Source organism: Xyrauchen texanus, chromosome 28 (genome assembly GCF_025860055.1).
Source record: "Xyrauchen texanus isolate HMW12.3.18 chromosome 28, RBS_HiC_50CHRs, whole genome shotgun sequence".
NCBI classification, from domain to species: Eukaryota; Metazoa; Chordata; class Actinopteri; order Cypriniformes; family Catostomidae; genus Xyrauchen; species Xyrauchen texanus.
In genome coordinates this window covers 8,913,665-9,373,566 of record NC_068303.1, presented here as the reverse complement: position 1 = coordinate 9,373,566, position 459,902 = coordinate 8,913,665, and the positions used below count along the sequence as shown (strand labels likewise).

General features: G+C 38.5%; 10 protein-coding genes across 13 annotated transcripts; 2 read left to right on the top strand and 8 right to left on the bottom strand.

Annotated features, from left to right (window-relative positions):
• Window positions 1–20,615: 20,615 nt before the first annotated feature.
• LOC127622170 (coiled-coil domain-containing protein 25-like) lies at window positions 20,616–24,556 on the bottom strand. Its single transcript, XM_052096147.1, has 9 exons — window positions 24,386–24,556; window positions 22,483–22,530; window positions 22,358–22,397; window positions 22,139–22,190; window positions 21,976–22,051; window positions 21,789–21,892; window positions 21,450–21,652; window positions 21,258–21,303; window positions 20,616–21,084 (listed from the first exon to the last, which is right to left on the bottom strand). Exons 1-9 carry the CDS (start codon window positions 24,408–24,410, stop codon window positions 21,055–21,057), a joined length of 624 nt encoding a protein of 207 aa, XP_051952107.1. The 5' UTR covers window positions 24,411–24,556; the 3' UTR covers window positions 20,616–21,054.
• A 53-nt stretch (window positions 24,557–24,609) lies between these two features.
• LOC127622328 (N-acetyltransferase ESCO2-like) lies at window positions 24,610–34,551 on the top strand. The gene is made up of 11 exons (XM_052096402.1): window positions 24,610–24,721; window positions 25,240–25,293; window positions 25,385–26,321; window positions 26,401–26,476; window positions 27,630–27,666; window positions 27,786–27,927; window positions 28,024–28,155; window positions 28,251–28,340; window positions 28,439–28,582; window positions 30,493–30,677; window positions 34,061–34,551. Exons 2-11 carry the CDS (start codon window positions 25,244–25,246, stop codon window positions 34,191–34,193), a joined length of 1,926 nt encoding a protein of 641 aa, XP_051952362.1. The 5' UTR covers window positions 24,610–24,721; window positions 25,240–25,243; the 3' UTR covers window positions 34,194–34,551.
• A 177-nt stretch (window positions 34,552–34,728) lies between these two features.
• On the bottom strand, window positions 34,729–38,541 carry pbk (PDZ binding kinase). Its single transcript, XM_052096434.1, has 8 exons — window positions 38,464–38,541; window positions 38,235–38,308; window positions 37,985–38,078; window positions 37,737–37,876; window positions 35,992–36,161; window positions 35,738–35,867; window positions 35,483–35,656; window positions 34,729–35,151 (listed from the first exon to the last, which is right to left on the bottom strand). Exons 2-8 carry the CDS (start codon window positions 38,302–38,304, stop codon window positions 34,919–34,921), a joined length of 1,011 nt encoding a protein of 336 aa, XP_051952394.1. The 5' UTR covers window positions 38,305–38,308; window positions 38,464–38,541; the 3' UTR covers window positions 34,729–34,918.
• Window positions 38,542–41,754: 3,213 nt separating this feature from the next.
• On the bottom strand, window positions 41,755–48,569 carry LOC127622321 (solute carrier family 35 member D3-like). The gene is made up of 2 exons (XM_052096391.1): window positions 47,702–48,569; window positions 41,755–45,132 (listed from the first exon to the last, which is right to left on the bottom strand). The coding sequence occupies exons 1-2, from the start codon at window positions 48,135–48,137 to the stop codon at window positions 44,300–44,302; spliced, it is 1,269 nt and encodes a 422-aa protein (XP_051952351.1). The 5' UTR covers window positions 48,138–48,569; the 3' UTR covers window positions 41,755–44,299.
• Window positions 48,570–51,617: 3,048 nt separating this feature from the next.
• On the bottom strand, window positions 51,618–88,810 carry pex7 (peroxisomal biogenesis factor 7). The gene is made up of 10 exons (XM_052096618.1): window positions 88,456–88,810; window positions 88,286–88,343; window positions 87,348–87,498; window positions 87,178–87,255; window positions 86,812–86,920; window positions 74,833–74,939; window positions 69,103–69,216; window positions 65,750–65,805; window positions 59,668–59,767; window positions 51,618–52,261 (listed from the first exon to the last, which is right to left on the bottom strand). Exons 1-10 carry the CDS (start codon window positions 88,559–88,561, stop codon window positions 52,196–52,198), a joined length of 945 nt encoding a protein of 314 aa, XP_051952578.1. The 5' UTR covers window positions 88,562–88,810; the 3' UTR covers window positions 51,618–52,195.
• A 2,204-nt stretch (window positions 88,811–91,014) lies between these two features.
• On the bottom strand, window positions 91,015–95,548 carry LOC127622247 (hairy/enhancer-of-split related with YRPW motif protein 2). The gene is made up of 5 exons (XM_052096280.1): window positions 95,379–95,548; window positions 94,676–94,754; window positions 94,504–94,587; window positions 94,198–94,279; window positions 91,015–93,720 (listed from the first exon to the last, which is right to left on the bottom strand). Exons 1-5 carry the CDS (start codon window positions 95,459–95,461, stop codon window positions 93,053–93,055), a joined length of 996 nt encoding a protein of 331 aa, XP_051952240.1. The 5' UTR covers window positions 95,462–95,548; the 3' UTR covers window positions 91,015–93,052.
• A 64,842-nt stretch (window positions 95,549–160,390) lies between these two features.
• hddc2 (HD domain containing 2) lies at window positions 160,391–162,721 on the top strand. The gene is made up of 6 exons (XM_052096010.1): window positions 160,391–160,498; window positions 160,578–160,699; window positions 160,863–160,965; window positions 161,052–161,120; window positions 161,230–161,368; window positions 162,573–162,721. The coding sequence occupies exons 1-6, from the start codon at window positions 160,445–160,447 to the stop codon at window positions 162,689–162,691; spliced, it is 606 nt and encodes a 201-aa protein (XP_051951970.1). The 5' UTR covers window positions 160,391–160,444; the 3' UTR covers window positions 162,692–162,721.
• A 229-nt stretch (window positions 162,722–162,950) lies between these two features.
• On the bottom strand, window positions 162,951–182,191 carry tpd52l1 (tpd52 like 1). Of its 4 annotated transcripts, XM_052096004.1 has the most exons (10): window positions 182,067–182,141; window positions 181,110–181,151; window positions 180,003–180,026; window positions 172,055–172,170; window positions 170,793–170,941; window positions 168,131–168,232; window positions 166,512–166,526; window positions 165,393–165,431; window positions 164,948–165,008; window positions 164,608–164,752 (listed from the first exon to the last, which is right to left on the bottom strand). In XM_052096004.1, exons 1-10 carry the CDS (start codon window positions 182,083–182,085, stop codon window positions 164,630–164,632), a joined length of 690 nt encoding a protein of 229 aa, XP_051951964.1. In that variant the 5' UTR covers window positions 182,086–182,141; the 3' UTR covers window positions 164,608–164,629. The 4 variants fall into 4 exon arrangements, with proteins under 4 accessions (XP_051951967.1, XP_051951965.1, XP_051951968.1 ...); XM_052096007.1 differs by lacking the exons at window positions 180,003–180,026; window positions 181,110–181,151 and having other exon boundaries at window positions 162,951–164,752; window positions 182,067–182,191; XM_052096005.1 differs by lacking the exons at window positions 165,393–165,431; window positions 166,512–166,526 and having other exon boundaries at window positions 162,953–164,752.
• Window positions 182,192–195,337: 13,146 nt separating this feature from the next.
• On the bottom strand, window positions 195,338–225,262 carry LOC127622069 (E3 ubiquitin-protein ligase RNF217-like). Its single transcript, XM_052095998.1, has 6 exons — window positions 224,112–225,262; window positions 211,094–211,324; window positions 207,584–207,748; window positions 203,119–203,320; window positions 199,559–199,630; window positions 195,338–198,237 (listed from the first exon to the last, which is right to left on the bottom strand). The coding sequence occupies exons 1-6, from the start codon at window positions 224,967–224,969 to the stop codon at window positions 198,161–198,163; spliced, it is 1,605 nt and encodes a 534-aa protein (XP_051951958.1). The 5' UTR covers window positions 224,970–225,262; the 3' UTR covers window positions 195,338–198,160.
• A 13,389-nt stretch (window positions 225,263–238,651) lies between these two features.
• On the bottom strand, window positions 238,652–455,690 carry LOC127622077 (sodium/potassium-transporting ATPase subunit beta-1-interacting protein 2-like). Its single transcript, XM_052096009.1, has 7 exons — window positions 454,767–455,690; window positions 397,531–397,668; window positions 392,082–392,162; window positions 320,497–320,697; window positions 263,778–263,838; window positions 248,546–248,627; window positions 238,652–240,889 (listed from the first exon to the last, which is right to left on the bottom strand). The coding sequence occupies exons 1-7, from the start codon at window positions 454,818–454,820 to the stop codon at window positions 240,880–240,882; spliced, it is 627 nt and encodes a 208-aa protein (XP_051951969.1). The 5' UTR covers window positions 454,821–455,690; the 3' UTR covers window positions 238,652–240,879.
• Between the last annotated feature and the right edge of the window lie 4,212 nt (window positions 455,691–459,902).

The window sequence follows — 459,902 nt, the reverse complement described above, 5'->3', positions numbered from 1 at the left end:
AGAGAGAGAGAGAGAGAGAGAGAGAGAGAGAGAGAGAGAGAGAGAGAGAGAGAGAGAGAGAGAGGGGTCCTCTTTCCAGATACTCAAGAATGAAACATCCCAATCAAATTATTAATTTATTGGATTAAGTCAGACTACATTTTTTTTTATTTTTGAACAAGCTCTCTGAAAGCTCATTGCCTTTAAACATTTTCCACTGGAGATAACATCCGTGTGTTGTATTCATCATCCAATGGCTGAAGCTTTGGAAAGTCAGAGTTGTTTAGTTAAAAAACATGTGAATGGCATTTACAAACAAATCCAAGTGGGTACATCTTCCATCCATTCAATTCAAAAGGCTATTTTGTCTAAATATGAACACACGAACAATAATCTGGACTTGTCCCTTTTTGTAAAAACAAGCAAAATCCAATTTACAGTATGCACTTACAATATAAGTCTATAGTGAAAGTATACCAGAGGGTTTAAAAGCAGAAATGTGCATCTTATATTTTTGTTAAAGTGCTTGTATTAGTTCTTCCATATGAAAATGTTATATTTGAGCTTTAAAGTTGTCGAAATTGTCCTTTTAGCATCAGGACTAGAGTTCTAGGTGGATGGCCTTCTGGTTATGTATATCTGACATTATTCCTGTGGGTGGATTTGCAAGGACAAGGTTAGTAAGCAATTTCTCATGTTAACACATATAATGTTTAAGTCTTGTGGCTATCATTTTGAAACAATATGTATTTTAACATTTATCCTGGTGCAATAATAAAAGTGCATTACTGTAAACTCTGATAGGTTTGTTATCCAAACTAAGTGATGTCAAAATTAATGTCTGTGATCAGTATGAGGTAAATTATCAAATAAGTAATCCACTACAGATTAAAAATTACTTCTCTAAAAAATGTAATCAGATTACTTGACTGATTACTTCATGTAAAATGTTCACATTACTAATTATTTTACTTTTAAGTTACAATACTTTCTAAATCACTTTTCCTAGAAGTTTTTGGTTTTTTCACTATTTAAAAAGGTCTATTTTACCTTGTCTTTCATTGTTGGAGCTGTCACAGAAACGCTAACAGACGTACATATGATTTCAGACTTTAAATGTATTATACAGTACATATTACTTTAGTTCAAGTAATGTACTGAAAAGTAATTACTTTCACTGAAAGTCAGTAACCGTTATCTGATTACAAGAATTTAAAATGTATTACACTCAGGGACTTATAAACAAAAAATGCTGTTTGATTTCATGTTTATTAATGTTTCATGAAAAGAGTGAAAATTGGTACTTAAAGGTGGGGTATGTGATTTGCAAAACGGCCGGCAGATTTTGAAAATACACAACTCTAAGGTCCTACCTTCTCTCCTACAACGCTGGCCCTGACTCCACCCATTCGAAAAACATGGACGCGCAATCATGCACGAGCGAAAACTCAGATGCCCAGTGTTCTAGACTAGACTCACTAGTCAAACAGTGCATTCACCTGTCAGACAATTTTTCAGAGCAAATTGTTGACACAGCAGGAGGAGGGGTTCGCATACCACTCTTGAAAGGTGTAGAGCTGATTTTCTCATAACTGTAAAAAAAAAAGAACATAGCCAGCCCTGGCGTCTGTACAGCGGTCTTCTATTCAAAACAGGATTCATAGAAATGTGGAACAACCCCACTAGCACTATAAAAGCTCTATTCTCCATACATAAATACAATCGCTTCCTGTTACTGGGTCACGAGCTTTGAGTATGCGCACTGAACGGGACACGCAGCCAGGGTGGTGGGGGAGGGGGCATGGTACGACCGTTTGATTGACACATTTTCTGTCCAATGATTCTAGATGGTCTTGAAAATGATTGGCTGGAGTTTTTCGAGTCCTGCCCGTTCCACAGATGATTAAATTGCTTAATTTTCATATCAGTGCTTCTAATTTACAGCCAGTAAGTGGGTTAGGAATAGGATTTCAAGTTATTTTGAAAAAATGGTCAAAAAAGAAAATCACATACCCCACCTTTAATACACTTAAAATTTGATTTTCATCAAAACATGCAATCAGTGTAATTTGTGTTCAGTATTAGATTACATTAAGGATGTAATCTACCCAACACCGTCAACAGCATATGCGTCCGTTTTTTCCTTCTAGAGCTATTGCAGCACAGTGATTAATGCTCACCAGTTTCTATATTTTAGAAATAACAGAATCGTTCAGAACTTTTAGAAAATTTTAATTAAATCTCATTGACTTCACTAGCCTTGCAATTGCAGTCCATTTAAGACAACCTGGAGGTTAGCAATGACACAGTTATGTAAATGTTATGTAACACAATCTCTATAGTACATACATCAGCATCAAACTGTATGCCTGGAGGGTTTACATGAAATACAAGTTGTCATTTCATACAATTACTAAAATACAAAGAATTCCACACTTGAGACTGTATGGAGACAGTGGAGGCGTTTAGCCTCCTTGAGAAGTCCTCCAAGCACAATTAGAGAAAAATGGAAGTGTGGGATGAAGAAGGAGGGTCTTGGCTTTTCTGCTGAGTTGTTCATCTGCGGTTGCCTGTGAGGAGCCCTCGGGGAGGGACAGGGCTTGACTGGCAAGTACAGCTAACAGGGTCCAGATGGCGCCTCTGTGTTTAGGAAGGGGTCAGGGGCTGTTACTACAGCTGCAGGTTCTGCTGCACCAAGGCAGGGCAGTGGAAAATCATATTATAATCATTGTATAAGCTGAACGATTTAGTTGTACCCGAAGACCAGATGGAGAGGTATAGGAGGGGCAGGAAAGGGCCGGTGTGCAGTGTTGGGGGATTTATACTCTTGCAAAGTGTCATACAGCCCAAAAAAAAAAAAATGGCAGAGCTTAAGTTGCCTTAATTTCATGTTCAACACTTGCATAGTTGTCATGGCATGTTAACGGAGCATGCAAAAGGGAAACAGCTGGAGTATATAGCCCGACAGAGGATGTTGTCATTTTATGCTGTTATGCTATTTCAGAACAAAATCTACTAGGGGCAAATTCACAGTTGCAATACTTTTGCATATGGAATTTCAGTGCAAAAACTTAACTAAGCACTCACCATTTAACCAGGAGCTAAATGTGTTGAAATGCTGTGTCACAGGTATTAAATTCAGTAATTGTCATTCTTTTCCATGCAAACACACTCCATTTTTTATGTAAATTAGGCTCATTGTAGATTGTGTCTTATTCACAAACTGCAACTATTTCAATATACACTTAAACACTTTTTTTAGCCCAACCGCCTCAAGGTTCGACGTGTTGTGCATTCTGAGATGCTATTCTGCTCACTATAATTGTACAGAGTGGTTATCTGAGTTACTTTCTGTCAGCTCAAACCAGTCTGCCAATTCTCTGTTGACCTCTCTCATCAACAAGGCGTTTTAGTCCGCAGAATTGCCACTCACTGGATGTTTTTTGTTTTTGGCACCATTCTGAGTAAACTCTAGTTACTGTGCATGAAAATCCCAGGAGATCAGCAGTTGCAGAAATACTCAAACCAGCCCATCTGGCACCATCAATCATGCCACAGTCGAAATCACTGAGATCAAATTTTTTCCCCATTCTTATGATTGATGTGAACATTAACTCCTGACCTGTATCTGAATGATTTTATGCATTGCACTGCTACCACATGATTAGATGATTAGATAATCGCATGTATAATATATATATATATATATATATATATATATATATATATATATATATATATATATATACTTGCTTTTACTGAAAAACAAGACAAAGATACTTGTTAGGATTATGATTTGTTTTGTTTTTTTGACAGTGTTGACAATATATTACTACGTTTGTGTATGATTTTTAAATTATTATTTTATTAAATAAGTGAGAAACAGTAACCAAGGGTGACTGAGCAATGCAATGGGATTATAAATCACATGGAGATAGGCATGATTTCTAAACCTCAGACATTTTTAATTGTAATGTTTTTAAATTACGAGGCACAATTTAATATGCTTTATAAGGACACGCTGAAATGAAATAGCTTTATGACAAATGTGGTTAAAAGGCCACACAATAAAATTACAAAGCACTTCGCTGCATTAAATGGATCAGTATTGAGTCATTTTAGTTCATAGTTTTTACAAGACAAAACATGCCATTGTAGCCACGTCCCTGTCCTAGTTGCCACAGTTCATTCAATGAGACATTGAGCCAGTTGTTATTGTGAAAATGTTGAAATGGCAACTCAGCTGCACCACAATAAAGCAGCTTTATTTCACAATAGATAAAAATAAACAAGCTCATTTGGACATGCAAAGAATGACTTCCAGATCAAAAAGCTTACACTGACGCCTCCCTCTGACAACCCTTCAACCACAGCCTCATTCTGGGACTGAAACCGCAAATCCTCATCCAGACCTTAAGTGTCAATGGATTCAGCTGGAGTGGGGATGACTGTATGTAAAGAGCTCGATTTGCATTTGGCAATGATCTCATTGACTCCAGAAGCAGATCTTGGTTCACACTATGTAGAACCTAAATTCATGATCTGCTTTGTGGGACAACCTCATGAGGAGACTTTACATATATGCCATGTTTTATATGATCTTCTCATTTTGTGCTAGATGCAATCCTTTGCTTTTGTGCTCCATGGTTCACATGGGCTTGTATTCAAAGATCTAAACTCATTTGATTGGGCTCCTTCGTGAATATTAGAACAAAGTATTGTGATGAGGCCAAGAGTTTTTGGACTTATGGTGAGCATCACATGAGCTTGATTTAATGGCTCCCTCTGGTGCAATCCAGACACATTCTCCAGCTTTCCACACATTGAGTCATTTTAGATCCACATCAAGTTATTCTTCATGCATATCTCTACAAAAATGTCTTTATAGAAGGAATGTTTGCTTTGTTTAGGATAAGTGAACGTTTGACCTTAACTCAGCTGTGGAAATGCCATTCTAACAGTCAAAAGCTTGTGATAATATGGTTGAATTATGAATAACTTGATGTGTCTTACTAGCTACAGTACATCTGCTTTTCCTGGTCAAAAATCTCAACATAGTGTCATGACAAAGTTAGGTACTCATTCCCTATTTACAGTGCATTTTAAGTCTAGGCCTTCAGTGTGATTCATGCCATTACGAAAACATGGTTTCACAATGAATAAGACACCCTATGCCTTTGGGCATCATACATTATGTCACAGCTAACAATACCAATTGACATTTTAAAAACATGTCCACTCACAAAGTCAGAACTTGAAATGACACTTAATGCTCAAGCAAGCCTAATTTTAACTGCAGCATGACTGAACGTCTCCCGAACAGACATTCAAAAATCATATTTTTTCATATGAATCTACCAAGGAGGTTAGTTCTGAAGAAACTGATTAATAAATAATAATAAAAAACGATGCTTGGATAAAGGTGTCTGAAATTGTTGGTGTGCCAGGTGAGTTGATGAAGTGGATATTATGGTTTATATAATATTATATAATAATATATTAAAAGATTTCATGAGGATATACACTACTTGTGATATGTCGGCAAAAAGATACCGGTCAACATGCGTGTTTGTTTTGCTGCCCTTTAAACTCTAAAAAGTTCACAAAACCAAGTATTCTGAATGGACGAATTTTTATTCTGAATTCTTATTTCAACTACGTCAGAGCGTCCGCGAATCTTCAATAGCGTTGTTGGCAGGGCAGCCAGAGCAAATTTTGACACTATCGCCGCCTCTGTTCTGAACGCAAGATGTCCCCTAGCAACCCAACTGATAAACAATGCTGCAGCGCTAGCATTTGTGCTTCAGGTGTACAATTATGTAAGAGATTAAAATGTAAACCTGTTTCTGCAGGCCTTTGTTAAACAAGCTTTAATATTATTTAATGTGGAAACAAACACATTTATCGATATTACATAACAAAGTGAATGTTTATCACTTACTTTGCATATCTCCCTGAGTGTCGACATGTTTGTGTGACATCCTGTATCAGCATCTCGGCGAAATCGGAGTTGAGAATTTCTGCACGCGACTACAAGTTGTAATTCTGACTTCAAAATGCATTCTTTTTGCACTTTTCCTAGTTAAGTAGGAAGTTGTAAAATCTGACTTTCCGAGTTGAATGGAATGCAGCATTAGGCCTACTTTTCAAAACTTGATCCGACACTAAATGCTCAAGCAGCCTAATTTACACTTAGAAAACTTCTGATGTTGCTGTAACAATGCAAAAATCATTTAACAATTTGCTTGAAATAAAAAAAAAAATAAATAAATAAAAATAGCTTGAAATTAAAATCAGCCCTCTTTCCTGTTTAATTAATCAATCACACGATCACACATCTCAGGATTTTAAATCCATTAGGATCTCTTTCTCAACGGCCGTGTCGTCAGCATCTCCCGCTCTTTGCTTTCAAATTATGTACAGGTGAAACTCGAAAAATTAGAATATCGTGCAAAAGTTCATTAATTTCAGTAATTCAACTTAAAAGGTGAAACTAATATATTATATGGACTCATTACAAGCAAAGTAAGATATTTCAAGCCTTTATTTGATATAATTTTGATGATTATGGCTTACAGCTTATGAAAAGCCCAAATTCAGAATCTCAGAAAATTAGAATATTACATGAAATCAATCAAAAAAAGGATTTTAAATACAGAAATGTCGGCCCTCTGAAAAGTATAATCATGCATATGTACTCAATACTTGGTTTGGGCCCCTTTTGCATTAATTACTGCCTCAATGCGGCGTGGCATGGATGCTATCAGCCTGTGGCACTTCTGAGGTGTTTTGGAAGACCAAGATGCTTCAATAGCGGCCTTCAGCTCTTCTGCATTGTTTGGTCTCATGTCTCTCATCTTTCTCTTGGCAATGCCCCATAGATTCTCTATGGGGTTCAGGTCAGGCGAGTTTGCTGGCCAATCAAGCACAGTAATACCATGGTCATTGAACCAGGTTTTGGTACTTTTGGCAGTGTGGGCAGGTGCCAAGTCCTGCTGGAAAATGAAGTCAGCATCTCCATAAAGCTTGTCTGCTGAAGGAAGCATGAAGTGTTCTAAAATGTCCCGATAGAGCGGCTGCGTTGACTCTGGACTTAATAAAGCACAGTGGACCAACACCAGCCGATGACATGGCTCCCCAAACCAACACAGACTGTGGAAACTTCACACTGGACTTCAAGCATCTTGGATTGTGTGCCTCTCCATTCTTCCTCCAGACTCTGGGACCTTGGTTTCCAAATGAGATGCAAAATTTGCTCTCATCAGAAAAGAGGACTTTGGACCACTGAGCAACAGACCAGTTCTTTTTTTCTTTAGCCCAGGTAAGACGTTTGACATTTGAAGCCCATGTCCAGGACCCGTCTGTGTGTGGTGGCTCTTGATGCAGTAACTCCAGCCTCAGTCCACTCCTTGTGAAGCTCCCCACACATTTGAATGGCCTTTTCCTGACAATCCTCTCCAGGCTACGGTCATCCCTGCTGCTTGTGCACCTTTTTCTTCCACACTTTTCCCTTCCACTTAACTTCCTATTAATGTGCTTTGATACAGCACTTTGAGAACATCCAACTTCTTTTGCAATTACCTTTTGAGGCTTTCCCTCCTTGTGGAGGGTGTCAATGATGGTTTTCTGCACAACTGTCAGGTCAGCAGTCTTCCCCATGATTGTGAATTCAACTGAACCAGACTGAGAGACCATTTAAAGGCTCAGGAACCCTTTGCAGGTGTTTAGCTGATTAGAGTGTGACACTTTGAGCCTACAATACTGAACCTTTTCACAATATTCTAATTTTCTGAGATTCTGAATTTGGGGTTTTCATAAGCTGTAAGCCATAATCATCAAAATTATATCAAATAAAGGCTTGAAATATCTTACTTTGCTTGTAATGAGTCTATATAATATATTAGTTTCACCTTTTAAGTTGAATTACTGAAATTAATGAACTTTTGCACGATATTCTAATTTTTCGAGTTTCACCTGTATATATATATATATATATATATATATATATATATATATATATATATATATATATATATATATAAAACGAGAAAAGCAAGAAGGTTTGACTGGAAATCGTATGCTGGTGTAAGCTTAGCAGATGTGCCAGATAAGTCTTTGGTGTCCGCTGGACAGGTTGAATAGTTCAGCAGGTCACGTCTCTGTTGATCTTATCTAATCACTGTGTCATGCGCCTCTGGAGTGATTCAGCAGCATGAATAATACTGCTGAAAAGTTAAGCACAAAAAAACCTTTAACTGTACCCATGGGGAGTGCTCATATGTAAGAAAACAATTAAGGAGGACACATTCACTGCCCCTCACCCCATGAGTGAAGGTTGAGGTTTATTTTTGTTAAAGATAATATCCTTCATTTCTGAAACAACTCAAATTTTTGCAGCTAAGAAAATGTGGCTGGATATGGGTGTAGGTGCTTGTGACAGGGCGGAGGGCGGGGCCGGTGGTGATTTTACACACCCGGTCCCTTATCAGGCTAATCAAGCCTCCGAGAGGGATAAAGTCCGACTGCGGACGGTGGTGCGACAGAGAGAGAATGTTTACGGGCAGCTGTCCGTCCTATGTGTGTGTTTGTGTCTTTTGGTTTTAGTTCTTTATTCAAAATATTATTTATATTGTCAAGCCGGTTCTCACCTCCTCCTTTCCATTAAACTGCTTTACAGTACTACTGAAAAGAGATATTTGAGACCAAAAATATTTAGACAGTTATAGATGTTAAAGTTATAGAATGTTTACATTATATTTGAAATCATTGGATTATATTTTACTTTTGACATCAAAATGTAAATAGGCATGTGCATATAACACTTGCACACATGGATAAGCTGGTAAGGTTGCCTGTAACGTTGTTTATATTCCTTAAAACGTGATATTAGGTTAATGGGGAACAAATCAGATATCATTAAGCATTTGGTACAATGTACTTATTATGTGCATACGTGTTGTTGCACTGTACTTATATTTAAAGTACCTGCCCTTAATTAAAGTTGTAGTTACACTGTAAACCTTACCCTTAACCCAACCCTTACCTTAAAACCAAACTCTAACCCCAACCTTAACCTTACTCCAAAACCTACCCGTACATCAACCTCACTAGCAGCAAATGTGAATCTTGTGAGAGTTTTGCAGAACACCATGTAGTTACACTGTAAATGCATTGTATTGTATGTATTTTAATAGTAGAATAGAACATAGTAGTTAAAGACACCTAATATAAAGTGTGACCCAAAAATCTATCTCTGCCAATTTGTTTATGCTAAAAGGCTTATGACCTTAACCCGATAAAAGAAAACTGTTGACAGGTTTTGCATGATCTAACATGTTATCAGCGTATTTAGCATAATGGGTATGAGATTCTACATGTAAACATTCTCAATGACCTCAAGAGTAAACCAATTAGCACAGCCACAACTATATTGCAATTGCAACTACTGTATATTGCCCTTTAGTATTAATAAAGATTAGTTTTGTATTGTAGCAGTACTTTGCAGCTAAAGAATGCTATAGATGTCTGAATGAAATCAATGTTTTTTGCCTAAAAAAGTAAAACATAATTGATTATCATACATAATTTAATATTTCATTTATTTCATGCTCTCGGTAGACAATAATTCAGTGCACAAAACTCGTGGTCAAAACGTCCTTGTTGTTAGAGAATCCATATTTAATGTAGTCTGGCTTGTATTTTCGTTTACCTTTTGCAGTTTTGTTCACGTTTTTCGATGATGAGGGCATGTCACGCAACCTGTTCATGTTGGATATCTCGCTATCCTGACTATGCATGGCAATGCGATTAGTTGATTTCTCTTATTAGCATTCAGCAATGATTTTTACTGCTGTCCTCAACGCTATCAAATGAAATTATGCAATGTGCAATATGATGCAATGGTGAAAAGCATTTCGACATGCACCTACACAGTCATGTTGACAATACTTATAAGTAGCTAAAATTGAAATATAACACTTCATATTCATGAACCTTTGACCATTTCTGGTGTTTTGCTCAGCATTCAGAAAGCGTAGCAGTTTATCTCATTGTTTGGGGTATTCTCTCTCCCTGACAGTGCAGGAACTGTTCAATCAACCTCACGTGTACACCACATTTCCTCGCATCAGAGTGGCACAAATCCAGGCCGTTCTTGCCTGCTCCAGTTGCATGATCATGTTTGCTTTTGTTGAAGGCTCCAGCTGGCCTGAATAGTTTTAAAGACCATGGTAGAGCGGCACATCCCTTTTCATTTGTGCGGTGGTCCCCTCTTCTAACTGCCTGCCTCTTTCTAACTACCCTTTTACTGTGAGTGAGTGTGTGTGGTCCTTGCCAACACTTTTGGCCCCAGTGCATGCTAATGGCCAAGACATAGCAAAGACATGAAGTATAGCTGACAGGGTCTTATTCTACATTCTAAACATGAGGTTAATGGAGCAGACAGGTTATGTTTTGCAGACCCCCGGCCACTCAGCGGAGGTCTAAGGTAACTGTGATGGCAGACAAATGGACCAACCGAGTGTTTGTTAGGGTCTGAGGAAGTGTTCAGCCATGCATCAGGTATGTGTACACATGGTCTGATAGTCTAGAAGAAATCCCTCAAAGGTATCTGAAATCTTTTTTTCTTTTCTTTGTTTTCTTTTTTGAATTTTTTGCTTTTATTAGATACAACAGAAGAAAACTATCTATCCACCTGCCCACCTATCCATCCATCCATCCATCCATCCATCCATCCATCCATCTGTCGGTCTGTCTGTCGGTCTGTCGGTCTAAATTGAGATGGGGCTAGTTATCACACTTTTTACTCAAATGGAAACAAAAATATCAAAACATTGTTTTGGCCAATAAATGTTGTAGTAAATACACTGTAGGGGAATGCAGGGCACAAACTAATACTTTTGGTTTCTTAAGTTTCTGTAAATTATGCACATGGGGTTCAATGTATTTTTCTTTTTACACATTCATATTACACATCTCTGCTACAAAGTTGTGCTCTTATTTCATAAATACAGTGTATACTTTTTACACCATCTACCTGCAAAGAAGGAAAGTTAAACTAAAGCTAAGCAAAAATATTATGTCAATAAATGCCATTTTGTCATATTTAATATAGCAATAATTTGAACACATGACCATGAATATACAACCAAGCCACAGCATTGGTCAAAAATAATGCTTGGATTGATGACACAATGCATCATATAGTAACCATAAACAGAGTGACATCATATTGTATATGTTGCTGAAAAACAATCAGCCACTAAGTTCAAAGTTCAGTGCATTCAGTTTCTGTAACTTCAGAATAGAAGTGGTTTAATGAAGCGATGTGATAGTGTGTGAGAAACAGATAAATATTAAAGTCCTTTTGTTTCTAGGAATGGTAAGAAATAATAGACTACAGGTGAAACTCGAAAAATTTGAATATCGTGCAAAAGTTCATTAATTTCAGTAATTCAACTTAAAAGGTGAAACTAATATATTATATAGACTCATTACAAGCAAAGTAAGATATTTCAAGCCTTTATTTGATATAATTTTGATGATTATGGCTTACAGCTTATGAAAACCCCAAATTCAGAATCTCAGAAAATTAGTATATTGTGAAAAGGTTCAGTATTGTAGGCTCAAAGTGTCACACTCTAATCAGCTAAACACCTGCAAAGGGTTCCTGAGCCTTTAAATGGTCTCTCAGTCTGGTTCAGTTGAATTCACAATCATGGGGAAGACTGCTGACCTGACAGTTGTGCAGAAAACCATCATTGACACCCTCCACAAGGAGGGAAAGCCTCAGAAAGTAATTGCAAAAGAAGTTGGATGTTCTCAAAGTGCTGTATCAAAGCACATTAATAGAAAGTTAAGTGGAAGGGAAAAGTGTGGAAGAAAAAGGTACACAAGCAGCAGGGATGACCGTAGCCTGGAGAGGATTGTCAGGAAAAGGCCATTCAAATGTGTGGGGAGCTTCACAAGGAGTGGACTGAGGCTGGAGTTACTGCATCAAGAGCCACCACACACAGACGGGTCCTGGACATGGGCTTCAAATGTCAAACGTCTTACCTGGGCTAAAGAAAAAAGAACTGGTCTGTTGCTCAGTGGTCCAAAGTCCTCTTTTCTGATGAGAGCAAATTTTGCATCTCATTTGGAAACCAAGGTCCCAGAGTCTGGAGGAAGAATGGAGAGGCACACAATCCAAGATGCTTGAAGTCCAGTGTGAAGTTTCCACAGTCTGTGTTGGTTTGGGGAGCCATGTCATCGGCTGGTGTTGGTCCACTGTGCTTTATTAAGTCCAGAGTCAACGCAGCCGTCTACCGGGACATTTTAGAGCACTTCTTGCTTCCTTCAGCAGACAAGCTTTATGGAGATGCTGACTTCATTTTCCAGCAGGACTTGGCACCTGCCCACACTGCCAAAAGTACCAAAACCTGGTTCAATGACCATGGTATTACTGTGCTTGATTGGCCAGCAAACTCGCCTGACCTGAACCCCATAGAGAATCTATGGGGCATTGCTAAGAGAAAGATGAGAGACATGAGACCAAACAATGCAGAAGAGCTGAAGGCCGCTATTGAAGCATCTTGGTCTTCCGTAACACCTCAGCAGTGCCACAGGCTGATAGCATCCATGCCACGCCGCATTGAGGCAGTAATTAATGCAAAAGGGGCCCAAACCAAGTACTGAGTACATATGCATGATTATACTTTTCAGAGGGCCGACATTTCTGTATTTAAAATCCTTTTTTTTGATTGATTTCATGTAATATTCTAATTTTCTGAGATTCTGAATTTGGGATTAAGCTGTAAGCCATAATCATCAAAATTATATCAAATAAAGGCTTGAAATATCTTACTTTGTTTGTAATGAGTCTATATAATATATTAGTTTCACCTTTTAAGTTGAATTACTGAAATTAATGAACTTTTGCACGATATTCTAATTTTTCGAGTTTCACCTGTATTTTATATATCTTGTCTTACAGAAAAGTGATAAATACACCGTCAACTGTGACTTAAAAATGTTTTTTTCCCAACCTTGCTGTCTTATAATTATAATAATGCTTCTGACTCCAATACACAATTCAAGTTCTGCTTTAAATAGAAAATTACCTTACAATATTTTAAGCTCTAAGGGTGGCTATGTGTTTACCATCAATTGTTATGCGCATATCTGAATGGCATACAGTGAAACCATAAATGTGGTAGTCAGGCAAAATCGGTTTGTCATAAAACAATCGGATGCATATCACTCATTATTGTTCAGGACAAAGTGATATCTCATATAACTAATTATTTTCTTCCCAGTAAATTTATTCAGCAATTTACTATTATTAAAAAGAAAACATTTCGGTTATGTATGTAACCTCGGTTTCCTGAGACGAAGGGAAAGGAGGTTACGTGTGTAACCCGAGACGTTCCCTTACGACTCAGTACAACTGACATTGCAGTTATTAACATATCTGGGGAACAGAATCCCATCACGCCACACTACATAACTTCCCAGAGAGGACACATGGCGGCGCAGACTTATGGGACAGCGACCAACATGAGCATGCCGCAGTGAGGGATCCTCGTGATGGCCAGGAGGAGAGCTCTCATAACGAATATATGAACTAGTCATATAGTATGAATTAACTCCTTATGAACCCAGATGGAAAGGGAGTTTATTTATAATGAAGTGCTTGTGGAATGCAGGCTGTTGTGTTAATGATGGGGAAGGGCTTAAAGTATACATATATATGGCCAATGAATAGCAAGTTCTCTAAACAGAGAGGACTTGTGAAGAAAGAGATATTATGTCTAGGTTATACAATCCCCCCCCCCCGGAACAACCTGGAGTTAAGTGCCTTGCTCAAGGGCACAATGGTGGTGGCCGTGGGGTTCGAACCAAGGACCTTCTGATTAACAGCCCTGTGCTTTAGCCACTATGCCACCACCACTCCCACGGCCCAATTTGGGCAAGTCTGACCCTGCGATTCATAAGCTAGTGTAATTGCATCAACAATCCAGTGAGAAAGTCTTTGCTTGGAGATGGACATTCCTTTCGTGCATCCTCCATAGCATATAAAGAGCTGATCAGACAGTCTGAACTGGCAAGTATGCTCAATGTATGCTTATAGCGCCCGCACAGGGCATAACAAATGCAATGATTGTTCCTCATCTCATGTATGGGGCAGTACTTGGTCCTTGCTATGTGAGAGACACCAATCAGTGAACACCTTCCATTTTAGTGCATAGAGGTGTCTTGTGGACAGTGCTCTGGCTTGTAAAACGGTGTTCATGACTGAACTGGACTGAACTCTGGTGTGTAGTGCACCCCGTTCAGGGGCCACACATGCAGGTTCCACGGCCACATTATTAAAAATATGATGATACTTAAAATTTACTTGGGAAGGTAGAAATCACAAAAATTATTCTAATTTAAGAGGGATTTGAAGTAGGTGTTTGAAACCAACATACAAAACCTCTGCTAGAGAAAACACATTGGCACATCGTGACTTCTGGCTCCAAATCATACCGTTACAGAGAAATCATCTTTGTGACAACTAGCCCTGGCATCAACTATATACTCTCACCTGCCACTTTATTAGGTCCACCTGTACATCTATTTATTCATGCGATTATCTAAACAGCCAATCGTGTGGCAGCAGTATATTGTATAAAATCATGCAGATATGGGTCAGGAGCTTCAGTTAATGTTCACATCAATCACAGGAGATCAGCAGTTACATAAATACTCAAACCAGCCTGTCTGGCACCAACAATCATGCCACAGCCGAAATCATTGAGATCACATTTTTTCCCCATTCTGATCGCTGATGTGAATATTAACTGAAGCTCCTGACCCATATCTGCATGATTTTATACATTACACTGCTGCCAAACGATTGGCTGATTAGATAATCGCATGAATAAGTAGATGTACAGGTGTTCCTAATAAAGTGGCCATTGAGTGCACACTATACAGTAGGGTCCAAGATTCTGAGACTATAATTGTTTCTATTTTGGAATTTAATGCATATTGTTTTGCAATAAATTATTATTATTTTTGTATTTAATACTAGCATGACAATATTCCAAAGAGCATCTTGTGTGCCTCAATGGAGGAAAGGAAATCTGGCCTTTTGTACAAACTAGTTAACATGATGTCAAATCATTCTGCTTATTACTTATTTATAAATAAGTTAGATAGAAATAATGCAGATTCTTAAATATTTCTTATTTATTGAAATCATAAAACGTTTTATTTTTCTAAATAAATAATCAAAAAAAGTGTATTGCCAAGTTTAAAACAGATTTTGAATCCCACGTTTTCAATGTGGTCTGGATCCCACTGTAGACTTTACCCCACCCCCAAACAATATACACCAAACAACATGTGTTTCTATCGTGACAGTATTATTTAGTCTCAGTAACATTATGTCTCACTGAGAGGATGTTACTTCCAGTTTAAATCTAATTTGCGTTAATACAAACAAGTCTTTTGTAAGTGCTTCCCTTGTGCTGTAATAGGGCCATGCACTGGCTTAAAAAAAGAATGTGACTGATTCTTTCCTATAAACACGAACCAGAAACATCCACCCAGCGAGGACATCTGAGGTGGCAAACCAAGGTCATATTTTCCAGCCTGGCCTTGGACCAGAGACGCCTCTTCGCAGAATAACTCCTTTTGTGTCTGTCTGTTCTGCAACAAGGCAAAGCTCTTTAGGAGGATGTAGGCTGTCAGCAGCTTTTATCCAGTCTTTAACAAAATACTCTTGTTGTTGTTGTAGCACTAAATCCATTAAGACTTGTTTGGACTGAGGAACTTGTTAGGCCTTGAAGAAAAAAAGAATATTTATTGTGAACTGAGAATAAACCTTGACTGTTGGATAATTTGCTTTAAAGCATCTTACAGTGGTGGCCAAAAATATTGACACCCTTGGTAAATATGAGCAAAGAAGGCTGTGACAAATATGTCTTTGTCGTTTATCCTTTTGATCTTTCATTAAAAATATTCACAAAAATCTAACCTTTAATTGAAGTAAAGTAATTGAAAGTTGGGAAAAATCTCAGAAGTAAAAAAATTTTTTCTTCTCCAAAACGCATTTGCCAAAATTATTGGCACCCCTAGAATTCTTGAGTAAAATACATCTGAAGTATATTTCCATTCATATTTAAAAAAAATAAAATTTGTACTCCTGGGTGACAAGACATTTCTCAGCCATGACTTCCTGTTTCACATGGGTATAAATATGAGGTAACACACAGGCCAAATTCTCTTCATCACATTGGGAAAGACCCAAGAATATAGTTATGATGTGCAGCAAAAGGTTGTTGAGCTTCACAAAATGGGAAGTGGTTATAAGAAAATATCTAAAGCATTGAAAAGGCCCATTTCAACCATCATGGCAATAATTAAGAAGTGCCAATCAACTGGAGATGTTACGTGTGACAGGTCCTGAAAGAGGACCTGTCACACACCTATAATTGTGTCACACATATATTTGACAAAAATATTATTTTTTTGATAAAACTTGTGCTGTGTTTGGAATTTGTTTGATATCTATTTGAGGAAAGATTTTTGTGAATATTTTAAATGAAAGACCAAAAGGATAAACAACATGGATATATTTTTCACAGCCTTCTTTTCTCATATTTACCAAGGGTGCAAATATTTTTTGTTAACAGCTGTATTTAGCAAGAACATTTCTACATTTCTTCTTTAACCCTTAAACATATGATTGTATACGTCATTCCAGCCCCTGTACCTCATAAACTTTTTGGAGTTGTGCCCATATATCTTAAGTATTCCTCAATCTCTCTCCTATAAATAGTGTAACACACACACACACACACACACACACAAAGCCAAAATGTAATATATATATATAGCAAGTATTACACATGAACAGTATGATATGACTAGTCCTTTGGGTGTACTACTGAAATTATGTGAGTTGTGCATCTATTTAGACTCAATAAGTACCGGATAATTAACGTATGTGTAGCTCAATATATGTGAAAGAAATTTCAGTGTGAAAGTAATGAATCTTGTTCTAGATTTGTCTGGATTTGTTATAAATGTGTGTAAAATATACACAAATAAATAAACATCAAAATAAATACAAATCTATTTTATTTTTATCTTTTATTTTCTAATTGTCTTGAAAATATTTGGAGAATTTGGCACTATCTGGGCATTTTGTAGATCCATTTGTGATGGATATAATTGCCGGGTCTCTAAAGACCTGAGTGTTTGGTGAAATTCCCATGCATTTAAGTTAATAACAATAATACTCATTCAGTAACCTTAGCCCTTAAAAGTCTTCATTAATTGTCCCTTAGAAAATGTATTTATAAAGTTGCCTCATAAAGAACAGAATGAAAATTTTGCTTGTAGTCTATAACTTTAACTCACAATTGAATGGAGTCAACCAATAAGAGAATTTTAATAAAGCATTGTTAAACATTTAGCTTATCTTATAAGGCATTTAAAGAACATGTGTGTGGTAGTTATATGGGCCTACTACTGATTCATTCTTGAACTAATCCATGTTTTTGAACAAATCTTTTAAGTGAGAGTATCGTTCTCATTCAATTTCAATGTTTCTGTAGTAAACAACTTGTAAAGAATCGTTAAATCAATAATTCAATGTCCCCCTATTATTATAACCTTATTCATCACAGTGACTGGAGGCATTTGAATCCATTTACCAAAAAGATTCATAAGACAGACACCATTTCTGCAGATCAGCTATTGTACATCTTGCAATCTGCAGAAATGGTGACTGAGCAAATCTTTTTGGTAAATGGATTCAAAAGACTCAAGTAATTGGGATGAATCAAAATAAACTACTATTAAACAGGCAAGATCCAGTTACAATGAAAATAAATAATCAAACACAAATTAAAATCACCAGTGGGAATATAAAGGTTTATAAGTGTAATTAAAGGTATAGTTCACCCATAAATTAAAATTCTCTCATCATTTCACCCTCATGCCATCCCAGATGTGTATGGCTTTCTTTCTTCTGCTGAACAAAAAATGTTTTTAGAAGAATATCTCAGCTCTATAGGTCCATACAATGCAAGTGAATGGTGACCAAAACTCCAAAAGCTCCAAAAAGGAAATAAAGTCAGCATAAAATAACCAATCAGACTCCTGTGGTTTAATCAGTGTCTTCTGAAATGATCCAAATGGTTTTGGGTGAGAACAGACAAAAATATAACTGCTTTTCACTGTACATCTTGACAGCAGTCTCCTTGGCAATCATGATTTCAAGCTTGATTACATTTCCTATAGTGTCATCTAGCACTCTGTGCATGCATCCAGCACTAGGAATTGTAATCGAGCTTAAAATAATGATTGTGCCTAGAGCATTGCAGTAATGGCAAGATGTAATGTTGATATATTTCTCTAAAAATCTTAATTTTTGTTCAGCAGAAGAAAGTCAAACACATCTGAGATGTCAAGAGGGTGAATAAATGATGAGAGACTTTCAATTTTAGGTGAACTAACCTTTAACTCAATAAAAAATTTGTGGAAAAACTATAGGTTGGCTTGGAAAAGCATGGTCTGATAGTTTAGGATAGATTTACAATGTTCTGGTGCAGAGATATATGTTTTGTTACTTGGTTGCTAGGGTAACACCATCTGGTTGCTAGGAAGTTACCAGGGTGATACTCAAAAGGCTCCTTGCTACCCTGAGTCAAATGAACGAAACCAGAAGTCTCTATGATGTTCTGATGCAAAGATATGTGATTTGTTACTTGGTTTCTAGGGTAACCCATCTGGTTGCTAGGCAGTTACCAGAGTGATACTCAAAAGGCTCTTTGTTAACCTGAGTCAATTGAACAAAACTGGAAGTTTCTACGATGTTCTGGTGCAGAGATATATGTTTTGTTACTTGGTTGTTAGGGTAACTCCATCTGGTTGCTAGGCAGTTACCAGGGTGATACTCAAAAGGCTTCTTGCTACCCTGAGTCAATTGAACAAAACCAGAAAAAAATAATTCAAATAGAGCTTGATTGAATTTGATAGAAATAAAGTTTCGATAGAGTGGCCCAAAGCATATTAAAAGAGACAGATATAAATAGAGGTTTGATAGAAGAGCAGCCTAAAGCATGTTTATGCCTTCTGTTGATGGCTCAGATTTGAATTTTGGACAGTTGGAGTTTGAATAGTCGTGGATCATCTGAACATTCCATCAATGTATGCAAGTGGGATTTTCCCGATTTTTGAACGTCCGCTGTGGGAAAGTCCGATCAGTTAGAAAAGCCTGTGAAGGTCTGTGCAGAGTTTGGTGCATTTAGCTTGAAAGCTCTCAGGAGTTAGTGTTAGAAATTCAGTTTCAGAAGAAGAATACTATTATGTTTAAATTATAGTTCAAACCTCGAACTGAAGGCTAGTGCATAGAATCGCTGCCATCTAGTGGACAAGTCAAGTCATTTTTATTTGTTAAGCGCTTTTCACAAAACACATGGTTTTAAAGCAGCTTTTCAGAAAACGAAACTATAATATCTATAAATTCTTAAGAGTTATCATTGTGTAGTTTGATTAAATATAATTTATATGTAAATTGTGTATAAAAATAAACAATTAAGTAATTCAATAATAATTGTATTTAGAATCCCAGTGAGCAAGCTGAAGGCAACACAAAACACCATAATATGTTGGTTAATGGAGGAAAATAAACTTAGGAGAAACCAGGCTCACCGTGGGGTCAGTTTCTCTCTGGCTAACAGCATGTATATAATGACAATATTAGTTATTTGTGTGCAGTGCAGGTCATGCTTTAAAATGATTAAACGAAGTTAGTGTTAAGGGTCAGCGTTTAAACAAAGATTTTGTATGAACTGTAAGATTAATGACTTATGTTTTTAAAGTTCATCCTGGATTAATAGTTAGTTAGTTGGCTGATGAAGGCTTTTGTTGGCAATTAATTGCTAGTCTATGTAATGCATTATAAGAGTGTAGTTCATCATTAGACAAAGGTGACGCAGGACCAGATCAGTGAGGTGCTTCACAATTCAACCGCCAGGTCATTTTGTGAGGTCTATCCTGAGTCCAACGTTCAGGCAATGGCATATGAAGTATCCCATGTCTTATGGTTGGAGTTGGCATCAATACATCCTCTGAAGTCCATCATAATAGACTGAAGTGATGTCTGGCTGGCAATGGCTGCATTTAGTCGTCATCACTCAGAGACATTTAGCAGTGGAGTCTGAGCAGGAACGGAGGTGGATCTGACAGGCTCTGGTAACCTCAGGATAATATTAGCGTAGATGCCATTACATTGTTTTGCAGAGTTAGGACAATACTGTAATTGAGTCAAGAGTAAATCATGCAAATGTGCACAATTTAGTTTTTCATTGTGCAGGACAATTGTCCTATTTTCTTTATGTAAATTAGGGCATCAATTGAAGAAAATCAATGAAAGGATAACCAAAAGATTTATACAGTTTCTTTGTAAAACTACTGATTTCCAATTTGTCAGCATATCAAATATATGCTTGTGGTAAACCTCTAGATTTTTTTGTTTGTTTGTTTCTCAAAGTACAGTTCACCCAGCTGCATGTTCCCCACATATTGTAAATAATTTTGTCCATTTCAATTGCAGAGAATAGTATTTAAATGCTATAAAATTATATTGATATATCAGAGATAAGAAAATGAACTGAGAAAAATTTATTTATTGTAGAATGTCATAAGAGGGAATAATTTAATAAGTGATATACCTTGCAGGAGTCATTGCATAATCACAAATTCTGTCTTGTTCTTATGGATGTGTACTGTACACTAAGTAAAACATCTGCACACTAACACGCTTTAATTCATTGAGCCCAGTAACCAAACTTAACATACAGAATTCTCCAAATTCTTGTTGATCTAAGCCATCTACTTAGTCTTATCATTCACAGAGCATTCTTTACATGACTTATTTTATTAGTATTTTCAAAGGAATGGTGGAGCCAACAGCTATAGAAAGTCATGGCATTGTGCTTTATTGGCACAAGTACTGTTTCCGATAATACCAAAGATCGTTAATTGAAGATACTGTAGGGAAAGATGTTGGTTCTTCTTTATCGCAGATCTATTCCTTTACATGAAGTCATCTGAATCATAGCAATCCTGCATAAAAATATAATTTCAAATCATTATGTACCGCAATCTCAATAATAAGCAGAATAGTATAGTTGAAATGTAGCATTTTTGTTCCACTACTATGCATATTAAGTTAATTAATATTGTTGGAGAATTTATTTTACATTAGATCTTATCTGTAAGCTCTAATGACATGTTACCTCATTTGTGGTCATGTTGTCACTGTTCATGAGTGATGAATAATTCCTAAAAGAGAAGCAGATTTTGTAAGTACAAGGTAAATAGAGATCGCAACACATTTTTAGTTTGTGAATGCAACTATCAATAATAAAGGTTTCAGAGGAATTATATAAACACAAACACAGAACTGTGATCAGATATACATTCAGCACCTTAATTCCTCCATATCTTTTTTCTTCTTAATTTCGTCCTTCTCTCTCTTTTTCAGCTCTTGTATCTGAGCTTTCTTCTCATTTCTCTCCTCTCTGTCCCTAGACTCCTTCTCAGCTGCAAGATCAGGGTGGCGTTCCTCTTTTGTTTTCTCCAGTCTGTTTACGATTTCGTTAATTTTCTTCTCTACTGCCACAATTTTCACCTGTAGATATTATGATGTGTCATAAGCAATATAGTATTTTATATTAAATGTATTTAAAAATACATTGTTTCTGTATTAGTTCAGAAACAAGACTTCTAAGAGTACTAGCAGAGTGTTAAAGAATCTTTCATCATACCTCCTTCTGTCTATGAAATCCAATCTGCCCGACATCCATGTCTGCAGTTTTTTTTAGATTGCTCCACGGTGTGTAGACAATATTAATATTGTTCATTTTGCAACCTGAAAATAAAACAATTATCTGAAAGCATGTTTAACAACATAAGTGTTTCATCAAGTCTGATGTTTTTCCTGAAAATGTGTACCTTGAATGCTGTTGTTTTTCACCAGCTGTGCACAGTCAATTAGGACTTCTTTTGGTATGTCTTCTACCATTGTACCCTTTAATCAAGGAAAAATACAAATCAATAGATGTTGACAACAGAAAAAAAATTAAATGAACAAAAAAAATGTATGTTCCACAAACACCTTGGGCATTCTGAGATATACATGGGCAGATGAGAGTTTGTCCACATGGAACCTGGAACCACAAAGATACACAACATGAATACCCCAGCATCTGAGTTTAGTAGCTGTAGGGATAGTTCACCCAAAAATGAAGTAACATACAACGAGTAAATTATGAGAGAATTGTAATTTTTTTGGGTGAACTATACCTTGAACAAATACTGAACAGAATGTTCTCACCAAATATCTTCAGGCCATCCATATTTTATAAGATCTTCATCTGTTGGGGAAAAAAACCCAGTGGTCATTGGCCTGACAAGCAGAGGATGATTAAATACAATAATGATGAGAAAATCAGTACATACTTTCATATTTGTCTTTACCCATGTAAATGGTATAGGTTGGTGAGACAACTGTAAAGGAAGAGAAGTATTTATGAAATTTCTCTTAAAGCACTGTTTTCAAATTGTACATAGGCTGGTTCTAGTAACTTCAGACACAATGAAACCTCCAACATGGTTACGTTGCACCATGCCACGTTTTTTGGCAGATATGCCAATAGGTTAAGGTTTTATTTGTAATGTGGATCTTCTGTACAGGAACATGTTTAAGCATTTAACACTGGAGAATTAAGTATAATATATATAAATATACACACACACACACACACACACACACACACACACACACACAGATCAATCACAACATTAAAACCACCTGCCTAATATAGTGTATGTCCTCCTCGTGCTGCCAAAATAGCTCTGACCCGTCGAGGCATGGACTCAACAAGACCTCTGAAGGTGTCCTGTGGATTCTGGCACCAAGATGTTAGCAGCATAAATCCTGTAAGTTGCAAGGTGGGGCCTCCATGAATCAGACTTGTTGGTCCAGCACATTTCATAGATGCTCAATAAAATTTTGATCTGGGGAATTTGGAGGCCAAGTCAACACATTGAACTCTTTGTCGTGTTCCTCAAACCATTCCTGAACAATTTTTGCAGTGTGGCTGGGCACACACTGCAACTGCCCTGCCATCAGGGAATACCGTTGTCATGAAAGGGTGTACATGGTCTGCAACAATCTTAAGGTAGGTGGTATGTGTCAAAGTAACATCCACATGAATGCCAGGACCCAAGGTTTCCCAGCAGAACATTGCCCAGAGCATCACACTGCCTCTGCCAGCCTGCCTTCTTCCCATAGTGCATCCTGCTGCCATCTCTTCCCTAGGTAAATGACACACACACACACCCCCAGCAGTCTACATGATCTAAAAGAAAACATGATTCATCAGACCAGGCCACCTTCTTCCATTGCTCCATGGTCCAGTTATGATGCTCACATGCCCATTGTAGGTGCTTTTGGTGGTGGACAGGGGTCAGCATGGGTACTCTGACCAGTCTGCGGCTACTCAGCCCCATACGCAGCATGCTGCGATGCATTGTGTGTTCTGACATCTATCATGGCCAGCATTTAGTTTTTCAGCATTTTGTGCTTCAGTATCTCTTGAGGGATCGGACCAGATGGGCTAGCCTTTGCTCCACATGCGCATCAATGAGCCTTGGGTGCCCATGATTCTGTCGCCGGTTCGCTGGTTGTCCTTCCTTGGTCCACTTTTGGTAGGTACGAACCACTGCATACTGGGAACACTACAAAAGACCTGTCGTTTTGGAGATGCTCTGACCCAGTCGAATAGCCACCACAATTTGGCCTGTGTCAAAGTCGCTCAGATCTTTACGCTTGCCTATTTTTCCTGCTTCCAACACATGAAATTCAAGAACTGACTGTTCACTTGCTGCATAAAATATTCCATCCCATGACAGGTGCCATTGTAATGATATAATCAATGTTTCTCACTTCACCTGTCAGTGGTATTTATGTTGTGGCTGAACAGCATGTATATATGTGTGTGTGTGTGTGTGTGTGTGTATATATATATATATATATACACACACACACAATGTATTTACATTTTTTACATAGATTTAATATTGTATGATAATCATTAAGTACCATGGTATATATCAAATTGTCATGGTTTTGTCATGTAATATCATCACTGTGCCATAGTTTTTTTGTAAGGGTTGTGTACAAACAGCAGTTACAGCTATGATTAATAATCATTGTTGGGGCGCCTTAATTAGAGAATTACATTAGAATGTCATAACACCATCTGCACTATACAGAGCTGAGACATTCACAGCCAAGTAAATGTGTTTATAATGTCATTGCTGACAACATCAACAGAGCAAACAGTTGTTCACTACTCACCGTCGCTTGTAAAGTAAAACACCATCTTTCCTCAGACACAACCTTAAGGAGGTCACACTTTAAATTCAACAAAACACTAACCACATTAGAGGTAACTGAAATATATAAATATATGTTTTAGAGGCACATGTCATGTGTGACAACCATTCCGACCACAACAGGAACTCGCGGAAGTTGTCACCGGAAGTTGTCACGATTTACGTTTGCGCCACTTGTGAGTTACACAAGTTTGGCGCGCTGTTCAAAACATATCGCCGTTTGACATTTGCCGCTGTTATTTGACTAAAGGACAGGTGTTACACCAGACTGAAATCCGTACCACATTTATTGTGCTTGGTAAGTGTGTTATAATCAATCTTCATTGTTACTGACTCAATATTTAGCGAGGCGTTCCATGTTAGTGAGGATTTTTTTTGAGAGGGGTTGCTTGTTGACATCTTTTTAAGCAAATGTTGTGAGCTCGAATATAGTTTTAAGCGTTTGCAAGATCAAAATTTATTTTCATATTTATTTATTAAACACATTTCGTGATTTGTTATATATGTTGTGTGAGAAGAGGTTTGCGTCTTGAATTCCTCAAATATTTTTGAAAAGGTCAAGCATATATTACATAATATATCTGGTGCATTATAATTGTACTTATTATAAAAATGTTTCTTTATGGAGTGTAATTCTGAGGTGTAGTACTGTCCGTCGTCTCATTTTGAGTAAAGATTTAAAATCCTTCCTCAGAACTTTTACTGGGGTAGTATAATAAACATTAATAGTATCTAAATGTAATGATTTGTAGCATGCAGATAAAGTCTGTAAACTTTAAGAGTAAAATATATTTTAACATGATCATATGTTTCCAGTGATATGAGGATGTTATCCCGAAAAAGAAAGCATGGCTCTCCTGACGCTGAGAGGTATGTAATACATTTTTATCTGATGTTTGAAATGTGTTATACTTTTTGACATAGGCCGTGAGATCATTAATGTATTTTAACCCTCCTCCAGTAACCCATCTAAGAAGCACATAATAAGCCCAAACAATTCTCCACGGAGAAGGTCCACTCGACAAAAAGAGAACATTCCTGTCTTTTTAATGGCATCACCCCAAAAGACTCAAGCCTCATCACATTCTCTCAGTACACCCCCAAAAATGCAGAGGTTCTTTTCATTAGAATCTCCCCCGAAAAGAGCCTCGCCATGCAAAACAACTTTGGGAGCGGGGTCCTTCTACAGCAAGAAGAAACCTCAATATCTCACACCTCTTGAAAGGAAACAGTTAAAAGAAGCCAAATCTCCACCGTCAATCTCAGACAATGGCCCATCACACCTCTCTTCAACTGCTGGGAACCCTATTAAAAAAGCAGTGTGTAAGGTTCCAAAGAAAGGCAGAGTCACCGGTCCCCAGTCTAACCCGAAAGCTTACTTTAATGCTAAACCCAAGACAAAGAGTCCATCTGACACAAAAACAAATCCATCAAAGGTCATACAGGAGAAATCTCAAGCCCTTTTTACATTTAACAGTATGAAATCCAAAGGCAAACTCAAACTTGTTGTGGGAGCAGCTTTCTTCAACACTGGAAAGAAGCCCACTTCAATGTTCAAAAAATCTGCTCAAAACAAACCCAAGCAAACTTCAAGCTATATGAAACCCAATACTAAGAAACCCTTAAAGGAAAAAAAAGTGACAACAGCACCAGTAGATCGTTCTCCAGTCCTTTGTGCCGTCTTCTTAGAAAAGGACATGGAAGGGCCAAAAACACCAAGTAAAGATGCCAGCAATGAAGTTGTGGAGTCAAGTAAGTCAACAATGATGCCGTTAAGTCCTTCGCAGTTGTCCCCTCGTGAACTGGCTGGTTTGCATGGCATTACTAAAGAACTAAAGGTGGTTTTGAGAAGATCTGTTAGCCCCAACAAGTCATATTGCTCTGAAGTTGCTAGTCAGGTAGGTTTAAATAATTGAATTATATGGATTTCAAAGTGAAGCTTTAGTCTTCTGTGTTTTACCCTATATTTTTTTCCAGGACTCACCCACAAAAGCTGATTTGGTGTTTGATGTGAGTGACATACCTCCACCAGATCAAAACACTTCTCTTGAAGGTAAATAAAAAGAAATACTTATGAAATGATGCTTATGATCATGCTTGCTGATAGTGGCACCAAAATTCAGAGAAAGTTTTTGTTGGATATATGCTCAGGAAGGCACTAACACATCGTCCACACCAGACGCGACATGACACTGCAATATTCATGCACTAAAATGAGGATTATTGAAAATAAAATGTAGAAATCAGAGCAATCACAGACGGAACAGTGTGTTTATTGAATGCAACTCATTTTCTCACTGAAGCTCCATAACGCTTTCTACGGCAAGCCCAGAGGGGATAAATGTACAATCACAGGGCAAAGTTACTTTATGAATCGCATCCTCCTTCAGTCTGATACGATTGTTTGTTCACACGGTCCTGTTGTTATTTCACCGATTTCCTGGTAACAGGGAAGTGGAGAGAAAGTTGGAATGAGCCGGGATGTCTCCCACTACCATTCTGAATCGGTGTGTGACAGACCTCTAGCTAAAGAGAACGAGACCTCAAGCACAATGTTCGGTAGGTGTGTGACACCCTCTGCAAAAATTGAAGTTGTTCTGAACCGGCTGATGAGATGCCGGCTTTAATATACTGTGATAAGAATAATTTTAGACACATTTGTTGACTGTTCTGGTTGACGCAATGGCGCAGAAATGGAAACCATTCCAAAAAAAGAAAGCTCTGTCGTGTGTCGTGGCTGAATAGGACAAAAACTCTGATTATCTTGGAAAAGGTACATTTTATCTCGTGTCGCAGCCTCGTGTCTGGTTAGGTCACGTGTTAGACATCTAAACAAAACAAAAATTCACTTAGTGAAATTGTTTTTCACCTTGTGGTTCAAGGCTTCTGTAGTATTGACTTATTGGTTGAGCCTTATGAAATGTGTCCATAAATAAAATTAAGCCTTTTTTGTACTTTTTTGAAATTTTCATAAAAACTAGCACATTTCTAACAAAATTTTTATTGCTGTAAAGCAAAATCAAAATGTGAATGAATGATTATATTTATTCTTTCCCAACTTAATTTTTATATATTACATAATATTAACAAAATAAATGTTTGACCCAAACATGATCTTGACAGGTTTCCTGAGATTCACCCTATTGTCTCATTTATTATACACTCTGATTATATTATTTAAAATATTATTAATTATCTGTCTTCAGAAGAATCATCTCTGTATCCCATCTTTGGCACTAAAAGGTAAGACAATCTTTTTACATGAGCTTCATGTTGTTACATTCCCAAGTTTTAAAATGTATGTATTTTTTATGTGCCATTGTTTTGGGCTTTATCAGTTCTTATTATTGAATTCATCTTAGATCTAACAAAAAAGGGACTTTGTCACCTCCACTGAACACCAGCACCCCATCTGCACTGACTGGAACCCCTGCTTTCAAAGCCAAAGAGAGGAGTGCCATGAGACGGGAAATGAAGAAACAGACAGATAACCAGCTCATTATTGTGAGCAGAAAACGGAATTTATGGACCGAAATAAGTAATAAAAGTAAGTGGTTATTTGCCTTTTTTTAAAGGATTAATGTCTCATTTACTATGAAGGATGCTGGTCAGAAGCATTTTGGGGCTACCACTTGTGGGTCCTGTGGCATGCTGTACAGTACCGATAGTCCAGAGGACAACTTCCAGCACACACAATTCCATCAGCGCTTTCTGGATACAGTAAAATTTGTGGTGAGCTCTCAGGATGCTGTCATCAGTGCTGCATCAGTTCAGATGTTGTAGTATATTGGTGTTGTGGTTTTACATCAATTTGTATCTGGAAATAGGGCTGGAAAAAAGAGCGGGTTGTGGCCGAGTTCTGGGATGGAAAGATAATTCTTGTTCTTCCTGACGATCCAAAATATGCAACTAAAAAGGTGCTCCCAGTGTCTACGTGTTGAAAATTCCACACGTTATGTCAGGTAAATGTTCAGAATTTTCACAGTTTTTTCTAATCTATACTGCTCTGTATCAGGCAGACGATGTGAGACAGATAGCAGACAGTGAATTGGGCTTCCAGCAGGTCAATCTCAGCAGTCCCAGCTCAGCTAAAACCTACCTGTTCATTAACCACGACAGAATGGTTGTGGGATGTCTGGTGGCTGAGAACATTAGACAGGTGAGTTTTCTCCCAAACATGGTGTTTATGCTGTGTTGAATTAAAGCTTGAGTTTAGTTTGTATTTGTTTACATTTGTAAGTGCTTAAATTGTTTCTTGAGATCAGAGACAAAACATGTCCTACATTCAATCTAAAGCTGCATTCACACTGCCAGTGAGACAGTGACACCATCTCATTAATTTTGAATGAGAGCACAGCGACTTCCGGCGACACGAGCTGTGCGACCGTTGGCGACCAGATGTGGGCATGTCCAGCGATGCGACAAAGTTGAGACAAGTTTAACTTTATTCAAATGAAGAGCGACTTACTGGAGAGACAGCCAATACGAGAGAAGATGATAGAGCTCACGTGATCCTTCTCACTCTCTCAGCTCCTGCAGTAATGGAAAGATCAGCGGACCCACCCTCTGAAGCAGCTCATCAAACTGGGTCCTGTCAAGCAATGAAGTACTGCTGGAACCGTTCTTCATCCAGCCGCAGCTCCTGCACCAACCGGTGGTACTCACAGTGCTGACTCAGAGATTTAATGGTTTTGTGGACCCAGACAGACCGGCGTTTACGCCGCAGATAAACAGCCGCTATGGCAAAGAGCATGCCTTGTTTCTCGTTCATCTTTGATATAAAGCATTTAATTTACTGATTCAATTTATATTTAGTCTTTTCCCACCAAAATGTTTGTTTTTAGCGGCAAGAGAACTGATTTGTTGTCAACAGCAATGGAATGGCAACCATGAATATAATTTAAAAACGTTACTAGGCAACCAGTAGTGGGAACGCCCACTAGCGACCTAACCGCCAGCCACTGGGAGTGTGAACGCAGCTTAAAGGAAATGTGTATACTCCTTTATTACTTATATTTTTAAATAATTTAAATATAATATTTTAAAATGCATACTCTATATTTGAAAGCACATGTAACTTAACCTGTCCTCAGCAAGAGGTCACAATGTTAAACTTCCAAACAGTTGTTTTAAACTAATTCAATACATATTAATATCAAATGAAATGAAAGGAAGGGATCTGCAAGATATCAGACAATACAATAATACATTTTTTCCATAGAAAACTGACTATCGAAGTTGTCTTCAATTTGAATCAAATCCGTCAGACAATGCTATGTTCAGTTATAACTTTGAGTACCCCTTTCCCACTTCCTGCTCATGGTAGATGCAACAGAAGGACACATGGTCTGGTCATTTTTATATATTTCAAACAAACAATGTTTTAAGTGTCTGTGGTCACAACTTCAACATGTCAAAACCAATATCTCATTGTGATAATTTCTGTTAAGGTTTGTGGAATAATTTTGGCATTTTAGCGTAGGTTATAGAGGCAGCTTCAACTGGTGGGAAAAAAACAAAATGGCTCCAGTGTACAACAGATGGTTAAGATGTCAACTCCATCAGAATTTTCAGAATAGTGTGGAGAGAAAAAAATATATATTTTATCACTTAACTCTTTTACCTGAACACCATTATTAGATAAAGATTTACACTCCTGTTGGATGGATCTGACGGTGTTGACACAAGTTACAGTAAGATGTAAGTTATGAAATGAATAAATGTCAATTTTTAGTAAAAGGCACTTTTATAAAAACCTGTTCCCTTACATGGTTTGTTAACGGAAACTCTTGTCTACAAATATATACATTTAAAATTAATTTAAAAAAAACTTTGATTTAAAACATATGTTGTCCCTTATCTCAAGAGTCACTGATAGTGAAGTCAGTGACTCAAATTTGAAAATAAGCCAAAAATTACCAACATATATTTTCATTTAAAAAAAATATTTGAAAGCTTTGAGAATTGGCTACATCTTTATGTATTAATCACAAACTTAGTAAATTGAATGGAAGTTTTAACCTTTCCATAGAGCTTTCAGGAGAAGTTGTAAGAACTTGTATTTTTTAGGCATTTAGGGTGCTGGAGCAGGCAGAGGAACCCAAAGACATGAGCAAAGAGGACTTCATGGAGCACCACAGAACCTGGTGCTGCTCCACCTTGCCAGAAAAAGCCATCTGTGGCATCAGTCGTATCTGGGTCTTCAGTCTGATGAGAAGGAAGGGCATCGCCACTCGAATGCTGGACACTGTCAGGTACAAAATATTTTCAGTAGCATTAATTAGAGGCAGACCAATATATTGGTTTTACAGATTAATCGGTGCCAATAGTTGCTTTTTGGAACTATCGGTTATCGGTAAAAATCTATGTAGCCATAGTTGCCACAAAAAATAACTTATTAAAAATAAAATCATTAAGCACACAAATTGGTCTCAGTAGTTCCCTCTGCAAAAGGATAAACCAAAAACTGTCAGTAACAGTAAAGGCATAACTCCTAGATCAAAGAGTAGGAGGAGTTAGCCAAACCAACCGGAACATACAAACAGAAAATCAAATAACTAACAAGAATTGTAAAAAAGCAAGATGTTCACAATCAAAAGGATCACAATATGAGAATACGAAGAAGAAAGCAATCAAAGATGTCGAAATGAGAGTAGCCATCACATTAGGAGCTGCTCACCAAATGGCAGAGCTGGGGGTAATATCCCTATTCTCCCAACATTAAATATGGATCACACTATTATCCAATGGAACTGTCGTGGGCTTGGAGCTAACTTCGCAGAATTGCAATGATTTGCTGCAATTATAAATCCACTTGCCTTCTGTCTACAAGAGACGCATTTGTCACCTGATACTAACCTTTCTTTTAAAAACTTCACAATTTTAAATTATTTTGGTCCAAACAATAGATGTGCTTCTGGTAGAACAGCTATTTTAATTAGAAATTCTGTAATGCACAGATACATCACTCTAAATAGCAATTTACATGTAATAGCAGTACATCTAACCCTCCAGAGGACTATCACTGTATGCTTCATATACATTCCACCAGATATGACTATAAAGCATCAATATCTGGACAACCTTGTGGAGCAGCTTCCTCCCCCTTCATACTTAGGGGGATTTTAACAGCCATAATACCTTGTGGGGTAGTAATCAGTGTAATCAACAACCATGCCATGTACCTTCTAAATGATACCTTTCTAGCAAGTCAGTCTACTGTAGGACATCTTTGGAATGCTTTCGGGAGGCTATTTGCAGTCATGCCAGTGCAGCTCCCATCTACTTGAATGGACAGACCAAAATTTCAAAAACGGTTGGTCAAGATTACGATCAAAGAACATTTACAAATCAATAAAATCTGACAATACTGGTATCATAAATTGTGATTCTTTACCTCATATTAAGCTAAAAAACTAAATTTTCCCAGCTTGTATAGCTAATACACGTTGTAAAGTTGATTGACAGATGATGTCTGGCCATTTTCCAAATGGCATTTTTGCGCCATTGAAGGGCACTTCGGAAGTGGGGTGCCACTCGAGTAGTTATAAACAAAAGAAAGTTAACAGGAATTTTTAGTGAAGGGTGCATTCAAACTGTAATGCCATGCACTATTTAGATAGCCCACATCAAGAGCTTTGTCCTTTTGTAGTGAGTAGGGCATAGGGATGGTCACTTTCAATTGGAATTCGTCCTGAATCTAAAAGGTGTTTGACTCTGACTTTTTACCTCCGTTGACCGTTAGGCACTCAAGAGCTCCTCGGTTGTGCATTTCTGCCATTCATTTTAATTGATTTTGCCCATCTCTGCTAAATCATCCCTGGTCCCGTCAGTGCTGTTCCGGGGCCCAAGATATTCCCAAGTCATTTTCTCCATTGTCATTTCAAAATTAATAGACTGGGCGATTACATGAGAGAAGACACATTTCAGTAAGTTGTAGAGAGAGAGCGTTGTTCCCAGCTCTGTTTGAATGGCCAGCTACCGCTATATGTCACAAGCACCATTAAAGACTATAAATACAAAATGTATTGTTTGAATTTTTAGATAACAAAAATCTTTTTTTCTAAAAAATCTAAAAAAAAAATGTTATCATTTAAAAGCTTAAACCAAATTTGTTTCCCCAAAAAATTACATTGGACTCAAATGATGGAGCAGTTAGTAAAATATTTTACAACACTAATTATTTTAGGATATCACACGATATGGTGAAATTAATTAATATTCAAAAGTTTTTAAATTGAAGATGAGTATTAATATCTGCCACATAGATAATGGTGAAACTGTACATATTACTCTACATGCAGTCTAAATGCAATTTGGAACATTTAGGCAGTTTTGATATCTGGATAATATATCTGATTTCTGGTGGAAGTGAGGAACAGAATATATTAATGATCTGAAGTGCGACTTTGTGACATGCTGAAACCCATCCAAATGAATACCTTCAACAACTCCTGGATATCAAAGAGATGTTTTCATCTCACACACACCTATATATAAAGACGGATTGTCGGCTGCATTTCATAAATAGAATAAGAATCCTCTGATTGAGTTAAATTTTTACTGCAGAGGCCAATGCTATTATTCTAGATCTGGATCACATTAAGTCCACACAATAGAAACATTTCTTAATGATAACAGATTCAAAATCATGTCTTCAAGCACTCGCATCACTCAAAAATGGCCATGCAGCTCTTGTAAAGATTCTAACTAAACTGTCATCTCTGGAGGCACAGAATTTTAATATTTACTTTTGCTAGGTACCTGGCCACTGTGGAATCCTAGGAAATGAACAAGCAGACTTTGCTGCTAAAGACGCACTTTCTAAAAAATGCTCAATACCACCCTCCGATCTGAAACCTACCATAATATCTTACATCAACAAATGGCAAACTGAATGGGATCAATTCATTACAAACCAATTGCATTAAATAAACCCTGTAATGGGCAAAAGAAGGATCTTTAATCACATTCATCCCTGGGATCAGATCATTTACACCCGCTACCGAATAGGACATTCCACACTCAAAAATATGTTTTTAATATCAGGTGAAGATCCACCATTAGGCACCGCATGCCAAAATCCACTATCTTTGAAGCATATTTTATTGGATTGTGCTGGTTTTATTCCTTTTAGGAAGTTATTTTACTCCACGGATACTTTTGAAGAGATTTTTAACAAAGTCAACCCTGAATCCTTTTTAGAGTTCTTAACCTTATATAAGATTTTAATTACTAATATTAAGTAATATTGACATTTTTATTTGTTTTTCGGCATGAAAATAGCCATGGAAGCTGGCATGGTGTAAAATCAATAACTAACTAACATTCTATAAATCGCTTCTAAAACTATCGACCAATTACTCGTTATCAGCCTTTTCCACCACCTTAGTCACCTTTGGTGACGTAAAGGCTTATTCTAAAATCACAATTTTCTTCTGACTACAAAATGAAGACATTACAGCATTATTTTCCTTAAAGCTGCTGTAACGATGAGTGTTGGGGAAAGTACTATACAAATAAAAATGACTTGAGTTAGCAGTAGCAGCAAAATCCACCATCGGTCAACCACTAGCATTAATTACCTATGGAAATAAATTATTTTTGTGTGTATAACAATTGTTTCTGATTGATTTAGGACTTCTTTCATGTATGGTAGCTACCTGACCAAAGAGGAAATCGCATTTTCTGACCCTACACCAGAAGGCAAGCTATTTGGCACAAAATACTGCGGGACACCAACATTTCTGGTTTACAACTTTATCAGCTAAAAGAAAGATTGCTTCTAGGTTTTAGTTCGACCACATTTGTTAATGATATTGTGAATTGATAAAATAAACTGTTAGATGTTAACATGCAGTTTAATCTATAAGATAAATATCCCCTACATTGTTCCAGCTTTTTTACTTTGAGAACATCTTTGTCCTACTCTTGAGTTTTATTTTTGATGTGATTTCATTAATTCGTATTTGGGGAAATATTGTGTCTTTAATGAATGATTCAGAGTTCTGTCATCATTTTTCTCTGTTCAAGTGTTGTAAGGTGAACCAAAACTTTCAATTGAAAAGCTCTGTTATTGAGTTTGTACATATTTTAAATAAATGTTCTTACATGTTTTGTATTTGTAGATCACTGTCATATTGTGATGAACTATGAATAAACCATCTTCATGAATTGTCTAAAAACAATGTTGGAAAAATTACTTATGGTTATAGTAAAGTATTTCCTTTAACTTTTAGTCTGTCAAATACATTTTCAGTTTGATATTTATATATGACAACATTTCAAAATACAGACAGTATTTTATTCAAATTGCACTGTAGCCACTACAGTTTTTACAATTCAGACAAAGTTAAAGGTCGAGAGTACATAATGTCTCCTTTCTGAAGAGAAAAGTATTTACAACTTGACAAACAAATAACCCACGTAAAATCGTAACTAGACAACAGGTAAGCATACAAATATTTCAGTTTGACAGGAATTTAATAGTTAACGATTAATCAATTACAAGGACCTCACTGTCTTTCTCACAAAGCTGGTTGTTGGATTCCAGCACTTGGACAATGTGAGCTGCAGAGGGCCTTTTATGAGGGTCTTCTTCTGTACAGAGACAGAAGAGCTCCACCATCCTCTGGTAAGCTCCTCCAAGAGTGGCTGAATCCAGAGCCGGTCGAGTCCCCAGTCTTTCATAATATGCATCTTCATCAAAGTCTTCTTCAAAGGAATCATCTAAGAAATGTATAAAAAGGCATTTTAAAGGAAAAATTGGTCCTTGCCACAAAGTCTTCTTGAAAATTTGTTTGCTAATTTGAACTTAAACACTTGTACTCAGGAGAAAATGTTCAAAAATCCATAATCTTCAACATTTGAGTGACAATTGAAAACAATGACTGCACCCACAAATAACTGTAAATAGAACTTATGTAGAAAAAAGGGCATTCAATGTACAAATAAAATTATTCTTTGCACAGTAATACATTTGTGAAATTGCAGTTTTGATTTAGAAATTATAAAATGCTCTACTACAACCGTAAAACTGGTCTGTCTGATATTGCTTTACCATCATCACCCTCAGTGTCCAGCATCTCCAGGTGAGGAACAGAAAGAGTCATCATCTCCCACAGTGTGAGCCCAAACGCAAAGATGTCAGCTTTATCTGTAATAATTCCGTCCTCCAAAGCCTCTTTTGGCTTCCATGGCTCTGTTCCAATGTAGCAAGCCTTTGGATCATTCACTGAGAAACACAAAAGACTTATGAGCATCTTATCTCTAAAATGGTCATAAGGGGAAAATATAATATAGAAAATTCACATACCCTTCATGTTCTCATCCAGTGCGAGAGACACACCAACATCACAGATTTTGATGCTTTTAAAGTCACCCTTGATGACAACATTGCATGATTTTATGTCTCCATGCAAAAGCTTTTTCTCATTGTGCAGGTACTATTGAAAAGCAATTATGGAACACATTAATACAAGCTCAAGTTGGCAAGTGTTAAACAAATAAAAAGCAGTAATTTTTTGTTAGTATCATTGATGGAAAATTGGCTGTTATTGATGTACATACCTGTAAACCACGTGCAACATGAAGGGCCACTTTCTCGATAGTGGCCACTGAAAATGCCTGTAGGCCCTCCTCTTTTCTCTTCTCAATGAGATCATTCAGAGATTGCTCACCACCATACTCCATCGCTAAACACTTAGAGCCATCCTTTGCTGTGGTGAATGCTCTGAAGCCTGAGTTTAGAAAACCATAGTAAAGATAAGTCATGTCTGAATGATATAATCATTAAATAGATCAATTCAGAGATCTTACAGTCAACAGGAAATTAAAACCAACCCCATTTACTATACAAAAATACATCCATCTTATTGTGAACGTTATACCAAGTAAAGGAAATGGGTGTCTTTGTAATCTTTTATTAACCATTTAAACTAGTGGGACCAGGGGCGCGCTATATCGTGAAATAAGTTTATGCTGAAAACATTCAAGTCCCCAGTTACATAAGTTGGGCATACGTGGTATCATTTGAAAGTTTAGGATCTGAACTTTTCACAGAACATCATCATGTTTGCATTTATTTTACTGTCTTACATAAAATAACAAAATAAGGGCTGAAAAACACCAAGAGGTAATGTGGTAGAAATATTAATATGAATTTTAAAGTCTTTTGCATTTCACTTAAATGGACATGTGATGTATAAAATGAAAGCTCTCATTCTCAGGTGACTATATTTATTTTGTTCAAAAGATTCACAGTTCGAAAGATTTTCAAAAGAACCACAAAGTGAAATATGTTTTCTCTAAGACATAAAATACAAATGTCTCTTTAATGCGCCGAGCACTGCTGCTGTAAGCCCAAAGTAGCAATCAACTTTATATCTGTGCTTACTGTAGGCAGTTATTTACAAAAGGAGCAATTTTTTATTGTCTGTGAGCTTGCTTGGCTGAATAATCCAATGTTATATCTTAGATGTCCAGAACAAAAAGCATGCTAAAACATACAAATATTTTTATCGAATATTGCTGATAAAATGTTATATATCATCAGAAATCTCAGCATTCTAATGGCACCAAGATTGAGCATCTAGTCCACTCAGAGGCCCAGATATTCTGTGAAACAATGGGGGTGGTACAAGAACTGAAAACTAGACTGTATATTTATGGGCGAGCACATCTGTGAGGGCTGAAATGCATTGGAGCGCCACCAACATTTCAGATCTGCATATTGTTAAGGAACAAATATTATTATTTTTCCTTGTGCTTGCTGCCATCTAGTGGAATTAAATAAGACGTTTTGCAGGTAGATTGAGTGAACAGAACCAAAATGACATGCTTACAACGTTAGGACAAAAATATCTAAATAATTATATACATATATACACTTTGTTCATCATTACATTGTAAACATATACAATAGTATTTATGGGGAGTATAATTGGGAGTCAGTTTTTTATTTTTAATATGGGTGTCTTTTTCCCCCCCACAGTATGTGTGAATGGTGAGCTTTTAAATTTGCAAGTGAAAAATGGCAGAAGGCAGTATAAAAAATGCAACAAGTTTTAAAATGTAATAATTAAAACTTCCTCTCAAATTATTTTCCTTTTCAGGTGACTTCACAAATACATCAAATTTTTTTAAACCCTCCCCTCAACTATCTTTTCACTTTACATGATTAATTATCATATTACTTTTATTCCTCATTAAACATCCTGTTTCACTCAAATCAGATTTTGGAAGTAAATTTAGGGACAAATGGCATTTTATGTTGACTTTCAGCCACTGGTAATACAAAGGAATATTTACAGTACCAACAATATTGGGGTGCTTCAGGTCTTTTAAGATCTTTGCTTCCTCGCACAGACGCCTTTGATAGACATTCATCTGACTCTTTGCACACTTGCTGTTGATCTTCTTGATGGCCCATGGTGAATGAGTCTGCTTTCCCATCCTAATGTATATATAGGTTATACATTGTTTATGATGAATAGAGGATTAAACTTTTCTATTTGACTAATTTGAAACAGGTAGTGCAAGTGTTGATGAAATATATACCAACCTGTTCATGAGATAGACATTAACTCCAGTCCCACAGCCAAGCTTCTTCATGAAGGGAGAGGCAGGAATGGTGACTGGGGTCCCACATGCACTGACTAACCTCAAATACATTAAATTTGTATTACTTTCATACAACCCACAATAAACAGATCACAACATCAAGACTGGAGAAACCCCCGTTTAAATAACTGCAAAGCCCAAATTAAATGACAATAAATGAACTTTAATGACTGAGTAAAACACAACTCTACCTGGACTTTTGACTTTTGTAGGCTTGCAAGGTGTTTTAAAGGCACAAGGTGACTCTTTGTTGGCCTCCATTTGTCTAAAATTAAGAAATAATTTTATATTGCCACAACCGGAAAAAACAAAGACACTCTTGATACATAAGCTTAATTAATCACGCAATACACAAATTGATAGAAATGAACAAAAAATGTTAGCTAATAATGCGTAATATAAGCAATATATTTAAATTACACTCGAGATTAACTTTACAACTGCTGAAAAACGCGCCCGTCTTTCAAATCCACCCGTTTGATTGACGTCATGCGAATGGTAGAGCTACAGTGTCCGTGGAGGGACAATGCTTGCGTTTTCGTTTAATTTATTTAGTTCCTTACTACAACATGCGCTGAGAGCTGAATCGCATACTACCATACTACTCTTACTATTACTGTCATAGACACACGAGTAGTATACGTACTATGCAATTCTGACCTCAGCCATGGTGATTTATATTTTATTATATTACTATGAAATTATATATCGCTAAATTTGTTGAAAAGAGATAACAGATAAAATGTAATTAAGATACAGAGATATAATTATAATTATCAAGAGATATAATTACACATTTCTGTTTAGCTGGATATAATTTGTTTTTCAAAACAACTGATACAACAGCGATCTTTATTAACATGAAATATTTAAATATATAAAAACAAAGACAATGTGTAATCTGGAATTATACAGTTGAAAAAGACAGAAATTCAAGACAATAGCACCAAAATAAATAAATAAAATTAATATGTAATTGTTAAGGGAATTAAATAAATGTATAGAGAAATTTAGAGAAAGCGTTTAGAGAAAGAGCTTCAAATATTCAATGGGTGCATTTAGCTTTTTGGTTGATCCAGTGGTCTTGAATGTACAAAAATTGCTGATCTATGAAAAATGTTTGGTACTGAATGTTAAAAGGGTCTCTAAATTTATCTTTAAAAAATCTGTATAATCACACAAAATCAATAATACATTGTAGGCTACACTAAAGTTTAGAAATACACATCAATACTGTAAGTGCCCTCAGTTTAAACTGCTAGACTGTACCATGTGACTTGTTCCCACTAGATGGCGTCACATTATTGTTGTTGTTTTTTTAAATCATGTATGTGCGCCAACAATACGTTCCGCTATGCCCGAAGCGAGTCTAGCCAATTTAATGGCCCATGTCCAAGCACTTCAATGTAGAGTGTCATTTTCCAAGCTTCTGTATTCAAGCTACTTAGCTGTGGAGAATGTGAGAGACAGAGAGTGTGTGGGAAACTAATTTAAAAGCAAAGAAGTGGACTCCAATCAGATTAATCAATGATTTGCAAATCACTTCTAACCAAGATTTGAATGTGCTGATAGAAGACAACAGATCAGAGAAATGTGCTCCATAAAACAGCAATGATCCAAATGCATCAATTAATGAAGAAAATGCTCTTTTATGTCTATTCAGACAAAATGTATACATAAATTTAAAATGCAGGTGCCGTGTTTTTTTTATTTTTGTAATATTGAATGTTTGGAGTGTAATTAGATTCTGTTGTTAATCTAAAGAACAATCTGTTCTGGAAATATCTATTTGACAGTCTCATGCAGCCATTGAACATTAAATTAAACTCAAAACCAAAAGCAAACAAATGCATCATCAAAAGAACATGTGATACGTACAACATCACAAAGCAGAACATCTTTACCGCCATGACCTGAAGCATGACATTAACTTTTTATGTTTGGCTCTAAGCGTTTGTGCTATATTGTCTGGCAAATTGTCTTTTTGTATTATGCCTTGAGCAAAAAAAAGAAGATAATGCTCCATTCTGTGCCCTGGCTGTGGATCTATTATCAATTAAAAAAATTATAACAAAAGCACCTGGTACTCATGAGAAGTTTATTTGTTTTTACTTTGTTCATTGTCAGGCAAAGAGGATTTTAATCCATGGGGAGTTTAAAATAAAAGTTGCTTATTAAACTCTTTACATTGCTCTGTAATTTTTATGTCATAACAGATAATACTGCAATGGTAATGGAGTCTAGTTCATTCAAGGTTAACATGATTTATTCAGCAGATGCTTTTACCAAGTGATGGTATAACTGGAACTGGAACTGGAAGAGTTCAAAGATTAGTATTTGGTATGTCCCCTTTTGCTTTAACCCTTAAATGCACACCTCAGGTCTTTAGTGACCTGGGACCTTTTTCCACCTCCTTTACCTCATCCATTGTTTTAAATTATGCCCCCACCTCTTTAGTATTCCTCAACCTTTCTCTTATGACTAGTTTATCAATAGAAAAATTGCTAAATTCACCCCCAAAATATTTTGATTCCCAAAAGTGTATAGGGTCTTTAGTGACCCGAGATATGCACTAGTGTCGCAATATATATTTCCACTTCTATAAATAATACTTTTATGATTATTTCAAGTTTACTATCACAGGATAACCATTTAGTTGTTTATTACAAGACAAATGAGTGCCATATTCAAATTACTATAATGTCGATTCTTTTTGTGCAATGGAGGCAAATTATCATTATCCCGTATGCATATACATATACATGTTATACATAATATTTGTTACTCAAAGTGGCACTGTTGTTTCAGTGATTGACTTGATTTATATCTGACATTGTTATTTGATGAAGTAAACTATAGCAAGACAAAAATTAACAGTATATGGCTACTGTTGTTTGAGTGTACTACTGAAATTCTGTTGTGCATCTATTTAGTGCCTGAAAAAATATATATATTTGTAACTTATGTTTAGCTTATGTGTTAAGTATAGCTCAGTATGCAATTGACAGCCAGTCGAGTCTTATACATTTCAGCATAGAAGTAATGAATACCATTCTATATTTTGTTGCATCATATCTTTGACATATGTCAAATAAAAACACCAAAATTTACAAAATAGATATTTTTTCTGTTATATTCAAATTGTCTTAAAAATGCTTTGACATATATATATATATATATATTTTTTTTTACAGATTATGTAGATCCATTTGTGATGATAGATAGATAGATAGATAGATAGATAGATAGATAGATAGATAGATAGATAGATAGATAGATAGATAGATAGATATATGACAGACAGACAGACAAACAGACAGACAGATAGACAGATAGATGACAGACAGACAGACAAACAAACAGACAGATAGATAGATAGATGACAGACAAACAGACAGACAGATAGATAGATAGATAGACAGACAGACAGACAGACAGATAGATAGATAGACAGACAGACAGATAGACAGGTAGATAGATAGATAGATAGATAGATAGATAGATAGATAGATAGATAGATAGATAGATAGATAGATAGAAAGAAAGAAAGAAAGAAAGAAAGAAAGAAAGAAAGAAAGAAAGAAAGAAAGAAAGAAAGAAGTGCCGGGTTGCCAAAGGCTTAAGGTATGTAATGATGTCAGGTAAAACGCCCATGCATTTAAGGGTTAATAACAACATGCTCTTGAGCTTGCATAGACTCCACAAGTACAAAAATTTAATGAGACAGTACATGTTATCCAGCAATTTGTGCATGAGTTGTAATCTTGTGCGCCTCAATAGAAGCAAGGAAATCTCACCTTTTGTACAGGTGTTAACATGGTTAAAGTCACAAATGTAATTATTTGTTAGTTACAACATTGCAGAATCTTAAATATTTTGTATTCATTTTACTGATTAGATTTCTTTGTTTTCATTTTTTCAATATCCTGACATTTTCTTGTTTAAAATTAAATAATGAATCCCAGATTTTCAATGTGGTCTCAGACTTTTAACCCCACTTTATTTAAAAGGCACCCTTGGACATATCATCCTGCAGTTAAACTGCTGACTATGCAAGTAAATCTTAATTGAACACATTGCTTATGTCCTCATTTTGGCAGGTATGCTAAAGAGACATGTTAATTTTGTGTGTTTGGATAAGGAAATGCTGCAGGGCTTCTATATTTAGAAATCTATTTGTTTATACAGTTTTGCCATTTTTAGTAGTCTAGCAATCCCTACCATTGTAATGGTACTTCTGCTACAAAAAACAAAAACAACAATGAAATAATTTATAATGGAATGAGTAAACATTCACTATGGTAAAGTAAGCCAATACAGGCTCTAAAGAAATTGAATTCACAATAACCTACTGTTATTTTGCTCAAAATGTAGCTTCCAGATCTACAGTATATTGTTCTGAAAAACAAACTGTATCATGGACATCTGGTATTCAAAGATGTTTTTTTAAATGATTGCAGTTTAATCAAACTAAAACTATTGGTGGGTATGTATTATGGGTATGTATTATGCACATTATTAAAGATACAAATAGATCATAATTTACATGGCAGCCAAAAGTTTGGAAGAATGTACAGATTTTGCTGTTTCAAAGGAAATTGGTACTTTACTTCACCTAAGTGGCATTCAAATGATCACAAAGTATATTCAAGACATTACTGTTGTAAAAAACAGCACCATCACTATCTGAAAAATGTAATTTTTGATCAAATGTGCACATGCCCCATTTCCAGCAGGCATCACTACACACCTTATCCTTGAGTACTCATGATAAACTGCTAATTTGGTTCTAGAAAATCACTTGCCATTATATCAAACACAGTTGAAAGCTATTTGGCCCATTAAATGAAGCTTAACATGGTCTTCGTATTTTTTTTTTTGAGGTACCACAATATGCAATAGACTGGCATGTCTTAAGTCAAGTCAAGTCAAGTCAAGTGGTTTTTATTGTCGTTTCAACCATATACAGTTAGTACAGTACACAGCAAAACGAGACAACGTTCCTCCAGGACCATGGAGGAACGTTGCTATTATGTCAAAAATGGCAAAAAAGAAACCGCTTTCTCTAGAAACTCGTCAGTCAGTCATTGTTTTGAGGAATGAAGGCTATACAATGCTTGAATTTGCCAAAAAACGGAAGATTTCATACAAAGATGTACACTGCAGTTTTCAAAGACAAAGGAAAACTGGCTCTAACAAGGACAGAAAGAGATGTGGAAGGTCAAATGTTCAACTAAACAAGAGGATAAGTACATCAGAGTCTCTAGTTTGAGAAATAGACATCTCTTATGTCCTCAGCTGACAGCTTCATTGAATTCTACATGCTCAACACCAGTTTCATTACAACAGTAAAGAGAAGACTCAAGGGTGCAGGCCTTATGAGAAGAATTGCAAAGAAAAAGACATGTTTGAAACAGAAAAATAATTGGAAATGAGTGTTATGGATCTTAAAACCGTTGAGCTTTTGTGGGATCAGTTAGACTGTAAGGCGCATGAGACATGCCAGACAAGACAGCCACATCTATGGCAAGTGCTACAGGACGTGTGGGGTGAAATGTCACCTGAGAATCTGGAGTATCTGTCATTGATTCACGTGGAGGATGAGAACTCTGAAGTAGTTTAACTCAAATTGTAATAGTCATTTTCACGTCATTAATGTTCTGTCTATACATTGTGATCAGTTGAATGCCACTTTGGTGAATACAAGTACCAATGACTTTCCATATGAGCAAAATCTGTTCATTATTCCAAACTTTTGGCCGCCAGTGTATATATAAAGTAATTTTCAATAATTTTCCATTCTACATGCAAATGGAAAAATTCACTGCCTCACGTTCAAGAATTGCATTCGTAGACAAAACACAGGCACAGACATTGCGTGCAAAGAAACATAAATAAACATTCAAAATCAAAAGCAATCCAATTAAATTGAGATATTTGTCTTTGTACTGTATTTTGATTTTCGAAAGTCATTTTTAAACTGTCTTTCATTTGATGAGAAAGATTATGTAAATCAGAGGATCCTTTATTTTATTTTTAAGTCAATAAATTGGTACATATGTTGGATTCCTCAATATCGTTTTCATAATCTCCAAAATGCTATGTTATATTCCCTCTAATGTACAAACAGACTATACCTCTTTAAAAATATAAATATTATCCATAAAACCATATTCGGGAGAGTAAAAGGTAAACATTGTGCACACCATCAGTTTTTTTTAACACTTAACATGCATTTCTTGCAGACATCCAATCATCAAGGACTTTGAACCTCCATATTGTCAAGTAAAGTATCTTTCTTGAGGAACTTTAAGGTGCGGATGGATCTCCAGACTCCTGTATAACTGTCGCTTAGAGAATTTCTTGCAGGGTTGCTGTCTGATCGGACTGCTGGTCTTTCTAATTCTATGGATTCTGCAACTTTATTCTCACCAATGGGATCCTGATCATTGCCATCAACTGATGCAGTCAGGCTGCCATTCGGAATACTGTCAAGATTGTTTGGAAGAGTTTCCATATCCCCATCAGGCTTGGCTGGTTCCACACAAGTTTCTCCTGGAAGTTCTTCATCCTTGGTGGCCTCGTCCATATCCTGGTAGTTCAATTTCTTTTGTGTTTCATGGTACTTCACTATACAGTATGTGATAGAGCCGATTGTGTTAACCACTATGCCTGCCACAAACAGTTTGGTTGGCGAGACGTCACTGAAGGCCAGCATGCCCACCGTGATGGTGGCTATACTCTTTACCACACCTACAAAGCTGGTGGTCACGGCAGAGTTGATATAGGTGCAATGCAGTGTGGTGAAGTTCATCGCACAGCCGATGAGGACACAAGCACAAAAGATACCTGTGATAATAGGGTTCTTCCAACCTTCATAGGTCCACATGTCTATGGCATCCATGCTTATGATGGAACAGATTAATAGAACTGGAGATGCGACTACGGCAATGGTGTACTGGGCTGTGAGTGGGCCATAATCACTGTCTGCACTTGCTTTCTGGATAAGTACCAGGTAGGAGGCATGGACGATGACAGCTAAAACACCAGTCATGTAGCCAAAAGGGTCACCTGTTAAATCTCCTGCACCTGCAAAGACACAAAGTGACATGGTGCAAAGTTAAATAGACTGTGCACTGTGTGCTGTACATATGATCATAAAACAGTTTCCGAAGTATCCATGAGATGTGTAATACAGACATCACATGCATAAGCCCATTTTAAACCTCCGAATATGGGTAGTCCATGTGCTTTTTTTACATCAACATCAAGATTTTACATTTAAATTTATATGAATGTACAAGGGAAACTGTAAATTGTCATGTGACTAGTTACCATTCTTTTAAGCTTTATACCAATTCAAAATGTTTTTGCCATATCTATTTAATTTTAAAATGGTTTAGAGACTACATGTATAATATGAACTTGCTGTGAGGAATTACAAAATTCATTTGTCGCAGAAAGTACAACTATTGCATGTACTGTAGTTTCCATAAATATTAAGTTAGCAAATTGCAGTCATAAAAAACATGGCATAATGCTGTTTAAAATATATTTAGATGGAATGTAGTTTATCACACCGTCAACTACTAATTTATGAAATTACACTAGTTAATGGTTAACTCCTAAGTAGTTAAACGTACTGTAATATTATGGTAAAAAATTGGATTATAAGGTGATATTCTAAAAACAGAAAAGAGATAATAAGCTTGCAAGTTTTAATTTGCTAAGTTCATACTTTTTATTACAGTGTTTATGTTACTCTATATTGTACCAGTACTATATTGTACCAGTACTACATTTGTAAATGTAATTTACAAATAGTGTATTTATTAAGTACACACTAACACTAATTAAAGTACTGTGCATGTACTTACACTCAAAAAATTTCAGAATCAGAATCAGAATCAGAATCAGCTTTGTAAAAAAATTTTACAAATTGATCAAATTTAATTATCTTAATAAAATAAAATTACGTTTTATTAATTTCATTTTGTTAAGGATTACAAAATTCAGTTCTATTGAAATTTGCTATGAAAATGAAATTAAAAGTAGGCATTTTTTTTAGTAATAGGCTATAATAATTATGAAGAACTTCATTACTTTGAACCTACTTGTAACACATTGTTCACTCATTAATATTATTTCTATAATCATTCATTACAGTAAAATGTATTGTGTTGCATAAGAATTTATTACAGTTAGAACAATTATTAAATTCACTTATTTTTTTAATAGGACAATAAATCCTTTGAAAAATCTAATTTATTTAAAGGATTAGTTCACCCAAAAATGAACGACATTGAATTGATGCATTTCTATGCCCAGCCTTATTTTTATTTATTTTTTTTTTTTTAAGTTTTTGGACCAGTGCCAAATCACAGTGGATGGTGTTACCTGCGCAATGCCAAAAATAGAAAACAAGTGATCGATAGAATGTACCGTCACTTGTCACTGCTGGTTAAGACAAAACTCTGATTAATATATTAAAGTAACCTTATATTGCATGTCATTTGCCATCAGGTTAGGACACAGTGTGATTGTGGCTGCCTGTAGCCTCCTCTATGTGTCTGTCTTATTTCCGAGTACTCCGTTCAAAAAATAAGGCTGGGCAAAAAAATTCATAAATTCTTCAACTACACACTCTTCAGACATGTTTAGTAAGTTATGTTCTCTGTTCTGTATGCAGCTGTGTTGTGCTCTGTTGTCGATATCACTATGGAGGACCTGTTTTCAAATAAACAAAATTTGTTTTTGCTTGAATGCCCCAAAGTCGTGAGGGGGCCGTGTGAAATGTTGCTCTCGTGCTGTAATGAACTCGCACAGGAGATCAATGGTCAGTGAACAGTTTCACTAAATAATACATTAGATTTTGGTTTGTTTATTGTTATTTGATGCTTTCATAACAATAATGAGACTCTTGGGATAATTTATTAATTATAAATAATACTTTTGTATTCTTTTGAAGCTTGAAGAAGTAGTCACCATAAACTGCCTCTGTATGACATCACTGAGTGCAAAAGGTTTCCTATGTTCTCCTTTTGTGTTAAGAAAAAGAAAGTCATATAGGGTCATAACAACACATGGGCGAGTAAACAATGACTGAATTTTCATTTTGGGGTGAAATATCCCTTTAAATTAATATTCTGTGTTCAATAAAAGCTAAACTCAGTTGACAGCATTTGTGGAACAATGTAATTTGAATAATGTTGATTACAAAAAAAAAAAAAAATCAGAATTTTATGGTGAGGCACTTATCATGGGGCCAATCTATACACGTTAAAATAATCATTGTTTCAAAAGTAGCTACAGGACGTAAACAATATGTGTGTTAACATGATTTTAATGTTATAAAATCCAATGTATATATATATATATATATATATATATACCTCCAAAAATTGGCCCCATTCATTTTAAGTGGATCATTGTAACTTGATGTTTTGATGATTGTTTTTTTTTTTTTTTTTTAGCTGTCTAAATTAATTTAATGTTAATCAATATTGTGCCACAAATGCTGTCGATTGAGCTTAACTTGTACTGAACCACGAATATGACTATATATCTTATATGGAATATTCATATATATATATATATATATATATATATATATATATATATATATATATATATATATATATATATATACTATTCTTACCAGCCAGTGCTGCTCCACCAGTGGTGATGAGAACTGCTGCTATAACCCCAGGTGATGGGATCCCATTCTTCAGAACACACACTCCAATTCCCAACGTAACCAAGGGTAAGCATCGCTTAAACACAACATACATGGGTAAACTCAGTCCTTTGAGAGACCAAAGAGTTAACGTGGACTGCAGAGTTGCCAAAATACAGACACTCGCGAAAACTTTCACTAACTGAAAGCTGAAAGGTGGTATGTCTATTTTACCCAGTCTCCTCAAAACCTCTAATGTGAGCGCCGCAGTGCCACTGGTCAGACACTGAATTAAAGTCAAATACGTGAAGCTATACGTCGTGATGAGGAATTTTAACAAAATATTGAGCGATCCCGAAAATAATCCATGCGCGACGGCCACCGAGACGCCCAGCAAACGTCCCTTGCAAACTGCCATGTCTTCCTTAAACACTATACGAATGGTAGAAAATTCAGATGATCAGGTCAGATCCAATACAAATATAGAGTAGGCTATCTTATGCACTAAGGCAAAAAATTAACCATTAACATACAATCTGTCGTAAAAGTAGGAGTTCCCATGAATAAGAAGTGGGCGCAAAATAAACTATAAGCTCAAACGTATCAAACTAAAGAATATATGTTCATTACGAAAAAACAAGCGTGTCCACATTGACTGGGGTTCCCGGCGTCTCCGTATTACGCACTCAACGAGTTCTGAGTGCTCTGCTGAATATTCACCTCCGCTCTCCAGGTCCTCCCGTGCGTAATTCACAAAACGCAAAGCTCTGGCGCTGTGCGCTGCTGAATTAATGCGACACTACAGCAGTAGCTCCGACTCTTTCCATTTATGTGGAATGACTGAATTGGAGTACACAGCAGCCAATCCATTTAGCCAACTTGATGTAGCCTACTTTACACTTTTATACTCTGAGTTAGTACTAAAACAACTATGCAAAATGTGGGTAAATTAGAACTGTAAACTGTTATAGTTCTTTCCTTAAGCGCCATTACTTTGTCCACACCGCAGGAAAAATCAGATTTTTCCTCAAATACGATTTTGATCCGAGTGACTGTTTTAACTGCAAGTTATATGTGGCCAGATCAGATTTTTTTCAGTTCAGATTACAGTCGCTTTTGCAATCATGTCCACATTAGTTGTCATGGGTAAAGCAGCAACTTGCCTATATGCACCATGCATGAGGTTTTATCAATGGATGTTTTACCATTGATTATAGTTTTCATGAGGGCAGTATCCAAATATGAACATTCTGCACAGACAATGGCTTAAAAATGGGAGAGGTGGCAAATGCAATGTTTGCTGTAGCTAGTGTTGTTGCTGCCCGTTTTAGCAGGGACTTCCTGTTTTTTGACCGAAATTACAACTTCTCATAGCAGAGAGCGAAACATCCCATATCGAAGGCTTTGTGTCCCGAATTAAATCATAAAAGTTCGGACGATAAGACTGGACCAGTGTCCAGTGATGAAAGTCTCATACTGCGCAAGCGTCCCGTATTCGTTTGACATTCAACACTTTATCGCGTTGTGGTTTCTCGCAACAGGTATGGGTTACTGCACTTTAGCGCATCTCTTTGGGTAAGTTAATACAATGTCTGTATTATTATGCTTTGCGTGCCCTGCAACATATAAATGACATATGGGTGTGTTTCATTCAAAAGTGATGATCTCTATGCCCTGTTTACCTTCCACTGTGACAGTTTTGTAGGGCTGAAATGTGTAATAAAACACGATGAACTAACTTTTGAAGTAATTTTTTATTGAAAATTCTCTTTGCCACGATCATACTGTGCGGCCATCATCATTGTATTAAATTCGAAGTGAATTATGCTGTTCGGAGCAATATGTTTTCTCGTTGCAAAATCTGACGTTTAACAACCATGGCGCACAGCAAATAATGAAAAAAAAACCCCCACATGAAATCCAATCTGACCGTTCAGACTGAGACGCATTAAGAAAAATCAGATTTTAATCGTAGCCTATTTAATATGTTTTTGTCCTGTTCAGACTACAAAAACCTAAACAGATTTGAGTGACTGAGTCCAAAAAAATCGTATTTGTTTTTCTGCAGTGTGAACAAAGCCCATGTCCAGATACATGACTGGATTTTCTCTAGTTGTAGTTTGAGCTTCAAAACTTTGTGTTTACTTGCAAAGGCTTCATATCAGTTTTATTGACTCAAGGTCATTTGGTTAACGACAGCCTTCGGAAAATCCTTAAAACTGACATGCACAAGGCCTACTATTTTCTGTACAGTATTGTAATGTAACTTTGTGGAAATAGTGAATAATATATTAATACACTTAAAAAGTATCATGGTTATACACTCACCTGAGCACTTTATTAAAAACACTGTCTTCAGCTGTTGTAGCCCATCTGCCTCAAGGTTCGATGTGTTGTGCATTCTGAGATGCTATTCTGCTCACTACAATTGTAAAGAGTGGTTATCTGAGTTAGTGGAGCCTTTCTGTCAATCTGAACCAGTCTGGCCATTTTCCGTTGACCTTTCTAATCAACAAGGCATTTCCGTTCACAGAACTGCCACTCATTGAATGTTTTTTGTTTTGGCACCATTCTGAGTAAACTTTAGAGACTGTGCATGAAAAACCAGGAGATCAGTTACAGAAATACTCAAACCTGCCCGTCTGGCACCAACAATCATGCCACAGTCAAAATCACTAAGAACACATGTTGTCCCCCAATCTGACGGCTGATGTGAATAACCGATTAATCGGCCCATAATTTTTAATTTTTTTTATTGAATGTTAAAACTTTTTTTGTCTTTTCGTACTGTGCACTAACATAGAGGCTAAAATGAGTAAAATTCCAGATGCAGGTTTATTGTGCAACCAAAATTCCAGTCATAACTAGAAAACAAATGCCGATTTGGTGCATAACGCAGCAGTTTTAAATATAAAAAAGCCCAAAATACACTGGGGACTCTTATTTTGAAATATCTGTGCTTCCAAACACAACATGCACACTTGCAATCATCTACAATGCATTAAAACATAAATGCTATAAAGTAAACATTGTCATATGGGCTAATAAATATTGTATAAGCAGTAGATCCTCATTCATCAATAGTAGGACAACAGAGTTTGCTTGTCAATTGTTCTGCATTCCGGTATTATAAAATACTTTTTTCCTTCTCTCTAGCAGCACTGTCAGTCAAACTCAACAATCAATAAATGCTACATAAATAAATGTTCAACATTTATATATATATGTCATTTAAAAATATGTTTTTTTTTGTAATAATAATTGTGATTTAGTTCATAAACAGTGATGATGACATGGACTTGGCTCCATTACAATCCTCTATATGTAAATATTTAACATATTAAGCTTTTTATATCCTATACATATTCACCATATTAAGGGCATTGGCCAAAGAGGAACATGGAGAAGAAAAAAAATATCGGCAATATATCGATATATCGGTCCACCTCTAATATACATTTATAGTACCATGTAAATACCATAGTATATGAAACCACCGGAATTCCATCTGATACCATCAGCCAGCGTACTTTTTTGTCAGGGTAGCATTATTATTGCTTTGTTTAATATCAGTATTAGTTTGTTCAAATTTGAACATAATATGTATTAGTATGACAGTTATATAACTATACATGTATGAAATTATCCAATATTCCTCAACCTATACTGAAACGCAACAAATAAATGCAGTTTCTGAACGAAGCAGACTAATCTGTTTATTTACATAAATATTCATTTAAATATTTTTTAATTCCCTGCTGATTATATATGATGTTTTATACACATTTGTTATAAATTAGATTATACAGAATCAGGGTCCCGATTTGAATTTGTAACACATCTATTTTTATGAATTAAGAAAGAGAGAGAGCTACAAAATAACAAGATTTTATCTCAATTGAGACTGACAGATTGCATTGATTTATTCACATCAGCTTAAAAAGGGGAAGACAATATAAATGCATATTATGCACTAAATAAGCTACAACCTTTCTGAAAAAACAAACAAAAAAAAAACAGCTAAAACCAGCCTGGTTTGCTGGCCACCAAGTCTGGTCAGTCGGCCTGGTTTTAGAGAGGTTTGGGGGCCTTTTTAGCTGGCCAGGCTGGGAGACCAGCTAGACAAGCATAGCTAGGCTGGGTCACCAGCTTATACAAGCTAATACCAGTTAACCAGTTTAGGCTGGTTTCCAGCAGGGCAATGAACATTAGGCAACAATCATGCATTCCCATTTTAAGGTATATTCACTTTTTTAGTTTTATTTTACACTTATGAAACATCCTAGTAACAGGGCTTCCCTCCTCCTCTGTAGCAGGCTCCCGATGAACTGCTCCTGATGCATCCCTTGTGTTCTCCTTTAATAGCGTCATTTGGAAAACTGCAGTGAAATCTTGGCAAACTCAGCACCTGTTATTGAAACAGAAGAGCGACTCCCCTGTGCCTTGCGGTATGACCTTTATACGGCGGAGCGAGCTCTATAGAGCAGCCAGACATGAAGGGGTAAACACTTTTATGGTCTCATCCCAAGAGCAGTCCACAATCTGTGAAAAAGGACAGAAATCACACAATTAAAAATGCATCAATGTAATTGAAGTGTTAATTAAAAGATTAAGTACTGGAGTCCTTTGCTTGATGCTGGTTATTGTGGAGCATAATTGGTTAAATGATCATCAATTTAAAAAGAGACATTTTTGTCTTTTCCCGATTGGCATGATTAATAAAACTGACCACTTAATGATACACAAGCAACAATTAAGATCCAGTGTTTATCACGGAAAAAAGCTACACAGTTAACCTTGTCGCTTCTGTTATAGATTGATTGAGCTATGCTCTGTTTTTGTGTTGAAAGACGAAGAGCTTGAAAAAGGAACTACCAATTTAAAAACACATCCACCAAATTCATGGTGGTTAATGTAAAGCAGAGAGCTTATAGCCTCAGCACAAGCACAAAGAAATGAAACCCTGCTGGCTTCACTCAGTAGCTCTGACAGTGCTGAGAGTGCACCCTTGATATTGGAAAACAAAGACTGACTCACATATGCATTCAGCTTTTCTGAAATGCACAATAATGATGTTTAACTCACGATGTTGCAGGTAAGACCAGTGAACCAGTGAATTGTTTATTTTGTTTGATGCAGCTTCAAAGAGTTTTAAAAACATTTAATATTTCTCATGCAAGGAGTTATATGAATTGCCACAAAAATGAGTACATTCAACAGAGAACCTTTGTTATGTTTTCCTCATTGTAAATAATAATATTATACCAAGACAAAAATAATAATGATTAAGGCTGAGTAAGAATATTGATTTTCCGATACATTGCGATCATTGTTGGGTAAATTACTTAAAAATAGTAATCCACTTCAAATGAATAATTATTTATATAAAATTTTAATCAGATAGCTTTACCAATTACTTAATTGAAAAATCAATCTTATTAAAAGTTACTCTTTTAAAACACTTTTCTGCTCAACAAATTCAAAATAATGTCTTTCTTTCGTTGTTAATATATTATAAATAAGCATAACCCTATAATGTACTTAAAATTAATTAAATTAATTGAAAGTCAGTAACTGTAATCTGATTACAAGAATTTAAAATGTAATGCATTACACTGCTTTTTTTTTAATAAAAAAGTAATTTGATTACAATAACGAATTACTTTGTAATTAGACTACAGCCAACACTGATCAGAACTTAAAGTTCTCGATATCGATTCTCAAATCACTTGTATTTGCAACCATATTTTGCACTATGAAAATATAAATGTCTGTGATTAGCCACTGACTGGTAAATGTTCAGATTTCTCTCACCAGTGATTAAGTATTATAGTGGCATATTTTTTTGTGTGTTGAGAGTACATGTTTGGTTTGACTTGTTCTGTGTAGAAATGTGTCTAAGATGAAATCCACGCAATCCATTTGTCATTGAATAATGTCTCTTTTAACACCCTTTCTGTTCTATACAGTCACAGTTGTTGTTAAAAAACCCACATTTAATTCTAATCACACAGCCAGGGGTGGAAAGAGTACTGAAAAATCACACTCAAGTAGAAGTACTGTTACTTCCCAAAATTGTGTGTGAGTAGAATAAAAGTAGCTATCCTAAAAACTACTCAAGTAAGAGTAAAAGAGTAGCTCATCTAAAAGTACTAATTAGTAGTGTGTATTGAGTACAGAGTTGCAAAACTTATGACCCATTATAATGAACTCTGTATGCCAACTTTTAAAATACATCACTTATCTATGATAAACGCTACATGAATCTGATTCCAAAAAAATAAAAGGGAGACATGATAACAGAAATGAAAAACTTAAAAAGACTCTACTATAGTCTAGCATGTTGCATGTAGCTAGACATTGCTAGCATATTTGATCATGTAGCTTGGCATTGCTAACATGTTTTATCATGTAGCTAGTCATTGCTAGCCTGTTGCTAATGTTGCAAGCATGTTTTAGCATGTTGCAATGTGCTGCCAGGATGTAGATAGGTATTGTAATGTGCGCTCAACCAAAACAGTTCTGTGAGAGGCTCACTGAACAGCTGCTAAACTTAAAGAGACTGTTCTGTTTTAGCATGTGTTCTATAAGTCAATGTGAATACTTGTGAACAGAACAAATTATGCATGTAAACATTAAATATGGAGTGGTAGTGTAGTGGGCTAAAGCACAGAAATGGTAAGCACAAGGTTGCCGGTTTGATTCCCACAGTCACCACCATTGTGTCTTTGAGCAAGGTACTTAACTCCAGGTTGCTCCAGGGGGATTGTCCCAGTAATAATAAGTGCTCTGTAAGTTACTTTGGATAAAAGCATCTGCCAAATGCATAAATGTAAATGTATATATTTGACAAAATGTATAAATGCTTTATAATATATGCAAAAGACTTATCTATTTATGGAATACATGGGAATTTGTATTAATTTTTAAAAAAGCTAAATGTGACCAAAATTATGAAAAACTAATGATAAAATAAAATGTGTAAAAATCAATATTTTCTTAATGTACCAAGTTAGAAGATCCCCTGTATAATGAACTGAGATATATCACTAGCTGAGAGAGAATGTCCTTTTATATGTAATCAAAATTGACATACTACTTGAAATATACTCAAACGAATCGAAATTGGAAACAAATCGAAAGCTTGTGAATCAGAATCAAATCGAAAATTTGTATTAATACCCAGCCCTAATAATGGTAGTTACATACAAAACATGGATATGAGAAAAAAACTAATAGATAAAAGGAGAAACTGGGGAATGTTGTCACACTAACTAAATCTGAGGAACTAAGTTTTTGAATCAAAAGTCTAATCACACAAATGTGTTTTCTCTAACAGAGGCTTTATATGATGATTTCAAACACCTACGTTGTTCAAAACCCTCTTAAATTAGACACGTTTTTACCAACTATATGATGAAGATAGATTTTAAAAGGAAAATCTACCTATTGGGGCATGTTGTCACAAAAGCTGTTAATTGAACATGTGTTCAATTAGCTGCCTCTCCCGGGCAAAAACAGTAGAAATGTTTAAAAGTTTTGTTGTATCTAAGACATATCACATATCTATGTATGTGACTATACAGACATTTACTATTTTATCATCACTTTTTAGCATTCACTTAAATAGTCCTGCAGTGTTACAAATGAATTAAGCCTACATTATTCCATGTTGTTTCTCAACAAATACAGTCATAAAAAGAGCAGGCATAATAATTATCCATGGATAAAAATTTCACGACAGTCCATTAAGAGATAGTATGTCATATTGTATGTAAAGCACATTTAAAATGAATCTAAAATGTGTTTGATTCTTGATACATTTGCTTGAATTAAAATGCTATGTCTATGGATAACGCTCTTTCTTTTATGTCCATATTCCTATTAAAATAGAATTTGAAAAGCACAGTTCCACCTAATATCACCGCTTGAGGCTAAATTCAACAAAATATGAAAATGATATATTTAGTGTTGCCAAAGCATTGCAGAAACGTTTGAGCTCTGATCTGCTTTATTGCAGTTCTTTCCTCTGAATCATATTATTCCAGAGTCCTCTAGCATCCAGCCTGAGTCACCCATTGAGGAGGAAAAGTCCTCCATTAATTGCTTGACAACAAAATGCACAAAAGAGACAAAGTGCCAGGCAGAGAGCAGCAGTGCAGAACAAACAGATGCAGGGATGGCAATAGAGTAAATAGGTGGTAAACTGGTCACACAAAGTTCAATTTAACTGTAGCCAAAGGATTCCACTCTGCTCATCTAAGGAACAATTTCTGTTTTGTGAAGACAATGTGTGTCCTCTTTTGGGGCTGCTTGTCAAAAGGTGTGAACTAATGATATATTGCCTGCTGTGGGTGTAGATGAAGTCGGAGACTGACTCTTTCTTAAGAACTGGTTACAGTAAAGTAACTGCATTTGAAGGCTTCACTTTGTTCAAAGGCATAATGACTGTATAGATGTTCAGTGTGCAAACCTGAGCGGAGGTGATCCATCAAACTGATAATGCGAATGAAGTTAGGGTGAAGAGGGGGACAATGAGGAATTTTGGTTTAGGATATTGTACGTTTTAGGCGATGTATGTGAATAAAGAAGGCACAAACTGATATTTCGGCTGGGGCCTTTTTGAGATGAGCAGCACTGACCAGTAGTGAACCCATAGATTAGCTTAAAGCTTCCACTAAGAAAGTATGTAGGAAATCAGTAGGATGGGAAAAAAAAGTCTATTATAAAGTTTAGGGGTCTTCATTAAAGCAATAAGCCACTCGTGTTACAGCGATTTTATTCCAGAAAAGGAGTATTCTTTGTGGCTGTTCAGACAGAACACGTCCTTGTGTTAAAAAAGATAGACGGAGCGCAACAAAGGGAACAGAATGCAGGTGTCTTGCATGCAGCACTTAAAAAATATGTTTGTCTAATACGTGTGTACAAAGAAAAACAATCACAAACTGTGACCGACAGATGCAAAAACCTGGGTCAGATCTCATGAAAATTGTGCCTATGCCGACATTTTAGCAAAATTATATTACGTGGCTCCTTACACATATTGCGGCAGTTCCGAGGTGAAATGTCCACTGAGTGGCGCTAAAAGAGATTAAAAATTATCTCTCAATCGAAAAAGGTGGGTGTAAAATGTATTGTGCCTCATGCTGGGAGCATATAGTGTCCCATATAGTGTCTGATCTCTTCAACTTTCAAACAACATGCTGGAGTCTGTGTATGATTGTATGTGTGAATATTTAACAATAGCTCAGGGTGAGTCGTGGGCTTGCACATTGGCTTTGAGAGTGAATAGGAGAGAAGCACGAGCTGGTGTGTGTGAATGTGTGTGGTTGGCAGGGAAGAGGGGACTGCGGTAGAAAAAGGATTTCACAGTTCTTGCCCTCACCTTGCGGGAACAACCCACCACCACCTGCAGCCTGCCAACAGCTGTACACACGCCCCATGAAGAACTAACAATATAATACATGCATAATTTTTCAATCCTGCAATTTGGCTTTGTCATAATGCACTCATTTTTGTGATTCCACCACTCGTGCACTATATCATATCTTCTAGGAGACATACAAAATACTTAGAAATTGGCAAGCTGTCTAAGTGAGCTTAAAAGCTTCCCTAATTTGTAGTCAGATTGGCACGAAACTCTTCATTACTGAAATGGGTCATAATTCCCTTATACAAACTATGAAAAAATAACTATGAAAATTCAGCTAAACGGATTAGGTTGCTTTGATAGTGCAAGAAAGAATCTAAAGGGTTTATTGAGAGTTGGACAGCAGGGCCATTTTTAGGCATAGGTGAACAAGGTGGTTGCCAAGGGCACCACCTGCTGTGAGGGCACCAAAGAAGAGGCATCTGCCTATGTTGGCTTTTTCACGGTTTTACACTTTAAGCTTATTAGGGTTTTTCCAGAATCCCTAAACAAAGACCATTACATTAAATGTAATTATTAAACCAAATTAAATGGGATTGGTCATTATACATGACAGTCAGTCAGTATATTCCTGTCTAACTGAGCTGTTCTTGCACAGAATAAGCTGCAATGAGGACCAGACATGTCTGGCTATGCGAGACTAGGCTTGTAGGTAACCTATAGTTTACACTCCATTCAAAGTTCAAACCCAGAAGCATGTCATATTGGCACAGTGTGGCTACCAGGGGGTTTGCCGCAGATTTCCTCATCAAGCTCACTGACTGCTTTGACTCTTATTCATCACTGTGAGTGCTGACGTCAGACAGAAACTGCTCCCCATGACTGCAGCCCTCATCTCAATGAGCTGAGTGCTTCGCAACCAGGATATCACTGCTCTGATATTGGTACGTGACTGCTTTCATGTATGAGTTTTACAAACAGGGTATGCCACCTCTACAGTGATGACTGTTGTCCTAGAGAGACAGACATTCTGGGTGATGTCTCTATCTAACGGACCAGGCCTTAGGTTGAGGTTTAATAAGAATTGATAGGAGCTACCGATGGTGTTGTGGAAATATTGATTCAAGACTGTCAGTTACGAGCTGCTGTTCTAAGATGGACAGATTTCCTTTAATATGCTGCAAGGGATCTTTAGCAAATATCACACTTCAAATGTCCTTACACCCTGACAGATCTCACTGAAATAGGTATCCTGAGTCATCACACCAACTCTGTGTCAGCACTAAACACTTTTAAAAGAATCGGATTGTCGAACATAATTGTTTATCCCAGGTTTCCAAGCACAACTGTAAAAAATTTAATTTTTAAATCACAGAAACTCAAAATTGCAATTAATTTTAATCTATATGAAAACATAAACCAACAAGATTACACCAAATGTTGTCCCAACTAGTAAAATAGAGTTGTCTGAATGAACAGTTTCATACTGAACAAAGTTGCTGATTTGCGCGTTCCCAGCAAGCATTGCAACATGAATAAATTATGTGTATAGTGATTTGGGGTAATTTTTTGCTATTTGCTGACTTTATGCTGTTTATGTGAGGGGTTTTTTGCCACTGTTGGTCAGCTGTTATGTAATGATATTAGGAGCTTTTTACTTAAAGATGTTTGTTAATTGCCACCATTATTATGGTTTGTGTGTTATGGATTGAGCTCTATTGTGTGTGTACGTCAAACAAATGTACCTACTGTCTTGCTTTGCAAGACATGCCTTTCTTCAGAGGCAAAGATTGCGGTTAACTTCATATAAATTAATTGAAATGGTGACAAAATTAAAGTTCTCATTTTGCAAATTGATAGTTGATAAATTAGTAGTTAACTTGAGCATGTAGGTTTGCTGCAATGTCTTTGAAGGGAGGGAATTTGGAAAGAGGGGTGGTCTGATTCAATGGCCAAGTCTGGCGGAAATTGGCTAAGTGGCTGACATTGCTTACACTTTAAAATATGTCTCTGTAACTAACACAGCACCAGAGGTTGTGTCTTTGCATTAGGAGTTGACAACTTAAGTTGCTGCATTATTGAAAGCTACTACATTTTTTACATTTATATTTTACTTTTGCCACTTTTATTGATAGGATGGAAAGAGAATGGACAGGAAAAGATTTGGGGGAACAAGATCAGGAATTTTGCAAGCTGGATTCAATCTCCCGTTTCCCACAAACACCATAGCACGATGTATATGGAGTGGTGGTGGCGTAGTGGCTAAAGCACAGGGCTGTTAATCAGAAGGTTGCAGGTTCTAACCCCACGGCCACCACCATTGTGTCCTTGAGCAAGGCACTTAACTCCAGGTTGCTCCGGGGGGATTGTCCCTGTAATAATTGCACTGTAAGTTGCTTTGGATAAAAGCGTCTGCCAAATGCATAAATGTAAATGTAAATGAACCACTAGGCCTTGGCTCCAACAAAAAACACGAAATGTTCAGAATTTTCCCTTCAGCTTTAGCTCACAATTATTCTCACCTCAGTTGTTGCCCACAGCAAAACAGCATTGTGTGTGTGTGTGTTTGCAGGTTTACCTGGTTAGGGATGTGCAGGTTGAAATCCAGGCCACAAACAAACTCTGAGTGGTGCTCCAGTGTCTCCAGCAGCGGTTGGTTCTTGGAGTAGTCCCAGAATCTGTAGACACAGAACAGCAGAAGGCAATCATGCTAATTGAATGGCCGTTTGTCTTCTCTGACGGGGCAGTGGTGCAAAGTCCTGACGCAGCCCTGGCTCACCAGGCCCCAACTGATTCATTCAGCAAATGTAATTAAATCACCTCTCAGGAAAAAACTCCCTGTCTATAGACAAACATTAGGCAGGCATTAATACTAACATTGCCATAGAGCATATGTGAAGGATATTATATATAAGCACAATGATGCGACAGGTGCTCAGGCTATGGATGTTTTTGTAAATAGTTGCTGATTTAAATTAGCAGTGTGGCATCGATACAATTGGTGTGTGGATCAGAGACTAAAAGGCTCATTGACTAATAAGGCCAAAGGGCACAAAAAAAAAAAAAAAAAACATTTATTGGAGTAATCTATATTGGAGTCATCCAATAAATATGTTGCAAAGCCACAATTCAATAAGTAAAACTTGTGCCGAATGACTAGATCTGTACAGAATTTGTGAAAACAAAATTCTGCATGAAGAGCCACGGAATTTGATCAGATATAAAAACGGACATTTCAGATATAAAAGGTAAGGCGTGTACATTTTTCTATGTTAAAATACCTCCTATCTCTATTTAATTTGCAGAGACAACTATAAATAATTCATTTGAGGTTTGTAGAGTGTTAACACTATGGTTCTGATGTTCTTTCAAAAACACTGCTCTGTTTTTTTAGCGCCTTGGCAACTTCCGGCTCAACCAATGGTGTGAATTTGGGGGGTGTTTGAGAAACCTGTTCGAACTGTCATCATTTTTGCAATAGAGTGCAACAATGCCCGCAACCTTTTCAGCCGTCTTGGTTCTGGAAAAACTGGTTCAGTTTTTCACTGGAGTGCACTTCGAGCGTTTTTTCTGAAACCCTCCACCTCCCCAGCTCCACCGGTCTACATCTGCTACAGGGGGATTGTATTTGTCAAATTAATGTCTAATAGCAGATCTAGTCTGCCAAAACAAATATCCTATAAATATGTTATACCCATACTTTCCGAGAGTTGTGATGACTGAAGCATTTGTTTAAAGTTGTTAATTATAAGAACATTTTCAGATTTTTCAGATTCAGTTTTGTTTGCTATGACTCTCAGATTGGTAGAGTTTCTCTTTGGGATTCACGGGTAGTGCAGACGTTAACCAGAAATTCTGCTATTAAACCTAATTTAAAAAATAAAAAAAAACATTCAACAGGAGCATCCTTATTCCATCAATTATCAACCTCTGAGCTCACAGTAATTCTGTCTTTAAAGGTTTAAAGTTATGAATAGGAAAAATGAATAGGATTTTTACTTCCAGAAGCAGATTATTGCTCTATTTTCCCTTTGATCCAATAGTGGCACATAAATTGCACAAAGCTGCTTTAAATAATTTGGCTTATTTGATAATACTTTTAGCTACCAATAATAGCACTCTCAGCCCTATTTAAAATACATTCTTGGAGAATTTTACAGATTTCCCCCCACAATCAGTGTAGAAAATGTACAAATAATTAGCAATTCTATCTGGGACTACATGACTTCCAACTAAATTCAAACCAATAGTGGTACCATACTATAACATACGGCATGCTTCTCCGAATTTGTAAAGACTGGAGGATGCTTTAACAAAACCAGGAGCAGGTCATCTTTTGTGAAGGCAGCAGGTTTGTGTAATAGATATTTTCACTGATAGGCTCCTTTAGAACCAATAATATAATTGATAACTGTCATACTCTAGTTCATTAAAGGTATTACATTACACTGAGCAAACCATTGTCATGAGCTGACAAGACAAAGCCCTTCCTTACCAAACACAATGGAGTGAACTATATAAAAGAATCAACATCCCTGCCCAATTAGTTGTCAAATAACTCGGGGAGAGACATCATTTTCCTTCAGTACTCAACATGATTTGAACTAGCATGTTAGTATTGTGTGCCACCATAGCAACAAAAAAAAACAAAAAAAAGCCAGCTGTTGTGCATGAAAGAGGACACCTTATCTCCTGTAAATGAGAGCTGACAGAACCGAAAGAGCGATCGAGTAGACTGGGTTAAGTAAATAGCAACAGTTGGCTCTTGTGTTCTTTAGAATGTAAACCCTTTAAAAAGGCTTTGCATTCAAATAAACTCCCTTTTCACTAAGCCAAATAATTTCCGGTAATTATCTGTCAGTCTGCATTATCTAATCTACACAGATTAAACATGTAGGTAAAATTAATTAGATGGCACCTCAGTGAAGAATGAGCGCCCATCCTGTTCAAACAGCAAATTTCCTGTTTTAAATAGAATTTACAATTATGGGAGCAAAACCACAAATACTATTTCTACAATTAACTGGCTATCATTCATATTAAATTATCTTAAAGTATGATAACAAACTCAAAGTTCTTGCTTAAGAAACTTGCTCAATTGCAACAATGTACTGAAGCAGTCAGAAGTTTGGACACACCTGACTTTATGTTTCTTGTGATCCTAAAAACCTTTTGATCTAAGGGCTTTGCTTAAATGCTTGAAATTAGTTTTGTACACAAATAAAAACTGTGACGAAATATTAGCTTATTTACAAAAAAATTATAAAACAAATACATTGAAAATGTTTTTGGATAAGTCCTACTTTGCAAAGGAAAAGCACACAAAAACTGTCATTCAATATGTGAAGGACAGGCATTCAATTCTTTACAGGTCTAGTCATTCGACGCAAGTTTTGCTTATTGAATTGTGAATTTGCTACATATATATGCCCATTTTAAATGGGAACTCCTACAATAATGTTTAGCAAGTATCATATCGATACATCATGAAGTTGAAAGAAAGAACCTAAAATAAGCTAAAAAATGTAAGTTAAGTTCAAATTTGTTTAGCATTTTTTGGTCTACATTCCCATAACTCCATTGTGATGGATTTTCTATTATTCTAAAACCCGGAAAATTAAAAGGATAAAGAATAAGATGTCTAAAAAGTTTTTATCATACTAGACAAATTGGCAGTATTAATCTAAGCCGATATCCAAGACAAGTACTGACTGGACAGAAGGTTAAAGGTAGGCTTAGATAAACTCACCTCTAATAAGACCAACTGTGGGCACCACTGCACATGTCCAAGTCAATTCTCATTTTAAAGCTTGTCAATTCAGATAAAGCACTCTCAGTTATCTTTCTCCAACAGCCAAGGCAAAGTTTGATCAATTGACCTGACACCTGAAAAGACATTCTGCCTCAAAGGACTACAGCAAACTATCCCTCTTGGAAATATGATGGTGGCTCCCATCTATCTTTTTGGGATAGTTAAGTAGACTAAATTAACTTTAGATTTAAGAGACTGCTCCAGGTTCAAAGCAATTTTAAGCTCTTTTGTCAGCATCTGCAATATGCTGACAATTATTATAAAAAATATTTTGACTTGTCCCTGTTTGTAAACAAACACACACAAGAGTACCAGAGGGTTGCTTAATTTTGTAAAAAGTGTTTATAATAATTATTCTTTACAAAATGTATGTTATTTGAGCTGTAAGATTGTCTAAATCGTCCTTTTAGAGGTGGGAATACTATCCTATTGGCAGGTTAACTTTTGTTTATGTGTTGCCAATGTACTGTAACACGACTTGTAGTCGGCACCCTGCGACTCAGTCTTGTTTTCCGTCATGCTGGTGCAAACACTTCAGGACTGTAGTGTATCAAATACACGATCATTTGTCCCGATTGAGGCCATGTGTACACTGGTATTTAGATGCATTTTGGGTGATACGATCACAAATTTACAAGCCAAAAGCATCACTGTTACACCTGCTCATCTCTTTTGACCACTTGTGTTCGGATTTCGAGGAGCGAGTCTCTGATATCATGAGGACATTCATCAATCATTAACTCTTGTGTTTACTGAATGATAATTAAATGCAAAAAAGTTAAAGATTTGAAAGAAAGCAATGAAAACCGACACACAATTTCTCTTAATTATTTGCAAACATGACGTTTAGAGCAGAATGAGTTATTTTAGTGCAGTACCTGTAAATGTAAGTGCAGCGTAGTTCTAGTGGGAAGACTAGCAGCTATACATCATACCATTAGCTAGGTAATTCCCAGCCAAACACATGTAAGCCATTGCTTTATAAGTCTGCTCACAATATCACATTGCTTTTTCAGTGTGCTAACACGGCAACTTCCACCACCCCACCGCCACAGGTTGAGTCCCGTACTGCACGGGGGTAGGCTCCTCGCCCCTGCTTCCTATCTCCAGCAGGATATGATGGTGCCGAGTACAACTTCTTCGGACTGCCAGACGGAGCTTACTCCAAAGAGAGACATAACAAATCTGTTTTATATTCATCAAATAAATGTCATCTTAAATTTCACTCAAGTCTGCGAGTCTTCCTGATAGAACTGAGCTTCTAATGTGCATGCTGCCCGTATCTGTGTCCCTATTGTACATGTTCCTGCATTCACATTTTTTGCAAAAGGGTGAGGTTTTATTTTATTTTCTCTAATGCTCTCTCTCATTGTTAGTCTTCAGCTCATTGGGACAGTGTGCACACATGACGACAAGACGTCTAGCTATCAAGCTGGTTTGAAAACCGTTGTAAAGTCTGGGACTAGTCTCGGCATGACACAGGAGTGCACATAATGAACGACCGTTCCTCATGAGATCCAAGCTTCTCGTTGCAGACCAGTCACTGAATCAAAACAGCAATGAGACGAGCTTTTTGTCATGTAGTGAGCACTAGGCTTTACTGTGTGTGGATTTCTCTATGTAAACAGTTCTTTTGAGTATACATGGTATAACATGCTTAATGCCTTAAAAAAAAAAAATAAACAGTCCCAAAAATGTCCATAGTAAGTGCATTACAGTTAACACACTATTTTGAATGTTATTACAAATTGAGGGACAATTGGAAATAATTTTTTGTGGTAATCAACAGCATGCAGTATTGAAGCCGGAACATTCCTTATGCACAAAGTAACTTTATTATATGTCTGGCACTGGCATCAATGCATGTTAATTTAGAAATCATATTTGAAAATTCTGTTAAAGGAAGTAAAATCTGTTTTTTTTTTATCATATCATATCATGTAAAATCACATTTTATCATACGATTCAGAGAGAATATTTGCAAAAGGTCTGGAGGGGAAAAAAATCTAATTACACTATCTAAGCCATGAAGCTAGGAAAGAATAAATCCAAAAATGTTTCAAAGATGAGATCTCTTTTGCTGAAGTGAGTGATTTTTGCTTTATAACCGTGTCTTCTGCTGATTTGTCCTTGACAGTCCTCTTAAATATCATCCACCCTATGCAAAAATGAGCTGCATGCTCGATAAAAACACAAGCATTCACTAACCGAATGGACACTTGGCAAAAGGAATAAACCACTGTACCCTGAAATGAGATCAGTTGATTTTACAACCTCATTTGATAGGCCAGAGCAACAGTTCTTCTGCTAAATGTATAGAAATGAAGAATTTACAATTTCTCAAGAAAATAACACGAAGACCTCTAAATATAGATATTGTAATCCAAATGTCACTAGGAAACATAATTTGTCCACAACATGGTTTAGTAGATTTAGATAGTACATTACATTTTTGTGTAAAAGGTCTTTAGAAATAAGAAATCACAATGTACAGTATATGATGTTCATACATGATGTTTCATTTCAGAGAGAAAATTACAAGTCTTAATATGATGCCATCATCTTTCTGAAGAGACGGAACAATCTGAGAATAAATCAGATTACAAATGTGGCTGATGGCCATTCTAATTCCAATATATAAAATACAATTTAATGATAGCAAATGGGATGTACACTATATATATATATATATGTTTTTTTGTTTTTTTTCAATTTTAAGGGGCAAGAGAGCAAGGTAATTTGTCTATGCCGATTATCTTAAAATAGGCAAATAGTGCCCAATGAAATGGTCTGATCAAGAAATCAAAAAAGTGTTTAAGATCCATCTGTGGTCAAATATTTAACTTACCTGACTGTGAAATCATATGAGCAGGATGCTAGAACAGTCTTGTAAAAAGGGCAGAACTGGAAAAGACAAACAAATCAAAGAGGCATTCATATACGGAAGCTGCCAAAACCAATAACTGCAATGGATTACGTCAATAATTTGAATACAACATTTACAATTCTGATGTGGGCCACTTTCATAGGTGGAAATAACACATTTATGTATCAGATTTGACTTCAGTGGAAAGAGTCAGGTATAATTTCATGCAATTTTTACATCAATCTTGACATTTGTCATATTTTATTATTATAACAGAATACAATATTAATGTGATTTTACACTTAAGGGCTAGTGTTGAAGCATTTCTCACCATTTAAAATGTTGTGTGAGCAACTTCTCTGTGATGTGAACGTGGTTGTAGACTATCTAGCCCACTGTTAATATCTTTGATTTAAAAGCAGGCTCTTTGCGAGGCACTGCATTTATGTCAAACAGTGTCAGTGATTTCCTAGAAATGCTGAGATAGCCTGATATCTTGGGGAACAACCAAAGGCCTGATGAAGAAACCTATACTTGTTAGCAGGCTAAAATAATATGTGATCAAAATGAGATCTCAGATATCTATACGTGTCTATTGATTACTCACTCCCTCTGCCTGACTCTATCATCTCAGTTGAATTAACACATGGAGAGGTTCATAACAAATATTTTATCTGCCTCGTGACCAGGGATAGAGAGTTTTCCAAAATCTGCAGAATGGTAAATGAGAAAGACAACAATTGGACTTTTCATCAGTGATATAGCTGTTATAGTGCAATTTAAGATTATATAATAACCATACAATAAAAATAAACAGAGATCATTTGAAAGCTATTTCATGTGATTACACTTAACAATACACACTTTCATGGTTCACAGCCCTCCTGTATTCTCAGTGCAGTAATACTCTGCATCTGTGCTCGTAGCTGCGTATTTCACACTTTCAGTTTTTTTGTTGTTGTTGTTTTTTTACATTATCTGAAATCTGAGAGCAAAACCGTTAGCTTGAAACAGTTTGTGATTTCACCCTGACCCAGTGAGAGTACTTTTTATTCCAACGGCTCATGAGTGGTTATTTAAAGATAACAGGCTTCTTTTATGGCATAAGAGTCAATAACAAATAATAGAAATCTAGATTGAAATGCATGTGCAAAGTTTTTTATTCATGATGATTTCACACGTTTGAAAAAAAAAACATTTATATAATTTTCAAGAATTTTTTAAATGTAATAACTGATGTAATCTTTGAATGTCAAGGGGTGTCATCATCAAGTAAAAAGCAATAAAATAGTTTGGTAATGCTTTCTATGAAGCCCATATTTATTATGCATTGTAAAGGCATTATAAATGCATTATACTGAATTCATAATGTCTCATAATACCTTATAATAAGTTATAACTTCTCATAAATAATTATAACTACAGTAATTATACATTATAAGACTTCCCTTATTCATTTATATACTTTAGAGCAGTGGTTTCCAACCATGTTCCTGGAGGCCCCCCAACACTGCACATTTTGTATATCTTCCTTTTCAGACACACCATATTCAAGTCTTGGAGTCTCCACTAACAAGCTGTTGAGCTGAATCAGGTGTGTTTGATTAGGTAGATATCCAAAATGTGTAGTGTTGTGGGGCCTCCAGGAATGCATTATAACACAAGCAACATCTAATTTTAACACAGCAGAAGCTAATAAAGTTTGTATAAGTGCTGTATAGTGTAAACAGTCAAAAGGCTTTATGGGGTGATCATATTACAAGTGGTCTTTGCCTGCTTTAAGTAAAGTTACAAAAGTAATATCTTCTTATAAACAGCCATAACATAAACTTGTAACCTACAATTCACCACAAGTGAAACTACACCCAAGAAGATTGGCTGCATGTGTGATCAACATATATATATATTTTTTCTTGAGAGTTTCTGATATATTTGAACATTGTAGCTTTACAAGTGTTTTTCGTTATATATCAAAATTTACATTAAATGTGTGTTATTTTGTGCATGTGTAATGTTTATAACTTGGTAATTATATATTGTATTGCCACTTAAAAATATCTTATGGATGTTCATAAGTAGACATTACTTTTGTCACTTTACTTAAAGCATACCAATTATATATTACAAATATATATAATACATTATAACTTCTGCAGATAAATTGGATGTTGCTTGTGTTAGAATGCACTATATTCTGAGGTATAAATATGAAAAGGCATATATTATAATGAATTCTAATTGTGGTTACAATAATTTATGAGAAAGTTACAACATATTATAAGGTGTATTATGAGACATTACTAATGCATTATAAATATGGGCTTCATGAAAAATATTGGTAACACTTTCTATAATTATTAATATTTTTCAAGGTAAAATGTTTTTACTAAGTTTTTATTCATTTGTATTTGTTTCAAATATCATGCATTTTCTTGGGATTATATGATTTGACATTTGACAACCTGAAAGTCAAAAAGTCACATGTCAACAAAATGTCTTGCTCCTGTTGTTATACCACACTGACTTTGATTTGACAAAAATGTTTATGATGTTAATAATATTTTACAAAAGAAAGAATTTCTTGCAAAACAAATTGCCTTAAATATTGATCTGTTTCTCACCCACACTTATCAAATCACTTCTGAGCATATGGATTAAATCACTGAAGTTTTATGGATTACTTTTATGCTGCTTTTGTGCTTTTTGGAGTGTCAAAATGTTGGCACCCATTCACTTGCATTGTATGGACCTACAGAGCGGAGATATTCTTCTAAAAGAGATGTTCTGCACTGGCAAGAAAGTCATACAAATCTGGGATGACATGAGGGTGAGTAAATTAGAGAATTTTCATTTTTGGGTGAACTATTCCTTTAAGATAGGAATGGAAATTGTTTATATTATACACATGTTTTGCAGCAGACTGGTCACGGTCAAAGTGCACAAAACTCGAATGAATTTAATTGGTGAATGTTTTGACACATAACACAAGCACTTTTCTCCACATATATTCTCAAACTCAATTAAGCACATCCCTAAAGAAAATCAGTTTACTTATGGAAATCCATAGATGTCACATGGCACAGAAAAATATTAGGTGTTTTACACAGGCAGAAGCTGTCTCTTACCTCATTAATGTACTGTACAACACACTTGTTACGTTAATTTAAGCCAAAGCAATGATTCAATTAAAGCAATATTGAAAGGCTGAAGTAATGCAATAAAAAGAGGCCTCTCTGTATATCCAGCCGGCCAACAAACTCTTAAGTAATTTCACATCTTACTGGAGAACTTTTTTCTAAATTAGCAGAGATGACTTTTAAAGTAAAGATACATACCTTTACTCTGCGGATAGCGTAGGAATGGCCCATCATCTGAGCTATAGGATGCCGGACATTTCGCAGGTCCCATACACGTAGACTGCAGTCCACGGATCCTGTGACCAGAACATTCTGAAACGGAGAGAAACAACAGAGTTAAATGTTTTGTCCAAAATCTATTCTGCCATTTCTGGTCCTGTTACACAACTGTAAAATGCTGGGAATGGAGTACTAGTATACTGCATACTCTACAGTATATAGTCTTAGCTTGTCTAGCAGAGCCCCAAAACCAGCAACAGACCAACCTGACAAGGTTGGCAGACCAGCTAAGACCAGCAAACTAGTTTAGGATTGTTTAAGATGTTGTTGTTTTCTTTTCAGCAGAGAAAAATGGCCTAGAAATATTTGTACACTTAAAGGAACAGTTCTCACAAAAATTATAATTCTCTTATCATTTACTCACCCTCATGTCATTCCAAAGCTGTATGCATTTCTTTTTTCTGTAGACCACAATCAAAGATTTTTTCATAGATGTATGCAGTGTTTATTTTTCATACATTGTAAGTCAATGGGGTCCATCACTTTCAAGCTCCACAAAGGACACAAAGCCAGCATAAACACACGTGCATTCTTATGTTCTCTCGAGAACTGACGCGTGCGCGATACAACCACAAGTTCTCACGAGAACCTGCAAAGCATATGCATCAAACAGATGCATGAACAAGATTCTTTTTTATCTTTACTTTTCACCCAAAGCTATCATACTGCTTCAGATGATAGCTTTTTATTGGATTATATATCCAATATCTATATGAATGGTTTAAACCACTGCTTTTATGTCCTTTTTTAGCTTGAAGGTGATGGGCCCCATTGACTTACATTGTATGGACAAAAACATCATACATTGATAAAATAAATCTTTGTTTGTGTTCTGCAAAAGAAAGATAGTCACACAGGTTTGGAATACTCTTTAAGCCACATTTCAAAATGTATGACTGTCTTGGTAAGCTTAAATCAGAGAGTGGCAGTATAGTTGTAACGTTTGAATAACGAGCCTGACGAGGAGATGCGGATCCAAACGCAGTTTGAGTTTATTTTATCAGAAAACACCAAATGAACAAAAGAACAACCCACGATGGGGAAAAGAAACATAAACTAGTTAAGGTAACCACGGTAGAGACAAACAGGGAACAAGGGAGAGAAGCACACATCAGGCTAACATCAAACAACGATCGACAAAGACAGAACAAAGACACGGGGTATAAATACACAAACATGGGATAGGTGGCCAATGAAAGAACAGAACTCAAACAAGATAACAAGGTGATTAACAGAAACCAAAGGCAAATTAACAAGGGCAGGTGTAAACGATGAACAGTGAACACGAACGCTAACAAGGACTATGGAATTACATAAGGGACTAAAGTGAAAACTAAGAAGTGCAAAAGTGACAACAATGGTAAACAAAAGGGCAACAGTGAAACAAGACAGGGTATTCATAACAGAGCCCCCCCTCAAAGGATCGGCTTCCAGACGATCCTAAAGGACAAAAGACAAAAAACCCACAGAGAACAAAATGATGGCAGCGGGGCAGACAGGCAGACCAGGGGGGGCACAAGAACAAGATGGCAGGCAGGAAGTTCGGGGGGGCCACGAGGGGAAATGAGACAGTCCACGGGGGCACAAAGGGAGATGAGACAGTCCACGGGGGGCACAAGGGACAATTAAGCAGTCCATGGGGGCACAAAGGGACAGGTTTAGGAGGCCGGGGTGGTATCGACCGGGCGGGGACAGGTTTCGGTGGTCTGGGAGCTGGCCACCGGGCTAGGGAAGGTGCAGGAGGCCTGGGAGCTGGCCACAGGGCAAGGACAGGTTTGGGGGACCAGGGAGGAGGCCACTGGACAGGGACTGGGTCAGGAGGCCTGGGGGAGGGCCTCAGGACGGGAACAGGGTCAGGAGGCCTGGGTGGAGGCCACCGAACAGGGACTGGGTAAGGGGGCCTGGGAAGAGGCCATGGGACTGGGACTGGGTCAGGAGATCTGGGAAGAGGCCACAGGACAGAGGCTGGCAGAGCCGTGTGAGGCGGAGCCGTAGAAGACTTGGGAGGCGGCGCCAAAGGAGGCTTAGGCAGGGCCGTGGTAGACTCAGGCGGTAAGGCCTTGGGCAGGTCAGGAGGCGGAACAGTGTTGGGCGGAGCCAAGGGAGGCGATGGTGTAGAAGGCTCAGAAGGCGGAGCCACTGGAGGTGGAGCCGAAGGTGGCGAGGGCGAAGAAGGCTCTGAAGACGGAGCCAATGGAGGCTCGGAAGGCTCCGGAGGAGGAATTGAAGGAGGTTCAGGAGGCGGAGCCGAAGGAGGCGAGGGCGATGAAGGCTCTGAAGACGGAGCCAATGGAGGCTTCGGAGGAGGAGCCGGGAGAGGCTCGGGAGGCTCAGGAGGTGGAGCTGAAAGAGGCTCAGGAGGCGGAGCCGAGGTAGGCGGCACCGTGGGAGGCTCTAGGAGCGGAGACCAGGAAGACTCTGGAGTCTCTGGGGGTAGAGACGTTGGAGGCTCTGAGGGTGGAGCCGCCGAAGGCTTGAGTGGCTTGAGAGGTGGAGCCGTAGGAGGCTCAAGAGGCTCTGGGGGCGGAGCCGTCAAAGGCTTGAGTGGATCGAGAGGCGGAGCAATCGGAGGCTCTGGAGGCGGAGCCGTAGGAGGCTCTGGGGGTGGAACCGCAGGAGGCTCTGGGGGTGGAACCGCAGGAGGCCCCGTAGGCGGAGCTGCAGGAGGCTCGAGAGGCTCTGGGGGCGGAGCCGTAGGAGACTCGGGGGACGGAGCCCTGGAAGGCTCGAGAGGTGAGGGGCGGAGCCCTGGCAGGCTCGAGAGGTTCGAGAGGCGGAGCCCTGGCAGGCTCGAGAGGCTTGAGGGGCGGAGCCCTGGCAGGCTCGAGAGGCTTGAGGGGCGGAGCCCTGGCAGGCTCGAGAGGCTTGAGGGGCGGAGCCCTGGCAGGCTCGAGAGGTTTGAGGGGCGGAGCCCTGGCAGGCTCGAGAGGCTTGAGAGACGGAGTCCTGGAAGACTCGAGAGACTTGAGGGGCGGAGCCCTGAAAGGCTTGAGAGGAGGAGTTCTGGGGAGCTCAGGGGGCGGAGCTCTGGAAAGTTTGGGAGGCTTGAGAGACGGAGTCTTGGAAGACTCGAGAGACTTGAGGGGCGGAGCCCTGGAAGGCTCGAGGGGCTTGAGAGGCGGAGCTCTGGGAAGCTCGGAGAGCGGAGCTCTGGAAAGCTCGGGAGGCTTGAGAGACGGAGCCCTGGAAGACTCGAGAGACTTGAGAGGCGGAGCCCTAGGAGGCTCGAGAGGCTTGAGGGGCGGACCCCTGGTAGGCTCGAGAGGCTTGAGGGGCGGAGCTCTGTAAAGCTCGGGAGGCGGAGCTCTGGAAAGCTCGGGAGGCGGAGCTCTGGAAAGCTCGGGAAACTCGGAAGGCGGAGCTCTGGAAAGCTCGGGAAACTCGGAAGGCGGAGCTCTGGAAAGCTCGGGAAACTCGGATGGCGGAGCTCTGGAAAGCTCGGGAAACTCGGATGGCTGAGCTCTGGAAAGCTCGGGAAACTCGGATGGCGGAGCTCTGGAAAGCTCGGAAACTCGGATGGCGGAGCTCTGGAAAGCTCGGGAAACTTCGGATGGCGGAGCTCTGGAAAGCTCAGGAAACTCGGATGGCTGAGCTCTGGAAAGCTCGGGAGGAGGAGCCCTGGAAGACTCGAGAGGTGCTGGCTCTAGGATGGGCACGACCACTGGCGCTGGCTCTTGGGCGGTCACGGTTACTGGCACTGGCTCTTTGACGGTCATGGCTACTGGCACTGGCTCTTGGACGGTCATGGCTTCAGGCTCTGGCTCTTGGACGATCGAGGCTACTGGCACTGGCTCTTGGACGGTCACGGCTACTGGCACTGGCTCTTGGACAGTCACGGCTACTGGCACTGGCTCTTGGACGGTCACGGCTACTGGCACTGGCTCTTGGACGGTCACGGCTACTGGCGCTGGCTCAGGGACGGTCGAGGCCGCAGGCGCTGGCTCAGGGACGGTCGAGGCTACAGGCGCTGGCTCACTGACGTTTGAGGCTACAGGCGCTGGCTCACTGACGTTTGAGGCTACAAGCACTGGCTGGGTTGCCGTGGTAAGCGCCGGCTTGGGTTCGCTGGGCGCTGAGGGCAGAGCCAAGGGGGTTCAGAGCATGGGGCTGTGGCAGGCGGTGGCTGGAGTGCAGAGACCTCTCCTTTCTCCTCTTCCTCCGGGCTGATGCGACTGGCGAAGCTGGGATGTTGTTCCTGGTCGGCGTGGCTTCAGGTTCGCTGACCGTGGCTGGCAAGGGCTCAGGCTCGCTGACCGCGGTTGACGAGGGCTCAGGCTTGCTGACGGTAGAGGCCGTAGGCGCTGGTTCGCTCACTGTGACATGCGTGGCCGCTGGCTCGCTCACTGTGACATGCGTGGCAGCTGGCTCGCTCACCGGGGCAGGCGTGGGCTCTGGCTCGCAGACCGGGGCAGGCGTGGGCCGGGAGGCGGAAGCCTGTCTTCTCCTCCTCCTCCTCCGGGCAGACGAAGAGGGCCGCGCTGGCTCATTGACAGGTGTGAAAGGACGAACCACGGGCGAATGGAGGGTCAATACTGCGGGAGGCGCTACGGGGTTCTCCTCGATGATCTCCACTGTTAGAGGAGAACCGCAGATCTGTAGGGTCTCCTCAACGAACGCGCGGAGCGTCCAGTCGCGCGTTGGCGGTGGCAGCCGCTCCTTCAGCCCGTCACTCAGGTTGCCTCGGAAGAAGACCACAAGGGAGAAATTAGGGAAGTCTGAGACGTTTGCCAGAACCAGAAAGTCGTGGATGTGGTCTTCTATAGGTCGGTCCCCTTGCTTCAGGCTGAGCAGTTCATAGTTCGCCCGAAAAACTGCTGGATCCATTGTGTGGTCGATCGTTCTGTAACGTTTGAATAACGAGGCTGACGAGGAGATGTGGATCCAAACGCAGTTTGAGTTTATTTTATCAGAAAACACCAAATGAACAAAAGAACAACCCACGATGGGGAAAAGAAACATAAACTAGTTAAGGTAACCACGGTAGAGACAAACAGGGAACAAGGGAGAGAAGCACACATCAGGCTAACATCAAACAACGATCGACAAAGACAGAACAAAGACACGGGGTATAAATACACAAACATGGGATAGGTGGCCAATGAAAGAACAGAACTCAAACAAGATAACAAGGTGATTAACAGAAACCAAAGGCAAATTAACAAGGGCAGGTGTAAACAATGAACAGTGAACACGAACGCTAACAAGGACTATGGAATTACATAAGGGACTAAAGTGAAAACTAAGAAGTGCAAAAGTGACAACAATGGTAAACAAAAGGGCAACAGTGAAACAAGACAGGGTACTCATAACAATAGTATTGATTTTAGAATTAAACATGGTGCTTTTTACTTCAATAAATGTAAAATGTAATGTAAAAATTACATTTCAATGTAAAAATGTCTTAAGTTTTGGCAGTACGATAAAATACATAATCTAAATGTCCTCAGAGAAACTGTAGTACAATACCACAAGAATTTAAAATCTATTGATGCTTTCTGACACTTACAGTAAAGGTCCATTGTATGAAAAACTATTTTATGAGTTAGCTTCTTCAGTTTTGAAATTATAATGAAATTTAAATCCAACCTGCATGGTCCAACTAGCAATGAATGGAGTTCAAGACAGCTACTTGAATAGAGGAAATATTACCTGGTCGTATTTGCACCAATCAAAGCTGAGGATTTCTGCCTTGTGTGCAGGAATGGCCAACTTGCAAGATCCCGCCTTCACATCCCATACTCGCAGTGTCCCATCTCCTGCCAACAGAGATGAGCTTCAAATCATAAATGGCAGATTTTTAAATGATCTAATAAAAGCCAAGAAACTCTCAAATAAATCCCCCATTCTGCACTGTCTGCAGAACCCTGTGTACCATTACACTCATTTCAAGGGCCACACACCCTTAGCAGGAATTGACCTGGGGCAGTAGGGACCTATGGTTTGCCGAGAAACTGCGTCAGACCCCCACACTGCATGGGCCACAGGTATCTAAAGGGAATCTTTCTTATTGTATCTCTCTTTTATGCTTGTCTTTACTTTCTGTCTCTAACCTTCTTCTTAAAGCACAGCATTTCCATTCAGTAAGCAGTAAATGTTCAAGTCGTTCACCTATTAAAAGTCACAAGAGAACTGCAAATGTAGCACATTCCCCAAACTACAGCAATTGATGGAAAACTCTGTATGGTTTAGAGCAAAGCATAGGATTTCAGAGCTGGTACAATTTGCTCAATCTTAAATAAATGTATATGAGTGTGGCAGGGCGGAGGGCGGGGCCGGGTTGTGATTATACACACCCAGTCCCTTATCAGGCTAATTAAGCCTCCGAGAGGGATAAAGGCCAATGGCAGACGGTGGTGCGACGAGAGAGAGAAAGTTTACGGACATGTTCGTCATGTGTGTGTTTGTCTTTTGTTTCAGTTTTATATTAAAGTATTATTTATATTATCAAGCCGGTTCTCGCCTCCTCCTTGCCCATTGAACTACGTTACAATGACTTGTTGACAAGAAATACTTATGGGAAGTTGACTTGTCCTGTATGTTATACTATTTTAAACTGCAAAATTTAATATTTTTTATAATATAATATATGCATCTTTTATTGACATCATATTCATTGAAAGTAGAGGTTGATTGATAGTGGATTTTTGCCAATACCAATAACTACAGTGGTGGAAAAGACAGATGACCAATTAATCGGCCGATCATTTTTTACAATCGATTTATAGAATGTTACAAATTTTTCTTTCCTTACTTTGATAAGAACCGACATTGACGCTAAAAGAGTCCAAAATGAATAAAATTCAAGATGCACTTTATTGTTCAACCAAAATCCAAAAAATAACGAGAAATAAGATTTCCTGCCCCGAAACACACTGAGGACTCTTATTTTGTAATGACGGCGACCTGGCACCGTTACAATGCTCTATAGTTAAGTGGGCTATTTACCAAATTTACCAGATGAAGGTTTTTTTTTTTTTATAGGGATATAGAAATATATACTGTATATAAATAATAGATTGTGCTTTTGCATACAAAACATCTTAAAACAGCCTATGATGCTTGGCTGGTCTTAGCTGGTCTGTTTGCTTGCTTTAGAGAGGTTTGGTGCACTTATCAGCTGACAAACCAGCTTAGGCTGGTTTGATGTGGTAAAAATGTCCAGATCAATACAGTATCAATACAGCATGAATCTAAGTTTCACAAAGCCAAAAATGGCACAATCAAAGTAGGTATTACTTACTGATGATCCAATAGAGAACCATTCAAATAAACAGCCCTACTTTAGTTAATTACTTCTCAGGAGGCTTTTGCCGAAGACTATTGTATCCCTTATTGATTATGTGATGTGAAAATGATGAAATACATGACAGCCACACTGCAGCGTGACCCACAGGGAATTTCTTCCTGTGCTGCGCAGTCACAATAAATCAGGCTTAGCACATAAACCCAGAGTAGAGGAGTGTTTAAATTACTCTAGGAAGATTTTAACTAATTGGTTTAGATATGGTTCCATTTTCATGATCTGCTAACATTGCACCATCAGGAAAAAGTGCCAGTGGAGTTTAAAACTTTTCAGTAAATATCAGATCTTTAAAGGGATAGTTCACTCAAAAATTTTAATTCTTTCTTCATTTAGTTAAAAATGAAATCACACACACACACACACACACACACACACACATGTAGTGTTTCCATGTTTTATGGGGACTTTCCATAGACATAATGGTTTTTATACTGTACAAACTTTATATTCTATCCCCTAAACCTAACCCTACCCCTAAACCTAACCATCACAGAAAACTTTCTGCATTTTTAAATTGTCAAAAAACATAATTTAGTATGATTTATAAGCTGTTCCCTTCCGAGGGAACTCGCACTACGTCGTTGAAAACGACTCTTTGGGGAACGCTCCTTAGCGTGCGCCTCTGAATTATGAATGAAACTATTCCAATCTTGATTGGTGTTGCGTCATGACGTAACATGTGACGGCATGACCGGATGCATAAAAGTGACGCCGGCACACAAACACATTAGCTTTCGCTCTTCAGCAAGCGCTCTATGTGTATTGTTTGTCTTATTTGTTGTTGTTTGTCTGATTTAAAAATATTATGGCCACCCAACAGTTCATGAAGTGCGTGCACCCCTGCCCTCGTTTCATTACGGGTAGGGACACGCACGCTTTATGTGTGAATTGTTTGTGAGCGCAGCATGCACAGGCAGCTCTCGAGGGATCTGCCTGTGAAAGTTGTGAAGCACTACCCATGAGAGTGCTGCGCTCCCGGTTGGCGTGCTTTGATGATCACGGTCAGGCTCGCGTTCCCCACGGATCTGGTCCCGCGTCTGTTGAGGCAGCGCGGCAGTTGAGATCGTAGGGTTCGCAGCGGGATCTTGCAGATGAGAATGAGACTGCTGCGGCACTTTCTCATTCTTCGTTTGAGGATCCCGAGCCTACTGTGAGTGGTGCAGAAGCCCGCGTCGCGGCTTCTTCTGCCCACAATCAGGTCCCAATGCTTGAGCTCTCTGCTTCCGAGGAAGTGGATATGCTCAGCATTGATGCGGACGACCGTGAGTCAAGCACGCCAGTTTTCGGCCAAGTTTATGAGGAGCTGATTGAGGTTGTGAGGCGTGCCGTGGCCAGACTTGATATCAGCTGGCCACAAAATGAGCAGGAAACGCAAGTTGAAAGACAAATTAGACGAGCGTTTCCTGTGGCACAGATCACAACCTCAGCGCCGGGGTTTGCCGTTTTTCCCCGATCTCCACAAAAAAAAAAAAATATATAAATATATATCTCGAGATCGTGGGGTAAACCGCATTCGTCCCGTGTCTCCAGCCCCAGTGTGGTGATTACAGATGATGTTTTGGGGGCAAGGGATATGGGCTAAAACCCCGGCGCTGCCTAGTAAGCCCTGCAGGGATACATCTGCTTTAATAAGTAGGGCTTACATGGCGGCAGGTCGGGCTGGTTCTTGCCTGCACTCAATGGCTATTGGCCGCTCTAGGGCAGCTATGGTGGCCACAGAGAGGCATCTGTGGCTGAATTTATCGGGGATAAAGGAAAAGGTTAGATCTTTTCTGCTTGATGCTTCCCCGTAAGGTAAGTCTAAATCGAGTAGGGCAAGCAGATCAGCCCCAGCCATCAGTCAGCTCCTCGCACCACAGAGTTCCCCGCTGCAGAGCAACCGAGGTTGCTCTGCGAGCGAGTCCTCAGGAAATCGGTGTCGGTTCCCGCCGTCTCTGACGCCTCGGGCCACATCAATTTCCAGCGGACGCACGCTGTGCCATTCGTGTCAAAATATATAAAAAAAAAAAAAAAAACAAGCATCAATTGTGGTCACAAGAACCGTATCGACTAAATCCTGCCGGTCTCTCGCTTCAGGAAGTCGAGAATGGTGCTTGAAAAACACCCGAGACCAGCCTCGAGAGGTTGGTCCCCTTAGTAGATTTTGTAGAGGCATGGAATCATCTTCCCAACATATCTGCATGGGTCCTGCATATAATAAAATCAGGGTACAGACTGCAGTTCGGGCACCGCCCCCCCAAATTCTCTGGGGTGGTGCAGACTACAGTGGTTCCGGAGCAGACTCAGGTGATGGAACAAGAAGTGCAATCTCTTCTGCTAAAGGAGGCCATAGAACGTGTTCCTCATGCAGACAGGGAGTCCGGATTTTACAGCCGGTACTTTATAGTTCCAAAAAAGGATGGGGGGTTGAGGCCGATTTTAGATCTCAGAGTTTTGAACCGGCCTTTGAGGAGGTTCAGGTTCAAAATGCTTACTATTCCTGCCATCGTGAGCCAGATCAGATCCGAGGACTGGTTTGTCACAATAGATCTAAAAGACGCCTATTTTCATGTATCCATCCTTCAATGTCACAGGAGGTTCCTGAGGTTCGCTTTCGGGGGCGAAGCTTACCAATATCGGGTTCTTCCGTTCGGCCTAGCACTCTCTCCCCGCACATTCACCAAATGTATGGATGCAGCTCATGCTCTTCTGAGACTTCAGGGCATCCACATACTGAATTATATCGACGATTGGCTCATTCTGACCCAGTCTCGAGAAATGGCGGTTCGGCATCGAGATGTCGTCCTTGGCCACATTCGAAGTTTGGGGTTGAGACTCAACACAAAAAAGAGTGTGTTACAACCATCGCAGTGCACAACGTTTCTGGGTGTTGTGTGGAACTCAGTTACAATGCAGGCACGCATGTCTCCTGCACGTATCGAGTCCGTTCTGGCGATGGTGTCCGGGTTAAAGCTAGGCCAGGCCATCACTGTAAAGCAGTTTCTAAGACTGCTGGGCCTCATGGCAGCGGCATCCAACTTTATACCTTTGGGCCTTCTACACATGAGGCCCCTCCAGTGGTGGCTGAAAGCCAAGGGGTTTTTTTCCCCCAAGGGGAATCCATTTCGTAAAATCAGAGTAACGCGCAGATGCCTTCGTTCTCTGCTAATATGGAAGAAACCTTGGTTCCTGTCCCAAGGGCCAGTGTTGGGAGCATCATGTCACCGAAAACCGTTTCGACAGACGCCTCCCTCACTGGCTGGGGCGCGGTCATGGACGGCCGCTTTGCCAGGGGTCTGTGGCAGGACCATCATCATTCTTGGTACATAAACTGTCTAGAGATGTTGGCTGTGTTCAGGGCTCTGAGGAGCTTCCTTCCAGACATCTAAGGTTACCATGTCCTAGTACGTTCGGACAATACATCAGTGGTAGCTTATCTGAACCAACAAGGGGGACTCAGATCGCGCCATCTGTGCAGACCGGCGCATCAGATAATTTTTTTGGTCCCAAGGGAAAATACTGTCTATCAGAGCATGTATGTTCCGGGGGTTCAGAATCAGGGAGCAGACATCCTGTCGAGGCAGGGGCTGAGGCCCGGGGAATGGAGACAGTGGTGAAGTTGATATGGGACAAATTTGGACCATTGAAAGTGGATCTATTCGCGTCTCGAGAGATGTCCCACTGTCCATTTTGGTTCTCCCTCTCACATCCAGCCCCACTGTGGTTGGATGCCATGGTACAGGCCTGGCCGAGGCTTCGCCTGTACGCATTTCCCCCGATCGCTCTGCTCCCGGGAGTCCTGGAAAGGGTCCGCCAAGAGGGCATCAGTCTACTTCTGGTTGCCCCGATGTGGCCGGCCCAGTATGGTTCTCAGACATAATCTCACTCCTGATAGCTCCGCCATGGCAGATTCCTCTGAGGAGGGATCTGTTGTCTCAGGCAGGGGCACAGTTTTCCACCCTCGTCCAGAGCTGTGGAAACTGTGGGTCTGGCCCCTGAGGGGGTTCAGTACCTAAATGCTGGTCTATCAGCGGGGGTGGTTGAAACCATACTTAACTCTAGGGCTCCGTCTACTAGGAGATTATATGGCCTCAAGTGGAATGTGTTCTCCACTTGGTGTAGAGAACATGAATAGATCCAGTTAACTGCCCGGTGGCTTCAGTTCTGGAGTTTCTTCAAGATCGTTTCTCTGCAGGTCTCTCCCCTTCCACACTTAAGGTGTACGTGGCTGCCATTGCGGCTTCCCATGCACCATTGAGTGCTGGGCCTCTGGGGAGGCACCAGCTGGTCATTCGTTTTCTCCGTGGTACATGGAGGATGAGACCGACAACCAGGTCCAGGGTTCCTGCCTGGGACCTGGCGGTGGTTCTCGAAGGGTTATCATTGGCCCCCTTCGAACCCCTTCAGTCGGCCTCGCCCAAGGACCTGACGTTCAAGATGGCTTTTCTCTTAGCTATTACCTCTCTAAAGAAGGTGGGAGATCTTCAAGCCCTGGCAGTAACACCAGCTTGATTGGAGTTTGCCCCTGGCGGAGTTAAAGCCATTCTGCACCCGAGACCTGGCTTTGTGCCTAAGGTGCCTTCTAACACGGCACGGTCTACGGTCCTGCAGGCATTCATCCTCCACCTCATGTGTCGGCAGAAGAAGAGAGGCTCCATTTGCTCTGCCCTGTCAGAGCTTTGAGCTGTTACCTCGAGAGGTCCTCTTCTTGGAGGAGGTCGGACCAACTGTTAGTGTGTTTTGGGTCACCTAAGAAGGGGCTCCCTGCTTCGAAACAAACCATTAGTAATTGGATTGTTCAGGCTATTATCTCGGCCTATAAGGTGCTAATTTGCCTTCACCTTTGGCCATAAGGGCTCATTCAACTAGAGGCATGGCGTCCTCTAGGGCTCTCTTATCGGGAGTGCCCCTCCAGGAGATCTGTGAGGCAGCCGGTTGGGCTACCCCGCACACTTTCATCAGGTTTTCTGCACCTCCCTAGTACGCCTGGCGCATGTGTGCTCTCGTCCTAGCTGAGTGCCTGAGTTCAGTTTCACTCTAGGGCAGGCCTTTTTCGGCGCGTGGCCTAGTGGGCATTCGTTCCCCAAAGAGTCGTTTTCAATGACGCAGTGCGAGTTCCCTCGGAAGGGAACGTCTCGGGTTATGACTATAACCCTTGTTCCCTGAGAAGGGAACGAGACACTGCGTCATCCTGCCACGCCCCTCAATGCCTGAGAGCGGCTTGCTTCATCGCTAGGCTAATGTGTTTGTGTGCCGGCGTCACTTTTATGCATCTGGTTATGCCGTCACATGTTACGTCATGACGCAACACCAATCAAGATTGGAATAGTTTCATTCATAATTCAACGACGCAGTGTCTCGTTCCCTTCTCAGGGAACAAGGGTTATAGTCATAACCCGAGACGTTTTCCTCATGGGGACCGACAAAATGTCCCCACAAGGTCAAAAATTTCGGGTTTTACTATCCTTATGGGGACATTTGGTACCCACAAAGTGATAAATACACGCACACACACACACACACACACACACACACACACCATAAAAGTGGTCCATACAACCACTAAATTTGCATTGCTTCAGGTTTGACATCAATAACAATAACTTCTGTTTTGCCTTTTGTTATTTTTGTTCTCACTGTAAACCCTTATGTTGTTACTTTTTCTATGGAACACAAAAGGAGAATTTTTGACAGTTCTTAGTAAATTTAAATATAACCCCCCTGCTCTGCTCTCAAATATCTTTTCACATATTTTAACTGGCATGTGGCATTTACTTAAAGCATTACATCATTTCCTCTGTTAAAAATCGTGTATTTCTATAAAGCTGTAAATTTGTTTAAATCACCATTGTTTTGCAGTGGACTATTGCTCCGTGTTACATCGTCAATGCAACATAGTTGTAAAATTGGACATAACTTTACACAGAAAAGGTTAGTAAGTGATTTTATCACACAAAAATTATGTTAGCATGCATATTGCTTATGTCTTGTGGGTATACTTTTAAAACAGTGAGCATTTTAACATTTACAGATTCTTCTACCTTTTACTTTCATTCTTCTTCCATTTTTTTTTAAGAAATGGAGGGACAAGGAAAGTCGATATAAATTTTTGTGGTAATCAACATTATGCCACAAATGCTGTCAATTGAACTTAGTTTGCATTGAACCCAGAATATTCCATTAAGACATATGTAAAAACCAGTGGTGTTTTAATATCAATGAGGTGCCATGTTTTAATCTGAAGAATCAGAAGGTTGAATATTTTCAGTGAATAATTACTTTTAAATCAAGAAATGTAGTTCTTGCTCAAGCAAAGCTTTTCCGAGCCTCACGCAAAGCTATCACATGACTGCTGAAAATAGGGCACTAGTCGTATGGAATAATATCATGATGCTTTAACAGTGTTTGTTTGTCCTTTTTGGAGCTTGACATCCTATGTCCTTCTTTGGAAAAGAGCTGTGTAAAGATTGTTCAAAATGTATCCTTCCTCAGAGCAAATATGAGAAAATAACTACAGAATTGAATTTTTGGTTAAACAATCCCTTTAAATAAGTTAATGCAGAAAGTTACTGAGTCACAAACAGCCAACTGAAAACTGATGGCAAGCTGTGGCAAGTTACTTCATATAAGGAAAGCAAAAGTCTGATGTTGGCTTCATGCTCTTTGCTTATATCAGTTGTTTTTGTGATGAGAAAACCCAGCATACAGTATATATAAACTTTGTGTCTGCTGATGCAGCATTTCACAGAAACATTTCTCCCATGACTACATTCAGCGTTACCATGGTCCTGGGGTTTGGTATTGATTTCCAGACACATCTCATTACATATGTGGTGTCAACACTTAATAGCAAAAGAAAAAGGTCCTACATCAGCACAAAGGGGTGTTATTCTAACTAAGCTTTCTATGGATGGCTGAGCTCTTCTAACAGAACATGAATTAGGTTTTATGTACGTGATCTCTCAACGAACCAGAGATGGATATGTTGCGATGGTTATTGCTACATGTTCCCCCCTTATACTGCATCCAAGAACTCTGACAAGGAGTCAAGCACCCCTAAATTGAGCCAACGTTAAAGGGATAGTGCACTTAAAAACTATAATTACGTCATCAATCACCTACTCTCATTTTGTTCCAAACACTTTAATTTCTTTCTTCTGTAGAACACAAAATACATTTCTAGACTTTGACAAAAGTGATATTCAAAGTGAATTGTCAGCCGGTGGACATGTACTGCTAAAAAGGACACGACTTTAATATGTCTGGGCTTCATTTGGAGAGCTCCAGAATATTTAACAGTAGAAATGTTAACAGCAACAGTAATATGGTGCAGCTCTGTTGATAAGATAAGATCAGAATAGAGCTGTTTGAAGCTGACAAACTCTAGGCTCTGACGGAAAAGCCTGGAAGTACATCTGCAGCTGTAATGTGGTCACCAGTCTCTTCTGTTTTGACATAATTGTGTGATTGTGAGGCCTTTGTGAGCTCAACTCTTACACACACACACACACACACAGAGAGAGAGAGCGAGAGATATTCTACCAGTATCCTATGAATCAAAACTAAACAAAAAAGGAAACTCAAAAGTATGCTTCTGACCTCATGTGGTGAATGATGGTACTACTAGTCTAGTGGTTCATATACCGATAGAGCTGGCTTTCAGGAACATATTTGAGTGTTTTTTATTTTTTAATAAAGGTGGAAACAGGATTGAGAAACGAGGAAACACGACTTAATGCGTTAGAGCATTTGTGAAAACCATTAGGCCATGGCTCTGACACAAATTGTAATTTCTAACAAGTTGCTCATAAAATTGGCCTGTAATTTAAGCATTAGAGCAAAAATCCAAACATTGCATATGTACAAACAAACATTTAACTTTACTAACCACTACATATGTATGCATGTTTGCATTTGGCAGATGCTTTTTCCCAAAAACAACTCACATTCAAGATATACGTGGGTTCCCAGACACTGGGACCAGTGACCTTGTCATTTCCAAATAATGGGATAAAGGGATAGTTCACCCAAAAATGAAAAGTCTTTCATTATTAACTCACCGTCATGTCACTCCAAACCTGTTTTAATTTTTCTTATGTGGAACATAAAAGAAGATATTTTGAAGAGTGTTTCAACTGTTTTTGTCCATACAATGAAAGTAAATGTGGCTTTTGAAAATTTTTTCAAAATATCTTCTTTTTTGTTCCAAAGAAGAAAGGCATACAGGTTTCGAGCAATAAGAGTGTGAGTAAATTATGACATATTTTTTTTTATTTTTGTGTGAACTATCCCTTTAAAGGTATAGTTCACCCAAATATTAATATTCTTTAGTCATTAATGTTGTTCCAAACCATATGACTTTCCTTCTTCCATGGAACACAAAAGTAGATGCTAGGCAATATATTAGCTTCAGTCACCGTTCACTTCCATTGTATGGAAAACAGATGCAATGAAAGTAAATGGTGACTGAGGCTGACAATCACCTTATCAGCTCCTTTTGTGCACCACGAATGAAAGGCATGTGGGTTTGTAACACAGTAAATAATGACAATATTTCAATTTTTGGGTGAATGATCCCTTTAATGCATATGCATGTTTGATCACACTTAGATTCTAAAATATCTTATCCATTTAAGTTCTGAAAGTGTTTTTAAAGATTTCCTGTTTCAGTGGCATACCCAAAATTAAAGTATTATAACTTGACAAGTGTTTGGTATCATTGTAAAGAAAACTTTTCTGCATTTTTTTTTTTTTACAATATAGCTTATGATAAATTCTAATACTCTCAGCTGAAACTGCTAAAAAAAAAAAAAAAAAAAAAATTATGCCAAAACTTTTTTTTTTTCCTTATTTGACATTATATATCTCTGGGTGTAAATAATGTGGCTCAAAAACTGCCTTTGTTTTGTCATAATCTTCACGCATGCCAATGTCACAAATCAAAAGTTATAGCATTACAAATATAACTTATCATGTCCCAAAATTTCTTCATGTGCTTCAAAAGCCTCTCCAAACAAATAGAGACAGCAACGTGTCATAATCTGAAGACCATGCCCACCGGCGGGGAAAACAATCCAACCGTCTCCATTGACTTTGCATTGTGAGAGGCTGTCTCCTTGTCATTTATGGCATATAACAAAAGACAGAAAAATACCTAAAAGCTGCTGTGTGACAAGGCGTACAGCAAACAAGCTAAAAAACCCAGAAATACATTTTTATAAGCTTCCGAACCGTAAAAGCCAGCCTTTAAGGAGACAAAAGTGGATACAGGCAATAAGACGTGAAGCATCAGCAGGAAGAGTGGGTAAATTGTGGGATCCTGACAATAAAATTTAACTTCTTAATATATCTCCTCCTCTCAGGTTCACATAGGGTGGTGAAACAAGCAATCGACATGGTTAAAATTATGAATATCATGTCGCGTTCCAGTGGGCGTAATTCTCAGAGTAGTTCGAGAACTAGTTGCGCTCTGTCTCAATTGATCCACTTTTATGTCCTGAAACAAACCGTTTTTTGGGGTCGACAGCTTATAAAAATGTATTTCTGGGTTATTTAGCTTGTTTGCTGTACGCCTTGTCACACAGCAGCTTTTAGACATTGTTTTGTTTTTTGTTATAAGTCATAAATGACAAGGAGGCAGCCTCTCGCAATGCAAAGTCAATGGAGACGATTGGATTGTTTCCCCCCCCGGTGTGGGCATGGCCTAAATACGCTCTGTCTCTATAAAAAAAAATTGTATAGAAGAACTAATTAACATGTAAACACAACAATGACTAAAGGTATGCATAGCATGAAGACATGATTTCAGTAATGAGATTTCACAGAATGATTACATTTTGTCTCAATGAGTCTGTATTATTTTGTCTGTGTCATTCGCATGGCATCATCTCCTGGTGGCCATATGTAACATTGTGCTTTGTGTGGATTATCTAATGATCTGTGCATCCGATTACATGGTGTGTGGGCTTGTTTGAAAGACAATCACCTCCTCTAAGGAATAGCATCTAATTTTATGTTCAGTTTATGTTTTGTGAAGTTTTAAGCACCATATAAGCAACACTAACATAATTGTCAAAGCCATACTTAGCCATTACTCGCTATATTTTGGTCTGTGAGTTAAATGGGCTGGTTGATTTCTACTCTTTGAAGAGCTTTGCAACAACATATGACACATGGCTATTTGATGAGATTTCATCATTTTGTGTTGGTCAAGACTGTAGTCATTAATATATTGACAATTATTTTTTTCTTGTGGACCCGTACTCCAACACAGTAAATTTGGAGAGTAAGTAAAGCAGCAATACTTCAGAGCTTCATGGGAGGACAGGTACAACTCAGTCTTTTACCTGAGGCTGAAGCAAAGCAGGCAGGTATGTGAGGAGACCAGATGGTGCTGTAGATCACTCCCTCATGACCCTGCAGGGTACCCACCAGCTGACATCTCTCTGGATCCCACTGTAGGGATACAGAACAACCATTAAACATATGTACCGTACAAGACAAAAACTAATGATAGATAACTAATGATAGATCCACCATTATTTTAGGGTATCATGCCTTATAATGCAATCATGTCCACTATAAGCCTTCATGAAATGGCAACCCAATTTCTATTAGGGATTCTAAAATGTATTCAACATCAAGAAAGTTAAAGAACACTTAAAAAAAAAAAACATATGCATTTTTAACTCCCCAAAACACACTTCACTTACAACTTTGGCAGTGTGGTCCCATGATCCTGATACCACCATGTTCTCTCCCCCTGTCTGACTCCAGTCTACTGCATAGACCTAAAAGATCATATGTTTTACAGTCAAAAAGTTGACTGACAGAAAAGGAGCATTCACATGTACTGTATTTGGAGTTGAGAGTGCTAATTCACCTCTTGAGTGTGCCCTTTCAACACTTGAAGAAGACCTTGAGGGTTGGCCATATCCCAGATCTGCAAAGATCCATCACCTCCTCCTGTCACCAGCACATGTTCATTGTTCTCGCTCCATGTCACATCAAAGAGCCCATCGTTCCAGTCAAAACTGCCCATAAGACAAAAAGATAGTAATCTTTTGACTCACTGCACCATGTCCTTGCAAGATGAGATAATCAACATGTAAGTCACAAATAAATATCTTGTGAATTTAATTGTAGGCATATCAGAAACAAAATTTCAAACAAGCGGTCTCTGCAGACAAATGATGCTAGACCTTTTCTCAGAGCTAACAACCCCATTTTTATTTTGGCAAATTTTGCAATTAATTTTAACCCACTGATCCCAATGTCCTAGCAGTGTAGCCACTGGTGTAATTTACAAGACACTGAATGTGTAAAAAAAAAAAAAAAAAAAAAGATATGTGTGTGTGTGTGTGTGTGTGTGTGTGTATATATATATATATATATATATATATATATATATATATATATATATATATATATATATATCACCATAAAATCAGAGTTTTTTTCTTAAAAAATAAAAACAACTTTTTAGGACCATTTCTGCATTGTGACATTATTTTCATCATGGTAGGTTTTGTTTTGTAGGATGAATTTAAATACTGTATTACAGTAATCAGAATGAGAGTTGTTTTCCCCCTTGGATTAGCGTTATGAGAATTTTGGGGGAAATTTCCATGAAAATAATAACAAGGAAAAACATCTCATTTGTCCTAAAACCAGCCTTTGATATCTTTAAGCAAAATGTTACTTTTTTTGTCTTTTATTTTTTTTTTGTCTGGGTGACTTATACATGGACATTTCTTGGTGAGATTTCACAATACTGTACACAGATGCTCTATTTAATGTACTGACATAGAAACAAATTACCTCCTCACAAGTGCAACATCTGCCTCTCTCTGCTCCAGCACAAGAAGTGTCCCACACCCTAAATACACAAAAACGGTTTTAATTTTCATTTAAATCAATTAATTTAATCAACTTATCGTTACATAATGTGTTTATGCAAATGTAATGTTTATACACAATACTAGTACTACCTGCTATTCCGTAGTACTGAGATGAAGCACAGGCAAGTGTAGAAGGTAGAAAAGGAGATATTTCCACCGCATAACCATGACGCCCTGGAGACTTGAAAGACTTCATACTCCCTAATGACTTGCTGTAGTAGACACTAACGGCTAGGTAAAGCTATTTTATCACGATAATTAATCATTATAATCTATATAACAGATAGGTTGCTATGTTTCGCTTTGGATAAAAGTGTCTGGTAAATGACTAAATGTAAAATATAAATCCGCAACGGTGAGCGCTGCATAAATTTCCAATGACAAAATTCGATTAAAATAATAGTTATTGGAGTTTGTACTCTTGCGTAGCTGTTTACTTCCGCGTTTTGACAGATGTGGAAAAACATGGCACTTTCAGAGTAGAGAGTGACGCCCTGCTCTCTGATTGGCTGATGAGTTATGATCATTTTGTAGTCACTAATGAAGGCGCGTGTCTTGTTATAACCACTAGATGGCAACATTTCTATCGTAAAGAGAGACTGCTTGTCAGACCTCACAAACCTTCCCCAAATATCCTTTAATATTATCCATCTAATACATACTGGATAATTCGTTCCCTAAAATAATTATTTAATGCTAATAATGTTGGGTACAGGATGATTACTATATCCATGAAAAAAGAAAAGAAAAACATGGTATTGCTATTGTTTGAAAGACTAGAATAGAAATATAATATTAAAAATATTAATATTTTTTTTAATTATACTATTTCCTTAGTTGTTAAAGCTTAAGTATTTAATTGTTGCGCCACCAAACGGAATTGCAAAAATAAAATGTGTTTTCAAAACAGCTTTCTGAATACGCCCCTGACTGCTGGTCAAACAGAGAGAGAGAGTCCCGCCCCCCAACTCACACCATTGGTCGAGTAACGTTGTTGGGGCGGGTCTAAGCGGGTCGCTCAAAACAAACAGTAATTTCCATAGCAGACACCAGAAAAACAGTGTTAAGAGTTTTCGAGACAGACTTACTAATAGTTACCTCTGCATATTAAGTTGGGAAAGGAGAAAGTATCTATCTGAAAAAGTAACATACTTCAGCTTTAACTGAATTATCTGTTACATCATTTTAGGAATGTGCATGGGGGACAATTCATAAAAGTTAGATACAGTAAATGATCATATATTGGTCTTCACTTAGACAAAAACACAAAAGTGTAGCAAATATTGCATTTTAAATGTGCAATTAGTAGTTTCCTAAACTCCTAAAGACATGAATTGTAATTTTGCAATATATGTAGGAAATTATGACCACTCATATTAAACTAAAGACCCAAGTCATATCAGTGACCTTATAAAAGCTGTTTTATTCTACATGGAGAGGGTCCGCACATGGGGGCTGCCATGTTAGAATCACATGACCAGCCGAATACTACTCACTTAATCTCAGCAACAGTCCTGTTATTTGACACTTTTAAATATTGATTAACGTAATCATGGCTTACTGTGAATACTAGAGCCTAGAATATGATCTATCTGAGCAATGATCACATCTATATACTCCTTTTATCTTGTGGGCTGACCATATAAACCACATCTTGTAGTAGCTAAACCATTTTCATATGTGGAAAATGATGAAGCTGACAGGCTTCCTGGCCTCTTTCACACCGCTGACTCTCTGGCTGTGTGATGTATTGGGGAGACCATGTGCGCCCTTGATATATGATGGCCACTTCAAAGGCAGGGGCCCGGCGTGAGAACCAGCCGCTCTGAAGCAGATAACCAGCGGATTTATGACCCCGCACTTTTCCCATGAATGTCGGTGGGCAGCAGGCGCTGTTTGCCTTAATCCCCATTCACTTGGAAATTCTGATACTTTTTCTCTTAAGGTATTTAATGGTGTGACAGCGATTTACTAATGTAAATCCGTCTAACAGACCCTGGCATAAAGGGGGTAGATTAGGCCAGCATAAAGACCCATCTTCGGGAGTTGTGACAGGCGTTGTTTTGCTTTCATGTGGCGCACACTACAGCACTCAAGCCAACGGTTGTTCACACCCGCCAGAATAGCTACAAAAGTTTTTACTTGAGCTGTTTCCGAAGGACTAATGGGGCCTTGAGGGGCCTTGTCTTAAAAAAACAATAACCATAACTTGAAAATAGCTTAAAGGTTATTTAGAAATTGTTGCAGCATCAACAATATATATAAGTTAACAAGCATAAAGGGATAGTTCACCTGCCATAATTTACTCACCCTCATGTCGTTCCAATCCTGTATGACCTCCATTCTTCCATGCAACACAAAAGATGATGTTTGGAAGACTGGTAGCCTCAGTCACTAACTATTGACTTTTATTGCATCTTTTTTTCCATACATTGAAAGTGAATTGTGACTGAGAATTACATTCTGCCTAACATCTTGGTTTGTGTTCCATAAAAAAAATAAAAAAAAAATGCATATGAGTTTGGAACAACATAGGATTGAGTGTTTTTATTAAAATTGTGGGTGATAATGTAAAAATGTTGAAATTAACTTCTCTTAATTTATGGTTTGTGAATGTGTTTTCTTTGATAAATTAGTTTGCAGCTTACTCAAACTTTAAAGTTTGCTGACAGATTTATTAGTTGAAGTGGCACATATAATTGAAGTTGATTGTTTCATTAGAAAAACCAAAATCGTTTTTTTTCCCCCATCAAATTATGCTTGGGAAAAGCAATTACTTTCTATCATAACATTCCAGAATCTGTTGTGGTGAAGGCAAATGGAATGATGGTTTTATGGCTTATGTGTTAAAAAGAAAAACAAAACTTCTTAAATTTTTTCAGGGTATCTGTTTTTTCTTTTTTGCATAGAAAATGGTTACATCTTACAGAACGTGATAGGGTTATTAAAAAGTTAACAAAATTACAGAAGTATTATTAAACTGAGAATCTCACATATGAGTTTTAGTGAATGTTATTTTTTACATTTTCAGTAGGTCTCATGTGTAACGTGGAGAAGATCCTGTCTCCCCAAAACAGTAGTGATTGAAGTGCATCATACCAATTTACTAATCTAATTTCAATATAAACTCTAGTTACAATCTTACGCATATACAGATTTACAAACTGGATTGTTAAATCAAAGATTACAAAAATTATTATCTGCAAAACCTTTGGTTTGTCTTTAAAAAAGTTTAAAACTACTTTGTGTGTAAGAGTTTGTGAAAGTCAGACAAAACACTTATTCAACTGACAATTTTTAAAGCATTATATCTCAAATGCAGCATATAAGTTTTAGGACAGTGTGTGTAATACAAAGTGTGTATTAGATATGCCACATATTTGACCTAGCAAACTCACTGTGCTCTACAGCCTAAGTTTTAGGAGTGTTTAAGTAGGAGCTGTCCACAGTACAGTCTTTTTCACTTGAAACAAGTTAAAGAAATATTCCAGGTTCAATTTAAGTTAAGTTAAATTGACAGCATTTGTGGCATAATAATGATTACCAGAAAAAAGTATTTAGACTCCCTCCTTTTCTTAAAAAAAGAAGCAAAAATCAAAGTTACAGTGAGGCACTTACAATGGAAGTGAATGGGTAAAATTTTTGAAGGGTTTAAGGAAGAAATGTGAAACTTAAAATTTTATAAAAGCGCTTACATTTATTCTTCACTTAAAACTTGTTTAAATGTGTAAAGTGGTTTAAATCTGAATTTATATGGTCATTTTAGGGTTTTAGGGTTTACAGCGTTATGCCGTCATGGCAACAAAGTTGGATATAACTACACAGAAAAGGTTATCATGTTAATACTTAATATTTTGTAATATTTTGTCTATACTTTTGAAACAGTGAGTATTTTAATATTTACAGATTGGTCCCATTGTCTGTGCCTCACTGTAACGCAGATTTTTGCTTTTTTATTTAAAGAAACAAAGCCAAAATCACTTTTTTGATAATTAACGTTATGCCAAAAATGCTGTCAACCGAGCTTAAATTTTATAGAACCCAGAATATTCCTTTAAACCAAAAAGCCAAATTTCCCTATGAGAACAAAGTAGATGAGTGAGAGAAGTTGACATAAATAAAGAGATTGATGGGGATTTTTCTTTAAAAATGGCAATCACCCTTATCACTCTTAAAAAGGTAAAATGTGAAATTCTGCGCCACTACTGTCACTAAACCGAACTGCAAAAAAAAACTATGTTTTCAAACAGCTTTCCCGAACACTCCGACTTCCACTGGTAGATAGAACAGATAGTCCTGCCCCAAAATCACGCCATTGACTGAACCAATGTTGCTATGTCTGGCTGGTTGGGATGTTCAAACAAACTGATCAAAGTTGAAAGCACCATAGAGCCAGTTACACTTTTCAGGGGAATCAATCTACGAATGGCTTTCTTATAGATGTCTCTGCATATTAAACTGGGTTAAGAAAAATTATTTAACATCAAAAAAATGACACATATCTGCTTTAAGGTTTCCACTTAGTGTAATGAGTAAAAATATTTTTTTCCCTCCCAGTGAGTTGCATACATGCACGAGTGTGTAAAACTGGTCACAGAAAGTCCCATGGTGGTGACCAAAACTTTCTTTTATGTACAAAGAGTGGAAGACGTCCAGCTGCAACAAGAGCTTTGAGCAAATCCAACATTTAAAACGCTCCCACTTCAGTTCCCCATGGCCGGTATGGTTTACTGCTGCTTCCACTGCTACCACTGCTCTGTTGGGATGTGGTGGATGTGGAAACAGAAGTGTTTATGGCCGAAGAAGCCACCATTGATGCCGTTACGCTGGGGCTGAAGAGTGGGAATCCTCCGGAAAATGATAGAGGGAAGGTTTGTGCTGCAGCTGCGGCGGCTGCCGCGTGAACGGTAGCTGATAATGAAAGGAGCGAGCTGGACAGCGACGGTACACAGGGAGCGACGCTGCCTGTAGGGGGTGCTCTTAGTACGGAGTCATTGTGGGTGTAGGAGGAGGTCAGCAGGGCTGCACCCCTCTGTTGGACCTCAGACGGCCTGCTTGAGGAGCTCTCTGAGGATTGAAGTCCGCTATGCTGCAGGAATGCAGTGGGAATGGGATGCAACGTCGTGGCCCAGTGGTGTGGGTGCAGGGCCTGCTGTTGATGGGCCACGGATGTGGTCATAGTGGCTGCTTCCCTCTGCGAGGCACAGCTGCTGAGGTGAGAAACCAGGCGGACGCGGAGTGGGTCGCTGGAGTCCAGACCTTCCACTGAGCTCAAATACCTGGCCACTTCAGTTAGACACTCCCTGAAGCCAATGCTCATGAAGTCCATTGCTATGGAATGGGCATCAAAATATCCTGAGAGAGAGAGAGACAGAGAGTGAATAATTAAAACTTGAATGCCATGTGCCTATAAATACAGCTCTTCTATCAGACACTTTAATGAAGCCAACAGCTGGTGCTGGTCATGATAAAACAAAACAGAGATTCTCCGCCAATTGCACTGACCAACAGAACCCCACTGTGCTCAAGAGTCTGACTGGGATTATGACCTGAACTGTTTGTATGTTTGTTTTGTCTCCCCAGCGCTTTGCTTTTAACACTCATTGGAAAGGCCTAACAAACCCCCGGCAGTGCAGACTGTGAATGTTGCCTCACTGAACGCAAACACAATCCCAGTGTCAAATACTTCTTTTGTTCTGCCAGCGCTTTCCCACGAGTTCAATCCTACCATTAAAATTTATTTCCACTTGAATCTTGTCAAAAGGGAACTCTAAGCTCAAATTTCACTACAGCATTTGGCAAAGCACAAAACACAGAGCAAACAACTCGTACCTTTCCCTCCTGTGGCCTGGAGCATCTTCAAGTGATCTACTGTCATCTGCAATATTTCCGCTTTCTCTAATTTGGCAGATCCCTTGGGAGAAGAGATATGATATTTAAGAGAAAAAAGCCATTTACATGCTTTTAATGAGATATCTTTGATAAATTTGTATGACAACACCCTTTTCTATTTACATACTGTCGTACTATTTACCTATTACCTATTTACGTATTTAGTACTATGATTATCACAAAATGCTTTGATATTGCATACTCATGGACAGAGACTAGAGCAGAAATGTGATTTTATAAACTTACCTGTTTCTCAAATGCTGTTGGGACCAGGCGACGCAGCTCCGATAAACTATTATTTATTCGATCTCTTCGTCTCTTCTCAATGATCTGCAATAATGATTACATAACAATCAACATACAGCATATCATATAGATTAGAAATGGAATCAAGAACATAACAAAAGTGATGAATTACCCCTCTCCGCTTCTTTCTGGCCATAACTTGGGATGTGGTGGTAGGTGAGCCACATCTTATAAATGAACCGCTGCTTTGACTTTGGGGAAGAAAAATTAATTAAAATGTATCAATTCACTGTAAACAGTGAACATGAGCAATTAAGGAGCACACACACACACACACACACACACACACACACACACACACACACACACACACACACATATATATATTTAAATGACACCATATTTAGATGTTACCAAAAGAAGATTTTTTTTACATGTAATTTTTACAGTGTGAACTTTTGAAAACTTTCACTAATATCATAAATTAACATATTTATCAGTAGGCCTAACACTTCATGATAACATTCATTCAACTGCATACTACGTCATAAGCAACCTTATATAAAACATAACAGTAGTTCTGGCATACATTCAACATGAGCATAATAATACATTAATCATAGATCACTGACTTTTCTAACTATTTGAATTGCACTACTCGTTTTTTTAAGCAGTATAATATAAATGTTTGTTAATATTATTTAAGTTCTTAAAATACTTTTTGTCTGTCCGAATGAAGTTATCTATAATTTCTAAGAAAAACTACCAATAATCTAAAATGCATTAGCAATGAATTTCTGAAGATCCAACCTAAAAGTGAATGCTCTTGTGTGATGTCAACAACGAAGAAGCTATGCTTTCCCATCCGTGCTTACCCAGAGTAGTTATTCTCGCTGCCCACATCAATAGTTTCATCCATATCGCTGTCGGACGTGGTGTCTTCACAAGGCCGCTTCATGGTGCGCTCAGGTACACTCACCAAACCCCTCTGAGCGGCTTTCCCACGAACCGCTGGAGCCTCGGTCTCACATTCACGCCCACGTCCTGCTTTGGGAACACCCACAGAAAAGAAAAAAAAAAGAAAAAACAGCAAACACGCCCCGAGCCACCAAAAGGAGGTCTCAAACTTCATTCCCCTGATAATTGATTCTGCCCTGCTTTAACACTCGCGCGCTGCACCCGAGGGCCCCAGAAGCGTGAGAAACACTTTACAGGAGAAAGGCGACGGGGTTTCATCGCCTGACAGAGCTTGGCTGCAGTCTGCAGATAGCTACTGTAGACTAGAAATCTAGGTAAAGGGTTTCTGACAAGGGTGAAATGAGGATGCAGAATGACTCTCCTGAATGTACTCAAGTTTAACACGAATGCAATGTTCTGCAAATTGTGCCTTTTTTTTTAAAAAAAAAGTTTATTAATTGCAATAAATCAAATACATAGAATCAATTTGAAACACAATCTTGCAGTTTATTGAAATGTCTTGATTTATTTATTTAATTATCCAGAGTTAATATTCATTCACAAACATTGATAAATGGAAGAATAGAAAAAAATTAAACATTTCAATTAAAGGAATATTCCGGGTTTAATACAAATTAAGGTCAATCATCACATAATTTTTTTTTTTTGGCATCATAGGCTACTGATTACCACAAAAATATTTTTTTTTACTTGCCCCTTTTCTTTAAAAAATGCAAATATCTGGATTACAGTGAGTACTACTTACAATGGAAGTGAATGGGGCCCAATCCAAAAACATTAAATTACTCACTATTTTAAAAGTATAGCCACAAGACAAAAACAATATGCATATATTAACATGATTTTAATGTGATAAAATAGCTTACTAACCTTTTCTGTGTAAAGTTATAGCCAATTTACAACCTCATTGCCATGATGTGATATAATGTCAACAAACCCTACAACGACTTGTGAGAATGATGATTTAAACGACTTTACAGCTGGCAAATAATAAATAGTAATAGGCCTACGTTTTAACAGAAAACAACTGAACACAGAAGTGTTTTTATAAAATTATAAGCTTCAAATTTCTGCATTTAAACACTCCAAAAATTGGCCCCATTCACTTCCATTGTAAGTGCCTCACTGTAACATGGATCTTTTTTTTTTTTTTTTATTATTAAGAAAAGAACGGAGTCAACGAAAATATTTTTGGTGTTAATCAACATTATGCCACAAATGCTGTTGATTGAGCATAACTTGAATTGAACCCAGAATATTCAGTTAATCAAATACAAAGAATCAGTTAAGGATAAGATATAAATGTGACAGTTTATTTAAATGTCTTGTTTATTCATTTATTTGTCCAGAGTTTAATAATATTTCTTGGTACAGTTTAAATGAACAAGTATGGAAATAATAAAAAAATGGCAAGTAATGAAAAAACAGTTTAAAATAAGATACAATTCTGACAGTTTGTATAAATGTCTTATTTTATTTTTCCAGAATTTCAAAATATTTCTTTGCAAATTTCTTAATAAAGAAGTGTGTAAATAAATAATTAATGTAATTGTTTCAAACTGATAAAAACAACTATTTGGAATAAGATACAGATGTGTTTATTTAAATGTTTAATTTATGTATTTGTTTGTTTGACAGGTTATTGAAATGTCTTTATTTTACTTAATACATAGTTTATTTATTGAAATCCTTATTTCAATTAATTATTTACATATTTTAAGTTTGCTTGCTGAAATATTTATTTTTGAAATTTCTTCATCAGCAAGTTTACACACAAATGCACACTAAAAGTCAGTTAAAGGGTTTCAATAAACATTGCACATAGACAGATAGATTGTTGTATTCAGGTATTTTATACTATATGTAATGATTGGCCCAAACAATAGGCTACCAAATTGAACACACTTACATCAACACACATATACACACACACAAACTGTCAGACAAGACCGAGACACACACTTTCACACATGGGCTCCTCATCCACTTGGAGGCCCCAGCTGTTGTGAATTTCCTGGGTTAAAACGGTGAAGACGGCACATTGTTCTCACATAACCCCCCCCCCCATGTGCCTTTCCCCTGGTGGAGCGTAGCACAGTCTCCCAGGCAGACTGCCAGTGTGATGACTCGTTCCCACAGCTAGGAGCCCTGAGCTGAAACCCAATCATGTGAGAGACAGCCAGGAAAACAGGGAGGGCCAGCAGGGCCGCTGCCACTGGGAGGTTACCGCTAGCCAAGCGGCAACCCCACCACTGCGGCCACAGCTTGTAACACTATTCTTCACATTGTTTGTTTGTTGTATGCCCAATTTAACTAACATGATATAAAACCTTAGAAATGCCAAGCTGCTGTTGTAGAGGAGGGCAGCAAATGACCTTTCACACGTTAATTTCTGCAACTTGGAATTGGAATTGAAATCTTTGAACTTAACAATTTTTTTCTGTTGTGTTGTTTATTCTGCAGAACATTTTATGTAAAGTTCATGATAAATACCATAACCGCAGCATGCTTTCAAGATAACATGTCCTTTTTAAAATAATTTGTCATGTCGCAGGACCATCTCAAATGAACTAATAGAGTAATAACATAAAAAATTACTATTACAATATGAAAAAAAAATACTATTACTATTGCTAAAGTAAAAAAATACTAAAACTACTTCAAAGAGTTCTCATTAAAAAATCATCCATATACAGCAATGACACCTTTGCAGATACTTGGCATTCTAGCTGTCAGTTTGTCCATTTACTCAGGTGACATTTCACCCCACGCTTCCTGTAGCACTTGCCATAGGTGTGGCTGTCTTGTCGTGCACTTCTCACACACCTTACAGTCTAGCTGATCCCACAAAAGCTCAGTTGGGTTAAGATCCATAACACTCTTTTCTGTTGTCCAATGTCTGTGTTTCTTTGCCCACTCAAACCTTTTCTTTTTGTTTTTCTGTTTCAAAAGTTTCTTTGCTATTCTACCCATAAGGCCTGCACCCTTGAGTCTTCTCTTTACTGTTGTAATGAGTGTTGAGCGAATTCAGTGAAGCTGAAAGACATGAGGACATGTGAGTCATCTATTTCTCAAACTAGAGTCTCTGATGTACTTATCATCTTGTTTAGTTGTACATCTGACCTTCCACATCTCTTTCTGTCCTTGTTAGAGACAGTTTTCCTTTGTCTTTTACGACTGTAGTGTACACATCTGTATGAAATACAAGCATAGCCTTCATTCCTCAAAATAATGATTAACTGATGAGTTTCTAGAGAAAGCTGTTACTTTTTTTTGTCATTTTTAAGACATGCCAGTCTATTGCATACTGTGACAACTCAAAAACAAATACAAAGACAATGTGTCAAGCTTCATTTAACAAACCAAATAACTTTCAGCTGTGTTTGATATAATGGCAAGACATTTTCTAGTACCAAATTAGCAGTTTAGCATGATTTACTTCTGGAAATGAGGCCTGTCAAGATTTGATAAAACATTTATTTTTACAAATAGTGATGGTGCTGTTTTTTTACATTAATAATGTCCTGACTATACTTGGTGATCAGTTGAATGTCACTTTGGTGAATTAAAGTACCAATTTCCTTCCGTTTTGTACATTATTCCAAAATGTTGGCCACCTTGCACACTGAAGAATGCTCAGGGACATATAATATAGCAACTGTCCATTTATGTTCTTGAGTTCTAATATAAAGTTCTGCTTTAAAGGCTGGAACTTCAGTACTTATGCATCATCCACTGCCATAACAATCTTCACCAGATCCAGTCCTTACCACAGATAGCTCCAATCAGCCTGTCAACAGCCTCTCATAGCCCAGGGCAAGCTCCAGCTTTCCCAGGTGTGACCTAAAATATATAAGGGCTAATTAAAGCAGTCTGTCCACTTTCACAGACGCAGACATTCCCTCGTTTTCCCCTGTTGATAGATATGCGCAAGAATTTTCTAATTACTTTTTCAGGATAAATAAAGACATTATTATGATATTATACCAGCGTAATACATTAAACAGTAAAAAAAAAAAAAATTTTTTTTTTTTAACTGTATATACATTTGAAGTCAGAAGTTAACACACTTAGTTTGAAGTCATTAAAACTTATTTTTTAACCATTACACAGATTTAATATTAGCAAATTATAGTTTTGGCAAGTCGTTTAGGACATCTACTTTGTACATGACACAAAGTACATTTTTCCAACAATTGTTTACAGACAGATTGTTTCAACCTTTTAATTGACCATTTCACAATTCCAGTGGGTTAGAAGTTTACATACACTAAATTAACTGTGCCTTTGAGCAGCTTGGAAAATTCCAGAAAATGATGTCAAGCTTTTAGACAATTAGCCAACTAGCTTCTGTTAGGAGGTGTATTGAATTTGAAGTGTACCTGTGGATGTATTTTAAGGCCTACCTTCAAACTCAGTGCCTCTTTGCTTGATATCATGGGAAAATCAAAAGAAATCAGCAAAACAATTGTGGACCTCCACAAGTCTGGTTCATCCTTGGGAGCAATTTCCAAATGCCTGAAGGTACCACGTTCATCTGTACAAACAATAGTATGCAAGTATAAACACCATGGGACCACGCAGCCTTCATACCACTCAGGAAGGAGACGTATTCTGTGCAAATCAATCCCAGAACAACAGCTAAGGACCTTGTGAAGATGCTGGAGGAAACATGTAGACAAGTATCCACAGTAAAACAAGTCCTATATCGACATAAACTGAAAGGCTGCAAGCAAAGAAGAATCCAGTGCTCTGAAACCACCATAAAAAAGCCAGACTACAGTTTGCAACTGCACATGGGGACAAAGATCTTACTTTTTGGAGAAATGTCCTCTGGTCTAATGAAACAAAAATGTAACTGTTTGGCCATAATGACCATCGTAATGTTTGGAGGAAAAAGAGTGAGGCTTGCAAGCCGAAGAACACCATCCCAACTGTGAAGCATGGGGGTGGCAGCATCATGTTGTGGGGGTGCTTTGCTGCAGGAGGGACTGGTGCACTTCACAAAATAGATGGCATCATGAGGAAGGAAAATTATGTGTATATTTTGAAGCAACATCTCAAGACATCAGACCGGAAGCTTGGTCGCAAATGGGTCTTCCAAATGGACAATGACCCCAAACATACCTCCAAATTTGTGGCAACAAATTCAAGGTATTGTAGTGGCCATCACAGAGAAAATTTGTGGCCAGAACTGAAAAAGCGTGTTCGAGCAAGGAGGCCTACAAACCTGACTCAGTTACACCAGATCTGGCTGAAGGAATGGGCCAATATTCCAGCAACTTATTGTTTGAAGCTTGTGGAAGGCTACCCAAAATGTTTGATTCAAGTTAAACAATTTAAAGGCAATGCTACAAATACTAACACTAAGTGCATGTAAACTTCTGACCCACTGGAAATGTGGTGAAAGAAATGTAAGCGCAGCGTAGATCTAGCAGGAAGACTAGCAGCTGTACATCATCGCACCATTAGCTGGGTAATTCCCAGCCAATCACATGTAAGCCGTTGCTTTATAGGTCTGCTCACAATCTATCACATTGCTGTTTCAGTGTGCTAACATGGCAACCTCCACCACCCCACCACCACCTGTTGAGTCCTGTCCTACACGGGGGTATATCTCCGGCAGGATATGACGGTTCCTCCTATCTCCGGCAGGATATGACGGTTCCGAATACAACTTCTTTGGACCACCAGATGGGGCCTATGCCAAAGAGAGACATTGCTTTTCTGTTTTATATACATCAAATAAATGTCATCTTAAATCTCAATCAAGTCTGCAAGTCTTCCTGATAGAAATAATAAATAATAATTTCTAAAAATGTTCTAACATTTCACATTTTTAAAATAAAGTAGTGATCCTAAGACAGGGAATGTTTTCTATGATTAAATGTCAGGAATTGTGAAAAACTGAGTTTAAAGGTATATGTAAACTTCTGACTTCAACAGTACATTGCAAATGCAGAATACATTCAAATTAAAAAAAATAATATAATAAGATGTGAAGATCCTGATTCATTTACTGGCTCTAAAACGTATACCACCCACCCAGTAGTGATGAGCAGTGAGATGGCAAGAAGAGAGCAGAGCTGTGTTTATCAAAACCATTGAAAGCTTTAGTTGATCATAGAGACCATCGGCACCAAGCCTTTCTATGATCTACTTAGGCTTACAATGCTTTTAGGAAATGCAGCCCAGATCAGTCAAGAGCAGAGAGCCAGTGGGTTGTCAATTATACGTGAACCTCAAGGAACATGGGAATAAGGAAAAAAAGGCATGTCTTGACTCTTTAATACATTTATTAAATTCAAGTATTTTACATAAAAGGATGCAGATTTGTATTATTTGCCTCATAAAGTTAAAACATACCCCTAAAATCAGATCCAGTGAGCAAATATTGCCCCATAATAAAAAAAGATAATTTCTGACCCTGGTAACAATGTACTTTTATTGTATGGGATAGTGCAGCATCAACATTTTAAAAAAAATATAGGTTAGGAAGAACATTAGGACAAGTAAAATATTAACCACAGAATTTTCAGCATTTTTTCTAAACTAAACTCCCTTTAAAGGATTTGTGTTTTTACTCAAGTCAAGTCATTTTTATTTGTATAGCGCCTTTCACAACACACATTATTTAAAAGCAGCTTTACAGAAGCTCAGGCATTAACAGAAGATAAAACTGTAATGTATATAATGTCTATGAGTCATCATTATGTAGTTAGATTAAATATGATTGTGAATTGTGTTTAAAAATAAGTAATTAAATAATAATTGTATTAATAACCCCAGTGAGCAAGCCAAAGGTGACTGTGGCAAGGAACACAGAAATCCAGAAGATGTTGGTTAATGAAGAAAAATAACCTTGGGAGAAACCAGACTCACTGTGGGGGCTAGTTCCCCTCTGGCAGACATCTTGAATATAATGCCAATATGACTTATGTATAGTGCAAGTCATGGTTTAAAATGATTATACTAAGTAAGTGTTAAGGGTCAGCGTTTAAACAAAGGTTTTGTATGAACTGTAAGATTAATGACTAATGTCTTTGAAGTCCATCCTGGATTAACTGCAGAAATTCACTTAGATGCATTGTCCTTGTTAGTTGGCTGATGAAGGGTTTTATTGGCAATTAATTGATAGTCTATGTATTCCATTTCATGAGTGTAGTCCATCAGTAGACCGAGGTGATGCAGGCAGAGATCAGTGAGGTGCATGGGGCTAATATGATCATATTTCTTGGTTCGCGGCAGCACTCTAGCTGCTGCATTTTGAACCAATTGAAATTTATTTATTGATCTTGTTGGACATCCTCCCAGTATTGCATTACAATAATCTAGTCTTGAGGTAATGAACGCATTAATTTGTTTTTCGGCATCAGCAACAGAGAGCAGGTGTCGTAATTTGAGAGCATTGGTAATTTGATTTTCAAAGGACAGATTGGTATCAAATATACTGTAACACCTAAGTTCTTCGCTGTTGAAGATGATTTAACAGTACATCCATCGAGATGTATTGTTAGAGGTTTTTGGTTCATTAATTATTACCTCTGTTTTGTCCGAATTGAGTAGAAGGACATTTCTGGCCATCCAATCATTTATTTAATTGATACATTCTGCTAATTTGGAGAATTGCGAAATCTCATCAGGGTTTGAAGAAATATAAAGTTGGGTATTGTTGACATAACAGTCCTGATAATATCTCCCAGTGGAAGCATATACAAGGAGAAAAGCAGAGGCCCTAAAACTGATCCCTGTGGCTCCATACTTTACTTTTGTTTGGTTTGACAATTCCTCATTCACACAAGTCAATCAACCAATATCAATCAATATTTATTTATAAAGCACATTTAAAAACAACCATGGTTGACCAAAGTGCTGTACAATGTAAAATGGTTATTACAAGAAAATAAAAATATGCAAAGTAGATAAAAAATAAAAAGAAGATAAAACAGGTCACAATATTTAAAGAGTATTGAAAGCCAAAGAGAAAAAATAGTTTGACAGATACTTAGGGGCCAAATTATGTAGTGCTAGTGGTAGCGGTCTGCTAAGTAGGACCTAAACCATGCAAATGCAACTCCACAAATGCCAACATAATTCTCTAGTCTATTTAAGAGAATTTCAAGAGCTATCATGTCGAATGCAGCAATAAGATCTAAAAGCACTAGAAGAGAAATGCAGCCGCAATTAGATGATAAGAGCAGTGTCATTTGTAACTCTGATAAGTGCAGTCTCTGTACTGTGTTGAGGCCTAAATCCTGACTGAAATTGTTCATATATACCATTCCTCTGTAGAAATGAACATATTTGGGAGGAACTTTTCTAGTATTTTCGACATAAACAGGAGATTTGAAATTGGTCTATAATTAACCAGTTCTCCAGGATCAAGCAAAAGAAAGTTTCACTGACTCCTCAGTTTCTGTTCAGTTTTTTTTGGTATTTATTCTTGGCTGATAGAATACAATGGATACTGATATCAATTTGGTGGTCCAGGACTACAAAACAAGAACCGGAATAGGGCTGCCATCAAGTCTGCCGAGGGCCAGCGTGGAGATACGAGCTAATCGATGTCACCTCTGAGTATTTTGCGGCTTGAGCATGTGGCGAGGTAAGTCCTACCTTGGGACACAACTTGGTGTGGATGTTTGTGTGTGCTTCTTTTATTCTCAGGCAGGAGGAAGGATTCCTTTCATCCCAAACATACTTGCTTGGAAAAGGCGGTCTGCCCTGCCCCTGGGCCCGGTGAGAGGGGCCCAGCCCTGTTGTGCCATGCTATCAGTGGTTCCCAAGGCTAGCCAGCCTGGGAAAAGCTGGGTGGACCAATTCCAAAATCAGCATTACATGCATTATTGTTCTTATCCTCCCAGAGTCCCAAGCACACAATGAAAACAACAGCTACAGCCACAATCTCAAGCCCTTCTCTGAACACAAGGCTGCACTTAGTCACTCGCAAACTGCCTTTTTAAAACAAAGTTAATTGATTCATGGCAACGGACACTGTTGCCCGGGCACCAGTTCCTCTGCTTGGACTCTTCCATGAGAGTACGCTGGCCTGTTTGTGATTCAGGGCAAACAAACATTTGTCTAGTTAAATTGAAATATAGTGCAAGTAAAATTATTTAAAACAACACGGGCATTTAGCACTCATCAGTAAATACTCCTAAGAACCAGGATTCTCTGGTCAACACTGATTATAGCTGGGGTGATGACAGCAAATGGAGCAAAGATCTGGGCTGACAACACAAAGACTACATGTTCAATGTCAAGAGAGTGCAACAGTCTGGTTCCGGAAGTTAAAATCCCATTTATTTTCTCCATAGGGGAATATATATTTAACGATAACTTAAAAAACCTTTAAAAATTATGGCACTTGCTTCTGTTGACTTATAATTAACAACGATCAATCAATAACTGTATTTTATTACCATTTTACAATTTTTCCAACATTTTCAATTTGATAACGTCATTTACAAAATTTCAAAACAATTTTGCTTCAAATCGAAGTTTGATAGGTTGTGATTCACCAAGGAGCTGGTTGATTTGTTCATGGCTTAGAACTCTTTAATTAATAATTTTATGAAATCCATTAGGAAAAAATGAATGGAAAAAAATACTTCTTGAACCAAAACCGCTGAAAAGTGTTTTCAGCACTGTTGCACTCTATCGGCATAAAATTAATTGGGAAGGTAATGAGATAATAAAGCCTATCCTAAGCTGGTTTTTAGCTGGTTTTCCACTCTGGTCATGGTGGTATTCAGCTGGTTTAGTTTGTCAGCCAGTTGGTCTCCCAGCCTGATTAGCTGACAAGTGCCCAAAACCCTTCTAAAACAGCAAAACACCAGTTTGGACATCTAAAAGCTTCTTTTGTTTCAGCAGGGAGTAAAGTTTGGGGTGAAAAGCATCTGTTAATTGGCAAACAGGAAAATCCAGTTTCCTTGGGTGTTGGAAACTTGTATGACTTCAAAGTATGAGATCAACAAAGATTATCATCACCAACTTAATTATTTCCCATGATGACTTTCTGAATCTGAGCACAAGAACAGATTTCATTTCAATGCAAAACTAAAACAATTAACCCCTGAGCAAATAATCGTATTTATTTCTTATTGTTATCCAATCTGAGACAAACAGGCATCTGTTTATTGTTCCTGTCAATGGAAGGGCGAACAGCCACAAACTGACAATATCCTAGGATTGTGGACATTTGACTCCAAAGTCATATTATAGGTGCTTTATTACTGTTTAAGGTCAAAGAGAGACAACCAAGTGCATCCTATATCAGGAAGTGTTGTGAGTCTCTGGAGTGAAATATTTGGCTTTTAGTCGGAGCGCTGGCCGCGAGTCGGAAATCCTGGGAAGCGAGTTCATGGCAGACAGGCTCCAGGCGGTGTATCAGCCAACGTTGAAGAGAATGGGTCAGAATAATAGGGCCCTTCCTGCCATTCTCAGACTCAGGGCAGTATTTCTGTCACGGCTTTCCATCGCACTGTGGCCGGCATGGTTAGTTCACCCAAAAATGTCAATTCTGTCATCATTTACTCACCCTCATGTTGTTTCAAACCAGTATGTCTTTCTTTCTTCCTTGGAATGCAGAAGGTTCTTTTAGGCATAACGTTAGTGTCAGTCACCATGCACATTCTCTGTATGGAAAAAAGATGCAATGAAAGTGAATAGTGACTGTGTGGCTTGACACAAATTGTCTGTCAGAATTATGTCAGAGCATCAGTACCAAGTCAATTTGGTCACTTTGCATGGCCATCAAGGAAGGCTATACTCATGACAACATGCTGACTATTCTTTGAAATACGTTTTCTAAACTGTTACATTGTGTGAGGTGTGGGTTCACTGTATAAAATATGAATAGCTTGCATAAGTATTGCCATTTATGGGGCCACTCGGCCCACTTCTATCTCTTTAAGAGAACGCACACAGACAGGTGCCCCTTTTCTACTTCCTGTCTAATGACCTGAGCTTCCTGTCAGGATACATGAGCTTAAGGAAGCCATGGGTTTCCCCCTCTGCATTCAGCTCTCATTGTTACTCAACTGTAATGCGTACCTTTTATTCACTGTGGCACCTATATTATATACACAATCACTTTGTTTCCACTGTCGGAACTTAGAACCCAAGGGTGTTCATGCATTGTCTGTTCTTAAGACAAAGTTTGAGGGCTGAATGAAAAAACAAAACAAAAAACAAACAAATATGTTAGCTTTCTTACACTGCAAAACGTCCTTTTCGTATTCACTGTTTTCGTCTTCCAGTAAAATATTTAAACATTCTTAAAACAAGATAAATATACTTGAGAAGCAAAGTTATGTATGATAAAAAAATAAAATAATAATTTTGAGAGAATAAATAAAATCTCTTGTCTTAGGCATAGACCTCACTACATTTTTGTTAGATTTAAGACTAAAATTAGAAAGAAACAGCTTGCCATTGCGGTAAGTAAAATAAACATAATTCATGATCGGGGTGACGCTAGGACCAAAAATTCAGGGCTCGAGCCCAGAATGATCTTAGTCTAGTGCAGGTGTTTGAGTGGAACTGAAGTAGAAGTTATTGAAGCGGTTTTCCTGCTCAATCCTGCTGAATTCTACTCAGAATTGTCTAGTTTAAAATGCTATGGAGGAAATCAAACATCTCAAATGGCTAAATAGCACTGACGAGGTAAAAACGAAAGACTAATAGCAACATTGATCTAACCACAGTAATAAGGTGCCATCCATGGTCTTACCTGCTTATGGTACATATGCACTTATGGTAAAGTGCTTTAAAGTCTGGACCTCCAAAATGTATGGGAAAATTATGGACAAATTTCCCTCCTGTGTAATGTTTGTATGAATGGTGTTCATGTTCATTTGACTTCAAATATTCCTAAAGATTACTTAAATCATTGAAATTCTATAATGAAAGGTAAACAATTTCTGTCATGGAGTAGAAAAACACATTTTCACTAGCACAGCCCCAACTTAGCAAACTGGTCTACTCATGGGTACAGTCAGAAAATTATTCTAGTCTCATAACTAATCTGATAGAAATAAGGTGTTTATTAAATTGAGTTTGATTTCATACAGCACCTTAAAGTTAAAAGGATCTGTGTCAAATTCAAAATGTTACAGGTGCTTAGATGGAAAGTGTAAAATCTAAAATAGTACTAAAATACTTTGGATACCTTGATATCCTTTAGATAATCAAAATACCATGGTACTGTCATGGCAAGCTACTTTGTTTTTGAAAGGCCATTGTAAGAAATTTCCACTAGTGAAGTTATGTGAATACTTTAAGTCTAGAGATGCATTGTATCCCATATTTTCATGCGGGCTACACAAGAAAATGAAGAAATGCTGCTCCTAACTCATTAAAATCACATGTTTTGGTGCTGTTCTTTTAAAAAATGTGTCTCACAGGGAGCATGCCCCCGACCCCCCTACAAAATAAGAGAACACTATTTGACTTGATTGGTGAATCATTAAAGGCTAGAAATGACCCTCCTATGTGGAAAACAAAATATAATGTGCGGTTTTTATTTCTATGCATTCATAGCTTATGGTTGGATACTCACAGCCCTCAATGTTATGGTCTCAGCACCTGATGTTTTCAAATCATAGAGACACCCCTGTTCATGACATATTCAAGACTTTATTTAGTAATTTAGCTTGTCAAGTAAATGTCTCTTGTTTTAAGGATTTTAGATATTTTTACTGGTAAACAAGACAATAACACTGAATATGACCAATATATTTTGCAGGGTTGCATCAGAACACTTAAACAAAATGTGAAATAGGTGCTTGAATCTGATCCATTGGAAATCAATTTTCTATCCCATTCCACAGCATATCTAAATCATTTTTTGATGTACTTTTGTTACAAAAGCCATTATGACAATAAGATTCAGCATCTTTTGATTCCTTCAAATATTCATATTCATCCAAATATAGTTATTTTATCTGATTAACTACTATTTTCTCTCTTTTGTCCTGCTGTATTGCCTTACTAAGTTCTCCAAAATGTGTTAAAAGAAATTTCTAATTTGAAATGTGACCTGCTCCACCATCACTTTGACTCAGAAACACATTTGGAGTTTTATGCACTGAAGGTAAAAGGAAAAAAGTGTGTATGAGTCACTAAATGACTCAGAATAATTCAGCAGGTTAACCTGTTAACCTGCACCCCCACTCAGGGGCTCACAGCTGAAAATGACATACCTGAATTAAAATAAATATAGCTCCTGAGAACAGTGTACCACAGGCACAATTAAGGTCTCTTTGGAAAGAAGACACTTGGCACTCTACTAACAACAAATCAGAGTTGATAATGCTCAAACAAATAAAAAGTTATAAAAGTTGAAGTGCCTCATAAATAATGTGAACTTCAAAAAATGTTTTATTATTTCATGTACAACTATATAAAAATAGACCTGGAGGAATCCAATTATGTAAAGGATTGAAAGCCACAAGTCTCATCAGTTTATATTTCAAATTTGAGGAAGATATAATGAAAAATGGGGTTCCTGCAAGCTTTTTTCCAAGACTATGTCGGTTCCTTTCTACCTCCCCTGCCTGAGGCACATCCCCAGAAATGACATCCCCAAACTAAAATAATTGTAGTTACTGAACAATTTGCTCTACATGCACAATTTAGACATATTTAAAAAGAAGACACTTTGGAGTTTATTACCCAAATGTAAAAGTTGAAAAAACTTACACAGACAATAATTTATAGAATTTAAAGTGTCTTGAAGATAATTTGTACTGCAAGTAACATTTCATTATTTTATGGAAAAATCAATGAAAACAAACCTGGATGAATCCAGTTAGGCAATTGATTGAAAGCCACAAGTCTCATCAGTTTATATTTCACATTTGAGGAAGATATTATGAAAAATGAGATTTCTGCAATATTTTTCCAAGACTATGTCCAGGTACCAAGAAGCCTCCTTGGATACCTCAAAAAGCAACCTAATGATCAAATGTTATGAAGGGTACTGCAAGCTATTTTAGTCATATACACTATTCATACCGATAGTCGCCCATTCAACATTCAATTGCTGGTGATGGCCAGTGATACAGACAGCATTCATATGGATGGCAGACATAGAACCAACAAACAATCACACTGATGGCCAGCCATCAGACAAGCCATTTGTTTTATATTTGGTCTTTTCAGACCACAATGCATTTACCATATAAATCAAATGGGAAAACAAACACACACACACACACACACACACACACACACACACACACACACACACACACACTCTCTCTCTCTCTCTCTCTCTCTCTCACACACACACACACACGTATAATGTGTGCATGTTACATAGCAACTCACCGATGTAAAATTGGACCATCTTTTCCGTCCTCAATTATATCACCGTCGTCGCTGTATTCACTCCTCAATTTCGTCATCGCTGCTTCGAGTGATCTCAAATAAAACATCTTCAGCAGAAAAAACTTCTTTTGACGATCCATTTGATGAGATAATCCGTCCAGTAAGTAAGACGCGAAAACAGATGTTGACTGGGGAACCGTCTTTTTACTATGGCTTGTTTGTTGTCAAATGACGGGGTGTGGTCACAGCCTAATTCGCAGGTTAGAGTGGCTGATTCAAATAAATAAAAAACATCTTGTTCGCGAGGAATTTAAACTTCCGGATATCGTTGGAATCGTGCACTGCTTGGCTACATTTTCTATCAGTCATATCATTTCAATTCTTTCATTGGCTTTCGTTGTAAAGACAAAACAATAGGATCAGCATATCATGACGTCAAAAAACTGACCGCAGTGTTTGGATATTTCGACCTATATATTGCCTATCTTTGTATTTGTGTGTGTGTGTGCGGTCTTAATTTGTTCATTACACTCTAAGCAACACACCCATATAACGTTCGGCAACCGGAGTCTGTTTTTATGCATAATTTTATTGCATAACCGACAAGTATGATACTTCACCCTGAAGAAACTTCGATGTAAACAAAGGAATAACCATCAATGTTACAACGTTAATGTTTCTTTGGACTAAAAATGCTCTATGGGATGTTATTCAGTGGACCCTCACCTTTCCATCCAATCTGGAACTTTTAGCAGTGGATGCGTGTGTGGCTCGTTATTACGACACTACTGGTAAGTACTCCGTTTTTGGTTACGTTTGTTTGATCTGTATTGCTTACATAAATGCAAGAAATACATTCGTTATAAGCTTTTCATCGAAAAACAGAGCTCTATCATCGATGCTTGAGGCTTACACCTTTAAAATGATATATAGTTTGCCAAGATTAATGATGTTCTTTCAGGTTAAATCTATTCATAAACATTAAACTGGGGGGGGGGGGGGGCTCTTCGGTGCGACTGCGCACTGGTGCAGGTTAACAGGTTAAGTGCATTAATGTTTCTGTAGCAGTCTGGCTCTGATCCCAGATCAGTAGCCTCTGGCTCACTCTGCTTGAAGGGAAGCAGCTGCACTGGACGCCCCCAGTCTTAGCAGAATCCAGAAGCAAATGTGTTAAAGTAATTAACAGACAAGAGAAAGGAAGTCATCAGCTACACATTTAGTGACCCGGCCACTGTGAAATCACTACTTGAGCCAGCAGGATACAACCACAGTAAGAGAAAGATATGCTTTAACACGTGGCACCAGTCAGTGAAGGCCAACAAGATAGATTAGATTAACTCCTCTTCTACAAAGTGTAGAAATGCAAACAGAAAAAAGGAGGGTTTTGTGACACCTGTGCTCATTACAACCTAGTCTCGTAGAATCACACTACTATACCTACATTTTTGCAAAATAATTTTTACGTGGCTCGTCCTACATATTGCAGCAGTTTGTTGATGAAATGAACACTAAAGGCGCAAAAACAACAATTAATTTTATTCCCTTTCACACAAAATCAGTCCATAAAGACAATTCCTCAAAAAATGCTATCAAATGACATCAAACCACTTATTATAGTGCATGAATTGTAAGGTGATACATTTTAACTTGTGCATTACTGAACATAACTGTCATCATTCACTTGTGATTTATGCACCTTCAGAGCTGACATATTTTTCTAAAAATCTTTGTTCGTGTTCTTCAGAAAAAGTAAGTCATACACATGTGGGATGGCTGGATGGTAAATGATGAGAGAATTTAAATTTTTAGGTGAACCATCTCTTTAACCTTAAAAACCTCATCTGTTTGGTAGAATATTTAAAGGGTTAGTTCACCCAAAAATGAAAATTATCCCATAATTTACCAAGCCTCAAGCCACCCTAGGTGTATATGACTTTCTTCTTTCAGCCAAACACAATCAGAGTTATATAAAAAATATCCTGGCTCTTCCAAGCTTTATAATCGATTGAATGGTACCTTAGATTTTGAAGCCCAAAAAAGCGCATCCACCCATCAAAAAAGTAATCCATGTGGCTCCAGGGGGTTCATAAATGCCTTCTGAAGCGATGTGTTTTTGTAAGAAAAATATCCATATTTATAACTTTATAAACTATAATCACTGGCTTCCGGTGACATCCGTCCATGCTTTCACTGGCTTCCTCTATCCTCTGCACCTCAGTATTCATCACTTCTCACCGGAGCTTACACTACGCCTACGTCATATGCCGGAACTCGACTCTCTCGGTTTTTGTGTAAATCGTTCGTAAAGTTCAAAAAAACGAAATATTTGAAAAATTTCTGTTATGAACAAAATTTACATGTAAATTGTACGTAAGACATCCGAGCATTTCATTACAATCAGACACACTGCCATGACTACATTTTGATAGAAGTCAAATTAAATAAGTAATGAACAAATAATTCATTTAAATGAGTGAAATTAACCTTAAATTTTTTTTAAAGAGAAAAGCTTTTATTTAGAAACACTTCTTTGCTGCTTGCATTTATTTATTTATTTCAAAGTAGGCTGTAACCTAGTTTTTACTCTAAAGCTTCATGTCAAACCATTTTTATTGACCTCTTGGACTGTTTAATTCACAAAAGGAAAGATGACTACAAGTTCCTCACTTTTTAGATGAAAGTGTTTGCCAAATAAAAATTTTACAATGTGAATGCACTCCATAAAAAATAAAAAAACATTTTCATGGGCATGGACTATGATAATTGTGAATGAACATGCTCTATTTACGAACATTTGGAATTCAATAACATACATAAGTCGTACTAAACAAATCTGGGGAATATGAAGCGTTCCTGAATCCGCCGGAATGTTTTCGGGAAGCTCCAGTTTACATGGAAATTACTCCCATTTCTTTCGTATATTTACGAAATTTTCATGAATGAGGCTCAATGTGCTATAACTACAGAGTGATGGACTAATGCAAGGGAGAATCACGGGTGGTGCATTTAAGATCAAGAAAATTACTAAATTGTGGCAAAATCTACATCAGAGCAGTTCCAAGTTGAATTGTCCCCTGTAGTGCAAAAGCAAGTTACATTTATTTCCAAAAAGATGCGGCTCTATCAAGTTTCAAATCACAAAGTCTATCCTAAACCTTCAACCTACCATCTAATAATAATGTCATTAAAAAAGATGAAAAACAGATGAGTTAAATGTAATGCTCTATTGAGTTTTAAATCAACAAAACTTACCTCCCTACCCTAAAATTTAAACCTAACCAATAGTGTCTTTTGCATTGCAAAAGCAACGCTCTATCAATTGAGCTACTGTGCAATTTAATCAAACTCGAACAAGCAAATAAATAAAAAGTTGGTTATATAATGCAAAGGTTAGAATGTATTGCCTTACAAGTCATGCGTGATAGTAGAAGTGTTTATATTTCATAAGAAATATTGTGGAAGAAATGAGTGGAACAGGGCGGAAAGTGTTTATGAACTGATAATCTTCCGTTTCACTTTTTGCGACAGTGAATAAAATGCCTTTTGGATGTCATACATCATGTTTCTTAACCAATTACACTGCATCAAATGAGTAAATAATGACATAATTCTTTGTTTGACCTATTGCTTTCGTGTAGAGCTTACAAAAACCTGTCCTGACTTTCTAGAAATTTTCAGTGGGAACGAGTTTCAAGAACAAGTTAAGATTTTCCGACATAATTTGAACTCTAAGCCTAAATCTGTCTGTGGTTTATTTTAGGCCAACTGGCTCAACTTCCGTCACTGTTTGAGAGTCCAGACACTTTGTCTTATCAGTGTGAGCAGTTGAAAAGCACTAGTGCACATGCTTGACCTCCAGACCCTCTGGTCTTGAGCTATCACCCAAGAGAGCACTGTTGATTCTAGGGGAGAATGCGACAACCGTCTGAGTGAGGGCCACTAGCTGAACATACTTCGACCCCAGATCAGCAACACGTCTGTCAGTTCTTCACACACCCTGCAGGGGAAAACCTGGCCAGAGTCTAAGCCAGTGGATGGTGGTCCAGGCCTTGAAAATCACAAGCAACACAAGCAACATGCACTCACGTCAACAGAAAATGACAGGACAAGGGAATACATGACAATGCCAATAAAGCAAAGCCATGCACACCCAGCCACAAATAAGACATGAAAAGTGTCAGAGCTTGACCACCCGATAATAAACACTACCAACAGAAGCAGCCGAACCCTGACACAACATAACAAGGCAAGACAAACAGACATCACTGGACAATCAGGCTGAGGAGATGGCCATGATCCTGCCATGACATGAAAAACCAAGATCAGGCTTTGAAACAACATGAGGATGAGTAAATGATGAATTTTCATTTTTGAGTAAACTATGCTAACTAAAATACTTTTTTATATTAATTTAGGGAGTTTCTGTTCCCTCAAGCTCAAATTATAAAAACTAAAATTCACTATTTATTGAAAGGGCATCATTAAATCAAGTCATATTGATAAAGAAAGGGGTTTTAAAACTTTTTGATGCTAAGGACCCTCCCAAACATGATGATATCCTTGCAAGGGACCCCCTTCCTAAAATAAAAAAGCTGTTTTATATTTCCATTAGTAAACACCCAATTCTGTGAGGAAAATAATGCACTCTTCTAAAGATGTTAGCGAAATTAAATACTTGGCTTTTATATTGCCATAGTACAAAAGCTAAAAGATAATATTAAAATATTATCTGTAAAATTATCTACAAAAATATTTTTTTAGTATTTAAAACCTTTTGTTTTATCATTTTATTTTCACTATGAATGTTTTTGTATAAACCTGAACAGAAACATTTTCAATTATATTCAAATGTATTTGTATAGCGCCTTCACGATAAATATTGTTGCAAAATATCCATAAAGGAATAGTTCACCCAAAAATGAAAATTCTCTCATCATTTACTCTCCCTCATGCCTTCCCAGATTTGTATGACTTTCTTTTTTCTGCTGAACACAAACAAAGATTTTTAGAAGTATATTTCAGCTCTGTAGGCCCATAAGTACATGGAGGCCAGAACTTTGAAAACATTTGTTTTGGTCTAAAAAGCAGATAAAAGCAGCATAAAAGTAATCCATATGACTGCATTAGTTACATCCATATCTTCGGAAGTGATATGATAGATAAGAGTGAGAAACAGTTCAATATTAAGTCATTTTTTAAACTCCAAATCTCCACTTTCATATTCTTCCTTTGTTTTTGGTGATTCACATTCTTCATGCATATCCATTCTTCTACAACTGTCTTTTACCTTCCTTTCTACTTGTGCTACTCTGAGCAATTTGCAACTTTGTTTAACAGCACATCTTGTACTGCTGTCTCCTTAGGATGAATCGCTTCTGTTGTATTCCTAATTTGTATGTCACTTTGGATAAAAGTGTCTGCTAAATAAATAAATGTAAATGTTTGTCTTTTTTTTTTTTTTTTTTTTACATGACATGAAAATAGCACAACTATACAGAAAAATGGTTAGCTGGAACAATGTTTAATTAAACCATCTAACAAATGTGTGATACTGTAAATCTGTTTAGGTGCAAAATGACATCATTAACCCATGTTGTGTAACGCAACCACATAAGTATTGGTTCTGAGCATAAAGACTCTTATTCTAGGGACTGGGCTGGTTGTGGAGTAAATATTGTTTGGGTTTGTTTTTTGCATTTGTACGCACTGTATTTTCTAAAAACACATGGCACACTTTGAAAAATTGGCTTTTTGAGTACTTTAGTGTGTGTGCGTGTGTGTGTGTGTGTGTGTGTGTGTGTGTGTATTAGGTGGCCTTAACAACAATGTACAATTTTGTACATACATGTTGTTGCATTGTAATTACATTTAAAGTACTTGCATTTAATTACATTTGTAGTTACACTATTAACTTTACCCCTAACCCAACCCTTACCCCAAAACATAACTCTAACCCCTAATCCTAACCGTAATCCTAAACCTACCCATACCTCAAGCTCAGTAGCAGCAAATGTGGGAATTATGCAGAACAACATTACACAGTAAATACATAGTTCTGTATGAATTGAACGTTAGTACATAGGCCACCTAATATAAAGTGTGACAATCGTTTTCCTATGTAAAATGTGCTAGTTGTCTGCAACTACTGCAACAGCCATCTTTTTTAGTCTCTGTATCCAGTTAAAAATAACTTTAACTTTTCAAAACAGTCTGAAAGTTTGAGTCTAGCTTGTTTAGCGCAAGAACATGTTTGACCTGAACACCCACTAAATAGTGTTCAATCTGCCTTTTATGCCTAAACATAAGAGCTTATTCCTAGAGTACAAAAATGTCCCCAAACTCAGAGTGGACCTTTGTGTTCTCATTTCAGTAGTCTGCCACATGCCACTGGGTTGTGATGTAAATATTGAGTGGGTTGTGAGGGTTGGTGTGTGCTGTATATAATACACGCAGTTTAAAAATAGGCATTTGAGTTCTTAAATATTGCTATGTTTAGCTTTTGCTTTTTGCTGATGAAAAGAACTCTGTTTTTATGTAACGCTGTACCTCATGTGTTTACCTCATAAAAAGGAATATGTAATATACCGACCAAGCTATTATAATGACTGAAGTGGCAGGTCATTGTTTGACTAGGCTTCAGGATTATTCAATAATCTATGTGTAATAAAGTCGTTACTCTCATTCTTCAAGTGTCATATGTGTAGGCAGTCTTAGCAGAGACTGGATGCAGCATGGTGCACTTAATGGGAGGCAACAGCTGTGGCTTCCATTGTTTGTAGCCACACTCTCTTTATTACTGTAATGTAGTGGTAAGATTTAGAGTGCTCTTTACTGTAGCAGAGGTATGGCTTCTGGTCTGAGATCAGAGAGCTGACTACCAAAGAGGGCCAGTAAGAGTAACTAACAGGCGCTGACAGGCAGCTGGCAAAGACAACAATGGGATATCGCCATGCTAAAGAAATTATCAATGGTCTGTTAGAACAGAGTCATGTTAGCTTCACTTACATGAGGTTGAAGATATACAGTATCTAACTGTTAACCACAAAATAGTTAGTAGGCAAGTAAAATGTATTCGTAGGTTGTAGTTCGGGAAACAAATAAAATTCTGTCATTATTTAGGACCTCCATATATACTGTGTGTGTGTGTGTGTGTGTGTGTGTGTGTGTGTGTGTGTGTGTGTGTGTGTATGGTAAACGCTAATGTAAACCATATGTAAAATCAGAGTAAATTTATATTCTAAGTTATAAGTTTAAAATGAACTAAAAAGTGCATTTAACTAAAACATATGAAGAAACTAAAGACAAGTAACTAGAAACAGAATGAAAATTAAAGAGTAAGAAAAATATGCTAAATTGTATATTTATTATTAATACTTGCAAATATATGTAAAAACATATTGCAGATAAACTTGACCAATAAGAGTCTGGATCAGTGCTGCAAACATGATTTATCCAATCAGCCAAACTTGCTGTAGCCGCTGACTCAACCCTAGAGTTAACGCAGACAGACACAGAACAGACGAAGAAGCGAAGAGCAACAAGATGCCGATCAACTGCACGGTTAGGAATTTATAGCAGCGAAAGTCTGAAAAATAGAAAAGATTAGTTTCATCTTAAACTAATGCACTAGAAAAAGAGAAAATACCTGAGAAGTAAATCTTGATGTCCAATCGAGATAAAGCCGAGTGATGAAGTAAAATCATTTATTTCACCATTCATCCGGATAAAACCCGATGAAAAGAACTTGGTAAGTTTAATCTTTTATTGTAAATATAAATGAGAATCAGAAACGTAAGCTTGTTTATTGAGTGAACTTGTTTGAGAAAATAAGTTGTGTAAATGCTACCATGAGGTATAGCATTTAGAGCTAAAGCTAATGAATGTATTAAGAGTTAAGAAAGTTAAAATAATTCTCTGAAATGTTAGGAACATTTCTGAGAAAGTTTTCCTGCTTTGTGCAGGCCAGTTTTTGTATATATGTGTTTTGCTTGATTTGGAACATGTTTTCAACAAGGATAGTGGACTTTTTCATCATGGAAGTTTCTGCACAAACTTTCTGGTAAGTTTGATGGCAAGTCAAAAACCCAAGACTTTTATCTGAAGTGTGAATATCTTCTGTTCGTGTATTTCCAAATAAACTTCAATTCGTCTCTACTTTGAATTCATTCAACAACTAAAAGTTCAAGGTATTTGTGAATCTGGACATTTTTGGAATGTTTAGTCTTGAAGAACTCTGAATTTATGTGTTAATCCAGTTGATTGATTATTGTTTGTTTAATTGTATAATTGTTTATTTGAATTGTATAGGTAATTGTGGTTTTATTTAAATTTCATTGAGTTTAATTGGAGAAAAAGATTACAAAGGGTTAAATTTGATAATAGATTAGGAATTAAAATCGATAAACTTTTTATTAGCTTCAAATAATCTAAATAGACATAATGAGGTTATATTAACAGAAGTCAAAGAGAAAGAATATTTAATTTAAATATTCAATTGTGTTTATTGTATTTTATTTAAGATTAATTTGTTGTATTGTTTTATCTGTGAAGTTTTTTTCAATATAAATCAGTTTTGCCACCTTCACGTATCCTAGATATCTTCTGATCGGCCAAAATCTTTGCCACCCTGGTGCTATCACGCGTTCATCCTCACACTACACTAATCCATCCTGTATGCATCGCGGCAACAGTGAAGCACCACCCCTCACCTGTCAATCAACTGCTGCACTTAAACAAGAGATTACATTTTTGCCATTTACGAGCAGCTTTAAAAGGAAACAAGTGCCCGATCAGAAAATGTTAAAAAGTGGATCAATACACAATCACGAGAGCCTCACAGATCTTCTTTAGCGTGTCTGATATCAACACAGATGACAAGCACAAACACCATAAGCTCTTTTAATACAGGTAAAACACTAAAATAAAAGATAATTCTGCTTGACATGTTGAATTTGTGCTAAGATTTAATTTCAACTGCAAATTGGAGAAACAGCGTGCCATTTTTTTGTGGTTTCTTTGTCTTTTCTGACTTTGTTGCACTTTATTATCATGCAGTAACACAATGACATAGTGGTTGATGTATGTCATAATGAAACAGAGTCCCTCCCCTCCAAATCCTAACAAAAGTGATCACAGGAGACTAATTTAAATGACCAGGTGTAAACAGCAGCGATGTGTCTCACCTGACCACAAGTGATCGGATCACCCGATATGCATTGTAATACCAGGTGGAAATGGGGTCATTCACTATATACCAAGTCTTCTGAAGTCATATGATCACTTTGTGTGAGCAGCACGAAATTAAACTCATTATTCACTCTCAAAAAATGTCCCATTCGCACAAATAGTTTCTGACATCAGAAACCTGAAACATTAACAAGACTGCCCACATTTACATGTGAATGATCTCTATTCAGTGTTCAGCAACATGGCCTGGCCAGTTGCAGTGAAGTAGATATTATTTCTAAACACTAGAGGAAGAAACTGTAACTCCATTTGGTATGAATAACAATAAAAGTAAGTCCGTAAGTCCTTTTAATAAGGTTCCTGATTAAGTCATTTCGACCTTTACCATTTATGCGGCACATTTCAGCATGGACTGTTTTGTAAATGTGTCACAATATAATGCAGACTTTAGAAGCCAAAATAATCGGTTAATTTAATATCAAAGGGTCAGATAGAGGGTAGAAAATGGTCCAACATGTAATCTAAATTATGACTGTTTATGGTACAAAAAACTTGACTAACAGTATAAGTAGACCTCAGGGATAGAAATAAAATAAAATCAGTTTGAGTGAAGTTTGGGGAATCCCTACAACTCTTGACATGTCTTTATGAATGCCAAGATAAATGGCCAAGACAAGAAGGGGAAACATCTCTTGACATCCTCTTAATGTCTGAGCTTCTTATATTGTAAAGCAATCTCTCATGGAACATGCTTGTTTACATTAGATTATAGTAGATGCTTCCACACTTCTGAGAACTAACATCCTGACTGACAAACTGATACGTCCTGTTGAACTCACACATTCTCAACAAGATCCCCTCTAGAACTCCTGAAAGGCCCTGAGAAGTTGAACTAGCTAAATATCAAGGTTGCAAAACACAGAACAGAAACCTTAAGGAAATAACATGATAATTAAAGAGTGTGATGATTTGCATGGCAGGTGCTGGTTAGGACTTTCATGTGTATGAATTATAGAGTATAAAAAAGGAGATGAGAGAGTTTGTGTTATGTCACATGCCTGTTATGACGTTGCACTCGTGAACACGCAATGGATGTCAAGATATGGGGGATTTGTCTACAGGGAACTGGGAACGCTGTGTCCTCCCAGACATGGGCGAAACATTGTTACAGACCATGCGCGAACAGGGACGGTTTAAGCCATTGTGCACCGTATCTGGGACGCAAAGTGGATCCAAAGGGGTCTGAAGTGGGGTGGCAAAGCTCCCTGTACCACCCTTCTGGCCAGACTCCGCATACAGGCTCTGCACAGGGAAAGTCCCTAGGAACAATGTAACAGTGCTCTCCGACCCTGTGTGGTGGTCTATATGGGGGGTCACAAGAAAGGTCTGTGGCTCTGACGTTTTAAGTCTAGGGGGTGTCTGATTAGCCCTGTGTGATGTACAGTATCTCACAAAAGTGAGTACACCCCTCACATTTGTGTAAATATTTGATTATATCTTTTTATGTGACAACACTGAAGAAATGACACTTTGCTACAATTTAAAGTAGTGAGTGTACAGCTTTTATAACAGTATAAATTTGCTGTCCCATCAAAATAACTCAACACACAGCCATTAATGTCTAAACCGCTGGCAACAAAATTGAGTACACCCCTAAATAAAAATGTCCAAATTGGGCCCAATTAGCCATATTCCCTCCTTGGTGTCATGTGATTCGTTAGTGTTACAAGGTCTCAGGTGTGAATGGGAGCAGGTGTGTTAAATTTGGTGTCATCGCTCTCACACTCCCTCAAACTGGTCACTGGAAGTTCAACATGGCACCTCATGGCAAAGAACTCTCTGAGGATCTGAAAAAAGAATTGTTGCTCTACATAAAGATGGCCTAGGCTATAAGAAGATTGCCAAGACCCTGACACTGAGCTGCAGCACCAAGACCACTGTGTTTAACAGGACAGGTTCCACTCAGAACAGGCCTCGCCAGGGTCGACCAAAGAAGTTGAGTGCACGTGCTCAGCATCATATCCAGAGGTTGTCTTTGGGAAATAGACATATGAGTGCTGCCAGCATAGCTGCAGAGGTTGAAGGGTGGGGGGTCAGCCTGTCAGTGCTCAGACCATAAGCCGCACACTGCATCAAATTGGTCTGCATGGCTGTCGTCCCAGAAGGAAGCCTCTTCTAAAGATGATGCACAAGAAAGCCTGCAAACAGTTTTCTGAAGACAAGCAGACTAAGGACATGGATTACTGGAACATGTCCTGTGGTCTGATGAGACCAAGATAAACTTATTTGGTTCAGATGGTGTCAAGCGTGTTTGGCGGAAACCAGGCGAGGAGTACAAAGACAAGTGTGTCTTGCCATGGTCTGGGGCTGCATGAGTGCTGCCAGCACTGGGGAGCTACAATTCATTGAGGGAACCATGAATGCCAACATGTACTGTGACATACTGAAGCAGAGCATGATCCGCTCCCTTCGAAGACTGGGCCACAGTGCAGTATTCCAGCATGATAACGACCCCAAACACACCTCCAAGACGACCACTGTCTTGCTAAAGAAGCTGAGGGTGAAGGTAATGGACTGGCCAAGCATATCTCCAGACCTAAACCATATTGAGCATCTGTGGGGCATCCTCAAATGGAAGCTGGAGGAGCACAAGGTCTCTAACATCCACCAGCTCCATGATGTCATCATGGAGGAGTGGAAGAGGACTCCAGTGGCAACCTGTGAAGCTCTGGTGAACTCCATGCCCAAGAGGGTTAAATCAGTGCTGTAAAATAATGGTGGCCACACAAAATATTGACACGTTGGGCCCAATTTGGACAAAAGTGTACTCACTTTTGTTGCCAGCGGTTTAGACATTAATGGCTGTGTGTTGAGTTATTTTGAGGGGACAGCAAATTGACACTGTTATACAAGCTTTACACTAACTAACTAGCAAAGTGTCATTTCTTCATCACATGAAAAGATATAATCAAATATTTACAAAAATGTGAGGGTGTAGATCACCATGCTGCTTCATGATGGCAGCTGGAGACACAGTATTCTTTCAGCACAACGTTTTCTGACCAAGGAAATGTTTATAAGGGTCTTGACCCCAGAGGCGATTCTAGGGTCAGAGCTTTAGGGGTGCTGAGCACCCAATGAGCCCCACTGCCACCACCCACCCTCTTTTCACACAAAAACAAAAAAACTTCTATTGAAAAATAACTTTATCATTTTAACATTGGTTCAACTAACTCCAAAATCTTTTTAGACCTTTTCAGAGCACCAGCTTAATTGTGAGAGTTCACACAGACAGCCCCCTGTAACAAACACAAAACCTTCTTCACTCAGCTGGTTTTCCTGACCGTTAACTCCATGTGCCTCCTTTTGTATCAACAGTCATCAAAATTGGTTAGATTAGATTGAACAAAGTAACAGGTACTTGGACAACAAATTGTAATTCATCTTCTGTAAATTATTTACAAAAAATGGTTCTTGAAAGGCTCTTTTTTGTGTGCCAAACTGAGTATGAGGGTATTGAGACAGCTTTAACTGTTTAGGACCAGTGTCCTTATCCCCTAAGTCTGAACAGCTCTCTTCTGTCTCTGCTGCTTTGACTTGGTGGTCTCTATTTTGCACTCCCTCTGTCTCTTCATTTCTTTCACTAGTCAATTCCCTCTCATCCCTTATGGACTCTCCCTGTTGTTTTCCTCCTCCTTCATTATGAAATAATGTGGTGTAAAATAATGTTACAAAAAGTAAATGTAATATAGGCTACTTAATGCCAATAAGTTAGTATAGGAGTATGAGTAGTTACTGTTTTGCTTGCCACTATTCACTATATGTCAATTTATTTTTGTTGTTTCCTCACCTGGTTATTCCTGCATACTCTCCCTTTCCCTTTCACCTTCTCCATCTCCCTCTCTTTCCCTTGGCACTGACAATCATACACAAATATATTGTAGGCAGGAGAGTTGAGGTCAGTTTGTCATGTCACAAAAATGTTATGGAGACCATTTACAGATTCTAAGGATATGATCAAAAGGCACACAGAGGCGTGCCATTTTAAATGTCTTTATTATTATTATTATTATTATTGGGCTAAGAAACTTTTTAAAATCACAAATTCCTTTCACAAGAGAAGCTGTATTCTCCATTGTGGGTTTGAAATAAATAAAAAAAATAAAAGCAGGGGACCATTGCCTAGATAAGTAATTTGATACAACAACAGATAGCTGGTTTGCATTATCTGTTACTTTAGCTTAACACTTTTCAGAAGAACAAAACAAAAAAAAAAAACAAGACAGAGGTCATTATGGACTGTCCCTAGTCTCTCACCTGAATCTGTCTTTTTTCTTTTAAAGAACTGTCGTATGTCCATTGCTCACTGGCAGGCCACACACACACACACACACACACACACACACACACACACACACACACACACACACACACACACACACACACACACACACACACACACACACACACACACACACACGTTGTGTTTCCATGTTTTATGGGGACTTTCCATAGACATAATGGTTTTTATACTGTACAAACTTTATATTCTATCCCCTAAACCTAACCCTACCCCTAAACCTAACCCTCACAGAAAACATTCTGCATTTTTACATTTTTAAAAAACATAATTTAGTATGATTTATAAGCTGTTTTCCTCATGGGGACCGACAAAATGTCCCCACAAGGTCAAAAATTTCGGGTTTTACTATCCTTATGGGGACATTTGTTACCCACAAAGTGATAAATACACGCTCACACACACACACACACACACACGCACACACACAGAGAGAGAGAGAGAGAGAGAGTAATGCTAGGAGTTCAGGAGTTAAGCCTGGTTCAGGTTAAATCCTCTGTGTGTGAGGAATGAATAAATACAGCAAAAGAAAAACATTAAACTTTATTTTATTGTCTAGTTTGATAGTCAGCCACAACTGAAAAATAACAGATATAAATCTAGGAATGAATAACAATTAATTTAAAAAGCCACAGTGAGTGTTTTCACACATACTGGTGGTATACAGTGATACAGTTTGTTTTACTCTGGTCCAAACGCCGGGGCTTCATGTTTCCATGACGACTGACCAGAAAAGACGCACGTGATGTCACGTTTACATGACTCCCGATTGTTAAAATGAGTATCAAATTAACGATAAACTTTAACAACAGAGACACACATACGCACTACACAGGTACGTAGTTTATTTGTCGCGCTGCTGTTTTTATTTCATGCTCTAGCAGTTAATAAACAGAACTGCATGCGTCTTGAGGAAGAACATTGTAACCGGCGCTACTTCTCTCCGTTTATGACTATGGACGAGTCACCCAGGTCCTGTGCTACTCCACAGCGGTGGCGACCCGCTGGACTAAAATAGTCTGAAAATAAACACTTATTATAGGTGTACCATGGTGATTCAGGATACTGACTCCAGTACTCACCGATATGGTTTCGGAATCGGAACAACTCAAAAGGAAAGAAGTGTGAGACACAGCTTTGGAGCAACTTAGTTGATTCACAATGCTACATAACGGGTTCTGACTCTGCGTGTGTTTCGCGCTGGATGACGGTCGTGCTGAGCGGTGCAGGTACAGAGGAGTAGAAGAAGAGAAGAGGATGACACCATTTGCTAAGCGGGGGTGTTTTCATTTTCATCCTTAACACATACATTTTAAACCACAAACTACGGAGTATATTTTGGACATTATTTAACCTTGTCAAAGACGAACAAAAATTTTAGAATAACAACATTTCTTACTCCAAGTTTTAGGGGTGCTGAGCTCCTTTTTAGGGGTGCTGAAGCACCCCTAAAAAGGGGCTAGACTCGCCCTTGCTTGACCCAAGGCTAGAGCAGGTTTGAAATGGTGACAGATAATGAGCGCAAATCTTCACAAACCAGCTTTCAATCTGCAGAAGACCGCAAAACAGGATGTTTATGAAACAAATCTTTGTTTCATTCAAACTTTTGGTCAAAGTAAGCAAATGCAAAAAACAAACACAAAAACACACATTAATCAAATATGTTTGCTCAGTGAATACTGCAATATGAAAATAATACCTTTATGACAATGTACAACTATTTTTGCACAGTAACTGTTAAACCAAGGCAACCACAGGTTGGATGGCAAGCATGGATGGCTACTTATACCTTGGTCAGATATATAGATTTTTATAGATTTTTTATATATAGATATATATACAGATGTATACAGTCGAAGTCAAAAATGTACTTAAACTTAGGTTGAAGTCATTAAAACTCATTCTTTAACCACTCCACAGATTTAATATTAGCAAACTGTAGTTTTGGCAAAGTTGTTTAGGACATCTACTTTGTGCATGACACAAGTTATTTTTCCAAATCTTTTTTACAGATTGTTTCACTTTTAATTGACTATATCACAATTCCAGTGGGTCAGAAGCAGGGTTGGGAGGGTTACTTTTGATTACAGAATACATGCTGTAAAATGTAATTTTTAATGTATTCCGTTAGATTACTCAAGGTCAGTAACGTATTCTAAATACTTTGGATTACTTCTTCAGCACTGGTAGATTTTTTCACTTGTTTTGATTATAATAACTACAGTACAGTAAGACAAAATACACATGTTAAAAATACATTCTCTGAAAAACCTAAATATCATATGCAGTGTTGTTTCTAAAACAAGATAAATCAAACTTAAGGATTTTCTGATATTTTTACAGGAAAACAATACACAAATTATTATCAAGAATATGATTTTTGCCTTAATATCAAAGGTCTTACTAGAAAAAAAGAAATTCTGATCCAACGTGAATTTTCTTGATAAAAAAAATATGATCGTGCCTGGTAACATGTGCATGTAAAATGGGCTAGAAATAGCATTTTAGCTTAGCATAAAGCAGACAAAAGGTTTATATCTGTTTCTTCTGCTCCAAACTTACTTCAAACATACTTTTCTGTCTGCTCGTATGAATCATAAGAAACAAGAAACACACATCATAAGAATGTGTTTCACTGCTGTTCAACTTTGGATCGCATCATTTATATGTATAAATGTTTATCATCTGAAAGGACTAAATATTAAATGAAACAAATTACAATAAAATGCAAAGTAATCTCTTCAGTAATCAAAATACTTTTTTAATGTAACTGTATTCTAATTACAAATTATTTAAATTGAAACTGTAGTGGAATACAGTTACTAATATTTTGTATTTAAAATAAGAAATCCTGTTATGTATTCCGTTACTCCCCAACCCTGGTGAGAAGTTTACATACACTAAGATAACTGTGCCTTTAAGCAGCTTGGAAAATTCCAGAAAATTTACCTTTAGACAATTAGCTTCTGATAGGAGGTGTACGTGTGGATGTATTTTAAGGCCTACCTTCAAACTCAGTGCCTCTTTGAATGACATCATGGGAAAAAATCTAAAGAAATCAGCCAAGACCACAGAAAATAAATTGTGGACCTCCACAAGTCTTGTTCATCCTTGGGAGCAATTTCCAAATGCCTGAAGTTACCACGTTCATCTGTACAAACAATAGTATGCAAATATAAACACCATGGGACCACGCAGCATCATACAGCTCAGGAAGGAGACCATTCTGTCTCCTAGAGATGAACATAGTTTGGTGCGAAAAGTGCAAATCAATACCAGAACAACAGCAAACAACCTTGTGAAGATGCTGGAGGAAACATGTAGACAAGTATGTATATCCACAGTAAAACAAGTCCTATATCGACATAAAGTGAAAGGCTGCTCAGCCAGGAAGAAACCACTGTACCAAAACCACCATAAAAAAGCCAGACTACAGTTTGCAAGTGCACATGGGACAAAGATCTGACTTTTTGGAGAAATTTCTTCTGGTCTGATGAAACAAAAATTGTGTGCTAAATCCATAGCGGTGCGGAGCACTTTGACCATCTCTGGATCATAGCCTTGCTCGTCCATTTATTTGAGGAGCTTAGCTTGGAAAACTTGGACATTTATCATACCATATTCGCTACATACTGTATATTGGTGTGAACTGATTACTGTTTGTTTGTACACAATCACTGGTGTTGTTTGCTATGGCAACGAAAGTTCACGGGAAGTCCTAAAGAGACTCTTCCGGGGCAATCTGCAGCGCATGCGCAACCTGCCGATGCCATAGTGTAAACACAGTACAGCTAAGCTAATAGCATAACACAACACCACCAAACTAACCAGTTAGCGAACTTTCATTGAAACCCCTAAATACGCTACAGGAGTCACTCAGCACACCCTGGATTCGAACTTGCAACACCAGGTGTGGTAGTCAGCATCTTGCTGAGCTTCCCAGGCCCCCGGTAATGTAACATAATTAAGAACTAACAATGAACAATATGTATAAGTTAACATTAACTAAGATGAACAAATGCATTAAAAAAATATTAATTGTTATGTCTTTAAACCTAATTTAGAATAATACATGTTCATGTATTAATGTATACATCCTTAGCGTAAAGTGAATTCTTGAAACATTCTCCCAAACATCAGCAGCGTTGTGGGTTTATTGACCTGGATAAGTGTGAGACTCCTGTCTTGAAATTATGTCCCAGTCCAACCCTGTCGTTAAGTAAATTAGCTTGACCATTATCACAAATTGTATTTTTCCTACTACAAAATTTCAAATAAGCCCATATTTACATTTCTATTTCATGTAATTTACCTTTTAAATGGCATTTTATGTTAGCTTTAAAGGAATATTCTGGGTTCAATATAAGTTAAGCTCAATCGACAGCATTTGTGGCATAATGTTGATGACCACAAAAAATAATTTTGACTTGTGCGTCCTTTTCTTTCAAAAAGACAATCTAATTGATAGTAAGGCACTTACAATGGAAGTGAATGGGGCTGATTTTTTGAGGGTTTAAGGCAGAAATTTTAAGCTTCGTTTTATAAAAGCACTTGCATTAATTCCTCTTTTAAAACTAATGTATTATTTGAGCTGTAAAGTTGTTGTCTTGTGTGGCTATACTTTTGAAACAGTGAGTATTATAACATGTACAGATTGACAACCATTCACTTCCATTGTAAGTGCCTCACTGTTACCCAGATTTTTTTAAAAGAAAATTAGGGAAAAGTCTAAATTAATTTAAGTGGTAATCAATATTATGCCACAACTGCTGTCGACTGATCTTAACTTGTACTGAACCTGTAATATTCCTTTAGCCATAGACTTTATAGTTAGGCTAACTGGACTGTTTATTCCCTCCTTTAGGTAACAACAATGGTCTGCTCGTAGCGTTCTAAAGGTGGACTCAGGGAGTGAGCAGCAAGCAGTCGCTGCTGCTGTGGCCGAGGCGGTAGTGAAACTGGTGGAAGTAGCGAGGAAGAGGGGGTTACCGTCGCTCTATTGGGAAAATAACAGCCCCAAGGTAGACCGCGGCAAACAGGAAGGGTGTGGACAGGATCCGAGCGCAGCTGCTACCGCGCTGAGCGGCGTCTGTTCCCTCAGACTTTGATGTGTGGGCACACTGCGCTCTGTGCCACGAGATAAACACTCTGGGAGCGAGGTCTTGTTTTTGTTACGCATAACTCCGTAATGACATGAAGCCTGTGGGAAAGTCAGCTGCCGCCGACAGCCCCGCGGGAAGCGCGTGTGTAGACCGTCGTCCCTGCGTTAATGGACGAGAGACATCTTAGATGAGGCATTATTGATGGCTCCTGAAATTATTTTGAAATGTTGCGCCTTGCTCATTGCACTCAACAGTGGTCATTGCACTCACTCATTTGTAGAATGAGTCAGTGATACACTGAAGCAGAAATGTGTACAATTATATAATTTTCATAGCATATATATATATATATATATATATATATATATATATATATATATATATATATATATATATATATATATATATATGTATTGCATGAAATTACATTTATTGCCAGTAATTACATCTACATGCTGTATTGTTGCGCGTCAGATAAATAAATCTTTTGATCTTTTGATTTTCACATGCATTTTTTGATCAGACAGTTTCTTTGCATTTATTACAGAGTAATGACCTTTTAAAATCAATCATATTAAAGACTTTCCCATAAGGCAGCAGTGTTGGAAAGCATCACTCTTGTCTATTCAAAAACCCCATAAACATTACATTCACACTGGGAATGCTGAATATGGAGAAAGTCTTGTGGTAGTGACTGGGCGGGAGGTGGACATTCTTCTAGGGTCTAAATAAAATATGTGAGACACTCTTTCACATGGGCCCTGTTGACTCTTAAGCATCAACAGAGGGCATAGTGTATACAGCCTTAAATCTGCACTCAACATTTGAAAAAGAGAGTATGTTTGAGAGAGAACACGTGACTGGTCTAGTGGTGGCAAAGCACTGTGATCATATGGAAATATACATATGAGTAGGCCTGCTGCATGCACGACCAATGTTGCACTCTTGCAAATGGAGAGTTTCCAGTCTTCAATGGTCAGCAAGACCACTGGCTTTTGAAACAGGCATTTTAAGAACCGTTTGTTTGCTCAATTTACTTCTGTTTCAAACACCTTTCAAGTTTATTTTAGAGCTTTTTTACACATTGATTGACACTTCATTGTACAACTTTTTTTTTTATCATTATAACAACCAGTGTTGGATGTAATGCATTATTAAGTAATTAATTACTGTAATTAAATTACTTTTTCATTGGAAAAAAGTAAATTATGGGATAACTCTTAATTTATAAGTAATTTAATTACAGTTATTTCTGATGTAATTGCATATAAATACTGTATAGATTAGAACAATTCTATATAAATCAATAGTGAATTTAAAATCAAAATTTAACAACTAATGTTAAAAATGTATGATTTCTAATTTAATGCAGCCCTCTTAAATTCTTTGGCCAGTTATGATATAATTATTTAATTTTATATGATTTATTTGAAAGAATTAACAGAACAGTTTCATGTCTATCCTTGTATTTTTCATCTGGTCGAGGTTGATACGGTTTTTAGAAAGTAATTAATAATAAGTAATGCAATTACTTTTCAGACAGAGTTATTAGGACAGTGATCTAATTACACTGTATATGATGTAATTAGTAGTTTGTAATGAATTACTTTTTGATTAACTTACCCAACACTGAAAACAACATGTTTGTTTCCATCCGTTTGGATGGCGACAATAATTTCTATCATTTGTACCTGATTTTTTTTTAGAGTTTAGAGTTTCGATGGGATTTCTTTCATTAGTATAATCATAAGTAAATTCATTAAGTTTAATGACCTTAAACTGTTCATTGTAACATATGCTGTAGGTCTACTTTAGTTCCCAGCATATACAGTATAATTATTAAATTATGATGATTATGCAGGTTTTTAGTTCTGTCTACTGACTCTCCATTCATTCTGTTTTTGTAATCCAATATGTATGTTCATTTATCTGGAATAAGTAAGTTGAAATGATAAAAAAGCAAGTGAACAGAATGCATACTTTTTTAGTTTTTCCAGCATGCAACATATAATATCGCCATGATGTGCTTCTTAATGTTTTCGAGTTTCTTTTTTCTTTTAGTGTTTGTCTGGTCAACAATTACTGATGGGAAAAAGGCCAAGACATAATTGTGTTTTAATAAGTGCCATACTTTGCTCATTAATTGTGGTCATCTTTCCAAATCGATCAGTGTATCAATGTCAGTATCAATGTCTGTCAACACAATGTCTATTTTATGCTGAATGCAAGCTTTTCACAGCCAGACCTTTTCTTCCTCTGGCACTGTCCATTGTCATTTTCGCTCTCTGGCATGTGACACTATTGTGGTCTGAGTAGACAATGGTTTTTTGAGCCATTGTTTGGATCTATTTATAAAGCGAGAGAGTGGTGAGAGACAAACAAGCTCTCAGGTCCCATACGTACTGCTGTAACCAGTGTTTACAAAGTGTGCCTTAAACCACTAATTAGGCTACGGCTATTGGGAATAATGAAATATTATATTTGTTTTGACTATTCATCATGAGTTAACCCCGAACAAATATCTAATGTGATATTGCATGGAACCAGGAACATTCCTTGAATTCCTTGTTGCTGAATATAACATGATTTTAAAGAGATGGTTCACCCAAAAATAAAAAATTCTCTCATTTACTCATCCTCATTCCATCCCAGATGTGTATGGCTTTCTTCTGCAGAAAACAAATGAAGATTATAGATTTGTTAAATATCTTCAGAAGCTATATAATAGGTGTGGGTGAGAAACACATCAAAGTCCTTTTACGTATACATTTATATAGATTTATAGTAAAAAAGAATGAAAATATTGATCTGTTTCTCACTCAAAGTGATTGCATTGCTTCAGAAGACATATGAAATCACTGGAGTCATATGGATTACTTTTATGCTGCTTTTATGTGATTTATGGAGCTTCAAAGGCCTTGTCACCATACACTTGCATTGAAAGGACCTACGGAGCTGAAATATTATTCTTAAAATCTTTGTATTCAGCAGAAAAAAGAAAATCATACACATCTGGGATGACATGAAAGGAAGTAAATGATGAGAGAATTTTTTCGGGTGAGCTATCCCTTTAAGTTTTATTTTTAGAATGTGCAGACAGATCATACTGAACAGATTATTATGGGAATCAGTATCGACTGGCATTAAAATAAAAAGTTCTGGACTTCAGAATTGAACATGTTAAATATGAACTATCAGACTGGGTTATAAAGTATGACATAAAAGCGATCCAGAACTGTAGGACTGATTTCACAAGCCAGTGATTTGTTATTGTAATGAACTTTTAGAATTATTCATTACAAATTACCATCGCATTAGAGCCTTTGGCTAGCTCCTCACCATTTCCATATTTAAATCTGCCACATATCTTAGTAACAGTGCATGACAGAATGTGTAATTCGGTCACGTTTGATGAAGAAAAGCTTAATTATCCGCGTTCCTGGACTACATCGCTGGCTTTCAGGCACGTACAAAACCCTGGCCCACTTGTAGAATGAGAGAAGGTGGTTCGTTTTCAGATACAATGGGCGAAACCGTCAGCGCAGCTAACAAATATGCAAAATAAAACAGCTACTTACACGACTCAGCCCTTTATTTGCGTGACCTTAGTGTGTCAGAGCATGCATTGTGCCTGAGCAACCCCACACGTTCCTGAGATGCAAGCAGTGGGGTGCAGGATGCAGAGTTTTTGCTCTGGCACATTCCTTTGATGAACGCAGGGGGTGTGGGAAAGACCTTGAGGTTGAACACCCTCCCTGGATCAGCTGATTCATCTCTTATGTTTAATTATTTGTGACAGTTTCCATTTGTTTATGGGGTCTGATTTCATTACACAGGGTTCAGAGTGATCAGAACATAGACTGTGGCTGCAATAACTGCTAAATTGCTTTGATTGTTCTCTTGAAAATGTATGTATCCTAAATAAAATGGTCTTTGTATGTTGAACTGGGTTTCAAAGACAAACCAAAGATATTTCCGAGACCACCACCACACTAATCAGAATGAATCACTGGGACAGAATTAATCACTTACAGGGCTTAACTTGTCTATTACTTTTCAAGCATTCAAAAAAAAATGTATTTCCCATATATGGGGAAAACAAAAGAGCCAAACAATATGCTAAATTGCTTTTAGTGAGCAGAATAGCATCTCAGAATGTACAACACGTCAAACCTTGAGGCAGATGGGCCAAAAAAGCAGAAGACCATGTTAGCACTTTATTAGCACTGATTATTATAGTGTTCCTAATAAAGTGCTCAGTGAGTGCATGTTTATGTGTGTATATACATACAGTGTACAGTATATACAGAATTGTGACTTAAACTAGTAATAAATGTGGGATTAAGACTAAGATCATGTAAATTCCATAGTTAGGATATTTAATCCACCTGCATGTCAACTCATGCTAAATAGATAGTTATTATCCACAAAACTTAATTAAGGTAAACTGAGCTAACCACAAAGTCCCCCATTACTCTTGTGGTTAGCTCACATAACTAATTATCCCATGGCGGGGGCACAGGTGAGCATATGCTCCCACCACCTGCCTGAATATTTAATAGAGGGAAAGAGGACTTTGAGGAAGCCCCATGGTATCTATGGGGTCTGTGTTTCTGTGGTAACATGATTGTTGGTGCTTGTTGGATGGCGTAAGGCGGCACATCCAACACAACACAATTAGTCTGGCTGGCAGCAGAGGAGCGAGCTAATGCTGATTGTAATTATGTGTTGACCTCATCGTCTCCTCCTCCATCAACAGGCTCATTTAAAAACAGATATCCACTAGCATTGTTTTCACACAGAGTTCCAGAACGAGACCACAGTGATGATGTTGCACTGGAAGTTTACTTTAGTACAACGACAGTCATCAGAGGACCAATGATTTAATTTATGCATCTATTTTTGGCAAGTCCTTGATTTTTCTTATTTGGTTTATAGAAGTAAAATACTTCTATACCATTTTAATATGCAACACTGGCTCAACCAATGATGTGAGGGGTGGAAATTTTGAAAATGTAATACATAATTTTTGTGATGATTAACTTTGCATTCAGATATGCTAGTGGTGCACAGACTATACACTTTAAAACACAGCTTTAAAAAAACTCAAAAAATATTTCATCATTAAATTTTTTTGTCAGGTTTCACAAATCATATTCAAGTAAATCTTCTTATGTCAGAGCTGAGGCCTTGCAGTTCATGCATGTGCTTCACTAGATCCTTGGTGCTTATACTGGAGACGCAAGTTTAAATCTGACTTGCAACAGCTTCTGATCATGTCTCACAACCTTCACTTAGTCTTTATTCTTAAATAAATCAAGATTAATATATGGTTTTATGTTTTATAGTTTAACTATATCTGATGGCAGAATAGAGCACAACAGTGCCCATACACTTTTTGTTTAGCCTTCTTTGTTCCGGAAGTATTATTCAATTAATTGTTTAAAAAAATTTGTTTTTAATCTTTTTTAAATTTTATTGAAAATTGGACAAAAAGACAATCCCACGAGGCATTTTGAATGTCAGAATGACATTAAAACCACTAGGAAACTTTTTTACTATTTATTTGAATTATTTAATTAATATATTTAAAGCATATTGAAAAATATTATATTAGTAAAAATATTATAGTGGTCAAATATTCCGTAGTATTATTGTTTATAATCTTTAAAGGTTTATAAGTTATCTTTGATAATCAATTCCTCTATGGAAAAGGGAAAATAGGAATTTTACTCCCTGTGTTTTCTGTTTTTTTAGCTTCTAAAATAAAGATGAATAAGGTTGTATTTGTAAACATTAGAAAACTAAATTAGTTAACATGAACTAATGATGAACAATACTTTTACAGCACTATTTTATGCATTATGAACTAACATGAGATAATAATGAAGAATTGTATTTTCATAAATTTACATTAACTAAGATTAATGAAAGTTGTAAAAATACATTGTTCATTCATGTTACCTGCTGCCTTTGCTAATGTTAACAAACCTTACTGTAACGTGTTACCAAAATAGCACTTAAACAACCATTATTCCAATGGAAGCAAACCAATTCCCATCCAAGAAATTTCTAGCTGTTCATTGCTTTACATCTGTAATTATCAGTGGAATGCAGAAGTACCTTAAACACATTTCCAGGTTCCCAGACATCCCAGATTCTCTGTACTATGCTCAAGCAAAACAAGCAACGTATATAGCTGCCTTAAGCGAGCAACTCTTTGAGTGTTTGTTGAGTGTTTATTTTTCCAAACCACAGATGAAATAGGTGCACAACTTCAATGCAGGGTTTGGTTCTGCCTACTCCTCACTTTAAAAGTTTTCAGGAGTGGTGAGTGTGACGTACTTTCATGACGTGCTTTCCTTGTAAAGGTGAGCCAAGAGCCTGACCAAAAGCAAAAGATCACTTAGAGGAGGTGTCAGCTTTTGTCAAGTTAGAAGACTGCAGAAAAGATCAGTATGAATTTCAATACTGGTTTAAGCTGGTTCATGGTAATTTGGTGCTAGTTTAGCTGGTGGAACAACATAGGTATGCTTTTCACCAGCAAAACATATGGCTGGTCTTTTCAGCTGGGAAGGCGCTCTGCAGATGGCTATAAATGAAAACCTGTGGATACAAACTCCCGCTAGCTGGAACAGGAAGAAGGTCCTCCGCCTTCGGGGCACCTCTGCTTTGAACTGGGGCACTGCCAACACCAGAGCTTCCGCACAGAAAGCTTAAGCAAGGCCAATTTGGCATCCTTACACTGCTCAGCACTGACAGTGATATTAATTCTGGCACTGTGGTGTGCAAACTGCAGCTAGCCTACTCCACACCCATGTGCAGTGCTGTCAAACCAGTCAACTGTCACATTTTCCAAAGAGTTGGCTGCAGATATTGCAGTTTGATGTAACGGGAAAGTGTTTTCGTTTAATACCATAATGAGGTTTTTGCTGCCTGGACAGACTCAGATCACAAGATGCTCAAAGAAACGAAAAGGTAATTCAAGCTTAAAAACCCTAATGAAATAAATAAATGGAGTGTTGTGACTTGTAGTCCATTTATATTTATTTTGAAACCATCTATATGCTAGTGTGCTCCAAAACATTAATAAAATCTTCATTTGAGCTGACAGGCGGCTTATGTGTCCATGCTTTTCACACGTCCTCTGAGAGAGCTGGAGGAGTTGCGGTTAAACTGTAAAATATACTTCAAAGTGAAAATGCCCATCATAGTGAGGGATTAATGTAAAATGTCATTTAAAATGTCACATAAAACATAAAAATATCAGACTTGAAGGTCTAAATGCAGCCTAATCGACCTGTTGCCGTCTATGTCAATAATATTAATCGAAAAACAATAACAAGAGAACCCTCATTGCTCTTGGCTGGATAACTTTAGTATCTTAAAAAGGTGTTAATGTATCTGCAAAGCAGAATTAAAGCTTGTGAATCAGAATCAAAAATTGAACCAGCAAATCTGTGGTGATGCCCAACCCTATATTTTACTGTGAAAATCTGGACTTTCATTTTGCTTTCACATTGGCTTTTCACTCATGATTTTCATAGTAAAATAACTTACATTTTGTCTTTTCTCTTACCAAAACCAATCATATGCCTTAAGATTTAGAATATGATGCACAAGTCTCATAGACAACTATGATTTGTGATACTTTTGGGTCCTTTTTAAGCTTTAAGTGAGGCACTACACACTGTTATTGTATTGTAATCAGCAAAAGGGACATCCTTTACAATTCCTTTTGTGTTCCACAGAAGAAAGAAAGACATGGCTTTGTAACAAGTAAATAAAAAAAGTATTTTCATTTCTGGGTGAACAATTACTTTGCTCAAAGAACAACAATTGGATCAAAATAATTGAGTATTGTGAAGCTTTGACTTGATGGTCTAGACAAGAAAAAGGTTAATGGATTGACATCCAGAATATCTGCCAGTCACAGTTCTAGGGTCTGGGAATGTATCCCGTATGAAAGGAGACCTTCATAAATGCCACATCTCTCTGATTCCCATCACTTATAAAATAAGATGCATGAGAAGTGGCAGAGATTGGTGACTTTCATCTTTTTAAACAATACTGAATCTCTGTAAGGGAGACAGCCTTCATGCCTTAATTGAATTACCATCTTGTCATTGGTCTGACTCTGAGGGATTCTGACTGTGCCTTAGTATGATGATCCAGACAGTGGGCAATTTCGCGAACCATTTTCCCATGTCTCCATACAAGTGAACTGGCACAGGTCCTTGATGTTTTACCCCTTAGTAATTAAAAAATGTTGGTCAAGTCTGTGTTGAATGATTGAGTGTGTGCTTGAAGTTATTTAAAATGTTTTATTTTTTGATCAGCCATCCCAAAGGGAGTAACCCCTTGGTCCCACACATTGCACATCGACTGAACAAGTCCAAATGTTCGTGCTGGAATAATAGGCCCTTGACGAGTAGAAAGCATAACAACCACAGCAGTAATTTCCTGATTGGAATTGAAAGCTCTGGTGCTGCAGGACAAAGTGTCTGGTTAGTGTGCATTCAAAAAATACCCAGATTAATCTACCGTCGACACATTTCTACTTGTCTCTTATCTCATATCGGACAAGGGCTGGGCTTTTCCCCCTCAGGTTGAGCAGATGAAATAATGATGTAGTGCTGCTCAGAGTTTTGGGTGCGGTGGGAGACTATGACAAAAAAGGCTGAGATTCTGGAGAACATTTACAGCACTTACCCTCTGCAATCTCACGCACATCTGATGCAGATATGATATATCTTAATTATTCAATGCATTCTGAGTGTTCAGATGCTTGAACTTTACAAAATGCATTCCTACAACAGTCCTACACTGTTGTGGCCAATATTAAGAAGCAAAAAATGTGTGTATGATTGTGAGCTGTCAAATGGCTAAGATAGCTTAACTATTAGATTACGTAGTTAGTTGGCTCAAAAATTTTTAATTCTGTCATTATTTACAAAACCTGGTCTCATGTTATTATACCTACATTTGTGCAAAAAGATTTTGACATGGCATTTTCTATGTGTCGCCACTGTCTCGGCAGTTCACCTTCTGACACTCACTTGACGTTATGTCAATGTAGTGACACTAGGGGTCGTTCTTGGGAGCCCCAAAACATCTCAGATCTTTGAGAAAATGGCAATGAAAATATAACTGATGTAACTGAGTCAGGTGTGTAGGCCTCCTTGCTCGCACAGGCTTTTTCAGTTCTGCCCACAAATTCTCTTTCGAATTGAGGTTAGGGCTTTGATGGCCACTCCAATACCTTGACTTTGTTGTCCTTAAACCATTTTGCCACAACTTTGGAGGTATGCTTGGGGTCATTGTCCATTTGGAAGACCCATTTGCAATCAAGCTTTAACTTCCTGCCTGATGTCTTGAGATATTGCTTCAATATATCTACATAGTTTTCCTTCCTCATGATGCCATCTATTTTGTGAAATGCACCAGTCCCTCCTGCAGCAAAGCACCCCACAACGTGATGCTGCCACCCACATGCTTCACGGTTGGGATGATGTTCTTCAGCTTTCAAGCCACACCTTTTTTCCTCCAAATATAATGATGGTCATTATGGCCAAAAAGTTAAATTTTTGTTTCATCAGACCAGAGGAAATTTCTCCAAAATGTACGATATTTGTCCCTATGTGCACTTACAAACTTTAGTCTGTCTTTTTTTATAGCGGTTTTGGAGCAGTGGCTTCTTCCTTGCTGAGCAGCCTTTCAGGTTATGTAGATATAGGACTCGTTTTAGTGTGGATATAGAGACTTGTCTACCTGTTCCCTCCAGCATTTTCACAAGGTCCTTTGCTGTTGTTCTGGAATTGATTTGCACTTGTTCATCTCTAGGAGACAGAATGCATCTCCTTCCTTGATGGTCCCATGGTGTTTATACTTGCGTTCTATTGTTTGTACAGATGAACGTGGTACCTTCAGGCATTTGGAAATTGCTCCCAAGGATGAACCAGACTTGTGGAGGTCCGAAACCTTTTTCTGAGGTCTTGGCTGATTTCTTTTGATTTTCCCATGATGTCAAGCAGAGGCACTAGGTTTGAAATTAGGCCTTAAAATACATCCAAATATACCTTCAAATTCAGTACACCTCCTCTCAGAAACGAATTGGCTAGTTGTCTAAAGGCTTAATTTTTCAAACAATTAATTACAGACAGATTGTTTCACTTTTAATTGACTATATCACAATTCCAGCCAATTAAAAGTGAAACAATCTGTCTGTAAATAATTGTTTGAAAACTTACTTGACAATTAACTGTGCCTTTAAGCAGCTTGGAAAATTCCAGAAAAGTATGTTAAAAAGTGTGTACTGAATTTGAGGTGAACCTGTGGATGTATTTTAAGGCCTAATTTCAAACTCAGTGCCTCTGTGCTTGACATCATGGGAAAATCAAAAGAAATAAGCGAAGACCTCAGAATTTTTTTTTTGGACCTCCACAAGTCTATGCACAAAGTAGATGTTCTAAACAACTTGTCAAAACTATAGTTTGCTAATATTAAATCTGTGGAGTGGTTAAATTTTTTTTAATGACTTCAACCTAAGTGTATGTAACTTCTGACTTCAACTGTATTTTTCAAGCACAATCAAATTGCACAGCAACTCAACAATTATAGCAGTGCATTTGCAATGTAAAGGACCGGGGTACAAGTCCTACAAGTCCTAAGAGCACGCAAGTCGACATGTGAGCCAAAAGTGTCATAGAAGCAGCACAAAATAACGTGGTTGCTTCAGCAACTGCATTTTTCATGTCACATTTGCTTTTATGACACTACTGTTTAGGTTTAGGTTTAAAATTTAGGGTAGAGAGGAAGGCTTTGTTCATTTAAAACTTAGAAACCGCTTCTGTTTGGGAGAACATTTAACTTACTTTGCCACACAATGGACATTTCACCACAGAACTGCCGCAATGGAGTTGCGGCAGTTAGGAGCCATGTAATATAATTTTGCCAAAATGTTTTTCCTTTTAATTTAGCTACAAATTTAGCCCATGTCTAATAAACTGGCATTGCACACATTTCAAAGACGACGTACAGCCACTCTCCACTTCAGAGCGATTTATTAATTTCCAGCTAATTTCAAAGAATGACTTATTTACACACAATGCAAACATTGAGAAAGCTATGTGGCTTACTATGTCAACTTCTGTGGCGAGCAGGGAATAATTGTATGTGGCTGTATGAAAGACAGTTATTCATTTTACAAACCATGAGGAAAAGTGGTGGGAGGTTTGTCAAACTCTTTTTTTCACCTAATGAAAATCAACACAGGAATGGGGGTTTGAAAACACAAATGGAAGATAACATATAGACCAGAAATATCACAGTGCATATTTTGTTGTCTCAAGACATGCTGCATTTTGGCTGCCACAAGTTAATTTACTAAATAGACAGTCAGACTAAGATTAAGTAAATGGTTTAACCCTAACCCCTAACTTTAACCCTAACTGATACTTTTATATTTGTTTCTTTAGGCTTTGTGTACAACACACTTTGCTTTTGTCCTTTGGCTCATTTGGCCCAGGCTTGTTTTTGTTAAAGAAAATACAACATGTAAATGGCAAATTCATCTTTTCATTTTGTACATCAGGGATATTACAATATTAATGATAAAATTCAATTATATTTAGCCTTTGTTACACATCTTTGAATGTTGAAGGGGTACTTAATGATGATGGTGCTGTGGGGGTACTTGCAACAAAAAGGGTTGGAAAACACTGGTCTAAAAAATGTGTCACTACTGAACGAGACACTGAGTAAACAGCGAGATGAAACACAATGGTCAAAGATGTCCATCTAGTGCAAGTTTACATAGAAAAACAATTAAAACCAGCATTGAGGGATGCAAAAATGTGTTCAGTGTGAATGGCACCAAAGAGTATAACAGACTACTGCACGCACAACAGACTAAACTTGCAAGCTAGCAGCTAACTAATTGATTGTCATGCAGTTAGGTGTAATTTCTGCACCATTTGCATCGCCAAATATAACTACAAAAATGAACACTGTTTTCAAACCAATAGAAAACTCCCCTGTCTTTGGTTGTACAAACAAAAATTCCCGTCCCAAGCTCATAACATTGGTTGAGCTGATGTTGCGGTGTCCGGCTGGGGTTCGTTTCCCAAAAGCAACGTTATCCAACTATGGTCACAAGTTCCATCATTACCAACATAGTTAAAAGATTTGGTGTTTCCCGAAACCATAGTTCCAACAAACGTTCACAAACAGCATCGCAAATTTGTGTGGTTAGAGGCATAGTTCCTTGTTATTTTTTCTGTGTGGACATTATTTCACTTCGCTGAGGTGTCTATATATTTTATTCCATATACATCTTTTATTCTGTCAACATGCTGACCACAGCTTTTTCCAAGGATTTGCAGAAGGTGCTGTTCTAAAACATCATGCAAACAAAAATGCAGCCGTTCAAGGGATTAAAGGCTGTAAAGAGAAAGCGCTTTATCACACACATTTTCTGCTGGAGAACACAGATTTATTTTGTTTATGTTAACACATATATGCCGTTTATATGTTTATGAAGAGTATGCATGTGCTCAAGTGTGTCGGGGAACCCCGAAGTCTGATGTAAAGGGGAAACCATCTATTGTACTGTATGTATTGTATGTATGTACTGCAGCTTTCTCACATTAAACGGCTTTCTGGTGTACGTATAAATTAATATCCACAGAAGTTAATACTCCACCTCCTGCTTAATGTCATTAATGTCAGCTCTATGTTGTTGAATCAACGTGGTTTAAACGATGGATGTGAAACATAGTTACCGCGGTTTTGGGAAACAGTCATGACTTGCTAGTTAATTTCTCCAACAATGCATCGTACTATGGTTGTTAAGCAATGGGTTCATTGAATGGGAAATGCACAGCTGGTCGGATTTAAGAGTGCCACAGAGACACTTTTAGGTAAAATCAACCTAGAAATGGTTTTACTTATAGTTGACTGCATATGATGCTAGGAATTTAGAAAGTTTGGGTTTGCTGGTCGCTCTTTAAGATGGTCTAACTGGTCTCACAGCCTGAACAGCTGAAAGGTGCCATCTAAAACCAGCAAACCAGATCAGGTTGGGAGACCAGCAAACCAGCGTAGGTTGGTTCAAGCTGTATTTTCAGCAGGGATATCAAGGCAGCTCACAGAGTTTAGGAACAGAACTAATATGCCTGTGTCTAAGAGGAAAGGATATAAAGAGATTCTCTTGATTTTGCTTTGATAGTCCCCTCAACAACCTACTGTCCAAATCTCTGTGATGTCCTCCCCACACACTTGCTATCTCTCCGTGAAGTCCTGCTGTCACACACAAAACTACTCCTGTTTCACACACAGCTATCTGTGTGCTTTCCTTCCACATGGACAAAACCTCTCTCTTTCTGTCCCTCACAAACAGCTCCCTCTTTCTTTAATCTTTCCCAACACCTCCCCCAAACACACTCCTGAGCTCTCACATGCATTAACTCACTCCGCGGACCTCCGTCAATGCTTTTACTCGTCTTATCTCTGGTCTGCATGAAAATAAGAGTGAAAGAAAGAGAGTGGGAGAGTTGGCAAAGGTGAATGGAGGATGAAAGGACTTGAGACGAGTGGGACTTGAGTTAAGAGCGTTTAAAATGGTTAATTCATTCTGCCATCATTTATTCTCCCTCGTGTTGTTCCAAATCGTACTGTATGAGTTTTTTTCTTATGTGGAAGAAGTAATAACCATTGGTCAAGTATATTAATAAAATACATATCAATGGAAAAAAATAACAGCAGCATCAAAACATGGAAATGGTCCCCATTTAGTATTATTTTCAAACTAGATAAGAATCTACAGTAGCTTTCTGATAGCAAATGCAATGCTATTAATCACAACAACTGTTATTGTTTTGAATATGAGTCTTTGGTCCTGTTTTTCAGCTTGCTGCACTTTATGTGAAAATTGTCACTAAAAAAGATAGAGAGAGAAATAGCAAGGTATTGAGACAGGGAGAAAAGAGGTAGGGCAACTGCAGGGTTAAGTTTGTCTGGTAATGGGGTGGGGGGAGATAATGGCTCTCCTCCAGATCTCTCTCCTCCGATCTCTCTCAGGGTTGTTCTCATGGCTCTTTGGCCAGGGAGGGAGAGGAGCATCGCTGACTTCCTCGGCCCCTTGCACTACAACCACAGAGAGCTTTTTGTGATGGGAGCCTACGCCTGTCACTTGCATTCAGTCCTCCCGGACAAGCTGAAGTGGCGGCCTACCGGGGTCGCCCCCAAGGTGCTGATCCGTGACCTTCCCACCGCTTTCACAACTCCTTCAACAGCAGGAACAACAGCACATCTCTAGAAACAGGCACACACACATGTATTTAACACACACACACACACACACACACACACACACACACACACACACACACACACACACACACACACACACACACACACACACACACACACAGCTACTTTCACAGACTTTAAGGCACACTCATAAACACATACACATGTTTACTTGGCTATCTAAAGGAGGACCAATCATAGACTTTTCAAAAACTATTGTTTTTATTTTTAACATTATTTTAACATATTATTATTACTATAGACTAAGGGTGTGTTCACACTTGGCAGGTTTGGTTTGATTAAAACAAACTGTGGTGCAATTGCTCTGTTAGTGCTAACAATGCCATCCGAACATTGGTGTGCACCAAACAAATGGAACGAGACCCCCTGAATAGCGGGTCTCGGTCCACTTCCAAAACAAACTCTGGTGCTATTTGACTGATATATGAATGCAGCATGGAACAAAGATGTCTAAACAGACCAATAACAGGATGTGATGTCACAAGATGCGACCCTAAAAGTCACGTGATCTGATAACATAGAAAGAGCGATGTTCGCATAATAAAATGAGCAGAGGTCAAACATGGAGCAATGAGGAGGTAAAGTTCCTTATTAACATTTGGTCCGACGAGCATATTTCCAGTATACTGGAAAAAATGCACAAAAATGCTTTAGTGTTCGATAAAAGCGTCTGCCAAATGCATAAATGTAAATGTAAAGTGGGTCCAACAAGCTCATTTAGCCCAGCAGCCAGCATTGTTTTGGATGTTAGGCAAGTTCCGTCGCAAAATATACATCATAAAAGCTGTCCAATCAGGTTGCGACCATATCCTTATGCCTTTTGTTTTGTATCTTTAGGTTCAGTGTTAAAAACGCTAAGCGAACCAGGATTAAATGTATCATTTTCTTTTTTGGTCAGGATCAAGAGAACCAAGAGAACCGAACTACAAGTGTGAACACACCCTAACTCTACCTCTAAAAGAAAACTTTTTGCATCTTGAGAATTTTAAAGACAGGATTTTATAATTGAGGATGACTCCGAATCTCACCAAAGGAAGATTTTATCTGATTTAGCTCACTTCCATGATGACATAAAAAACAGAATTATTACATAATGTAATTTGACCATTGCTCTACAAAACCCGCAAGTAAAGAGAATGCCAAGTCATCGGGTTCAGATTCATGGAGTATGTTTTTGAAAAGGTCTTGCAGATGGCAGGCTGGTGTTGTAGAGCCAAGCAGCTAGCACAATGAGTCTGTGCTGCAGTGTGCTCACAGCACTTCCCACTGTTGTGCTGGGCGATCCCCTCATTGATAAGCAGTGCCCTCTCCACCCTTACACGTCTCTATCAAGATCTGGAAATGCCGCCTCTTTAGTACTGTTCCCACATTGGCTTGATGCATATGCATGCAACACGCTCACAAAACACACTCCTCTTCCAGGATTCCCTTAGGAAATCCAATGGAAGTGCAAGTGACTGGGCAACATGGTTAGAGCCACTTTGTGCTGCTGTTTAGTAAAATGTCTTTGCTGTTGGTTTGTAAGGTTAGTGGCATTGATTGTGTCCTCAAATTATTATAGAGTTTTCAGCTCACAATACATGCCACAATATTTTATTTAATGAACACTGCAGGTCATTTTAAAGTGGAAAGGTAAGCTGTAAAATGTAAGATGATTTTGCTTTTACCTGCACTGTGGATGGATGATATTTAGTCCAGAGATATCAGAGAGGTGGTTAAACAAACATCAAGAAAAATTGTATTAAGGCTTTCATAGCTCAGAAGACAGAAGAGTTTAAAAGAATAGTTATTTAAAAAATTGTGTTTCATCATTGTTAGTTCATGATACCTAATTTATTTACTAATGTTAATTACCTTATAGTAAAGTGTTATTGAAACATCTTAGAGAAAGTTTATATTTATAGGGAAAGTAAAAAATATGTTATCATTTACTCACCCTCATAATGTTCCAAACCTGTATGACTTTCTTTCTTCCATCGAACGCACGCACGCACGCACATGTTTGGTTTCCATGTTTTATGGGGACTTTCCATAGACATAATGGTTTTTATACTGTACAAACTTTATATTCTATCCCCTAAACCTAACCCTACCCCTAAACCTAACTCTCACAGAAAACTTTCTGCATTTTTACATTTTCAAAAAACATAAATTATTATGATTTATAAGCTGTTTTCCTCATGGGGACCGACAAAATGTCCCCACAAGGTAAAAAATTTCGGGTTTTACTATCCTTATGGGGACATTTGGTCCCCAAAAAGTGATAAATACACGCTCACACATACACACACACACACACACACACACATGTTGGTCTACCTATCATTATGAGGACTTTCCATAGACATAATGACTTTTATACTGTACAAACTATAGATTCTATCCTCTAAACCTAACACAACCCCTAAACCTAATCATCACAGAAAACTTTCTGCATTTTTACATTTTCAATAAAACATTGTTTAGTATGATTTTTAAGTGATTTGAATTATGGGGACACTAGAAATGTCCTCATAAATCACATTTATAGCATAATACCCTTGTAATTACTAATTTGTAACTTACAAAATTGTCCTCGTAAATCACAAAAACACGCACACACACACACACACACACACACACACACACACACACACACACACACACACACACACACACACACACACTAATATATGTTAGGCAGAATGTTCTCAGTCACCATTAACTTTCATCATATCACTTTTCCATAAAACGCAAGTTAATGGTGACTGAGGCTAACACTTTGACAACATCTAATTTTATTTTCCACAGAAAAAGGAACGTTATATGGGTTTGGAAAGCATGCCGATGAGTAAACTGAGTAAAAGAATTTTCATTTTTGGATAATCTTTCCCTACAAGTATAACGTTTATTTTAGATGTTGGAAGAACTAAAAACAAACGAGACAAAATGTATGTAAAGTCAATGTATAGAACAATAAAATGTATGTGGAGCAAAGCTAAAATCATTTGGCCTTGGAACACAGTTTAAGACAATATTGAGATCTCTTGTAAAACTCTAAAAAGGGACACATTTGAGATGACTGAGGTCTATTTGTCAGGAAACATCTGAGAAGCAGGAGACAGAAGCAAATATCTCAATTTCCTCTCCATGTAATCTCATTGCTACCTAGGAGAAACAACTGACGTGATATAATTTCTGATTTTTCTTTCCTAAAAAGGTCAAATAAATAAATAACCATGCATTTTAGAACAGTGAGACTGCACTTGACAGTTTGTTAATCATGAATGTATATATTAAATAAAATGTATTAAAAAGGAATATTCTGTGTTCAATACAAGTTAAACTTAATCGACAGCATTTGTGGCATTACACTGACTACCACAAAAAAAAACAAAAAAGCTAAAATCCTGGACCAAGTGAGAAAATACTCTACTCTAATACTAACATGATTTTAATTGATAAAATTGCTTTACTTTTCTGCGTAAGGTTACAGACAATTTTACAACTTGTCAACAAACCAAACCCTAAAACAACTTTACAGCTCAATCTTACATGAGTTTTAACAGAAAAAATTATTTAAATGCTTTTATAAAATTACAAGCTTCACATTTCTGCATTGGAACCCTACAAAAACTTACTTCCATTGTAAGTGCCTCAGTGTAACTTTGATCTTTTTTTTTAAAGAGACAAAATAATTTTTTGTGGAAATCAACATTATGTCACAAATGCTGTCAATTCAGTTTAACTTGTAAGTTTGCAGCTGTCATGCCAATGGCAAGTGATGCCACTGGTTGGATAAGAGGGCAGCCAATCAGCGGTCTTTACACAGACCGCAAAAGACATTTTGTATTAACAAAGGGTTTGAGAGATGGGACTTAACTTCTTTCCAAATAAATTATTTTCAATCAAATCTCTAAACACTCCGACATGGAAAAATAGCTTTCAAAGCCCAAAACATTCCAAGCCATCATTATAAATAAAGATCTAACAATAAGGAGGGCCACTAAGAGAGAGAGGAGAGCGTGGTCAAAGCCAGTGAAACATCATTATTAACTTCCTTATTAACTTCATGCAAAAAGTGATTCTAATAACTCAGGCCAAAGATTTAGTGCCATCAAATCAGGGTGGAGAAGTCTGGCCTGAGGGGGAAAAAAAAATTGTCACCTCGTTCATGAAAAATGGAAAGCTGTCAGAAACAGCGAGGGTTGCTGGTGTGCAGCGCAGGGAGGAAGCGGCGCTCAGAGTAGCAGTGGAAAGGCAGCATCGGGTCGCTAATGAGCCGCTCACAAGCAGCGTCGTTCTCATCAGCTGTTTGTTTTTACAGGCCTCTCTGTGTCAACTTCCCAATTGTTTTCCTTGGTTGGCCCTGCCGTCGTTCTCAGGCTCTTGGCCCCTTATTTATCAAGCAACTGCCATGTTTTTATTCCTTTGCCATCAGTACATGAGTCTAAATATAATCTCTCTCTCTTTCTCGTCTCAGTCACCCACATTGTGATGGACAGTCAACCCAGCTCCATCAGTAAGGAGAAGAGATAGATGCGGGTGTTTCCCATTGCTTTAACCTTCTCTGGCTGTGGCCCATCGAATGAGATGCAAACAGGATGTAGTACAAACATTCCATTGCGTTGTGTTGTAGAGAGAGAGAGAGAGAATGTGGGAAAGAAAGGGAGGGTGTCTATGGATTAATAGGTCTTAAAGAACTAACTTCCTGAACTTTTGAACTATTAAGATAAGTAAAGGATTTCTTTCTTTCTTTTTTCTTTGTCACTACATGCTACCAAGCATTTTCAATTGGTCACAACCATTCTTTGTAAAGTTTAAAGTTTGGATTTGTTAAAAGCAAATAGCTTTTCAAGATTAGTTGGGAGACAAAAAATAAGAATTCAAAGAAAGGTTCATTAAAAAAAACAACAAAAGAGACAATTCTGAAATAATTTACTCACTCTTATGAAACTTTCCTTTATGGAACACAAATAAGATGTTTAGTAGAAAGTTCTGGTCACTTTTTTCCATACAATTCAAAGAGAATTGGGATAGGAATTGTTGAGCTCATAAAATGACAAAAAAGCACCATAAAAGTAGTCCATACAACGTATGTGCTATATTCCAAGTCTTCTGAAGACATATTATATTTTTTTTATGATTTATCATGAACATTCATGTGGTTATTAGCAGAATATCCTGCTGTCAGTCTTAGCTCTCAGATACGGCACATCAAGACGCAGCGTGGCATGTTTGATGTAATTGGTTTTGTAGTGTCTTGTAACCAATCGTCATTGAGGTCAAAACATCGACAAAAGCTTTTGTCTATTTCTTACATAAAGCTGGTGTAAGGCTTTAGAAGACTTTGAATAGAGTACACCTATAGAGTGTATGGACTTTTATGATGCTTATTTCTCATTTTTGGAGCTCAACAGCACCCGTCCTCATTCACTTTACTTGTTTGGAAAAGAGCAGCTAGGACATTCTATTAAACATGCTTGTGTGAATGAAAGTCACATGGGTTAGCTTTATTCGTTTGATGAAAATGTATACATTAATATTTTTTCAATATTTGATCATGTCATAATTCATAATTTTAGTCCATTTTACTCTGACTAAAATGGCAAATAATTTTTGTCAACAAATATAGCATTTTACTTGATGATAATGTGCAAAATGATGAAAAAATTTGTGTCAAACTCCAACAGACCAAATTTGATCAAATATTCAACATTAAGAAAAATGTATAAACATTTATTCATTTAAACATCATACATATAGAAGACACAATCAAATATGTCCACGTGAATGGCTGGACCCAGGGTTTCCCAGCAGAACATTGACCAGAGCATCACACTTCCTCCACTGGCTTGTAGGCTTTCCACAGTGCATCCCGGCGGCATCACTTCCCCAGGTAAATGACGCACACATTTACAGCCGTTCACGTGATGTAAAAGAATACCGGACTCATCAGACCAGGCGACCATCTTCCACTGCTCCAAGTCCAGTTCCAACATTTGTGTGCCTATTGCAGGTGCTTTCAACAGTGGACAGGGGTCATCATGGGCACTCTGACTGGTCTGCAGCTACGCAGCCTCGTCGCAGGATGTGATGCACTGTGTTTTTTGACAGGTTCCTCCCATAACCATCATTAAAATTTTCTGTGACTTGTGCCACAGTAGAGCTTCTGTTGGTTCAGACCAAACGGGATATCCTTGTGCATCGAGGAACCTTGGGCGCCCGACACTCTATCGGTGGATTTTGGTTTGTCTCTCCTATGACCACTGTCGGTAGGTACTCACCAATGCTGACTGGGAGCACCCCTCAAGCTTTGCCGTTTCAGAGATGCTCTGACCCATTCGTCTGGCCAAAACAATTTGGCCCTAGTCAAAGTCGCTCAGGTCTGTACTCCTGCTCATTTCTCCTGCATTCAACATGTTGACTACGAGAATTGATTGTTCACTTACCATCTAATCTACCCAGACCTTGACATGTGATATGGAGATTATCAACATCATTCGCTTCACCTGTGAATGGTCATAATGTTTTGGCTTATCCGTATATAAGTAGGTTTATATTTTTCACTATTTTTAAATTGCTCTTAGATAAAACCTCCAAATGAATGAATACATGTAAATGTGAAGTAGTACTTGGTGAGCTTATGACCTATATCTTTGTGTTCCCTTAAACATCCAAACCTTGAGGTATCTCACAATTTAAACTTTTCTGATCACATCAACAGATATGAACAGAGGTCATCTGTGTTACCATGTTTGAAAAAACAACCCTATGACTTGTGATCCGTAATCCTTCTTATCGTGGACATGTTTTGACTCCCCCTGCCATAATTCCTGATCAGTGATCCTTAAATGCTAATATTACTTCTGTGGTTTTTGGCCCTATAGAAGTTCCACATATTTTTGTCCACAGTGCAGGCGTAATACTGACAGATGAAACACTCGACCAGCTTAAGGATAAAAGTTGGCCCTCAGACCCCTAAAACCCCCTTAAATACCCTTTCAGACGCCCAGCGCGGGGGGTTTGGACTCTTATCCACACTCCTTTTTACAAGTTCCATAGTTCAAACATGACAGCAGGCCAACACTTCAGAAGACTGATTCAAAGGTATGGCTATGGGCTGGTGTTCAATGGTGCCTACTCATCACATGCTCCTCAGCTAAATCATAATGACCTGAGATTTCAAACACCGGGCCAAACTCTTCCCAGGCTTTTCTCTTTGTGCAATCTCAGATGACAGCCAAACCACCAAACAAAATACACCCCTTGAGTAGGGCTGGGTGATACAGTTAAAAAATTATTTTGATTTATCATCCTTTTGACGATATTCAATATGTATGTTGATATTTAAGAATTTGCTCTGTAATAACTAATTACAGTATTTCAAGTAATAGCAACTCATAATAAGATAGTTTTGCACAATAATAGTAATAGTACATTCTTAAGTGAAGATGCAAATTAATCGCTAAATCCGAGTTTTGAATTCATTGAAATAGTTTGTGTAATACATTTTTGTAAGTTTTTTACTACTATCTCTTTGCTACCGTTCTGATACTTACTAATTACATGAAAAGAAGGATTGCAAAACTAGTCTCATGACAGATAAAAAGCACATTATAAGCATTGTAATATTCACAATGTTACATTTTATATTGCTATCATTGCAAATATATTGTGCCTATTCGATATAATGCCCATCCCTATCCTCGACCTCCTTTCATCAGCTTTTTATAAAAAAACATTTTGCATTTCCAAACTAACATTATTCTAAACAATACGTAACTGATGCTGTTCTAGAAAAAAGCTAGGGAAAGAAAGAAAAAAAAAGAGACAAAATCTCATAATGGAGGCGAAAAGATGTTGCATTACCCAATGGATGGGGGCCAGCGATGGGCGGCATACAGAGACACTGTGAGAGAGCATGGTGCATGGTGGGCCGGCATAGTGCTGGAGCTGCGCTGGGAACATGCAGGGTGATCTTGGTGAGGCGTGGGAGCGATGGCAGGGAGGGCTGTCTCCTGGCTGCACTTTATCTCTTACACGGGAGAAGTGGGTCAGTTTTGGGTACAGAGGTACAGTTACATTTGAGAGCCTTGACTGAATAAGCTCTACTCTCATGATTACAGGCCAACTTTTCAAAATGCAGTTTATAAGAAGTGTTACAAAAGATGAAACAAATATCTGAAGGCAAATCTTAGCCAGGAGCCTATTCTGAATATTCTGGTAATACTTTACAGTAAGGTTCAGTTTGTTAACATTAGTTAACTGCATTAGTTACCATGAACTAATGACGAACAATACTTTACCAGCATTTATTCATCTTTGTCCATGTTCATTTCAACATATAATTTTTAAAAATAAAAAATAAATAAAAAATTAAAAAAAATAAAAAGTTATATTATGTTAATGTTAGTTAATGCAATATGAACTAACAATGAACAATAGTATTTTTGTAAACTAACATCAATTTATTAACAGCAATTAATAAATGCTGTAAAAAATATATTGTTTATTGTTAGTTCATAATACCTAATGTATTATATGATGTTAATGAATGGAACCTTATTGTAAAGTGTTACCAATATTCTTTGTTACCAATAATATCATTTGTGTCAATTAAAAAAGTAATAATAACAAATACATTTGGAAAAGTAAAGTTTGTCCAGTCAAACTTTCATGTTGGCTTAAAAACGTTATCTGAAAATGTTAAATAGTTTAAAGCCTAATGGACTTTGATACTTGCACAAAAAAATTTGCAAATAAAAAAAAAACGTTCCACACATATCTATAGTCACAAGTCAGACTTGTGGATGGTCTCTTTTGACTTGGGCTGGTAAGCAACCATCTTGCAACCATTAAGTAATGCCATAGCAACCACCTAGCAATGCCCTTGAAATAACCCAAAACACTTTGACATAAATAAACAAGTATCATAAAAATGTTATAACTTTTTTTAACTAAAGAAAATAATAAAAAAATGTGTGGTTAAAGGAACAATTTGCCCAAAAATGAAAATTCTCTCATCATTTGCGCTTCATTATGCAATCCCAGACAGTATAACTTTCTTTCTACAGAAGACCACAAATTAAGATTGTTAGAAGTATTTCTCAGTTCTCCACTTTAACGTTCACTTTCACAATTGTTTTCTGGAAAACAATCTGGTAATATTTACCATCACCAAGTCTTGAGGTCTGCATGCATAGCTGCTCCATGTTGTGGTCACATTGCCAGTAATGCAAGATGATGTCGTTTAATGGACTTTATAGCATGTATGAAGTGGAAAGCTTCCAAATATCAGTAGTTAATTATTTCTCATGTTAATATAATAATTCAAAATGTAGAATGTTCTAGTAAAATGTTCATTGAAATTGTATTAAGCTTATTTATATACTATGCACATCAGATTTGTAATTAAAAGTAACTGAAATGTTTACGTTAAATTCACTCTATCACTTCAATAAATATTTTATACCATTAAAATGTACTGTGCAAAAATGTGCGAAATAAAAATTAAGTAAATCTTACTTGTGTGTACCTATTCATTGTTGTATGGAAAAATTAACCGAATACAACAGAAGTGTTAAAATAAACTGGATAATTTGCACACATTATCTGCAATGTTGATAGTTGTACCATGTACCGTAAATGTAAAGCCATCATTAGAAGCCATCAAATGATAGCTTCTAATACGGTAATAATGTCATTAAGATACACACGATCTGAAAATGTTGAGATCATTTCAACTCAACGGGCTTCCTAATTCTACTAAATTGTGGGTTAAATATCTTGTCATGGCTCAAATAATAGACATTTATTCTATTATTTTTATTCAATCTTATTTTGCATGTATACTTCTCTGATCAGTATTTCCTTAATCAGAGTTTACCTAAATAACAACTCAACATGTTTTGGTGTTATTTATGCAGCTCTACTCTTTTAGACATCTAATTGAGAAAAACTGATAGGATTTCAACATGTTTCCAAGTCTTTAGTCAAAGAGGACGTGCCGCTAATGCGTTTAAAGTGCGCAAATAATCAATTCCATGGCCGCCAAAGGCTTCACCTCCACATTAACAAGAACTGAGTAGAGCGGAGGTACAGACCTCTCACTGTGTGTCACATCCCAAGCTGCTCACAGGCTCTAAATCAAAGCTCAGGAGCCATGAATGACAATGTCCCTTTCTTCAGGCTCTTCCCTCTTAGAAAGAAAGGCCTGCAAGCCCCCAATATGCTCCTCATTCCCTCTCCCCCACTGAACTCAGTTAATAGTCTGTCTGAGGTTGCTCACTTCAAGGTAGTGTTCTTTTGAACAGTGGCGTTGCCGGGCTCGTGTTACACCTGCCCCCGCTCTAACCTCTCCTCATTCACACAGCCCTCCGGGACAAGGCCCTTCTCTGTGTGACTGCCCTGCCACACAAAGCACCCACAAGCCATCACTGCCAGTTCTGTTTGTTAGCCACCATCGCCCCAGCACTGACCACTCACACAAAGCATGACTGTGGTGAAAAGCCCCCGATGCCCAGAAAAGGCAGTTGGGGGGATTACAGATCCATTGCACATTGCCATGGTAATCTACGAAACAGAACGATGAATGCTTCATTTACTTCGTAGAAGCTGTGTCAATTTGGATAATAGCGTCTGCCAAATAAATACAAGTAAATGGAAAGCTTTTATTTACCGGAGGATATTTTGGGATATAACCTTAAATTGAAGCCAAAGAATTGCATCTTCAATTTTTTATTTATATCATCCAGTGAGGCATGCCTACCCCAGTTCAGGATGGGACTCAACTGGTGGTGGTGGGGTGGTGAAGGTTGCAGTGTTAGCACACTGAAACAGCAATGTGATAGATTGTGAGCAGACTTATAAAGCAATGGCTTACATGTGATTGGCTAAGAGTTACCTAGCTAATGGTGCGATGATGTACATCTGCTAGTCTTCCCGCTAGAACTATGCTGCGCTTACTTTTCCGGCCCTGGAATCTGATTGTATGAGAGGTGTTCCAAGAGTGCTGATAGCTCACACCATCCGCACTGGGTCGCTTTACTGTTTGATTCACTCCGCTTGTGTTACTTGCACTCCAAACGAGAAAGAGCAGTGCAGATGTGTTTTTGAAGACAGAATTTTCTTTTATTCAATGATCGCTCAGATTAGTACTACAATATAGCTGATAAATACGTAGAGTTAAACTAACAGCTTCAGCATTACTGCTGATCACAGCTGAGAGTCAAAACAGATGGAATAATCAAACACACTCAGGTTGCCTACATAATACAAGTTTCCGACTTGGCAGAAGACGTACTTTCAACATGGCTGAGAATAGAATGCTTTCTGTGTCTGTATTATAACTAGAGTTCCTCAAGAAATTTACAAGAATGAAACTGGCCTCCTCCTTGTTTTTTTCTCTGATAACAAAACACTTGAATGCGAGTGAAATACTCGTAAAATAATTCAGATAGCACGTATGGCGGCAGCACTCTGTGATCGGAGCGGATTACTATCATATTACAGCTGAGGAAGAGAGTAAAACTAACAGCTGCAGCATTACTGTTCATCACTGATAATCACACGCTCGGTCTCTTTCTCCCTATCTCGCGCATACACAAACACGTCCTAGTTTCTTCAATAAATTGTTAGAAAAAGCCCAAGCTGTCGTTGCTAGATCTAAAGAGTGGTTATCTCTCTGCTCCTCTGTGTTGGAATGAACTTCCAACATCTGCTGTTACCTTCTCAACATTCAAGAACCAGCTGAAAACACATCTGTTCCACGAGCACTTGACCAACCCACACTAATTACACTTACCACAGCACTTAATGTACAGAAAAAAAAAATATTGTCTGTCTCTTTCTTCTGTGCTAGCATCTTTACTATTCCAGCCACTGTGAGAACTTGGCAGTCTTATACTGCAGATGTTGTTAAACTTTGTATGACAAATTGCTTGCTATGCGTCTCATTTGTAAGTCACTTTGGATAAAAGCATCTGCTAAATGACTAAATGTAAATGTATCGAATTAGTAATGAAGACTTGGGCGCTTCTTTTAAACTAGGAATGACAAATCCTGTGGCGTAAGAAAGTAGTTCAAAACAGCAACTTTTTTGGGACAGTCCTACGTTTCCCCCAACTTATTTATTTACTTGTTCTTGAACTGTTGCATTAAAGCAATATAACACATGCAATTGTGCTGTATTGTCCATCTATCAGCACGGCTGTCATAATCATAGGCCGAATCATAGGCGTGCTGGACATACAGTACAGCACTCTATCTCATGTGATACTGTTTAGTATATTTAAATATGTAAATAATAACATTTAGGAACTGTATATAAAATTAATAAAAGTGCAATAAATAAATACTAATACAACAGACTGGAAAAATGAACAATTATTGATTTGTGTCATGTGTTAAAACTTGGCATGCCAGTGACACTGGCTGATGCACACCAGAAAGTGCACTGTTTCATGCTGAAAAAACGCTAAGAAGTTGTTTTCTAACATAATATTCTCTCTTGTAAATGTAAATGAGTGTAAATCTCAACAAAATAATATGTGTCTAAAGGGATGAAGTCTGTCATGCAAAACATGACCATATTAATGTCATTCAATCAGTTTGCAGTTAATCCTGGAAATTATTTTGTTTAAACGTAAGGTTACGTTTCACCTAAGTTTAATGATGCAAAGCTCAAATATTTAGTAGTGCTTAAATTGTAACTTAGAGCCCATTTATGCTGTAACTTACACATGGCTGGTGCAAATGGCCCAAGGGCCATAACCACCGTTGGCTCTTTCAGAGCTCAGGAGACTTAATGAGTTTTCAGTTATATTTGATGTATCAACTTGGATGCGCCTCCAAAAATAGAGAAATAAAAATAGAAATAAATAAGATAGGGGTTGACATACAGCAAGAGTATAGAGAGCAATACAATTAACGTGCATTGCCTGCCTCAGATAATTTGGTCTTTGAAGAATTTGATTAGAAATATTTTAGTTCATTTGTGATTTTTTCTTTCCTCACCCCCAATATCTAGAATAGTGGTGGACCAAAGTTTTTTCAATGGATGATTTTTAAATCAAATATGAAATATATTTGGCTACTGTCTTGTAACTTAATGAACTAAGATGTCACTCTCATTTCATTTTGAAGCAGTATTTATTCATTTGTAAACAGGGTGGGTCAGAATCTAATCATAAACAAGGCCAGCTTGTCAAATACCAGCAGGGTGCCAAAAGCAGCCCTGCCGTTGTCCCCCAACACACATCCCTGTGAGTGATGCTCTGAAGACCCCAAGTGCCCTCTATAAACGTCTGCACCAGTGATGGGGCAGCATCTCATTCTCACGAGAAACTGTCATTGTATCCCACTATCCACGTCAGACTCATCTGAGATGGTTCACACAACTTCCAGAGGGTTGCGAAATCCCCCAAAAGATTTCCCAGAGCATTTTTAGCTACTGATTCTAAAATTAGACCTTTTCTGCAACCAAGATCAAATGTCAGCTGGATGCTTTCAATGCAATACAACCAAATGGTTAAATATAGAGGAAGAGGCAGATGAGCAGTCAGCAGCCCAGTTTCTTTGTGCAGTCAGCTGTGTGTCTATTTTCTGCTGCCAAAAGAAGAGAGGAAGGAACATTATGTTTCCTGTAAATAAAGAGAGGAGTGCAGCTATCATTGTTTTGACAACGGAAGCTACGTAAATGTAGTTCTTTTTCTGACACCCGTCACACCTACGTGTGAAAAGACGCATCCTCTACAAGCCCAGCGGTCAATTAGACACATTCACAAGTCTTAATGAGGATCTCTATGTCAGATGATGTTGGAAGCAACAGCAAAGATTCTTGCCTCAAAGGTATGAAGCAGTTCAAATTACTTCCATGAGGCCTAATTTAGAAACAAGTCCTATCTTGAGTCAAATATAACTTCAGGAGAGAATTTTTAGTACAAAACAACTGAACAAGCTTCTCTCATAGCGATCTTGAATGTGCAACAGACCTCAAAATTTCCTCTGATGAGTACCAAGTACTACTTTTATGATACTTGGATCCTTTTTAATGTTCAGCTGACATTGTATTGAAAAGATGCACTGGTATATTCATTAAAACATCTCCTTTTGTGTTCTGCAAGAAAGAAAGGCATATGGGTTTGGAGCAGCATAAAGGCGAGAGGGTGAGTAAATTATGACAGAACTTTCATTTTTGGATGAACAACCCTTCAAAACTTATAAATGGACAAAATATGTAATTTCAAATACTGAAACATTTATTTACCCTTACATTTACATTCTGAGCAGATGCTCTCTTACCAAAGGCATCTTATATGTTTGTTTTCCACTGTGAGAGCTATTAAAAAAAAATTATCCTATTTTCCCTTTTTCCATTAAGGCTGATAGCTGGTATCCCACAATGTGTAAAATATCCACAGTACGTCCTTCCTGATGGATGTTCAAGAAGTGATAACCAGAACTCCCACAAGCAGGATGTATTGTCTAAACCCTCTACAAATAGAGTGTGCTTCAGGAAACAGTGTCCTGAGAAAACGTTGCGACATAGGTAGAGGAAGATGGCCATCACAGAATCAAAGCTAAAAAAAAAGGTTTTGCGTGAGGAAGAGACTCATATCCCGTAAATAATGAGTCAGCTCTCTCACATGCAACTCTGTCTGAAGACCTTCATTTCCATTTAATGATGGTATTTGAATATGGAGAATAGTCCATAATAGTAACATATTAGAGCAAATAAGCATACACTGCAATATAAAGCCTAAATAATGTGTTACCAGAAAGAAAACAAATGTCTTAAATCAACTTTGAATTACTTTTGTTTTTTAGTTTTCAAAGAATGTGAACATTAGGATGGAAGCACGTGCTGAATTGTGCTGTTCTCAATCCCATTCCTTTAAGGAAACACTGTAGACAACATGGTAGTCTGAAAGAGGAATGATTGTATTCCATTAATCACCAGTCACAAGATGTTTAAAAAGACACAAATTTTAATCATAATGTTTGTAACAAATCTTGTATGGAAATGTTTTCGGTTCTACATTGATACTGGTCTCTCACAGACTTGATACTATGTCAGGTCTGAGGAGATTACCTTTTTTATTTTGCCATTTTTGAAAGATTATGAAGATAAAATAGGTTATGATTCACACATGAAACATCTGGAGAGCTCATGTGTAGCATTTTAACTGTAACGAGATAGGTAAAGTTTGTCAAGACAAATGTTCATGTTGGCTTGAAAAGGCCAGTCTGACATTTTAAACTGTTTAAATGTTTTTAAGTTTGATGGTTATACAGATATTTTAAGACGGGCAGCTTAAAGCTAGACTTAAAGCAGATCAAAGGCCTTTGTGGGTTTGTTTACATTATAATTTTTTACAGTGTGAGTTTGAATTAACAAGCATTCTGTTGGCCAGTTTGAACATTCCGTCAATATAAATCTATCCAACTTTTCCTATGTCCCGTGATGTTAGCGAGAAATGTGTGTGTTATCTATAAACACAGATGTTGTTACGGCGTATGTCCATTAATTCGGAGTGGTGGTGGTGTAGTGGGCTAAAGCACATAGCTGGTAATCAGAAGGTTGCTGGTTCGATCCCCAAAGCCACCACCATTGTGTCCTTGAGCAAGGCACTTAATTCCAGGTTGCTCTGGGGGGATTGTCCCTGTAATAAGTGCACTGTAAGTCGCTTTGGATAAAAGCGTCTGCCAAATGTATAAATGTAAATGTAATTCTTTCGTTGTGGTGTTGGGATTTTGAGGAGAGTGTGTATGATTTCGTGAGGCCATACATCAATCATCAGTTACTTATCAGTTTGTTACCGAACGATAATAAACTGAGAAAAAGTCATAAATATAAAGACAGCACAAACAAAAACGGTGCGCTGATTCTCCCGGATGCAGTTGAGATTTAATCTAAGCACAAACGCAACATTTCGAGCAAAATTATTGGTTGTTTGAGTGGAGTACCTGCGTTAGTTCAGCTTCAGATGTGTGCGCTTGCCATCTTGTCACCCTGCATGTTCAAATCAGAGAGGCACACTGAGGAAGAGCTGTGAAGTTCTCAAACTTGGGTATGTAATCGCTTTTTTCAAGTTTTCTGATCGGACGGATATTTCCTTTTAAATCCGTACATAAGTTTATACATTTGTTCGGCGGGTGATTGACTTATGAGAGGTGGTGCTTTGCTGCTGTCTGGGATGCATCAGGACGCCGTTTCAAATGCAATGTGGTTTTCAACTACCTCTGTATGTTTTTTTTGTGATCCAATCACAAAACGTTTTGCACCCAGTTTACAACTATACTTAGCGCTGACCTTTGCGATCGGATCATCCGAAACGCGTCTTATTACCCGCTATAAACAGGGTCTTAAAATGACTGCAGCCAGAGCTAGGGAATTCTGTAAAATGACTTTGGGCAGAAGTCCCTCCCACATTCGTTTCCCCAGTAAGACCCACAGGAAAAAGGTGAATAGGATTTTTTCCAATTTTTGACCAACCACTGTGCGAAAACCGTATGTCTGATCAGTTAGAAAATATAAAGAAACCCAAGTTAGAACAGTCTGAAGATCTGTGCCAAGTTTGGTGGATGGACCTTGAAATTAGGAGTTACAGTCAGAAAATGTTGTCTTAATTTAGGGAAATTTGGGGAAATAAATAAACCTAAACAAATTTTGTGAAATATGAAACATACTGGCTTTGTCAAGCCAACAAAATTTATTATCTTTCATAGTACACATGAAAAAACCTACCAAAATACTCTGAAGACTGACTATAGACTGAACACGTGGGTGGCCAGTGATGGCTTGAACATGGTGCTGTGGTAGTATCAGATGGATGGTGCTTTGATTTATACCATGGTATACCATTTATATTGTACCCCAAGACACTTTAAGGAATATCTTAGTACTACAGTACATTTAATGTCAAGCCATGGTAATGGCATGGTACTTTTGGTACTTAGTGATTTCATGTTTTGATATACTTTTGGTTGAAAAATGTATTTACCTGTATTAGCCTACAGTCGTATCTTCTTTGTCACTGGCCAACGGTCAATAGGGTGCAGTACGGTGTGGCTTCATTGATTCCAGTTCATTCATCCAGTGCTCATTTTTCTCAGAATTCTCTAAAGTATTACTTCACTGTTTGACTGTGTGGGTGAAAAGAAACAACTCCATACAAATCAGTATGCAAGGGAGTTGTCCGAATGATTCAGAGTGAACCGCGAACCGACTCAGATAGTTTGCGAACTCGTTTGTCTAAAAGAACCGACTCAAAAGAGTGGCCATTATTATAACATATTACATATAACATACGTAGGCTACTACTCGAAAACTTCACAACTAAACTACGGCACACCAATGAGAAGCATTTTAAACGCCTTAATAAAGAACACATTTTTTGCATCGACTGTTGTATTTTGCATATAAACAAAAAATAATAAAGTATATTAATTTAAAAAAATAAGCATATTTTTTCTGTTTATAAATTTAGGGATGTTCTCCTACTTTATCATTCGTTTTTAGAACAATTTTGGAAGTACTCACAGACAGTTGCTTGACCAGTGTAGCTTCCTTGTATTCTGTCGCCATCTGGAGGATTCTGCCTGTCATCACAACAGGCAATACACGTTTTTACTACCGGGTCGCTGACGTCGGCGTCTTTTAGTCTGGATGAGCGGAATGGACAACATGTTACAATTCATGAAACTTGTCGGACAGCTAAAAGTGAACGAAACCCTTATTATTATTGTTATTATTATTAATGTTTGCCTTTACCTAATAATAACGTTTGCCTTTGTTACAGCGCGTACCGCGAACAGGATGGGTGTACAGAAATGTAAAAAAGCCTGAGAGTGTGTCTGATCATATGTACAGAATGTCAATGATGGCCTTAACCATACAGGATCACAGTGTCAACAAAGAACGGTACGAGTGGCTTAATTATTATTATATATATATTTTGCATATATTGCGAGGTCGTTGCATTTTATATAAACAAAATGGAAGTTTGCAAGTTCATTGAGATACAGTCCTAAAGTGAATTTAATTTTGATATAGTCACAGAATTTACTAGCTGTTTTTGTTCCAGATGTATGAAGCTGGCTTTAGTTCATGATTTGGCTGAGTGTATTGTGGGAGACATTGCTCCAGCAGACAACGTTAGTAAAGCAGAGAAACACAGACGAGAAGAGGTGTGGTGGTTGTAACGGTTTCATTTTTAATTTTAAATAATTCTGTGTTTGTTTGAAAACATTAACATTAAGCATCCTTCTCTCAGGAAGCAATGGTGCACATCACTGGACTGTTAGAAGATGGCTTGCGTGAAGAGATTTATAATTTATGGGAGGTGAGTTAATGATCCAAAACAAAACAACACAACTGTACCAAGTTTATTTAATATTTGTGGTGTTTGGCATAAAAACTGAGCACAGTAAACTGGTTTGCATCACTTGCAGGAGTATGAGACACAGTCCAGTCCTGAGGCCAAACTAGTGAAGGAATTAGACCAGCTGGAAATGATAATACAAGCTCATGAGTATGAGGAGTTAGAGGGAACGCCTGGAAGACTGCAGGAGTTCTTCACCTCCACTGAAGGTTTGATCACCAATACATAGACTTATACAAGCTCACTATCTAACTGTGTAACAAATTCTGTTGTCAGACAACACGTTATTGCCAAATAAATTATTCAAATCCAGATTTATGGGACTTTTACATGTTAAAGGGATAGTTCACTCGATAATGAAATTATCTCGTCATTTACTCACCCTCATGCCATCCCACATGTGTATGGCTTTCTTTCTTCAGCAAATTACAAATTAAGATTTTTTAAATAAATTCTCAGCTCTTTTGGTCCATACAATGCAATTGAATGGGTGCCAAAAATTTTAAGCTCCAAAAATCACATAGGTCAGCATAAAAGTAATCCATATGACTCCTGTTATTAAATCCATGTCTTCAGAAGTGATTTGATAGGTGTGGGTGAGAAACAGATTCATATTGTAGTCTCATATATATATATATATATATATATATATATATATATATATATATATATATATACATAATATAAATTCTCCTTGCTGTGTCAATTTCCACTATAACTTTCTTCTTTTGTTTTTGGAGATTCATTCTTTGTGCTGATCACCACCTACTGGACAGGGAAAAGAATTTCTAGGAAAAATTGACTTAAATATTTATCTGTTTCTCACCCACACCAATCATATCGCTTCTGAAGATATGGATTTAACCACTCAAGTTTTATGGATTACTACAAAATAGTGAAGTACAATTTACATTATTAACTCAGTTCACCTAGAAATGAAAATGATGTAATGATTTACTCTTCGCCATATCATACCAAACCTATACTGTCATTTTTGGTGAACACAGAAGAATTTTTGAAGAATCTTCACCAGGTTTTTTTCCATACATTGGCAGTTTATAGGGACCGCAGCTGTCAAGCTCCAAAAAGACCATAAAAGCAGTCAATACAACTTGAGTGCTATATTCCAGCTCTTCATATGACATAAGATAGATATGTGTGAGACCAAAAATTAGGTCATTATACACTGTATATCCGCTACAACTTTCAAATCTCATTCTCTATCCCAAATATTCTAACTGGTGCATCGAGTTCAGTTACAAAATCCTATGGTGTCAGTGACATCAAAGCTTTTCATGTTTGATAGCTGAATTCTATTCTACATTCTAGCTGAAACCAGTAAAACAATACACTTTCACAACATCCACTTTTGACTGCCATAAAACACTAGTGTATTTTTCCCTTTAATCACAGGCAGGTTCCATCACCCGGAAGTATTGGGTCTGGTCAAGAGTTTGAATGAGGAGAGGGCTCGCCACTTAGCTACCAAAGGAAAAAATGATGCAGAAAAAACCCCAACAACTCCCTCATGACCTCATTGTCTGTTAAGTAATGAAGCTACCTCTACACATCTGCATACAAATGTGTTTACTTTTTCAAGATATGCTGTATTTTTTAATATCTTTAATTATTATCTAAGTTCAGTGTATAGAAGCATGGTCGGTGGATGTGCGGTCTTGTTTGTTTGAGTGTTCTACTTGACATGATTTGTTTTTGACCATATATTGAGTCCTCACAGTTGTCATTTTATTGATAAAATGCAATTTTTATTAAAACTAAATTGGAATATAAAACAGTGTGTTGTCTTTTGCTCACAGTATGTTGATCAGCATTGCACTGCCTTCAAGAATTCATGCTTAACTATGCCCACTGAATACTCTCTCTGCATTTTGGTGATGAGCACAATTGCATGCACTCATATTGAAGTCATTAATTGTATCTGTTTGCCAATAATTTGTAGCTTTTAATAGACTTGGTGGAGTAGCAGGCTATGAAAGAACAGGGGCACACAGATTTTCAGTTTAAGTACTCAAACAGAAATGTAATAAACTTCCTGACCATCACCAAGTAGTTCCCGGGGATTAGATTGAAAATTCTCTCATCATTTACACAATTTCATGCCATCCCAGATGTGTATTACTTTCTTTCTTCTGCTGAACACAAATGTAAATATTTAAAGAAAATCTCAGCTCTGTAGGACCTTTGAAACTCCAAAAATCACATAAAGGCAGAATCAAAGTAATCCATAATAGTAATAATATTGCTTCTGAAGACATGGATTTAACCACTGGAATCATATGGATTACCTTTATGCTGCCTTTATGTGCTTTTTGGACCTTCAAAGTTCTGGCCACCATTCACTTGCAATAAAAGGACCTACAGAGTTGAAATATTCTTCTAAAAACCTTACACATCTGGGATGGCATGAGGGTGATTGATTGATGAGAGAATTTCAATTTTGGGGTTAACTATTCCAAGCAGGAACTACAGAAATGTTCAAATCTCTTAAAGAAACCCATACACTTTTAGTGACATCTATTTTATGAACATTTTTGAAAGACTACTCCCAATAAGCACAAAGGCACAGTAAAGTTAATGTTATGGTTTCGTGATTATGGGCCAGTTCACCTTCATTTCAGGACTAATGGTCCAGGACTTGGTGACTTTGCAAAAATAGTTTAATGGCAAAAGTTATGCCAACAACAGGTCAAGTTCAACACTGAGTACTTGAAGTTAGTTAAAAACATGTTATTTAAAAGAACAACTGACCTCAATGTCAAAGTTAAATCCATTAAGTGGGTCCAAAGGTTTATAATATTTATAAAGAAAAGACAAAACAGAATAAAAGTAATGCTATACATTTTTGGCCATTGACAATTATTATTGCCAATACATCATAACAATATAAATTTAAAGCCATCACTGAGAAACATAAAACCTAAATAATCAGCATATGTATGCTCTAGTTGTGGGGTAAACAGTAAGAATAAGACAATTAACAAATAAATGAAATAAAAAATATTTAAATAGTAGGTCTGACATCAGTTTTTGTTAAACATTCTCAAGTGCCTCTCTCAGGATCTTTTGGATAAACAGTAATTATTTTTTCTCCTGGAAATGTCTTAAGGTTTGTTACAGTCACACAATGTTGAGTTAGTATAAATTAATGACAAAGGTATAGCAGGACATTAATATTTGCTTTGTTAAATGCAGCCTTCTTGAATAAATATACATGTTTTGACCAAGAGTTATAGATAAATGTGCTCCACTTGATTGTTTTCTTTCCATTCAATAGTTATGAAATATTTTGGATAAATATTTCAGCACACAAATGTAACATCTGAAAGGCATGCATTACCCTATTTTGGACCCCTAGTGCCATTTTAGCACTTTCACCTCGCACTGTGGTCTCCAGACCTCTAGAGGGCATCAGTGTTCCATGTGTAATCTGGTATACTGCGTCAATACTCTTAGCATGTGCGCTCGCTGCTTTCAGTTATGAGGTTTGTAGGGGTGTCCTGGGCACTGGCGTTGGCAGCTGATGACAAGACCTCTTCAAAACTGCCTGCACCTCCCGTACTTCCAACCTTTGACTGCTCAGAACACAAACAGTGCAGTGTTGAAAACATTCACGCCACTGGCTAGTGTTGACATTAAGCACACTGAAGTTACAAAGCTCCCAATAATTCCCAAATGATCAATGATTTACAAAAAGAGTATAAGAGGGGGAACTAAGCTACTCTTTGGCTGAAAACTTTGCCAATAACGTAATTACAAATCAGGCTTACCTTGATGTTAGAAACTGTGCTTTCAACTTTCTCCTCGAAGGACTTGAAACTAGTTGAGTTCCTGATAAAATAAAGACAGTATAGTATTATATGGCACACTGTAACTAATTAGGCAATTACAGATTTGCTCAATTCAATAAAGGTCCTAATGTCTTTGGTGGGCTTTGTTATAATGTAATGAAGAAGATGCATGCAAGATGGTGCATGCCAGGTCTAACATTCTTTATAGTTATCTTATGCAACACAACCATGGCTGTTTAGAAATATGAAAACAAAGACTCAAACTACTGCGTACTATTAGGAATGTGAGAATGTCACATTCATTTTATTTGTATCTTAAAAACCCACTATGAACAATTTAGGAAAAGTTCTGTGCAAAATAATTTAATGCAATAAAAACATAAATGCAAAGCAAGCAATTTAATACTCTCACATACACATTTACCTCATTGCAGGCATACTCATTGAATGGTGCATAGAATAGCTGTCCGATGAAAGCATGGCCAAGCAACAGAGAGGCTGAATCATTATCATGGACAAACAAACACATTGCAAACGAAAACATGTAAATGAATAGTACTAATTATTACCAGGTTGTGAAATTATTCTGTCTATCCTACTGATAAAACAAGCATGCACATGCACTCCTGCACATACACTAGCTGCACAAAACCGCATACAAATAGGGCAACTGTAGAGAAAGATTATATGGCGTTTGCCCATTGGCACTTGTTTTCAATGTAGTACAACCAGATTGGTAAGCACTAAAGCAATTTCCTGAAAACAGAAGCTTTTCCAATGTGGGGGAAGTAGGTTCTACTGTTTTATACATAACCTATAGATCAAAACAAAGCATTACAAGCCTTATTGGTCACAACATAAACAGTTAATGAAGCAACACATGCTGAAACTGCAATCTAGTAAAAATCAACATTAGTGTAATTATGTTTTATTAATGCTAGAGTCAGGTAAATGTTGTAATTGTGACTTGGGCTTTTAAATTACTTGTAATTGGCTAAAGTGCAACACTGCTAATAACACAAATAAAACCTGATTTTACTGCAGTTTTATACATATATTACCATTTCAAATCTAAAGATAGATGTACTAAATTAAAAGTAGGTACAAAATTAGTAGAACAGCAGTACATTTTAAGTTTTACCTGTAAACGTATTCTTGTGTTACTTGCTAAAATCATGTTTGAGTCTTATTAATCACATCAAAAGTGTTTACTACGCCATGCTCTGGATTTGACATCTACAGCCTTTGCGTAATATAGGTGAACTCAATAAATGTTATAGTAAAAGTGGTCTAATTACTGTAGATTTACATAGACTGAAGTTGTAGTGAAATATTCATACTATAGCTGCCTACTCAGATAAAGAAGTTCCCCTTCATGCCCATATTGATTGATTTTGGAAACACTATGTTCTGAGTCCAGTCTTTAAGTCAGATTTAGTTACAGCACAGTCACTGTTCTCATGCAGATGCAATATCATGCAGATGCTAAAACAAAGCAACTATGTCTAAACTTTTTCCTGTATAAATGTATATAATATTTTACCCAACAGAATGTGACCTTTGGTGTGCATTAGGAGATAAGGAAAGAGCATGGTGAATATTTTTTGCTGACAGAATATAGGCTATATGACATAATATGTTGGTTATACGAGACAGAAAACATATTTTGAGGGCAAAGAAAATGCATGCAGTTAAAGGGATAGTTCACCCAATATTATAATTTTCTCATTTACTCACCCTAATGCCATCTCAAACTCGTATGACTTAATTTCTTCTGCGGAACACAAATTAAGATATTTTGAAGGATGTATGAACTGTTTTTGTCCATACAATGTAAGTCAATGTGTCCAAAGCTTTCAAGCTTCAAAAATGATATAAAGGCAGCATAAAATAAATTAATACGACTCGAGTGGTTTTATCCATGTCTTCTGAAGAGATATGATCGATTTGAGTGAGAATTTATTTTAAAAGTCCTTATTCACTATAAACAAGGCTATATGGATTACTTTTATGCTGCCTTTATGCCCTTTTTGATTGAAGGTTTTGGACCCAATTGACTTTTCTGGAAAAAGTTTCTGGAATTAGTTTGTGTTCCACAGAAGAAAGAAAATCATATGAGTTTGAGATGGTGTGAGGGTGAGTCATTTATGAGATTTATGTGTTTACTATCCCTTTAAGAAAGACTATTTTGCCAGTACTTTTAAAATCAGAGTAATAACGTCAGAATTATATTAAACCTAACAGTACAAGATTAGGACAATCAGATTCATTTCTTATTGGCCATTTTGCCATTCTTTTTGCAGCATCCATTGACATCAGACTCCTTGGAAGCAGAAATAATTGCTAGTTAAATTTGTACCATATCTTACCAGTGTGATCATCTTCAATCATGGCACAGAGTGATTTGATTGAACTATAATCATGTTTTCTGCTGCTTTACGTAAGATCAAATGATCATGCAACACTACACTTGCTTATTGGATGTCCACTGCAAATGTTAAGAAGAGAAACACAATACACACATGCAGAGAGACAGTCTCATACACTGGCAACCACACACACATACCTCCTGGGATACAGTATCTGAAGGCCAAACATGCTGAAGCAAAATAAGGATCAACATAATGGTCCAATATAACAGTAAAAACAACAGTACTTTGCTAAAGCAAAAGCAGGAGATGAAAAACAGAACATCATGCAATGAATTAGATAAATAATAATGATAATGCTTAGATCATTTGAATGGAAAACAAGACAAAATTACTGATTAAAAAATATTTTTGCTATGTACATGCTTGGCATTTGTAAAGCATTACCATTTGTTCAGGAAAATGCCCATTGAATGACCAACAAATTAATCACTATGAAAGTTATTTAATCTAAAACATCAAGGGGCCAGTCAAGATGAGCAGGTGAATTCTTCATGCTACCACAAGTACTTATTTCAATGCCAGCTGGACTTGCTCCCAATCTGGCACACTGAAAGCTGCTTAAACTGAGGCTTGCGTAATACAAACATGCCCTCTCAAACGGCCTATCCAAGGTAAAGCCTTCCAACACTCAGGACCACTTCAAATCCAGCATTCACTGAGTGTGTATTATGGTGTTTCTAAAAGTGTAGAGGTGAAAAGCATTGGACAGCAGGGGGGAGTGACATCATACCTCATGTCTCCAAACCTCCTGCTGATGACAGTGCCCAGGTTGCTGAAGGCTGCAGATGTTCTCTGCCCTGCCGTGTTCAGAGTCTCAGAGGTCTTTTTGTATCTGTCAGAACAGTAAAAAAATAAAAGATGATGATACAGCCTCATCACAGGTGCCATGCATTTAAACAGCCATATTTATGATTTGTCTAAATCTGTAGTTGCAAAAAGAATGCAATGAACACCACATTTAAATACTGACGTGACAGTTCACAAACCAGGACATTTTGTGAACCAAACAAAGCACATTTTCTGAAACAATACAGTGCCTTTTTTATATGTAGCAGGAAGTACTTCACTTCACTTTTTCTGTGATTTCATATAAAACAGGAAGATATGCAAGCTTTATTTCAGAAAATACAATGAGAAAACATTCAAAGGGAACACTATGGTCATAATGCTATTGATTCAAACCATAGATCAGTTTATAGCAAACAAAAGAAGACTTGACTGACACCTTGGGATGATTAAAAAAAAAAAAAAACATTTATATATACACACACACACACACAGTTGTGTTTCCATGTTTTATGGGGACTTTCCATAGACATAATGGTTTTTATACTGTACAAACTTTATATTCTATCCCCTAAACCTAACCCTACCCCTAAACCTAACCCTCACAGAAAACTTTCTGCATTTTTACATTTTCAAAAAACATCATTTAGTATGATTTATAAGCTGTTTTCCTCATGGGGACCGACAAAATGTCCCCACAAGGTCAAAAATTTCGGGTTTTACTATCCTTATGGGGACATTTGGTCCCCACAAAGTGATAAATACACGCGCGCACACACACACACACACACACACACACACACACACACACACACACACACACACGCCATTAGAGCAAATAATCATGAAAAGGCAATTATGTAATCATTTTGACAAGCCTACAAATACCAGAAGTGTCATGACCTTTCAAACTGGGGGGTCAAATGCCCTATTAATCTTTTTTAAACATATGAATTTTGAGTGCAACTTTTCAAAAAAATATATATTTTTTTGTATTTTAAAAATTAAGATAATTAAGTCACACAAGTATCCCTTTAAGGCTGTGTAAGCTGAAGTGAATTAGTGAATCATTTATGTGAACTAGTTTATTTACGTGAGCCGCACAAACAGTCTCACTAAAATGAATTGGAATTTCCAATGCCAAAAAAAAAGTGAGCCATTCATTTTAACTAGTCAATTTATAAACTGTCCAAAAGAACGATTAACCTAAATAACTTGGATTTCCCAGCACTACATACGAGATAGAGGGAGGAAGGTTTAGAATTGCATTCGCAATACAATGTTACAACATAGCATTTTGTGACGCTACAGTGCTACTCATTGCAAACTGTAGTGTGTTACTTAGAATGTTACACTATTGTGAAAATAGCAGAGCTACAGTCACGCTGTCCTGCTGAAAAATGTATTAGCAGCATCACTACTTTAGATACTTCCCAACACAGGTAAAATATCCTGTCTGCTCTTTCCATACAATGAAAGTGAATGGTGATCAGAGAGTTGAATAATTTGTGTAAAAATAATAATTAAAAAATGCTTAAATAATTCCTTTATTTCTCTGACTGATACTATCTGATACACTACAAAAAGGATGGCAAGAAAGCTCTGATTTTCGACTCCTTTTCCATCTAGGTTCATCTATATTCTCAGGGCTCTTGTTTTTAAGAGCCCCTTCATACATTTAAAGACACATGCTGAATTAACATAAATCTAAACCAATCAGCTGTATATAACCTGAGATCTCATACTCTGTCCCGGGCAAATCTTGCAAATGTAATCCAAATCATGGTTAACAGTGAAATTCAGAAACGTACATTCAAGATGTCCCAGTTCACTAAATGCACAATAAAATGGGAAGGGACCATCAAAGTCTACAATTGGTCAAAGATCAGTCCAGGTGGTCTAAATCTAGTCAATTGATAAGAGTATGTGCTTGTTTTTGTGGAGAAACTGAGGCTGATATGGGAATCATCTGTATCAGTCAGTAAACGCTACCTGATCGGTTTGGTCCTCTTAGCCAGCAAGTTCCTCGCCATGGCAACTGCGACATGAGAAGGGCTATTCATTTGAGATGCTAGTTACCATATCACTGTATAGTAATTGAATAACCAGAGGAACATGGTAATATAAACACAAAGAAAGGACAGAGAGACTAAGGCCATCATCATATAAGCATACCCTTGTATTGTTGTTATACTAATAACTTTAATGTTTAGTAGTTCTTCTGATGGTATAAGGGACACTTGATTGTGGTATTTTATGCTTTGCATAAAAAACACCTTTCTTCCATGACTATATTCACATTCTGTGTATTAAAATGACAAAAAAAAAAAAGTAAGACAGCCTGACCTGAGGAGTCATAGGGTCAACCACAACAGATTGCTTATACAAAAATACACTGAAGCAGTAAATAACACTGTGATGGCCATAACCTAAAAGTACATTGACAGAAAGGGGTGGAAATATCCCATAGACTTACATTAAAGGAGGGACCTGAGACATATAAGACTTTGAAAACAGGCCTGATGTCTGTTAAACCTTTAGTGTCACTGTTGAAAGATACAAAAAGTCTGAATGAAATATGACATCAGTCACAGGTGACTACTTACGCTGTGCTAGTCTGCATATCGTACCAGCTTTTGCTGAAGTTCTGTCGTAGTTCACTCAATGGTGTGATCCCCAGGTTCTGTTTCAACTCCAAGTGGCGCTTCTCTTTGGAGGCGAGGACTTGCTTTAAAGTAACGATTTCCTCCTCTAACTGACATAAGAAATATGAGTAAATAAGGTTGGAAGCTGAGAACATCATGTACTATTCTTCAGATTTGTTTACAGCTGCCTTTTATCAGAAAACTCACAATGAATTGCTATTGAACAACAATAATGCAGTTCTAGTATGAACTGTCCACTGTTTTTAGCTTTTCTCTTTCATACTAACACAAACTGTGTCACAGTTAATGTTGGCCTTACATGGCCCAGTAGACCGTAAAGATTTGTTAGGATAAAGTAGCCCAAGGATAAACGGCATATAGAACAAGCTCTGGTCACATGCTTTTCAATCATGAGTGGATGAACTGGATGGATGAGATAATGCAAACCATTTCTGCAGCAACAAAGCAGTCAATTGCAGTAAAATGTTAATAGATCGGACTACAGTGCATAGCCATTCTAACTGTAAAAAAATTGTCAAATAACCTAAAAATTAACTTCATGTGGTGACATACAAATGAACTGGTTTAATTAAAGTAAAAAATATTATTCAGTGCGACTGAATCAACTTGACTACATAAGGTTAAACAAATGACATTTTTAAGGGTTTTTAATTATATATCTTGTAACAGCGGCACATTTTCACTTTGCACAGTGATGAGTCATAACATGCAAAAAAATGTCTGCCAGGATTTACATAGCATGCAAGACTGTTCTTGCTTGAGCCTTGTGGCCTTTGAGCTCACTAACTGCAGTGCATTGGATCTCATTTACTACTATGTGTCTGTACGTATTTGTGTGTAAAACCTGTGTACAGATGATTTTACATAAAAAACATGATTCATTAATAAGTTTGCACAGTTTAGGATAAATTTTTGACCCAACTCAAAAAGTATTATTATGCACGTATTATGCTAATTAGTAAATACAGGCTTGCACTGACTCATTTAGAATAATTCAGATTCATCAACATTAGGATGTTGAATGGATGTAGAATTTATCTATTGTCATAAATTTAACTTGTGAAAACTAAGTTAAACTAAGCTAGTATGCAATTATTAGTGAATGGCAACCATTGTTTCTAAAGATCAGCCAGTCCTTGCTGTTCCTGCAACCCATTGTCCTGGTCTATAGATTAAAGACTATCACCATATTTCATTAGTACCTTAGCCAGTTCAATCTGCATTTCCTCTCGCTCCTCTTCTGTGATAGTGTTGTTGAGATCCACCTCTGACACCATATCCTCGTCCACTTCCTTTAGAGGTTCTTTGTCCAATAAACCTGGGCAGAAATGGTTACAAAACTAGATGAACAATAAAAGTTATTATTCCAACCTCATGGTGTTCCAAAGCCAGCCTCCATTCACTTTCATTTTATGGAGAAAAAAAAAAAAGATGTAATGAAAGTGAATGGTGACTGAGATTATCATACTGTTGAATATCTCCTTGTGTGTTTAATGGAATGCCATACAAGTTTGCAACAACATGAGGGTGAGTTAATGATGACATTACTTTCATTATTGGGTAAACTATCCCTTTAAAATGTCTGAAGTTTATGAGCATACATTATCAATCCACTAAGATGTGGTTAAGAACCATTACAAACCCATTTCTTAATTTCTCATTGCAGTAATGTAACAATACCACTTCTAAAATAATTTGTGTATTTAAAATTCAAATATGTTTCATTAAAATATTTTAGAGGACATAAACCACACACATTTATGTTTTCATTTATTTGTAAATTTGTAAGAAGACAGGCAGTCAGTGTGACAAGAGCAGTAAAGCCTTCTAAACTAGGTTTAACCATCATCTTCTCTATGTAATTATGTTGCCTCACCCTTGGAAAAGGTGTATGTGTGCACATTTAATGATCGGTTGTATCTAAAGAAGGCAAAGAGACTACAGTGCCTGTGAACCAAACCCTTCCAAACTATAGGCAGCTTGATCAACAAGTATAGTGCCTAAAAATGAACTACATTAAAGTGCCTAACAATGAACCACATTATAGTTTCTAACAAACTGGACAATTGATTAACAAACATTCTTGGTAATCTTGAAGCCTTGACATGGAATCTCTTTTTCAACCAGTAACTTACTTTGTTACTGCATGTTTTAAGGCAACATTGGGCTGATTTCGATGAAAAGCAATGTACAGAGGGCAATGTTGACCTAAACTCCAGTGTTACATTATACATGAGAAGATTTGAACACTAGTAAAGCAAGAGGAAGTGAAATTAGGATTATGGTTTGATTACCACGCCTGTGACTGAAACCTCAACCCAGTTCCCCAAAATCCCAGTTTCCCTGAGAAAAAATTACTAGTAAGATTTACTTAATTTCTTTAGGTTAATGGTATAACATTAAGGAAAATCGATTTAACTTCATGACATAAAATTTATTAAAGTGAGTAAATTTAACTTGAATATTTCAATAAATACAGAAACTTTACTCACAAATCTAATGCACATTCAGTAAAATTTTAACTAACATGTTACAGGAATATTTCACATTTTAAATTTTCCTTATAAATAATTTTAATCATGTACTACATGACATAGAAGCCTTCCGCAGGAATGTTTAAGACAATGCTAGGTAGTACATTTGACATCACCTTGCATTACAGGGTATACAAATAAGATACAGGACTTAACACTAGGTGTGCAAGACACGATGACGGTAACAAAGAGTTTAAAAAACATGAACAAGTGATTTTGAGTAGAAGATGAAACACAGACTTCACAAAACAAGAAGTTACCAAACATAAAAGCAAAATCAACTCTACAAATGGTATAAATATCCTTGCAAACAGTGAAACCATGCAAGCTCATTATTATTCAAGCCTAGTGCATGCTGGGAACACCAGCTTCTAAATGTTAAGTAAAATGTTTGAATTTAAGTACAAATGTAGAATTTACATCATATTTTCAAGTTCAAGATTAAACTAACATATTCAGTGAAGAAGTAGTAGTCCTTAATCTTGTCTGCTATTTTAACTTCATCACAATTTATTTTCAGTGTGTAAAATCACTCATCAGTATCATTTTTAGCATTTTAAAGACACCATTAAGAGGGTAAAGTGAAGTGCTGGTCCCATATTTTTTTACGGAGTGTCTATTTACACTAAGTGCAAATAGCCCATCTTGTTGGCACAGGCTATTTACACTAACTCCGCCCACCACTGCTCAGAGCATACTCAATTTATTAACATTTATTTGGGGTCAATTGCTGATCAAATGAAGGCGGGAATATATTAGAATTTTTCACGAAGGGGAAGAGACATTAAACTGGTTAATAGGTTAGACATTTAGTGGATTAAGAGATTGGATAACTAAGTAACTATTTGCACTCCAATAGTCTGGTGGAAACATATTTTATGCAAACTGCACCCCCATGTGCAGCTGTAGTAGTTCTAGGTGTAATGATGGTGTCTGTATGTGTTGTCATGCTGGAGATCTAGGTTTGAATTCCAACCCCTTGACATACTATTTCCCATGTCTCTACTCTTAATACTTCCTATAATACAACTTATAGTAATATATTTAAGAGATTCCTCTCAGTGATTTGGTCAAAGTGAAGGTTGGAGAGCTGAGAGGATTTGATCTGGATACAATTAACCATGGTTTTACTATAGTAATATTGTTATAACCATATGTTTTGGTGGAAACTACATAGTTCTGATGTACTAATGGTGTTACTACAGTATCATATTGTTAATAGTAGTTAATAGTAATCATGTTTAATTTTGTGGTTACTATGATGTTACTAGAAAAATACAATGGTGATACTATGGTTACTATAGTAAAACCATTGTTAATTTTTTGTAAGTTAGGGGTTGGGGTAGGGTTTCTGTGGGACTCCAAATAAACAATAACAATTATATTATATTATATATTATAATTATATATATATATGCCATTATACCGTACGTTAGCATTTAAACAGGGGTGTAAGAGCATCTGTCGCAATTTGCACTAGAGTAAATAGCATCTATACTTAGTGCAAATAGCCTCTGTCTTTTTTTTTTTTATAGATAATAGCTTTTAGTTCACATCACAGCTGTTAACCATTTGCTACTTGCTTTTGCTCTTTGAAGACAGGTAGTATTGAGGGGAGGGACATTCTCAACAATTTTGATTTTGATGAGTAACTGTACATTTTAATTGTAAATGTAAATCTGCTAAAAGTTAATATTGTCAACTTTTTGGGGGATATGCTAGTGATGGCCTTAAAAGAATAGACATGGACTAAAAGCCACAAAACCCTCACATGACTTTGTATTTCACATTATCAGTCTTAAAATGTGCTTCAAAAGCATAAAACTGGAAAGTTTAAGTCAACAACACTCATGATTAAAATAACACTAATCCCTTAACATGGCTTCAGTAATCTAAGTAAATGTTAGAGGTTGTTTTTGTCCAAAGGGAAACTCATCTTGGAGGGCTGGTCATTCATTATATCATAACCTGATTAGAAACCTGTGATACACTTTCAGTAACTAATGAAATCAGTGGGCAGAAAAGCCGAGCAGAGCTGTCTGTGCACACTTAAGTTCTCAGGAATAAGATCTGGATTCAATAGTTACAACCATATACATTATATGTATATATAGTGGTTATACCACATGCAATGGCTTGTACAGAAGATAATACCTGCTTTAATCTAAAGTAAGATGGTCAATAAGTTAAAACACACAATAATATATATTATTATTATTATTATTATATTTTTCAAAGATGTTAAAATTACTGACTTTGCTCAATCTAATATCATGAACACATGTTCAATGCATATGTATAGTTGTATAGTTAAAACTGAGGGTTGGTTTAGCACAAAAGAAAAGGTTATCTCACAGTTCCACAGCCCCTTTGTTAAGGTTGCTAAGCAACTTTCCTGATGCGTTGCATAAACCTCCAAATTATCCCATGAATCTGATTCCCTAAATCTATTTAAGGGTCTGTGGCTTGAATAAGAAGTATGGAGGATCATCTTCATCTTAAATATGTAAAATAATACCCTTTGCTCTCCATTGACTTTGTACTGTCTACAGACTCTGTGTCAACATTGTTGAAGGTTTATTACCGGGAAAAGAGTTAATTTAACACCACATGATGAAATGTTGGGACATCTAAAATGTAAATTAAGGCCATATGAAATGATAATGCTATGTTGCTGAAATATTCAACTAAACCCCCATTGGTCTTGAGCTGGTCATTAGCTGGTACAAGCTGATTTAGGTGGTTAATCAGCAGGACTAATAGCTGATGAAGCTGAGGTCAACCAGGTGGACAATCTTGGTTAACCTAGTTGGAGATGGTAGACCTTGGCTAAACTATTGGGATCCTGGTTGAGCTTGAACTGGTTCACCAGCTTTACCACATGAAGCTCAGATCATCCTGGTTAACCTAGATGGAACTGGCATACAACCTTGGAAACGCATCTGTGGACCTGGTTGAGCTAGTTAACCATGTTTCAAAGACAGCTTGAACTACCACATGAAGCTCAGACCATCCTGGTTAACCTAGTTGGAGTTGGTAGACACCTATAAAAAGCTACTGGGGACCTGGTTGAGCTGGTTAACCATATTTCAAGACAGCTTGAACTTGTTGATGAGCTTGACAACATGGTGCTCAGACCATCCTGGTTAACCTAATTGGAGCTGGTAGAACATCTTGGCTAAGCTATTCGGGACCTGGTTGAGCTGGTAAATCCTATTTCAAGACTCAAACTGGTTGACGAGCTTGACCACATGATGCTCAGACCATCCTAATGAACTTAGTTAGAACTGGAATACAACCTTGGAAAACCTACTGGTTGAGCTAGTTAATGAAGTTCCAATCAAAGTTTGAATGGATTGATCTAGTTGATCACCCACCTTGTCTGTTTTTATCTGCTGGTTTTGACTGTGTGAGCAGAAGATTTTATTTGTTACCATTTATGCTTTTGGCAGACACTTTTATCCAAAGCAACTTACAGTGCAGCCAAGACATCTATTTTATTAGTATGTGTGTTCCATGGGAATCAAACCCATGAGCACGGTGTTGCTTGTCAGAAGTGGTATTCGAACCCTAGGCAGGCCGCTTAACCATTTTGACCAAGAAGACAAAACCTCAAAAGTATATTTTATTGAAGAACATTATTGCTCTATCTCTGTCATATTGCTCTATTGCTCTGTCTCTGTTACTCTGTCAGAGATCATCTTTATCACGTTCTGCTGTCTTGGTAAGAGAGTCAGAGCCATGTCACACCATTCAGTTTGTCATCTGAGCAGCTAAGTGCCCCTTTAGGGCAGTGTGCCCGACAGTTCAGCTTCTTCAAGCTCACTGGACTATGAGCTACTCTTCAGTCCAGCTTTCCCAATGTCCTAATTTTCCTTCTTGACGATACAACAAGACTCACAAAGAATCACTTCATTGTCTTCAGAGAAATAATTCAATTTGAGGAGGAGGACATTGTGACTATTAAATCAACAAAATTACAGTTTTTGATCACATAATAAAAGATAAGAATCCAGCCCATACAAGAGATGAGAAAAACAAAAAAAATAATTGTAGGAGCAGGTGGCAACTTAATCTTTTCAATCTCAAATAAACAGTTAAAGTCTCGGGTTAATCTATATATAACAAACACCGGTTTTGTTCACACTGCACGCAATTCTAATTTGTTTTTCAAATCATCTTTAGGATTGACTCTCCGCACTGTCATTTTACAAGTACTGTAAATCAGATTTGTTTGTACTGTATGATGTTACAGTCGTAACCATATAGATGTGGTTTGAATTGGGTTTTAATGTGGCTGTTCACACAACAATCAATTCACTGAATTTTGTTGGATACACATACAAATTCAACATAATAAAATTGGAACTCGACATGTTGCTACCGACTGTTTGGGTTCCCTGGAATATTTGTTAACCTTGTGGTGTGATTGATGGTGTGTTGAGCAAACAGCCTCAGAGATTAATTACCAGGAATTAATTGCATTCACATAATCAATGACGAGAGCAATTCAGATTTGTATTTTTTACATCGTATTTTCCAAGATTTTTACTCCACTGACAGTTAGGTTGGGTTTGGGCCTATGTTCAATAAAATATGCATTCTTATTAAAACTTAAAATGCAACTTCCTTTATAACAAGCTTGTGGTGCCACTCTGTGGACATTTTACTTGGGATGTGCTATGGTGCTCGATTAATCAACTAGTTGTCTAGTCGATTAGTGGGGTCAACAACAAACTATTTTTAGTGGTGGTGGTTTTCATGGTGCAATTCTCAAAATAATTGAGAGAACTTCTTGGAGAGTGTTTTTGCATGATGCACTTATGATCCATTACATGATCCATTAATGCACCGCTGCTGTTACAGCCATCAAAGCGCAGCATCAAAAACACGATGATCACTGTCGAACATGAAATTCTCTGCTGTGAGTAATGTTCAAGTATTTTTGTGTTGCTTTGGAGAGATTAAAGTCTTTTGCTGATTCTGTCTGACACTGCTTTAATAAATAGTTGTAGTTAACATTTTGTTAACTAGATGTCTACATGCATCATTTGATTGAATCATCAGGCTTGTTCGAGATGCCAAATGCCTCGCCTTGAAAGTAGACGAGAGTAGGCAGCTGCAGTAAGGTGAAGAGTGAAATACATGCTGTGAAGTCAGACAGTTCTCACTTCTCATGGTGGATCACACACCTTCGAGATCAAAAGGCAGATATCACAGGATTCACGTCCATGTACTTTTGCTGATAAAGTGGATATCATTTAAATTCTGTTGCTTTAAAATGAAGAAGAGTATGATGAAAAAGACACTCAATGTACCAGTTATTTAATTTCCCCCATAAGGCATATCTTTCCCTAAATTTTTAGTTCAATAAAGACACAGATTTTAGATATTTCAGTAATATTATAACGAGTGTTATTCACATATAATTTATACACATTAAACATGATATTAGAGATCAAATATTTTAGAAGATGATCATTGGCTTAAACAACCATGATGTTTCAGCCACTGATCATTAAGCTGTGTCATCAGCAAGTCATTTCCCATCATCCCTTTAGTCATTCAGCATATGCCAGCATGACATCAGAGCAAGTCGGACCTCATTCAGACACATTTCTAACTGGCATGCAGCTCGAAGTTATCATCTGTTGTTGGTGTTGCACATATTTTGCTCATCTCGAACAAGAATTTTGTTTCGCAGTTCTGCGCTTTTGAATGCGCAGAGAGGAATGCCCCGACACCCTCAAGTTCCTGTTTACATTGAAGCGTGTCATTCTGTGTTCACGATGCGCATATGAAGTTTTGAGCCGTTCTTATTTATTTTCTTATAGTTTTGTGCAATAAGATGTTATAGTTAAATAGCCTATTTTTTTTTATTAAATATCAATAAAATATAAAATAATTATTAATTAAATATTTGTTTGTTATAGTGCTGTGCTGCTTAGCATCCATATATTCTCTAAAATGTGTCTGATAGGGGTCACACGACCATAAAGGAGTCTAATTATACATTACTATCCTTAACATCTACTAGTCTTTTAAACAACCGACCGACTAGTCGATTATGAAAATTGGTAGTTTTTAACTCCCCTACATTTCACATATAAACTGGAACTCCCACATGCCCAATCATTCAACAACACTTCCAATATTGTAAAACACCTACCAATTTTCACAGAATAATTTTCAACCAAATTTTGCCAAATTTAAAGTGAGATCAATTTGACAAATTTGATTTTTGCTGTATGTCTGAACAAAGCCATAAAGTAATGTTCAGTGATTAACTATACATATCTTGCTTTTGTGAAACAAAATAACTCATTTTATTTAATGTAAAAACTACTAGGCCTAATGTATTCAGAATTTTAAGGGCATGCTTTCAAAGGAGCATTTCATAATTTCTGGCCTTGCTAGAGTAATCTGATGGATTTCTCCTTAAATCTGACTGAATTTAATTCCGGTTGACTGTTGCATAGAGACAGAAGGGCAAAGTATTTAGTGTCTGGCAGGAAATTACAGATGGTGACCATGCAAAGTGTGGAAAAGACAGGGTTGTTTTTAAACCTCAGCAGCAATGATCATTCATATGGAATTAGATGTTTCCAAGACCTACCTGCATGGAGGGTTCCTCCCTCTTCTGTCGTTTAGCAAAAAAAGAATGAGAACATTACATGAGCTGATTTGTTCACACCATGTAAGATAAGAGTACCACATCTTACAAAAGTGCAATCACATCTCAGAGACACATGCCATCATCTATGTAATAACCAGTCTGCATGCGACATTGAAAAATTACGTAAAATCCTCATAATATACAGGACCAAAGATCATTCACAAATACACAGAAAATCACACCAAACTTATGTTTCTATTGTCTCATTCAAGCTGTCCTTAAATTAAATGTATTTGTTAAAAGTCTTTGGCAAAGGGTCTGCACAGGGCCGGCCCGTGGCTTTGTAGGGCCCTAGGCGAAATCATGAAAATGGGACCCTCGTTGTGAAAATTACTATGCACTCTCACGGCCAAATCGTAAGGATTCATATGAGTTTTCTAAATTTGTCTTATTCATATGATATCGTATGACTGCACTCCTACAACCAATGACGTCACTGGACATCGTTTCCATCTAATACGCGACAAATAATTTGCTTCTGTCACACACAACAGCTTCCTATCATGCTTACACACTCTACTGATCAGTTAGGTTAAGATAAGGGGTTTGGGTAACGCTTCCACATTAGACATCTGGGCATTTGCACGTGATGAAATCGTACAAATTTATATGAACAAACTCATACAAAATCATACGAAATAGCCAGCTCGTAAAATATGTACGAAACTGGGATGGAACATATTCAGAACTTTAAAACATCCATAGAACCACTGCAAACATGATAAGCAGATTTTTACATGCTTCCCCCCCAGCACGCCTGTGCCTTAGGCGGCAGCCCGTTTCGCTTGTAGGATGGGCCGGCCCTGGGTCTGCACATCAAATAACCAGTAACCATTTTTAAATATCTAAAAGTTTTAAATGTGCTAAAGGCTTTAAAGCTGAGGTCAATCCATGTGAAGACATGGCTGTCTATTTTCATCTAGAAGTCACCTATGTAAAATACTTCTGAATGGCTAAACAAACTCACAACTCATCAGTGTAGAGGTGGAGATGAAAGATCTAGAATTGTCACATTCACTCTCAATACATTACACAGCGAGCTCTTACCCCAGTCTACTGCTTCGGAAGTCAGTACGCTAGAGTACAGCTCTGTGAAGTATGGTTTGCATAACAAACAAAGAAGAAGGTTAAATTCACAGTCACACAATGAGTACAAAGCTGCGTTGACTACACTTGTAATGTTCACATATAGTATTGGTTTAAAATACTATACTATACAATCCAATACTGTGCTATATTATACTACACTTTTTATCTCGTCATACAACTGTTTGAAGCGTCCTTTGGTTTGTGCAATACAAATAATAAATGTAAATGTTAAATAATAAATTACTTAAGTTTGTGTAATTTACAATTATATAAAGTTGCAAACAACACATGTTACTGTACAACACTTTACTGTTCTGTATTCCTATATTATATTAAATATCTGTGCAGAGCTACATTGATATTTTATTTACAATTCACTTATTACTTTCAATTAATACTATAATTTACACCAATGTATTTATTTAAATGTGTCTAGTAAAACACCAGTCACTGTACTGACACTAACACCAAAAAATATCTGGTCACAAGATTTCAATTATTTAGCTCAAGACAGTCACGTGGGGTATGAAAAGGTCACATGGTTCTCCAGATAAACGCACCTTCAAGAGCTTGAGTCCCTAATTTAGTCCCACGTTTGTTTACATGTTTTGGCAACAGATCCCTGGAAAACTTGATCACATGTCCCTGACTAAAGTTGATGCATCACGTTACAATTAAGTCCAAATGGGCTAGAATAAAGTTGATCTTATGATATTTTCAAATCTATTAATATACCAAATTAAAAAATAACATCAGTAGCATCCAACATACTTCCCCCATTTAACTGAAATCTGTTCAAGTTATTTGATGGTTACAGAATAAAATTATATTGACATAGATATTTAAAGATATTTCTATGCATACGTTTTCTCCCTCAGAAAATAAGACATGAAAGTGATCTGAGAGGAAGCTCACCCTGTTGTCTGGGCTCCATATCAGCGGTACTGTCCAAATGTAAGTTCAGTACACTCACAGATCCACTGAGTTCAAAGAAATATCTCTCCAAACTCACTTGTTCCGCACAAACACTTTCTTTTGCTGTCAAAGCACCGCCCACATAGGAGGGGTTTCTGTCATATACCAATAGAATACGTTCTAAGTATAGTATATTTGAGGTAATTATGCCTTGGATTGTTATTATGAATTTCAGAATAAATAATAACACGATGATATCATAGTAACATCAATAATTTGGAGTTATATCTTTTTTTTATTTCTATTGTTTTTATTTAAAACTGGTCAGTCAGTCTTACGAACGTAGGCGTCTCCAGGCGCGTTATAAAAACGCGGCGCAACGGTCAAAGGCGTCAGTCTAGCGCATTTATACAGGAAAACAATTGTAAAACAGTTCAGATGGACGCAAAAACGTGTTCGGTGTGAAACAGAATTCTCTTGGAGGATGGTCTAAATGACAGTTTGGTAAAGAAATCCATTATCAAAACACGAGTGACAAGTTCACCTGAGACCAAAAACCCGTAGTTGCAAACAATGCCGCCATCTCCTGGTGAGAAGAGAGAAAATACTGATTGAGCTGGATAACGCAATGCTATGGATGCTTTATAAATACTTCTCTCACAGATCATAAAAATAGATATAATAGTGAGAAGAGCCAAAAAAATAAATAATGTAGCCCCAAATTTATAAAAAAAAATAAAACGGCCAAAAACCAACAGACGAGGTAGGAGACTTAATTTAACCATACCACAAGGAGGAAAAAAGAGACAGCTAGAGAACGAGTTAAGAGGAATAAATAGTGATGTGACGTTCGACACTGAAGCTTCAAAGCTTGTAAGGGTTTGAGGTTTACAGAATAAAAGTGAAAACATATATATATATATATATATATATATATATGTAACAGGAGCCAGTTGGTAGATAGCTGTGCAGTGTGTAAATCTCACTCTCCTGCCCTCAAAAGGTGCACTAGCGACTGACGCTAGGGGCTGTAGCCTTTAGCCTCCTTGTTAGAGCACCCGCCTCCCATGCCGGAGACGCTGGCTCTAGTCCCGAACGGAGCGGGTAGAACAGGAGAGTCACACATAGATATTTAACACATATGCATGTGAATTTCACTAAATAATCTTACATATTCAAGTCTTTAGAGTATGATTGTAAATGTAACCATGCACAGAAGCTTAGGGGGTATTTACACTTGGTCACATACATCATGTATGCTGATCGGATCTTGAAAAGACCAAGTGTAATGCTCTCTCAAACCAACTCTGGAAGTGGTTTGAGACGCATTCCAAACAATACTTGGGAATGTATTAAGGAAATGTGTCTCCATCCTAGTTTATGCACATTTCGAAGTAATTTTTTTTCCACATCACACGAGCATATTTTTTCATGCACGTTTTGGAGATTTTATTTGCATCTTGGTGTTTCCATCCAGCACTGTTTTTATGCAATATCCCAAATTTCACTGAAATGTGAACATAACCCCCCACTTAGCACCCCCCTCCCCCAATAATCACAACAAGCAAGTAGCCTACAACCCCACCCCCCATGATCAATGGAAACATGTAGAAATGCTTCATGCTACAACCTCCCCTCTCCCCATGTTCAATGTTCAAGCCAAATCTAAGCCCTTGCTTTCATGTGAATTTTACCTACAAGTGGGTTATTTATTTTTGATTCTCAATATTAAGATGGAATAAGAGAAATAATTTTTAACATTGAAAACAATCAGCTTTAAGATGAGATATTGAAGATATCATTTTGCCTCGGCAATTAAAGCCTGTACACTGATGGAGCAGAAGGGTAGCCGTTGTCAACAGGATATCGGCCAGTTAGCTGACCCCAAGAAACAGCTTTTTGGCCAGCAAACACCTCAAACAAAATGCTTAGACAAGCAGGAAACTGATCTGGCTGGAATGTGAATTATCAGAGACTACCAGCAGGGAGGAACAAACAAGGAAATGTGAGGAAGCAGTGGACTCATGTGACACACAGAGGTTGTAATCTCTGCTTGCTGCTGTCGGAACACACATAGTGCCAATATTCTCTAACATCATGTCCAGATGGTGATCTTTACTTTTGGACAAATAAAGGTAAGTGTCATTGTGTGCAGATAAATCTATAGGAGGGAAATGCCCCTCCCCACTTAGGCTCGGCCATGCCCCGCTGTATATTTCAGAATGCAAATACTTGTGCCCTGCTCCTGGACCATTTTAATGACATTTCTATACTTAGTCCCGGTAACACCTACTAGTTCAACTGACTCTAGATCAGCTGAAGGCGCAGCACCCAAACCACATAATGAGAGGGTCAACAAAGCTCTGTAGACAGTAAGGAGAGACAATAGTTAATTTACTCTAGTCTGCGTGGTCAGACTAGCATATTTTATGTCGCTGCTCATGCAAATGGAACCAGTAACCCTTTATTTAGCAGTAACCACTGTACACGTCCCTGTCTAACAGGGGTTCTCAACAGGGGCATTCAAAGGATGCCAGGGGGCGCTGAGAGCAAATTAGTAGGTTACAAATGGGGGGGCATATATCACTCATAATAATCAAATCTATCATCAAGTTCCTCTTTGCATTAAAACGTTTATCTAGACTTGGAGTATATTAGTTGGTTCTCAATTATATGGGTTGGTACGCATTTGTACCACGGTTCATCTGATTTTGAAGTCTAGCGACGCATCTGAAGTTTCTGGTTTAGCAGTGTTAAATACACTGTATAGCACTGTAGATGGATACGGCTCAATGGACAAAGCAGTGCGAGGCAAAGGAGGTGCATTTTTACTCGCAGACCGGTCTCAAGCTCTTAAACGCAGAGCTCTGCGAGAATCAGTGAGAAGCAAGGCATGAAAAGCGGAAACCATTTGAATTCAGCACAGAATTCTACATCACCACCCTTGAATTTGCTATAGTAAAACTATCTGTACTTTAGGGAGAAACAAATTGATAATTAGTTGTAAAGGGATTAATGGAAAGGAGGAGGCGAGAACCGGCTATAAATAATATTTTAATAAGAAACGTAAACAAAAAGACAAACACACAAACGTGTCAGACAGCTGTACGTAAATCTCACTCTCGCACTGCCGTCCTCGGTCGACCTTTATCCCTCTCAGATGCTTGATTAGCCTGATTAGGGGCCAGGTGTGCACTATCACGACCCGGCCCCACCCTCCGCCCTGCCACATTCCTCCCTCGTTCTCTCAGGCTGGGGAGTCCCCGGTATGACATACTTAATTCAAACTGCCACCCCTCTGATGAACATACCTTCCAACAAAACTCATATCTATTGGTCCCAGCAGGCTCAGTCTGCTTTCCAAAATCTAAAGAGCTGCTTTGTTTCAGCTCCCATTCTGGCAAATCCTGACCTGTCTCGTCAGTTTTTTTGTGGAAGTTGATGTGTCAGAGGTGGGGGTAGGGGCTATTTTGTCCAAAGGGTCTCTGTCAGATGGGAGGATAACACTCCTGCGCATTCTTTTCTCATCACCTTACCCCTTCCATTCATGGTTTGGACCGACCACAAGAACCTTGAGTACATCCGCATCGCAAAACAACAAAATTCCAGGCAGGCTCGCTTTTTTTGGCAGATTTGATTTTACTATCTCGTATCACCTCGGGTCTAAGAACTGTAAACCTGTTGCTTTTTCCAGCTCTTTTGAGACTAAGAGCACCTTGTCCTCCCTGGATACCATTTTGGTGTCCTGGGAGATCGAGTCCAAAGTCTGCTCTGCTTTGCGTGACGTCACCATTCCCGTGAAGTCTCCAGAGAGCCTGCTGTTTTTTTTCCTAAGTTGGTCCGAACTCACATCCTCCAGTGGGGTTATTCTTCTAACCTGGCCTGTCATCCGGGAGCTACTCATGCCCAGGAATTAGTACAATGGTTCCAGTGACCCTCGTTGGCATGGGACGTACAGAGTTTCTTTTCGGCCTGTCCGGTTTGTGCTAGCAACAAGTCTTCCAATTGACCCCCTGCGGGGCTCCTTCAGCTGCCAGTCACTTCGAGACTCTGGTCAAACATTGCCATGTATTTCTTTACCGGACTAAACCGCCCAATGGCAGTACAGTTATTTTAACTGTAGTAGACCAGTTCTCGAAGGCTTCTCATTTTATTCCCCTCCCATTACCTTCAGCGATTGAGACGTGGCTGTATTCATTGATCACGTCCTCCGTATTCATGGCGTATTCATTATTTGCAGCCTTCTCATAGAGGACATTATTCTTAAAAAAAATTTCAGATGTAAAAAAAAAACATAAAAAGTAGTGATAACTCTTTTGTGTTCCATGAGACAGGGTCACACTGCACTCCTCAGAACAAACAGCGAATCAGACACCAGCAATGGCTTTTCTTTTGTCTGTTTTTATCTAATAAAAATACAATAAAGTCACAAAGCACGTGTCTTTGTGACTAACACCATTCCTTGTCATGTGTCACTCCAAGACGTCTTACAGGTCACCCACCTGTTGCGGGTGGATGAGCAAAATTACTTGAAAATACCTGCATTTGGACAAGGAGCTCGGGAACTGCTGATAGCTGTGTGCGACTTCTAGCTTGTCGGAACAGAGCATCAGCGGACCAGTGTTCCCCCACCTCCTCACCTAATTGATGGGAATCCAGCTTACTCTGTTAGACGTTCTCTTGATGTGAGGTGGAGGGGCAGAGAATATAAGTATCTGGTGGACTGGGAGGGCTATGGTCCGGAGGAGAGATGCTGGGTTCTGGCTCGTGACATCCTGGACCATGCTCTCATTGACGAATTCCATCAGGATCTTCAGGGAATACCAGGAGGCAACCTTAGGGGAGGTGGTTCTGTCATGTTCCGGCTTATCTCCTGGTTCCTTTTGGTTTTCCTTTGCAGCGGGAGTGGAGAAATCAGCGTTTCCTTTGTGTCATTACCACTGTGTATTTATTTCCCTCTCGTGCCTCGTCTAGTCACCAGATTGTTCCTGTTTGTTTTTCATGTGCAGTCTTGCTTTCCTGTCGGTCTGTTTTCACCTTTGTTTCTCTCAGTATTTTCCAGTGTGGATTCAGTGGTTACCGCTCCTGGTTTCACCTGTTGGAATTATTGAATGGACACTTGATCTGAGCTGTTATTGCTCTTTGGATTACTTAAATCAACTCATCATATTGTCATCCTCTCCGCCATGCCTCACCTGGATATCTCAGCTCACCACAGCCTTTACTACTCTGTGGATAACTTACCTCATTGCCATTATCATCCTAACCGCCTTTCCACACCCGAGTTTCTCAGCTTATCACAGCCATCATTGCTCTGTAGATTACTCACCTCATCACAGTTATCATCCTCACAACCATTCCTCATCCAGGTGTCCCAATTCAGCACTTTCATCATCGTACTCACCTCTCTGCAACCAGGACTGATTGTTTTCAATCATCACTTCATTATTACATTCTGTAAAGCTTTTCGAGGGGAAGGAGGACAGGAAACAGGTCTTCACCACAAGGTAAGCTTTTTTAATTCTCTTTGGTTCTCACAGTATTATTATCGCACAGAATACAAATGTCAAACACTGGGTTTGCTTGTCGTCTCTCTCCTCGACTGGAGGCTCTGTGTCTCCTTTTATGCCGCTCTCCTTGTGCTCACTGGAATCAGAGACAGGTGTTAGGCATAATTTATCTCAGGTGTAAGCGCCCTTACCGGTTTCCTCTCCCGGACGGGCGCTTGACAACGCCCCCGCTGCCACACATTCATTTGTGTTTCAATAAATCTGTTTTAATTATAATTTTCTCTGCTTTTTTAAACCACACCTGACATTTAGTATGTAAGGTGGAATATAAAGTGTCTAAAAGGTGAAAGAACTAAAAGAGGCTGTTCAGTAATGTTCGGGAAAATGCAGCAGTGTTGGTCAAGGCTGAAGCGGCGGACCGTTGATCCCATTCCCTGGTGCTCTGTTTAGCAAAGTCAACCGCCTTTAGCCAGCTGCTTTCTTTTATAATATGTTAACGTGAGTTGTTCATTCTTTTTTCAGGCAGCGTTAGACAGTTTTTTACATCATGGCAGCAGGGAGTCTCAGTGAGAACAGGATCAATACATTCAAAGGACGATGGCATCATGAAATGAAGGCAGGGGCAGTTACAGCATGATAGGGTATAACAGAGCTAAATGCACACCTTAAGGAAAATGTGTTTTTGGAGGCGGGGGTGTGGTCGAGCACCTGTTCTGTGGAGAGTGAGTTTTCTGCTGAAAAGCGAGAAATTTGGGCTAATAAAGTCTGAGTTGAACAGAATACATTGTCTCCTGCTTCCTCATTCCCTGAAAGAAGGAACGGGTTACAGTGTTGTTTCCTAACCTCACAGTGTATGATTACAGAAAAAAAATATGTATTTTTATTGAGCATTGATGAAACAACACAATTTGAGGGGAAAATTAAAAAAGTGGTTTGTTTTGATATAAAACCATATAAATATAAAGGCAAGTAGAGGGGCCTTTTTACCCCACACTCAAGGTAGAATGCCCACCAGCATGGGGCAAAAGGACCACTGTCCGCAGATAAAGCCTCACAGATATATCTACATATACTCACATATTCTTAGCAAATCTCAATTGGCTGACCAATTACATAACTGTCACAACAATTATCATCATTTACACAACGGGTCTGTTGAATGCTTGATTCTGATTGGTTCATGGAAGTTCTAATGCGGGGTTAGGAACCTATGGCTCTTTGTTAAAAATCAAGTGGCTGGCTGAGTGTCTCACCATTCACCAACACATGATCATTTAAAACTTTCTAGATATAATTTTCCTGAAGAAAGTGTGGGTGTGATTGCAAAGCTTGAAGTCATAGACACTGTTTTGATTTCCTATCTCCCGAATTTGTCCTACAACCCAATCCTGGTGAACAATGTTTGAAATTAACACCTGCCAAATGCAGATTTTTCATGCACAGTGGTGGGTAATTTTGCTGATGTACCAGCCACTATGGAGGGCCACCTGTAAGAGTTATATAATGTATGACAAAGAACAATTAGACACAAAGACACATGTTTGACAAAACGTGTGATTATATTTTGAAGAACAGACGAAAGAAAAGCCACCAATGCTCATCTGATTTGATGTACAGTATGTGCACAGTGAGCTCCTAGACATGCAAATGCATAGAGTTCTGAGCCTTGTTTGCCAATAACTATTGATCTTAGTGGTTAAGAGCATTTTCTACAAGCGATTTTACGAATGTTATTTTTTATGTGTGCCCAGGGTGTGAAATAGAACCTGCCACCCGTCAAATGCAACAAGGCTGAATCCAGTTCCCGAGCTCCTTGTCCAAATGCAGGTATTTCATCTGCAAGTAATTTTGCTCATCCATCCGCAACAGGTGGGTGACCTGTAAGACGTCTTGGAGTGACACATGACAAGGAATGGTGTTAGTCACAAAGACACGTGCTTGAAGAAACTTTATTGTATTTGTATTATATAAAAACAGAAAAAAGAAAAGCCATTGCTGGTGTCTGATTCGCTGTTTGTTCTGAGGAGTGCAGTGTGACCCTGTCTCATGGAACACAAAAGAGTTATCACTACTTTTTCAGGTTTTTTTTTACGTCTGGAATTTTTTATACTTTTTTAAGAATAATGTCCTCTATGAGAATGCTGCAAATAATCTCCGATCATCTCAGAAGGTGCTGTGAGTTTCGCTTTATTTTCACGAAGCAATTTGCTCTTGAGCATTGTGAATAAAACTCTGTTAGCATATATACGATATATATATACGTATATATATATATATATATATATATATATATATATATATATATATATATATATATATATATATATATTAAAGAAACAAAGATGGTAGTGATTAAAGACACCTTGAACCTAACATTTATTTCTGTTTTATTTTCTTAAGGCAGCATTAACTGTATAACCAAAACGCAATACAAACACATGCAATAAGAACACACATTTGGCAGCATTTTTATTAGTAGTATCTTTACATTTATAATTGTCTTTAGTTAATTTGTAGGCTATTAGTAATTGATTTGGTCACTTCGTTATTTTAATTACTTTTTTGATTAGTTTAAAGTGCAATTTGAATTTATAATTTAAGTTTTTCATGTTTCAATGAAATAATTTCATTTTTAAAGCAAAATCAATAAAGCAAAAATATTCACTGACCCTATGCAGGGGGGTTGACGATATAATCAGTAATCTTTCAAATATTCTTTTACATATTGCCCAGCCCAAAAGGGAATTTAACTTTTTCACAAACAATTGTTAAATTAAGTAACTTTATGGAGACCCGCACAAACACGTGTACTCAATTCCATATTACAACATGTGACCTATTACTTGTTGCATATTTGTTTTCTTTTTGTGTTTTTGAGTTGTCTATGGACATAATAAACATTTTATTTTATTGAAAAACTTTGTTGTTTTTTTTAATAGTAAATTATTAGTTTGTGCTATAGCTCTTTTGGCATCAACCAAAAATAATAAAATGTGAAAAAAGGAGACCACTGTTCTAAGCTGTGCAATTATATTTCAAGTAAACTCATGGCTATGAAGTTCCAGGTCTTTACCGCATAAGGGTTCCATATCACTTCACTAAATTATATTCAGTTAGAGCCCTACAGGCTACCACAACAAAATTACCAATTAAAACAAAGTCATTGGTTAAAGTAAATCAGTTAAGAAGGTCAAAACAATGTCTCACACACACACACACACACACACTCAGTTGTGTTTCCATGTTTTATGGGGACTTTCCATAGACATAATGGTTTTTATACTGTACAAACTTTATATTCTATCCCCTAAACCTAACCCTACCCCTAAACCTAACCCTCACAGAAAACTTTCTGCATTTTTACATTTTCAAAAAACATAATTTAGTATGATTTATAAGCTGTTTTCCTCATGGGGACCGACAAAATGTCCCCACAAGGTCAAAAATTTCGGGTTTTACTATCCTTATGGGGACATTTGGTCCCCACAAAGTGATAAATACACGCGCTCACACACACACACACACACACACACACACACACACACACACACACACACACACACACACACACACACACACACACACCAAAAATTGCTCACTGACATTTATGACATCATGTTGTGTTTCCATGTTTTATGGGGACTTTCCATAGACATAATGATTTTTATACTATACAAACTACATATTCTATCCCCTAAACCTAACCCTACCCCTAAACCTAACCCTCACAGAAAACGTTCTGCATTTTTACATTTTCAAAAAACATCATTTAGTATGATTTACAAGCTTTTTCCTCATGGGGACCGACAAAATGTCCCCACAAGGTCAAACATTTCGGGTTTTACTATCCTTATAGGGACATTTGGTCCCCACAAATATAACTGCATTTGCGAGGGTGATAAGCATTTAGCAGGGCTGGAAACTCGTTCAGAAAACTTTGTTCACAGTATAACTCTTATGTCTAAAATAGACCATGGGGTCAGCCCCTGATCTTGGCAGACACTATAGGCACACCGCTGCATCTAACCATAAGAAGATCCATGATTACTTGTGCTTGCTTACTATGGTCTTGTTACATTTGTTAAAACTACAAAAATAATTAATTAATAAACTTGCAAAAGGACAAATGCAAAATACACAACTTTTTTTTTTTTTAAATGAAATAGAAATAAGTAAATTCTAAAAAATAGGCTAAAATATTTTTGAGTATTAGAAAAAGTAACTGGTTTACTTTTTATAGCTGTTATAGATAAACTTTATGTTTTTGATGCAAGTAAATTTACATTTGCAACCAAATCTTGATCAATACGGTAATGTAGATTGAGCTTTTCAGAGGGACAAAATATGCAATATTATTGGTCTTTTAACCTATTTTTGAAATATATGAAAAATATCACTTTTATTATTAGTTTCTGTTCGAATTCAAGAAATGCAAGGTTTGGTCTCAAATTCACGACTTGTAAGCCTGCAGAATTCATTAACAAAACTTTCAATTGTGCAGTGCAGCAAAGTTGCATCAAGCAAATTAAGCAAATAACACAAAAATTAAGTTTTGTGATTTATGTTAAATGTATGGGGGTGGCTGGTAGGGGGGCATTCATAAAAAAAAAGTTGAGAACCACTGCTGTATAACATACACACTGGCGGCCAAATGTTTGGAAAAATTTACAGATTTTGCTGTTTCGGAAAGAAATTGGTACTTTAATTCACCAAAGTGCCATTCAAATGATCACAAAGTATATTCTAGACATTACTGTTGTAAAAAAACAGCACCATCACTATTTGAAAAAGTTATTTTTGATCAAATCTAGACAGGCCCCATTTCCAGCAGCCATAACTCCAACACCTTATCCTTCAGTAATCATGCTAAACTGCTAATTTGGTATTAGAAAATTACTTGTCATTATATCAAACACAGTTGAAAGCTATTTTCCTCATTAAATAAATTTTAACATTGTCTTCGTATTTGTTTTTGAGTTGTCACAGTATGCAAAAGACCGGCATGTCTTAAGGTCAATATTAGGTAAAAAATGACAAAAAAGAAACAGCTTTCTCTAGAAACTCATCAGTCAGTCATTGTTTTGAGGAATGAAGGCTATACAATGCTTGAAATTGACAAAAATTTAAATTGGCTCTAACAAGGACAGAAAGAGACGTGGAAGGTCAGATGTACAACTAAACAAGAAGATAAGTGCATCAGAGTGTCTAGTTTGAGAAATAGTCTCCTCACATGTCCTCAGCTGACAGCTTCATTGAATTCTACCCGCTCAACACCAGTTTCATGAACAACAGTAAAGAGTAGACTCAGGGGTGCAGGCCTTATGGGAAGAATTGCAAAGAAAAAGCCACTTTTGAAACAGAAAAACATAAAGAAAATGTTAGAGTGGGCAACGAAACACAGACATTGGACAACAGATAATTGGAAAAGAGTGTTACGGATCTTAAACCCATTGAGCTTTTGTGGGATCAGTCAGACTGTAAGGTCCGTGAGAAGTGCCTGACAAGACAACCACACCTATGGCAAGTGCTACAGGAAGTGTGGGGTGAAATGTCACCTGAGTATCTGGACAAACTGACAGCTAGAATGCCAACGATCTGCAAAGCTGTCATTGCTGCACGTGGAGGATTTTTTGATGAGAACTCTGAAGTAGTTTAAGATATTTTCAAATTGTAATAGTAAATTGTCATGTTTTTAATGTCCCGAATATACAATGTGATCAGTTGAATGCCACTTTGGTGAATAAAAGTACCAATTTCTTTCCACAAGAGCAAAATCTGTAAATATTTCCAAACGTTTGGTCACCGATGTATGGTCACATAGTCATCTAGTCACTGTAGGGTTTTGTTTGGAGATAAATTCATCATACAATGTTTAACTAAATTTAACTTTGCAGGCAACATAATTATGACCTTATTATATGACCTAAATGAATATATTTGAATTAATAGTCAAAACAGTGTTTGTAGCATGGTTAAAGCTAAATAAAAATAGTTTTATTAATCTAGACTGTGCAAAATCACCACCATGATGCCAGTGTGTTATGGTTGGTCAGGTATTCTGAGTGGTTTTTGGAATATTAATATACAGTTACATAAGAGCCACAAATCACTGATGTTGTGGTTTGGATCCCTCCTTCAATGTACAGTGAGTTTAAGAGATTGTTTTGGCCATTTAATCATCTTCCGGGGAAAATGAAAAAATCTCTGCTTATACAAGTAACAGTATGCCTTTCCTCAAACCAAAAAATCAGAGGTATCATTTAAGTCTGTTGCACAAACATTTGCAGGACGAGTTACAAACTGAAGTTTAATACTTACTGTAAGGAATTTGAACAAACACCTAAACCTAAGTATGAGCAATAGTAATAGTGATTTTCCTTGCTTTAGCACCACCAATTAAAAACAATGGAAATCAAATTGTTGGCAGCTCCTTTTATTTCTTAATTAAATTTGATAAACCACTCACTCACTAATATGTTTGCTGTCTGCAGGACTGAATGGACTCTTTTACTGAAAATAAAGTGCAGCAGCAATGTAACAATGGAAGAATAGAACAAAACATAAAAATAAAATAAAATACATACAATGTGCATTTTTTTTTTCCTGAAACAAAATGACATGTGACACAGGTGTTGTACTATAGACTAAGACACACACCACAGTATATTTACGGAATACAATTTGACATGTCTTTGGATATCGATTACAGCAGGTGTGCTTTCAAACTATACAGAAAGAACTTGCTCATTCAGTTCCTTTAAGTATGTTTAATCCCATTTGTAAAAGGCACCATCTGTTGATGAAAACAATAAGTAAAACAACCACATTGGCACTTTTGAGGTAGGCCTAATGCTTATAATGTTAGCAAGTTGAAACAGCAGATTGTTAGCTAATATTCTGACCCACACAGTGAATAATCAGTATTTTTGTCTTTTTTTTTTTGGGTAAAATATATCGAGAAACATCCTTAAAACAAGATATTTTTTGGAAACTGGTTTTCAGAGAGTATATCGTTTATTTTATTTGACCACACTGACAAATAGTATTTTTCTTGTTTTAAGCATAAACCTCACAAACAAACAAACAAAAATAATATATATATAATAATAATATATATATTAGTTTGATGCTTAAAACATGTTTGGAATTTAAGAAATATTTACTTAATTGAAGATTTTTAATTTAACAATTTAATTCATTCTCTGAAAACAATGCAGTTTTACATCTTTCCTAAATGTATCTTTTAGGGATGGTTTGATATTTTCACTGGAAAACAAGAGAAAAATACTGATTAAGAAAATGATCCAATGTATTTTGTTTTCTTTACCTATTCTCAATATATCTACAGATAAATGTGTTAGCTGTACATTAGTGATATAACAGTAGATATGTGATGAAGTTCTTCCTGAGCATAACAGGGGCATTCACAACCAGCCTAAATGCATTTTCATAATTGATTGTCTCAAAAACCCAAACCACTTTGAAATGATAATAACTGACAACCACAATAATCTTATTCAGTTGCCTATTGTTTTCTCATTTTCAAGTAAAATATCTAAACATCTTTTAAACAATATAAATTAATTTGAGAAGTAAAACTGTGTAAGCTAATAAGACATATCATGAATTAAGTTTATCTGTCTTACCCCAATGGCAAATATATATACAGTGTATATATATATATATATATATATATATATATATATATATATATATATATATATCATAAAACTTAAAATGATAAAAAATAAAACGAATGCATTAAAATAACACTGTGGTAAGAAAATACACTTAATTTAAGATATCTTCAATGAAAATAACTTCTTATCTTTTGCAATTTTGCTTGTCAAGTACATTTGTTTTAAGGACTTTTAGATACATTAACTGGTCAATGTATACAAAAGTACTGATTAAGATTTTTTTTTTTTTCCAGTGTATGTCCCAAATGAGTATTCGACCAGTCAGATTAGAAGTTACTCTATGCTTTAATACTCATATTCCTGATGTTCCAGACAGCTTGCATTGTTATGTCTTCTACCTTTCTGGCAGTGCTTTTCCCTGTGCTTCCTGTCTTTCCTCCAGACCAGCCTTTGTTGGAGAATTAATGTCTATCTTAATTCAAATCAACATGGCATATATGTTTAATTGAAAATTGAGCTTAAAGTGATAGTTCACCCAAAAATGAAAATTCTCTCATCATTTACTCACCCTCATGCCATCCCAAACGTGTATGATATTCTGTCTTCTGCAGAACACAAACAAAGACTTTTAGAAGAATATCTCAGTTCTGTAGTTCCATACAATGCAAGTAAATGGGGTCCAGAATTTTGAAGGTCCAAAAAGGACATAAAGGCAGCAAAAACATAATCCATACAACTCCAGTGGTTAAATCCATATTTTCAGAACCCATTTGATAGGAGTGGGTGAGAAACAGATACTTTTTCCTATAAATTCTCCTCCCTGCCCAGTAGGTGGCAATATACACAAAGAATGTGAAGAGCCAAAAACAAAAGAAGAGATTTATAGTAAAAAAGGACTTACATATTTATCTATTTCTCACCCTCACCTGTCATATCGATAAGGATTTAACCACTGAAATCTTATGGATTTCAGTGGTTAAATTTTTGTATTATTGCTACTTTTATATGATTTTTGGACCTTCAAAGTTCTGGTCACCATTAAATTGCATATTATGGACCCACAGAGCTGAGATATTCTTCTGCAAAAAATCTTCATTCGTGTTCAGCAGAAGAAAGAAATTCATACACATCTGGGATGGCATGACGGTGAGTAAATGTTGAGAGAATTTTCATTTTTGGGTGAACTATACCTTTAAGGGTTGCCTTTTGTTTACATTTCATTTCATGTACTTTAGTAAAGTGAATATATTTAAAATGGTCAAGGTTGTACTTCACCATCCTATAAGTGTTGGCATGCAACAGTTGTTGGTTTTTGTAACAAAATGGGATTTCAAACACAACACATGGCAATGGAATACAGTGGATATGAATCTATAACACTGTGCAATATTACGGCAGGGATGCCTATTGGGCAATGATGTCTCGGGCATGGTGGCAGATTAGATCAACATGCCACTAAATGCACTGCAAAACAATGATTTTCTTAATCAGTATTTTTGTATTGAATTTCCAGTAAAAAATAACATCCTCAAACAATTTAAATTAAGAAGCAATGTTTTATTAAGAAGATAAATAAGACCTGTTTGAATAATGTTTTAATATTTTTTTCTAACCCCATGGGCAAATAAGTTTTTATCAATGTTTAAAACACAAACCTCATTAGAATATGTTAGATTTATTCTTAAAACATAAAATAAGCTTAAAATAAATTACCAATGGGGTAAGAAAAATAAACATTCAAGATATATTCTCTGAAAACAAGTCTTAATATCTCAATAAATACATTTAGTTTTAAGCATGTTTAGATATTTTTACTGGAAAACAAGACAAAAATACAGATTAAGAAAATGATTTTTGCAGTGTGAATAAGGTGCCGCCCAGTGGCTATATCTATGTGTGCAAATTGTGTGCAATGAATGTCAAAGTGTCCATCCTATGGACCTAAAATTAGGGAAACAATATATAGAACAAAAAGAACAAAAGATGTGAAAAAAACCCTAAAAACTGGCTAACAACAGTTCTTTCAGGATCAACGCATGCACTATGCAGCACATTAATATATTTTGTGTTTAGTTTACAGCTTTAGTTTTGATGGTGTCTATTAGTCCAGATAAAAGAGAGGGCTTGAATACATGACACAGCATTGATTTTCATGACAGCCTGTATCTTGACATGGAGCTACGGTGTAATTCTGTGCCTTTTGTTTTCAACAGAGCAGCAGACAGAAACGTGTTTTGTTGATCATGCAAATTCTTGCGGATGTTGGCACAGCACACAGATGAAGGGGGGTAGAGAGGGACAGACAGTAATTCATCATCATAATCGACTCACCACCATGGGGCACTAAATGCTTGCAGATTATAACATTTTATGCATGTCATAAATAGATTAAAAAGGACAAAAATTAATGAAGTGTGGCTCCATTACATAACACATCCTCCAGTATTATAAGCTCTGTTTCAGAACCTAGTGAGCTGCTTCATTGATTGCTACCTACAAATCCAGCTGCCTTCTAAGTCCTACCTAACTAAAAAAACAAAACACACACACACACACACACACACACACACACACACACACACACACACACACACACACACACACACACACACACACACACACACACACTAGGGTTTGGAACAGAGCATATAGAGTCTATGGTTCCATTTTTTTTAAATGGAATCAAATTCAAATCAGTTTTGGGGTAATAAATAAAATATTCCAAAACAGAATCTCCCCATTAAGTCTTTGATCATAATGCCAAAGACACCATGTTTATCCCCAGATATTTGTGTAGGAGAGGTTTGCTGTGCAATTGAGGATATTCACAAGGTGCAGTTAACAGGAAAACCTCACATTGTGACCGTTGCATCTAGGTGGCAAGTATCCTATTTTTGTGGTGCGTTTGTGTGTCCAGGTCCTGAGCAGGATGACAGAGTCTGATTCAGCACATCCAGCGTCCCGACCCCTCTGAGCGCTTCCTCCTCTTACAGATGTAGTAGACTGGCAAAGCAAACAGGCCTATAGAGAAATCAGTCACAATACAGGACAGCTCGGTTAAACCAAAAGACCAGAGGTTGAAAACAACATAATAAAATACTTATGTTGTTTAACCATACAGGTAATGTGTGCCAAAAGTGCTTTAGAGAAAATTTGAAATATAAAAAAACATAACTAACCCACAATAGAAACAGCCAAGAACATGCACAGGCCATATTTCACCTTAAAATAATAATAAAAAAACAATATCTGAAATTGTATTTTGCCTAAAGAAAAATGAAGCCTATATTTAGGACCATTAAGATTGTATGCATTGTGACATTATTTCTATGATAATTAAGCACAACCCAATTAAGGTTTTGTTCTAAACCCCTAACTCGAACTGTTTGTGTTATAGACATCAATGATACCTCAAATTATGTGGCGTGTTGATATATATGTATATATACTGTACTGTATATATATATATACAGTATCTACACACTCACTGAGCACCTAGGAACACCTACTTAATCATGAGACTATCTAATCAGCCAATCGTGTGGCAGCAGTAAAATGCATAAAATCACACAGATATGGGTCAGCAGCTTCAGTTAATGTTCACATCATCCATTGGAATGGGGAAAAAACATTTGATCTCAGTGATTTGGAGTGTGGCATGATTGCTGGTGCCAGACGGGCTTGTTTGAGTATTTCTGTAACTGCTGATCTCCTGGGATTTTCACGCACAACAGTTTTACTGGTGCCAAAAACAAAAAAACATCCAGTGAGTGTCAGCAGATGGAAACGCCTTGTTGATGAGAGAGGTCAATGGAGAATGGGCCCACTAGTTTGAACTGAAAAACAGGCTTCAATAACTCAGATAACCACTCTGTACAATTGTAGTGAGCAGAACAGCACCTCAGAATGCACAACACGTCGAACCTTAAGGCAGATGGGCTGCTACAACAACAGAAGCCCATGTCGGGCACTTTATTAGGACCGTAGTGTTCCTAATAAAGTGCTCAGTGAGTGTGTATATTAATTTTCAGTACCATATTATTCTCATTATCATAATAAAAATACAATTATATATATATACATATACATATATATATATATATATATATATATATATATATATATATATATATATATATATATATATATATATACATTTTATTTTTATTATGTTAATGAGAATACTATGGTACTGAAAATTTATGAGGATTTTAAAGGTTTAATTTTTTTGGTACAATATATAATTCATTTCTTATTTTTGATTTTGTGGTGAAATATGACCCGGAAATATTTTTGACAGGCTTTTGTGAGATTTGCCCAGGAAGTGTTCAGAAATCCTTACCTATGACCAGTGCCAGAGCGCCAACGATCACAACAAGGACAATGGCCACTGGAGCCACCAGCACTTTACTCACTGTGAAGAAGGCAAAAGCAAAGCATTCAGCCTCACAAAAACAAACACATTTAGAATTCTTATCTATTGCTGGATTGAGGGGAAATGGATGGAGCGCATTGAGTGAGTCAGTAAAATGAACTTTATGACCTGTGTACTAAACCCTTGTGTCTGTGATGTGTGGATGGTTGAGTATCATTCTACGGTTCACTGCCCTGCCCTGAGGACATCACACAAACTCCAGGGGCCTATATAACAAAGCAGGATTAAATGGCTAACTAGCTTTAAACTTAGTAAATTTGCGAACTCTGAATTTTTGGTACCAGTACAGTGGACAGGTTTTCATCAGGGTTCATCGCCACAGTAACATACACTAAACTGCTAACCCAGCAGTCCTCTCGAGCTCTCATGAAATTTAATGTTTGTTCTTTCTATGTAAATGTTTAAATTCTTCATTTTATAGTTATGTTGTGTAAATGTGTTCTAATTATTCATGATTTTATAGTGTACTTTTGTGCTGTGTAAATGTGTTTTAATTTATCATATTTTTATAATGATCTTCAGCTAAGTAAGTGACTTTCACGAGAAGTGAATCGAGCTGACTCTCCATGTTGCACGCAATTGGCTGTGTGGTGCAAACGTCATTCATTAATGTGAACGTGCTTGTGAACTAATCGTAAACTTATAATCAAACTAAGATGATAAAGAAAGTTGATAACTAGTCTTGATACCATAATGAAGCCTGATCGGATTTGGTGGGTTTTGTTAAGCTAAAACCATTCCTGGAATTAGGGAAGCAACTAACGAATATTGTAATAATCGACAAATCTAACGATCATAGAACGACTATTTGGGCGATTATTGCAATGATTAATCATTGTAATCACAATTCAGCTTGTGCCTTGAGTTTTATTTGTATTAAATATGTGCTTTACTAAAAATAACAAAATGAAATTTAGCACAAAAGCATACCTCAAAATTACCTAAATTTCAGGAAAAAATGTAAGACGATTTTTACTATTTACTATTTTTACTATATATAAGTTTAATATAAAAAAAACAATTCACTGAGAAAAAAAATATCATATTTGTATCGAGTGTTTTAGTCTTGTTTTCCATTTAAAAATATCTAAAATCCTTCAAACAAGATACATTTACCCAAGAAGCAACATACAGTATAAGATATTTAGACTTGTTTTCAGACAGTATATCTTGAATACACAATCACTGAGCACTTTATTAGGAACACCTGTATGCATACTTATTCATGCCAGCCAATCATGTGGCAGCAGTGCAATGCATACAATCATGCAGATATGGATCAGGAGCATCAGTTAATGTTCACAAGAACAATCAGAATGGGGAAAAAATTTGATCTCAGTGATTTTGACCATGGCATGTTTGTTTGTGCCAGATGGGCTAGTTTGACTATTTCTGTAACTGCAGATCTCCTGGGATTTTCACACACAGCAGTCTCTGGAATTTATTCAGAATGGTGCCAAAAACAAAAAACATCCAGTGAGTGGCAATTCTGCAGATGGAAACGACTTGTTGATGAAAGAGGCCAACGGAGAATGGTCAGACTGGTTCGAGCTCACATAAAGGCTACGGTAACCCAGATAACAGCTCTGTACAACTGTAGTGAGCAGAATAGCATCTCAGAATGCACAACACCTCAAACCTTGAGGCAGATTGGCTACAAAAGCTGAAGACCACGTCGGGCACTTTATTTTCTGCAGTATAGCCTCAAGTAAATGTATCGTGTTTTAAAGGAGTTTCAGGCATTTTTAGCCTACAGGAAAACAAGGCAGTGTTGCAGTGTATAATGGCCTAAGACTATACTCTCTTTACCTTTTTGTTCATTTAAACTTAGATCCATCTATAACTCAAATACTTGGCACAAAACTCTCTCGTCTTAATAGAGCTGTGTATCGCCAATTTCATTATGATAAGATACACACAGTGACACATACTGTATATTATGATTCAATAAGTCACAAGCATGTGCATGCGAGGGGCTATTGTCTCTGTGCCATAGCGCATCAGCCGGGTGCAGTTTCAATCTCTCCCCCTTAGATTAGGTCACTTCACGCAACTCACAGAAGTGGCTCTGATCACACAGAGAAATGCCAGTTTCAGACTTTGTGTTTATTTACATGACCCGCTTCCTTAATATTAGAACTTTAATAAAGGATGCAGTAAAGATATAATGCCGGGTTGTTTCCATTTTAGACACTCTGACATGCAAGTTTTGCTCCATTGCCAGCTCCACTTTATTTCATGACAATACTGCTTCTGTATTTACTTATTTTGTATTTAGCATAATTCCCTCATACTTTGCGATCTACATAAAGTGCGTCTGGACTGTGAGCTGTCTTCTTCCTCTCCACTATGCACTCGAACTGAAGTGCTCCTGTCATGTGTCATCATTAGAGTTTCATACAATCTCATGTTATGTTAAATGAGATCAAACAACTGTTCTACAACAAACTTTTTTGTCGACATTTTTTTATTGTCGACGTTGTCGATAACGTCAACTAATCGTTTCAGCCCTACCTGGAATACAGAGTTTGTTCAGCATTCTTTGTGATACATGGTACAGCTCATGTAAGTGATACACATGAGCACTGGAGAGATATGCAAACTTAAGGCTGATCATAGTGGTGGTCATGTATCTGTGGTCATACTAACTGTTGAAATCTAGCAGGGTTTGGTTTTATCTAAATGGTTCTTTCAGATGCTGTGGTTGTGTCAAAACATTCTTGTTTTAGGCTTAAACACAAAAATGAGCTCATATTTCTTCACTGGAAAAACAAGTGAACAGGGTTTATGCAGCTCTATTTAAATATAAAGATTTACATACAGTATATAGCTATACACTACATTTGTGCCTGTACTCCAATGTTTCCTGCACTGATATTCAGCAGTGGCACATCCCTATGGCAAAACAATTTAATGACTTAGGTGAGCTGTGAGCTTGTAGTCTGAATTAGATGTGATAAGAATGATTGGGTGCAGTGAAATAATGAACTTTTTAAATGTTTTATTTAATGATATGCAAGGCTTGTGAGGGCTGGGTATTGACACATATTTCCTGATTTGATTTGATTCCATTTCATAAGCTCTTAATTGGATTAGATTCCAATTTGTATGGGTCTTGCACTTCTTTGCCAATATACTACTCAATCATGGTGAGTGAAATCTAAAAATTTACCAGCCAGTGGCTAATCAAAGACATTTTTAGTCGCATGGTGTAAAATTTGGTTGCATATGAAAGTGATTTACCTGTATTGTAAAGGGTTGGTGCACAAAGTGAAAGATCTGTCTTGGGATTTAAAAGTCAATACTAGGATCGTTCAAATAAAGATTGCGATGCATTGGAAAATATTTCTATATTTGTATCCAGCCCTACTTGTGGGACTTAAAGTTGACAGGGGAGTGATCGAGAAACCTGTTTGAGAACATTAATTCAACAAATAATGTTTTGTTCTCTGGTCATGCATACTCACTACAAACAGAGCCTCGGACCAGCCGGCGCAGGTGGGGTTTCTCAGGCAGGTAGCGGTACTTGCAGCCAAACACACTCAGGTTGGAGGTGTGGTCCCCAAAGAAGCGCAGGTGCCTGTATTTCTCCCCGCAACGGTAACAAAAGTTGGTGTTACACTGCGCGCAGGTCATGTGATCACAACCCTCAGTTCTCTGAATGTGGATCTGTGGGAAAAGAAAAACAATTTGACAATGAGTAATCAGTCCACAAAGATGCACTTGATTAACCATTAAACTATTAAAACTGATGAGCCAAAACATTATCAGGAGAAGCGAATAACATTGATCATCTCCTAACAAGGCCAAATGTCAAGATCTGGGCAGATTAGATGGTAAACGTGTTGAATGCAGGAGAAATGGGCAGGCGTAAAACCTGAGCAACTTTGACAAGGGCCAAATTGTTATGGCCAGACGACTAGGTCAGAGCATCTCTGAAACTGCAAGGCTTGTGGGGTGCTCCCAGTTAGCAGTGGTGAGTACATACTGACAGTGGTCCGGCAACAGGGTGTTGGGCGTCCAGGGCTCATTGATGCATGAGGGCAATGAAGGCTATCCTGTCTGGTCCGAACCAACAGAAGGTCTACTGTGGCACCAGCCACAAAACATGTAAATTATGTTTAAGGGAGGAATGTGTCACAACACATAGTGCATTGCACCAAGTGCCCATGATGACCCCTGTCCACCTTCAAAAGCACCTACAATGGGCACTCGAGTGTCGGAACTGGACCTTGGAGCAGTGGAAGAAGACCATCTGGTCCGATGAGTCCCATTTTCTTTTACATCACGTGAACGGCCATGCACGTGTGTGCTGTTTACCTGGGGAAGTGATGGACGAGAAGCCTGTAGAGGGACTGTGAAACTCTGGGCAATGTTTTGCTGGGGAACCCTGAGTCCGGCCATTCATGTGGACATCAATTTGACATGTGCCACATACCTAAACATCGTTGCAGACTAGGTACACCCCTTCATGGTAATGGTATTCCCTGATGGCAGTGGCCTCTTTCAGCAGGATAATGCACCCTGCCACAATGCACACATTGTTGGGGAATGGTTTGAGGATCATGATGAAGAGTTCAAGGTGTTGCCCTGGCCTCCAAATTCCCCAGATCTCAATCCGATTGAGCATCTTTGGGATGTGCTGGGCAAAAAAGACAGATACACGGTGCCTTCACCTCACAACTTACAGGACTTGAAGGATCTGCTGCTAATGTCTTGGTGCCAGATACCACAGCACACCTTGAGGGGTCTTGTAGAGCCAATGCCTCGACAGGTCGGTGCTGTTTTGGCGGCACGAGGAGGACGAACAGCATATTAGGCAGGTCATCTGCGTATCTCTTTATTGGTTATATTTCTGGTCAAAGCTAGGAGCAAGTAATAATAATAACTAAATAGGTAAAGTTTGTGAAGACAAATTTGATGTAAGCTTGACAGCCTGGCCTGAAAGTTTAAAATTGTTTTAAAAGGTTATACATTAGACCTCATTAGACCCTCTAGACACACCATTAGACCACTCCAGACCCAATTAGACCACATCACACCACATCAGACCTTCAAGAAAGCACTTCAGACAACAACAGACCATGTCAAAGCACACTATTTCAAAACAGTCTGTCAAACAGTCTATCAAAAAGGTCTCTCTAGAGTTGGTGGGTGTAGCTTTAAAGGGGTCATGTCATGTCTTGAGCCATCACATTTTCCTTGATCTTTTGACATAAGAGTTTACTGATTATAAAAACATACAGTAAGCTTCAGAACTCAAAACTTCCTCCTTAGTCCAAAAAGAGCCATTATTGACATCAAGCTGCAAAAATGTCTCGTTATTTCCTTCTGAGATTTTACAATTACATTACATTTATTCATTTTGCAGGCATTTCTATCCAAAGTGTCTTACAAAAGTGGAATAAAATATAATAAGTGATTAATCTTAAGGAGACAGTAGTATCAAAGGAGACAGTAGTACGAAGAAGACAAAAGACAGTAGTAGACTTTCCTATGTCACTAGTGGGCCTTCATTAATATGACTGCCTCTGCAGAAGGAGATCAACGACTCCTTTTACATCATCGCCTCTAAGGTCCGCCTATACACCCAGGGGGACCATTGCAGTAGTTGTTATTTAACTAACAAAGAGACTGCGATGTCGGGGAAGATTCTAAAATGTTGTGTCCTTCCTGGCTGTGGAAATTTAGCATCTCTGCATAGTCTTCCGAAGGATGACAACATTAGGAAAGAGTGGCTGAAATGAATTTTGAATAAAGTTCCTGGTCGATCAATGTGGTATTACATTTTTTGTTCAGCACATTTATCTAAGTATTCTTTTGAGAACTATTATGATTCAGAATTTGTAAAGAAACATATATTGGAAGATGGAGCAGTATAGGAACAACTGTAGAAGTTTAAGTATATGTGCTTCACATAAATTGGGACATATAGCTATTAATGATTGCCTGGACTGAGAGCTGTCAAGAGATTTTACTAACATTATAAGTGAACCTCAAGGAAAATAATAAAGTAAAACAAACAAACAAACAAAACAACAACAAAAACAGCATGACATGACCCCTTTAAAGCTATAGGTAAAGTTACAATTGATTAACAGTATTTTGGTTTTGTCAAGCCAACATTATCATAATAACAGTTATACATGTTATTTGTAATGGAACTTTGATATATAAAATGCATCTCAAAGTGCTTCAGAGGCAGAAGTATAAAACATTTAGTAAAAACAAAAAATGGGGGCCTGGGTAGCTGAGTGAGTATTGACACTGACTACCACCCCTGGAGTCGCGAAGTTCAAATCAGGGCGTGCTGAGTGACTCCAGCCAGGTCTCCTAAGCAACCAAATTGGCCCATTTGCTAGGGAGGTAGTCACATGGGGTAACCTCTTCGTGGTCGCGATTAGTGGTTCTCACTCTCAATGGGGCACATGGTAAGTTGTGCCTGGATTGCGGAGAGTAGCACAAGCCTCCACATGCTGTGAGTCTCCACAGTGTCATGTGATAAGATGCACAGATTGACGGTCTCAGAAGTGGAGGCAGCTGAGACTTGTCCTCCGCCACCCGGATTGAGGTAACCGCGCCACCATGTGGACCTACTAAGTAGTGGGAATTGGCCATTCCAATTTGGGAGAAAAGGGCATAAAATAAAACATTTTTATAAAATAAAAAACAATCAGATAAAATTACATATGTAAAAAACAAGAAAACAACACGAATGACAATAAAATGATAGAATTTAAAGAAAAACACTGAAAACAAGGACTCAAAGACATAGAATATATAAATGAATATATTAATCAAAAGCTAGCTTGAAATAGAGTTTTTTTTTTTATGTAAATGCTTGTTGGGCTGATTTTCTTAAATATAGGTCAGCGAATGACGTGTCCAATCACTGAGAGCATAGAGCTCACAAATGATGACAATTAACAATGATTGCACTGCAATTCCTAAAACAGATAATGCACTTTCTAGTATTATGGGTTGAGAAGCTGTGTTGTCAAAGGGAAGGCTCTCAAATGGAAGATCTTTGCTAAGCCCTCAGGTATCTGGCTCAGGTATGTGCACTATGCCAAATACTCAAGCTTCGATGTGTCGTACAAAGCACCATGAATGCACATGTCTAGATGGAAAACAAGAACACCTCGTTAAGCTCTGTCAGTCGGGCTGCTTACTCATTACTCATGCTTACTCACTGTTGCTGTTGTCAGTGGTGGGAACATGGGTCTCTAAAAATCCTAGCTGTAGGACACAAAGAGCTTTCAGCCTCATGTAAAATTAAATTCAGAATCACTTTGCCTAGAGCTCAGCCTTATGACTTCCTGGAATGCTGTGTTTCCAAAGATCATAATTAGAGTTAGACAGGAGGAAAGGAAAAGTAAAACCTTCCATCTTTACTATCTCAGATGGCAGTGGGAACATTCAGTTCTTCCTCTAAACCACATACATTTACATTTATGCATTTGGCAGACGCTTTATCCAAAGCGACTTACAGTGCATTTATTACAGGGACAATCCCCCTGGAGCAACCTAGAGTTAAGTGCCTTGCTCAAGGGCCCAACAGTGGCATCTTGGTGGTGCTGAGCCACCACTGCCCCATAAAAGAATAGTTTAGCCAAAAATCTGGAAATTCTGTCATAATGTACTCACCCTCATGTGTTCCAAACTCATTTGACTTTCTTCTGTAGAACAAATAATGAAATGTTCAATATACATGGTTCAGTCTCAATCACTACTCGCTTTCATTTAATGGAAAACAGATGCAATGAAAGTTAATGGTGACTGAAGCTAACATTTTGCCAAACATCATCTTTAATGTTCCACGAAGAAAGTCATATGGGTTTATAAAAATATGAGATGAGTAAATGATGAAAAAAATAATTTTGGGGTGAAATTTCCCATAAAAAGTACATTTTTGTAGAGAATAGTCCTTACCTTGCAGCGTGGGCACTTCTGAGCGTTCCTCTGGCCATGTTCAATGACGCTGGCCCAGTGACGCAACTGCTTGTCTCCTTTCCTGTAGTCTCGACACTTCAGGCCTTCGTGCCAGGGCGCGTGGCATTTAAAACACCAGACAAACTGGCAGCTTGTGCACTGAATCTGTCAGGAAATTAAAAAATTAATTGTAAATGACAGTCTTTTTCTCATTTTCCCATTCATTTTTTCCCATAGGGTTTTCATAAAATCCTTCATAAAAGAGAACCAAAGAACCAAACCAACAAGCTCCAAGGTGATTCACAACATTACAAAACTTTGATTTAAAGCAGAGAAGTATTTGAAAGTTCGACAAAAACATCTTTAATGAGGGAATGAACTACAATCATATAAAGCATAACAAATGATGTAATCGAATTAAAAACAAATATATATATATATATATATATATATATATATATATATATACAGTGAGGAAAATAAGTATTTGAACACCCTGCTATTTTGCAAGTTCTCCCACTTAGAAATCATGGAGGGGTCTGAAATTGTCATCGTAGGTGCATGTCCACTTTGAGAGACATAATATTAAAAAAAAATCCAGAAATCACAATGTATGATTTTTTAACTATTTATTTGTATGATACAGCTGCAAATAAGTATTTGAACACCTGAGAAAGCAATGTTAATATTTGGTACAGTAGCCTTTGTTTGCAATTACAGAGGTCAAACGTTTCCTGTAGTTTTTCACCAGGTTTGCACACACTGCAGGAGGGATTTTGGCCCACTCCTCCACACAGATCTTCTTTAGATCAGTCAGGTTTCTGGGCTGTCGCTGAGAAACACGGAGTTTGAGCTCCCTCCAAAGATTCTCTATTGGGTTTAGGTCTGGAGACTGGCTAGGCCACGCCAGAACCTTGATATGTTTCTTACAGAGCCACTCCTTGGTTATCCTGGCTGTGTGCTTCGGGTCATTGTCATGTTGGAAGACCCAGCCTCGACCCATCTTCAATGCTCTAACTGAGGGAAGGAGGTTGTTCCCCAAAATCTCGCAATACATGGCCCCGGTCATCCTCTCCTTAATACAGTGCAGTCGCCCTGTCCCATGTGCAGAAAAACACCCCCAAAGCATGATGCTACCACCCCCATGCTTCACAGTAGGGATGGTGTTCTTGGGATGTACTCATCATTCTTCTTCCTCCAAACACAGTTAGTGGAATTATGACCAAAAAGTTCTATTTTGGTCTCATCTGACCACATGACTTTCTCCCAGGACTCCTCTGGATCATCCAAATGGTCATTGGCAAACTTAAGACGGGCCTTGACATGTGCTGGTTTAAGCAGGGGAACCTTCCGTGCCATGCATGATTTCAAACCATGACGTCTTAGTGTATTACCAACAGTAACCTTGGAAACGGTGGTCCCAGCTCTTTTCAGGTCATTGACCAGCTCCTCCCGTGTAGTTCTGGGCTGATTTCTCACCTTTCTTAGGATCATTGAGACCCCACGAGGTGAGATCTTGCATGGAGCCCCAGTCCGAGGGAGATTGACAGTCATGTTTAGCTTCTTCCATTTTCTAATGATTGCTCCAACAGTGGACCTTTTTTCACCAAGCTGCTTGGCAATTTCCCCGTAGCCCTTTCCAGCCTTGTGGAGGTGTACAATTTTGTCTCTAGTGTCTTTGGACAGCTCTTTGGTCTTGGCCATGTCAGTAGTTGGATTCTTACTGATTGTATGGGGTGGACAGGTGTCTTTATGCAGCTAACGACCTCAAACAGGTGCATCTAATTTAGGATAATAAATGGAGTGGAGGTGGACATTTTAAAGGCAGACTAACAGGTCTTTGAGGGTCAGAATTCTAGCTGATAGACAGGTGTTCAAATACTTATTTGCAGCTGTATCATACAAATAAATAGTTAAAAAATCATACATTGTGATTTCTGGATTTTTTTTTTAGATTATGTCTCTCACAGTGGACATGCACCTACGATGACAATTTCAGACCCCTCCATGATTTCTAAGTGGGAGAACTTGCAAAATAGCAGGGTGTTCAAATACTTATTTTCCTCACTGTATATATATATATATATATATATATATATATATATATATATATATATATATATATATATATATATATATACATAACTATTGATTTAAAAGTTGTTGATTATAAGTATAGAGACAATATATGTTAAGTAGAGCTGTCAGAATTAACGAGTTAACGCATGCTATTAATTTAAAGGATTCTTAATCGCGATTAATGCATTTACCGATAATACAGCATAAACACTGGCTGGACGGGCGGAACCTTTGTAATGTGTCCACTTGGATTCATAACACTGATGCACACTTCACAACACACACAACAGCGCTTTTGTATCAGTGATAAAATGATGGAGAAAGACCTCTTAACACTATTTGATTTACAAAACAAGCCCAGATGAGACTTTTGATAGGAATCAAGTATTTTTCAGCCTATGTAAGATGCATTTTAATTACCACAGAAGCATGCCAAGTCTTATCTATCACCAAAATGCAGAATGATAAGTTTTTGTTTGCAATCGCTTTTCACGTGAAAAGTCAAATCACCACTTGATGTTGGCGCTAACGCCCTGATGTAAACCATGAATGCGACTTCACGATTGCTGTAGCAAAGTGGATAGCCACCATCTACCGGCAAATTAATATTGTGAGGATGAGTTTAAGAGATTTAATTCCCATTGCAATGAAAATGCAACCTATGGGAAGACTAGTTCTTATAATTAGTCAACCTCCATTTTTAGACTTTGGGGAAACGTTCAATGTTATTAAATTAGTGCTATTTCAGTGCATTTCTTTATACTGTGGAAGGCTTTGTTTGGAAAATGTTAATAATGCATTATTATATTGTTACATACCATTTTGTTTTCTTTCCGAAGACGGAAATAAATTCTTTTTGACAGGAAAAGAAGTATATATATATTGTAAAATGTGAGCACTTTCAAAATCTGCAATTAATTGCGATTAACAAAAAAAATAACATTATGCGATTACATTTTTTATCGACCGACAGCACTAATTTTAAGTTTATTGCAAAATATTACACATACAAATATATAGGTAGTTTGAGAGTGTAGGGAGACCTACTTAATTGCGTCATTCATAGTACATCATTGCAGTCATTCCCTTATTGGTAGATCTTTCTCTTCAGGATTCACAGGAAGTGTAGTTCTTATCCAGGAATTCCACTATTAAACACGTTGTTCTTTTTTAAACAAAGATGAAATAACACAGACTGATGGCTTTAACAGCAGCATACACCATCGATTGTAGCTCATGGTAAATCTTTCTTTAGGGGTTATAAGTTATCATTAAAATCAATTCCACGATGGAAAAATAAATGGGGTTTTTATTACGGAACCTGGTTGATGCACTCAATTGAAAATCTCTATTTACACAGTTTAAATAAACAATTCTGCACAGTTAATTTTGGTCTAGCACCGTGGCCATTTTATATTTATAGCGTCTAACCTTATACTTGTGTTCAGTCTTGATGGATGTCTGTTGGCCGTGTCCCTTCAGTGACGTAAACAGACTGCACTGAGGGCAGGGTTTAGTGCTGGTGTCCAGTCTGCTGAGCTCCAGGAAGTACTTGTATCTTGCCAGATCCTCACTGGTTAGATGTGAAATCACCAAGCTTTCCTCCAAATAACCACTGCACTCTGGGATGGGACATACCAAGTGTGCCCGGCCCACTTGAATCTAAAGAGAAAGAAAATCACAATGTGGACTTAAAGGGATAGTTCACCCAAAAATGTAACTTCTGTTGTCATTTACTCACACTCATACTGTTCCAAATCCAAACACATATGAATTTCTTTCTTTTCTGGAACTCAAAAGGAGATGTCACCATACCTAACGTCTCCTGTGTTCCATGGAAGAAAGAGAGTCATATGAGTTTGGTACAACATGAGAATGATGAGAAACGATGGCAGCATTTCCAATTTAACATTCCATGACCTACATGTAATGTTGATCATCTAAAAATGTAAAGGATTGCAACATTAATGCAGCATTAAGCCTTTAGATGACTGTATAGCTGTTAAATATGCAAATCACCCTGTTTAAAAATGGGTGAAATCCTTTACTTAAGCATTAAATGTTGGGTTACCAGTACAGTGACGTGTGGAGAGTGATTTAGCATTCTTGGAAAATATGGGTTTTAATCAGTGCTTACAAGAGAGGACAAAATCAGCAGGAAGTCCAGATGATGTGTACACAACCAACTCAAATAGCCACTGTACAAGCAGTATCGTGCCTAAGGTACTACCTAGTCAATGATCAATGTCGCCCTATTTTAACAAAGGTTAAATGGATAGTTTACCTAAAAGGAACACAAAAAGAAATGTAAGGTAGGATGAGGTCAGTCACCATTTTTTGGTTGAATGGACAAAAAAAAAAGCTTTCTGTCTAAAATCTCCTTTGCGTTCCACTGAAGAAAGAAAACAACATGAGAGTGAATAAATGTAGCCAGATTTTTTGGGTAAACTATAGCTTTAAAGTAATATGTGATTGAAAATACCTCATCAGGTAGGAATTGAACCCTGGGGGCTTATTCTTACTTGTTTGCACAAGTTGAATGTGATATGATTTGTTGATAAATGGATTTGTGGGAAGGTTCCCCAGTCTCATAGAGGGAGTTAAGGGATCTCATGGATCAGTGAGATCCATTTTATTCTCATTGTTTACAAAACAGCAAGGGCTTTGATGTAGCTCTATAGCTGTGGGACTGTGAATCATAAATTTAGAAAACTCAGCTATCTACTATCAGGGCCTGGTGTGGCACCACCCCTGTGAGAGGATTATGCCCTTTCCTGCATCTGGTTCCCCACCCAGCTTCTTCTGGCCCCCGGTGGGAAAGCAGGATTACCAAGCACTTGGATACAGAACTAATCTATTCTCGTCCCTTGTACATTTACTGTATGCAAGGATATTAAGCAACAGTAGTCAAAGGGATGGTTCACCCTAAAATTCTATCATTAATTACTCACCCATATGTCGTTCCAAACCTGTATTACTTTCTTCGTTCTACAGTGCACAAACGGAGATACTTTAAAAAACATGTTTTGATCCTTGATTTAAATACAGTGGTAGTGGATAGTGATTCACTTTACAGCTTAAAAAGCACCCAAAAGTGTCATAAAAGTAGTCCATGCGACTCGTGCGTCATATTCCAACCTGACAAAAGACATTTTCAATTCTTGACTTCTGTCATAGCTCTTCTGTGCTATTTCATGAGAGAAGTGAACGAATCAGTCTTTTTAAACTAATCGTTCTCGTTCACCTCCATACACTGACTAATATTTCTCGTTCACTGACATCTCTCCCTTTCAAAGCCAGTGAGCTCTAGTTTGAGGTGCGAGACATGGCTTTTCATGCATGTAAAGACTGACTATATAATGAGCCAATAGCATTCGAGTGTGGGCTGTGAAGGAGCATATCATTGGATTCATCCTCTGAATGAATACACACCTTTACTGGACTAGTAGTCAGTCATTTGAGTCTGAACAAGATGAGACGTCTTGTTCATTAACGAACTGAATGTATTGGTATACTCGTTTATTAATGAAATGAATGATCAGTCATCTCATTTGTGAATGAGAATCTGCTGACTGGCATGTCTTTCGTTCAGTTTGGCATGCGAGTCAATCACCTTCAATAAAGAGAGAAAGGGGTGAAATGCACTAAGACAAGTTTATAGGTACACTATACACAAAACCTTATCCCCAATTTATATATTTGTAAAAATGACTGAAGACCATACAGTTAAAACAACATGAATTACAAATGGAAATATTGTGCTTTAGTGCACAGTATGCAGTATTTAGGCTTTTCTTGAATGTTTTCTGTGTCTTGGTAAAAGTTAAGCCCAGCATTTGACAAAATATAAATAAATAAGTACTGCCATTTGTGTGAAAACATTTATGGTGTTTTAACTTGATTGCTAAAGTGTCTTCATACATTTGTAGACATGCAAATTCCATTTGCGTTGCTTTGTCCTACTTTTAAAGACTGAATTTAGCGCAGGCCGATAGCATTTGAGTATTCGGCTGTGAGGAGCATTTCATTGGTTTGTGTAGGTGTAATTTGCAGAAACTGTCAATGAACAAATCAAATGAATGAAACTGAACAAATCTTCAGGTGAATGGATTTAAAAGGCTCTAGTCACTGGGATAAATCAAAATACCCACCACTAGAGAGAAGCTCAAGGATCGCAACATTGGTGTGATCCTTTTGTGTGTCATACAGGTTTGGAATGAAATGAGTGTGAGTAAAAAATAACAGAATGTTAATTTTGGGGTAAAACGCTCCTGTAACTGGCAAACGAGTGGACGTTTTCTGAATTGACAAGATGATTTGGTCAAGGAAAAACAGTAAAATAAGGGACATTTTGTCTAGTTATGATTCTGAATGATATCTGCCAAGATGCCTCAAATAAATGCATCCTGAACCAAAATGGATTCCATCTGTCTTTGCATGAAGAAAGCACCAGAAATATTGCAAGAACAATATGGCTATGATGACTAGTTGGAAGGGTTGAAACCATTGGTTGGACAGACAGACAAACAGACAGACAGTTTGACCAATCATCACGCCACTTGTTAAGCCAAATGTCCTCTGTATGCACTGGTTGGGATGCAAATTTCCAAAAAGTAGGATGGCTCTGGAATCATTTATATTCATGAGGAAAACGATACCTGATTGGAAGATTCATAAATATTCATCAGGAAAGCACAGCTTTCCAACCAAACCCTAAAAGTTTCACCGACCAATATGGTAGCGCTTTCTGCATAAATATGAATGAACCTTCCCCGGCCATCCTACATTTTGGAAATCTGTGATTGGGTTTCGATCGGATTTTAATAGCACCACAGAGCTACAGTGATAACACTTCTCAGGGAAATCAACCAACAAATGTCTTAAAGTTGTTTCTGTATATTATAGGAAAACATATTTAACATCTAAGAAATGACACACTTTACCTTTAAAAAACAAATCTGCTTCTGCTGCAACAGGCCTGTATCAATTTAGGGGAGCTTCTTGACTAAAAATGACGCACATTTATTTGATTAACGTTATTTAAAATTATGCTCTTCATAAACAGGACTTACAATGCTCATGTGGAGGGAAAGGGCTCCTGAACTCATCCCGTACATGAGGCATCTTGTGCTCACAGCTGGTGAGATTCTGTGAACCTGGAGTTTACTTTAGCATCCTAATGACATCTGGCACTCCCTTGAGAGCCCTTACCTGGTGCGCACATGAGGCTGATTGGTGATAGCATTGATAGCACTCCCCCGGGGCCACACACTGGTCCTCTTTACACCTGTCAGCCTGCTGCTAATTGGCAAACCACACACCCAGCACAATAACACAACTCAGCACCCACCACAGGAGTGAAAAATCCTCTCAGTATGAACGAAGAGTCTGGTTTTCAGCCTTTCATGTCACATGCTGGCATCCTGTATTAACTTTGACATATTTCCTGACTGGCCAGCACCATCTTTTTGGTTAGATATGTTTTTGATGGATGTGAAATTGAGCACAGAATTTGCTATTTGAGACATGTGCATGACTTGTACTGAACCCAAAACATTTATTTAATACAAAAGGTGATTTTTTTTTTCTTTCTCTGAAAAAAAGACTTACATGATTTTGCTTCTTAAGCAAATGTGTCTTGTTTTAAGGACGTTTAGATATTTGTTACTGGAAAAAAAGAATAAATTGTTTAAATATATATATATATATATATATATATATAGTTTTAGTCTTTCAATGAAAATATCCTTTAAAATGAGTCAATATTTTGTCATCTCATATTCATATAGTTTTAGTCAGACAAAAATTACATAATTTTAAAATCTTTTAGTTGACGACAATGTGCAAAATGGACAAAAAAGTGTGTCAAACTGTAACAGACCAAACTTTAGACAATATTTATAATTTTTCCCCCTAAATGTTTGAATATTTGATTAATTTAAAAATGCATAAAACATATAACATAGCCTACTGTCTTTGTTGTGATAAAAAACAGAAGTATTAGCTACTTTTTAGAAGTTAGCCTACTTTACTCTGAATATGTCATGCTTTAGAGACTTTAGAGTGAAAGGATATTACATTGTATGTAGCGTGTACAGTATATTCACAATGCAAATTGCGCATATTCTGACTAGCGCGTCATTCGCTTCACTGTGCAAACGTAGGTTGTAATATAACATCTGTTGTTGATATAGGATACTATAGTGATTAAAATCATGTGTAAATAGGATGCATTTGAATGAGGTATTTACCCCGTTTTGAAGAGATTTATTTTGCCTGTGTTCAACTCACGCAGATCAAGCGGAGAAATCCCAAATAATTAATGGGCTTGATTAATCTACTGTATATCTAATATCTTCTTTTATATACAGATTCTATAGATGATGCTTCTCCTTATCACATATTGCCCTATTAACATCTTGCAGTATTATTTTTATCTCGTCAATAGTATGCTTTAATAAAATTTTATAATTATCATCATGATGCTCCTTTTTCATCTCGTCTTTGTTATCGTTGACAAAATAAAAAAAACCTTGGTCAACAAACGTTTTCGTTAGTGAACAAATCGATAACTAAAATGTTTTTAACTTTGAATCATTGCTTCTTCCCACCGCTGTATTGTTGTTGTTGTTGTTGTTTGAAATGACCTCTCGCGTGACATTCTTCCGACTTCTCGCGTGAATACGCCATTGCGCTAATGTCACACAAAAGCTCCGTAATGGTCATTGATCGACAAAATCAAACAGCCAGCAGCCTCATGGCACCCATTTGCTTTAATTTTATGGATATACAGAGCTGAAATGTGCTTATAAAAATCTTAATTTTGGTTCTGCTGAAGAAGGAAAGACATACTAGGTTTGTGCGGTATGCCGGTACTAACAAAATATCACGAAACCAAACAATTTTAAACGGTACAATAGAGCTGCAAGTTTAATCATTAAAAGATCGCAATCTCGATTCTGACACCAACGCAATCTCATTTCCAAATGACAACGATTCTGCAATGTTTTTAACATTCCAGTGGCATGGCATTTGTAAGGTGGTCCAATTTAAATTCGAAATTAACTTCAAGATGTTTTTTTAAATGTTGACAAACTTTATATGGCATCTACAAAACACAGCGCTCCTGCATGAGACGCTGAATAAACTAAAATGCAACGGCCAAAGACATTTGTCCAGCACAGTGCTTTACAAACTGTAGGGTGCAGCCACGATTAGCTAGGGGTGTGACATAATCAATGTTCAGTTCAATATTTTAATAGCCACCGATGCTACAAAAATACTAGCATTAACAATATCTGACTAAATTGCTTTCAAACACTCACATGCGTGTGTCTGACCATGCACTTGTGTCTTGTGATGAATGCAGCGCTCCTGTACAAGACTGTGTGTTGATCAAAATACCCCTCTTTAGGTAATATTAATGTAAACACAGCTGTTAATGAATTACCAGTGGAAACAGACGGGATTACATCTGCACTGTCTTGACGAGATATTAAAGAAAACACAGCTGTGAATGTAACAAACAGGACAAATTCTTCAAAATGTTAGATTTGTGTGATATCTAAATGTATATAAGCTGCATGGTGTCTGCTATAGGTATTCAGGAATACTTAACACATCAAATTAGTATTAATGTAGATCTAATAATCACACAGTAAAGAGTACTTTCATCCCTACTTCTCTCATGAATTACCTTTTTTAATGCTTTTATATTATAATTATTTAAATGTTTAATTGCTACTGTAAAAGTAAAAACTTAAAGCACTGTTTTCTATTTAATTACTACTGAATAATTCATTTACAAGCTTGTAGCTAATTTGACAAGAAAAACACTGAAGCCCTCATTGTTTTAATTTAAATTGTTTATATTTTTTTAAACTTTTGTAAAATTATAGTGTTTTATTGCATATTTGCTTATAAGTGCAATACCAAGTTAACATAGAAAAAAACACCAAAAAACAAATTTTTCTGCTTGTTTTGCTTTTAACTTTTTTTTAAAAAATTTTTGGCAATAATCACAAGGGGCTGTTTGGTTTATAATGTATTCATTGTGCCCACTTTTGAACTTATTTTAAATGTATATATTTGATTAACAACTTCATTGCATTTTTGCATAGATTGAAGCACATTTAGTCAGAATCTCGAGGTCTGGTATCGTACCGAAGCCAGCATTTTGGTATCGGAGAAACCTAAAGACATACACATCTGGTATGTTTTCAAGGCGAGTAAATCATGAGAGAATTATCATTTATAATGTGCTCTTAAACCACCCGAGGAGATCAATTGTGCATTTAAACTTATAGAGTTCATTGTGCGTCACCTCCTCTCAGCACTGTACAACATTAATATAAGGTTCATACCTTTTTTACGGTAGGGTCCAGGTATCATGCAAAGTCTAGCTGTAACCGTATAATCATAAATAGCATAGTAACACCATTTAACGGATCGGTCATTCTGCAAGCTTGTAAAAGGTCAACGAAACTAATGAAACTCTCACCAAAGCACCACATGATCTTATTCCTTATGTAAGACCAAGTCTACAGTAGATCTATGTAAATCAAAGGTAAAAGTTCAAAGCAAATGGCTTGACATTTCAACAAGTAGGCTATTGCGCACCAGTGCCTTATATAATGCAGGGGCAGAGATTAAAGGTGCTGTCAGCATTTTTTTAATACCATGCATGAAACTGAAGTGTTGTGCGCAATCCCACCCATCTCTGTAACAACCCTAGGCTCTGTGAACAGAAAAAAAGAGTCAATCCAATCTGTTTGATTCATTACAGAAAGACTAACGTCTAATGAAACAATGAGTCAGATTATGGCACAATATGATGCCACAATAATCAAACATAATTATAATAATTATCTTTCTTAAATACATGATGGCAGTATAGAGACACTGTATATTATGACCATTATCGTCTCTTTAAACATGACCATTAAGACACTGGATCAGTACAGGACTGTATTCTGAAATGTTACTCCAAAAACTGCATCAAAACACTCTTGCCATAGGCACCTGACACATAGACTAGCAGCCCCATTTGCCAAGCACAACACAAAAGGCTTGAAATGAGAAATACTCGCTCTGTGAAGTTAAATATTAGCTATTTAAATGAGTCTTTTGTGATGCAGACCTCTCGCCTTCTCTCTAGTCAAAGTGCACATTAACCGATCACCCATTCCTTTCATCTGTTTAAACACAATATTCATAGATTTCACTGGAGCCCATTTATTCTTAATATTATTACCTAACCGGCTTTTAAAATCATGCACCCCACAAGACTCACAAGGATCGCAATAAAATCTTAATCTTGAAAAGACTGGGTCTTAATGTTAATTTAGGTGGCTGGCACACTTAAATTTAGGCTAATATCTAATTGCCTAAAAAAAAATAATATTTTATTTAATTTCTTAAACATATTTCTAGAAGTAGGGGAAACATGTCCCTCCACTCCAGGATATTTTGCTTCAGCTAGGCCTGTCCCGATTATTAAATAATCATCTGATCGTGGTTATTTGATACTATTATTATTGTGCACTTCAATTCCAATCACATTTTAATGCCCAAATAAGGCAGTTTTAAGCCACTATATAAATGCCATGAGCAGCATGTTTTTGTGTCATTCAAATGAACTCTGAATCAACCCAGAGCAACTCCTGTCTGGAAGAGCATGTCAAATGCTTCTCAAACACTCTGATGCTCACACTGTCAGCAGAGGCTCGAGACAAACTTCTGTGAAATGATAAATGAACAAGGATAAACCTTGATAGTGAATACAAAAGCACTCCGGTTTCACTTTAATTTAATGATCGGGTAATGGCAAATGTTCCTGGTCAAAGCGGGTTCATTCACACATTGTTAATGACACAGAGGAGATGCACCCAGCACTACTATTTACTCTATTTCTTTGGAATGATAAAATGATTAGATTAAATATCAAAGGTTGAGCAATAATGGCTCATGGGTTTCATCAAATAACATTAAAATAATGTGTGAAAGTGAATCTTCTGAATTTTTTATGCAAGAACAGTATCGTCTATGAGTGCTGGAAATTACCTCAGACATCTCGTCTCAGGAGGTGCTTTGAGTTCATTCTCTTTATTTCCAAAGAGCAGTTCATTGTGAACGCAACTCTGCAGCCTATAGGTCTGTGATTAAAACATAAAATTATATTTTATTTTATAAAATGTATTATTAATAATATTGTATTTCAGTGATTATTAACATCATTATAGTTATTATTTTTACATTTATAAGTGTTTTTATGTCTTCATATGTGTAAGTAATATTTAGATGGATACTTGCCTGACGGTAAATTGAATATACACACATATATATATATATATATATTATTTGTTATTTTTTTTGGATCGCTTCATTATTTTAATTGCTTTTTCATTTAGTTTGAAGTGCAATTTGAATTTAGAAATGTATTTGATTTAAGTTTTTCATTTTTAATAATAAATCAATTTAATTTTCAATGCAAAATCACTAAAGCAAGAATATTTACCGATGAAATAAAAAAATAAAATAAAATAAAATAAAAATAATAATAATTAATTCATGCTGTTGGTTGGGACAATTTTGCCAGGCTGGTCAGAATGCTCAAAGAATCAGAGCCACAGAACTTCACAGAATTTGTGAATTTATGTGAGAAACAGGAAACAAAGAATCCCAAGATGATAAAAAAAGATTACATAATGTATTGTAGCTAGAACCAGAAACTAAGTTCATATGCATTACAGTACAGTACCAAGCATGACCTCACTTTGATACTGGAAATGGGTGTAAAGCTGTCATTGGATACAATTCAAATGGACAGGTTTTACAGGTAATCAGCCTTTTACGTCCAGGAATAGCTAAAACCACACTGCAACAATGGGAGGAGTGGTGATATATCAGCAAGATTCCATATTAACAAAATTATTTTGGGCAGGATCATCATCATAATTAGCAAATCCAGCACAGCACATAGCGGAAAATGGTCTTGCACAGTAAAGTTGCTTGCAGCTGGACAGGTCCTTTCACACCACACAGGATACTATCCACAACTAGAGCAGTGGCTCACAACCATGGGGTCGGGACCAAATAGGGGGGCCTCAAGATCTCTTAATATTATTTACAAATGACCTTCAACAGCTTGCTTTCTATACAGTTCTAGACATTTCTGAAATCATAAATTTTAAGGAAATATCTTACAATAGATTTATCTTATAATATAAATATCTAATTGCCTACATGGGGGGGCCTTCGAATATTTTCTCCGATAATGGTGGGCCTTGGAGTTAAAAAGTTTGAGAACCACAGAACTAGAGAACTGCTGGGGTACAAAGAAGGCACACTTGGCATCAAAAAACCAAATTAGAGCAATAACTTCAGGAAAACAACACAAAAGACGGATATCATTATCACATCAACCTCTATCTGACCCCCCCCATTATTCATAAAGGCATACATCTGATTTGAGAGGAGAGCAGCAATAGGCAAGACAGAGTTACTCGATTACACCCACAAGATCCCTCTTAAAGGGCAAATTGTTTGTATGTTGTCTGCAGACCACACACAGACCTTCCAGTGAACAGCCAGGTAATGTAATTAGGGAACAGAGAGGCTGAGCTCAGTGATTAAGCAATCAATTACAGCAACTTCTCCCTCCCCTTGCCAGGGAAACAACACCCTGCCCATTGGGCAGAAAGGCCTTTTCTGCATTGTTTTCCTATTTTCTGAAATTAAAGTGTCCATTCTGGTGTTAATATACAGATTATTACACCCATTGTAGACTTAAAGGTGAAGTGTGTAATTTCTGCACCAAACAGAACTGACAATCTCAACATGATGCTATCCGAATGTTCATACGGAAACCAGGAATTTCACAAAATCAATGATAAGCAATATTCTGAGGTTTAAATTTACCCCTAAGATTACATTTTTCCAATTAGGTTTAGGGGGTGTGGTTAATAAAATATGCATTCCTGTTGACAGTATGGCATCATTTACAACAAAAACAACTCGCTTTTGGCGCCACTCTGTGGACATTTAACCTGGAAGTCTCATGCATTCCTATACGTTCATCAACACTTCTAGCTTCGTCCACTGGGGGCAGTGGTTCAAATTTCAGTAAGCACAGACTGATTTCGGTCACTATATTCACAGTTGGTGCATCTATGTCAGCTCCCTATGTTGTGAATCAGTATATCGTCAACACGAATTCAAGCACTGGCAAGGGTGTTCATCCACCCCACATTGGGACACTTATGACTCAACAACCAGCAACACGATTATTTACGAGGCTGCGCATTAAAACACAGCTGCAACAACATTGCTGTATAAATGACACTGTCATGCATTTCCGTTGTAGATATTCAAACGTACAAGTGTTATTATGAAAGATAAATTACATCAATAAAGAAATACAAATATAAAGGAGTGTATTTTAACCTTCTTCTAAAAACTATGATATTTAAAAGAGTGTTTCCCTTTCATGGTCATTATGGATGAAAGACATTACAAACAACATCTCTTTTAAAGAGAAAATAAGGCTTTGACTTCATAGTTTTACACTTGTGCTCATCTCCTTATGACTTGAAAGACTTCAGAAGACACGGAGACTTTTTCGGTAAGAGAACATAGTGAGGAACGATGCTCGCTGTTTTTTACGGTGCACTCTGGGAATTTTTTAGGGATCGAATGTTTCAGTGCACTGGAACGATTTTGCAATAGGGACAGCCATAGAAAATGGCAGATTCACTGATGAGTGCCATGACTAATGAACTAGAGATAATCAGATAGTCCCACCCCAGAAATATGTCACTGGTTGAGCCAATATACCAATGAATCAACCTACAAATGGGTTACTTATTGGCTGTGTCTCATTTGGAAGGATGCATCCTCTGGAGGACGTGTCCTTAATGTTCCTCTTTTAAACAAGCCTCGTTTAAATGAGACGGCCTTCGTAGGACGAATGTAAACGGAATGTAACATGGTTGCTATGATAGCACGCAACTCTTTAACAAGTGTGAGCGCTTTGAGTGAGAGGGGAACAATGTCCATTTAGAAGGGAATGTATGAGGTCAAATTTAGGAGTTATAATGATGTAAAGAGAAAAGAAAATAGATATTACAGGTGTACTTTTAGTCTAATACTTTATTTTAATATAATTACACACATCTTATATACTCTGCATCCGTCTACTGAGGTACTTCAACATGGGAATTAACATTATTTTCATTTGAACATCATATTTACGGGCAAATTGGCATTATGTTTTTAGACATTTCTATTGAAGTAAAGAATTGTGGGTTGTGAGTGCCCAAGAAGGATAAACCTCATGCATCCTCCGAATTCCCATGAAAGAAGGTCGTATTCAAAGGCTGCATTCGAAGTTTCCTCCGAAAACAAGACAGCCACGATGACGTATGCAGCCGACAAATGCGACCTCCAGATGACGCACAATTCCAAACGAGACACAGCCATTGTTAAATTGGGATAGGAGAAACTATTTAAAAAATATGTTAAACCCAATTTTAACAAAGCCGCCCTCAATTGGTTAATTTAAACACTAGAGATGTTGGTTTGTCATGCACCTTTAAAGGAATGAACTCAGAAGCGTTCATACATTTTTATATCACCCCGTCAAGACAGTAGTGTGTAACACAATATGAGCCTTTGCTTTGTGGCAAAGGGAGTACTAAAATGACTAACACTAACATTTCCACCTTAGTCAATGTTGGTCTCATGGGCCAGCCATAGCAGACCACAGGAAATTCATCATGTCTCTAAAGAAGTGGTTGAGAATGTTTTCACAACTCAATGGAGAACCTCTCTATTAACAAACAGAGAGAGAGAGTACTAAAATTACCCTAAAAGACAAATTGTTAAAGGAATATTTTGGGTTCAATACAAGTTGAGCTCAATCAATAGCATTTGTGGCAAAATGTTGATTACCACAATAATTCAGTTTTGTTTACCTTGTATTGAACCCATCATTTTCTTCAAAGAAATCCAAATATAACAGGAGCAGATTGTAGGTTTAAAGGTACTTTAAACATGGTACTACCATGTTTTTCTGGATCTATACCATGGCAGTACCTTGGAAAACCATGTAAATAACAAAGTACATGAATATGGCAATCATTCAGTACCATGGTATATTTTAAAGCACAATGATATTTCAATCTGAAACAATCACTGCACCACAATACTGCAAAATACATGGAGAAGATCTCCAGGAACATTTGCGATGTTTCCCAGCTTCAAGAACATATCGTTTTTCTCATTCCACAAAATCAGCACAACTAAGGTAAATTTGGTCAAACCCCAATACATTATTTGCCAGCATAGCCATATTAGGTTTGCATCAATCCACTTTAGATGTGGTGGTCGAAGACACAAACAAACAAAAATCCCTGAAAACAAGGTAAAGTTGGTGTCCAGGTGTGGATACCTGAGAGTTGATGTATCTTTTCAGGCATTCCTCACAAACTGCCATTTTGCAACAGTGTAGCGGCATAATATGTTTGTAATCGAGGCAAATTCGACATGTTAACACAACAGATGAACTGTTGTCAGTATTATAAAAGCTGCTTATCCCAGACACCATGAGGTCGTTGACTGTATATGACTCTGGGTAGGGATCATGGTCCAATTCTGACTGATTTTGAGTGTCAGTGGGGGGTAAAACCAACACATCTGAAGATGATGACGATAGTGAGGGTGATGTAGTCTCGTTATCAGATGTTTTCTCGGCTGGTATCCTATAATTATCATTGGCAATACAGTACACAGTGCAGTAAACATGCTCTTTTGATTGGCTGAGATCTTCAGCTCTCTTGAAATCAATATTAAGATTCCCACCAGGATCAGACAGTTCAGCTTCTCCCAATTCTGAGTTGCTCTCCATGTATTGCTTGGGACTTTCTGCTCTTTCATCATGATCCAAGTCACCCAGTTTGATCTCAAATCCTTTTTCTACTTTCTCCAAGGGATCTTTTGGATCACTGACAGAGGATCCAAAATTCCTTCTCAAAATATCCACGGCTCGTATGGTTTCCCTATTTTCGTTATTAATCCTTTTTGGCTCGTGTTTGTGTTTATGAAATTCCAAAACATCCTTCGATGATAATGATGACGATGATGATGGCACATTCGACCTGCTGCAGCTGCTGCTGCGGCTACAGACATCCCGGCCGAAATCTGTGCTCCGAGACTCGCTGGATACATGGACAGAATCCCCGTCGCGTCCGGTATAGCCGGGCATATTTTGCGCGGTGACATTCACACGCACGGAAGACTCATCTTCCATTCCCGAGCGGTCAACTTTCCATTAATGCTAAAACACACACAGTCCCGCTTCAAACAAACTCACAAACTAAGCACAGAGCCATTAACTATTACACCACTTCCGGGTGCACATACGAGGTAAATAAATCACTGTTGTCGTTGGAGATGGTTCTTGTTTCACTCAATCCTTTACGAGTCACCACCCGCAAATCTTTAATATAATCCACTGTATCGCGAATAAAACGGCGAGCCTCGAAGATAATTATACATGGCACTGTTTCTTCAAAACTTTGACCATGTATACAAGTAGCAAGTGTGTTTTGTAAGAATCCTACTTTTAAATTACGAATACTACTACGGCCAAGACTACCTTATGAATATTAATATATTGCTGGTAACCTTCCAATGTCGTTGTACTGACTCATGAATATAAATAAGGTGATATTGACGTTTATTTTTTACCTTCCAATGGTGAAGACTTACCTTATGAATATTAAGCGATAAACCTTCACCATAGTAGTATTTGTAATTCGCAGTCGAAAGTCATGCTTCTTTAAGTGCAGGATCTACTAGGTGAAATCAAACTGTTACTGTGTATTCCCTATTAAAAGCGCATCTCAATTATAATATCTCTTAAAAAAGAAGGTGGCAATATAAGTATTGAAACATTCGTAGAATATAACTATTCTTGACACCATTACCAGTGTTGGGTAACATTAGGCTACTTTTAAAAGTAACTTGTTAGAATATTGCGTTACTCCTTTAAAAAAAGTAACTTAATTAAAAAGTATTTTTTATGGAAAGTAAAGCGTTGCGTTACTTTTTCGTTCCTTTTTTTTTTTTATCACAGCCACTTTCTCTTCTGCTATGCTATGCATACAGTAGACATTACAGGTCATGCTAGCTACTGTACGACACTCATGTCAAAACAACATATTAAACAAACAGATATTTAGAAAGTAGGTCTTCACTTCATATTTATAATAAAGAATCAATAACATGAATATGTACAGTGTTGTGAGGGTTACTTTTGAAATGTATTCCACTACAGATTATAGAATACATGCTGTAAAATGTAATTTGTAATGTATTCTGTTAGATTACTCAAGGTCAGTAACGTATTCTAAATACTTTGGATCTTTCTTCAGCACTGGTAGATATTTTCACTTGTTTTGACTATAAAAACTCCAGTACAGTAAGACAAAATACACATGTTAAAAATGCATTCTCTGAAAAAACTAAAAATCTTATGCAGTGTTGTTTCTAAAACAAAATAAATCAAATTGATCTTGTTTTAAGGATTTTTTAACAATTATTATCAAGAATACGATTTTTACCCTAATATCAAAGGTCTTACTAGAAATGATCCAGCGTGAATTTTCTTGATAAAAAAATATGATTGTGCCTGGTAACATGTGCATGTAAAATGGCTAGAAATAGCATTTTAGCTTAGCGTAAAGCTGACAATTTACACAAGGTTTATTTATATTTCTTCTGCTCCAAACTTACTTCAAACCTACTTCTCTGTCTGCTCGTATGAATGTAACACATCATTCGAAAAATTTCAAATGCACATTGGATCATATCATTTATATGTATAAATGTTTTCCATCTGAAAGGACTAAATATTAAATGAATTAAATGACAATAAAATGCAAAGTAATCTCTTCAGTAATCAAAATACTTTTTGTATGTAACTTTATTCTAAATATCAAGGATTGAAATTTTAACTGTAGTGCAATACAGTGACTTATATTTTGTATTTTAAATATGTAATCCCATTACATGTATTCCGTTACTCCCCAACCCTGAATATGCACTATTTGTTTTTACATCAACATGGCAGCCAGTATGAATAATGAAGAACAACCACTGTTTTATCTAAAGCAGCAAAGTCCAACACTTGAACCTGCATCATATATGTCATATCATATATGTCATCATATGCGATGCCCATCGACAATGTCTAGTCAACTTAAAATGTTTTTCAAAAAGTCAGGATAAAATTCAGTGGGGAATGCCAGCCTTATATTTTCAGGGAAAAGTCTGATGAATAAATGAATATATTTTACTTAAGTCATCTCAGCACTGCTTTTTTTAGTTAATCCACGGTGCGTACAGACGCCACAACTTCAAAGGCGCATGTTGATACAACTTGAATGGAATAATTTTCAATGCTACCAAAATGTTAAAAAAAAAAAAAAAACGTTTTGTTTCATGAAATAAACACATTTTTTATTATAAAAACAAAATTAAGAATATTTTTATGAACTATGACATTTTCTCTGCGACCACAATCGATGTAGAGCTTTGCTCGGAGCCACTGATCCAGAGTCTTTTCTCATCCCATTCTCCCAGTTACAGGGAGCTGAAACACAGAGCAGTTCAGCTGCATAAGTCAGTGAACTGAGCGTGAATTTCACCCTGTGTATCATGTCGTGGCCAGTGGAAGACTAGTCTTATAATCCCTCTGCCTAAAAGCGTTTACTGATCTTTTAATACAGTATGTATTAACACGTGAATCAATCGCGTTTCACTCAACTGAATGTTGACCTGATATGCAAAAAAATGAAATGCACATGCGCGTTAGCAAGTTGATTGATAGGTGATGTCTGTATCTAAAAGGTGATTGGCTCTTTTACCTGCAAGGTGGGAGTTCCTTTCTACATCCATTGACTGTTGGGTGCTAGAGCTTCTTGTTTGGCCGTTCCAATTTCTCCCATTCATTTAAATAGAAATGAGTCGTCTATATGCTAAATAGTCTCTGGCCTCACACTCACACTTCACATTGTAGAACTACAATGCCCATCATGCACTATGTCTCCTCCCCGAAGTTTTTCACTTTTAAACCTGATTTCTCACAACACAGGTACAGTAGAGGTGTACAAAAGCAACACGTTACTTTATTTAAAAGGTAACTCCGATATTATGGTTTAAAATAGAAAATATTGTGTTACTTTTCTCGTTACTCAAAAAAGTAATCTGATTACGTAACATTACCCCAACACCGATCATTACCACTGTTAATGAGTTTTAGCAAGCTCCATCCATCCATCCATCCATCCGTCTGTCTGTCTGTCTGTCTGTCTGTCTGCCTGTCTATCAGGTTTGGTTGTCTTCTGCCTACGATTTCATGTCTGCCTTAAAAACGTTGTGGTTCACTCAGTAATTTTTTCCTCATTAAAAAAAAAGCATTTTCAATTTTGAAACAAATGTATATAATCATTATGACTCACTTTAGATTAAGTCTCTAGTCATATCAGTTGTTTTATTCTACTTGGAGAGGGTCCCCTCATGGGGGCTGCCATGTATGGATCACATGACCAGCTGAAAAATACTCACTTAATCTCAGTAACCACCCTGTTATTGGACACCTTCACTCGTGGATTGCATTAATCATGGCTTACTGTGAATACTGATTGTCTATATATACTCTCTATATATATATATATAGATATCACCGTGAGATTGAGGCTAAATGCGTGAGTGTCACGCCAGATGCGTGAGAGTTGGCAACCCTGATGAATACTCATGGCATCTATACAGATTTTAAAATAAAAGGTTATTTATTGATGGAAAAAATGTTATCCAATACCAACTGGGCCTTTGTGAAAAAGTATTTGCCCATTAGTTACTAAATCCCCAAATCTATGAAACTGCATTCATAATGTGGACTAACACCCAGGCCTGATTACTGCCAGCCCTGTTCAATCAAATCAACACCTAAACAGAACCTTTTCAGCAGGAGGAATTTGGCTAAAAGGTCACACCCAGTAGCATTATGCCAAGGTTGAAAGAAATTCCAGAAATGATGAGGAAAATGATGATTGAAATACATCAGTCTGGGAAGGGTTACAAAGCAACTTCAAATGCTTTATGATTCCAAAGAACCACAGTGAGAGCCAATATCTCCAAATGGAGAAAACTTGGAACAGTAGTGAACATTTCCAGAAGTGGCTGACCTTCCAAAATTCCTCCAAGTGCTGCAACGACTCATCCAGGAAGTAACAAAAAAGTCAAGGGCAACATCCAAGGAACTGCAGGCCTCTCTCGCATCAATAAAGGTCACTGTTCATGACACTATCAGAAAGACACTGGCCAAAAATCCCATCCATGGAAGAGTGGCGAGGCGAAAACCACTGCTAACCCAGAAGAACAGTCCAGTCATCAGTCCGTGAGTTGAAGCTCAAGTGGATTCTAACTGGATTATGCAGCAAGACAATGATCCAAAGCAAATGAGTAAGTCCACCTCTGAATGGCTCAAAAGAAGCTAAATTAAAGTTTTGGAGTGGCCAAATCAATCCTGACTTGAGATGCTGTGGCAGGATGTTAAACAAGTTCATGCCCGAAAACCCTCCAATGTGGCTGAACTAAAGCAGTTCTGCAAAGACTGGGTCAAAATTCCACCACAGCTTTGTGAACGACTGATCTCCAGTTATCGTAAGCTGGTTGCAGTTATAACCAGCTATTAAGTTTAAGGGAGCAGATAGTTTTTCACATGGGTGATAAAGGTACTGGATAACTTTTTTGATTTTGCATCAATAAATAAAATAAAAAAAAATAATAAATAAATAAATAAATAAATAAATCTATCTATCTATCTATCTATCTATCTATCTATCTATCTATCTATCTATCTATCTATCTATCTATCTATCTATCTATCTATCTATCTATCTATCTATCTATCTATCTATCTATATATATATATTATGAAAAATACACAAAAATAAAAGAAATCAGGATGGTGGCAAATACTTTTCCACAGCACTTTATATGTCCAGACACTAGAGGGAGGTAGAGCTAAAGCTGTAAATAAATCTACAATTTCAAGCTTTATTATTGTTCTGCTTCCATTCTTCACTGGCTGTGATATTAGTTTAGTATGTGTTAAATCATTATGTAATAATAATAAAAAAGAATGACATTAGAAAATGCTGAGTGTGAAGTTTGTTTGGAAGAGTAAAAGGTAAATTAACCCAGTAATGGGTCACAGTGGGCATGTCGTACATGCTGAAACAACATTCTACCCTACGTTGTTGATCTCTTCTAGGATAAAGAGGCCCCTGGGTCCTGATGATATTTGCACATTCACAGCAACTTTGTTGAGCCCTGCAAGGTCAAAAATTAAAGCTCATTTTAAGCAAAAAGGAAACGAAAAATGGCTGCTGCCACTAATAATACAATATACTAAATGGAGCTTAACTTATACAGCACTTAGTGAATTTTACTTTGCAAGATTTTGCTTTGTTTACTGACATACATTTATAATATTAGTAATATTATACATAATATTAATTATAATATAATATACAATATTTTTGTTTATTGTGGAATAAATTGGCATATGGCGGAATATATAGCATAAGATCCATGCTTTTTTTAAACAGAGTATTGTTGTGTGGGTAATTTATCAAAGCATGCTGCGTGACACAAGCCCGTCATTAATTAATAACTCATGGGTATTAGTCACAGTTAAAGTTCCATCTGTTATGGGGCTAATTAAAAAAAAAATATTCTGAGAAGTGACCATCTGCTATTATCTGGGATAATCAAAGAGGGGTCACAAGGTCACCCAACGTTACTGTGAAGTGTGTTTAAATGTGTTGTGAGCAACAAAACCATGTTCTGCTTGGGGGCTCATTTGAGTTATTTAGGCAGAGAGCCACGCCCTGCCGCTTCTAGGAGACATCTCTGTTGATATTTATTTATTGATATTGTAGTGCATGGTTGAGAAGTTTATAACAGCCTTGGATAAAAAGGTTCAAAGTAACTTGTTAAATTTTAACCAGACTTTTCCATTTTCTGCAGGAAATGTGAGTAGTGCTTGCCCATGCAAGACTCCCCACTACAATGCTAGGGTGTTGCTATGCAGTTGCTACTGTTCAGAGTGTTTTTAGCACACTGCTATGTGATTGATAAGGTGTTGCTATGTAGTTGTTAGTGCACTGCTATGCGATTACTAGGGTGTCAGTCCATTGATATGCAATTGCAAGGGTGTTCTAGGTGGATGCCAGGGTTTTGCTAGTGTTCAGAGTGTGTTTATTGCATGGCTACGAGATTGCTAGGGTGTTGCTATGTGGTTGCTAGTGTCTGGGTGTTTTTAATGCATTGCTATTTGATTGCTAAGGTGTTCTAGTGGGTTGCTATGTGATCACCAGTGTTCTGTGTATTCCGTGCATTGCTATGAAATTGCAAGGGTGTTCTAGGTGGTTGCTAGGGTGTTGCTATGCGGTTGCAAGAGTTCATTGTTTTTAATGCATAGCTATGAGATTGCTAGGGTCTTGCAATGCAGCTGCTAGTGTTCTGAGTGTTTTAAGTACATGGCTATACAATTGCTAGGTTGTTCTAATTGGTTGCTAGGGTGTTGCTATGTGATTTCTAGATGTTAACAAGTTCCAATGATTCCTTCAAGTCTTCATCTGTCACTTTAGTTTTTTTGTTTTTAGCTCATTGAGCATTCTGCAGTGTGCCCTTTAGAGTAAACAGCCACTAGGGAGAGTATCCACAGTACTAAATTGTCTCCATTTATAGACAATTTGTATAATTGTGGACAGATGAATATATATAAGGTTTTCGAGATACATTTTTAATCTTTTTCAGCTTTATGCAAAGCAACAATTCTTGATCGTATGTTTTCTGAGATCTCTGTTTTGTTAAGCATGGTCCATGTCAGCAGATGCTTCTTGTCAATAGCAAACTCAACATGTTTGACTGCTTTTTATAAGTCAAAGTGGCTCTAACCCACACCTCCAATTTCATTTCAGTAATTGGATGCTGGGTTTGACAACTCCTGACTCTGATTAGCATTTGTTGATGTCATTAGCCTACGGGTTCAAATACTTTTCCCAACCTACACTGTGAATGCTTTAATGATGTATTCAGTATGTAAAAGAACAATACAATAATTGTTGTGTTATTATTTAAAACATATTGTGTGTGTGTTTTTTTTTTTATTATTGTAACTTAGATGAACATCAAACCAGATTTTAAGACAAATGCATACATAAATGCAGATTATTCCAAAGGGTTCACATACTTTTTCTTGCTACTGTATGGCATTTTTATCACTAGATACTTCATGGCTCAGGTCCCTTCTTCAATATGGAACTTTTTTGCCCACTTTATCGCCCACCAGACAAAAATCGGATAAATCTGATACAAATATTAATAGAACATCTCTCCTCAACAAGCCACATTATTTGAGGTATCATTCATATCAGTAGCACAAATGGTGAGGAATGAGTTACTATGTTTAATAAGGTATAATAACTGTAACCATAAGAAAGAGCAAGCACCACTCATAAGTTATTATAATAATAATTTATCAGATTATAAGTCTCTGTTCCTAAAAAACTGAGAAACTCTGTGCAGAGAAGCCATGGCAATTAGAAGACTCAGTCCCTTAGTAAGTTACTTTTCGTACAGACCTCCCAGCAATACTGCAGATGAAATATTACACATCATAATAATTTTTCAGCTACTTATGGCATCTATGGCACAGAGCCCAGACAGACTGTTTGACAGACAGGAATGAAAAGATAAAGTAATGGAAGTGAAAGCTTAAGCCTTCAGAAAGTGCAGAGAATGCTTTCAGTGTCAGCAGCATTCTTTAACAAAGTCTGATCTTTCATCCCTATATATCACCTCCCTACACAGCACAACACTGTGCACATTAAAACATCCAGCATTCTTTGAATAGAACAGAACTTAGATAAATTAACCTAGTTTTATCCCTTAAAAATATTCAAGCAAAACTGATCCCTCTTTTGTAATTTGGTTGGAGAGTGCTGGTGAAACCAAAACAATTTCGGCACATCATCAAAAGCTCTAAATATTGTGGGGCTTTGCAGATTATGACGTGACCTCCACATATATCTCAAAGTACAAAACACATAACTGATTTGTTGCGAATTATTTTTTTCCTCCTTAAAGTTGATGCGTATAATTTCTGCACTCAGTACTGTTTACACTTTTCAGGGATATCAACCTAAAAATTAGTTATTTATAGTTGTTTATGTATTTTAAAGGAGTAAAATCTGGGAAAGGGGAAAATCTGTCATCATTTGCTCACTCTAACATCATTCCAAATCCTTAAATCTGAAGCCATAAGTCTTGTTTGAGGGACACATTTAATTTAAGTGGTTATTTACTGAAAATCTTGCCTTGAAAATCTGTGGTCACCATTACCAACATGAGGATGCGTACATGATAATGGAACCTTATTGTAAAGTGTTTCCATCTCTTCAAACTAAAGTTCACTTAACCCTCAATCTCAATTTAAAATTCAAAAGCAACTTTACTGTAAATTTACAGTAGGTAACCACATAACAGCTTAGGGTGCGATTACATGTGATCTGTAATCATTAGCTCCCCACTAGGGAATTGTAGTCAGCATAGAGAGCTCACTGCATGACTGTAAAACAAACACACAGCCTGTTATTCCGTCAGCGTTTATGAAGAAGCAAAAGCAGTACGCAGCAGGAGTGTGTGATTCAGGAGCACATCTCTGGTGCATTAAGGAAAAACTCATGGCTTGAAGTGTATGATTGAAAGCAGTTCCTTTTTACAGTACTTGGAAGACAGCCATCATTGACCATGTCAAGGCTAGAGTCTGTTGCTAGATACAGTCGGTAAGTACAGTATGACTGTATACTTGTATGGAAACAAAATAATTACCAAATAAGTAATGTGTTTAAACAGACTGCAAAGAAAAATTAAGAGTAATTTACACCATCTGGATTTAACAGTAACAGAAGTAATAAAGTAACAGAAGTAATTAAAAAAAAAGTCCTAGATATTCATAATGTAGCACTGAATCCATTCAAAACAGTCTGGGCAGCAGCTTAAATGTATGTAAATTCTGCACCACTAAACGTAATTGCATAAACAATGATTGTTTTTAACAGCCTTGTTAAACATGTTACTATACTATTATAACATTTTACCAAAATAATTTTTTTATGTGGCTTGTTGAACATATTGCACCAGTTTCTGTGTGAAATTAACACTAGAGGCGTTACAACAATAATGACGTTTATTCCCTTTCAAACAAATCACCAATTAAACGGCAGATTATCCGTTAATTAACACGTACTTTTCGCCCTGTTTCACACAAAATGCTATCCTATGTCATCAAAATACTTTTACTAAAGTGCATGACCTGTAAAGCATTGCATGACCAGCTACATTTATAAACTTGCTTTAACGTGATTACATTTCCCAGTATAGCTCAACTGATACAAGTGCTGAAGAGCATGCAAGTCGACACGTGAGCCTAAAGTGTTAAAGAAGAACTAAGTGGTTGCTTCAGCAATGGCAATTGTCATGTCACAATTCCATTTTCTTTTTCTTTTTCTTTTTTAGGAAAAAATGTACCTTTCACCTCGCACCTGCCGCGATACGTGTGAATAGCCACGTAATATTTATCAAAAATGTTGCAGTCATTTGTCTTAGAATATCGGAACTGACCATATAATTAATGAGAACGGTTAAGCTATTTTTATAGTGGTGGTGTAGTGGGCTAAAGCACATAACTGGTATCAGAAGGTCGCTGGTTCGATCCACACAGCCACCACCATTGTGTCCTTGAGCAAGGCACTTAACTCTAGGTTGCTCCAGGGGGATTGTCCCTGTAATAAGTATACTGTAAGTCGCTTTGGATAAAAGCGTCTGCCAAATGCATAAATGTAAATATAAATGCACAGTATATCATCAAATTAAAGCAATATTGGTTTTGGTTAGAGCATTGTTACAGTGACTTCACGTCCACTCCTGGGTAAGAATCATGCATGATTTCCTGAAATGTTAGTATATTCATTTGCATTCAGGGCTCTTTCAGCTCAATAATTATAATAGTCAAATTTGACATTTACACAGAGTGCCTATCACATCTTTTTTTACAAGAAATAATGCAGAGTAAATCTCACATAAGCTTTAGGCTGCACTTTGCAAGTATATTAAGAGTCAGGACTTTTTTGCTTTAACATTCCATGTTTATTTAACATGTCTAAATTAAGCACCATGTTTGAATCAAAGATGTATTTACATGCATCTTAAAAGTCACCCAAAAAGCAGTCAGACTGATGTAAAGACCCAGTGTCCTGAAAGCAGCTAATCTTTGAGGAGTTCAGGCAGCTGTGTACTTTTTAAAAGATAAATCATTTTATCTTTCAATTGTATGGGTGAATCTCAAGAAAACATGTCCAGGTCACATTTAACCACCAAAACTGTATTTTCGCATAAAGAAAGTAAAGCTTATTTCTAGACTTTTTGCATTGTGACATGGTTTCAGTGTTTCCTGCACAGCCATTCAGCAGCACCACGACAGAAGTTAACACAAGTTGTGAGCATGCAGTCTGAATTTATTGTGGTGAGATAAAAAGTGTTTACCATGAAACACATTTTTTTGTAACCTTAAACTGATGCTCCCAGAACGTTGCTAGGAGGTTTTGTGTGACAACCTAATACAAACCTATACAGAACATTATCTAATGGCTATTTTTAGGTTTTATTTTTATAATGTTAGAATGTTCTGGGAACCAAAAATAGTTAGCTGGGTACTACAAAAAAATGCCAAAACAACATGTCTTTCTGTTGTGTATTGTTCGCTGTCTGCACTCCAAACCAAACATAAACCACAACTAGTGTAGTCTGATTCAAGAACAAATTACTCTGTTGAGCCGGTTATTTTAAAGATTCGCTCAAAACAACTCACTTACACACTAGTTATCGGTTAGATTCAGTCACAAATCCTTCACTGAATAACCTCACTTACTGAACTCCCCTCCGCCACAAAAGTATTTTGCGTTGCAAAAGTTTTTGGTTTTCAGTCTGACGAATCCTTTACAGAATTAACTCACCCAATGTAGTCCTCTTCACAAACAAATTACTCTTAAGCTTCTTCCCCCAAGCCATCAGACTCCTCAATACTCAGAGACTGGACTGACACACACACACACACACACACACACACACACACACACACACACACACACACACACACACACACACACACACACACACACACACGTATGGAAACACATGTAGTGTTTCCATGTTTTATGGGGACTTTTCATAGACATAATGGTTTTTATACTGTACAAACTTTATATTCTATCCCCTAAACCTAACCCTACCCCTAAACCTAACCCTCACAGAAAACTTTCTGCAATTTTACATTTTCAAAAAACATAATTTAGTATGATTTCCCCACAAGGTCAAACATTTCGGGTTATATTATCCTTATGGGGACATTTGGTCCCCACAAAGTGATAAATACACGCTCATACACACACACACACACACACACACACACACACCTCTACACCATCCAACTTTTGCACATGTCCAGAGTTGCACTTTAATTCATTGTCACTTTATACATGGCTGCTACCTCAAAAACTGCTATGTCCATAGAACACTATTTCATAGTATGTTGTGTTTACATTTGGCATTTTTAGAAAGTGTCATCTTTTTGCACTATTCATTTCAGTCTCTTACTGTGTCTATTGTCCTGTTCCTGTTAGTAATTTATTTTACTGTTCCGTACTTTTTTGCACACGTTTGCACATGCACTTTATGTAGAAATATTATGTAGAAATATGATTTAGTCTGTGTAGTCTCATGTGGTTCTGTGTTGGTCCTATATTGTTTTATGTAGCAACATGGTCCTGGAGGAACATTGTCTCATTTCGCTGTGTACTGTACTAACTGTATATCGCTGAGCGACAATAAAAACCACTTGACTTGACTCTTATAAGCCATTTCTTTTAAAGGGGTCATGACACTTTTTTGTTATTTTAAAATCTTCCTTAAGGTTCATTTATAGTATTAGGAAATTAGAATTTTTTGCACAATAAACAGTCATATTTGTAAAACATGACGCTTTTTCCACCCTCATTCTGACCCTCTGTCAGAAACACTCAGCTTTGGTGCAGCTTCTCCTTTAAGAATTGATAGTAAATGGCCACTGTTATGACAGGGTTCCTGCGGATCTTTAAAAAGGTCTTAAAATGCCTTAAATTCAGTTTTCCCAAATGTAATTAAATTTTTAACTTAAATGATACAACAAAAGTATTAATAATAATTTAAAGAGGTCTTAGATTTGGGGGCGGAAAGACAAGAATCACGAAATGACCTAACCTAATGCGATTATCAGACTTCATAAGAATATGATCTAATTAAACAAATCCATGCGCTATATCCTTAAAAGTGAAAACGCAGTATTGTTCTATTTTCTCCAAGCACTAGGGCTTGTCAGTGTTTCCAGCTGTTGCAGAACAGTTCACAATCATTAAGCCATATCGGAAATTTATGACAAGCTATCACTAATGATCAACTGTTGATGTTGATGAAATATGACAATGTTTACTTTTAATCATTTATATTATGTAATATGTTGTAGATTATTGTAGGAGTGCACATTTTATATTCCTTATTTGTTTGAATGAGCAGCTGGAATCAGTGAAGCCCAAACATTCCAAAATAAGAGTCCCCAGTGTTTTCAAAGTTAAAGTGCCTTTATAGTTAAAAGTTCCACTTTTTTAAAATGTTATTAAATTTGGACTCTTGTAGTCTCTGTCTGGCTCATCCCATCACAGGAATGAAGAACATTTAATATAGGCTACCAATTAAAAAAAAAATATTGTCAGGCTAACTGGCTTTCTTTTAACACATTATCGAATTAGCCCAATCCAATATCGGTCAACTTCTAATTTGTATGTATTTATATAATGATACAAAAACCAATTATAATGTGATATACACGTTGAAAACATGTCTTTAGCATTTTAAACTTGCATATAGCCTATACTGTTTTACTGATAAGCAATGTTAAGGCCATGTTGAATGTGTGCCCCTGCCTGTTTAAGTAAGAGTCTGTGATGCATGATTTATTTTGAGATTGTGTTAGTTTGTTTTGGTTTTGGGATATGGTATTCATTTTATTTGTTCAGTTCTTGAAAAAGGTCATAAAATGTCTTAAATTTGATTTTAAAAACTGTGCAGCAACCCTGTGTGATTGGCTCTATGTTCTTGACTGATCTGCTCTCTTCTTGCCTCATTGCTCTCCACTGGGTGGGCTAATGAAGTGAATGTCTGCACTCCAAATCGAATAGAAATCGAGATTAGTGTAGTCCGATTAACAGGCAAATGACTCTTATGAGCCTGTTCTTTTAACAAATCACTCGAAGTGACTTGCCATCACACTAGTTATCGATTTCAATCAGTCTGAAGAATCCTTCACTGAATGAACTCACTGAACGAAATCTCCTTTGCCACAAAAAAGTTGTATACACACTATATGGATTACGACATACAGTATACTTGTCTTGTAATGTTGTGAATGTTCAATAAAATACATATATAAATGAAGGATTCTGTAGGAAACACTGCATTGATTCTATGAAAATTAAACACATTTTCTTTCAAAATTACCATAATGTGAAAATTTCTTTCTGATCACTGTAAACTGCCCTGAATCAGATTTTTTTTATTCATATAATACTCAATTGTGAATAAATTCTCATTCCTATAATATTTTATTTACATTTAAATCAGCATCAATTAAAAGCAGTAAAAAAAAAAATACTACAACGATACAATTTTAATTAATTAGCATTAATTTTTCTTTCATTACATTAATTAAAATTAGATTTATGTGCATTACGCCAATTCAAATGGGGGGTGGTTTGAGCCTTATTGTCATGACAGTTCATCAACAATTCTAAAAATAGACGATTTCTTATTCTTTCTGTTGATTTAAAAATGATTTGCCCATTCTGGTCCGGTTTTGTGAGATTCACCCAGACAGGTATCCTTTCATAGTTTCATTACTCTTGTTTATTTGTATTAACCACACAAATTACCATCACCCCGTATTGAGTCAGACGCACAAAGATAGTTGTGAAGGACTGCAGGGAATTATTTGCCAGTGAGGTCTGGAGAGTGGTGCGGCTAAAATATCTTTATTAATTATCAAAGCCACTTAGCTTTGCCAGTGCAGTTGACAAGGGGTTTGATTTAACACAGACCCTCTGTTTATCTACAGCCATTCAGGGTGAGAGCAGATTGCCATTTATTGGAATGTTAACAGGATGTCATTTCAGGCACTTTCTCTCAGGAATTTTACATCAAACTGCAGATATATCTCGACCCGACAGGTTCTGCACAAATTTACAATGAATCATTTTAAAGGGGAAGGTAATATACAGTGGAGAAATACATATTTCATCATCCATTATCTGCAGATCAAGGGAAAATGTGTTATTCAGCTGTGTTTGGTAAGGTTCTTTGACCCAAATGAAGACATTTCTTGCTTTTATGTACCATTCAACCGGTACGATATGCAATTATGAAATATTTCAGGCAATTGAAAGTGCAGCATAAAAAGAAAGTCGTTTGTTTTTTTATATATTCATTCAGGCAGGGTACAAAAAAGCCATACAGTATAGCTAAATCAGAGACGAAACAGACCTGAATAGCTTTGGCTTTTAATAGTGAGTACTGCCCATTTTACAATTGGGGAACAACTGCGTTAAAGGGATAGTTCACTCAAAAAATGAAAATCATAATTTACTTGCCCTCATGTTGTTCCATAGAAGAAATAAAGTCATTTGGGTTTGGAACAACATGAGTTTATAATGACAGCCTTTTCATTTTGGGGTGAATTATCCCTTTTAGAAAGCTTTTAAAGATTGGGGTTCTGTTCCTGTCACTACACAAAACAAACATTCTAACCCGAGTAGACTCATAGTAGACTATAGTGCCACACTCTATCCCTACCCCTACCCCCCTCTAAAGATTCCCCCAATTATTATGTACATTTCTATTGAAAAGAAAGGCCCACTTACACAGCTTAATAAATTATTAGTCTACTAGAAAAGAGTGAACACTGGCACACATGTAAAAAAAAAAAAAAAAAAAAAAGATTTAAAATAGAACAAAGTTACAGATTTCTATTCGTTATCTTGGTAACAAGATTCAACACCATCTTAGAAAAACACAATATTCACAAATAACCTTTTGGAGCAAGGACAGTCACTTTTAGGCCAACTGTTACCCTTTCCAAGGCTGGCCTAGTTCTACCAGTAAGATATTAAATACGCAACAGATTTTGACACCTCATGCAAACAAATACGGCTGATCCCATGGTGACGTTATTAACAGATAAAATCAAAGGTATTTTTGACTGTCGTTTATCTCCAAAAATATGAATCTCTTAGCAGCTACTGATATTTTATTTGTTTGTCATAACTGTTCTTGGCACTTTCAAGACAAGTACATCCAGGAGAAAGAAGAAAAACTAACCAGGTTGGGATTAAATACTGTAAGAAAACCCAGTGCGATGGTAACCCCAATGCTCGGAAATAACCCTTTGTAAACAACCAAATAATGACTCTCCAAAAGAATTCACTCTAGTCACCGTTTGAAGATTGTAGGACTACATCAGATAACTAATATCATACTGACTGGTTAATGAACATTCTTTTAAGTTATGGATGGTTTCCAGGAAAGTCAATCGAAACACACGTGGAGTCCACTCGGTCCATTGCACGATTCCAAGTCTTTCTTATTGCCGCTGTGCTCAAGATCTTTCCCCAGGGATCCACAGAGATCAACAAAATCTGTTTCTTTGTTAAGTATTGTTTTGCATTGCTGATAGTGGCAAAGAAGGGCTCAGCCACAAGGAGGCTCTCTCATGCCATCCGACGGTGACAGCCCAGCCCAGTTCTACAGTGATGCTCTGGTGCTGGGAATGGGGCTGGGAATAGACAAAGAAAATCTGTTATGTTGCTTGAGACTTTGAGGTTAAAGTGTCGGACCATGTTCCTCCGACAGTTCGTAAGACACTATTATGTTAAGACATTACATTGAAAGACAATGTTTGAACATCAATTCTTCTTTTGATTGGTTGATAAGGCAGTTGTCCTTTACTTTGACCTACGGAAAAAGAAAACAAGGAAATTACAGTGTTAAAGTGGGATTTAAGCCAGTGGTTTTTAAGATTTGATTCCTTGGGGCGACCCAACATTGTAACAAAACCGTTTAAAGTACAAAAGAAATTATCCTCAAAACCAAACAGTGAAAATGCCACATAGGCCCAACAATATGCAAAATCATGGACATAAGGCTTAATAGGAAAATGGTCTTTATAGTTTTACATTGTCTTTATTGTTCACTTTTTAGAATTTTGGCTTGAATTTCGATGGATTGATGCTCACTTCATTGTGGTTTCCTGGTTCCTTGCCATATTTACCCTTGATGCATGTGAATCCATACTTTTTAATGAAGTCTAGTAAACTAATCATAGTTTCGATAATGTAACTATGCCACATTTTTATACTGATTTGACAGATTCATTTGCTCCAAAATACAGTAGAGTTTGACTAGACATGTGGCCTTTGAAATCATCAGCAAAAGATATACAATGCAAAAAATATTTTATTTTTGTCAATTTTTCCAGTTAATTTAATCAAAATTCTTATAACAATATGTATTTATTTGACAAGCAAAATGGCATTAGATATTATGTATTATTTGTAAGAGAAATATGAAAAGAATTTAGTGAGATTTATGCTTAAAACAAGTAGAAAAATAAAAGTTTGCCAATGGGGTAAGAAAAATCTATTTGTTACCCATTTGAATTGATTTTTCTTACCCCATTGGTAAATAGTTGTTTTTGAATTTTTTAAGCATACACCTCACAACATTTTATATCTTGATATCTAATACCATTTTGCTTGTCAATATAAATTACATTGTTTTAAGAATTGTTGTTTTACTGGAAAAGAAGACAGGAATGCTAATTAAACTGATTATTTGCAGTGTGTGAATTTTTTCCTCCCTTTCAGAATCTGATATGGGTTTTTTGTTGCTATCTTAACTATACCCAATTATATGGTGAGTTGCATTTTAGTATTTGCATTTAGAATACAATTGTTTTCGCCCTATTAGACGAACAGACCTACAACCCACCAGTTCAGAACCTCTGATCTAAGCAACATTTTCAAATTCTGAACATTTGATTCTTTTTAAACATGAAAAACAGTGGATGTAATAAATCAACAAAATTAGACCCATAGGCTGACACTTATACAGTATCAGTTGTGAAGACTGATTGACTACTTGATTGGTTGAGTGGTTATTTTGTAGCTGGTTGAAACAAAGCATCTTTTTGTCTATGTGGGTTTTCATTTCTTTGTGTTGGTGGGCATCTGAGATGGTTCTATTCAGTTAATTTCAGTTGAACTCTTTGTCTGCCCTTCCAACAAATGATTAGCTGTGACCTTTTTCCACTTTTCATTATTCTTTTTTTCTCCGCGCTCAATCACTAAACACTCAGTCACATATTTTCACTGAAGCATGTGTCGAAAAAATCTACCCCGTGAAATATCAAAATATGCCATCTGATTATGGATGGACCTGCCATTTAAAGCACTCCAATGCATTATGTAAAAGTGTGACTCTGACATTTACAAAGGCAAGAGACTTGTGACGCGACAGAATGATTTAGTCAGCCAGCCATGTAATAAATACAACACACAGGCCGACAGTAAATATGCAGTGCATTTTCAACAAGATACCTTTACCAAATAAGACCAGGGTTGCACTTATGGGTAAAGAGGGGCTGTAGTTCTTTTAGAGAATAAATCATTTTCTCTGTTGTCTTTCTCTGGATTCTGTGTAATCCTCATTAATCCCATTTTACAACATCTATTCCCAGTAGACAAGGGTGGATGGATCTTAGAGTTGCACAAAGCATTGTGAAATGTCACTGATCTTTTTGCTGTGTATTGGTATTTAATGGAATAACAGCATAAAGGTGTATTTTATTTAAAGGTGCTCTAAAGAAGTTATGTTTTAAATGATGTACAGTATATCCACATTGGATGGAGAAAGTCATATTAATGGCCTAGAAATACCCTTCTAAACTCAGCCAAAAAAGAAACGTCCTCTCACTTTCAACTGCTTTTAATTTCAGCAAACTTAACATGTGTAAATAATTGTATGAACATAAAAATATTCAACAACTAAGACATAAACTGAACAAGTTTTACAGACATGTAACTAACAAAAATGTAATAATGTGTCCCTGAGGCGGGGCGTCAAAATTAACAGACAGTATCTGGTGTGGTCACCAGCTGCATTAAGTACTGCAGTGCATCTCCACCTCATGGGCTACACCAGATTTGCCAGTTCGTGCTGTGAGATGTTACCCCACTCTTCCACCAAGGCACTTGTAACCCTCACCCTCCGATCCAACAGGTCCCAGATGTGCTCAATGAGACTGAGATCCGGGCTCTTCGCTGGCCATGGCAGAACACTGATATTCCTGTCTTGCAGGAAATCACGCACAGAACGAGCAGTATGGCTGGTGGCACTGTCATGCTGGAGGGTCATGTCAGGATGAGCCTGCAGGAAGGGTACCACATGAGGGAGGAGGATGTCTTCCTGTAACACACAGCACTGAGATTGCCTGCAATGACAACAAGCTCAGTCCGATGATGCTGTGACACACCGCCCCAGACCATGATAGACCCTCCACCTCCAAATCGATCCCGCTCCAGAGCACAGGCATCGGTGTAACGCTCATTCCTTCAACGATAAACGTGAGTCGACTATCAGCCCAGGTGAGAACTGTGACTCGTCTGTGAAGAGGACTTGCCAGTCCTGTCTGGTCCAGCGAAGGTGGGTTTGTGCTCATAGGCAACGTTGTTGCCGGTGATGTCTGGTAAAGACCTGCCTTACAACATGCCTACAAGCCCTCAATCCAGCCTCTCTTAACCTATTGCAGACAGTCTGAGCACTGCTGGAGGGATTGTGTGTTCCTGGTGTAACTCGGGCAGTTGTTGTTGCCGCCATCCTGTTCCTGTCCCGCAGGTGTGATATTCGGATATACCGATCCTGTGCAGGTGTTACACGTGGTCTGCCACTGCGAGGATGATCAGTTGTCCTTCCTGTCTCCCTGTAGTGCTGTCTCAGGCATCTCAAAGTACGGACATTGCAATTTATTGCCCTGGCCACATCTGCAGTCCTCATGCCTCCGTGCAGCATGCCTAAGGCACGTTCATGCAGTTGAGCAGAGATGCTGGGCATCTTTCTTTTAGTGTTTTTCAGAGTCAGTAGAAAGGTGTCTAAGATTTTATAACTGTGACATTAATTGCCTACCATCTGTAAGCTGTAAGTGTCTTAACGACCGTTCCACAGGTGCATGTTCATTAATTGTTTATGGTTCATTGAACAAGCATGGAAAACATTGTTTAAACCCTTTAAAATAAAGATCTGTAAAGTTATTTGAATTTTTACAAAATTATCTTTAAAATACAGTATCCTGAAAAAGGGACGTTTCTTTTTTGCTGAGTTTATTATATGACACTTTTTATTGCTGAATTAATTAATGAGTGACAAATATTCCTGCAAGTTGTGAAACTCTATAACTGTAAAAATATGTTCCAAATCATTGTTAGAGATACTCTAATGCAAATGTTTTGGAATACATATATTGATATACATTCATTGAAAACTTTATTAGGAACACTATGTCCTAAATAGTGCCCAACATGATCTTCTGCAGTTGTGGCGCATCTGCCTCAAGGTTTGACATGTGCATTCTGGGATGCTATTCTGCTCACCACTGCTCATTACAATTATACAGAGTGGTTATCTGAGTTACCATAGCCTTTCTTTCAGCTCAAATTAGTCTGGCCATTCTCCTTTGACCTCTCTCATCAACAAGGTCGTTTCTGTCTGCAGAACTGCCCCTCATCAACAATCATGCCACGGTTGAAATCACTGTGATCAAAATTTTCCTCATTCTGATGCTTGATGTGAACATTAACTGAAGCTCCTGACCCGTATCAGCTGATTTTACGCATTGCACTGCTGCTACACAATTGGCTGATTAAATCGCATGAATAAATAGGTGTACAGGAGTTCCCAATAAAGTGCTCAGTGAGTGTATATTCAATATATTTTCACTTCCCTTTTATTAATTTGACACTTTAATTGTTGTTATTTGTTTGCTTTATTGTATTTTTAGTGCAATCACTTCTGTAATGTTTTTAATATCTGATATGTGAAGCACTTTAGGCTGTATTTTATGGATGAAAAATGCTCTACAAATAAAATGAAAATAACTAACACACAAGAAAAACACAGTGTCATATTGGCCAAGAAAATGACTTGCCCTTTTGTGTTATTGTTAACTTGATTTTCAGGATTTACTCCTTTATGAGCTTTCACTTTGCTGAAAATGACAGGGGGTCATATTATAAAAGGATACCTTTATAGAAATTATCTGGGAAAAACGCTACAGTATTATGGGTGAATCAGCTCACTCCTTCACTAATCTAAATCCATATGGGCTCCTTTCTTATTACATGTCACTGGCAGAATTCCAGCCTGCCCTTTTCCTGTCACTGGACTCAGACGCTGGGCAGCTCAGCTGTGCCCTTCCTTCCCTGGAGGATGGCGGGGAATGTTCCGTCTGGTATTTTGCCGTCGGTGTCACTTGTGTGCTAGGACTGGTGACAGGCACATTTGGACCCCTGCCATATGTTTTCATATCACATTGGCTGAGCTCACCTATGGGCCAAAGATGACTTTGGATGATGCCATGATGACAGTACAGTTGATTTTATTTATTTATTTATATATATATATTTTTTGCTACTACCATATATAATAGATCATAAATCCTAAAATTAAGTAATACATTAAAATCATTTAATTAAATCTAAATCCAATTTGTTTCTTAATAAATATTCATGGTTTTATTTCTTAAATTACTAATGTTTCATCAAAATGTAATATCTTTCTCCACCTCTGAAATGATCACCTTTTTGGTGATGTAACCAGGGACATTATATCATTGTCCACATTTCACAATCCAATCAAACTGTGATAAATGAAATCAAGTGTTGTTCATTATTATTTTCCTCTATTATATTATAGAATTTAAATGCATTGCGAATGTTGCATTTAAAAATGATTATTATTCAAAGAAATATTCTGCATAATTTTGCATTTAACTCAATTTCAGTGACAATAACCCAGTGTAATTTAGCAAAGGACAGAACTTGCCCACCTGGAACTGATTTTCGCTTTCCCTTTTTACCTTTATGATGGCATATTGTTTTCTAACAGTAAAAAAAACTGTATGCAATTTAATTTGTGCACATTACTTTAAAAGATGAATACATTTAAATAAATTACTAATATAGGTAACACACTATCTAGGTTGATAGTTACATTTAAAATAAAATCAATATCAAATATCCCACAATACACAATAAACACTTTGCTAGAACATATTTTAAATAACAGGCTGGCAAGTAACGGTAGATTTTGATGCATTTAAATTTGAGTTTTTAAACATTTATATAATATATAAAGATATATCTGGTTCATCAATTTTACTTTCGGGTGGCAATTCCCCCTGAAGCCTGGTTGATTTTATAAAAATGATGCGACTATGGTGACCTTTCTGTAGAAATAATATTACAATGCTCCTTACACGTATCGAGGTGAAATGTCCACTGAGTGGCACTAAAAGCAAGTTAAATTGTCTCCCACACAAATTAGTTTTTTTAAGGTTAATACTCTATGGAGTTTTAAAGCAACACTACTTACGCACCTCCCTACCCTAAACCTTAAAAATAAAACCTAACCAATAGCGTAAGAAAACGCAAATGTGAGATAAAAAACAGATTAGCAGTGCCTCTAATGTTTGCTGCGTTACATAGCCTACAATGAGTCAAGTAGAAACTGTTTTGCCAAAAATGTAGGTATAGAGATGTGCTTCCATGAGACAAGGCTGTTAATTTCTGACCCTACTCTTATCTAAAATTGCAGAGTTCTCTTCCATCAAATAACTGTCACCATATAGATCATGAGCCTAAGCTTTGATGGCATTAATATCTCAAATCCTTGCATTATGGAGCGCATTGTGGACCAACAGATTTGTGTCAATAAAGGCCGATTTATACCTCTGCGTCGAGCCTACGGTGTAGAATACATGTAGCTATGTCAGTAATAGTGTAGCCTTCGCCGTAGCATCACGTGCACCTTTCCATGTACACGCAGACCTCAACAGCTGTGATTGGTCCACTTTGTTACAAGAAGCCATCCCCCAGGATGACAAAAGAGATATCGGAGGTAGTGTTGCATTTTCTCAAAGTTTATTTTAAGATGCATCATTTCACATGGTTCCATTTGATCAGGAACGTCTGCTATTTTTATATTCTGTTTATATGTCACGATATTACAAGCGAAAACATGACAAAAAGACATCTGTTTAACAAATGTAAACACTGTGCTTATTTTCTCAGGGCTTTTACTAAATATATATTTGGTATGTGAGTGACACAATATTTGTTGCATTCTACTTGAGAACTTACTGATATGAATAATGCTTTGACCTAATGTATCACAGTATGGTGTCCAGTAAACATTCATATTTCACAAGTTATGAAAACAGAACACTTCTAATTTGTCAGCAAATTTAAAAGCACCTGTTTAGAGTTGGTTTTATTGCTTATATGCATTTTAAAGTTAAATTGATCTTTTTTTTCCCAGCATAAATCAGCATTAATAGTATGCCAAAATATGTAAGTTATAATTAAGAATAGGGAGGTGAGGGTTAATTTTAAGTTAAACTAAATGGCATGATCCAATTAGAAAAGGTGGGACATTTTTCTGGTTAACCCAGCCACCACTGAGGGAGAGGACAAGATGGACGACGTGTGTTTGAGCACATGGACAAGCTTGCTAGTGCTGCTTGAGCGTAGTGTACTCTGGTCTCCATTGTTTAGGGAGGGGAGTAGGTTCTTAGTACCAAAAACAGTCCTAACTTTTTTAGACAGTTCTTTTTTTTCATAACCTTGTTTTAATGATTGCTTTTAAACACTATTTATTTTTGCACATTTTGCACCTCTGATGGATTAAACATCTTTTTGGAATGCCAGTCCTTCTCTCTGGTGTGATTCTCCTTGTGACTGCTCAGGTCATTATGAAGTGGTAACATTCAACAACCTCCTCATAAACATTTAAGCTGTCAACAGAGATGAAGCAAACAGATCATCTCTCCTAATATTGACCTAAGTTATTATCCCCACCACACTGACAATGATTTTTTTTTTTTAAGGTGTTCCAACTGGGATACTCCCTAGTGTTTTGTTATGCTCTTGGTTTGTCTCGGGCCACCACCCAGAAAAAACACTTTCCAGTTATCTTACATGTCCAGTTTTGTGTCCAGTTGAGAATGTTTTGCACCCAGACACAAACAGGATGACTCAGTATATAACTGAATTTAGAAACTAGTGCTGTAACAAAAAAATCTATAATAAAAATGCTGCCATGCCAAGGCAAAACACAGTACAGTATCTACACATTTCTGTCAAAATTGAGTTGAGTTGAAAGTGGGATTCTTTTTTTCAAAATTGTGTGATGAACATTTGTCTGTACAGTAAAAAAACAACACCATTGAAGGCATTTTTCTGTGTTGCATTTAATAAAGAACTGCCGGAGCTGTATATTATTAATAATGTTTAATTAGATTCATTTTTATTTAAAACCCATTGTGTGTGCAGTACTTACATGTACATTGGCTGTAGTTGCAAATGCGATGTCTTCTGTGGCCCTTGGTAACCATACGAATCAAACCCTCCTATAAAGTCGACTGCAGAAATAAAGAGAGAATGAGGTGAGAAAAGAAAGAGATATTATAATATTGAATTCTTTGAAAGATCCCATGAAAAAAAGGTGGAGTTTTAGTCCATCAGGGATGGATTACTGACCGGGCCAACGGGGCAAGTGTCCAGGGGCCCTTGACTACCAGGGGGTGCCCTGAGCTTTAAATCTGCGCAATCTAGTTCGGTGATCCCCCCCACTTGTAAACCCTTTTGGGCATGAATAAAGACCCCCCTGCTCAACAACGTTTGACCATGAACAACGACCCCAGCACAACACCTTTTGGGTGGAGGGGGGTCCTTGGAGATAATTGGCACCAGGGCCTTTGCAAGTCATAATCCATCCCCTAATTCCATGTGTATTAGTGTTGAAACCAGGGAATGGCATTTTCTAGTAATTTTGTAGTCGAGTGCTGTAACCCACAAAAAAAATATCACATGTATGTGAAATGTATCATTTGTTTTATTCACAAATGCTACCAAGAATGGTTTCAAAATAAGATAACTTCAACAAACTATGCTTTTCTTTTTGGAAAAAATGTAATAAACAAAATGCATTTATAAAAATGGAAAACAAAAAAGATTTAAAAATAACAGCAAAAATTACTGTATATAAACTACATAAGTCTACATAAAGGTTATCACATTTTTATAATTTCACATGTTATTATTCATAAAAATGGCTTTTTAGACAACATACTCTAGCCGTGTTTAGAGGTTTAATGCACACACACACACACACACACACACACACACACACTGGTCTAATCATTTCTGAGTTTCTTTCCCTCCTACAAGCAGATCCTCGTCCGTTGGTTTGCATGACTCCAACAAGAACAGAATATAAACAGTATAATTCAATATGAATCAAAATATTAGAATATAAGAATAGTCTTGTAATATAATTTGGCTTTGCTTTAGAAGCACAGACGGGTCGTGTCTAGAAGGGATCCCTCTCTCGTCAATCTTGCGAGATTCTTACACAGCGTTAATTTGAAGTCGCACAGCAATGAGGAGTGCTCGTAAAGATTATTTTAAATCGTCTGTTTTGATGATTAGTTCAAGCTCTAAAATAAATATTTCACATAATACATTTTATAACTTTAGCTCTACATCTGCTGCTGGCGTCATGAAATATTGTTGGTCAGTAAGAAGTACATCAGTCATATTATCAGTCTGACTGGGTGGTCAAGTGGTAACATATTAGCCCCTTGTATATCAAGTCCTGGGTTCTAATCCACTCAAATGCAGCTTTATATGTATTTTTTTTCATTTGTTTCATTTTCTCCCCAATTTGGAATGCCCAATTCCCAACGCGCTCTAAGTCCTCGTGGTGGCATAGTGACTTGTCTCAACCCGGGTGGCAGAGGATGAATCTCAGTTGCCTCCATGTTTGAGACCGCCAATCTGCGCATTTCATCACATGACTTGTGGAGCGCGTTACCACGGAGACGTAGCGCATGTGGAGGCTTCACACTATTTTCCATGGTATCAACACACAACTCACCACACGCCCCACTGAGAGTGAGAACCACAGAAGGTATAGTGACCACAAGGAGGTTACCCCATGTGATTCTACCCTCCCTAGCATCCGGGCCAATTTGGTTGCTTAGGAGACCTGGCTGGAGTCACTCCCTGGATTCGAACTCGCGACTCCAAGGGTGGTAGTCAGCGCCAATACACGTTGAGCCACCCAGGTCCCCAACTTTACATTTTATTAAACAAAGATTGCATCTGCACATCAGTGGACGTATATATCTTGAGTGGGAACACATTTTTTTCATTTTCTTTCCGATTTGAATGGAAAGGAGTGTGGGCTGCAGAACACAAACAAAATCTCCACAAGATTTTTTTATATTTTCCAGTTCTAAAACAGATAAGCATATTTAAATAGCAAAAATCAACCTTTATTTTCATTTTATTTATTATTAGTAGTATTAAATAAAAATATTAAGAGTGGAGACAGGAAACAGGATGGGGAAAACTGTGTCATAAGGAGGATTAGAACTCAGGACATCTGCATAGAAAAAGCACATTGACTCAGTCTTATCACACTAATCCACTGCAGAGACACTAAATGAGCAGTTTGTCTTTAATTACTTTGTTTCCACCAGACTATTTCAGTGCAAAAAGCCACACTATGTGGCAGGTATTTACACCTAGTGCAAACAGTCACTATATGATAAAGATGATGATGATGATAATAATAATGTTATATTATTGATATTATTGAAGTTTCTAATGCTTTCCATCATTAATACGCTGAGATGTGAGCAAAAAAAGCACAGGTGAACACATCATAACATTATGTGCAAGTGCGAGATTTTGACGAGCGAGGGATCCCTTCTAGACGCGTTTGACAGAAAAGTCAAAAGAAAAAAAAACATTATTGATATATATCTTTTGACTTTTCTGTCAAACGCGTCTAGAAGGGATCCCTCGCTCATATAAAAAATATTATTTATATTATAATATTTAATATTTAAAAAATATTAAATATTTTTAATATTTTAAAAATATTTAAAAACAATATATATTATTTATATATATATATATATATATATATATATATATATATATATATATATATATATATATAAATAATATTTTTTTCTTTTGACTTATCTGAGAATTCTGAAAAAAATACATTATTGTGTAGGGATGGAATGAGAAGAAATTCAGTTTTAGACTGTATGAACAATTTTTATACTGAAAATGAAATACAAATAAAAATGCTGGTCAAGTGCCTATAGTTACAGAATCATCCATTTATCTGAGAAAGAGAAAGAGAGAGAGAGAGAGAGAGAGAGAGAGAGAGAGAGAGAGAGAGAGAGAGAGAGAGAGAGAGATTTATACAGAGTATTTATAAAGTGAAATTAAACAGTTGTTCATTACCATAAGCGAGGAAGCTTTTTTATTGTCTAAGTACTGACTGCAGTATTGCTAAGTACAGTGAATTGATGGTTAGCCCATAGCCATCCTTGGAACTGAAAATATTTCAAGGTAATTTTTATTCAATTTAAAGCAGAACTTGAAATGACTGAATAATATATGGAGACAGATGCATTATTATAATTATAAGACAGCAAGTCTGGAAAACAACATTTTGAATTCACAGTTGACAGTGTATTTATCACTTTTCTATAAGCCAAGATATTTAAAACTGTCAATTATTTCTTATCATATTCCTAGAAACAGATACATATTTTTGTCCTTTTTGTACCGCAAATCTACACTTTCACTTTCATTTTAACTTTCAAAAAGGACTTAAATATTTATTTGTTTCTCACCCACATCTATCATATCACTTCTAAAGACATAGATTACACCACTGCAGTCTTACGGAATAATTTCATGCTGCCTTTGTGCTTTTTGTGCCTTCTGAGTTTTAGTCACCATTCACTTGCATTGTATGGACCTACAGAGCTGAAATATTCTTCTAAAGATCTTCATTTGTGTGCTGCAGAAGAGGTCATACACATCTGGGATGGCATAAGGGTGAATAAATGATGAGAGAGTTTTCATTTTTGGGTGAACTATCCCTTTGTTCTAATTGTTACTTTGAAATATTATTCTTTTTAATAAATGTGTAATTTACATGACTTTTAATGTCTTGATATTAAGTTTGCTACACAAACACACATCTTGTTAATTTAGGTTTAAACACTCTACCTATAGTTAAACATTCTAAATGATTACAGATGTATTGCAGAATTATTTAATGATAAGAAGTTAAATAAAAGAAGTGATAAATTATGTTACATATTGTATATTTAGCTGTATGGAATATACTGTATAGTAAATGGGTCTATCAGTTGTATAGGACAGAAGAAAGTAAAAACACACACGCTCATCAACTGGAAGCTGCAATGTTACATTGTCCCCATTATAATATTAATTGACAAAGCTGTACTTATTTAAATGCAGGTAAAAAAAAGGCAGTCGAAGAGGCAGTTGATAACCAATTTGTGCATAATGTACGTTTTTTTTCCAACTTTTAGATTGTGAGAAATGAGTATTGCAGTTATGAAATATACATTTGGTTATATAATCAAAACTCTCTTGATTTTGTTCTAGATTATTAGACCATTTTGGATCGGTTGGATGAATGAAGCAGGCGAGTTACCTTTAGAGGGCACCAGATGGAGTTAATAAGTTGCTAGTATCCTAGCAACAAGGTAATGTTACACTGCCTCAGTAGCCTTTCCAAAACCAGTTTCTGGAGGTGTCTTCATAAGCAAACGCTGTCTGTTGAATCACTGACTGATATGCCAGCGAGGCAACAAGACAGCTACCTTTGGTTTCGGACACAGCCATGATGTTCCTCTGATTACTATGGTTACTAAGGCTATATGAACAACTTCTCAACTATCTAATCGCAGACCAATTGTAAGTAGCTCTTAGTAGCCAATCTGAATGCAGGAGGTGGGACCTAACAGAATACGGGTGTGAAAAAAATAAAGCCACACAAACGGCAATATAACATCTCGATGACACACATCCACAGAGCCTTTTGGTAGACTAAACTGTAATTGTGAAATTTGGTGAGAGATTCAGAAAGAAAATACAGTGCAATTCAGCGTTGCTGACAGCAGGCAAATGCGGAAAGGATTTCTTTTTTGTGATAATCGAGTAGTCATTTTTCATACTCGAGTAGCTGGTACAGAGCGAGTACTCATTACTTGATTACTCGTGCACACCCTTAATTGAAACCATATATATGCTAGTGTATTCCTAAAAGTTGACTTAGTAGATAAACACATACAGTTTACAATACAACATATTGATGACTCAACTTGCACTACACAGAATGTTTGTCCAAAAATGCTCTTTAAATTGAGAATGTCCCACCCCCTAGTACCACATACATCCAACTACCAAGTAGCAAATCATGGTTCATGTCTATGATGAAACTATAGCCTATTAACCTAATTAAATTAAATAAATAAAAAAGAAATTTGCTACCATATGTTCCACCCCAACTTCCTGTTTCAATTGGAAATATAGGAAAGAACACAGGATATAGAAATACAGGAAAGAAATCTTCTCGCCGAGCCATTTTATAGAGTTGTCTATTGTCAACAAAGAGAGAACATTGTTTGTCCATGTATTTATGGCTTCATATATGAATGTGTGTGTATGACCAGTGTCAAAATCCTAAACAGTGGATGATGAGGATGATATCTATGGAGGGCTGGTTGTGGCTTGTTGCCTGCTGGATTAGCAGATAGGCTAACATAAAGAGAGCTGACCAGATTAGCCGCGGGCCCCTCTGTGAGAGCCAGCCAGCTGTTTCAGGCCGGGTATCTGGGCTTTCCACAAAGACGCAAAGGTACTAAAGTGTGTGATAAAGATCCAGGGTCTGGCTATTACAGGCTGTTTTTTAGACCAATGAACACAGGAGATAAGATGCAGAATTAGCTGAGCGCTTCACTTGTGCATCCCAAACAGAGGGAGAATGGACGATTGGAATGTTTATCGTACTAATGACAGATTTTAAGGGTCATTTATCTACAAATCCCATAATCCGCATTGGTCATTGTGGAAGTAGACCTTTGTCCTGATCAGTGTTATCTGGGGACCTGCAGAGGTCAGTATCAAAGCTTGTGGCAGCCATTTCAACCAGAGTGCTGAAGTTTAGCAATACATGGTCTGCCTTTTATAGATCTGTTTCTTAAGGCATGTTCAAACATGTCTGAAATAGGAATACATTTTTGCAAACAGTTTTTTGCTTGGATACCTAACAATTTTTTTTGCATCTAAACAAAGGAAGTCAATAATATATGGAGAAAACAAATTTATTTAAAATGATTTCGTCAAAATACATGGCTACTTATCATTGTCCATCAATGGGGGGATGGGGGGTGTAGCTCAGTGAATAAAGACACTGACAACCACCCCTGGGGTCACGAGTTCGAATCTAGGGCATGCTGAGTGACTCCAGACAGGTCTCCTAAGCAACCAATTTGGCCCGGTTGCTAGGGAGGGTAGAGTCACATGGGGTAACCTCCTCGTGGTCGCTATAATGTGGTTCTCGCTCTTGGTGGGGCGTGTGGTGAGTTGTTCGTGGATGCTGTGGAAAATAGTGAAGCCTCCACATGTGCTATGTCTCCACGGTAACATGCTCAACAAGCCATGTGATTAGATGCATGGATTGACGGTCTCAGACAAAGAGCCAACTGAGATTTGTCATCCACCACTTGGATGAGGCGAGTCACTACGCCACCACAAGGACTTAGAGCGCATTGGGAATTGGGCATTCCAAATTGGGGTGAATAAATACATTAATTTATTTAAAAAAATATTTATAAATAAATAAAATGAATGGCCATCAATGGAAAAAGATGATTTGTAAGTGCAACTGAATTTGTCCATTAAGGGTTGTTGAATACACAGAACTCAATGAAGCAAAGCGCCAACAACAACTATTTGCTGACCTCTCAAAGCGGCAGCCAATGATTACCAGAGAATTCAGATGATGTATCATTACGTGGGCAGTGTCAGCACTAAAATCAAAACAAGATGTTCTCTGCAGTGCATTCATGTGAGATCAAAGTGATGCTTGACACTGTGACGAGCGGCTCGTCACATCACGTCAAAAGCAATAAGGTTTTTGAAACGCTAATTTTTCGGTTAAAAAAATTAAAACGTTCTAGTTTGGATGAGAGCTGGAATCGTAGTAAAATTAATGCATTTTCAAATGAAAACCTAATAGTGTGGAGATTATAGATTACAGCCTTCATTATTTAAAAAGAATGTATAACTGAACAAAAATATGGATTTAAAACAAACTGCAAAATCTGACCTAATGCTGCATTCATGTCTTGGTGGAATTACTGTAATTACAAGATGCAAACTCTGAAAGATTCTATCTGGAACTGTTTACGCCCTCAGACTCAGAAATCATTTGTTTTTATGGCAATTCTCATAACGCAAAACAGATTTGTTTTTATTGACATCAAAATATTTAACCACTATATTAATCCACCTCTAAATCTTGTACCTATTAATCCAACTATTCTTGCAAAATATTTAAGAACAAGCGCTCCAGGTAACCCTGGCTATAATAACATAGTGTATCAAACTGAAATATATGTAACCTACTCTCTCTGAGCTCTTTATTATTAACACTATGGTCCTAACAAAGGGCCCGATGTGGTCTTCTGCTGTTGTAGCCCTTCCGCCTCAATGTTAGATGTGTTGTGCATTGTGAGATGCTGTTCTGCTCACTAGAATTATACACAGGGGTTATCTGAGTTACCGTAGCATTTCTGTCAGCTCGAACCAGTCTGGCCATTCTCTGTTGACCTCTCTCATTAACAAGGCGTTTCTGTCCACAGAACTGCTGCTCACTGGATCTTTTTTGGCACCATTGTGAGTAAACTCTAGAAACTGTTGTGCATGAAACCACTGAGATCAAATTTTTTCTCCATTCTGATGGTTGATGTGAACATCAAGTGAAGCTCCTATTCCGTATCTGCATGATTTATTGCACTGCACTGCTGCCACACGATTGGCTGATTAGATAACTGCATGAATAAGTAGGTGTACAGGATTACCTAACAAAGTGCTCAATGAGTGTACCTTTAACTGTTGAGGCTGCTGCCATATTAATTTTTTTACATGAACTCATAGATTTCATAGAATTCTGAGTTTACACTTTGCAATTACGAGTTCAATGAATGTAAATGGTTTTTCTCATAATTACGACAGAATGTGAACACACAAATACATAAAAGAAAATCAAGTAATGCCGCACTTCAGAACATTCTATCGTCAATGTGCTTAAATGTATGTTTGTGTTCTAAAGTGCTCTTAAAACGGTCTTGAAACATTTCTCCTTTCCGACAGAACAAATTGCTCAAATTGTTTTACTGCCAAAAATCCTCCTGGTTACTCATGCCATGTTAATAGGAAATTCTAGTATCACTGATCAAGTAAAATAAATAAATAAATAAATAAATAAGAGTACCAATGACTGTGGGTGAGAGGAGGGCCTGTGGGCATTAGCATTCAAAGACACAACAACTGTCCCTAGATCTAAAAACAAAAACAAAAAATGACTCAAATAGCTATTTATTCTGTTTTAAGCGACACATCCCAGAAACGAGCCATTTCAGTCGCACCACTGCTACAGGGAATTAGGATAAGGTAGACGTTTTCTTCACAGAGCCTCCATACAGCAAAGCTTTATGAGTTTAATTGTTTTTGCTTCACCCTTCCTAAAGCTTTTCCTCTGACAAAGGCATTTGTAAATCCCACACGGCACACAAAGCCCATCAGCATGAGCTCCCACCTCCCTGCAAAAATAAAACTTGATTGCATATCCCCTAAGGAAAATCTTAACCTAATTTCGTTGTTATAGATGCAAAAAATGTTCCCCTGCACCTTGCATACTCTAATAGACACTTCCTAATTCTCTCTCTCCTATGTTTTCTTGCTCTCAGAGGTAGAATCATTTGAAATACCGTCCTTTCTTTAAAAGGACCCTGGGACGTTACCCTTGATAGTAGCTGTAATTATGGAGGGACTATGTTGATTGGTTTGAGCTGTTCATTACCTTTGTGGAGGTGCTTCATGTACCACATTAATTAAAGGCAGTAATGGCCAATATGGCTACCCGATTAGTGATTCTACATGCCTCAGGGATAAAAGCATCAATATCATTTGGTTGCCATGGAGAACTCTAACAATATTATTCCCAGTGCTGTGTAGATTACTTATAAATTGTAATCTGGTACTGATTACAATTTACATGACTAAAATTGCTATCAGTAATGTAATCTCTTGGATTATATTTAAAAAACAGTTAATAATAATATTTGTAATGTTGCTGGCAATGGCAGGCAGACGATGATGATGTGAAGAACCCAAGTTCAGTGTGTATTTAAATTAAACGTTGGGTCATAGGGCCGTGGCAGGCATGGACATTGGGTCATAGGCTGTGGCAGGTGTAAGCGCTGACTTGTTGGCCATGGCAGGCATGGGCACTGGCTCATGCAGCAGAGGCAGGCGTGGCCCTGGACCGTGGAGCAGAGGCGGCCCTGGACCATGGAGCAGAGGCGGACCGTGGGCTTGTGACATGGCATGGAGCAGACTCAGGAGTGGCTGTGACATGGCATGGAGCAGGCCGAGGCATGGGTGTGACTTGGCATGGAGCAAATGCAGATGTGGCTGTGACATGTCATTGAGCAGGCTCAGGCATGGCTGTTACATGGCATGGAGCAGGCCGAGTTGTGGCTGTGACACGGCATGGAGCAGGCTGAGGCATGGCTGTGACATGGCATGGAGCAGACTCAGGCATTGCTGTGACATGGCATGGAGCAGGCTGAGGCATGGCTGTGATATGGCATGGAGCAGCCTCAGGGATGGCTCTGACATGTATGGAGCAGGCCATGATGGAGAACTCTGGCTTGGCGGCCATGGCGGTGGATGGCTCTGACATGGCAGTCACTGTAGGCATAGTGCATAGGTCCGCCTCAGCCACTCCTACAGTGAAAGATGAACCGCTCAATTGTAGGGCTAAATAAATGAAATTCGACCATAAGGCATCAGGGAGGAGACCTCCTCTTTCAGCCCAAAATGGAAAAAGTCTTTGAGAGCAATATCATTAAAGTCCACCCTGCAGGCAAGAGTGCAGAAGTCCTCTACATATTCTTCCAGGGGACGATTCCATTCATGTAGGCACAGGAGCTGAACTGCTGGGGTCATAGTCGTTCAGGCATTCTGTAACATTGCTGGCAATGACATGCAGATGATGATGATGTGAAGAACCCAAGTGAAGTGTTTATTTACATGAACAGTGAAATACAAAAACGTGAATACAAAACAAACATAAATGACTTGACTTAGCTTAAACAATATTACACCAAACAACAATACATTAACAATACCTGACAAAGGACCATGGTAAACATGAGGGTTAAAATACAAGGGTAACCACATGACATAAACAACCACATGACATAAACAACCAATGACGAGACTGAACTAATAACAAGATAACTAGATACTAAAACATGAACCAATGACATGACAAGACTGATAATGAGTTAACAAGACAATAAACCAATGAAAACAAGACACATGATACATGGAGGGAAACAGGATATCACAGGACCAGGAAACCACATGACATAAACAGGAACTAAACTTACCAAAATATAAGACATGAACACAAAACATGAACAAAACACAAAAACATGACAATATTTGACTTTAATAATGTCATAACCAATCTTCAAAATAAATAACAGCTGGTTTCAACAGAAGAATATATTTATTCATATATATCCTTTCACAAACAGAAGCCTGTGCGCTGCAGTGGTGGAGATGGGGTCCCGTTTGTCCCCTTTTTTTGCATGGTGGTACAAGATCATCGTTAGATCATATCTGACCTCATATCTGTCCATTTGCAATTGGAGTTTGTGTGATTCCATCATGAAAAGTCAATTTCTAACAACAGCAGCTGCAAGTGGGTCTTATTATGAAAGACACAACAACGATGTGATCCATGAAATATCATAAATTATGTAAAATCTTTTTATTCCTTTTTACACTCACTTAACACTTCATTAGGAATACTATGCTCCTAATAAAGTGCCCGATGTGGTCTTCTGTTGTTGTAGCCCATTTGCTTCAAGGTTTGATGTGTTGTGCATTCTGAGATTCTGTTCTGCTCACTATAATTGTACAGAGTGATTATCTGAGTAACCGTAGCCTCTCTGTAAGCTCAAACCATTCTGGCCATTCTCCGTTGAGCTCTCTCATCAACAAGGTGTTTCCGTGCAGCTCACTGGATGTTTTTTGCTTTTGCTCCATTCTATATAAACTTTATTGTGCTTGAACATCCCAGGAGATCATCAGTTACATAAATAGTCAAACCAGCTCATCTGGCACCAACACTCATGCCACGTTCTATATCACTGAGTCATTTTTCTCCATTCTGGTGGCTGATGTGAACATTAACTGAAGCCCCTGAACCATATCTGCATATTTTATGCATTGCCCTGCTGCCACATGATTGGCTGATTAGATAATCACAGGAATAAGTAGGTGCTCAGGTGTACCTAATAAAGTGCTAATTGAGTGTAAATTAATGCAACAAGTTGCAACATACCTCAGCAACCTTAAATAACTAAAGTCTAATTTGCATTGTGACAAACACCCCTTAAAATAAGTTATTTCTTGTCTTGACTTGTTTGGAACACATTCCACTTTGTATTTTCACATTGCTCCATGTTTCTTTATGGCTGTAACATGTACATTAAATAACATAAAGCAGCTCTGGCCACTAATAGCTGCACCAATGTATCTATCACAGTATAAACTGTATAACAAAATCCATTTTGTCCAAAATCCAAAAGTTTCCATTCCAATAAAATTTTTCAAAATAAATAAGCATAATAAGTTGTGCTTGATTAGCTCAAATCACATTAAAAATTCAAGCTAGTATAGCTAATGTGCATGCACATTCTATAGTAAACCAACAGGAGATTGGCTTTTTTAAACCTAAGGGGCCGTTGAGACTGAACGCATTCTCACGTAAAAAAAAGACAGCGCATCGAATGGAACAGAATGCAGGATTCTCAAAAGCTGAAGTTCTTTTAACTTGACTCAGCTTCATAAAAATGTAGCACTCATGTTCGAGACGCTGAAAAAACAGGTGCTGGCTCAATGGTCAGAAACGTCCATCTGTTACGTTTATATCAAAAATCAATTAATAAACAGTGCAGACGGACACTAACATGTTCAGTGTGAATGGTCCCTAAACGTCTCTATCTACCTAAAAGTCATCATATTATAACATTACGATTTCTCCTTTTCATAAATACTGTATATGAGTGGTCCATCCCCATCCCCAATGTCTCCCTAATATCCAACTCTCAATGTATACTGACATCACTGTACAGCCATTTGCAGTTCATCACAAGCTGGAGTCACTCAATTTCAGGGTTGCCATGGACTGATTGGGAGAGACTTTTGAGAGGGATTTCCAATTATACAAATGTTCCCGAATCTCTGATCGCTGATTGAGACAATCAGGAACCTCATTCAACACCAGGAGGGATACTGCTGAATTAGGTTTGAGGATGTTAACCAATCATTGTGGCTGCAGACGTTTTGTGGCACAAAGCTTAGCTCATTTGACTAATTAAATGCCAATAAACTGAATTTTATAAGATAATTAAATTATATTATTTTTGCACACATCACTTAATTGAAGAGTTTTATTTAAAAGGTACTCAAAAAGGTTAGCTGACAAAATATGTGAATCAAATTTCTACAGTTATTGGACAAAACGCTTTTGCCCACGAGAGGAAGACGTGGCAAAAACGGCATGCTTGCATGCAACATGTAATTTGTAAAGACACATATTTTAACATTGTAGATTTAACCTGAACACATTCTTTTTGAATTTTAAAGGAACTTATTAAAATGTATTAAAAGGGGGCTGTGAATCTTTTGAAATAAAACTGTTAAATGTAATAAGAAAACATTCTTTTATCTGCTGAACTCCAAACGTCCTCCCCAGTCCAAAATACCATACATTATATTCAAATTTAGCTCCAAAACTCCTTCCAAAGTCTGAATTTCTGACATCAGACACATTAACTGTCACAATGTAATGCAGATTTGCAAAGAGAGAGTTACTGAAGGATGGGGCAGCACCAATTGTATTGAGGTCAACAGCAAACCTGCAGCCTGTGAGTATTAGATGCTATAAGGGGCTGTTCACACAGGACATGTTGCATCCAAATGCACATTTTAAAAATAGTTAATAAATGCATAGCTTGTGTTTTCAAGTGAGAACATGAGAATTTTCTTTATGCACTAAACAATGCAAGTTCTCATGTGAACGTGAGCCACTGAGAACAAGCTTCTCTCATAAACATACAACGGCAGTCAAGATCTTCACTGAAAAGTGACTTACATTTCGGGTTGCTTCTCATCAAAACCAATTGTATGCCATCAGAAAACTTATAAATATTATGCACAAGTCGCACTGACTACTTTTACGATACTTTTGGGTCCTTTTTTTCCACTTTTAAGTGAGGCACCATCCACTGCCATTGTATTAAGATGGATGGAATATTCCTTTTTGTTCAGTGTACCTGCATTCTATTTCCTTCCACTGCACTCCATTTCACAGTTTTTGAATGAAAGAACACATCCTTTTTGAAAGCCACTTGCATATTCCATATGTGAAGATGACATTTCAATAGGAATCTTAAAGGTAAAGTACAGTAAAACTGCCTGTTTAATTCTAAGGGTCAAAGAGAAGACGGATAATGGTCACGTTAAACAGAATTTCTACTGTTGTTGGTAAATATCTTGACTAATTATAAGTGTACCTCAGGGGAAAATAAAAATAAAATATGAGGTCCCATTAAAGTCACTCCTGTGTATTATGAAGAATAGAACAGATAAAACCTTCCAATCCACTCCAGTTTGAACCTACGCCCTGCACTGTATGAATCCATGCATAAAAACTCATATACACACAAACGTTTTGCATTAATGGCCCATCACGCTACGCTGCATATATTCTAATACAGGGCCCCCTCTCTGTGATCCTGACATGCAGTGAAGTCACTCAGTTTAATGAGAGGCCGGCCCTCCGAATACAGCCATCCTTAATTACATTCAGAGTGAAGTTTAATGATTCTGATTATTCTGATTATTCTGATTTTGAAACAATTTAATACAGTGAAAATACAAAGAGGACAAAGAAGGGAGATGCTTAACCAATAAACAGCCACATCCACTCTTAAATATGTGCTCTCTCTCTCTTTGTCTTCGTTGCCTGGTGATGATAGAGTGATGAGAACAGGGAAAATAGGGGGTGACAATGGACGAGAGCAACAGTATTGATCTTGCCTTTGTTAGCCTGAACATCCCTTGTTATTGTAGCTGTATTCTTCAAAAGTATAAAGAAAGGAAATGTGTCATTACAGTCTTTGAAAAGTGTCCAAAATTTTTCTCAACTTTGTTGCACTTTTCACAGACTGTAATGACACATTTCCTTCATTTAGCAGGGTAATTCTAGTTAAATCTAACTTCTTTATTTGACATTTTTAAATAAATAATAAAGTTACATCGCTAAACTTTGTGTTATTTTACCCTGGGGTATTAAATACAACTGCTGTGGGAGTGACAGTAAATTATCTTCTGACTGTCGTAATCCAATGCTCTCTATATTTTTATCCTCTTTTGGAAAGTCATGAAACATATGGAAATATTTATTTTATTTGTTTGCTGTTGGAGCAATTGAGGAAGGAAAATATATTCATTGCTATGACCTTCTATGTACCTCTACAGAAGCTTCCCCTGCTGAGGTTTACTTTCACATTTCAAACCGAGACATGTGAAAATGGTTCATTAATGCAAATGTTTTAAGTGCTGTCAGTGTGAACAGCCCCTCAATCTTTGTTTTTGTCCTAACCAGCTCCGACAAGCGACAAGCAACTGGAAATTTTGTTGATTGCTCGGTTCATATTTTTGTGGTGTTGTGCCGGGTAGCCCCGCTTACTGTGAAATGTAAGTGGCCCAAAATACTTTGCCACAAAACTGAAGAATAAAATCAAAGATGCTTTAATTGGCTGTTATTGTTTCATGTCATGCAGAATTTTCACTTTTAATGTGTACAGATAAATTGCTCGTTGCTGAAAACTTACTTGGATACATTGTGAGTGTGACGGCGACAGAGTTTGGGATCAATAAAAGCCATCTTTTAGATCCTGCAACATCTCAATTCAAATGTTTGCTGTGGCATTAAAACTAGGCTAAACATCTGCCACAAAGTGCAATGTCTATTTCAGTGCTTCATTACTGGGGTGAACAAATAATCCTCTACATGCTAAAGCATAAAGGGTATGTCTCAAATCAGTGCTTGATTATAAAAACATGTTGCTATGATCTGTTTGGCTAATCTTACACACAAATCATTGATCTTATGCAGTGAAGTCTTTAAAATGGCAATTCATATCTAAAAAACATACAATTATATAATTATATGTTACAAGGTGATCTCTTAGACATGCCCTACAATACAAATGTATAGTAAGACATGCTTTATTTTGGAGTGTAAGTCAAGATCTAACCAAACGTGTATAACAAAGTTATTAAGAAATACTTACAGCTGTCCTCCTCTTCTGAAATGAGCTTCACAACATAACAGGCATAGATGAACCCAACAAGCTGTAAAGAAAACAGAAAGCAATATTTACATTTACATTCATGCATTTGGCAGATGCTTTTATCCAAAGCGACTTAGACAGCATTCAAGGTTCAATCAGTTTGTGTGTTCTCGGGAATCGAACCCATGTTCTTGGCTTTGATCTGCCAGTTAAATTGTAGTAATTCTTTAGCCTACTGAAAGCAATATAAACATTAAAGGTGACATGAAGCAGTATCAAATGGAACTGGTAAAATACTAATTGGTTCGAAACCCAAACACGCCAACTGCCTCGTCCAAACAGGTACCAAACAGGTAGTTCCCTAGTGTACTCTTTAAAGTTGCCAAAATCAACTTTGTCTCGCAGCCGCCCCAATTTTCTTTGTCTAAAGGAAATGCGTCAATCAAGCTACTTCTCAGGGTCATTATATCACACTATTAAGCAAAAAGTCATCAGGGAAAACTGTTGGTAGTTAATTCGATTAATTAGAGATAAAAGGACTACATGTTAGAGGACAACATGTTTATGTAGTTGGGAATGAGAGAGACAGTAATAAAAATAGCAGCAAGAGCTTTTTATCAAAATGAATCACTTCCACAGGAAATGAGTCTTTAGCGCAATGAGGACAGAGACGAGCAGAAATGTTGGAGCAATCTTCACACTGTCTCTCTAAAACACAGGGTTGCCACGATACAATAATCATATCTTACGTTTCTATACCAGCTAATGTATCATGATACCACAAGATAGTGTGTTAAATCTTAACACAGTTTGTCATAGCAAAGGTGGTTCTTAGAAACTAGCCATTCCACTTGTTGTGCTGGGAGTGGTGAAAATAACTTATGGATGAATTGGGAGAAGGCTCAAATGGACTAACTTGTTACCTAATACATTTTTAGTTTGACGTAAAAAAACTAAACAAAAAACATTGCACATCAAAACAACCAGATCAAACGGCAATTTTTGTTCTTTGTGTTATATTACCCTGGAATTAGTTTTAAAAATTCACCACAGTTGCGAGGGGGTTTCGATTACAGCTGCTGAGTTAGTGACAGTAAATTTGGCATCATCTCCCATCTGACTGTCTAAATCCACTGCTCTCTATTTTTTTCTTCTTCTGGAAAGTCATTCAAATGGACTTTTTCTTTTGCTCTTGGAGTGAAAATAATATTTGCTGTGGTCTCCCATTCACCGCTGTCAAACTATACCCCGCAAGTGTATACTTCTGCGTTCCAAAACCGGGTTGAAAAAGGTCTAAAAACGACTGCAGATCTCACACACACAGACACACACAGACACACAGACACACACACACACACACACACACACACACACACACACACACACACACACACACACACACGTTGGTCTACCTATCATTTTGAGGACTTTCCCAAACTATAGATCCTATCCCTTAAACCTAACACAATCCCTAAACCTAAACCTCACAAAAAACGTTTTTACATTTTCAATAAAACATTGTTTAATATACCCTTTTAAAAAACATCTTTAATGTCATCGTAAACCACATAAGCATGTCCATTAAAATGATAAATCTGAGAAATATTGATATATTCTCCATTGTTTACATGAGATCTCGCCTGAAAGAATTACCCTTTGTCATCGTTCTTCAACAAACTATGCAATCTGAGCAGCATTCATGTTGTAAAGCTGTATAATATCTTATATATTAGAGTCTCATAAACACAATGAACCTGTCTCCAAAATCTATTTTTAAAATGCGGCGTAGTTTTATTCATAATAGCCAAGCAGTGCAGTCAGATTTTGTGTCGCCTTGAAAGGCGGAGCCTTAATTCTACTCTGTACGCTTCCAGTGATTTTACAGAGAAAAAAGCTTGCAGGAACCTCATTTCTTGTTAGTTCATCTTGAAATTTGGAAGATTTCTTTAGACTTGTGTCTTTGAGGACATTGTAATTCTGATTATAAAAACATGTTCAGCACAAAATATTTCCATTACAATAAACTTCAGCTTCTCTAACTTAAAAAAATAACAACATATATTAATTCTGAAACTTGAGAAATAAAGCCCCAAATGTCTTTTTTCGAAATATACTACAACTGTGTCCATACTCCAAAGAGTCCAGTAAATACAACAATTTAAGTTCAGGTATGTCATTTTCATGGTTTGTGCTCAAAAAGGGGGTGCGTATCAACAGGTTAAGACAAGGAATGTGTATTCAGAAAGTAAATAGGGTACATTTTTATTTGATGTTGATTTTAAAACAAAAGACAGCCAGTACTGGGCATGAGACTTTAACAGTAAATAAGAGGAATGAATATGAGTCGGATGAAAAGAACAAGAATAATGAGTTTTGAAAACACATTTAATGGACAAACAAAGCCAAAGATCTCTCCGAGCAGACTCCTTTAAAAGCCCAGGGAACACAGCTGTGCTTTTCATGAACCCTCAGAGAGCCCTGTTGTTGTGTTTTATAACGTTGATTTTATAGAACCAGACTGATTGGACAGCTCTGAATGAATCAAGAAATAGGACAGTAAGAGTAAGAGAGTAGGACAGCTTGAAGTCTCTTGTTCGCACTGCAAAAACTAGCTTTACATGGCCACTGTCCAATAGACTTGCACAGTTATGCTCTCGGCAAACATACTTTGACATACTCCTAATGTGGCCACCCAGAATTTAGATTACAATTAAGAGGGTGAATGCCATTTGCTTTTTTTTGCGATACATTCTCATCTCGCCTTAGTAGATGCTCTAGCGTGGCGGCATGTTTACAAGACTGTTTATGTATCGTCTTTTCTTATCATTTGAGCAGTTCATTTAAATAAATGCACGGAACAAACAGTCCAGACTGCATTCCCAGTTCAATCCCGCTGGATAATCACAATGCAGCAGTAAATGGGAGGAAAAGCCGATTTAGGATTCCGAGAATACCTCAAGGTCTTGCTCTCATTTACACAGAATAATGTATCACTCCCTCTTCGTTCTCAGCAGGCCTGGTGATACAGAGCATGCTCACACAGATGCAGTTCATCTGCAGAAAGGGTCATTTACATAACATTTTCCAACTACAGTATGTGAAGGACAAGGGCCCAACATGGTGTCACCTCGGCTCAACACATATTGGCCAGACAGCTGTCTGGTTCCACAGATACAGCATCCAGTATGGATGAGGAGACGATAGAGGCAGCTATCAGAGCGTTATCAGAGTGTTTGTATGGGGAAGTGGGCGGATTATAGTTCTGACACATTGTAAACAAAACAGGTTATTCTGTTGATTACCTGATTATCATCTTCCCATGGTGTTTGCAAATGATGTAAACAAAATTAGTGGAATGTATATACAGTTTGCACTAGCTGTAAGATAATAAGCTATTATGTGAACTAAGACTATGTTTGGAACAAAGTCTATGTTGGCTTACTGTATACTATACTGAGCAGTATACTGCACACTGAATATGGCCTATGACTAGTGTTGCCAACATTCTACCAGTTAAATATGGGACATTCCAGCTTTAATTATGGAACACTTTTTTTTCCCCAGCAGGGCTCCATGACACGCTGTGCAAAGGTTAAAAAAGTCCACCTAAAACGTGTTTATATAGAACAAAACAGCGTGGATGGACACAAAAACATGTTCGTTTGAACAGACAGGTTAATTATCCTGATTTATGAAACATTCTCGGCAGTTTGGGTGTGAGGCACTAAAATACGGGTCAAATGGTGTAACATGAATGCAACTTTGTTCTCTCAAATACGGGACGGCTCCAAATACAGGATGGTTGGCAACCCTACCTATTACAGTATGTTTATGAAATGCTTTACATTTCAAACAGTAGTGTGCAGCAGTGTTGTTATATTTCATGTTTAATTCAGCAAGCAATGTTCAATTATCTCCGAAATTAGAGCTGCACAATGAATCTAAATAAAATGAAGAATGACCTGTGACGTAATTAATTAAATAAATAGTCTGAACATGGTGCTTGCTTCAAAGATTATGTGCAGTTTGTTTTATCTGTGGTGTGTTATATATACTCACACCTGTTGCACACCGCATGCCAAAGCAGAGCAGAAAGAGTGCATTTAAGAATACATTTATTACAGAAATATTGTATAATTGAATAATAATAATAATAATTAATATTATTATTATTATTATTATTCAATAGGAATACATTGATTTATTTTGTAACATTATAAACTTATATAAAACATTTTTTTGTTTTTACATTAATAATCTTACTAATACTACTACTACTACTAGGCTTGTTAAGATTATTAAATAATCATCGGATCTCGGTTATTTGAGATAACAGCGATTATTGTGCACTGGGCTAGTTCACCCAAAAATTAACATTCCCTTATGCACTCCCTCACATGCCATTTCAGATATGTATGATTTTCTTTCTTCTGCTGAACACTTAACAAAGACTTTTAGAAGAACATTTCTGCTCTGTGGGTCCATACAATGCAAGTGAATAGTGACCAGAACTTTGAATCTCCAAAAATCACATAAGTCAGCATAAAGTGATCCATAAGACTCCAGTGGTTAAACCTATCTTCAGAAGCTACGTATATGATAGGTGTGGGTGAGAAACTGATCAAAACTTCAGTTATTCTTTTATTTTTTGGCTATTCGCATTATGCGTGCATATCGCCACCTACTTGTCGGTGCTGGTCAAAGGTGGAGATTTGGGGATAAAAAGGACTTAAATATTGATTCTCTCCCACACCAATCATATTGCTGATATTGATTTACCCAGTGGAGTTTTATGGATTACTTTGATTCTGCCTTTATGTGATTTTTGAAGATTCAAAATTCTGGTCACCATTCACTAGCATTGTATGAACCAACAGTGCTGAGATGATACATTTCTGAGTGAACTATCACTTTAAATCACAATCAGATTTAACTGTTCAAATAAGGGAATGAACGGCGTGTTTGAGTGTCTCATTCAGTTAAACTCCGGACCCAGACCTTGGACTCTAAAGAGTGTGTTAAGATTTCTAAACCAGGCTTAAAGCACTGTGATGTACGTGCCGTCAGCGGAGGTTTGTCCCAAACTCCCACAAAAATTTTAACAAGGATTTTAGTGAATGCAAAGTGCTCCAGTTTTACTTTAATTTAACAATTGTGCAATTGCGGGTTCATACATGCAGTGTTAATGACAAGCAGTGACACAGAGGAGCCCTGTGTCATGCCTGCTTACTCTTATTTCTAAGGAAATTATGTTAAAATAAGGGCTTGTGGGCTTAATCAGAGAGCCTTAAATGAACATATAAAATAATTTTTGACAAATATTTTACTATTGCATAATATATATTATATATATAATATAATATATTATAATATAATAGCAGGTTGTCTGGGTTCCAACAACAACAACAACAACAACAACAGTTTACAGTAAATGCAAAATGGACCAAGAATAAAGTTGACCAAAAAGAGAGGCAGGTATTCTATATTAAGCATTTTGAATTTTTTATTTTATTTGATTTTTTATCCCCTTTTCTTCCAATTTGGAATGCCCAATGCCCAATGCTTAGTAGGTCAACGTGCTGGCACGGTTACCTCAAGGCGCGTGGTGGAGGACAAGTCTCAGTTATCTTCGCTTCTGAGACCGTCAATCCGCGCATCTTATCATGTGATTCATTGTGCATGACACCGTGGAGACTCCGCATGTGGAGGCTCATGCTACTCTCCGCATTCAACGCACAACTTACCATGTGCCCCATTGAGAGCGAGAACCACTAATAGTGACCATGAGGAGGTTACCCCATGTGACTCTACCCTTCCATGCCACCGGGCCAAATTGTTTGCTTAGGAGACCTGGCTGGAGTCACTCAGCACACCCTGGATTCAAACTCGCGACTCCAAGGGAGGTAGCCAGCGTCAATACTCGCTGAGCTACCCAGGCCCCATTTTGAAATATTTGTATATTTAATATATTATTTGAAATGTCATTCATAAGTTTTTGAAGCCTTTGAGGACATCATGTAAAAGTTAAATATGATAAATGACATCTTAAGGTTTATGAAGCACACTTTAACCTATGACAAAAGTATGATCATTTGTATGACAATTAATCTTCATAATCACAATTATCATCAGCCAAATGTAATAATCGTGACAGCCAGGGCTGGACTGGTAATCTGGCATACTGGGCATTTTTCCTGTGGGCGATGAACTTTGGGGCTAATCGGGGTGGACTGGTCATCGGGAGAACCGAGCGGGCCAGTGGGTCGGTGGCGAAACATGCCGAACGGGCTGTGATAAGCTAAAATGAACTGCCGCATTATGCAGAAAGGACCACAAAACGGCGCCGCGATATGCAGAAAAGGACAGCTAACAAGTCGGTTCAACAGGTTCCACATATAAACAGAGCAAAGTTTTGAAATTGCCACAGTGTTTACAGTTTTCGGGGGAATCAGTTTACAAATGGCTTATACGTAGTTATCTCTGCTTAAGTTGGAATAAGAAAATTGAACATCCAAAAAATTACACACACATCACCTTTAACTCTTGGCAGTCTGATCAAAAACTACAAAGAAAAAGATGTTAAAAATGTGAACATTATACATACTGCATAATGCATAAATATTAATTACTAGTATTGTAGTTTGCTATTCCGAACATGTCCATGCTGCACACATGCACACACTCATACAGATGTTGTTGTTTTGTGTACCATTCCTCTTCCATGTCATTCCCAAAAGGGAGGACTACATTTAGATTCCATACATGTGAATAATACATGTAGGGTTTCTAAGGAGGAGCTAAATAATTAAGGATGCATCTGGGAACAAGGATTGATCTTGATGCAAGTATCTAAAAGTTAAACCCCGCACACCCGTTTGCCCATTCTTAATTTCCTGCAGTTTCGATTAATGAGTTTTAATGTTTAATATGTTTATCTTCAAAACAAAGAGTAACTCAATTTACTGCACAAAGAATGATGCAGTTTTGCATGTTAAGAAGGAAAATTATTTTAATTCAAGCAATATCCATTGGATAGTCTCACACAGATACAGTTTAGTTGTCTTAAATGTAACAACATAAACAACATTTTTCACCAAAAAAAAAGAACAAATTATATTGTCATTCCTATTAAAGTCAGAATAAGGAATACATTCTCAGAAGTAGGTCTCAATAAACTTGCAATCACATAGGTGATTTCTAGAAAAATACATAATAAATATTGAACAGCATTTGAACATGTCCTTGAACATATTTTCATGCAGTGACAGTTACAAATATTTGAGCAGAAGAAAATGATTTGAAAAAGAACATTGTTTCTCTGAATTCTGACTTGAGAGGAAATGGCTTGATTGTCACTTACTGCACAAGCTCACTGCTTGATTGGCCTTGTACAACCACTCAAACTTGCAAGACTGTATAATTTCACAAAGCTATTATTTAGCTATTCACATTCGGAGGTAGTTTTTTTCCTTCAATACCAATAGCAAGTCTTAAAGGGGTCATATAAATACAAAAAGAGCAAAAATGTCATTTTAGTTTTCCATGTCCATTTTCTACCCTCTCTATGGCCCTTAAAATTAAATGGTCTGTTATTTGTTGCTGTGCCTTTAAGAAATTTCCCTTTCGTATGTAAAATAAGCAGTAACATTTTGGTCTGCTAAGGCTTAATCAGGATATATTTGAAAACGGCAATTTCATTTTCAAAATGCTTAAATCCCTTTACTGCGCATGTGAAAAATCACCGTTCCATGTACGGTTGTCCATTGTCCTCGCGTTCCTTCGCCGGACAGCAATTCTGAGTTAACTTCTCGTCGCCTTTGAAGATATGTAATGTGAAGGTTGTACAAAGTAACATTTTTCTTTAACAACGATATCAAAGTGAATAGTAGCCACAACAACAGTGCTACAACATGGGCCACAATCTTGATTGTTTTGGGTTGAATGGGTCACATGAAAGCGTCACTTGACAACAAATACGTATTCGTTTTCAGATATTGCCGTTTCCCTTGTCCACACTACCATGCAAAAACAGCATTTTCAAATTTATCCACTTGAGATAGCATTTTCAAAAAGCTCAGTTTTCGCTGTGAAAAATGCCATCTCAGTGTGGACGGCAGGCCAAAACGTAGAGAAAGATACGTTTTCAAAAACGAAAATGTATATGTGTGGATGTGGCTTAAGTTACAGGCTGTGGGTTTGCATGCTGCAAAACAATATAGAAATGTTCAATACTAGTTAAGCTCAATCGACTGCATTTGTGGCATTATATTGATCACCACAATTAATTTTTATTTTATTTGTACCTTTGTAAAAAAAGTACTTACACTGGAAGTAAATGGGGCCAGCACATCAACATTCAAATACACACTGTTTCAAAAGTATAGTCACATTAAAAAAATATATTTTAGTGAGATAAAATCGCTTACCAACCTTATCTGTGTAAAGTTATAGCAAATATTACAACTTTGTTGTCATGACAACATAACGCTGGTAAACCTGGTAAACCTTATCACACTAAAATCATGTTAACTTGTATACTGAAATGTTTGTCTTGTGGCTTTACTTTTGAAACAGTTACTGTTTAAGTTAATTTCTCCAGCCAGATCATGAGACAGACGGCACTTCTTTCCTGTGTGTGTGGACATGATGTAATGGCGCAAGGATGAACGTCATAAACCAGTGATTTCATGCCAAATCGGATCTGACAGCTCAAAATAAAATCATTTATACAGGCTTACAGTAGTGAATCAATGTAAGGCAAGGACATTGTTTTGAAAACTGATTGTTTATGTACTCAATCAATAATGGCAATTTGTTCATTTTTAACCAAAAAATCTTACACAATGCAGCTTTAAGTTTCAATAGATTTTTTGTTTAGTTTTTTTGACTGGGAAGGAAGTTTTGAGTTCTGAAGTTTGCAGTACATTAAGCTCTTTAACTCAAAAGATCATGAAAAATCTGATTCCTCAGGATATGGTCTCTTTAAACACTTAATGACTGGTGTCTCTCATGAGTGGAAATACACTCACACCAAGCACGACTCTTATAGTTTCTTACATATCCTACTTTCAAACTTTTTCTGGGCAGAATGACCTGGAATAATCAATTTGCCCATGTTGACACGGCATCACTCAACCCATTTTTGTGCCAATGTGGATTCTTGCCTTAAACGGCGCTCTTGCACTTGCATGGGCATGGACTAATTCACATGTCCTTGACTTCTTCTCAGGTGCTGGGCCTCTCTCCAGGTGGGCTGCTCACTCCTAGCTTTTATAGTCTGCGCTAGTGGGCTACTTAACATGCCAACAATCGCCCATGTCCTGACACACCAACGTCTTTTGTAATCTTTCAAGTTCAAACACTTACTCGAGGGCAACCAGTGTTATGTTTTTACACAGTGTTCTCGGCACAAATCAAATGTTTTATGCACTCTTTACTGAAATGATTTAAAAAAGCAATGTCTTAGTAATGTCTTGTAAAACGTAGACAGCTGACATGGAGAAATGCTGATTATATAGGCGTCTAGTTTGTTTGTAGGGTGAGCGGAGAAGTTATGTATTTTTTATCACTAATCATGGTGCAGTCAAGCAGTTTTTCAGTAATACCTAGTCCTATTTCAAAATGGATTGAGAATTGCTTGGCTCAAAGCAGACGAAACCTCACAAACATGGCTAATGCCTGGTCAAACATGGCTTAGCTCGTAGCTCGAGAACAAAGATGCAAACAATTTTACTATTCAGGGTATATTCTCTTTAAATTGACAAAACAAAAAAACATCAAGACCATTAAAACTAAATTAAATGAGTGAACAACTAATCCACAGAAATCATAATGCTAACAACCAACAATCCTCAATATTATAGCAGCTAATAATTGGTGCTTGCTTAGGCATGCATCCTCATATTATTGCCCACACTTATGGTTTGGAATTTTTACACCCCCCTAACCGTTAGAGCTAAACTTTTGTGTGTAACTCGCCCCACACAGTTTGTGCTTTATTGCCATTATTAATATAGAGGAGAGCTGTGTTATTGCTTTTCTAAGCAATCAGACATATAATTTTTTTTCAAAATCTAGAATATCATAGAGACTCAGTGGTGGGCTTTTGATATGGGCAAGTCAGCAACCACCAACAAAACACTAGCAACTACATAGGAACACCCTAGAAACCATACAGAGCACCCTAGAAACCACATAGCATTTCCCTGGCAAAAACCCACTTGTTGGTGGTTGTTAGGTGGTTGCTTACTGGCACAAGACAAAGCACCACCCCCAAGTCTCCATGATCTAGTTAGCCTGGATCCCATGAAAATGATGTGACTGTGGCTAAAGTTTTACAAAATGGTATTATGTGGTTCATTAAGGGGGAACTCAGTCATTTTTCCTCATTAAAAATGTTTAACTCCTAAAGACATGAATGGTAATTTTGCAATATATGTAGGAAATAATGACCGCTCACATTAAAATGAAGACTCCAGTCATATCAGTAACCATATAAAAGCTGTTTTATGGAGAGGGTCAGCACATGGGGGCAATGTTTGTGAGTCTAACATTTATATTTCCTATTAACACACTAAAGCTGAAGATATAAATAACCTATCTTAAGACAAATGCTTTTGTGAAACATCATATGTGCCTAAGACTTTTGCACAGTACTGTATATATATACACCATGGGTCTGATGAATGTTTGATTCTGATTGGTTGATGGATGTTCTAAGGTGTGCAATTATTTTTAAGGACAAATGTCTATAAAGTTGTTCCAGGTCTTGACTGTATAATGGTTCCATAACACTTCACCAAATTAATTCAGTTATTTGAAAGAGCTACCAGGCTGCCACAACAAAATAACAAATTAAAACAAAGTCATTGATTGAAGTAAATTGGTTTAGAACGTCAAAACAATGTCTAAAATATCCTACATTTATAAAAGTTTTGGTTAAAAAGAGCCCTCGTGCTCCCTCGTCTCAGTTTCTCTCTTTCGATCCCTCAAATACAAACTCACACACACACAAACACATTAATACACACACTCACATACACAAACACACTAAATTGTTACTCCAGTAAGTACCCCAGTAAAGCAGCGCAATCCTCCATTGCTAGTTCTAACGTGACGTTTTAAAATTAGCAACGAAGGCTTGAGCTGTATTAAAGCAAGTAGTTTCTCTCATAAGAGCATTTTATGGACGAAAACCAGAAAATGTCTTGAGATAAAACCCTGAACGACATCTTAAGGTGTGGTAACCATGGTATAAGTGGAATAATTGACTCCGGCCCATTGAATTGTTGAGCAATAACCACGACGGGTGTGCATTATTTTTAAACTATTCAATGGCCCATCGTCAATTATTCCTTACATATATTTGGCAAATTATATTCACATGTACATTGCATATACAGAACTTAAATTGCATAATTAAATTATAGAGGTAATAAAGAAAATGGTAGAATACTTACAGATTGCTGCTTGTGCTATTACACATAATTCTGCATTTCAAATTTAAGCCTCCACTCCTAGTTTTCATTGCATTCATTGCAACATAGTCAACATAGACTTTGTCAAATCTGCCCAGCAATAACATAGTTGATACTTATTTTCTCAAGACTACTGAGTTGATCCTGTGTCACTGTGTACCTATACTGTTGATTATGTTTATGTTTATTATTATGTTTGTTAAGAATGTAAGAATGAATTGAACATTCATAATCCTAACCATTTAGGAACAACTTGGGGCACCTTTCCCCAAGATCGCGATCTTGCGAGCTCTGTGCGGGGTGGCATGATTGGTGGCACCTTTTATCCACCTCGAGCCAGGGTCGTGGTGGCACAATTCAGGATACCTTTCTCCCATTGCGATCTTGCGAGCTCTGTGCAGGGGTGCCATGATTTGGGGCACCTTTTATCCATCTCGAGCCAGGGGCGTGGTGGCACAATTCTGGACACCTTTCTCCCATCACGATCTTGTGAGCTCTCTGCGGGGTGGCATAATTTGGGGCACCTTTTACCCATCTCGAGCCAGGGGTGTGGTGACACAATTTGGGCACCTTTCTCCCATTGCGATCTTGCGAGCTCTGTGCAGGGGTGGTCGATCAGGTACCTTGTTGTATGCCAGGATCTGCTACTGTATGAACTGATAATCTACTGATTTCTGCGAAAGTGGATGAAATTAATTGTTTTTGTTATGCCTCTAGTGCTGCCATGATATGTACACAAATACAGGTATAGTTGTGTGATTCTATGAGACAAGGTGTTCATATACAATGCAAAAAATCAATCACAACTGAATTTGCACCTTATTAGAGAACCTATACCCTATTTTATCTCAGTTTAATGGTATTTCACTTGGTAGTGTGTTGTAATTGGGTCTTTGCTGTAGGCTACAGCAATAATAGACATGCCATCTTTGACCTTTTTACTGTGGCACCAAAAGTCTAAGAACAAAAAGTGCCAAAGGAATAATAGTACATGCAAACATTCAGAGCCTTTTCTCTTTTCCAATTTAGATACTATAAAACACATTTCAGATTATTTCCAATCTAAGGTACAAACACTGACAATTTGTTAAAACATTACAAATAACGTATTCCTCACTGTATGACCTATATGGAATATCCCCTTGCTACCTCTTACTCCTCATAAGAAACCAATTTCAGTGTTGACCTCCCTGGGCCTTGTTCACCTGGCTGTTAATCTGAATTAGGCGCAGTACATTAGTGTGGGTAGGACCACACTATAGCTTGAAGCTAGCACAGGGAAGTCTTGTTAGCAATGCTAAATGAACCTTTTAAGCTTTTTAATCATGGCGAAGAACTCCATTCAATGCCTTATTAAGTTCTCAGCTCCAGAAGTGCAATTTTGTAAAGAGGAGGCAAGCAAAGTGGGATTAGATTTTTTTTTTATTTGATCCCTTTATCTCCCCAATTTGGCATGCCCAATTCCCAGTGTGCTCTGATTCCTCGTGGTGGCACAGTGACTCGATCCGGGTGGAGGACGTATGCAGCCCATGCATTTTATCACGTGACTTGCTGATCGCATTTACTAAATACAGTGATGGTATCCCAAGGTAATACCATGGTACTTTGATATATACCTGAATTAGTACCCTTTTTTCATACTACTGTAATATCTTCTTTGAAAAAATAATAATAAAAAAAAAAATTATTTTGTGCTGAGGCTGGGTAAGGGCCATTGCCACTGATGCAAAACGGATGATTGTATCAGTCTAGTATTTTACCCAAACTCACAGACCACAGCCTCTTCAGGCAAATGCTGAACTGCTAGACAAAGCAGAGAGTCTCCTCCTTTTCCAACTTGCATTTTCATCCAATGGATTACTGTTCATCTATTAAGAGCTTTACAGTGCTGGTGTACAGGACACTATCTAGCTCTAAACTCTGCTGTTAAATATACATAACCATCTGTTTAATATAAAAAGTAAAGACTGAGAGTCAAATTCACTATATATTTGCACTACTTTTGAACATGGTATTTCAGTGCAAATGCATCTTATTCACTAAGCACCTGCAATCCAGCCAAAAACCCAAAAACATCCAGTGAGCGGCAGTTTTGCAGACGGAAACGCCTTGTTGATCAGAGGTCAACAGAGAATGGCCAGACTGGTTCAAGCTGGAAGAAAGGCTACGGTAATGCAGATAACCCCTCTATAAAATTGTAGTGAACAGAATAACATCTGAGAATGTACAGCATGTCGAACTTTGAGGTGGATGGGCTACAACAGAAGAAGACTACGTCAGGCACTTTATTAGGAACATACTGTTCCTAATAAAGTACTCAGTGAGTGTATATTATGCATGTTATAGATTGCACCTTGTTCACAAAAGTCTTTAATTAATGTTGCGTTATGATGGCCCATGGCAAATATGAAAAGAGACGTTTATGTACAATTTGGATTGATTGTGGCTGCAGTTATTCATCAAATGATGCATGTTAGAACTAGACTTCTATACAAATGCTTGGTGTAATCGGGCGCACTTTCAGCCTTTTAGAAAGTTGATTCAGGTGCCTGGATCACACTGGTGAGGTGATGCTTATGGTTGGGAACCGAGAACTAGCTCCATAAAAAGAAGAACCTAAAATGAATTATTTTCATGACCTTCGGTTTGGTTAACGGATGGAACACCATACTTAAATAATCAGACACTCCTGAATCTAAAGCGTGAAACATACAAAGCAACCAGTGTAGTCCGATTCCCAAACTAATGTTCATTTTTGTAATCTAAAGCGCAAAACTTTTGCATATTTTCTTTAACTAAAAAGCCGCAAACAACACAGACAACACTTGCAAATAAACAGCGCTATCAGTGGGTGGAATACATTCTTAGGAAATTCTTTGAAATTAACATACTTGCTAAAGAAATTGGCTAGAACAGGGATGCAATAAACAGAGCAGGCAAGCTAAATTAAGAAGTGTAAGTATGTGACTTAGTGCGACAGGTCTTTCAATATGAGTCTGATGCATTGTGAGAAGAAATGAGCTTTTGAAACTCTTTCAAACACCAATGCCAAGAGTGCAGCCGAATGCATCCTCTTCCACATGTTTTAGTCATTTTTTTCTTTAGAAATGACTGATAAAAGACTTTAACCATGCTGTGTGTCTCTAGCTGCCAATGTTTCTCTAAAGGGCAACAATCCGTGAGTCAGTGCTATGTGCCAAGAGTTTTTTCTCTGTTGACAATTGGCAGAATTTGTGTGTGTTATAGGGGAAGGAACACAAAAAAGGGAGTAGAGCCTGCACTTTCATTGCATCTGCTTTGATTCCAAACAACACATCACACCCAATTTACCAGGTTCACAGTTGAGCAAGTACTTTGCCAGAGGGGATAAGCTTCTCTATAATATGGTTGCATCGACGCTCATAGAGGAAGCTTCTTCTGTTGCCTTCCTTGAGAATGCACATACACAACCCATATCTGCAAAGACCAGTCTTTTGAAGAGCCTGTCAGTGAAGTCTAAAGATACATTTACCACACAGAACTTGCCATGGCAAGAGAAGAGCGAATGAATAAATCACACCTCTATGCCCTCTCTGAACTCTTCGATACAAAGAATGGAAATTGGAAAGGAAGGTTTTATTTCATCTATACTGTATGTATACTGTGACAGTGTTGTAGTCAAGACCAGTCCAGTCCGAGTTAAGTTTGAGTCAGGACAGAGACCAGAAGAGGGTCGAGTTTGAGTCAAGACCATGACAAGAGAGGGCTGTGTCTAAGACAAGATGTATTAAATGTATAGTTAAAATATATGTTCAATACAGTATGTGTTCTAAAAGACTAAAGGCTTTTCCGACCAAGATATCTCAGAGCTGTCTGTTTTAGACCTTTTCATCTGGAAAGCATCTAACATCCGCTAAACATCTTAAAATGATCAGATTTACAATCATTCTCAATCGTAAACGTTGCTAAGACATTTGCTGAATGTTTTATTGACATCCAATTCTTAATATTGACATACATCTTATAGCAAACAATGTAAAATAGACGTCTTCCAGATGTAAACACAAATATCAAATAGATGTCTGGGCATTGTATGTGTGCTATCAGAGAATTGAGTATAACACAGGTGTCTCGAGACATGTTTTTAATAGTTGATGATCTTTTTTACATGACAAAATATTGTGGTGCTCCAGTACACAAAAAAAGAGGCAAAAAACACAGCAATACATAATGCAATGGTCAAAGACATTTGTATAGCATGATTACACAGAAAAACAACTGAGAAACAGCATGGATGGACACAACAACACGTTAGGAGTAAACAGCCCCTTATTAACAAGAGACAGCACCAATGGAAGTTTCTCAAAGTTACCTCTCAAAAAAGCAGTCCTTTGTTGACTTTATCCAACAACTGGATTTTTCTGTTTTCTAAAATATCCTGATGCTGTTTTAATGAGTGAGAAACTGCAGCAAATTATTCAGTGAGATAGCAGTCAGAATTATTTGGACTGAATAGCCAATTGATACAAATCTTTTTGCCAATTCGCTACAAAGAACAGATTCAATAGAATTATTTATTTGTGAACTGGGCATCACTAGCAGAGGTGGGTAGAGTAGCCATTAACTGTACTCCAGTAGAAGTAAAAGTACTAACATGAATAATTACTTGAGTAAGAGTAAGAAAGTATCCAATTAAAAGAGTACTCAAGAAGTAACTCATTACTTAAAAAAATGACATAATGGATGTTATCTCCCCTATATTCCATTACATAATACACATTTAATGTGTATTACAAGATTTGTATTTTTATTATTATTATTAATGGAACTTCTGTCATCATTCACCATCATGTTGTTCCAAACTTGTATGACTTTCGTTCTTCCATGCAGCAAAATAAGGAGATTTTAGACAGAATGCTAGCCTTGGTCACCATTTACTTTCAGTGAATGCATTTTCTTTCTCCATATTTTGAAAGTGAAAGGTGACCGAGACAGTCATTCCCTAACATTCTGTTAATGTTAACAAAATATCTTTTGTGTTCCACAGAATACAGAAGGTCACATGGGTTTGGAACAACATGAGAGTTGAAATTATGACATTAAAATATGGCTGAGCTATCACTTTAAAGGAAAATTCTCTTGTCTTTTACTCACCCTCATGCCATCCCAGTTGTGTATGATTTCCTTCCTTCTGCAGAACACAAATTAAGACTTTTAGAAGAATATTTCAGCTCTGTAGGTCAGTGCAATGCAAGTGAATGGGTATCAAAATGTTAATGCTCCAAAAAGCACATAAATACAGCATAAAAGTAATCCATAAGACTCCAGTAGTTAAATCCGTATCTTCAGAAGTGATATGATAGGTGTGGGTGAGAAACAGAACAACATTTAAGTCTTTGTTTGCTAGAAATTCTTCTCCCTGCCCAGTATGGGGCAATATGCAGAAAAGAATGTGATTCATCAAAAACACAAGAAGAAGAATGTGAAAGTGATCTGTTTCTCATCCACACCTCTCACATAGCTTCTGAAGATGTTGATTTAACCACTGGAGTCTTATGGATTACTTTTATGCTGAATTATGATTTTATTTTTTAATGTTGGCACCCATTCACTTGCATTGTATGGACCAAAAGAGCTGAGAAATTCTTCTTAAAATCTTTATTGTATTCAGCAGATGAAAGAAAGTCATATACATCTGTGATGACATGAGGGTGAGTAAATGATGAGAGAATAATTTTTTTTTTTGGTGCACTATTCCTTTATGTCAGATCTGGATGAATTTGTCAATAAGAAGAGAGGTTTGGAAACCTTTCTAGTAATATTACAGTGAAAACGTGAGCGTGAGCGCGAGCTTGCGAAAGAGAGAGATGCCAGTTTACTGCTTCATTCACTCGTGCAATGTTTTATTTCATGCTGAATGTATTAAATGACTTTCTGAAAAATCATTACTTGATTAAAATAACAAAATAACATATAGAGAGGCAAAACATACAAATACATTTTAAAATGTACTCTTTACTTATATTTATACAGAATCTTGCCATTAAGCTGAAGAACTCTTTATTTACTAAATAATTCACTGAGGTGATATTATTTTAACTCAGGAGACTGCACACAGTGGAAATGATAATTCTGGTGATGATTTAAATATTTGGTTATATCATGTAGGTTATGATAATTTGGTCACCCTAGTGGCTCCCTACTAGCCCACACAGACTTGGTTCTCGGACCTCATGTTCCTCTCTTCAGCCCCTCCCTGGCGAATTCCCTTGAGGAAGGACCTTCTTTCTCAGGGACAGGACACCATCTGGCACCCGGGACCAGACCTCTGGAGCCTCCATGTATGGTCCTTGGATGGGATGCGGAAGACCTCAGTGGCCTACCACCTGCCGTGGTAGACACCATCACTCAGGCTAGGGCCCCCTCTACAAGGCGCCTGTATGCCTTGAAGTGGCATCTGTTCGCTAAGTGGTGTTCTTCCCCACACAAAGACCCCCAGAGATGCGCAGTCAGCTCAGTGCTTTCCTTTCTGCAGGAGAGGTTGGAGGGACAGCTGTCCCCCTCCACCTTGAAGATGTACATAGCAGCCATAGCTGCACACCATGACACAGTGGATGGCAAGTCCTTAGGAAAGTACGACCTGATTATCAGGTTCCTAAGAGGCTAGGAGGTTGAATCCCTCCAGACCTTGCCTCGTTCCTTCATACTCTCCGTAGTCCTGCAAGGTCTACATGGGGCTCCCTTCCTAGAGTCAGAAGAGCTTAAGGCACTCTCCTTGAAGACTGCCCTCCTGACGACGCTCACCTCCATCAAGAGGGTTAGGGGACCTGCAAGCATTCTCTGTCAGCGAAACGTGCCTGGAGTTCCGTCCGGGCTACTCTAACGTGATCCCGAGACCCAAACCAGGCTATGTGCCCAAGGTTCCCACAACCCCTTTCAGGGACAAAGATGTGAACCTGCAAGCGCTTCCCCAGGAGGAGACAGACCCAGCCTTAGCGTTGCTGTGTTTGGTGCGCGCTTTGCGCAGCTACTTGGATCACACACATAGCTTTAGGATCTCTGAGCAGTTCTTTGTCTGCTTTTGGTCAAGTGCTGTCTCTAAACAGAGATTGATGCCATAGCTGTAGCCTACTAGGCTCAGCACGTGACACCCCCTGCAGGGCTACGAGCCCATTACACTAGGAGTGTGGTGGCCTCCTAGGCTCTGGCCAGTGGCACCTCCCTAGCTGACATTTGTAGAGCAGCGGGCTGGGCTACACCCAACACCTTTGCAAGATTTTATAATCTCCGGGTTGAGCCGGTTTCGTCCCGTGTCTTAGCAGGAACAAACGGGTAAGTCCGGACCGACTGGCCAGGTATACCGCTTGCGCCTAGCACCTTTCACCTCCCTCGAGCTGAAGATGTGCGTTGTTGATTCCCAGCAGTGTCCACAAAGGTGTTCCGTGGTTGATTTCCTCCTAACCCTGCGGCAGGTGAGTTTGCGGGGAAACTCACTGCCAGCCCAGTACTTGTGCTAACCACGGCCCGTGCTGGGAGAGGTGCTCCACATGCACTGGTTCCCTAAAGGCCACACTTGGTGATGTATTTTTCAGCTGAAAAATGTTTCCCGGTTGGCAAACTGCATCTTCCTTGGCCAGAGATCCTTCTGCCCCAGTCTCCATTATCATAGAGCTTCCTCCCCAGCATTGGGTAGGACCTACCATGGGACTTCTCCACATGACATACTTCCGATTAGACTCGACAAGACCATGTGACATATTTCCACTTATGGGGGAAGACATTTTTCTTTTATAAATTAATGGTCCTAAAAAAGATTTCATTTTCTTATAGCAAAATGTTTATTTCTTATTTCTTTTTCATATTCTTTTTTTAATTACCCGTACATGTTCTTGATTGGTTTGTGAGGATCCCTCTTTAAAAAATATACATAACAGCCTTTATGTGAGTTAACACACTTTGTGCATGTGTGAGAATTTTTAGATTTTAGCTTGATTCACCCCTGGTGTTATTGGTTATTTTTACTGGATTCTGCCAAAATGCTTTTCCTTCACTCAATGTTAATTAATATGGTGGCCCTGAGCTCCTGGCTCCATTGTGCCTAGATTGATTGTTTGCTGTAAAAGCCGACTCTCCAAGTAAAGAGCATAATTGCTCTTTGTTTACAGTAATACATTTAGACATCTCCTCATTGATCTTGCCAAAACATTGTTTGAATACCTGCTCTGTATACTAATTGCCAAGAGTGCCAAGGGGCTGGAGCATGCTTACTTTGCATTTGCTCTTTGCTTAAGCAAACAGGAGGGAGAATTTGCACACTGAGTGAGATCCAACATAACGCTTGGCAGACCTCTTGGCCTTATGATGTGTAAGCACTCATATTTTAGAGGTAAAAGATGGGCGACGGGCCGGTGTTCAGCAGAGATCGAGAGGTCAGGCACTGCTCTGAGCAAAAGCCTTACCGACTCGCGGGCAACGGGCAGGTGTCCAGCAGAGATTGAGAGGTCAGGCACCGCTCAGAGCAGAAGCCTCACCGACTCACGGATAATTGCTTCAGTGACCTCTCCAAGCCCTCCATCAGTAGTGGCAATTTTATAACACACCCAAGATATTTCCTTTCCTGCCAGAGCATAACCGGGTAAGTGAAAGGTTCGATCCTGACAAATATAGCAACAGACAAAAGGATTTAAAGCTAAAGCCTGATATTGGATGTGTGATTGCTCAGCTATGTAAGGTTATTACTAAGGTTATTACTGTCATTAAATAAGACAAAAACTACTGTAGCTGTGAAACATATTTTCATTAACTATAATAAAAACAAAAACTTAAACTAAAGTGAAATACAATATGAGCGGAAATTAAATATAATTAAAGAGAAAATTATTTTCATTTTCATATTTTCAATGATGGATGGTCTGATTTAAATGATATACCAAGCTTCTGATTATTGGTACTCTGTCATAAAAAAAACACTCAATTGTAATTGACATGTACTGTAGGAGTGTAAAGTTGGTTAAGGGAAAGGAGGAGGCGAGAACCGGCTTGACAATATAAATAATAGTTTTAATAATAAACTGAATAAAAAACTCACAAACATAAACACAGAGCAGCTGCATGTCATTCTCTCTCTCTCGAACCGTTATCACTGTCCGCCTTTATCCCTTGCGCGCCCCCATCGAGCTGATTGGTGACCGGGCGATTATTGTTCCAGCCTGGCCCCACCCTCCTCCGCTATAAAAGGAGCCATCTGATTGTCATGTTAAACAATCGCAGTTCGCTTTTTATATGTGACTTTTAGGTAGTGATTGACCGATATTGTGTTTTTAATGGCTGATGCCGATGTCCAGAGAGCAGGGTAGCCGATAGGCTGATACAATGCCAATATATCACACAATTTAATATAGTAAATAACATAAACATAAAATTCAGTTCATAGTGAATAAGACATTTACTTACTGCATACTTGAAGCACTTTTACTTTGAAGTTGCACTCACAAGCGGCAATTTCCTGACAGTTCAAACAGCCTAGATTGCCTGCTTGGATTGTCATGGACTGACCATCATTATTTGTGAATCAAAGGAACTTTTTATCCTGATCCTGAAGTTTTTTTATACTGGTTGATGGAATACACACTTCAGAGGAAGATATTAGATGAGCGCTCGACGGGAAGAAAACGAGGTTTGTGAATGACATATTTTGCAGATGGTACATAATAGAAGTTTTATTGATATTTGCCTTTTATCATTATAAAAGATAAAGGGAACTGTTGCGTAGAGACTGTTAGAATACGTGCGTCAGAGGAACATTTATGAGCATTCCACAGGAGTTTGGTTTAATACATCTGTTTAAATGAGATATGAGCATAATTGCAGGTGGTATAAGATATTAGTTTTATTGATATTTGCCTTTTTATCATTAGACAAGACAGTTAAAAGTTGCAGGGAACTGTTCAGAGAGAGGGAGAATGAAAAAGACGAGCACTTTAACATTATAAGCTCAAACTTGTCTGATATGCAGACGGTTTAAATGACACTGTGTTGCACACCGGTCTATTATTGTAGTAACAGGATGGTACGTAACAACAAAACTAACCAAGACTGGTCATTTACATGAATCAGTCACTTCACATGCAAGCAGCCAATTCTCAGCGACCTCAAGAAACAAATCAGCCAAAGGGGAAAATGTGTCAGCCGATAATTCAAAAATTCAGAATATCAGCCAAATTAGCCACAATATATCGTTCGACCACTACTTTTAGGGCACGTAAATCTGGGGCAGTACCTGCTGCTATGCTATGTATTTGACAGATTTACTTTCTAGCAAAAAATGACTTAAATATTGACCTGTTTCTCACCCACACCTATCATATCAAATCTTAAGTCATGGATTAAATCACTGTTGTACAGAGCTGCAATATTCTTCAAAAAAATCTCAATTTGTGTTCTGAAGAAAGAAAGTCATAGACAGATGGCATGAGGGTGAGAAAATGATTAGAGAACTGTAATTTATGTGTGAATTCTTGATGGGGGGAACATTGTCCTCCTTTTGAGATACAATGTTCAACATTGATTTAGTTCTTGTATCTTTTAAGCCAAGAAATAGTTGTGTTCTAATGCATGATGCACAATTTTCTGAAGTTTGTGACTCTCTACTTTCCTGGTAACATCAGGGGTCAGTATTATTAAAAAACAAACAATATTTAAAAAAATGATAATTATTAAAAATGTCACTGTTTTATTCTATTACATTAATACATAATGCTAGTCAAGTTCTGCTCAATTCGGTTACATGTACACTTCAAGTCCAACATTTTGATGCAAATACACTTTTTGTCGAAATGTTTAAATTCACTTTAGACATAAATGACTGCGTTTACATTAAATCCTCACCAAGACGGGCATTGACGGAATTAGGAAGTGTATTTGATCATTTTATGCGTGAACCGCATACAACAAGCAGCTACAGGTGTCAGGAAATTAAAAGCTAATCTTTTATATATTATCTAGATCAACCAACCAGTGGTGCTCTTGCTATCGTGTAATGTAATGCATACCCCTATTCTAGATGTATAACATAGGCTAAATATAGAAAACTTCTACAAATTTGATCGAGGAAATTTCTCTTTTTTCCGATAAACATCTAGATAATTTTATTGCCCAGCCCTATTAATAACATTGCATTAATCTCTCACAGCAGCCCAATAATCTCAGTGATAGATAGTTAAATTACAGGCTACGTTATAGACACACTAGTAAGCAGAAATATGAAATTTGCCTCAATATGTTTCTTCAAATTAAAGGCAGGATTAATGCTGATATCTGGCTTGAGCAAGTTAAACTCACATCAAGCAATTGGCCCTTTTCACTGCGAAAAACCCTTTCAGGTGCATCCGTTTATGTGCAGTTGTAAACTGTGCTTGAGGCATTCTAAACAGTTGGTGCCAGATCTGCAGCTGCCGTTCAAGTTTTTTACATGCGATTTGATTTGAGAGTTATGAAACTCTCCCTAGAGAATCATGTTGATGGATAAAAATAAAATCAGGACAGAGAAGTAGCAAACACAAACGGTGGGAAAATAGTGCAGTAAAAGTACAGCACTTAAAATGTACTCAAGTAAAAGTATGCAATTTTTTAAAATTCTTGGGAAAAAGTACTGTAAAAGTTAATTACAGTAACGTGAGTTACCCATGAGCCTCGCGTGAGCACAAAACACTGTCACCAAAAATCTATTTTTCCCCCCAAAATATAAATGTGAAAAATGTAACCAAAAATATTGAGTGTGTTAACATGCACACCAATGCGCTGATCCTACCAAACTATCAAAATCAGTTCATTCAAAACATTCCGGCAACACAAGAAAACATGTTACATGGGATGTTACATAATCTGATTATTCTCTGCATTTGATGTGAAAACATTAACAGCCATGAGCACATTGTATAAAAGTGTAAAAATGCCTGTTTATAAACATACATGTTGTCAGCTTATTAAGCATAATTGGTGTAAGATTGTGCATGCCCCCCTGCTTGTGTGGCTCGTAAATGCTTGAGTAATGTCGGCTATGTCGTTCAGCCCTGGTTACCGATTTCTCAAATTTATCAGATGAGATGCTTGGTCACGTCAACCACACTGACGGTATCAGACCTCCTGCCACTCAACTGTGGCCTATATCATTACTCACTTTGACAGAGTGACACAGAAAAAGGCAAGGCAAGAAAGAGAATGAAAGGGGGTCAACAAATGGATGAAAAGAAACAAAAATAGAATTTAAATAAGATCACAGGGGAGTTCATCCCGTTGTTGACATTTGCAAGAACTGATGGCAATCGCCTGCCGAACTGGCATCTGCCAAGCCTCTGATTTGCAGAGCACGACTTTCTCTCACCACCAAATTAAGTCTTGAATTGAAATTGGCTGTGGAAATGCAGTTTCCATTGAGGCCTTGAGGGAGTGGCGTGTAATGAGGTCAATTGATTTTATTTTCCTCAAGGTGTTATGTTTTGTCAAAACAGTTACTTATTCTTCTTAAGGCGTTCCATAAATCGTTCATGGACTGACAGCTTAAGAAAGCTGTTATTGTTCTTGTTTTGTTATATACAGTACAGTATATGCAAATCGATGGTTATGTACATAATGGTTTAATTGGCACCATGGTCCTGGAGGAACGTTGTCTTGTTTCGCTGTGTACTGTACTAACTGTATATGGTTGAACGACAATAAAAACCACTTGACTTGACTTAAAGAGACATGGAAGCGTCAACTTTTAAGTTTAAGTTCAAATTGAGTGAAATGATCTATCTAATGCATGGAACTTCACCTGGAAAAACTGAAGCACTGAGATCAGGGATGGTCAGTTGAGCCTTTTTTCACCCATTTTAAATAAGTCTCCATTACATAGCACATTAATAAATTGGCATTGTTATGCTTAAGTCATTACTTTGGCAAGTGGCATAAATATAGCGAAGTTTAACTACACAGTCTGAACAAATGGATCCAATTTCTAAATCCAGGCATTTTAAGCAGTTTATAGTCTGTACTTCAGGTTCCAGTAATAAAACAAACATACTAAAAAATAAAAAAAAACATACCAATTATAAAAATAATGACATAAATTGTTTTCATTTATCACTTAATCTCATACAAAGTCAAGTAAACATAAAAAAGCTAATATTCGCCTTTAAAACAGCATCAATTCTCTTAGGTACACCTGAACACAGTTTTTCTTGGTTGTTGACAGATAGGATGTTCCAAGCTTCTTGGAGAATTCACCACAGTTCTTCTATCTGTTTAGGCTGTTTCAGTTGCTTCTGTCTTTTTATGTCATTTCAGACTGACATGATGTTCAGTGGGGGGCTTTGTGGGGGCCATGACTGATCTATTGCTCCCTGTTCTTCTATTCTAATCTTTTCTATTTTCAAAAGTAATGTTTGGGAATCTAACATTTATATTTCCTATTGACACACTAAAGCTGAAGATAAAAATAACCATCATAAAATGCTTTTGTGAAACATCTTATGTGCCTAAAACTTTTGTAAAGTACTGTATGTACATATATATATATATATATATATACACTGGCGGAATTAAGTTTGTAATGATGTACAGATTTTGCTCTTCTGGAAAGAAATTGGTACTTTTATTCAGAACTTCTTAAACTATTTCAAAGAGTTCTCGTCAAAAAATCCCCCACGTGCAGCAATGACAGCTTTGCAGATCCTGTCATTGTAGCTGTCAGTTTGTTCAGATACTCAGGTGACATTTCACCCCACGCTTCTTGTAGCACTTGCCATAGATGTGACTGTCTTGTCAGGCACTTCTCACGTACCTTACAGTCTTGCTGATCCCACAAATGCTCAATGTGGTTAAGATCCATAACACTTTTTTCCAATTATCTGTTGTCCAATGTCTGTGTTTCATTGCAAACTCTAACCATTTCTTTTTGTTTTTCTGTTTCAAAAGTGGCTTTTTCTTTGCAATTCTTCCCATCAGGCTGCACCCATGAGTCTTCTCTTTACTGTTGTACATGAAACTGGTGTTGAGCGGGTAGAATTCAATGAAGCTGTCAGCTGAGGACAAGTGAGGCATCTATTTCTCAAACTAGAGACTCTGATGTACTTATCCTCTTGTTTAGTTGTACATTTGTCCATCCACATCTCTTTCTGTCCTTGTTAGAGCCACTTGTTAGAGTTGCCCTTTGTCTTTGAAGACTGTAGTGTACATCTTTGTATGAACAGTAAAATAAAATTAAACAAATAACTCTAAAGTTTTAGCTATGCATTTAATATTCTGACTAGCACAAATAATAGCTTATACATTCAGAACATTTTGACATGGTGCCCACTAAATATTAAAGCTTGGAACCGCTTATATAGAAGTTTATAGTCAATTTGGGGTTCAGGTTTAAGATTATTTACCATTAGTATATAAATGTAATCCCCCTTTTCATGTTAAAGGAGGCCTATTATGCCCCTTTTTACAAGATTTCATATAAGTCTCAGGTGTCCCCAGAATGTGTCTGAAGTTTCAGCTCAAAATACCGCACAGATAATTTATTATACCACGTTATAAATGCCTCTTTTTGGGTGGAATCAAAAACATGTAGTTCTCTTACGAGAGGTTCTCTCGTATTGCGTAAGCTAGCTTACGCTACGGAAAGATTCATCTTTTCTGAGATATTGAAGCCAAAAAATTATCCTTAATTTTTGTATCCATTGTCAACGCAGTGCGGCAGCTGCAGACCTTGAGCGAGCTAGCTAGCGAGCTCATAGGTTGCTCTGCGGCAACTACTGCAGCCTATAGACGAGCTTGGGCGAACTCGCATCCAATGAGAGGCGTCCGCGCGCTCACTGCATCAAAGCCCGCCAAAATGGGCGTGACTAGAGTGCATATAAGCGTAGTTCGTAGGCTGGAACCCTGATTTTCATCTCTTCAGCGACCTGGAAGCCGCGTCGCCGTTTGAGGGGCATCTAGCAAGCGTGGACAGCGCTAGAAGAAGCCGGCCGTCTCAGCCACCTTCAGCCATCCTGCGAGCTACGCCATCCGACGACGTATCCTTTTATTAAGCAAGCTAGTTCTCACGAACTATTCACAAAAGAGTACGAGCGTCTTTTTCAAGATGCCTCGCTCCACTTGCGCCTCATGTCGCGCCCTTCTCAGCACAGGAGACCGCCACATCATCTGCGCTCTCTGCCTGGGATTGGGGCACGCAGAGCTCGCCCTCACTGAGGGCGGATGCGATTTCTGCGAGGAGCTACCGATGTCGACCCTCGCGGGCTCGACTCGAAGCGGTCAAAGCAGAAACCGCCGCGCCGCCTTACCCTCAGCCGCGCAGGAAGAAGCGCCGCTCACAAAGGCTGCCGGAAACTGTGGTTGAAGCGACTGCCTCGCCGGAGCCTCTCCCTCGAAGCATCGCTTTCACCCTCCCCGCCCCGGACGCCAGCGCAGTTGCCGCCGAGCGGCCGCACTGCTGCCATCTCGGATGACGGCGGAGGATAAGGGCCGCTGTTCCATCATGGCTTCGGACAGCGAGGAGTGGACAGGCTCCCAAGCCTCCTCCTCAGCCCAGGAATCCAGCAGGACCCGCGCCGGAGTCGAAGGGAGTTAACACGCCTCCTCACACAGGCCGCCGACCGCCTCGGGCTCGAGTGGTCACCGCCCCTGAGCAGGCACCCAACAGACTCGACGGCTGCTTTCTTCAAAGCCATCGCCGCTCTACACCTGCGGCCCGGGCCGCTCCCTTCCTGCCGGAATTACATACGGAGCTTGCAAAGTCGTGGAACGCTCCGCTTTCAGCCAGGACCCGTTCACACGTCTCCACCTCTCTCGCGTCGGTGGACGGCGCCACTGAGAGAGGCTACTCCTCCATCCCCCGGTCGAGGACTCGGTAGCAGCACACCTTTGTCCGCCCTCCGCGAGATGGCGTTCCAAGCCTGTGCTCCCGTCTAAGGCCTGCAGAGCGACTTCGCCTATGTTGGCGCGCCTATTCCGCCGCCGGCCAAGCCGCATCTGCTCTGCACTCAATGGCCGCTTTACAGATCCTACAAGCAGACCTTCTTCGGAGTGGGATGAGAAAGGCAGGCACCCAGAGGCTGATACTGATCTATGAAGCGCGACAGACCTCGCCTTCGCGCTACCAAAGCTGCAGCCCAAGCTCTAGGGAAGTGCATGGCCTCGCTGACTGTGACCGAGAGACACTTATGGCTAACACTAGCCGACATGGGAGAAGCAGAGCGCTCCACGTTCCTCAACGCACCGCTCTCTCCAACCGGTCTCTTCGGCTCCGCGGTGAGTGGCATTGTTGACCGCTTCTCAGAAGTCCAGAAAGCCACCCAAGCCATGAACCTCTTCCTGCCGCGTCAGCTTAGCTCCTCTGCAGGCCGCTCACGTGATCAGCCTCCTGCACGCAGCCTCTTCACAGCTCCAGTTCAACAATCTCAGACTTCTCAGCGTCGACAGGGCGGCCGCCTCGATCAAGGCTCAGACAGCCGCCGCGAGACCGCCGCCCCGCGGGCCTCGATCTAAGGTAACGCTGAAACCCGAGCAGCCGAAGTCTTCCTAACTGTGTTGAACAAACGACGGCTCAGTCCCGCGCGGCCGGACCACTGTCAAAGCTTTACCCCTGTCAGTCCCCTTCTCTCAGGCTACTACAGTGGTGAATTTAGCAGCCAACAAGCCGGTGACACTGCCCGCTTGCTCAGCACTCAAACGCCGTTTTCACGGCGACCCAAATAAATCTTGTAAAGAGCAAACATGTCTTATGTGTAGAAAAAGTGCCCACAACCCAGTGTTCGCCCTACACACAAGCATAACACATTCCGTGCCCCTATCAGAGCACGCTCTCATAATCGCGATTACTGAACCGCTCGAGCGCCAGAGTCAATGAAGGCGCCCACAAATGCGTGCGCGCGCCCATTCTCTGCCCGCTCTGTCACACGACCAGCCCTATGTGTAGAAAATGTGCCCACAATCCAGTGTTCACTTCTGCACACAAGCACTGCATGTCTCGTGTCCCCACCAGAGCACGCTCACATAAAGCGGTTACGAACCGCTCGAGCGCTAGAGTCAATAAATGCGCCTACAAATGCGTGCGCGCGCCCATTCTCTGCCGGCTCTGTTACAGGGCCAGCAACCATTCCTCTGTGTGTAAGTCCCGTGCCCATGACTATGCTTGCGCATCACGTAACAGATGTGACTCTTTCCCCATTCATTCCAATCGGGAAGTCACTCACAAAACAGCCTGTTCATGCTGTCTGCGAGCAATCATGCATGAACACACTAAACAGCTCACACATTTTGTTCAGCGCTCTGTGTGCGGCAATCAGAGCTGAATTGGCCATTCACCCTCTAGCGTTACGCTTCAAAGCGTGGGAAGCTATTCCAGGGATATCCAAGTGGGTGTTAAGCACAATACAACAGGGCTATTTGCTACAGTTCGATCGCCGCCCCTCGCTTCAGAGCTGCTCGAAACCACTGTGAACACAGAAGCAGCGTGCATGCTTCGTTCAGAAATAGCAAGCCTTCTGTGCAAAAGGGCCATAGAAAAGTGCCCACCCTCTCTGAGCGAGTCGGGCTTTACAGCCGTTATTTTCTTGTTCCCAAGAAAGACGGCGGCCTCAGACCCATATTAGATCTCAGGGTTTTGAACAAGGTGCTTGCAAAAAGACTGTTCAAAATGCTTACAATCAGGAAACTCCTCGCGCATGATGCGCCAGGGGACTGGTTTATTTCTCTCGATCTGAAAGATGCATACTTTCAGATTCAGATAAATCCCGTCACAGGCCATTCTTGAGATTCGCCCGACGGCCAGGTTTATCAATACACCGTCCTTCCGTTCGGCCTGTCCTTAGCACCCGTACTTTCACGAAGTGCATGGATGTGGCGCTCGCACCCCTGCGGAGTCAGGGTTTGCGAATTCTGAACTATTTGGACGACTGGCTGATTATGGCTCAGTCACATATGGAGCTTCTGTCTCACAGAGCAGTTCTCCTCAGCCATCTGAACAGTTTGGGTCTTGCAGTCAATTGGACCAAGAGCTCACTACAGCCCAGTCAGACCATTTCCTTCCTGGGAATAGAACTAGACTCCGTGGCAATGACGGCTCGCTTATCTACACAGCGCCAGACGCCGTGTTCAGCGACTAGCCGCATCTTTTCAGATGAACAGCCTCACGCCTCTGAAGAAATTCCAGAGAGTGCTAGGTTACATGGCCTCAGCCGCAGCAGTACTTCAGCTGGGTTTACTGCACATCGCCCGCTTCAGCATTGGCTAAACACCCAGCGTCTCGCCGGGCTTGGGCCACAGGCCGCCAGCCCATCAAGGTGACTCAGACCTGCATATCAGCTCTGCAGCCCTGGACAGTGGCCGAATGGTATCAGCGGGAGTGACAATGGGAGCTGTATCTCGCCGAAAAGTCATCTCGACAGACGCGTCCAACACGGGTTGGGGCGCGGTCTCGCGAGGGCTCTCCGGTTTTCGGCCTATGGTCAGTTCAGGAAAAGCTCCTTCACATAAATTGTCTGGAAATGATAGCGGTCGAGTACGCGCGCGTGCGCTTTCTCCCGGTCATTCAGGGTCACCACGTCCTGGTCCGTTCGGACAACAGATCTGTGGTATCCTACCTAAACCGTCAGGGCGGTGTCAGATCCAGGAACCTCTTCCATCTAACAAAACGCATACTGAGTTGGTCCCAGTGCCACCTGCGCTCGCTGAGGGCGACGCACGTGCCAGGCCACCTGAACGACGGCCCGGACAGACTGTCCAGAGACAATATTCCCCAGGGGAATGGTCCCTGCACGCTCAAACAGTCCAGACGTTATGGCGCCTATTCGGCAGAGCAGAGATAGACCTCTTTGCGTCCAAAGAGAACTCTCACTGCCCAATATTTTTCTCGAAGCGAGGACGCGCTGGCCCAGGACTGGCCCAGACGCCCGCTTACGCCTTCCCTCCCGTCTCGCTATTGCCACAGGTAATGCAGAGGATCAGGGAAACGCGTCACTCGGTGCTCCTCATAGCCCCGCGTTGGGAGAATCAGACATGGTTCCCGGAGCTTACGCAGCTGTCACTGACAGCGCCGTGGCCCATCCCAGTGAGAGCAGATCTCCTCTCTCAAGCTCGCGGCACAATCTGGCATCCCCACCCAGAGCGCTGGGCTGCATGCGTGGGTGATCAACGACTACCCGTCGCTCTGCCAGAAGGAGTAATAAACACCATCATACACGCTAGAGCCCCTTCCACGAGAAGACTCTATGCGTCAAAATGGTCTGTGTTCTCAAAATGGTGCACCGACAGAGACCTGGACCCACGGACATGTGGGGTGTCGTCGCTGCTCAGTATTTCTACAAGAGCTGCTGGATAAGGGCAGATCCCCATCCACGCTCAAAGTGATGTGGCGGCCGTTGCGGCGTTCGCTGAACCCCTGCACGGCCAGTCATGGGGTAAAACGAGCTGGTCATCCGCTTCCTCAGGGGAGCTAGAAGGATGAACCCCGCGCCCCCATCGGTTCCTATCTGGGATCTTTCTATAGTTCTCGAAACTATGAAAGCTCCCCTTTCGAACCACTTCAATCCGTGGATTTGAAATACCTTTCACTCAAAACCGGTTTTCTGACGGCCCTGTCATCAGTCAAACGTGTGGGAGACCTTCACGCTGTCTGTCAGCGCTGCGTGTCTTGAGTTTGGACCAAGTGACTCCAAGGTCATTTTAAAGCCTAGACACGGCTATGTTCCCAAGGTGATCGGTACTCCTTTCAGAGCACAGGTCATTTCCCTATCGGCGCTGCCAGCACCGGATAGCTGAACGCGACGCCAATCTCCTTTGCCCGGTCAGAGCACTGAGATTGTATACTGCGCGCTCCGCTGCTTTCAGACACTCCGAGCAGCTTTTCGTTTCATTCGGAGGGCGCACCAAAGGTCTCGCGCCTCGAAACAGACACTATCTAGATGGATAGTGGACGCTATTGCTGCTGCATACGCGTCAAAAGACCTGCCATGCCCGTTGGGCATTAGGGCTCACTCCACTAGAGGCATGGCATCCTCATGGGCATGGTCCAGCGGAATTTCCATTCACGACATATGTGTGGCAGCGGGATGGACTTCCCCTCCACCTTTGTCAGATTTTACAATATGGAAGTGCCCGCTCTGCAGGCAAAACTACTAGCGGTTTAATATGCTACAGCTCCCTGGTGAGCTGCACTGATGGGACACATTCCACACAGACCGGCACCGCCGCTCTGTCGCTCCCGTCCTACTATGTGCTTATGTATTACACAATCAATGACCCGCATTCTTGCCGGCCAAATATTATTTCCCCACTCATAAGGGCTCCCCGGGTCCCCCTTAATTCCCTGGGGCTCATACAGTGGATGCTTGGCGCGCACGGCGTTGACAATGGGTTCCCGTAGCGTAAGCTAGCTTACGTAATACGAGAGAACCTCTCGTAAGAGAACGTATCGGTTACCTAACGTAACCTCGGTTCTCTCTAGATGAGGGAACGAGTATTGCGTAGCCGGCCGTGCTTCAGCGCCACGGCGACTTTTCGCTTCAGTCAATGAAAACCAGGGTTCCAGCCTACGAACTACGCTTATATGCACTCTAGTCACGCCCATTTTGGCGGGCTTTGATGCAGTGAGCCGCGGACGCCTCTCATTGGATGCGAGTTCAGCCCAAGCTCGTCTATAGGCTGCAGCAGTTGCCGCAGAGCAACCTATGAGCTCGCTAGCTAGCTCGCTCAAGGTCTGCAGCTGCCGCACTGCGTTGACAATGGATACAAAAATTAAGGATAATTTTTTGGCTTCAATATCTCAGAAAAGATGAATCTTTCCGTAGCGTAAGCTAGCTTACGCAATACTCGTTCCCTCATCTAGAGAGAACCGAGGTTACGTTAGGTAACCGATACGTTTTCGTGTGTGTCTCTTTAAATTCAAATGAGCTGCTGCTCCCCACCCTCTTTCAGGAAGAGGGCTGTGCCTTTACAGCTCGTGCTTCGGATACTAGAGCAACAACAAATCAGAACAAATATGACTGACAGCGTAAATACCGGAGTTCAGCCATATATATAGGAATATATGTTTACTGTATATCTGGTCTCTGTGAATACAATCAGAGACAATGGTAACTGACAGTAAGCGTTTTCGGGTTAAAAATGTAAAATAACGACATAGCTCTGGTCTCTGTGAATACAATCAGAGACAATGGTAACTTTAGCTTAATTAGCCGTGGAATCAGCTAATAAGCACATTCGGAAAAGCGATTTGCAAACATTCATATAATATAAAGTGTGATACTTACATCTTCATGATATAAAGCTGGAACATGAACAGTTGGTACTGATCCATGCTTGAGAATCAAATATTAAAAAAATTCTGCTTTATATTGACACTCATTCACAAAGCAGTCTGGAGTCAAATGTTTTGCAGAAACATTCACACGTTTTTGTATGTTTTGGGGCACATTTCCTTCAAAAACAAAACTTGTCCACTGCGTCTTCAGTGGATCTGATGCTGGGAGTACATGAAGACTCTTATGTTCACTTTTACAGCCAACAACAGAACACTTATGATGCTTACGAAGCTGAGACATTATTCTTCTCACTGTATCTGCTCCAGCGCAGAAAAAAATGGCGGACTGTGTGTAGATCACTCAGAGGAGGACCTATGATAATAGGGTGGAGTCCATCATCAGTCGTGGGCGAGGCCTGCTCTAACGTGACATCACTTTAGAGCAGAAACGAAAACCATTCATTTACATTTTACATTTATGCATTTGGCAGACGCTTTTATCCAAAGCGACTTACAGTGCATTTATTACAGGGACAATCCCCCCCGGAGCAACCTGGAGTTAAGTGCCTTGCTCAAGGACACAATGGTGGTGGCTGTGGGGTTCGAACCAGTGTACTTCTGATGACCAGATTACCAGTTATGTGCTTAGACCACTACACCACCACTCAAAACCATTTGACATACTGTTTTTGATTTATAGAAATATAAGAAAGAGGAGTGGGTGGACTTTTAACATTGAAGGGTGTGTATACACACACACTACCAACTCACATTTATGTACAAACTTTTTGTATTATTTTGCAAAGTAGGTCCCCTTTAAAGGACATTTTCAATGTAGTAATTCAGAAATCATATGTTTATGTACACACCCACAGCTCTGTTATGCATCAGAAACATTGTCAGTGTAAAAAGCTCAACATGACCGTTCACACAAAACGCGTTCTTGCGTTGAAAAAGCTAGACACAGAGACATTAATGGGACAGAATGCAGGTGTCTTGAGACGCAATTTTAACAGTTCTTTGTAACTTGAGGCATTTAAAAAAATGTAACACTCCTGCATGAGACACTGAATAAACGGCCAGACACAGCACTGTGGTCAGATATGTCAGTTTAGCACATGCTTACATAGATCAACAATTAAAATATCTGCTTAGATGGATGCACAAATGCATTCAGTGTGAACATCGTCATGATTTTGATTTCAGAAACAGGTTTAAAAATCAACAATTCCATAACAACCAGCCACATCACTATTCCTCTATCAAAATGGGGAAAATACTTTTTGAGAGACAATCCATTTAGCCTTTCTGCAATGATTTCATCCAAATTGGTGGGCCAGCCATTTTCCTCAAGAAACCTTGTACTGACTGTCTCATCATTTTCTTTTCATTGCAACAATAGCTCAGAACAATGGGCATTTTTCTGAATGAACAGTGGAAGGTGAGAAGTGCCCAGGTTCAGCTGTTGAAATGAATTTCTGGTTCTGGGATCCCAACCAATCTTCCTGAGTATTTATTAAAGCTGCCACACCGAGAAAATTGAGTGAGTGGAGAATCTCTCTCCATGCATCTAAGCAACGGAGCACAAGGAGAACTGTTAGAACACAGGGGGTTATGTCAATTCTACCACTCGAAAAAAGTTCACACCAAAAAGAGAACATAAATCCCAGAAAAGAGTGACTATTAATAATGAAAGTATGATACAAACTTTTCTGGCATAGGTATAATACATTTTTTTAAACCTATGCCTACAGTTAGAGTTTATTTGAGATTTTATAGTCCATAATGAGGAAAACTGTCTTAGGCTTCAAATAAGGCAGACACAACAACAATTCAGCATAAAAAAGTATAAAAAACAAAACAAGTAAAATATAAAACACCAAGAATAAAAATACAAAAAACTAATGGGTTAGCTATGCACTGAATATTCTGATGTATATACAGTATGTATGCATGTACTGTGCATCCGTAAAGTATTCACAGCACTTCACTTTCTCCACATTTTGTTATGTTACGGCCTTATTCCATAATGGATTAAATGAATTATTTTCTTAAAAATTCTACAAATAATACCCAATAATAACAAAGTTAAAATAAAAAATGAAATAAATCACATGTACATTAGTATTCACAGCCTTTGCCATGACATTCAAAATTGAGCTCAGGTGCATCCTGTTTCCACTGATCATCCTTGAGATGTTTCTACAACTTGATTGGAGTCCACCTGTGGTAAATTCAGTTGATTGGACATGATTTGGAAAGGCACACACCTGTCTATATAAGGTCCCAAAGTTAACAGTGCATGTCAGAGCACAAACCAAGCCATGAAGTCCAAGGAATTCTCTGAAGACCTCCGAGACAGGATTGTATTGAAGCACAGATCTGGGGAAGGGTACAGAAAAATGTCTGCAGCATTGAAGGTCCCAATGAGCACAGTGACCGCCATCCTCCTTAAATGGATGAAGTTTGGATCCACCAGGACTCTTCCTAGAGGCCAAACTGAGCGATCGGGGGAGAAGGGCCTTAGTCAGGGAGGTGACCAAGAACCTGATGGTCACTCTGACAGAGCTCCAGCATTTCTCAGTGGAGAGAGGGAACCTTCCAGAAGAACAACCATCTCTGCAGCACTCCACCAATCAGGCCTGTATGGTAAAGTGGCCAGACGGTAGCCACTCATCAGTAAAAGGCACACGACAGCCCGCCTGGCCAATACCATCCCTACAGTGAAGCATGGTGGTGGCAGCATCATTCTGTGGGGTTGTTTTTCAAAGGCAGGAACTGAGAGACTAGTCAGGACTGAGGGAAAGATGAATGCAGCAATGTACAGAGACATCCTTGATGAAAACCTGCTCAAGAAAGCTCTGGACCTCAGACTGGGGTGAAGGTTCATCTTCCAACAGGACAACAACTCTAAGCACACAGCCAAGATAACAAACGAGTGGCTATGGGACAACTCTATGAATGTCCTTGAGTGGCCCAGCCAGAGCCCAGGATTGAACCCGATTGAACATCTCTGAAGAGATCTGAAAATGGCTGTGCACAGACACTCCCCAATGGAACTTGAGAGGTCCTGTAAAGAAGAATGGGAGAAACTACCCAAAACTAGGTGTGCCATGCTTGTAGTATCATACTCAAAAAGACTGCAATTGGTGCAAAAGGTGCTTCAACAAAGTATTGAGCAAAGGCTGTGAATACTTATGTACATGTGATTTGTTTTTTTTAATTTTTAATACATTTGCAAAGATTTCAAACAAACTTCTTTCACGTTGTCATTATGGGGTATTGTTTGTAGAATTTTGAAGAAAACAATGAATTTAATCCATTTAATTTGGAATAAGCCTGTAACATAATAAAATGTGGATGCACTGTATATATGTACATATATATATATATATATATATATATATATATATATATATTAGTATATTCACTGCCATTCAAAAGTCACTTTCCTTGATCTGAAGGCGTATGCTTAAATGTTTGAAATTAGTTTTGTAGACAAAAATATAATTGTGCCAATGTTTATTTTGATTAATTAATTAATTTACTGAATAATTAAGAAAAGAAGCCACTAAGTGCCCAGCATATAGATGGCAAAATGGTTTAAAAAGCATCCCAGGGTGATAACTCAAAGTCTCTATATCTCCTAAAATGTTTCCTGTTTTTTGCTGCTAACATCCAGTTCCTTTGTTTCATCGACATTAATTTCAAGCTTGCTCAACTGACACCAATTCCGGAGGAAATTTACATGATTATAATAAAAGCTACCAAATAATCTTTCATGTATATAAGAGTAAAAATACTAAAGGTTAAAAAATAGTTATTAATCAAGTTATTCAATATGTAATTATTGAATATGATAACATGTTTAATTTTAGCACTAATGAACCCTGGACTATAGCTCCTTGCTAAACAATTAGATACTCGGAACAGAGACCGAGAAGCAGACCATAAAGATAGCGTGACAGATCTCTGCCTTCCCTACAAAGTAGGAAGTGGGAGCTGGGTGAACAGTTCACAGAAGACTTTAATTAGTCACATTTTCACTTGGACACAACATAAAACTACTTTTTAGCACACCCTTGCCGGTGCACACACATACAGCTCCGTGTGTCGCTCACACTTTTGGCCTTTCCGGCACACGTTAATCGGCTGCATGCATCTCTCTCTTTCTCTCTCTCTAACTGGCATCTCCGGCTCCTCTTTATTTCTCTGCTGGCTGATTGTGGTAATTAGGCAACAGGCATCCATCCTCACGGCCTGGCCAAGCCCTCCTCATCACATACCCCCATCGCCCGATTCAGGCTGGGGAGCCATCTTTTGTGGATGGGTCCTGCAACAAAGCAAATCGGTGTGTGATTCTCTGGCTGGGGAGGCAGTGCCAGGGTCGTCTACATCAGCTCCATGTCAGGAAGACATAAGGGAGAGGGAAGTCTCAGCTTGCCCAGCCCTTAGGGGTTTCCCTGCATGGGATTTCTCTCTGGAGCAGACATGAGATGAGACCCTGATTGATGGTTAATGCCTCCAGCCAGACATTGCAAACGCATATCCGTGAATGACGCAGGACACTCAGACAAAGGAGGATACAACACAATTGTTGGTATCGAAGAGCTGTTGGGAAATGTTTTCCACACAGCTCATTATAATCCGATGTCAGGCCACTTAGGGCAGGAAAGGACACTGAACTATTTCAGTTGGCCATTTCTATTGGCCTAGCATTCGCGAGGATGGTCGAGGTGGTGTGTGTGGCATGTCATGAATGTCAGCTGGTGAACTGCCAGCCACCCAAGAGCACTTTTATACTTTAATTGACGTCCCTATCGAAATAATTGGTATGGACCTCATCGGGCCATTAGATGGCATGCGGGCATTGTTTTGTGTTGGTTCTGGTGGACTATGCAACGTGATATCCAGAAGAAGTGCCTCTGTGCAACATTTCATCATAAAGTGTTACGGAGGCACTCTTCGGAATCATCGCCTGAGTGGGGATTCTGAAAGAAATCCTCACTGATCAGGGCACTACGTTTATGTCTCGCACACTACATGACCTGTACAAATTATTGGGGACAAAATAGATTCGGACCAGCGTTTACCACCCCCAAATGGATGGCTTGGTTGAATGATTTAATCAGAATCTCATAGAGCACCATATCGAAACGACCCCAGGGGTAGTGGTACATAGTAATCCCTACCGATTACCCGAGCACAAATAGAAGTGGTTCACGAAAAATTAAAGGCCATGTGGGATTAATAGAAGAGTCTCACAGTGACTGGGCCAGTCTGGTGGTTTTGGTACCTTAGAGTGACGGCTTGGTCTGGTTCTGTGTGGATTATAGAAAAGTCAATGCGGTGTCTAAATTTGATGAGTATCCTATGCCTCGGATTGATGAGCTGCTTGATCGGTTAGGCGCGGCTTGTTTTTATTCCACACTGGATTTGACGTTGGGTCATTTGCAGATCCCTTTAACTCCTGTGTCCCATGAAAAGATGGAATTTTCCACACTGTTTGGATTACACCAATTCGTGTCACTTCCGTTTGGTTTGTTTGGGGCCCTAGCTACGTTTCAGTGGCTCAAGGACAGAATCCTCAGACAGTACGCTGCTTACGTTGCTGCCTATCTGGATGACATAATTATTTTCATTAATGATTGGCAACGGCACCTGCGGCATATGAGGGCTGTCCTGAGATTGTTGAAGCGTGCAATTGGGCAGGCAGAAGTATAGTATCTGGGCTTCCACTTGCTTTCCACAAGTGCAGCCCCAAATTGACAAGACTGCAGTGATTGCAGCCTGCCTGATACCTGAGACCAAAAAGTAGGTGAGACAGTTCCTGGGGCTGGCAGGCTATTATCGTAGGTTTGTGCCTAATTATTTGACCGACACCAGCCCACTGACTGATCTAACTAAAAAGGGGGCACCAGATCCAGTCCAGTGGACGGAGCCATATAAGCAGGCATTCACGTGGGTGAAAACTGCACTTTGAGGTGGGCCGTTATTGCACTCTCCTGATTTCACTCCCCCTTTTATCTTGCAGACGGACACATTGGACAGGGGGTTGGGAGCGGTACTGTCCCTGATAGTGGAGGGGGAGGAGTGCCCCATGCTATACATTTGTAACAAACTCTCACTGAGGGAGACAGCACGATAGAGAAGGAGTGTTAACCATCAAGTGGCAAGTCCTCATGTGCTTTCACCATCTGTTTGGACCACACTCCTCTGCAGTGGCTCCATCGCATGAAGGATGCCAACACACGGATCACCCATTGGTATCTGACCCTCCAAGCCTTTTAAGTTCGACGTGGTCCACAAGCTGGGGGTGCAGATGTCTGTTGCGTATTTCCTCTGCAGAAATGGGGTGGGGTGGGGGGGTGATGTGATCATGGACGAGTGACGTCTATGGAGATCGAGGCCAGGACAGGAAGAACGGTAAGGATTGACACCTGTGGGAAATTATATCTAAAAGCTGTTCTGTGTTGGATAGTGATAAAAGAGGCAGTCCAGACCGCTGGATGAGAGAGAGAGACACAAAGCTGACTGTGTATGTGTGTGTATGTGCAATGTTATGCTGAAAAGCAGATCTTTGTGTGTGTAAAATAAAACTCTCCGTGGATTGCTTACCTGTGTCACGCATACTCCTTCAAGAAGAGAGTTAAAGAACCTGTCGCACACAGATTGGAAGATGCTTAATAGGGAATATGTGATGACTCAGATTCTACCAGCTGTCAAGACAGCATAAGTCCCATAAACACGGCAGGACCCAGTTATCTTGGTAGAAACCTGTTAAAGCTCTGTGCATAAGAACAAAGTTTAGTGACTGATACCAGGAGGGTCTAGCTGAGATTTCTGTTAGCATATGACACCGAACAGCCATGATGGCTGATGAGGAGAAAACCAATGGGGAACAGGACATTCCTAGCGCCCACATACCTGAGATTACCATGAAGTTAAATTTTCATAGTCCACATGCTTTAGCTGCCTGAAGCTGCTCACAATTATTACTGTTAAAACTTTGTAATAGGGATGGAAGTTAATATTTAAAACAGCAAGAAGGATGAAGCTTTGTTCTTAACCCTAGTGAGCTGTCTCATTATCTACTGTCTACACAGGCTGTTCACACCAAATGCTTTATCGGTTGTTTTTCTATTTATCCCAAGAACTTACTTTTGACAGCATTTGTGGAATAATGTTGAAAAACCCCAAACATTAACTTGTACCTATTTTTCTTTTCTTTTTTTTTAAAAGAAGCAAAAATCTGGGTTACAGTAGCTATGCTTTGGCTATATAATATATTTTTCAAAAGTGTAAATAAACCTGGTCTTTGGCACAGTCCACATTTGTATTCAACATATTTGCTCTGAAAACTCTTGGCAGGCTTTGTATTTTCTTGACACTGTTATATCCAAATGACCAGAGCAACATTCCAAATGTGATAACTGGTCCGTTGGTTAGTCCAGTAATGAACAAGTTATTCACTCACATTACTTTTTTTGACGCACATCTTGTATTCCTAATAAATTCAATAGGAATTGATTTGGTTAATGTGTTTCCAGCATAGTTTATGCGCATTTCTTAATATCAAATAAAACATTTATGCACCTCAAGTGAGCGTATACGTTTTTATGCACATTTTGGAAACTTTATTTGCATTTTGGAGTTTCCATCCAGCAGTTTTTATGTGACATCCCATGTACATGTACATAAAAAATATGTGGATGGATACCCAGCTATTTAGGCACTCAAATGGAAGTGAAAGGGGCCAGTCTGTGAACATTAAAATAATCGCAGTTTCAAAAGTAAAGGAAAAGGATGTATGCAATATGCTTTTTAACATTATTTTAGTGGGATAAAATCGCTTACCTTTTCTGTGTAAAATAATATCCAATTTAACAACTTTGTTGCCATGATGACGTAACACAGTACACCCTATAATGATCACAAAAAATACGATTTAAACAGCGCAGGATTTAGCAGAAGAATTAATATACAGTAAGTGCTTTTATAAAATTATAAGCTTCACATTTCTGCATTTAAACCCTCCAAAATTGGGCCCCATTCACTTCCATTGTAAGTGCTTTTTTTTTTTTTTTGCAAGAATTTTGAGCTCACCTCAATGAATTCTGGAAGGATAGTTCCATGAAGGATGGTTACTTTTACTGCCTACAGTTTGGAACAGCCTTGGTGCTTATGATCCCTATACAAATGGTGTCTATTATATAGATAGAAATGTTTTCAGTGGCCAAATATTTTTGAATACACTGGCTATTGGAAGCCCCTCTGCTGGTTACAAATGCTGTTCATGGTCAGGCAGATCCCAGGGCTGTGTGACATTAGTGCTGCTCATGTGTGCTGGACACGGCTCATTTACTGATGCACCAATGCATATCAAACCCCCGCTCTATGTGTGAGTGTGTGAGATAGAGAAAGACTGTGCTGGGGTCTACATGCTGGCTGCCAATACTCTCTCCTTCTCTCTCACTGTGAAGGAGAAATCTGCCCAGGAACAGTTCCCAAAGCCCCAGAGGTGGACGCTTGAAAATGGATATGAGCCAGCCATTCTGCTAAACCAAATAAAGGACTTCTGTGTAGGAAGGATGTCAGTTAGATATATGGTTTTCAGTACACTGCTATGAGTATGGCAAGTGCGTTAGAGCTAGGCCATTTATTGAATATTCATGATATACTCTATACACTATGATTAAACTATACAAAACTGAATTAAATATAGTATATTATTATATATTTAAAATGGCTGCCATTTAAATGGTTTAATTCAGTGCTATTCCTTATATGAAAAGTTTTAGGGATAGTTCACCCAAAAATAAAAATCTTTTGAACTGACAGCCTCAGTCATGTCTCTTAAAGCTGAAGTATGTAACTTTTTCAGTGTTAACATACTTTCTCCTATCCCAGCTTAATATGCAAAGACAACTTTAAGTAAGCCATTTAGGTACATTTTCTTGAAAACTGCAAAGACTGTGTCTCTGTGGCGCTTTAAAGATGGTTCTGTTTGTTTTGAATGGCAAAACAAACTTGACAACAAATTTGACTCGACCAATTGTACTGCGTTAGGGGTGGGACCATCTGTTTGTTTCATCAATGGCAGAAGGTGAGGAAGTATTCGGAAAGTAGTTAAGTTTTGCTAGTGGTGCTGAAATTACAAACTTCGGCTTTAAGTCTCTGAAACAGAAACATTTCCATGAATCACTTCAAACTGTCCTAAATTATGAATGGGTTCATAAATTTAACTGACAGATTAATGTGTCCCATCCCTTAAAAATGTCTCCACATGGCATTTTTAATGTATTAAAATGCTTTTGTAAAAATCTAAACTATGCAAGTTAATATTGCTGTTTGTAACACGACATCTGATTTGTCAAATCGCACCATCCAGTGGTCTAATGTTTCTGAATATTTGATTTTTCAATGGTGATGTTGGTATTGCGAGTCAGCATCTCCAAAAACATCTCTTTTGTACTTCTTGTATCACTCTGCTCTCTACAAGTAAGCTAATTAAATGATTTCAACTTAAATAAATTATTCATGCAAACATATGTATTTATTTGTCAAGTAATAAACTGGATAATGAGCAGCCAGAAGGTCATTTTTGCAAAATAGACACCAAAACAGAACTCAGCTGTCTCTTTCTTTTCACACAATGTTGAAATTTCTACTTAAATCATTATTTCATGTCCATTTTTATTATTTATTGTGTCAGTAGCCATTTATTAAGCAGTATAATCTATAGTCAGCCAGTCATTATCACAATGTTTTTGTGGAAAAGTTCTAGTTTTTCTAATTAAAATAATAATAATAATAATAATAATAATAATAATAATAATAATAATGTATCAATTTCAGAGCAAATACACAAATATCAATATTCACAGTTGTGGTGGATCAACCTGCCCATACCTCTCGTCATCATCGCCCTTCCTCTGAGGGCCTTCCTTCAGCCAGGCTCATGATGGCAGTTGGGCAGTAGAAGAGAAGAGCTGCATAATTAATCAATCTCATTGGGGCAGTTTTAACATGCTAGTTTAATTGGGCCTAAAATCTTGTAGTGTAAACTCAGCATAAGATGTTTCGCCAGTGAGGACAGCACGCGTTGTGGTCGACGGACTAGAAGCCCGGAAGACAGGCCACCGAATATGCCGCCGCCCGAGGATGCCAGATTCCATTTTGTTTTGGACAATTTTCCCCATGGACAATTTATTTCCCCTTTTTGGAGATTTTGTTTATTATTATTTCCAATAAATGCCTCACCGAAGCTTGATGCTACACCCACTGTGTCAGTCTCTTGCTCACCCCACCACAACAGTATATAACAAATATCATAAAAATCTTGAAAAATGTTCAGAAATAATTTAAGCTATATCACCTAGCTCTAAGGTGAGTCCTATTTTCTGCATCTGACACAAGCAGGGACAAGATCGGTTCCTCTCCCTCCTGTTCAGGGTTACATAGCAGCACTTGATTCAGACTGCCGACACAGGGGATAGCAACACAACAGACCTCACAAGTACACGGGGCAGGAGGTGAGATAGAAAGCATTAATCACAGATGAGAACTGCTTTCCCACCATCGGTGTGCTCTTATCCTCTTCTCCTCTCTTTTTCTGTATACTTTCCAACAATCACTTTTCAAATAGCCTGCCACTGGAAGTGCATACTCTGTTTTCTTCCAAAGCATCCAAGAAAATGAACACACTCTCCTTGGGTAAGGACTTGAGTAAGCTTTTAATAAACAAACTCCCAGAATCCAGGACGATGGCTGTCAGTATACAGTCCAAAACCACAAGTATTATTGGGACAGATGGGACGAGTAAGAGCCAGCTAACTGAGTGCACCTTTAATTGTTGATGCTGTAAACATTTTGGTTCTTTTAACATAATGTCACAATGGTCAAATCGACATAAACGTTTTTTTTTAGTTTTTTTTTAAAGTCTGAATCTTGTAATTGCTTTAATAACTACATGACATGAATGCAAATACAATAATACCATGTCCTAACCAGATGCGGCACAATAAAGCAACATGCGACAATACTGCTGACCCTGGAGTCATTTGGCCAGCTGTTTCGGATTTAGGATTTGTTTAGCATTATGTGATTTCTTAGCATGCAGACTAAAATCACAAAACCAATACAAACAATATAGAGACAGTGTGGAAAACACATTGGCAAGAGAGAGCAGGAGATTCTAGGATTACCACGAGAACATTGTTGTACAATTCTGATATTAGCTCACACCACGGGTCTTTCATTATCTTACAACTGTACTTATTACTTTCAGACTGACTCTCCCTTACTGTCTAATGATGCATGCTGCCTTACTAATGTCTGCTGCTTGTAAATTAATGGTCGAAGGCTCCACATCCATTGTGGCAGCGAGTGAAACCTCATTATCTGGAGGGAGGTGCTGTACTGTTGCTCAGAAGAGGGAAAACAAAGGGACCCTGGGCACATCTTGGAGTTTGCTGCAGGTGTTGTTTAGTAAAAGGCAAACTGGTTGTCTAGCAGGAAAATGACAGTGTTCTCAACCAGATGCCTCTGCTGTAATCCACATAATTATCTATGTGTGTGTGTCTGTGTCGAGCTGTCATTACTGTAGTTCCCATCATCGCCCTTTCAACAAGCCACATCCATCTTCATATTACTGAATCGAATTAACCTCCAAAGTTATTTTGTTAATAAATATGAGATAATAAATTATTACTTGAACATTTTGTGTGCTGTCAAATAACTGTGTTTTAATAAAAGAGAATACAAGAAGAATTGCTGATCAATTGTCTTCTTGTCTGTTAGATTAAATGAGAAGGATAGAGAAAGAGAGCAAATGGTTGTCTTTATAGTTAACCGATCAAAGAGCCACTTATACGCTTTAGGAGAAAATAATGAAAGAAAATACATTTTTCTACACCCCGATCCCTATGTGGGGAACAAAGGCGATCATAATGTCTCTGGAAACCCGAAGGGATGATTAAAAATGTTGTCTATGCATCCAGACAGAAGTGAGCACTGAGTACTTTATATTTTCTTCAGTGTGTATCTGGGGATGGTCTGAAATATAAAGAACCACTTTGTGTGAGGCAGCAGAACAGAACTGACATATACTGCTAGCTCAAATTATACACTTCTACTCTGAAATGTTGTTGCAAACAAAGACACTTGCAGAGAAGCATAATATGAATGTGTATCTAAGGTCTTGTTGCATAAAAAAGTTCCAAGACAAAGACATTAGTTACAGTGGATATAAAACTCTTGACGAATTAAAACCTGAGCAATGAACGATCTCACTGCTTTTTAATCTTTTATGATTACACTTATTTAATAGTATCCTTGATGACATCACAGGTACACACTACAGAAACTTTGCGATTGGATGACCAATGTATAAGGGGAAAACAGACAACATTATATGCCTATATCAAGCCCCAAATCTATTTAAGTGTGAAATTTCAAACATAATTTTGAAGTACGTTTCCTGAACAATCCTTCCATCTTTCAGTTAGTTCCTCTCCAAATTTACTTCATTGACTGAGCCAATGTTACTGTGACAGTAATGTGCTTGCATTGGTTATAAAGTGTAATGTCGTACATGCGAGCACTTCCTAACCTGATGCAACAAGTTTTTAGCGAGAAACTTGTCGGAAACACTTAAGTTCAAAAAGGTTGTATTCATTAACGTTAGTTGACTATATTAGTTAATATGAACCAACAATGAACAATACTTTTGAGCACTCATTAATCTTGGTTAATGTTTAAATAATAAGGGCTGAAAAAGTATTATTAAATTTACGTTTCTGAAAATAATAACTAATGCATTAATAAAATTACCAAAACATTGATAAAATAAAAGTTGCATATGCTAATATTAGTTAATGCGTCATGAACTATGAACTAAAATTAACAATTTTATTTTCATACTGTAATGAATAAAAATGAATAAATGCTGTACACATGTATTGTTTATTGTTAGTTCATGATACCTAATACATTAAACCCATAACTGTGTGACACAACATAATTACAGTTCAATACAGGCAACAGTCGGGATCTGAAAGTAAATATCCCATTCATTTTCTCCATAGGCGAATCAATTTTTAATGATAACTTGTAACACTACTGTGACCTACCGTGAGCTCTGAGTTTGTTAATCAAGCAACCTAGTCTCATAGAATAAATGTTACTATACAACATTTTTACAAACTGAGTTTTACGTTCTGCTTTCTATGTTTTGCTGCAGTTTCCTGGTGAAATGAACACTAGAGGTGCTAAAACAACTGTGCATTTTATTCACTTTCTCACAAATCACAGGTACTATGGTTGTTAAACACACATTTTTGGCTTTTTAACTCACACCCTGCTATGTTATGATATCTAAACACTTTTAACACTTCTATTACAGACCCACTTACATTTACACACATACATCAGGTGAGCTACACAGCTTCTGTGGTAGCTCACCTGACAGAGCGTTAGACTTTGAACTTGGAGATCCAGCTTCAAACTCAGCCAAGGATGCTCGAAATGAAAGGGAAAAGTGAAACAACACGAAATGATGTGGTTGCTTCAGTAAATGTGCTTTTCATGTCAAATTTGCTTTTAAAACACTCGGTTAGGTTTAGGCGTTGGTTAAGGGTAAGGATGTCTGTTTTGTTCACCTCTCATTTATCTTTTAGGACACTATTGGTTAGGTTAAGGCTTAAGGTTTATGTTAGGTAGGTACATTTTACTCATCAAAACACCCATCTAATATTCACCTTAAAAACATACTCATTCCCTCAAGAAAGACTTTAAGAACACACACTATACTTTTGTCTTTTTGACACACTGGGAAAGCTAAACTTGTGAGCAATAAACTTGTGAGCTGATCTCAGCTTGTTGGGTTCAAGGACCGACCCAAACTGTGAATCGCCGTGAGGACACCGTGAAAAAAATGCTTCCAATAAACCTCAAGTCTTGATATTGTTTTACACTCCCTAAGAACTGTGGAGAGTGTGAGGAATAGTTTCATCAGCCAATGGGGGCATTCGGCTCAGCACTTCTGCTGACACACATACTGTATGTCTGGTCCCATTCAATGCTTGAGAGAGAGCTAAATTCAATCATTGTCATATTGATCTTTCACAATGCATTTCTTCTGACACTGGCCTAGTGTAACACTTTCTGCGTTTAGAAGACTAAGCATTATTGAACATGCAATAACTTCAACAGTTTGCTAAAAAATATCTAACAGCCCTGTGGCAGGGCGGAGGGCGGGCCGGGTCGTGATTATACACACCCGGTCCCTTATCAGGCTAATTAAGCCTCCGAGAGGGATAAAGGCCGATGGCAGACGGTGGTGCGATGAGAGAGAGATAGTTTACGGACATGTCCGTCATGTGTGTGTTTGTGTCTTCTGTTTAAGTTCATCATTAAAATATTATTTATGTCGACAAGCCGGTTCTCGCCTCCTCCTTTCCATTGAACAACGTTACAAGCCCTTATTCCTCATGAAAGTGTGTTTTGTAATCACAAAAGAGATCTCTGTAAAATCTCAATTGTTTCTCCTAGACAGCATTGAGATTAAAGCAAATGGAGAGATTTGTTTAAATATTCTTCTTCTCAGATTTTTCTCCTGGGAAAAAGACCCCAGTAATCTCACATGTGTTTCTCTAGAGATTCTGAAGATATCGCAATAATGTCTTAAACTGTGCTCATATTTTCCAACATACCAAAGATTTTAGGTTAAAATATAGATGTATAAGGAAAGTTTATATCTTAGGTCTTCTCATTGGTCACCAATTCCAAAACCATTTTAATCACATTTTTGGTTTGACTAGTTCCTTTTAAACTGTGTGTGTGACAAATACATTTATAAAAGTACACATTAAATTTATTCTCACAATTTACACTGATGAGCCAAAACATTATGACAACTCACTGGTGAAGCGAATAACATTGATCATCTCCTAACAAGGCCACACGTCAAGGTCTGGGTAGATTAGATGGAAAGTGAACAATCAGTTCTCGTAGTCAACGAATGTGTCACAACACACAGTGCATTGCACCCTGTTGCGTATGAGTGCCCATGATGACCCCTGTTCACCATCGAAAGTGGGCATGTGAGTGTCGGAACTGGACCATGGAGCAGTGGAAGAATGTCACCTGGTCTGATGAGTCCCGTTTTATTTTACATCAAGTGGACGGCCATGTAGGTGTGCAGTATTTCACTGGGGAAGTGATGGCACCAGGGTGCACTGTGGGAAGACAACAAAACTGTGGAGGGAGTGTGATGCTCTGGGCAATGTTCTGCTGGGAAACCCAGGGTCCAGCCATTCATGTGAATGTCAATTTGACACCTACCTAAACATTGTTACAGACCAGGTACACCCCTTCATGGCAATGGTTTTCCCTGATGGAAGTGGCCTCTTTCAGCAGGATAATGACTCCTGCCACACTGCACACTTTGTTTGTGATTGGTTTGTGAATGGTTTGAGGAACTTGACGAATAGTTAAAATTCCCCAGATCTCAATACCATTGAGCATCTGTGGGATGTGCTGGATCAACAAGTCCAATCCACGGCATCTCCCCTCGCAACTTACAGGATTCGAAGGATCTCTTGCTAATGTGTTGGTGCCAGATTCCACAGGACACCTTCAGGGGTCTTTTAGAGTCCATGAGCTTGATGTACACATATGGTGTCTGAGCAAATAAGACATTTATAAAGATGAGCATGGAAATGAGTATGAAAAGGTACTTATCCATGATAGGTTCTGCATATCAAACGGCTAACAAAAAATCAAAAGCAAAATCCTTGATATTTAAAGAGGGAGGGGGAAAATTTTCCTTGGGAAGCAGGTTTGCTCTAATATTGTCATTTACACAGCGCCACTCTAAAATCTGTTTCATCAACACACATGCCTAATTACATAGCATGTGTGAAGTCATTATAAAACACTTCGTCAGCTTTGGGATTCTCTCATATTCCAACATACAGATGAGAGGTTTCAGCTCTGTAATTACACGTAAAAGACAGGCTGCGTCCAAATTCCTGTACTCTTAAAGTATCAGGTTTCCCACAATCATGAAAAACCTCAAATTGAGAGATCTGCAAACAAATTATGCCATCCTTTTAATTTAAAATATTGCTTTTTTCATGCTGTGTAGCAGGGAAGTATACATACTGTAGTTGTATGTAAAACTAAACTAGGGATATTTAACCCTGCCCCCCAAACTGCACATAGCTTCTTCCAGTTGAATAGAGATGTGACCGTCAATAAGGGAATAGCGGTTCCAGCTCTGCTCTCTGGAGAAGGGGCACCACAAAGCCACTAATACCTCCCACAAGCCTTTTTGTCTGCACAGACAAGCAGCTGCCTTTCTCCTCTGCTATTCACTACTGTATATAATATCTCTGCAGGAGCATCAGTCGCAACAGAGGAAGGACTATAAATCCCAGGGCGAATGGAGCCGATGCCTGCCTGCTCTATGTTAAAGCTCTTTATGAGACACCAGCAGTCACCATTACAGTTACTGACCCCTGACATCTCAGATGATAAGGAATTCCGGGCCTGCAATGAAATGCTCTGACATACAGCAGCAGTCATGCTGTGCCTTAAAGCGACTTTATACTGTATGTGCAAAAAGCCTATTTTGTTATCAAAACATTGTTCACAAATGTTGCCATTTTTTTTGATCATTTTGGCTATGCTAATGCCAATGGCATACATTTTTCCAATGGTGTGTATTTTGGGTTGAATTTTTCAACCTTATTTCAACTTTAGTTCCTAAAATAAGTCTATAATACACTGTGTACACAAAATAGTTATACTCAGGACCTTCAGGACAAACATGCTGTTACGTCTGAATAATGAGGCTGACGAAGAGATGCGGATCCAAACGCAGTTTGAGTTTATTTGGTAACAAAACACTAAATGAACAAAAGAACAACCCACGATGGGGAAAAGAAACATAAACTAGATAAGGTAACCACGGTAGAGACAAACAGGGAACAAGGGAGAGACGCAAACATCAGGCAAACATCAAACAACGATTGACAAAGACTGAACAAAGACACGGGGTATAAATACACAGACAGGGAAAAAAGGGACCAATGAAAGAACAGAACTCAAACAAGATAACAATGTGATTAACAGAAACCAAAGGCAAATTAACAAGGGCAGGTGAAAACAATGAACAGAGGAAAACACGAACGCTAACAAAGAGACTATGGAATTACATAAGGGACTAAAGTGAAAACTGAGAAATGCAAAAGTGACAACAAATGTAAACAAAAGGGCAACAGAGAAACAAGACAGGGTAATCGTTACATAGCCCCCCCTTTAAAGATCGGATTCCAGACGATCCTAACAAACACACAACAAAAGACAAAAGTCCATAAGAACAACATGAGGGCACCAGGGGCAAACAGACAGTACAAGTGGGCACATAGGTAGACAGGCAGAACAGGGGGGAACACTGGGCAGGCAGGAAATCCGGGGGCAGACAGGCAGACCAGGGGGGGCACAAGAACAAGGAGGCAGTCCGAGGGGCACAGAGGGCAGGCAGGAAGTCCGGGGGGGGCCACGAGGGGAAATGAGACAGTCCACGAGGGCGCAAAGGGAGATGCGACAGTCCACGGGGGGCACAAAGGGAGATGAGACAGTCCACGGGGGCACAAGGGACAACCAGGCAGTCCATGGGGGCACAAAGGGACAGGTTTGGGAGGCCGGGGTGGTATCGACCGGGCGGGGACAGGTTTCAGTGGTCTGGGAGCTGGCCACAGGGCAAGGACAGGTTTGGGGGACCAGGGAGGAGGCCAATGGACAGGGACTGGGTCAGGAGGCCTGGGGGAAGGCCTCAGGACGGGAACAGGGTCAGGAGGCCTGGGTGGAGGCCACCGGACAGGGACTGGGTCGGGGGGCCTGGGAAAAGGCCACGGGACTGAGGCTGGCAGAGCCGTGTGAGGCGGAGCCAAGGAGGACTTCGGAGGCGGAGCCATAGAAGACTTAGGAGGCGGCGACAAAGGAGGCTTAGGCAGGGCCATGGCAGACTCAGGTGGTAAGGCCTTGGGCAGGTCAGGAGGCGGAACAGAGTTGGGCGGAGCCAAGGGAGGCGGAGCCGAAGAAGGCTCTGAAGACGGAGCCAATGGAGGCTTCGGAGGCGGAGCCGGGAGAGGCTCGGGAGGCTCCGGAGGAGGAATTGAAGGAGGTTCAGGAGGCGGAGCCGAAGGAGGCGAGGGCGATGAAGGCTCTGAAGACGGAGCCAATGGAGGCTTCGGAGGCGGAGCCGGGAGAGGCTCGGGAGGCTCAGGAGGTGGAGCTGAGAGAGGCTCAGGAGGCGGAGCCGAGGTAGGCGGCTCCGTGGGAGGCTCTAGGAGCGGAGACCAGGAAGACTCTGGAGTCTCTGGGGGTAGAGACGTAGGAGGCTCTGAGGGTGGAGCCGCCAAAGGCTTGAGTGGCTTGAGAGGCGGTGCCGGAGGAGGCTCGGGAGGCAGAGCCATAGGAGGCTCTGAGGGCGGTGCCGTCGAAGGCTTGAGTGGCTCAAGCTGCGGAGCCGTAGGAGGCTCGGGAGGCGGTGCCATCGAAGGCTTGAGTGGCTCGAGAGGGAAAGCCGGAGGAGTCTCGGGAGGCGGAGCCATAAGAGGCTCGGGAGGCTCTGAGGGCGGAGCCGTCGAAGGCTTGAGTGGCTCGAGAGGGAAAGCCGGAGGAGTCTCGGGAGGCGGAGCCATAAGAGGCTCGAGAGGTTCAGGAGGCGGAGCCCTGGGTGGCTCGAGAGGTTCGAGGGGCGGAGCCCTGGGAGGCTCGAGAGGCTTGAGGGGCGGAGCCCTGGCAGGCTCGAGAGGCTTGAGGGGCGGAGCCCTGGCAGGCTCGAGAGGCGGAGTTCTGGAAAGCTTGGGAGGCTTGAGAGACGGAGTCCTGGAAGACTCGAGACTTGAGGGGCGGAGCCCTGGTTGGCTCAAGAGGGTTGAGAGGCGGAGCCCTGGAAGGCTCGAGAGGCTTGAGAAGCGGGGTTCTGGGAAGCTCGGAGGGCGGAGCTCTGGAAAGCTCAGGAGGCTTGAGAGACGGAGCCCTGGAAGACTCGAGAGGCTTGAGAAGCGGGGTTCTGGGAAGCTCGGAGGGCGGAGCTCTGGAAAGCTCAGGAGGCTTGAGAGACGGAGCCCTGGAAGACTCGAGAGACTTGAGAGGCGGAGCCCTAGGAGGCTCGGGAGGCTTGAGAGGCGGAGCTCTGGAAGGCTCGGGAGGCGGAGCTCTGGAAAGCTCGGGAGGCGGAGCTCTGGAAAGCTCGGGAGGCGGAGCTCTGGAAAGCTCGGGAGGCGGAGCTCTGGAAAGCTCGGGAGGCTTGCGAGACGGAGCCCTGGAAGACTCGAGAGACTTGAGAGGCGGAGCCCTAGGAGACTCGAGGCTTGAGGGGCGGACCCCTGGTAGGCTCGAGAGGCGGAGCCCTGGAAGGCTCGAGAGGCTTGAGAGGCGGAGCTCTGGAAAGCTCGGGAGGCGGAGCTCTGGAAAGCTCGGGGGGCGGAGCTCTGGAAAGCTCGGGGGGCGGAGCTCTGGAAAGCTCGGGAAACTCTGAAGGCTGAGCTCTGGAAACTCTGAAGGCTGAGCTCTGGAAAGCTCGGGAAACTCGGATGGCTGAGCTCTGGAAAGCTCGGGAAACTCGGATGGCTGAGCTCTGGAAAGCTCGGGAAACTCGGATGGCTGAGCTCTGGAAAGCCTCGAAACTCGGATGGCTGAGCTCTGGAAAGCTCGGGAAACTCGGATGGCTGAGCTCTGGAAAGCTCGGGAAACTCGGATGGCTGAGCTCTGGAAAGCTCGGGAGGAGGAGCCCTGGAAGGCTCGAGAGACTTGAGACTTGGGAGGCGGAACCCTAGGGGGTTCGAGAGGCGCTGGCTCTTGGACGGTCACGGCCATTGGCACTGGCACTGGCTCTTGGACGGTCGAGGCCACAGGCGCTGGCTCAGGGACGGTCGAGGCCACAGGCGCTGGCTCAGGGACGGTCGAGGCCACAGGCGCTGGCTCAGGGACGGTCGAGGCCACAGGCGCTGGCTCAGGGACGGTCGAGGCCACAGGCGCTGGCTCAGGGACGGTCGAGGCCACAGGCGCTGGCTCAGGGACGGTCGAGGCCACAGGCGCTGGCTCAGGGACGGTCGAGGCCACAGGCGCTGGCTCAGGGACGGTCGAGGCCACAGGCGCTGGCTCAGGGACGGTCGAGGCCACAGGCGCTGGCTCAGGGACGGTCGAGGCCACAGGCGCTGGCTCAGGGACGGTCGAGGCCACAGGCGCTGGCTCAGGGACGGTCGAGGCCACAGGCGCTGGCTCAGGGACGGTCGAGGCTACAGGCGCTGGCTCAGGGACGGTCGAGGCTACAGGCGCTGGCTCAGGGACGGTCGAGGCTACAGGCGCTGGCTCAGGGACGGTCGAGGCTACAGGCGCTGGCTCAGGGACGGTCGAGGCTACAGGCGCTGGCTCGGGGACGGTCGAGGCTACAGGCGCTGGCTCGGGGACGGTCGAGGGCTCAGGCTCGCTCACAGTGACATGCGTGGGCTTTAGCTCGCTCACCGTGACATGCGTGGGCTCTGGCTCGCAGACCGGGCTGGCGCTGGCCGGAGGCGGAAGCCCGTCTTCTCTCCTCCTCCGGGCAGACGCAGTGGCCGCGCTGGCTCATGGAAGGCGACTGGCATGGGGACGGGCTCGCTGACAGGTGGGGCTGGTGCGACAGGAAGCGCCAAGGACGATTGGGGAGTCACCACAGTGGGAGGAGAGGTGGAATCCTCCTCGGCGAAGACCACGGTGTAGGGTGAGCCGCAGACCAGTAAGGTCGCCTCCAGGAAGTCGTGGAGAGTCCAACCAAGCGTTGCCGGCGGCAAACGCTCCCTGAGCTGAACCGTGTAAAGTGTCCCTGAAGAAGACCACCAGGGCTGAGTCCGAGAAGTCTGTGAACTTCGCCAGCCGAGGAAGTCGCTGATGTGGTCTTCAACAGGGCGGCCCTCTTGTTTGAGGTTGAGCAACCGGCAGTTGGCCCGTATAACTGCTGGATCCATAGTGGTCGATCGTTCTGTTACGTCTGAATAATGAGGCTGACGAAGAGATGCGGATCCAAACGCAGTTTGAGTTTATTTGGTAACAAAACACTAAATGAACAAAAGAACAACCCACGATGGGGAAAAGAAACATAAACTAGATAAGGTAACCACGGTAGAGACAAACAGGGAACAAGGGAGAGACGCAAACATCAGGCAAACATCAAACAACGATTGACAAAGACTGAACAAAGACACGGGGTATAAATACACAGACAGGGAAAAAAGGGACCAATGAAAGAACAGAACTCAAACAAGATAACAATGTGATTAACAGAAACCAAAGGCAAATTAACAAGGGCAGGTGAAAACAATGAACAGAGGAAAACACGAACGCTAACAAAGAGACTATGGAATTACATAAGGGACTAAAGTGAAAACTGAGAAATGCAAAAGTGACAACAAATGGTAAACAAAAGGGCAACAGAGAAACAAGACAGGGTAATCGTTACACATGCACCCATTGAAACCCATTAAAACGATGCAATATTTGATCCCAGTGCCATTATCATGAATTATATGATATTATGCTTTCATTCTGGAGCCCTGGCTTCAAAATAAAAAAAAAATATATATATATTTTCCACCAGATGGCACCATTTTTCTCATGTTTAACCTATGGAGCAAATACATGCTTTTTTCCTATTTTCTGTTTGCTGTATTATAGAACACTGCAGACCAACTGAGTAAAGTATGCAGTTAAAATTGTGTGGGTGTGTTGGAAAGGATGTCAGATTGTGTTTTGTTTAACTTGTGCTTTGCACATTTTTTGCAAAGCACAAATGTATTTTTATTTTTATTTTTTAAAGTAAAACAGAAAATTCAATCGGAAGTTATACAAGATGGGTCTTGGTATTTAATTTTATTTGATCATGAAAAATGTGATTTGATATTATTAGAAGTGCTTGCTAGGCAAGCATCATTATTACTGTAATATTGTTTATCCTTAGGATTAAGGATTCGAACAAAGCTCTAATCCTAAATTTTAAAGGAATGTTCAAGTTTTAATGGAAAGCTCAATCTACAGATTTTGTGACATATTGTTGATTACCTTAAATAACTATTTGGACTCGTCCCTCATTTATTATATAAAAAGCTAAAATTGTGGTTACAGTAAGGCACTTACAATTAAATGTTAACGTGGCCAGTCCATAACGTTTCAAAATTATAGCCACAAGATATAAACATCATATTGTATGTGTTAACGTGATTTTAGTGTGTAAAATCAGGTAATTACCAGCTTTTACAGTGTTTATCAGATTACTGGGTTTACTAGTACTGCATTCTCATGAAAACAGAATTGTAATGCTAGTAAGTGCTTTGATCACACTAAAATCATGTTTACATTTACACATTTGGCAGACACTTTTATCCAAAGCGACTTACAGTGCAATTATTACAGGGACAATCCCCCCCAGAGCAACCTGGAGTTAAGTGCCTTGCTCAAGGACACAATGATGATGGCCTTGGGGTTCGAACCAGCAACCTTCTGATTAACAGCCCTGTGCTTTAGCCACTACGCCACCACCACTTATACACATTATAGTTATGTCTATACTTTTGAAGCCATACACTTACATTTTAAGTGCCTTAATGTAACTATTATTTTTTTTTTTTCATTATTTTTTTTTTAACTGGGATGTTCACATTTTTGTTCTTTTCTTTTTTGCATGGCATATGCTAACACTGGTTAAAACAAGCCCATAGACTTACACTGAAGGAGGGAGAAGAATATAAAAAATATCAGTCTTGGGGTGAATTTTTTTTATCTTGGACCGGTAAGCAACCCAATATATCCTAGCAATTACACCCTATAGCAATCACCCAGAACACCCAACAACCACATAGCAGTGCATTAAAACACTCAGAACACACAAGTGGCCTCTGAAAATTGTTTCAGAGGTGGAAAAAGTTGTTACATTTTAATGAAAGATTATAAAAGCAAACATTTTGTTTGTTTGTTTGTTTGTTTGAATCATGCACAGTAAGAATAGGGACATATATTAAGAAAGTTAACAGGGTAAATTTTGATTTCATGATGTTTACAAAAACAAATAAGTAAATTAGATTTCTGTGAATGAAAATAAAAGCAGGGGGAGAGTAAGTCTAGTACTGGTTTGTAATTCGAGAATTGGTACATCCAAGTTAGAGGGGCTTTATTTCACTATTGAATTAGAGGCGCTGATTGTAAAAGGGGATGGAAGCCAGTGTCGCAGGTAATGCAAGAGATAAAAAATAAAAAAAAATCAATCAATAATTAAGACTCAGATGAAACATGCTCAGCTCATATTAACAACACACATTCAAGCAATATCAGCACTGGAGGCCAGCCAAACAACTCGATGCTGCTCACATTTTGAAGCATTTCCTGTACCGTTACCTTGTACAGACTTTATGTATTCAACTGGTTATGTTTTAAAGAGACAAAAACTGCAGCACTGCCGACAGCCCAAAATCGCTGAAGCAGTCGAGTTTTCCAATCATACACTCTTATACTGCCTCCTGATAAAGCGGAAGGGGTTTCAGTTAGTCTATGTTTGAATGTTTGAATTGTGCTTTTCTAGCTTAAATGTATTAAAAGCCACATATAAGCCTCATAAAAAAAGAAAGTATATTCCTCCCTTCCAAAAAGGCTTAGAGATCCAAGGTCAACACAGTGTGAAAAACCTGTTTTCATTCAGAACAAGTTTAAATAAATAAATAAACAGAATGACTTTCATGACATTTATGTATGTAAACAGTTCCTTAACGTCAACATTGCAGTGACCTTTGCAAGTGCTCAATGAAATAAAACATATACTTAAAATATTGGAAAATAAATGAATGGTACATAACTGTAAAAATAGAATTTTACACCAGCGGACATATTACACTAGCAAGAACAGTGTAAGCAGGATAGAAAGCAGTGTAAGGGATTAGACTGAACTCACAGCCAGGATAATCTGCAAGGAACTGTGAGCCACCTCCATAAACTGATATTCCAGCAGACAGCCAGCGATGCTGATGTAGCGATGGTCCTCCGGGGCCCAGGAGGGAGGAGGGGTCACAGGAGTCACCCTGCACCCCGGGCCGTTCTCCATCCACCAGGAGCGATGCATGGAGATGTTAAAGGTCATGATCAGGTCTGTGTCCTGTGGGAGAAGATGAGTCAGAGAAGAAACTCTATTAAACATCACCTCAAGTAAAATATCTGGTTTATAAATTATAAGATATACATTTAAATGCTTTATGCATTATCTGTTTTGCCACACAGTAGCTACCCTGCTCAAAAAACTGTTTAAACCAGCCTAAGATGGTTTACTGTTCTTAGATGTTTTAAGCTGGTCTTCCAGGCTGGCCAAGCTGGTCTTCAGCTGGTCTCCCCTCCAAAACCAACCAAAAGACCAGCCTGGGAGACAAGCAAACCAGCCAAGGCTAGATTAAGCTGTTTTAAAAAAATAATTCATAAGGGGATACCCAATCTGAGAAATATAATCCTAACATCAGTTCAATCATAACAATTCACTGAAAGATTTAGCATGTTAATTTGGGTATAACATATTGATATGATATTGGTCTTGATGGACTAGATCTGCTGCTACTGCACATCAAGTATGAACACTTGCTACTGCTAGACCAGACACAGATACACTGTGTTAAGCATGTGGAAATGCTGCTGCACAATTTGAAAAACCCAAGACATGCTGCATCAAGCATGTATTACATGCTGTTGTACTATTAGATATAAATACGATCCCTATGTTGCAGATCTAGACCAGTGGAGCTGGGGAGGTGGAGGGTTTCAGAGAATACTCTTGGAGTGCACTACAGTGAAACTGGTTACTTGCAAACTGTGAAAATGTACATGTTAGCAATTTGATTGGCAACCAAATCACACATGGAAAACAGGAAAATATACATGTATTCTTACATAACGTTTGGACTAGCAAACGTACATTGTCTTACTTTGCACAGACCCCGAAATGAACAATAATGACGGATTTACAGCATCTAAACATCATCACTTTATGTATTAATAGTCTTATGTACAAATGTTTATGTATGCTCTTTTAATCGATTAATATTGAATTAATGGAATTAATCAGTTAATGCCATTGTATTTATAATAAATTAGATTAGTTAACATTTATTTAACATAGTTGACATTATAATATGACGTTTTAACAGTTCATTCAGTTCTGTGTGATTTCTGCTGCCCTATTCAACGTTTAAAAGGATTATATCACATTAACCAAGACTAAACCTTAAAATGTTAAAATGAATAAAAACTGTGCTGTTTAATGATTCATCAAGCATTTAATTTAATTATGTTTGCCAGGGGACACAAAAGGAGTTTTCAGAATACGCCAAAAAATGTAATAAATAAACAAATGAACCAAAAAAGCATCATAAAACAATAATAAAATTAATTCATTTATTTTGTTCACTAAAATCGAAATCTTCAGATAGAACTATTTAGAGGAATAGACCCAAATTCAAGCCTTTTATTCAACAATCTCCATTTCTATGGGGGCCTGGGTAGCTCACCAAGTTAAGATGCTGACTACCACACCTGGAGTCCCAAGTTCGAATCCAGGGCGTGCTGAGAGACTCCAGTCATAATGTTACAAATATTAACTTACAAAAATCTACATATATTAATAAGATCAGGCTGGGGATGAATCAAATGAATCTTGTTCTGACCCAATTCATTTACATGAAACACTAACATGAATTGAACATCCTAATGCTCCATATGGGAGTTACTGGAAAAGCTAAACTGTTTTTAACTTGCTTGCTTTAACTTGCTTTTACGGTAGTTTCTCCTCAACCCTGAAGCACTGTTAGTAGTTGTTCTTGCACCAGACTAATTTCAATTATGTATTCAAGTGTATGAAATGTTATGCTCTGAATGCTGACTTATTTAACAATGTAGGTCAAATAACAAGCACTCTAGAATATTTTAATCAAGCTTAATCTAGTCCACTCTGATATACTGTATTGACGGCTGTGAGAGCAAAGCATTTCTCCCCTCTGAGATGGCTCCACTTCTAACCGCGAGAAATGTACTGCTCTTTAAAATTATTTTATGTTAAAATAATAATCTATTGCAGTTTGCGATCATTATTTAATAAGTCAAACTTTGTCTCATTTGGGAAATAAGATCTCTTGCAGCAATTGAAGGGCTTGTGTTTTGCTGTATCATTAATCAGTTTAAAGCTTTAAAACATCTTGTGGAGCAATTATTTAAGTGGCCTCTTATGCGGTTAATTCTGAGACATCAAAGTGACTCACAGAGCACAAACCAGCCAACACACACTTAAATGCAGCATGACATTAATTCAAAAATCAAGTGGTCGGAAGAAATCACATTTCTCAAATCCCAAATTCACTTTTGTGGGCCATTTTTCAGCCTTAATGATCTGAATGCTGCCGTGTGAAGTATTTGCAATACCTTTGGTCATTTGAGTGAATGCCAGTTATACAAGCAGAGGATTATTCAGCAGGGCTTTCAGATATAAGCATATGCAATGAGAACAGATTCAAACAAATCCATCAGTCTTAAGAAATGGACATAGACACAAAATGAGCAGCGAGAAAAAATAGAAGAAAAACAAGAAAGAGAGAAACTCAGAGAGAGAAAGTAGTATGAACGTTTGACTTGCAGCATGAAGTCTGTTTCACTTTGCAGCTTATATCCTGGAAATTAACCACTGACATAAAGGGTTAGTTCACCCAAAAATGAAAATTCTCTCACCATTTGCTCACCCCCATGCCATCCCAAATGTGTAGGACTTTCTTTCTTCTGCTGAACACAATTTTTTTTTTAGAAGAATGTCTAAGTTCTGTAGTTCCATACAATGAAAGTGAATGGTGGCCAGAACTTTGAAGGTACAAAAAGCATATAAAGGCAGCATAAAAGTTATCGAAACAACTCCAGTGGTTTATTCCACATCTTCAAAAGTAATATGATATTTGAGACATCTGGATTACTTTTATGCTGCCTTTATATGCTTTTTGGAGTTTCAAAGTTCTGGCCACAATTCATTTGTATTGTATGGACCTAGAGAGCTGAAATGTTTTTCTCAAACCTTTGTTTGTGTTCAGCAGAAGAAAGAAAGTCATATACATCTGGCATGAAGGGTAAGTGAATAATGAGAACATTTTCTTTTTTTGGGAGATCTATCCCTTTAAGAAAGTAAGAGATAATCTGACTGACATGTAACAAGTCCAGTCACCATTTGTGTTGTTTATAATGTTTGTTCCCGCACACAGTAATGCAAGAACGCACGTTAAGCATGTTCAACCAGGCAGCATGTTTGCCAAGTCCTTGCATTTGCGTCCACATACTTGCTTAGAATTTGTTCCTAAATCTGAAATAGATAATACCACATTAATAGACCGACATGGAAAAAACTCCAACATGTGGTGTGGCTGTCTTCGCGAATGCTGTACAGAAAACAACAAATAAATAAGAAGAATTCAGCAGAAATGTCTGTAGACTTTGTGTTCAGAATTTCTGTCCGTCCAAAAGTAATATGCAGAGATTATTTTACAGATAAAAAACATAGCAGAAAATACATCTTTGCTTGTGAATATCTATTTTGCACTGACTTGCAGAAGTTGTGTTGCAGTTGGGCAATCTGATTGCAGCTTTCAATTTTCACTATCTGTGGGCTGTGGCTGAAACTTGTAAGAGAAATAAACAGCCTAACCCTCACACCTACAGATAAATGAGAGTATACATTTGATGCCTGCACTGCGAGACTATTCTCCATAAACACCTTCTAAAGAGCAGTGATCTGACATTTTCAAGGCCCTACAAGTGTAAATACTTGCCACTGAGCTTGTTGGCATGCACTGTAGGTAAGCTCAAACTGAAACTCCCCATGAGACATTTTCCTTCTAAACTAAAACTAACAACATAGAACTATAGCTGCTTAAGAACAAAAAAGAAACACAAACAATTTTTGTTTCCACACAAACAAAAAGTGGCTCTTTAGCATTTGTAGAAATTTGCCTCCAGTGTTTTTTTTTTTAAAAGGGGACCTATTATGCAAAATTCACCTTAACATGGTGTTTGTACATACATGTGAGTCGGTAGTGTGTGTACACAGCCACCTTACAATGCTAAAAGTCCACCCACTCCACTTATAGTTCTATAAATCAGTGTGTCAAAATGAAAGGTTTTCGTTTCTGCTTTAAAGTGACATCACGTTAGAGCAGGCCTCGCCCACGACTGGAGACGGACTCCACCCTATTATCATAGACGCTCCCCTGAGTGATCTACACACAGTCCACATTTTTTTTCTGTGCTGGAGCAGATACAGTGAGAAGAATAATGTCTCAGCTTCGTAAGCATCATAAATGTTCTGTTGTTTGCTGTAAAAGTGAACATAAGAGTCTTCATGTACACCCAGCATCAGAGCCACTGAAGACACTGTTTTGTTTTTGAAGGAAATGTGCCCCAAAACATACAAAAACGTGTGAATGTTTCTGCAAAACATTTTACTTCAGACTGCTTGTGAATGAGTGTCAGTATAAAGCAGAATTTTTGTAATATTTGATTCTCAAGCATGGATCAGTACCAACCGTTTGTGTTCCAGCTTTATATCCTGAAGATGTAAGTATCGCACTTTATATTATATGAATGTTTGCAAATCGCCTTTCCGAATGTGCTTATTAGCTGATTCCACGGCTAATGTGGCTAAAGTGACCTTTGTCTCTAATTGTATTCACAGAGACCAGAGCTATGTCATTATTTTACATTTTTAACCCGTAGGTTAACTGTCAGTTACCATTGTCTCTAATTGTATTCACGGAGACCAGATATACAGTAAACATATATTCATAAATATATGGCTGAACTCCGGTATTTACGCTGTCAGTCATATTTGTTCTGATTTGTTGTTGCTGTAGTATCCGAAGCACGAGCTGTAAAGGCACAGCCCTCTTCCTGAAAGAGGGCGGGGAGCAGCAGCTCATTTTAATTTAAAGAGACAGACACGAAAACCGTAAGTTCCCCTTCTGTCGCTCTCTCCACGTTGTGTCAGAGAAGCGACACTAGGGGTCTCTCTTGAGCGCCGATATTCACCTCTGAACTATGAAAAAAGGCCAATGAGAGTTGGCAACCAGTATTTGCATGTCCGCCTCGGACATACGGGTATTTAAGCGGCGCAAATACGGGAGTTCATTCAGAAAATTTCTTCGAGCCGATGGTCGGTGTCTGCAACTGCTGCATACTACACACCGAGTTCCTGTCATCCCTCTGCTGCATAACTGTTGGAGTCCACGGCGCACAACAGCGGCTTTCTCCTGTTTGCACGGCTGTGCATTCCTGCCCCTGGGCGCATCGACAGTGCAGATTTAAAAACTCTCACAAATTTTTTCCCTAAAAGAGTGATTTTATTTAAAAGAGTAATTTCCTCTAAAAGAGCAAAACACAGTGGCGTTGAACGTCCTTTTAAGGACGCGTCTTTATAAAGATGCCCTTCCGCCCCTGTGTTGTTTCTGGATGCGGTAGAGTGCTCTCCGCTTCCGACGGCCACAGGCGCTGTCTCGTGTGTCTGGGTAGCGATCACACCGAGGCTGCGTTTGTGGATGGTTCATGTTCTCACTGCGAGAACATGACCATGACAACGTTGCGGTCGCGGCTTGCTTACAACCGTGAGCGATTTGGGGATGGAGGCGATTTGGGGATGGCTGCGGTTGCAGCTCCGCCGGGTACGCCCCCTCGGACCACCTTGCAAGCCCAGGCTGAGGCTGACGCACAGATGTCCGACATGCTTTCCCGGGCAGCCAACAGCGTGGGCTTGGATTGGAACCCTCCATCCTCCCCACAGCCATCACGGCTGGATGACTGGTTCCTGGGGTCTGCGCCGCCACAGCCTCACCCCCGGTTCCGCTTTTCCCGGAAGTGCATGACGAGCTGACGTCTTCGTGGAGAGCACCCCTCTCCACTCGTCACACCGCCACAGGCTCGTCCGCCCTCGCTACCCTCGACGGCGGAGCGCGCCACGGGTACGCGGCGATTCCCCAGGTGGATAGGGCGGTTGCGATCCATCTATGCCCCGGTACCCCTTCTACCTGGCGAGGTCGCCCCGTACTCCCTTCCCGGACCTGTAGAGCAACCTCCTCGCTGACAGCAAAGGCCTACAGCGCCACCGGACGCGCCGCTTCCGCCCTGCATGCCATGGCTCTCCTGCAGGTCCACCAAGCCAAGGCACTTCGCAACATGCACGGGGTGGCCCTGATCCCGACACGCTGCAGGAACTGCGCTCAGCGACCGACCTCGCCCTGAGAGCGACGAAGGTCACAGCGCAAGCGCTCGGGCAGGCGATGGCCACGCTAGTGGTCCAGGAACGTCAACTGTGGCTGAACATGGTCGAGATGCGTGAAGCCGACAAGACTCGCTTCCTCAACGCCCCTGTCTCCCAGTTCGGCCTCTTCGGCGACACCGTCGAGGACTTTGCCCAGCAGTACTCCACGGTAAAGAAGCAGACGGAGGCCATCTCTCACATCATGCCTCGCCGCAAGCCTGCCGCCATGGCCCATGCCCCGTCTGCTCGCCGAGGGCATCCTCCCACGGCCAGAAGACAAGCTCCTGCTCCGCCTCAACCCGGGCCCAGCTCTCAGCCCCAGCGTCGAGCAAACCACGGGAAGCGCACGCCCCCTGTCTCACGGACCCCCTCGAGGACCCGGAAGGCTCCCAGGCGCTCCTGAGACAACGCACCCAGAGTCCAAGAAGTTAGCTCCGGAGGTGGTAAGACCGCTCCGCCCCCGGTGGAGGGCCGGAGGAGAATCGCTTGTTTTTCATTTGCCGCACCCCTTAACGGGGCTGCGGTACCCAAATTCTCAATAAAAGAGCTATTTCCTTTGTCTCTGGGGCATATGGCCCGCAAATGCCATTCTCACGGCACTCTGCTTTCAGGCCTCAACAGTCCCGGCTCCATGGACGCGGTGTCCCCGCCTTCAGCCCCACGACTGTTCCCCGGCCGGCCGGTTCAGACGAGTCCAGAGGACGCCAGCATCAGACCTCCTCCTCAGTCACGTAACCCGCCCCTGCCGGGTGCGCGGAGCAAGGTAAGTGCTTTGAGTTTATTCTCAGCACCAGAGCCTCGGACGCCACGCTGCCTCCCGACACCACGCTACCTGTTCCGCACCGCTCGCGAAGCCCCACCGGTACGCCCAAAAACCCGTCCCTTTGGTGCCCCTAGCACGGAGTTTAGAGGCGTGGCTTTCACTGCCCAACCCGTCACGCTGGCTGCACCGGACCATTCGACTCGGTTACGCAATTCAGTTTGCCAGGTCTCCGCCCCCCTTCGTGGGCGTACATTTTTCCGCAGTACACGGCCAACATGCCCATTCCCTGCGCGAAGAAATCGCCTCCCTTCTATTAAAGGACACGATAGAGCCTGTCCCTCCAACCGAAACGAAGAAGGGTTTCTACAGCCCTAACTTTGTTGTACCCAAGAAAGGCGGCGGCTTACGACCGATCTTGGACCTGCGAGTTTTCAATCGGACCTTGTCCAAACTCCCGTTCAAAATGCTCACCCAGAAACAAATTCTATCTGGCGTCCGGCATCTAGATTGGTTCGCAGCGGTAGACCTGAAGGACGCGTACTTCCACGTCTCAATTCGCCCTCGACATCGACTCTTCCTACGGTTCGCGTTCGACGGTCAGGCGTATCAGTACAACGTTCTCTCCTTCGGCCTGTCTCTGTCCCCTCGCGTCTTCATGAAAGTCGCAGAGGCAGCTCTTGCCCCGCTCCAAGTAGCCGGCATACGCATACTCAATTACCTCGACAACTGGCTCATACTGGCTCACTCTCGAGAGTTACTATGCGCACTCAGCCGTTTGGGGCTTCAGGTCAACTGGAAAAAGAGCAAGCTCTCCCCAGTCCAGAGCATCTCTTTTCTTGGTCTGGAGTTAGACTCAGTCTCAATGACAGCACATCTCTCCAACGAGCGTGCTCAGTCAGTGCTGAAATGCCTCGCTTCCTTCAAGCCAGGCGCCGTGGTCCCGCTAAAACGTTTCCAACAGCTCCTGGGGCATATGGCATCCTCCGCGGCACGCACAACGTAAAAGTTACCTCTGCCTGCCGCCAGACCTTCAAACCCTGGACAGACCTTTGCTTTCTAAGGGCTGGAGTACCCTTGCAGCAGGTGTCCCGACGCGTTCTGGTCATGACCGACGCCTCCAAATTGGGTTGGGGCGCCGTGTGCAATGGGCGCCAGAGCCGCAGGCCGGTGGAACCGAGGCCCGCTGCGCTGGCACATCAACTGCCTAGAGCTGCTGGCTGTTTTTCTGGCCCTGCAGAAGTTTCTTCCGTTAATTCGGCACAAACACGTCTTAGTCAGGACATACAGCACCACGGTCGTAGCCTACATAAACCGCCAAGGCGAGTACACTCCCTCCACATGTCACAGCTCGCCCGTCGTCTCCTCCTATGGAGTCAGCAGCGACTGGAGTCACTGCGCACCACTCACATCCCCGGCAACCTCAATGTGATGGCGGACGCGCTGTCAAGACAAAGCTTGCCCGGCGGAGAGTGGAGACTCCACCCCCAGTCGGTCCAGCTGATTTGGGACCGGTTCGGCAAGGCCCAGGTAGACCTGTTTGCCTCCCAAGAAACCTCCCACTGCCCGCTCTGGTATGCCCGGACAGAGGCTCCCCTCGGGCAGATGCGCTGGCACACAGGTGGCCCACGGGCTGCGCAAGCACGCATTTCCCCAGTGAGCCTTCTTGCACAGGTGCTATGCAAGGTCAGGGAGGACGAGGAGCAAGTCACTCTGGTAGCCCCCTACTGGCCTACCCGGACTTGGTTTTCGGACCTCACACTCCTCACGACAGCCCCTCCCTGGCGAATTCCCCTGAGGAAGGACCTTCTTTCTCAGGGACGGGGCACGCTCTGGCACCCGCACCCAGACCTCTGGAACCTCCACATCTGGCCCCTGGACGGGATGCGGAAGATCTAGCCGGTCTACCATCTGCCGTCATAGATATAATCAATCAAGCCAGAGCCCCCTCTACCAGGCATCTTTACGCCCTAAAGTGGTGTCTGTTCGCGGACTGGTGTTCTTCCCGAGCCGAAGACCCGCAGAAGTGCGCAGTTAGGTCAGTGCTCGTGTTTCTTAAGGAGAGGCTGGAGAGGAGGCTGTCCCCCTCCACCCTCAAGGTGTATGTCGCCGCTATCGCGGCCCACCACAACACGGTAGACGGAAAGTCTCTTGGTAAGCACGACTTAATCGTCAGGTTCCTAAAAGGTGCCCGGAGGATAGCTCCCTCCCGGCCTAACCTGTTCCCCTCCTGGGATCTTTCGGTCATCCTTACGGGACTCCAGAGACCCCCTTCGAGCCGCTTGACTCAGTTGGACTCAGGGCCCTCTCTCTCAAGACCGCCCTGCTGATCGCGCTCGCTTCCATCAAGAGGGTCGGGACCTGCATGCGTTCTCTGTTAGCGACGCTTGCCTGGAGTTCGGTCCGGCAGACACGCTCATGATCCTAAGACCGCTGACCGGGCTATGTGCCCAAGGTTCCTACCACACCCTTCAGGGATCAGGTAGTGAACCTGCAAGCGCTGCCCCGGAGGAGGCAGATCCAGCCCTTTCACTGCTGTGTCCAGTACGTGCCTTACGTATCTACCTGGACCGCACACAGAGCACTAGACGCTCTGAGCAGCTCTTCGTCTGCTTTGGGGGACAGCAGAAAGGGAATGCTGTCTCCAAGCAGAGACTCGCCCACTGGGTTGTCGACGCCATTTCCCTGGCTTATCACACCCAGGCCGTGCCCCCCCCTTTGCGGGTCCAAGCCCACTCCACCAGAAGTGTTGCGTCCTCATGGGCACTGGCTAGGGGCACTGCCCTAGCAGACATTTGTAGAGCAGCGGGCTGGGCAACACCGAACACTTTCGCGAGATTCTACAATCTCCGAGTTGAGTCAGTATCGTCCCGTGTTCTCTCAGGTACCGAGCCCGTAGAACTCGGTGGCACGCCCACGATCTGACCGGGTGAATCGCTTGCATCTAGCCCTTCCCCTAACCAGGGGAAACAGTGCGCCTTCATTCCCAGGAGATCTCAGGTTTGGGACACTGGTTGAGTCCTCCCTAGCCCTCGTGGGTCGCAGTTCAGCGGAGGAACTCGCCGACCCAAGCCACTGCGGGTACCGCAAGCTACCCTGCACTGGTATAGGTGTTCCACAGGTAAGGCCTCCTTCGGACTCCCCCTGTGTGTAACGCCACGGTTCTGTCCCCTCTGGCGAGTGGACTCCCGTACTTCCCTTAGGCAGTCACGGCTGCCTCGGTTGCCGTGCTGTATGTTCCCCCTCTATAGGCTGGATCCACCACCGCGACCGACTTTTCCACATAGGCCCTAAGTCAGGCCTCTGATGGTTTTGCCACTTAAACTTGCCTCCCTCTCGGGTAGGCGTGGCCTCCGCAGGGTCTTCTCCGCCCTGAATAAGGGCTAAGACCCCCTTCCCTCAATGCGTGTAAGGGCCCGGCCTAAGTTGCTCTATGCGAGAAACATAGAGAGAAAAGAGGCCCGGCCAGGCTTGGCCCATTCCCAGGTTGGCGGCCAGCACCTTGTTCCCCCCTCCAGGGTAACGATAAGGAATCCTGATGGCTTAAATGGGGCATTAGGGAAGGGTACGTGCAGCCTGATACAGTTGGTCGTCCTGCACGTAAGAATACCTGCTCGCTCCTGTATCAGCAGTTCACGTACACGGCTCAGCGCGTGGCGCTTTTATAAGTGGACCCCTAGTGTCGCTTCTCTGACACAACGTGGAGAGAGCGACAGAAGGGGAACGTTTTGGCTACGTATGTAACTCCGTTCCCTGATGGAGGGAACGAGACGTTGTGTCTCCCCTGCCATGTCGCTGAGCCGAGCCACTGTTGTGGCTGGACCATTTCCGGCTCCTCAGAAAAATCCTGAATGAACTCCCGTATTTGTGCCGCTTAAATACCCGTTTGTCCGGGGGCGGGACATGCAAATACTGGTTGCCAACTCTCATTGGCCTTTTTTCATAGTTCAGAGGTGAATATCGGCGCTCAAGAGAGACCCCTAGTGTCGCTTCTCTGACACAACGTCTCGTTCCCTCCATCAGGGAACGGAGGTTACATACCTAACCTAGATGTTTTTGATTCCACCCAAAAAGAGACATTTACAACATGGTATAATAAGTGATCCGTGGGGTATTTTGAGCTGAAACTTCACAGACACATTTTGGGGAAACCTGAGACTTACATCTTGTAAAAAGGGGCATAATAGGTCTCCTTTAAGCAGAGACTGATTCGCAGTCCCCATTGTTTTCTTAAAGGCCGCTGAAGGATCAATCACTCGCCCGCCTCCGTAAATGGCTCTACTGTTTACCCAGCCATGTGGGTGATGTGATAAAGCACTTTTAATCCATTTCAAATTGCACACCAATGGCAGACATTTTGTTGACGACTCACCCAACCTGAGTGCACTGTCTATCTCAGCTTGAGTGTGACACTAGTTTTCTCAAAGATGCTCCTTAGCCTTTCAGATTTACTGAGTCCTCAATAACCCTCTCTTCCTTTTTAGAAGAACATCTTATTCTGTAGAATACAGACTGAGGCCTCGGTGCACCATAGTTTCTTATAAAAACATATACAAAGAACCTGAATAGATGGATTGATTTGTTTCCACCAATCAATATCCTTGTATAGCAGCACAGGCTAAGGCAAAGCCTTGTTTGTCCAAAGAAAAACATACGCCATGCTCAAATTATGGACGCTCTCAGGCATCATGATACAAAAAGAGTCAGAGCTATGATTAGGAACATCAAACAGCACAAAGTGCATCTGGTTTCTAACACAATTGGCCCTACGCTATTTGAATGAATGAATGAATTGCTATAAAAAGTCATATTTTTGTTTTATAATGACCATTTTTCACCATCTCTCTGACCCTTAGAAGAGAATGACCTTTTTTTTTTTTTAACGCTGCTGTGCATTTAACTTTAATGCAAACGCCCTCAGGACAAGGTTTAAAGGACTTTCCCACTTTGAATTCTTATGATTAGTTCTCATGATTAGGAATAGCTGTATTTTTAAAACAAATCTAGGAAAATGTACAATCTGTCCCATTTCATGTTTAAGAAATAGTATGTGGAAATCTAAGGGGCCGATCACATAGAATATGTTTTTTGCATTTGACAGTGCTGTTTTTAAATAGCTTTTTCTACATACACATGCGCTAGACAAATGTCTTTGACCATTGTGCCACATTTCACGTCTTTTTTTAGGGTCTCACGCTGGAGCGGAACCAGGCTTATTATAGTTTTGGATTTTAATTTAGTTTTTATTTCTATTTTATTTTCAATTTGTCATTCAGTTTAGTTTCGTTTTTGTTTGTTTTTATGTATTGTCTGTTAGCGTTAGTTTAGTTTTAGCTTTCTCAGTGTTTTCTGTTTTCAGTTTAGTTTTAGTATTTCATGGCTGCCGAAGCTTAAACTTTTACTGGTATCATTTCAAATGTCTAACGTCATTACATTTCTTAGGGCAGTCTTCTGTTACCTATATCTAGAGGCATTTTCATGTTTGATTAAGGTAGATTTTAAATGTGTCAAATTTTATAATAAAGGGTGAAGATGGGTAAGGTTTGACAGTAAAGCTTGACCCCTATTGTATCATTATGTATTTCCTAAAATGGTTAAAAAGCATTACTAATCTAATTTCTGTAAACAATGGACTTTTTGAAGTTTTAAATTAATTATTTTACATCAGGATGTGGGGAAAAGCTGATTTCATGAGCAAAAGTGTCCCAATCATGTTTAATTTTATTTTAGTTAGTTTTGAGTTATTAAAAAACATTTTATTTTAGTTTCAGTTTCTTTCCAATCATTAAAATTGACTTTATTTCAGTTATCGAAAATCTTTTCATTTAGTTTTAGTTTTAGTTTTCGTTAACGATAATACCACATATACATGATAATAAAGGAAATATTCAAAGGAATATTCCAATCCAAGTTAAGCTCAATCGACAGCATTTGTGGCATAACGATGATTACTACAAAAAATATTTATACTTCTGTCTGTAAAACTATGTTTTAACCCAGATATATTTAACTGTGTGTCGTTCTAGCTGTTTTTTCAGAGTTTTACAGTTAAGTACCAAATTTTGTAGTCAGTGTCAAGCAGGACTGGACCTTTTCTGCATATCGCGGTGCTGTTTTGTGGTCCGTTCTGCATAACGCAGCGGCTCATTTTATCGAGGCCCATTTGGCCTGTTTCGCCACGAGCCACCGGCCCGCTCGGTTCTCCCGATGACCAGTCCGCCCCTGAACGGCCAAAAAACGGCAAAGTGCGTCGGCCCACCGGGAAAATACCCGGTATGCTAGACTACCAGTCCAGCCCTGGTGTCAATTAAAAAGAATTTCAACTCTTAAAAAAATTTATCGAGACACCTGCAACATGTTCCATTCATTGTGCTTTGTCTAGCTTTTTTCAATGCGAGAACGCGTTGGGTCGTAATGGCCCCTAACATGTCAACTTTGATATAACATGTTGGAGCTGTAACCTAGCAATTCAAACAACTGTATTAACACAGATTAAGCTGTGGTGCTCATGTCGTTTCCTTATGCTGTCCTCTTTATGCTGTTTTTAAAGGGGTCATGACATGGTTTTTTTTATTGTATTATTATGTTCCCTTAGGTGCAACTATAGTATTAATATTTTTTTTTTTAAGAAAAACTTTTAAAATCTAGTGATTTATGACCTTTTCCCACCCTGTTTCTCATCCTCTGATTCAAACAGTCTGTTTTGGGGGCGTTTTCCATTTAAGACTTCAGTGTTAACGCCCACTGTTATGATTGGCTAACGTCAGTGCCTATGTATCAATTATTGACGCCCCCAGCCAGAACAATATGCAAGTAAACTAAGTAAAAACACTGTGATTATTCATAATGAATGAAATTGCGCTTTAAAAAGTAGTTTAAAGTTTAAAATAGATTACTTACAGTTTGCGTCGTCATTATTCCCAGAATAGTCGGCACGGACTTATCTTTGAGCAACAGTTTTCTGGCAAAGCCAGCATCATATTGAGATTTGTTCTCAAAACAGTCATCCTTAAAATGACTGGGACGTCCGCAAAAAATAAACTGCATCCATTTTTCCCTGACGTCTGGATCTTTCGGCAGCTTATTCAGAGGTTTTGTTTGACCACAGCCAGGAACAGCACATCTGTGTGGCATCGTAATTTTCCTGTGCACAAGTAGTCTCTGTCAGAGCTCGCTGTCCATCGACTGAACACTTGTGAGGCACACGGCGATACTGAAATGAGCGTAGTTGTCTTGCGCTTAAAGCGTAGTTATCTTGTGCTGGAGGCGGTCATATGCAAACGCTGGTACGTCACTTCTAACCGACACGTCACTTCTAACCATGAATCCAGAACGAGCTGTATTTTGAGCTTGATTAAATAAATGATTCGTTTAGAATGGGGAGGACGTCTTAAAATATTAAACTTGCAGGACGTTTTAATGATACAAAGACCTCTTATATACCAAAAGATCAAGGCAAATTTGGTTTCTCATGTCATGACCCCTTTAAAGCCATAAGAAAGCTTATACTGTATATAACATATCAAACTCAATCAATCTGATATCAAACATATGTGAGCCTCCTCTCTTTTGTTTGCCTTGTCAGACCCCAGACACACGTGTCAGTGTTTGACAGCTACTTTCTTCCTTTTTCCACAGAATGAGGAAGACATGGGCTAAATAAAGTGTATATGTAGACTCAGTCTTCTGCTCTGTTGTCTGCGTCTCTCTAATAGGTGTAATGAACATCAGGCAAGTGGATAAACGTGATCCATCAGCAGTGAAATAGCAGGACTGACTGCTCAACACATCAGCATTTCAATCTGCAACACAGCAGGGGTCCCACACACAAACGCACCCCATTACTCTCTTTCAGTCCGGGCTGGAGTCGTGGCGTCGGGAGACTTGGGGGCTTGAAAGAAGGGCTGACAGTGAGGGGTTGTCAGGACACTGTCTGGAGATGGATGAGACCACATTTCAACAAGAATTATGGTCTGACGTGCCAGCATGCTTTACAGAGAGTGATGGTGGATGGCAGTAAAGGATGTAGCTAATGCTCTGCTAAGCCAATCATTACAAAGAGCATGTTTAGGGTTCTGTAGCTTGATACCGTTGTAAATTGTTGTCTAAAAATGGTTAAACATCATATTTCAGTGGGTTTTTACACTTGGTCACATCTGTGGCATCTCAGGATCATCATTTCTGGTGGGGCACAAACAATCACTAAACCCGATTTTACGGATTTTTGAAACATTAACGGATAATTCCAAATGATGTCTGTCATATTGACATAAAAAAGAAACAAGAAAAACATTTTAAACTAGAGCATCAGTTTTGACTTTACTCTGTTTCTAACGTTACCGTTGTATGTGTTTATTCCCTGGGATTACAATGCATTAAGCAGCGTATTAACAGGCACCATCAACAATAACACCTAGTTTTATGCATCTCTTTTGTGTTTGGATTTTGAGTAGAGGCCTATAGGGTCTCTGAATTCATGACTGCATACATCAATACATGATAATAAAGTGCAAAAATGCATAATAACAAAAAGAAAGTGCATTCTTTATTCAGCCAATTATACAGCAATCAGAGCAGAATTGTCAGTTATTTAAGTGCAGTAACTGTATTAACTGAGCTTCAGAGATGTGCTTCTAATGTGACACTTTATGTTTAAATAAAAAATTCTGTAAACTTGTACCTGCAAGTAGGGGAGACCGGGGAGTGTTGTAACACTGGGTTAGTTGTAACGCTGTCAGTTTGACCAATCAGAAAAGAGCTGCGATGATGTCATCAATATGGTAGACTCCAATTTCCTTTTCGAGCTCACATGAGAAGTTGCATGTCTCTGTTAGAAACACTGAGAATTTTATAACCAAAAAACTGATTTTCAGGTAAAAAAGTATTTTTTTTTATCAAGATTATTTTTTGCCTAGCTTTCATTCTATTGTAGATACAATGTTGCAACTTATATCACCTAAAGTAGCCGTTTCTCTAGTTTAATTTCATGCTTAGCATTCATGCTAACTTTAAACCCACATACCTTAAACAGTTAGCTATGTAATGGCTGAGTTGTTGTGGGGATTGTTGTAACAGTTCATGAAAAATGTTACAACCATCCCCTTATGATGACTTTGTACTTTTTTTTGTTTTTTGTACTTTAGTATTTTTCACCTTTTTTCTAGCATGCCTAGGCAGTGGAAGCGTAAGACAGACAGGGGTGTCCCTGCAGACATTTTGAGAAAGGCTGCAATTGAAGTCAGGCAGGGAAAATCTGTGAGATCAGTCGCCAAGACCCATTCCATCTGTCACGTCACATTGTACAGATATTGTAAAGCCGCAAAGAAGCTAAGAGAGGAGGGTTCAAGTGAGAAGCCCCATGTAGGCTACCGTAGTAGTCAGAAAGTCTTCAGTGAGGCACAGGAGGAACTCTTGACAGAGTATTTGACAGAAGCAGCTGATCTGTTCTATGGGTTAACCCCTCGAGAGGTAACCATGAGAGAGGCATAATTAAAAAAAATGGTGCACTCATATGTTTAAGGAAAATATTTCACTCCACAATTATTATCCCCATTATGAAGAGCTTTTCAGCAACAATTAGTGTGGCTTGTTTATTACTTATTGCTCCAAAGGGGTCATACAACATTCATGGATATAACATGTTTACTGATCACTTGCTTTTAGGTGAGGAAGTTTGCATACCAGTTGGCAGTGGCTAATCACTGTAAACACCCCCAGTCATGGGTGGAGAAATCCATGGCAGGAAATGACTGGTTCTTGTATAAATATATTCTTGTATAATGTGAATCTTATTTTAGCAAATTACCTCTCATTGTTACATCCATCCCCAGTTAGTGTTACAACTCACCCCAGTTGTGGGGTGGGTTGTAACAACGGAACTCTTTGTATTTGACACTAACTCACATAATCTATGATTGAGTAATAGATGTCCAAGTGAGTTATATTTGTAGAAGACAGATATGGGTAGTATGTATCAAAATTTGAGAGACCTAGCACAAACAACCACTGAGTTACTGACGCTCAAACAAAAGGTGTTACTTTCATCCCCGGTCTCCCCTATACGCTTTAATCTGCAAAGTTTAAAAACCTTATTTTAGAGCAGCGATTGATTGAAAGGTAGAACCTTCACCTTAGAATGTTCCCTAGAACTGCTTAGTTTGGTCATGTTTAGTCAAAAAAATCAATCACATAAGCCTTCTGCCATGAATATGCCAATAGAATGGATGCTACACCCCTGAATGAAGCTCTAATACTGAAAACTAAAAATGAAAATAAGTATGAAGGATAAAATAGATCATGAAAGAAATTTTACAGAGAGTGATGGAAAAAGATTTTTTTTTTCGAGTGCAATCTGAACCCGATGCCACACAAAAATCCCTAATAATTTAATCTCAGCACAAAACATCACTAAAACATACACATCCTCATCAAAATGCTCAAGTGACAGTGAAAGAAAACCATAAATGGGCAAATCGTCAAAGGCTGTGCATATTATCTTGCATGAACAACATAAAATCAAAACGAACAGACTCTGAATATTTAGCAGTTATTGTGATCAAATATAAATCAATGCATCAGTAACACAACTCCTCAAAAAAGTGGCATGCAATTCATTGAAACGATGAGTGATGTGCTTTAATTCAACCAGCAACAAATTAGAATAAAATTAGATTAAAAAATTTACCAATTCACTATGCAAGTCTGCACTCAAAAGTGGTCATATTAGCACTATAGAATTACAAAACTCTACATTTGTTTTATTGAATTCCAAATGCAGCATTTGAGCCAAGAGTAAAAACAAAAAAATGCGCTAACCTAAACCGTGTTTCTGTCATGTAGCACTGGGAAAATCAAATCCTTTAAGTGAATTGGTTCTTTTAGACAGTTCAAGTAAATGAACCACTTAAAACAAAAGATTCCCTTATATTTAGTGTTGGGAAATTGATTAGGATTTATTTTATTTTATATAGGATATATTTTAGTTCATCTGTAAAATATATCAGTTCTTTTGGATGATTCATGTAAATGAATTATAGTTTAAGATATTATACACTTATTAAATCGAGCCTCACACAACATTAATGGAATATTATGGGTTCAATACAAGTTAAGTTCAATCAACAGCCTATTGTTAAAAAAAAAAAAAAACAGTGATGCACTTACAATGGAAATGAATAGCCAATTTTTGGAGGGTTTAAACAGAAATGTGAAGCTTATAAATTTATAAAACCACTTACAGCAATTCTTCTGTTTACACTTGTGTATTATTTGAGCTGTAAAGTTCTTTAAATCGTATTTTTTAAGTTACTTTTAGGGTTTGTTGACATTTCATTGTCATGGCAACACATTTGTAACATTGGCTATAACTTTACAGAGAAAAGGTAAATATGATTTTATCACAATAAAATCCTGTTAATATGCATTTTGAAACAGTGAGTATTTTAATGTTCAAAAATTGGCCCCCATTAATTTTCATTGTAAATGCTTCACTGTAACACAGATGTGAAAAGGAATGGCAAGTCAAAATAAATTTCTGTGGTAATCAGTATTATGCTACAAATGCTAATGATTGAGCTTAACTTGTACTGAACCTGGAATAATCCTTTAAAGGTACTTTACATATTTTTAGTTTGAAGTGGAATATTTAGTTAATTGCTGCTGTTTATCAATATATTTTAATTCAATTATATAAAAAGTTACAAAACTGTTTATTACAGTTATGTAATAAAATGAAGTATATATTTATGTTCAATTTAATGTTGACATTTGTTTAACCCTTATGAAAATGAATCATGGTTTTAGTATAGTAATATTGTAGTAACCATGACAGTAGTAAGTAACCATGGTTAATTGTACGATTACTGTGGTTTCACTACAAATACCATTTTTAAACTATGGTTACTGCAGTAAAACCATGGTTCATTTTCGTAAGGGAATGTCACGCTGATTAAATATATAACTATCAGCAGATATTATTGAATTCTGCATCCAGAACTTTTGATTGTGGAATTAAATATTATCATCTGATTTATCATCATTGTTATATCTACAAATATTTACTTCCTTAAACAGCTTATACTTTTTGTTAGTATCTTGTAGTGTAGCTTACCACTTTTTTAAAAGAGTAGCTTGATTGCAGTTTAACTACTTCAAGTTATAAGTAGCTTGTAGCTAGGGAATCTACAGTTTCAAAGTAGCTTCCCCAACTTGGCTGATCACATACAAAACATTACTCGGCCAATTGTAAATGCATCTGGTAATTCAGGCCACATATGTAAATGTAAAGGACTTGACACAGGGAGGGAAAGGTGGACACAGAGAACTGGATTCTTCAAATCAAGGTAAGCTTTAATCAATAAACTTAAAGGGCTTTTCAGCACAAATGGTACTTTTCCACTGGACGTTATGGTTCCACTCGCCTCAACTGTACTCGCTTTATTTTTCTGAGCTTGCATTTCCATTGCAGTTTAGTGCCACCTCTACATGGGTGGGATTATATGCTGATCGTCATAGTTGTGCCGCCTCTACTGCCATGATATCATCTTAAACTGACACAAACTGACCAAAACAATAACACGACCGCTAGCTGTTAGCTACTAGCTCATTGTGCTGCATAAAGCAGTTGTTGCATGGTGATTTTACACAAGTGTAACAGTTAAATTGGCCTGGTTGTTTTAGAAGCAAGCTTCCAGTAGCTGCTCAACTAAATAAAATGAAGCTTTAGAGTATAGAGTTAACATAACAAAACATACCATCCTCCATTATGGATCAATGCCAGTCTAGGCCACTCTCCCTCCCATTGCTCGCCGGTTTAGACAGCATCCATTTGGTCGAACCAGTTCCACTTTTCCACTATGTTCTGTAGTCCCTTAAATTATTTTCTTACCATTTTTTACCATTTATTTTTTTACAATTCGAAAGTCACGTGTACAAATGATACTGTTATTGCTGTTGCTAACTTTAAAACTAGCGGGTTGATGTCACGTGTCGGAAATCCGGTGACGCTGGTAGTGACAATTCCCCCTGAGCAGTCAGTGATCTGCAGGATTGTGACATCACATTTAGTATCAGTTCGGCTCGCTTGGAACCTCGACTGAGGTGGTACTAAAAAAGTATCAGGTACCAGGTACTATCCACAGTGGAAAACCCCCAAAAAGGGAGCAGAGTCGAGTTGTACTGTGCAGAGGAAAAGCCCCAAAACACTCTTTAGCTTCGAAACAGCACAGTCTCTTTCATTATCTGGCTCAATGAATCTGGTGTATGCACCCTTACTGCTTTCTCTCCTGACGAATGCTCAACCACGCCCCCTCCGCTACAGCAAACTTTACTCCTCCCTAACAGAACTATGTCAGTGTATGGACGTTTGGGGGCCAAAAGACAACAAAGAAAATGGAGTCCTTGTCACCTTTTGTACTGCAATTGTCAAAAAAATGTTAGCACCTTATTCATCTGTATTTAAATCAATAAAAAGTTATTTATCTTCCAACAGTTATCTCTGAAAATATTAAGTGAGTCTACCAAACCTTTATAAAAGTTGAATATATAAAGGTTCATGAACATATTCAGATCAAAAGAACAAATATTAGTTCATGTTTGTTGACCACAACTACTCTTGAGCACATTGTTAGTCTTGCTGTGAAATGCAATTCAAGATATAATGAAACTGAACAACTACAGCTAAAAAATTGGTGATCAGAAATGAAAGATCTTATTTATTCAATGAACAAAACGACATATCCAGACCAACAGAACGTCCCCTTTGGCTTCTAACAAAAACAAAAATTGTCGTTTCAGCTAGAAAAACATCCTACCATGACTAGGACACAGTAGACTGCCAGTGCTTTAGACAATTAATCAAAAGACACAATATTTGCAAATACTTAAGGTGCTTGCAAATACAAACATCACTTATGCTTATACTTGCATTTAGGGGGTTGAACATACTGTATGCCTAACCCTAAGTAATATATTAAACAAATATTTTCATTAATTATAAAAAAAAAGGATTAAAACATTTGCTATGTAACTCCACACCATTTGTGCTACAGAAAATGTCATTGTTTTAGATATATTTAATGCATTCTCATTGTTTATGACAAAGGTGCCATAGTTCATTCACCTAAAGAGGTGAAAAAACTAAACAAAAACAAATATACTCCTCGAAACATATGAAAAACACTACAGTCAAGGGGCTTTGTTCTAAGTCTCACAAGTTTTCTTATACATGCAGTTTATGCATGCTTACAAAACCCAGCGGCTGTGTTGGGATAATTCTCCATCATCAGGGATTGTTTGTTGTCAGAAAGCAATCAGAGGGCATTTGGAGGGGATCAAGATGGGAAGAGCTGAGCCCCAGGATGGCTGTCAATCATCTATGCATCAGTAAATGACTTTCTGCCGGCAAGCTACAGCAATATTTCCCTGAGGCTAGCACCATGATATCTGGACTGGGGCAGAACAAAATGGAAGATTAAGACTACCAGGGAACGAGTTTATTTATTTATTTTGAGAGGCTAAGCCTATTACGAGTGGCTAAAGTTTCAGAAAGAGCAAACTTGATATGTTTTGTTTTATTTTTTTCCCATTTATTTTCTAGCGAAGTTGTTTACACTAAGATGACAATAAGCACGACTCCCAAAATGCTAACTTTTGCAGGCTTAAATCTTGTAGACGTTTCAGACATAGCTAGCATCCAGAAACATGTCAGCATGCTATGAATTGATGTCCTCACATGAGAAGTGTTTTAAAATCTTCATGGTTTAATGTTAACAAAATGTACATTTTAAGTCTTCTGAGAGGTACTTGAGCTTCTGTGTAACACATGCTCTGTTTCATCTCAAAGGGAAAGCAAATAACATTCTAATGACACTGTTGTCCCTAATACTGCCTCCCTTTTCCAATGATAACAAACTAAAGGCTCAGTTACATTTACGTTTACAGAGTGAAAAAAAAGCAGCATTTATTTACAACCCATACATGATGGATATATATGGCAGATTTCTGTTCTAGTGTCTTTCATTAAATAAACAGAAGACATATTGAGCAAGACATTTGCTTGGCACGCAGAGCTCACTCTGGTGAGTCCTGGTGTCTCTGTTTTTGCCACAGCAATTACAGGAGCACAGGACAGGGAGAGAAGACCGACTCATCACACATGCTCTAATTGCCTGTCTTCAGATGGTGGGTGTACTCTCAACAGACTGACACACTGAGAGGTCAGCAATAAATATCCAAACTGAAATAGAAGCATCAGTTCCATGGACACCAACCCAATATTTGTGTTAATGGAGGTTGGTAATATCGTACATTAGCGTGAGAAGTATGGATAAACAGCCAGGCTCTTAGTGATTGTCTCCACCAGGCTTTTAAACAAGCTTGATCCGAAAGACCAAGCTGGTCAACCAGCTTCACCAGCTAGGTTTTCCTGGTGAAAAGCATGGCTATGCTGGTCCACCAGCTAGACAAGGAAAAGATCAGCACTAACCAACAAAACCATGCTGGTTAAGATGGTCTTTTAGCAGGAAATTTGACCCTTGATCATTACAGAGATGATCATAGTCTGGACGACACCGTGGATGAGCTTAATTCAACTGCTTTCACTGCTCAGTGCAAAACAAATACTGTTTGTGTGCCTGCACTGTTGCTAGGAGAGAAACACAAACTTCAGTGTCAGACGCCTGTGCTGATGTCACGCCAGCAAAGGAAACTCAGGGCATTGGCTAAGGTTCTACATCTCCCCTTGTAAACAAGGGCACATCACAGGCATCCATTGTGTTCATTTTCCAGATGCTGCACAACAAACACTTTATGCCAGTAAAAGAGTTTTGTCTGATCACAAGAGCATGAAATTAGCCTATTTAGCACAACTGAATTAATTTGGAGCTACTTAAATAATAGTGCAAACTGCCGTGGTACTCCAACAGGAACTGTTGCTAATTGACACGCTTCTTTTTTAGAATCCTTTCTCGCCCCTTGAGAAGAGTCTGTTTGGAGTGAAAGCAGATGCGTCTGTCACAGACAGAGATGTGACATTTCAAAATGTGAGTTAACAGATGGATGGTTGTTTATATTTATGAATACTGCAGTGCGATGACTACACATTTAGCAATGGAGGGAAGCACGCCCGCGCCACACATAGAAATGTCAGTGAAATAGCGTGGCATGTTTGCTAAAGCAAAATCTGAATTCTGGCAGAGAAATTGAAAGTCAAAAGGTGCTGCTTGGTTATTCGGTTCTTAATGAACAAAATGAAAGATTTAGATGCAGTCAAAATGAATGTCTTGAAAAGTGTGATCTTCACATGACACATTTCTTTTTAACGGCCCTTGTTCTTTTTACAAACTATGGTTTGTATATGACTCGATTGCCTAATCCAGGGGTTTTTAAACTGTTTGATGCCAAGGATCCCAAGTGTGATGATCACCTTTCAATGGAGCCTCTTGCTAAAATGTAAAGGCACCATATACAGTATTGTCATGTATAAAGACCCATTTATATCTTCTGTAATTCTATCTTAAGAATGTATTGCAAGGCATGAACACTTAGACATAAATTAACAAGACTATATGCAGATTTTTTTATATTTTTGCTTTTGTTTTTATATTCTTATTGTTGAAGGTATGAATTCCCACATTGCTTTTGCATGTTTTCATTGGTACAACTGTCACACATTAGTATATAACTGCCGCACAGACAGTCCAATAGTAAAACAGTGATCAAATATCAAAGCCAAACATTTAACCTTTCAAATGATATATAGTTTGTCAACATTAATAACACTTTTGAATGGTATATTTGCAGGCAGAACATTGAGATTGCACAAGGTCAAATCTTTGACCGACAATCGTTCAATTAATCAAACAGAAGTTTCCTGAGCTACAAGCTATGTGTAATTTAAAGTATATGCAGTTAAGCAACAGCCAAGCTACCCTTTTGAAGAAGTAGTTGGTTACATAACATCTACTAAAAAAGTAGTTGATTGCACTGAAGCTATTTAAGGGGCAATACATTTTCTTAAATATGTAACTATCTGCTTCACAATTTTTCAACACATGCATTTATATTACAGACAACCAATAATGCTCAACACCTTAAAATTATACCATAAAAACTATTTAAAAAACTACACACTACTGCAAAATGTCATTAACTTAGTGGCATATTTTTAAGAGGGCTGAGATGAAAGCCCCCCCTAAATAGAGTCTAGAATCTCTGTACCATGGTACCGCCACAGTACTTTGAGTAAGAGGGAGATAGAAAAGAAAGAAAACTGAGAAAACGAGAAGGGGGTGAAGGAAGCTTCCAAAGCAGTCACCGCTCATCAGTTCCCCAGGCGCTGTATTGATCGCCTCAGCAGGTTGGATATTAGAGAGGTAATTCACTTTTTAGATAGAAGGCGTACTGGTGCAAGGGCTGCCCCATTTGTTACCCAGGCTGAGGAAATCATTGATACTGCCACACTGTCAGGGGGACACCTGTGGAGGCCAGAGGTTTGATGAGGCGGGCTGCACAAACAGAGAGATCGGAGGACACCTGTCTTCTTTGTCCCCTCCTGAACTCTCACGCAAAATGGATCAAGCTACACACATTACAGTACGTGAGTTTTTAGGTAGGGAGAAATGCAGCATGTGTTTACAGTATGGATTCAAGACTAAACTATAATAAATATAGGGAAAGGGCCAATGTAAGAGAGCTGAAAATAAATGTTACTTTTACGATTTCGAAAATCATTATCAGTGCTTTTTTAGTGCTACTTCAACATTAAATGTATTTTAATTTTAGGATGCTGACATATTTTACTGAAAAGCAAGACAAAATTGCATTAAAACAAATATATGTTTTGCAGTGTACTAAACCTTGTTTGCCATATTTATGACATTTGCTTAGAGTCAGCCATCAATCACTTATACAAAGTCATAAAATGTAGTTTCATCACAGTCAACCTGAAGGGGAATATATTCAGAAAATATTAGAATCAACTGAATGATATACGATTTCATTTCCGTACAACGTATTGATTAAAACGATATGAACACTGTTTTCAATATCCTCTGCTTTGTGTGTAATATAACAACAATATTTGTCCAGGAACATTAACAATAGTTCAGGCCTTCATTTCAATACTGACAATATCAATGTTAGGAAAACAGCAACACTGTTGTTTTCACGTCAAAATCTGACAAGTAATTGTAAGGTAATTTACGGATATTTCAAATAACAAAGTGATAGGCACCCTAGTATAGACACAGTGCAATAAAACATATGTTTTAATATGAGTTTTCAAAAACTTTTATTTATGAAGGAAACTGTGGAAGTCATTCCTGCTGAAAAAAAAAAAATCTTAAAGCAGCCTAAGGTGGTTTGCTGGTCTTTTAAAAGGGTTTTGTGCATCAGCTTGGTGAGGCTGAGAGACCAGCTAAGACCAGCAAACCACCTCTGGTTAAAGCTAGATTATTCATCAGGCATTCCATTAATAATGACATATGTTGATCATTACATCAGAAATTTCAAAGCGATATCACTGAAAAACCTGACAGGGAGTTGTTTGTACAGTGATGTAATTTTCTCCTGAGTGACATGAATGAGAGTCAAAATGAGTTCAATTGAGAGGGAATCACATGTTATTTAGCAAACAATGCAGACAGGACAGAGGCACCTTGTGTATGTATGACACAATCCCTCTTTTTCGGTCATTACTGAGAGCAGACTATCGATGCTCAAAACAAAGGAACGGAGTGAAGATGAAAGCGAAGCAAATCAAAAGCCACAGAGTCTCTTCCACTCTCAGGAAAAAGGGGCAAGTTACGGCAAATCTCTTATCTGCATGTCATTTAGGCAGCCAATAGGAAGAGCGCAAGAGAAAGAGAGAGACTCATGTTGGATGATAGAGTGAAGAAGAGAGTGGAAGTAAAAGATGCCAGAGAAAAGTGTCATGAGGGCTTCTTCTTTCTGAAGTTGGAGGGCATACAAAGAGCTTAGGGGATGAGGGTTATAAATGCGACAAGAGCAGAAAAAAGAAGAGAGAGAGTTGAAGATGTGGGTTGTTTCATGGATGATCCATGGCACTGGGCCACTAATTGATGTTGAGCTTCCACTACACTTGGTCCTGATTGGCTGCCCTTTGACAAGCGGGGGAGGAAGTGGGCAGGAAGGAGACATCATTCAACAGGTTACGCATAGGCCAAAAGTAAGAGCTATATGACGATGGGCACTGCTGTCTGTGCTGAGAGTGGCAGACATGCAGCAAATTAAATTGCACACCTCCCTTAACTGGTGCAGCACCTTTCCCTAACAACCCATATGGAGAACGACCTGGGTGCACATTGTTGTGGTGTCAGAGACATTAATATGCGATACTAAAGACAAGCACCATATGCAGTTGTGATAGCGCTCAGGCTTTGCCACGGACTCAAATAGTGGCAAAACAGCTGTCAGGAATGAAAGGGAAAAGCATTAAAGTTACATAGCCTGTCTGCAGAACCAATAACAGGCAACTTTCTGAAACAAAATCAATTTTGGGGAATAACGCAAAAGCGAGTTAAATAATGTTGTAATTAGATGAGGTTTTTAAGGTGAATATTAGCTGGATGTTGTAATTAGTAAAGCGTTCCTCCCTAACCTTAAACATTAACCTAAACCTAACCAATAGTTTCTTAAAAGATAAATAAGAGATGAACAAAAAAAGACATCCTTATCCTAAACCAACACCTAAACTAAACTGATGCAAGCAAATTCGACATAAAAATCACATTTACTGAAGCAAAAACGTCATGGGCAGCTCCAGGGCTGGGCTACCAGGGCTTAAGCCATGAATGTATTCTGTAAAGCCCTGAAAGTTTTGATCATCTTTTTGTAGTGACGTCAGAAGTACCAAAGCTTAACTTTAAAGTCAAGAGCCAGGATATTTGCGTGTTTAGCAAAACTCTTTATTAAGACACGATGCAATAAACATAGCAAACTTTAGGCAATTTAGCTATTATTTTACATCTCTAGTACTAATTTAGCTTGTTTACAACCTGCTTTCTTGTAAATTAACTTAAGCACCTGACAAATCAATGAAAACTGTATACAGCGGAGCAAAATGTGTGTCAAACTATGGAAAGCCGAAAGGGACAAAAGAGTGTTTTTTAAATAGCATTTTAAAGTATAGATGTTAAAAGCATGCAATTTATGATCTTTGAGCATATCTGAGACAAAAGTTAGTTAAAGTTTTTAGTTTACTATATAAATGACACATCATAGATGTATTAAGGTTTTATTTAAGTGTATTATATTCTGAAATTTCATCAAAGGATGGTCCCATATCCACAGAGGTCTGAGCTAAGCCCCAAATGTCCACTGATCCTAGTACCGCCCCTGAACCACGTCATATTGTGTCACTTCTATTGCACTTTTGCTTCACTTTTACTTTTGTTTTGAGCGTCTTTGGCTGGGCTCCAGGCTTGGTCTCTGAATCCAAAGTCCAACACTCCAATCAGATGAGCTACCACAGAAGTTAATCACATTGAAATAAGCGAAATGTAGGTGGGTCTGTAGTACAAGATTTAAAATGTATAATTTTTCAAATGATGCGTTAGAGAAAAAGTGTTTTCATACAGTATAAGAACATATCAGCGTGTGAGCAATAGAGCAAAAAATATGTGTTTATAAAGCCCTAAACAGCCATAGTACCCATGATTTATGTGAAAGTGTATAAAACGCACAGTTGTTGCAGTGCCTCTATTGTTAATTTCATTAGGACACTGCAGCAAAACGTAGAAAGCGGCATGTAATACTCAGTTTGCAAAAATTAAGTTATAGTAACGTTCATTCTATGAGACCAGATTGGTTATGAGCCAGTTCTTTTGAATTTACAATGTGAAACATATATTCCTTCCTAATGAACAAATGCTTCTTATCAGCTTGTTCTTTTAAGTGAAGCAAAAATGTGCTGAGCGGCAAGTAATTAAATTTGTCGTGTCTGACTCTAAATGAACCAAGAATTTTTATTTTTTCATGTGTATTTAAAGACCCCTGTGAAATCAAAATTACAGTTTTTCTGCTTTAAGTCCATATCTATGTGTGTGTGTGGCTCTAAACTAAAGTCTAATGGCTATTTTAATGGGATGAGTCGTACGACATGTCCCACCTCACTTAGGAATTATGTCAAAACACGAAATAAAATTGTGCTCTTTTAAGCATTTCAAGGGAACTTTAATACTTGTTTAATTAAAATCAGAGTAATTATTGGATGAACCGAATTTTCTAATTTATTAATTATATTTAGTGCAAATCAGTCTATTCAAATGCTCTTTAATGCTGTCACCCTTAATGCGATCCTCACTGTTTTGTACCAGGACATTTTTGCCCTGACTATAAAACAAACCAAAAAAAAATAAATAATAATAATAAAAAAAAAAAAAAAATAAATATTTAAAATATATATATATATATATATATATATATATATATATATATATATATATATATATATATAATCTCATATATCATACGAGTTATATATTAAAAAAAGATATAATCCACCTTAAACAGCTTTGATATTGTCAATGCCCCAAATAGCTTCAATGTAGTTAGATATTTTTAGTTTATTACTTTTTTTGTATGTAACTTGACTGTAGATGAACTATATCAAATTATGAGTAGCTTGAAGCTTCACAAGCTATAGTTTCAAAGTAGCTTCCCCAAAACTGAACAGAACAAAGTTTGATAAAACATCTATTGTGTTCTGTCTCAAAACAGCTTCATTTTATTTTGCTTTTGGCTGCAAAGTCAAGTCTCAATCTGGTAATTTGGCCATTTGGAGGTGGGGAAGAAATCCGATGGACCATTAAAATTAGTAGAAAGATCCATCGAGACAAACAGGAGAATCATTTCAGACAGGAGGCAAGGTAATCAAGCAGACAGCAGAGGAAAGACAGGTAGTGTTTTAGTGTTACAGCAGGTTACGTCTTCTAGGTGCTGTCATTACTTCTGAAGCTTGGGCTAAATTGCCTTGCTAAACGACCAGAATATGTTGTGTTTTGTATGGTGGTGTGCCCACCAGGCTATTGAACCAGCAAGACTTACTCGATCAACAAGCTTCATCAGAAAGACCAAGCAGGTTGACCAGCATTTCTTGGCTGGTCCACAAGCTAGCAATATAAACCAGCCTGGACCGGCACTGAAATTCACCAGGCTTCTTAAAGGAATAGTTCACCCAAAAATTTAATTCTGTCATCATTTACTATAGTATAAAGCAAAATCCATGTGGTCTATGCTAGTCTTTTCAGTAGGATGGGCATGCTGGCCTATATGTAGTCAATTGTTTGAGGTTATGAATCGTGAACAAATTGTCTCCCTGAACAAGCCAATACAACTTAAAAAGACCAGTGCATCAAAGCCAGCCTTTGGCTAAGCATACCAGTCTAAATACTCCCAGCACTCCTTTGTATGATATCAATGGTCTAATTGAGGTCAGCAATGTATCAGAATATTGGGCAAACAAAAAGCATGTGGGATTCATTTTCATTTTGTAATGTTTTTCAGAGAGTTGAGGATTATAGACTTTGACTTGGGCTTTTGAGCCTGATCAGTGCTATTAATAGTGGACATCTGGAAATGAATGCACTCCATACACAAATTATAATTTATTCTTATATTGAATATTGAAAGCACTCTCCTCTAAGAAACTTGCCATTTAAATTATGCTTTATCTACTGCCATATATTCTTCTGAAAGACTCCCTTCAGCAACTTCTAACCTAAGTGACTTGCTCAAGGGCATGGCTGTATAGCAGGAAGTGGCATCAGCAATCCCACATCTAGCTAACATGTTTACATGCTGGATGAAGCCAAGCTAAAACAGAATTATCTAGGTCTGTCTAGGACTAAAACACGTACATGACAATTTAAAAAGCCAAGTCATTGTTTAATTCTGACTGAAATCCAACTTTTAAAGTGAATGTAACGTACTGATGTATGAAGTGAAACTGAGAATCAGTGGGAAAGGAAAGAGGTTTGACAGTGCTCTGCCAAATGGCACACATTATGCCAAGTATGAAGCTTCCACATCAAAGAGTGGGCATGCAAAGCTCTATGCAAATGCTGGATGTCCTTTAGGACATAAAGTCCAACTGCTATCCCCCTTCACACTCATTGTTTTGTGGAATGGCAGAGGCCAAGACCAAGCACTGGACACCAGGAAGAGATGGTGACATAAGCTACAAGGGGATACCAGAGGGCATTCAAAGACGGTCAAAGTGTCAGTGGGGGCTGCCCACCAGCTGGGCATCTGCTTCTAGGCCATTGGCCCCTAACCACAAAGAGCAGAGCGAGTGGGCAGGTGCAGCTTTCAGAGGGACACAAAGAAGAAAATTACATCTTAAATACATAAATTCAAGAAAGAGATCCTTCATCCCCTAACTCTCGAGTTCGCACAGCTCATCCTGGAGCAGATGCTTAGATGTGGAAAGTGGGTCAAATGGATATAGCTTCTTCTCTGGAGGGGTTCTGCATTTCTAAAGTTTTTCCCCACCTTGAGGGTCTCGTGAGACCTGGCCGCTTTAACCGACTCTGGAGCAGCAAGACACGGCTTGAGCGTGTAAAGAAGTGCAAACCTCTGTCTTGGAATGCTGGCAGGGTATGGCTGGAAATGCTACAGCAGGGATATAAAAGCTTGCTCTTGGAGGTCCACTTGGCTGCAATTTTTAAGTAAACACAAAGACCTTGATCTGCACCCAGACCATGTAGTCTCATATGTGGGTATATCGGCATCTGGCTCAATGCCTCTCACTTATATTAAGAGTGGAGTTTATAACACGTTTGTCTACTTATTTTTAATGATTTAATTTAATTACCTACTCTAAATTCTTATTTCTGATCAACAATCAAAATTTCATGAGAGGTAATCCATGAAGAGTATATGGACACTTAAGCCACACTTAAAATTGTAGGAATAAAACTGAATTTAGATAAAATATCAAACCAAGTGGCCTCTATGTTACTCTTCTAGGACCCCTGTGTGAATTTGAGGGGAACATACTTCATCCCCTATGAATAAACTTGTACCTAGGTTAAAAGTAATTGCAAAAATAAGTAAAAGTAAAATGTAGTTCTCAGAGAAGCATAACCTTATTTTTATTTTGGTGGTATATTATCTAATATAAATAATGATACTTATAAATGTTTAAAGGTAGTTAGATAGTTCACTGTAGAGCAGAGGAGGGCAAGGCCGGGCTGGAAAAATGCACGCCCAGTCCCCAATCAGCCTGATGGGTTTTTCGTTCAGTTTATTATTAAAACTATTATTTATATTGTCAAGCCGGTTCTCGCCTCCTCCTTTCCATTGAACTGCTTTACATTCACATAAAAATTAAAATTTCTCTCATAATTTACTCACCCTCATGCCATCCCAGATGTGTATGACTTTCTTCTGCTGAACACAAACAAAATTATTTAGAAGAATATCTAAGCTCTGTTGGTCCATACAATGCAAGTGAATGGTGGTCAGAACTTTGAAGGTCTGAAAAGCATCTAAGACAGCAAAAAGTAATCCATACAACTCCAGTGGTAAAATCCTTATCTTCTTAAGTGATACGATAGGTGTGGTTGAGAAACAGATCAATATTTATGTACTTTTTAAATTTAAATATAAATCTCCACTTTCACATTCTTCTTCTTATGTTTTAGTGATTTGCATTACATGTGCATATTGCCACCTACTGGGCATGGAGGAGAATTTAAAGTAAATAAAATACTTAAATATAGATTTTTTTCTCAACCACACCTATCATATCGCTTCGAAGACATGGATTTAACCACTCGAGTCTGATAGATTATGTATATGTTGACATGATCTGCTTTTTGGAGATTCAAAGATAATTTAAATTTTTGGGTGAACTATCACTTTAAGCATATCTTAAGTGTCCACATACACTGTAAATTATTTAAGATTATTTAAATATACAGCAGGCCACTTTTGTTGCTTTGCTTAAAACATTTTGTTTTTATCAAACTATATATGATGAAATTATATAATTATATAATTTCTGTTCCATATCTTTTTTATTTGTTTTTTTTCTTGCCAAAATGGATAATTAACGAAGCTAGCCTATCTATTCACTACCTGTGGGCAAACATAAACTGTATATGCAAATGTGGATGTTTTTATGTAATAATATACTGCAAAAAAAAAAATAATAAAAAGGCAAAATGATTCATGTGGGATGAAGCTTGTTCTACACGTTGTTCTATAGATCAACTGTCAGCTCCTCAGAGCACTGCGCAAAGCCTGCAGAGAAACAAAGAACAATCTCTCTCTCGCACACACGAACAGGCTCATCAAAATCCAATAATACTATCTCATCATTAGCTTTCTGTAAGATACATGGCTCACATTGAAACTCACATCTCCCAGGGATTCAGCTGTGTCACTGAGTGTGTTTACATGCACAACAATACGCTGACAAAACATAACAATACAATAAAAAGTCAGCTTATACAGTTTTCTAAAAACCCAACAATGCAAGAAACTGAGTTTCTGTGGGTTTTGAAATCATTAGATCATTCTCTGTAAACAGGCATGCACACATTGGATAAGCCGGTAAAGGTGTTTACACTCAAAGTGAAATCAAATTAATGGGCAAAAATCTATGTGGTTTGAATTTTTTCTTAAACTGTCTATGATCTTACTCCTAAAAAAAGAAAACTGTTTAAGGTGTTTAAATGACCACACACATAGGTTAGCTTAGTAAGCATAATCGGTGTAAGACAGTGCATGTAAATGCACTCATCGAGCACATTCAGCTCAGTAAATAAACTCATTCTAAACATCCAACAATTCAAGAAACTACATTTGCATGACATATTAAATGATAATTTTTTTAATCCGGTTTTTTCATCAAAAAACTCTAGGTGTCAGTTTTTTAACTTTTCCCAATAAAGAGGTTAAGGCAATTACATGATCACCTTACACACTGTCTTGTTATTAAGCATAATCGGTGTAAGATTGTGCATATGAATGCATTTACTAAAGGAGCAGCAAAAGGCATATCTGAAGCTGCTTTAGATCAAACTAATGCCCACCAAACGAAGAACAAAAGGATTTACAAGCACCTGCACAAACTCTGGAATTATGAGCAGCCAGTCCAATACAGCTGGCACAGTAAAATGTACGGTGCAATGTAAATAATCGCTAAGAACAATCGCATGGTGACATAACCCAGAGCAAAGTACTGCAATATATCTTTGAAGAAAAGTGTAATATTGTGTTGGAGAATTTCATGTTACTAGGCCTGCAATGGTTGTTTTAAATCTTAAAAAATGCTTTACACTCAACAAACAAAAACATAAAGACACAGATACAAACATACGCATACACTTACCATCCTACTGCAGAAATGGTAGCAGCAATATTATGCAAATGCAGAGAGGAGCAAAATGAGTAACAATGATTCATAGCAGAACAGACTTAACAAGGCGTGAATTTCTGATGTCTATGTTTGTGTTTATATATATATATATATATATATATATATATATATATATATATATATATATATATATATATATATATGGCACATCATGTTAAGATACAGCAATGCACTTAACAATGCAACAATCCACGATAAATCACTCCATCAGTCTTTTGTTTTAAAAATGTATTGATTCAACTGCATTGGATTTTTCATATTCTGATATGTATATGAGGTTATTTTGGATGTGAACAAAGAGATGAAAAAAATAGTGCTGTTCACTTTCTGACAGAGAATCCATTATCCAGCAATAATATTTTATGTAATATGGTAAACCTTAAAGCTGTCTTGCGTTACACAAACCCCTATTAACACAAAAAAACATGTCATAACATAATCTCAATGTTATATCTTGGAACGTGTGACATGAAAAGATGTTTACAAAGAAAAAAGCATAAAATTCAGCATGCAACCAAGCAGCACATTAAAAACTACTCTGTACACTAGCAATTGCATAGCAAAGCCCTAGCAAAACCAGCACTGTTGGAGGCACCATTTACATGTTGTTTAGAAAATATATAAAAGGTTTGTTTGAATGAATAATGTTGACTGTCAAATATACTAATCACTTGTAGAAATGTTTCATTTGTTCACATTCAACTGGGTAGTCTTCATTCTCAACCTGAGTCTGTTCTGATTCATGAAGTAATTTTTTTTCTTTTCATAATTGACCTCTGGCTGCATTTTAATTTGACTAATGCCACTAATTATTCTCCTGATGTAATGAAGTTATTTGTGCCAGAAATAAATAACCCCCTAAAAAACCCAACTCAAGCCTGTAATCATAATTTGTTAAACTGTATTAATCAAAATGGTCCATAGTCAATTGAGGTAAAAGCTTTTCCACTCTCAGTTTGGATTGAGGCCCAATTTATTAGTGGTGTTTAGGAGAGCGAATGGATCAATCGTGGCCATGAACTGCCGCTCGGGTTCAACATATATCTCAAGAGGTGCACAAGTAAACCACAAACTATAGCTTCACGAAAAATTCAAAAAATGTAAGAAATAAAAATATCTACGTAACAGTTTGCAGAGCACTCATTCAGTGTCTAATTTAAATGTCAACATGCACCATTTCATTAATGCCATTAAAGGGATAGTTAACCCTAAAATTACATTTACTCACCCTCATGCCATCCCAGATGTGTATGACTTTCTTTCTTCTGCTGAACACAAACAAAGATTTATAGAAGAATATTTCAGCTCTGGTCCATACAATGCAAGTGAATGGGACATAAAGGCAGCATAAAGGTAATCCACCCGACTCCATTTAAATCTATATCTTCTTAAGTGATACGATAGGTGTGGGTGAGAAACAGATCAATATGTAAGTCCTTTTTTACTGAAAATCTACTGTACACTTTCACTTCAACATTCTGGTGTGGAACGAAGTTTCCACACTGGTTGGGGCTGGTCAAATATGGAGGTTTAAAGTAAAAAAGGACTTAAATATTGATGTGTTTCACACCCACACTTACTTATAACTTCAGAAGACATGGTTTAATATCACTGGAGTCATTTGGATTGCTTGTATGTCACTTTTATGTGATTTTTGGAGCTACAAAGATTTAATCACCATTCACTTGTATTCAGAGCTGAAATATCTGAAAATTTCAAAACATCTGTGTTTGTGTTCAGCAGGAGAAAGAAAGTCATGCACATCTCGGATGGCATGAGGGTGAGTAAATAATGAGAGAATTTTCATTTTTGGGTGAACTATCCCTTTAAGTGATATTTAATAATTTACTCACCCTCATGTCATTCCAAACCTGTCTAACTACACATACACATACAAAATAATATTTAAGAAATACTGGCCACAGAAATTGCACAACGACATTAAATGGCAAGTGCATTTACATAAATTGTTACATATTTCATTTGAGATACTACGAAGCAGAAGATTTTCAATGAATAATGATTTAAATTTTGGTCTGTTCATCACACAAAGGTTTCGTTTGGCTACAAAAGACTCGAAATATAGGGCACAAATAGTAGTTATTGCTTTCATTCTACTTTAGGGTGTTTCTTTGTATTCGAGCTTGACAGACCCATTTTAAGCATCATTATATGGAATAAAGATGCCAACACATTCTTCAACATTTCTCCTTTCGTATTCCCGGAAAAAGCAACTCATACTGGTTTGGCACTACACGAGGATGAGTAAGTGATTACAGAATGTTCACTTTTCAGTGACCATCCCTTTAAGCATGCAGAAATGGTCTATAAACCAGATGGATTGATTTATAAGGTCTTTATTTCTAATGAGGCAGAGAGGATAGACTGCTATGTGAAGATGAAAGATGGGACAGAGACAGAGAGGGAGAGAGTGTGGATGTGTGTGTTTGTCCAGGTGGACTTTAGGTAGCAGAGTGGCATAGGGACACAGCTCATTAATTGGGAAATGGGACTCCTTGCAATGAGGCTAAGGACATCTGTTCCCTTGGTGGGACGTCTGTGGCCAATTCTGCACCACATTGCTTAAGGAAATGTTGTGATTCACATCATGAAATGCAATAGACCAAGTCTCTTGGCACATCAAGGTATGTCTATGTTAAAACAGACAGACAGATAGATTTGATACATATATATATATATATATATATATATATATATATATATATATATATATATTTGTTTGTAGCCACAACTTCAAGGTATGAGCCTATACAAAAATTGACTTTAAATAAACCAACCCTGAGAAATATTTACTGGAATAAAGAGTGTGAAAATTAACCATGTCTCCCTTATATATGCTATCCAACATAACATGTCATCATTAATCTCAGTCAACATATTTTCACCATATAAGCTGTCTACTCGAGTAGTTGCGTGTTTCATTTGCAGACTGTATGCATACGGCTGCACCTATGCATCAGTCTCCATGTGTATTATTGTAGTTAATGAACCCATGAAGATGGCAGCTGTGTGCATTGAAAAAGACATCTTATGTTCATCAAGTTTACAAGCGTTACTGTGACCTGGTAAAACAGGCGAATGGAGTAGGCGAGACAGCCAGTTTCTGTGCGGCTGCCATGACGCCCCCCCAACCCCACTTACATCCAAATTGCTGCCATGGAAAACCTTTTGAGAATAATGGTGAAATGGCTGCACAATCATGCCACTAACACTGCTGACCTACAAATAATTGGGAAATGAGTTAGCTGGGGGCCTGCAGGGGTGTGTAAGTGTATATGCGCGAAAGAGTTCATGGTTTGGTCCATTTCACTGATCTGAACTGCCCGAGGTATTGTGTCTCCTTCCTCCAATCATCTTCTCAGGAGCAGGTGCAAGATTGGAAATGGAGAACTACCCCCTAACCATATGCTGCACACACACACAAATGGCCCCCCTAAAACTGTCTCTATGTGATTGGCCAAGTCAAAAAGCCCAGGCCACCTCAAATGAAGGGCTCTGGTGTGCCAGGCATGGAGATAGAGAACAGAAGGGCGTCTGGGCCCATGCCGCACCCCGCAGAGCCAAGTTGCACCCCAAGGCAATGAGGTCAGCATGCTTTTATAGGGAAGCAGAGGCGTGTGCTGAGACCATTTGCACTGCAGACAAAGTGACAGAGGCTGAGCGTATCCAACAAGCCCAACCGACCGGAAATTACACAAAAGCAAACGATTTGGTTTGCTGCCTGAATAACACTGCCGTGCGGTTAGCTGTGCACCCTGTTTTAATGGAATCAAAGCCTCTCACAAAAAAGAGGGAGGGGTAAACACAGTCCTTTGCTTCCTTGGTCCCGATCAGGTTTTGAGTTGCAGGACTGAGCTGCAGTATGAGTAGACCGTAATCAAACATCACATTCAGATTAAGTTTCTACACACCTTAAGATTCTGATGCAATTTAATGAATTACAAAGGAAAAATATCCTGTCCTAATTGTTTCATTTTTTATTATTTCAAAATGACATATTTTACAGCAAGTTACAATGTATACAAATTCAACCCTCTAAAATGTAAAAGTGTATTTGTAGCCTTAAATTTTAATATGAAATCAAAGTTGTGCACCATGAAAGTTAAAACACTCACATCCCTGAGCAACAGTTTAAATACACTAATAAGTAACCCCAAATCAGCTTATTTAAAAAAAAAAAAAAAATGCATGAACAGAGTTTTGTTTTTTGATGCTTTTGCATCAAAATGTAAATGCATATATGCAAAACACTTGTGCACATTGGATAAGCTGGTAAGAATGCCAGTAAAGGTGTTTACATGCAACACCAAATTGGGGAAATTGTCAAAAGTCTTTCTTTATATGTCAGTTGGTTTATTCTTGAACCGCTTATGACCTGCCCTGATAAACGGAAGCCGTTTAAGGCATTTACATGACCTTACACATTGCACAGCTTATTAAGCATAATCGGGTGCAAAATCATACGTGTTAACGTGCTCAGTGTCAGAATGTGTTTGTTTGTTTGTTTTTTTAAAGGGCAGCATTTTTTCTTTTGGAATTGATTTTCAGGGGCATTTTTACCTGCATGGTGATATTTTGTTCTTTCTAACATATAACAGTGTGTTATCCGCTCATGTCAAACATTGAAATTGAACAAGTTAAATGAAATCCAACTGAATCAGTTAAATGAAGTATTCTTTGTATTCGAGCTTGACAGACCCATTTTAAGCATCATTTCTCCTTTTGTATTCCCCAGAAAAAAGCAACTCATACTGGTTTACAATATTTTAACCCTTAAAGGAATATTCTGGGTTCAAAACAAGTTAAGCTCAACAAACAGTGTTTGTGGCATAAAGCTGATTAACACCAAAATCCATTTCGACTCATCCCTCTTCTTTTAAAAGCAAAAATTTAGGTTACAGTGAGGCACTTACAATGGAAGTGAATGGGGACAGTTTTTGGAGGGTTCAAAGGCAGAAATGTGAAGCTTATTAAAAGCACTTACATTCATTTTTCTGTTAAAGTCATGCATTATTTTAGCTGTAAAGTTTTTTGTATAGTACATTTTCAAAGTTTTAGGTGATATATTGTCATGGCAATGAAATTGTGAAATTGGATATAACTTTACAAAGAAAATGTTTTAATAAGCGATTTGATCACACTAAAATCATATTAACTTGTGTATTGTTTATGTCTTGTGACTATACATTTAAGTACAATAACAGTAAGGGGCGATTCACTAAAGAGTTGCCTCATTTTTGCATGTGGCATTTCAGCTTCTTTACTAACCACCTGCTGCAATCTAGTTTAAGAGCATCTAGCAAGTCACTGTCTTTTTTTTCATGCAAACACTGCTCATTTCTATGTACATTTTCTAATTATATATTGCAATTCATTCACAAAAATTGCCTGGCACAATTTACATTGTACTATTACAACCAGATGAAAGCAGGTGGTAAAATGTATATTATTTAAAAGAGATGTTAGTTTACATTTTCAATCAATCAAATCAGAAATAATTCATCAAATAATGATCAAATGACAGAGAAGAGCGTTGCAACCTGGCATTTATCTAGATGCATGATGAAGTTAAGCTCACTTTCATTATGTTAATGATTCACATGTATGGACCACAGTAGTCAGATGATGGTGGTCTGCTGCATCCTCCACAATTTAGCACAATTTAGAATCGGCCTACAATATTGGAATTGTACGTGCAAATTAAATATCTGGTACACTTTTCTCAATTTAGTTGCATTTTTGCCCATGCCAGCTTCCCCACAGTAGCTCTATACTTGAACCATCAAATCAAATCAACACTCCTTCACAATCTTTCGAAGTGGCATGTGGGCTTGATGAATGGATTTTGTGAATTCCAGACAAGGATACACCTCTTGCTAACAAATAATACTGTGCATCTAGCTCAAGCCTCTGGGACTCAGGCAGGTTTAGCCAGAGATCTACGAACCTGAACCTGGATCATCAATCGCGTGGTGTAACGGCTCTCAGCTGCTGCTTTTAATTTCCCCAGTGCCTCCGAGTCCTGACTCCGTACCGCTGGAAGGAGTTTCACTTTAAAGTGACAAAAGGCACTTACTGAAGGAGAAATAATGCCAGTCGATGCCGGACTCTGAGCTGGTTGCTCCAGTGGGACAAGGTCATATCTTTGCAGAAGGATGCAGAGTTCTTCATAGTGGCTGATCTGAAGTCTCCTGTGTTTGGGTCATTTGCATTTAATTGGAATACCAAAATCCTCCTCAATGCTCCTGCACTTTACATGGCAGAGGCATAGGCCTGTGAGTACGCTGAGATGAGATGTTACTAAGCCTGGATCAGTAAAGGGAGTTTAAGCATTTATGAGTGCATAGCTGAAAAGCAGCATAGCTGGTCTCCAGCTTATGGATTCTACTTCCCAGTTTGAGATGTTGGTGAGCTGGAGTATTTAATAGGCTTCTTAAAATCCTTAAAGGGATGGATCACACAAAACTTTCAATTCGGTCTTCATTTCCTCACCCTCATGTCGTATCAAACCCGATCGACTATCTTCAGTGGAATACAAAATGAGATGATAATACTGGGGCCTAAAAGCCTCAGTTACCAAACACTTTCAATGTATAGAAAAATATGATATGAAAGTGGATGGTGACTGAGGATAACATCTCCTTTTGTGTTCTATGAAATGAAAAAAGGATTCCGTTGCTCTTATAGGGGGTCCAAGATCCCCACCCCCACACTAAATTTGAACATTTGCAGTATGTCCCTAGGTTACTGTCTGAACATAATGTCAATTTTTTCCATTGATGCTTTAGCTAAGAGTCAAATAGAGGTTATTATTGTGAATGTGCTCTCTCTCTTCATAACAAATTACATCATCACCACAGACTACAGAGATGGAGAAAGAAAGAAGAGCTGTATCAGATTTCATTTAGGGTACTTTGCTAAATTTCTGTAACAATATTGAAATAAGTGACATCAAGTCTGAACATTTTGCCAATAACAGGTTTAGTTCTACAGACTGAAATCCACTTGCCAGTCCAACAGCAAATTTTGTGCTGTCAAAGTCAGTTTGAAGGAAAAATGGCTAATTTTAACACCATTCTCATGAAAATTTCAGGCTGCCAAGTCGCTCATTGATTTCCATGAAATCCATAACAGTGTGGTTATGTCTGGAATACATCTGAGTTTCACATCTAATGTGGCGGATCAAAAAATCAACTGATTTTATATTCAGACTAAAGGCCGACAATCCATAGCACAGCTCTTAGTGAGCACGCAGGTCATTGCTATTGTTATGACAAAGGTAATCAATCACTCCTTTGTGCAATTGCCATTCTGGTGCGGACTGGTGGAAGTGTGTAGAGATAATGAATGAGAAGTCTAGAGCACATGTCCCAGTCCCAGGAGAGTAGCTGTCACTGAGCTGGATGGAGGGGATGTGATGTGTTGTGGGGTGGGCATTGGATCATCTTGAAAGAAGAGGTATCACACAATTTGTCTTAGCAGAGCTAAGATGAGAGGTGAGGGCTGTAGCTTCTTAATGTACTCAACTGGACAATGATGAAACACACAGACAATGGTATTAGGACAGATTAATGACTGGAAAGGTGGGCAGATTTGATAAAAGATTAATATTTGATGGATATAGGATGGATGTATATGTTAGAAACGGGAACATAATTACTATGAAGTTAAATAATCATTAACTGCTCCGCTGTAATACTTTTCAATACGTTTTTATATATTAACATTAGTTAACACAATAATTAACTCTGATTAACAATGAACCATATTTTTACATCATTTATTTATCTTCATGCAAATCACAACCTACTGGGCAGGGAGGAGAATCTATAGCTAAAAACAACTTTAATATTGATCTGTTTCCCACCCACACCTATCATATCACTTCTGAAGGTATGGATTTTACCACTGAAGTCTTATGGATTACTTTTATGTTGCCATTATTTGCTTTTCGGAGCTTCAAAATTTTGGTAACCACCTGTATTGTGAGGATCTACAGAGCAGAAATTTTCTTCTAAAAATCTTTGTGTTCAGTAGAAAAAGTAAGACATACACATGTGGGATGGCATGAGGGTGAGTAAATTATGAGAGGATTTTCATTTTTGGGTGAACTATCCCTTTAACATTAGACATGCAAACTAACATACAATATTTATTATTTAGCTTGCATTTAATGCTTTACAACATGCACATTACCACATACACTTTATAGTCCGGTAGTGTGTCAGTTTGCCAAGCTAAGAAATTTTAATTTAAAGCAGTTCAACTATAGTCAAACTATCCTTTTAAAAAAGTAATTAGTTACAATACTAAAGGCAGTATCTTTAAAATATATAACATATCAATCAAATCATATAATTTATTTCTACAGCATTAAACTTAAACATTTGAACCAATTCATTTACAGACTTGTCAACTCTACCTACAAAATAGAGCAGAAGTTCCTGTTGTAAATAACTCTTTATGAATGCATGATTCAGTCAGTGTTATGATTTCAGTATTGTCACAATGACTCATGATCAGGTTTAAGTTATGATTCTTAATCGATATTCTCTGAAAGCTTGAAAGCAGTCTGTGGATGCTACTAGACAAAAGTGATTTAAGTTAGCCAACTTAACTGTATATTGTCTTATACAGCTTACCAAAGCACAATAATATCCTTGATTGACCCCATAAGAACAAACTAGTTTTTATCTTTATTGTGCTCAATTGCTGAGCCACTACAAGTGATAAGAAACAGTTAATCAGAACTCTAAGGACATGTTAAGCCAGCAGAAAACGTGAGGCACTAAAATAATGGCCCACTGATACCGCCTCGGAGAACAACAAGTCCCAATTTGACATTCAAGCAAATTTGACTGTATAACAATGATGATTGCAAAATAATGGCAATGAACCCCCCAGAGAACAGTCCAGGTTTGAAAACTGTCTCTCAGGCAAGTCGAAAATTGGCACCGACAGCGCCATGACTCTCAGTTACTTGATCAAGCATTACAGGCAACTCAATGCTATTTCTTTTTTGGAGCACTGGTTTAATTTCCTTCCGAAAACTGTAATACGATTTGGTTGAATCTGAGGTGTAGGTGGCCTAGCAGAGAGCCTTGAATCATTTCCATACATTTACACAGAGCTTGCTCTAGAATTACACTCTCTCTCTATTATTTACCTCATGGCCAAGTCTGTGGTATTAAACTCCTTGGGGATTATTGTTATTTTCCACTCTTGATATGAAGGCAGGAGATGCACAGATGAGGCACAAGGCCCACGCGCATGCACACACAATGAGAATATTATGCTAATAAGTACCATGTCCGTTTCCCATGGTGCCTCTCTCATTTACAAAAAATGCCATGCAAAAGAAAGGAAACCGCAATGATGACTGGGACAAAGGGACTCTGTGCAGCTTGCTGGGGCTCAGTTACTTACCAACAAGCATAAATAGATGCATCTTGCAAGTAAAAGTGATGCTATTAGCTGAGATAGCTCAGACGACAGCCGGGGAGTAACTATAAGTAGAGACACCACTGACTTCAATTTTTTTCAGTACTGTTATACTGTTTGCGAATAACAAAATAATACCAAAATACTTTTTACCAACGAGTTGCGGTGTTGTGTGACGGAACTACTAAAGCTTATTCAATTAGTGAATCGGTTCATTCAGACAGTTTAAATCAGGGGTGTCAAACACAAGGGTGTAGATTTGGCTTGAACATTGGGGGAGTTGAAGCATCAAGCATTTACATGTTTCCATTGATCATGGTATAAATACTTGGGGGGGTTACATCAATAGTTGATATCGATTACATGATTACATCGATAGTCAATAGTGCTGACTTGTTCGGTACACAATGATATCATATTAGCTAGCAAGTGTTACCTAATATTTAGTTAAATGCAACCGTTTCTTACTATGTTTTGACTAACACATAAATGATGGTGTTTTCTTAAAAAAACTAAAAATCAAAAATTAAACAGCTTAGAGAAGTTTTTCACAGCCTAAATTCCAAAATGATCTTAGCCGGTGTTTGATGGGCAATGCTAATCTTTTACGAGTAGACCAATCTCTTGACCAGCCCAAACAAGCATGTTAATGCCTTGTTAATGCCTTCAATCATACCTTATTCTGGTCTATAAGAAAAAAAGTACTTTATATTGGCTTATCTGGTCTTCCAGCCTGGCTAAGTGGGTGTTTAGTTGGTTTAGCTGATCAAACAGTTTTGAACCCCTCTAAAACCAGCAAACAGAACAGCTTGACCAGATAACCACTTTAGGCTGGATTAAGATTGTTTGTTTTTTCCCAGCAGTGTTGAGATTTCGTCAGGAAAATGGGCAGTAAAATATCTAGCTGTGCTCTAGCAAACATCTACTGTACCTTGGTTTGCTCATCAGTATATGCATATACATATGCACTGGGTTCATAGTAAATGTCATGCAAACTACAACTGCTGGGTCCCAGATGGGTGATATTTAACTGCTGCCATCTCCATGACCTTACCTGCAAGGTGCCCATGAGGGAGTCAGGGCACCCAGTTTCTATTTTGAGCCAACCAGACAGAGACCCATTATACACTATTCCAGGCCAGTGGCATCACCCAAAGGAAAAATGTGTGTATATACAGAAGCAGGTGTATAGCATAAATAACAGGAGAGAAGGGAGAAAGGGAGAACTTAAAGATACAGAGAAGGAAGCTGCCCTGAAATGTGCTTGCATCAACCAGAAGGAGAAAGAAATCAAAACTGTTAATTTTTTGCAGTTGCTGTTTTCAAAAAATACATCTATATCTTCAGAAGAAATATGATAGTTTTGGGTGAGAAACAAATCAATATTTAAGACCTTTTTCACTCAAAATTATATATGCATATGAATTATAATTATATATGTATAAGAATTATAATTATATATGCATATATATGTGGATATATGCATAAGCAATCCAATGCGAATCGCCAAAAAAACAAAAGAAGAATGTGAATGTTAATGTGGAGATTGATAGTAAAAAAGGAATTAAATTGTATCTGTTTTTCACCACACTTCATAATATTATATAGACCATTATGTTCTGGAGCAAGACACTTAACTCCAGGTTGCTCTGGGGGAATTGTCCCTGTAATAAGTGCACTGTAAGTTGCTTTGGATAAAAGCGTCTGCCAAATACATAAATGTGAAAATATGAATTCTAAAGACTGAAGACATGGAATTAACCACTGAAGTATGGATACATTTTATGCTGCCTTTATTTGCTTTTAGAGCTTAAACATTTTTGATACCCATTTACTTGTATTGTAAGGACCAACAGTGCTGAAATATTCTTCTAAAAATCTTAATTTGTGTTCAGCAAAAGAAATAAAGTCATACACATCTGGGATGGCTTGAGGGTGAGTATGGCAATGGTAATAGGTTACAGCGTTGGGCCAATTTTTGCTGTGCATAGTAAATTGAATTTAGAAAAAAAAAAAAAACATGTTTAAAATGCACAATAAACGCATTTATCAACACAATCTGTTTGTAGTACAGGCTTTTATGAATAGACATATATAAATGGACCGAATTACTCAACCAATGTTATAAAAAGACATCTTTCGGCCTTTGTGAAGTTAGGGTTAGGTTAGGGTTAGGCAGTGACAGGCAAACAAACAGCACTTTGTATTCAGTAAATCCGATTGAATCCAGGCAATTGAGCAGTTTGTAGCTACACTGTAGGGTTTGGGTTTCATGTAATTTAATTACTATTTGGATGTAAATGTGATCCCATTCCTCACATGAATTTGATTTTACAACAATGCTGTTTGTTCTAGATTTAATTTGCCCACTCCTGATAACCACTTCACAACTTAAATCCGTTATTTAAAAAAAATACTCAAATTGGGAACACATAAATCACTTTATTAGATGCATAGAGCAATAGTTCTTTATATGTAGTTGAAATACTGTCAGTGTGAAAGCCCAACATGAGCTTGCTGTTACAGTTAGGCACCATTCACACCGAAAACAATTTTTTTTTAAATATTGTTTTTCTATGAAAACATGCACTGCATGGACGTCTTTGAGCGTTGAGTCTCACTGTTTTTTTGTTTTTTGTTTGTTTTGCACAATCAGTTTGAACGCACATTTACACTGCAGCACCGCTCACACACTGCTTATGCAAGCTGTGTGAAACAGGCCTAATACTGTGCCGGAGGCACTATCAAAAACATGGAAAACAAAGGGCTCCAAAAATGAGAGAGCGAGACGAAGACGGCACAAGCTGAGATGGTATTCACGAGTTGTTCAGCTAAACAAAGACTTTGCTGCATGATGGGACAGCACCATAATGACAGCCTCTTGTCCCACACTGCACCTGTCTCCATGTTTCTCTGATGGTCCCTGACACAGCATAAGGTGCAGCAAACCTCAGCAAACACATATCCTTGACCTTCATTAATGGAAGTCCCCATAACAGCTGGAGTGCATACGTAAATGAAGAATAAACATGCCTGTTATAACCTAATTATGATCATATGCCAAGAACGAGATTTCCAGGGGGGCTCAGACACACTTGTCTCACTGGGGGAGAGCTCAATGTCTTTAAATGCTTAGTCTTTCATTAAATCCTAGAGACACAAGGCAAAGACAAATAAACAGGGGAGCACTATACCAAACAAAACAAATAAATGAAACATTTCTTTAGACCCAGAACTTGTTAAAGTGTACTACTAGTTAGTGAATATGCTTCAGGCTGCCTGCATGAGACTAAAGAAAAACAAGAACGGGTTTTGAAATGACTCAGTACTGAGCTGTACAGATGATGACAAATATTTTCTATAAAAGCAAAAAAATGACACCAAATGCAACAAAAAGATGAGATCTAAGTTTGTTTGTTCGCTTGTATCAGTAACATGCAAAGATTTACTCTGGAGTGTTTTTTTGGAACAAGTTTGTTTAACACTGATCTGAGAATATAAGTTATAACAGTTTGCCAATAACCCTCATGTTATTTTAAACACATATGACTTTCTTTCTTCCATGGAACACAAAAGGAGTTGTTAGGCAAAAGATAAGTGACTGAAAGCCTCAGTCACTATTCACTTTCATTGTATGGAAAAAAGATGAAATGAAAGTGAATGTGACTGAGGCATTCTGCCTAATGCCTCCTAACATATGAGTAAATGACATAATTTTAATTTCACTGGTGAAATGATGGACTAAAGTTGCATCAATGCAAGGAAATATCTAAAGATGCTCATAGAAGATAGAATTGAGTGTTTGATCTCTGCTTGCTAACATGCTTGATCTCATGTTTGATTTCATAGCACCGAACAGTTTTTGATCAAACTATGACTTAAGCAGAATTTCCAGTGTGACTGAGCTACTAAGAGTCATTTGTTTGGAAATCAGAATCAGTGTAGGTTTAAAAGAACCAGCTCATAAGAGTGATTTGTTCGCAAATTGACTACAGTAGTCACACTGTATTTTGTGCTGTAGATTCAAAAGAACCGGCTCATAAACAAAATTCATTTTAATTAAAAAATCATGAGAAATCAACAACAATTATACTTTTTGCCATAAATGTTTCACAGAACTGGAATTTCTCACCCAACTCAGAAGTGCAGCAGTGAGTCAGAGGTTCGTTTTTTGATGAATACAAACTATTAGAAATCTATTTCTTCAGGTAGCTAAATGACTGCTATTTTGCCATAATAATATTTCTTTGATGTTCTTTCAACTTTGAGCTTGAAAGCTTGGCACAACACAAGAGTGTAATCATGTTTAAAATAGCCCGAGCTGAACAACTCCAGCATCTCCCTGTCTGTTGGGCCTCCAGAGCTGTAAGGTGTTTGAAAAAGCCTGTGTAACAAATTTATGGCAAAAATATGAACAGCTGCTGGAGTTTAATTTATTATTTTTTTGCCGCTTGGCTGGTTGCTTTCTTTCTTTGTCCAGTCTGGGCCCAATCATTTTCAGGAACTGTAGCTAAGGGGTTTATTATTATCTTTTTATAAATGATGAAGTTAATAAGTTTTCTTTTTACAGTCTTGTTTGATCTACATTTAATCTCAAAATATAAAATGGATAGTTCCAACACAAAATTCTGATTGGATTAGTTAAATTGAAAGCTTGATGTAAAATGACTATAAAATTTACAGCTATGACTACACTGACATTTTATATTAATGCACCAAATTGCTTTGTTGCTTAGCCTACCGTTTAAGGAATATTCCGGGTTCAATACAAGTTGAGTATTCTTGGGCATTTACTGATGGTGCTGTAATAGTCCTTAAGGGAAAATAGATTGAGAAACACTGAACCATATTACTTGGCAGAAGAACAATTTATTCAGATAATTATTAAGAACAAATTTAATTTGTGTGATGAGGAGGAGGGCATGGCTGGGCCGTAAGGACGAATGCCTGCAACTGAGTTGCCTCAATCAGCCAGCAGATGGATGAAGAGGAGAACCTCCTAGTGAATGCGGACTTAAGGAAAGCCATCCTACAACCGGTTAGCCGGACCCCAGAGCAACAGCACTAACACTTCCGGCATACGGGCAATTTATTTGTAATATTAATTTGATAATAATAATAGCCGAATAATAATAATAATTATTTAATACATTAATGGGAAAAAGTGCCAAATATCGTCAGCTATTGCCGATCACTCTGACCACTGTCGATCCCAGAGATCATCATCTGTCGGCACAACCCTAATGTGCATTTCTCTCTATAAATTAACAAAATGTTCAGACAGTCTCCTTGCTGGTTTTTCCAACACATTCAGAATCATTACCGCTTTTTCCTGTGTCGCTGTGGCTCGCTTTGTGTATGCGCTAGTAAAATTGATATTTTAAAGGCTCATTATTACGGTTTAGTATTTCTCTGTAATGTAGAACAGTGTAAGCAATTTTACTTGTAACATTCTTTCTCATACTGTATAATGACACTGGACCCTTCCCAGCCATTCCAGCACTGGATGCAACGGGGAAAACTATCGGTGTGGATTTTTGGCAATAACGAATCGGTTATTCGTTATTCTCTCTAGAAGAGGGAATGAGTATTGCGTAAGCTAGCTTACGCTATGGGAAAGATTAATCTTTTCTGAGATATTGAAGCCAAAAAATTATCCTTAATTTTGTATCCATTGTAGGGCGGCACGGTGGTGCAGCGGTTAGCACTGTCGCCTCACAGCAAGAAGGTCGTGGGTTCAAACCCTGGTTGCCCTGGCCTTTCTGTGTGGAGTTTGCATGTTCTCCCCGTGTCTGCGTGGGTTCTCTCTGGGTACTCCGGCTTCCTCCCACCATCCAAAAAGACATGCAGGCTAGGTTAATTGGTGTCTCCAAAAAATTGCCCTAGATGTGGATGTGGATGTGGATGTGGATGTGGATGTGGAGGTGAGTGTGAGTGTATGTGTGGCCCTGCGATGGACTGGCGACCTGTCCAGGGTGTCCCCCGCCTTTCGCCCAATGTTAGCTGGGATAGGCTCCAGCCCCCCGCGACCCTGTACACAGGATAAGCGGTTGACGATGGATGGATGGTTGCGGTTGACGATGGATGGATGGATGGATGGATTGTATCCATTGTCAACGCAGTGCAGCAATCCTAGCTAGCGAGCTCATAGGTTGCTCTGCGGCAACTGCTGCAGCCTATAGACGAACTTGAGTGAACTTGCGTCCAATGACAGGCGCCGTCACTGTATCAAAGCCCGCCAGAATGGGCGTGGCTAGAGTGCATATCAGCGTAAGTTCGTAGGCTGGAACCCGTGGCGCGAGCACTGCCAGCTACGCAATACTCGTTCCCTCTTCTAGAGAGAACCGAGGTTACGTAAGGTATCTGGGAACCCATTGTCAACGCCGTGCGCGCCAAGCATCCACTGCATGAGCCCCGGGGGAGGGGGGGACCCGGGGGAGCCCTTGTGAGTGGGGGAATAATATTTGGCCGGCAGGAGTGCGGGCCAGTGTGTGTGTAATACATAAGCACATAGTGGGAAGGAAAAGACAGAGCGGCGGTGCCGGTCTGTGTGGAATGTATCCCATCAGTGCAGCTCACCAGGGGAGCTGTAGCGTATTAAACCGCTAGTAGTTTCGCCTGCAGGGCGGGCACTTCCAGATTGTAAAATCTGACAAAGGTGGAGGGGGAAGCCCAGCCCGCTGCCACACATATGTCCTGAATGGAAATCCCGCTGGACCATGCCCACGAGGAGGCCATGCCTCTAGTTGAGTGAGCCCTAATGCCTAACGGGCATGGTAGGTCTTTTGACGCGTACGCGGCAGCAATAGCGTCCACTATCCATCTAGACAGTGTCTGTTTCGAGGCGGCGAAACCCTTGGGACCATTCCCCTGGGGAAATATTGTCTCTGGACAGTCTGTCTGGGCCGTCGTTCAGGTGGCCTGGCACATGCGTCGCCCTCAGCGAGTGCAGGTGGCACTGGGACCAACTCAGTATGCGTTTTGTCAGATGGAAGAGGTTCCTGGATCTGACACCGCCCTGACGGTTTAGATAGGATACCACAGATCTGTTGTCCGAACGGACAGGACGTGGTGACCCTGAATGACCGGGAGGAAGCGCACGAGCGTGTACTCGACCGCTATCATTTCCAGACAATTTATGTGAAGGAGCTTTTCCTGAACTGACCATAGGCCAAAAACCGGAGAGCCCTCGCAGACCGCGCCCCAACCCGTGTTGGATGCGTCTGTCGAGATGACTTTTCGGCGAGATACAGCTCCCATCGTCACTCCCCGCTGATACCATTCGGCCACTGCCCAGGGCTGCAGAGCTGAGATACAGGTCTGAGTCACTCTGATCGGCTGGCGGCCCGTGGCCCAAGCCTGGCAAGACGCGCGGGTGTTTAGCCAATGCTGAAGCGGGCGCATGCACAGTAAGCCCAGCTGAAGTACTGCTGCGGATGAGGCCATGTAACCTAGCATTCTCTGAAATTTTTTCAGAGGCGTGAGGCTGTTCATCTGAAAAGACGCGGCTAGTCGCTGAACACAGCACGCGCACTGTGTAGATAAGCGAGCCGTCATCGCCATGGAGTCTAGTTCTATTCCAAGGAAGGAAATTGCCTGACTGGGCTGTAGTGAGCTCTTGGTCCAATTGACTGCAAGACCCAAACTGTTCAGATGACTGAGGAGAACCTGTGAGACAGAAGCTCCGTATGTGATTGTGCCAAAATCAGCCAATCGTCCAAATAGTTCAGAATTCGCAAGCCCTGACTCCGCAGGGGTGCGAGCGCCGCATCCATGCACTTCGTGAAAGTACGGGGTGCTAAAGACAGGCCGAACGGAAGGACGGTGTATTGATAAACCTGGCCGTCAGGCTGAATCTCAAGAATGGCCTGTGACGGGATTTATCTGAATCTGAAAGCAGGCATCTTTCAGATCGAGAGAAATAAACCAGTCCCCTGGCACATACGCGCGAGGAGTTTCCTGATTGTAAGCATTTTGAACGGTCTTTTTGCGATCACCTTGTTCAAAACCCTGAGATCTAATATTGGTCTGAGGCCGCCGTCTTTCTTGGGGACAAGAAAATAACGGCTGTAAAACCTCGACTCGCTCAGAGAAGGTGGCACTCTCTCTATGGCCCTTTTGCACAGAAGGTTTGCTATTTCTGAACGAAGCATGCAGGCTGCTTCCGTGTTCACAGTAGTTTCGAGCCGCGCTCTGAAGCGGTGAGGGCAGCGATCGAACTGTAGCAAATAGCCCTGTTTTATTGTGCTTAACACCCATTTGGATATCCCTGGGATAGCTTTCCACGCTTTGAAGCGTAACGCTAGAGGGTGAATGGCCAAGTCGCCCTGATTGCCGCACACAGTGAGCTGAACAGAATGTGTGTGCTCTTACTGTGCTTATGCATGACATTTACATTTATATTTATGCATTTGCTTTAATCCAAAGCGACTTACAGTGCAGTTATTACAGGGACAATCCTCCCGGAGCAACCTGGAGTTAAGGCCTTGCTCAAGGGCCCAACAGTGGCATCTTGGTGGTGCTGGGGCTTGAACCCCCGACCTTCTGGTCAGTAACCCTGAACCTCAACCACTGAGCCACCACATGCGAGCATGACTGCTCGCAGACAGCAGGGACAGGCTGTTCTGTGAGTGACTTCCCGATTGAGGTGAATGGGGAAAAAGTCACATCTGTGAAGTGATGCGCGAGCATAGTCACGGGCATGGGACTTACATACAGAGAGGAGTTTGCTGGCCGTGTGACAGAGCGGGCAGAGAAGCGGCGCGCACACGGATTCATGGGCGCGTTTATTGACTCTAACACTCGAGCTGGCTGTGCCTGCTTTATGTGAGTGGGCTCTGATAGGGACACGGGAAGTGTAATGCTTGTGTGTAGGGGTGAACACTGGATTGTGGGCACATTTTCTACACATAAGGCATGTTTGCTTTTCACAAAATGTATTTTGTTCGCCGTGAAAACGGCATTTGAGTGCAGGCAAGCGGGCAGTATCACCGGCTTGTTGGCTGCTGAATCCACCACTGCAGTAGCCTGAGAGAAGGGGACTGACAGGGGGCGAAGCTTTGACGGTGGTCCGGCCGCGGCGGGACTGAGCCGTTGTTTCCTTAACAAAGCTAGGAGGACTTCGGTTGCTCAGGTTTCAGCGCAATCTTAGTCCGAGGCCCGCAGGGGGGCGGCGGTCTGCGGCGGCGGTCTGCGGCGGCTGTCTGAGCGCGTTGTAGGGCGGCCGCCCTGTCGACGCTGAGAAGTCTGGCTTTGCTGAGCTGGGCGCTGTGAAGAGGCTCGTGCAGGAGGCTGGTCACGTGGGCGGCCTGCAGAGGAGCTAGCGCGACGAGGCAGGAAGAGATTCATGGCTTGGGTGGCTTTCTGGACTTCTGAGAAACGGTCAACAATGCCACTCACCGCGGAACCGAAGAGACCGGACGGAGAGAGCGGTGCGTTGAGGAACGTGGAGTGCTCAGCTTCTCCCATATCGGCTAGTGTTAGCCATAGGTGTCTCTCAGTCACAGTCAGCGCGGCCATGCACTTCCCAAGGGCTTGAGCTGCAGCTTTGGTGGCGCGAAGGGCGAGATCCGTCGCGCTCCTCAGATCTGAAACAGCCTCTGGGTGCCTGCCTTTCTCATCCCATTCTCGGAGAAGGTCCGCTTGGAGGATCTGTAAAACGGCCATGGAATGCAGAGCAGATGCGGCTTGGCCGGCGGCGGCATAGGTGCGGCCAACACAGGCGGAAGTAGTTCTGCATGCCTTAGACGGGAGCACTGGCTTAGACCGCCATCTCGCGGAGGGCGTCAAAGGTGTGCTGCTACCGAATCCTCGACCGGGGGGATGGAAAGTAGCCCCTCTCGGTGGCGCCGTCCACCAGAGCAAGAGAGGTGGAGACATGGGATCGGTTCCTGGCCGAGAGAGGCGCGTTCCACGATTTAGTGAGCTCGGCGTGGAGTTCCGGCAGGAAGGGCGTGGCCCGGGCCGCAGGCGCCGCGCGGCGACGGCTCTGAAGAAAGCAGCCGTCGAGTCTGCTGGGAGCCTGCTCAGAGGGCGGTGACCACTCGAGCCCGAGGCGGTCGACGGTCTGTGTGAGGAGGCGCGTTAGTTCTTCCTCGACTCCGGCGCGGGTCCTGCTGGATTCCTGGGCTGAGGAGGAGGCTTGGGAGCCTGACCACTCCTCGCTGTCTGAAGCCATGATGGAACAGCAGCCCTTATCCTCCGCCTCGTCATCCGAGATGGCAACAGTGCGGCCGCTCGGCGGCAACTGCTCGTCCCGGGAGGGCGGGGAGGATGAAAGCGAGGCTCGAGGGAGAGGCTCCGTCGAGGTAGTCGCTTCTAACACCGGTTCCGGCAGCCTTTGGGAGCAGCGCTTCTTTCTGCGCGGCGCGGCGGCTTCAGTTTTGAGTGCTTCGAGTCGAGCCCGCAGGGTCGACATCGGAAGCTCCTCGCAGAGGTCGCATCCGCCGTCAGCGAGGGCGAGCTCTGCATGTTCCAATCCCAGGCAGAGAGCGCAGATGAGGTGGCAGTCTCCGGTGCTGAGAGGGGCGTGGCATGAGGCGCAGGTGGTGCGAGGCATCTTAAAAAAGACGCTTGTTGCTCTTTTTGTGAAGTTCGCTGAGGAACTTGCTTGCTCTAAAAAGGATACGTCGCCGGATTGCGTAGCTCGCAGGATGGCTGAAGGTGGCGAAGACGGCCGGCTTCTTCGAGCGCTGTCCAAGCTTGCTAGATGCCCCTCGAACGGCGACGCGGCTTCTGCGGTTCAGAGATGCGAAGAGCTTCGCTGAATAGATGAAAATCAGGGTTCCAGCCTACGAACTTACGCTTATATGCACTCTAGCCACGGCCATTTTGGCGGGCTTTGATACAGTGACGGCGCTGGCTTCGTCATTGGACGCAAGTTCACTCAAGTTCGTCTATAGGCTGCAGCAGTTGCCGCAGAGCAACCTATGAGCTCGCTAGCTAGCCCGCTCAAGGTATGCAGTTGCTGCACTGCGTTGACAATGGATACAAAATTAAGGATAATTTTTTGGCTTCAATATCTCAGAAAAGATGAATCTTTCCCGTAGCGTAAGCTAGCTTACGCAATACGAGAGAACCTCTCGTAAGAGAACCGATAGTTCCAGAAATCTGTTATTGGTGCCGATTAATCGGCAAAACCGATACATTGGTCTTTTCAGCATTCAAGAACGCCGCACACACACACACACACACAGCTCCATATGACGCTCACACTGTTTGCTGACCTGGCAAAATGCAGAATGCACACATTTAAATAGCTGTGTGCACTCTCTCTCTCTCTCTCTCTCTCTCTCTCTCTCTCTCTCTCTCTCTCTCTCAAACAGCCGTCTCTAGCTCCTCTTTACCCTCTGATTGAACTCAGCAGCAGTAGTCCATCCTTGCGTCCCAGCCACACCCTCCTCCTCGCCACAACTTGTTAGCTTGTAAGTGGTGATCTAAAGCATGACTTTCAAACACAACCATGGTAATATAACTGTAATGCTGTTTAGTAAGACCTTTTGATGAAATACTCTTCCTGTCTCAATAAAAATTGCTCCATAAAAAACCCCAATGCCAATTCACAGAAAATGAGAGTCACAACAGGTAAGCCACTGATATCTTCAATGTTCCATGACAAGAAAATGAAGACATTCCTCAGTGGACACACTAGCACCCAATACACCACTCATGTCTCCCAATTCCACAACCAGGACACCAAACCTTCTGCACCAAATGAAAGAAAATTAGAAACAATCATTATTGCAGTCAAAATAAATCTTTCTATAAACACAAATAAATAAATAAATATTACTGAGCTTCAAGCTTTAATTACAGTTATTTTACTTTTTGGTGCCTGGTAAGGGAAAAACAAACAATTCTTCTCAGCAATTGCAAATTAAGCTTGACCTTTAGCATGAGCCCTGGTGTTTCACAGTCAATGAACTAATTGCTCTGCATGTGTAATGGGGCACAGAGAAATAGAACACTGAAAGAGCAGAAGAGAGAGAGAGAGAGAGAGAGAGAGAGAGAGAGAGAGAGAGAGAGAGAGAGAGATTTGGTAATCAGTCAAAATTTTTAAGCAATATACACAAATAGGTATCCAAATGATCACACATGCACACACACACACACATGCACACATATAAATCACCTTCAATAAATGCTGATTAGCATTAATTTGCTTTGTCATAATTGACAGTTTGGACACTACCCAAAGACAAATCACAAAATGAGATCTCTTCAATATTACAATTGCTTCTCCTAGACAGCAAAATGATTAAATAGAAAAATTTCAACACATTTGCTCAGGTTTTCTGATTCACAACTGGGTGATTCTCAAAAATAAATAAGTAATAAATTATACACCGTTGAGCTAAAACATTATGACCACTCACAGGTGAAGAAGCAAATAACTTTGATAATCTCCTGAGAAGGCCTCATGTCAAGCTCTGGGTAGATTAAATGGTAAGCGAACACTCACTTCTCATAGTCAATGTGCTGAATGCAGGAAGAATGGACAGGAATAAAGACCTGAATGACTTTGACGAGGGGCAAATTGTTATGGCCAAACGACAGAGTAAGAGTATCTCTGAAACGGCAAGGCTTGTTGGGTGCTCCCGGTCAGAAATGATGAGTACCTACTGAGAGTGGTCCGAGGAGGGACAAACCACAAACTCCAGGGTGTTGGGCGCCCAAGGCTCATCGATGTGCAAGGGCAATTAAGTGGGATTATTTTATCTCTCTCTTCATCCAGTTCCATCTGGTCACAGAAAGTCACAGAAAATTTCAATGATGGTTATGGGAGGAATGTGTCACAACACACAGTGCATCGCACCCTGCTGTGTATGGGGCTAGAGTGCCCATTATGAGCCCTGTCGACCGTCAAAAGCACCTACAATGGGCAAGCGAGCTTCAGAACAGGATCTTGGTGCAGTGGAAGAAGGTCGCCTTGTGCGATGAGTCCCGTTTTCTTTTACACCATGTGGACAGCTGTGTACGTGTGCACCATTTACCTGGTGACATGATGGCACCAGGATGCACTGTGGTAAGACATCAAGCCAGTGGAGGAAGTGTGATGCTCTGGACAATGTTCTGCTGGGAAATCCTGGGTCCGGCCATTCGCGTGGATGTCAATTTGACATGCCCACCACCTGAACATAGTTGCAGACCAGGTACACCCCTTCATGGCAATGGTATTCCCTGATGGCAGTAGCCTCTTTCAGCTTGATAATGCACCCTGCCACATTGCACACATAGTTTGAGAATGGTTTGAGGAACATGATGAAGAGTTCAAGGTGTTGCCCTGGCCTTCAAATTCCTTACTAGAGTATCTGTGGGATGTGCTGGATCAACATGTCCAATCCACAGCAGCTAATAAAAATTACATCCTTATGACCCTGAATATTCTGCAAAACACCTAAATTAAATCCACAATTATTTCATACAGTAGCCATAAAGGATACACATTTCATATAAGTTCAATGAATCATTAGATCGCCTTCTTGACCTGTCCACGCAAAAGTCAACAACTCATCTAAAAGCCTCATTCTGAATTCAAATGTTGGAATGAAACAATTTAAGTAGTTCATTACAATTTCAGTCACACTTCTGGCTAGAATTTCAAATGGTCAATGTTCTAAATTTGCTATTAACATTTCACTGCGTAGGTTGAGTGATGGTCGTTCAACACAGGCAGTTGTACATCGCTCACTCTTTTATGGAACAGAAGGTGTTTGGATTGTGTGTGTCATTCATTCATGATGCAAGGGTGTTTCAAAGACTACGAGACACCTGAAAGCCAGTAAAAAGTCAATTTCCTCACCTCTACTATCAGAAAAAAAAACCGTCTGGAACAATGTGAAAAGATATTCTTGCTGATCACCTAATAACACTGCACTTTCAACAAAACACTGTCTGATGGTTTTGAGACTATACAGTAAAGGTTAAACTATAAGCCTGCACTTGTCTTCCATTCAGATTAAACACTGAGAAATGACAAAGTGATGTTGTTCTGTAAAATAAAAGATAAGAAATGTCGACATTTATTATGCAGTTTCTCTATATGTAGCAAAGGGTTTATTCAAGCTAACAAACAACAAAAAGACAAACCTGTTACTTAAAGGAATATTCTAGGTTCATTACAAATCAAGCTCAATTGACAGCATTTGTGGCAGAATATTGATTTTCACACAAATTTATTTAGACTCGTCCCTCCGTTTCTTAAAAAAAAAAGGCAAAATCTGAGTTATAGTGAGCCACTTACAATGGAAGTGAATGGGACCACTTTAGTAGATGTTTTAAGAGTATAGCTACAAGACATAAACAATATGTGTGTTACCATTAGGGATGTGCCACGAAGCCAAAGACCTTATTCTGAAAGGCACGAATAATGTCTTCAAAACATTAAATTACTGATTATCCAAGAGGCACAAGGACAAAGCGAGATTTTAAATAAACATATACAAAATTACAAATAATTTATGAATCTGTGCAGATCGGATGGGCGAGGTCTTAACACTGTTTGCGGTCTCTGTTAATTGTGCGCATCTGGAGCTTGTCAAGTGTAACATTAAGATAGGACATCATATAAACTTTCCACTTCTTGGAATTTCTATGTTAATGTATAACACAATTCACACCCTGATTCTCATGTTTTTATTTATAGCCTTAACCTGAGCACGATGTTAGATTCCACACCTGAAGTGTTGATTTCACATCGGAGGAAAAGTCATATTTTATTAATAGAAACTATAAATGTAAGAGTAACATTAAAAAATGGGCATTTCATTTAGTTCATTTCACTTCTGGTTTAAGCCCCGCCCATACTCAGTTCTATCCGAATACAGAGACATATATAGATAATTCTGTTATATGAACAGATACAGATACAAATACAAATACAGACAATGGCTTCTCTGCACACCCCTAAGTTACCATGATTTAGTGTGATATAATCCCTCACTAACCTTTTCTGTGTAGAGTTATAGCCAATTTTAAAACTTCTTAGCCATGACAATGTAATGGCAACAAACCCTAAAATGACTGTAAAAATTACGATTTAAACTATTTTAAAGCTCAAATTATGCATAAGTTTTAACAGAAGAATAAATGCTTTCATAAAATGATAAGCTTCACATTTTTGTCTTTAAAACCTCAAAAAAAACTTCCATTGTAGGTGCCTCACTGTAACTTCATTTTTATTCAAAAATTCCAAAAAATTGGTAATCAATATTATGCCACAAATGCTGTCACTAGAGCTTAACTTGTATTAAACCTGTAATGTTCCTTTAAAAATTGCACCACACAGTGTGGAATATTCACTAACAGTTGCACCACTTTTGCCCGTGGTATTTCAGTGCAAATACCAGCGTCCCATTCTAAATGTAGTTTGAACAAATGAACTAACAGAGTGGAAAATGGAGAACTCCCTCTTGGAGACAGAGGTAGGACCCCCTGCACACGTAGCAAATTGTCTGAATGCCGCATTAATGTCACTCCAATCTTAATGGCACACTGGAAGGAGAACTCTCATTGTCATTTTTAATAACACTGGAAGCCTTGGAGCTCAATGCACATCAGAGAAGATAGGGCTGTCACCCAGTTCTCTCCTATCACATTAACCTAGAACTGCTCCAACAACATGCCCTTAACCCTGCTGATTTATAATTTCGCAAAACTAACCCTCTAGCATGAGAAAAAGCTTCAACAGATAAATAAATACATGCTGGCAGAAAATCTATTATTATTTCAGAAGGTGGCATTTCAAAAGAATCATTGTTACAGAGCTGGATGGTTGCATGTTTCTGCGCCACTAGCATCACCAAATGGAATTGCAAAAGTAATGGTTGTCTTCAAATAGGTTTACTGAACACTGCCCTCATCGATCAATGGTTGAACATAGGGTTGGGAACCGAGAACCGGTTCTCATACAGAACTGTTTCCAATTTTTTTTTAAATCCTGGAACCATATGATTTTTATGTCTTTCAGTTCCGTTAACAGTTCATGACTGTGTTTTTTTCCATCGATGCGGATGAAACGTTGTACATAAATACTCTGACCATGGTATGAAATACCAATAAGAATTTCATATTTTATTTCCAAATATTGCTTCCTCAAAACTACAAAGAGAGTCATTAACGTATTTTACGGTCAAGGGATCGCAAAGACAAATAGGAATTAGAAGTGGAATCGCTAAATTCCTTACAATTCTCATCCCTAGTCGAACAAACAGCTAGTACCACCCACAGCTAGTGCATTTACAGTACATAAAGGTATTTAAATACACAATTCAGCTTTAACTTTTTAATTTGTGCTCTTGTAGCAACATGTGTCCCAACATGTTTCTGTTAGCCGACAAATACCGTTTTTTGACCGTTAAAACGACCCAATGTCCAATTAATTCAAAAATTGCTAGACACAATGTCCGGTGAAATCATTAACACGAAGCAGCAGCAACTCCTTTAGTTGATGCCACAAGTGTACAACCTACCCATCCCAATGATGAGAGCTTTTCTCTGCCATGGAAGAGAACTTTCCAGACAGCTTGTGAAGTCCCAATCCACGACTACAGCGGGTTGCATCCCGCACAATGGTAAAAGCAGCCTGCATTATTCCTGTCTCGCATGCCCGCAGTGAGAATCTTCTCACTTCAGAATCGCATTAAAACAGCCTTGCGTTGCTGTCTTCTAGAGGAGAAGGACAACAGGATTATGTTCATCTCAAGCGGTAGAGAAATGCTGAATACATTTGACTTCACGTTGGCAGCAAAATGCTAGTAAGATAAAAATAAATAGAAAGAAATTAGCCAAGTTGAGAAATTACATGACATAACCTGACAATTTTTGTTATTTTAAAAGGTATGTGGCAAATTGAAGTTTAGCAGTTTGCTTTGCCATCTGTTTTGTTTTGAATGTTTTTTTTTAATTAGACGCTAATTCCATGACTGCCATTTTTTTTAACATCCCGAGACCCGAGCTTGACTGCTGTGTGCATTTTCCATATCTTTTTTGATTTGTAACTAGTAACCCCTAATAAAATTTTTTTGATCAAATAGTTTTCCTAAAAATGTATATCCACATATGTGGACAGTGTGACTATGATGTGAAATAGATATAGAAAATCAGACAAAATTGTTTATTATGTTTCCAGTGTTGGTTATTCATGTTACATACGTTACAGACATTACATCAGAAATTTGCATAAATTATTTTAATTCAAAGTATTGGCCAGCATCAACCAATCCCTGCCAACCAGGTTCAAATAAAATTATACATTATTAATTCTGAATGTATGTACTGATTACAATTGTCTTACCAAACATGCTGAGTGGTCCAAACTACATCTTCAGCCTGAAACTGAACTTAAAACAGGAGGTTTGGATTTAATGCACTTATCTGCATGGTGAGCAATAGGATGCTTCTTTGCTCCCTATTTAATTAATGACTTAACCTCCAGTGTAAGTAAGTAAGTAAGTAAGTAAGTAAAGTTTATTTCTAAAGCGCTTTTCACAGATAAAATCACAAAGTGCTGTACACGAGAAAGGTAAAAGCAAAATCTTATATAAACAATATAAAAATATATACAATACATATGTAAAATCAAAGTGACACTAGTTAAAACCCATCAACCAAAAGCCTTCTTAAATAAACAAGTCTTCAGATCTTTTTTAAAAGAGTCAACAGAGTCAGCCAGACGCAGAGACAGGGGCAGGGCGTTCCACAGTCTGGGGGCAACAGACTGAAAAGACAGGTCCCCACGGGTTTTATAACGAGTCTTGGGGACCATAAGAAGGTTCTGGCCAGTTCTGGCCAGTGTACTGTCTGTCTGCACTGGTCTCAGAACAGTTTAAAATGCACCTTATTTTCATCCTAACCTCTGATGCATCCATTGATTCTTAATGTGATAATGAACCGTAAAAATAGGATATTTATAAATAGGATAATTGTCATTGTCATTGTAACCAAATGATGATAATAATATAAAATAGCCACAAGTATGTGTAAACAGAGCAGCGCCATTCACTGACCCGCTGGAGCTGCGTGTGCATTTTATACATTTACTTATTAAATCACAACCTTTTGTGATTCACAGAGCTACTGCACGTCTTCAAGTGGCTTTGAAAAAAATGCACGAGTCATATGAACTACTTTAGTGGTGTTTTTATGGTTCTTTTATGTCATTTTTTTTAGCTTGACAGAAACGAACATGACTAACACACAGTATCGGATTTGGATCTGGCATGTCGGACCGATACCGATCCGTCTACAAGTTTCAGTATCTGAGCTGATACCGATCCAGGTATCAGATCGGTGCATCCCTAGTTTCAATGTTAATTTATTTTCTTACCAGATGTAGTTTTGTTGTTGTTTCAACAAAACACAAACTCTGCTGTGTTTGACGTCATGTTGTTTGGTCACATGACTCAGTGCATCGAAATTTTAACCCTTTACTGAAAGCACAGATTCTCCTAAACTGAGATCAGTCAGTTTAAATGTAAATATATTATGCCTTTTTTTTTTTTTTTTTTTTTATAAATAAGCAATATAGTATATAACAAGAGTGCTTTGGAAAGCAGCTCAACTGTAATACAACTACAACAATTTTACAGGAGAATAAAACTTTTATGTTCTGCATAAAAAAACAATTACATTCATAGATAAGCACCTGTTTTTAACCCCAAAAAACTTTGTCATTCCCATTCAAACAAGCCAATGGTTTTTCGATCTTTAATGCAGAAACAAAAGAATTTAGTCCTGTCAAACCCACAGACCATGCCATTTTCTTATCTTATTAGGGCAAAAATTGTGCTGCGGTCACACACTGCATTTTGAGAGGCAAACAATAATCTCTGCGAGCTACAGTCAGCCAAAGACTGGAGAGCCAAACACAGGTGTTGCACTGATTCACCAGTCCTCCTCATACCTTCCCAAACATCTCCTCTCCATGGCCAAGTGGCAGTGATATGTCCTGATGGGGAATGATTGCCTTATTGAGCCAGTGCATGGGCTCCAAGTCTTTTGTTTTGAGGAGTCAGGGCTGACAGGCCCAGCTTTTCCCCACAAGCTTCCAGTGAAATTGACTATAAATCACCTAATCACTCTCAGACCAATTCCCTGATAGCACACGTCTATCACCTAGACTATTTGATGTCTGTATTTACATCTGGAAGACATATTTTTCTCGGATGTCAATAAAACATTCAGCAGATGTCTTTGAGACGTTTATGATTTAGAATGATTGTAAATTTGATCTTTTTTAAGATGTTGAGCAGATATTTATTAGATTGTGATGCTTTAAAGATAAAAAGATCTAAAACAGACATCTCAGAGTTGTATGTGTGCTATCTGGGTTGTGGTGCAATCAATGGATGAATCCAAGTTACAATCGCTTTATGAAGGTCTGTTAGTCTGACAATGCTAAAATCGGACTGTATGATTTCAGTTAGGCAAAAGCGATTATATGACATTTTAAAAAAGATTAACTGAATTCAAACTTTTAAAGTGCATGTAAACATACTGTGTGAAGCTAAGGGGTGGAATTTTAAAGCAAACATATTGAGATATACATCAAATATCATTAAAATGCAAATAAAATATCAAGATTTACTTTATTTTTAGCTATACTATATCCCCACCCTAGCACTAACTGCTAGGTCACAGCTCTAATAATTACTATTCATTCAGTAGACACTATTATCCAAAGCAGTACACTTATTACAGGGACATTCCCTCTACAGCAATGTGGGGAATCTTGCTCAAGGGTAAAATGGTGATAGTTCATTGATCATCGAATTTGAACCTACAACCTTTCAGTTACCAGCTCAGATCACCAATTACTAAGCGCTAACCAAGCACCAAATAGTAACTATAAAATCTTATCAGAAATATAAACATTAATGCTACCATTACGAAAAATACAGAGTAAACCGGCCTAAGGTGGTTTGCTGGTCTAAACTGGTTTAAGATGGTCTTCAACCTGGCCAGCTGGTGTTCACTTGGTTTAGCTGGGAGGCCAGCTGGTCTGAACAGCTGACAAGTGCCCTCTAAATCCAACAAAACAGACAAGACCACTGGGAGACCAGTGAAACACCTTAGGTTGGTTTAGCTGTTTTTTCAATCAGGTTACTAGCTCTCATTTCTGTTCCTACCAGATGCTTTCTTACCAAAAGAACTTTGCCCCTTTGCACAAACCATACTAAGTAGCCAATATCAGAACAGATAGTTCAGAATACAAAATGCTTATGAAACATTCCTTAAACCCAAATAAAGCGTGCGTAAGAGTGCATTCTGCCCTCAAGGATATGGTGTTGAGGATGGGGGTGGAAATGTGATTCAGATTGCAAAGCGAAGTGCAGTAGGCAACTCTTTTCTCTGCCAGACTGCCTGTGTTTGCTTATAAACTAGTAGACTTGATGGAGGCCGCTATAGTATTTACCTCTTCAATTTCTCTGCTGTCACTTTTGCTCAATACCACCATCCTCAAGTAATGGCTCCCAAATCCCATTTCAAACATGCACATGTGGACTGTCTTCGAGATACAGGGAGGTTTGGGACAGACGATAACTTAGTGAATATTCATACATTAAGATTTTTTTAGGCTATGCTGAAAAGAAAAAGAAAATAGCTTAAATCAGTCTGAGGTGGCTTGCTGGTTTTAGCTGCTCTTGTAGCCTGACCAAGACTGTCTTTAACTAGTCTTTCATGATGGCCAAACTTGCTGATCAGTTTCAACCAGCCTAAGGTGGTTAGTCGGTTTGTTTTGCTGGTTTTAGAGGGCGTCGGGTACATGTCAGCTGTTCATTTTGCCAAATATCTAAACCAGCTAAACACAGCTTGGCCAGGCTAGGAGACCAGCTTAAAGAAGGAAAGACCACCCAACCACTTTAGGCTGGTTAAACACTTTTTTTTCAGCAGTAAAGCTGGTGTTTATTTGGTTTAACTGGTCGACCAGCTGGTCTCCCAGACTTACCACCTGACACCATGGTTGACAGTCCTTGCCAACATTGCGCCAGCCAACATTTGCCATGACTCTGCCACCATCCGCAAATACAACAAGATCCTGGCAAACACTAATGCAATCAACAAGGACTTTGCAACAGCACCATGTCCCCAAACTGAAATCCAGAAAACCATTCTGGATCCAAGCCCCGACCTTGAAAGCCAAAGAGAAAGGTGGGAATGCATGGTGGCTTTAATCATGGTCCCATGCCAATGCCCACAATAAGAACCTAATACTGGATCCAATGGAAGAAGTGCCTGGTTTTTCCTGAAACTAATCTAAATACATTTTCATGACACTAAATCTCAAATAAAATATAAAAATATCCACAAGAAACTTGGGACCCACTTTATGTTAGGTGGCCTTATCTACTATGTACTTAACCATTTGATACAATGTACTTATTATGTACATACATGTTGTTGCATTGTAATTACATTTAAAGTACCTTCATTTAATTACATTTGTAGTTACAATGTTAATTTTACCCATAACCCTAATCCAACCCTTACCCCAAAACCTTTCTCTAATCCTAACCCTAACCTTACTCCTAAACGAAGGAATTTTGCAGGACAACATGCAGTTAAACAGTAAATAAAACAGTCTTGTATGTATTTAATTAATGTTAGTACATAGTAGTTAAGGCCACCTAATATAAAGTGTGACCAAAAATGTTGAAGTTAATTTGAAACTAAAACGGATACATACATAGAATGAATACTAACAAAAACTACACTAGATTGAAACATCAAATTGAAAATAAATTGAAAATCAAAATTAATAAATACATAAAAATAATACAAACTATAATAACCCTCGATAGGACTCCCTAACAATATCCTACAATGTTTTTATACTAATTAAAGAAGCAAAACGCTGAGAAACGAGAGAGCGGATTTTGCACCGCAGGACTGTGACTCAATTTGTTTGCTGTTTCAAGTTCACTCTATTCAGAGACCAAGGGAGACATCAAGGATAGAGAAGTGACTTTCTTCTCCAGCTGACAATGAGTGACAAGATCCCTTGTGGGATGTGAAGCTGTGTGAATTTTTCAGTTAAAAAACGAAGAGGGCGTTGAATGGCTATGAAGACCCGGGGAAAGACTCTCAAGAGGTTTGTGGAGGTTCTCAATTTTTTCCACAAAGCTGTAGCTGTGACAGGTTACCAGCCCCTCTTGCGATGAGCTTCAGAAAGGCACACAATGACAACCAATCCAGTGGACCAACAGCATGCAACCAATGTGCCACATTGAATAGGCTTCTCTTTGTGGGTAGCATATCGTTGCTTGTGTTGTGAGTACAATATTTTACGGAAAAATCTAAGTAATTAAAATTATCCTTAAAGGAATATTCCGGTTTCAATATAAGTTAAAGGTACACTCAGTAACTTTTTTCTTTGTGTCAACTTGGACGTACACAGACACCTAGCTGCTTGGATGCAGGATCTTTTAAAATCAATAGTTTTCAGTTTCAGATGCCATTCTAGAAATGTGGTATTCACAATCAGCCATGATAACTCCACTCAATTAGTGAAAGTGTCAAATAACAGGAAGGTTACTGAGATTAAGTGAGTAGTATTCGGCTGGTCATGTGATTCTAACATGGCAGCCCCCATGTGTGGACCCTCTCCATGTAGAACAAAACAGATTTTAAAAGGTTACTGATATGACTGGAGTCTGCATTTTAATGTGAGTGGTCATCATTTCCTACATATATTGCAAAATTACAATTCATGTCTTTAGGAATTAAAAAAATTTCATTAAGAAAAAATTACTGAGTACATCTTTAAGCTCAACTGACAGCATTTGTGGAATAATGTTGATTACCAAAATAATGAGGTTAGAGTGAGGCTCTTACAATAGAATGAAAGGTGCCAATTTTAGGAGGGTTTAAAGGCGGAAATACGAAGCTTATGATTTTATAAAAGCCCTTCTAAAACGTGTGTATTGTTTAAGCTGTAAAGTTGTTTTTGCAGTTGTTTTAGGGTGTTAGGGTTTTAGCGATTGAGCGTATCTTGTATGGAACCCTGAATATTCTTTTAAATGAAGAGGCAAAATCTTTCAGGTAAAACCCCTGATGAAAGAAATATTTAACCCAGCCTAAACAGATTTACAGATTTAGCTAGTTTAAGGTGTGTCTTTCATCTGTACTAGCTGAAAAGTGGCCAAAACTCATCAACACCCAGCAAAAAGACCAGCCTGACCAGGCTGGAAAACCTGCTAAGACCAGCAAAATATCTTAGGCTGGTGTAACGAGAGTGAGGCAGCGAAGGCAGACGAGGAGGTGCGGATCCAAATGCAGTTAACTTTTATTGAATGATAAAATAAACAAAAATAAACACAAAGGAAAAACCCACGACAAGGACTGAACAAACAGACAGGGTTAAATACATGCACAAGGGGAAAAGGGACCAATAACCAAACAGAACTCAAACAAGGTAACCAGGTGATGAACAGAAACCAAAGGGCAAACTAATGAGACAGGTGAAAACAATGACCAGTGAACACGAGGGAAAACAAGACTGTGGGGCTACAAAAGGGACAAAAGTGAAAACTAAGGAGTACAAAAGTGACAAAAATGGTAAACAAAAGGGCAACAGTGGAACAAGACAGGGTATACATAACAGCTGGTTTAAGCTTTTTTTTATTTCTTCAGCATGGTAAAGGTGGGGAGAATGATGCCTTTAATTTTCTTGTGTGACAAATTAATCTAAAGCACAGCCACAATTTTAATCTCTATTTTCACCTTTTTTATTTTTTATTTGCAAAAAATTGAACTGGACACCACACACAGTAGGAATAATCCCTACTTTTCTCTTACTATTTGGAAAAAAATAAGTTAGGAATATAAAGTTCAATGTGTACTGTGCAGTAAGGTGTCAGCTATTGTACATTTGATTAAAAAGTAACAAAATAATGAAATTATAAAATAAAATAAAAGAGAGAGAAACGCTAGGAATCCAATGTAAAATAATTATATTAAGACTCCCGATCCAGTAAACTGTGACTTTACTAATGTAAAACCCAAAAACCTTGATATGTGATATATCCTGATTTTTTAAAAGCGACTACAACAGTGAAATGATACTAGACGATCCATATAACATCAATTACATCATAGCTTGAAAGCACCAACAGTGAGATGTTCATTCTGTCATCTGAGATTCTTGATAAGATTGCACATTAATGACATATCAACCTGAAAACTAGACTGACTGCCAGACATTACTAGGAGATTTAAAGATTAAAGAATCAATCTCCATTACAGATCTATCCCTGAGGAAAGACGTACAGACATCTCCCTCTACCACGATGTGTTTTTATCATAAGCGATACACTATAGCCTTTACTTCTACCTTATACCTAAAGGCCCAGTTTACATCTTATATTAAAGTTATAGTCCAGCCAAAAATGAACTCATGTAATACTAAGAAATCTTTCTTCCATGGAACACAAAAGAAGATGTTAGTCAGAATGTTAGCATCAAGTCACATTTAACTTTCACTGTATGAAAAAAGATGGAACGCAGGTAATGGTGGAATGTCTAACATTCAGTCTAACATCTATTTTCCTATATATTTTCATATGTAACATCTTGGGAAGCCCGCCTTACATCTCAAATTTCAGCCCCACTTCAAACCATGGGCTGCATCTCAGTCACGTATGAGACCTCCCTTAATCGAGCCACCACATCTACTGCAACTGGAATGCACGACCAAGTCTGTCAAAATCATCACCTCAAGGCTGCAGATGATTCCCATCAGAAATACGCCAAGTTCTCAATCATCAAATGCATCTAGAGGATGGTTTAGGGTTTTAGACTTTCTGCTGCCAATGTTGTCTGTCCATCATAACCCTCATTGACATCAATATCAAATTCAAGCAGTAATATTTCATTAAATAGAGCATTCAGTTCTCATAGTCCATAGTAGGCGATCACACGTTTCATAGCGTGATGGCTGCGCCATTCGGGTAACTGAGTTTAAGGTTCACAATGCTGATTCATTCACTGTGTTGCATGCCCGAATGTACCCCTATCGGAAAATCATGTTCTATCATTCATGTATGTCACCATGCAATAGTACTTAGCATACAGGCTCTTAATACTCCATTCAGTTAAGATGATGTCTTGTTTTGTTGGTCGCTCCGTTAAAACATTAGCACGTTGTGCTACGTTAAAGCACAAAGTGTATCTTACTTCATACGTCTACTTATGTGTTCTCCAAATAAGGAAGCACCACTTGTTGTTGCATGGCTCTGACACCTAGCAGTAGGCTCAGCTCATTACATTTCCGTATTTCAACAGCGCATTTCAAAAACAGCACTGCATTTTGCTGCCTTATATGATCAAGTCAAACCAGGGGTCTAATTGCTATTCCACAGTTATGTTTATGTTGCATTACTCATTCAGGCATCATTACGTACAGAGATTTGTATTATATGGATCTCCGTAAATCATTTATTCTTTTATCACTGCCCGTTTCAATCAAAGGGGACTTTCTAAGCACTGGGGAATAATAAATGTTCCAAATTTCAAAGGTCATTACGAGTTTCACAACTATATTACCCTAACTACATTACATTTTTATTTTAAGTATCAATGTATTTTGGTCATTGCTCCATTCACTTTTAATGTGCTCGTGGTTGGGGCAGTTACATTTAGTAGCAAGTAAGTAAGGTTTAATTTACTCATTGGATAAAACCTGTGCTGGATTAGTTTTTTCACAGTGTTCAAAATTCCAAAGCTCATTATTTCAATTCCGCTACAGTTAATTTTACGTGCTTCCTCAAAATGTTTTCTAGGTTAGTTCTATAACTACGTTTGTCTAAAGTCATTAATTTTATTTTTAGTTACCAATTTATTTTGCTCTCTGCTCCGTTCAATATATTTACAGTGAGGTAATTAGGGCTTGTGCCACATTAGCGCTTCTTATATAAGCTTTACATGTCATGGACAATGCATCTTTTTGCTGGGTTTAACAGGAGCTTCGGCTTCAAATATCACATCTTTTCCATCTACATACTTCAAACCCATCCAAGGCTGGGCACAGAACCCTCCTGACTGGCACATTTCGGCATCATGTGGCAAATTTTACTTCACTGTCCATCTCACAGTTGGTTGTAGACGTGGTCTGCACATTTAATTCTCTGTCGGAAGGCTTATGCTGGATTCCCATCCATACACACCTGCTCCGATTCTCTGCTCCTCTTTTCCTGTGCCACTAACAGCTCCACTTTGGACGTTTAAACAAGTTTTCTCACAAGCTGGGCATTCCATCTTACTATTAAGCCCCTTTACGCCTCTCGTATTTTCTGGCATCATGCTCGATTGCCCCAAGATGCAAGCTTCCCCGCCTCTCTATAAATTAGACAGATCATTAGTTTGTAGTTCCTTCCTCCCATCAGTTTCAGTTTCCATATGCGATCTCCTGTCCCTTTGGGTCACCTTAGTTTGCCATGGGCATCATCCATCAAGGCCGCTCGATCTCTTGCCTCCTCATGCTATCCCTTTCCGTCGATAACTCTCTGACAACCTATCTATTGACGATGGCTGCCAATCGGACCTCCAGTTTTTGTCCCCGTTACTGAATCTCTGGAATGGAATTTTCCTTTTCCATAACAAAAACCCTGAAACCTTTTTGCTGTGAAAACCATTTTCACAGACAAGTGCCCTCCATAGGTCTTGGAGGCTACTTTATAGGAGCATGGTTCACAGGGAAATAGCCAGACGAATTTCTCACTCTCTGGCTCAGCTCCCCTTTATCCGCATCTTCAGAATTTACCCTGTCATCACCAGCATATTATGGGCTCCCCTCTAGGCACGAAAACATGTCATTGATTTTGCAACAACACTGCTGCCGTCACTATCATCTTTAAGGCCAGTCCTCCTCCAGGCTCATTATGCATCTACTGAGACATCTGAGATGGCATCAACTGCACTTCATTCTCTCAGATGAGCACATTCCAGGATTTTTTCAATCCAATCGTTGACTCTTTATTTTGTTTTCAGGAGATTCATCGACTATGTTCCCCTGCCAGCATACTTCCCATCCCCTGCCCGCACATTTCGGACCTTCTGCCACACTAAGCCCCTCACACCTCTCCATTTTAGATTCCACTAAAACTCATGCAGAAAGGACCCACCCAGTCCACGCACATTTCTCCCCTTTTGTTTTTTTTTTAAACACTCCAAAACTGACCACTCGGGGTGCGGTAGTAGCATAATGATATCTATAATCTCCAGCTCCTTCTGCCCCACACCTCCACGGTTCTTACCATGTGGCTTACGCCAAAAGAGAAAATATAATCTGTGGTTCAATATCATTTCATCAAATAAATGTCATGTCAACTTTACCAAGCCTGCAAGTCTTTCTAATAGAAATGCAAGCATAAGCATGCATTATCTTGTTAGCTCTTAGCCAATCATACATCAGCCATTGCTTTAAAATCCTGCTTTCAATTTACCTCTTTTCTGTTTCTGTGTACCAACATGGCATCCTCCACCTCCCAACCACCACCAGTTGAGTCCCATGCTGCACAGGGGCTCTATGCCCAGTGCCTCCTATCCCTGGCAGTATCTGATGGTTCCAGATGAGAAGCATTCTCATCGGACAGCCAGACAGGGCTTACGCCAAAATAGAAAATATATTCTGTGGTTCAATATCATTTAATCAAATAAATGTTGTTTCATCTTTACCAAGCCTGTGAATCTTTCTAATAGAGCTGAATTAATTCTTAACAAATCTGCATCTATTAAAAAAAACTAGATTTGTACATTTTAAATTGTACATTTGAAGATACTGATGACAATATGAGTTGTGCTTGTCTGAGAAAAACTCACCACTGGTGTTCTATGCAGTTGCTAAGTTGTTCTGAGTGGTGGTCAATGCCACCATATTTGACAAATACGACACCATATTTCATTTGAGAGAAAACAACGCTGTAAGGAATGGACATAAAGTAGGGTCTGTTCATTAGGTTGTCCAATCTAAATGTTTAGTGAGTTTTCATCCAGTCCATTTTTTTTAATACATACAGTATGGAATGGATTCTATCCCTCACAACCTCTTTTTCATTTGCAAATACATTTTAAAGGGTGACCACCCTGACTAAGCTCAATTATAGTTACATAGTCAATGGCTATTGCGAAGGCAAGCATCACTGTTAATATTGTCCAAATTTAAGGTGAGGGATTTGATCAAACCACTAATCCAAGTATTAAACTTCAGCTTGTCCATACAGTAAGTCCATAGCTTAAACTCTCTGTCCAAGCACTTCTGCCAACACTGGATAGATTCTCAGACCCAGTTGTGACCTTGCATCACTGAGAAAAGGACTAATACATTACTAAAGCCTCAATTACAGCTGACAATCAGTGACATATATTAAAAGGCCACCTTTAAACAATCAAAATAACATGCTTAAAGAGCTTAGACTCATAAACACACAGACACACACACACACACACACACACACACACACACACACACACACACACACACACACACACACACACACAAACACAAACACACACACGCACACACACAAACCCCCACTGCTACTCAGTATGAGAGATAATTCACTGTAAAACAAGTACGAAATCAGCCATTACCTTTGAAAGGTCACCCACTTCCAAATAGAAACAGATGATGAAGACATTCCAGGCGACCCAGAGCACCAACCAGACTGCATACTGTGAAAGAGAGAGACAGGTAGCAGGTGATTGAGAGAGCTATCTCAACCTCAAATCACAATAACCAACTAACCAAACACATTTGCATATGCATGATTAAATGGCCTGTAAATGTGTAAGTGGGAGATTTTCTCTGTAATTAATTCTCTGATGTGTGTTCCTTAAAACATTGCCTCCACAGCCTCCACAGATCTGGAATCTGCCAAAGAAGCAGTGAGCGCTGACTGTATTTCTCCAAGGAAGCAGGAACCCTGTGTGGGATTTACCGAGGGTGGCTCGCTCACTGGTTCAAGCACTAATGCTTATCGAAATAGCGTTGTGTGATTAAAAAACAATGAGACAGATTGCCCCAGCTAAATCGCTGGTGGCGCAGTAGGGTATCGCTGAAAATGAAGCACAATTTGGTTAAATAAACACAGGTCTGATTCTCTTTCGCATCATTAGGGAATGAAGCAAACTGACAATACGTTAAACAAATTTGTTAAAAGATGAGGGAAATAGTGCAGGATGCTGTATTAGTTGACAAGCATTACCAGCTTGTAGAGTGTTTTTGCTGATTAAAATGTGAGTGGTAGCACCACATGAGAAATCTGAGGTTTGTTAAGCAAGCAGTGATCTTTAGATAAAATAACACTTATCTGATCTAATTCAAAGTGATACAGGTGAGTGAAAATGAAATACTGAGCAAGGGGAAATGCAAAATCAATTTGAATTACTTGACGGGAGTCGAGCAGAAAATCATGGCCTATGGCGCTTGAAAATGAGCAGTTAACGATGTGCATTTTGATAGCTCTTGAAAAGTCCTGCTAATAGATTGATCAATATGAACTTAGCTTTCATAAAAATTAGGCTTCGCAAAGACACTACAACCTCACTTTACAAATGTACAATTTTGTTGCATTTTTCTACATCTTCATTAAACATACTGAAGAGAACAGCTAAGGCCTTCATGAATTTTCATGCTGGTTTATGCAATTTTAATGTTGGTCTAGCTGGTGAACCATCATAGCAATGCTGCAAAACCAGCAAAAAATTATGGTTGACAAAGGAAGTCTTGCTGGTTAAGCTAAATAAGAAGCAAGGTTCGTTGTCATTTTGGTCCATGCTGGTTGATGCTGGTTTGGGGCTGGTCAAGCTGGTGGCTAAACATGGTCATGATATACACCAGCAAAAATGGTGGTCAACTAACCTGTTTCTGTTGAAGCTATTTAAGTCTGGAGCATTTCCATACTAGTCACTGAAGTTTTATGTTAGCTAATGCTGGTTTACCAGCCAAACATTTATGGTCAACCAGAATGGTCTTCTGTTGAGGATGTTTTCTGGTCCATACTGCTTTATTCTAGCTAATGCTGGTATACCAGCAAAAGATGATGGTCAACCAGAATGGTCTTTCTGGTGAAGATAGTTGACCAATTAAGCTAGATAAGAAACCTTCCACAGAAAAATCTCATTAGTTCAAATAATTCATAGTGCACACACTCCCGGGTGGCTCCTTTAAAGTCTCACATAAGAATGATTTGTTGCCTAATATGTAGTCGAGCAGATATTATCTACTCAGGTAGGGCATCATTGCAGACATTTATAAAGACTGACCTTGAACAAGAGTAGAGACCATCTTCAGCGGTGTCAGAAACAGGGTAGTTGTATTTAGAGATATGCAGTCTTATATGCATGCCTCGGGCTGGGGGGCAAAGATCAACACACCATGCCTGTCTTCCAACTAGAGCATGGTTGACATATCTTGACATGACATACTTCCCACGCACTGATGAATAACAAGGAACCTCCTTCACTTCTGGGGGTGGAATGGGGTCTAGACAGAGCCATTGACTTCAATTAGGCTTCATAATCCAACATGGGAGGAGGTTATGAACATATCATTGAGACGTCTGTTTTGGCCTAACCTTTCTCCAAAGAACGTGTGTAAGCAAGCTGAGCTCACCAGACCATTGAGACTGGTGTAGCGCAAAGAGGAATTTTGCCATCTTCAAATCTGACATGTTGTCATGAGAAGATGTGGGCATTTAGAGGAACCTCATTTAGTCCTTTGCCAGCCACTGGAACATATCGAGTTGAATTAGAATAAAAATGTATCTGGCCTGACAGCATCCCAAAAACGGATATAAGCAAGAGTAATGTTCAAATGTGAGCAATTTATCTCCGTAGGAGACTCTCTCTCTCTCTGGCTGGCCATTGCTACTGACTGAGAAATTGAACGTTGTTTATTCCAAAGGGCGGCTCATAACACTAAAAAGGCGATCTGTTTCATCTCAGTTGTGTGACATGGTCACAAAAATGAGAGCCTTTTTCAAATTATAAATTTTTGGTCTGATCTCATACGTGCTTAATGTGGTAAATGACAACTTGTTCTCCAATAATACCATTGACCAGTTCACTACGCCTCTCATCTACACTAGAACAGCGTTTTCCTCCACTATAAAACTCTCCATTACAGCATACTTTGGAAAACAACTACATTTTTAACAGAAAATTAAGTTTTTAAACAAAAAACAGATTAGTTTGGATTAGGGATGGGTGATATGACCAAAATCTTTTATCATGATATGAGTCATTTTTATCAAGATAACGATGTAAACGCAGCAAAAAAAAAGAAACGTCCCTTTTTCAGGACATTGTATTTTAAAGATCATTTTGTACAAATCCAAATAACTTTACAGATCTTTATTTTAAGATAAAATATTTCCATGCTTGTCCATGCTTGTTCAAGGAACCATAAAAAATGTGTGAACATGCACCTGTGGAACGGTCGTTAAGACACTAACAGCTTATAGACGGTAGGCAATTAATGTCATAGTTATAAAAACTTAGGACACTAAAGAGACCTTTCTACTGACTCTGAAAAACACCAAAAGAAAGATGCTCAGGGTCTCTGCTCATCTACGTGAACGTGCCTTAGGCATGCTGCACGGAGGCATGAGGACTGCAGATGTGGACATGGAAATAAATTGCAATGTCCGTACTGTGAGGTGCCTGAGACAGCACTACAGGGAGACATGAAGGACAACTGATCGTCCTCACAGTGGCAGACCATGTGTACAACACCTGCACAGGATCGGTATATTCGAATATCACACCTTCATGACAGGTACATGATCGCAACAACAACGGCCCGAGTTACACCAGGAATCCGTCCATCAGTGCTCAGACTGTCCGCAATAGGCTGAGAGAGGCTGGATTGAGGGCTTGTAAGCCTGTTATAAGGCAGGTCTTTACCAGACATCACCGGCAACAACGTTGCCTATGAGCACAACCCCACCTTCGCTGGACAAGACAAGACTGGCAAAAAGTTGCAGTTTTGTCTCACCAGGGCTGATGATCGACTCACATTTATCATCGAAGAAATGAGCATTACATCGAGGCCTGTACTCTGGAGTGGGATCGATTTGGAGGTGGAGGGTCCGTCATGGTCTGGGGTGGTGTGTCACAGCATCATCGGACTGAGCTTGTTGTCATTTCAGACAATCTCAATGCTGTGCATTACAGGGAAGACATCATCCTCCCCCATGTGGTACCCTTCCTGATGGCCCTCATCCTGATATGACCCTCAAGCATGACAATGCCACCAGCAATACTGCTTGTTCTGTGCATGATTTCCTGCAAGACAGGAATATCAGTGTTCTGCCATGGCAATGGTGTCTGGGAACTGTTGGAATGGAGGGTGAGGGCTAGGGCCATTCTGCCCAGAAATATCCGGGAACTTGCAAGTGACTTGGTGGAAGAGTGGGGTAACATCTCACAGCAAGAACTGGCAAATCTGGTGCAGTCCATGAGGTGGAGATGCACTGCAGTACTTAATAAAGCTGGTGGCCACACCAGATACTGACTGTTACTTTTGATTTTGAGCCCCCCTTTGTTTGGGGACACATTATTCCATTTCTGTTAGTTACATGTCTGTGAAACTTGTTCAGTTTATATCTTAGTTGTTGAATCCTTTTATGAGTTTATATACACTATATATATATATATATACAGTGCATCCGGAAAGTATTCACAGCGCTTCACTTTTTCCACATTTTGGTTACAGCCTTATTCCAAAATTGATTAAATTCATTATTTTCCTCAAAATCCTACAAACAATTCCCCATAATGACAACATGAAGGAAGTTTGTTTGAAATCGTTGCAAATTTATTCAAAATAAAAAACAAAAAAAAATCACATGTACATAATTATTCACAAGCCTTCGCTCAATACTTTGTTGAAGCACCTTTGGCACCAATTACAGCCTCAAATATTTTTGTGTATGATGCTACAAGCTTGGCACACCTATTTTAGGGCAGTTTCTCAAATTCTTCTTTGCAGGACCTCTCAAGCTCCATCAGGTTAGATGGGGAGTGTCAGAGCACAGCCATTTTCAGATCTCTCCAGAGATGTTCAATCAGGTTAAAGTCTGGGCTCTGGCTGGGCCACTCAAGGACATTCACAGAGTTGTCCCGTAGCCACTCCTTTGTTATCTTGGCTGTGTGCTTAGGGTCGTTGTCCTGTTGGAAGATGAACCTTTGCCCCAATCTGAAGTCCAGAGCGCTCTGGAGCAGGTTTTCATCAAAGATGTCTCTGTACATTGCTGCATTCAGCAGTTCAGTCTTTGTTTCATCAGACCACAGAATTTGGTTTCTCATCTGAGAGGTCTGAGAGTCCTTCAGGTACCTTTCGGCAAACACCAGGTGGGCTGTCATGTGCCTTTTACTGAGGAGTGGCTTCCGTCTGGCCACTCTACCATACAGACCTGATTGGTGGAGTGTCGCAGAGGTATATATATATATATATATATATATATATATATATATATATATATATATATATATAACAATATACTGTATATATCACAATATAGTTACATTTCTCTAAAAATAAAAATAAAAATGTACAACTTGACAAACATAGTCATACATTTTTTTTTTTTTTGTTTTAAATCAACCTAAGTGCTAAATTTCACATTAAGCCACATTTTAGTCTGATGTTGTTGACTAGTATTATTATTATTATTATTATAAACTTTCCTCAAGAAACTCTACATCTCAAAGCACTGCAAATAAGGAAATAATACATAAGTAAAAATATATCCAACAAAAATAAACACTTCATTAGGCTCTTTTTTTTAAGTCATCTATGTATAGAAAATGTAAATATATGATAGCAAAACTGTCTGGTTTGCATCTTAATAGCTAACATCATTCAAACAGAATTGTGTTAGGAGTGACGATGTATAGTTTAAAAAAACCTGCATGACACATAATTGTTGGCGCAAGACACATTGTTTTAGCTGTTTTCCTCGTCAGTGGTCATTCGAATGTTGGGCTGTCAAGCCGTTGTACAGTATATTTAACATGAAAATATGTGGAAACTCACCCCAGTAACATATCGCGGTCTGAACTGTACTGTCCCAAAGAGGCCTAGAATCACTGTGATGATGTGGATGAAGTTTGTGAGAATAGGAGCCCACTGATATCCGAGGAAATCAAATATCTGCCTTTCCAAGATGCTGATCTAGAGATAAAACACACAAGGAGAAGATATGAAAAACATTATTTGCATATGAGCATTTATTTGCATAAAGTCATAGAAACATTTGCTTTTCATTTCCTATTAAACCAGCTTGAGGGGTCACTTCTGATGTCAGCTGTAATGCAGGATAATACAGAGCTCTGAAGACCACATGTGAAGCTACACGCAAGTACTGACGACATGTCAAAGGAATACCCCTGTCATGAAGGCAATTCATTAGGACCGAGGCGTTGGGCTCTCCGGAGATAAACCCCCACCACCCACAAAACCAGAAATGACTTTGAAAAAAAAATTTAAGCTGGCAAGTCCAGACTCGTAGCTCTGCATGATCCAGTCACAGCCACTGATTGGACATGACACTGATGTCAATACCACAAGCTATGGCACTTTCAAAGCAGAGTGGGAAGAGGTCATAGCTTTATCCCCAAAGGAGCTACAAGCAGCCAGCCTCCTAAAGCTAATGCTAATGGCACCCATGCCTCCAGCTACATTCACCACATGCCACAAGAGAAGCAGAATTTGACAATCTGAAACCTCAAGGTCTTTCCTGGAAATTAAACAACAAAAAATCACGCTATTGGATCATTCGCTTTGCCTGAGATACTGCTGTGAGGGAGGCATGTAAAGAGAAAAACGTCTCAAAGAAGGTTGAAAAGCCACTAAAAACATCAATGTCATTGTGACCTCAACAAACAACAACTCAAGTGAACATAAATAGATGCTTTAGAGAGTTGAATAGCAATATGAATATCAAATGACTTTGGCTTTGTTCACACTGCACACAAATAAGATTTAATTTTTAAATCCAATCTTTAGGATTGACTGTCCGCAATGTCATTTTACAAGTTATGAAATCTGATCCATTTCCATATTCCACTACAGCTGCAGACAATATTGCGCACTTCATACAGGTTGCATCTTGAGTGATGACAAAATTTACTTGATAACAGATCTGATTTTCAAAAAAAGTCAGATTTTAATCAAATTTGAAATTACACATGGATATCAGGTTTATCAACATCAGATTCCAAGTATTTTTTGCATTAGAATATAAAAAAACAATTTTTTTTGCTGCTTGTCTGAACAAAGTCTTACAGTCGCACTAAGATGCAGCCAAAACAATGTCAGGTAAAAACGTCTACATAATTGAGAGATGACTCATGTGAGAAATCTATCACCAGCAGATAATGCTATACAGGCTATTAATATGTGAATCCTGTCCATTTCTGCCCAATGATGAACAGTTTGTGACACCCCCATCCGCCCTCATCTCCCCAAGGGATGTGTCTGCCTTTGTCTGGCCGCTTCTTTTGCACATGTTCTGCTAGTGTACATCTGGAAAGCATGCCTGTCTAAAACACTTTTTTTCTTCCATCAAAATGAAAGCTATACTGACACAAAGCAATACCAGCACACTTCACAAAAGTCTCCTGATTAGGAACTCATCAAGCCAAGAATCTTTTAGTTTTGTGTCTGAACAGAAGACAAAAAAAATGTTTCCGTCGCTGCTGAATAAACATGTTATTATGTTGGTCAATGCTGGTTTATGATGTTAGGGCTGTTTTGTTACTGGTCTAACTGGTGGACCAGCATAGCCATGCCAAAACATTGCTGGTGGAGCTGGTTAACCAAGACAGTCTTGCTGATTTAGTTGGTGAAACAGCACACCATCATCCAAAACGGAAGTTCTTCTGTGATGAAATTTTCCAGTTGCTGAGTTTAAAGTCATATTGATATTTGTTCTGGGACTTAAAGTAAAAAATGTAATGTGGTGTCCAGAGACAGTAAAAAAGAAATAAGTCAAAGTCTCATAAAAAGCTGAAATTCCATGACTAGTAAAGAATAATCTTTTATTATTACAGTATATCTTAAAAAAACAAGCAGTGAAACAATAGTGTTTTAAAAAATTATTAAAAACGCTTTTGCCCACCAAATCAAAGTCATTGGGTGTGTAACCAACATGTAGGTAGTTATTTTAGTTTTTATGTTGACCATAAAAACCATAAAACAGGGCCTTTAGACCCTCAAGAGTGCAAGGTTTTAAAAAGCATCTGATTTATTTGGACAGTTTTATGAAAAGGCACATTTTGTTCATATGGTTTTACCCTGAGAACATTTCTTAATATTTTTTACTAAAAAATGCATAATATTTACATATTTTGAAAAATGTGTTTGACAACATTTTGGAAATGAATGATTAAGTTGTTCATACTCTCAGGTATTCAAGGTGCAAAGAAAATATTATAATACTTTTAACTTTTTGGTTAAACCACAATTTTAAAGTATGCTTTAAAGGTTTTTCAAAAATTTATGAAACCAAATTGGACACACAGATTACATTTCTGAGAACATGACACAAGTGTTGAGATGAATCACTCATGTATTATTCCTCTTTTGAGTCACTTTGGATAAAAGCATCTGCCAAATGAATACATTTAAATGTAAATAAGTCAAAGATCTTAACATGAACTCAAACAATTCTCATCAAATTCTTCAAAGACCAAATGGTCTTAGCTATGTTATCCAAACTCATTGTATATCTCCATACTCCTGCCAAATGTCAACATTTGCTTATGCAAAGGAATTTGACAGGAAACATCTAAGATGGCAACTAATAAAACTCTGTTTTTTGGTTTGCTTTTGCTAGTCATGTCACATGATGTCTGCCGTCAAACAATTCCTGCTCTTGCTATTTGTCTTGGCTGTCCTCCATAATTCTTCAATAATTGTCTGGTGATGCAGAAGACTAAATAGATGGATGTATTACCATCTGTTTCCTTAATAGGTTGCTTTCCATTATCCACCAAAAACAGTTGGGAAGGGCAACAGAAGCCAAAGTGTGCGATAACACACCCTTCCCTGATCCATAATACCTATATAAAAAGCTCTTCCTCTCCAATGAGCCATGCATCACGGCCTGTTCTCACAGCCATTGTTAGCTCATAGCTGTGGAGTTGCTACAAACCAAGGGATAAAAGACGATTGATTGACCAAACTCAGCAATTCCATTACATTTAAGAAGTCTTTTTAAAAACTGCTGCCACCCTGAAATCAACGAATAAACCACAGTGACACGCTGTTGAAGGGAGGCCATATGCTAGCACAAAATACAACCTGCCATGTGTGTAGCTAGTTCGCAAAATGCAAATATAGCTAATTACACCATGTTGGTCGGGGATATGGTTTGTAGACAAATGTCTTAATAACACTTAAATTCACAGTTTTTTCCATCAGGCTATTGTGGACACCTGGGGTTATTGACGGAATTCCCAAAGAACATTAACATGTACTATAGGTCCAATGGGGGAAAAGAAGTCTTAAATATTTTATAGAAAGGCTGCAGGGCTTTGTTTGAGGTGGGGGCCTGGTCATCATTAAAGTGGCCCCTGGGACCCCTTTTATAAACAGTAATGTAAACAGCTGTAAGGGCAGCTGTGCTTAGAGTGACAAATTTATCAGGACATTTTTGCATACATGAGTAATTATTAGTGATGTCATAAAATATAGATATATTTATTGATCGGCGCATTATTTTATCAATATATTTTGAGGCACTGATATATTAAAATAAACTTTTTTTTAAAAGTTAACAAAATGTTATTAATGATAGAGTGCAACAAAACTCTATCTTCCAAACTATGTATTTACTTTGATAAACCTATAATAATGATATTATATTATAAATATTTTAGAGCTGTCTTTAGAAGATGGATTTAGAAGGAAATTGCATACATACATCATTCGCCTGTGCGTGTTGACGTCATTTCCATACACAGAGAAAATAAGATTCTCTGGGTGCGTGTGGGAGTAGCTGAAACTACAAGTTTGTTGTCACAACGAACGAGAAAAAAATTGACCATGGATCATTCAAATTGGCAAACCTCAAGGGAATCACTTTGAAAAAAACAAAGAAACCCGAACAGAGCAGAGTCTACAAGCAAAAAGGGAAAGTGACTAATAAAACCTGAATCAACATAGGCTTGGCTCTTCAGAGGTGGCGACAACTCCATGTCTGTGTGTGTGCAGTGAAATACAATAATTATACTGTAATTGGTGCAGAACATTTTCACTTGCTAGCACACGTGTGTATTTTTCTTTGTAACAGCAATAATTTAAATAAATAAATCCTTTAGTCCTAGGCTTGCCAAGGACATGCGAGTCTTGAAATCACATTGACCACTGGTTGGTAACAATGACTATATCTATAAATGAGTTACTACCATGGTCTATTTGGCCAGAATATCCTGCAGTTATAAAAACGTATCAACATTTGACCTTATAGCAATAGTTATGTCTGATGTTAACAAACGCTGCCTAACTTTTGTAATGTCATTTATTTCAAAACATCAATGTTTCCAATAAGTCAAAACAACAGCATAAGATATGGCACTTATCTGCTCAGATGACAAGTTTTTGGATTTCCATCTTTTCCTTTCTTTCGTTATTTATTTGTCCATTTACTCTGGCTTTAAATTAGCTTTAAATTAGAGGCCCAATTGGCATGCTTTCCAATTCTCTTAAATGGGCTATGTGTTTTTTTTTTTTTTTTGGTTTTCTCCAAAAAATAATTCCCAATGCGCTCTAAGTCCTCGTGGTGGCGTAGTGACTCACCTCAATCCGAATCTCAGTTGCCTCTGCGTATGATACCGTCAATCTGCGCATCTTATCAAGTGGCTTGTTGAGCACATTACCACGGAGACATAGTGCGTGTGGAGGCTTCACGCTATTCTCTGTGGCATCCACGCACAACTCACCACGCGCACCACTGAGAGCAAGAACCACATTATAGCGACCGTGAGGAGGTTAACCTATGTGACTCTACCCTCCCTAGCAACCAGGCCAATTTGGTTCCTTAGAATACCTGGCTGGATTCACTCAGCACGCCCTGGATTCGAATTCATGAACTCCAGGGGCGGTAGTCAGCTACTTTACTAGCTGAGCTACCCAGGCCCCAGAGATGGGCTTTGTTTAACAGTCTGGAGTAATAACGTTATACCATTTACTGAAGCTGGTCACGATCACAAACACACAAAGGAGGAGCTGGAGCCAGCTGTGTTCCATTAAATTAGGAAAGTCAGATTTTCCAACTTCCTACAAGGAAAATTGCAATGGAATGCCACTTGAAGTCAGAATTCCAACTGGGAAACGTGTGCAATTTCACTGAGATGCAGGCGCGTGACGTCAAACAAGTATATCGGCACTCAGAGAGATATACAAAGTAAGAGATACACTTTTATTAAGTGATATCGATAAATGAGTCAAAGTTCCTACATTACATGATATTAAAGTGCCTGCAGAACAGGTGTATAAAACATGGTATATTATACTCTCTTTTCGTAATCGTACACTTGTAGCACAAATGCTATTGTTGAAGCATTGTTTACCATTTGGGTTGCTAGAAGACATCTTTGGTGACAGTCAAACACCTGTTAAGCCAACAGGAGCATTGCAGTTTTGATTCCTTACACGTCATCTTCTGAGATCGGCAATATCAAGTAGGAATATCCATCATAATGGACAAATAATTTTTGTCCTTTGATAATGATATGACTCTAATTTGATGGAAAACTATGTGACTTCTGCTCCATAGCACTACAGAATGTTTACGCTGAGCTTTGGTGGTGTGTTTCTACCTTTTGTAGAAAATGAATGATTGTTTTGAATTTTAGAATGCGTGATGTCATCCCCCAGATAAGTCCAGTGTGTGACCCCTTTAATTACCAAGTTTGTGTTGAGAAACATGTCTGAAGAGACAAAGACTATTTTGAAAAAATGTATATATATCGATAATCATCTGGTAATTTTTCAGAGTATCTAATCGTGAAAAGGCATAGATCCCAAGCCTAGTAATTAAATCTATAAATAAGAGAGGGAAATCCTTTAATTGGCTTAACAGTGGACACAGGATTAAATAGGATCTACTTAAAGAATGAAGTTCTTCAAAACTGTTGACCAAACACTGACGCAAAGAGATGCAGAAAAAGTTTATTAAAAGTTAGGTTGGAAATTGGAATAGTATTTAATAGAATAATATTGACTTAATTCTATAATAAATCATATTAGTAGACTGATAGCTCTAAGATTTGGGTGAGCTGCATTCAAAGGAGTTGTAAAATAGCCATTCTACGCACACTTGGGACTACACATTAATTGAATCCAACATTAAATTGGAATAATTTACATTTCTTAATTTGACAGATGCTTTTATACAACACGACTTCAAGTTAAACATTATATTAGTATGCGCATACCCTGGGAATCACATCCATAACTTTACATTATTTGCTATTAACCATTTGAGCTATGGGTACATTGCTAAAAACCATTAAAATTGTAACCAGCCAATAGATTAGCAAATAAAATGCATTATTTGGTGGAAGAATTGTTTATTGTGACTATTAATATTAATACATGTCATTATTTATTTAACACTGGCGTTGAAAGTCATATCCCTATATGTTGCAGCACTTTTATAAACCAATGAGCCACTTGAGGCCATATGTTACAGCGATTTTAACATTGCGTAGTTTGGTATCTTGCTGAGCCCAGCCTAGTGAAATCGCACTAGTTTGATCGTATGTGCAAAGGGTTAATTGTTATTTTTACAGTGGTTTTAGGGTTTATGTTGTGTTGTGTCGTTATGACAACTACATTTTCAAATTGGATATAACTCTACACAGCAAAAGTTAGTAAGTGATTTTATCACACTAAAATCATGTTAACACTTTGTTTACGTCTTGTGGCTATTTGGCCTAATTTACATACTGTAACCCAGATTTTCACATCTTTTAAAGAAAGGAAGGACAAGTTGAAACTCAATTTTGTGGTAATCAACATTATGCCTAAAACTTGTATTAAACACAGAATATTGCTTTATCCGTGGTAAATTGACAATGAGGAGTGTGTGGGGGGAGGGGGGGTGGGGGGTTCAGAAACCATCACTTAACAAATTCTAAAATGTATGTCGAATCTAAAGGTCAGCGTAAACAATTCATGTAATGATATTTTCCCTTTCACATAAGCACATAATGTTTCCTTATGATTATTACTTGGCAGTACAAGCATCCCATTAGTGATTATCCGCTACAGCGCACGCTCTGGTTTTCAGTCCCTGATTAAGATTAAAGTATATTCTCCCTGTGACAAGGCCGAATCTCATTCTCTCAACCTTTTGCTTTCTCTCCGTCTCTCATCCTCTCTCGCTCTACTCCCGTTTCTCTCTCCCTTTTCCCCATTTATATTTCTTTCGGTGTGAGGGGACACGAGCAGCCTTTAATCAGATAGACAAAAGCCAATCAATCAGTTGAGGCAGGTTGAATAGAGAGCTTCAAGGCGCATTCAAACGAGGTTGGCCGAGTTGTAGTGTTCCCAGCGTTAAAGCCACAGAGCATTAACTATGGAATGAGACCAGGCTAATGAAGAAACCTCCCATGCAGCACGGCAGAGGGAAGATGCCTCTTGGCCTGCCTCCATTGTCCGTCAGTAATCCAATCCCATCTGTTACTACTGCCAGTGATTTTAATGCTGCTCTGCAGAGATGAGACTGCAAAATTAACCAAGATACTGCAGAACTGCATGGTTAATTAAACTATGACACATTAACTTGGTGTGTACAGGACAGGAATGTTTTTTTTAGATGTGGAGGTATTTAAAGAGTGAGTGTAAACAGTTAATGTATGTATAAACTAGGGCAAAGCAATTTATCGAATATCACAACACAAATTGATGTTTCTCAGAATTGCCTTTAAAAGGTCATTGTGGCAGCGGGGGTGTGGTCAAGTGCCCGTCCTGAGAGAGGGAAGCGGTAAGGGCACTTACACCTGAGCCAAATTATGTCTAACACTTGTCTCTAATTTCAGTGAGCACGTGGAGAGCGGATAAAACACCCACGCCACGGGCAGTGGGGGAGAGAGAACGACACATCAGTCCAGAGTTGGCGTGTTCCCCGAAGTCGGAGAACTTTTATGTTTACTGAGTTTGTTATTTGTGAAGCTGTGAGCTCTGCTGCGTGCCCACTAAAATCCCTACCTGAGAGGAACAACTCATCTTCGTGTCCTCCTTATCCTTCGTAACTCTTTATAGTCATAAAATCCCCAAACACATTTTTGAGATGTTAAAAGATATGTACAGGTTATATGCAAATCATTGAAAACAATGATAGAACTCATTTTTTATTTTTAAGGGTAAAGTAGTTATTTATTTGTTATTTTTAGTCATTAGTAACATAGTAACAGTAACGTCAATAAATATGAGTTATATGCATAAACTGTAAGATGTGGTTGGTTGTAGAGTACACTAATACTTAATTCGATTGTGAGCATTTCACTACATAATTCAGGAAAATGAAAGCTTCCATGCAATCACTGTGCTGCCTCATGCATGAGCTGGCATTACAGTGAAGAATACAAAATCACAAGGTAAAGTGACCATATTCAGATAATTTTCACTCTTCTCACTTTCATGCTTTTGTCCAATAATTGATACATATCAAAATGCCCCAAAACTCGGTGGGTAGGTGAATTGCTGTGTTTGCCCCCCTCCTGTCATTATGTTACTTCATAGGATCTTTACTGACCTTAATAGTTCTATTAAGAACCATATCTTCCTGAAGATACTGAAATGGTTCTTTGCATTGTGAATTAGGGGTTCTTTGTTCCCGCCCTTTTGGTTTTTGAATATAACTGACAAAAAATTCTTCCAAAGCCACCGTGTCATTGATTCACTCGTGGCACTGGAGTCCTGGCAACTCAACCAACAGCTATTCAGACTGTATCACCACGGGTAAGCTTGATTTTAAGTCATGATGTATACTCCTTTTGTTACTGCTATGGCTGTAACGGTTCATGTTGGGTGATCACATTCATGTCATAAAAATCCTAGAAAAACTGTACGGTTGAACTTTCCACAAGCTGTTACTACTTTAAGCCTTTGCATGACTAATTGCGGAAAATCATTTTTCTTGTTGCAACATTGTTGTTTATGCATTCAATAACAATAAATATAAGTTATTTTACTCAGAGCGCATTAACATTTAGATTTAGAACTGTAGCCTTACATAGTCCAAATAAAAACCTGCATTCAGTTATTTTTTGCAAATATATATATAATAATCTTGATCATACGACCTAGATCTCACAACATTTGTTTTTCACTCCCTGCAGGGCATGCGACTGATGGACCGACATTAGTGCTTATAATAACCTCTAAATAATAATCACGGAACGAATGAAACTATGCCTGTTATCAGACAACAGACGGTTTTGTCCTGCTTGATAAAGACAGCACAGCGCATGGGTACGTTTTTGGAAAATTTTGAACAAGTCCATATTAAGTCATTTAAATTTCAACCTTTACAAATTAAAACTTTCTGTAACTGGTGGTTTTCTAGCCATAAGAATGTCTTTCTTTATTTTATAGACATCTACCAGAAAATACAAGAAACCAATTCAAGAGGTGAGCTGCCATTTTTGTCATTTTCTTTAAAATGCTGACATAATGTTCTGAGAAAGGGGGTCATTTTGAATTTTTATTGTGATTTCAGGTATCCATCCCACCCTGGGTATGATTCATTGTCTGCTCTTTTAACAGCATGTGCCTGCCTAAAATCTATCAGATTATGTGAGTTTTAAGTACTTTTAACTCTCTTTGTTTCATATAGATTTTTGCTAATAGATTACACACTACAATTCATTAATACAATGTAATTTATTTGTGTCATAGGTTTACAGTTAAAAAGCAGCTACACTATGTCTTCCAGCTGTGCTATGTGAGAATACTTCTCTCCACTTCTCCACTAAGCACCTGAGTGATAAAGACTGAATTTGTGATTCATATAGAATTTTGCAATGTTTCAATTATTTACATGGGTTTATGCCTAAATATTTTGACCAATCACTAAATAAATAAATACAAATAAACTATCACACCATATTTCACTTTTTCTTTTTCACATTGTGAAGGGCTCACTTACATTGTCCACATATAATGAAACACTGACACTGAACCTACGGTTATTGTGTATTTCTATTCAGACAGATGCTGTTGGACCCCACAACTCATTACCTGCAGAGAGGGACTGCCACTCAAATACACCAAAATACACAGTGATGGATGGTGAAGAAATCATTGAGAATTGTGCAGATATTTTAGTGAAGCCTTCAGTTTAGTTTAGCCTTAATTATATCTATTTTGTGTTTCCATGGGACATTGTTCTTCCTTGAAGGATTGGTTGTCAGTATGGAAGAAAAATACTCTATATCTAAAAGATAAAAGAATGTACAAGTTTCTATCCCAGCCTTAATGTGTGAAGCAATGCAGGGATCTGCTATTTCATGTACATATGCATTTATTTACTCTTTCACGTTATGTATTTGTTGATGTATTTATTAATGTGAGTGTTTTATGCATTTTGAGTTATATAATCACAATAATGTATTAATGTATTCAACTTATGATTGCTGTAAAAGCATTGTTATTTTTTCAACCAAAAAAAAACATTAAATAGAAAATAAAAGTCCTTAATTGACACACACTTGTATTTGTTTGTTTGTTTGCTTGGTTATATTAAATGTAAAACCATACTTTAGGCTATAATATATTATAGGAACAGATATACTGTATAGACGAATAGAAAAAATCATTCCTTGCATCAAAGAGGTTCTTTATAGCATTATTGTGGTTCTAAATAGCACTTTCAAAGGAAGGTTATATATGGAACCTTTAAAAAAGGTTTCTATTTAGCACCAAAAAGGGTTCTGCTATTGTTACAAGCCAAATGCCCCTTATTGGGTGCTATTTAGAACCATTGTTTTTTAAGTGTGTAGTTCTGATTTTCACAGTCGACAGAAAATGTCATTAGGGAAAATGTACTGAAAGAAAGATGATGCTTTTAATATACTTCACTTTTTCATTAAGTTACTTATCAACTGTATAATTAGACTAATTTAGTGATGTCTCATAATGAGCAGGAGATTTAATAGCAGTTCTAAAAGTAGCAAAAACGTCCAGTTGGTAAGGCAAATTAGTCCAAATTGTCCACAAGAATCGAAGAAATGAAGGACGGGAGGAAAGAAAGAATCAAAGAAAGGATGGACACCAACTAATGTCATATGGAGAACGAAAGAGTGAACAGGTGATGGTCGTAAAGAGCTGCTTTCCTCATCTAGTGACTATAATGACAGGAAACCATCACTTTGACATGCGGTACATCATTATGCACTTCCTTTGTTCCTCTTTGGATGAGGGCACTGCCTGCAGAGGTGCACACGAAGACAAGATAAGATGAATCCAGGACGCTTTGATGGTTCAATCTGAGACTAAATTAAGTATGATGATTTAATGATGATTTAATGGGGATAACTGGCAGAATTTACCATACATTTCTGAAAACATAAAAGGACTGGTTTTGATGTGAATTATAATGGCATCTGTCATATCCAATGAAAAGTTTTTAGCAAGTTCCATTCTAAAACATTCCGGACAGCCTAATGTCCCTCAATAAGCATGATTAAAAAACACTGAGGCTATAATGACTCGAGCAGTTTCAAGGTATATATTATTTAGCTGATAATTAGAAATACAGTATATGGTTTTACCACATACAGTACTATTGTTAGTTCTTCAGTTTTTCAGGGAAGTTTTGAGTTCTTACAGTCTGTTTTCTCAGTACACCAAGCTCTTTGACTTCAAAATATTAAGAAAAATCAGATTTCATTATATGGCCTCTTTAAACTCCAATAAGCAGCAGTAAAAAGATACTGTAAAAATAAATATCTGACAACATTCTTGGTCATGGTCAAATAGGTCTTGAGAGATATGATTTGAATCTCTCAAATATCTTTACTCATACACTAAGCAAAGACTATTTTTGTGGACTCTCAAATTTGTTTGTAGCCCATCTCAGGAGAAATAAACAAACTCAGTGCCTGAACGCCTATAAAGCAATGTAATGAATATTTACACACATCCAAGAGGTTACTGAAATTGCATAAGGTTATTTACATATATACAGCTGTCTGAAAGATCTCATGGCAGCGTTCATTACCACGGCGAACACTTTCCATTCTGACAATCAGCATTCCACGCTGAATGACGCATGTTGGACATTTGAAGAGTGAATGAGTTATTTGTAATAGACTATGTTGATGACTTCCAGTGTCAGCCATAGCATGTAATAGAGACAATGATGTGTTTAAATATGGAAGAGATTCCATAGCTGCTGTCAGAATGTATCCGAGTTTGAAAAATGTTATTCATTATCTATAGAGCACAATGGGCTTTTTCATATACTTGGACTATTGCTCTTTGACCAGGAACCAAACAAAGGGCTAAAAGGCCCCAATAGAAAATCACTCTGCCAACGTTATTGTGTTTTACACCCTCAGACACAGAGGCAAGATAAAAAAGATTGCGTTAACGGTGGAATGTAATACAAAATTATACTGAATATTTCATTTTGAAGACAAAATATGAGAACATTTCAGAGGACTACATTTTATTTTTGTATCTGGTATCTATTTCAGCAGAATGTACAAACTCCACTTTGACAGATATATGGGATAAATCCCAATTTGCATACACTAAAAGTACATACTTTACTGGTGAATGGAAAGTACATACTTTTGTGTATGTAGTAACACAGTATTCTAGTATTAGGTCATACAGTATGGTGCCCACAAGGTATGTTGAATTGGAAACCACTATAATTACCAGTGGAAAACTGGTAGAAGTTTTTCAAGTTGGGGGCATTTCAGTTGAAGGATAATGGCAAAATAAAATGTATATTGGTAGGCTAAGCTTTAATTGTGAATATTGACTGTTCAAGACGAAAGAGAAGATGGCAATATTAGCCTAGAAAGATTACACAGTTTGTATATCTGGCTGATCTGTCTGTGAATGTATCTTTTGTCTGCATGCTTCTTGTTACCCCTCATGTATCCTTTGTTTGTTATCATTCGCCATGTGCTCACCACACGCAGGCTTCCTGGTAGAGATTACGGCTAATTTCCTTAATGACTCTCACCTGTTCCTCATTTCCCCTTTGTTCCATCTCCCCATTTAAACCCCTCATGTCTGCTTTCTTGTGCCCGATTGTCTTGTATTTTTCACTATGAGCAGTTACACCCCACTGAACTCTTTCAGCTCTGTCGGATTGTGTTGTGTTTTCTCTATCTGTCTGTTTCCCTGTCAGTGCTCTTCCCAGACTTATCTTCTCATTTCCAGCAAGACTCTTGGACCAGCCATCCTCGCCGTTCTCTTTCCAACTCCTCTGGTTTTCTACCTCTGTATTTGCCCTCTGAGGATTCCTGTGTGCCTCCTGTGGATAGCACTCTTGGCGGAATTCCCTCAACACTCCCCACCGAAGCTGCGTTCCTCGGCTACCCCCCTCTGTGGCATCTTCGGGTCGCTCTCTCCTGCCCCTGCTGGTTGGCTGACGTTCCTGCCCTGTTGGGTTCCCCTAATCAGTCCTGGACTGGTTAATGTTTTTTGTTGCTTACCATTCCTTTTCCTGTGTTTATTCTTCAATAAAGACTTTTGATAATTATCACCTACCTGTTTGGGTCCTCTTCCCACCTAGCCTGACGATACAAACCAGCCAATATGGACCTCTCTGATTGAAGCAATCTCATGGCCACCATTTTGCAGCAGGGGGTACTGGGCCACCACGATGAACAACTGACTGCCACCAACTGTGTTCTGGGGACCATGGTGACCTGCCTCGCCATCTTATCAGCCCATCTACAACAATATCGGAACCCGGCTGACCCCGGCCCCATCGCTGCACCTCCTCAACCCCCTGCCGACCCCCAAACCTGCTGGTGTCTTCACCTCAACCCTCCAGCACCCTATTATGGTGAGCCATTGTTCTACAGATCTTTCCTGTCACAATGCTCCTATGTGTTTTCTCTCCAGCCCACCTCATTCCCCACTGAAAAATCCAGAGTGGTTTATGTAGTCACGCTCCTCACTGGATGGGCCCACTATTGGGGAAATTTGGCCTTGAGCTCTAGCACCACCACGTCTCCTGAGGTAAAAAGTGGGCTGGATCCGACTGCCCCTGGAAGCGAGGCAGTGAAGCTTGGCTAAGAAAAACTATAGTGGCAAGCCTGGACACTTCTCCAGCTTGTACCCAGTAAAAGCCACCCCTCATCAATATGGATGGGTGTACTGGCCAGCGTGACGAACCTAGAATCTGCCGCTGCTCGTCGCACTCTCTTTCCAGCTATACTGTGGTGGGTTAAGGCTCGACATCAGTGTTCAGTCTTCATTGACACTGTGGCCGGGGGCAACTACATTGACTCTAACCTGGCCCAGTGGTCCGAGACCTTGACCCTCCAATCTCTGCCAGTGTCCTTAATGGCCATCCTTTGGAGAGCATTACTCAAGTTCCTGTCCTGGCGAGTCTCCTGGTTTCTGGTAACCATGCCCTTTGGGTTAACCAATGCCCCGGCCGTCTTCCAGGTGCTGGTGAATGACGTGCTGCAGGACATGGTAAACTGATTTGTCTTTGTGTACCTGGATGATTGTGACAGGGCGTAGAGTGAGGCCAGGTCATGTTTATACACATATCACATTGATATTATGATCTTCTCTCAGTCTCTCCAGGAGCACACCCATCTCATCAGCCAGGTCCTTCGGAGGTTGCTAGAGAACCAGCTCATGGCCTTGGAGGAGTGGTTACACTGGTTGGACAGAGCCAAGGATCCGTTTGTGGTCTGAAAAGACCACAAAAACCTTGAATATCTCTGGTCGGCCAAATTATTCTGATTCTGATAAGTGATTATCCCACTTTTTTCACATCTACTTACCCAAAAAATTTAAACAATGTACATATTGATTTGAATTAAAATTATTATGTGTGAAGAAAGAGCAACATGATCACATAAGAAATCAACAAGCTGCTTCTGAATGTTCATGAATACTGAAATCTGCTGAATAACTGACAAGTGACACCCTCATCAGATATTTCTGCATCAATTCATTGTTTACCTTTACCAGTGGTGCTACTTATAGCGTGCCGCATGAGCAGCCTCAGAGGCACAGGTTCTGGTTGCATGGACACCAGGAAATACATAATCACATAAACAATGGTGAGAGCAATTCGGAGGCTGCATTTTCACTCTAAAATTGGTCTTTATTCCACTGAAGGTTAGGTTTAGAGTTGGGATTAGGGGGTAGAGGAGGTATAAAATATGCATTCCTGCTGACTGTTTAACATTATTTTCAACTAAAAACAACATGCTTTAAACGTCAATATATCGCCAGGTAAAGTTTAACACAGACCTTATTTCACTCATAAGTTGAAAACCCCCATTATTAAAACCCATAGGAAAATCCAGAGTAAACCCATGGCTAATTCTCTTCTGGGTTTATTATAGCTTAAAACAGCTATTATACAAAAAATATATATATATATTTTTACACAGAATGCAGCACAAAATCCAATCCGAATGAAGTACTCTAGAGAGCTGTGTAATAACCTCAAGTATAGTATGGATAGCATGTGAATTGGAATGCAGCAATTGACTTCTTGTCATAAATTACTTTAGCTGAATTTTAAATATTTGTTTCACACCCGTATTTGAGAGCCTCATTAATATAGGCCAATGAAGACGATCCTCTTGTTTGCCACCCAGAGGTTTTGAATGAACCAAGTGGGGAACATTAATTTGGTTAGTATGGATGGCTCTGGGGGTGGGAGGAGAGCAACTGAATAAAATCCATTAAGATACAGCTAAGTGTTAATGATGATAATCTATTTTAATATTCGTTTGCATTTAAATGAGTCTGGAGAAAGAACCGTTGCCCGAAGGCCAGTGAGATGATGAAGACTGATCTGGGAATAGACCCAGCAGTGAACTCAAATGTCAACTGAGTAGGGTGGAAGCTGCAAGCATGCAGAGAAAGCCCACAGTGAGAGCTGCCACAACTGAGTTATAATAAATATGTAAAATATTAACAAGTCAGGGTACAGTCAGAACTCTAGAGATGCATGGAAATTCATTGCAAATGTCATAAATCCTTCAGGTCTTTCAGCAATAACATTGAAATAATATTACACTGAACGTTATTTTCTTTTTGAAACTAAATTTATTTCAATACTGTGACATATTTTCAAGTGAAACATGATAATCAATGGGAATAAAAAATGGGAAGTACTTGATTTTATCCATAAACAAATTTGATTGTGAAAAGTGGGAGTTTAATTCCAGGTAACAGTCAACACAACTTGCTGAACCACACTCTCTGAAAGCAAGCAAAACAGAATGATGAGTGTGTTCTTGTGTTCAAAGTTGAACACACAGAAATCTGTTTTTACAGTTTTCAGTTACTTTTAAAACTACTTTTTTATTTATTCTGAGTAAACTCTAGAGACTGTTGTGCATGAAAATCCCAGAAGATCATCACTTACAGAAATACTCAAACTACTCCATCTGGTACCAACAATCGTGCCACGGTCGAAATCGCTTGATATAAATTATTTTCCCCATTCTGATCATTGATGTGAACATTTACTTAAACTCCTGACCCGTATCTTCTTTTTTTATTCATTGCACTGCAGCCACATTATTGGCTGATTAGATAATCGCATGAATAAGTAGGTGTGCAGGTGTTTCTAATAAAGTGCTCAGTGAGTGTACATCAAAAAGTACTTCTAAAGCCACTTTTGATAATCTAATGTCTATTCAATGCTTTACATGTCTGCCACAATAATGTTATATAGTACCTTTAGCTTATATTTATCTGGGGGCATTCCCATAAAAAAAGATTAAAAAAAGTAACCATAATCAACTTCTCCAAGTTCCAGATTGTCTTCATGCCTGGCTGTTAGTTTAGGAGTCATCTTTCAGTTTTCATAATTAATTGATGCTTTATTTATTTCATTTCTCAGTGGGAATGTTTGGGAAGTGCCACGTCTCATTTAAGTAAAACTTTCAGAGCACTGCTTGTAAATTAAAGTATTACCATGTTTTGGTGACTGACAATTTCAAAATAAATGTTACTATATTTTTCAGATTTGTGCCAGTTTCTTATAAGCCAAATGCTCTGCTTCATGCTGCTACAAAGAGCTGAAATCTGCACAGAGAATTTAACAGGGAATAATACAGGACAGAGAATCCTGTTTTGCCGGGCTTTAGTGACCATGAAGTCACAGCGTAGCAAACACCAGGCTATGTTGAGTTTCACGCCTTTATTCGCTGTTAGAGAGGCACAAAAATTACACATAATAGCAGTTCAAAATGTCCATCACAAAGTTATATTCAAAAATGATACGCTTCATGCCTCTGTCAAACTCGGTGGCTGTGTTCTATTCTTTCTTTCCCAATATAATTTTTTCCTGGTAAAAGAAAACACAGTGGCCCCAAAAATTATTTGGACATTTAATCCACACTTAAAAATGTATGTCATTGAATCAGATAATATCAAACCAAGAGGCATTTGGAAAAAACTAAAAACAATGTTAGCGATTTTCTTAGAACTAACACTTATTCTCTTATTTCATTTTAGTTTATCTTAATTTTGAACAGTACATAATTTCAAACCCGTTGAAATGTGTGCTTGTGTACTTGAAAAAAATAAAATAAATGACACTTCATTTAATATTTTGCTTTGAATCCAATGACATTCATGCATTATTAAACATGACTTAATTGTCCAAATATTTTTTGGGCGACTGTATTTGTGCACGGATTTCTCTTCCCAGCACTAAGAGTCAGAAATGTTTGGCAATATCTGAAAATAAACTATACATTTTAAATGAGCAAGGCCACTGCAGAAATTATATACAAATACAAGAAAGTCAAACAGTCTGTGATTTTGCCTTTATGTGAGATATTAGATTCCCCAGCACATGGCAAATAAAAGCTGGGTTTGGGGGAGCGCTGCCCTTCCAGCCCCGCCTGCTGGCAGGCCTTACCCTCCCTCCACGGAAAGGCCAACGCAGAGCGACAGTGAGAGAGAGAGAGAGAGAGAGAGAGAGAGTGAGAGAGAGAGAGAGAGAGAGAGAGCGAGAGGAGAAACTTACTTCCCCGTTCCCAGACACGCCGTCGCCTGGTTCTTGATCACTCCTCCACCCTCTGGCGGTCAACAGCCACCCCTCCCAGGGTGGACCGGAGCCAGTCCTCCGACCCCTAGAGGATGGAACACCCCTCTGCGTTTTGGTGGCCAGTAGGGTACTCCTCTGCCCCTGGCACCAGCCCCACCGCTCCAGGTGGCCGGCAGTGAGTCCCTCCTCATCTTGTGGATGGCGTACATTCCTCCACATCCAGGCAGCTGGTAGCAACTCCTCCATCCCCTGGCGGATGGCCGAGGCTGCTCCTTTGAGGTGGACAATAGTGGCAAGGACTCTACGACGGTGCATCCCTCCTCCTTCCTGGGTTTCGGCACCAATGTAACAGCTCTCTCTCTCTCTCGATCTGCTGCATCGTGTTGCACTTATCTCTCTCCTCAACTGATTAGCTAGATTGGGTGCCGGTCGTGCATAGTCACGGCCCGCCCCCACCCTTCTCCATGTCACAAAAGGATTTCCTCTATGATTATGTCAAATAAAGCAGTGTTTCTTAGGATTGTGTGCAAATATGCGTATGCGATTAACTGGCTGCAGAGTGTGTGGGGAGATAAAATATACAGCTAATAATAAAACAAAATAAAGCAGTGTTGGCTGACTCATCCAACACATTTTTAGAGGGTTTTTATCTCCAAAAAAAACAACAACAAAAAAAAAAACATGTAAATATACATGTTACGTAGCAGCAAAACAACAGGTTCCCAGTCATTTGTTTTTCCTGCAATGTGACACATAATATATTCAGCAGTGGCTATTTAACTTCATCACCAAGTCAACATAAAGCTTCTATCTACAGATGACAGGTCTGTGATATAATATAGACCATTTCAGGAAGGTTTAAGGAAGTGATGTCTTTTTGTTCCTTGAACATTTCCTGTTAGATGCAAACGCAGACTGCATTCCAAATGGGATAAATCACCCTCAGAAGGGCACTTTAAAGGGAGAACAGTCACTTTAAACTGAATTTTCAATAAAAGACCCTTATTTTTAGCCCCACACATTTTAGCCTTTCAAAGCTTTCACAGTGGACGGTAAAGTCTTTGAAGGGAATAGGACATAGGGATCATCCCTTCCGAATGGAATGAACCCTCATTCAAAACAACAGCATTAGACGCTTCATTCATTTATAGCGACTTTAACACGATTGTCATAAAATGCCATTATTAAAACGTGGACCATGTTGTTCAGTGGCTGGATGCTCCCTGGATGCCTGGAACTAATGGAAATTAAAGTGTTTAGATCTCCGAAAAAGCAAAGACTAACAGACGAATGATCTGCTTCAGTGAAGCGAGACGGATGGATGGATACGTGCAGTACTAACAACTGTAGCACGCATCTTATCTCTGGTAGGTAAACAAAATGAATGCCAAATAATTGCAAGTTTGAGAGTTAGAGCTCTAAAAGTCACTCCATTATTATATGAAATGAAGCTGCAAAAGCCATTTACTATAATACTTAGTCATTTAGCAGACCCTTGTATCCAGAAGAAAGAGACAAGAAAAGTATTTTTATCATTAAAACAAAAAACTTACCATGTCCGCAAGACACATGGACAGCTTTATTTAACGTCTTCACAGATTATAACAGGAGCGATCCAATATTCCTGATCTCCCCGCTGAGGAATAATTGTGAGCATCTAAACTACAATATAATTTCATCGTCTCTCTCGTAGAGGCACTCATTATCAACAACATAAGGATTTCACTCCACGTAAACGTTTGATGTTTTAATGACAATTTGTTGACTCAAATTCTTATTTAAAGGATCCGGTAATCCGGTATTTTTTACAAATATCTCGTTTGTTCTGTTTAAGTTTCCAAGAGCACATCACAGTACTGAATTAAGCCAACTGCACTGATATAAAGAGATTAATCAAACTCTATTCAAGAGTATGAATATGTCAAATGTCCGAAGTCAAAGAGAGGAAGCGATCTTGTGAACTTGTATCTGGTGTTTGCAGTTTTATTGGTATGTACAAAAATAAAAATAAATATGCATTTTGTAATTGTAGATGCAATATTAATTGAACATGGGTTTTAGCAAAGGCATTCACCAAACTCAGAGAGCACTTCTGAAGTTCTGAACATCAAAATCATCAAAGCCATGAGAAGTGAAAGTCAAAGGGGACATTTGACTTCAAAACAATGACATAATGTCATAAAAGGCACATATTTTTCTATTATTTCTTATTATTTTGCATTGCATCAAGGTTTTTATGATACTATATAATGGTTAATTTCTGTTTGCAGTCACTCTGATGTGCAACATTACTAGTTTGACCATCTTCATACAGATAATACACAAAACTCCTCTTCTTCATTTAAGTTTTAAGATGTAATTTTGAGAGATACCAATGTATTTATTTTGAATTACTCTGCATACTGACAGCAGGTCTATTAAATGTTCCATATGCTTATAGGGATCAGCACATCCATCCTCAACCTGATCTTTCATATGGTGTCAAGACCCCTCAGAGAGTGCAGAATGTTGGCATCGAACTGATGCATTGGAGATGGCTGAAGTGAAGTGAAGTTTTGTTTAATTTGTTGTATCCAACATGCCTTACTCATTTTGTCAGACCAGTGGCAACCAAATTATTCTGTATCTTCCCACAGAGCATCATTTGGGTCAAGAAGTTGAGTGCAGTGGGGCAAAAGATGTGAATATTCATCACACTCTGCCACACTTATGTAAATCTCCCCTGTATAAGTCAGGTATGTTCAACAGCCAGGATGTTACTAAGGTCAAGCTGCCACAAGCTCACATGCTCTCTGATGACTGGCACCCACTGGGGAGGAACATGGGTCAATCGAGATGGCCTGTTCCATACAGTACCGATGGGGGAGAAGCCATTTTTCACTAAGCAACTCTTTTCCATGCATAGGTAAGAAGGAACACAAATTAGATCTCTTTAACAACTAGATTGTTTCTCTAAGACATCAATGAGAGCAAATGGAGACTTTCTACATTAAAGAAATGTTCCGGGTTCAATACTAGTTAAGCTCAGTCGACAGCATTTGTGGCATAATGCTGATTACCGCAAAAATAATTTCAAATCGTACCTCCTTTTCTTTAAAAAAATCTAAAATCAAGGTTACAATAAGGCGCTTACAATGGAAGTGAATGGGGACAATAAAAGTGAATGTGGCCAATATTTGGAGGGTTTTAACACAGAAATGTTAAGCTTAAAATGTTATAGAAGCTCTTACATTAATTCTTCAGTTACAACTTGGGTATTATTTGAGCTGTAAAGTTGTTTAAATCTTTTTACAGTCATTTTAGCGCTTTAGGGATTGTTGACATTCCATTGCCATGGAAACACATTTATAAAACTGGCTATAACTTTAATCAGAAAAGGTTAATAAGCGTTTTTATCCCACTAAAAGCATGTTAACATGCATATTATTAAAGTCTTGTGGCTATTATTTTGAAACAGCATGTATTTTAACGTTAAAAATTGGCTCCCATTCACTTCCATTGTAAGTGCCTTACTGTAACAGAGTTTAGCTTTTTTCAAAGCAAAGAACAGATGAGTCTAAGTATATTTTTATGGTTATCAATATTATGCCAGAAATGCTGTTGAGTGAGCTTAATTTGTTTTGAACCTGGAATACTCCTTTGAATTTATAGTTCTTTACTCAGAGGGCACCAACACATTAGAGTTTACGCTGTGAACCCAGTGATTTCAAAGGGGATGATGCTTTGAAAGGATGTAGAGGGAAAATGCAAGGGTTTCTGAAAGTGATACTCCTTTACCAAAAGTTTAGAACATTTCAACTTTTGCTGCAACACATTCTGGCCTCATTTCCACCTGGTATTACAATGTGTCTCAAATAATTTGATCACATGTGGTCAGGTGAGACACATCGCTGTACACCTGGTCACTTACAGTAAATGCATCTCATGTTATCACTTGTGTTTGCATTTGGAAGGGAGGGTCTTTGTTTCACAATGACATACATCAATCACTATGTCAGTGTGTTACTGCATGATAATAAAGTCTAACAAAGAAAGTAAAGACCAAGAAAGCATGAAATAATTCTGCACTGATTTTCCAAGATGCAGTTGAAATTTAAGTAAATTCAAGTCATCTTTATTTGTATAGCGCCTTTCACAACACACATAGTTTCAAAGCAGCTTTACAGAAGATCAGGCATTAACAGAAGATAAAACTGTAATGTCTATAATGTCTATGAGTCATCATTGTGTAATTAGATAAAATACAATTTAATCTAAGCACATTACTCTAAAGCATATTTCGAGCAGAATTAACCATTATTTTAGGTAATTGCCTGTATTAAAAAGGCTTGAGGTGAACGTGCTTGTCATCTGTATTGATATCAGACACAATAAAGAAGATCCATCACACGATTGGACGATTATAGCCTTTTAAAGTCATTTGTAAACAGCAAAGTTTAAACTTTTGTTTTAGCAAAGACAGTGCTTCACTGCTGCCATGATGCATACAGGATGGATTAGCATTTACACCTCAAATGAGAAGTGGTCACATGCGTTATTGACTACATTTGTATATGTTTTTTGTGATCTAATCACATAAAGGTTTAGACCCCGTTTAGACCTGTATTAAGGGCTGACCACATGTGACTGGATCACCCGAAACGCATTCTAATACCAGGTGGAAATGGGGCCACTGTCGTAGGTATCAGTTGACCAATGAAAATATCACGAGGCAGGTCCAGTTGTGCATTCAAAAATACAATTAACTTTAAACCTGTTTGATTTAAAACTAACATGGCTGTTTCCAACCCCTCAAAACACTCATTACTATCCATCAACCGCTCTCTCCACAATTTCTCAATTGTGTAGGCACCCTTACTGTATGCCCTTACTCTTGTCTCATTTGGGTCTAGGTTTATTCCTCCTTTAAGGAGAATTTAAGGAAAAACTGCTGATACGAAAGTGGATAGATACTTAAATGAAACATAATACTGAACTCAATTAAGTTTCCTGAGATAAGAAATAGCAACCTTAGAGCAATAACATTTTCCTCTGGGTAGAATAAGGATTATTTCATTCATAGTGCACCCCTTATTTACAGTAGGGAAGTATTTACTAAAATAGAAACAAGTAAGAGAGAAGCAGAGGTAGCTGGTTATGACATGGAATAAGCCTTAACTTGTTATTGCCATCTTATTCTGCAAATGCATATTATCAGCCTTGCATTAGGATGGAAATATGCAGGGATGAGTCCCCATGTTCTTCTAGATTATTATATAGATGAATGGCAGGCTATGTGAAAAGTGCTTGGTTTTATATCATCACTTTGTCCTTGCATCTGGGTGTCAATTGAGTAGCACATCCCTCCTGTTAGGGAAGCATTTCACATGGAAAACAGCCACCTCAGTGAAGTGTGTTTCTTTTAACCAGAGAACAAGATACACAACAGGCCAAGAATAGAGAATGGAAGATAAGGATCCAATGGATCCAATGTACCATTTCTTAAATTAAATCTAGTAGATGTTTTGTGTGAATTAGGATAGCTTCTTCTTGAGAATGAACGAGAAACCTCAGAGACTGGCTTTGACTAAAAGTGACATAGATGGTGCATACAAAGGTCAACATCAATCTGATATCAAACCAGAGAGAAGTCATATGTCATAGCAGTGAGGAGATTATGGTAGCTCAAATCTGATCCCTGTGTATGTCTGGGATTTAGGACCACCTCTTCCAATGATTCCTTGACCTTTGCTTAGAGAGAATGAAAAACAAAAATGCCTGCACAATGGATTAACTGAAACAAGGAGAAACAAAGGAAAGTGGCTCTCGTCTTTAATTACAAAGCTCCCTGAAAAGGTGTGCAATTTCCACAAAAGTGCTTTGGGGACCCTGAGAGGTGGGTATGAAAATTGTGAAAAGTAATATTGTGCCCTGGGGCCCTGGCAAAGTCTTGCTATTGTGTCTTGACTTTGGTAAAGTTAACAGCCTATTCCTAAGTCAAATATAGTCCTAGGTCCAGGTGGGAGGTTCCTGCAGAGGCTGTTATTGAAACTTCCTGAGGCTTAATGATATCACTCCATTGGGAGTTGAATTGATCGCCTGCATCATCCACACGTCTATGGGAGAGAGTCGCTGATTGCTTAATACATCAATCAATTATCTGAATTTGTCATCGATTAGAAAGAACATTAAGACAACCAACTAATCCTCAATTTTGTCCTTTTCATAACAAAAAGTATCAAAAGAAAAAGAATGTGGCAACTAGGCAAACTAGACAATGGGTCAGTTTCAAAACATAGTGAGCTGCTTTGCTCCCTACATAGGTAGCTACCTTCTAAGGACGTATGCTAACAGAAATGGAAGATCATACATGAGTAATTTGGAACATTCTAAATAGGCGGGATCTCTGTAAGAACGATTTGCATGGTAAACTCAACTTGCAGTCGATTCCAAGTGTCAAGTCTATGAATGTGAGTGACCCGTCTCATCCTATTAAAGGGGTTTTCCTGGGTCAAAAATGGTGACTGACATACACAAGTTAGTTTATTACATAACTGCAATAAATTAATAATTTACATAATTGGTGTTGATGTGTTCTTAAAAAGCCTTGCCATTTATATTGGTGCATGGCACAGTGTTGTCTCCTCTTTCCCATGTAAGTGCTATTTAGAATGTTGGTGCTGTCTGCCGTTTGAGAGATTTTGCTTGTCCCACATCGCTTTAAAGTGGAAAATGCTGTTGTAGAATTCAAATAGGTTGCATAAGTTTTGCGGTCTATGCAGCGATATTGAAGGAAGGCCTATTTACTCGCGCATGTTTTCTGCTTTGCTCTCTTCTATCTCTGGAGCATGGATATCGAAGTTAGTCTTGTTGACACACGTATACCTGCATGCTCCAGAGATTCTAGAGCACACTGCATTCTCTGCAAAGGATACATACAATGCTACCTTACATTTGGCCAAAACAATGCATCTTAGGAGTCAGGATTAAGGTGCCTACCATTTGGAACAATTCGCTTAGGGAGCACATATTACAATTCTACCTCCAAAGGCAGCTTACTAGGCTTTGGAACAGAGCTAATATTTTGTGAAAAACAGATAGACTGGCCACAATCTGCAGTCTGAAAACACACAAGGCTATCTGTATACAGCAAATTCCCTGCAAATTCAATCAAAAAGGTGATAGAAAATAAAATGAAGAAATACAGTATTCATCTCCTCGCCTCCCAAGTAATTTTCTTCTGGTAAATGGCGCATAGGAAAGGACGCATATATATCCTCCTCTTGGCGTGAGTACAAGTTGGCATAAGGTAACAGCTAACCCAGAGTAAAGTGATGCCACTCAAATCTAGGACTCTAGAGTAACAGCTCTGACAGCGCTGAAACAGAACACGTCACCTGTTCACTCTGAAGCACACACAGACTATGTATTTATTGAATTAAATCACATTTTTGGTTGTTTAATAATCACATATGACAATACTGATATTTTGATGTTTTTGTATTATTGTGCAGCCCAGAAGTGCCGTAGAATTAATCTCATCTTATGCTCTTTTGAAAAATGAGTGGCCAAATAAAAAGCACAAGGCAATCATTACAACATTCACGATACTGTTTAATTTTATATCACCAGCAAAATCATTGTGATATCATCGTGAATATTCAGTATATTGCCCAGCCCTAGGACCTCCAAAATATGTTTTGTAACAGTTTCTACTATCAGTAAAATGGCAAAATAGTGAGAGAGAGAGAGCTGACATAGAAAGAGAGAGAGAACTGATGTGGACAAAGAGCTTTGTTTGGTGAATACTGCTCATTTGCATAGGGTTTCCTATAAACAGATTTGAGCGCTGGTAAGGGAAGACAGCTGTTTTGGCTTCCGGTGTCCAGTGTTTGGGTTGTATTCACCATATTTCCCTGTGTAAGTACGGTGCACTGTGAAACCCTGTGGTAGTGAGTAATATGAGGATTCAGTTTGTACTAATGTTAGCAATATTTGCTAATTGTAGGGATTCAGTTTCTTCAAGCTCTGAGGACTCATCAGTAAATCGTTTTTTTTCTGCGTTCAGGAGATGCGCCAGTAAAACAATACTGTTGGTATGTATTCATTTAAACATGCTTAATGTTATCCAGAGCTATCCCCTCTTATATTGGAATGTTTATGCTCTTTAGGAAGGCTGACCTTGTTGATAGGCTCCATCTAGTTGATTTGAGTCAGACTTCTTAATGTGATGAAGGTTTGTGTATAGAGTCATAGAGAGAAAGACCGTTAAAGCCAACATTATGTAGATAATAAGACTACTACAAGACTGGAAGAAGGGAATTATGTAGCCATGCTCGCCAGTGTTGAGCCAGCAAGAACTGACATCAGAGCAGAGCTATTTCACCCACACTCCGCGTGTCAAAATGTCAGCTGCTTCAGCCCACCAAGATGAGCAGATTGCTGAAAGTGAGCACAGAACATTACTTGATGAGATTAAATGCATAGTACAGGTATCTGGCAATCCAACCCCTCTATCCAACCCCTAATCATCTAAAAAGCTTTTGCTTTGCTATCTAAAAAAAAACCTGCCAGAAAAAATATGTTTCTATTCATATGGATAAAGCCTCGCTGGCATTTAAATGTAAAAATGTAATATGATATGAAACAACTACATCATAACAAGGGCTGCCATTTCCTCTGATCTTTATCTGTTATACTCAAACTTTAAATGGGCAAAACTATCAGCTAATGAAGCTAATAGATTTGATTGGAATCAATAATCTCAGGCAGTGGCGTAATGTTCTAATAAGCCACTTGAGGAGGAAATGGCTGTCCTCAAATTGATTTCGGTCTTTAATTCACTCATGCAGAGTTTCAAACTGAGAGCCAAAAGAGGACAATTCAAAAATGAGACACGCTCCGGGAGATGCCGGACTTGTTGTTTATAAAGGCTGAGTCTGCGACTGATTCTCTTACTGAAAGAAAAGTATCCTTGTTTGCCACTTCACATTTTTTGCATGAGTCATTTTGTTTCTAATCAGCATGCTTCAACTACTATGACCATGAACCAAATGAAGGACAAAATCAAATTTCAAAAATTAGTTACATGCTCTGAGGTGTCTCAAAACATTATTTTGAAGCCAGATGATACATTTTCATGAGGAACAGACAAAACGTTAAGTGATTATTCACTGAAAATCTATCTCTCTGTCATAAACTAGCTTTCAAATCTCATTTTGCACTTCAGCATATTTTAACTTGGCATGCAACAATCAGTTATGACATGCCACAACAAATTTCGCTTAGCATCATTGATATCAAAACTGCCGCAACACGTCTTCAAGCAGCATATATGAATATTTTCAAATAATTTCTGTCTATTCCTTACACTTGTTGAGCTTTAGAAGACTTGAATTATAGCTCATAAGTCATATGGACCAATTTTGCAATACTTTTAAGGTGCATTTAGATCATTTTTGGACATTAAACTAATAAAGAGCCATTTATTTCCAGGTTTCTATTTTAATATTTATAATAAATGCGCAAGGAGGAGTACCTACATCCACCAATACCAAATGCAACAGCTATCACTGGCCCTGCCCAGCCAATATTGGAAGCTGAAGACCTGGTAGCCATCAGCAAGATGACCTAGCAAGCTTATGGAAATGCGAGGAGCGGAGATCAACAAAGTTTAATATGATTGTGTATGTCAGAGCCGTAGCCTAGCAGGCTGCGCTCATAACATGTGGTGCTGATTCATTGCGGGTGACCTAAGTACGAGTTCCAGCTCTTGAGGTCTTTTCCCGATCCCATTCCCACTCTTCTCCCTCTCATTTCCTGTCACATCTCTACTTTCCCTATCCCATTAAAAAGCCAAAAAGGCCATTAAAAAAAACTTTGATTGTGGATGCCGGCGAAGCCCCACCAGCTTGGTCGACCAGCGTTACCATACCTATTTGGAAGACCTAAGACGATGTCACCGACTGCTCCAATTACTGAACAATCCGGCCATACCTTGAAGATCTTTGAGCGTGTACTGAAGCCTACGTCCGATGGTTCCAGCTACTCTACCAAGGAGCAACAAGTGTGGTTTGAGCCGCCATTGGGACATCACCACTATTTGACATCAAGGTGGGTGTCCATCAGGGATTGGCCCTATCACAACTATTTTTTATCCTATGCATGGATACGGTGATGAGTGACATCCAAGTTCACAGGAGCCCTGTGCAACTGCAAGATCCCAATGCGCCTGAAGTTAAAGATCTACAAATCAGTCACCAGGCCAGATGCACTGTATGGAGCTGAATGCTGGGCAGCCACTAAGAGAGACAAAGAAGCACTCAACACCATGGAAATGTGGATGCTCAGGTGGAGGCTAGGACTATCAAGGTTGGACCGAGTCACCAACACAGACGTCTGGAGGACACTCGTCATGGCCTCAATCCAGGACAAGATGTGCTGTGGTGGTATGGATATGTATTCAGAAGCCATGTGGCCTTGGTGAAGACAGTGATGAGACTACACCCAGCTGGCCAGCAACCACGAGGTCGACCAAAGAAACGGTGGATGGATACCATCAGAGAAGATATGAGTGCAGTTGAAATAAACTTGGAAGATGCACTGGATCGGAAAAAGTGGCGATCTACATGCAAAATAACAAACCCTGGGGGGAACATCTTTAGGAAGAAGTATATATTTTAACATCCAGGTTAATTTTTCCAGGTTTTTCATGACTACGGGAACCCTGATTAAAAGCAAAGCATCCTAAAGTATAAGCTTGACATTAAGTTTGTTATTAAGATATTTATATGCTTGTCACATTTGAATTAAAAATTCAGCAAATGTGATCTAAAATCTCACCAGGTAGCTGTATTTTTTTTATCAAAGTACATTCAACTGAAAATTGGGCATCTGTTATTTTTATAGTCAGTTTCCTGTAGATCGTCCAGATGGTGAGGCACATATTATCAAAACTAAATCTGACAATCGCTGTTGAAGACACAAACAATGAATGTCAAGATGAGTGCTGCTTAAATAGCATTAAGGGGCATGGCATGTGAAAAGGCTTCCTCTACTCTGTTTTTTATTGGCAGGAAAGACATGGAGGATGCTGATGTGAAAAAAGTAACCACAAAAGCACATTGTAAATAACTGCACCTGCCATATCATTGCAGTCTGGGGATAAAAACGAACAACAGCAATCAATGCAATTTGTCATGCAGCTCTATCACTTAATATTAAATATATTGGCATGTAAGCACATCTGTGGCTTTATCAAAGTCAGCAAAACTCTGTGGAAATCTATAGGAAGCAGCAGTGGAGAGAGAATAGGATGAGAAGGCCAGCACTGCGCCCGGCACGATTAATTACTGTCAGATATGCATGAAACACATCGCAGACAGGCGACCTTGACCAGGCCACAGCTGCACACAGCAAGCTAGTCTTCTAAACACACAAAGGTATGTCCAAGGCTTCGAGCGGTGGCAGAGTGCACATGTGCACCAAGATCTAAAGAACTCACAAGAGCAACATGAATTGTTGGATGCTATTAATAACATCAGGCCTTTATCAAAAGGGTTTTCATCAAAAGGTGTTTTTGAACCTTGTCTGATCTTGTGGAATTGCATTCTCATTAATCATATAACAGTTAAAGCCCTGGTGACCGGAGGTCTTGCTCCTGTGCGGAGCATCGTGTGTACGGTAACAACAGAGCTCATTAGGAATGCAAACGATGATTAAAATAAGATCTGCGGGGGAAAAGAAAATATGACAAATATGCCTCCCCACCACGTAACGGTTTAGCGTTAACAAGTAATCATTTAGAATGTCTAAAACAGAAAAGTTAGTTTGACAAAAGTGTTGCTTGAACAATTAGTCAACAAATAGTTTTTAAAGGAATGTTCCGGGTTCAATACATTAAGCTCAATCAATAGCTTTTATAACATAATGTTGAATACTACAAAAAAATATTTTTACTTGCCTCTTAATTATAAAACAAAAACAAAAGTGGGTACAGCAAGGCACTTACAATGGAAGTTAATGGGCCCAGTTTATAAATGTTAAAATACACACTATTTCAAAAATATAACCACATGACGTAAACATTAAACAAGTTAACCTGAATTTAGAGTGATAATATCGCTTACCAACTATTTCAGTGTTATGTTATATCCAATACCTGGATTTCACGCTTTTGTTGTCTTGACAACAAAGTGGTAATATTAGATATAACTTTACACAGATAAGGTTAGTAAGGCATTGTATCACCTGAAAATCATGTTAACATGTATGTTGTTTACGTCTTTTGTCTTTTTGTGTTTATTTTAATGTTTATGGACTGGCCCCATAAACTTCCATTGTAAGTGCCTCACTGTAAAAATAATGTTTTACTATAGGGACAAGGCAAAATTACCTTTCATCGAAATCAACATTATGCTGTAAATTGACCTGACCTGAACTCTATCGGGCAAGTTTAAAAAATAAAATTGACACTTTTTAATGTGTCCTTGCATTCAAAACCACCTAAATTGAATCCAGTGTAATAGAACAGAATAGATGTGCAGAAGACGTGTTCTTAAAAGTTAGAATATTTTTTATTATTTTAACAAAATACCTCTGCCTGAATGTGTATGGCAGTACTTTAAAAAGGAAGAGTTACATTTTCTGAAATGGTTTTGCTGTGCAAACTGTCTATCAACCGCAGCACACTGTCAGCATGCTAAATAAATCACTGCCACCAAAGATATTAAAACAAAAATAAAAATAATAAACTAGCTGATTATTGGACAACTAGTCAACTATTGTGACCCATCCCTAGGACAAAGATGATATATACAGACCACTGACAAGCATTTAATTTTCTTCGCATCACTACCATTTTTGCTAATTGTCCACCATGACTCTTTTTCTCCTCAATCCCCCAGGCGAACACAATGCCCTATCCCCCGTTTCCTATCCGACCTGTGCGATAAATAAATAAAATGCATACAAATGATTTCCCGCTCATGAAAACAGACAACTAAATGGTTGATATATGGATTGGGAACTCTTTTATGAGGAGAACCGTGGGCCCGGAATTGAATTCCTGCATGATTAATAGCCTGCATTATCTCCCCTTTGCCCGAAGAAGCCATTGGAACTACTTAAACAGAGTGGTGATGACACTGGAAAAATGCTCACAGATGGACACCCAGAAGGCTAAAAACATTAGACCGGTCCACTCCATCAATAGCACACACCCATCTCTGAAGGAAATTGGCCGCTCTTGGCTTATCTCCCCTCTTAAAAGCATGGAATAACGGCAGAATTAAGTGCCTGATACCCCGCTGCAGCACACTTTAGGGGTAGTGCAACTAGAGACTATCAGTAATATACATCGTGGGCATTAATAACATGCAGGATGAGAGAGGGGCGCAGAAAACAGTTTGAACTTTCCTACTCAACATGTTTGATTTGTATCTGTGTTAAGTGAAATGGGATCAAAGGCTCTGGTACAAACAAAGATAAGAAAAAATATTCCTTCAGTGGCTCCCCAAGTCTAAAAGTTTTGGGGAAGCTACTTTGAAACTGCAGCTTGCTAAATTACATGCTTCTTACAATTTACCATCTACAGTCAAGCTGCCCTTTTGAAAATGTAGTTAGCTCAATAAACAGTTCTTACCAAAAAGTAGCTATCTACTTTAAAGCTACTTAACAAGGCAATATCTTTTAAAAATGTAACACATTTTCTGGCACAAAACAATGTGGTATTTTTCTGGCACAAAAGCATAAAGCTTTTTGAATGAATGAACAACCTAAATTAGAATAATAGCATTAAAATTGAACAGATACATTTACACAAAATACAACAAAAAATTACAATACACCATAATTTTGGTTAAAAACAACTAACAAAACAAGCAGCATCATTTACATTATAAACAAAATATTTTGTTTATTTATATTTGGTTATTATTATTGTTGTTATTGTTTTATATACATATCGCTACTTTTGTTAGTTACACCCCAACACTTCCAAACAATATGGTTCTATTTGTTAAAATTATTTAATGCTTTAGGTATCAGGAGCTAACCTTTTTTAACAGCATTTATCTTAGTTAATGCTAATTGATTAATTATTGATTATTAGTTCATATTATATTAATTAAAGTTAACATATCTATACAACTTGTATAGCAAATGTATTAGCAAATGTTAAAATTAGCCTAGATTAAAAAAGGTGTACAAATATTGGTCATTGTTAGTTCATGTTAACTAATGTAGTTAATTAGTTTAAAAACTAGAACGTTATTGTAAAGTGTTACCTATTGATGATATTTAATTAACATTTTTAACCAGAGAAAGTGTTGCTTCTACATAGATAAACACAAAGCTAATGAGTCTTCCAGTTAACGTCTTGGTTACTGTTGTAACCTCCGTTCCCTGATGGAGGGAACGAGACATTGTGTTGATGTAGTGAGAAAAGGCCAATGAGAATTGGCGAGTGGAATTTGCATGCCACTCCCCCGAACATACGGGTATAAAAGGAGCTGGAATGTGGCCACTCATTTAGGTTTTGTGCAGAGGAGCCGAGAATATTCAGTGGCTAGTACAGTGTTGTGGATGACTTCAGGCAGTTCAGCACCGATTGCGCGCACTCGCTTGTGAGGCGCACTATCATCGAGACAAGTCTAACTCTATGCCGAGAGATGCTCTAAAATGGGGAGAGCTTGCTCTTTTCCCCGCTGACTCGAAGCCCTAGAAGGCTGAGGTGCATGAGCACCAAGTCCCTGTGTGCACACAACAACTCTCAAGAGTGTGCTAGGATCAGCATGTCATCGAGGTAATTGAGTATGCGGATGCCCACTTCCCTTAACAGGGCAAGAGTTGTCTCTGCGACCTTCGTGAAGATGCGAGGGGACAGGGAAAGGCCGAAGGGGAGGACCTTGTACTGATATGCCCGGCCGTCGAAAACAAACCGAAGGAAGGGTCTGTGTCGAGGTAAAGCCGAAATGTGAAAGTATGCATCCTTCCGGTCTATTGCCGCGAACCAATCTTGATCCCAGATGCACGCCGAAATGCTGTAGAACACCATCCTCATCTCAGCTGGAGGGACCGGCTCTATCGCAGACTTGCACAGAAGGGTCACTATCTCCACCCGCAGGCTGGCTGCCTTCTCGCTCAGCACTGAGGGCGAGTGTCTGGCAAACTGAATCGTGTAGCCGAGTCAGATGGTCCTGGCCAGCCACTACGACGGGTTGGAAAGCGCTAGCCATGTGTCCAAGCTCCCGGCTCCGGGCACTAATGGGACGATCGCATCTGACGTACCTGGGGGTGGGGCCTCGCAGCCGTGGGTAGCAGGCGACGCCACGTCGAGGAGCGTTGCTTCGTCCCGAGGTGGCTGCGATGAGGGGAGCCTCGAAGCACTTACCTCCCTCCGCGTACCCGGTATAGGGAGGGTTAGTGACTGAGGAGGAGGGCCTTTTGGCTCTACGCTGGGGCCGAGAACTGGACTCAGGCTGTGGCAGAGCCACCTGAGCTTTCGCTGCCACAGGGGTACACCTTTGGCGAGCAGACGGGGTACGGGATCTTGAGCCGCACCGGGACAAGGTGTGTTCTATAGCCTCCATCTGTTTCTTCACCGCCGAGAACTGCTGGGCAAAGTTCTCAACGGTGTTGCCGAATAGGCCGATCTGGGAGATGGGCACATTGAGAAAGCAAACCAGATTCAGCCATAGGTGAATCTTTTCCCATGCAAGCTTGACAACGTAGAAACAAATTCTTTATATGTGTTCAGGGTGATCTCATTTATTTTCATAAGTATATGATAACTGTTGACATTCGGATTGACACTGAAACAAACAACATCAACATATTGACAGCATCTAAATGTAAACCGTTGTGGCGTTGTCGAAATGGTTCCGACCAGTCTTTAGAAATAACAGAGAACAAAATTAAACCTTGTCAAAAGAATTATATGCATTAAATAAATGTAATGGTGTTAAACATATTTAATTCAACTCATTTATTAAAAGGCCATCTGTATAATTAACAGCATTAACTGTGAGAGAAATTGTATGTGTAAATTTAGGGAAAAATACTTGTTTTGATTATAAACCACCTTGAATTTGGAAGCAGAGGTTTTGTCAAAACACTGAATATAGCAGACGTTAGCATGAGATTTGCATTTAATAACCAAATCCTCGGAGGAGGTGAATGTAAAACCCCAGCTCCTGCAGGATCCTGCATTAATAAATTAATATTTATATAATTTGGGCTGAAAAAACTGGTCTTCTCTTGATGGTGGACCTTAATCAGGGCCTGGTGCATTTATCTCCCTGTCCAGTGTGACAGACTGGTTACACTTCAAATCATCTTGGAGACTGAGGTGGGAAATTGGGTCTTATTTCCCCATATGCTGAAAATAATCGCTGGAGCCGCAATGGCATGATGAAAAGAGAGATAGCTAATAAAAATCAAGCTCTCCTATTCTTGTTCTGGAAAGGGCAGGTGTGCGAGATCACGAAGCGCTGATTGACTGTCTGTTGCATGCAGTCTACCTGCGACCTTGGAGCACGGGACCTTCACTATAGGAATATTTAATAAAAATATATAAAGTTTTATAAACTGAAAATTACCATGGCTGTTTTTGGAATGAGATACTAGATTACTACATAAAGAAAACTGCATTATGTACTGTTTACTACCTACTATTTTTTATAAAAATAGTATGTGAAACAGTAATAGATAAATAAGTAGATAAATAATTCAAACAGTAGTATGCAACATTGTTGTCATATGATCTCATCATTTTGCATATGAGTGGTGCCCAGTTATCGTAAAATAAGGAGTGGTGGTGGCGTAGTGGGCTAAAGTACATAACTGGTAATCAGAAGGTTTGAGCAAGGCACTTAAATCCCGGTTGCTCCAGGGGGATTATCCCTGTAATAAGTGCACTGTAAATCACATTGGATAAAAGCGTCTACCAAATGCACAAATTTAAAATGGTTGTTATGCATTTGAATTCAATTCAGTGTTATAATGCCTTTAATATAAACTGTGTAGTTTCTGCGCCACTAGTGTCACCAAATGGAATTGGGTTATTCATATCAAATTAACCACATTTCAGAAACTTTTGTGGCTGAAATAGATTATTTTGACTTTTTCTGAAGACAGATGAACATAAATGATAATAAAAGCCAAAACATGAAATGCCATGGATCAATACTATCCATCATTTTGTAGAGGGGTGTCAAAATTACAATTTTTTCCTATGATTTGGACCAAAACAACAGGTAAAAAAAAAAAAAACTTGAAAAGGAGTTAGGTAGGTCTATTATTAAAATCAGTTGACTTCACCACCACTTGATGCAATTGTACACATATTTTGTCTTGTTTTTCCCAAAATTGGAGTGCAAACAACTCCAAAATGATGTAAGATATCTTAATATAATTTTATATTCTGGTTCAGAATAAACTTTACTTTTGGTATCTTCATATTTAAGGTTCTATATGGTTAAATCCCAGAGATATAGGGCTCTCAATGTGGTTCCAGAGCAAATTGTTTAACTTAACCCATTTGGTATGAAGCTAGTTTTTCTTGTCCAACAAAACAAAAGTCTGAAGTACAAATAATGTTAAAATTAGAAATGTACCTTTATTTATTTACATAAAAACAATACGTCCATTTTTGAGAATCCCAAATATTTGTCAACTGCAGTAGGTCATCGAGGTAATCTATGGTATGCATACTTCATACTGCAGAAATAGAGTACGATGTTAGTATGCTATTCCAAACAGCCAATGATAAATCAGATTTCGGATAAAACCAGCTTTTACATCATGTCATTAAAATACGGCATAAAAGATGATGGTGATCCGCAGATTGCCTTCTAATTTGATGTGAATTATTAGAGCATATAAATGAGTAAATAATATGATTAGGCAGTATCTAGACGTCAGCTCAAATGATCATTAAAAAGACCTTGTTGAGCAGTGGAAGAGGCAGGGATATTTTAGCAGAGTAGAGAGGCAAAAAGCTCTCAAACTGGGACTAGGATGACAGTATATATGCCATCATAGAATATCCTGTACGCCATGACCCTCTCATCGCACACTGCATCTGGCAGGAGACCCTCTATGCTTTTCCCTTAATGCAATTTATCAGCCAATTCCATCTTATACAAGCCAGGCACTTTAAGTCTCTTACTACTTAAGATATTGCTATACCCACACACACACTTTACTTCAACACTGTCTTCTGACATGAGATTAAAATACTCTGCCTGCATTTTCTGCTTTCAACAAAACAAAACAAATAAATAATGGATCTGCAGAAGAATGAAGGTGGAATTAAGTTAGAGCATTTCATTATGTTAATGGATGATTGAGCTGAGTCAATGTTTTGGATTCACTATGGTTACAAAAGAGCTGCTATTTTCAATGTGCAGTATGGATTTTTCATAAGAGCCAGAGAGCAATGACTATTGCTTGTCAGTTTGTGTAACAAATCAGCCTGTTTTGAGAAGTTAACCTTAATAAGGTCCAGTATACAGTCTGATTAGTGTTGAACAGCAAACAGTTTTTGAAGTTTTGACTCGGATGTTAACATAAAGATTTGACATGAAATTAGAGCAGCACAGCATCAACCTTTAGTCCAAAAATACTTTAAAATGCCAATGCTATAATGATAAAGTGATTGCATATATACAATGTGAAAGGTGTGGCTGACAACAGCAAATTTAACTAGGAAAAAGAAGCCAACCATGTCAAATCACATCCTTAGATGATTTTGTCAAAATTATTGGGCTGTGCTTTCCCATACGGCAATACATACTTGCATGAACAAGTATGTATTGTAAGAAAGAAATATAAAGATGCAAACCATGTCTAGTGAAAGAAAACATCTTAAACCAGCCTAAACTGATTTTCTGGACATAGCTGGTTTAAGTTGGTCTACCAGCCAGGCCAATATGTTGTTCAGATGTTTTCGATGCACAGCAAACTGGTCTCCCATACTGACCAGTGCCTAAACCACTCAAAAACAGGAAACAAATATAAAAAATAAAAATAAATAAATACATATAAAATAAAGACAAGGCTAAGAGACCAGTTAAGACCAGCTTAAATCAGCTAAAACCAGATCAGCTAAAATTAGCTAGGCCTAGAAAACCACCTTAGGCTGCTTTAAGCTATTTTTTTCTGCAGGGAGACAGCTAGATCATCTTAAACCAGCTAAGACCAGCAAATAAACTTTCACTGGTATAAGCTGTTTTTTTGTTTTTTTTAGACCAGCTACACCAGTGTAACACATGCTTGGCCAGGCTGGGTGACCAGCTAGACCAGCTTAAACCAGCTAAGACCAGCCAACCACCTTAGCAGTTTAAAAATGTTAACCATTTATTTATTTATTCCTATAGAAAGAACAGATACACCAGCAGACAGGGAGACCAGCTAGACCAGCTTAAACTAGCCAAGCCCAGGCAACCACCTTAGGTTTTTTATTATTATTTATTTATTTTTGGTTGTTTGTTTGTCTTTTGTTAAACAGGGAGACCAGCTTGGCCAATTAAGGTGACCAGCTAGACCAGATCGAACCAGCTAAGGCTAGCCAACCACTTTAGGCTGGTTTAAACATTTCTTCAGTAGGGAGACCAGCTAGACCAGCTTAAACCAGTTAAGCCCAGCAAACCACATTAGACTGGTTTAAGGAAGATTTTGTTTAGCATGGAGATCAGCTTAAACCAGCTAAGGCCATAAAATCACCTTTGGCTGGTTTAATTAAAAAAAAAAAAAATGTCCTTGATCTTCTCTCTTTCTCTCTCTCTCTCTCTCTCTAACACACACACACACACATGTTGTGTTTCCAAGTTTTATGGGGACTTTCCATAGACATAATGGTTTTTATACTGTACAAACTTTATATTCTATCCCCTAAACCTAACCCTACCCCTAAACCTAACCCTCACAGAAAACTTTCTGCATTTTTACATTTTCAAAAAACATAATTTAGTATGATTTATAAGCTGTTTTCCTCATGGGGACCGACAAAATGTCCCCACAAGGTCAAACATTTCGGGTTTTACTATCCTTATGGGGACATTTGGTCCCCACAAAGTGATAAATACACGCTCACACACACACACACACACATTCCTCAGTAATAAAGCAAGTGAGAGATAAATTGTGCAGAGAGGTAACAGATCAGTCAAACCTGAAGGCTTGACAGCGAGGGACAGTTTGTCTTATTTCCAGCCACCCTCAAGCAGTCAAGTGCTATCAACATCTGAGCTGTGCTGTGCTTATCCGGACTTCTCACAGTCCCTTTGATTGTCTCACTCTCCTAACCCATCTCAATCCCTCTCATCTATAGTTTCCATCTCCTTGGCCTTTTTCATTTGTAAACACTCTTCCTCTATACCAACTTATTCCCTCTTTTTCCACTTCAGTTCAACTGCCGAATCTCCCCATGCTCTTGTTCTACTTCCATCACTTCCTCTCTCTTTTTCTCTCTCTTCAGCCATCACTTTCTCTAACACGTCTAATCAGCCAATATCTTTTGCAGCCCATCACCTTTCAGGCTGATGGTGCATCTTGTTTACCCGGCAGGGTCTGTGTGAACTGTCGGGGAAGTGTTAAGAGTCGCTGTGAGGTGACAATGGACTGACCTCAGTTTAGAAGACTCTGTTTTCATCATGTTTGCTTTATATCAACGGACATCAGACAGACAGCAAAGCTGTTCAGATTCAGATCTGGTGCCTCCACATTCTCAAAGTCTATATTTGAGCACTAAAATCGAAATAATTTTTTTATAAGGAGTTAGTAAGTTTATATCTTATCCACTCACTGAACACTTTTTAGCACCTGAGCACCTACTTATTTATGTTATTATCAATTTCAAATTTCTTTTTTCAATTTAAAGTACTTTATTGGCATGATTGTGTTTACATACAATATTGCCAAAGCATTAATACACAAAACAGATAATGACAAGACAAATAGTAATAATAAAATAGTAACAAATAACAATAAAGATAAAGATTATCTAATCAACCAATCTTGTGGCAGCAGTGCAATGAATAAAATCATGCAGATATAGACCAGGAGCTTCAGTTAATGTTCATATCAACCATCAAAATGGGAACAAAATGTGATCTCAGTGATTTTGACCATGGCATGATAGTTGGTGCCAGACAGGCTGGTTTGAGTATTTCTGTAACTACAGATCTCCTGGAATTTCACGCACAACAATCCCTTGAGTTTACTCAGAATGTTGCCAAAAAAAAACATCCAGTTCTGCGGACAGAAGCGCCTTGTAGATAAGAGAATGGCCAGACTAGTTGAGCTGACAGAAAGGCTATGGTAACTAAGATAATCAATCTGTACAATTGTAGTGAGCAGAATAGCATCTCAGAATGCACAACATGTCGAACCTTGAGGTGGATGGGTTACAACAGCAAAATACCACATTGGGGACTTAATTAGGACCATAGTGTTCCTAATAAAGCTCTCAGTGAATCATTAAAACTAAAATTAGTTTGGCTGTCAAAGCTCCAAAAAGCACAATTAAAGCACCATAAAAGTAGTCCCTACGAAGCATGCGTTCTTTTCAAAATCCGAGATTTACATTGGAGATATTTAATTTCTGTGTGGAACATAACCTTACATAAGGAGATGGAGAGTTTGAAATTTAAAGAGAGAAGATTTTCTGTGAATAATGAACTACATTTTGGTCTGTTCCATACACAAAGCTATTGTATTGTTTCATAAGATTTGGAATACAGCGCACGAGTCATATGGGCTCTTTTATTGTATTTTTTGGTCCTTTTTGGAGCTTGACAGGCGAACAGTTGTGGCATGGCACAGCTGCATGGCAATTCTTCAAAAAATATTTTTTTCTATGATACCGCCTGTAATAATGAACAGGACATTAAAAGTACCCACATGGTTTTGGTGCTGTCATTTTTGAGAAAAAGAGGACCTTTATTTTAAACTAATTTGCCATAAATTATTTATTTGTTAAAATGTCCGAGAGGACTCTTTGCTATTAAAAAACATCAACCCAGTCCCTCAGTGCCTCACTATTCAAAATGCTACCCATATTCAGTGGTCTTTTAATCATGTACTCTAAATGCATAATATTTTTCCACCATCAACAGTTTTCTGATAGTCTGACACCAGCCATGACCTATAAAATGCAGCAAATTCTGGTGTTCATAGGCCTTCTAGTAATGAATGTGTCAAAAAATTTTACCACTTAATTACCAGTCACGGAACACTGGAGGATGTGCTATTGCTTATGAACTTGCTTTTTGGGCTGGTTAGCACAGACGTGTACAGATTATTGAGTGAACAAATCATAATTCACAAGGCAAATTAGATTTTGTCTAGCAAGGATGACTCAAGAGAATAGAGGACAATTTTTCCATTATTTCAGCCCATATAAAATAATATATATAAATCAAGTGTATTTTTTCTCATTAGACACCTTTCAAACGAACAATGGATTGTTAAAACCCTTAGAACAGCAGCTGTGACCTTTAATTTAATAGGTCAAGCAATTAGATAAATTAAAAAGGAAGACAATATTGACCTGCCCCAGTCCAGCCTACCAATAAGGGTCGCAAGGGCATTGGCTTCATTCTCATTTTCAGCTATTAGTCATGTCCATGTGACATCGTCCAGGGGTCAGCATATATTTCCCACAAGTGAAGGCTCTATTAATGTCAAGTCCCTCAATAACCGATTAACAATCCATAAGGGCATCTTTAAGAAAACCTTCATTGATGCTATTTTACAAAATGACTGTTGTCATCAGGGAATTAATACCAGCTACTAGACAAATGCTGCTATTTTTACACAGTGGTTGACCTGTCTTGGAAGGGCCTTTGACGAGAAACAAACTCTTGTTGAAGTAACACATTTGTTCAATTGTTTTTCTAATGCAAAACAGACAGTATGTTGACTGTTGCATTTTTTAGACACCGTGTCAAGTTAAAAATATCTTTTAAAAAATTAGTTTTGAGACACCTGTGTTCTAATCTATACATTTTGTGTACCTTACCCAAAAACTAAACCTTACCATGATTTAAAAAATCACTGTTGTGTACTACGAAAGACAGAGAAACATCTGGGTTTTGAACAAGCGTCCTTATTATTTTTTTAAGCTTAACCAATAACCCAAACCTTACGCAAACAATAAATCTAATAATGTGTTGGATAGGAGGCTGGATAAAATTTGATGAACATTTTTATTGATTTGAAATTCTGTTTGTTGATTGGTTGGTCTCTATGGAATAAAGTTATGCAATATTTTACGATTTCACTATCTTGTGCGACTTGTTTCGAGTTGTCATTATACTTTGTTGGTTGCAACACCAAGGTTAGTGCTAAAATATTATTTTCTGACAACCCTGATAATGTTACGCTCTATGACATATTGCATAATCAAAATCACAATAATAATAATACAAAATCACAAAAGATCACAAATACAGCGACCGCACTCTAGACATTACAATTTATTTCCACAAAGGCTACTAATTCGTTTTCTTTTTTCCCACTCATTAATATTCCCAGAAGATAAATACCTTGTCATGGCCAATTAATTATTTTCTCTCTCACACAAACTCTAAAAGCCTGAGAAAGTGATATATGTCCACTATCCGCTCAGTAGCAACAGCTATATAGGCTGAGTGGATGTATACATCTAATCCTCTGCAACTGGAGAAAGAATGACAATGTGATGCTGACGTGTGTCACTCCTGTTAGTATATACCACCTCTGTGTTCACCATAACAGTCATAAATTCTGCCTCACACCAGACATTGTCACTGTAGCTGGGTCTCCACACCAACAAGCAAATAAAAAGAACCATTAAAAGATTGATTGCCATTAAAAGATAGCAACTTTTCCAGCTTTTACTGCATCAGTAAAGTGTCCACAAAACCACAGCACTGAAACAACATTGGGCCCTGAATAAATCAATTAAGGATGTTTCTGTAAAACAGAAAAACTGCTTTTTTTTTCCTTCAACATCCCGATCCATTCCTCTCAATTGCAATCATTATCAAAGAATGTGTACCTGGAGATTTTATTCTATAATATAAGCTGTCACAATGTATATTCCTCCTATGGACAGTAAGGCCACTGGAGAATTTTTGGACAGGTTTAATACACCACTCCTGAAGTTCTAGGCTATTAGTGAGTTGAGATCTCTATTTAGCTCGACTGGTTGTATAGCGTCAGCGGGACACAGAGAGCAATAATGGCAGGTGACATGCCTGACCTTTCCCATTAAAAGAGCCTGGCTGTTAATACCGGCTGCCTCCACATCTCATTAGCCAGCTCAGCACCTTGCATGGCACCGTGCTCTGTGACTGAACCCACCAACTTCAACCGCCACTTGTTAATTAATTTCTGCTCATTATTCACCTCTGTGGATTGTATTTCTGGTGTGTGATCGTACAGATGAGTGCATATATGTGCATGGTGATCCATCCACTTAGTCCATTTGGGTCGCTGTGGCAATAGAGAGAGCAGAGAGGCCCACACATCCCTGTCTGACCTTGGGGTCTCGTCCCAGTTGGTGGGAGGTGTTCAGGGGGCATCCTCACCAGATGCCCAAACCACCTCAACTGGCTCCTCTCAATACGGCAAAGTAGCGGCACTACTCTGAGTTCCTCCTGGATGGCCAAACTCCTCATCCTGTCACAGAGAGTGAGTCCGCCACCCTGCGGAGAAAACTAATTACAGCCGATTGTATCTGTGATACAGACCCACTTATTCTTTTGGTAATTACCCAGAGTTCATGACCATATGTGAGGGTAGGGATGCAGACAGACCAGTAAATAGAGAGCTTTGACTTATGGCTCAGCTCCCCCTTCACCACTATGGTTCGGTACGGCGACAACATTACTGCTGCTGCTGTTCCCAGTCTGCAGCTGATCTCACGCTCCCTTCTCCCCTCTATCGAGAATAACACCACAAAATACTTAAACTTGCTTATCTGAATGGGGAATGCTATCCTTTTCCATGAGAGAACCATGGACTCAGATTTGGAGGTGCTGATCCTCATACCAACCGCTTCACACGTGGCTGCAAACCGTTCCACCGCGTGCTGCAGGCATCCATGTGATGGTGCCAAAAGGATAACATCATCTGCAAAATGCAGAGACATCACCTTTTGCCCCCACTTAGAATGCCCTCCTGACCTCGACTGCACCTCAATATAATTTCCATGAAAATCACAAACAGGACAAGGCACAACCTTGGCGGGGTCCAACACCCACATTGAACAAGCTTGACTTCATGCCAAGTATGCAGACACAGCTCTCTCTCCACGTGTACTGAGACCGAATGGCCTGCAGTAGTGGCCCGGCACCCCATACTCCCAAAGCACCTCCCACAGAATATCTCGGGGAACATGGTCGTAGGTCTTCTCTAAGTCCACAAAACACATGTAGACTGGATTGGCAAACTCCCATGCCCTGTCATTTATCTGTGAGAGGGTGAAAAGCTGGTGCTCTGCATGGTGATAATTTCTGTTGCATACTATTATCCTCCTTCTTCAATCTATTTTTCACATATACACACGTGTTTGATTTTCCATTATGGTGGGGACTTTTCATTAAATTCTATTGTTTTTATTCTGAGCTAATGATATTTTTATCCCCAAACTAAACTCAAAAATATATTTCAGAATTTTTATATTTCCATTAAGACATTATTTATTATGTTTATTACATTAATGTTTGAGTTCCAAGTTATTCTAGTGTAACCACAAGACGTAAACGTTATATATGTTACCATGATTTTAGTGTGATAAAATCACTTATACAGACAAGGATGTTAAACTTGAGGAAATCCATAATTCCTGACTAGTTCCACCAGTCTTCAGATTCACAAGGTCACTACACTGAAGCCCTCATTATGCTACTGACTCTGTCACCTTCAATGCAATCAGTACCTCCATGTAGCGTCACGACTGCTCACAGGTTTCCAGGAAATGACTGTATATTTACAAGTCACAGACAGCGATCACTTCGAGCAGGCAGAAGCAGGCAGACTTATAGGCCCTGATCATTGTTTGTTTGAGAGGAGATGTCCCCAGATAACCTAACAAATGAAGACGGTTAGTGATAGAAAAATGGGTCAACAGCCGGCATTTTCAACTAGTTTAAAGGGATAGTTCATTTATTTACCCTCACGTGACTTTCTTACTTTCATGGAACACAAAAGGTGATGTGTCGTGAACACAATGTCTTACCTGCTATTTTCCACACAATAAAAGTGGAAGGTGACCACAGAGTCCATTTTCTTAAAAAGAAGAGGACAAATAAAAAGATATATGGCCACTAGGGCTAAATGACTCTTGATAAATGTACAACTAACTATATATAGTACATCCAGAATGCAGAATGCAATCAGCAGAAACTAGCGTACTGTGAGGTTAGACTTGCCTGGATTCCTTAATGTTCTAAATGAATGCTAAATGGTGTGTCTTTAAAATATAGGCTGGCATAGCACCCTGGGGTGCAGCCATTTAATTTGAATATGCAAGCACACCTCCTACCGAGCACAGTGACAGTCAAGATGGCCGAAAACAATCATTAAAGAACAAAAACCAGTATGGACCAGTGTGGTAGAAAGCTGGAAAAGAAGCTTGGTGGGAACATACCACAATTGCGTTCAATGCAACAGACAAAAACACCACAAACAAAAAACACAACATATAGTCTACTGGCGACCAGCAATGCTGGTATTTTTAGTAGGGAGGTGTTTACATTTTACTAAAATAAGAAAAAACATGCATTTTCAGGTCAAAACCGATTACGATAACAATTTTAATTTTTCTGGTAAAGAGTGTGTCAAATATAGCTAATATATTCCATGAAGGCTCCTCTTCTATTGCTCTAAGAATGTAATTACATTTCCACACAGCAATCTGAAGCCACTGGCAATGGCCTGAGGCACATTTAGCATATGATCTGTCATTGTGTGTGCTGGCACACAATATTTCAATCCCCATAACCCACTTTCATCTAAACCAACTCATGTGGACCCACATAACTGACCTTTCACTTTAATAGCTATGATGGAACCCTACTGTATATATTTCTTTAAGAACACCTGTCAAAATCAAAGGAATTTATGCTAGATTCCAGAGCTCTATGGAGCCATTTATGTGGCCATCTTCTCTAAGCACCCCATAATGTCCCATAATTAGAGGAAATGTAGACATATAATTGAATTCCTTTACATTGATTAAAAAACAAAACATAACACCATGCTTTCTTTTAATGTTTAAATTCTTTAAACAACTGTTGTAGGATCTAGAACATCTAATTGTATTCAAGCAAGTTGGAAATTAATAAATGCGGGCTCAAATACAAATGAACATTTGGAGGTGGAACAGCAGTGTAATGTTAACAATTACATTTATGCATTTGACAAATGCTTCATCTAAAGCATATGTGCCAAAACTAGGGCCCGTGGGCCAAAGTTGGCCCATGATGACCTTTGATTTGGCTCGCCTTGCCATAGATGAGAAGAGGGGGAAAAAAATTAAAATAAAAAAATATGGCATTGATTAAGCTCTTATATATATATGCGTACTTCAATGACATTTAAATACGTGCTGTCTGAAAGTTCACTGCAATGGCCATCCCAGGTGCCACCCAAAAATCTTCACCATGATTGGCCAGAAGTGTCAGAAGTGGGCATTCAATACCAACAGACAGAACCTAGTTTAAAACGGAGTGGGAACTGAAGCAGTGTCAAGAATTAACAGGCCTCTCGATATTCTAATTTGCAGAAAGTAAGTAGGCTAAATGCATTAACTGCACGCACAAAAAAACAAAAAAAACATTTTACAGCATTCTTAAATTTAATAATCCTATTACATTTGGAAGTCCTAATAATTGGTAATACTGAGTGAAATCCAGGACAATGTGTAGCCTAGTTCTATGATAAGAAATATCTTTAATATCTTCTTTGTCATAAAACAAAACAATATCCTACTTGATAGTATTACGTCATGCCATTGTATCTCTCCAAAACTGCACAGAACTACCCTGTGTTCAATGTGAGGAGATGCACTGTTCTTAAAGAGACAGTAACCATGTTTTAAGAGATGCTTACATTTAGTCGTTTAGCAGACATTTTATCCAAAGTGCCTCAAAAATGAGAAAGAGGCACAACATACATAAAAAATATATAGAAATCAGTTGATGATTTTAATTTGAGTGTTCTCTGTGTTTTGCGGTATTAATATTTTATTTTAAAATAATACAATTTGATATATGCAAAGTTTACTTTTGGTCCTCTGCCCTCAATCAAGTTTGATTTTTGGCCCTTCATAGGAAAAAGTTTGAGCACCTCTGATCTAAAGCAACATACATTCAAAAAAACAGTATGTATTTAACAATAATCAAATTCACGACCTTGACTATGTTAGCATCTGTGGATCAGCGCTCTGCTCAATGCCAGTGCAAGCACCCCTTTTGCCATCCACATGACAAGGTTTGCAGATAGCACTACTGAGAGGGATTTTAAGAGCTTGCTAGGCAAGAAAGCAAAAGGTGTGTGTGTGGAAGAGCAAAAAAACCTGACAATTTCTTTAATTTCAGAAAGTACTAAATAGGCATGGGATTGATGCCTTTTTCACACATCGATAATCTGAAGATTTTCCCATTGATTATCCTCATAAATCAGATTTTTTTTTCTGATATAAACAAGACTGCTTGTTGCACATCAGACGCATCTAGCAGATTACTTGGCGCATTTTAAATTCAAAACAATAATGTTTTACCACAGAACGTGCACCACCACTGACAGACGATGAGCTACATCACCGGAGGCTGTAAATTCTGTAGTGCTACTGAATGCAACTTGCTTAGTTTTCCATTCAATACAACCCAAATCATTATCAATGGACAACGATTATATACTCTAGCAATCACTGTGTAGATATTCTGTATATGTATCTGTCATAAAGCCTTCACAATGTATTTTCATTTACCAGTATGTATTTTTGTGGTTTAACAGCTTGAATGAAACTTATTCAATACTCACAGATACATTTCATAATAAACATCGTCATTTCTAACTTATCTGCAAACCATCAACGTCACTTTGTTCATTCAAGGTACAAAAACCTTTGTTAATTTTGTGTGTATGGTGATCCACCACAACCTAGTATGGACTGCAACTGTGCTTATCCTAACAGCAACTGTCTTCAGTAAATGTTATATCTCCCCCTTGCGGTTTCCCAAAGCTATTACGCCATTGGAAAGCACACAAATTGGGCTTCTAATTTAAATGTTGGCTAATGTTAATATATCAATGCCTCAAAAATATATCGCTAAAATAACGTTCCAATCAATAATCAATATATCGATATTTTATGACATCTGTAGTAATAAGAGGACTCTTTATGTAAAGATCTAAGTGTGACCTTTAATTATTTAAATAGTTTAATAGCTGTGGCCTCTGGATGCTCAGAAATAATAAGGTAAATATTTAATAAAAAGAGATGACAAGACAATCAATATATTTTCTATAATTTTGACAGTTTTTTTATATTTCTAGTTGCTTTGTACTCAAAGATATCATTAGTTAGACATACTTTTACTGCATAAAAGGAAATGCCCAATTATCATTGGCTGATGCTTTGATGCAAAGTTGCTAATGACACTTTGAGGTTCGTGTTACAATGCTTAAAGGAAGACCAACGCACCACCGGGGGCAACACTGGTGCTTTACACCTTAGACTTCAATTTATTTGTCAGAGTTGACACGACATGAGTCATGTGGACGCTGCTTTGAGGGCCATTCATGCTGAACCTTTTACACTCTTTTTAAATGGCTTTTCAATGTTAACATACACTAGATGGATGTCTTTGCCTGTTGCACCACATCTCATTGATTTTTCTCCGTCTTGTACAGGAGTGCTGCGTTTTTAGACACTGTGTCAGGTTAAAAAGAATGGCAAGTTTAAATAACGCATCTCGATACACCAGCAATCTGTTTTATTTGTTTGGCTGCATACAGCTTTGTGAGCACCAGAACGCGTTCAGTCTGAATGCCCATAATATCACCAGTACCCAGTCAGCTTTGCTAAGAATCATTTTAAAGGGACTCACCATTCATCTGGCTCTGCTGAAGAATGTAAACAATTTTGAAATGTCCCTTTTCTCTTACGCATGCTCATTAGATTCAACATGCCCAAATATGTTTGAGCTGAAGTTAAGAGGTTGGCCCAGCATAGCAATTATAATGAACTGTATATGCTAAACGCCTGTGATTTAAGTACAGTGTTTGGGAGTAAATTCCTATAAGTAGCTAAGCTACTTTCACAATAGTGTAGCTTTTCCAATAACTAACGTTTTAATAATAGCGCTGAAGCATCACAAAACACATATTTCTTTGTCATATTGTATTGCGGGGAAAAACAATACAGTATTCAAACATGCTCACCTTATCCCACATAAACTCTACTCACTCTCTCCCATATTTAATAACGTATTTATGTTGTATTCACGTTCATTCAATGATGTCATGGTGCCACCCTAATTGTTTAATGTCACCCTATTGGAGAACTTCATTGTTTTGAATTTATATGTTTCCTATTTGATTTTGAAAAGTGTGCCACACACACCATGTTTGGAACAACAGTGTGAAGGTCAGTTAAAAGAGAGCAGGTGTTGGTAAGATTGCAGATTGCAGGTGAAGAATGATTGGTGTATAGTATGTGCTAGATATGGGCTTTGACCTTTTACTCCTGCAGACGCTTGGCTGACCTGAACAGATTCCGAACAGCCCACCTCATCAGAGAAAGCAACTCTGCTTCTGGGACTCAACATAATGACAGATCACACATCGCAACTGCTCTCACAGGTCTGCTGCCTGCAGGAGTCGTCCTTGATCAGGCATGCCACTGCAGTTCTCTTATCATATTACAATATGCAGAAGCACAACTGTAATAGGCTGAAGTATGAACCCTGCTAAAATACAATTTATGGAATATAAAAAACAATCTCACTTCAAAGTATTGATTGTAAATTGTTGTAACATTTGCAGGCAGTCAGCTCGGTGATATTACACACCATAAGTTATTGAAGTGTGGGGCTGTTTTCCTTGGACATGCTGTCATGTCTTTTAAAGCAGCTGTTGTCATTGTGACTATCCGAGGATTGGATTACATGTGAATCATATTACAACTGCAGTTGCATGCAATGCACGCAATCATAGTCAAGTTATGCTATTGAAATGTTTTTTCAGCAAAAAGGAGAACTAATTAGACATTGGCTACATATACATCGAATGTGAGGGCAAACAATGAAACGTTAAACCTAGATTTCAACTTGCTTAAATATTTATGGTTTCTCTGGCATCAAAAAGCACTCACCCTAAAAGCTTTCTTTGTAACAATATGTTTTAGGGAGACAGCCTTTTAGATAACAGGAGAGTTAATACATTATCTAACAATCCCCTTATAAAACAATACTGTTGAAGTACTATGGCACAGTAATGGTTATAGTACTGAAATGTTACCATATTCATTTAACATGGTTTTTACAAAGTACTTCAAGGTACTTAATATACCATATTCATATATTTCCACAGTACATGTAAAAACAAACATAAATGGTATCACCATGGTACATATCCAAAACACATGTACCATCAAAATTTTGGTATTTATGAATCGCACATTTTCTTCTACAGCTTTATAAGCTCACTTATAAAATAGTTGACTATTAAAATGGGATTGGAGAAAATATTTTAACTATTCTATTCTATTTAGTTCACACACACACACACACACACACATATATATGTATGTATATATATATATATAAATATATGCAGTATATAGTACAAACACACACATAGAGACAAAGCGTTGCAGAAAAAGAAGCTTAGTTTCACGTTTTAGTCACAGTCATTTCTATAGCCCTGCCTCATTTCGTTCTGCCGAAGCACATAAGCGCCTTTGTCTGTATTCCCATGAGAACACATCCTCTACTGCTGCAGTCGAAGGTAAAAATGCTTCCACTGTGGCAACTACAAAGAGGATTTATCAGACAGGTGATACAATAGCATTATGGGTAGTCATATATCCAGACAATAACACTAGGAACTGTTTATTATTAGATCATAAACTACAGGCAACAACATTTGGGAGAAGACATTCTAACAAAGTGTGCTGAAATAAAGCTAACACCCTAAAAATGATGGCTTCATTTCCACACGCGAAGTCAGATAACTTTACCATTAATGACTTCCGCAAATGGCTGGATATTAGGGCTGAAACGGCTGAAAACTTTTTAGACAACATTTTCGTTGTCGTATAGTTGTTTGATCATTTAACGTAACGTGAGATCACAGAACTCTAATGATGGTGCACAAGAGCAGCACTTCAGCTCGTGCCTGACTGAGGAGAGGAAGAAAACACAGCTCACAGTCCAGACGCACTATAAACTTTCCAGACATCTTCAGGGGATGTAGATCGCAAAGTATGAGGGAATTATACTTTATTTATATATATATATATATATATATATATATATATATATATTTGTTATTTTTTCTGATCAGCTTCCGGGTTTCTTGTACCGCATCGCATTTTCTATTGTCTATTGTCCTGTTCATTGTCAGTAATTTGTTGTACTGTCCTGTACTTTTTGCACATGTTTGCACGTGCACTTTATATAGGTATATATAGGTAGTTTATATAGGTATTTTATTTCGTTGTGTAGTCTCATGTGGTCCTATGTTGGTCCTTTGTTGTTTTTATGTAGCACCATGGTCCTGGAGGAACGTTGTCTCGTTTTGCTGTGTACTGTACTAACTGTATATGGTTGAAACGACAATAAAATCCACTTGACTTGACTTGACTTAATTTTCTTTCCACCATAAAAGCAGATCCTTGTCCATTGGTATGTATGACTTTAACAAGAACCAAATATATATAGAGTAGCATTCAATAAGAACCAAAATATTACAAGTATTACAAGTAGTGCTGTCAGAATTAATGCATTAATTGCATGCGATAAGTATATATAGTGTCAAATTTCAGCATTCTCAAAATCTGTGATTAATCGTGATTAACTAAAAAAAAATTATAAATTGCAATTAAAAATTGTAATCAACTGATAGCCCTAATTACAAGTAAATGCAAGATTTGATCAGAGATTTAGATGGAAAGTAAAGTATAATTCAGTTTTGCCCTCAGCAGTCGACTACTGGTGCAGAATGAGTACTCAATTACTCGATTACTCATGCACATCCCTGTTACACAGCTTGAATGCAATAGTAAGCCTATTCTTAAAATGACTCAAAAATCAAAGCCATGTATGTTAAAGTGTGTTAAGTGAGCTGTTTGTGAGGCCCTTCCATTCTTTTTCATTTATTATTTTTGTCTTCCTGATCCAAAGCCAATATTTATTTTTCTCAAATCTACATTTGTATTTTCATCTACCTGTCTTCCTAATTACCAATAATGTGATGTGTGCACCTAATCATAAGCCTCGGTTGGAAAGTATTTGCCAAGAACATGCAATGCAAATCAAATAGCTTTAGGAAATAAAACAAGTCAAAAGGCACTGATACACATAATGCATGAATGCTGAAATCAAGCTTTGAATGGTCAAAAGGGAACTGTGAAGGTAACAAATCCTCCCCAAAACAAATGTGTTCGGCTACTGGGCAACATTTCAACATTTATACCTGTTGTTGGAAGGATACATTCCCGCCAATGTTTACGGCTCACTTCAATCAATAGGAAATCTGGCAAATAATGTGCAACACAGCACAGGTATCATCACTGTAACCTTTTGTGTTCTGAAATCTCAGAACTATGGAAGAGGCATCCAGGGGCGGGAGAAGAAAGGTTAATTTAATGCTGAAGGAAGGAAAAAATGTCCTGCAGCAAACCTTTATTCCCACCACACTTGTGTTTATTGGTTTTGTTAGGCTGCAAATGATTTATAACATTTGGAGAGCTATTAAATCATTCTGCCTTTTTAGATTTGGATTGAGGTGTGGAGAAGGCAATTCAATTCAATTGCCAAATATCAAGGACTTCTTTCTCCTGAGAGGCTGCTTTTCCATGCAGGTCTCTGTCACTCGTGCTATATTGAGTCACAGTGACAAAGTGCTTTTCTTGTCCGTCTACAATTCTTTATTGTTGAATATGTGAAACTATTAGGGATAGTTCACATAAAAATAAAAATTCTGTATTTATTCATTCACCATCATTTAGTTCCAAACCCATGTGACTTTCTTTCATCCGTAGACCAGAAAAGAGATGTTGCCTCAGACACCATTAACTTTCATTGCATCTTTTGCCATTACATGAAAGTGAATTGTGACTGAGGCTATGGGCCATGCTAACCAGCCAAACCTTGTCCCACTTTCAAATTCAAAATGTAAATTAGTTTGGTTTAAAACAGAAAGTTTGTTTTAAATTATCATTTAATTATCAGCATTAATTTGTGTGTGGTAGTTTTGATAAAAGTAAATATGATGATTTATTAGTTAAATTGATTTCCTAAACTGTCAGCTTTGAAAACTTGAGGTCACATCGTAAGGCATCACTGCCAATGGGATTGTTTTCTTGGGTAAAAAGTCTATTCAGAAATTCGGTCTGTTTATGCAGCTTGGAGATGTTTTTTTTTTTCAAAAAAGAAAATATTTCAACCTCAGAGTTTTTTCACATGGTTATGAATGAACACGGTCAATCCAATATAATACAGTGCATTAACCTAAAAACTTCTACGTTTGGCAAATCACCTCCATTTAGTACAGTAAATAAAGTCAAGAGCACAAGCCTTTCTTCTGCATACAACTGATTGCGATTAAGGAAAACAACAATTTAACCTTTGTCTCTGAGCTGTTACAAGAGGAAAAAATTATAGCAGACATCCATGTTAGAAAACAAAACAATCACTGAAAAGTGTCTAGATATAAACAGTCTATATCCTCCAGAACAACTGGTGGCTGTCAGTCTCTAGACAAAATCTGTTCCCAGCTGTTATTTTGAGGACACAATCCAATTCAATTTACTCAGGCAACACAGAGTTAACAATCAATCTTGAGTGTAAATTTGGGTAAACATGAATAAGCGGTTGAGAACGATTTGTTTCCTATGACAGCCCAAGTAGCGAAGTAAAAGGCAGTAAGCTAAAACAGAAGAAAACAAATTGATATGAGCAGAAAAATTTAAATCTGAAATGGCTAAAGCAGAAAATGAAATCAGTGTACAATTTCCTAACAAAGTTAAGACTTTACTATCAGGTACAAAACAACAGGTTTAGCGAATAAATTCACAATACTGATGACCAAATTCTGACATCTTAAAATGTACAACGCAAAATAAATATTCAGAGAGAAATATTCAGTCTTTGATATAGTTGAAGGAAAGAATCTATAAAAAGAAAGCTCTCATTAAGATCCTGTTACCTTTATCTCTGAACTGCTATATAGACCCACTCCAAGACAACAGTAATCTTGCAAGCCAGACTATTGACTATCAGTATAAAATCTAGTTCATATTGTAGCTTATTCGTCCCAAGAACCACCCACTTAGACAGGAAAGAGCCCTAAAACCGACATGTAAAATGACCACACTTGGCATAAGGGCATGTAGAGGCAGATAAATCCAAAATCAATGCTACCACAACAATGGATCGCAATGCAACAAAGTGGTCGTATCCACAAAAGGTTATAAAGATAACAAGAAATAAAAAATGTCCCTCTATTCTAAGGACATATTTCTGCAAAAGCAATGGACTTGCTGCTCTCTGAATCAAAATTACTGAACATCTTTTAAAGTTGCCATGAACACAGAATAGCTAGTAGCAGTCTGCAAATGTAAAAACAACTTTGTTTCTCGACTATTCACACCAAAATTCCAAAAGTTCCTTGAAACCCTACATATAACCAATACTGTTAGAAAAAGCCAATTGCAAGTGCAATAGTTTGTCAGTTGAGCTACTTTTAAAATTTGATCACACTTGAACAAGCTTAAAAATTAAGTTGGTTATGTAATCTAACTGCTAAAATGCTGCTAAAATGCATCACCTTATAAAGATGTGCACTAGTAAAAGTGTTTTGATGTCATAGGATAGCTTTGTGTAAGGAACAGGGTGTAAAGTAAGTGCCTATGAACTGATAATCTGTCGTTTTATTCATTATTAATGTGAAAGGGAATAAATTGTTACCAGACAAACAATGAACCACGTGAAAATAATATAGCAAAAATGTTGGTAAGGTAACATGTTTCTACGAGACCAGGTTGGATCAGAGCAGAGGTCTGTATAGGGACTGATCTGAGGTTCAGACTAAGGGGACATTTTGCATTGAGTTATCATCCTCAAGTTTGTTATTAACCATAAAAGAATCAAACAAATTTAACAGCTGTCCTTCTTTGAATACATATTTGAGTAGTCTCTATGAACGCATCCCTTGAGTACACATTATTCCTTTCATTGCTTACATCTTCACAATGCTGGGCCTCCAGGCAAGTGTACTGGACCACAGGCACTTATACTCACCAGACACAAAATCCACCAGAGAGAAAACTCTCATAAAAGCTTAACTATGGGCTTTTTTAATCTGTATTATAGCCTTAGGCAATAAAAACTGGTCTGCCTGGTAGTTTGACTGAGCTGGTTGCATTAGTTCCATTTCATTCTATTTTCAACAGCCATTGTTCCAGAAGAAAAGGGTAACAAACTTTTCATTTAACTCATGCTGAAATGGGAAAAGAGTGGCCTATACTCACAGGGCTGCTCTTGCACATTGATCTCTTAGAAATGTAATTTACACACCTTAAAGAAATGTATCATTTTAGTTACTGAAACCCTTTGAGATTTAAAACATGTAATATTATATTGGGCACCTGCATAAGTATATTTATTTTGGAATAATTTGCCCCCCCCCCCCTCTGCAAAATACAGAGAAAATATTCATAAAAGATGCTAATTGTCTCTAAAGTTTTTGTATTAAATATTATATTTAAAATTTACAAAATATGGTTACTTAAAGTTCTGAACAATCTCATGCAATTTGTTGAGCTAGTTGCTATTTTGGCTGCTCTAACAAACAGAGCAATGTTTTAAAAGTGCCACAAAGAGACAGTGTTTTATACTTTTCCTGAAAATCTACTTACGAATGGCTTACTTACAGTTTTCACTGCATTTTAGGCTGGGATAAGTATTTTAAAGTGACAGTTCACCCCAAAAAGAAAACTCTCATAATTTTCTCACCCTTGTGCCATCCCAGATGATTCTGCTGAACACAAACAAAGGTTTTTAGAATATTTATCTCAGCTCTATAGGTCCTCACTGCCGTGTCAAGGTTTTTTTTCTTTTTCTTTTTCTTTTTCAAACATATACAGTGTGAACAGCCCCTAAGGGTGCATTCCTTTACCACAAGAGCCAGCTGAGGGCATCTGAGTTGTGCGCAAAATGATCTATGCCTGAGAATAGTTGCAAACATGGGGGGATTGGAAAAGGTCAGAGAAACACAGAGGAAATCAGAGGGCAAAAGAAAGTTATAGAGACAGAGAAAGATGCAGCTCATTATTCACAGACCAGTGCACCAGCCATTGCAAAAACACAGTGAACTCCCTTCAAACTCTTTTCCTCAAACACAGCACAAATCCATCAGTATAGTCGAAGACAAAACCCACCCGAATCCTGAATTACGTAAAACAAAGCGAGCATTATAAGAAAACGATTTGATGTAGAATTCACATACAACAAGATTATTACAGTTACTATATTGCAACCATCAATACTTCCCAAACTTGCTCCCTTATGACATCATCCTGCTCAAATGGCTCACTTATGACATCATCTTGCTCAAAGACCAGTTTCTACTTATGAGTAAGATCTGATAAATAGACACCAAGGAGTGACATCACCCACACGGTTGAATCTTTGGGTTAATGACCTGCGTAATACATTTTCCTACAAACGTCCATTTGGTGTAGTGTAGCTACGATTGCCAGTTGTCATATGATCTATCACGCACGCCTGATTCACCATGCCAGCTGGCAAGATTGTTGCTGGCCACTATCCTTTCCTGTAACTGAAAGAGTGATTCAAAAAGGTGTCACAGAGTTAGCTGGAGAAAAGTACAATAACTCATCAATACTGTAAATTCTTTCAGGGAACCGTGTCAGAGTAAGAACACAAAACCTCAATATCTGAAACTAGGACAGGTTAGAAAACAGATTCAGCATGGTTAAAAGTAATCAGCAACCTAAACACTAATCACTAACCTAATCTAATCACTAACCAATGCCTCTCAATTACTAGAAGAAACAATTATTTTCTTTCCATTTCATCTTTAGTACTGTAGGTCAGTGAGACTTGACTTTGCTTCTTTAATTTAAACCTCCTAATTTGCTGTCAGGACTTGTGGTGGAGGTATGATAAGCATAAACGATAGAGGCCCCAGGCTAATAACACAAGCCCTGTCTTCATGAGCACCATCATCCCTCCAGTGTAATACAAAGAGGCATGGTTTCCACATATAGCCCGATATTATTTCCACTTTGATTACTTATGGCCATATCTTAGTGCTGTATCACTGATCACTTGTCGAGTGGACACTATTTACTTCTGGGAGATACTAATTTAGAGCATTCTGCACAATTAGAAATGACTTAAGCCAAACTAATGCAAGACACTTTATATGGCTGCGCTGGGCACAAGCATCCAGCAACCAACAATTTAGCAGCAAATTAGGTGGTGTAGCCAAGTGGTAACAATCTGAGCTGGTAAAAAAAAATTTTTAAGGGGTGATCCATACTGTACCACTGTACATTGGAGCAAAACACATCACATGCCTTTTCATCAATTCAGTAATAGATGAAGGTGCTATAACATAGTGGTTAAAGATCAAGGCTGGTAACCCAAAATGTTGTTGGTTCAAACCTACTCCAGGGGTGCTGTCTATAAGTCACTTTAGATACTGTAGTATCAGCCAAATGAGTACTATAGGTTTTAATACTGCAGTAGCCTACTAAACATAAATTTCAACTAAATTAATAATTATTAATTTAAGTGCCAACACTTACCAATTGCATGCCACATATAAAGGCCAGCGTACATCGGCCACTGCAACAGCCCATCTTGCCCTCCTTGGAGTCCGTGTTTCCACGTGGGTCGCTGTAACTCCACAAACGATGCCCAGACACCCGGGCAAAGAGACGATTTAACACGCGTAAAGGGTCTTTCTTCACTCCAAAGGCGCTAGACGCGAATCAAATATGCCCTTCTTTTGAAAGCATCCTAAACGTTCCACCGTACAAATAGAAGATATGAAGACAACAGCATAGATGTGTTTGTTAGGGAAGTGAAATGAATATACTGTATAATGCAAAGTCAAGCAGATACAACCCAGGACAACACTTCCCTAAGTTAGTGAGAAAGATAAATGCGCGCGACGCAGGACAGAATGCAATCATATCATGATATCTCCAACTCCAGCAGGGCGCGACATGTCAACATGATCTTCCACCGGTCCGTGTGTGAGAAACAAAGCGACCCAGTGTTGTTTACGCGCTCATCGCTCCTCCCTCGCAAGAAAAGAACCAAATTTACACATTTCAAACCGCAACGATCCGTTTTATTCTCCCGAAACAGCGGAGTTCGTTCGCGCGCTTGCCTACTCCGCTCATGCAATAAACGGGAACAGTGATATGAGGACAATAATCCAAGTGCTCGAGCTGTATAAACCAGTAATCAGATCAAACGTGTTTTCTCTTGAGCTTTAACTACTAATGGTCCGTTCCTGCATTAACTCGCACAGTCCGGCTACAAAGAGGGACAAAGATGCGGCGCATCCAGCTCGACCATCTGACGCTCCAGATTGAATGAGCCGCACGCGGCGTTGCTCTCAGCGGGGGATGCGACTAGTGTCTTTCTCACGCAGCGCCTGGTGCTGATGCGGTACAGAGCGCAGATGAGGAGTTGGACATCCCTGAATGCGCCGGGATTAGCTCTCTGCTCCCTCTCTCAGTGGGCGTGAGAGCAACAAGATATTGAAACGATGACAATGTGGGGGTTGGGGGGGGGGTCACTCGGAAAAATGCAAATAGCATAAAAGGGCTTTTCACAATGCTTCATTCAGAATTCATCTACCCTCAGGGATGCCTTTGAGGTCTGAATGTATACCTCCCCCAAGGTTTTAAAGTCTAGAAGGAAAACATTTCATTGTTTGTAATATAATAATTCCTTTTGTAATCTTCCAATTACAAGTTGAAAGGTTATTCCAATAATAATAATAATACTATCTATCTATCTATCTATCTATCTATCTATCTATCTATCTATCTATCTATCTATCTGTCTGTCTGTCTGTCTGTCTGTCTGTCTGTCTGTCTGTCTGTCTGTCTGTCTGTCTGTCTGTCTGTCTGTCTATCTGGGAATAAAATTCATTCATTTTAGTTGACACATGAATGCACACCAAATAACTATGTGCATTGCCATGTTTATATGTAAAAACTATATCAGTGTACTTGCTTGCATAATAAACTATATCCTACAATACTACTTGTAAAGCAAAAGAGATTCCCAAAAATGGGTTTGGAACGACATGATGGTGAGTAAATGATGGCAGAATTTAATTTTTTGGGTGCAATGTCCCTGAATTTCGAAAAGTCAACATAAACACAAGCCCTCACCCACATAGAAATACACACACAATCAGTCTCTCTATCAATGTTTATGACATGCTTTAATTTTCCAGGCAATCTTGAGTGGCAGAACCATGAATTTACTTTCCGATTTCCAGAGGTAATGACTTCAGGCAAAATTGCCAGCCCTTCCCTCCTGTCATGTCTCTTTCTTTCTCTCTCTCGCTCTCTCTCTCTGGTTTAGTTTATGTAATCTGTTGGTAATCTTGAATTAATTTTAGTTGCACCTGGCAAACTGCTAGACTCGGTGATACAGCATTATATACAGTAAGTGTAAACATGACATGCCATATGACTTATCTGTGTCTTCCAGCCATCTTGTCTGGTACTTGCGTTTGCCAAGTTTCTATAATGCCTTTGTATTCATGCAAGCAATCTATCATAAATAAATCCAGTACAAATAAAAATCATTAACTTCTGTTCAGCACAATCTGTGCACATGATCCACATGAAAATTACCCATGCTATATTGCACACAACATTTTTGAATAGATTACACAGTATTTACATTTGTCTCTGCCTTGTGCCAAGATTTACCATTTTTCATGTTCTTTCTGCCTAGCTTTGTTTAAAAGCTGATATGTTTACACTGTGTCCCCTTTAACACAAAAGATGTAATGTATATTGTTAATCTCATTCAATTTGATCATATGGAAAAAGAAGCATTGAAAGTGAATAGTGACTGAGGCTGTCATTCCCTTGCCTTTTGTGTTCTAAGAAAGAAAGAAAGCCATACAGTTTGTAACGACACAAATGTGAGAAAATGATGACATCATTTTCATTTTTGGTCAAAATATTTCTTTAACTGTTTCAGAAATAAATCGTAACATCTCTAAGCGATGTAAAATTTTAATCAAATTTGAATTTTCATTCACGTCACAAAATGTGTATTATTTGCCTAAAAGTGCATGTATATTCAAACATTTTCTAGAGTGGGTGAACTGGGGTAAACAATCAAGGAAAGCAAATATTAAGGAGAACCATACATCTATAGCAGTTGCACAGGGAGAAATCGATCCTTTAAAAATGTATAAGTTACTACAGAGTTTTTGACTTCTATCACTTTAAATTGGATACCAGACAGATCCCTTTTCCTCCATTGTGCTTTAGTGAGGTTGAACTTTGAGTTCTCCTGAATGTTTTATTTGATCTACTTTTATTCCATCAGTTTTCAGGTAAAAAATCGGGACCTTATTCTTTCAACTTTGTACCTTGAAAATGCTTTGCAGCCAGAACTGTAGAGCTTAAGACTGTGTCTTATCATTTTTTAAACAATACACATTTATAAGGATGCCATGACAGCGGCTATTGCACCAAAAAACATTCTGTTATTATGCTAATGTTTAGCCTCATGAAAGCGTTCTGGTTAGTGAGAGGATGATTTTCCTGTTAAATAGATTTTTCTGTGTTGCACTGGGTTCAACAAGGGGCTTAAATGATTTCTTTTGGACTATAATGTACTTTTTTTTTTTAACAAACACCCCACAACTGTGGCATTATACAACTTTCATTTAACTATTACTCATTTGTTTGTCATATTACCTCAATGCAATTGCACAATTAGAAACAACTGGGGCCATTTCTCACGCTGCAACTACAGGCCAGCCTACGTGATTCCAGTGAGGTATAGTGGAGGTAGTAATTCGTGCATGAAGCAGTGTTAACAAACAGTAGCAGTCCTGCTTTACGCTACCTGTCAGTGCGTCTTAATTAGAGTAACACTCTGAGCTGATTACATAAGCACCAATAATGAGGTGTTCAATAACATTGCCTACAGAAGAGCAGTTTGATTACTATTTTTAATAACATTGTGATTGGCCCCTCTGGGTGTCTTACTGCCCCCTTGTGGATGTGGGAGAACATTTCAGCATGCTATTTCACACCTTTGATTTAAATAATTCAACTGTACTGTCTTAAATTATTTGTCAGGGCTGTCAATCTTCCATTAAAGTGAATTGATTATATGTATTTTGTATCCTAATACTTTCTTTAAAGGCTTAATGTGTCTCGACCAAATGGTTGCATAAAAAAGATGCTACATGCTCTCATTAATCTGCTGTTGGAGAAAGCTGATTTTTCCAGCAAATTTGATGGAAAATGACATTTATGTCATTATTTATTCACCCTGATGTTGTCCCAAAGTTATATGCTTGGAATTGTCCCCCCAGTGGAACACAAAAGTAGAATTTCTTGAAGAATAGTCACACAGCTCTGTCCATAGAACAACAATTCATATTACCACATCTGTCAAGTCCCACCAAAAAGCACCATAAAAGTAGTCCATATAATTTGTGTACTATATTCTTCTGAAAGTCTTCTGAAGATTTTTGATAGCTTTGTGTGAGGGACATACCAAAATATAATGTTTCCATTCATTGAGAGAACTTATGCTATTTTAGGCATCAAAGATGTCTATTTCATCAACACACCACTTTATAAATACTGTGCATATGGACTACTTTTAGGATACTGTTATGCTGTTTTTTGTCCTTTTTGTAGACATGTTCACTATATGAACTACAGTTGCATAAAAAATTCTTAAAAAATGTATTACTTGTTTTAAATGTTCCATATAACAAAAACAGCATAAATGTTTGAAAAGTATGATTATGAGTAATAATTTCAATTTGGGGTGAACTATTTCTTTAAAACCTTAATTTATAGAAATATTCATGCAATATGCAAATATGCATCCAGTAAAGTATGAAGCAGTATGCAAGGAGCATAATCCCAAATTAGTTTCACACATCCACGACAGATGGCAATGCATCATGCTCACTGCCTAAACAGTGTTTTAGGCATAAGATAAACACAGCTTAACATGTCTGCTGCTGTGTTAGTGAAACTATAGCACTATTGCAGCTCACTGACATTTTTCATAATATATAAACTGCATTCCGCAGGGCCATCAGATTTTGATAATTTCCTGACTTAAATTTGTTTGTTGATCCATGACAGATTGTTTGTAAGAGGAAAGGTGTGTGTGTGTGTGCGTGCGTGCGTGCGTGCGTGCGTGCGTGCGTGCGTGTGTGTGTGTGCGCGTTTTACTAGAAATGCAAGTTGGTGTTTCTGTTTACCACAGAAATGGCTACAAGGTGGGAATTCAAGATAAAGGCAAAGTTTTCCCAAAATGAAAATGTTATCATTATTTACTCACCATTATGTCGTTCGAAACCCATATGGGTCATTAACAAATAAGGTTGTCTAAGGTGATAAAAATGAGCAATCTTTTAAAAATATATAGTTTAAAACATGTGCCAATTTCATATAAATGTAATCTTTGAGTACATGTTGGTTTCACAAATCTTTATAAAACTTTAAAAGCATTTTCTTTTAAAAATTGATTTTTTTACTTTAAAAAATGTCATCTGGTGTAGCCATCAAGTAAATGGTATTAAAATACTTTCTTTGCACCTAGAATACATGAAAGTTTACACAACTTAATAATTAATTTCAAAAACATTTTCAAATATATGTTTCAAGGCTATTTTTATTTTTTTATTTTACAAATATCAT

Coding starts and splice junctions, on each gene's coding strand:
- LOC127622077 (XM_052096009.1), bottom strand. CDS start 454,820: ATGGGCTGTTGCAGTGGCCGATGTACGCTGGCCTTTATATGTGGCATG. Junction 392,163..397,530: donor GACCGCGATATGTTACTGGG/GTGAGTTTCCAC, acceptor TCTCTTTCACAG/TATGCAGTCTGGTTGGTGCT. Junction 248,628..263,777: donor TTCAGAAGAGGAGGACAGCT/GTAAGTATTTCT, acceptor TTATTTCTGCAG/TCGACTTTATAGGAGGGTTT.
- LOC127622247 (XM_052096280.1), bottom strand. CDS start 95,461: ATGAAGCGGCCTTGTGAAGACACCACGTCCGACAGCGATATGGATGAA. Junction 94,755..95,378: donor AGCGAGAATAACTACTCTGG/GTAAGCACGGAT, acceptor TCTTCCCCAAAG/TCAAAGCAGCGGTTCATTTA. Junction 93,721..94,197: donor CCAGGCCACAGGAGGGAAAG/GTACGAGTTGTT, acceptor TCTCTCTCTCAG/GATATTTTGATGCCCATTCC.
- pbk (XM_052096434.1), bottom strand. CDS start 38,304: ATGGAGGCCAACAAAGAGTCACCTTGTGCCTTTAAAACACCTTGCAAG. Junction 38,079..38,234: donor TACAAAAGTCAAAAGTCCAG/GTAGAGTTGTGT, acceptor ATTTGAGGTTAG/TCAGTGCATGTGGGACCCCA. Junction 35,868..35,991: donor ATGTTGCACGTGGTTTACAG/GTATGTACATCA, acceptor GCTTTTCAATAG/TACCTGCACAATGAGAAAAA.
- hddc2 (XM_052096010.1), top strand. CDS start 160,445: ATGAGCGGAATGGACAACATGTTACAATTCATGAAACTTGTCGGACAG. Junction 160,700..160,862: donor CACAGTGTCAACAAAGAACG/GTACGAGTGGCT, acceptor TTTTTGTTCCAG/ATGTATGAAGCTGGCTTTAG. Junction 161,369..162,572: donor GTTCTTCACCTCCACTGAAG/GTTTGATCACCA, acceptor CTTTAATCACAG/GCAGGTTCCATCACCCGGAA.
- LOC127622170 (XM_052096147.1), bottom strand. CDS start 24,410: ATGGTGTTTTACTTTACAAGCGACG. Junction 22,052..22,138: donor TATATCTCAGAATGCCCAAG/GTGTTTGTGGAA, acceptor CCTTGATTAAAG/GGTACAATGGTAGAAGACAT. Junction 21,304..21,449: donor AAAGATATGGAGGAATTAAG/GTGCTGAATGTA, acceptor CTTCTCTTTTAG/GAATTATTCATCACTCATGA.
- tpd52l1 (XM_052096004.1), bottom strand. Junction 170,942..172,054: donor TGCAGATTGAACTGGCTAAG/GTACTAATGAAA, acceptor TTCTTATGTCAG/TTAGAGGAGGAAATCGTTAC. Junction 164,753..164,947: donor GCACAGTTTCTAACATCAAG/GTAAGCCTGATT, acceptor TGTTCTGAGCAG/TCAAAGGTTGGAAGTACGGG.
- LOC127622328 (XM_052096402.1), top strand. CDS start 25,244: ATGAGGATGTTATCCCGAAAAAGAAAGCATGGCTCTCCTGACGCTGAG. Junction 27,667..27,785: donor CCCATCTTTGGCACTAAAAG/GTAAGACAATCT, acceptor AATTCATCTTAG/ATCTAACAAAAAAGGGACTT. Junction 28,583..30,492: donor TGGCTGAGAACATTAGACAG/GTGAGTTTTCTC, acceptor TGTATTTTTTAG/GCATTTAGGGTGCTGGAGCA.
- LOC127622069 (XM_052095998.1), bottom strand. CDS start 224,969: ATGGAAGATGAGTCTTCCGTGCGTGTGAATGTCACCGCGCAAAATATG. Junction 207,749..211,093: donor AGACTGAACACAAGTATAAG/GTTAGACGCTAT, acceptor ATTTCCTGACAG/ATTCAGTGCACAAGCTGCCA. Junction 198,238..199,558: donor CGCTCTGGCACTGGTCATAG/GTAAGGATTTCT, acceptor ATTTCTCTATAG/GCCTGTTTGCTTTGCCAGTC.
- pex7 (XM_052096618.1), bottom strand. CDS start 88,561: ATGAAGTCTTTCAAGTCTCCAGGGCGTCATGGTTATGCGGTGGAAATA. Junction 74,940..86,811: donor CTGCTTTGCTTCAGCCTCAG/GTAAAAGACTGA, acceptor CTCTGTTGGCAG/GAGATGGGACACTGCGAGTA. Junction 65,806..69,102: donor ACGCTATCCGCAGAGTAAAG/GTATGTATCTTT, acceptor TGTCTTTTCCAG/TTCTGCCCTTTTTACAAGAC.
- LOC127622321 (XM_052096391.1), bottom strand. CDS start 48,137: ATGGCAGTTTGCAAGGGACGTTTGCTGGGCGTCTCGGTGGCCGTCGCG. Junction 45,133..47,701: donor TGGTGGAGCAGCACTGGCTG/GTAAGAATAGTA, acceptor GTGTCTTTGCAG/GTGCAGGAGATTTAACAGGT.